Source organism: Theobroma cacao, chromosome 3 (genome assembly GCF_053813885.1).
Source record: "Theobroma cacao isolate CCN51 chromosome 3, ASM5381388v1, whole genome shotgun sequence".
Lineage (NCBI taxonomy): Eukaryota > Viridiplantae > Streptophyta > Magnoliopsida > Malvales > Malvaceae > Theobroma > Theobroma cacao.
Window position 1 is genome coordinate 40,868,268 of NC_142641.1, and position 550,986 is coordinate 41,419,253.

The 550,986-nt window shown below is 35.7% G+C and overlaps 83 protein-coding genes, 2 long non-coding RNA genes, 3 other non-coding genes and 4 pseudogenes across 133 annotated transcripts; 43 read left to right on the forward strand and 49 right to left on the reverse strand.

The window, feature by feature from the left end:
• Window positions 1-4,224: 4,224 nt before the first annotated feature.
• On the forward strand, window positions 4,225-10,549 carry DMR6 (2-oxoglutarate (2OG) and Fe(II)-dependent oxygenase superfamily protein). The gene is made up of 5 exons (XM_007039152.3): window positions 4,225-4,608; window positions 4,749-4,996; window positions 9,007-9,331; window positions 9,536-9,806; window positions 10,238-10,549. The coding sequence occupies exons 1-4, from the start codon at window positions 4,411-4,413 to the stop codon at window positions 9,776-9,778; spliced, it is 1,014 nt and encodes a 337-aa protein (XP_007039214.3). The 5' UTR covers window positions 4,225-4,410; the 3' UTR covers window positions 9,779-9,806; window positions 10,238-10,549.
• Window positions 10,550-11,263: 714 nt separating this feature from the next.
• OMT1 (O-methyltransferase 1) lies at window positions 11,264-14,972 on the reverse strand. The gene is made up of 4 exons (XM_007039153.3): window positions 14,463-14,972; window positions 12,756-13,066; window positions 12,316-12,380; window positions 11,264-11,823 (listed from the first exon to the last, which is right to left on the reverse strand). Exons 1-4 carry the CDS (start codon window positions 14,879-14,881, stop codon window positions 11,521-11,523), a joined length of 1,098 nt encoding a protein of 365 aa, XP_007039215.3. The 5' UTR covers window positions 14,882-14,972; the 3' UTR covers window positions 11,264-11,520.
• A 7,325-nt stretch (window positions 14,973-22,297) lies between these two features.
• LOC18605870 (RPM1 interacting protein 13-like) lies at window positions 22,298-23,445 on the forward strand. Its single transcript, XM_007039154.3, has 3 exons — window positions 22,298-22,659; window positions 22,868-22,954; window positions 23,050-23,445. Exons 1-3 carry the CDS (start codon window positions 22,345-22,347, stop codon window positions 23,179-23,181), a joined length of 534 nt encoding a protein of 177 aa, XP_007039216.3. The 5' UTR covers window positions 22,298-22,344; the 3' UTR covers window positions 23,182-23,445.
• Window positions 23,446-24,147: 702 nt separating this feature from the next.
• On the forward strand, window positions 24,148-26,006 carry NACA2 (nascent polypeptide-associated complex subunit alpha-like protein 2). Its single transcript, XM_018118210.2, has 4 exons — window positions 24,148-24,318; window positions 24,404-24,515; window positions 25,303-25,421; window positions 25,502-26,006. Exons 1-4 carry the CDS (start codon window positions 24,235-24,237, stop codon window positions 25,850-25,852), a joined length of 666 nt encoding a protein of 221 aa, XP_017973699.2. The 5' UTR covers window positions 24,148-24,234; the 3' UTR covers window positions 25,853-26,006.
• Window positions 26,007-26,727: 721 nt separating this feature from the next.
• Window positions 26,728-27,622, reverse strand: LOC18605872 (F-box protein FBW2-like; annotated as a pseudogene).
• Window positions 27,623-28,440: 818 nt separating this feature from the next.
• Window positions 28,441-30,100, reverse strand: LOC18605873 (peroxidase 5-like). The gene is made up of 4 exons (XM_007039157.3): window positions 29,798-30,100; window positions 29,405-29,596; window positions 29,124-29,289; window positions 28,441-29,015 (listed from the first exon to the last, which is right to left on the reverse strand). Exons 1-4 carry the CDS (start codon window positions 30,017-30,019, stop codon window positions 28,603-28,605), a joined length of 993 nt encoding a protein of 330 aa, XP_007039219.3. The 5' UTR covers window positions 30,020-30,100; the 3' UTR covers window positions 28,441-28,602.
• A 704-nt stretch (window positions 30,101-30,804) lies between these two features.
• LOC18605874 (uncharacterized) lies at window positions 30,805-36,323 on the reverse strand. 4 transcript variants are annotated; one of them, XR_001927083.2, is made up of 7 exons: window positions 36,183-36,322; window positions 35,483-35,958; window positions 32,908-34,556; window positions 32,575-32,736; window positions 32,261-32,438; window positions 31,237-32,130; window positions 30,805-31,129 (listed from the first exon to the last, which is right to left on the reverse strand). XR_001927083.2 is itself a non-coding variant. In XM_018117292.2 (6 exons), the coding sequence occupies exons 1-6, from the start codon at window positions 36,206-36,208 to the stop codon at window positions 31,370-31,372; spliced, it is 3,192 nt and encodes a 1,063-aa protein (XP_017972781.2). In that variant the 5' UTR covers window positions 36,209-36,323; the 3' UTR covers window positions 31,198-31,369. The 4 variants fall into 4 exon arrangements, 3 of the variants coding, with proteins under 3 accessions (XP_017972781.2, XP_017972779.2, XP_017972780.2); XM_018117292.2 differs by lacking the exon at window positions 30,805-31,129 and having other exon boundaries at window positions 31,198-32,130; window positions 32,968-34,556; window positions 36,183-36,323; XM_018117290.2 differs by lacking the exon at window positions 30,805-31,129 and having other exon boundaries at window positions 31,198-32,130.
• A 3,513-nt stretch (window positions 36,324-39,836) lies between these two features.
• On the reverse strand, window positions 39,837-41,285 carry LOC18605875 (Heavy metal transport/detoxification superfamily protein). Its single transcript, XM_007039166.3, has 2 exons — window positions 40,949-41,285; window positions 39,837-40,277 (listed from the first exon to the last, which is right to left on the reverse strand). Exons 1-2 carry the CDS (start codon window positions 41,070-41,072, stop codon window positions 40,000-40,002), a joined length of 402 nt encoding a protein of 133 aa, XP_007039228.3. The 5' UTR covers window positions 41,073-41,285; the 3' UTR covers window positions 39,837-39,999.
• A 3,025-nt stretch (window positions 41,286-44,310) lies between these two features.
• LOC18605876 (Heavy metal transport/detoxification superfamily protein) lies at window positions 44,311-46,879 on the reverse strand. Of its 2 annotated transcripts, none has more exons than XM_018117293.2 (5): window positions 46,460-46,879; window positions 46,128-46,305; window positions 45,839-46,014; window positions 45,619-45,709; window positions 44,311-44,998 (listed from the first exon to the last, which is right to left on the reverse strand). In XM_018117293.2, exons 1-5 carry the CDS (start codon window positions 46,478-46,480, stop codon window positions 44,544-44,546), a joined length of 921 nt encoding a protein of 306 aa, XP_017972782.2. In that variant the 5' UTR covers window positions 46,481-46,879; the 3' UTR covers window positions 44,311-44,543. The 2 variants fall into 2 exon arrangements, with proteins under 2 accessions (XP_017972782.2, XP_007039229.3); XM_007039167.3 differs by having other exon boundaries at window positions 45,839-46,011; window positions 46,460-46,870.
• Window positions 46,880-50,209: 3,330 nt separating this feature from the next.
• On the reverse strand, window positions 50,210-53,854 carry LOC18605878 (IAA-amino acid hydrolase ILR1-like 5). The gene is made up of 5 exons (XM_007039169.3): window positions 53,346-53,854; window positions 53,107-53,232; window positions 51,698-52,012; window positions 51,364-51,492; window positions 50,210-50,765 (listed from the first exon to the last, which is right to left on the reverse strand). The coding sequence occupies exons 1-5, from the start codon at window positions 53,691-53,693 to the stop codon at window positions 50,376-50,378; spliced, it is 1,308 nt and encodes a 435-aa protein (XP_007039231.2). The 5' UTR covers window positions 53,694-53,854; the 3' UTR covers window positions 50,210-50,375.
• Window positions 53,855-63,491: 9,637 nt separating this feature from the next.
• On the reverse strand, window positions 63,492-66,279 carry LOC18605879 (IAA-amino acid hydrolase ILR1-like 5; annotated as a pseudogene). The gene is made up of 5 exons (XR_016025527.1): window positions 65,915-66,279; window positions 65,696-65,821; window positions 64,829-65,128; window positions 64,251-64,379; window positions 63,492-63,601 (listed from the first exon to the last, which is right to left on the reverse strand). The product of XR_016025527.1 is annotated as an IAA-amino acid hydrolase ILR1-like 5 (transcript).
• Window positions 66,280-66,384: 105 nt separating this feature from the next.
• TRNAM-CAU (transfer RNA methionine (anticodon CAU)) lies at window positions 66,385-66,470 on the forward strand. The gene is given in 2 exon segments: window positions 66,385-66,422; window positions 66,435-66,470. It is a non-coding gene; the product is annotated as a tRNA-Met (tRNA).
• Window positions 66,471-66,769: 299 nt separating this feature from the next.
• Window positions 66,770-69,661, reverse strand: LOC18605880 (NAC domain-containing protein 62-like). The gene is made up of 5 exons (XM_007039171.3): window positions 68,976-69,661; window positions 68,302-68,607; window positions 67,878-68,228; window positions 67,250-67,621; window positions 66,770-67,166 (listed from the first exon to the last, which is right to left on the reverse strand). The coding sequence occupies exons 1-5, from the start codon at window positions 69,420-69,422 to the stop codon at window positions 66,912-66,914; spliced, it is 1,731 nt and encodes a 576-aa protein (XP_007039233.3). The 5' UTR covers window positions 69,423-69,661; the 3' UTR covers window positions 66,770-66,911.
• A 1,562-nt stretch (window positions 69,662-71,223) lies between these two features.
• LOC18605881 (Calcium-binding endonuclease/exonuclease/phosphatase family) lies at window positions 71,224-75,949 on the reverse strand. Its single transcript, XM_007039173.3, has 10 exons — window positions 75,432-75,949; window positions 75,228-75,332; window positions 75,016-75,121; window positions 74,032-74,252; window positions 73,868-73,944; window positions 73,658-73,766; window positions 73,409-73,534; window positions 72,626-72,736; window positions 72,412-72,519; window positions 71,224-72,030 (listed from the first exon to the last, which is right to left on the reverse strand). Exons 1-10 carry the CDS (start codon window positions 75,585-75,587, stop codon window positions 71,812-71,814), a joined length of 1,338 nt encoding a protein of 445 aa, XP_007039235.1. The 5' UTR covers window positions 75,588-75,949; the 3' UTR covers window positions 71,224-71,811.
• Window positions 75,950-80,294: 4,345 nt separating this feature from the next.
• On the reverse strand, window positions 80,295-83,745 carry LOC18605883 (WAT1-related protein At1g43650-like). Its single transcript, XM_007039175.3, has 7 exons — window positions 83,218-83,745; window positions 83,008-83,070; window positions 81,692-81,808; window positions 81,364-81,598; window positions 81,092-81,250; window positions 80,820-80,971; window positions 80,295-80,656 (listed from the first exon to the last, which is right to left on the reverse strand). Exons 1-7 carry the CDS (start codon window positions 83,418-83,420, stop codon window positions 80,425-80,427), a joined length of 1,161 nt encoding a protein of 386 aa, XP_007039237.3. The 5' UTR covers window positions 83,421-83,745; the 3' UTR covers window positions 80,295-80,424.
• Window positions 83,746-85,337: 1,592 nt separating this feature from the next.
• On the forward strand, window positions 85,338-86,148 carry LOC108661187 (large ribosomal subunit protein uL6z/uL6y pseudogene; annotated as a pseudogene).
• Window positions 86,149-87,034: 886 nt separating this feature from the next.
• LOC18605885 (L-type lectin-domain containing receptor kinase VIII.1-like) lies at window positions 87,035-89,592 on the forward strand. The gene has a single exon (XM_007039177.3). The coding sequence runs from the start codon at window positions 87,305-87,307 to the stop codon at window positions 89,366-89,368; it is 2,064 nt and encodes a 687-aa protein (XP_007039239.1). The 5' UTR covers window positions 87,035-87,304; the 3' UTR covers window positions 89,369-89,592.
• Window positions 89,593-93,200: 3,608 nt separating this feature from the next.
• On the forward strand, window positions 93,201-96,881 carry LOC18605886 (uncharacterized). The gene is made up of 9 exons (XM_007039178.3): window positions 93,201-93,524; window positions 93,626-93,869; window positions 93,947-94,096; window positions 94,806-94,863; window positions 94,956-95,048; window positions 95,182-95,280; window positions 95,531-95,622; window positions 96,194-96,253; window positions 96,360-96,881. The coding sequence occupies exons 1-9, from the start codon at window positions 93,343-93,345 to the stop codon at window positions 96,624-96,626; spliced, it is 1,245 nt and encodes a 414-aa protein (XP_007039240.3). The 5' UTR covers window positions 93,201-93,342; the 3' UTR covers window positions 96,627-96,881.
• Window positions 96,882-97,700: 819 nt separating this feature from the next.
• Window positions 97,701-98,634, reverse strand: LOC18605887 (uncharacterized). The gene has a single exon (XM_018117125.2). The coding sequence runs from the start codon at window positions 98,214-98,216 to the stop codon at window positions 97,824-97,826; it is 393 nt and encodes a 130-aa protein (XP_017972614.1). The 5' UTR covers window positions 98,217-98,634; the 3' UTR covers window positions 97,701-97,823.
• A 2,555-nt stretch (window positions 98,635-101,189) lies between these two features.
• LOC18605888 (uncharacterized) lies at window positions 101,190-102,119 on the forward strand. The gene is made up of 2 exons (XM_007039183.3): window positions 101,190-101,547; window positions 101,657-102,119. The coding sequence occupies exons 1-2, from the start codon at window positions 101,455-101,457 to the stop codon at window positions 101,924-101,926; spliced, it is 363 nt and encodes a 120-aa protein (XP_007039245.2). The 5' UTR covers window positions 101,190-101,454; the 3' UTR covers window positions 101,927-102,119.
• Window positions 102,120-102,678: 559 nt separating this feature from the next.
• Window positions 102,679-110,759, forward strand: LOC18605889 (DNA mismatch repair protein MutS, type 2). Its single transcript, XM_007039184.3, has 20 exons — window positions 102,679-102,979; window positions 103,073-103,201; window positions 103,314-103,481; window positions 103,579-103,662; window positions 103,786-103,836; window positions 104,488-104,544; window positions 104,626-104,708; window positions 105,398-105,521; window positions 105,612-105,671; window positions 106,110-106,352; window positions 106,634-106,717; window positions 106,836-106,983; window positions 107,414-107,541; window positions 107,870-107,917; window positions 108,044-108,174; window positions 108,397-108,479; window positions 108,683-108,786; window positions 109,174-109,244; window positions 110,054-110,352; window positions 110,517-110,759. The coding sequence occupies exons 1-20, from the start codon at window positions 102,770-102,772 to the stop codon at window positions 110,672-110,674; spliced, it is 2,463 nt and encodes an 820-aa protein (XP_007039246.3). The 5' UTR covers window positions 102,679-102,769; the 3' UTR covers window positions 110,675-110,759.
• A 2,453-nt stretch (window positions 110,760-113,212) lies between these two features.
• On the reverse strand, window positions 113,213-114,440 carry LOC18605890 (TRP-like ion channel protein (Protein of unknown function, DUF599)). Its single transcript, XM_007039185.3, is given in 3 exon segments — window positions 113,213-113,357; window positions 113,359-113,913; window positions 114,080-114,440. Coding segments are annotated over 3 exon segments (807 nt in total). The 5' UTR covers window positions 114,248-114,440; the 3' UTR covers window positions 113,213-113,273.
• Window positions 114,441-127,769: 13,329 nt separating this feature from the next.
• Window positions 127,770-131,112, forward strand: LOC18605891 (cyclic AMP-responsive element-binding protein). 3 transcript variants are annotated; one of them, XR_016025239.1, is made up of 3 exons: window positions 127,770-128,050; window positions 128,392-130,218; window positions 130,317-131,112. XR_016025239.1 is itself a non-coding variant. In XM_018117772.2 (2 exons), exon 2 carries the CDS (start codon window positions 128,470-128,472, stop codon window positions 128,908-128,910), a length of 441 nt encoding a protein of 146 aa, XP_017973261.2. In that variant the 5' UTR covers window positions 127,770-128,050; window positions 128,392-128,469; the 3' UTR covers window positions 128,911-131,112. The 3 variants fall into 3 exon arrangements, 1 of the variants encoding a protein (XP_017973261.2); XR_001927173.2 differs by having other exon boundaries at window positions 130,322-131,112; XM_018117772.2 differs by having other exon boundaries at window positions 128,392-131,112.
• Window positions 131,113-133,640: 2,528 nt separating this feature from the next.
• Window positions 133,641-137,803, reverse strand: BIN4 (double-stranded DNA binding protein). Its single transcript, XM_007039189.3, has 13 exons — window positions 137,601-137,803; window positions 137,266-137,323; window positions 136,714-136,912; window positions 136,498-136,559; window positions 135,999-136,248; window positions 135,787-135,845; window positions 135,652-135,705; window positions 134,988-135,105; window positions 134,621-134,667; window positions 134,512-134,538; window positions 134,318-134,393; window positions 134,000-134,139; window positions 133,641-133,890 (listed from the first exon to the last, which is right to left on the reverse strand). Exons 2-13 carry the CDS (start codon window positions 137,311-137,313, stop codon window positions 133,786-133,788), a joined length of 1,185 nt encoding a protein of 394 aa, XP_007039251.3. The 5' UTR covers window positions 137,314-137,323; window positions 137,601-137,803; the 3' UTR covers window positions 133,641-133,785.
• Window positions 137,804-138,823: 1,020 nt separating this feature from the next.
• On the forward strand, window positions 138,824-141,943 carry LOC18605894 (Mitochondrial import inner membrane translocase subunit Tim17/Tim22/Tim23 family protein). The gene is made up of 6 exons (XM_007039190.3): window positions 138,824-139,223; window positions 139,652-139,767; window positions 140,890-141,016; window positions 141,323-141,471; window positions 141,575-141,637; window positions 141,723-141,943. The coding sequence occupies exons 1-6, from the start codon at window positions 138,936-138,938 to the stop codon at window positions 141,760-141,762; spliced, it is 783 nt and encodes a 260-aa protein (XP_007039252.2). The 5' UTR covers window positions 138,824-138,935; the 3' UTR covers window positions 141,763-141,943.
• Window positions 141,944-143,721: 1,778 nt separating this feature from the next.
• On the reverse strand, window positions 143,722-144,282 carry LOC18605895 (uncharacterized). The gene has a single exon (XM_018117171.2). The coding sequence runs from the start codon at window positions 144,228-144,230 to the stop codon at window positions 143,892-143,894; it is 339 nt and encodes a 112-aa protein (XP_017972660.2). The 5' UTR covers window positions 144,231-144,282; the 3' UTR covers window positions 143,722-143,891.
• A 6,090-nt stretch (window positions 144,283-150,372) lies between these two features.
• Window positions 150,373-151,103, reverse strand: LOC108661084 (protein RESPONSE TO LOW SULFUR 3-like). Its single transcript, XM_018116856.2, has one exon. It carries the CDS (start codon window positions 151,018-151,020, stop codon window positions 150,682-150,684), a length of 339 nt encoding a protein of 112 aa, XP_017972345.1. The 5' UTR covers window positions 151,021-151,103; the 3' UTR covers window positions 150,373-150,681.
• A 3,156-nt stretch (window positions 151,104-154,259) lies between these two features.
• ATG13 (Autophagy-related protein 13) lies at window positions 154,260-157,994 on the forward strand. 2 transcript variants are annotated; one of them, XM_007039193.3, is made up of 4 exons: window positions 154,260-154,703; window positions 154,844-156,369; window positions 156,478-156,659; window positions 157,473-157,994. In XM_007039193.3, the coding sequence occupies exons 2-4, from the start codon at window positions 154,990-154,992 to the stop codon at window positions 157,777-157,779; spliced, it is 1,869 nt and encodes a 622-aa protein (XP_007039255.3). In that variant the 5' UTR covers window positions 154,260-154,703; window positions 154,844-154,989; the 3' UTR covers window positions 157,780-157,994. The 2 variants fall into 2 exon arrangements, with proteins under 2 accessions (XP_007039255.3, XP_007039254.3); XM_007039192.3 differs by having other exon boundaries at window positions 154,260-154,592.
• Window positions 157,995-158,141: 147 nt separating this feature from the next.
• Window positions 158,142-161,692, forward strand: LOC18605897 (Peptidase C78, ubiquitin fold modifier-specific peptidase 1/ 2). 5 transcript variants are annotated; one of them, XM_088804505.1, is made up of 7 exons: window positions 158,142-158,505; window positions 158,675-158,752; window positions 158,846-159,682; window positions 159,873-159,984; window positions 160,674-160,769; window positions 160,850-160,962; window positions 161,220-161,692. In XM_088804505.1, exons 2-6 carry the CDS (start codon window positions 158,694-158,696, stop codon window positions 160,931-160,933), a joined length of 1,188 nt encoding a protein of 395 aa, XP_088660631.1. In that variant the 5' UTR covers window positions 158,142-158,505; window positions 158,675-158,693; the 3' UTR covers window positions 160,934-160,962; window positions 161,220-161,692. The 5 variants fall into 5 exon arrangements, 4 of the variants coding, with proteins under 4 accessions (XP_088660631.1, XP_007039256.3, XP_017972818.2 ...); XM_007039194.3 differs by having other exon boundaries at window positions 161,232-161,692; XM_018117329.2 differs by lacking the exon at window positions 161,220-161,692 and adding an exon at window positions 161,036-161,184.
• Window positions 161,693-163,807: 2,115 nt separating this feature from the next.
• On the forward strand, window positions 163,808-171,086 carry LOC18605899 (membrane protein of ER body-like protein). The gene is made up of 7 exons (XM_007039196.3): window positions 163,808-164,577; window positions 166,304-166,849; window positions 167,137-167,580; window positions 168,548-168,757; window positions 169,297-169,527; window positions 169,894-169,955; window positions 170,386-171,086. The coding sequence occupies exons 1-7, from the start codon at window positions 164,211-164,213 to the stop codon at window positions 170,848-170,850; spliced, it is 2,325 nt and encodes a 774-aa protein (XP_007039258.3). The 5' UTR covers window positions 163,808-164,210; the 3' UTR covers window positions 170,851-171,086.
• Window positions 171,087-171,807: 721 nt separating this feature from the next.
• On the reverse strand, window positions 171,808-175,186 carry NIP5;1 (NOD26-like intrinsic protein 5;1). Its single transcript, XM_007039197.3, has 4 exons — window positions 174,824-175,186; window positions 173,434-173,853; window positions 173,250-173,311; window positions 171,808-172,335 (listed from the first exon to the last, which is right to left on the reverse strand). The coding sequence occupies exons 1-4, from the start codon at window positions 175,040-175,042 to the stop codon at window positions 172,140-172,142; spliced, it is 897 nt and encodes a 298-aa protein (XP_007039259.1). The 5' UTR covers window positions 175,043-175,186; the 3' UTR covers window positions 171,808-172,139.
• A 5,138-nt stretch (window positions 175,187-180,324) lies between these two features.
• On the reverse strand, window positions 180,325-183,652 carry LOC18605901 (Transmembrane proteins 14C). Its single transcript, XM_007039198.3, has 4 exons — window positions 183,171-183,652; window positions 182,999-183,063; window positions 180,738-180,825; window positions 180,325-180,570 (listed from the first exon to the last, which is right to left on the reverse strand). Exons 1-4 carry the CDS (start codon window positions 183,439-183,441, stop codon window positions 180,461-180,463), a joined length of 534 nt encoding a protein of 177 aa, XP_007039260.2. The 5' UTR covers window positions 183,442-183,652; the 3' UTR covers window positions 180,325-180,460.
• Window positions 183,653-183,793: 141 nt separating this feature from the next.
• On the reverse strand, window positions 183,794-185,754 carry LOC18605902 (Protein kinase superfamily protein). Its single transcript, XM_018118130.2, has 2 exons — window positions 184,921-185,754; window positions 183,794-184,807 (listed from the first exon to the last, which is right to left on the reverse strand). The coding sequence occupies exons 1-2, from the start codon at window positions 185,591-185,593 to the stop codon at window positions 184,113-184,115; spliced, it is 1,368 nt and encodes a 455-aa protein (XP_017973619.2). The 5' UTR covers window positions 185,594-185,754; the 3' UTR covers window positions 183,794-184,112.
• A 4,561-nt stretch (window positions 185,755-190,315) lies between these two features.
• Window positions 190,316-196,900, forward strand: LOC18605903 (beta-1,3-n-acetylglucosaminyltransferase radical fringe protein, putative (DUF604)). 3 transcript variants are annotated; one of them, XR_001927275.2, is made up of 5 exons: window positions 190,316-191,683; window positions 191,772-192,323; window positions 192,421-192,782; window positions 196,352-196,444; window positions 196,587-196,900. XR_001927275.2 is itself a non-coding variant. In XM_018118485.2 (3 exons), the coding sequence occupies exons 1-3, from the start codon at window positions 190,736-190,738 to the stop codon at window positions 192,529-192,531; spliced, it is 1,611 nt and encodes a 536-aa protein (XP_017973974.2). In that variant the 5' UTR covers window positions 190,316-190,735; the 3' UTR covers window positions 192,532-192,917. The 3 variants fall into 3 exon arrangements, 1 of the variants encoding a protein (XP_017973974.2); XR_016025031.1 differs by lacking the exon at window positions 196,352-196,444; XM_018118485.2 differs by lacking the exons at window positions 196,352-196,444; window positions 196,587-196,900 and having other exon boundaries at window positions 192,421-192,917.
• A 4,155-nt stretch (window positions 196,901-201,055) lies between these two features.
• Window positions 201,056-205,993, forward strand: GTL1 (GT-2-like 1). Of its 2 annotated transcripts, none has more exons than XM_007039207.3 (3): window positions 201,056-202,247; window positions 203,221-204,928; window positions 205,068-205,213. In XM_007039207.3, the coding sequence occupies exons 1-3, from the start codon at window positions 201,850-201,852 to the stop codon at window positions 205,077-205,079; spliced, it is 2,118 nt and encodes a 705-aa protein (XP_007039269.3). In that variant the 5' UTR covers window positions 201,056-201,849; the 3' UTR covers window positions 205,080-205,213. The 2 variants fall into 2 exon arrangements, with proteins under 2 accessions (XP_007039269.3, XP_007039268.3); XM_007039206.3 differs by having other exon boundaries at window positions 201,083-202,247; window positions 205,064-205,993.
• A 3,144-nt stretch (window positions 205,994-209,137) lies between these two features.
• LOC18605905 (TMPIT-like protein) lies at window positions 209,138-214,046 on the reverse strand. Its single transcript, XM_007039208.3, has 10 exons — window positions 213,446-214,046; window positions 213,262-213,340; window positions 213,068-213,162; window positions 212,645-212,749; window positions 212,462-212,541; window positions 210,878-210,968; window positions 210,699-210,806; window positions 210,324-210,410; window positions 209,516-209,584; window positions 209,138-209,396 (listed from the first exon to the last, which is right to left on the reverse strand). Exons 1-10 carry the CDS (start codon window positions 213,674-213,676, stop codon window positions 209,247-209,249), a joined length of 1,095 nt encoding a protein of 364 aa, XP_007039270.3. The 5' UTR covers window positions 213,677-214,046; the 3' UTR covers window positions 209,138-209,246.
• A 1,813-nt stretch (window positions 214,047-215,859) lies between these two features.
• LOC18605906 (S-adenosyl-L-methionine-dependent methyltransferases superfamily protein) lies at window positions 215,860-220,064 on the reverse strand. 2 transcript variants are annotated; one of them, XM_018118418.2, is made up of 7 exons: window positions 219,686-220,064; window positions 219,481-219,537; window positions 217,884-218,599; window positions 217,443-217,653; window positions 216,950-217,247; window positions 216,379-216,846; window positions 215,860-216,284 (listed from the first exon to the last, which is right to left on the reverse strand). In XM_018118418.2, the coding sequence occupies exons 3-7, from the start codon at window positions 218,568-218,570 to the stop codon at window positions 216,056-216,058; spliced, it is 1,893 nt and encodes a 630-aa protein (XP_017973907.2). In that variant the 5' UTR covers window positions 218,571-218,599; window positions 219,481-219,537; window positions 219,686-220,064; the 3' UTR covers window positions 215,860-216,055. The 2 variants fall into 2 exon arrangements, with proteins under 2 accessions (XP_017973907.2, XP_088661015.1); XM_088804889.1 differs by having other exon boundaries at window positions 219,418-219,537.
• Window positions 220,065-221,543: 1,479 nt separating this feature from the next.
• On the reverse strand, window positions 221,544-237,272 carry LOC18605907 (ARM repeat superfamily protein). 3 transcript variants are annotated; one of them, XM_018117860.2, is made up of 28 exons: window positions 236,845-237,272; window positions 236,666-236,761; window positions 236,424-236,581; window positions 236,064-236,337; window positions 235,929-235,996; window positions 235,757-235,826; window positions 235,292-235,657; window positions 234,288-234,367; window positions 234,121-234,172; window positions 233,741-233,894; window positions 233,511-233,598; window positions 232,477-232,579; window positions 232,248-232,335; window positions 231,089-231,186; window positions 229,972-230,154; window positions 229,303-229,536; window positions 228,436-228,531; window positions 228,216-228,310; window positions 228,049-228,112; window positions 227,897-227,954; window positions 227,075-227,148; window positions 225,879-226,130; window positions 225,684-225,757; window positions 224,412-224,518; window positions 224,081-224,199; window positions 223,688-223,765; window positions 222,209-222,400; window positions 221,544-222,104 (listed from the first exon to the last, which is right to left on the reverse strand). In XM_018117860.2, the coding sequence occupies exons 1-28, from the start codon at window positions 237,031-237,033 to the stop codon at window positions 222,090-222,092; spliced, it is 3,525 nt and encodes a 1,174-aa protein (XP_017973349.2). In that variant the 5' UTR covers window positions 237,034-237,272; the 3' UTR covers window positions 221,544-222,089. The 3 variants fall into 3 exon arrangements, with proteins under 3 accessions (XP_017973349.2, XP_017973348.2, XP_017973347.2); XM_018117859.2 differs by having other exon boundaries at window positions 221,544-222,112; XM_018117858.2 differs by having other exon boundaries at window positions 221,544-222,400; window positions 236,845-237,271.
• Window positions 237,273-238,603: 1,331 nt separating this feature from the next.
• LOC148763830 (small nucleolar RNA snoR8a) lies at window positions 238,604-238,696 on the reverse strand. The gene has a single exon (XR_016025635.1). It is a non-coding gene; the product is annotated as a small nucleolar RNA snoR8a (small nucleolar RNA).
• Window positions 238,697-242,268: 3,572 nt separating this feature from the next.
• On the forward strand, window positions 242,269-243,198 carry LOC18605908 (RING-H2 finger protein ATL79-like). Its single transcript, XM_018117868.2, has one exon. It carries the CDS (start codon window positions 242,411-242,413, stop codon window positions 243,044-243,046), a length of 636 nt encoding a protein of 211 aa, XP_017973357.1. The 5' UTR covers window positions 242,269-242,410; the 3' UTR covers window positions 243,047-243,198.
• A 1,137-nt stretch (window positions 243,199-244,335) lies between these two features.
• LOC18605909 (actin-7-like) lies at window positions 244,336-247,363 on the reverse strand. 2 transcript variants are annotated; one of them, XM_007039214.3, is made up of 5 exons: window positions 247,228-247,363; window positions 246,233-246,305; window positions 245,748-246,141; window positions 245,048-245,661; window positions 244,336-244,641 (listed from the first exon to the last, which is right to left on the reverse strand). In XM_007039214.3, the coding sequence occupies exons 2-5, from the start codon at window positions 246,290-246,292 to the stop codon at window positions 244,576-244,578; spliced, it is 1,134 nt and encodes a 377-aa protein (XP_007039276.1). In that variant the 5' UTR covers window positions 246,293-246,305; window positions 247,228-247,363; the 3' UTR covers window positions 244,336-244,575. The 2 variants fall into 2 exon arrangements, with proteins under 2 accessions (XP_007039276.1, XP_007039275.1); XM_007039213.3 differs by having other exon boundaries at window positions 247,092-247,228.
• Window positions 247,364-248,647: 1,284 nt separating this feature from the next.
• LOC18605910 (tumor necrosis factor receptor family protein) lies at window positions 248,648-250,542 on the forward strand. Its single transcript, XM_007039215.3, has 2 exons — window positions 248,648-249,003; window positions 250,049-250,542. The coding sequence occupies exons 1-2, from the start codon at window positions 248,785-248,787 to the stop codon at window positions 250,274-250,276; spliced, it is 447 nt and encodes a 148-aa protein (XP_007039277.1). The 5' UTR covers window positions 248,648-248,784; the 3' UTR covers window positions 250,277-250,542.
• Window positions 250,543-251,960: 1,418 nt separating this feature from the next.
• Window positions 251,961-252,148, forward strand: LOC148763831 (U2 spliceosomal RNA). The gene has a single exon (XR_016025618.1). It is a non-coding gene; the product is annotated as a U2 spliceosomal RNA (small nuclear RNA).
• Window positions 252,149-252,163: 15 nt separating this feature from the next.
• Window positions 252,164-255,561, forward strand: LOC18605911 (cinnamyl-alcohol dehydrogenase). Of its 3 annotated transcripts, none has more exons than XM_007039217.3 (7): window positions 252,164-252,305; window positions 252,818-252,912; window positions 253,254-253,367; window positions 253,449-253,679; window positions 254,452-254,737; window positions 254,828-254,978; window positions 255,056-255,561. In XM_007039217.3, the coding sequence occupies exons 2-7, from the start codon at window positions 252,824-252,826 to the stop codon at window positions 255,250-255,252; spliced, it is 1,068 nt and encodes a 355-aa protein (XP_007039279.3). In that variant the 5' UTR covers window positions 252,164-252,305; window positions 252,818-252,823; the 3' UTR covers window positions 255,253-255,561. The 3 variants fall into 3 exon arrangements, with proteins under 3 accessions (XP_007039279.3, XP_007039278.3, XP_017973889.2); XM_007039216.3 differs by having other exon boundaries at window positions 252,210-252,351; XM_018118400.2 differs by having other exon boundaries at window positions 252,216-252,357.
• A 562-nt stretch (window positions 255,562-256,123) lies between these two features.
• LOC18605912 (WAT1-related protein At5g64700-like) lies at window positions 256,124-257,762 on the reverse strand. Its single transcript, XM_088804880.1, has 4 exons — window positions 257,589-257,762; window positions 257,216-257,474; window positions 256,603-257,113; window positions 256,124-256,469 (listed from the first exon to the last, which is right to left on the reverse strand). Exons 1-3 carry the CDS (start codon window positions 257,603-257,605, stop codon window positions 256,931-256,933), a joined length of 459 nt encoding a protein of 152 aa, XP_088661006.1. The 5' UTR covers window positions 257,606-257,762; the 3' UTR covers window positions 256,124-256,469; window positions 256,603-256,930.
• Window positions 257,763-260,354: 2,592 nt separating this feature from the next.
• On the reverse strand, window positions 260,355-262,747 carry LOC18605914 (WAT1-related protein At5g07050-like). The gene is made up of 6 exons (XM_007039227.3): window positions 262,360-262,747; window positions 261,962-262,141; window positions 261,588-261,846; window positions 261,324-261,482; window positions 261,074-261,225; window positions 260,355-260,870 (listed from the first exon to the last, which is right to left on the reverse strand). Exons 1-6 carry the CDS (start codon window positions 262,530-262,532, stop codon window positions 260,684-260,686), a joined length of 1,110 nt encoding a protein of 369 aa, XP_007039289.3. The 5' UTR covers window positions 262,533-262,747; the 3' UTR covers window positions 260,355-260,683.
• Window positions 262,748-265,582: 2,835 nt separating this feature from the next.
• Window positions 265,583-267,037, reverse strand: LOC18605916 (large ribosomal subunit protein uL6). Its single transcript, XM_007039230.3, has 3 exons — window positions 266,585-267,037; window positions 265,920-266,042; window positions 265,583-265,841 (listed from the first exon to the last, which is right to left on the reverse strand). Exons 1-3 carry the CDS (start codon window positions 266,957-266,959, stop codon window positions 265,755-265,757), a joined length of 585 nt encoding a protein of 194 aa, XP_007039292.1. The 5' UTR covers window positions 266,960-267,037; the 3' UTR covers window positions 265,583-265,754.
• Window positions 267,038-267,662: 625 nt separating this feature from the next.
• Window positions 267,663-275,402, reverse strand: LOC18605917 (Nucleoporin autopeptidase). Its single transcript, XM_018118001.2, has 14 exons — window positions 275,213-275,402; window positions 275,024-275,107; window positions 274,680-274,734; window positions 273,747-274,052; window positions 272,678-273,229; window positions 272,296-272,523; window positions 271,572-272,197; window positions 270,823-270,910; window positions 270,689-270,731; window positions 270,356-270,494; window positions 270,063-270,179; window positions 269,758-269,935; window positions 269,183-269,224; window positions 267,663-268,741 (listed from the first exon to the last, which is right to left on the reverse strand). Exons 3-14 carry the CDS (start codon window positions 274,696-274,698, stop codon window positions 268,050-268,052), a joined length of 3,030 nt encoding a protein of 1,009 aa, XP_017973490.2. The 5' UTR covers window positions 274,699-274,734; window positions 275,024-275,107; window positions 275,213-275,402; the 3' UTR covers window positions 267,663-268,049.
• Window positions 275,403-281,108: 5,706 nt separating this feature from the next.
• On the forward strand, window positions 281,109-282,348 carry LOC18605918 (uncharacterized). The gene has a single exon (XM_018117259.2). The coding sequence runs from the start codon at window positions 281,118-281,120 to the stop codon at window positions 282,141-282,143; it is 1,026 nt and encodes a 341-aa protein (XP_017972748.2). The 5' UTR covers window positions 281,109-281,117; the 3' UTR covers window positions 282,144-282,348.
• A 3,568-nt stretch (window positions 282,349-285,916) lies between these two features.
• LOC18605919 (WAT1-related protein At3g30340-like) lies at window positions 285,917-288,521 on the forward strand. The gene is made up of 6 exons (XM_018116955.2): window positions 285,917-286,165; window positions 286,431-286,493; window positions 286,588-286,704; window positions 286,817-287,231; window positions 288,016-288,167; window positions 288,263-288,521. The coding sequence occupies exons 1-6, from the start codon at window positions 285,975-285,977 to the stop codon at window positions 288,438-288,440; spliced, it is 1,116 nt and encodes a 371-aa protein (XP_017972444.2). The 5' UTR covers window positions 285,917-285,974; the 3' UTR covers window positions 288,441-288,521.
• Window positions 288,522-289,462: 941 nt separating this feature from the next.
• On the reverse strand, window positions 289,463-290,387 carry LOC18605920 (uncharacterized). Its single transcript, XM_007039234.3, has one exon. It carries the CDS (start codon window positions 290,247-290,249, stop codon window positions 289,776-289,778), a length of 474 nt encoding a protein of 157 aa, XP_007039296.1. The 5' UTR covers window positions 290,250-290,387; the 3' UTR covers window positions 289,463-289,775.
• Window positions 290,388-292,874: 2,487 nt separating this feature from the next.
• LOC18605921 (RING/U-box superfamily protein) lies at window positions 292,875-295,994 on the forward strand. Of its 2 annotated transcripts, none has more exons than XM_007039236.3 (7): window positions 292,875-293,220; window positions 293,526-293,983; window positions 294,534-294,668; window positions 294,751-294,793; window positions 295,257-295,313; window positions 295,414-295,528; window positions 295,631-295,994. In XM_007039236.3, the coding sequence occupies exons 2-7, from the start codon at window positions 293,661-293,663 to the stop codon at window positions 295,759-295,761; spliced, it is 804 nt and encodes a 267-aa protein (XP_007039298.3). In that variant the 5' UTR covers window positions 292,875-293,220; window positions 293,526-293,660; the 3' UTR covers window positions 295,762-295,994. The 2 variants fall into 2 exon arrangements, with proteins under 2 accessions (XP_007039298.3, XP_007039297.3); XM_007039235.3 differs by having other exon boundaries at window positions 293,545-293,983.
• Window positions 295,995-297,387: 1,393 nt separating this feature from the next.
• Window positions 297,388-300,939, forward strand: LOC18605922 (protein NTM1-like 9). Its single transcript, XM_007039237.3, has 6 exons — window positions 297,388-297,841; window positions 298,135-298,412; window positions 298,603-298,881; window positions 298,994-299,389; window positions 299,581-300,132; window positions 300,298-300,939. Exons 1-6 carry the CDS (start codon window positions 297,676-297,678, stop codon window positions 300,592-300,594), a joined length of 1,968 nt encoding a protein of 655 aa, XP_007039299.3. The 5' UTR covers window positions 297,388-297,675; the 3' UTR covers window positions 300,595-300,939.
• Window positions 300,940-302,941: 2,002 nt separating this feature from the next.
• On the forward strand, window positions 302,942-303,602 carry LOC18605924 (uncharacterized). Its single transcript, XM_007039242.3, has one exon. The coding sequence runs from the start codon at window positions 303,254-303,256 to the stop codon at window positions 303,425-303,427; it is 174 nt and encodes a 57-aa protein (XP_007039304.2). The 5' UTR covers window positions 302,942-303,253; the 3' UTR covers window positions 303,428-303,602.
• Window positions 303,603-308,862: 5,260 nt separating this feature from the next.
• Window positions 308,863-310,908, forward strand: LOC18605925 (heavy metal-associated isoprenylated plant protein 30-like). The gene is made up of 3 exons (XM_007039243.3): window positions 308,863-309,203; window positions 310,157-310,232; window positions 310,461-310,908. Exons 1-3 carry the CDS (start codon window positions 309,063-309,065, stop codon window positions 310,781-310,783), a joined length of 540 nt encoding a protein of 179 aa, XP_007039305.1. The 5' UTR covers window positions 308,863-309,062; the 3' UTR covers window positions 310,784-310,908.
• A 1,487-nt stretch (window positions 310,909-312,395) lies between these two features.
• Window positions 312,396-317,258, forward strand: LOC18605926 (uncharacterized). Of its 6 annotated transcripts, none has more exons than XM_007039245.3 (6): window positions 312,396-312,536; window positions 312,772-313,318; window positions 313,873-315,590; window positions 316,074-316,214; window positions 316,304-316,477; window positions 316,650-317,258. In XM_007039245.3, exons 2-5 carry the CDS (start codon window positions 312,802-312,804, stop codon window positions 316,472-316,474), a joined length of 2,547 nt encoding a protein of 848 aa, XP_007039307.3. In that variant the 5' UTR covers window positions 312,396-312,536; window positions 312,772-312,801; the 3' UTR covers window positions 316,475-316,477; window positions 316,650-317,258. The 6 variants fall into 6 exon arrangements, with proteins under 6 accessions (XP_007039307.3, XP_007039308.3, XP_007039309.3 ...); XM_007039246.3 differs by having other exon boundaries at window positions 316,696-317,258; XM_007039247.3 differs by having other exon boundaries at window positions 316,769-317,258.
• Window positions 317,259-325,950: 8,692 nt separating this feature from the next.
• Window positions 325,951-328,479, reverse strand: LOC18605928 (B3 domain-containing protein Os03g0120900-like). The gene has a single exon (XM_018118097.2). It carries the CDS (start codon window positions 327,848-327,850, stop codon window positions 326,570-326,572), a length of 1,281 nt encoding a protein of 426 aa, XP_017973586.2. The 5' UTR covers window positions 327,851-328,479; the 3' UTR covers window positions 325,951-326,569.
• Window positions 328,480-336,272: 7,793 nt separating this feature from the next.
• Window positions 336,273-337,888, forward strand: TIM13 (translocase of the inner mitochondrial membrane 13). Its single transcript, XM_007039253.3, has 2 exons — window positions 336,273-336,523; window positions 337,428-337,888. Exons 1-2 carry the CDS (start codon window positions 336,407-336,409, stop codon window positions 337,575-337,577), a joined length of 267 nt encoding a protein of 88 aa, XP_007039315.1. The 5' UTR covers window positions 336,273-336,406; the 3' UTR covers window positions 337,578-337,888.
• Window positions 337,650-339,078, reverse strand: LOC18605931 (F-box protein At2g27310-like). Its single transcript, XM_007039254.3, has one exon. The coding sequence runs from the start codon at window positions 338,980-338,982 to the stop codon at window positions 337,891-337,893; it is 1,092 nt and encodes a 363-aa protein (XP_007039316.2). The 5' UTR covers window positions 338,983-339,078; the 3' UTR covers window positions 337,650-337,890.
• Window positions 339,079-348,677: 9,599 nt separating this feature from the next.
• Window positions 348,678-350,723, forward strand: LOC18605933 (protein DMR6-LIKE OXYGENASE 2-like). 2 transcript variants are annotated; one of them, XM_007039257.3, is made up of 4 exons: window positions 348,678-348,924; window positions 349,017-349,264; window positions 349,392-349,713; window positions 350,364-350,723. In XM_007039257.3, the coding sequence occupies exons 1-4, from the start codon at window positions 348,706-348,708 to the stop codon at window positions 350,613-350,615; spliced, it is 1,041 nt and encodes a 346-aa protein (XP_007039319.2). In that variant the 5' UTR covers window positions 348,678-348,705; the 3' UTR covers window positions 350,616-350,723. The 2 variants fall into 2 exon arrangements, with proteins under 2 accessions (XP_007039319.2, XP_007039320.3); XM_007039258.3 differs by having other exon boundaries at window positions 349,392-349,841; window positions 350,364-350,455.
• Window positions 350,724-350,804: 81 nt separating this feature from the next.
• LOC18605934 (O-methyltransferase family protein) lies at window positions 350,805-352,978 on the forward strand. The gene is made up of 4 exons (XM_007039259.3): window positions 350,805-351,467; window positions 351,551-351,861; window positions 352,237-352,301; window positions 352,425-352,978. Exons 1-4 carry the CDS (start codon window positions 351,043-351,045, stop codon window positions 352,725-352,727), a joined length of 1,104 nt encoding a protein of 367 aa, XP_007039321.3. The 5' UTR covers window positions 350,805-351,042; the 3' UTR covers window positions 352,728-352,978.
• Window positions 352,979-353,168: 190 nt separating this feature from the next.
• LOC18605935 (metal tolerance protein A2) lies at window positions 353,169-356,107 on the reverse strand. 2 transcript variants are annotated; one of them, XM_007039261.3, is made up of 3 exons: window positions 355,813-356,107; window positions 355,591-355,643; window positions 353,169-354,513 (listed from the first exon to the last, which is right to left on the reverse strand). In XM_007039261.3, the coding sequence occupies exon 3, from the start codon at window positions 354,511-354,513 to the stop codon at window positions 353,263-353,265; it is 1,251 nt and encodes a 416-aa protein (XP_007039323.1). In that variant the 5' UTR covers window positions 355,591-355,643; window positions 355,813-356,107; the 3' UTR covers window positions 353,169-353,262. The 2 variants fall into 2 exon arrangements, with proteins under 2 accessions (XP_007039323.1, XP_007039322.1); XM_007039260.3 differs by having other exon boundaries at window positions 355,591-355,651.
• A 970-nt stretch (window positions 356,108-357,077) lies between these two features.
• Window positions 357,078-360,288, reverse strand: PRPL11 (plastid ribosomal protein l11). Its single transcript, XM_007039262.3, has 4 exons — window positions 359,973-360,288; window positions 359,706-359,878; window positions 359,562-359,625; window positions 357,078-357,468 (listed from the first exon to the last, which is right to left on the reverse strand). Exons 1-4 carry the CDS (start codon window positions 360,205-360,207, stop codon window positions 357,260-357,262), a joined length of 681 nt encoding a protein of 226 aa, XP_007039324.2. The 5' UTR covers window positions 360,208-360,288; the 3' UTR covers window positions 357,078-357,259.
• Window positions 360,289-367,676: 7,388 nt separating this feature from the next.
• LOC18605938 (uncharacterized) lies at window positions 367,677-369,538 on the forward strand. Its single transcript, XR_016025172.1, has 2 exons — window positions 367,677-368,030; window positions 368,911-369,538. It is a non-coding gene; the product is annotated as an uncharacterized LOC18605938 (long non-coding RNA).
• A 3,680-nt stretch (window positions 369,539-373,218) lies between these two features.
• Window positions 373,219-377,902, reverse strand: LOC18605939 (subtilisin-like protease SBT3.6). 5 transcript variants are annotated; one of them, XM_088804871.1, is made up of 11 exons: window positions 377,159-377,874; window positions 376,422-376,643; window positions 376,237-376,328; window positions 376,048-376,145; window positions 375,802-375,957; window positions 375,045-375,715; window positions 374,871-374,962; window positions 374,546-374,788; window positions 374,355-374,469; window positions 373,963-374,155; window positions 373,219-373,863 (listed from the first exon to the last, which is right to left on the reverse strand). In XM_088804871.1, exons 2-11 carry the CDS (start codon window positions 376,521-376,523, stop codon window positions 373,295-373,297), a joined length of 2,331 nt encoding a protein of 776 aa, XP_088660997.1. In that variant the 5' UTR covers window positions 376,524-376,643; window positions 377,159-377,874; the 3' UTR covers window positions 373,219-373,294. The 5 variants fall into 5 exon arrangements, 3 of the variants coding, with proteins under 3 accessions (XP_088660997.1, XP_007039328.3, XP_088660998.1); XM_007039266.3 differs by having other exon boundaries at window positions 376,422-377,874; XM_088804872.1 differs by having other exon boundaries at window positions 373,574-373,876; window positions 376,422-377,890.
• A 996-nt stretch (window positions 377,903-378,898) lies between these two features.
• Window positions 378,899-383,364, reverse strand: LOC18605940 (subtilisin-like protease SBT3.4). Of its 2 annotated transcripts, XM_018116854.2 has the most exons (10): window positions 383,204-383,364; window positions 383,030-383,121; window positions 382,320-382,417; window positions 381,927-382,082; window positions 381,155-381,828; window positions 380,860-380,945; window positions 380,367-380,612; window positions 380,152-380,266; window positions 379,822-380,014; window positions 378,899-379,668 (listed from the first exon to the last, which is right to left on the reverse strand). In XM_018116854.2, the coding sequence occupies exons 1-10, from the start codon at window positions 383,321-383,323 to the stop codon at window positions 379,097-379,099; spliced, it is 2,352 nt and encodes a 783-aa protein (XP_017972343.2). In that variant the 5' UTR covers window positions 383,324-383,364; the 3' UTR covers window positions 378,899-379,096. The 2 variants fall into 2 exon arrangements, with proteins under 2 accessions (XP_017972343.2, XP_088661025.1); XM_088804899.1 differs by lacking the exons at window positions 380,367-380,612; window positions 380,860-380,945; window positions 381,155-381,828; ... (2 more) ...; window positions 383,030-383,121; window positions 383,204-383,364 and having other exon boundaries at window positions 379,822-380,047; window positions 380,152-380,262.
• Window positions 383,365-387,953: 4,589 nt separating this feature from the next.
• LOC18605941 (subtilisin-like protease SBT3.8) lies at window positions 387,954-391,891 on the reverse strand. Of its 3 annotated transcripts, XM_018116671.2 has the most exons (10): window positions 391,536-391,891; window positions 391,343-391,434; window positions 391,134-391,231; window positions 390,818-390,973; window positions 390,056-390,729; window positions 389,841-389,926; window positions 389,498-389,743; window positions 389,293-389,407; window positions 388,707-388,899; window positions 387,954-388,607 (listed from the first exon to the last, which is right to left on the reverse strand). In XM_018116671.2, the coding sequence occupies exons 1-10, from the start codon at window positions 391,629-391,631 to the stop codon at window positions 388,036-388,038; spliced, it is 2,328 nt and encodes a 775-aa protein (XP_017972160.2). In that variant the 5' UTR covers window positions 391,632-391,891; the 3' UTR covers window positions 387,954-388,035. The 3 variants fall into 3 exon arrangements, with proteins under 3 accessions (XP_017972160.2, XP_088660957.1, XP_088660958.1); XM_088804831.1 differs by lacking the exon at window positions 391,536-391,891 and having other exon boundaries at window positions 390,818-390,971; window positions 391,343-391,438; XM_088804832.1 differs by lacking the exons at window positions 391,343-391,434; window positions 391,536-391,891 and having other exon boundaries at window positions 390,818-390,930.
• Window positions 391,892-396,992: 5,101 nt separating this feature from the next.
• On the forward strand, window positions 396,993-401,725 carry LOC18605943 (Galactosyltransferase family protein). Of its 2 annotated transcripts, none has more exons than XM_007039271.3 (11): window positions 396,993-397,410; window positions 398,516-398,615; window positions 398,693-398,754; window positions 398,938-399,149; window positions 399,235-399,298; window positions 399,394-399,466; window positions 400,013-400,133; window positions 400,230-400,317; window positions 400,402-400,527; window positions 400,608-400,717; window positions 401,312-401,725. In XM_007039271.3, exons 1-11 carry the CDS (start codon window positions 397,307-397,309, stop codon window positions 401,458-401,460), a joined length of 1,209 nt encoding a protein of 402 aa, XP_007039333.3. In that variant the 5' UTR covers window positions 396,993-397,306; the 3' UTR covers window positions 401,461-401,725. The 2 variants fall into 2 exon arrangements, with proteins under 2 accessions (XP_007039333.3, XP_088660967.1); XM_088804841.1 differs by having other exon boundaries at window positions 398,708-398,754.
• A 4,447-nt stretch (window positions 401,726-406,172) lies between these two features.
• CP5 (Polyketide cyclase/dehydrase and lipid transport superfamily protein) lies at window positions 406,173-409,166 on the forward strand. Its single transcript, XM_007039274.3, has 6 exons — window positions 406,173-406,680; window positions 406,935-407,097; window positions 407,266-407,442; window positions 407,528-407,611; window positions 408,111-408,192; window positions 408,468-409,166. The coding sequence occupies exons 1-6, from the start codon at window positions 406,328-406,330 to the stop codon at window positions 408,908-408,910; spliced, it is 1,302 nt and encodes a 433-aa protein (XP_007039336.3). The 5' UTR covers window positions 406,173-406,327; the 3' UTR covers window positions 408,911-409,166.
• Window positions 409,167-410,319: 1,153 nt separating this feature from the next.
• On the reverse strand, window positions 410,320-410,836 carry LOC148763832 (Avr9/Cf-9 rapidly elicited protein). Its single transcript, XM_088804367.1, has one exon. The coding sequence runs from the start codon at window positions 410,732-410,734 to the stop codon at window positions 410,480-410,482; it is 255 nt and encodes an 84-aa protein (XP_088660493.1). The 5' UTR covers window positions 410,735-410,836; the 3' UTR covers window positions 410,320-410,479.
• Window positions 410,837-415,864: 5,028 nt separating this feature from the next.
• On the forward strand, window positions 415,865-417,022 carry LOC18605947 (uncharacterized). Its single transcript, XM_018116729.2, has 2 exons — window positions 415,865-416,184; window positions 416,639-417,022. Exons 1-2 carry the CDS (start codon window positions 416,071-416,073, stop codon window positions 416,759-416,761), a joined length of 237 nt encoding a protein of 78 aa, XP_017972218.2. The 5' UTR covers window positions 415,865-416,070; the 3' UTR covers window positions 416,762-417,022.
• Window positions 417,023-419,812: 2,790 nt separating this feature from the next.
• GBSS1 (UDP-Glycosyltransferase superfamily protein) lies at window positions 419,813-424,191 on the forward strand. Of its 2 annotated transcripts, none has more exons than XM_018117647.2 (14): window positions 419,813-419,936; window positions 420,176-420,546; window positions 420,692-420,772; window positions 420,873-420,992; window positions 421,118-421,207; window positions 421,789-421,852; window positions 421,944-422,044; window positions 422,136-422,245; window positions 422,352-422,595; window positions 422,675-422,851; window positions 422,948-423,139; window positions 423,275-423,361; window positions 423,475-423,603; window positions 423,745-424,191. In XM_018117647.2, the coding sequence occupies exons 2-14, from the start codon at window positions 420,205-420,207 to the stop codon at window positions 423,859-423,861; spliced, it is 1,854 nt and encodes a 617-aa protein (XP_017973136.2). In that variant the 5' UTR covers window positions 419,813-419,936; window positions 420,176-420,204; the 3' UTR covers window positions 423,862-424,191. The 2 variants fall into 2 exon arrangements, with proteins under 2 accessions (XP_017973136.2, XP_017973137.2); XM_018117648.2 differs by having other exon boundaries at window positions 420,894-420,992.
• Window positions 424,192-424,774: 583 nt separating this feature from the next.
• On the forward strand, window positions 424,775-427,412 carry LOC18605950 (Glycosyl hydrolase superfamily protein). 3 transcript variants are annotated; one of them, XM_088804320.1, is made up of 4 exons: window positions 424,775-425,367; window positions 425,466-426,571; window positions 426,754-426,950; window positions 427,245-427,412. In XM_088804320.1, the coding sequence occupies exons 1-3, from the start codon at window positions 425,316-425,318 to the stop codon at window positions 426,823-426,825; spliced, it is 1,230 nt and encodes a 409-aa protein (XP_088660446.1). In that variant the 5' UTR covers window positions 424,775-425,315; the 3' UTR covers window positions 426,826-426,950; window positions 427,245-427,412. The 3 variants fall into 3 exon arrangements, with proteins under 3 accessions (XP_088660446.1, XP_017973138.2, XP_088660447.1); XM_088804321.1 differs by having other exon boundaries at window positions 424,776-425,367; window positions 426,757-426,950; XM_018117649.2 differs by having other exon boundaries at window positions 426,754-427,412.
• Window positions 427,413-427,675: 263 nt separating this feature from the next.
• On the reverse strand, window positions 427,676-434,418 carry LOC18605951 (ubiquitin carboxyl-terminal hydrolase 9-like). Of its 3 annotated transcripts, none has more exons than XM_018117646.2 (14): window positions 434,190-434,418; window positions 433,920-434,084; window positions 433,475-433,735; window positions 432,926-433,070; window positions 432,628-432,687; window positions 432,403-432,498; window positions 431,924-432,319; window positions 431,660-431,800; window positions 430,939-431,109; window positions 430,274-430,531; window positions 430,005-430,153; window positions 428,879-429,415; window positions 428,502-428,772; window positions 427,676-428,353 (listed from the first exon to the last, which is right to left on the reverse strand). In XM_018117646.2, the coding sequence occupies exons 2-14, from the start codon at window positions 434,069-434,071 to the stop codon at window positions 428,189-428,191; spliced, it is 2,802 nt and encodes a 933-aa protein (XP_017973135.2). In that variant the 5' UTR covers window positions 434,072-434,084; window positions 434,190-434,418; the 3' UTR covers window positions 427,676-428,188. The 3 variants fall into 3 exon arrangements, with proteins under 3 accessions (XP_017973135.2, XP_007039352.3, XP_088660445.1); XM_007039290.3 differs by having other exon boundaries at window positions 433,920-434,089; XM_088804319.1 differs by having other exon boundaries at window positions 433,920-434,089; window positions 434,186-434,418.
• Window positions 434,419-435,432: 1,014 nt separating this feature from the next.
• LOC18605952 (RING/FYVE/PHD zinc finger superfamily protein) lies at window positions 435,433-441,936 on the reverse strand. Its single transcript, XM_018118054.2, has 8 exons — window positions 440,755-441,936; window positions 440,152-440,528; window positions 438,127-439,263; window positions 437,841-437,999; window positions 437,396-437,711; window positions 437,208-437,278; window positions 436,948-437,070; window positions 435,433-436,202 (listed from the first exon to the last, which is right to left on the reverse strand). The coding sequence occupies exons 1-8, from the start codon at window positions 441,611-441,613 to the stop codon at window positions 435,852-435,854; spliced, it is 3,393 nt and encodes a 1,130-aa protein (XP_017973543.2). The 5' UTR covers window positions 441,614-441,936; the 3' UTR covers window positions 435,433-435,851.
• Window positions 441,937-444,216: 2,280 nt separating this feature from the next.
• CID11 (CTC-interacting domain 11) lies at window positions 444,217-449,542 on the forward strand. 3 transcript variants are annotated; one of them, XM_088804138.1, is made up of 11 exons: window positions 444,217-444,440; window positions 444,745-445,174; window positions 445,647-445,751; window positions 445,867-445,911; window positions 445,988-446,060; window positions 446,164-446,276; window positions 446,395-446,454; window positions 446,556-446,603; window positions 446,702-446,770; window positions 448,967-449,028; window positions 449,148-449,542. In XM_088804138.1, exons 2-11 carry the CDS (start codon window positions 444,761-444,763, stop codon window positions 449,203-449,205), a joined length of 1,047 nt encoding a protein of 348 aa, XP_088660264.1. In that variant the 5' UTR covers window positions 444,217-444,440; window positions 444,745-444,760; the 3' UTR covers window positions 449,206-449,542. The 3 variants fall into 3 exon arrangements, with proteins under 3 accessions (XP_088660264.1, XP_088660263.1, XP_007039357.1); XM_088804137.1 differs by having other exon boundaries at window positions 444,221-444,532; window positions 445,644-445,751; XM_007039295.3 differs by having other exon boundaries at window positions 444,222-444,440; window positions 445,644-445,751.
• On the forward strand, window positions 446,777-447,566 carry LOC148763833 (uncharacterized). The gene is made up of 2 exons (XR_016025025.1): window positions 446,777-446,924; window positions 446,990-447,566. It is a non-coding gene; the product is annotated as an uncharacterized LOC148763833 (long non-coding RNA).
• A 702-nt stretch (window positions 449,543-450,244) lies between the features above and the next one.
• LOC18605954 (GroES-like zinc-binding alcohol dehydrogenase family protein) lies at window positions 450,245-453,613 on the reverse strand. Its single transcript, XM_007039300.3, has 10 exons — window positions 453,232-453,613; window positions 453,010-453,146; window positions 452,863-452,912; window positions 452,397-452,725; window positions 452,220-452,302; window positions 451,704-451,779; window positions 451,235-451,296; window positions 451,045-451,140; window positions 450,724-450,885; window positions 450,245-450,631 (listed from the first exon to the last, which is right to left on the reverse strand). Exons 1-10 carry the CDS (start codon window positions 453,308-453,310, stop codon window positions 450,521-450,523), a joined length of 1,185 nt encoding a protein of 394 aa, XP_007039362.3. The 5' UTR covers window positions 453,311-453,613; the 3' UTR covers window positions 450,245-450,520.
• Window positions 453,614-460,307: 6,694 nt separating this feature from the next.
• LOC18605955 (DUF4228 domain protein) lies at window positions 460,308-461,217 on the forward strand. The gene has a single exon (XM_018116939.2). The coding sequence runs from the start codon at window positions 460,429-460,431 to the stop codon at window positions 461,029-461,031; it is 603 nt and encodes a 200-aa protein (XP_017972428.2). The 5' UTR covers window positions 460,308-460,428; the 3' UTR covers window positions 461,032-461,217.
• Window positions 461,218-475,231: 14,014 nt separating this feature from the next.
• Window positions 475,232-477,138, forward strand: LOC18605956 (NAC domain-containing protein 43-like). The gene is made up of 3 exons (XM_007039304.3): window positions 475,232-475,583; window positions 475,695-475,966; window positions 476,159-477,138. The coding sequence occupies exons 1-3, from the start codon at window positions 475,400-475,402 to the stop codon at window positions 476,936-476,938; spliced, it is 1,236 nt and encodes a 411-aa protein (XP_007039366.3). The 5' UTR covers window positions 475,232-475,399; the 3' UTR covers window positions 476,939-477,138.
• Window positions 477,139-483,874: 6,736 nt separating this feature from the next.
• On the reverse strand, window positions 483,875-485,425 carry LOC18605958 (Glutaredoxin family protein). Its single transcript, XM_007039306.3, has one exon. It carries the CDS (start codon window positions 485,159-485,161, stop codon window positions 484,109-484,111), a length of 1,053 nt encoding a protein of 350 aa, XP_007039368.2. The 5' UTR covers window positions 485,162-485,425; the 3' UTR covers window positions 483,875-484,108.
• Window positions 485,426-487,188: 1,763 nt separating this feature from the next.
• LOC18605959 (protein IQ-DOMAIN 16-like) lies at window positions 487,189-489,359 on the forward strand. Its single transcript, XM_018116923.2, has 5 exons — window positions 487,189-487,378; window positions 487,499-487,795; window positions 487,891-488,139; window positions 488,239-488,376; window positions 488,482-489,359. The coding sequence occupies exons 1-5, from the start codon at window positions 487,253-487,255 to the stop codon at window positions 489,259-489,261; spliced, it is 1,590 nt and encodes a 529-aa protein (XP_017972412.2). The 5' UTR covers window positions 487,189-487,252; the 3' UTR covers window positions 489,262-489,359.
• Window positions 489,360-490,355: 996 nt separating this feature from the next.
• GRF8 (growth-regulating factor 8) lies at window positions 490,356-492,800 on the reverse strand. Of its 2 annotated transcripts, XM_007039309.3 has the most exons (5): window positions 492,571-492,800; window positions 492,093-492,496; window positions 491,828-491,980; window positions 491,433-491,742; window positions 490,356-491,210 (listed from the first exon to the last, which is right to left on the reverse strand). In XM_007039309.3, exons 2-5 carry the CDS (start codon window positions 492,469-492,471, stop codon window positions 490,616-490,618), a joined length of 1,437 nt encoding a protein of 478 aa, XP_007039371.3. In that variant the 5' UTR covers window positions 492,472-492,496; window positions 492,571-492,800; the 3' UTR covers window positions 490,356-490,615. The 2 variants fall into 2 exon arrangements, with proteins under 2 accessions (XP_007039371.3, XP_017972255.2); XM_018116766.2 differs by having other exon boundaries at window positions 491,828-491,968; window positions 492,093-492,800.
• A 3,766-nt stretch (window positions 492,801-496,566) lies between these two features.
• BLT (branchless trichome) lies at window positions 496,567-498,204 on the reverse strand. Its single transcript, XM_007039312.3, has one exon. The coding sequence runs from the start codon at window positions 497,885-497,887 to the stop codon at window positions 496,826-496,828; it is 1,062 nt and encodes a 353-aa protein (XP_007039374.3). The 5' UTR covers window positions 497,888-498,204; the 3' UTR covers window positions 496,567-496,825.
• A 5,845-nt stretch (window positions 498,205-504,049) lies between these two features.
• Window positions 504,050-505,882, reverse strand: LOC18605962 (Lung seven transmembrane receptor family protein). The gene has a single exon (XM_007039313.3). It carries the CDS (start codon window positions 505,625-505,627, stop codon window positions 504,317-504,319), a length of 1,311 nt encoding a protein of 436 aa, XP_007039375.2. The 5' UTR covers window positions 505,628-505,882; the 3' UTR covers window positions 504,050-504,316.
• A 1,026-nt stretch (window positions 505,883-506,908) lies between these two features.
• On the reverse strand, window positions 506,909-509,523 carry LOC18605963 (endoglucanase 1-like). The gene is made up of 7 exons (XM_007039314.3): window positions 509,237-509,523; window positions 508,936-509,145; window positions 508,375-508,575; window positions 508,189-508,281; window positions 507,955-508,116; window positions 507,763-507,874; window positions 506,909-507,606 (listed from the first exon to the last, which is right to left on the reverse strand). The coding sequence occupies exons 1-7, from the start codon at window positions 509,450-509,452 to the stop codon at window positions 507,110-507,112; spliced, it is 1,491 nt and encodes a 496-aa protein (XP_007039376.3). The 5' UTR covers window positions 509,453-509,523; the 3' UTR covers window positions 506,909-507,109.
• Window positions 509,524-511,976: 2,453 nt separating this feature from the next.
• Window positions 511,977-514,359, reverse strand: LOC18605965 (beta-carotene isomerase D27). The gene is made up of 6 exons (XM_007039316.3): window positions 513,760-514,359; window positions 513,309-513,401; window positions 512,920-512,981; window positions 512,602-512,708; window positions 512,402-512,497; window positions 511,977-512,292 (listed from the first exon to the last, which is right to left on the reverse strand). The coding sequence occupies exons 1-6, from the start codon at window positions 514,135-514,137 to the stop codon at window positions 512,243-512,245; spliced, it is 786 nt and encodes a 261-aa protein (XP_007039378.3). The 5' UTR covers window positions 514,138-514,359; the 3' UTR covers window positions 511,977-512,242.
• A 2,901-nt stretch (window positions 514,360-517,260) lies between these two features.
• On the reverse strand, window positions 517,261-519,710 carry LOC18605966 (GDSL-like Lipase/Acylhydrolase superfamily protein). The gene is made up of 5 exons (XM_018116858.2): window positions 519,443-519,710; window positions 518,550-518,680; window positions 518,224-518,469; window positions 517,639-517,897; window positions 517,261-517,502 (listed from the first exon to the last, which is right to left on the reverse strand). Exons 1-5 carry the CDS (start codon window positions 519,708-519,710, stop codon window positions 517,261-517,263), a joined length of 1,146 nt encoding a protein of 381 aa, XP_017972347.2.
• Window positions 519,711-524,985: 5,275 nt separating this feature from the next.
• LOC18605967 (putative lysophospholipase BODYGUARD 3) lies at window positions 524,986-528,786 on the forward strand. Its single transcript, XM_018118294.2, has 4 exons — window positions 524,986-526,056; window positions 526,179-526,507; window positions 526,608-526,807; window positions 528,190-528,786. The coding sequence occupies exons 1-4, from the start codon at window positions 525,480-525,482 to the stop codon at window positions 528,515-528,517; spliced, it is 1,434 nt and encodes a 477-aa protein (XP_017973783.1). The 5' UTR covers window positions 524,986-525,479; the 3' UTR covers window positions 528,518-528,786.
• A 4,775-nt stretch (window positions 528,787-533,561) lies between these two features.
• LOC148763834 (transcription factor bHLH14-like) lies at window positions 533,562-534,392 on the reverse strand. The gene is made up of 2 exons (XM_088804632.1): window positions 534,380-534,392; window positions 533,562-534,031 (listed from the first exon to the last, which is right to left on the reverse strand). Exons 1-2 carry the CDS (start codon window positions 534,390-534,392, stop codon window positions 533,562-533,564), a joined length of 483 nt encoding a protein of 160 aa, XP_088660758.1.
• Window positions 534,393-535,930: 1,538 nt separating this feature from the next.
• Window positions 535,931-538,036, forward strand: LOC18605969 (uncharacterized; annotated as a pseudogene).
• A 5,954-nt stretch (window positions 538,037-543,990) lies between these two features.
• LOC18605970 (transcription factor MYC2-like) lies at window positions 543,991-545,749 on the reverse strand. Its single transcript, XM_018116871.2, has one exon. It carries the CDS (start codon window positions 545,579-545,581, stop codon window positions 544,160-544,162), a length of 1,422 nt encoding a protein of 473 aa, XP_017972360.2. The 5' UTR covers window positions 545,582-545,749; the 3' UTR covers window positions 543,991-544,159.
• Between the last annotated feature and the right edge of the window lie 5,237 nt (window positions 545,750-550,986).

The following is a 550,986-nucleotide window of genomic DNA, read 5'->3' on the forward strand; positions in this document are numbered from 1 at the left end:
AAAATATATAAGAACTTGATGTATCTTTTCACTTTTGAAAAGATTTGGATTTGAAAGGAAAGGAAAATGGCAAATCTATTCATTTTTCTTGGCTTATTATCTAAAAAATTCTCTTAACTATTTCAAAAAATTCAAATAAATTCATACTTTTTATTACATCAAATAAAGTCCTTTATTTTTATTTTGAGTAAAATAAGTTTTTATATTTTTATTTTAAATCAAATAAACACTTATCACTAATGATTAATTTAGTCAAAATATTATTTGTCATTTTATAAAATATGACAATGACGTGACATACTAACATATTATAATTGATAATGATATGATATGTTTACATATTGCAATTGATGATAATATAATATGTTAGTTTGACATGATAATATGAATATGTAATATATTTTATTTTTCACATTAAGACTATGTTATTATTTTGTGGATATAAAATGACAAGTGATAATTAATTAATTATTAATCAAAAAACTTACTTGATTCTAAATAAAAATATAAATACTTAATTGAGTGTAATAAAAAAAATACTTATTCAATTTTTTTTAAATAATTCAAAAATTTATTTGAGCATTATATCATTTTTCTTCCATTCTCTTAATCCCATCTTACCAAAAAGACTTAAAAAAAAAAAAAAAAAAGAGTTTCTCCATCCGTTTCTTTCTTTTTCTTCCTATCAAACAAAGTGTAAGAGGGAGAGGCTTTTATTTATGAGATACCTAAGGGTGTCTTATACTAATGGATTTGGACCCATTTTAGATAGTTCATGATTTTAGGTACTTACGCACCTGTCTTATATCTAAGGATTGGACTGCGACAGTAACTTGTGGACTTATTCTAAATTAATAATCATTTGAAAATTATAAAAGAAATATATTAAATATTTATAAATGGTAAGACTTGAACCTATTAAAAAAATACTTTTTTAAAAGGTGTTTATCGTTAAGTTAAACCGTTAGGTTCTTAAAACTTTTATATCCAATACAAATAATGAAGGGAAAGATTAAAAAAAGCTACCAATAAGCCTAAACAAAACGTTAAAATTTTAAAAGTAAATAAGCTAAACAATATATGAATAAATGAATTATAATGTGAAATGTATGGATTTTTTATAATATTTATGAAATAATAATGAAATATTATTATTTTAAATAAATTATAAAATTAAATAGCGATGTTCTAACAGATCCTAAAATTCGTCTTATAAAAGTATAGATTGATTCTTGTTCCAAAATTTATAAGATTGATTTCACATGACTTGACTGATATGTGATCTTGACTTGAAGATCACTCACCGGCACCATGTTTACCACTAGAAATATCATTATCAGGTATATCTTTTTAAGTTCCATTAATTAGGATAAAGGGGAAAAAAAGGAAAATTAGCCATTACAAAAAGAAAAGAAAAAATCTTACATTGCGTCCATCATTTTTGTTAGAGCGGGTCTTGCATCAACGTGGATGAAAGAAAAGCCATACATTTGAATCGGAGCAGAGAAAGAGGTAAGGAAGTCAAATGAGGAAATTGAACTGAGTACTAAGTTGAGACAAAATAAGTCAATTCGATAGCATTGCCCAGACTGCACGCAGAGTATCAACTACGCTCTTCGCAGTCGTCGGTGGCCCAACCTTTGTCACCACATGACGGAGCGCAAGGGTAGCGAATGGAAGGCCGATACACTTGAGCACTCGAGCACAAATTTCAAAACGTAAAAAGTTAAAAATGAAATTTGAGTTTGTTTAAAAAATTATTATCTGGTAATTTTAATTTAATTTATTATGCTTTCTTATCATTAAACCTATTCGATGTCGTTTCCTCGAGGTAGAGAGATATATCACAAGGTTTGAAGGGTACCCTATCTTTTTATCTTTCCAGATGAATTTTTTTTTAAAAAAATTTGTTTCTGTGGATTAAGGAGAAGGTGAGATGATATTTGATCTTAAATGGATTTTTTAATTTGCCGTTGTTAACTAAAATGTTTAAAGAAAAATAACAAAAAGCTCAATTCCTAATAATTGGACAAGATAATAATAATAAAAAAAGAAGTATTGATGTTGATTTAATTACCACACCGACGTGGTTTTCACGTTTCAATTTCAGAAATAAATGGCAGAAGGTGATATAGAGTAAGACTTTTAAATGGAAAAAGTATCACTACGCCCTGACTGCCATTAGTTACAAAGCATTAGCTTTTGGCGACAGCAGGACGTTTGTCAACGTGTCACTCTACTTCATCACTTGCAAAAACCTCATCCAATCCACCAATCTCATTGGTTGTCATTAATTCATTAAGAATCACGTATTTGTTGATTCTATTTGCTTGTTGGGAGCCCGCCCGCATACTTAGAATGCTATTGTTTTTCCAACATTACATTTTAGTATCGCATGAAAATTAAAACCGAAAGAAGCGACACCTGGCGTATTATGCCGGATGGAATAATTAAGATAAAGGAATTATGTCCTAAGTTATGTTTCATGTTAGTCAGGTGTTTTCTTTACATTAGCAGCAGCAAAGGTCTCTACGCATGTATTTTGCCGCTGCTTGCTCTGTTTTCCTTAGTAGCTTTACTTTTTGTAAGAAGCGACCTCCACTATATTACAAAGTGCGAATTGATGTCTCAACAAATACGAAAGGATAAAATCGGATCCAAATTATCAAAACGTGACATATATAATTTCTAATGACAAAATTTTATTTTTAAATAAACAAAAAGGCTATCACACTATGTGAAACTTGCACCCTACGTAACATAAACTACGGCAAATATGTTCACTCCATCAAAATGTGAAAGGGGTGAGCAAAAACATATTTACAGTTGATGCACCCACATTGGTTTAGAGCTTTATTTTTGCGTCACATGTTGAAACTGTAGCTATGACAGCAAGAAGAAGTAAAAGGGGAATTGGCGATATTGACACCAATCATGGATCTCTAATCATTTGCTCCATCTTAAGCCCTGTTGCATCTTTTTATTTTTTACATGTATAAACCTGGTAATGCACCTTGTCTGTTACTATTCACATGCATCAGAGACGCCTTATTTATGTCATTTCATATAATTTTTATAATTACTTTAACTAACGCACCTGCAAGAAGGGCCAAAATATAAGTCAACATCCTTTCCTTCAATGAATTTTTTTTTTTCTATCTAAACATAGTATACAAAAAAAGAAGTAAACAAGCCATTTATTTGATTGAATCACCTTCTAATTAGATCCCTGCTGTAAGGGCACAATGAGAAAAAGTTCTGTTGGTGGCTCTGAGCAATCTGCAAACCTTAGATTTTCTTTCCTCTGCACCACTGAAATGCATCGTGGCTATCTTCAAGACCCCTCACCCCCGCTCCCCTCGAAAACAAAATGTTTGACTGCGTTTAATCAGCATCCCAAATTCAAATTCTATCATGATTTTATCCTCAACGCTAATGGACACTCTACACAAAAGGGAAGAGACAGAGGCAGATCCATGCGTAGTGAATTCGCAATTTAATAAAATACCAAAGTTTTATTGAACTTGTCTCACTTTTTGTCTTTCTCTTTCCTTTTTTTTAATTAAAGTTAATTACGTTTAGCAATGTGATGGATGGTCATGATGCTGCTCGCACTATCACACACTGCATATACACGTCGGCTTCTTGGCTTCTTATACCCACACCACGAATTAAGCGTAAAGAGCCTGCAAAATGCCTGCCCTTATTTGCGTACACAAATGGAGAAATTTTATATAAAACAAAACAAAGAAAAGATACAAAATCTTAAAACAGTGTGGTATAATAACACTTTAGAAGGCCACTGAGACAATCAAAGGTTAAATTTTGGAGTAATTTATTTGTACATAATTAATTGCTTTGAGTTTTTGGTTCTCCTGAGGTGTAGTTTGCACAGCAGCGCCAGAGATGACAACCCCGCTAATAATCATTGCAGACAAGTGTCTAGGAGGCATTGGACTGTAGACTTAAAAAATGCTCGTCAACGATACAAGTAGCCCCAACGCCTTAAATTTCGTAATAGTATCAACTATATCTTTATTATCAACGACAGATTAATTTAATGGATTATTTTGTTCATTTTTAGTATGATCACTTTTCGTTGATGTTATTAAGAATATAAATTTTCGACAAAAACGAATAAAAAAAATTACACATATGCATCCTAACTTTAAAATTAAACTAATCATTTACTTTCGGTTTTTTAAAAAATAATATATCTCTCTATTTATAATATCTATAAATAAAAATCGAGTGTAAGTTTGAAACCAGGTATTCTTTCTCCTGGAAGCTAATGAATTTGGGGGAAAAGCGGTCTTGCCCTTTTGCTCTCCGTCTCAACACTCCCCCCCCTAACCCCAAGTACCGTCTCTATTTCTTTTCTTGATTGTTGTCATATATTAATCGTTTGGCATGGAAACAAAGGTTCTTTCCACTGGAATTCGCTACACTAACTTGCCAGAAAGTTATGTGAGACCGGAATCTGAGCGTCCCCGCTTGTCTGAAGTCTTGGAATGCGAAAACGTCCCTGTCATCGACTTGGGGTGTAAGGACAGAAGCCAAATTACACAACAAATTGCTCTTGCCTGCACTTTCTATGGATTTTTTCAGGTAGTAGCTACTCCAATATTCACAAATTTGTTGCTGTTAGTGTATTTTTTAAAATTTCCTGGCTTTTTCGATGTATCGTCGCCCTCTGTTTTTTGCTTGATAGTGTTAGTTATAAAATATAAAGTGGGCTTGATGACCAGGTTATTAATCACGGAGTTTCCAAAGAAGCAACGGAAGGAATGTTCCAAGTGGCGCATGACTTCTTCGGGCTGCCGGTGGAGGAGAAACTGAAGCTCTACTCGGATGACCCTTCCAAGACAATGAGACTTTCTACCAGTTTTAATGTGAATAAGGAGAAGGTTCACAACTGGAGGGATTATCTACGACTGCACTGCTATCCTCTCCACAAGTATGTTCCCGAGTGGCCCTCTAATCCTTCTTCCTTCAAGTAAGCCTTCTCTCTTCTTTTCCTTCTCATTTGCTACATATTGCCTTTCTCTGTAATCTATTTAGGAAAATTAAAAGTAATGGCAGTAATTAGTTGAACGATAATGCCCAAAAAAACCCTTCGTCAGAGCTACGTAATTTGCCTAACGTCATTCATTTTCATTGTATATGTCATGCATGTTCTAACGATGATTCAGCTCACACTTAAATAAGATTAATTTAATACATTTATTTTGCAAAGAAATAAACTGTTAGTTTTTCTGACTATTTGAGTTTTTTTATTTCATGTTCTTAAAACATTCTTAAAATAAATAGAACTCTTCAGATAGTCAGAATATTATGCATGAAATCAAAAGTAATAAACCAGTTAGTGCATGAACATTATGATTTTCTCTCACTTTGTTGGAGCACGTGATAAACAAATCTGATCTGATCTGATATTTATTTAAAAGATTAATCGAATGTTCTGTTACTTTTGTATTATATTGACATATTATTAAATTTGATGAATTATAACTATCTGATTATATTTTAATCATATAAGATATAATAATATTTTTTTAAAATCACAAGGCTTATTCTCTTAATGTAATATATTTAGGGTGTCTTTAAAAATGGAATTTTAGTCTTTTTCTTTTCATGCAAAAATATCCAAACCTTTTAGGTTACCAAATCCCGGAGACAAGTCTCCTCTCGATTCTTTTTCTTCCATTGGTCCCCCTATTGTATGTTGCAGATTGGTACCCTTTTCATAACTTGGCCATGTGCTCACGTGGTTTTTCTAGGAGTTCGTTGGTGATCTATAGACCACAACAACTCAACAATGTGGTGAGCAGTAAGGGTTCTTTTAGATAAAGCCCCCGGTGGCCATGTTTTGATGTTTTTGTTGCTTAAAATTACATGCCTTTGCTTGCTATTTTTGTGATGAGCCATTCATTTTATTCATGCATTTGTTTACTTATCCCTCATTCCCTACTCCCTAGCTAGTCCATAAAAGCAACACTCTAGACCAAGTCACTCATATTCATATATCGACAACAAGAAGCTCTGAAAAGTTTGTATTGTCAAGTATAGTATGATAGTTCTGGGGGTGGGATTACTGTGTTTTGTGGTTAAGGTGACGGCATGCATAAAGATTCAAATCTAACAAAGCAAAATTATTAAGGCAATAAGAAATTGTAACTTTGCGAAAAATCGGCGGCAAGCACGGAGGAATGGATTCTTTAGATTTAGTAAATAGGAGAAAATTAAAGACTTTTCCCGTCAGAAGAGAAATAAAAACTTACTAAAACGTATTCCGACCCAAAAGGTTGACGGAAAGGACAGGCTAAAAGTTTAGGGTTGAGCACGTGCTTCATTACTTGGTTGTTCGCAAATTAAGGACAGACACAGAAGGACAGACAGACAGACGTCAGGTTCAGATGTACGTTCATGCAGAACCAGGCCCTCTCCTTTTTTTTTTTATTTCCCCCCCGGAAGAACTTAGCTCACTACTTCTAATATTGAAAACGTTCTTTTACCCAAGTCCTTAGTTACTTTCCTCAAGGAACCAAAGAAGCCCCAGTTGAGCTGGGATATTTTTTTCATAATCTCCATTGAATTTATGCCTAAGCAAATGTTATTTTCAGATGAAAAGATTTTTAAATGTTTTCCTTCCGCAATCACACACGTAAGAAAGGAAAAGGTATTCAAAGTTTGAGAGTGAAATTAGCATAGTATATACAAGTTGAGAGAGCAGGGTGTTAATGTCAAATTTATCGGTTGGATAGCTACTTCAAGGCTGAGCAAGGCGGCAGCGAGTAGTTCTAACCCTAGTGATTCATGAGGATGTCGACACACCACTAAATGGGTCGGCCGTGGGCCAGGCGTCTTAGCCTTTTATGGGTAGTGGACAAACGACTTGGTCCGTGATGATCAAGTCTTTGTTCGCGTAGTCGCAGAAATCGGAGCTGAGATTGGCCCACTTTCACTTTTAGACTTTGTTATCTAATTATAGCGAACGTAATTAACGGTGATAACTGCAAAAAAAGGCTCAGATCAGATACATTTAGGCTAAGGGGCGGTGAACCCAAACGTAGAGTACACTGTCCTAGTGACATCACGAGCTCAAAGCCGTGTTGACGTAATCAGATTGGAAAAGGACACCCAAATTAATTGAATTTTGGGCCCAGAGCTCTAGTGATAATTAAGCTTTGGCTACAAGGAGCCGACTGAGGCTCTTCTAGAATCACTTCTATTTGTTCCTATTTACTACTTGCTTACTAACTATTTTATTATTATGTTATTATTGACTTTTATTTTGTTCTATCCTTCATCAATTTATCTTGTCAAACACAATCATGGGTAGAAATTCAACGTGTGTTAATGACTAAACATATTATCAGATACAAAGATTATATTCTCTTATTTGGTTTAGAGTGCTATTAATTTGGTTTATTTGTAAAATAATCCTAGATTTCGTATTTACTAATAATAATTCATAATTTCCTCATTTTCTTTCAAATTATTTACAAGCTAAACATGTCTTATAGCGGGTTTATTGAAATACAATCTTGGAACTGCTGATATTTTAGATGAGTTAATGATGATTGAAATTATAGATAAGATTGAATAATTAATTAATGAAAGCCTTGGCTAAAAATACATAAACACAGATACATTGAACCCCATATATAAAATATGGAAATGACTCAACTTCATAATTGCTAGTGGCGGTGGTTTGGTTTTTCTTCCTTTTCCATTTGTAACCTATAATTGTGATGGTGATGGCTTGGACGTTTGAAAATTGCCTTTCGGGGGGGATTGTAGAGTCCTTATGAATTTTCTTAGTTGCTTGACTCTCCAAAATATCCATGCATCAAGAATTCAAGGGGAAGATTTTATTCTACTGACTCTTACTTTTCAAACTATGATCATCTTCATCTTCATTTGCATATTTTATGATATTAAGTTTCTTGAGTTTCTTCGAAGAATAATGTATTTTAAGTTGAAAGGATCAAGTAGTAATTTAATATTAATATATTAAATTTAATTGCTTTGACAAGAAACATATTTTTTATTTGTAAGAATGAACCATAAGATACGGTTATAATAGAAAAAAATAAGTTGAATTTTTGTTTTTTTTAACTTGATTGGAAAAAAATAAAGGAATAATGATTTTGGTTGAACTTTTTTAAATAATTATGGAGGTTTTTTGGATACTACGCCTATGGATGATTAAGAAATGATATCAGCAAGGGGCACCTTTGCAGCCACTCCATCTCCCCCAGAATCCAGACTGACTTCCAAGATGCTATCATTCCATCTTTTGTCCGATGAAATCTTAGAACAATTCTGCCAACCCAACCTCCATCAACCCCCGATCCAGAGCAATTGGGCAAAAGCTTATAAGAATCCATCACACAAGAAATTATAAACAAAACAAGGAATAGAGGAACTGATCAGTGGGTAGCACAAAAAAAGAAAAGAGGGGCAAAGAACTTGGTTTTCCTCAATACAGTGTTTAATGATGTAGGGAAGAGAAAATGAGAAATAAACTAAAACCAAAACAAGAAGAAGAGAAAAAAAGAGTATGGAGAAAGACTACAAGGGTTTAGGAGATTTTACTGGTATGGATATCTATTCATCCGAGGATTTAAAACTAAAAAAGCTTTGCTGATAATACTTAAAACTATTAGTACCTTTTATCGGCCGAATCAATGAGAAGTTATGCGTATATAGTACTCTTTCATTCCCCACACGTTTTGTCTTATCAGTCATCATCATTGTTTCTCTTGTCAAGTGAAGTATTTTTCAGGGTGGCCCCAGATTTTAAGAGAGCGAATCATTTTTTGTTCTACTGTTGGAGGAATGCTTGGAAATTAGACCACTACTCCTGTAAAGGCTCAGCCAAAAAAGATAGTAGAACTAGTCATAAGCAGATACATGCATATGTACTTCCTTCTTAGTTTGATACATCCGTGGAGGAGAGAGTTCTAATGCCTAAATTGCCAAATTGACTTGAATTGACAGGGAAATTGTGAGCCATTATTGTGTAGAAGTTCGAGAACTTGGGTATAGGTTACAAGAATTAATATCAGAGAGCTTAGGCCTGGACAAAGATTACATAAAGAACGTTTTGGGGGAGCAAGGGCAGCATATGGCTGTGAACTATTATCCGCCATGTCCGCAGCCAGAGCTGACTTATGGATTGCCAGGACATACAGACCCCAATGCTCTTACAATTTTACTTCAAGACTTGCAAGTCGCGGGCCTTCAAGTACTCAAAGACGGCAAATGGGTTGCAGTTAATCCCCACCCAAATGCTTTTGTCATTAACATTGGTGACCAATTACAGGTAATGTATATAAGTACCACCACTACTACTACTTTGCCTTGTGCACGTTGTGAAGTTATTCATAATTAAACTCGAAAGGTATAACGAAAAGTACAAAGGTAAGGATGTTGGAATGAATGACTAATTAATTTGTCTTCTAAACTACACTTGGTTTGCCAATATGCAAGCTTCCTAGCAAATCAGTCCTGACATCGATGATTGCAGGCATTGAGTAATGGGAAGTACAAGAGCGTGTGGCATCGAGCCATTGTGAATGCTGATAAGCCAAGGATGTCTGTTGCTTCCTTTCTCTGCCCATATGACCATGCCTTGATCAGCCCTGCAAAACCTCTTACAGAAGATGGATCTGGAGCCGTATACAGGGATTTTACTTATGCAGAATATTACAGTAAGTTTTGGAGCAGGAACCTGGACCAAGAACATTGTTTGGAACTTTTCAAGAACTAATACCAGCTCACCGTCTGGTTGATCTTCGGTACTTATTCTATCATTTTGTCGACTTGTCAGGATCAACTGCCTGCTTGCTGGCAGTTACAGGCGTTGGTTTTATATTACCAAAATGCATAATTAACTGCAGCATCAGTAGAACTCCCCTTTATTATTCATGGCAGTGTGCCATTTTTTAATGCAGCATACTGCCATATGCTGGTAGCCTACCGTAACATATCCATTTGTAGAACTTCCAAATTTCTGCTGATTGTGGTTTGATTATTGGTCCACAAAGAAGCATGGGATTATTTTGTACTGATGTTGCACTTCCCTATATTATTGTATTCCAGCATGCAGGACAATCTTATCCGTCATAAAGTGGTCTTATGCAGGACAATGTTATGTGTAATGAAATGGTTCTTGCTGTTTGTGAATGTAATTTGAGCCTAGTAACTGACAGCTTTTGCTGCCGTACAGGTGAAGTTTTGCTAATGGCAAAGCGAAGCGGGTGCTGGATGCCTTGCGCCCATTCTGATCAACTACACTAGTTTCTCTGGAAGCATATGTGCATACTCTTGCATAGCGAATATATATGCACTCACTCGCAGGGTTGTGTAGATTGCTCTTCGTTGTGTTGCCAAGTGCTAAATTTGGTGAATAAATAAAATATGGTGTTTTAGGAAAAACCGAAGATAGAATAGGAAGTGTGAAGTAGTAATTAAATAAATTCCACTTCAATAAATTAAGTTCGGGATTTCCTGATCATTTAATAGATAGACATTATATCAACTTCTCAACAGATTCGGGATCGATAAATAGAACAAGTGATTTGCCGGCCCTGGTAGTGTAGTTTCCACCAAGGTTGCTAGCCTCCACATTCACCAAGTTACAATGCATCTTTGTTTTTTAACTGGACCTCGAGATTGGATTTCATAAGTAGTGAATCATTTCTATACCGTTGCATCAAAACTTAAAAAGAACATGCTTTAGCATTTTCATACAATTTGCATATGCAATATAGACATCTGTTGGTCGTCCTAGTCTTAAGTTCACCAATTATATGGATTGAAAACCTCGACAAAGGACATGCACTTATCATTGAATTCTAGATCTCAATAAGGCAAAATTAAGAAGGTTCCATTTGTTATAAGTTCTCGTATTTGCCCAAGCTTCTCTTCTCTGAAATAAACGTGTCCCTTTAACTTTAATGGGTGAAGTCGACCCTGATCTATAATGATGTTTCTTAGACCCATTTCCTTTCGTAATCAATTTTTCCACCCATACTTTTTCCAGGATCACTGGTACACTATTCCTTCTGATTCTAACTATTAGCAATATCTGCCAGCACAGCCAATTAAGTCATCTCCGGTATTCTGCTGAAATTGTCACAAGGCATGATTTAGCTGTGGGCTACCAAGATAATTGAAGAACGATTTCCCAAGCTTTGGTAAAAGAAAATGCCCGCAAACAAAATGAGTATTTATACAATCAGCTTCTTCATGATTTGTTCTCAAAGTTTATGCTTGATGCCTTTTTGAGACATTAAACAACACTTTCTTTAATAGTTACAGTGAGGAAGGGGGTACATTTATCAACATATATAAAATAGTATTTATTTTACACAAGAAGCATAAAATCTCATTCTTATTGTTTTCTGTGAGCAAGAAGAACTATGTATTTCGGAGAGCCACCTTTGAGAAAATCACAAATTAAGCTTAGAATCCAAAGGTAATGGTGAAGCATGTAGCAAAGCCAAAGATTCAAACCGTTTTGAGAAACTCCATTATATAAGTGCCAAAAGCACAACACTTTACTTGGAAACCTTGAAATCCTGCACCCTTTGCCAAGGCCTCAAATTCCTTCGCAGTCCTCTCTTTCCCACCAGGGTTGTGAGCCAACATGATACAATCGATATGGACAACTAACTTTGTGGCAAGGCTAGGATCTGGGTAATCTGGGAGATTGCATTCAGCAACAATCACTTTTCCATTGTCTGGCAAAGCTTGATAGCAGTTCTTCAAAAATTTGGAGCAGTGTTCATCGCTCCAGTCATGACATATCCACTGCATTGCACATACATGTCAAGAGCACAAATCATGGTTGATCAGGCTAATACAATTTTTAGTACTTGTTTTACATTATGGTTTATGCACCAGTCAAAAGTGAACTTGCACCCGCATGTACTGTGCCTATTATAAGAAAAGGAATATCTCAGCCTGGAGTTTCCTTTACTTCACAAAGGAACTTCAGCAATTAATTTGAATCAGTGGAACACTGCATTAGAATTGTTGGTCTAAGAACTTATTTATAGATTTTCTAGAGGCTTCTTGCCATCCCCTGCAAAATAAACAGGGAATGGGAGAAGGAAAAATCTTTAGAGGTGAATGGAACACACCATAGAGTTAAGTCAAAGGGGACCAAGTTGAGAGTTAGTGGTGTGTTAATTCCACATGTCATTCATTAGCTCCATTATTTCTCAGATTGTTGAGTTCAACTAATCAACAAGCCACATAATGGGTAGGTACAACAGAGATTTTCAGTTGATTCAAACTCACCTTCATGAAAATGGCATCTCCTTTCGGAACACTTACAAACATATCTCCACCAACATGCTCCACACCTATAGACAGAACACAGTAAAATTTCATTTCTAAAACATGATAAGGAACAATGCAGTATTGTCCACAGATTGAGGAAATGAAGAAATTCATTTTGTTAGGATACAAATATTAGTCCACAATGCAATCAATGTCCTGAATAAATATTAAATTGGTGATAAAGTTAATCCCACATCAAGTAAGTTGAGGTGTCCATTCTAAAGACCATTTCACTTATTGTCAATTGATTTTGAATCGGATGTCCATCTAAAATTTTACCGTTGCCTACAATAATTAACTGCTTATACGCACTTAGTAATTAAATTCAAAGTAACTCAATAGATTTAGACCAGTTGGTTATTAAAATGACCAGTGAAGGATGGAGAATATTGTGATACCAGGATAAGCTGGAGCATCCTCAATGACATGAGGCAAATCAAAGTTAATTCCCTTTATGGAGGGGTGCTTGGAGATGATCATGCTAAGTGAGGCACCAATACCACCGCCAACATCAACCAGTGTTTTGACTCCCTCAAAGCCATCGTAGGTCTCAAGAATCTTCCTCATGGTAGTGGTAGAGTGATCATTCATTCCCCTGTTGAAAACCTTGTTGAATCTAGGATCTGTGCCATGGTACTCAAATGCGGTCATACCATAGGCCTTGTTGAACGGAATTCCACCTTCCAGCACTGCATCTTTCAAGTAGTACCTACAAACAGTCCAACAATGCATAGTTCTCAGTCCAATCTCAGTTAGGATAATATATCTTCGCTTTATATGTAGATGAACTAGTGACTTTACTATTACAAATCAGCAGTTTATTTCAGGGCGAGGAGAGAACTTCCTTAATTGAGATGTTGAAACCTTGATCATTCACAGCAGCCCAGTTTTTGTACATCATTTGGCTTTTAAATATTCTACATTAGGAAGGGTCAAATACTAGCAAAATCAATTAGTTGGCCTGACCTCCTCTGAAAATTTTTGATCAACTGTTTTGAAAATTGTTCTGGTTTGAATTTACTTCTGAGTGTCAACCAATTGCTTCATCATAGTGAATGCACATCAGTCTCCTCAGAATACTCGTATTTTACTTCAACGATAAAGACCTGATTGTGTATATAGTGCGTCTTAAGTTGTTCCTTCTAGTCACCATCATCATGATTAATGAGTTGTCTCTTGCACTGGAATACTTCTACTTATATATTTATAAACATTTAAGAATAGTTCTTTTTTTCAATATATTTATGTTTCCATCTTCTGATGTTCGTTGAATACTTATTTTGTAACTTAAGTTTGTCGTGGTTGATCGAGATAAGATCCAAAAAAAAAAAAAGAATAAGCCAATCATTCACATATTTTCCATACGGTGGATGAACAAACCCACTGGCCCCAAGGAGATGATGAAAATTCGTATATTCTCCTATTGATTTATAGTTGCATCATTTTTCCATTTCATATTTCAAACAAAAAAAGTTGGGTATTAGTTGTCTCAAGTTTCAAACAGTATTGGCCCCAATTGTTTATCACAGTTACCTAACTATAGAGTACGAGTATAACATATCCTGCCTAGCTTTTGTTTTTGTTTTTGTTTCTACCGCTACCTTGACCGACATATCTATCTTTTGAGTATTAGGGTCATAATTTTATCTTCAAGTATAATTATTACTATATGGTAAAATTGATAGCGTGACAAGTTAATTTAAAGTCGTAAACATATATATGAAGCATAATTAAGTAAAAATTTTATATTTAAGTTATATATAATACACACGCATATAGTTGTTAATTAGTCTCTTTCAAGCATAGACAAATAGGAAGATAATGTTAGAAAGTTTGAAAGAGAGGTAAATACTCCTAAATATACGCTTTCCGAAAATGGAATACTCTAGTCAATGAATTACTTAACTTCAGAAAAGAAATGAAAGGTTGAGGGAACCAACTTTTATCACAACACCAACAATAATGATATGAGTAAAGTTCACCAGATAAAGTAGCTATGAATATTTCCTTTTGGGGCGTAAATGAAAGAAGAATTGGAGAAATAAACAAATAAAGGGGAATAGAGAAAAAGCAAGGAGCAAAATTAATCAAGGTTTAGCGCTTACCAGCTCTCCATGAGGACCTTGTCCTGATTCATGAGACTCAGGGAGGAAAGAGTGACACCATCCTCATTCTTGGTCAAAAATTTGCAGACAGGACCAAGACTATAGAGTCTCTCCACTTTGCCATCAGGAAGAGTACGCAAGGAGCAATTGAGAACGGAGTAGCTAGCAAGGAGGCGCAAGATGCGGTCTAGCATGACAGGTGCATCAGGGTTCTTTGTGGGGAGCTGGGAAGCCAATTCGTTTGGGGACAGGAAAGCACCTGGACCAGCTTTGGCCATGATTTCGAACAGGTCGAGTTCTATGGCTGACGTGAGGACCATGGGTAGAACTGAGGCACTGGTCAGTTGCATGGCGAATAAGTTTAATTCCTCGTCGGAGACTTGGTTGGGAGTCATTTGGGTTTCACCGGTTGAACCCATTGTTTTCTTTGGTTGGGATATTGGAGTTTGGACAGCGTGAAACGCTGAAGAAAGAAGTGAGATTGGAGAGTTGAGGATATGGACATGCCAGGCACAAAGTGGAGTTATTTATCGTTCGTTGCCTCAACCACTTCGCTCTTGGTCCCAAATTCCCCATGTACAACTGCCCACCACCTAAAAGACAGGACCCCACAGCCCACCCTCTCTCTCTCGCTCCCAAACACATTTTTATACTTTGGTAGGTTCTACGTATTTCAATACTATTTCACCCTCACCATGATCTTTGAAAATCCATAAAACTATTTTAATTTTCTGGTGACGTAACCCATAAGGAGCAATCATAGGGGAGGCATTTTTCTATAACAGTCGGGTCAGATTTCTTTGCTGTGATAATCTCGGCGGCCTTTTGACAAGCGGGAGAAAAGAATAGTAGGTCAACGGTAAAATTTGATGGCCGAGTCAAAGCTGGAAGTGCTGTTTCTGTTAGTGTAGGACAAATGCACCACATGGAGTACAAACCGAGTTAGGTATATGTTAATTTTCTAATGTAAATGGTCATGTCAAGAAAAGTTTATGTAGAAACTTAAAAACTAAAAAAGACAATATAAAATTTAAAAGCGACCTTTGCTTTTTCTTGGACTAAAAAAAGGAGTATAATATTCAAATCATATTTCAGGTAACCTACTGAGCGCGGACTCCAAAACCAGTCCTTCCCTCAACTAACCCAATTGAATTTTAGACACCATTTTGTGGTTGGGATTAGAACGCCTTGTCATGAATCACACGAGTACTCCGTCGAAGCTCATACAAAAGCTCAAACCTTTCAAAAAAAAAAAAAAGCTCATACAAGTCCAATGAATAAACGGGTTGAAGCTTTTGAAAGCACAACAAGGTTGGTGAGAGAAAAATGAACAAATCAAGATGAAATGTATTGGATTGCTCAAGTTTGGTCCTGTTCTGAGATATAGGATTGCTTGAATTTTTCTTTTTCCTTGTTTTGTAATATTTCTTAGAGTCATATTTTGGGTGAAAAATCGTATTAATATTTAAAATCTTAAATGTGTTTTTCACCATAAATTGAATAATACAATGCAAACGCTGTGGGGGTTGTTCAGGGAGTTTGGCTTTTTTTTTTAAAGGTAAAAAATTTCATTAAAAAGGAGGAAGAGAAATCACAACAGCAATAACATGAACATTGCCACCTATATCGGCCATTATGCCATAATCATAGGCACAATTTCCCAAAATCCTGCAACCAATCATAAACCCAGATACATCAGTCTATACCCCCAAAGAGAAACCTATAACCTACAATTAATTCAGATTGCAATTAAGTTTTATAATTAGATGAACTATGTTGCATTCAGTTTTTTATTTATTTCAAAAATTAGAGATTTCGTCGATGTAACTACTTGTTTATCAATTAATCATACCAATACCGAACTTCTTAAAAAAGATAAACAATGCAAACGCTTTCAAATTCAAACCACTAAATATTTTTTATGTATCAACTATGTTGATGTTGTAATTGGATCCAAAACGTTTTAAATATTGATCTCAGTCTAGATGAGTTAGATAACCGCTCGCTGAAGAACACGAAGCCACGAAGATGAACAGAGACGGCAAAGAGCTGATGGGAAAAGGGTTGGTGAGTGGGGCCAAAGTGTCTGATAGTCAATCAATTGCGTTTACGTAACACTCCTGGAAACGACTTAATTGACTTGCACCTAATTAGTGTCTCAATTTCTTGCAATCCACTTCCCCTCACAAACCTGAAAAGAAAATTAATGAACAGGGGCTCCCAATCATGTGCTGAGACATTCTTCAAATTACGGTAATTAATTAGGACCCATAATCTTCAATTGTTCGGTAGACGCCGTGATGACTGATACTACTTAATTTTGATTTTTGTACATTCACTACTCACTGTCTTTTTCTCTACGGGAACAAAAAAAAAAAAAAAAACTCATGCATTAATGAAAGTTGCCCTATTTTTTGATTTTTTATAAAGTTGAAAGGTTTTTTTTTTTATTAATGAAGGCATGTTTTAAGTGTTGGTGGATGAAACGAAAAAATGAGGGACGATACAGAAGATTTTCATTCATGATTGAGATTTGACTTGTTTTAGAAGCAATTTAGAAATGACTGATATATATATATGTTATGATTAAAAATGGTGATATAATTTGTAGGGTTTTCGATAGGAAGGGAGCATTGGCATCTCACCATCAAATTATAAAAAGGAGAAAAATGACCTAACATCTCACCTACTACCGCAAGATGAAATAATCTGCAGCCATTGGTGACCAGAAACTGGTAACCAACCAACTTGATATGACCCCAGTTCTTTATTCGGGAAACTAGTTACTATCTGTCTGTTCGTCTATTGTCAATCTCACAAGTAATTCATCATATATATATATATATATATATATATATATATATATAAATATAGCTAAGTTTTGGTCCAAACGTTAATGTCTTCACCAAACTCTCCCAACAACTCTACATTGTCTCTCTCTATCAAGTCTGAACTTTCGACGGGTAAAACTTATAATATGTACTGATATCATCTTGGCAAAATCATGAGTGTCACTGTGAACAACAGCGACCTTCCAACTTATTTTCCTCATAAATTATATATATATAAACCTGCCCCATGAGCTGACCATTTCCTAATATTGTTACTATTTATTTAATTGGTTGTGATTTGGAAGTTCTAATTTAATAATATTGGAGAAGGATATAATGCGGTGGACCAATATAACGTGGCACCAAATACTACATGCCCTATATTCACACGTTAATCAATGGTTAATTGTATCATGAAGCCTCAGGTAACCGGGCCCGTTCTCACTTTTGTCATTTTCAAGTATTAATTAATCAGCTGAGGGCGGTTATGTAATGCATATCCGTTTCTGCTCATTTGCTAATGACACGAATTGATTTCTGCTTCAATATTTTATTGGTTATTGCTAACTATTTTTCCTTTTGTAATTGATGCGAAAAAGATTTGTATCTGCTTACGTTGATTTAACGTTCAGGATAATTTAACGGGTTATTTGCTTAAATAAATTGGTACGCTGAAATCCAAAAGTTATGAATACAAAATGTCTTTTGTTGTACTAGAATTAACGTGTCTTTTGTTGTATGCATGATTTGATGTTTACCATTCACGCTAAGCAAAATCCACTTTGCTAGACATAATCAAAGATTTTTCAGCTTATTGATCGAAATTATACACACATCTATTTATATGAATTGAATTGCCGTGACATAATTTTTAAATAAAATTTTATATTATTTAAAAATATTTTAAAAAAATTATTACATGTAATCAAGTTTTTATATTTTTATTTTAAATCAAATAAATTCTTATGACTGATGATAGATTAATTATTGTTAGTCAAAATATCACTTATTATTTTATATTCACATGACATTGATATAATATTAATGTCAAAGGTAAAAAATATCACGTAATCATATTATTATACTAAATTAATATGTTACGTCATCATCAATTATAATATATTAGCATGCTACATTAAGAAAACATAATATTGTTGCTTGCTAATTTATCAAGGTAAATTACTTTAAGATTTTTATCAATTTTAGCAAGATATTATGCAAGTGCATATAGTCAACTAGTAATATAGTAGTAAGTGAGTTATCGTTTTCACATGGAGTTGGTTTACTATTTGTTACTAATTATTAAATTTATAGCAAGCTAAGTTTTATCCAAGCAACAAAAGAAACAAGTTGATGAAATGAAATTTAACCTAAAACTTCAAATTAATCTAAAAATTGCCAGTTAAAAGTATAGTGAGAAACCAATGTAATTAAAACCTAAGACTATAGTTTCAGCTATTGCTTTGTTGAGATACCTACTTTTTATGAGAATTAATGTTAGTTTAGGTTCCTTGAACATGCGTAATGCTCCATTAAGTCATCACAGAATTGCCTACCTTCATTAAATATTTATGTCTATAAAAAATTAATTAAACCTAAGTTCACTAAGTGTAGGACCTACATTGATTATGTATGATTAATAGGTATATGTTTATCTCATTAATTAATCATCCACTTAATTTCTTCACAAGGAATGAACATACATTACTCAAATTTAGGGCTTTTTAGACTATCTTTATCAAGCATCACCTAAAACCCATACTCAACTTGTTGGTGATCAAGCAACAAATGAGGCAAAATTCATAATTTGAATAAACATTGATATTCTCATAAAAACAAGTAAAAATCAATCCAAAGTATGCAAACTACACAATAGCATCCACTATAATCTTAGATTAAAAGTTCTAACTTAACATGTTCAAGAGACAAATACACATCTTAGCAAAATATTTTTTTTTTTACAAAAAGAGTTAGAGAGAAAAAATCAATCTAGTGTGAGAAACTTTTTGCTACAGCTTTTTGATGATTCTCAACTCTTGATTCCCTCCTTTTGTCCCTTTTTGATTTTAGCCTCCTTTTGCCCAAAATGGTATTTGAATCCCTTTGGTTTCTCAGCACAAAAACATGTAGTTTCACCCCTTTTCTTTCAGCCTTAACTTAGAAACTTGTATAGGATATTCATTAAATGACGTATTCTCACTGCAACGAAAATGGATTTTTGTTGCAGCCAAAATCCTTTTGACTTAAAGCCTAATTTTGCCTTATTTCTCATTGCAGCCAACATGTATTCTCACTGTAGTGAGAAACTCTTTGACTTGGGGGCTTTTTTTCTACCTTTTCACACTGTATCCAACATGCAATCTCGCTGTAGCGAGAAAGTCTCTGACTTGCTTGGTGCAGTTTGCTACAGTCTCACTTTTCAGCTGCATTTTTAGCCATGATTCCTTTCAATCTAGGTGAAATGCTGAACATCAAAGTTGTAGCTCTTCCTTTTAGCTTTCCATCGGTCTAGGAATCACTTTAATTGGACTTCTGTAGCTCGAGTTACACTCTAAATATTGCAACATGTTTAGAGATCTTTTGAAGCCAATTTGCACCCTTAATTGCTGATTTGAGTTTTGAGTCCTCGCATATCCTTTAATACCAAAAGATTAAGTAGTTAGAGGCTGAAATGAGAGATTTTAAGTAAAAATTCACTAAAATTGTGTAAATGAAAATTATCACCACATAAATTAAATTACTATTAAAAAGTATAAAAACTACATAAGAATTACTTAAAACTAAAAGACTTAGTTCAATTCAAGTTCTAAAGATGTATAAGATAACTCTATACCCTAAAGTTATCAAATATTAAAATGAAAATAACATTTTGACTAAAGTAATTATTAATTATAAGAGTTTATTTGATTAAAAATAAAAGTACAAAACTTATTTGATTCAAAATAAAATATAAAAAATTGATTAAATACAATAAAAATAAAAAAAATTATTTAAAATTTTTAAAATAATTTAAAAACTTTTTTAGACATTATGTCATCTACCTTCTATCCATTAATAATAATAAAAAAAGTTTCTTCACTCATGTGGAAGGAAATTAAATTTTGATGGGGGTAATTTATTCATTCCGCAATTTGCTATATATGCTACTATGAATATGATGATATAATGTTGACATGAGCATCACGGTCTATCTTCTTTGAAAATCAGTACTTTTTAAGTGTGATAATGTACAGTTGAAAGTGAAAGTATATGCTTCTCACCAAAAGCATTAAACATCAATTATTTGTAGTGGACCAACGACGTCCAATTATAATTGTAAAACCCTTTTTTGGACACGCACTGTGAAAAAGGAGTGTAACTTCTTTCCTCGTCTTTCTGATCAAGAAGCCCTCAAGGCCGGCATCAGGAAAAAAGGTCTTTCTGATCAATATTTTTTTCTTTTTTAAAAACAAAGTTTTCTTTGACTATGTCGTAGGAAAAAGTGAGTCTTATTTGATATTAAAAGCTTTCTTAATTGTATATTTTTTTTAATAAATGAAATGAGAGTGACAAATTTAAACTACAATCAACATTTGGGAAGTAAAATGTAGCTATCATAAGTTATTACTTCATTCATCAATCAATTTTCGGTTATGAATATTCCCACAATGAATGCTTCAATGGGTCATTTCCGATTTAGCCAATTTTAGAAGTATTATAAGAAAGAGTTTCTCAATCATTCGGGCTTATACGTGAATGATTTTCATTTTCTCCGGAATCAATCCAATTACGCGCTTGGGCTTTGTTCTGGAGAAGATAGCGCCCAGATGGGCTTTGGCGTACCATATCGTTGCTTGATCTGATATATGAATGCCCAATCAATTTTTGTCCAGTTTTGAGTGTTGAGTTTCCTGCCTTATAACCAGGCGTTGGGTGGCAAATGAATGTAGTAGCCTACGCCGTAAACGGCAATTTATGTGGTTTGATTCTTCTTTTGGTATGATATTTAAAAAACTTTTTGAATTATTAAAAATTTTTATATTATAACATGTTTAACATGTTATAAGATGATGATGTGGTATGTCAATATGTGATATTTTCAGCCTTTATATCAACATTATATAAGAATAAAATGACAAATGATATTTTAATAAAAGACTCTTAATGAAATCTTAGTGAAATTTTTATTGTAAAAATTTATTTGGTTTAAAATAAAAATGTAGAGATTTGATTTATTAGAATATAAAAATAAAAATTTATTTAAATTTTTTAAAATAATTCAAAGAATTTTTAATAGATTACTAAAGAAAGGTCCTGCAATGCTGTGAGCCCAATCAACTTAAAATGAAAAAAAGTCCAAAAATATAAAACCAGAATAAAAATAGTGAAGGTTTAAGCCCTAAGAAATATAAATTCAAAAAGTTCAAAATTAGTCTGAAATTTCCCATGAACTTGAATTCAACTCAAATCAAACTATCATGTGTCAAACAATTAAGTTATACGGGTGTCAACCAATTAATTTATTTAAAGATAATTTTTAATATAAGTAAATTTTTTTAAAAAAATTAAATTAGATAAGTTACTTCAATATTTCAAACTTTATATTAAGACATAAATATTTGGAATTATCTTATTGAATGAAATGGATAAAATTTAAATTCAGAGCTATTTATGTAAAGAAAAAAACTCTAATTCATTAAATATATACAATGTTAGTTTAAAGCCTTTTTTTTAGTCAATTAAAGTCGCCTTATTACTGGGTATAATCTTTCTTGGAGAACAGTTAGAGCTTAAAATATGTAATTCTTAAAATCTACAAGTTTAAGAATTAAACAAATTTCTTAGATAAAAAACGTTAGTCTCATTTAAAACTTTTTAACGAATTTTGTGCCTAGAAAAAGATAACTCTATGTTTCATGAAACATAGAGAGATGGTCACAATTAGAGCATCCAAACGTCGGCGTTTCTCTTTTACGAGGTTATATTTGGGGAAAGCCAACGGTTGCTTTTTCAAATTGGGATGTTCAGGATTTTAAGCTCCAGTACAGTGTGATTACGATCCGCCTAGGTTAATGGCAAGGAGACGAAAACCAATCAGAAGGAAACCAATGGGGGAAAAGGAGGTGATAGAGATATCACCTTCACCGGCAGTCAAAGATAAGTGGTTCCAAAACCTGAAACGTAAACAGGAGAAGGAAGAGGAGGATGGGAGTCCCCTGAGACCCATATTTTGTTTGAAGAAGAACATGGACATGAAGCGCATTGAGGAGATGGAGGATTGCTTTATTCTTGATTTTAACCCTCTCGATTCAGTTGATATTGCCATGCTGTCCGCCACCAACGACGGCGATGATGTTGACCTCTCTGTCGTGGCTGAGAAGGGCCAGGTTTTTCTTTATTTCTTTTGTTGCATGTTCTTCTTTAAATTCCCTTCCTTGCGAACATGGTTTGCTTAGTTGCTGAGGAAATTTACACTTATTAGAGTAAAACAGGGAGTTAAAAGTCGTTCAATTTGGTTCCGGTTGTTATTGCTATTTTGCGATCCAAACCCTAACGGCAATGCTTATCTTTGTCTTTCTTCTTGTCTCTGGTTAGTTGGCTTGTAGAGATTATCCACATTCAAGGCATCTTTGTCTGCAATTTCACTTTGATACTACACCTCACGAGCGACATTGTCACCAGGTAAAAACACTCTTAAAAACGACTCTTTTTACTTTAATTCTGGACTAACTTGAGCATTGACATTGAAGAATTCTGATTTGGTTTATTCAATGCAGTGTTACTGCTATGTGTGTGACTCAGCTGCTCCGTGTGGGAATTGGATGACACATTGTCATGCTTCAGAGCATGTTGATGATTGGAAGTTTCAAAGAAAATCGAGACTGAAAGTTCGGCCTTCTAAATTATGAAGATGCTCTCCATTCTATGCCTGGGTTCCTTCAACACCCCGCACTCATGCTTAGGGTTTGGTTTTTGCCCACACTAGATATAGGCTTCTGGTATGCCATGTCAATGTCTAAACAGAGATCGGTACTATTTTAGGTGGTTTAACATGTTATATTTTGTAAAGGATGGACAAAAATTTTGTATAGTGCATAAAACACAAGTACTCATTTTGAATTAAGGAATTTCATTGTTAAATTGTGGTTGAAGAATTCGACCACAAAGCTCTATTATTTCTTTAACATTAAGCTTGGTAGCTGTTCTCTCTGTTTGGGTTTATTTACTGCCATAGCATTTGAAACCAGGGAAATGTTGAAAGAATTAAGCAGATTGTAAGTTGTTGACTTAAAAGTCCTTCTCACGCCTTCCAAGGTTCAACCAGGAGTTTTTCTTGAATGCTTTATAGACAGTTGACAAACACAAGACTTGATGTTTTCTCGTGGGAGAAATCTCTGCCCTTATTTTTGAATCCTTCCAATACCCTCGTGATGTAGCAGTCCTTTACTAACTTTGAAAATGGTTACTCCTTTCTTTACAAGAGGGAGTTTAGTGCAGTCCTCTTTCTCTCTCTCTCTCTCTCAAATGACTAAAGAAGTATGTATAATGATGAGCTGACTAATCATAGTTGAACTTGAATAATTTATTTGCTAGTACTACTACTATAAATGCTAGTATTATGCAATTTGATCCACCCTGTTATGCTCTCTTATTTGCCATAGACAAGCTTATATTTACTAGCGTCAATTCTGCCAGAAAACCTTATTCCTACAACTACAAGGCATTTCCAAGGGTGGGCTGGGCAATTTTATTTTCAGGTCGGGCCTGGGACTTCATTTGCTGAGAACTAGCAGTAGGGGTCCTCAAAACGGGCCTAAAGGGCAGCCCAATGAAGGAGAAACCCTTATCACCAGAAACAAAACCTCACGGGAGGTTAAAGATTGTAGAACATTCTCTCTGATTATTATCCTTACGATTTTCATTTCCCTTATTCGGCTAAACCCTATCTGACGAAAAGAAGCATGTCGCCAGGTCCTGTGGTTGAGGCCGCCCAGCCTGAGACTGAGCAGGATCCTTCTACTGAGGAACCCCAGAAGCTGCCCATGGTTTATCCATCATTTCATTTATTTTATCCTTTCATTTCCGTGTTTTCTGTTTTTTTTTTTTAAATTAATATAGTATCATCTGCAGAGCGAGGAGGAGGCTGTGGTTGAGGACGTCAAGGAAGATGAGAAAGAAGATGATGAGGATGATGACGAGGATGAGGATGACGAGGACGATGACAAGGAGGATGGTGCTCAAGGTTTCTCTCATTATTACTTTCCCCCTAAGTTATTACTTTATTCATTTCGTTTTTTACTTCTTTTCTTTGCTTGGATTGTCGGGCAGATTTCGATACATTTGTTTTATTAGTTTTTTTTTCTCAGAACTTTGTTTGGCTTCAAATCTTTATTTTCATTTCGGTATTAACACTGCTGCAGTAATCTGAGTGATACTTTATGATTTAGGGAAAATTTTGCTCTATCGTTTTTTTGGAATTTGGGCTCTTTATATGCTTAAAATTTCTGCTTGGGTGATTACTTATTTTCTAGTATGAGATGAACTTATTGAAAATTGTCTGACGGCTTCTGAAATCGCATGGTTGAAAGTCTGTGCAATTGCATTTTCTGGAATTCTTTCGTAATCTTGGAAACTGTAAAATTTTTTTATTTGTTGATTTCTGCTTATGGGTTCTCTATTACGACATCCTCTAGAGTTGGATTTCATTCTAGGACCAACTGCATAGCTTGGTTCTCAGTCTTCAGTATTAGAATAAATCTTCTGGTTCGTGCGATTTTGTTAGCTTTGAGTAGCTGACATCTCTTGTTGGCTTGCAATTAGTTGCAATGCTCACTATTTTGTGGATATCTGATCTGGTAGTTGCTATGCATGCCAACATTCCTCTATTTGCTTGTGTATTGTTTGGCTATAATGCCATATGTATATGGTGTTATTTCTGACTTTCTTTTTAACTAAATTGTCTTATCAAAAGTCAATTGTGTGGATTTTTCTATACTGTCCTTATTTGTTGCTTGGAATATTGGTTGCAGGTGCTAATGGAGGTTCAAAGCAAAGCAGAAGTGAGAAGAAGAGTCGGAAGGCAATGTTAAAGCTGGGCATGAAACCTGTTACTGGTGTCAGCAGGGTTACCATAAAGAGAACCAAGAATGTATGAATTCTCTGATTTTCTTTTCAAGTAATTGAGCTACCTGATTAATGGTAATATAACCTAGTTTCTCTTGGATTCAGATACTCTTTTTCATCTCAAAACCTGATGTCTTCAAGAGCCCAAATTCTGAGACGTATGTCATTTTTGGTGAGGCTAAGATAGAGGATTTGAGCTCTCAGCTACAGACACAAGCTGCCCAGCAGTTCAGGATGCCAGACATGGGATCTGTGATGGCAAAATCTGACACCTCCACAGCAGCTGCTGGAGCACCAGCTGACGAGGAAGAGGAAGAAATTGATGAGGCTGGGGTAGAGCCTAGGGACATTGACTTGGTCATGACACAGGCCGGGGTATCAAGGAGCAAAGCTGTCAAGGCACTCAAGACTCACAATGGGGACATTGTTAGTGCTATTATGGAGCTTACCACTTAGGTGGTCTCTGTTGTCTTACTTGCGTTCTCAAATTCTGTCAATGAGTTCTTGGAACTAGAGTCAACATTTTAGTTGTTGTAGTCGATCTGGCTTACCATCTACTGGGTGGCTAGGTTATCCTTTCACTTTTAACAAGTTTTGGACAATTTTCTCACGACTCATGATCAGCGTTTCTGTGACTGATTGCTTGCCCTTTTCTATAAGGAGTTTTTGCAACTTGATTAAACTGATTTTTTGCGGTTGAGAACTATGAAGTTACTGAATCAGAATATAATTTGATATTGAGTATCTAGTTCAATGCTTGTGCTGCAAGCTTGTGGAAAATGGGAATTGATTTTTTCTTGCTAGTGTATCCCGATGTGGGCAAAAGGGATGTAAAAATGAAAGGAAGATAAATGTCAATCTGTTTCCAGAGAAATTTTAATATCCACCTATTTTAGGGATCTCATTTCTTTTATTGGTGAACTAAATTTTCATTGAAGGGACATCAGCGGAGGCCACCAATGATGAGCTTTTTCATTAAGAAACTTTGTGGTTAGTTCAGTTATGACTTACTAGCTTTCCTTGAGAATTACCATTAAAACCGAACAAACAAAAAAAGGATGATTACAAATCATTATACTCACAGAAACAAAGGGCAAAAAAATACAGCTAGTGAACTTTGATTTCTTTCAGGGTGTCAATTCTATTAAAATTGGAAGTATCTGCACAAGAAGCAAAAGATCACCTGCACTATAATGTCTAGTGAATCAAGTTTTCTGGGTAAGTGCGTATTCATCTATGTTGCTATGACTGTGAGCGAGATGCTGGTCCAACAAAAAGAAACAAAAACACCTTGCACAAAGCGGCTAGCCTGGATAAAGAAACAAGATATTCTATTCTGAATCTGAGGAACGATATTCCTCGTCATCAGCTTGTTCATCGCTATCAGTAATCATTTCATAAATCCAGAGGCTCTTAAAAGCCAACAGTTGCAGGCGCCTGTCCTCCAACTCACCTTCCAGCTTCACATTCCAAAATCCTTGGATATCAAGGCAGGTGAGGGCCATACACTTGGCAGGGATGGCATCAAGACCACACTCACCAAGACAGCCCAAAACCAATCTGACGATGCTGGAGCATTGGCATTGTATCAGTTATGACCATTACCTCTCCAATTCTGGTTGGGGCATATTTCTCTTCAACTAAATCAAGGACTTGCGGTTCTTCCCCATTGCTTCAATGCTTACCTGAGTAAACTTCAAACAATAGCTGATGCTAAAGACAGGTTTTTTTTTTTTTAAATATGAAACTAAAAAGAATATACTGTATTAATAAGTTTAACACCACCATAGTTTCATCAATACCCAAAACTGGCACAAAAATTACAGCTGAGGCTGTCATGAAAATCCAACAGAATGAACGAGGGCAACTTTTTTGAGATACACAAACACCCTAGATGAGGCCGGGATTTTCACTACCTGGCATCTAGCATTGTAACTGTGACTTGGTTCACAGTGCATGATTCATCATGCTTACTGATAGATGAATCAGTTTCAAGAGTACTTCTTCCTAGGCAAAAGTCAGGGATTTTGGGCTGGGGCATTGCTGTTTCACTATTCAACATCAAAACAACAGTCGACAGGACCCAATACACATGACATCGAGGACTTGCAGACCAAAGAGGCGGTTGCCACTCTTTGCTCAGCTGGGATTCTGACAAGTATGAGAGCTAATGTTTCAGGGTTGACGTTCCCATTTCCCCCATTCTTCCTTGGCATTGCACATCATGAATCGGACAAGCACTCAACTTTTCCCTTTGAAGCGTGGAGTAAATGCTGTATGTATCTTTCTATTTTTGATTTGTCTTAGGAAGGCTTAGAATATCAGCTCAAATCAACCCATGATTCATTGAAACCCAGCAGATGCATTGGCTGGCTTGTCGCCAATCCTATACCTCACATGAGAATTAAGATTTGGTAACAAAAATTATTTGATGAATTTTGCTGGCAAAATTTCGTTATCTACTTCTATATTTAACCAAATTTAGTTCATGTTTTCTTGTGATAGTTCAGAATTTAGACAAGATTTTATGCACAATATTAGATTTGAAAAGATGGTTCATATTTGGTCTCCAAAGACAAAAGGTTCATATTTTATTTAATAATAAATTTTTGAATTTTTTTATTAAAAATAAACATATGCCTTTACTCATGCAAAGTAAGTACTAGTATTCAAAAAGGACCTTTTGACGGAGTCTCAGTGCAAAATCCAAAATTAGAGGGGGCGGTTTTCCCTTGTATTAGCTGATAATATGGCTGCATGGGCCTGGATCTTGTGGCTGCTTGTTTTTGTTAGTTTTGGGTTTGTTTGTACCGGTGGTTTTGAGGGATTGAACTCTTTTTGTTTCTGATGCATTAGCTTAGGTGCTTCATGGGCTTAGTTGTTATGTCTGTGCTGCCAATTGCTTTTGGAGCAGCCCGCCCTCTTCTGTGCACTGAGTTACTACTTTACGAAAGTTACTCTTTTTATCTCAAGAGGAGTCTTTTTCTAATTCGGATCAAGACTTGTTATGACATTCTAACTTTTGATTCAATAATATTTATCACTTTTCAAAAAATAAAAATGCTGTCATTTTCCATCAATAAAGTTTTCACAAACAAACGATTTTCTAGTGCAATTAGACTACCTAACAAACGAAAACTATGTCACATCCAGCTTTAAGCTTGAAGTTTACGTTTTTAACTCCATCACACTTTCGATTCCCATCTCTAGCCGTTGATCACCCTACAGTTGGCTCGAATCTCTCCCGCGGTTCCTGTCAAGACCTCCAGCTGGCCCATCTTCACCATTGCTGCTCCAAATTTGGCCCTCCACTGCATAGGATTCCTTGCATTTTGAGTCACTTGGTTTGCTGTAGCTGGGTTTGTAAGCAGAGTGTGGTCTGACGTGAACAAGCCCCTGTTTGCCAGGATATCAACGTAGTAACCTGCATCGGTGATGCTTGGACTAGACGGGTTCATCGGCACCACCAGATTAGTATCCTTGTTACCCTGTGGGCATTGCTGCTTCAACATAGCCGCATACCTAGGATCTAAACTCGGGTCCTGCATACCTGTCCCGCTGAAATTGTATAATCTGTTACTGAATGAAGTGCAGTGAGATCGCCCAATGGTGTGTCCTCCTGTTGACCGTAGCATTATTTGATCCATAAGTTTCTCAATATAGCATCAATGTGCTTTAATTGTTGAATCTATTTGCAACACGAAGTTTCAAGGTAAATGTTAATTACCAGAGAGTGTAACCATTTCCTCTTGGGTAAAGCCTTTTTTTGCAAACATCTGTGTCAGTTGGCTGACATTGAATGTTGGGGGAGGTAGGTTTCCTATTATCTCTGAGGCAAGGGAAGTTCTGCCATCTCTTCTTCCAGCAGGGACATCATAGCCAAGTCCTCCAGTCTGCACGAAAATTTTACAAGAAAAAAGTGTCACAAATTTTAGCAACGTTGCTTATTTAATTCCAACTTTCCTAGCTAGATTTGTATCAACTCAAAGTAAAATTATGCGTGCATACTATCTCTATGCTGTCCCTTGCTGCAAATGCAACTATATCAGCGCAGGAAACTACTCCTTTGCAAACAGCTTCCAGTCTAGCCTTTGCATTGTCTATGACTTCATATCCTCGTAAACTAGGGTTATTGGCAAAGGAGTCTTTCTCTGCTGTGCTGGAGGGAGTGGAATCCAGTAGCACTGATCCGTCACAGCCCTATGATCCAGATAAAAAGAGAATTAGTCTATTGTGCAGAAAGAATTATAAGAGCTATTCTCCCTCAGTATGTAGCTATATGTGTCCACTGTCCCAGGCTGATATTTGCTATTGAAGGACGTATTTGCAGAAAGGAAGCTCTGAATATAGTTCAAGCTAGTTATGTCAGAAGCTAAAAAACAAGTGACGTATTCAACTCACCCTAACAAAGCAATCATGAAAATGCATTCTCATGAGACCAGCCACCACTCCGTTTTCCTTAATAAACGCTTTCGTCACCTCTTCTTTGACAATGAATTCTACTAAGCTGCAAGTATCTCTATAAAATCCTATTTGAAGCTGGGAATGAACACTCTGACAAAACAAAACCACAGCCAAAATCGTAAAGACTCGAGTAAGCTTCCTTGGACTCATCTTAATCATCTCTAACAGATCTTTAGGCTTCAATTGTTATGCACCCAACATCGTCACACAGCTACTTATAGTTGAAGACTAATGAATTTATAATTCTCACGGTTAAAAAATGTTTTAATTAGAGGATTATCTTGAGTGATAAAGTAGTGGCATGTGAAGAGGCAATGCTCTGGAATGTCATTGTCACTTTGACGGGCCGAACATCATTGGCACCCGCACTTCAGAGAAATTAGAGAGAAACGACAACTGGAGTGGGTTTTTTGATGATAGCAAGACAAATTTTGATTGTATAATAATGAAGCCAATTAGCAGTTTTCACGCGAGAAATGGATTAAATTCGGAGTTAAATATCAATAATTTGACTTGAATACATGAAAATTCAATGAATTATTACCGTGTTATATATATATATATGTGTGTGTGTATACATAATAGTTCATTATTTAATAATACTATGTTTACTCTGATATATTAAGTTTACAAATTTACTTTAATGTTTTTAAGTTTAGTGTAAAAAGCCTCTAAATAACCTTTCCAAAAAAAAAAAAAAGCCCCTAAATAAACTGGTAGTTTAAATACAGCTACTCTAGGAAAGAAAGAATGTAATTTCCAAAATAAAATTTGTGAGTTTCTTTTCATTCTTCCAATTAGTTGCTCATTGGTGGACGCAGCAATATGAGATTTCCCGGAACTACGTATCTAGTACCATATGCCAAATTCGAAATCCTTATGGTATGCAGCAATATTGAAAACGTTTTCCAATCTGAGAATAGGGGAAGCTGAAAAACATTGGATGTGCAACTGCAATTGTATTAAAATATAGAAAACCCAATCTTTATTTTTCTTTTCCTGCTCTTCACTTGTTTTGCTCCGGAAAGCTTCATCATTCTTCAAACAAATTTTAAAAACACCTATCGTGTTATAACAAATTTGCTTGTGCATCGTATTATTTAACAGAATGATGCCATGGAATCAGCCTTGATTCTCACTGCACCATGCATCCGCAGCAGCTGATATCCAAGTGTGCAGTAGCATCCTGTAATTTTCTGCGTTACCTTAAATAGACCAATACCAAGATGAACAGCCGGACACCACTTCAAACAAGAATACATTTCCTCGCTGGCAGACAAGACACCAAGTAGAATTGAAAAGCTTTAAGGAAAAGGTTACCCAAATCAAACAAGAAAAGAAAGAAGTATAAAGGTTTATACGAAATAAGTTTTTACCAGCTTTTTACAAGGTTGGAGAGCAGTCAAGTTCTAAGCAACTCATAGTTGGTGTTCCACACACTTTATACAAATGTTTACCGGGAAACAAGATATCATTCACCATAGGGTACAGCCTGGAACAAATTTAGGTTCAACTGTTCTGTCCTGAGAGCTCCTCCTTCAATACGTGCTCCCAGTCTGAAGAACAGCTGTCATACCAGCCTGCAGAGAGTTGATTTCCAAGCCTGGTGCTCTTGGGAGACTGTATTGTGCAATCATGCTTGACACATAGATGAAAATCCTTCACAACTGACTGTTCTCCAGCATAGTCAACCACTTGGTTCTGTGAGACAGATTCCAGATTAAAACCCAAAACTCCATCATCTGCTGTGTCTTCATCAATGGGTATTTGCTTTTTCTTTCCTGCAAATCCAAGATCAACAACCTCTGGCAGTGGTTTCTGCTCCATCTCATTGGAATCCAGATCGACATTGCCTCGGCTTTTCAGGATATGTAACCTAGTCATGATGGAGGCTTCAACATCATCTGTATGGCAGGCTGTTCCTGGTACAGGGGAGTCTTGGGTTTGCAGACTTGAGGTTGAGCTATCCTTTACTTCAGTTGCCAATTTGTCAACCGCATCCGAATCTAAAGAAAGCTTTGAGCTCGAGAGTTCATCCGCATCTCTAGTATGAACAGAATATGAATTGTTAAGCCGGTGTTTTAGTACATGAAATCTGGCTGTGACATCATCAGCATGGTTGCTGGAGCTTGCTATAGGAAAATTTTGGTTAGAAACATCTAGGGTTGGTGCACTCTCAGCTATTGCTGTTAATTTCTTATTGGTGTCTAGATCAGCAGATAATTTAGACCTTGAGATTTTGTCCTCATCTGGTGTGTCTTCTGACAAATCTGAATCAAGACAACAGGTAAAACAAAAATCAGATAGCCAAATGAAAGAGTCAAGGATTGTTAACAGATAATTCTAAAAAATTTGTTATGAAAATGACATGATCCAAGAAGTTTACAGAAACGTTTTAACCTTTTTCTGTGTCCAATTTGCATTTTTCTATTTCAATCTTCATGTTATTGTAGCGAGCCATGTAATTGATGGAGCATAAAGCAGCTTCTGCTTCAAGCCATAGATTCTTATACAAGAGAACTTGTGGGTGTGTCTCTTCCTTCTCATGAAAATTCTCAATAAGAACCTTCTTTATAGCCTGCAAATTATGAACCAAAAGAAATACAGTATAAGTTTGCTTTCAATTTTCATCTCCTTTTCCTCCCTACTATAGAAAGAAAATGAGGAAATATATTCTATCACGGTAAAGAGCAAAGAATCCAAAAATCATATACCTGGGTCATCTTATCATTTTTCACTTTTATGTCTGTACCACTCCTGACAGAAACAAATTCAGAACATTTCTCATCTTTCTTACCAAAATGCTTCCTCTTCACTTGTGTATGCTGACTTAGAACATCAATAGCTGCCACCTGGGGGCTTCCCGTACTTGTTCCCTGAGAAAAAAAGATTCAGCTCAGTCATAACCCAGAAAAGAATTTCCAGGAAAGAGTTACGAAGGAATAAACATAATAGCAAAGAGAAACACAATTTAGCATTTCAAAATTCCTAGAGATAATTACACAACAATTAAATAAGACAAATAAAATAAAAACGGGGAGCCATACCTTATGTAGCTCACTCAATAATGACTCTTGTCCATTTTTTTTTGACATGGGGAACCATACCTTATGTAGCTCACTCAGTAATGTCTCTTGTCCGATATTTTTTGACATGCATGTATCGAGATTGTTGATTACTTTTTCAAGGGACTTGACATCTTGTTCCCTTAATTCACATGCCTCATTGGAGCAGTGATATAGAAGCAATTCTGACAGGTTCTGCATTGTATCTACCAGAACACTGATGCTGCTATTTGACACTGGTTCTTTGCCTAAGAATTTAGTATGCTTTGTAGAAACATCTTCTACAGAGGATGGTGCACACGATAAATGCTTTACAGCATGGCATGACACATGAGATGAACCACAGCCTAAGACATCATTTATCTTCATCTCAAGATCTGCAACACCAGTCTCAGATCTGCACAAATTTTTAGAAGCTAATCTACCTTCTGCAAGACATTGTTGACTGGTGTGAGATGCCTTCTCAACCTCATCCACTGACTTGTCGAATAAGACATAATCTTTCTTCCATTCACTTGCATTATCAGAGAATTTGACCTCACAGGCAGAACTTGCTTTATTTTTATGGGATCCTGCTTTCCCAGCTTCATCAGGTTCATGTTCTTTAAAAGACGGGATAGAGACTGGCGGCAATTTAAGAGACGACATTGAACCATCTTCCACATTCCCATTTTCATCAGACATCAAAATTTCACCTGCTTTTCCTGAAGGATGTTTAACCATGTTAGCAGTATTCGAAGAAATAAATTTAAGCACTTGACCATTTGAACCATCGCATGCTTCAAGTTTCTTTGCAAGCTGCACAGCAACAGGCTCAGAAGAACCAAATGGGGAATTATTAGAAGCTGGAGCTCCTTTCCAGCAAGGTGAGTCAACAGGAGGGTTGTAATGATCTAAACTCTCTAAAGAATTCTCCACAGCAATGACTGCTTCATTATTCTCAAATGCCAAACTGAAATTATCTGGACTAATTCGAGACAAATTAACTCCAGATTTTGCTCCGAAGAAATTATCAGAGGCATCCTTAGAGGCCATATTTCTTGTTGAAAGCTTTTCAGTGCTTGTTGACGATTCCCCGGACATATAACAATTCCCATCAAGGAGAAAGCTGTGTTGAATTGGGTCAAACTCATTTTTGCTACCAAAGTTAAACAAAAAACGAGGCTCCTCCACAATAAAGCGATTATTGCCAGCCAAATTTGTATCAGTTGCATTAATGCCAGTATTAACATTTTTAAATGAAACTGAATTTGATGCTGAAGAGCTGGTACCAACAGCTGGTGGTCTAATAACAACCCCAGGTGAAGACTTCACAGAAGGTATACTATCACTTAAAGTAGTACCATGCTGTCTCAAAGGTTTCTCATATGGAGTGCTGATTTGCACATGATTGTTCTTGCAATTTACCAGATTTAAGGGAGGTGCCTGCAGGTTGGCTTCAGAAATTGCTGAACTGGACCCGATAACTGATGTCTTCAAGTAATCCACAGGCATGAATGATGGATTTTGCCCCAGGACAGGGTTATAATCTAGCTTTTCAATATTAGCAGGCCCAGCTTGATCTTCCCTAGGTGAATAAATATTATATGAAGTTTCTTCGCATGTCTTTAGGCTTTTGGAGGGATGAGCTCCTGCAATCAGTGACAAAATAGAAAATGGTTTATGTAAAATCCCACCCAACGTTCCTTTATCATCATTCTCTAGTAAACTCCCCTTCCCACATGCTGCTTTTCCCAAAAACCGAAGTTGACAATCCAAAAGTATGTAGCATTAGAAAGCGAGGTGGTGACAAGAAAGGGTGAAGATGCATTTTCGAAAGTCTTCGTGATCATAGCAAAATGGTAACAGGAATCAAATTTGCAACCCTGCATGGTGGTTAGAATAATTTTTTTGGCCTAATAGTGCAGGAGGGGAGAGTAAAGACATCAAAAGATTTTGTAGGCATGAGTCCAGGTATTGGGGGAAAAAATGAATGAGTCAGCCATCGAGCTTTCGAGTGCATGTAAAGACCATTATTAATAAAAAGAATGAACAAGAGGGAGGAAAGGGAAGTAAATATCGTCAGAGAATATATGAATAAAAGGAAAATTGACCAGTCATGCCAACCCAGAGAACCCTAAATCAATCAGATTAATAAATTTGAGTGTTAACAATAAGAAGGGATAATTCCAGTGTCTCACTTAGACACTGGTCTAGGCGTGCCTATAAGAACTTTCAAAGAAACTCTGCAGTAACTCAGAAAACTTGTGGCAGACAAGAAATGATCAGTCATCGAGAGCTTAAAATATCACCAAGAAAGGGGGGGAGGGGGTGGGGAATACCTGAATTGAAATAATTTACCATGTACACAAAGTGCATTTGATCATTGAAATTCTGCACATGGAATAGACAAGACAAAAAGGAAAGTAATGCAAATGCAAGTACCATGTATATATCCGAGACAAATACAATGGGAACAAAAGTAAAACATAAGAAAGCAAAGAAAGAAACAAATTTTTGAAACAATTGTACCTAAAAATAGCATTAATATATCGTCCAAAGAAAAGGGAAAACTTACCAAGGTTGATATGATCCATGTAAATGGAGGAAGGAGCTACAGACGTCTCCTTCAAATAAAAACTCCCACCAAGCTGAGCAGGCTTCCCTTTCTCCCAATCCCACAAGCCACCGCCCCATTGAGCCGTATGGTCCAGGCCAGGCAAGCTCTGCTCATTGAAAGTTGGCACATGAAGGGGTGGTGAGACATAGGAAGGATAATAGGTTTTGGGTTCAAAAAGATCCGAATTTTGGTTATAGGAAGGAGTGGGAGTTGGCTCTAAATCCAGCTGAGGCAGTTGAGCCGGTTGGGGTGAATTAAAAGTGTAAGGATTAGAATCGAGCCAATTCAAGGGTTCACCCAAATCAACAAGTGGGGTAGCTGCAGGTTTGGGGATGGATCGGTCGACGGTGAAAGGTGGTGCTAAAGCTGACAAATTTGAAGATCCTCCTCCATGAGCGTTCCCAACGTAAGACCCAAATCCCATCATCGTGTATCTGTCTCAAAAACTCAAAATTTAGTCCATCTAAACAAAAACCCACAAAACAAAAGTTCCGACCGACTTTTGCGAGAAAAGACAACAGCTATTTCAGTTTTCCAGACAGAAAATTTTGGCATCAAACTCCGTATGGATGAGAAAAAGTAAATAGAGTCAATAAATCAACGTTATCATCGGTTTTATTGATCATACCAACGGAGACGAGAAGGACCCAATTCTTACAAGTGAGAATTAATTGGCCTCATCATCAGCAATTCAGCACCGTCACAGTTGAGTTTGGAGAGTTGAGGATCAGGTGTTGCACGAGTCTTTTCTTGTTTGGGACTATTGGCCTCTTATCCAACTTTACGTTATTTCCCCAAAAGTCCCTGGAGTTCTCCAAATTGGCCTTAAATCCTTTCCTAATTTCCTTGTTTTTCTTAGTCTGTAATGTCAGACACGTACGTACGAGTGAAAACTTCAAAAAAGATTCCAACACTTAGATGGGAATTAGTATAAATTTATTAATAAAGTTTGTTTTTGTCTATTTAATAATACTAATCAATTCGTAGAACTGGATACCAACAATTGAGGGGTTCATTTGGAGTGAAATTACTTCTTTTAATTGTCCAATAATCTAATATTGCAGACACAACCCAAGTAGAGAAACCTTTGTTTAGTACCATTTCTTAAACAAAGATAAATTAATTCACTTTAATTTATTAAAACAACTGAAAATTTAATTACTGCCAATCACACACAAATATTTGGTGCAAATTTGAAATTAGTCCAGTTAATACCCATTAATATCTCAAAGCTTTAGGTTTGTAATCAATGTCAAAACTTTAAAGGTTATATGTAATAGTTGGGTGAACTAATAATGGCAGTGCAGACTAAGTAAGCGTTTATGGTTTACAAATCGGAAGGTATGAAACATCTTTACTACTACAACACATGGTCGAATGAAAATGTAGTCGTTTTGGATAATCATGGATGACAAATTTAACAATATATATATATATATATATATATATATATATTATATGTATTATGGTTTTCATTTTTCAAGGTATATATATGTATATTTATGTTACTCACCTTGGCATAGATTAAATGCGCCATTATACATATTGAAGGTTAGCAAGCTCATCTAGGAAGAAAAGTAAAGCAAATGTGATGGGCGCTGTCGAGTTGAAGGCACTTTGGATATTCTTCTCAAATTAAGAAAGGGCGAAGTCGGCCTTCAATCTCAATGCGATTTTGATGGTCTTTTTAAAGATTACCATCATAATTACTTGGAATCACTTCAAAAACACTCTTATACTTCAACATTTCGACTCCCTTTACTTACAGTGAATCATTACCTTATCCAACCACTTCAATTTGATTCGTTGTATTGCTATTGGCATAAACACCTCAAAACTCCCAACATTTTAGGCTTGAAGGACCACTTTGACAAATCATCTAACAAGAGATTAGATAGTAACATCTCTCAACTTCTGGTATTCTTATCACGATCATATTTCGAATCATTATCATGCATTGTCTACTAATCAACTCTGTTATCAGATATCATCATCCGCATGTGCTAATAAAACCAGTTTAATTTGAACAACAAGTAATACCAGTTGAGAGAAAGGGTTTTGATCAACCCTAAATAATTAAAGGATCTTTTTTCTTTTTATCTTATAGGGAATGCAGCTCTCTTTTACCGTGTTAATACAACCATTGGAGTAGTGTCCAGCCTCCTATATCAGGCAGAGCTAGCTAGCGCGCGCTTCCTACGGCTTATCCTCATCTAGAATTGGGCAAAAGGTCAAAAATTCAATGATGAAGCATAGAATTCAAAATAACCAATTCTCCTTATCATTTGTTTCTGTTTCTGTTGTTTATCAAAGTAAATGCGAAAGCTGGGATGGAACTGGCGGAGATGGGGGACTATTGCATTTCTAATTTAATTTGAACTATAGATTTGACATTATCCCCTCTCGTGACTCAAAAACGCCAAAAATCAATAGTGAGTGAGAAGAATTTTAGGATAAACCGACTCCTAACAAGGGAAGACTGAAGAAAAAAAATTATATTCTCCTTTTCAAGTAAGGTACAAAATTGTGGGTAATTTACTTACCATAGTCCGTGCTTTCATTCCCAGTTCTGCTAACATTCACAAAAACAAGCAATTTATAAAAATAAATCTGCATTGGTTCATCCTTTCGATCAGATCAAAACAATTTTCTGCCCATAATAGCTTATGCTTTGAAGATATATATCTTATCCTTACAGCGATCCCCAGCTGAGCGGACACAATCATTTTTCCTTTTTGCCAAAAAGAGCAAATAATATGAAAGCTTGTTCAAGTTAAAAGTACATGTAGTAGGGACGTGAATGCATAGAAAATAATTTAGAATTCAGGCCACACCAATGTATTAATCTCGCATGAAAAAAGGAGTTTCCTCGAAATTACATAAATCGCAGTGCATTAGAAAAGAATGATGATGAATCAGAAACGAACTCCGAAAAATGTACACAGCATAGTGCTGATGATGACGATTAAGAAAAATGACTAAAAATAAAGAAATAATAAGAACCCAATAGAATATACTAAAAGTAGACCAGGAAAGAAGAGTCCTGATTCAGGGTGGCAGCAGCAGCAGAAGAAGAAGAAGAAGAAGAGGTAAGCCGACGAAAATGAAGGGTTGGCCTCGGTGCTAACAGCCTCTCCGTCACCCTTGCCAGCGCCACCGTGCATTCTCCTAACAGCTCCGCCATGGTCGATACTTTTATCATCTTCTTTGATCTTAAAATTTTTTTGTCTTTTGGATATGGAGAGTAAGAGAAACGTTGCTTCTTTTTCCTTTCCTTTTAGGCCTCCAATTCCATAATGCCTTTAATAAGCAAAAAAGTGAATTTACTTTTAGCTTACCCAATGAAGCGTTTGAATGCTAAGGTGAAAAAAGTGGACAAAGATGCGGCCAAGCTTGTAAACTTGCTGGTAGTGGGATCTACCTACCTTTTCGGTTCCCTCGTTTTTTTCCTTCAATCTTTCATTTCATCCATGGGTTTATTATCCACATTTTCGTATTCGTAATCATGGATCAATAAATTATTAGAGTGATTAATGATGGAATGAATATTGGTTTTCACATTTTTTTACTTGGGTCAGCTTACACGTTAATTTGTAATCATTAACTTTAACTAATCACATTTTCAACCCTTTCTTAATCCATGTAGTAAAAAAAATTAGGATGGGTTAAGTTAATCATTCAAACTTAATTAGACTTTCTCTCTCACAAATAAATGGGTAAATCTTGATTCAAAAAGCCGCTGACATAACTGGACCAATTAAATCAATCCATCATCGTTAAACAGTAATTTATGTATTATGTTTCCATCAACCAAATCTTATCTATATTTGGGCACTAATTAGGGAATCACTTTGCTTTTGTTTCTACATTATTTCTGATGACATGGCGTGGGTCTATTGGAGGATTGTTTTGGGTGGGACGTGGAGTGGCTTTAAAGTCTTTTCGGTGTTGCGTGGAGGATTTGGCACCGTCAGAGTTCGGACTTTGGACCCCCATGTATCCTTCCCTATCTAGGAAAAAACAAGTTTCCCTTCTGCTCCAAAACACAGTGTATGTATGCCTTGCGAAGTTGCCAAATCAGTTGAGTTGTGGCACACAAGGCATGTTCTCCTTCTGCATTAGGCAGGTTTTTGATTTCGGGTATTCTCGCCATTGATTTTGGCCGTCAACTAATACGGCCAACTGCCTAAACATGCGCATGACATATGGATTTTTTTTCTACATTCAAGAAAAATGGTAAAAGGCAAAGTCCAATTTAAATACTACCTCCTAACAATAAGACATAATTAAGCAAAGAAATTTCCATGAGAGAGCCGACAATCTTGAACCCGCAATTTATTTACAAATGAGAGGAGAAAACGTATGACATCAAATTTACACTCTTTTCCCCTTTTGTTGTGGAAAACGTCGAGGCGTGCATATAGGCATTTACCCATGTCCTTTTTTCCTTGGCGTGCATAGTTAATTTCTTATCTTTAGAAAGAATAGGATCTGGTGAAGACCTTTTTCCATGCCTTCCAGCTTAGAGAGCGAGCCTTCATTAGAGCTAAAGAAGGTTTACTGGAGCCCTTGGGACGAAGAGAAGGTGGGGGAGATGATGGTTGTGCCTCTTCCATCTCAATGTTGTCTTCTGGCTTCCAAAAACGAGCTTCTTTTCTTTTGCTCCTCATGGTTGATAACACATCGAATTTGTTACATATTCCCCACACTGTTACTTTTTGTTGATTATAGTCTACAGTTACCGAGTATATTCCTGCCATATGCACAACAAGGAGCTTCAATACAGTTGCCCTAAACATGGCATGAAACTTGGTAATACATTAATTTACCTTCTGGCCCTGGGCCTATGATTTGATTGCAAAAATCCTTAAGGTATCCAAGTGTTTAGTTAACTAAACATTACAGTCGTGGCCAACCAAAGGGAGGGAGCCGGCCTAATAATTGAATTTGGTCTCATTAAAACGTAGGAAGTGCAACAACCGAAACAGGATGGAAAAGGAAACAGGAAATTGAAAAAAAACCAAGTGTATGATTACAAATTTTATTTTCTCCTTTTCCTCTGATGAAACTATTCCATGCATTTGAAAGGAGTGGGGGTGCATTGCATTGCTTTTCATATCTACTTTTCTATTTTAGTTTGAGATTCAAAGGACCAACAGGACAAATGATAAAACTGTTGGGTGTTTCATGGACAAATTGTGGGTCCAATAAACACCATTATTTCGAAAGGTTTTGGGCTTGGGCCTTAATCTAAGACTAGAATCTAACACGAGGTACATAAATGCTAAGCTTTGAACGCGGACACCGGACCCGGAAGAGGGCAGAGAACGTAGAGAAAACTTTGAAATTAGGTGACGACAGCCCATGGATATGTCACACCATGGTTTCATATAGAGAAAATGAAGAAAGTAATCAGATATTTACCTTTGAGATGCGACAAAGTCTTCTTCACTTTCCTCTCACACCCGTAAGAATACAAAGGCACCATCATCTCCACGTACTGTGGCTCCACATTCTTGCTAGCTACAACTATTTGCATGTTTGCCATTTTAGCTCCAACCTAATTGAAACCAGATCTTTCTTCTTATGGATGTTGTTATTTCTTCTTGGTTGTCATTGCATCGAATTTGGCAAACGCCTTATATAAGAGATTCACAAGACATTGATGAAAGACAACAGGCCGATCGTGGATTCCTTGGTAAAGAAGGCTAGTGTTCCCTTTTCCCCCCACCTTTTCTTTCATTTAATTTTCTTCTTGTTTCTGTTCATGCTTTATCGTTCATCCTGGTGGCTTGATCGGGTCAGGTTCCGGAAGTCAATTTAATTGTCAAAAGATACTTTAATTGGGGAGACCCTATCTTTGGAGGGGGTGTCATGTTGACTTGGATAGGGGTATAAGATGTGTCAGCACAGCTGTTTGTTTATCAAAAGTGCATTGAACCGTCTGCTTTTCATCATGGGGATTGGATATCCTTATATGCGTATAATATGGCTCCCATGTGGATTGTTTTTCTTATCAAAGAGGTTGCTTTCTCTCGGAAATTGGAACTTGGGAAGCATAGCGAAAGGAAAAAAACAAGAGACTAACCCTAATGCAGTATATTATGTGTACCTGAAAATTATTGTATATCGTGCAAAAATTAAAGTGCACAAGGCATCATCTGCTGTGCAGTCGTTGGTGAAGCTGCCATGCACATGCATGCATACTTTTGCTTAACTGCCTTGCAGGGCATCTGTCCCCTAAATTTTAGTTTTGATATGGTCATTTCTTCATCAAATATATAACGTTTTAATTCCTCTTCTTATATATGTAGAATTCACTTAGATATAGATTCATTTTTGCTTGATTAAAATCAATCTCCAATCAAACGTCTCCAACTGCAACTGAGATACAACTTTCCACGGCCATCTACCAATTGATTTGAACATTAGTGACGTTGTAGAGTACCTCAGAATCATTTGGTAGATCAGCATTGGTCCAGTTAGAAACCTGAGTCGAGAGAGAGAGTGTGTGTGTGTGTGTGTGTTCAGTAGTTAGTCAATAAAAGCTGTTGGACACTTTAGTTACAGTCACGGTAGTCAACAAAGCTGCTCAAAAGTCTAAATTAACTTTATTTTCTAATAAAGTTGTTAGTGCAAGCTCCTTTCAACTTTTTAATCTTCAATTTAGATCCACAACCTATCATTTTCCCCCTACTTATAAAGGGTATTTATGATGCATTTACTTTATCTTTATCTATGAACTCATCCCTTAATTAACTTCCAAAAAAAGAAAAAGGAACTTTTGATTAAAAAAATTTCCTTTGGCTGAGAAAAGTTGTGGCCTCACTTTGTCTTTGTAGTTGGAACATTCACCTCAAATAAAAACTAGGGAAGTGAGAGCATCGCCCTGACTGAATTGATGCGTGAGACAACAAGACAGTGGACAGGTGTGACGGCAACGCGTCTCCTCTCAGACATTTTCAAGTGCCACGTTAGGAAATAAAATGGGGGTGGGCAGGTTCTGGTGTCTCTCTTGGCTTTATATATTAGGGTGACTCAGATCTCATATGCAGAGAGAGGTCCTACCATGTGAATCCCACACCTCTGATTTCTTCAGAGAATCTTAGACCTATCATTTTTATCCTTTTATCAGTTTTGGGATTTTATCCTATCCTTTTAACAAGTGACATCCACGAAAGGTTTGGAATATTATTTGCAATGCCCTCTTTTACCCCACATTTGAAACCCTTGATCAGTCTCAGGGCTGCTAGAGACTGTGCATGGTGACCGCGATCTGGAGAATTGGACAGCGCCGCTACAAATATAGAAAGCTAGCTAGGTTTAGGCCAAGACAAAGAAAAAGTACAACTGTTGATGCTAGTGCTTCGCTAGGGTATCTACGTCATATTATCCACCTCTCTGCACGAATTGCTTTTGGGAATCATTTCAGAAATTAACTAATCAGGATGCTGCTCTCTTTCTTTTGCGTCGGATAAGATGTCGACCCGATGAAAATCCAAAAGCAATTGCAAATGTATGCGTTTCATTAAATAGTGAGCAATCGAAGTTATAAACCTGGGTATAAGATTTCATCACAAGAAATTGTAAATGGAAAAACGGATGGTATTTCTTTAAATAATCATGATTAAGCCTCATCAAAAGGCAACAGACCTTCAGGGTCTTACGGTCATGCAAACACTATGTTAAATTGGCATCAAGACTGGCAATTGGCCATTTATTTACGCTCCATCCAGAGTGGATTGATTTCGGAGATATTAATCTTATTAAATTATAAGTTACAAGGTGAGAGGATACCTATTCAGGTAGTACAAAACAAATTGCTTTTGGAAATTATTTAAAAGGCCACTAATAAAAAAATACTTATTAGATCAAAAGTCGTAATAAATTTTGATAAGCAGCGATAACTTTTGCTGAGTAAAAAAAAATAGTGATAATTTTTTATAAATAGATATTGAAAGAGAAAACTTCAAATTTGCTGTCTATAATTCTTTTGGATGTTTTTGTTGAATCTATATATATATATATTGTCATTAATCTCAATTGTAACATTATGAAGATATATAATTACTTTAAAACACAATATACATGAATATTGTAACAAAACTACTAACAGTAATTCAATTAGGGATACGTTAAATGTAAAAGAGTGTATGTCTAATTAATTAACATGCAGCCAATCCCACAAAATCTACCCATCGGTTCGTAGTTGATCTTATGTCATAGCTCAAAAGTTCTCTTACTTAACGTTATACTATGACATAAGGGTTAGCTATTACTTAGTCCTGACTCCTGACTCCTATATATTCACTTGTCTTTATTACTTTAAACAAAAAACTTCATTATAAAAAAAAAAAAAAAGGAGAGAGAGAGAGAGAGAGAGAAAGAAACATAATCAATACTTATTTGGCTTTATCATATATTCCCAAACAAAAGAAACAATTTGAGACATTCGGAATGATGCTATAATATTATCATAGTATTATAATACGGAACAACTTTCTGTAATTAATTTTTATATATAATAATATTTTAGTACATCATCAAAATTTATGACTGTCGGTAGAACAAATAAATTTCTTAAACAGTAAAATTTTAATATAATTAAACCTGTACGGTTATTAGTACTCTGTAAATCATTTTTTATTAAAGTAATGGCTTACCGAATATAAATAGTAGTAGGTTTTATGAACAAACATATTACGTCAAGTATATATATATCTACAGCAAAAGATCATGTATGTATACTGTATATATATTTAACTTAACATATACTCTGATACATGTAATACAGAATGATGATATTATTAATCAACTCAGTTGTACAATGATCCCACTGCGGCACTCCCCACATTCCCTGATCGATATGAACCGTCCACCAGATTTTCTAAAATTCTCATCATCAGCGGTACGGACTGAAGATGAACTATATTCTATATACTACTCCACATTATAGTAAAAATTAACTAATTAGAAGCTAAAAACCTTGTCATCACGAAATGATTCGATACTATGATGACTAGGAAATGCAACAAGCGTTGGGATTTTCATCGCTGAAGAGCTGAGGAGGAGGAGGCATTCGCTCGATGACGTAAAGGGGCTGGTAGTAGTAGATCATCCTCTTCATAGATTCCTCCTCGTTGATAATGATGTTATTCTCTTCTACTCCTTCCTTCTTCTCCACTTCCTTGCCTCCTTTGTTTTCAGCTTCTTCTTTCTTAGCTTCTTCGGGTGGTTCTTCTTCTTTTTTCTCTGCGTTTACTTCGGGTTTGGCTTCTTCGGCTGGCTTCTCTTCGCCTTCCTTTTTCTCTTCTTTTTTCTCGGGTTCAGGTTGAGGCTCAGGCTCCGGTTGTGGCACGATCCTGGCCTGCTTTTTGGTGCGTCTATAGACATAATCCACTAGCTTGTTTGCATCCATGGTACCCGTGACTGTAACTTTCCCTGTGCTATGCTCCGTTGCTGCACTTTGTACGCCTGAATGTAAAAATTAATAAACATCAGAATCAATTCTACAATTATCCCTGAACTATGAAGCGCCAATAAACATACATATTTTATTTATTGCTGGTTGCCCTTCTAAAATACCAAATCCCTTAGTTTCACAATAACGGTAAGTGACACTGATCGAGACTAGTGTCAATTAATGTCCAAAAGCATGCATAAATAATTGCTGGCCATGTTGGAAAGGCCACACCGCCTTTGTCTGCCCACACAGGATTCCTTTCCTTATCACTTTTATTATTATTTTTTTTATAATTGAAAGAAGAGATATTTAAATTTTATATATTAAATAAGAATAATGTATCAATTAATGAAGCATTTGAAATGTATGGATTCTTGCCACTTTTATCTGAACCTTTTTCAATTTCTCGTGCAGTTGGTCAGTCGCAATCACAATTATCGTCTTGCTTTTTGCTGGCTAAGTGGACTACTATGCTACAGATTCACTGAATAAATTAACAATGTTACGTTACCCAAAGGTGTACCCTTGTAAAATTGGCATGAACCTTAACCAAACTGAATTTTCGTTGGATGATTCTAATAATTCTTTCTAAATGCATGGCCACGGGATAACCAGCCAATTAATATTATACCTCTCATTTTCAGAATCTTTTTCTTGAGTTGCTCAGCACAGGCTTGGCAATGCATGTCTACGTTAAGCTCCACGGTTGTTAATCCACTAACCTGGAATAGTTAACCGAAACAATGCCATTAACACTTCTATGTATGAAACGAGAAACGATTTTTTTTCTTTAAATTTATTAGTGCTCTTTTGATTTGTTTTCTTGGGTGAAATAAGGTGCTGCATGAAACCTGTGAAGTAACAACTTCTGGCAGAGGTTCACCCTCAGCTGCAGGCAAGGGAGACAGAACTTTAGCCCTTCTCTTGGTTTTCTTCATGATTTTATCGCATATTGCTTGGGGTTCAACTATTCCCTTTATAGTCACTTGGTTTTGAGCCATATCGATCGCAACTCCTTCCACACCTGCTAGCGTTTGTCCACCAACCATTTGAACATTTTAGTAGTTACGTAAAGGATTATGACCAATCAATTAGTGAGAGACACAGATATATAGCATCGAATCAATATGAATTTATTACCTCTAATCTTCATGATGGATTTCTCGATCTTCTTTGCACAGCCCACGCAATGCAAGTCCACAAACAAGACAAAAGGAGGAGGTGGCGGGGGTGGTTCCTCCTTCTTTTCTTCTGCAGGCTTCTCCCCTGCCTTCTCTTCCTTTTTCTCCTTTGGTTGAGCCTCTGCTGTGGCTTGTTCCTGCCAAACATCATAACAAATGCCGGCCTAATTAAATTATCCAAAAGTAATCCATATTGAATCAGTCAATAATTATCATGGTAAAACTCAACAAAACTAAATTAGGGTGCATGCAATTTGTTTTTTCCTTTTTTTTTTTAGAAAGTCCCCTCACCTGCTTAGCTTCCTCACCCATTTCCTCTGTGAATGAACTCAACTAACACGAGCTGAGGCGAAGAAACAGAAGGGAGAAGAGAATGGAATTTACTAAAGAGTAGAAGAGTAGTTTTTATATAGAAGAGAGTGAGATGGTAATGGAATGGACGGTGGGGTTAAGAGCATATAAAGGCAAACTATGCGATTCCACAGCACATGTAGTGCCACTTAGTGTACAAAGAATCTCTTAGTTTAATATTTCCACAGGAAATCTTTCCAATCTCCAAGGCTGAAGAGGTAGAAAAAAGGGGGAGGAAAGCAGTGAAGCAGAGTTGGCAGATTTATAGAGAAGATCAATGGGGAGCTCAATTGGAAGTTGTTGGGAGACTGGCGGTGATGAGAGGGGGTGGATGGCAAAGGAAAGATGTGAAAAGAGAACCAAATTGACAATGATAATACTTCCATCATCCACCGACTTTGGGTGGATTTTGCAATTCATGAGGTGGTGATTCGTCAGACGAGTTTTAACTCTTATGTGGACACCCTGGACACCTGCTTTACGAGGATGGTTTTTTGGGTATGATTTAGTACGGCCAATTCACTCACTTCGTCAGCACTCTAATCCTTTCTCTATTTGCCACCTCGGCACTACAGTTTACAGCACGGTTAAGGGATTGCTTAGGGTTAGAGTTGTACGATGCATAGTTTGGGGGTTTCTCGCACCGGATGACTTCCCATGGATACCAAATTAAACCCATGGAGTGGAAGTTTATGCCGTTGATGAGGGAAAACTGTAGTGCCAAAATAAACTTTAAAATATGTAGTATCGACAAATAATATTACATCTTACTCCTTAGCTTCAAAATAAGGTCTGAAGTATGATTTCCCTTCGTCTTCCACCTACTACGGAAAAATGCTCGTTAAAGTTTTAATTATGATCATCTTTGACTGTTACTTCATCTATTTGGTGCGGTAGGAATTCGTTTTTGTTGGTAAGGAAGTTTCTAGTTAAGTCTTGGCTGTAAGGGAGACCCTTCAACTACTTAAGATTAATTGTCTTATTTGCGTTAAATTAATTAAGGATGCTTTATGTTACCATCCTTGTAAGTTTGAAGCAATAGTTTGATTCCTTCTTTGTTTTTGGGTTAAACTAGCTAGGTTAGTTCAATAAAACTATATACAAGTAATTAATAAAACTGTGTATCACATCCAAGAATTGTGTGACACATTGTTTAATAGTTTTGCTTAGGAATGAATCATAAAGAAAAAGCATTTGCCATGTTAGAGAGAAAAGAAAGACAGTTGGGATGGATGAAACGTGGGGATTCGAAAGTTTTTGCGTGTAAAGATCTAGTATTAGAAAGTTAATATCACATGGGATGCTGACCTTGAAATTACAAAGCCTTCATCTTTCCTTTCCTTTGCTTCCTTCATAGGTTTTCAAAAGGCTCTTGTACTTCACGCTACCCCTGCCACCTCTCTCTCTCTCTCTCACTCTTTCTTTTGCCGTTTACTTCTTTGCTCCAAAGCGCCCCAAGCCAAACTAATTTCCCCCACTATATATGTACACTGTCTTACCAAACTTACCTACAAGGAGAATTGATCTGGTATATTTTCTCCTTTTCCATCCAATTCAAAAGCCGAACCACAAAAGGCTCCTTGAAGGAGACTCCAAAGCCTACCCAGCTCCCTATATTGGTTTGGTCTCCAGAGTTGATAGAGAAAAAACATAGAGGAACTTGGACCGAAAGGATGGATACATTTTTCACCGATGTAGAAAGGGGAGGGCCAACTTACTAACGTGGTAACACGTGGGTATGGCTCAGCGATGGGACTGACAGCCAAGCACGAGTTAAAATGGCGAGAATTTTCGAGAGTTTGAGATAAGAGTGTGTTCTGTTCCAAAAATCTAACCCAACGTTTTAGCTTTGTAAGGCAAAAACCAACCATTTCCACCAAACAACATATCTTGCAACTGATGCAATGCTCCAGAAAATAAAAATACTGTACAACCAAAAAGAAGGCAGGGTCCCGAAGGATTGAGGTTGACCCCATTCAAATTCCTTTTTTCCTTTTCAACAAAACAAAAAAAGAATACTAGTAATTGAGAATAATTAACTCTAAAGGGACATGCTGATTAAGGGGGTGCTTCTTGTCCCAACTACTGTTAGCATGGGCGGTTAGCAGAATCTGGATGAATGATTAATATTAAAGCAATCATTCTCACCCACCCATTCCTTTCTTTTCCAAATCCATGGTTCTATTACTATAGCTTCATAATTGCATGAGCACCTTTTCTTTAAATAATTAAGCCATTATTATTAGCTAAACACATGTCTTGCCCCTATTGGTGATACCAAAGGTTTGATCCTATGGGATCATGTTCAGCTACCGTTATATTCCACTGAATTCTCTGTCTCAGTTTAAACAACATAACCAAATTAATTCTGCGTAATTAGATTAACCGCACCAAAAAAAATTAATTAACGAAATTTTGCTTTTGTAGAATCGCCAAACAGACTAAAGGAATCACATGCTGAATTATTTGGCATTATTAATGTCTCACAATCAGCTACTGCCATCTTCATGTGCTCCGCCTAATCATCTCGATCGTGTGTAAGAAGTATCCAGCAGTTAGAGAGCCAGACAGAGAGAACATGGATTACACCCTCCTCTAACACAAAAGAATGGTGCAGTGTCGCAGTGATGATTGCAAGCGTTTATAATTTAACGTAATCTCGTGTATTTTAATATCTTACAAGATACAGTCGTGAAGAACCTTAATGTATTTCTCAAAATTATATATTTATTAATTTAAAATTTTATAATATCTTACTAACTAATATGTAGAGAAAAACAAGGTAAGAATGTTAAAACTGCGCAACTGGTCATTGGACAGGTTGGGCCAATATTCATAAGTTTTGCACCTACTGAAAAGAACAAGATCGGAAGCCGGTGGACCCATACATGTGAAATTGGGGTCTTGTAGAGTTAACTTCACAAAATCTCTAATACATGCATTGACTGAAATTTTTTTTTTCTTCTTCTTTTGATTGAATTGAATAAATTGGCTCTTAGTCAGTGTTTCGTGGTCTCTTCCAAATTGCACATACTGGTCTTGTCCACTTTCCGACAGTGTTTTAAGGGGACAGCATTTTCCTTGAATCGCCTTTGAATATAACTGATCACATGAACAGCAAAAACAATGATAAATGATGCATGTCTTTATACACTTGGTAGTAATAGTGCATCAAACAAGTTTGGCTTGGACTTCTAGAGTTAAACGTCGTGTGGGCTGTCTACCATATGGATAGATATCTCTGGTTCATGCTCCCACGAGAGAAGAAACATGCCATGTTTGTTCAAAGCAAGTCCTTTCACGATCCATGTGATGCGTTGGGTAGAGTTCATTTAAGATTTGACCACAACAAACACGTGTAGTGGGATAATTTGCAGTCCCCAATGATGTAGCCCTTCCCACAACACTGTCCCACCCTCCTAGTGGTGTGATTTTTTTACAAGCCGCTTGGTTGACTGCAATCAACCAACAAATCCATGTGCTTTAAAACCAGCTACACTTTGTACATGCCATATGAGCTTTAGCCTTACGCTGACTGCTCTCCAGTGCAGTTTGATGAATTCATTGCGGGTTGGGGCGTAGGGATGTGGTACAAGAGAAAAATGAAGTGGCTACCTAACAAGATACCATAGGAAGAACGTTATCCCATTCACTGTGCCATGGCAGATACAACCACCATAACCAAAAGAATGGAGAGAGCTTCAAAACAGAACCTTTCACAAATGCACTAGCTATTGGACGTTTGCCACTGCACATAAGTATACAAGGATTCAGAAAGTTGGACTTCCTCTGACTGCATATACAGACAGGTTCAATGTATGAGCATAAAGGATTTTAATCATTACTTCTAAAGCCCTTAAAATATTTGATGTAAAATAGAATGTTCGTTCTCATTAAGGTATAGTTCTGCAAGAGCGGTATATAGGGCTGCCCCAATTGGAAGGGCATCCTCATCAATAAAGAAGTAAGGGGAGTGGGGTGGATGAATTGAGCCAACTCCGTCATTTCTAATTCCAATGCTTAGCATGAATCCAGGGATTAATTCTTGATAGAAGGAAAAGTCCTCTCCTGCCATAACCTTCTTGCCCACCTTTACATTCTCAGGTCCAAGCAAAAGCCTACCAACCTTCTGAACATGTTGATGCAAGCTATCATCATTAAAAACAGCAGGATAGGGTGGGAATTCTTCTTCTTTCATGTCAATAGAAGCATTACATCTGTGGACGGCTGCTTGTCCTTTTATGACCTACAACAAGTTATAATTACATAATCATCCCAAGCTGGGAAAAAACAAAAAGAACATCTTTCACTCAGTTCTAAAAACAAACCAATTGGCAGCAGCCAAGATCTTAAACAATTAAGTTGAATATAATCGAACCTGAAGCAGAGATATGATGGTGGAAAACTAATCTATCAACAAAGCAGCAAACAATCTATAATAATTCCCGGAACACCAATACAGCATGCAAATAGGGAGTAATCTTTTCTTTTCATGGAAATAAACAGGGAGTAATCTTCGTAGATAAGAAATAATTGGCTTGAAACAGGGGAACAAGGAGTTTGTATTCTCAAATTAAGATATCTTGCTTATGGGAATAACATCTCAGCAAGGAAGGAAGGAATGAAGATAAACCAAATGGGTTACAAGAGTATATCCACTCTATAAAGAAAACAAAATAGATGCAATATGTTAGTAAAACAGTTGCCTTAAAAGGCAGGAAGAGCTAATGACGGAGGACATGCAAGGATTTTTCTTAATTCAATTGGAAAATCATGACTCATCATGGTATCAATTACTAAAACCGAAAGTGAAAAAGGTTAAATAATGCTGTATGCCAGTATACCTCTTTCAACCTTTGTTGAAGTTTATGCAAGCCATCGGTGGTGAGACTCCTCAGAGTGCCCCCAAATTCAACATATGGTGGAATCGTGTTGAATGCAGACCCGCCTCTGATAAGAGTAACAGATAACACCTTACAGCAAAAAATACATTAGCATTAGGTCGAATTGGATGCTCTATGTACTTTAGCCACTACACAGGCAACTGTTTGTGCATATCCAAATATATGACAGATGTCAAATTTGTCAAAGAATAGGCATGGAAGATTCCTGTATAAGGTATTACAAGTCAGAAACAAACTTGACAATGGATATTTAGATAAGAAAAGGAGAACATACTTGACTATGGAGAGGATCAGCTTCTCTAGAGGTTAGCTGTTGCAATGCCAAAATTGCAAAGGATGCAGCAACAATTGGATCTACAGTAGAATGAGGCCCTGCAGCATGCCCACCAACTCCTTCTATTTTGGCTTCAAAGAAGCATGTAGCAGCTAAGACTGGCCCTGGAACCAACGTTATGCTTCCTGTGGGGCTTCCATTATCTATGTGCATTCCAAATATTGCTTCAGCATCACCTAGAGCTCCTTCTCTTATCATGTGAGATGCACCAGCACCTCCCTCCTCTGCAGGTTGGAAAAGTAGTCTGGCAGTTCCCTTCAGTAGCATATAAAGGAAAAGTTGACATTATGTATGTTTAAAAACTGTGAACCTTTATTAAACACCAAAAATTAGCTCATATTTAAAAACTGTGAACCTTAATTAAACACCAAAAGTTACATGAGCTATTGAATTGAAATGTTAAACATAGAGTAATTGGTTAAATGTGCACATGATTCTTACAACAAACTGGTAATTGGTTAAATGTGCACATGATTCTTACAACAAACTGTCTCTTCAATTTTTAGAAGAATTTTTAATTAGCAACCTTGCTGCATTTAATATGGAGCATTTATAAATATATAGAATTTTACCTGATGTACACATGCTCTTATATGTCATTTATGTATATATAAGTACATGAACTTTAATAGATACGGGAATCAACTACTAAAATTTGAAGTGTAAGGAAATTATATTATTGATAGCCAGTTTTCTCTTTTAATTCACTAGTTGAACCATATTTATCAAATGGAACCTGTTTAATATGACGTTGTATCAAAATGAAACTTGCACAATAATATACAAACAACTATAATAAGATGCTGTATAACATACATGAGATAAAGAAGAGTTTGTAACAATGAATGGGCAACAATAATATACAAACAACTATAATAAGATGCTGTATAACATACATGAGATGAAGAAGAGTTTGTAATAATGTATGGGCATAGTATTCGCCATCTTTAGCAAATGGTACTTTTATCAGAAATCATTTTGTAGATCAGGAGATACAAATAAATTCCTTTACCCTGCCTTACCACTAGGCCGACGTAATTCAGAAACCTAGCCAAGTATCATTGATCATTCAAAACCTAACTTTTGGTCCATTGTTCCATGGCAGTTAGTAATTGCCTTCAAGGGTAATTTACATAACACTGGATGCAACTATTGCTACAGATTTCTTTCCTTTTTCCTTTTTTGGGTTTTTTTTTTATTCTGGTTCATAGACTCAAGATCGGTTTAGTGATCAGATTTGAAACGAGGCTTTCCTTTGCAATCACATGAAGACATAGCTAAGTCAACTAAACATCAAATGAGTTGAGAATATCACTAAACAGTTATTAAGATTCCAAATCAAAGCTAACCTTAAGTCTATCTTTGCGTTGATTAAGCAACTTGGCAGCACCAAGGAGCATGGTAGTGTGAGCATCGTGTCCACACGCGTGCATTTTGCCATCTATTTTGCTCTTATGTTCCCATTCGACAAGCTCCTACAAAAGCAGAGCCAATGGAAACAATTAAGGCTAATAAAACAAAAGGCATGGTGACTAGCACCGGCGTAATTAAGAAAAAGAAGAAAAGGTCAATACAATATAAGGATGACCTGAAGAGGAAGAGCGTCCATGTCAGCACGAAGAGCAACGACGGGTTTAGAACCGGAGCCAATTTGGGCGACAATGCCTGTCCCGGCAATGGGGTATGAGTAAGGGATGCCAATTTGGTCGAGTTGTTGACGAATAAGAGCACTAGTGTTGTGTTCTTGGAAGCAGAGTTCGGGGTTTTCATGGATTTGCCTCCTGATGGAAACCAACCAATCTTTGTCTTTCTGGGCTGAGCTTAAGAGTTGATCTCTGTAATCTTGATCAAGTCTTCCACGAATAACCGAGAGGTAAGCAAGGGAGAAAAGCACAGAGAGAAAAACATGGGCGATCCAAGTAGTGATGGCAGCCATCGAAGTTCTCGATAGGGTTTGGGAATAACGTTAATTAAATTTGCAGCGCAGCCGGTAAGGTTAAAAATAACTTAAATGAGCACGTCTGATACGTTGACCACATGGAAGCAAGCTTAACGTTAACGATCAAATAATAAAGCGACTTCTACTCAAGAAAAGTCATCTCAAATTGTCTTTCGGAAATTATTAGTACATATATGTTTCCTTAAACAATTTGCACAGTGCTGCGTGCGGGCGAAGTTGGCTGACCACGAATCTCATTGCTTAAAGATGATCCCACGGTCGTACCTTTTCTTTCTTTTTGGTCTTCCAATTTCACTATTTTAGTTGCTAGATTTCAACTGCCTTGGACAAAACCTTTCCAAATGCCGCTCACTTAGCCGATTCTTTTGTTGCGAGAACCTTTCTATTATTTTGCCGTTTCAAGCAAAATGAAGTCTAACCTCCTCACACCAGACCTGACAGTTTTGTACCAAACTCTTATGCTTATGATTAATGAACGCCTTGTTCTTTTTCTTTTTTATGATAGCTGCAACAGCTATTTGGAAGTGTTTAAGAACACTTCCCTTGACTTCACATACAAACAACTTGAATTTATCAGCCTTAATCATAGCACAAGCCTTTTAATTATAAAGATAACTTTCAATAATCAGCACAATTCTTCTTCCCTGCTCAACCCTGTCAATACTGATATTGATACGTCATTAAGATCAAATCTCTTTTTGATGCATAGGCTATATCAAAGATGATAAGTGCAGAGCATACTCAAGAATCTAAACTCACAATAGATCTGTGAGTATTCTTCCATAATAATTCCTAAGAAGGAAAAGAGAGGTTTAGAAACTCATGGTGAAGAAAACACTAGATATTATTGCTCAAGGGTGTTCTGTCCTTTTAGTTACAAGAGTTCCCCTTTTATAGAGGAAGGGAACTGATGTTGATAAACTTTTTACAGTAAAACGATAAGATTCTAATGCACACGTGTTTTACACATGTTTACATTATTGTTCAAAAGTAAAGACACTCTAATGTAAATGCATTGGTACTATAAAGTAAAAGGGCACTCAATACAGTCTTTAGTCATAATCCATGCTAGGGTCTAAGGTGAGATTAAGCTCTTCCATCCTATGCCTTTTCCTTTCTTTGCATATATACATGTGTAGAAACCATGCTTCGAGGTTCGTGTCATAATGTCCATTGCATATTTAACATGGTGGCTTTATGGAAAGTCGTGCAAGCTTATCCTCATTTATCTCACCATAGTCCCATGGGTCTTAGGACCATTCATGAGGATCAAGGATTTCTTCATTGTATTCTTTTAATACTTATTTGATTGGATCATGGTAAGGACTAAGTGTCTCAGGGAAATAATCTAGGACATTTCTGTTTCTAGTGAAGTTTATATATGATCAGGGATGATTCTGTTGTGCTGGCAAATGCGTCTCTGAAATGTCCTGTATTCTTAGTCAAGTTCCCTAATATTGCAAAAGAGTGACTTACATACCCATGTTGAGTGGAATGCACCAAGCTGGGTGGCTTTTTCATGTATCACAAAATATTGAGGTTTGTAAAGGATGAATATGACCATTTCTTTCTTCTTTCCCGCTTCTGATATGATTAGTTCTTTCCAATATAAAAGTGGATAAAACAATGTGAGAATGTCAACAAAATTCCTCTTTCATGTCTCTATTTCTCCTTTTGGTGAAATGTTCCTTATTAACAGTTGAGGATAAAGGATTGTCTTATGTTTTTTTTTTTTATAATTGAGAGAAGGGAGATTCGAACCTTACTCTCTAGGTAAGGGGATCATGTACCAACTAATGAGACAAATGCTCGGGTGTAAGGATTATCTTATGTTTGAACTTTAATATTTAGGGAAACGAAGACATATCCATTTTCCTTAAAAAGTGGTGTCCAATAAGATGAAATTCAAACTTTAAGATTGTTTTCTTGACTGCAAGGATTTCTTTAAAAGTGGAGTGATAATGCATCTCGAAATTTGAGAATTTTTCACATTTTTATGCAAATTTGAGAATTTTTCACTTTTTTATGCACATATGTGCCTTTTTTCCTTTTTTCTTCCAAAAGAACTGTTCTTCAATATTTGTCACTAGCATCAATCTGAAGGATTCTTTTGCCATCAAAAGGGATTTTAAGAGGAGCTAAATCCTACAGCTTTGATTTAAGTTCTTGGATGGCTTTGGTTTGGGAGGATCACCAACTCGGAGGGTTTTTTTGTTAGCATTTTCTTAGAGGATTAGTATATTTTGAAAGTTTTGGAACAAAATCTCTGAGATAGTTAACAATGTCGAGAAACTGTTAACTTGTTTCTTTGTGAGGTCTTGGTTTGGAAATTTAAGCAATTCTTGTGAAATATGAGGATTTAGCTAGTGTTTCCCTTAGTTGATATGCATTCCAAGGAAATCAACTTCAGACTTGAATATCTGCATTTTCTTTTATGAAAGCATAACTCTATATTTTAAGATCAATTCTATAAACTGCTAGAAGAGTTGCATATGGGCTTTTTCATCTGGGCTGAATAAAAGAATATCATTTATATAAATAAAGGCCCAGTCCATAATGGGTTGAAAAATTTTTATCATGGCCTTCTGAAATAGTGATGGAGTTGTTTTAAGCCAAAGAAGAAAAAGTCAAGTTGTTTAAACTTCTTTAAGAATCAAAGACGATGATGATTAAGAATGAAAATTCTTTAACTTATTTTCTTAAAGAATACACACACAATTCAATCCCAAATACCTTCTCTGCTCAGACAATTCCAAATGACCTAACTTCTCCATCTTCGACCTTTTATGAAACTTCAAAATCCTCTTCAAATAAAGAATTATACTCTGAAGAAGAATTCTTGCCAAAGCGCAGCAAGCCTTAGTTTATAGCAAGTAGCTCAAGAATAAAAGGTAAAGAAATGGATGTAGATGAAGACATTACATCCTCTCATATTCCTAAAAGATCAACAGCAACAACAGTCTCAAAATTGACATTTACCATAGATGGCATTCCACCAACCAAATGGCTAGAAAAATTCCAAGAATTCCATGCATGGTTAGAAATTAGGAGATTGTCAAAAAACAATCACTATACTATTTTAAAGGAATTCGTGTCTAGATTCACAAGAATACTGAAAAATTGGTGAAACACTGTTTCTCAGACATACCAAATGCAGTTTCACTCTTACAAGACTTTAGGCAAGTGGTCTAGATTCTTCATACATACTTTCTTGGAAGCCTTGATGATGTCAAAACCCTACAAAGGAAAGAATTTTTCTAAAGAAAAAGTTACTCTTTCAAGAAGACAGATTTTGACAAACACTTTCAAAAGATGATAAAAATGTTTTATGTCCTCGGTGCCCCTACAAGCCTAAAACAGGTTTTTTCTTTCCTTAATTCTGAATCTAGTCCAAACAGTAGTTACTAGAGCTCTTTAGTAACAAAACAAAGAAAATTTGTCCTTAACCCCTAGAAAGATACAACAAGAAGTCCATGTTGCCCTTGAAGATATCTATCACTGAATAAAGGTAGTTCAAGACTATCTCGCAGGAAACAAAGAGCTAGACAAAGCCTGTGCAAGAATATATTGGCAAATAAAATACCACAAAGCTCAAAATTGTGATCGCAAGATAAAAAAAAGGAAACATTTCAGAAAATACAAGATATGCAGAAAATTTTCTCCTCATCGCAGATATAAGACCAAGTGGAGATATCTCAAAAAGAATTACCTAAAAAGGAAAACCAAGTCAACAAAGTGTTTTATTTGCAACCAACAAGGACATTTTGACAAACAACATCCCGTCAATAAGAAAAAAGGCGCAAAGATATTTCAAGAAATCTAGCAAAAGACAAAAGTCAATCTAATGAGGATGACCTAGAATCGATTTTCTCAATCAAAGAAGAACCCAAAGATAAGACTCTTTTTGTCATCTAAACTATTACTCCAGATTCAGACACTAAAACAAAAGACTTTTCCATGATATAATCCTGAAATGATCTTCCTTCTCAATTGAAAATCCAAAATCTTCTTGAGCCACCAATACCTTCTATACCAGTTTTTATATACTTGTAAAATATAGTCAGTTGATCCCAACAATAGCCTTTTTTGATACAGGAATAGCAAAAACAGTGATAAACCCAAAAATATTACCCTTAGGATACTGGATAGCTTATGAAAGGTATTTCAAAACTACTTCAAATCAAACCTTCACCACCCGTTTGATCAACAAGTCTATCACCATCTAGTTCTTCCCCCAATGCTCCATCACAGCCTAAATGGTTGGATCAGAATTATTTGAAAAAGACATAATTGTCGGATTTGACATCTATCATGAATGCCAACATTTGAGGATTCTACTAGATGGGATCAGGTGCAAATACTTTTTCAAACCATTTGTACAAATCTCAAAGTTATATTTTCTTCAACAACCAAATGAACAAGGCCAAATGATAATCGAGCTACTTAAGGAAAAAACATGTGCTAATTCTCACTTAGAGTTTCATCTCAAATACAACAATCCTTTATGGAAGAACTTAGAACTTTTTCTTAGGCTACCATTCAAGCTTAATGAAGATATTAACCCCACCAAAGCGAGCCATTCAAGTATGTATCTAGACCATCAAAATTTAATTGAAGAAGAATGCAATGAATTACTATAGCAAGGCTTAATTGAGCCTTTGAACTGCCAATGGGCATGCCAAGCTTTTTATGTCCACAAGATAGTAGAACAAGTTAGGGGCAAACTAAGATTAGTTATCAATTACTAGCCCCTCAATCATTTTCTTCTTGATGATAATTTTTCTGTACCTAACAAAAGCTCAATCTTCTTAACTCTTGCTCATGCAAGAATCTTCTCAAAATTTGACCTCAAGGCAGGATTCTAGCAATTATTTGTCCTAAAGATATACTAAACATAGGTTTTTGCATACCCAATCATCATTAATAATAAACCGTTCTACCATTTGGGCTTAAAACAGCTCCATCGCTATTTCAAAAGGTCACGATAAAAATTTTCCAACCTATCATGGATTGGGTCCTTATTTATATAGATGATATTCTCTTATTCAACCCAGATGAAGAAGCCCATGTTCAACTCTTTCAACAATTTATAGAATTGATATTAAAATATGAGGTTATGCTTTCAAAAAAAAAAATACAGATATTTATGTCTGAAGTTGATTTCCTTAAAATGCATATCAACCAACAGAAATACCAGCCAAATCCTCACATTTCACAAGAATTGCTCAAATTTCTAGATCAAGACCTCACAAAAACAAGTTCAACAATTTCTTGACAACGTCAACTATATCAGAGATTTTGTCTCAAAACTTTCAAAATATACTAATCCTTTGAGAAAAATGCTACAGAAAAATCCTCTGAGTTAGGAATCCTCTCTAACCAAAGCCGTTGAAGAATTTAAATCAAAACTATAGGATTTAGCTCCTTTTAAAATCCTTTTTGATGGCAAAAAAATCTTCCAAACTAATGCCAATGACAAATACTAAGGAGAAGTTCTATTGGAAGAAAAAGAAGGGAGTTATAGCGATAAAAGATACGAGATACGACTTCAACAATGGCGATTTTCGAGGGCTTGACTAGTTATAGTAAAAACTCCAACAAAAAGAATGAGCCTCCATCCAAGACCAACAACTTTAGCTCAAACAGTAGGGTAAAATTTTTGAGAGTTAGCAAACCCTCGAGTAAGGAAGGTAATAAGAGACCACCTATTAGAGACTCACCCTAATCGAGAATAAACAAGTCGTGAAACTTTAAGCCACGACCTCCGACATCTTGTTTTCTATGCAAAAAACCACATCGAGTAGCTGATTATCCTCACCGAGCAACTCTCAGTGTGATATGCACTGCCAATGTTGAGACACCACCACCTCACACCATAATCGAAGAAGTAAAAGAAGAGACGGTAAGAATAGGTTCCATTCGTTTTCTTAACGTCTCACAAGCACAATTAGAAATGATGGAAAAAGAGCCCCAACAAGGTCTAATGTATGTAGAAGTGTTATTGAATAAGAAAAAAAAAACCAAAACCATGATTGACATAGGGGCCTTAGACACTTTCATCACCCTAGGAGAGGTAAAAGGATGCAATCTTAAAATTAAGAAAGACTTTGGGCAAATAAAAGCAATTAACTCACCAGCTTTAGCTATTATGGGGAACTCAAAAGATGTAAAAGTTAAGATTTGCTCTTGAGAAAAAAAGGTGAACATGACAGTAGCTACTATAGATGACTTTTGATTTTGTCTTGGGTTTAGATTTTATGACGAAAGCATAAGCCATCTTTTTCTTTATTGTAAAATGTCTAATGTTCTTCGGGGAATAACCATGTGTGGTACCAGCTACAATACTACCCAAGAGTGAGAAGAAGATTATATCAACTATCTAGTTTAAGAAAAAGATCAAGAAAATATACTCTTTCTATGTAGCTATGCCTATCTACAATGGTAAAGATAATACAAATCCAATACTCGAGGGAGTGCAGCTAGTTTTGGAAGAAATTCAAGATAAGATGCCAAAGTAACTACCTAAGGTTCCACCACCTCGCCAAGTTATAGATCATGAGATAGAATTACTCTCAAGCGTTAAGTCGCTTGCAAAAAGGCCATAAAAGATGGCTCATCTAAAGTTAGCAAAGCTAAGGAAGCAATTAGACAAGCTGATTCAAACCAGATTCATTCAACCATCTAAGGCACCATTTAAGGCCCTATTACTTTTTCAGAAAAAGCAAAATGAGAATTTAAGATTATGCGTGGATTACCCGACGCTGAACAAAGTCACAATCAAGAATAAACATATGTTATTGCAGACCTCTTTGACTAGCTGAGTCATGCAAAGTACTTCTCCAAATTATATTTGAGATCGAACTACTATCAAGTAAGAGTTATCAAGGGAAATGAATCGAAAACCATTTGTGTGACGCGGTATGGTGCATTTGAATTTCTTGTTAAGCCTTTTGGATTAACCAATGCTCTTGCCACTTTTTGCACGTTAATGAATGAGGCTTTTCATGACTATCTGAACAAGTTCGTGGTAATTTACTTGTACGCTATCGTGGAGTACAGTTCAACCTTAAAGGAGCATTAAAAGCACTTGTGGCAAGTTTTCCAAAAGTTACATGACAACCAATTGTATGTGAAAAAAGAGAAATGTGCATTTGCGCAAACCCAGATTCAATTCTTTGGCCACATAATTGAACAAGGGCACATTCAGATGGAAATACAGAAAGTGAAGGCTATCAAAGAATAAGCCACTCTTAAGAATACAACTGAGCTTCGTTTGTTCTTAAGGCTAGAATATTATTATCAAAGATTCATGAAATGTTATTCATAAAGGGCAGTGGTATTTACAGATTTGCTGAAAAAAAGACAGAAGTAGAGTTGGACGTCACAGTGCCAAGGAGCTTTCGAAAACCTGAAAGATACGGTGATGATAGACTTGTTTTAGCACTCCCCAATATTGAAAAGCCCTTTGAGGTAGATACAAATGCATCGAATTTTGCCCTTAAAGGAGTGTTGTTATAAGAAAGACACTCGGTTGCATTTGTAAGTCATAAGTTGAATAATGTTTAGAGAAGATTCACAGCACAAGAAAAAAAATTACTAGCAATGATTCATTGTTTATAAGCTTAGCGACACTACTTGCTAGGATCACAATTCATAATTAAGACCAATGACACCGTCGTAAGTCACTTCCTTACCCAATCAAAACTTACAGGCAAGTAGGGAAAATGGCAAGAGTTCCTAGTTAAGTTTGATTTCTCCTTCAAGCATAAGGTCGGGAAGGTGAACCATTCGACAAATGCCTTCAACAGGAAGGCCAAATTCGCGGCTCTTAAAGTGATTGCGCCAATGATAACCCATAAAGTGACGATAAATATCCATAATTTGATTGAAGAAAACTTAAATCAAGATCCCCAAGCAATCGCCATTATAAAATTGGTGGAGAGTGAAAAGTTGAAATACTTTTGGATGAATAATGGACTCTTACTAATAAAAGGACCACGCATATTTATTCAAAGAGTGAGAGAGTTAAAGTAAAAGTTGATGCGAGAATGTCACGACACCCTTTCGACAAGGCAGCCAGGCTAGCAACAAACCATTGCACTACTAAAACAAAGTACTATTCACCTCATATGCGGCAGGATATGATGGACTATACTAACACATGCCTCATTTGCCAACAAGACAAAGTACACAGACAAAGACCTGCAAGAATGATCGAACTTTTACAAGTATCGACCAAACCATGGGAAACTATTTCTCTAGACTTCATAGTAGGGCTTCCCAGAGTAAGAGATACAACAGCGATCCTGGTAGTGGTAGATTGTTTCTCAAAGTACGCAACGTTCATCTCGATGCAAAAGTTTGGTTTTGCAAAATGAACAGCTCGTACGATTTTTAAACATGTGGTAAAATATTGAGGTGTTTCTAAGAGTATTATCAATGCTAGGGATCTAAGGTTTATCAGGTTCTTCTAACAAGAGTTTTTCAAGCTATTGGGGTCAAAACTCAACATATCTTTTAATTATCACCCACAAACAGATAGCCAGATAAAACGCTTCAATGAGTTACTAAAAGAATATCTACAACATTTTGTACAAACGAATTAGAAGAATTGGCCCAACCTGTTAGTCGTGGCTCAACTATGTTTTAATTCGCAAAAAAGCTCAACCATTAATAAAACCCCTTTTGAAGTCGTCATTAGATAACAGCCTAGACTTTCCTATACCTTAATAAAGTCATATAGCAGAAAGAATCCTCGAGCATTCAACTTTGCTAAGGAATGGAGACAAAACACTAAAATCGTCAGAGCTTACTTAGAGAAAGCCTCTAGTCGCATGAAATAGTGGGCAGATAAAGGTAGAAGAGAGCAACACTTTAAAGTGGGAGACCTGGTGTTAGTGAAGTTGGTACCCAAACAACTCCGATTCATAAGGAAAAGAGATTGAAGACTAGTGCGAAAGTATGAAAATCCAGTATCGGTTATTACAAAAATGGGAAAGATTTCCTACAAGATTAATCCGTCCAAGAGGATAAAGGTACACCCTGTGTTTCACGTAAGCAACCTGAAGCCGTTTCATGCAGATCCAACAGATGCAAGTAAGAGTCAAGCCACTAGAGCCGCCATCAGCACCAAGCCATTATCATAGCGCAGAATATAGAAGATTCTAACAGGGAGGACGACGATAATCAATAGACGACCAACACAGGAGTATCTAGTGAAATGGGAAGGTTTGGGGCCATATGAAATCACTTAGAAGAAAGAAGTCGACTTACAAGCCTTCAAGCAAAAGATTGAAGAATTTCAAGCCAACCAGTTAACAAAGACGTCGACAAATTGAGTGAAGGAGGATGTCATGAGCCAACCTTGTATAGGGCTATGACAGGGTAGAATTTCCTAGGAGTTTAAGTCTTTTATGCTTCTAAGAGAGATGTTCCCCTTGTCAAACATTGTAATAGCATTTGGTTACATTTGTAAAAATTCTTGTTAAGTCTTTAAAGAGATGTCCCGATCTCAAGCATTATAATGGCTATTAGTGAAATACTTGTAAACTCTCGTAAACTCTTTATAAGAGATGAGCAGTCGACAAATTATTGGACTGCCTCATTAGTAAAGATATAAATGAGTTATTCACTGACTTGCATGGAAGTATTTACTCAAGCGTCACACAAACTATCACATATTTAAATAAAGAAGTATAGTTCGTGACACATACCCTTGTAGCCCACCTTGACATTCTCAAGGTCAAGCAAAAGCCCACCAATCTTCTGAACTTATTAATGCAAGCTATTATGATTCACAACAGCATCATAAGTTGGGTAATCTTTTTTTTTTTCATGTCTATATAAGCATTACATCTGTGTAAGGCTGCTTATCCTTTTATAACCTACAACAAGTCAGGATTATATAAGCAAGACTAAGCATGAATGCAAACTAATATCTTTCACTTTGTTTAATAAAACAACCGAATGGGCAGTCAGCCAAGAAATTAGGAAATTAGATCGAAAATGTAATAAGACCTGAAAGTGGCCACGATATTAGAAAACAATGTTCTCAACAAAGCACCAAACTACAATAATAATTCCCAGAACACCTATACAATATGCTAGCAGGGAGTGCTCTTTGTAGACAAAAAACGACAGACTTGGAACAATGAGAACAAGGAAGTTAGATCTTTATTTCAGATATATGGTTCAGGGGATAACATCACAGCAAGGCAAAAAAAAGGAAAAAGTAGAACTAACAAATATGTAAAGTCTCCTTTAAAAAGAAATAGGGAAAAGAGAATGATCTATGAAATGCTTGAGTAAAAGAGCAGGAAGAAAGGATAAAATCAAAGGGTTGGGAAAAATCATCTACTTTACAAAGAGAATAAAATATATGTGATATGTTAGTAAAATGTTGCAAAGGGCAAAAAAACCTAAGAACAGTGGACATGTAAGGATTTTCTTAACTGGTTTTTGTTGCAAAATTATGATTCATTATGGTATTGTTTATCAGAACCAAAATTAAAAAGGTTGAGTATTGTTGTATACTTCTTTGAACCTTTGTTGGAGTTTATGCAAGCCTTCAATGGTGAGACTCCTCATAGTGTCCCCAAATTCAACATATGATGGAATTACATTGAATGTAAACCCACCTCTGATACAGGTAACAAACAACACCTTAGAGCAAAAAGTAAAGCATCAGCATTAAGTTGCATTGGATGCTTAATGTACTTTAGTTACTATATATGCATTATTTACTATCCAAACCAATGATAGATATCAAATTTGTCAAATAGGCATGAAACATTCCTCTACAAGTTACTACAAATGAGAAACACACTTTGCCACTACTTTTTGGCAATGTATTCTTTTTGACCAAAAAAAACAAGAGTTGTTTTGCATAAAATGAAGCACTGAAGGAGTAAATTTTACAATTGTTGAGATGGTGGAACTCTCAGATCAGATACAAATCATGTTGAAGGCTTTAAATTGAGTAAATCCAAGGAATTTGTATCTAGTTATTTTCAAAGTTATCAAGCAGCTTGGTCCATAAAGTTTCATGCATTTATAGCAAGATCGAGACCAGAAGATCACATGAACACCTAGATAGAAAAATTGGAACATACTAGACTATGGAGTGGATCAACTTCTCGAGAGATTAGTTGTTGCAATGCCAAAATTACAAAGGATGCAGCAAGTATTGGATCTATGGAATAATGGGGCTTTGCAGCACGCCCACCAACTCCTATTTTCGCTTCAAAGAAGCTTACAACAACTAACAATGGCCCTGAAACCAATGCTATGCTTCTTGTGGGAATTGTGCAATCAATGTGCATTCCAAATATTGCTTCAACACCATCCCTTATCATTTGAGACGCATCAGCACTTGTCTCTTCTGCAGGTTGAAAAAGTAGTCTGACAGTTCCCTTCAATGGCATATAAAAGAGAAATCATTCCACTTAAAGTAAGTTTTAAAATTTAAAGGATAAAGTCCAAATTTATCACTGTACTTAAGGAAATGGATCAAATTTACCACTCATTTTTTAACAAATTGCAATTTTATCATTGTACTTGCTAATTTGGTTCAAAATAGTCAAATTAAGAATATTTTGTAGAGTATTCCTTTATTCTCTAAGGGAATATTTTTTCACCATTAATTTTTAACTATTCTTTAACCAAATTACAAAGCATAATGATGAAATTGCACTCATTCAAAAATGAGTGGTAAATTTGATCCATCACCCAAAGTAGAGTGATATATTTGAACCTTATCCCAAACTTTAACAAATAGAACTTGTATTATACACCCTTTTGTATTATATACCCAAAGCATAATTATATCTTCCTGGCCGCCGGTAATTTCCCATTTTTGGGATGCCAATCTATACCCAATGAGTTAAGCTTTTCTTTTTAATCATGAAAAGATAACTAATTCAACTACACATCCAGCCAGTAGAGATTAACAGTTATGAAGATTGGAAATCAAAGCGAACCTTAAGGCTATTTTTGCGTTGATTAAGCAACTTGGCAGCACCAAGGAGCATGGTAGTGTATGCATCGTACCCACATGCATGCATTTTGCCATCTATTTTGCCCTTATGCTCCCATTCCACGAGCTCCTATAGAATCATTAACGCAACAAAAGAAATACATTTGTGATGATCACATGAATATGGTAAAAAGAAGAAAAGGGTTGCTAATTTTAGGGTCACCTGAATGGGAAGAGCGTCCATGTCAGCTTGAAGAGCAACAACGGGTTTAGAACCAGAGCCAATATGGGCGACAATACCGGTCCTGGCAACCGGAAGGGACACCAAGTTGATCGAGTTGTTTGCGGATAAGAGCACTGGTGTTGAATTCTTGGGAGCGGAGTTCGGGGTTTTCATGGATTTGACTCTTGATGGAAACTAACCAATCTTTCTCTTGCTGGGCTGAACTCAAGAGTTTATCTCCGTAATCTTGGTCATGTCTGCCATGTTTTGCCGAGAGGTAAGTAACGGAGAAAAGCATAGAGAGCAAAACATGGCAGATCAAAGTTAGTGACCCATCTTAGTTGTCGGTTGTAGCCTTTGCACACTCATTAGTCATTAAATGAAAAAACCGAACAAATGTTATTTCAAATTATCGTTCATTTTAACAGAAAAAAATCTTTTAAATTTGACTTTTGTTTAAATTTCATTCAGGGGTGGTGGCGCAGTTGGCTAGCGCGTAGGTCTCATAGCTTAAAGAGTGATCCTGAGGTCGAGAGTTCGAGCCTCTCTCACGCCATATCTAGTTTTGGTTTCCTCTCTACAGACAAAATGCAGTTTGGATTATGATTATGCTTTTATAGTTAATTACCAACTATACATACATACACATCCACATACAACTGCTACTAAGCGATTTTTGCATATTGCTTCACGGAAGCTCTTCCATTGAGCGTACTGATGATCGATTGACCCTTCGATTTCTCTACAAAGGTTCTTGCGTATATGACCGTTTGTAGGTCATTCTGATGATTGATAATCATATACATATATATATATATATATAGAGAGAGAGAGAGAGAGAGACAGACAGACAGATGCCATGAATATTGCACTAAATAGATATATTAGTCATACACAAATGTTAGTACTCAAACAAAATCATTGCCGCAGCCCTAACTACTGCAGGGCCTCAAAGTGAAGTGAGTCAACTATACACAAGGAAATAAGGAGCTTCAAATTACAAGACATTCAATGAGCTAACCAAAATTATAAACAAGATTGACATCACAGCTACCCGAAAAATAACAGCAAATCGTTTATGTGAGCTACGAGCTGAAAACTTCTTCAAGCAACGAGATTGAATCTCTTTGCAAACTGAAACAATGCTCTTTGACCTCAAAATACTGTTTTTGCTTGACCCAGAAAGGGATATTTCCTGGGGTTCATCCATGGTGCCACCAACAGTGATATCCTCTTCCACAACTTTTACCTCCTGCAAAAGACAACTTAATAAGATCCAATCTATATCTTGATGTGGTAGTGTTTTTATACAAGCATCAGTTACAAACTTCTCACCTCTTTAAAAACTGGTTTTGAATTATCTTCTTTCTCTTCACTACTCCAGTCATTCATGGCATTGCCACAGTAAAGTGGGCCAACTTGAAATTGACACTGCAGACGTATTCTTCTCGGTGCATTACCCTGTGTCATAGAGTTCTCAGTGTCCGGTTGACTTCGAGCAGTGCGAGATCTAATCCTGATTCCAGTGATAGCATTATCAACATTACAAGTTGTATTGCTCAATTCTCCATTACTATTCAACACATTAAAGAATGGCCCTGTGCCAGAAAAGTTAACGTCCTGCTTGGGGTTCAGAATTGTGCAATCTTGTGCAGTTGCTTTAATCTCTAAAGGAGCCCCTCCTCTGTTGGCAGTTTCTGTCCCCAGCTGTTTCAAAGGAAAATTCTTGTTTATAGAAATGAAATTTACATTTTTAATGAAAAAATGTACCTAATGCCTGAAGATGCAAATATGAAAATCAGTTATGTACATATAAATGCATTGGCACATGCACATCATACCATGATCATGAGAGCATCATGAGCAAAAACATTTGAATGCATCTTGACGAACTACAATGCTCAATGAGAAAACTAACAAAAGTATATGATAAACAATGTGTAACTAGCTAGCTTCTACTCACCAGCACTTGGGCCACTTCGGCATCTGATTCGCTACCTGATCCATCCTTACCAATGGCCATGGCCCTAGGGGTCTCACTTTCAATAGTTGAATTCTTCTGACTGCCAGAGTCATCACTGCAGCATTCATCTGGATTTTTTAGGATATCATTTAAGAAGTCAGAAATATCAGCATCATTTTCATTTGTGCCATGCTCAATCACCACCCCACTGAAACTGTTCCCAACATGATTAAACATCCAAGGTGCCTGCTCTGCTTCAATCTGTGAGTGCAATGGAGAAAAGAGTTTGCAGTACAGTGAATCCGGCATGGGATCATAAAACTGGCTCAGGGCTTCTACAATTGGATCCACCTGAAATTGAACAACATAAGTACTACAGCAATGATTGCAAAATATAAATTCAAATCCAGTTTCTTTTTCTCACCTCTGCAGGTGCTATATCTGCCACTTGACCTGTTACACCATAAGCTTTATAATCAATGCTGTTGCACTCTAATATGGGTGCAACTGCATTAAAAATCACTTCATTTGGCAAACCCACAGGATAAGTTTCACTACTCACGGGAAGTTTCTCAGCTTCCCCTTCCACCACAGGAGAGTCTTGAGGCACTACTAACTCAGACTGCATGTCTTCCGCAGGAGTCAATAGAGCAGGATCAACTTCATCACCATTTATATCTTCAATGGTCTCATCGTCTTTCTTGAATAGACGACAAATTACAAAGGCATTCTGCAAACGTAGAAAGCGGAAACAATGAATATGAGAAAAACTATAATCAAATGATCAATACTAGTAAATCAAGCAACTACTTCAACACATCATCACAATTGACCCACCGATCATATACATAAACCCTAGCAATTGTGTACAAACACATAACCATCAAACAACTTAATAAACAGAAATTGATGCAAAAGGACTCCCATAACTAATCTTGTACTAAAACATTTACCATATCAAAGAATTCACGATGTCAACTAATTTCCCCGATCGATATGACAAAATTGATCTTCATTTTCCATGATCATGATAACAAGGTCAAACTAAACAGAAACTGAAATTCAAACAAAACACAAGTAAGAAAAGAAAGGAGGAACCTGTCCGGGCTTGGTGCCATCAAGTTCATCAAGGGTAGTACGGTACTCGTGCATAACCCAGTTGGTTCGCTTTCCTCTAGGAGCCCGGCCGGTGTAAAAGACCAGAGTTTTCTTCATGCCGATCAAGCTGGACCCAGACTTAATCTTGCGATCCTTCCCCGTAGCCTTCCAGTAACCAGCCTCGGTAGCCCTGTTGAGCCTGTTGCCGTTGGGGTACTTTCGGTCGAGTGGGCAAAAGAAAAACCACTCCGGGTCACGAGTCGCTATAGCGGACAAATCAGGCAAATCCCACGGCTCCCATTTACAAACATCGATTTCACGAATGACTCCAACCTCATCAGTTCTATTCCCGTTTATCTTCGACCGTAAGTAAAAATCGATCAATTCCTCGTCGGTTGGTCGGAACCGGAATCCGACTGGGAGTGAATTCAGTGACAGAGCAGCCATGCTAAAATCTCGTTCAAACCTTCAAAAAAAAAAAGGATAGTCTGGGAGATTTTTAGAAGAAAAAAAAAAGGATAACCCTAAAAATGATGGAAAGGAAAAAAGGGAGAGGAGCAAGAGAAGATTCAAAGGGGGATTTGTAAATGGAAGAGTTGGTTAAGAAGAGTTTAAAGGGAAAGGAGGGTGGCCCATAGCTTTCCTTTGTGGCTTCCAAGGATATGAAGGTTAGGAAGGAACTCAGAAAGTCATCGCCATTTATTTTCAATTTACCCGCGTTCCAGTCGGATATTCCGCGTAGGATTTGTACGCCCCTTCCCTGCTAGTGCTGTGCGTTTACCGTTGTGCCATTTTCCAACCCCATATTTCCTTTTCTGTCCTCGTTGTTGCTACTTGCTAGTGTCCCAAGGGCGTAATTTTCCAGCTGCTCAGGGGCGGATTCGCCGATGCCAAGTGGAGAATTGAGTAAGCCAGCGAACCAGGTTTTGACATGTGGAAGCTGTGTCATAATCAAAAGCGTGGGGTCTACATGATTACGTGGCAACATGTGAAGGTACTACGAACTTTACTTTATTTTATTTTTATAGGACCTACTTCCTCCAATTTTGTTTTTAAACGTTAGTTTTCTTAATTCTTTAATGCGGTTGGAGCTTCGAGAAGGATTGACGTGAGTCGTATTCCATAATACATTCTCCACCTGGTTAGGCCCTCTCTATTGTTCTTGTCCTTTTTATTTTTATAAATATTATACCCCTATTAGATACTATTATTGTTGCCACTTATTAATTAGAACACAAAGGTGTTAATACGAGTGTACAATTACAAGTTTCTTGCTGAAACTCTATTTATTTCAAACCAAAAAAAAAAAAAAAAAAAACAATTTGGATGCAAAGGGTCTATCATCAATAAGCATATTAAAATTTCTGTTCTTTTACTCCCACCTCTGATTTCCCATAAAAAAAAACTCAAACACTTTTTGGCTTTTGTCACTAAAACAGAGTCAAGTGTGAACACCCAAAAAGTGTTTCGTGGAAATTGGCACACATTTTGCAGAAAAGGAAAACCCAAAATGTGGGCCCTTTGCTTTCTCATGATTCCATTATATTCTAAACCCCAAGAACCCCAAAAGCTTCAAGTTAACTAATTAACAGACTAATGCAAAGGTTCCCAGCTCAGCGCACTCCAATAATACATACATTGACATTCAAATCTGTTCCAAAGAAAGAGGCTAAGGAATCCCAAAAAAGTTTTAAAACCTTCACAATTGTCTCTGTGCATTAGATTTTCAATACAATTTTTTCCTTTCTTTTTGGGAAAGACAAAGAGTTAGGATAGGAGCTCATCAAGCACCATTAAGTTTATTTTACGTTTTGCCCTTTTTTATTTTACTCACTAGAATATAGAAAGGAAAGTATACATTGGATTCTTCATCATCACCTTTCAAATTAAAAAAAAAAAAAACTAAAAAGGGCTTGGAGTTTGTGTTAATGTTCTCAAATCATCAAAAATAATGGATTCCTAGTCAATATGGCTACCTACATGTCAACTTTATCTTTCTTACCTAGTAATATGGAGGTTTCCATGATTACATGCTTCACAATGATAGTCTGGACTACTCTAGATTACTGCCCATGTCATTTGCCAGCTCCAGTAACCAGGAAACTAAGAAGAGAAGACAGCATCCTCGTCAACCTACAAATGTGAATGCCAGTTCTCCATTCTTATATGAAATAACAATTTGCCCTCCCTCAGTCCGGATTTTGGAAACAGAACTCATTAAGATGCAAAAAAGAAACCCCAAGGTACATAACTGCACAAATGGTAATTGTTACTGCTCTATTCTTCACGACAAAGAAAAATCTGCTTTACATCCATCCTGGTTGCAGTCCATATACAACAATATGTCCTAAAGTGGTGTACTCACTGTACTACAAAAGAGTGATTGCTACCTGCCTAGGTTTAATAATGAAAACTATACATATAAACTTTCGTTCCTTTCTCTTTTCCGTTTCCCTGTTTAATGGGAAATCAGAGGTACAACTGGAGCATAATAAGAGTTAGACATGGCATAGCTTGTCCAATCTGCCAATGGCCAACAGAATGGCCATTGATGGGAAAGCCGTTAAAATTCATGTTGCTGAGACGGTCGGCACAGGAGTCCCCTACTTGATAGTGTGAGAGAGTTGATATTCTTGAGCATGATGAAAAAAGTATTGCAGGAATCATGGAGAATAGTTGCATCACAAAGATTTCAAGCTCTCTCTGAAACACTCCGATGGCTATCTTAAGCATGAACAGCACAAACTGCCCGTGCCTTTGCACTTTCTTCATTTAAGCTTTCATTTCTGTGCACTTACTGAATTTACATCTAAGTCACGTTGCATCTCAGATTTTATCAAGATGTCAACTGGGAACATGGCATTCTTATTGGTGAAAACACCACTGTAAGTCGTGCGTGATCGGAGAGAGAATAATTATCAGGCCACCTTCCTTTTTCCACCTCTGGAGGGAATAGGACTGCGTTCTTCACACTAAAACCAATAGCTTGCTCCTTACCATCCACGGATTCGTTGCTGTCTCTATGCTCTGACCATGTAGGTTTCCAGATTCGCTGCTGCAAAGTCATTATTTCACAGCATTTGCATTAGATATAATAAATCTGCCCAATGGACTTAACGGCAATTTGAGTTAAACCACTGTGTAAAAACACAATTCTAGGAGATAAGCTAACTAGCGGTGGTTGTTTTTCAATACTGGGTACATTATTTATGCAGAGCTCTCTGAATTAAGAATATAATTACAGAGACTCAGAGACATACACATAATTGGCATAAGCAACCTATTTGGTTCATCAGACAGACTATGAAGATCAAATACCCTGGAACACTGACATAATGCCAAAACCCTCAAATTTTTTTACCAATATTATGGAAGCACCAGTGTGCTTTTCATGCAATAAGAGCGAACACCTAAGACAAAGTTCCATAAGAGTTACCTGAAATTCTTTATAATCAACAACACCGTTTCCATCAATGTCTGCTTGAACCCACAAGTCCTTTGTCTCTTCAACACTTAGTCCATGGCGATGACCAGTTATATTAAGCTGTAGAAAGACGGAACATTGGACTATTTTTATCCTCATATACGCAACAAGATAATGAAATGACCAGAAATAAGTTTAACATCCCAATTTAATGAAAGTTCCATACCTGTCGAAGAGCTTCACAAAAACCTGGGTAGGTAACGTAATCCCCATCATTGTCAGCCTTAAGAAAAGCAAATGCATCATCTTCTGTCAGTGAGGCTTTCCTTAGTTGATTCTGTAAAAGAATATCCACTGTAAGATAAAAGTATTCCTGAAGTCTGTTTTCTTTCCTTGACTAGGTACACTTTTCCTCTAGGATTCATGGAGATAATAAACAAGACACAGAAATCAGGCAGATTTTCTCGTATTCCAGCTTAAAATGAACAACAACCAGGGAGCAATTACTAACTCCACAAAACTCCAATCAAAGAATGAGAAATCTTGAGCAGAAATCAAATTTCACAATATTAGACAGGTCAGGGAAGCACATTAACAAGTTTTCTAGTCACCTTATACCATCTTTCAAGTTGCAAGTTCCTGTAAGTTCAATAAGAGAGTAGAGGATGAAAGCATCCCCTGAACAAGGACATGGTGTCCTGTGTTTAGATTCTCAAGGCATAAAGGTCACTTCTGATCCTTTCTCCCAAAATCAGTGTTCAAATTTCAAAATTGATAAGAGTGATTAGCATTTCAATTAACAGTTGTTTGATAGAGATGATGTATATGAAATAAGTTCTACAAGTGAATAATGATGCCCATTTTAAACTTAGTTACTTTCTTTTTTTGGTCACTGAAAGCTTATAAATCTACAAATAAAAAATAGAATATCACCCTAAACTCTATAGTCATAAGGAAGGTGAACAGGGGGATGGAGAAGGAAATAGAACAACAATGTAAAGCTTCTGACCTTGAACATGCCAAAGACTGCTTCACTCCAACTTGTTTTCAGCAGCTTACGATATCTATTGGGATTGAGAAGCCATATAAAATCCACACCGCATACATTTCCCCGATGATTGAGGTGGCTAACCCACTGTTTTTAAAATATGGAAGATATAAGCGAATTACAAGGCATCTATATTAGCTTTGACTAAAAAGATTTGCAAAAGGAATAGGGACATTAATGTGGTCCTAGTAGGAGCGTAAAGATATTCACCTTATGTGCATCTGCATCGGTGTACTGATGAGCGGTATCATATGACGATTCAAAGCCCTGGGACCTAAGGAACTTGTAAACGTGCCCACGCTTGCTTCCATTCCAGTCACTGTGGGAAATGAGCAAGAAAAGAAACAAATTAGTATTGCTGTACGACGGTAAGATATCAGTATTTAGTCCAAACTAAAAGAAAACAAATTATGTACTCACCCGCAAAGTATAATTGGCAAAGGATTAAGTTTGTATTCCTTCTGATAAGATTCCACATGCTGCAAGATTTTGTAGACCTGCCAAATATACGACAGTTATCAAAATAAGTAAAAAGAATTTAGTGAACAATTTCTGCTTTAATATGAACTGAAGGTTGTTTTTACCTGATGCAATCGTACTATGCACAAACTTGAATCGTGAGGAAAAAGCAAATGGGTATTCACAATTAGGATTTCTTGGCAAGTATCATTGTTTCTGTATTGTGAAGCAGGGGTCGCCAACTCAACATGTAACAACTGCGCAACACGGTCTCCACAGTCATTGAATAGCAATTCCCTGTAGTTAATAACTCTAAAATAGTCCTTATGCACGGCAGTCAACAGACCTGGTGTCTCCAACAGAAACAAGGTTATGTCAGGACAAGAAGGAATCAACAGAATTAGAATGGAAGAAAATGGACTGCTTCATTGCTTAATCTACAAGTAACCATTAAATAATTTCTGTCAACATGCAAGACCAGACCCCACCACATCTTAAAGTTCCTCCCTCACAGAACAAATGAGCAATGCCTGTCAGGGTAGTCCACATAATACAGTGGAATTCCAAATGCCCACAGAGAGTTAAAGACCATTTCAAGAAAAAAGAAAAAGGTTATTAGAAAGCAACCCCAACCTGCTTCATTTGTGTAAAAGGCCCATCCCTACACCCAATTCATGAGACTTGTACCTTTCTCAACTTGAAAAAAATGCCCTTTCTTCTATTACTTTTTTATTTTTCTCCTTTTCTCTTTAGTTGGGAAAATTTTTGTGTCAACATCATTAGAGACAGAAAGCATAGTGTTCCTAAGATACCACCAAGTATCTTGTCGACCGTTTCGATATATCTAATTGGATTTCGAAGTGGTCATTTTTTTCCCTACCCCCAAACCCACTTTTGCTTGTCCAAATTATCACGTTCTCTAATCCTTGTATGCGTCCACCAGATCTACGTTAGGTGGGAAAAAAAGAAATAAGATTGTCACCATCCTAATCAAGGCCCTATACGGTTGGTGACTTGGCTGTGGGTGAATAATGTGCCGGGCGGCCGCGTAGAGAGCCTACTCAATTAAAATTTTAAAAAGATAAAAGAGAATAGAGAGTGAAACGTACCATCACCACGGTTGTTGGTACGTCCAAGCTTGAAATTAAGATAACCAGCATCACCTAGCCTCTTCTCATACATATTAACAAGCTCTTCATTCCCAACCCAGAATTCCTACATCAACAAAATCATGAAAGAGAAAAGGGTTGAAATAAAAGGGATTGCGGATTCATAATCATAACATAATAATATAGACATGGTATGAAATTGAAATGGGAACCTGTAGACAAATAATGGAAGATCTCTCGTATAACAAAGAATCCAATATCCGTTGATTCCTGGCCAACCAATATGCCCTGTAATCGCTTTCACGGCAGTTCTGGTCCTGAATCCATTCATAAACGCAAAACGAAACCAATCAATAAAAAAGGGTAGTCGAATCATTGAAAAAGAAAGTAAAAAAGGAAACAAAAAAGAAAGAAACCTTATGAGAAAGGCGTTTGTAAATGGGAGCGAGGATGTTAAAAGTAGTGCAGGTAATGCAGGGTTGGTGAGGATGATCTCTCATTGAAGAGGCAATCGCATAGCTTCCAATCCTCGATACCCTTCCCTTCGTCTTTGTTCTCCTATCCTTTCTCATATTCGATAAATACGATAAACCAAAAAAACAAATACTAACCAATAAAAAGAAGAAGAAGAAAACAGAGTCCTTTCGGGTTTTAAATATATGAAGTTGAGCGGAGCTAGGTGACGATTGATGTTGGGGAATGTTATTGAAAAAGTACAAATAGAAGAAAAAGGAAATGATACTAGTTATAATAATGGAATAGTAAAAGCGGGTAGCGGCGGTGTCCTTTCCCCTTAGGAAACCAAAGCCACCCAGAAAATGAAACCACCACCACCACCACCACCGCCTTTCCTTGCTCTGCTTTCAACTAAAACAATGCCCGGCCTCATATTTACCCCCTTTCTTTTCGTCGTTATCGTTCGTTTATATGACTCTTCTGCTCCTTGCCTTTTATTTATACCGTTGGTTTTAATGCAATAATATTATTCTATATTCCTTATGCTACTAAGTGGGGAGTATCTTTTTTCTTATATATATTTCTACTATATCGTATGTTGCTAAATGCTAATTCGTTCTTGACTTCAAAAATTCCGTTTCACTTTCCAAATCGTGGCTTAAAAGCAACGCGTGCATGCCTTTAGCCCCATTCCTAATCCTCTTGCATGACCTCATTGTTATAAATATCCTCTTATTCCAAATTCTCATGTGTGAATGCATTCATATCTCAAAATTCAATCTTTGGTTTTTTTTTTTTTAATCTATCATATGTTCTTCCCTTTTTTATGTATGTAGAAAGTATAAATAGAATTAGATATTATAAGTATAATTTACCAAATAAATCTTTACAAACATAGTAAAATAGCTAACAAACTAATTTGCAGAATTAGCAAGTAGGTAAAGAAAATTCAACACAAAATTGGATCAAATTTAGAATATTGTGTTTCTAAAATTTCAGCCTTAATTAGTAGTTAGAAAGCATTATCTTATCATCAAGGAAGAAAAATGAAATACCTTATAAATTATTCTTATCATGTGTTTATAGAGTAAAATCAATAAATTAAGACGTGATACGTCTTTTAAAACCATAAAATTTCAATCTTAATTAGCAATAAGAAAACATTATCTCACCAATGAAAAATATTAAAAAACTTTATAAATTATTCTTATCATATATTTTCACTCTAAAATCGATAAATTAAGATATGATACATCTCTTAAAATTATAAAATCGGTAGCATTAACAAATTACAATCCAGCTAATAAAAATTTCTCATCGAAATCTTTGAATTTTTTTTTCTTTTGTTCATTTCACTGGCGGTAGGGATTGAAAAACAAAATCACAGCAATTTGGTTTCCCTGCTCGGTGGACATACCCAGGTACAGTGCAAGGAGCCCACAGAATTTGTTCTTTCCCTTTCCGCCGAAAGTAGTGATGGTGGATTAATTGATTTCGATTACCATCACTTTTTTCATGTCCACTACTTGTTCTGTAGCTTACACTGATTACTCAACAGACAAAAACTCCCTCATCTACGCAATCCTCTTAATTCATATTTCGTGGTAATGGCGTCTCATCTCATCAAATCCATCTCATCTCCCAATCATATTCTTCATATAGTACTTCAATTTTTTTATAATGGAACATGCAGCGGTCAGCTTCAAAAATATGGAGAGCCGGGTCAGCATTTAAGCTTTTTCCATACACTCTCGATATAGTCGAATCTAATACTAGTTGCAGTACTGCAGTAGTTGATAACAAAAAAATTGGCAATAATTAAAATTAAAAGGAAAAAGAAAAATGGGTCGACGAGGAATTGGGAAAGACAAACTGATGAATATTGACAAAGGAGCATATTTGGGAAGACGCGGCAGAAGAGGCGTGTTCCACTGCTTCGAACCACGATCCCCTCCGAATAATTAAACCCAAATAGCACTGACTACGTGCGGCAGAAGTCGGACCACAATGCAACTGTCGGTGCCAGCCCGTACGATTCATGCGTACATGACAATTCTGCTTTACGTAAATACTACTTACAATTTTTTATAAAAAAATGAAATGCCCAAAAACCAAATACAAAGCACCTGTTCGAAGTTAAAGGAGTCAATACCATAATTAGTAGGTATATGAAATCATTGGGTTTGGACCATAACAATGGAAATGAAGTGACTGCTTGCTAACAAAGCAATAGCCGAAAGGGTTGAGGAATAAAGGGAGGATTATGATTTGTGAAGACCTTTAATTGCAATATCAATACGAGCCTTAATTGTATGTTGCAAAATCATTAACCATAACATCAAAAGAATCGTTTTTAATGTAGACAAAAAAGCAAGTTATGTGAATAAAAACGTCAACGAGTTAAGCAGAATTTGGGGTCAACTTCAAATAAATTGGCTCTAATTTGAAATATTTAGGGTCAACTCCAAATGAATTGACTCTTTCAAAAATTTAAATCCAAATTTGAATGATTTAGAAAAAGATTCTCTCCATCGTTAAAAAGTGGTCAAGATGTCCACTCTTTTCATCATATAACGCGTGTTTTCAAACAAATTTAGCATCATAATTTGTCCACGCCATTTTTTATTTTTTAATTAATTTTCATCTATCTTGTTGTTCAATATAAGACCATTAAATTTTGAATCAAAAATTAACTTCAGTGTATATTAATCACCCTAGGTGATGTACACTATTTTATTATTCCAAAAATAAAAATATACTTTACTTTAATATTTTTCAAATATTTTTTTGGATATAAATGAAATAAAATATGTATTATTTGTTTCATAGAACAAATTCTTGGGCGAAGTTGAATTGGGCTCAAATTTTATAATCTACACTGAATGGCCGACTAAAAGCAGGCCGAGCCTACGAGCATGAGCCTGACCTCATATGTGAAAGCCTGGTGTATTAAAAAAAAAAAGACAAAACCAGTTTCCAGCTATCAACTTAAGTTGACCTAACGGATTAACCAACCCGAGTTGACCCTCTCCAGCCTCAAGTCTTAGGTCGTTCAACCCACCTCTCTCTGCTCATTAAAATAGTTGCAAATCAGAGGCACTCCAATAAACGCATTAATGATGATATATAAATTCCCGGATATCTCATGCAAATTTAAAAAATACGAGATTTCAAATTTTAAATTTTAAAAAAGTAAGCTTTTTTTTTTCTTTTTTGGCATTTTAGTTTTAAAGGATGCATTTGCTTGATAAAACAAAGTCCAACCGGTTCAATCCAACTAAGTTGAAGTATTAATACTTATACTTGAGGTTTAGCAAAAAGTTTATTTGGGGGTAGTTGTAGAATTTATATGGAATTGCCATTGTTATCTTGAGATCACATTCCAAAGACTTGTATGTTTCCCTCGTCAACACGATAGGAGAAGATATTTAAGTGCTTTTTGAATGATCTTTGATTCGCCTTGTAGCATTCCAATAATACACTAGTCCATAAATGGTTCAACAGAGTTCTCAACTACCTCGCATGAACATTAATTAGGAACCGCCTAGCTACAGGATTGCTTTCTTGATCTCATATGGCTTTGTAATATGGTTATATATGTATACACACTGTTCTGACATTACAGCACTTCCTGTCCTTCGATTGGATTCATGGCCACAGCGAGACAAATCCTATCCTTCCGCGCCCCCTGTCCCCAGCGCCTCTCGAGTAACCTTTAAAGCATGCAATGATATATATTATCTTTGGTGAGCTGGCAATGCACGGTTTTGCAGGAGGCATGGATGGTTTTGAGGAGCTCAACAAGATGGAAAGGAAGAAACGCAGGCTGAAGCGGCACGATAGAATTAGCTTTTCAGCCACCTTGCCTGGTGATGGTAGCGGCGTTTTTGCTGGCAGTCTCTGTGTAGTTAAGTTGTCTAAGGACCCATTTTCCGATATAAGAGAGTCCATATTAGAGATGATTGATGATGCAGGTGTACGTGATTGGAATACAATGGAAGAGCTGGTTTACTGTTACATTGCTCTCAACTCACCAGAGGTTCATGAGATCATTGTCAATGCTTTTCTGAGTTTGTGTTATTCTTAATTTTCGTTCTTATTAGTTTCTACTGTTTATAGTTCTATGTAGCATCTTTCATTAGAAGTATGACATTATTAGCTTGGCTTGTAAAATCATGCGGAACCTGGAAACTATTTTGATTTTATTCTAGTATATAACGGACCAATATCTCAAAATTCCAGAGATTTCTGTCATTTCCCATTGTAAGCAAGAAATTGTGCTGAAGCATGTTGAAAACAAAGATTAAATTAGCTAAGTCCATAGTAATTAATCCTTCGCCATCACCAACTTCTCTGAAAACATTTTCTGTCATCCGCCAGGCTCTCTGCCTAGCTACCTCCGTTGTCCCTGCTTCTTTTAAAATGGCATGCTACCGATTCTCCCTGTCTTTTGAACCTCATAGTTGAAAAGCTGTCTGCAAACAGAAGTAGCAACAGATCAATTATTTTTGCTTCTGTTGCCTATAATATGAATCAATTTTCCCCCCTTTTGACATAGTCTGGATCCTTCTTGTCCTATAACAGTAGGACTTTCTCCCGCTTGACTGATAGCCAAAGGGACACAAGGAAAAGTTAAACAAAACCTGATGTTTGTCATCTTAAGTACAACATTATTTGTTTCGTGAAACGCAACAACTTTGCTTCCTCTTCACCTCTTCTTTTCGGAAAATTTTTGAGTTATTATGCCCCTGTAATTTTAAAATATGGGTTCCAAGATAAATAAGAAGAGACAAAAAGGAAATTACTACAAAAGCGAAATATACTTGATTTAAAAGAGAGCCCTTGAATTTATTTGTCAAATTTCTAAAATCAAGAGCCTAGTTTCTTAAGAAGGTGGGTTGGTTATATTTTCTTGTGTAGTAGACCCTTCACAAAAATGGGTTCGTACTGACTTCAGCTTTCTACAGTATCTTTTAGAGCTCCTTCTTCCATGGCATAGACGCTTTTAACAGGCGAAGTATTAGTTGGTATTACTATGGTCTTCAACTGCATCTCTCCAAATTCAGGACCTGTTTTCGCCAATTCTTCAGCTCCTGCATCTGGCTGAGGCAAGCATTTTGTTTCCTTCCTTCTTCCCCACAAAAACGAGTACAGTCCAACTATTATCATAACCGTGCCAAGCACGCTGAAAGCATGAATCAATTGTAGGAATGTGAGAGATCATAATTTATAGCATTGCTTTGAAATAATGCAAAAAGATATATATATATATATATATATATATAAAATATGCAAGTCATAGGATAGTAATCTCTGGCAAAGTAGATGAAGGATAGTGCAAATCATACATTCCCAGTCTCATCTTTTCACCAAGTACTAAAGATTCTGATATGGCGACAAAGATTAGGGCCAGCGGGTTGAACATAGGGGCATAAGTGGGGCCTCGCTTAGCAATCGACAATGCAAGTAAGCAGAATGTTGCAGCGGTACTTAGTGCTCCCTGCACAGGTAAACTCTCATTTATCTAAAGTATCGTAGGCCTAACAATTTATAAATTTCAAATCTTGGTCTTCCTGGAAAATAAAAAGTAAAAAATGGAGAAATGTGTCAGTAACTTTACCGAGTAAACTATAGTAACTAGCTGCAAGTTCCACTCTAATCTCCATGCAGCCTTGCGCCTGTCTAAGCACAGACCTAGTGCTGCTGATTGTATGGACGCCATGATGCATGTTATCAGCGTTGCCCGGTATTTTGATGGAAATACTTTGAGCAACTTGACCTGTTTGAAAGTAGCTGGAAACTCATGAGCAGATTAAAGAGATCCAAAAAGAAAAAAGGACTGAGTCGACTGCCATTGTAGCATCAGGAGGGATTAGCTGATTTAATTCACACCTGCAATATATACCAAGTAGCGTAGCACAAGCAACTACCAATAAGCATGAAAGTTCCACGAGTCCAGTGAGACTTGGATACGTTCATAGCAGCAGGCCTGTGAAAATTATGATCATGAACAAGATAGAATGCTTTTCCCTTATAGAGACAAGTTGTCAGCGCACCTCCCACGCACAAAATTGCACCCACAATCTTAATTTTGCCTGCTCTGGTGCCTAGTCCTAGCTTCTCTATTCTACAAACACGAAATAAAACCTTTAGCACAGTGTTTCACAATTTCTTATTAGGCCTTCCTGCATTGTACCCGGTAACAACAACCAAATCTTACCGGAAAACGATGGAGAAAACGAAGGTGACTATTGGAATTATGTTGAGGAAGTTGGTGGAATATGTAGCTGTGGTGTCTCGAAGACCATAATAGAACAGTCCCATGGCCGCTGTTATCCTGCATGATCATGTGCTACATCAAGAATTAGATTTTCGTTGTTTTTTAGAAAAAAAAAAAAACTGGAAATTAAGTAAGTAAATGATTTCTGAATTAGCCATTCTAAATATGAGGTAGTCAAAGGGCTGCGAATGCCAGATATGACTGATGGGCATGCAATTCTGAAGGAATCCTAATTTATTGAATCCAAGCAAAGATTGGGTTGAATACCTTCCGATCGACTCAAACAAGGTGGGAAGCAATTTAAGCCTTTTAGTCACATTTTACAATACTTTTGGTCCTACTCTCTATTGTTTTGATTCAATCCTGAAAGTATATTTACGCAAAGTTTAAGATATTTTAATGAAATTCATAGCTTTTAGGCTTCTTTATCTTTCGGCAGATAATTGGAAAGCAAAGTTCCTCGTGGCTCACATCATTAGAAAAGTAGTAGAAACCAAACAGAATAAATCTACTTAAAAGCAATCAACCTTTGTCCCTGCTTTATCTAATCTAACGTCTCTTAATCATCCACGATAAATATAACGTCTGAGAAACAGAGAAAGTGTAAGACATAGGAAGATTGAATAAAAACAAAGAAAAAAATTAGCCCACGGAACCTAATTAAAGCCACTATTAATCATCATTTAATTGGTCCCAACGGGGCATCACTAGATAATTAATATCCTCAGCTTAATCAAACAGCTGTCTCTAACTAATTTGCAGAGGAAGAGCCTCGTTAGAAAGGTGAATCGAAGCAAAAAAAGGAAATATATGTTCACGCGGAAGAACGACCAAACCTTATGATTCTGATATACGCATGCTTTCTTATCTTTATTACTTTGTTAAAGGGAAAAATGAAAAGGAATGTCTGGTTTTATGCTTTTTGATAAATGGCAAATATGGAAGCTTTGATTGTGAACAGCGACCAACCCTTGTGGAAATTATAGCATGCGAAAACGAATTTTCATTGTTGGTGCTTCATTAGAGCTCTATAATTAATAATATTTATTATCTAATTGTCTTACGGTTTGCTCATTAATATGCCAGAAAAAGTCGTGCAAGTAATTTGGAATGATGAAAAGAGCACTTCTACACCATCTTAAATTCTGCCATCGTGAGTCTTTTGATGTTTGCTATTTAAAACGCATATCTCTCGCAACCATGTTAATCAACCAAACGGGCAAAAATGTAGAGGAAAGAAGGCATAAGGTGCTTACCCTGTTAAGGCATTGATGAAGAGCCAGAACCAAGTCGACCAGGTCAGCTTCTTTGAATTACCTCTGCAGCCATGGCACAAACAGGCACAGGCATGTCAAAGATGTGGGGAAAAAATGTAATACTATTATTAACTAATTAATTAAAACTTATAGTACCGCTATATATCGACAAAGAAAGTTAAAAAACGAAAGATGGAAGAGCAGATTAACCTTTCCAGGAAGAAAGCAAAAGGAGCAACGCAGAGAGCAGCGACTAAATGTCGATAGGCCATGAGTGCAAAGATGAAGGTTCCTTGACTCAGTATGACTTTAGAAAGCAGCTGCTGCCCTGTTGCAAAGACTTGGACGGCCAACATGCTCGCTACCATCTGTGACCACCCCAACCATTTCCTCACTGTTCCCATTACGGCCATTCTCTTTAAACGACTAAAAATCTTCAAGCTTCCCTGTAAAGCGAGTGAAATAGAGGGATATGGCTAAAATTACATGAAAAAAGAGATCGGAAACGGCTGTCGCCTGTTTGTTCTGCTGAGCATGTATTTCTCTGATTCCCAATAAACATAGAAGAGTCAAAAGGGTCTTAGAGGAGAAATAAATGCGGGGAGCATTGGAAAATCCAAAGGGCTAGAGCTTCTTACAGATGCCATGCCATATATTCGGGGAGACAGTGAATTCTGCGTCAGAGATTGGCATATTGATAAACTCTTTTTTGCCAAGTCTGCATGGGCTTTTCCTAAATACCACTGTACTATAATAGCAGCATTTATTTGTTTAGACATCATAATTACCCACCTACATATGGCTCTGCGGAATCACTCGTTTACTTAACTCTTGTGGACACCGGATGGTAAAACTTTCTGTCGAGTGCCCGTTTCAACTTTTGGATTCTATACATAAATGGCACCTAAATATATATCAATGAACAAATCCCTTATGGCGAAGCCCACTTAGGTCCACCACAGGTCTTTCTTTTTCTGTAATTGCCACGACTAGTTTTTGGTATCAAGGATGTTGTAGTCATTGGTAAGGAATCCACTAAAATCGACCAGATAAGAGTGTTATATAGGAGGAAATATTTCAAACGGCCACCCATCCATTTTAATTTTATGTTAATTTTTTCTTTTTTGTTTCCTTCAAAAAGCAAAAGGGAGTCCATCTGCTTTTCTGATGGAAGTCCATTTGCTTTGACACAACATCCCACAGATTGACTGCGTTGTCTTCCAATGATTTTTCTTTTTGCGCTTTACCAAGGTTTTTGACTTGTTGATCCCAAAACCATCAGGGTTAATCCTTGTCTTAGAAATAAATTCTGGTCTGGAAGCGACTCCGGCCAAGAGTGGCAAGCCAACCCCCTTTTTAATCGTGCCTGGCCGCCTGCTGTTATAGAAATGGCTGGAATATTTTCTTTACACGTAGAGAAAACTGGAAAGACCATCAGTGACCTTCCATTTTCGTTCCTTGAACAGGTATAATAAGTACTCGAAGGGATCATAAATGGCATCTAGAAGCATAGGTGGCAAGACAAGCTAAAAAAAAGCTTTTTAAATTGATGAATATAGTAGTATATATCTTGTCCTGCAAATATGTTGCAAATGAAACTCTTATGGCATGCAACATATGCATGAGAGTGTGACCGTTGGAAAAATGCAAATGCACTTGCCCAGAAAATCAGTCGATAGCTGGATACAGCTGGTGGTTGCTTTAATTTAAATAAATAAATTTAGACTTTAGAAAGAGACGAGGCTCTTTCCGCAATCTGAATAGTCAGCCATCAGCACCCAAAACAAAACTAGAGCTGGTAGCAAGCGTGCCTTGATTTCGTTTCAGGCTTTCAGCCCACACTCCACAGTATATTCATAGAACAAGAAGTTCATTACTGCAAGAGTTTGATATTGCAAATTAGTGCAACTGATCATCGTTTTGGCACAGTGAAGTTGATAATTTAACACAATTATTATTTTTGATAATCGATAAACTTGCATTTGGTGTTTCTTGCCATAGCTTCAAATTTTTTGAGATGAAGATAAATAAACTTGGTTTCTTATATGTTGTACTAACATTAATATGTCAGGCATTGCGATTTAGCCTTGACATTAATACATATTCTTGAAGGGGTTCAGTTCCTGAACTTTATCAACTTGTGTTTGAATTTAGTTTCAGTCATGGGCCCACACACTTTGCATAAATGGGCCACATTCAAGAGGGTTTTAGGTTGGCTGACAGATAAAGTGCACGCTAGGATTTGTTGGGTCCTCCTCCCTCCAAGTCACAGTAGCCCATCCTTCATCCCCACCTGGGCTCAGGCGACTCGAAAAAGTAAGACCATACAGATGATACAATCGTCAGAGACCATGGAACCCGGAGTGGGTGAAAATGAAGGTCCACGCCAAGGTTATCGAGGTGGAGGGCCCACGTGGCAAGCTATTTGTAACTTCAAGCATCTCAACCTGGATTTTGGCCTCGTTTCCGACTAGGCCACTGGCAAGCACTAGCCTAAGATCGAAGCCTGGTTTGGTTCTCGTAAGACGGCCGCTGCTATGCCAACTGCTCTTAGCCATGTTGACGATCTCATAGGATCACCTTTCACCAAGGGATTCGGCTATATGATGCGTTTTGTTTATGCTCATATTCCTATCGATGCCTGAATGCATTCAATTGAATATGTTCTGCTTTTGGGTTGTTTTTGGTGAGGAAAGTGGATATGCCCAAAGGGTTACCATTGTACGGTCTCAAAAGGTTAAGATGAGATTATATTGGATGGAAATGACATTGAGCCCATTTTACGATTTGCTGCCCTCATTAACCAGGTCTAAGATGTACTCCAGTCTCCATATATGTGTACCATGCATGTACATGTCTTACATTAACTCATAACTACTTTCAGTTTGCTGACACGGCAATTTGTGTTTTTGGGACAGAAATGCCGTGTCTAGAACAAAGATACTCGGAAGTTCCTTGATAGTATCTATGTTAGTGAGAAGGGAACCATTCTAGAGCAGGACTGATAAAGGTGACAACGATGTTGGTCTTTGGCTATAGCTTTTCTTGTTTTAGTATTTTTTTTTTTTACTGATGACATTACGGTAATTGTTTTGAAGAAAGCTTTTACAGTTTTGAAATTAGATCAACAGACTTGTGTTACAAGAGCTTTTTTTCTTTGTCAAATGATTTTGTTGGATGCAAATATATAAAATACCTTTTAAATGTGGCTTTCTATTTGACATTCTTTGGAGTTTTGAATGTTGGTGGATCATGGATGTGTATTCTGTTTACTTGGTGGACTTCATGTTGGGTGGTTTGGTTGCTGAACCAGCTCTGTTTCTTTCATCCTTCTGTCAGGGGCAACGTGAGGTTTGTCCATGGCTGAAGTGATGTGTATGATAACATACCGTTTTTGCAATGCTCCTTCTCGATGTCTAGTAAGCGTTCTCCCCGTCCTTTCGACACAACCAACCGACCGCATCATTGGGTCCCATTTGCATTAAGTTTGTCTTGGCTCACCGGAAGGTAGAAATTAACATTTGTGAATATGAAAGCACCGAATGTGCCAACTATCGGTTTTATATTGCGATCTGCCATTTCATCAATGCTTATAAAAGCACTGAATATTTTAGCTAAATAACCGACTACCATTTTATTAATGCTTCTGTTTTTCCTCTTGGACCCATTGTTGATATTCCATACATCAGAAATTGATTTTTGTAATAAAGTTCAACAATAACATGATTGGATTTCTAAAATTATTAAGCTTGCCTTGGTGAGCATTCTAGGTAAGCTCTCTTAGCATTTACTAAGTAATTACCAGTTATAGGTTGTGGTATCTAATCAAATAGCTCAATAATAGAGAAAGAGGGCCCAAGGCAGATGACTGAGAAACCTGTAATCACCTCAAAAAAATCATTAGCTACGTGCCCCACAAATAATGCAAATCTAAAGCCCATGAAACATCTCCATGTGGTCCTCGTCAGACTTGTGAATTGAGATTGTTGTAGGCAGCCAGCGTTGTTCTCTTTCAGGTATTTGTAATTATCTTAAACTAGTCATTTGGGTTGAGTACTATGGCTCACAGAAAGGGACAAACAACAATCTATTCATATTTTGTAATGAAATTCTAGACTGGTACTGGAGGAGATGGTGTAGCCACATTTGGATATGTTACAACGGCGTCTTTCTTGGAGCATATCTTTAGTCCCCCCCACCCCCAAAAGGAAAAGATAACTCGCTGGGCTGGAACTTTTCCGTAGCAGAGTCCAATCACCATTAACGAGCCTGCGAGAATTTACAGAGCTAAAACAAAATGGCCATAAGAATTTCTTCCTCCTCTGTGTTCCCTGTTGCCTGTTTTTGGCACTGGTTTTTTTTGTGGTCATGGTCACTTTATCTTCTAGCTTTGGTACAGTACCCAACTTTAGTTGATTCCTCAGGTACGGCAAGTGCACCTGTAATAAACGTTATCAAACACATCTCCTTCACAAATTTCAGCCTTGATGATCCCAGAGTAACATCCGATGTGAAGCTTCTAGGGAGTGCGAAGCTTTCAATGGAGAAAGGTGCTGTCCAAATTCCAGACGAATCAGATGCCTTTGATCTGAGACATCAAGCAGGGAGAGCCATTTACTCCTCGCCTGTCCGCCTGTTTGATCCACACACCAGCACCCCAGCATCCTTTCAATCCACCTTTGCTTTTCAATTTACCAATTCTTCTAACGCAAGCAGAGATATGCTTAATCACGGTGGCAGCGGTCTCACATTCATCATGGTCCCTGATGAGTTTACTGTAGGAAGACCTGGACCATGGCTAGGCATGCTTAATGATGCCTGCCAGGAAGATTACAAAGCCGTTGCTATTGAATTCGATACGCACCAGAATCCTCAATTTGGGGATCCAAACGACAATCATGTGGGCCTTAATCTTGGTAGCATTGTTTCCACCACAACCATCGATGCATCAGATTTTGGGGTGATCCTTAATGATGCTTCAGTTCACCGAGCTTGGATTACATATGACGGTCCTCGGAGATGGATGGACATCCACCTCGGATCCGATGGCGGCGATTACCCCTCTAAACCTATCTTCTCAGGTTCTCTTGATCTCTCTCCTCATCTGAATGAGTACATGTTCGTTGGATTCTCAGCATCCACAGGCAACATGACCCAAATTCATAACGTACTCTCCTGGAACTTCACCGCAACTAGCCAAGCTTTCCTTCGCATCCCTTCTGAGGAAACATGTGAGAGTGAGATCATCCTCCAGAAATCTGATGCTGCTCAAAGGACGCAAAAGAGATCTAACAGAGAACCGCCCAGCAGTTTCTTGATTTTTATTGCCGTAGCTGTGCTAGCTTTGGCTATCATGATTGGTTTTTTCTGTAGCCGCAGGGGAAAAAATGACAATTCCAAACTAAATGCGTTGCCAGAGAAGACGCAAAGACCCAGACCTCCCAACAAGCCCCGCCGTTTCACGTTTTCTGAGGTTTCAACAGCAACTCGGAGTTTTAGCGAGGCAGAAATATTAGGTAGCGACGCCAGAGGTGTTTATTACAGAGGGAAGCTTCCCAATGGCTGTCAAGTTGCTATCAAAAGGCTGTCTGCTCAGTTCCTTAACTCACAGCAAGGCTTAGATAGACGACGGCTTCTCAAAGAAATTGGTGCCATGAGCCGAGTTCGTCACCCGAATTTGGTTCCCATCAGGGGATGGTGCCATGATAACCGCGAAATGATGATTGTGTATGACTTTTTCACCAATGGAAGCCTTGATAAATGGCTGTTTGGCGTTGGGGTTCTTCCCTGGACACGACGTTTCAAAGCTATCACCGATGTTGCCGAAGCATTAAGCTTCCTTCACTCCAAGCAACTCGCTCACAAGAACATGAAAACAAGCAGCGTCTTTCTTGATGTAAGCTTCCGAGCGGTTCTAGGTGATTTTGGCATGGTGCTTTCAGCAACCGAGTCAAAAAAGTTTGAAGCAGCAGTTAGCCAAACGGCTGATGTTTTCGAATTTGGAATCTTTATGTTAGAAGTGGTTTCCGGACGGGGAAAGTTAGACCCCGAAGTGAATCAAGAAGAGAGGGATTTGGTAGATTTTGCCTGGAGAATGCACATGAAAGATGAGAAGGTGAAGGTGGTGGATGGGAGGATGGGCTCACTAGTTAATTTGGAGCAAGCCATTCGGGTTTTGGACATTGGGCTACTTTGTACACTGAACGAGTCTAAAGGAAGGCCTACCGTGGAGGAAGTGGTCGAGTTTCTGAGCATGGAAAGACAAATTCCAGAGCTGCCAGCTAGTAGACCCGTGGCCTTGTTCCCTTACAATAGTGCCACGGGTCTTTGCACTGGATATTCTTGCGGCCCATTCAAGTGACCTATGTGTTACTGATCTTCTGATCTATGCAAAAGGATGCATTAAGGCAATTCTTGAGCTGGTTCTGGTTATGAAGCCAGAATGGTTATTCGGATGTATAAAATGTAATAGTAATTGAATTTAAGAGACATTCCATAAACTAGTCAACTTTGTCTATTACATTGCTTCTGCATCAAAGCCTACTGTATGTTCCTTGGTTGAGAAAATATTGCAATTTGAGCAAAGTATTGAGTTCAATTTTAGTAAGTTTGAAGATCCAAATTATGAGGAAATAAGTTTGGATATTAATTGGTGAAAATGAATATTGCTTACATGACGTTGATTAGAATTAGTAAGAGAATAGAACTAGAGAGAAAATATTCTTATCTTATTTAGATCAATAAAAAAATGCATAATATATAAAAAATCTTTAAATTATTTTTTAAATTTTGAATAATCTCTTAGTCGTTCAAATAAATTTTTATATTTTTATTTTGAATCAAATATATTTTTATTACATCATTCGTTTTTTTCTATTTGTATTTCTTTTATCTTTCCACAGTGATGTGAGAGCTTTTAGTTTATAGGGATTTGGACCAAAAGCTCCGATTTGTATATAAGGGTAGATCTAGAAATTTTCCTAAGTGGTGTCATAATTAAAATATTAATTAAAAAATAAAAATGTTAAAATTCATAAGTAGAAGTTTTAACATTAAATTAAAAAAATATAAATTCAATATATTCATTTAATGCTTTACAATAAAAATATCTAAAAAAATTATAATTGTCCACAATAATTTTTCATAGTTTGAAAACGTTGTATGATAGTATCGGTAAAAAATCTATTAAATATCTTTTTTAATATATGTCACTAAAAAATCATTCATCTACTCGTCACTCATTCAATTGTGTAACTTGTGCTTTATAATTATAAATCCAAACTATCAAATTAATCAAAAAATAGTTAGACATAAAATATTTAAAAACTTAACTTAGATTGAAAATGACTTACAATTGAAGCTTAATTAAGTTGTTTTAAGAAAGTGAAAAACATAACCAAGGATCAAGAAAAGGAAAGTCACTATAGGTTTTAAAAGTGAAACTTGAATTTTTTAAGAATGAGAGTAGTTTAAGTTTTGATTTTTTAATAAAATCTTAAATTATAGAAGGAAATTTTTTTCTCTTTCCATGTAGAATTTAAATATTAATATGTAAGTTATTTTTTTATAAAACTACTTTTTGATAATATTTAAATATTATTTTTAAAAATATTAAAATATTATTCATATATAATTTTTTTAATAAAATCTATCTTTTAACCCCACTTCCTACAAAATTGTAAAAAAATTAATGGGTTCATAGTATTATTAAATATATAAAATTCTAAAAAAATGATATAATAAATAATTTTTTTAATTGAATGTTGTCATGTGACACCACTCTCATGAACATGGGTTCGCCCATGTTTGTATGGTCAATAGTGGTGGCTGGCCTAAATTCAATGTCATGTTGTCTTTTATGGAGATTGAAAAAACGGTTGATATAAATTGAGAGTATGAAGAAAATTTAAATGGCTAGATGATTAAACATGTCATTTGTGAAGCAAATGAAAGAGCAGATAATTTGTCAAAGGTAGCACTATGCAACAACCAGTTGCAACTGACCGCAACCGTTGATTCCTGCAATCGACATTTGTTATTGTAATTGTCTGTTGGAGAGATCAACCTCGTCGCCCAATCAGCTCGATAGTCTGGCGGACTTCCTCCCCTTCAAAATGACTACAAAACCTAACCCCCACCCTTGTTTTTTTTTTTTTTTTGGGTAAAGACTATCTTAACCTTCATTAACCCCTCCTAAATAACCAGCTAGCCAACCCCTCACCCCTTGATAAAATTCCCCCAATTTTCAATCTCTTTTTTTGCTAAACCCTAATTCACCTTATTAACTCACCCATTCATAGCCCATTCGCGCGTTGCCTCCAATGTCACTCTAGACCGCTACCAGCCACCTATTCTTGCTTTTCTTGGCAACAACTAGCAAGGTAAATCACAAATTTTTTTTTCTTGGTTTTGTGAAAATAACAAGAAAGAGAAAGCTTGAATGATTGTGAATATTATTTTTTTTATTAAAATTCATGCTAGAGAGAAAATATGTCAGAGATTGTAAGTATTATATATTGTTTTTTGCTTGTAAAAAATAATATTAGTGTATATAAATATAATTCTAAGGGATTAGAAAAAGAAAGGCTATTTACAAAAGTTGAACAAAAAAAAGCCCAAGTCATCCCAAGTCAACCTAAATCGGTTCAAGTTAGCCTAAATCAACCTACCTCAAGAACTAACATAAGATCGACCGAATCGAGGTCGAGTAAAGCCGACTGAAATTGATCTTTTACATTATTCGATTCGGGCGGTTCGTAAGGTAAATTTTTTTATAAAATTTAGGTAAAATCGAACTGACAATCAACAAAATCGAACCGTGCTCATCCTTAGGCAAAGGAAGGGGTGCAACTACAGTATGATATTCTATGAATTTTCTAAATTTGCAAGGAGAATTGTTCTGCTAGACTTCAGTATCTATTGTTGCATAAATTGTGCATGTTTTACCAGATTTAGACTTCTTGGGAAAAAAATATAAAGGTAAGCCTACTACTTGCTCAAAATTCTATATTTATATAAAAAAAAGTGTGGAATAAGAGGTATTCAGGGGTGCGAAATAATATTCTTAAACCCTATCCCCTATTTACAATTTTTTCATGTAGGTGAAGTCCAATCTTCATATGGTTGTAAGTGATGGGAGCTGTGTATACGTTTCTGGCAAGATATGTGGCTTGATTGCTTGAGGGTGGTATCTTGATAGAGCTCTTTGCTCGAATTTCTGCTTTATCACAAAACAAAATGGCTACATCAATGAGTTTGGTTCATGGGAAGAGGAGAAATGGGATTGGAAGATTGAGTTGATGAGGCATCTATTTGGATAAGGGAGCAATTTAAGCAATTTAAGGCCACTGTTGGCGAGTACTCTTTGTGCAAAAATTTGGGAGATTCATGTGCATGGAAAAGCTATTAAATGGTTGTCAGATGGAATAAGGTTTTGATTTTAGGATTATGAGGAAAAGCTAGTTGATGCTCCAAGGAATTGTATAGTTTAGGGGCTAATTCTCTTGATTTTATTTTGTAAAGTTAGGTAGGGAATTTTTTGTGTACTCAAATGGGTGCAGTCTTATCAAAGAATAATGGATAGATAAATCGGCATTTATGAGGGTTTTACCTTCCAATATATGTGATTTTTGAAAATGTTTGTTTATGTTTCCCTCGAAAGGAATGTTTCATTTATGATTATCAATGAAAATTCATGAATACTTTTTTTGAAAAAAATACTTTTAGTGATGATTATTATTAGTCAAATTATAATTTATTATTTTATATCATATGATACTAATATAATATATTAATATATTGTAATAAATGATTATGTGATATGTTGATGTAATCATGTGATGTTTTTATTTTTCACGTCAATATCACTTGACATAAAAAATAATAAATATCATTTTGATTAATGAAAATAATAAAATATTAATCATTAAAATTTATTCAAAAAATAATAATATAATGACATGACTAAATATAATAAAAAATAAAATATATTTAAAATTTTTAATATAATTCAAAGAACTTTTTCAAATATTTATTAAAAAAATTATTGTAGTAGGCAGGTGGAGCGCGTTGAGGAGGCTGAAAAACTTGTGGGTTGGACTTTTAAGAAAAGAATCGGGTAAGGCCCATTAACTGTTTGTCGGAGGAAAACGGTAGAAAAAACCGGACGGAGAGACTTGGAGAGAAGGATTTTGATTTCCAATTCAAAGGTTCTACTAGGGCTTTACAAACCCCCGGGCTGTCTTGAATCTGCAAAGAAACAAACAAAAAGGAAAGCACAGAAATAGGAATCAATCCCTAAAAAACCGAAATACAAAGCAAACAAAAGAAAGTGAAATGAATAAGATGTGGAGAGTGAATTCCCTGAACAACGCCGTGAGGACTCTTAGATATTTCCAGGAAACCTCCTTCTCAACTTCAGTTATCCGGCAGCATTCTTTTTCCTCTCCACGCCTCTCTTCTGCGCCGTTCGCCATTGCCGTCCGTCACCTCCGCACTGGTCGCGATCCTAGCATCAGGTATTTTAAAAATTTATATTTATAGTCTATTCTAAATCCCAAAATAATAATAAAAAAAAAACAATTCAACTCCCATGTCTAACTATTTGTTCAATTTCTAGCTATGAAATTACACCTCCAGTTAACTGGGGCATCCGTATCGTACCGGAGAAGAAAGCCTACGTGATAGAAAGGTTCGGGAAGTATGTGAAGACGCTGCCGTCTGGAATACATTTCCTAATCCCATTCGTGGATCGAATTGCCTACGTTCATTCCCTCAAGGAAGAGGCTATTCCTATCCCGGACCAATCCGCTATTACCAAGGACAATGTCAGCATTCTCATTGACGGCGTACTTTATGTCAAGGTCTTTCTTCCCCTGTCTTCATTGCAATGCTCAATTTTTCAGTGTTTGGTCTATAATTTGCCTTCGGACCTTTGCAGATTGTGGACCCCAAGCTTGCCTCTTATGGCGTTGAGCACCCAATATATGCCGTCATTCAGCTTGCTCAAACTACCATGCGTAGCGAGCTTGGTAAGATTACCCTCGACAAGACCTTTGAAGAGAGAGACACTCTCAACGAAAAGATTGTGGTTCGTTTTCTTTCTCTCCTTCCATTTTTTTTTTTTGAAATTTAACTTTATTAAATTAGCATAGAATACATTGAGTTCATAGTAAAATTCTAGTTCTAGAGCAATAATGGGATAAGTGGAAGATAGGCCGAGGCACTCTACAAGTCTACATAGTACCAATCCTGTACCTCTTTATATGAGCTAAAAGTAACTCTTTGTGCCAACAGTTTGGGAGGAGGCATTGTGAATAACTCTATTTACAATTTGTTTACTTTTAATCTGGGATAAGAATGTTAGGCTTCATGTGAAATATATATTAAACTTTGGAGGCTTGATATTGCTGTTTATCATTCAACATTTGATTAACTTATATCTTATCACACATTTATTTCTATGGGAAGGCTAAGGTATTACTTTGATGGTTTTTGCCCTGTGGTGTCAAGTTAAAAACCATATATTCTATAAACTTTTTCCTCAGTAGAATGGATAGGTTGATGTACATCAATAAGTTTGCCATACTTGACCGCTGTGTTTAATCTTGTGCCTGCTATTCACAAGTTTATGCCTGATGCGTTATATTTCTTTTAGCTAGTTTGTTAAATGCTGTGATAATTTTCCACTGACAAATGATTCTGGAAGTGCCAAAAAAAGTTGGGAAACAACACCCCCCCCCCCCCCCCCCCCCTAAAAAAAAGAAGATAATTTTCTTGAAATGGCATGAGTGTTGCAGGAGGCCATCAATGTGGCTGCAAAAGACTGGGGCCTCCAATGTCTTCGTTATGAGATAAGTATGGGTCATTTTAGCCAATACTTTCTGTTTGTCAGCGTTTATATTCCCAATACACCCTTCTTATATACTTCACTTCCTTCTCATCACCAGGGGATATATCTCCACCACGTGGAGTGAGGGCAGCTATGGAGATGCAAGCAGAAGCAGAGCGTAAAAAGAGAGCTCAAGTTCTTGAATCTGAAGGTAATTCAGTAATTTCCATTTTTTTTTCCTTTTTTGAGTACCACTTAATTGTGGCATCTAATCACGCTATACTATCTGCTCGTAATAGTTGATTTTGGTGACATGATTTATTCATAAAAGTTAATTCTACCAGGAGAAAGACAGGCCAATATAAATATTGCTGATGGTAAGAAAAATGCTGTGATCTTAGCATCTGAAGCTGCAAGAACGGATCAAGTTAACAGAGCGCAAGGTTAGTGATTATCAAGTTGTAAACAGTCATTATGTTAAAAAATGATGGGGCTTTATATGAATTGGTAATCGAAGCTGATGTGGGTGATTAATTTTGACTATTTCTTTTATCATGAACCCTCCTTGTATGGATGACCCAAACTCATTGAGCAACCCACAGATTTCTTATTGTTCTTGTGTCTTGTTCTGGCTTTGTCACTTCTTCCCTTCACGTCTTCTATTTTTCCTTCTTAAAAACATTCATTTATCAGGTGAGGCAGAAGCCATCCTTGCTAGAGCACAAGCAACAGCTAAAGGAATTGCCTTGGTATCTCAGTCCCTAAAAGAAAGTGGTGGAGTCGAGGTGAGGTTCTTCCATCGTTGCCATCAAATGCGTGCATGAAAGTTAAGTTCTATATTTATATTATACCATCCAACCTGAAAGTATTAGAGGATGATTCAAACAATATTTCCCAATCTACCTTTATGGTATCGTGACTTTCTATGTGACAGAAGTTCTTAAGCATGTTAGCTTAACTGTGAATCTATGCCTAAGTGATCTTTGTTCCTGGTGTCTGCACTTGTGTAATGACTTGATACTCTTTAGTTTTTTGGATTTTGCATATATAATTAATCTTAAAACTTGATTTAATTGTTTGGACAACTTTGTCTAGATCCTAGGAGATACTCAGTCTATTTTTGTGTGCTCTAGGAGAGAATCATTAGGTTCAGAGAGAGAAAACCCTTATTTGAGTTTATTCCTGAAAGAATTTGTTATTTAAAGGAAAAAGTCTATGTTATATTTAGCATTTCTGATTTGTGGTTGTATATGAGTCGTAAATTTTTAAGGCTGAAGTCATTTTTAGATGAGAGGTACTGTTATCATGCTCATTTCTAAGTAAAAATAAGACTTGAAATTATGGTCTCTTTTGCAGGCAGCAAGTTTGAGGATTGCTGAGCAATATGTTCAGGCCTTTAGTAATATTGCCAAGGAGGTAAAAGGAAGATCTCAAACTTGTGTTGATAGTGTTAGTGTTATCAACATTTATTCATTCTATCATGTTGTTTGAAATTAACTTGTAATTTCTGCTCATTTGTTAGGGCACAACAATGTTGCTTCCTAGTTCTGCTGCAAACCCTGCCAACATGATTGCCCAAGCTCTCACTATGTACAAAAGCCTGGTCAGCAATGTTTCTACTGATGGTTCTCATGTAAACATTTCCCCTGAGCTATCCAGAAGAATAAAGGATGGTCCCTCTGGAGAAACTGAAGGCGAAACCCCAAACCCCAGAGTTGTGGACACCATGGCTACAAATCATGCTAGTCATACTGGATTTTCACTTCAGAGCTCCAAGGAAAAAGAATAAAACTGATTTAACCAAAGATCAATTAAGTGAAACCAGATTGTGTTTCTGGGCTCTGTTGCATGAAGACTACTTTGATTTTAGTTAAAAGTTTATGAATATTTGAAAAAGCTAGGCAAAGGATTTGGGGGATTGTAGAATCGATAAAAGGATGCTCATTCATTTGTTAAGTGTTTAGAGCGGCCGTGTAATATAGGCTGGATATCATTTTCAGCCTCGAGAATCCAATCCAATGAAGGTTGCAATATTTTCAAGACACTTGCGTTGCGCTTATCTATCTGCAGTTAAAACCTACGCGTATCATCGGAGTAAAAGTAACATGGGCTGCACGACCAATGGAAAAGACCTGGGAGTCGGGCCGTTTGTTCGGAAAAAAACTGTTCATTTTTAAATTTACATGAGATTTTACTCACAACATCGATGGCCTGCCAATGCCACACAATATTAACCATGGCTTCTGTTCTGTTCTGCAGAGTCATGGCAATGAGTGCTAACCAAAAATAATGTAGTAGCTGTTTTCCATCCCAATAAAATAATGTTCACAAACTCGTATAGAACATGTATAAATATATCTAAACAACCGACACATAGTATAATTCAATCGGCTAAACTAGCATAAATCCCAGTTCTGAATCATTAATCCAACTAAGATCGACTCTCCGTTTGTTGCCAATGATAACACATGCACACCCATATAATAGCAAATGGGAAAAAGTTTGCAAGTTCTCCCTTGTTATACTTTGAATGAATTTGGTCCTATTCTAGGCCACAAAGTCGGGTGAATGAAATCCAGAAAAGGAAGCTGTTTTCATTGTAAGCCGGAACTGCATTACTTAAGAAATTCCAAATGCAATAGAAGCTACTTGTGATGGATTCCAACAACCAGATGATCAGAAGCGTGAAGTTCATCACAATTCACAATCGTGGTGGTATCAAAACAATTATTCACAAGCTAAAACGCCATTATAAAACAAAGAGGAATTAGCAAGAATCTTAGTTCTTAAACAACTAGACATGAAACAAGGTTGAACTGAACAATAGTAAGAGATGAACAGAGTAAAAATGATGGCCAGGAAATGAAAAATCTAGTGCTTTACTTGCATAAATGCTCACATATACAGCTGTCTCCGTTAACTTTAAAAAAGAACTGAGGATTTAAAAGAGCCCTCCTTGTTCTTGCTAAAGAAAAAAAAGGGAAAATCAGATGAGGCCGAACAAAACAGAGAAGCCCAGAACAATGAGCCAAAGTATATGCACCAATAACAGAGCCTGACCGGGGAAAGATCCGTTTCCACCACTATTACCAACCTCGCAAAATCCAATTTTGACAACTTTAGCCCCCGCGCAATGAGCATCGGCACAGCCGCACCAATAGGTAACTCCATCGTCCCCGCAAACAGGGTCAGCCCTGAAGCAGTTGATAGGACATGAACTGGGCTGGGGGGTACTGGCGCATAGATCGGCCTCGGAAAGCAATCGAGTGGCAGATAATTGCTGTTGTGATCCGCCGGTCGAGGTAGAGGAGAAGGGAACGACGAGGAGCAGCAGCAACAGCGACAATGCGGGTTTACGGAATGGGATTGGAAACGACATGGCCACGATTGATTGATTGATTGATCTCAAACTCGAAAATGGGTACTAGGCGAAATGGTTCAAACGATTATAAGAATCTTAACAGCGAAGGCGAGCTTTCCTTTTGGCAAATGGAAAAGGGAAGCTGGCCTTGTGTTTCTTTTCTTTCCCGACTCAGACGAAGCGAAATAAAGGTGGGCAGAAGAGAGGAATTCAGGAAATCAAGGCCCCATCCTTGCCTCAAAAGCAACGAATTTGCCTTACATGTACGTAAATGAGAAAGCAGGAAAACAAGAAAAGGAAAGGGGATCTTTGTCGTCAAAGTGTCCAAGCAGCGGTTTACTCGAGCACCAAAAACTCCGTAGAATTATAATGAAGCTTTACATCATGCTAAGTATAATTATTAACAGGAGTAGAAAAGGAAGCCGCCGAAGCTGTCTAATGTCTTTTGCGTTAATGACTATAAATTAGGAGCAATTAATTTATTTATTAAATTATGAATGATATCTTTTGGTTTCCGGCCTTTTTCTTTTTCTTCTTAGCTGTACAATTCCGTTTACAGGCATTCCTTCGATGATTGATGCCACCACCCACGCGCTCAAACTACTTTTTGTGTTTGGCTTGCATCACGCCACGTGTAAAAATTAGTGTACTAGTACATTCTTCTCATTTTTATTGTAGAGATGCCCATAAGATAACCACGAATGGTTGTTATTCAATAATCAATACTAGTGTACATTGAAACAAGTTCTAATGATTTGGTCGGCTGCTATTTGCAAGAGTAACCAAAAAGTGACTACTCATTATATTTTGGTAACAAAAATACCTTTTAGAGTATATTTGGGTCAAAAAAATCTAGGGTAAATTTCACATGTTATTTTGTTCTCAATTAGTACTTTATAAATAACTTCTATTCCATGTTATATTATTAACTTTTCTTATAAAATTATAAAAATATCGTTAAATATAAATAAATAAATTAACTTTGAATTGAGAATATTTTAATAATTTTACAAGATAAAATTGACATCTAGCCTCATTTAAGAATATAAATTACCCATAAAGTGTTAATTGAGAAAAAATATTCACAAAATGTCATTTAGATAAAAATAAAAACTATAAAAGATGTAAGTGAAATTTATCCAAAAATCGAATAAGTGAACATAAAATTTTGTTTACACCAACAATTGGTTGCTTCATGGTTTTTATGTTTTTTTTTTGGGGTTGCTTGATTTGTTTTTTTTTTTTTTTGGTTAATTCAAATAATTGAACAATGAACCTTCATTGAATAAATAACATGACTCAATCTTTCTAAATCTCTTAAAAATCTAAAATTTTATTTCAACTATGAAAAACAATAAAAATAACTTTACTTTTGTGTATTCATTTATGTCATCATCATGAAAATAATTTATTAAGCTATTCATGAAGAGAGAAAAATCTATCATTCTGTTATTTTCTCTTTTTCTTTTTTGAAGTACATAAGGAATAGGTAAATTACTTTTTTGAAAAAATAGATTGTTAGAATCCATATTAGTTCTTTTTTTTTAAGGAAATAAAATATGACATAATGCTTAAAAAAACTCATAAACTATTTAAAAAAATTTAAATAAGATTTTATTTTTTATTACGTTTAATCAAGTTTTTATACTTTTATTTTGAATTAAATAAACTCTTGTGATTAATATTTGACTAAGTGTTAGTCAAAATATCATTTATCATTTCTATGTCACATAGTACTGACGTGATTACGTGACATTTTTCGCATTTCACATTAACAGCATATAAGTATAAAATGACTAGTGATATTTTGACTAATGACATTAAATCAAACATCAGTCATAAGGGCTTATATAACTAAAACAAAAAATATACAAATTTGATTAACTGCAAAAGAAGAATAAAAAATTATTTAAATTTTTAAAAATAATTTAAATACTTTTTAAAATATATGTCATACAAATATAAATAATTACTTTTTATAATAAATAGTTATGATGGTTCAAAGGATATATTTTTTGAAAAGTTTTTTGAGGATATTACCGTAACTATTTTTTTTAGAATATTATCTTAGTTAATTTGGCATATCAATAAAGCATGTACTATACTTTTTGTTTCTAGGATAAAACTTTTGCAATTTTACGCTTCTTATCAATAAAATTTGATGAAGGGAAAAATATAAATAAAGAACTCGAAATATTTTAATTATTGCATTGCCCCTCTTTGAATTTAGAGAAAACAGTACATTAAATAAAAGAATGTTTTATAAAGTAATATTTTCATTAACTTTAGTAAGTACTTATAAACACCTATTAGCAACCTTTTCAAGGAATAAAGAAATAAAATGTGTATACAAGTTGATTTTTCTATAAATCTCAAAATTCAAAATTGAATTCTTGTTATCTTCGTCAATCAGGCATCCTGTTGCAAGTATTCTATTATCCTATTTTGCTTTAATGTTTTTCTTTGGACTTTTTATATACTAATTATTGTAATATATTATTATCTTTTTTAAATATATAAAGATATATTGGATCTTAAACCATAACAAAAGCTGATTTTTCCTCAGAACATAAATCTGAATTTGAAACCTTTCACTTAAAATTTTGCTCACAAATTAAATGCACAAAGTGAGTATTTGCAACTAACTTGACCTGATAAATACAATGTATTGCAGTAAACTTAGTCCCATTTGGCAGTTGAACTTGTTTCCAATGAAAAGGGTTTCAAAAAAATGAAACTAACCCATGCATAGTGTTGAGTAAGCACCAGTTATATGTAAGTATGCAAAAACTTTGAATAATATAAGCCGGTGCCTTTGGGTTGAGTGAAACATTTGGATTAAGCGGGAAGGGGCTGCGGAATTGGCTGAAGACGACCAGGTTGGTTTTCAAATCTTGATTTGCTAAGAAAAACTCCACTGGGCATAACTGCCACAACTAACTCCAACCGCTACAAAATTGTCACCATCACCCTGGCAGGAAAGGCGCCAGAGAGAACTATGCTGTCTAGCCCATATACAAATTGACAAGGTCAAATTCAAGATAGGCCACAAAAACCAATTTGCCAGACCAAGCTTTTAACCCGAAATAGTCTGCTGAATATTAGAAGCTGCTGTACCTATATTATGGAATCCCTTCCATTGCCTCCATTCCTTAGCCTCAATAGTATCCTTGAATCTGAAGGCATATTGGAAAAAAGACAATCCGACCACCTCCAGAGAGACTCGCCCAATCGTCCCAAAAATTCCTGACCAATAATGGGAGGCTGTGCGAGCAGACCCAAGGAGTTTGACACCCCTGTCGACGCTCCTGCCAGCCCTGAGAAGGCTCAGCTTGAGACCGCCGCTCAGGTAACACCTTGAGTTTCAATTAATGCATACAATCAGAGAATTTACAAGTGAACAGGAATGTATTGTTATTTCATACTAATATTCTTTTATTGTCAATATATGAATGCAGGAGAACACTGATGGAGGTGAGGATCAGAATAAGCAACCTTTGGTAGATCTTTCTGAACCAGAAAAGGAGGCTCAAAACTCGTCCTCTGACTCAAATGCTGCCACTGCTGCCGAATTTGTTTCTGCAGACACTGCCAAGCCAACAGAGGACGACGTTAAAGCCGCTGCCAATAATGCTGAGGATAAGGTTGAGGCTACCCAAGCTGACAAATCAAAAGCTGCCCCAAGCAAGGAAGAAGATAAAAATGATGCACCTCTCGTCACTCTGTGATCGCGGATAGTTTTCCGCAGAAAACCAGAGCCTAGTGGGTTCATCATACTTCAAAAATTCTTACTTTAATGGAAGGCTGGATTGTATTTGTATCACCCTCATAGATTGAGGTTCGTGGTCAGCTTCATTGCTACCACATTTGGGATGTTTGTAACAATTAAAAATCGGATTATGTCCATACATAACATGATCAATATGGTGGTAAATAAATTATTATTACTATACTCTTATTAGAACAATTTTATTTTAATTTGCTTAAACTTTAGGATCAAATGGGACATTCACAATATTTGGATGATGGCATATGTGTTATCATCATAAATATGAAAAAACATTAAAAATAAATCTGTCAAAGAATCTATATTTTGTTTTAAGTTTACAAACTGGATTCCTTTTTACTCAAGTTTACGTTAAATATTTTAAAGTAGAACTTAAATTCGAATCAATTTGAATTATTATTTTTCTGCATAAATTAATTTAAAATTATTATTATTTTATTTTAGATAAATTAAACATATATTTAAAAATTTTAACATAAAATATACTATTATTTTAATATAAAAGCCTGAAGTTTAGGAGTGGGCCTGACAGGTCTGACTTAGCTATCCAGGCTTTGGGCCAGATAAGGCCCGGACAGAGCCCGTGTGAGCCGAAAGTCCGTGATAGAGCACACGGCCATGGCACGTGTCTCCCTCTCCCTCACCTTCCTTCAACCCATGATGATGTATAGCAATTAAAATCATAACGGATAAAAAGGCAGCGAGCTTCGGAGTTAGGAGGCCGTTGAATCCCAATCCTCATCCCGCCATTGGTAACAGTTGTAACAGTCCGAGAGTGGACAGCATGCCACTCTTTGCAGCGCTGGGCACCATTTGTGGTTACCCGATGAGTATAATCCGAAAGAGGAACGTTTATTTCAAAGTATCATCCTCGATTGAAGGCCATAATCAATCCAGAGTAAAGTACGATTCTCTGAGGGTTCTAGAATGGGACAAACTCTGCGACTCCGTCGCCTCTTTTGCCCGCACATCCTTGGGTCGTCAAGCCACTAAGGTTTTTCACTTCTCTTTTTCCCCTTCCTTTTAGATAAATCAGCAGTTATTTTTTTTTTCTCTTCTTGTTGGAATAACAATTGAGAATTGACAGGCACAGCTTTGGTCTCTCGATCAAACGTTCCAAGAGAGTTTGAGACTTTTACAAGAAACCAATGCCGCAATCCTAATGCACAACCATGGCTCTTTCAACTTGGACTTGACTTCCGTCGACCTTGCTCTCGTAATTTTCCTTCGCTCCTTTTTTTTTTCCTTTTAACTTTACTTTTTTTTATTTTTATTTTAACGACCAATTATGGTTCCCTTAAGTGTTTGTATTTTTGTGTCTGAAAAAGGTTAAATCTGCCATCAAACAGGCGCGGAGGGGCTTACCTATAGATGCAAACGCAGCAATGGCTCTTGTGTCTCTACTACAGTTTATTGAAGCATTGCAGCTTAATTTAAAAGCCGCAATCAAGGAAGACTCTGATTGGTATAAACAATTCATGCCTCTTAGTGAAAAGGTAAACTGCCTTTTGAATTCTTAGCCTTTCATCGTTTCTCCACATGCATACGCATATTTACATTTACTTTCTTTTGTTTTTTTTTAATTGCTTGCAGATTACGCAACTGGTTGTAAATCGATCAATAATTAAGTTGATTCAGCAAGTTATAGATGAAGATGGCACTGTTAAAGACTCCGCGGTTTGTTCCTTTTGCCTCAAAAGTTACATTCCTGAAACAAAATATAGAGAAAGAATTTTCCATTTTCCTTTTTCCAATCATATCCCATTGGTCTTATTTCATCTTGATTTTACTCTCCTTCAGAGTTCTGCCCTTAAAAAAGCACGTCATCAAGTGCGAATGCTTGAACGAAAGGTGAAATTTCTTGGTTTTTTCTTATTAAACCCCAGTGATGCTTTTGTTGGAAAATACCTGTTGTTTCATATATACCTTTTTCCAGAGCAGTTATATTTTGGGTTTTTTTTTTTTCAATTAAGGCTTTGCATGAGTAAAGGCAGTATATTGATGGCAACAACCAGTTATTTTGTTAAACATCTTTCAGTTGTTGCCCGTCCCTGTTCCCAACCCCCTCAAAAAGAATGAGAAACAAATAAAAGTTAAACATCTTTCTAATAAAATAGATAGAAATATTATTAAACTTGGCTAAGCTTAAAGCCCTTAGACTGCTTAGCCTATGCAGTATGCTAACACAGATACTTTTACCTGCATTCATCTCAATTAAGGTCATACACTCTAGGAGTTGTTTAGGCATTAGATGTTTTTAATTATTTCAACTCATTTTAATTTTGGTCCACCTCTACCTTGCTTTCCCTGTTTTTCCAGTATACTCCATTTCATACTCAAGGAAAAGGAATGACTTTACACGTGCTAAATCTTTGTTTATAAGGGTATCATTACTGCTTTGTCAGTGTTGCTTCCACAAATCTTTTGGTTAATTAAAATGTTGGTTTGAGTTTTCTTTTTTCTACTTTGCTATTTTAACTGCGTAATTGCTTCTCTCTTCAGTTGCATCACTTAGTGGAAAATCTAATTAGAAATGATACAAAAGAGGCATCCCTTCTGGTAAGATTCATTTGATTACCAACATATGCTTTGTCAATCTTCATGGTTGTTATCCTAACTGCCATTGTGTTATTGTTTCAGGAGGCGAGTACTATTGATGGTAGATGGTGTATAAGATCAGGGACTGATCAAATGACGAGTTTTAAGGGTCTTCTATTGTCCAGGTGCATAAATTTGTAGCTTAATTCACTAATTTATGTGCATGCAAATATGTCTGCCTGTGGTGTGAAAAGGTTTAGCCCACTCTTGTGCCTTCAGTGTTACAAATACTACTGCTTGGCGTGGTCATACCATAATAAAATTTGTATTATTGAGCACAAGAAGGCAGGGTAAACCACATATTTGGATGAAGGGATGATACTTCCATTAACCAATTCAACAAAACGGTTCTAAGATTGTTATTCATGGACCTTCAGTTTGTTATTATTCTATGAATCAAGCAGAAAACCCTTATCAAAAGATTACCTTCTCATTTTCCCCCTTTCTTATCAATTGCAGAACTTGAATCAAAGAAAATTTAGTTCAATCTTCAATATTGATTGTAGAAAATTATATGTTACTTAGAATTTCTTCTCCAACAAGGTTGATTCAGAAAGTGTACAAGTAATTTACATTTCAAGACAAATAATTGATAGCCAGAAGGATCATGGGATTAAGAGATGGATCAATGTGTATTACTATAGCTAATTCAGATTTAAAATTGTAACATTTCCTGATTTTGTCAATTTTCTTGGATAGGTACTAAAACATTTTTGAAGGCCAGATCTTCTTGTATTGCTTTTATACCCATGAACTGTTGATGGGAGCTCACCTTTTTAATATCATGTTCTTGAAAGGAAATAAATGGTTCTAGTGGTTCAGGACTAGGAAGTATTATAGAGCCACTTGCAGCTGTTCCTTTGAATGATGAGTTACAACAAGCGAGAGCATTAGTGGACAAGGCTGAGGCAGATGTGCTTTTGATGGTGACAGAAAAGGTTGCTGGCTTTAACAAGTGAAATTACTTTTCTTATCCAGACTGTCATTTATCTCTCATCATGTTTTTTGTGTTGCTGCAATCTATACAGATACAAACGGATCTCGATGACATTGAAAAGATCTTGAGAAGTGCAATTCAATTGGATATTGTAGGTGCCTGCTTCTTTGCTACTTCTTCTTCGATCATTTTTTGCTTTTATGTGAAAAGGTGAAGAAAAAAAGATGTTTAGAAAAGTTTAGATAAAATTTTGTTGGTTTTAATGATGGAACCTTTAAAGGGCTTTAGGAACATTGTAAAATGTACCAGATTTAGTTTATGATGGATATATTATCCTTATGCTAGCTTCAAATGGTTTCTTTTTTCTTTTTTTTTTTTTTTAAAAGCCTCAAAGATACCTGTGCATGCCAAGTGCCAACTGTGAGGAAAGACCTATTAGGTCATTACAATGTAGAAAGTATTCTACATCACCAATACAAGTGTATTTTCTGATAGACATTTTGTGATATTCTATCCAATTTTTATGAAATAATCTGTTTGTACTTGTTGATTATTCCATTTTTGTTTTGTTTTTTTTCTTGACATCTAGATTTATGCTCGTGCAACTTATAGTCATTCATTTGGAGGGACATATCCCAATATATACCTGCCAGAAGACATCAATGGAACTTTAATGGCTGAATCCTACAGATCGAAGGACAAAACTTTACAGGCATCAAATACCAATAAAGAATGGATTTTATATCTGCGTAAAGCTTATCATCCTTTATTACTTCAGCAGCATAGGCAAAAGCTGCACATGGCTCGGAAGGATGTCCGCAATGCTACTGCTGTAAGTAACATATTGCTAACTTTTGCTGTCCTGAACTTTTACTTTGTCTTAAAAAATACTGGCTAGAATTGTTGTATTTCATATAAGTTTATGAAAATTGAATTCTTTTGTTCTTTTGGGGTCCTCAATTCTTACACATGCTGTTTATCTACAATAATTGGCACAAGAGATTGCTGGATTACTAAATTTTACTCAAGCAACTCATTAGGTTCTAGACGTCAACTTCATTCCAATTGCTTTCAGTTATCTATTCTTCTATTCCTTACTGTCTTTTGCCTTAGGAAATCAGGAGAAGAAAACTGCAGGGAGAGAATATGGCAGTCAAAGGAGAAGCAGATATAGATCTTTCATCCTTGGAAATGCAGGTAATTAGTTAATTACTTAATTTTATCCATCAGCTGCTAGTATCATCAAGGACTAAATTATTAATCCTCCAATCATGTTGGTGTTCAGTTTCAAGAAGATTATTGTCTTGATTGCCAGGTTAGAGCACTAGAAGAAGCTCCCCCTGTGCCAACTGATTTTTTTATCGCTCAGAAGACGAGAGTACTGGTCATAACTGGCCCTAATACTGGTGGTAAAACTATATGCTTAAAGACAGTTGGATTGGCTGCTATAATGGCAAAATCAGGTTCAAATGTTTTGTTCTTTTTTCTTCAATGATTCGTTTATCCATTGAAAATTAAATGGAGGTGTCAGAATTATAACAGTGCTCCATGCTTGTGTAGTTATTAACGTATTAGCCAAACTTTTCATTCTAAGTGTTTTGCATGTACTCCTTTATGCAAACGTGTTTATATGTCAAGTAAATCAAGGGTAGCGAAACACTTTTGAAGCAAACGATAAATACAACATTAAAGTTTCAAACCATATACCAAGTTTGCTGGATATACAGAGTCTTCTCTTACTACATTGGCGAATATTAATATAATATTATTGCATATGTTTTATGATGAACATCATTGAGCAGTAATGTCATTCGCTTTACCTGTTATATTGTCTTGGAAAATTATTATTTTCCTGTATTGCATAACCTTACCCTGGTTTCTTTAATATTGCAGGTCTTCATGTTTTATCTTCTGAATCTGCAAAAATTCCTTGGTTTGATAGTGTTTTTGCTGATATTGGTGATGAGCAGTCCTTGTCTCAATCATTGTCTACATTCTCTGGCCGCTTGAAGCAAATTAGTGTAAGGATGATATACTTTCTATTACTCTTCCTGCTTGTTTGAAACGAGTCAATAAAATGGCCAGGTAGAGCACAACCAATTTTGGAGAGTTCAAAATGTCTTGCTTGCTTCAGTGTAAGCATTGCACCAGCAAAGTCATCCTCGTAGACTTCAAGCTGGTCGGACATCATTCCTAAGATTAATAGCTTGGTGACTTCGATTCATTCCTTTTAGAATTTGGGCAGTTTTATTGCCAACTAGGAATTCTTATGTTTTGGGGATTAAATAATACACATACACAATGCCCTGATTAGAATTTCTTGATGCAGTTTAAGTATTTGTGTTGCAGGAAATTCGATCACAGTCCACAAGTCAATCATTGGTGCTACTAGATGAAGTATGTTTCAATTAGTAATTTTGTGATTACTTACCTCAATTAACAGTCTGAGGTTGAAGAGAAGAAAAGTGCTTCACAGTTACAAACAAATCTAAAACAGATTTTGCCCCATTTTCTATCTGCTAGGTTGGCGCAGGAACAAATCCCCTTGAAGGAGCAGCATTGGGAATGTCTCTACTAGAATCTTTTGCTAAAACTGGTGCCTTGTTGACAATAGCTACGACACATCATGGTGAACTTAAAACTTTGAAATACAGGTATACATAGTAGCTAGCTGAAGATGTATTTCTTGCACTGCATACTTCAGTCTATTGACATATCTAAGTTGAGGAAGAAATCTAATCATGATCAAGTTTATGGTTACTGTAGTTTCTACTGATTCATATGGAAGATGTGTTATTAACTATCTTCTGGCTCTTGCATTTATGCTAAGAATTGTTTTGCTGCACCAAATTCTTGATCTTATACATCTTTGGCAGTAATGATACCTTTGAAAACGCTTGTATGGAGTTTGATGAAGAGAACTTGAAGCCAACTTACAAGATTCTCTGGGGAGTACCAGGTATTCATCATAAATATGTGACCAAGAACAATGAGTTGCTTGATTCTTGGACTGTCTTCTGCTAGTCAAATGTGTCTTGCACCAAAGTTTTTTGAGGCCAAGTTTTGCAACTGTGGCACTGCTGGTTATTTGGTTTTTGAGTAATATCATCGTATTGTTATACTGAGACTTGATGTGACTTAGGCAGTGTAAAATTGTCTTAGGTCGTTCAAATGCAATCAATATAGCTGAAAGATTGGGAGTACCCAGCATAGTTGTTGATAATGCTCGTGAGCTATATGGTCCTGCTAGTGCAGAGATTGATGAGGTAACTGAGTACACTTATAATGTGCTTGTTATTAGTTTTTTTTTTTTTTTATTTGGAGAAAGGGGATTCGAACCCTGTTTTTTAAAAAGAGAAATCATGCACTAACCAATGAGATAAATGCTTGAGTGCAATATGCTTGTTGTTAGTTAAGTTCTGATATCTGCTAGTATCAGCTTGTGGATTGAGCAACTATTATTTTCTACTTTGCTTTGCTGAAAGTTACTGTGACTCGGTTACCCGGTTGTATGGACACCTTGATTTATGAATGTTGAAAAGGGAACCTTTCTCAAGGACCTGTATACACCGTGTAGTTGAGAATGATCGTTGAACTCTCTCATCCTACATCATCAGTATTCCTTATAATATTTGGTGCATATCTTAATGCAGGTAATAATAGATATGGAAACATTCAAGCAAAGTTTTCAAGAGCTTATACATGAGTCTCGGCATTATTTGATGTATGTATCTTTTTCTTGAAATTGATTACTGGACGTGAAACCATGAGCTTCCAATGTAATTAAATTTTTTATGCCCATCGATTTAGAGGACTACGAGGATAACCGTTCTCTATCATTAGTCACCTTAACTAATTGCTCAGCATCAATAAAAGCTATGTTCTGATAACGTAGTCTTTTTAATATTTTGATGAGTTTTCTGATGGCTATTTACATATTTATCCTCTCTGAGTTAGTCTAACTAAAATAATATGGTTATATAGTTACATATTTACCCATCAGCTTTAGGTATACTAAACCCTCCAAAATTAAGAATGCATAAACCTGCCCAACCTGAACAACACCGCTTTTCACTTTTAATAAATTTAAGGTCATTGTTCTTTACCTCCACTCTTCATAACTTATTTTGACATTGACATTTTACATTCATCCTCTTTTCAAAGTATGGAAAAGTTCTTATTCCAAATAATTTAGTGATGTGCTTCCTTTTAGAAGATGCCCGGGGTTCAACTCTGCATGCATTTAACCCACATCGTCTTGTCCGCTATCACTGTTTGACTAGAAGAGGAAAATTTGAAGGTCCATTTACAGTCTCCTATGTGATATGCCCATAGCCAGGGAATACTGGATCGTAGAGAGATAGAAAAAGTTTGTCAATGCAGCATTTATCCAAGTTATGGAAAAAGTTGCTTGCTAATTTTAGTTGATAATTACTATAAATAAGGCTGCTGCTATGGTTTAAGGAGTTCTAAACATGTATTGCAAGCTAGTGGATGCTCTATCTAGTGTCTATGTTCTGCTTGTGATTATAGGCTGTCAAGAAGTCTTCATGAGAAGCTATTGCTCACCAGAAGAAAGCTTAAAGATCTTGGCACTGATCAAAGATATAAGATGATGCAAGTACTATCTGAGGCTGCTGCAGTAGCTCGATCTACCCTTCACAAAAGGGTACAGCAGCTTCGTACATCCACAATGAAACAATCTCAACTCAGTAAAGCAAGCAAGCATACACTACCAAGTAATTACAAGCATGCTACATCAGTTGAAACCAAGCAGCGGAGTACCAATGTGGGTTCATCCTCTATTCAAGTTATTAAACAACCACAATCAGGTATCATTTATAAAGCAGACAAAACTTTCTTCTGCCGATTTGAAATAGTTAGCTTTTTATCTTTTAAACTCTTTGTGCCAGAATATTGCTCCATTAAGCTAAGACCAGTGAAACAGTCATTGAGTTTTTATTAGTAAATCTTTCCTTTGGTGTTCATGATGCAGAAAAAATTACTGAGCTTCCGAAGGTTGGTGATATGGTGCATGTTTCATCCCTCGGCAAGAGAGCAATGGTTTTAAGAGTAGACACATATAAGGAAGAAATAGTAGTTCAAGCCGGAAACATGAAGCTTAAGTTAAAACTAATTGATGTTCAGACATGAATGGTGAGGGTAGTATGATTATGGGCACTTTTTTGCTTGATGCTGTTTCGTTGATTTCAGAATAGCATACTCACTTGTCGATAAATTTTTCTTTCATAATTCTTTATACAATGGCATATATGTGCATAGAGAAATCAAGAAACCTGAATCTAACAATATATCCTTCTCAAGTGTGGTTTCATTTTAGGGTAAACTATCAGACCTTCTTAAGTTTTGATCGAAATTATATAAAGGTTCGTTAGTTTTGAAAATAGACATTCCGTCTTAAAAAAATATTTTTCGCTAGACACCTAGGTCCAACCGCTAGTCAATCGTTAATAGAGATGTGCAAACGGTTATTTCGGTTAATTCGATTTTTTATATTTAATAACCGAAGTAACCGAATTCATATTTAAAAATAATCAAAACCAAATTGAGCTATACAAATAACCAAGCTAATCAAAAATCAAATTTGATAAATTTTTTATTTTTTTTATATATTTATTTATGTTGTATTTTTTAAATAAATCAATATTACAAAAATATTAAAAATGATAATAAAAAATTATAATAAATAAGATGAAAACTCATACAATTAAAAAGAAACTAAAGAGGAGGAGATTAAGTTTATGATTTATTTTTCATACAAAATCCCTATAATACCTTTACTTAAGTTCGGTTAGTTCAGTTAGAAATTTTTCTAACTGAATTAATTTTAATAACCAAACTATTTTAATTGAACTATTTAAAAAACTGAACTAATTGAACCGAAAAAATCGAACTCATTTCAACTCGATTTGGTTGTTCGATTCGTCTTACATTTGCTCACCTCTAATCGTTAGTATTTTTGTCAACTTGTTGACTTGGCAAGAATAAAAAAATAATTTTACATTTGATTAATTTTAATAATTATAATTATATAAATTTTTTATTAATTAAAAATAATAAAAGCTCTCCATTTGGGAGCACTGAGGGAGCCCCAAATCGTGCTCCCCTCTTCCCTTGCCGGTGCTCCCTTTTCTTGGGGTTCTAGGGAGCACCGATCGGCGCTTCTTATTTTTTTTATTTTTTTAAAATATAATAATAATTTTTTAAAGTAATAAAAAAAAAGTGTATTTTAGTTTTTTCTTTATTTCTATTAACGATATTTTTAATCTTGGGTCAGAATGTCTATTTTAAAAATTAATAAGCGTATATGTATTTTCAATCAAAACTTAAAAAGATCCGGATATTTTATTTTTTCTTTTTATTAGGCAGCATTCCTAAGACAAATGTGTATCCTCCAACTATTTGACTGTCCACCAGGTTTGGTCTGTAGTCTATACCAGGTCTTGCTTGTAAGCTTACTTTAAAATGCACAAAATCTTATAGTAGTTGCTGAATCTAGTGGTTGTACGAGTTGCAAAATTTCTCTTGCCTGCAATCTTTGCATGAGGATGTGTGCATTATGTAGGAAAGTGTTATTCACTCATTGCAACCATTTAGAAAGTGGAATGACGTTGATGATCATCACTGTCCAGCTTCATGAAAAGAAAGAACCATTTGTAAATGTTAGGCTGTAAATATCTAGAAGCTGAATCACAAGCTTTGTCAGCAACAGCTAAGCATGTCAAGGTGGAGATTCTTTAGATCATTTTTAGCGGCTCAGATCAGCATACCAAGAGACTCGACGTATGTGTACAATTATTATCTTGATGAAGCGAAGGTTAGCTCTTTGTTATAATTTATTCTTTGGTCTCAGCTTGCTTTTGGCTTGGTTGATTAAAAGCGTAAAACATAAATACCTTAGAAATGCAAGACTGGAATTACTTGTGTATATTTTCTGTTGTGCTGAAGAGGTTCTTATGGATTTGTTGACGTTTTTGTCAGTAGAAATAAGTCAGCTTCTATTGGCAGTACATTTCTTCTCATCGAGCAACTATGACTTTCACAGCGGAATAGATTGAAAAGATTTTTACTTGGTATGCATCTCGATTCCATCATGATCAATCCTAGAAATTGTGCAGGGAAAACACCATTATGTATATGTGGCAAAAGTCTTTGTTCTTATTTTAATTTGAGAAACTAAAGATAGACGCACGAGGGCATATTGGTATTTAGTCATGTAAGTTTTTGAGGCATCAATATCGTTCAATCTACGCGGATTGCAAATTCGAGCTCATGATGATCTTGTGGCCAAGTGAAAAAGAATAGTTTTGGAACAATTTGTTTGATAAGCAACTAGGTAAAATTCTTTAAAAGGACGGCATAACTGCCTTAGGACACAAAAAAGGACAGCAAGTTGGAACCATAGTGTCGGGTAGCTCGTGACTGCTTCATGCATAACACGGCATATCATTTTGGTTTGGTTGTGTGTAATTAGCAAATTTTTTGCATGAAAAAAGGATTGCTCCCAAAGGAAGTGATATCCATAACGATAGAGGAAAGCAACCTTTCAATTTTCATTCCTCTTATGGAACAATTCTCCTTGGACACATTTTTGTATGGGAAAAGGCTGAAAACCCAATTCTGATTTAACAAACCGTGTTCGTTACTGATGATTAGGATAGAAAACTAAAATGCGTATGCGACGGTATTTGTTAACAACTTTATTTCCCATAATGATGAAAAGCCATTCGATTCAACTTGGATTGAACGAATTGGCAGACGCAACCATTTCCTGTATTCCTAGCTGTATGAAGTTACAGGGATTCCGATCGACCCGAACCCCCTAATTCCTCATCCTTGTGGCTATTGTCATCAACAACCCCAGCGGCCCCCCCATATTGGAAGGTAACATCGAGGAAATACAGCATGAAAATGAGGGCAATGCAACAGAAAACCATAGGAAGAGGCCCAAAGATCCACAAGAAAAGAGGGAACGAGAAGTAAAACGCACGTAGTCCTAAAGACCAAAAATAGCTGCCCCTGTTCACAGTGGTGGCAACGTATTCAACGGTAAGATGGTGATGGCGCTGATGCTGGGACATCTTCTTCACAGGCACATTGATGAGAATGCTAGCATGGCTGTAATACCTGATGGACTGCACGTTGAGCAAGAAGGCCACCAGGAAGCAAACCAATATTGAGAAAAACTTGATGGAAAATGCGAGGTTGCTTCGGTCTCCAAACACGAACCAAGACGATCTATTACCGCTACTGCTTGTCATCAAGACGGCGATGAGCGAACTCAGCATGATCGCCGTCGATGCCAAAAGGGTCGATGCCATTATGTTGTTTCTCAGCGTTTGCACAGCCAAAACCCCATTTTTTGCCACGTCCTGCACCATAAAAATTACTACTTCATTAATTTTTCCATCCATTTTCCCATGCATGCAAGGGTTTAATTAGATACTATATCTAAAGATGCCAGAATTGAGAAATCAGATTCAAGAAAGAGGAAAAGAAATGGTCAAGAATATTGGAAAATTAAGAAATACCAATTACCTCCATCATAGCGCGAACCCAGAAGCGGCGGTTGATGGCGTTGACGCCGATGACAGTCTTGGTGGGATGTTTGACGATTCGATAGAGAAGCCAAAGATGGTATGCCAACATTAAAAGAATCCCGATTGGGACTAGCGCCCAATCCAGATATTTTATCTCGATAGTCATATTGGTTTAGAGCAGTTTCACAAGACTAAATCAGCAAATTGGTAGAGAACTTGAACAACGTGCAAGGCCTTCGGCTTGGCTGTCCGTAATTTCTAGAGTGTTTTGGTGTGAAGTGGGAACAGAGAGGGGAAAACAAAGAGAGACAGCTGGGATTGCGGGTGCGGGCTGTCCTCGCTCTTACGTTTATGGAATTGGAAGGAAACCAAGAAAGAGGAAAGATAAAAGAAAGCAGGTTTAATGAAAACTAAGAGTAGCATTAAAGTGGGACTCTTACGTGGAGTGCAGAGCCAAACCGCACTTGGCCCACCAAAACCCCGTGACTTCTTTTTCCAATTCACTTCAAAGTTAAAATGCTGAACCCAAAGAAAAACATCAGCCGTCTTGGTTGGACTCCGGTGAAAGAGGAAGCTGCTTTTTCGTCCTAATGATAATCTTTTCTACTTGGAAAAACCATTTTAATCTTCTGTTTCCTTCTCAGTAGTAAGTAGTATATATATTCTCTTCCTTGTACATCACATCATTAAATAGATTTGTAGCCTTCAGTACAAACCATGAAGCCATCTTAACCAGAGATGAAAGGTCATTCATTTTAACATTTAAAGTTCAACAATCCAAGCTTTAGCCTCACATGCATTGGCAAACCATAACTGACATTTTTTGTTTTTGCTGCTTAATTAGCACCAGGGGTGGCTGGCTGCTGCCATATAATATATGCGCACTGAGAACACCCTTCTCTTAATTTTCCAGCATAATTTAACTCACCCATGCCCAACACTCTTGTCCCTAGTGTGCTCACTTTGCGTTCATTCGTGGATCAATTTATACTTTATCATATCATTCTTGCTACTGCCCAACTTCTTCTACCTTTTGAGCTCCTTTTCCATTTTTAACAATTACTCATATGCTCTTTTTGTTAATATTTATCATATACCGCAGCCCAGGATTTTTTTTTTTTGTTTTCTTTATTAATGGTTTTTTAATTCCGGCTCCCCACCCTCTGTTGTACTTTCCTTGGAAGCACTCCACCTGATAAGTGTCTACCCTACGTACCAAGTGAGAGGGAAGGTAATAACTAGACTTTGTAGTAACCATATAGCTACCTGTAGAAGTGGATTTAAAATTTTTTTTAAGTAATGTCATAATTAAAATAATAATAATTAAAAATTATAAATATGTTAAATAAATAAATTAAAATTTATAACATTAAATTATAGAAAATATAAATTCAATACATTTATTTAATACTTCAAAGTAAAAATATTTTAGATAACTATAATTGCTCACTCATTATTCATTTGATTGCATAGTTCGTGTTTTATAAATTTCATTACTAAAAAAGCTCTTTCAACTTATATTATTGTAACTGGTAAGATCAATACAAGTTTTATGAACAAATAAACTAAAAGATACACAGTATTTCCATTTGTCTACAAAATAATCAAACAATATATCGAAATAAAGATTTTATGTCGGTGGAAGCTAAACCATATGGCTCATGTGTGGAAGAGTATTCTGAAAAGTAGAATAGTCCTTACAAAGGGGCTAGGAAGTAATATTGCAAATGGACACCTAACTTAGTTTTGGACAGATTCTTAGCTCAGCTAAGGACCATTTATCAATTATGCAACCATATATCTATTAGAGGTTGAAATGGATTTACCTGTAGCCAATTATTGTGATGAATTTGGTAATTGGAACTTTGATCAAGTTAATCAAGTTCTCCCTTAACATATTACATTGATAGTGTCAATTTATAAAAAAGATATCTTCATTGCTTATTTGTAGACTTGGCTCGGTTTTGAAAGGTTGATTGAAGATAGGTTGAAGCCAAGTCAAAGAGAAGACTTTGGGTCAAACGTATGTCTTATACTGAGAGAGTTTACTGTTTTTACTACTGTAATTAGTTGGTTGGTTATTAGTTAAACAACTTTACTTTCTTGTTTTTACACCTCTTTTCCTTTCTTTATAACAGATTGTTTCTTGTTAGCTTTGTATATAAAAACTCATTATAGTTGCCATTTTTATTCAATAAGAATAAAAAGAAAATATTCTTCCACAAGTTTCTCTCAAAGTTTTTTCTCGAAATTCCAAAGCTTTTACATGGTATCAGAGTGACTTCAAGATTTAGGATCAAGAATGCTTTATAAATCCATTTGAGGTTTTGTTATTATTCTTGGTTTATTTCTTATTCATTGCTTGATTTTTCATTTTCATCATTTCACATGAAATCTTGCATCTCACTTTGTAGATCTGGAATGTGTTAGAATTGATCACTTGAGTTTCTTCAATTACCACTAGAGTTGTGATTTGTGAAAATTAAGAAACTTTTTACTTGTGATTTGTTGTTATCTTGGATATGGCTGAAGACTCACAACTAGTGACTAAATTTACAGCAAACCCTAAAACTACAAATTCGTATCTAGAGGATGTTCAATCCCCTTACTACATGTATCATACTGATAGTCATGGATCTATCATTGTGAATCCTAAGCTCACCTCAAGCAATTATATTACTTAGAGCAAATCATTTTTGTTAGCACTGTCTATTAGGAATAAAGTCGGTTTCATTAATGGCATGATTACAAAACCTAATGTTTCAGATCCTCTGTTTAGTTCCTGGATTATATGGAATAATTTGATAGTTGCCTGGCTTTTGGATTCTATAACACCTCTAATAGCATCTACTGTGTTTTACATAGATAATGCCTCTGAAATCTAAAACACTTTTAAGCTGAACTTTGCCTAACCAGATGACACCCGTGTATGCAACTTGTAGTACAATTTAGGCAATGTGAATCAAGGCACTAGATCAATAGATGCATACTTTATTGAGTTAAAGGGGATTTGGGAAGAGTTGAGGAATTTCAGGCCTTTACCACATTGTGAGTGTGGTAAATGCAATCCTGTCTGCTTTAACAAATACTCAAATTAATACTACAAAGATATGGTATTTAGATTCTTAAATGATCTCAATGAGTCTTTTTCTACATTAAGATCATAGATTATATCAACGGAACCTCTTCTTAAGCTAGACAGAGCTTATAATATGGTTTTGGGAGAAAAGCTCAAAAAAGTTTGTTGATTCAATTGAATCCATTTATAAAGTCCTCTGCCATGATTACTACTATAGACAATAAGAAGAAGGCCAAGACAGAATTGGTGTGTAGTCATTGTGGAAAGAATGGTCATGTTAAAGAAAAGTGCTATAGGTTGATTAGATTCCTTGAAAATTTCAAGTTTACAAAAGGCAAAAGCGGTTTCAAGAAGACAAAATCAACTACAAACAATATCTCAACTGAAGCAAAAAATACTTTACAGTTTGATTATGATGAGAAGCTTATTGGCATAGATTCCATGTCCCAACTATCTCAAATTAAGCAACACGTTCATATATCAATGACTCTTCTCAATGAGAATGGTATAAACAGTGAATACTATTTTGGTGGTTCATTAAATGCTCAACAAAGAAAGCCTTATTTGGTCAATTCAACCTTTGTAAGTATTGTCTCTGGTCACTTTTGTTTTAACACCATGAATAACCTTCCACCTAAGTACAAAATTATCAAATCTTTCATGATAAAGCAAAATTCCTGAGTGATAGATACTGGTGCTAGTGATCATATATCATGCTCTTTGGTTAACTTTAACTTTGTTAGATCAGTAAAAAATTGTTTTGTGTGTTTACCTAATAGTGTTAAAGCTATTGTGACCCATATAGGAATTGTTAAGTTGACCTCTCTTTTCACGATCCGGTACTCTCCTCGAGCCCGTGACAACCGTCGGGACGTCCCAATAGACATTCGTTACCCAAAGTGTCAACCAGAACCCCGCAAGGCTTTAGTACCATTTTTTTGTCATCTCCCCTGTGAGTAATCATCACCAAACCTCTTTTTTTTTTAAGAATTTTAAGCTTTTTCCCTTTCAAAACCGTGAAAAAATAATTTTCGCTTCACAGGGACGTTTTCGTCATTTTTCCTCAAAATTTTTCGATCCCCGACTAAAAATGTAGTAGATAAGTGAAAAACACATATTTCATTATTTAAAATAAATTTGGGTGTCTAAAACATTTATTAAAAATGATATTGCAACTATTTGAATAAAATAAAAATATTCAATAAAATATTCTAATTTCTTGTAAAACAATATTTATAGAGTTATCGGTAAATAATTTTTATAATGTAAAAGCTAAATAAATTCACACGTACTATAATACAAATAACTGGGATATGAAATTTACTTTACAGTGACTCGTGGGCCCACAAGGAACAAAAGTGCACAAAGGCAGTAAACCTACAGTTTTTAGAGTAGTAAAGCCGACTATAATCCTTGATGATATCTGCTATCCACAAGCTACCTTGGGCCTAAAATGGTTGGAAAGAAGGGTGGTGAGATTATAAAATCTCAGTGAGTAAACAGATACCATCTAAACCATCTAAAGTCGAGTAAATGGAGACAGATAAAACAGTTTAACATACTGAAATTCATCACCTTTCAACTTATTTCAACCAAATAAAATCAATTCATATAAATCGAGTAATTAACATGGCTTATGAATTTCTTAAAACTTTGTCTCGTGCCAAAATCATTATCATACTCAATCATCAGGGATACCTTGGCCGATGGCTATCCCAAACCGAGTCCGCCAAGGCTATTAAAAAGTTATGTACTCATAAATCATGTTTTTATTTTGAAAATATAGTCGTTCCTTGGCGTTGGCTGAGTTCCCCCTCATGTGGTGGTTTGACGTGAAGTGACCTCTAAAATGTTAGCCTCAGGAGTTATCCACCCGCGCCTCTCATACTGAGGTAAGATATAACGGGGTTTACCATGCCCTTCTAATAGGTTGGTTCAAGAAAACCCGCCCACTGCAGTAAGCTAATAATCATCCCACCAATCAATAAAATTCAATAACATGATATGATAATTATTGTAATTCACAGCCTTTCAAGGCTAAATACACAGTTCATATATTTCAACACAAATACCAATTCCACCATTCATGCCAATATTGCCATAAGCCAATCAATTATAACCATAAATTCACAATACATCAAATGGTCTCCAATTACTCTATTTGAAAAGCCATTATTAAATTTTAAAACAATTTTATGAAATCATTTCATTAAATCACATTTTGTTTATAAAATCGAAAAATTTATCATTTAATTCATTTTTCATAAAATTCACAAAATCGGATAAAACATACTTTAGATAATTAAGACGATAGTAAGGTTACTCACAGAACTAGGAGTTCGATATACTCCTATTTTCGATCTTCAGGCACAATCTCTTTACCCTTGTTAGAGGGCTCACCACCTATACATCATACGTGACACGAATTTCAATAAATTGTGTCAATTTATCATAAACTATTTCAGGCTCTATAAATCTATATGAACGCACGAAATGTGATGCAAAATATCCTAATAGCCGTTTAAATACGGTATTCGACCTAATTTGCATTATTCTCGATGTAATTGGTTAAAACCTTCAATCTAACTCCAAATCAATTTCTTTCACTTTCTACACTCCAATTATACTTAAAATACCTCAATGACTGTGAATATGATTCAATTTATCAGTTCGAACCATAACTCGCACATGTCTATATATTAGGTAAAAATTAAGATTTTCATGCCAAAATTTTTCATTAAATTTCTAGCCTCACCAATTATTAAATACCACCAAAATATCATGAAATATCATCAATTTCAGCCTCAATATCTTCCCTAGAAAATTCGGCCTCTTGTGGGTTTGTGAAGAACAAAGTGATTCCTTGCTAGATTTTCATACTTTCCATTACCAAACAACCAAAAACACTTAATTAGCTTGAAATCTAGCAAAATCAATGCTCAAAACCTCTCCTCTCAAATTCGGCCAACATGGGTTCATCATGCAAACTTGAGTTCTAAGCATGAAAAATGAAAAAGAAAGCATGGGTAGTGTAAATCACAAGATAAAATCACAAAATTTTACCTTTATTAGCTTAATCCCTTGAAATCCTACACTTTTTCTTCAATTTTCCCACCTAAGTTTTGTGTTCTTTCCTTTCCTTTTCACTTCATGCTTTGGCCGGCCATATAAGTGAGACTAAGAGAGTTTTGAATAGATTTTACTAGGAAATTCTAGAATAATCCAAGCTTGACACATGGCATGTTTCCATTGATCCATGTGTAATACTTATCCATTAAGCAATCTCTCTCCATCACATAAAATGTTTCAATTATCCACAATGTAAAATGTTAATGGCTGAAATCCATGGGCATGACAAGTGTTAGGTGGTGTAAAATTCTAAAATTCCAACTTTGCCCTTGTAAACTTGTAAAATTACCGTTTTGCCCCTGAGACTCCAAAAATGTTAGAATTAAAATTTTTCACCTCTCAAACTCAAATCATACTCCAATGAGTCAAATGTGATCAAAATTTTTTCTAAAAATTTCCATTTTATCCCCGAGTGATAAAATTACCATTTTACCCCTAGAACATGAAAATTTCAAATTGACTCCAATTCAGCCCTCGAACTCCAAATCATCATTTTAAGTCATTCTGAGGTTTTTAAATTTTTAATTTCATCTTAAGATCTCTATTTAGACTAGTTCGAGACTTAATTCAACTTAATAGTACCATTTAGTACAATATCGACTTTTGACTATTTTTCGAGGCTTCCCAAGTATGCAAGTATATTGTCAATTACATGAAGGACATGGCACGTACTTTATAAGGTCGGGCTTGACATCTCTATTAACCTTAGAAAATGTTTTATGTGTCCCTTCATTCAATTTCAACCTTGTTTTAGTGACTAAACTTACTTCTTGTAAGAACAACTGTATTCTCTTTACTGATGAGCTTTGTGTTATTCAAGATCTCCCTTCATGGAAGATAACCGAGGTTGCTACAGTTTTCTCAGGGTTATGCTTCCTGCAAGATTACCAAGATGAACAATTTCTTTCCAAGTTCAGTTTTGATAATTATGTATCATTTCCTGTTAAATCTTCTGTCAATACTTGTAAAACATTGTACAAAAAATTTGACTTGTGGCACTTTAGGCTAGGTCACACACATTCAAGTAGAATAAGTGTCATAAATAAACAATGTCCTGAGATTTAGTCTTTAAAAGATTTGATATGTGATGTTTGTCTTGCTACAAAAATGAAAAAAAATTACCATTTCTTATTCACATTAAAAATACAGCTTTTGTTTTTGAAAATGTGCATGCTAATGTATGAGGACCATATACAGTTCCTACTATCAAAGGCCAACGTTATTTTCTCACTTTAGTTGATGATTTTTCAAGGTTTACTTGGATTTTTTCATGTGACACAAATCATATGTGTTTAGTTTATTGCCTTCATTTTATAAGTTTGCTAAAAATCAATTTTCAACCTCTATAAAAAGCTTTAAGACAAATCATGGGAGGGAATTTAGTCTTACTGATTTTTATGCAAAATATGGTATCGTACATCAACTTTCTTGTGTGGAGGCATCTCAACAAAATAGGATTGTTGAGAGAAAACATCAGCATATTCTTGTAGTAGCCAAAGCTCTAATACATCAAGCTTCCTAATTTGTGTGTTTTGGGGGAGAAACAGTTCTTACTGTAGCTCATTTAGTCAATAGAATTCCAACTAAAGTTCTCCAAGATAAGCCATCCTATGAAGTGCTCTATCTTAAACCACATTCCTATGAACACCTTAGAGTCTTTGGCTCTATTTGTTTTGTGTCTACTTTAGACAAAACAGAAGAAAATTAGATCGAAGTGCAACTAAATGTGTATTTGTTGGATATCCACATGGCACAAAGGGATACAAAGTTTATGACACTAATGCTACGAAGTTTCTTACATCTAGAAACTAGTTTTTCACGAACATATCTTTCCTTTCAAATCATCACAACATCTTGTTGATCAATCTGCATTTTCACAAACACCTGATATGTATAGCTTCAATTTTAGTATTTCAGCCCCTAATGTTGTGAATTTTACCCCAAATCATCATCTTTTAGCTAAGTCATCTTCATTTACACATGTTCCATCACTTGAAACTCACTCTCAACTAGAACCTGATGAATTACATTCCAATTCACCTGACACTGTTGTTTAAAGTAGCCTTGCAAAGTCATGTTTCAATACCTTATAGTTCTGTCATTGCTTTACCTGATACTATTCCCATAATTAGGAAAAGTAACTAACATAAACACACACCAGAGTACCTTGAAGTTTATCAAACTTATTTACCTTATAGTTCTCACTAAATTACTTCACATCCTACAACAAATTTTCTTTCCAGCCATCAACTTTTTTCTGCTCACAAGTCTTTTTAGCAACATTATCTCAAACTTATGGACTAGCTACATATAGTCAAGCTGTTAAGTACTCTCATTGGCAAGAAGCAATGCAATCTGAATTGAAGGCTTTGGAAAATAATGGAACATGGAGTATTGTACCTTTACTTTCTGACTCATATACAGAAGGTTTTAAGTGGGTGTTTATGGTTAAAATGAATGCAAATGGGATTGTGGAAAGGTATAAGGTAAGGTTGGTAGCTAAGGACTACAATTAAAAGGAAGGGTTTGATTATCAAGAAACCTTCAGCCTTGTGGCTAAACAAACTACTGTCAAGGTTTTCTTAGCATTGGTAGCTGCTAAGGGTTGATATTAATCACAACACAACATAAATAACGCTTTTCTCAATGGAGATTTTAAAGAAACAATATATATGCAATTAGCTCAAGGTTATTCTATTAAAGAGGAGTATGAACCTGATTCCAAATTAGTCTGCAAGTTACATAAATCTCTTTGTGGTTTAAAGCAGGCTTCAAGACAATGGAATACTAAGTTCACTACTTCTTTATTGAGGTATGGTTTTACACATCACTCTCAGATTACTCTTTGTTTACAATGACAATATCTAATGGAGACTTTACAGCATTGTTGGTAAATGTTAATGACATAGTTATTGCTAATACTTCTACTCAAGTTGTTGCTTATGTAAAGGACTACTTAAGCTCTAAATTTAAATTGAAGGACTTAGGAACAATAAAGTATTTTCTTGGCCTTGAGATTGCAAAGAGTTCATAAGGTATTTCAATCTGTCAAAGGAAGAATACATTGGATCTTTTGGAAGAATATGGCATGTTTGGTTTGAAACCAATCACAACTCCCATTGATTATAGTCACAAATTTAGTTAAGACATAAATGATGCAGAAATGGCAGACTCACCAGGATATAGGTAGTTGATAGGTAAACTCTTGTATTTGACTTTCTCAAGACCTGACATCTCTTATGCGGTTCAAGTCTTATCAGTAGCATATCATGTTTTGAAATACCTTAAATTAGCTCCAAGCCAAGAAATATTGGTGAGAGTAAAATTAGATTTAGTAACATCAGCATATTCAGATAGTGATTGGGCAGGATACCCTGATACACACAAGTCTGTCTCTAATTAGTGTGTATTTTGTGGACGTTTGTTGGTAAGTTGGAAATCTAAAAAGCAAACGGTGGTTGCTAGAAGCTCAACACAGGTTGAGTATTGAGCCATGGCTTCTACATGTTATGAAGTCATGTGGCTAAGGTACTTATTATTAGAGTTTGCTATTAAACATGAAGTAACAGTAAAATTGTACTATGATAACCAATCTGCTATCTATATTGTCGTAATCCTACATTTCATGAACGCACAAAAATATGGAGATGGACTGTCACTTTATCAAAGAAAACGTGCTTGCTGGTATAATCAATCCTGTGTATGTTCCTACAAAGATGAAATTACAGATTTATTGACTAAAGGATTACAACCAAAGCAATATCGTAAGCTCTTAAGCAAGATGAATATACATGATATTCATTCTCCATCATGAATATTCATCTGGATGGGGAGTATTAATCTGCAAAGAGGATATCTTCATTGCTCAGTTGTAGACTTGGTTTGGTTCTAAAAGGTTGAATGAAGATAGGTTGAAGCCAAGTCAAAGGAAAGACCTTGGATCAAACACATGTCTTATACTAAGAAAGTTATTTATTTTTATTGCTTTTACTGCTATAATTAGTTGGTTTGTTATTAGTTAAACAACTTTACTTTCTAGTTTTTTTTAACTATTTTCCTTTCTTTATAACAGACTGTTTATTATTAACTCTGTATATAAAAGCCCATTATAGTTGCCATTTTTGTTCAATGAGAATAAAAAGAAAATATTCTTCCACAAGTTTCTCTCAAAGTTTTCTCTCAAAATTCCAGAGCTTTAACAGATGGTTGTTGCAATAATGATAGGCCCCTCAAGCAAGGAAAAAGACATAAGTTTACGGACTCTAACAAGCGATGGAAAATTTTCAATTCGGTCTACCTATGAGTTACAAACAACGAGCAATGATACAACGATTCATTACTGGCAATAAGTTTGGAAAAAACCTAGCTCTAGGAAAAATTGAGTATTCATTTGGCGAGTACTTCATGATTCTTTGCCAACAATAGAATGGTTATCAAGAAGAAACATGGGCATTTAATCATCTTGCCTTTAGTGTCGACATCAAGTAGAAGCCATTCTTCATGCAATAAGAGATTGTAAACCTTCGAGCGATGTTTGGTTGCAGATAGATCCAGATTTAGCAAAAGGAAATTTCTTTCATCTTGACCTACAACGTTAGATAACAACAAACATGGTAATTAACAAAACCTTGGATAGAATACCATAAGGTACAATATTTGTTTATACCACATGACTGTTATGGTACTAGCGAAACCTAGTTTTCTTTAACGACTCATTTGTTTGGCCTTATAATGCATGACAACAAATATGGACGAAAGCAAAAGAAGCATGGGATAACTTAGGAAAAGAACAGTCCAGAATCAAAAAGGAAGTCCTAATATCTTGGGAAAAACCTAAGTATTCTTTTGTCAAACTCAATGTTGATGGAAGTGCAAGAGGGTAACTACGCATGGCAACAGTGGATGGTGTAATTAAAGATGATTACGGATTTGGTTGGTGGGTTTCATGTATAAAATCAGTATCACCTTTTCATTAACAACAGAACTTGGGATTAAAATTATACTGGACTAGGGGATTCAGGAAAGTTCAGGTGGAATCGAAATCTTTGTTAGCCATTCAAAAGTTAATCATTCAGAACTCGTCATTAGATTCGAATGCTCATCTTATCAAGTGTATGAGAAAACTATTTCAAAAATCTTGAGAATGCACCATATCTCACATTCATTGTGAAGCTAATTAATACGCCGATTGGATGGCCACACATCATGAAGACCTACCTCTTTGGTTACATATTTGGATTCTCTTTTAACTAATATGAGTTCACTTTTATTTGCAGACATTTTAGGTGTTTTATGGCTTAGAATGATGTAGTTTATTTTATTTTAAATTATAATTATGAACCCAAATTATCAAAATAGACAAAAAAAATATTTAGACATTAAGGATTTAAAATTTTAATTTGGATTGAAAATTACTTATAATTAAAGTTCAAATGAATTGTTTTGAGAGAGTGAAAAACATAACCAAAAATCGAGAAAATGAAGCATCATGCAGGTCTTAAATGTAGGATTTTAATTTTAAAGAGAGAGTAGTTTAACTTTTGACTTTTTAACAAAAATCTTAAATTATAGTAAAAAATTTTTTAGTCTTTTCATGTAGTGTTTAAATATTAGTATATAAATTATTTTTTAATAAATCTACTTTCACCCCACTCTCTACAAACTTGTAAACAAAATAATAAGTGCATTATCATTATTAACTATATAAAATTCTAAATAAGTAATATAACAAGTAAATATTTTTTTATAAATGAGTGGTGTCAGTGGTGTCATGTGACACCACTTCAATGTAGGTAAGTACACCCTTGGCTACCGCCTGCCAGGAAGAATACAAGAGAGTGACATTAATTGATGTCACTATTTGGTCAATACGAGTATGTGCTTAAATCTTAGAAATATTAATTTTGGTTAACCTCAATCCCCCAATGTGTTAATTTTATTTAATCTAGTTCTGTTGGTACCTGTCGAGACCCGTATATGGTAGCAAACTTATAGGCTTATATTAGCGGTGGAAAAGTTATTGTAAGTAATCTAATTACTCAACAATTGTTTTCAAGCAAACTTTTGTAAACTATATATTCAGGCGTCCAATTTTGAACACTTGGATTTAGGTTTATATATAGTATTTATTTTCCTTTGCATACATATATGATTTATGATTTAATGGTACAAATGAGATAATACCTGTTATTTTATAACTCACTGACTGAATAGAGATTTTCTTTCCTGTTTTTAGATACCACGGTTTGGACTGCCCTCTGCGGGGGATTGGGACCTGAGGGGAGCCAATCCCGTAATAAGTTAGTAGTATTTCTATTTAATTATCTTTAAAACTTGAAAAGATTTCAAAACGACAAACCCAAAACAGGTTTTGAATATTATATCTGCGCGGGTAAAATGTAAAAAAAAAAAAAAAGAGAAGGAAGGGAAAGATCAGTCTTTGAAGTCAAAAAGTCGTATAAAACTACAATTTGAACACATCTTTTGAATATGCTAGTCTTCTCTTTCAAATAGCATTAGTGAAATGGGAATGAAACTTCACAATTTGAAGTGCTGCAAAGGTTACTAAGTACGTTCTGGCAGTCATAACTTGAAAGCTTTTACTTTTTTTTTTCTTTTTGTACATGTGAAAATTTGAATATTAATCTTTTAAATTTCATAAGAAAGGATAATTTATTGTAACAAAATCTTGGTCTGAGCATCAAAAAATTATTATTTTTTATTTATATGTGCTATGGTTAATTCGCAAGAAAATATGTTACCCTTGATAAAAAGATTGGGAAGTCCAGAGTGGGTTGAATCCCTGGCTCCTGTCATTGCAGGCGCTAGGTGGGTTCCAGGCTGGAGAATGGAGATATGTAACTGAAACCCAGAACCAACCCAACACTAAAACATCGAGTCACATTGGGTTTGGGCCCAAATGCTTGGTACGTTCGATTCGGCCCGACCCAATCATAGGAAAATGTGGATCAGGCTGGTCCATCTGTTAGGATTTGAAGCCCATAGTAAAAGAAAAGAAGATAAAACAAAGTTAGTTCATACTAAATAAAAAATTTGGGTGGGCGTGGGCCGAACAAGTAGCTGACCTAATCATTAGCTCTACCGTTGATGGTAGTGGTTGTGATCCTTGTAGATAAAGTCTAGTACTTTATATATTTTTTAATTTAAGAAAAAGTGGGGTGGAATTGTCTCTCCCTCGGAAATGGGGAAATGGGGCCGTTCCCGCTTGAATAGTGAATACAAGCGCCGAAAAGTCAATGAGAAATGGGAAAGAAGGTGACAAGAAATTGAGAAAAGAAACGTTAGACACGTGACAGTGATTAAGTAAATAGTGGAAAATTAGACGGAGAGACGAAAGACGACAAATTCAAATTCAGTCGTTGAGAAAATTACATGTGAATTTGTTCGGCATTTCAGTTTCATGTCCCACGAACCCACACTCTATCTTAACTCCCCTGATGTCCTTTGCGTGCGTCTACTCCTGTCCAAAATGCTTTCGTTTCACACATTAGTGACCTTTTTTTTGTTTACTTAGGGCGCCCCGCGTCAACCCCCCAACCCCCACCCTTCGGCCCTAACTTCTCCTACTCATCCCCGTTTTTTTTCTATAAATACTCCCTACCCTTCTTTGGGTTTTCCCATTTTTCTCTTTGCCCTTTTGGTTACTGCCGCTTCTTCGTCAAGACAGAGCGCTTGTTTCTTTTTTTGTTTCTTTCTTTCTTTTGGGGTTCCCGTTTGTTGCTTTCACTGTTCCGGCGCCAGGTTAGTTTCGTTACTTCCTTCTCTTGCAATTGTTTCCTTCCAAGTTTTGTGCTCTTTTTATTAATGGAGAATGGACAATTTTTTGCCCATTTTCCAGATCCGTTTGCATTTGGGCGTGTATTTTGGTTTTTATGTGATGGGTTCAACGGTTATGGCTCGATGCTTTTAACCTCTTTGATCTCTAGATGGGTAGGGTCGTTTTTGTAATTTTGGTTAAATACAAGTCTACTTTTTGTAGTATTGGATTTGATCAAAATACTAGTGGTTATAGCTAGCAAGAGACCCCGCCAAAGTGTATCAAAAGTTTGACCAATTGTTTGATATTCTGTTGGGCTCTGCAGAAGAACGTTTGAGTATTACACGGTTGGGAGCTGTGGGATTTTTCAATCGTGAAAAGACTTTTTTTGGTCTCAAAGGCAATGGAGGTATACGGCAAAACCATGGCTGCTGCCCCTGCAAATGTTATTTATTTGTCTACTATTCTGGGCCGTGATGACCCTATGCCTGTTCACAAATGCGATTGGAAATGTCAAAATGAACATGTTTGTGGCAACATGTATCGCTGCAAACTAACAGGAATCACACACATCTGTGACAAGAATTGTAACCAGAGAATTTTGTATGATAACCATAGTTCCCTTTGCCGGGCAAGCGGCCAGGTCTTCCCCCTTACGACAGCTGAGGAACAGGCGGTCAGAGGCGTCAGGAGGAAGTTTGATGCTGACAATTCCCCACCCTCTGATAGCTGTGGTTTTAAGCGCAGACGCGATGCGCAGTTTCATCCTTCTCCTTTCGAGAGATCTTTCTCTGCTGTTAGTCCGATCTGCAGCCAAGTTGGAGATGGCATGGATATGAGCTAGATTAGATTAGAATTTAGATTATCTATATATATAGTATCGTATTATTAACCTCAAAGACTCCTTTATCTTGTTTCACTTATCGTGTTCCGTTGAAACTTATTCCATTTTGCTTCTTCTCATGGGAGAAATATGGATCAATGGATAATAGACTTAATGTTGGTGATCTGATGATGGTGGACCCATTGGCGTTCTACCTGCCTGTAGGAAAAAAACACTTTATTTCTTATCTTTATGCTATATAGCTCTTCGACTAGCTTCATTTTGAAACTTGAATTTCATTCAGTTTCTTTCTAACTCTTCTCTAATCAGGTTTATCAACTTTGACAGCTACAGGGTACTTCTAGGTTCTTAATAGGAGTTGGAATTGTTATGTTTTTCATTTAGCAGTATCTTGGTTACTTATGTTTATTCTAATTGTTAATTTTGCACCTTTTTGTAATTATTTAATTCAGCTTTCGTATTTGTGGATGTATGGCCCAATAGTTGATGTTAAACTAGCGTTGAATTATTGTGGTTGTACTGATTCATTTGTAGTTCTTCATTTTATAAACATTGTATTTATTTTCATAGTTTGTCGTTATATTATGTTGTGATTCTAGAACTCATTTATGATTTGACTAGTTTAATGCAGGTTGAATAGGAATGACATGGCTATTGTCATGTGTTCTATATGTTCTAGTGTATTCTTTTGTTTCTTTTCTTGGTTAATTTGTTATATGAGATCCTGAAGTGTATGCTGATTTTGCAGGGGTTGAAAGTGTGCAATTCAGGAGAGTTTAAATATGCTTTTGCAATAGTGAATGAAAACTTTCCATTTTAGGCTTTGTGAATTTAATTTTCTGACTACTTGTTCTAATCATTTCTGTGCAGGTAATTATGTCATTGCTTATGTTGGATGTCAAAACAATGCCTGTTACTGCTGATGAAATAGGTTCCATGTTATGCTTCCTGCCTGCTATAAGCAGTCTGGCCTTTGGAGGGATTGCCCCTATGGAATGCAAGGTGGTTCAATCTTACTCAAGGCAAATATCTTATTGTTATCAGCAGAAGGCAACAACGTAGAACCAATGGCTAGTGCCACGGGTAAAGGTGTGCTGTCGAGTTTTGCACGTGGAAGAATTGCTACATGCTAATGTTTATTAGTTGCCATGTTCTTGCAGCTTTGGTCGGTAGAAGAAACCAATGGTGTCTTCTGCTTGGCTGCTCATGAACACGTGTTACTGCTGTTGGCTTTCTGAATAATATAGGTACATTTTGACTTTGAGGTCAGAACCTGGTTTGCCAAATTAAAATGGAGTATGAAGCAAGGTGATCGATCAGCTTACCATTCCATTGCTTGGTTAACCTGCTTGCTGTCATCCCTATGCTGAGAATGAAATAACATATTGCTTGCCTTGTTCTACTAGATCAGCTGCTCAAAATGTTTGGTCTTTATTTGGAACCAATGAAGAAGTGAGATGACCATTTGTGGATTTGTTGAGAATCAGTTTGTGCTTATCAGAATGCTCCCGTGTCCTGTCTATGTTGAATTGCAGGGAAAACAAAATTTGCTAAGAAATGTTGGCATTAGCGCTGAGTTTAGCTGGTGAAGTGGTTCAGGATTTGGTGGCTGAGCTGTGCAGCTGGGAAATTTTCAGGGGTTGTATCGGACTTGAAACATCAAAGCTTTTCTGTTGTCCTGGCATATTGGCAGGGCTAGCAAAGCATTTCTGGTAAGAGTCACATCTAGCCCATCACATGGATTGTTGCTGAGTTTTAGCTGGTGTGGATCAGGTGCTGGTTGGTGAGCCGCAGAACAAGGATGTTATAAGCTGTGCTGTCCTGAAACGTTCAAGTTTGTTAAATGCAACTCCTGCCAAGACAACGCTCATCCAATCTTGTTTCACTCGGATGCTGCAGCAGCCCCAGCCTGTTAGCTGTCTGTATACTTAATACTATTGTGAAGCAGTGTTCCTTGAATTCTTATACATAGCACAAAAAGTCAATCTCCTGTTTTGCTGTTGATTTCTTAGCTCATTGTAACAAGCCCTTCTCTTTTCTTTCCATTTTCTTCTGCTGTCCATATTTGTGACTTACAGCCCTGGAAAAGTAGTAATTGTGCCAGTAATTTTAGGTTTGTGCTGATATAACATTTGTTATGTGATCGATCTATACAGTTATGTTATTCTCATTTTTCATCAAGGGAAACTTTAATTGGGAGAAGTTATTGATATATTGGCATCGTATTTGGAGCCTGTCTCCGTGCGAGCCTCTTTAGGAGAAGGAATTCTCTGATGTCTTCGTCTTGCTTCCATTGTTCATCCCTTGCTCTACTTCCTGCATTCTGATCGTACCAAGCAACAGTCAGCACACGATATGGTAGGATAGCAACTGCCACCTCTTCCACTGAAACAAACAAAATGAAATAAAATTATTACAGAACACTTGTGTCAAAGGTTTCTGAACCACGCCTCCTTCCGAAGTTGTTTGTTTAGGTTCTGGTTTATACACTATAAAAAGTGCCGAAGGATACTTGAAACTGTTCTCAACCAAGATGCCTAATCCAAAACAAGTTTCAACTTTCAACTGCATTTGGGCTTTTGGGATGGCTTGTTCTTTCTGGAGTTTTGTGAAGTCCGGATTTGGGTCTTGTTAAAGGTGGTGATTGCGGGGAAACGCTGTAGAGCATCATGGCCGTGAGATCGCACTCCACCTGAATCTTTCTTTTCTTCGAGACAACCCTTGGCACGTGTTTTGGCACAAACTTTGCGATGTCACCACCTTAGATGTCGTGTGTATATTATATATATATATATATATATATATACACACACACACGTGTGTGTGTGTGTGTGTGAAAGCCGAATACTTTCTTTTTCTTCTTTTTGTGCTTTTGCACGTTTTCTCTTCTTTTTACGTACCCCAATTTAAGCGGCGGTTGGGAGATGGGGCCGAGGAAGAGGAGAGTGGACAACACACAGCGATAAAAGATTGCATGTGATGGAAGCATTTGGGCTGGATTGCTGCTGCAGTGACGAATTTGCATACCCAACCACATGGACAATCCATCTCCTTCTATTCAGTAATTTTTCAGTACTCAACTATTCCCAAGCGGGCTTTGTCGATGGGCTTACAGGCACTTCACATCCAAGGCTTCGTCTGCAATAACGCTCGCAGGTTTGATTTCATGCTCTGAAAACAGTTTTTGCTTTTCATTGTTGGCAATTAGCGTTATGTGAGCGCATTCACCCTCGATCCAGTGGAGATGCCAGCAAGACCTAGGTTGTGGAGATGATTTTTCATCAAATATCCTCTTATCAAGGGTGAGCAAATAAATAGTTTGATTTGTTATATTTAAAAATCAAATAAATCAAATATTTTAAAAAAATTAATCAAAATCGATCAAATATAAAATTAGTTTGATCGATTTGTTTTGTATCAATAGATCAAAATTTTATCACTGTTTTTTTACAAATTATAATATTAAAATTTAAAAACTTCATTTATATAAAATATATAAATTATGTATAAATTAAATATATATAAATATGAATATAATATATTACTTTATTATATATATGAAATTAATGACACAATTTATATCTTATAATATTTTAAGTTTTATATCAAACTTTGTATAAATAATAACTAATTATAAACAATATGTTATAAAATTAAAATGATAACTAACAAAATTTTAAGTGTAATCATATAAATAATATTTATTATAAATTACAGTAATATTTATGTATAAATTAAATATATATATATATAATATTATTTTATTACATATATATGAAATTAATGGTACAACTTATATGATATAATGTTTTATATCAAAATTTGTATAAATAATAACTAATTATAAACAATATGTTATAAAAACTATAATGATGATTAATAAGATTATTAAATGTAATCATATAAATAAAGTTTATTATAAATTATATAAATACTTATGCATAAATTAAATATATATATATATAATATTTATACTATTATATATTATTCATAACATTTTATATTACAAAACATTACTAAAATATAATAATTATAACATATTAATATATATGATATTTACTCTCATCTATTATAATATTAATATATAAATTATATTTTTTAAAATAAATAATTTATAATTTCATATTAATACAGATTTATAAATAAATAAATAAATAAAAATAAAATTAAATTATTATGATTATGATTTGTATACGTATATATAAAAAATTAATATATTTTAAATATTTTATTAATTAAATTTTTTAACGATTCTTTTTAATATATATAAAAAATTAATTTAATTTTTTGAGTAGATTGATCTAAAAATTTTAAAATCAAAAACCGATCAAAAAACCAATTGAACCAAACATTTTAAATCAATTGATTCCATAGACTAATTAAATTAAATCGTTTTATCCAAATCGCATTTAATTTGAGTAGATAATTAATTTGATTTGATTTTACTCACCCTTACCTCTTCCGGTTCTCTCCTGCTAATGCCAATCTTTCTCCTAATTCACTATTTTTTATTTAGGCATGCTGAATTTATCTGCAATGAGGTGCTTCTGCCAAAAACACTGAGAAAATAGCTCAAATATTTCTCAACAAAGCATAGGTAATTTTGCCGGTTTTCATCCAATGCTACCGAGGCAAGGGTACAGTAGCATATATTACGTTTTACAATTGATGGCAATTCATAATTAGTAACTGTGAAATATGCTTACAAAATAAAGAAACCAAGAGCATGATGCACAAGAAAAAAAGACCCACCTTTTGTCATAAAAAAATGAAAAAGAAAAAGCATTTTCTGCTCTTACTCAAGCCAAGGAATTTATACCAAATGTCTGTAATTGGCTGCATATACAACAAGTTTTTGAACATTGGTTTCGTCTCTCATTTTCTGGTCTTGGGTTTTTTTGAAACGACAGTTTTCTTTCCTGCTTTTTTGGGCGGCTGTGGCTTTCCTCCGGCAGTTTTACCTCTCTTCCGTGATGCCGTCTGCATCAAGACATACCTTAGATAAATATACAGATATTCTTGCAATAAAGGCAGGAATTTTTTCTATTCAACAAAGATACACTTTAGTGAAGGTGATCCAAATGCATACAGATGTTTTGTCTGCTTTTCCTTTGGCTTTCCCGTTCATTTGTCCATCAGTGCCCTCATTTTGATCAGTTTGATGGGGAATAGTCTTAGGCATCTTGTCAATTTCGTCTTCAGAATCAAATGAGAAGCCATCTAGTGTACCTATTAATGCAAGATGATCAAATATCAAGGAAGGGAAAATTTTTATGGAAGTAAATACGTCAAAGTATGAATCATTATCTACATTAGATATAAGCACATTCTTGCCAGTTGCCCTCAACCCCATATCCCTTCCCCTTTTTTCCACAAATGAATAAATAAATAGCGAAAATAAGGTTACCTTCAACCATGGTTTCTGCTTCGCAAACATTCGATTGTGATTTAAGCTGAATGAAGTCATTCATGATAGCCTCAATCTGACAATAGAATATGCAATTTACAGGGAGCGATGAGGAAATTTAACAGCGATGTTTTAGAAAGTATCAAGCAGCTGACTGACCAAAATAATATCAAAGGTAAAGTACTAGGACAAACCTTTGCCTCAGACTGACCAAAGCCAACCTGTACAATGAAAAATCGGTGTTAACAACATCAATAGATTCACAAATGTCCAGTGAGAAAATGCAAGACAGAGTTTACGCACAATGCAAAATGTTCTGGAAGGCACTATTGTTGTTTTGTAAATGGTTCCTGAGAAAATAAGCCATGTAGAACCAGTCATGAGAGATTGAGAAAGATAAGGTTTTTAAAGTGGAACTAGAGTATACATCCAAGATTTAAGTAGAAGAATGTAAAAACAGATAAAGTTTAACAGAAATACCCAGTAACTTACTGAATTTTAGTACTGAACAAGTCCAAGTTACTTGGGTACATATGCATATATGTATTCTTTTAAAAAACAAGGTGTCATTATCTTACGAACCAGTTAGAGATGATTATTTAAAAGTTCAAACATAACAACAAACAGATATATCATCTTAACCTAAGCAGTGCATTGGATCAAAACATGCCTTTTAAGTCTAAGAACATTTCATGATTTTCAGATGCAGTATCTGAAATTACTATTCGTCCAACAGCCCCCACATCACCACTCAAATCTATGGAATCCCCTTCACACTCAACAAGTGCCTGCAAAAACCACAAAGCCTCTTGTTAGACTGGCTTCTTTTGAATGCACACAAACGTAATCACATCACATGCCCAAACCTCATTATGTTAATTCTATAAGATTTAAGATCTCCATAACATAAAATATATTTGGTTTGCTTGAGGCCTGTTATTTTTTCTCACATATAAAAAAAAACCAAACCAAACTAAAAGGTTTTAGATTTTCAGTTACAATAAAAGGAAATGAAACCAAATCCTTAAAAGTCCGAAAGTAGACAAACCAAATATACTAATTAAGATTGGTTTCTTGGTTTTCCCAGGTTGTTTGCAGAGTTCTACTGACTTAAAAAGTAAGCAAATCAACAAATTTTAGATTACTGCTGATTATCCTCCTAGTAATTAAATCTTCCTTAATCGATTTCCTGTACAATATAAGGTAAAACTTCAAAACACTTTCAAGAAACTGAAGTGGTTGACATTGCCAAGACCATCCTTTTTGAAACTCACAGCCAATTCTCTAGGGAAGCTAGATGTAAAGAGCTATAACTATGACAAAATGTTCCCTACCTTTGAACGCTGAATTTTCTCAGACAGCACCAAAGGCAATCTTGAGGTAGAAACCTACACATTATAGATTGTCGAAAAATTTGGTGAGCTAGAGGATAGAGAAGAAACCATCACAGTTGTTGCCAACATTCTTACATGAGGCTCAATGTGCTTTTCAGATGCCTCCTCAGCAGCCGCGATATTATCATCATTTTCTGTATCGCAATCAGAAATCGCTTGTGAAGCAACTTAGGTAGCTTTATCACATAAATAGCCTTTGCATCAGCTATATGAATGTTTTTAAGCTATCCAAACCAAATACAAGAAAGTTAAGAGCAAATTTTACATTTATAAATCCAGTATCATACCTGTTATCTTTCCATCATCATTCACATTATTCTCCATTTCAGGAGTCTGGCCACCCACTTTTAACCCCTTTTTCGGAGATTTTCCTTTAGAAGTCTTCTTTCGTGGAGACTCGCCCCCTCTGCCAGTCAGAACTGGATCATTGGCCTCTCCACTCTCTTGAGATAGAGATATTTTCTCCTTCCTTTTAGGAGAATGACCCGGAGAAGACTCAGAATCTGATGATAAAGTCCAAATTGAACTATTTGCTGCCTGTTCAACATAGATGTATGGAGTAAATTTTACATTAATGTTGATCATACTGTTAAATGAATGAAAGATGGTTCTGTTCCATGAGGATATGATTCATTTCCAAAACAAAATTTATCTTTGTTTTAATAAATTCTAAAAAGAAGTCCAAATCAATTTTTAAGTTTGATGACTTTTCTGATAGACCATGAAAGGCTATAATAAAGAAGAACCCCGAATTAGGTAATCCCAAGGCAATGTGAAGTTTCTTACATGAGATCCCAAGTGTTTATTGGATATTTCTCCCTTAGCAGCCTTCGCATCATCCCTATGTCCTGTATCATTGCTAAAAGCTCATAGTGCACCAGTTGTAAAGAACAAAGTCAAATTAAATAAATATATACATAACAACTCTAAAGGGGGAAAGAAACACTCATAATCAGAAGTTACTCTGTTTTAAGATTTCATTGGAACATCACTCTGTTTTACCTTCTGAACTTTTCAAGACATCTATTTTCTTCTTTTTCGAAGGAGTTTCATGTACTTTATTGTTGTTTCTTTTGCCCTTTTCCCATGTAGATGAACTGTGTAGAAAGTTTTCTTCATCATCAGTTTTATACTCCCTAAGCGGGCTACAGTTTGGTGAAGAATTGGAATCCGAAGATAATGTCAGCGTAGAAGTTGGCGCCTGAAAACAAAGTAGATTCTCAGGGTCAGTAAGAGAACAATGTAAAGGTGCAAGCAAGAGTAAACTAACTACCATATGGCTTACAAATCAAAAGGTTGAAATAGAACAATTTGATTAACCTTTGAATTTTAGCAACAAATTGAATTGCGAAAAAAAAATGTGGGGGGAAATATAGTGAAGACTGTCAAGCAAATAGCTCTCAAGTAAAAGCATTTTTTAAGAAATTACCAAGTAAAGCACGTAATTAATTAACCTAAAAGAACTTCTTTGGAATGAAAAGGAAGCAAGGACAGCAATCGGCGAAGTTCACGTAACAACAATAACAGAAGCTAAAGAAAGCAGGGTTAAGATACCTGAAAAGAACGCAGCCAATCTGGAGAATTTTCCCTGGAGCTACTCATTCTTCCCTGACTTTAGATTATACAAATTTATGATGTCGACATTTAAGCCCAGAAAGGAGCAGAAAAATAAAAGGTAGCGAGAGTCAAATAAATCAATGGAAATGTTAGCAGAGAAACCCTAAAAGGCTCTCCTTAAGGTAGAAAATGTTTGCATTTTCAGTTCATGAGCTGTTTAAGTAAACAAAAGGTAGCAAGATTCACATAAGTCAACGGAAACGTTAACGGTGCCGGGCGTAGATCAAAGAAAATAAAACTAAATATGAAAGAAGACGGGAAGAGTCAAGTACCAGATAAAATGCAAGTGATGGGAGTGAGCAGCAGAAGAAGAGGGAAAGAGCAAGACAAGTAAGGGGCGAGGCCCAACCCCCTAAAGAATCAGCTGAGTGAGTCAGTGCGTGGGATTTGGTTTGAGAGTTGAGAGAAGCAATCAGGGTGGAGCGGTTAGGGCTTCACCGGTGGGCACTAGCCGGATGGACTATGGTTGATGGAGTTCTTTTGGTTTTTCCCCAGTGATGCTATTTGGGCCGGGTGAAGCCAAGCCATGTAGGTCTAGTGTTTTTCTTTATCTAAAAAGTTTTGACCAATACATATTTTTGGTAATTTGAATAGATTTTTGGCTATAAGTGCTTTAATGGTACATTTTTAATGTAATCGTATTTAGTAAATATTTTTTTTATAAAGAAAATATATTAACTTAAATTAAAAAATTACATCATCCTTGGTCAAATAATACCAAACATATCTCCAAATAAAATAGTAAGAATACTAGATGGGGACCTATCACAAACATGTAAGTTTAAAATATTATCATGGTGTGTTGCCAACTTGCCATCTAATCTATACACTAATTGGCTTCACGATATACATGAGTTCCAAAAGCAATCCCAACTTCTTTGTAACAAATCTTTGATTCTTTACAGTAAATTAGTATAAAAGTCAAAGTTAGAAATTTCTGTTGAAATTTTCTGAAACACCAGCAAAGAGTCAGATTCTACTAATATCATTCTATAACCTCGATTCCAACATATTTCTAACCCTTGATATAAAGCCCATAGTTCTGCTACCAAAGAAAATAAAATTCCTATTTTATATATAAACCCAACTAACCAGAAACCATTTTCATCTTCTTTTAAAGCATTGAAATGATCACATTAATTATCAACAAATAATAATTTAACTAATCTTAAAGATTGTTCTAAAGGCCCTTGTTAGCAAAATTTAAGTTAAATTTATCAATTTTTTTATTCAATCAAATCAATTGGTAGTAAATAGTAGTATTTCCATAAATTTGCACATAATTTGGAACTACTAGTATTACCTTGAAATTAATTCTAACATTGACAGACACATTATTCAAACTGCCATAAACTTTCTGGTCCAGCTATGGGCTCTTATTTGGTATGGCATCAAGCATAAAATGAGAGAGACCGCAATTAATTGCCTGGAAGAGGTTTGGGTAAAAGCCCATTTCGAGAATGAGAACAAAACCAAAACCAAAACCAAAAATAGGATGGCTGTACCAAACATATTATCCATCTCCAGCAACACCGAGCACCCACATTACAATTTCCAAAGCCTCTTCCTTTCGGCAGTCAATCGAATTATACAAAAATTCTGACGAAATGGAGCGAGGCAAAGAGCAAGGGTTGATGGTGCCCAGGTTGATGCCGCAGCAAAACCCTCTGGAACAATTGCAAGCCAAGTTCAAGGAAGTAGAGAACGGGTTCAGGACATGGCTAGCCAAGCAGTCCATGCCAGTCGAGGCGGCTGTGGTTACCGGCACCAGCGCGGCTCAGGGTGCTGCTATCGGGGCTTTCATGGGTACCCTCACCAACGATATCTCCTCCTCTCTTCCAACTCCTCAGTCTTCCCTCAATCCTCAAGCGATGGCTTCTCTCCAGCAAGCCCAGGTCTCGCCCTATTTCTCTCTTTCATTTTTAGTCTACAACCTTGATATTTTCAGAACTATAATTGCCATATCTCAAAAAAATAATATTCCTTCTTAATAGGTTTCTCTGTAACTTAACCAACAACACGGTTTCCAATCCTCCTTTTTTCAGTTTCTTTTACTCCAATCTGTCGTTTTTAATTTCGGGTAAAGGCTCAAAGTCAGGGTTTTTATGTTTGTTGTGTGCTTCCTGTGTAACTTAATGTGTTAATGCTGTTTATGTGATTTTAAGGAGGATCTCTTCATATGCAGTACATGCTAATTGAGTTTTTTGTTACCTGTTACTAAAGCCTTAGTTTTTGATATTGAAGGGTTTTGTAAATAGCATTCAATTAATCAATGATAAATGGATTTTTATTGATAAGTGAAAGATGTTGACATTGATTACAGGCTCTATCAGGAGGTCCCTTAGTACAAGCTCGAAATTTTGCAGTGATGACGGGTGTCAATGCTGGCATATCTTGTGTTATGAGAAGATTGAGAGGCAAGGAGGATGTCCAATCTAGGTGGACCTTTCTATCACAGTTTTTTATCTTCATTATTTTCTTTCTGTTGTTTTTATGGCTAGGGGATATTGCTACTAGTCAGAGTTCAATCAGAATACAACATACTAACATATGCTGCAATATGCTCAATAAACTCATAAAAGATACGAACAGATAATGCTATTGATGGACTTGTTTCTGAAGACACAGACCAAGATTGTTTTTCATCATTATTTCTTATTTTATTATTCTGATTTTGTCCTCAGTCATGTACTGAATCTCAATGAGATCCCTGTTGAGATGCAGAGAAAGAGTCTCAATGTCATTCTTTTCGGGCTAAATTAATCTTAAGTTTACAAATGTTCTGGTCAATGTTGTTCTAGACCATGGAGATGTTATGGTAGTATATCTGTTTTGGCCTTTTTTGAATTTGGTTAGTTAGAAAGGAATGTTCTCTTTTGCTTTCATCAAAAAGTAGCGCAGTTAGATTCATCAACATAGCATTTGGGAAAGGATGAAGTCTCATGTACCCCTCTGGTTTGTCATGGACTCTAACCTGTTGCCTTCTAGGAACCAACTTGATTTCTGTTTGTGGCTAATCTGGTAAAATAGGCTGTGTCAGGCTAATTGGAGATCATGGTCCTGATATTATTTAGGTTGTATGCATCTGACAAATAGAAATAAGTCTGAAAATATTTTAACTGTTTCAGTTAGAAGGTGATTAACTTATTTATATATTATTTTGAGTAACAGATGGGATAACAATTTTTTAAGACCTTGTCAGTTTTGAACTAGCTTATTTGACTATCGATATAGAAACTTGGAGGTAGTTTTGTCAATGAACTGCACAGTAGTTTTATCTTCTTCCACTTGCTCTTCTAGATTCCACCTCTCCCCCCATGTTTTGTCCTGTTCTCCTAGGGGAAAATTTGCTTTCTGTGCCCCACTCTCCCTTCATAAATTACAATTGCAACATCATTTATGGAGAGCGTTCTTGGATATTTGTGTGTGGTAATCTGAATAATGTATAATTGACTAAGCTTGTTGTTTGAATAAAGAACTGTAGAACTCATTGATTTTTATATGGTTTAAATTATACCTTAGGTTTACACTGTTGTTTAAGATAACTTTGTATTATTGCAGCATGGTTGCAGCTTTTGGTTCTGGGGCCATGTTTTCATTGGTGAGTGGCATAGGTGGCCCAAATCAGGCTGCAAATGCAGTCAGTTCTGGACTTTTTTTTGCACTTGTTCAAGGCGGGCTTTTCCAGGTGATTTATTATCTAGTTAGGGTCTCTGAGATCACTATTTTATCTTCAGTCCATTTCTGGTTGTTAACTGATCAGCAGGTTGTGAACATGATAGAGCATGCATAAACAAAAAAAGAGGTGATGGGATAAATGGTTGATAAACTTTTGGAATCAATTTATATTGGAAGTGTCATATATCCATGTGCTTCTCAAGTAAATTTCCCCTTTTGGTAGTTGAATATTCTGAATGGGCACTGCTTTGAAATAGTGCTGTACTGGCCTTTAGACTGTAGTCTTATATCTAACGGCCTTATTTTTTATAATCAGTTAGGGAAAAAGTTTTCTCAACCTCCTGCTGAGGATCCGTACTATTCCAGAACAAGATCCATGTTAAATAGTCTTGGCCTCCAGAACTATGAGAAGAATTTCAAGAAAGGCTTGTTAACAGATAGCACATTGCCTTTGCTCACTGATAGGCAAGCAATTGGATTTTTAATCTTCATTTAACTTTCTAAATAATATTTTGTGAAATGTGTAAATAAATCCTAATGGCCTTTTAATTGTCATGATGTGTTTCAGTGCTCTTAGAGATGTGAAAATACCCCCTGGGCCCAGGCTCCTTATTCTTGATCATATTCAGAGGTTTGACTGAATCTTCAATGTATGGTAATTATTGCCCTTGACAATTGGATTCTATCTCACCTTCTGGTTAAATATTTGTCTTCAGGGACCCAGAATTGAGAGAGAAGCTAGGAAGCCGTGGGTGAATTCCATTTTGTCTCTGATGTCCTTAACATCAAATTTCGATAAGCATGCTTGTTTAGAATTCTTTAAACAGTTTGCTGTAGCTTTAATTTTTCAAGTAGTTTCAGTTGTTGTTATATTAAACCTCGGATGAAGATGCTAGACTCATGAGCTTAAATGCAGTAATTTTGGTATTTGCCTCTCTGCTTTTTCTAACCAAATCATTAATGATTTCTAAGTTTAACATGGATAAGGTTGCTGCTATAACCAATAAGTGTGCTGCTAATGCGTGCTAAATTTAATGTGATAATCAATAAGATAGCACTTCAAGTGTGGGTTTAGCGTTTACAACTGAGGTATACGGTCTTCTGACTCCTGTACCTGGAATGTAGGCTGTTTGAGTTCCTGGAACTGGACCAAGGATTTGCTTGTGTTATGAATTATATGATCGGATGATCAATTGTGTCCAGGTGCTGTGAACTTGTGAAGTTTGATAATAATTTTAACCCAGAGCTCAAAAGCCAAGCAAATTAACCAGATGTGACTCTGTTCGGATGGGTGTTGGACTTCGAATGGGTAGTAATGACGGTGGAATGATGCAACCCGCCGTGTTCGGATGAAAATTTAGTAAATGGTAATAGAATTGATACCTACGGTTGTGGTGGGATGGTGAAATAAATATCCGAACGGGAGGGACTTCACAATAATTGAAGTTCTTTTCCGAAATGAAAAGCGACTAGTAGCCGAAACGGTAAGGGCCCAGCATAAATAAAAGCCTTTTGATGGACACTTTCAGGGCCATGGTGTTTCGGAAACGTACAAAGATGTTCCATTCTTAAGCGAACGGTAACCATCATCCCGGCCTTTGCTTAGCCGTTTTTGTCGAAAATCCTTTCCTGTAGCTAACTAATAATTGCAAGATGAAAAATTCCAATCAAAAAAAGTCACATGACATCCACCAAAGGGAAAAGTCCTTATCCGTTGAATGGGCTTAAGTGTTAAGATTCAACTACCATAAAAAAATCTACAGAGACATGAACTCCAAAAACTAGAGAGATGACTATGAACATATAAGCATACATAACCATAGGCGTAGCATAGTTTCAAATTTTGGATACCTTCAAAGATTACTTACCAAGATATTAAAAATCATTTATGATAGTTACTACTATTATTTAACAGGTTTGGTGTTATCAGTTCGAGTTCTGCATTTATAAATGTAGCTATAAAAAATATGTCATTGAATAAAAATATAGAGATAGTTAATTGTGACTCGTGAGATTTAAAAACTTGTTGCTAGATAACAGTTTCAATTCTTTTAGATATCAAAATGAAATGCTATCAAATTTGTACAAGTTTATTTTCCACGTGTTAATTGAAAATGACATTTTCAATTTTTCCAAGTTTTTAAATTATAATCTAAATTGTGTATATTACAAAGATTAATGATATATATATAATTATTTATTTATAGTAATTAAGTAATAGTCTTGTATTATAATTATAATTAGATAATTTGTCCAATTATCTGTACCGGTACCAGATTAACAAGCTTCTCTTGGTATTGTTTTTCAACCTCAGCGCACAAGGAAATTAGTGAAAGGAAACTCTTGCTTGTATTTATAACCTAAAGTTGCCCTCTTTAGTGAAAAAGGATTGCAAGTCTTTGAAATGCATTTCACAAACATGCAGCGCTAATTTGCATAATTTTATTTGACTATTGACTTTTCTCTAGCTCTATGTCAAATGCTTGGATTTAGAACGGTCTTTGAAAGAGACATTTCATAATCAACGACTCTGCCATCAAATTCAATGGTTCATAGCCCCCTTACGGAGTCAAGGGTTAGACTTATATCTTTCTCCCTGACTTTAACAAAAAAAAAAAAACCGAAAACAAGAAGAAAATTAGACAAAACTAGTTCACTGCGACGGATTGTTAAGTTGCAACATTAACGTAAACTGAAACAAATGGATATACTGTATTGTGAGAAAGCTGATTCAGCTCTCCTTAACCAAATATGTATACGGTTTCATTCATACACAAACGGATTCAGATGCCTCACGCTTTTGTTACAATATAAAACATCAGACAAAAGCAGAAGCCAAATATATTCACTATAAAGCAATTGGAAAAAGAAGAAAAAAACATAGATCAAAGAATGGAGAGGGGTGTAGGGGAGGGGTGGTTGTTGACGACAAGGTTAGCCTTGGAAAGCTGGTCCATGAGGGAGAGGATACGGGCGTTGTAAGCACGGGCCTCATTAACGGACTCTGCCTCTAGCTCTCCCAGCTGGGAGCATAGCCTCTCCTCAGCCTCCTCAACCACCTTCAGCCTCTCCCATGCCTCTGTTAACTGCTTTCTCATCCCCTCCTCTCTTTCCCTGCTCTGCTTCAGTTCTCTCTCCAACTCCTTGTTTCTCTTCCTCAAATCTTCTTCCTCTTCCTTCTTAGCTATGGATTTGGGATCCGCTACAGCCTTTGTTGGAGCCATGCTCTGTTTCTTCTTTGATTGCCGGAGAAAAATGGTAGTTATTGATGAACCAATGGGAAGTGGTCTCTTTTTATAGACGAAACTTGTAAGTAATAACAAAAATGTCCAGGTTCAATGTATCTGCTACGGGCCCTTTTTCCGAGTACTGCTTACGTATTTGCTTTGCTCTATGTTGCAAAACTTTTCACCCTTCACATTTTCAACTCTTTTTGCAGTAAATAGTCTAGAAGAAGGTAATAATCACCGGTTTCGTTGAGCCAAAATATCCATCATATCCCTATATTTATGTATTTTTATATTTAATTTAATTTAATTTATGACTTAAAATTAAAATAATTTAATTTATTATTTTTATAAGTTATTTTAATTTAATCTCTTTCTTTAATGCTATTTAATTTTATTATTAAAATAATAATATCAATATTGATGTGACATATTTTGACTGTAGCATGTCATATGGTATCGATTTGATGACATGACAATGTCATGTGACACTAATATGATGATATATTAGTGTCACGTGGCATATAAAAATTTTTCAAAAATTTTTTTTTATGTTATGTCATAAGAATTAAATTGAACAAAAATATATAATATAAAGACTAACTTAAACAAAAATGAAATGCTAAATGACTAAATTGAAACAAAAATGAAAATACAAATCTTTAAATAGATTTAAATCAAATATTTAAGTGTAAAAATTTTATCGTATTTAAAAATATATAAATATTTGATTATTTAATTTTATAATATGTATATTAATTTATCTTTTTTGTAAAAATTAAGTTTGAAATTTTCTTTTATAAAAAAATTTTGAAAAAAATTTCATACCTAAAATCAAATTTAGATGAATAACTTGCATTATGTTAAAAAAATAATATAAAAAATAAATAATTTTTTTAATTTAAAATAGTACAAAAATTTAAAATTTATTTGATTTAGCTTTTAACTTGAATTAAACTCAAATTAGCAAACTAGGTTGATTTAGTTTTTTCTTTTAAAATAATAAAAAATTGAGATATGGAGTTATTGATGATTATAAAAATAATTTTTGGTTCTAACTTGCTTAATTTGGATATGACAAGTCTCTTATTACAACCATAGAATTTGAGCTATCCCACCATTTCAATTTTTTATTTATTTTTTATGTTTTTGTTTTGTTTAATATTTAAAGTTATATTTTTTAGGTTAAAATCTCATGTATTAAATATTACATTTATAGTTGATAGAGTTAAATATAATTTTAAATATTTGTATAATTTTATTTTGTATTTATAAATTTTTTATAGATCCAAATTAATAATGTAAATTTAAATTTAGCATAATTTGATTGTGGTATTTGAACTTAAATAAAATCGTTTTATACAAAATTTTCAATAAATTTAAATAAAAAGTAAATTGGGTAAAAGTTGAATAATTTTAAAATAATAAATATTTATAAATTGTGAAAGTTATAACTAAATAAACCTATTTTGCTGATTTGAGTTCAGCTTAAGTTAAAAATTAAGTCAAATAAATTTCAAATTTTTATACTACTATAAATAGAAGAATAACAAATTTATTTAGTCAATTTATATTATTTTGTTTCAATATAATGTAAGTTATTTATCTAAATTTGACTTTAGATATAATTTTTTTTTGAAATTTTTTTATAGAAAGAGAATTTAAACTTAATTTTTGTAAAAAAAAATAAATTAATGTATATATTTTATAATCAAATAATTAAGTAAGAAAATATTTATATATATTTTTAACATCATAAATCCTTTATACTTAAATATTTAGCATATTAATAAATATATCTATCATTCACTTAAAGATTTATATTTTTTAAATATTTTTTTCAATTTAGTTTCTCAACATCTCAATTTTATTAAATTTAATCTATGTACTATATATTTTTATTCAATTTAATCCTTATGATGTGACACAAAAAAATTATGAAAAATTTTTTATTTGTCACATGATGCTGACACGTCAATATATTAGTACCACATGACATTGCATGTCGATGTCACATGACATGCTACATTATCAAAATGTGTTATGTTAACACTGATATCAATACTGATGTTATTTTTTTAAAGGTAAAATTAGATGCTGTTAAAAAAATAGACTAAATTAAAATAATTTTTAAAATTAATAAATTAAATTATTTTAATTTTAAATATAAAGATTACATTGAAAAAAATGAATAAGTATAGAAATTTGAAGGGTAGTTTGATTAGTTTCATTGTTTATACACTTATTTTGCTATATAATGCCTTAAAATATTTTTTAATAATTAAATAATATTATCTTCATTTACTGCAATAAAAATCAAATCATCACGATTAATTATTACATTGAATTCACATTTCCCTTTCTTGTTAATTCCTCCATAATCAACCATCGTCGGCACAAGTGACCAATGGGTTTATGGCACGTTTGGTATGGATAATAGTTATGCTATTTTCCCTTTATTCCCATGCAAACTTTATTCTCTTGTTTGGTTGTCAAATAGAATGAGGAATAGGAATTCCTAAAGAATAACAATTATGTCAACTTGGGTTTAAGTCTGAAATGGGTAATACCCGTGCCTCCCTTGGTTTTATCTATTCCGTGACCCATATAGGTTTAAAATGTTTAATGACTAAAATACCCTCAATAGATATGCAAAATCACAACTTTGTCTCATATAAAAAGTTCTAATTTTTTTTCTCTTTCTCCTCTCTCAACTCGTCTTCCCCTGTCTAACCCTCCTCTTTCTCAGCTGCTCTCTCACCCGTTCGTCTTCCCCTCTCTCTCAGTCGCTCTCTCACCCATCCATCTTCCCTGCTCTCTCAGACACTCTCACCCTTCTTCCCCTCCCTCTCAACTGTCCATAGTCCAGGTACTTGCTTCAAATCCTTTTAGCAACAAAATTTTAATTTAAGGGTTTTTAGTGTTATTGTTGATTATGGGATTTAGTAGATCTAATTTACTTGTGAATTTGAGGTGTGAATTTTATGAATTTTGATTCTTAATTGTTAGAATTTATGGGAAAAAATTGAGTCTTGAATTTTTTTTTTTTGTTGATTGGGGGTTTTAGTGGTAGAAAACAATTGGGAATTTTGACCGATTTTGGTAAAATTGGTTTATTATTGGGTTAATTACCGCCTTAGGTTGGTCTTGTGCTTTGTTTGAATAAATATAGAGTTATATCTAAAAAAATAGAGACAAAATCTGGAAATAGTGTTAATATTGAATTTTCAAGTCAATGCTCTAGCTTATTTAGAGATTTTTGTTATGAGAACAATAATCTGGAATTATCATCAAGCTACTGATTATGGCCATGATGTTTGCCATTGTAGAATTAAACACAACATTGTCAAGCCTTGACACTGTTTTTAATTGTGCATCCTTAATTTAATTGTGTTGTGAATACGTTGTGCAGTTTCATCCAAACCCAGTTTAAGTAGAAGCTGGTGCCCTTTAGGCGAGTAACAGCCCAATTTAAGTTGTGACTTTTTGCTTTCTTTGTATAAGGGTAATGTTATTGTAGCGACTTTATTGGTTTTATGCATATTGTAAGTTAGTGTAATGGGATGAATATTCATCAATTACTTTCAAGGTCAGTATATTTTTGTAAACTATACCTTATCTTTTGATTATATGTAATAATATTTTCATCTAAAATGTATTTATAGTATTGTAAGGCTCTTTTATTATTTATTACTTTCCATACTAATATGCACTAGTTATGCTTGTAAATTGTCATTTTCTTCTCAGATATGGAATGCTTATCTAAATTAAAAGACACGTTATTTCTCTCTTTACCATTTATGTTTCCTCAGCACCACGTGCTGGGTTCAAAGAAATCATTTTCTTATATTTTTTTAAAATAATATGAATTTGTATTTAATTTATTAAAAGACATAATTTACATTTTTTTTAGGAAAAAATGGAAGGCCATTTTTTTATTTTCAAAGATATAATTTTCTATTTAATATATCAAAAGACATAACTTACTTTTTTTTTAGAAAAAAATGGAAGACTATCTTTTTAATTTCAAAGACAATCATCTATTTAATATATCAAAAAACATGATTTTTTATTTCTACTAGTTTTTTCATTTTTTTCCCAAATATTTATTCTTCAATATTTTTTCTAAGCACAAGTGTAAATGATTCATAATATGTGAAAAATTGACTAAAAATAAACATTTATACACAAATTTAATTGATTATGATGGATATAATATAATATAATTAAATTATATTTTAAAATAATTATCTATTTATAAAAATATGTGAGTAAATTATAATTATTTTTAGTAATTAAAATAAAATATAATTATGATGGATAATTATTTTTTGAGATAAATATGTATTTAAATGATAATAAGGATAATTTTATTTTTTTATAAAAATAAATTTTAATATGATCAAAGGTATTTTTATATTTTTATCACCTATTTATTTTTATTCTAATTTTATTTTTACTAATCAAATATTATAATAAATAATAATAATAATTTTTACTTTATTTTATTTATAATATCAAATAAAATAATAATAATTATATTTTATTTTTATCTATTTCGCAAATCAAATGTAAAGTTAGAGCTTTAAACGTGGAGAATTGGAGTTTGGCTCACCTTTCTATAATTTTAAATTGGGTGTGGGTCCATTTGTTCCTTTAGGTAACTGGATCTCCGACGTCCACGAAAGGCTACATTGTTTGCCTATTTTAGTATTCTTTCCTTTTATTTTGTGGTTTGGTTACCTTCTTGATGCGAAAGTGAGTAGAGGGTAGGGCCACGGCTCCTAGGGGCTTCTTTTTCTTCGTGAAGGGGCGGTTAGGCACTGAGGCCCAATAATGATGTGATATGTGATAAATTTCTGACCATCCATTTACAAAAAAAAAGAATCATACTTTATCTCAAATTCACGAAAGAATCATTGAGAAAATAAATGTAACTCTTAAGTGTTCGTCATGTTTTTGCCCCTTTTCTTCGTCTTTCTTATCCTCTTTGAACCCTTTTATCCTTTCTAGTCTTTCCAGTCACAGTTCTTTCGATCTACTTAACTCTTTTTTTAACAAAAAATAATTTACTCGAAAAAAAATTCAATTAAGTTTTATTAGTACTAAATAATTTACCGAAAACAATCTTGACTATTTTCTTCATTTTCCTCCTCATTGTGACTTGAGACAAATAAAACAAGATATATTTCTTTTGCGTGACAAACTTTTGATACCAGAACAATATGCACATACAAGGTGTGCAACGAGTATCGTACGACGAGATGATTCCCTTTTAACATGCTCGTTGATTTCGTTAAGACTTCACGTAAGTTTTTTTTTGCGCAATTCCAGTCTGTGCTTACAAGTTATAAGCTCGGAAAAATTAGAAATTTTATAAAAAAAAAAAACGAGTTAAGAATCATAGGTTAATTCCAAATTTTAATATTTTAAAAAATTTGAAATATCTTCAAAGATTATTTGTCAGAAAATCAAATACCATCTCTGGTAATTAATATTTACAAATTTGGTACTTTTGTATCGGAGTTTTGTATTTAAAGATGTAGTTATCAAACATGTCATTGAATAAAATATCTTAATTGAGATATTTTACAATTCAAGATATTTTGAGATAAAAGATTAAAATGAAATGATATCAGATTAATACAGATCTATTTTGAATGTACCAATTGCAATTGACAGTTTCAATTCTTTTGATAAGTGTGACAATGGCTTAAAGATAATGAAATTTTCCTTTTAGCATAAATCAATACCTAAATTGTAATGCTTTGGTTTTGTACTTGAATAACAAGCTTGGCAATTTTTTCAACCTGAAGAAGGAAAATATTTTGCTTTTACAACAATGATTGTCTAATGCATCACACCAACGTCATATTCAAAGTCCATTAATTTTATACGAGTCTTCAACTTTATACGATAGCTGGTTAATTAGTTCATTTGATGAATGTGAAAAAAGAAACCAAAAAATGTTCTGAGAATCCAAAGCTCGGAATTAGAATGATCTTTCAGAAGAAAGAAGTAAAGAACCACGACTTTGCTTCAAACTCGACGGTTCATACTGCATAGGTCCCTTACGGAATCAAGGGTCAGGTTGGACTTCTCCTTCTCCTTGACCTTTACCCAAAAAACAAATGGAGAATGGGAAAATATTAGAAGCCGCAGCTACAGAGCAGAAAGCTTCTCATTTTTGACAAAGAGGGATATTACATATTACGTTGCAATGGCAGAAGCTGAAACAAATGAATATGGTCAACGCGCTTCCGCCCTCTACATCATCCCACAAAGAAATCACGGTTCAAAATCACTCCTTAATTACAAACAAACTAAAACTATACAATAAATGTACTGATTTAGACGCCTCACGCCCTTGTTACATAACACATCAAGCAAAAGCAGAAGCCCAAAATATATACTACTAGAAAACAATTGGGAAAAAAGAAAACATAGATCAGAGGATGGAGATGGGTACAGAGGAGCGGTGGTTGTGCACGAGAAGGTTAGCCTTGGAGAGCTGGTCCATGAGGGAGAGGATGTGGGCGTTGTAAGCACGGGCCTGATTGACGGACTCTGCTTCTAGCTCTCCCAGCTGAGAACAGAGCCTTTCTTCTGCCTCTTCCGCCACCCTTAGCCTTTCCCATGTCTTTTGTAACTCCTTTCTCATCTGCTCCTCCCTTTCCCTGCTCTCCTTCAACTCCCTCTCCAACTCCTGGTTTCTCTTCCTCAACTCTTCTTCCTCTTCTTTCTTTGCTATGGAATTGGGACCAGCAGCGGCTATTGTTGGAGCCATTGATTTGCTGTTATCTGTTTTTTGTCTTCGATTGATGGAGAACGTAATTGTTTTATGGATTGACGGATGTGGAGTAGACGCTCTTATAGCCTAGGAGGCCTCAACCAAACATGTCCAGGTTCAATGTATCTAGTTTGGTTCCCCTTTATTTATTTATTTTGTTTGGGCCCAGCTTTTCTTTTTATTTGCTTACGTATCCGATGTGCTGTATGTTTGCAAATTCATTTTTGCCCTTGGATTTGCTTGCCTATTCCTATCCCTTTCCCCTTACCCATTTTTGTCCTTGTGTACATAATAGCCGTCCTTCGGAACACGTGACGCAATGGGTTTAGAGCCTCTAATGGAGTTCGGCCTACTTTTCAAAATTTTAATCGAATTGGGTTTTAGGCCTCTTCGTGTTTTGTTAGTTGGGGTCTGAGTGTCACAAGTTTTAGATTAGTGAGTTTTATATAAGTGAGAAATAAAGATGAATTTTAAATATATAAATATAAAATTTTTTATATAATAAATATATTTGTATATTAGAAATATAATCATGATAAATAATATCAAAATAAATTTAAATTTTTACTAATATTAAATCACAAAAGAAATATAAAGATTAAAATACATTTAAACTAATAGAAGAGATTCTTTTCATTATGAATAAAGAGCCAATGCGATGAAATTATTATATAATTGAATAAGACAATATATAATAAATTTTACATAAATAAAAAATAAAATGAATCTTAAATATATAAACATAATATTTTTTTACTTAATTAATAAATATTTTTGAATTAAAAATATAGATTTGTGACATTGAGATCTAGTTGTTTGATTTATACTGAAAGTTATGTAGCTAATTATGATAATTAATACAATCATAACGGATTTCAGTGATCGTTTTGAACCAAAAATAGAAAAACGTTACGCTGCATTATCGAGTATTCGTCCATTTTTAAGCTGCGGTCTTCCTTCCATTCACCAACTTAGTAGGAGAGTACCAGAGTGTGGGGCTTCTTACTGCAGAGAATTTTCTTACACCGTTTATTAAAGTTTATGTAATGAATGTAGTTCCAATCTTTTATTGGCATCTGGATTCGGCTGGAGACAAAGTCATATTGGGAAAAAGAAAACAAATCCGTAAATGTCAAATCTGAAACTTTTGGAGCTTCTCGAAACCTCTAAGCCAAGCACCCAAGGCCTCCTTTCCTCTGATATTTTTACTGGTTTTTTTTATTTGTTTTTCTTTGTCCTGTTTATCTCCTCGAGCTCTTTCCCTCTTTTTACATTGTCCAGTGTTTTTGATCATCTCCCATCTTTTGGTACGTTTCACAAAAATAAAATGACTTAAGAATATGACTTGTGTAAGTTACTCGCCTGACTCCTTCCGAGTGACTGGACATGTGAACAATTTATATGATGAGTGGAAACATGTACAACGTTTAATTTGAGCCACTAGCTTGTAAAGTAACTCTTTGTCAGGCTTCTCTCTTCCGTTCAGTGGGTAATTATGTTCACGGGAACCGAACTTGGTATACTAGCGTGTTTGCTTCGTTACTTTATTTGGTTTTTACTATCAATTGCACTGTTATCCTATATATTGTTGTTGATATTTTTTATATTTTAAGATTAGAGGGTTTTTTCGTATTTTTTAGGATATATATTTTTTATAATAAAATGACATATGATAATGTTTAATTTCGCTTGTAGCATTTAAATATATGACAGTATATTGAATGATAATTCATATTAAATAATTAATTTGTGACATCAAATTTTTGAGAATTGATTTATTTAATTGCTCGTAAATGCTACCTGACCCGTATTAACAAATAGATAAAATATTTTTAATTTTATCAATAAATTAAGAATGATAGGTATGTCATTGACAATGACATTCATTTCTGAAAAAAAAAAAAAGAAGTTTAAAAACAAGAAGAAATTGTTACTACTTTTTAATTTTCTGCATCCAATTAGATTTGTAACTTTGATTTTCAAGCAATCTATTTTGTGTAAATTGCATGTAAAAACTTTATAAGATGTGGGAGTGATAACACAAAAGATCGGATTTGATTTCATATTATATTGTAAATTGAAATTTACTTTATAAGACTCTAATCCCCTTTGTTTGTCCTTCTAGTATTAAGCTGAAGCAACAGTAAGTAGCCTAGCTTTTTTTTTAATTAAAATTGTTTCTGGTAGCTTAATAATGATTGCAACATGCAAATTTCCATTTTAAAAGTCAAAAACTAAAGATGATTATGAACACATAAGCATACATAACTATAATCGTACGAGGTGAGAGAATCACATGTTAGTTTCAAATTTTAATGTTCTAAAACATTCAAAGATTCAAAGATCACATACCGGAATATTAAACACCATGTATGACCGTCAATACAACTACTTAACAGGCTTGATGTTTCTTGGAATTCTTTTTTCTCCAAACTTAATAAATGTAACTATAAGAGCGACAACAAAGCATCTATAATGATAAAAAAAGCTCATAAATTCAAGAATAAAAAAATATATGATTTTTTTTGTGGAATTATATAGAGATTCGACAATTGTGTTTGATTTCACAAATTAAAGGCTTGAATAGTAAACATTCAAAAATTAAATCTTTTATGTGACAATTATCTTAAATACTTTTATACGATTTTACTCTATTTTTTCTCATGACTTTGTTTGAAGCGAAAAAAAAAGAGAAAAAAGAGAAACAAAGACAAGGGAAAGGCTTAATGGTGGAGACTAGAGGCCTGTGGGCTGTGGGCGGTGGCCCAAAGATCAATGAAATTGAAATAACATGCCAGATGCGAATGTTACGACAAATACTACTATATATCATGTACAGTGAATCTGGTCCAAATCCAAATGCTTTGTGCTAGGCCCCAAGCTCAAACGAATGAAGGGAGTTCGACGTTTGCTAGAAAGGATGGGATTCCCACATACAAGTCGAGATACAACCTATTAAGGCCCGTCAAAATGACAACCACCAGTCCACCCCCCCCAAAGAAAAGTAATAAATATTTAATTCAAATATCACTTAAAAATAATTTAATTGAAATATTTAATGAATAAGGCATACGTTCAGTGAAGTGAAGTTGGTGAAGCTTGAAGTTAAATAAGTATATAAGTTAAAAACTTAATAAGGGTTATTAACTCTAATGAATTTCCATGTACTATTTTTTTTTGTTGTTAATTAATCTTTAATGGGGTTCAGACAAGGCTCAAATAGATAAGGTAACGTAACCTCGTCTTGGCCAGCGTCGGCGATCCATTCATTATCATCTAGTCAAAATTTTTCACACCAAAATACTCAATTTCATTCGTCAAAAAAGAAAACAAAATCAAAATTTTCTTGTTTTATTTTTTTTTAATATCCTATAGAGAGCGAAGGGTCCGAGAGAGATAGAGGAGAAGGAGAGCGTTTTAGTAATTTTAACAATGGGATTTCTCTCAAGTCTCATCCTCTGCGTTCTACGCAATCGTTTTTCTTTTTGATATTTTTGATTGTCACGTCTCTCTGGCTTTGATTGCGTGTCACTACACCACTATTTTGCTCTAACCCTCGCCCATCTCAAGTAAGTTTCTCAAATTGCTTAGCTCGTTTCTTGTTCCGTGTTGGTTTGGTTAGGCTTAGCTCCATTGTCCATTTTGAAATCCTGTTACCATCGTATCTTCCCCGATTACCGGTAAGATTTTTTTGAAATTCCTAAATCCTTAAATTTACCGCCTGACTAGTTTCTGTTATTTTCATGTTAAATTGATGAGGATGAATCTATTTTTAACTTTTAGTAAACGGAGATTTATATGAATGATTTTGGATCATCAGGATTCAGGAATGATTAGTGAAATCGTTGACGGATCAGAGTTGAGAGGGAGCTTCCTTTCTCCATTTTTGTCTATTAATTGTCGTCATTTTCGTATTACATCGCAATAAGCGGGCGGTTTATTTGGGGATGGGCTGATTGCGTTGCCATGGAAATGGATCGAGAATCTGGAAAATTGGAACAAATTGTTTACCAATTTCGTTCCAAGATCTTGCACGTTATTTTAGACTCGAGGGTCCCTTCTCTTCACCACCGCCACCAGCGGCAACTGCAACAACAAGAATCGCTTTCTCTTTCTCGGGTGAGAAAGACTGACAAATGGTTCAATTTAGTATTAGGAGACCGCCCCGCGGTTCTGGAGAATCTCAATTTCTCCCTTAGGAATCTCTTGGATCCTATGATAATTGACGTGATACTCGTTCATAATGGTTCTTGTTCCTCATCGGTGGACAATCTCTATACCCCTTCAGCTGCAGCTTCGGGACCTTCTACCGAGACTGTTATAGAAAGATGGGTTGTTCAATATGATTGCCCTCGGGTTATTGCTACTCCAAGCGGTGCTGATACTTCTGTGTCTTATAAGAAGACTTACAAGAAGTCCATTGTACTTTTGCGATCTCTTTATGCGCAAATGAGGCTTCTCCCAGCATATAGAATCTTTCGGCAGCTAAGTTCGTTGAGCCAGACATATAATTTCGATCTTATTTACAAGGTTTCATCATTTAGTCATCCGTTCTCTAGGGAAGAGGAGGATGTAATGAAAGAATATAGTTTTGTTCCTGTTGAGGCTCTTCCAGGCCACCTATGTGTGTCAGTGACTTATCGTCCAACTCTATCTGAATTTAACCTTGAGCCTTTGGTATCTTTGCCACCAAAGATTATAACAGACTATGTCGGTAGCCCTACCACAGACCCTATGAGATCCTTTCCTTCATCAGAGAAGGGTGTTCGTGCTACATCCTTTCCATTAAGAGGAGTGCGACCTCCATCTTCAGCTCCATTTCAACGTCCACACAGCTGGTCTAGTGGTTTTCACCGAGGATTCCCTTTTACACAAAATCAATCCCTGGGAGGATCTCCGCCTGCTTATCGTACATCTCCTGTGCCATATGATATTGCATCTCCACCTTCTGATATGTATGGTAATAGAATTCAAAATCATAGATTGTCAACTCTACAACAGGTTACTGCTTATGATGAATATCAGCTTTCACCCCCATTCTCACCATCTGCTTCCCCTTCTCCTCCAACATACTTATCCAGTGCTAATCCTTTACTGACTCATCATCGTTCTGAGACTGCCCCTGTAACAATTCCACTTCCACTAACTGGCAGAAGTTCTAGATATCTTTCTCCTAACTCTTCTGATCCAAGTAGACATTCTCTTCCCCCTCTGTCTCCCAGAAGCTCAAAGCATGATGCCTCTTCTCAGGAATCTCCCTCTGGGATTCGGTCATACAGGAAAATAGAAGCTCTAAGGGCTGGAGAGTCGCCTTCTGGCTTAGCAAATCATTATTCTGTATTGAAGGTAGTCTTAAATTTCTGTTGCTGCTATTTGAAAGTTTTGCACTCCTACAAAACCTTGTATCTTTGTTTATGCGCCAGCTGATAAGGCCGATACTCATTTGTTTCATAGGTGGTCAAAGATAGTAAAGATGATTCGGGCCGGTTCTCTGGATTGTTATCTTCCAGTGGATCACCACGTATTGGATTCTCTAGAAGCTCTAGTAGATTATCTTTCCAGGATGACACAGATGATTGTGAATTTTCTTGCCCTTTTGATGTTGATGATGTTGATGCATCTGATTCCCTGGCCAGGTACATAGGATTTATTTTTAATCTATATCACAGTCTCATGCCTGTACTACAGTCCTTGTTGAAGAAATATCTAGTGTTGGTTTTGGTGCCTTTTAGTTTTTCTATTGAACTAGTGGTTATCCTTGAAGCACTCATCTTGTGTGAAAAGTACTTCATGTTATGAAAGACTAATCCTGAACTGGTATTTTTAGGATGCATTCATTCATTTTGTCTTATTTCTCCTCAAGTCTATCTTTCATGCATTACATCTCAATTTTGTTTGCTTTTTCTCATGGAGGTAACCTCAAGGTAAGACTATATATGCTTAGATTGGGTCTCCTTATCATTCAGTTGAGTGATTTCATATATCCTTGTTTCTAAGCTGAGCATATGATCAAGATAAAGGTCTTGCTTCTAAAGCATGGATAGAGGAAGTAAATCTACTTAAAACAAGGAAACTAAAAGTGTACAAATAGCTTAAGATTTAGAAGCTGTGAGCCTGGTTAATAGCTGGCATATAGGTCTTTATTTCATCAGACCAAAGACAGTACTAAAAACAAGGAAAGTTGCTGACGAGAATACTTCTATACTTCAGTAACAAAGCCTTGTATTAATTTTTTTTTTTAGAAAATTGGAAACAGAGTGTTCATTCGCACAAACATCTTGTTTTCTTACTGTTATTGATTTAAATCAATTTGTTGTATGACTTATCCTATTCTTGGGGTTACCTGATTGTTGGCTGTTGTTAGACTTAGATGTTATAGAATGGTATGATTTGTGTCCCTTTCGACTTACATTTATGCTTCTTTTTATGCCTGCAATTTGGTTTTACAGTCAGAACATAGAGGGAAAAAAAGCTTCAGAATTCACTGCACAGTCAGCTGGTAAAAAATCACAAGATGCTGCTGTTGGCATTCTTGTTCACATGCTTAGAACAGCACTTCCTCTGCGACAAGACTCAAGTTGTTATTCAGCTTATTCTTTAAAGACTGAATGCGAAGGAGGTTTTGGCACTGCTTCTGAATTTTATATGCCTCGGAAAACAGCAGATGCACTTGAAGAGCTCAAGAGCTACAGAGAAATGAAAGATCTACTACTATCAAAGAGTGGAGCTCGGGTGGTTAGGAAAGAAGAAATGTAGTTGCTCTCTTGGTGGATGGGGGTGGGGGTTGTAGATTTGATCATGTGGCTGTCAACTGGTGCTAATACGGCAGCAGCAGGACGCATTTTAGATTAAAACAGAACACGTTTCTTTGAAGATTAACAGGTTATGTACGTATCATGAATGAACATTGGTTACGATTGTTGAATTAATCATTGAAATTCGCTAATGCAGAAAGTTCCCTTTTGTAGACATTTCTACTTTTTCTTCGGCAATGCCCTTGTATTTATAGTTCTAAGGAGTTGGGACTCGGGATAAAAGAAAAAATTTCTCCTTTTTTTTTTTTGGTGTGAAAGGGTGGAACTAATAAAACGATTGATGTTTTATACCAACAAGATTTGTTGTCAGTTATTCTTTCATTTATAATTTTACTCTGTCACTAGTAATTCTGTTATCATCGAATAGCAAGATGGAAATGGATTCTAAACGCACCGTTTAAAAAGAAAAAAGAAAAAAAAGAAAAGGGAAAAGAAAGAAGGCAAAATGCTACTAGGTAATTTGAATTGAAATGGGCTTTTCTTTTAAGTAATGGATTTCCTCCTTTGAATGAGGGGGAAAACGGAAGCGCAGCGGATTTCCCTCCTTATTTTTCGGTGTTTCCCCGTTTCTCTCAACCTCAAAACCAGACATAAACACAACGTAGGAGGCGAATCGGCGGCCTGACTCTGATCTCCTCTCTCCTCGCCTGCTCTTCTGCTTTTGGAGGTTAGTCTCTCGATACCATTATCGCATCTTTCTTTCATCATTTGCTCCTGCACTGTATTTATTTTCATTTCATTATACATCAGAATATTAGCCATAACCGAAACATTCAGATTTTCATCGAAATTGAGATAAATAGTTATTTAAAAAAAAAACTTTTTAAACTCTCCAGCTTTGAAGAAGTACGGTCTATGGAATCTTCCGCTTGTCCTTTTTGTCATCTCACATTTCCCTCCTTGGAACTCCAACGGTATGCTCTTTTCTTTTACTTTTTTAAATTCTAAATTGTGGTGCTCTTTTGGTTTAAGATTTTTTTTATAGCTAGTAGTAATATTTGATACAGGCACGCCAACAGTCACTTCGAGGATGAAGACGAGGAAGCTAAAGACCTGAAATTGGCTAATCAAATCGCCTCTTCTTCAGGCTCTGTTGACGTGGATAGCGTTTCCCCCTTGATTGCTTCACAAACAAGGAGCAACTTTTACCATGTAAAAGATGGGTTGATTTCCTTGCTGAAAAACTGTTTAGAACTAGAAACCCAACACAACTCATCAGTAACCATATTGTCTGGCTACGTTGATCACTTCCAATGCCTTCCGTCCGTGGATGTTGGTTGGGGTTGTGGCTGGCGTAACATCCAAATGCTAAGCTCTCATTTGCTTGCTCACAGACAGGAAGCTAGACAAGTACTGTTTGGTGGGTCGGGTTTTGTTCCTGATATTGCTTTCCTCCAACGTTGGCTTGAGATTGCTTGGGAAAGGGGATTTGATCCACCTGGTGCCCAACATTTTAAGTGCAAAATCTATGGTTCCAATCATAAGATTGGGACTACTGAATGTGCTGCACTTTTTCGTTCATTTGGCCTTCGTGCTAGGGTGGTTGACTTTGGTCCCAAAGAATCTCAGCCCTTTTATCTTTCTGTTCCTGGTTCTACTCTTGGACAAACAGTGATGAAAAGGAGCATAATTCAAGTTTCTGGACCGATGGATAGATATGTTCATCACCAGCAGGGTTCAATGGAGCCAAGACACTCTTTTGACTCTTTGGGCTATGGGAGGAGTGGTAATTTTAAAGGGAAAAGTGGGGGACCTCAGATTCTGGTTGATTGGGTGTGGAATTACTTTTCAGATAAAGGGTTAACCATATCTGGCTCCAACCGTGTTGTAGTCAGTGATAGAGCGTAAGTGACCATCACCATGGCTAGCTATAACTTTTATTCTGATGTTGATTTGTTTTTTTCCTGGTGTGTGCATCAAAGGAATATCATTGTGTTTCTGTCCAATATTCCCCTCATAGTTTTTATTAGATACAGCATCATATTTTTTGACTACATTCTATGATTGTGTTTTGATGGTAGCTTTCATGTGCAGGCCTTTGTACTTCCAACATGACGGACATTCACGAACAATTGTTGGGATTCAAGTTAAACATCAGCAGAATGGGATGCATCAGTTCAATCTCTTGATTATGGACCCTTCTGATGTGAGTATTACATATGATTTTATCTTTGATGGTTATCTGAGATTCTTTACAGCTTGTAGACATTGACAAATGGCACTACTACTGAATATTTTGCTGATTTTATTACTCATGAATCATAATATTGTAAGTATTATCAAAGTTCCGCGTATACTCTTTGTCCTCACCCTAGCTATTTCACTTCTTTTGTTACTTGATTGTGTATGTTAACTATGTTTGAATTCTGCAGTTTCTATGCACATCAATAATTTTCTAGAGTTCCAGATATAAAATTTGGCATGTTTCTGTTTGATTTAAATATTTGGTAGACAAGAATTGTATATGATGATTATCAGACAATAGCATTGGTTCACAAACTCAGGCCAAAGCGTGACTATTAAATGTGAAGACTTAGGTTTTTAGATGCCCTTTTAGCCGTTTAACTGTGTAGCTGTGGACTTCAAGTCTGATGCACGTGCCAGTTGAATATTGTCATGTAATCAGGGAAGCATAATTTGGCAAATAAGTAATCAGAAAAGTTCTTTGCCAGAAATTGCAGAAGTTGGGACTTGCGGTGGTGTCAGTAATCTGTTTTTCTTTATGCTGCTAGAATCTATTTTTGATTGCTGTGCAGCTAATGTTACATTTGTTTTTTTTTTTTTTTGAATATGAGCTTATGTTAATTTGTTATGTAATGTTTTACTTAAGCACAGGGAACTATTGCTTTGGAAAGATCACTAAAAAAGAATGTGGGGTGGCAGAAGCTTATTAAAAGAGGAGTCCACACCCTGAAGATGCCTCAATACCAGGTTATAACACAAATGTTATAAACTTCCTCGTGACCTTACTATCTTTCGATGTATGAGCTTATAATCTGCTTCTTTTTCAGTTGTGCTATATTGATCCTGGAATTGCGAGTGGGGTGGAGCTGCAACAACTCAAAACAATAAATAGCATCTTCATTGAATTGTAGAGGAATATTGTGAACTTCCGAGTCCTTAGGTACTGTTTATCTATTTCATCTAGTTGTAAAGTTTTGTGGCTAATCCTTTCCCTTGACGTGAATGTTTTCCAGGATATCTTTGTGGCATATACGGCGATTGAAATATGCATGTTTTTGTGTACTTTGCTATTTTGTTGGTTTCTAAAGTTGGCATAATCTCAAATAAGCTTTCTTTATGGCGATATGAAAGTTGAATGTGAAGAAATCTTCAAAAAATAGAACTCTATAATGATGATTATTTCATTTTTTTTTTGAGGTCAACTTTCAGCTTGAAAAGCCTATTGTCAGCCTTAATTTGCCTATGTCTGGACAACAAGCCACCATTACTAGTCAAACTTATTGATTCCAAAGCTCTATGGCTGTTTTAGACTTCACATTAAGCTCCTTGACTGCTTTCACCTGAAAGTTGGCAGCTCTTCTCCTGACAACTGTATCTTCACCATCGTGTAAAGCACATGGAATGTCTGGTATGTCAGGCACGCATCTGGAAGTTGGTAGCTCCTCTCTTGACAACTGTATAGTCATATCATCTGGCGAAGTGCCTGCAACTCCTGTAAGTTACGGTGCACAATCAAAATCAGTCTTCGAACTATTAATAGTTCCAATGCTTATCTTGCTGAATTTGAGGGAGTGTTTAAGTGCCGTGCCCCTATGCTGCTGGCATTCTATGTGTACATCAAACCTTCTGACATCAAATCAAATTGCTTAATGTTCTGTTCGTTGGAACTATAGATTCTTTGCAGAAGGGCAGACATAGAGGACCTGCTTGTTCCGCTTGGCCCGGCAAGTGCCACCTTTTATCTCGGTTTCAGTTTGTAATCTGAAGCTGTGGAGAACACTTAGTTTCTTTTCGTATTGATCTTGGAAACTACTTACACATGGCAAACAGAGAAATAAAACTACCAAGTCAAGAAGTGGGGATGAAAGAAAACATCAATTGTGTGATTGAAATTTGAGACACGGGATTTTTTTTTTTTAGCTTCTAAGTCTCCTTAAACTGACAGCCATTTAGACATTTGAGTAGGTTGTAGTCACTATAATGTGGTTTTTAGAAATATATTGTAAAGTTGTTGAACATGTAAAAGCCTAGCTTGAAAAATGAAAGTGGTTTTAGGGACTGAATAGATTAAAAAAAGAAATAGCAGAGTACTTGGATGAGAGAAGCTGGGTAGAGTTACTTCATTCAAGTAAACCAATGGTGTTTATAATTTTTTATTTAGGAGTGGAATTAATTAGAAAATAAAATAGTATCAATTATTGCGTTCAGATGCGTAAAGATGCTTAACAGCTGCAGCAAAGGGCGTAATGATGCTTGTAATTGACTAACAGCGATAACACTAATAATCCATTAGCGTGTTGATTTTGTAAAAGTCATAAATAACATTTAATATGGGAGAAGTAAAAATATATTTTTTATATATTTAATTAAATTATATTATAATATTTATTTTGTAATAAATTATTATAATATAAAATTGTAATATAATTATATTACAATATTATAGTTAATAGATATAATGTAATTATAATGTAAAATCAATATATTCATGTTGCATTGTATTTTACAATGTTATTAAAAATATTTTTACTTTTTAATTTTGTTACATTATTAAAGAGATTTTATAATGTTATAATTTATTTATTTTTATATAGATTTTGAGAGATGTCTATTTTATAATGGAATTAGGGATGATGATTATCAATAAAAATTTTAATATTTTTTAAAAAATATAAAATATAAAATTATAATAAAAATAAAAATAAAATATAACATTAAAAATATATTGAAGTGATGGTATTATATAAAATTAATAATAAAAAATATAAATATATTAAACTTATATTTTAATAAAAAAATAATTTTAAAAATTAACATTATGTTTTCAATAAAATATTTATAAAATAAAAATTATAATATTTTTTTATATTTTATCTATTATTTTATTTATATATTAAATATTATAATTTTATCTTTCTTATAATTACGTTATATTATAAGATACTATACGTGGTCATAGAGTTTTTAATTTGGAGTTTGGGCCTTGTCTTTAATCCAATGCAAACGCATGGCTTGTTGTAATTGTTAAAGACTACAAGTCAACTCTATTAATGATGTCCCTTATACCCGGAAAACTGCTCCCACGTTCGTTTACAAACCATTAAGTGAAGTTCCATATCGCCAATATCAAGTACAAGTTTTCTACCTCTTCCTGGGGGAAAAAATTGGACTTGAAATATAAAAATTAATCCAGTTAAATTTTTATGTCAATTCACGCTGTAAAAAGAGCTTGTGCTTATTTTAACTCTCGGCGATAAAAAGGAGAAAACTTGTAGGCTGCAGCCTATTTATTGTTCACCAACAAACAAGTGGTCGGGCAACAGCATTGTCAGCGCATGTTTATTACAGTCGTAATTGCGAAGTTCGATGTAAGGCCCGCAGTTGCAATTAAGTTTTGTTAAACATCAATGTGAGGCAGAAGCAATTATTCACCCAAAAAAAAAATAGAACGTGAGCAATTAAGTATTACTTGTACAATTGAGCAAAAGCTGGAATTTATGTAATAGTTGTTGTGTATTCTTAGTCAGAAAAGATCAGAAATTACGTTTTTCTGATGCAAGGAAGGAGAAAAAGAGACACTAGGGTACGAGTAGTGTTCACAAAGTGAGGCCGTGGGACCGGACTAGAAACGGTGTCAAGAATCCAACGGGTCACAGTTGAGGATCTCGATCCAGGAGGCTTTTCCAGTTTGTTTTATGTATATTATATCGTAGACAAGCGTAGACTCATAGTTTTTATAGATGCGGGAAAATGTACACTTGAATAAAAAATTAGGAACTCTTCGAATAAATGCTTTGGCAGTGGAGAAGGAATGACGCAGTGATGTATATGATGCTGTGTTGTCACACTCGGAAGGCACTGCGGTGAATAAATGATAAGTCGTCGTCGACCTCGTTTGTTGCGGGGACATAATTACTTGTGAACGGAAGGCAAGGATTGTTTTATTTTTATTGTTTGTCTTTTTGTTGCTGCGTCGACTTTTATGGAAACTCATCTTCTCACCTAAAGCTAGGCAAAACTAGTTTACTAAACTCTATCTTCTCATTAATAATTTATTTAATAGTATAGTACGATAGTTTTTAAGGTAGACACTCATGGGTTTTTTCATCCAAGTCCCATATCCCAAACACTGAATAGTGGCAGCGGGGCTCTACCTTGGAGGACTTGGCAAGTGAGGGAGACAACCAAATGGAACAACTGGAGCCACAGTTAGCCAAAAAACATTTGTGGCCTGACCAAGATGAAGAGGATGAGGAGGAGGAGGCAGGCGTGGGCCTGTTAGCGAGGCACTCAAGGCATCCAAACAATGGAGTTGGAACCACTCCAACTTCTACTGCTACTACTATTAGTGGTGAGCCTCAGCCTGCCCCTGCCACGGCCCACACCAATGTAACTACATCTGAGCTTCCTGAACAAGAACCGGAAGGAGAAGAACAAGAAGCAGCAGACAACAGTCAACGAGATGAAGAGCTGGGCGATGAGAACGGGGAAGACAAAGTTGTGAAGGAGGAAGGAGATGGAGTTACAAACAGCTTTTACTTTCACAAACTTCAAGGTACTCAACCTTCCCATTACCATCTCAATACCTATCAATGCATATTCGTGTTATATATATATATATATATATATATATATATATATATATATATTGAAGATTTTTTCTTTTTCTTCTTTAATTCTCACACTTATGCCAACAAGTATGATCCCAGCGAATCTCTTCTCCTTCCATATCTTCAATTCTTCTTCTTTTCTTTAACACAGAAAAGCAAAAAAAAAAAAAAAAAAAGAAACAATAGTGGCCAGTTTAATGTCGATGCTTTTTGCTCACTGCTCAGTATATGCCAAAAGAAAAAAGCAACCCCGCTGGCTACCTGCCACAATTAGCAACTTGGAGCTCGAATACCATGTAAAAGTTGATGAGGACCACGGGGTTTTCGTTTCGTTTGTTCGAACATGCCTGGCAGCACAATCTTTAGATTCATTCACAGTAAAAATTTCATTTTAAATGTATCACATAATTTCCTTACTGCGAATATTGCAGAGACCGAAGAAAGAAGAGAAGTAGTTCCCAGGATTATTAAAATTTTGCATAGCTAACCATTTTTTTTCAATTAAGATGTTTGACTGAAGTGAAATTGAAGTGCTTGTGTTATTGAGCAATTGCCTTTTCATGTAGTCTATAACAGAATGAAGCAGCCAACACTGCAAACGGCTTAAGGTTTTAAGTCTTATTGGTGTTTTAAGAGCTTCGCTGTTATCCTATTTCTGTCATTCATATTTGATTTTTGTTGCTAGATGGTGAATTGCAACCCTCATCAGTCAATCTAAATATTTGAACTTTTTGTACATTCATCACGTCAATCTTCTTTCATATCTTTCAAATGTTTCAGCTTCTGATAAAATCACAAGTACTTAAACTTGATCAACCATTTTGTACATGTAAAAGCCAGTGTTATCTGTGTTCTCTTTGGGGTCACCTGAATTGGAAAATTTCTTTCCTTTATATTTTATTCTTATGCTTGTTTCATCCCTGTGATCCTCTCTTATATCGGTCATTGGTGAGAATGCCATTGTTTTTCCTTGTTTGTGGCTGAAGGAATATGGAAATGTCGCCATTGCAATTGGACCCACCGAATTGGAAGTCCTTGCATACTTGATGTTCAGTGGGGGTACTTGCACATGGTGATGAATAGCCCAACTTTAAATCAGTGGGGACCATGTTTCACTTTAGAAACTAAAAGTCAGTCGATACCGAGATTTTATGCACGGATGGTAGCACTGGCTGTTGGTCAAATGCAACAGGCTGAACCTTGTCCATGGATGAAGCGATTGTGGCAAGCTGTTTTGTTCATTATAGCTTGCTGCTGTTAGTGTTTATGTCCATCCAAAATACTAATAGCTTTAGATATGGGCCAGTTGCATTAATTCCTGACATTGGGGTACAACGTCTTTGATGATATCTTCCTGGTCTATTATGTTCGACAATGAATGTTGAATTTTCATTTAGAATGTTGTGTAGATGCTGTGTATCTATGAGTTTTTTTTTTCCTTTGATTCCTCTGAATTTTGATTTTGTTTAGATATGGAAATACCTCCCTTTCCATCTATAAAATGTGAGTACTGGCTGATATTCTAGTGTTCCATTATCCATTGCAAGTTTTGAAATTTAACAAAATCATGGCATATTATTTAAAAATTTTTATTCAAATTGAAATGTTTCTTAATAGAAAATGCTCGCCCACAGTTTCTTAACAAAGTATTTTTCTGCTGGATGGTTGCAGGCACTGAATCCGTCAATGGGGTTTCTGAAATGCAATCTGAAATTTCGAAAGGTCTGAGCACGGAAATCAATCATCAACAGTTTAAGAATGTAGAGGATCGAAACTTTTTTCGATTGAGCCCAGCATTGGTTGAACAGTCACATGAAGAAACAAATACAAGTTTCAAGCATTTTGACAATGCAACTAAAGTAGATGCCAATGTTGACTTAATTGGAGAAATTGAAGAGGATTTGATGGAATTAGATGTTGAAAGGGTTTTAGAGAAACAGAATACACATGATTTGTACTGTCCAAATTGCAATTCCTGCATCACCCGACGGGTCATCCTTCATAGAAGAAAGCCAAAAATTTCAAATATACGCCACAAACCAAAGCACGTGAAAAAGTTGACTCCAATTCCTATTTCTGTGGTTGATGGTCGTGGTGGTAACTCACCTAAAATCTATTCAAATGATAGTCCAACACTGGCACCTGGTGTGCAAAATAACAGTACAGAACAGGAAGCATTCAGCTGCTTATCATGCTTCAGCCTCTTCATTCCTATAGGTATTGTGCTCTAATGCTGCATGAAGATTCAATCCTCTAAATTAATCATCTAAGGATCTTACTAATTGTTCCAACAATAGCAGCTAAGGATTTTATAAAGATCTATACATACAGTAGAAACCTCACTTTTATGGATGTCTATTTTGATGCATGCTTGTATCTTATTTTTCAGTTCCTTGGTATGAGTTTAGCATCAAATATGTTTATTTTATTTTGACAACTTTAAAGCATTACTACCTAGGGTGTTTTATGGACTTGAAACCTCACTCATTGTTTAAATCTTGAAGGAAATGGTTGTTTCAAGATCTTTCAGTTCTTTGGACGTGGGAAGCAGAATGAAAACACACAAAACCCTCAAGAGATAAACCAGAGTGAGAACACACAAATTTCTCAAGAGATGAACCCAAGCAAAGGCACACAAAGTCCTCAAGAGATAAGCCAGAAGGATATAGCAAATAGTCCTAAAGGAATAAGCCAGAATGGAAAGACTGAAAGTCCTCAAAAGCTAAGCCACATTGAAGACACACAAAACACACGAAACCCTCCAATGATAAGCCAGAGTGAGAACACACAAAGTCCGCAAAAGATAAACGGCAATGAAATTACACACAGTCCTCAGAACATAAACCAGAATGAAAGAAAGCAAAGTCCTCAAAACATACCTAAAGCCAGGACAAGTTGGATTTTCTCTGTTTTTGCATTCCATAAGGGCAAAGCAACAGTTGATAAAGGTAGGATTAACTTTCCAATCATTGAAAGGTTCTACTACAACTATTTGCTCATCATTGCCATTTTCTGTTTTTTTGTTTACCATTGCTCTTTTTATGGAATCAGTCTTCATTGGAGTTTGTAGTTGCTTGGAAGGTTCCAGGTTGCCTTTGGAATTGTTGTGGTGATGTTTTCCTCTCTGTTTTTAATCTTTTGTTGTCATCAAGGTGTTTTTTTATTAAATTCATTAGAGTTTGAGGGAAGTGACATCCTTTCAAGTATTTCTTGTGCATTAGGCTCATAAGATTTAGACTCTGTTAAACCTTAGTTTCAAACGAAGGTTCTCATTAATGATTCCCCTGACTTCTGTTGTGCTTGTTTCATGTTTTTTATTCGAACCTGAGGATTCAAAGCTACAGTATCTTTGTGTTAGTGGTGGTCTTTTCTTTCTGTTTTTGATCTCTTTTTCTTGCCAGCTTTCCTAGGTGAAAGCCCTTGACCATCTTCTCCATCATCATCTTATTATTCTGACTAGGATCAAGCTGATTGTGCTTGATTTGAATTAATAGCATATTCTATTGAGACCTGATCGACATAATACACCCTGATTTCTGTTTGAAATATATTTATTTATTCTTTCTTTATTTTTCTTAGTTGAGATGGAAATAATATGATTCACTCTCTCTCTCTCTCTCTCTCTCTCTCATCAGTCATCATCTTATCACTCTGACTAGAATCAGGCTTTTGTGCTTGACTTGAAATAGTTGAACAATGATTTAGACTTGATTGGATAATCTACCTCTATTTTGTTTGAATTTAAGCTTTTTCGTGCTTTAGTTTTCTATACTTAGTCTCTCTCTTGATTTGATGAGTTAAATGTGAAAATGCAAAATCTTGCTGAATGGTGTATCTTCTTTCTTTTAAACTATAGAGGAAATTGATGTATTCCTCATATTAAAGTTTTAATTCCTAAATGTTATTTTGTTCAAGCTGGTCATGCCTCATCAGTACAAGGTGCTGCAGTACCAACCCTCTCAGTCTCAGTTACCAGTGGAAAACATGTAGATGATGCAATTATAAAACCCAAAGTACCTGGAAAAAGTAACATTTTTTCTTCAACAAAGAGCCCTCTATTTGGCAAGGTGAAAGCTAAATCCAGGGAGAAGAAGCTAGATGCTGGCATGTTAAACAGAAATTCTGGTATGTGCATGTTTGTGGGGCTAAGCACAGAAATAAATGCCCACATTTTCTTAACATTGTGAAGGTCTCCAATAGTTTGTGCGCCACATCCTTTGAAACATGAATTTACTGCTAAACCATGCTTTTAATAATTGCTTTATGCAGAAATGACATCGATAATTAGACACTCACCACAAATTCCTTTGCATTTGACAAAGTCTTAATCACTTGATATAACCTGCTCTTTCTCAACATATGAAAGGGAACTTTTTAATCTCAACATTATTCATCAGTATTTATCTTTTGAATTGATACGTAAGTCTCTTGGAGGTGATTATTCCTTTTAAATGTGTTTTCGCTCTTATAGTGGTACTATTCAGTTATTGTGAATCCCTTTAATTGAATATTAAACTTTAAGTTTCTTTCCTTTGAACAGGAAAAATTATTTTTTCACACATGTATCGATTCAATATTTAATGATTGCAGTTCAATCTATTGCATGTTACAATTCGTAAAAGTTCTAATTTTTCTGCATCTCCTGCCATTGCAATATGATGCAGGGGACAATGAGATTGAGGATATTGAAGCAGGGCCACTTGAGCCAACATGTTCCTCAAGGACGGAAGTGGGCAATTCTTCTCAAACTGGAAACCAGAATGGATGTGGAGATGATGATGCTGGTGAAGCTCATGAATGGGAAATTCTAAAAAGCATCGTCTATGGTGGATTAATTGAATCTATCACAAGTTTAGGTGTTGTTTCTTCTGCAGCAGGTGCCGGTGCTGATACATGTAAGTTTTCTCTCTTTTTCCCGTCCCCCCAGCTTACATTAAATGGTTTTAACAGATGTTTATTTTTTCATATTCTCTCATCCCTCATTATCAAAAATATAGCCTACAATATTTCACACTTCCAGTAAATGATTTATAATGGCTTCATTTCCTTTCATAAAGAATAAAGAACAATTTACACTTGAAATTTTTATAATTGCTCCACTTCCTTGCATGGCACGTACTATACCTGACTTTTTTGAGAAGTTATGCTTGCTTTCAGATTCATTGGCCAAGCTTTGCCACCCAAAGAAGACACATAATAAGCATTGCCTATAATTTTATGCTTTTGTCAATTACACCAAGTTTTTTGCTTTGTTATTGCAGTGAATGTTTTGGCTTTGGGATTGGCAAATCTGATTGGAGGACTAATCATCATTAGTCATAGTGTGAGTTCTTTACCTGGTGAAAATATTTCTTTGGTTAGCATGATACATTATAAAATTGAAAGTTGTCTGTTAATTTGTAGATTTTAATCTGTATATAGTTTTAATATATTGTCAATCCAGGAGTTTTATACTGAAGAAAACACCCATATTTAGATTCACTTGGAAATTCAAAGACAAGTGCAGGATTGAATTTTTGTATTATCACTCTTCCTACAGATACTCCTGAACACCAAATGCACCTTGTTTCATATTAGTGTTTTGTCTATAGGCATTTTCAAAGTCTGGATCTTTTACATCATTAGCTTGGTTTAAGTACTGAACTGCCATGCATGTAGGTGCTTTAGAGTTTTCATATTCATCTTTAATTATAGCTTATGAATTTTAGAACTGACAAATTTCTGACAACTAGATTTACAATTAAACTTTACAGCTTAGAGAACTGAAAAATGACAAACCTCCTGGGGCTTCCACTGAGGTCAACGTAGAAGACCGGTATCAAGTAGTGTTAGGACGGAGACAGAATTTTGTATTGCATGTCACTGTAGCTATTTTATCATTCCTCATTTTTGGCTTGGTTCCTCCTATTGTCTACGGCTTCTCATTCCGTAAGAGTGATGATAAAGACCTCAAGCTTGCAGCAGTTGCAGGTGCTTCTCTAGTATGCATCATTTTGCTTGCACTTGGGAAAGGTCATGTTAGAAAGCCACATAGAGCTTATTTCCGAACTGTATCATACTATGTCGCCCTGGGGTTTATGGCTTCTGGCATCTCGTACGTAGCTGGTGAACTAATTAAGAAACTCCTAGAGAAGCTTGGTTTGTTTGAGTCAACTTCAGCTGTCAGTGCGCCATTTTTGGAGGCAATACCATTGGAGGTGGGACGGGCGTCCTATTGAAGTTCTGGGATTGAATCCAAAGCATTTTGAAGAAAAAGTACTCCGAATAAATGATGCCCTGAGCATCAACTTTCTGTTAGTCGTGTAACGTGTTTTTAGCTTTGTTTTGCTTTTTCTTTGGTATCTATTTCTCCTGGGTACCTTACGTTTAGGTCTGCGGCAATGGAGAAACTTGTTAAAGAAGTAAGTAACATTTCCTTCAGATTGATGGAAATTTGAGTTTAAACATTCTAGTCGATTTGGGCGTTATTTTGCTTTGCTCCTAATCGAACCATTGATGCTACTTACAACCTCTTATGGATCACGACAATGGTGGATGGAACGTAGAGACGCTTGTTTGGGCCTATTTACTCTTCGGTTTTAAAACTATCACATGGCCCAGAAAGCGTAGGTGAGAATTCATCCAGGGATAGGCTCCTACAAAAAAAGGAGATAACAACATCTGGAGTGTTATTTAAAAACCCAATGTTCCAAACAAACTTAAACTGGTTGTTCGGACAACATTGTGCCACATAGTTGGAACCTTAGTAAATCTTAGCAGGAAGCCTGTCTGAACTGATACTTGTATGAGTTATGATCCGTAACCAGGGCAGGAATTCTCATTTGAACGTGGATAGAGATGGGCCCAGGCTGTTATGGAACATTTATGGTCTCGGCTAACCTAGGGGTCTCATGGACTGGCTGGATGCATAGAGCCACACATGGCTGTCAACCCTTTCTGCAATGAAATCAAAGATTTTACAGTAATTTGTTTTATACACTAGGGCAGAAGACTAGGAAAGCTTTGACCTTAAAAGCTTTCTTATCAAATTAACTACTGTATTAAATCAATCTATGATAAAGTAAAGATTAAAGCAAACGATCTAAGTTTCGCGCATCATATACTCCTAGTTAAACAGTATCACACACGATAAGATGCTTTCATTGATAGTACAAATTAAAACATCAAATGAAAAGTTACAAATCAAAGCCAAATTATTATAGTGATGGTACATATTGTAATTAAACAGACAAAGACACAAACCCTAAAGAAACACGCAATCCCAAACTGAAACATGTCCAAAAACCCACAAAATAAAAAAGCAAGCACAACACATTATTCAAACCAAACTGTAGGGCGTGGACTTATGGTCACATCGCCATTATTCTCCAAAGCTATCTTAGCATACCCCACACAATCAAACGACACGATATGCTTCCATAGAGAGACATAAGAAGAAGAAGAAAAATTATACGTGAAAAGTATCTTTTTTCCCCTTCAAGATTGATATGATTGCTGGCCGGCGAAGCTAGCGTCGAAAACTCCTGACCTGCCGTGGTGCTTCTGCCTCGTCCTCATGGAGCTTGACCAGAGTGTAGGTGCCAGAACCAACCAGCGCACCCAGCGTGGGTGCTATCAAGTAAATCCACAATGCCTTGTAATTTCCTGCTGCCACAGCTGGCCCCAAAGTCCTCACTGGATTCATTGAACCACCACTACTTGACCTGCAAAACAAAGGTCAAACAAAAATGTGTATCATTTCTTGGCTACTTTTTTCTTTTGAATGGCACCAAAAACCGACCCCTTCCTATCAAATGTCTTTGCTGTCAACCTACGCCTACCTGCTCTAGCTATATATGTCTAGGAACTTGTGGTTATATTTTATATACTATATAGATTTTATAATTACATTAGAGTTTAGATTAGATTAGAGACGATTATGGGGGCGTTGATACGTGACTATCCATGACAACCTGCACGTTGCAACCGACCCCGAGCATCACAAATAATAGAAGGGCGTACCCGAACATAGTTGGCTGATGGCTACCAATGTTTCCAACTTGTCACGTCAGTATAGGGAAGCAAGTTGCACAATTATTTCATTATCTTTAGTCTTAACAATATATTGAATGACCCAAAAAAATTGTATATTATTGAGTTTACAGTTTAATAAATTATTTTGATGGGTTTTTTTTTTTCTTATGAAGTAATGCATTATTGAAACAGTTAGTCCAAGTCAAATTCAGAATTACAAATATATATCCCCATTAAATACCATGTGTTGACCCTTGAATAAAGTTTAAAAAATATATATAGTTATACCCATTTGACATTTCTTGATCATTAAAATTCTACATTTCTTGTCCGTACACCAAAGAAAAGTTTAACATCTTTAATGTTTGAGAAAAAAAACAAAAAAAAAGGTGAGATAATCAAAGTAATATGATATTCATTTCAAGGCGTGCATCAAAATATTTATAAAAAAATTTCCAAGTTGAGACAAAATAAATACTAGACTAATTCAATCTAATTGTGACATGTTTAAAGCATAAACCAATATATATGGATCAAAAAGAGTAAAAACTTGGTAACATGAAGCAAGGGATTTAATTAGGGAAAAAAGCAAACAAGTAGTTACCCAGCCACAAGAATGTTGAGCATTACAGTCGCCCCAACCGCTATTCCCGCCAGCTCTCCAACCTGTCCATGAGAATAAAAGACAAGAGGGAGTGGTAAGTACATGGGAAATAAAATTACCCACATAACGGCATAGATATTGGAACAAGGTTGAATTGTGGCAATGACATAGCAACGAAACGTACCGCACGAGTGTCAGTGGCAACAGCGGTGACAACGAAGAGAAGATTAAAAGTAATAAGGAACTCGAGTGCAAAAGCTTGTCCGTAGCCGACCGAGGGTACAGTGACGCCACCAGACATGAAGGGATGGAAAACGCCCTTGAGAGCAAAAGAAGCACAGATGGACGCCGAAACCTGAGCTGCCACGTAGGCTGGAACATGAGCCCATGGGAAGTGACGACAGGCGGCAAATGCGATGGTGAGGGAAGGGTTCAGATGAGCCCCCGAGATGTGTCCGGTTGATAAGATTATTATCATCACTGCCAGCCCTGCACATGCCGCGTTCCCTATCAGTGTCTCGGCTCCGGAATACTTTTGGTTCACTATGGGCCCCGCTGTAGCCGCGAAAATGAGGATAAAGGTTCCCACAAATTCTGCTCCAAGCTGCATAAATCCACACCATTATAACTTCTACCCGTGTCTGAACACATAGGCAGGTTTTTCAGGTCCTGCTCGTTCTTATGCAGCGAATTCAGGCTTGTAAAATATATATGACCAATCTCTCAAAAACAACTAAACTTATTTATCTTAGGTTAGACCCTATACTAATTCAGGAATTCCTTTATCGCTTATGAGTCATCACCCCCACTACTCCACATAAACCAAAAAGGAGACCACTCAAACTAAGAGTCGGTGGATTTCGGGCTTTCATTCGGAGTGGAAATATGTAAACCCTCGTTTTGCTGCCTGGTTGACCATATCTTTGCTTCCACTACTAAGTGGAAGAAAGCCAACTCCCATCTGTATCAACAGGATTCCCCCTACTGGTGTTGGAAAATCATTGAGAGTCTTAACTCCACTACTCTTCCCACCCAATAAACGACGAACTTTGCCGCACCATGGTGCAGCCTTTTGTCTTTGAAAGATTCTGTGTACTTCCTAGCAGGTTATCAGGCTCCATTTTGATTAATTGCCGAAGTCATTTCTCCAAAAGAAAAGGGCAAAAGGAACTGTATCTGCATCCCCTAATCTTAGTTACTGGTATCCAGGCATAAAGGGGCTTATAGGGTTCATATTTAAATGAATGGCTTCCAACCCATTACGATAGCTTAACACTTGATTAGTGTTTTAGAACGATGTATATAATTACAAAGACATCTGGCTCCTAGCGTTACTGCATTATTCAATGTGAAACATTGCAACGTATCATTGCTGACTAATGATTCTGCCAGAAAACCTTTTCTCTCAAGCGGGGCCCATGCTGTTGCAAAGGCTTTGGCGCGTATAGCAACAAAAAGCCGGTTGCCCATGCTATTTGACGTAGTACTCTACTAATTCTAGTTATAAATAACCATTAATATGAAGAGAAACTAATTAATAAAATATCTCGACTGAGAGAAAGAGGGTTTGGCACCTTGCGGGTAAGCGAGACGTCAGGTGCAGGGAAATCAGTGAAGCATGTGTGAGGTTGACCCCACGTTGGGGCAGTCACCGGAAAGCATTTGCACCGTGGCATTGACTTCCGATCATAAGACAATGAGTCCACTCTCATTGACGTGAACAGCGGTCCGCCTGGGGTTCCCGGAGTTGCCGGTGCCGACGCCGTTGGGGTTGCAGTCTCCTCGTCAGGCATATCTCTTCAGAAAACCCTCCTTTTTTTTTTGTTTTTTTTTTCAAAAAGGAACAGAATTTTTTTTTTTGGTTTTTTAGAATTGATGGAAGCTTGGAAAAATAGAGGATTGTTACATGATTTGACGGCTTTTATAAAGGTATTGCTACACGGTTGTTCTAATCTTCGCCACGATCAGTAACAATCAGGAGCAAAGGATATTGGACAAAATTCTATGGAAACATTATACTATAACTTCTGATACTAACCCTTTTTTTTTTTTTTTGTTTTTTGGATTGATGATCAAGAGATGGAAATACCCTAAATTACATGCTGTGCAGGCTTTTATAAAAGTGTGGCTAAGGAATAGGAGATATGAAGGTAGCCAGATTACAAACTACAACTAACTAGACAGATAAAGCTTCAACTACTTGCATAGAAAAATCAAGGCAAAAAATCTTTTTTGGGTGATTTTTGGAATAGGAGTTGAACTAGGAAAGGCAAAACTTACATGCTTCAAATGTTTTTATAAAGGAAATGCTAAGGAAGAGTGAAAACGGACAGATCCAGCTTCAAACGTAGAGAATAGAAAGCTGAAAAAAAGGGAAGCAGGGCGGTTAGTTGCTGATATAAGAAGATGACAATGAAAAAGAAATGGGGGTTTCGAGATGACAAATATTAAAAAAACTATGGTACATATGATGAGGTTGAGGACAGATGACACAAAGAAGGAGAGGGCGAAGGTTAAGAGTAGAGGGCTATGAAGGAGTGATTGAATAAATGCTGCACGTATATATAAACACAAATCGAGGCTAAGGGTACCCCTTATGTTTTTTAGCAATGGAAAAGTCAATGCACATCCCATCACCTTGACAGCTCTTTACTTTTATGCGCATTATTATTTGCTAGAGTCACCGCAACCTTGAACATTACAAACTACAGGACCACCGTTGGATCTCAGTGAAACCAGGACATGATCTCATGTCAAATAAACTTCAAAAAGTCAATGCAGCATCCCATCATCTCTACACAGCTCCTTTGGCTTGAACACATGAGTGCTAGAGTGACGGGAGCATTGGCTCACAGGCGTTGCAAGAGCCTTCCAATCTTGCGGTTTTGATGAATGGTTTGAGTCAACAAGTTATCTCCCAACTGTGATGACGGAAGAGCCCCACATGCCCTGTCACGACATCATTTTCCCTCGTTATATTATTGCACCACCGGCCCAATAATGTAATAAACAAGCATCTCCGAGGCCACCCACCTCAAAGAAACAAAAGAGATACAAATATAAAAGAAACAATATTTAAGTGAACTTTAATTGAGCCTATGCCCCAATCATCTTCGTGCTACAAATATGCCCTTCGCGTACGTTTTGTTTCTTAAAATAATGAGTCATTTTTGTTTACTTCGTTTTTAAATGTTAGCCATATATTAGTAATGAATTCCATGCTATAAAGTCGATTTCTTTAATCATTTTTTTCACAAGTAATAACACTAAAATACATTGCATATGAAGATATGTATAAGACTTAGTTTTAAGGTCTCAACTTTGTGCCTCATCATTGCATTGAGATCTCTTTGTCTCGAAATCAATGAAAAAAAATTGAAAGTGCTTCAATGAAAATAATTGATTAAATTGCTTTTTATTACTACTACAAGAAATTAGAATAAGGTAAAGAAATGGAAATCGAGGAATTCCCTGGTCCTACATTTTTGTTTAGTTGCCCTGGCCGGAATCCTGGTACCATTCATTAAGGTTCACTCCTTTTTCTCTCCTTATGTTCTTTTATTCATGTACTAATATTGCTAAGCACTTGAGTTCTCTTTTTCCTCGTTTTTTCTAATATTGCGGCATCTATAATAGGTTTTGATTCTTTAATTCCAATTGATGAAACAAAAAATTCCAATGTACCAGAAGCCCAGAACCAAACCTAAGACCTACTCTGCATTCTTTTTCTAGCTACCACAACCACATGATCACGGGGGTTGGCTGTACATTTTCCATATCTCCTGTCAGAAGGGGAGATAATTTAAGAGAAGGAAGCATAAAACTTGCTTGATGAAAAGCATTGGTCTGGCCCGCTACTTATCCATGGTAGAGAACAAGACAATGCCTATAATTGAAATGGAACATTTTGTCCGCCGCTGCTTTAGCTATTATTCACCCTAGTCGTCCTTCCTTTTGTCACCATATACACGCATCAAGTCGATTGATAATTCAAAATGATTCCAAATCATTAAAATCAGTGCCTCTTCCCCTACAAATTTCAGTTCTTGGTTCAGCTTGAACCTTACTCTTTGTTTAATGGATTTGAGAGATGAAGTACCTATGTGCAAATTGTAGCTGAAAAAATAAGAAAGAAAAATTATCAAAGGTATGTCTATTAGCTGTATATCAAATCAATAGGGCGATGAGTGAGACCATTAAACGCGGTGACCCTCCATTCCACGAAAGTTATATATTATCAATATTTTATTTCCTAAATTATATTCAAATACAAGCAAAGCAATGTATTAACCAGCGAGCAAAGTCATAAAGTGCTAATTAATTACTTCTTTAGGATTTAAAATAATGTACCAAAGGCCTTCTTTTTAAAAGATTATTCCCTACTCCATAGCACGACCAGGGCTGCCCTCTAAGTGGAGTTTGTGAACCTTTTCTTTTATTTCCTTTCTTCCTCCTAAATGGGTGGGGTTTGTGCACTTAACTTGAATACGTATGTAGTTCTTTAAATATTCTATGGAAGCATTAGCAGAGAATACTTGACCGCCGAGGTCACAGGCACCTTCGAGTTCTTTTATGGAACCATGCTTAGTTAACTTGGCAGCATCAAACGAGTATATATGTTAGGTCTAAAAGGGTGTGTTAATAGCACACTGATCACTACGTTCAAGGGGTCATTACACAGTAGTCCGAAGTAACCTTTGTGAACAAGGAATCGAGCAGTTGTTCATTAATTCCAAAATAAGAAAAAGGGGGGGAAGAGGTGCAGAAAAGATAAAAATTTTCAACAGCAAAACACAAAAGAAATTGATGGATCATATTCATTACACGAGCACTCAAAGACAAAATGTAGTGGAGGTCCTTTTTGAGAGAGGGTGTTTAATGATGAAATTTGAAACTAAACAAAAGTCGGGAACTCCCCTCCATCTCTCCTTTCTGTTCTCAAATGTGACCCGCTAGTTTAGTCACCAGATGAACCGGAACTCTTTTCATTTCTTTTTGTTTTCCTCTTGCTATTGTTCAAAAGTTGGTTTGAGTAGCAGATTTATACAAGATAAAAACAAAGCCCAACCACCCATCCCAAACAAAAGTGACTAATCCCTGATTCCCAAACGTCATGTCTAAGAAGTACTTTGTGCATTCTTTTTGTGTGGTTCTCACATTCTCTCTCTCTCTCTCTCGCTCTCTGCTCTGCTCTTAATCTTTTTTATATTATCATCAACTGGGATGTAGGGAAATCGAAAATAAACAAGAAAAAAGCACTTTCTATTTCATTATTTTGCCCAACTTACAACATATATTATGGAGCATGTTGGATCTGACAGCTAAAGTTGCGAAAGTTCCTGCAGATTGTGGAGTAATGATTGCATGTTAGCGGTTTGACCATCAAGTGCTTGATTCTGTCAAATAAGCTTTATTAGAGTTTATTTGTGGCACAAACTTTGGGATCGGGGCGTGATTGATGAGTAGAAGATACTCCACATGATTCTCGATGAGAACTTGAAGGGCCATTCATGCCCTTCTTTTTCCCTTCCCATTTCCATTAACTTTTCAAGCCAATGGCCATGGCCTAGCTATCAACATTTTTTAACAAAATGCTAGCTACATGCGGGAAGCAACCCAAAAGGGGGTCACTAGAAGCTTCTCTCGGTTTCATTTTTACAGAAAAACACATGGCTACAGCCTCTTTAAAACAGATAATAAAGAGACTTGTCCTGTACTTTAATAGTACTACACATGACATGAATGATGAGTTGAGCATTCCATGTACGAATGTTTGAATAATCTGAGATGCATTTTCATGAATACTTAATAATCTGAAAAATAAATTTAGATCTTCAATTCTTTTTTCTTTTATGTTTTTTAAATCCGAAGTCTATGTAAGATGATCTGCATGCAGCAAGCAGAGCGTTTTCTGCGGTATATCCGCATGCAAATTTCATAAATTGTATTGTTGAGACTTAATTCAAAGCCTTAAAAATACTTAGTCAAAAAAAAAAATGATTGACATTTAGCACATGCTTCAGAAATTCGTTAGAATTACGTAAAAGAATGAATCATAATATTAAAAAAGAAAAACAAAATGCAGTCATAGCATAAAAATTAATCGTGTCGCTGATCAAGGCCATGAGCCAACTCAGCTAACCCTTATCTTTTTAGTTGTTTATTTCAGCTGATGACATAAGCTGTGCCGAATAAAACAACTTCATCCCCTAAAACAAATTAGAACTCAAACCGCCAACTCTGACTCAGCAAAAAAACAAAGCCACCAACTCTTCATGGCCAGCAACAACAACCTGTTGAGGGGCTAGCTAAACCGAGGCAGGCGGCGGCCTGGTCTGTGGAACTCTTAAAAGTTTTTCTTTAAACTCTGAACTTAATTGTCTTTCTTATAATTTTCTGGAGAAAATTTTCTACTTGGCACAACTTTTCTACTTTCTATTCTTAATTCTACTAATAATTACACATATTTCCTCAAAAAGAAAACCCCTATATTTTATTTTTATCATTTAACCTCTCTGAGCTTATAGAAGAAAATACTATTCTTTACTTTTTTCCCCTTTATCTGCTGGATAAGTGACACACGTCCACACCTTCTAATTAATTTTCTTAAACACATCACTCTGTCTGCATGAATTTAACACAGGAAAAAACAATGTTGTGAGAACGATTAAACAAAGAAAAAAGTGAAAGACTAATTTCTATTTAACTTCAAATGAGTTTTTTAATTTTCAATCAGCAGAAAGGCATGTGGCCTACGTATAAAGCATTTCACTCAATTTTTATACCTTGCCAACATTACATAAGCCAACCTGCCCCTAGAAAGAAGTGTGAAAAGAAAAAAGAAAACCGAAAAAGAAAATCAATTGCCGTTGCCTTTCATGGACAATGCTACAGCTTCCCTCTAGACAACTTTACTAAATTTTCAATCAGCAGGAGCTGTAACATCATGCACAAGACACGTGCATAAAAATCATCAAATAGCTTTTTCCCTTTTAGAGATGCAAAATAGCATATTAAACCATCCATGATGGTGAACATTGAACGCGCAAAAAATAACATATTGAGAAGCAAGTGAGACAGAGAAAGTACTTGAAGTTCAGCTGCTAATTCGAATAGGAATACAAGTAGCATATTAAAGTAACTTAATTTATTCACATAAACAAGAGGTAATTACTTTCTAGCAGTGTTGTGCCAAATATAAAAGACAAGGATCAAAGACTATTTTGTAAATATGCTGATGTAAACACAACCAATGCACAGATAGAAACACCCAATAAGGGGCCTGCAGGAATCAGTTTCCGTGTAGCTGCCAATCGTATCCCTAAAACAGTAACCAGATAGGGAGAGAGAGAGAGAGAGGGAGATAAGGATAAGACCTTAAATTCCATATTTTGACGTTTTATGAACTAACATGAAATGCATCTAAATTATTGGTCATCAACAAAGTAAAAGGTAAGAGTATAAAAAAAATTCAAAAAATAAACATACCAAATATAGAGGAGAAAAGGAAGGCCGATCCAAAACCAAGGGCTTCACCAATTGCTTTTGTCTCTGATGCTTGCATAAGAAAGTAAGCCTAAACAGGACAACCAAATATTACACATAACTATTGCATTTTACAGTAGAATAACTTCTATTCAAATAGAAGACCAGGTTTTCAAAGAGAAACTAAATTTTAAATGATCCATTTAGCGATAAAGATGACACCCAACAAAAATCAAGCAAATTGAAGCGAAGAAAACAAAAGAGATAGCGCTAAGAAGTTGGACTGTGTTGTTTTTATAAATCACTTCCAAATCATGCAAAGATCTTATACAGAAAATCCTTAAGGAGCACAATTAAGCATTTATTTGAACCGAGGACATAACAGACAATGGTAATTGTATGAATTTAGAGATACAATTTAGACAAACGTTTTCAAATGCTTCTTGATTCTTAGGGGGATGACAAAATAAATAGTGGCTTGGATGTGGTTAACACGGAAAGAAATGAAGAAGAATGTTGGCATTGGGATGATTAATAAAATGGTTACACTTGAGGAGGCTATTATATTATAGCTCACAAAGAGGTACTTCATAGATGGCATAAGAGGTTTAACCAGAGATTATTTATTCATTCTTTATGAAATGGACTGAGATGTGAACCTTGCTCCTCTCGAGAATAGAAAATTAGTGTGAAGATGCAAGTCAAATTTGGAAATATCAATGTTTCAAACGGTGGCATGAGTGAAGAATTAAAGAAATAATAAGAAAAGAAGGAAGTCTGAAGGTTGAGATGGAGGATTATCAAGTCCACCACGGAAAGAGGAAGAACCATATGCCATCTCTTCTATTTTCCCTAGTAATGGAGTAAATAATGAATAGCATGAGGTTCACATAACCATAAAACTTTTAATTACTTAAATGGTATAATTATCCAAACTCAGAAGATCACTGACTAATTTCCTATGTAGACAATCTCAGAAGATGACTAAACCACCCTCACATTAATGTTAATTAGAGAGTTTGTGTCTACAATTGCAAACGTGAATTATTTAGCAGCATTAGGCCATCAAGTAACAGCAGCCTGACCTATCAACTTTAATATTTTCTTCTGTGACCCAAAGTGAAAAAAGCACATCTTCACCAGACAATAAACTAAAATATATACACGGAATCCAAAAAGTGAGGCATATGTACTCAACCATGATTACCGAAAATTGTAAATGCAAGCCAAAGAAGAAGTGTCTAGTGACAGAAGAACATGCCTCAAGTAATAAGGAAATTTAAGAAGTGACAAAAGGAAATACAATTGAAACATGAAGAGAAAGAAAAGCCAAAAACTTTGATAGATATCATATGAGAAGAAATTGTGTGCCTTCAAATAGAAATTTACAATAGCAAAGACTAAAGAGCAATCGGTCTAAACAATACAATTAGGTGATGGGAGGTACAAGGCTGGCAAAGTTCACATGTGTAAAAAAATACCAAACTTTTAGTTAACACATTCCAGAAAAAGAAACAAACTCAAACAATGACAAGACCACAATCTAATGGTGTCTTGCAAGGTTTCAACAGGATTTGTTTATATCATAGCAATTCAACATTGGAAATGATAATAAATCTCAAAAGCTCCTACAGCTGTCCAAAGAGCAATTTAGCCCGATATGGTTTTAATATATTTACTCTAAGTTACCACTTAGAAGAGCAAAACCCAAGCATATCAACATTATTGAAGTAGTTATAATGAAGCACAGGAATGGTGGGAGCCGTCTTTCAATGAACACCACAAGTAAATGAACAACCCTAGGATTTAGAAATGGAGGATGAGAAGAACAAAATGTCTGTTTGTGTTAAAAACAGTAGAGAGTTAATGGGAGCAGTGACACAAATTACATGATGATTATTATAGGGCCCATGTAAGCTAAAATCAATGTCAGAAGGATGATAAAGCAAGCAACAAAGCTCAGAATCACATATTATTAATAATTAGAATGAAAGCTCAGTTGACTGAACCAAACCAAACAAATGGGGATTGTATAATTGATGTTCCGTCCACACCAGATTTGACACATATGACAAATAATATAAGGCAGTAGGAGTAATGATTTACCAAGCATAATCTGCATTTATAGCAACATCACAGTAATTTTGAGAGGATAAATTGGGTCTAATTTGAAAACAGATTTAAAAAAAGAAAAAGAAGAAGAAAGCACAAGTAAAAAGAAAACGTCAATAACAGAATGCAGAAGAAGTAGATAGTAAACATACAGATGCCATAAGAGCAGCTCCAGTGAGGCCACCAAAGAGTGATCCCTTGCTTCCTGATTTAGTATCTAGAAGCAAATTTGAAATTGCAAATTATGTTACTGTGTTTGGCAATTTTCCAACTGGTAAATGAAAGGACAGCATATAGAGAGATGTTAATGCAGAGTAGAGTTACATGCAAAGAGACCGCCAGAGAATAGAAGCACTCCATAGGCAGCGGAGGTAACTGGAGCAAAATCTGCTAGCTGAGATTTGCAGCAAAACCTTCTTCTAGTCCCGGAACAGGATTTTGCTTTCCTCAAACAAATGCCAACCAAATCGTTGCTTTTCCCATTTTGGAGATTTAAGGATAGGAATTTTGGATGTTCGTTTGAATTTGAGGCGCCCTTGGCCGCAGCAATAGCCGGAAATGGAGTTACTAACGGTGACAAAGAGAACGACATCATCTCCAGTGGTCGGTATCAGTTTCACTTCCTCTCCCCGCTCTCTTCGAATTAGCAAGCATCGACTTGCTCCCTCGCCTGACTTTTGGGCTTCTTTGGTTCTGTTCGGGCTGTAAATGTTCAGGCCCATGAAGCCCTGCCAATTTAGGGCCGGGGCTCCATCCTTCTAACGTTTTGAATTCAAACCGGCACGCTTCTCATCAAATAAATAAAAGAAATACAGGCACGCGTTTCCGTAACGTCCCAATCGACTGTCCTTGTATTTGCTGAAACTGAAGCAATATGAACGAGAGAGAGCCCAGACATGCCAAATTTAAAAAAATGAAAACAATCAATAGTAGCATTGCAATGGTCATTTTCAAAAAGGGCCAGAATCAAATAAAGAAAACTTCCAAATCCAATTTATCTGTCCGCTGTGTTTTCACTTTCCACTGACAGTAAACTTTTTGTCCTGAAGAATTGAGGATATAATTTACAGGAAAATTACAAGTGCTAAATTCCACTGCGAATCTTTTGTTTCTGTAATTTAGGGGCACACAGTGCAGGACACGCCCTGAAATTTTGACTTTGCAAATGTACTTACAAGAGAAAGGGTATAAAAATTGTAACTATTTATAAACAGTTTCAAAGCATAAAAGCCCAAAGCAACAAATGTTGTCACCATCAATTAGTTACTAGTGGCATCCTTTGCCTGGTGAGAAGACGAAGTCGATGGAAGTGATTTTGTCCTTGATTGTTTGCATGATTTGAGAAGCGGAAGGCCTAACAGTGGGAGACTGGTGAAGGCAAATTGCAGCAATTGAAAGCATAGCCCTGGCTTCTTCCAAGTCAAACTCTCCAGCCAGACGTGGATCCACCAATTCTGCCACTTTCTCCTCCGCCCCACACTCAGCGATGTCCCTTAAATTGGGTGCCACTATTGACGTCAATAATTGTCCCCTTTCTGGACAAAAGGCTTCCATTCCAGTAACAAGTTCCAAAATAATAACGCCCAAGCTGTAAACATCGTTCTTTTTGGAGGCGAACCCAGTCCTCAAGTAATGAGGGTCAGTGTAACCCGGTGAGCCGATCATTACTTGCTTTGTCCTGGAGCAAGACGGCGGCATCACCGTAGAAGAAAAACCCATCTTTGCTGACCCGAAATCGCAAAGCTTGCAATTAAAATGCTCATCTAGCAAGATATTAGAAGCTTTGATGTCCCCATGAACTATTTGGAGGGTGCATTTTTCGTGTAGGTACTCGATTGCCTGGGCAAGTTGGAAAGCTATGGCCGTGCGGGTTTTCCATGGAAGTACTTCCCTTTCCATTTCGTGTAGCTTCTCTTGTAAGTTTCCATTCGGAACGTACTCAAACACCATGGCCCCTTCCTCTGGACACAAAAAATTTGAAAGGTTCAATGAATAACTGTTAATTTCGAAGTAGTTAAAAAGCCTCTTTCTTTCACTTTTCAAAAGAGTAAAGCAAAAGACTCACGCAACGTACCTAGATCATCGCAGTAACCAAGAAGCTTAACGATGTTGTCGTGACGGAGGCGAAGCAAAATATCCAGTTCCTGTTTGAACACTTGGTTCAGTCGATCGCTACCAACCTGGACCTTTACTGCTCCTTGACTGGAACCAGACAGGTTAGCCAAGTAAACATTGCTAAACCCTCCCTGACCAATCACAAGGGAGAAATTCTTAGTCACATCCTTAATCTCTTCCCATCTGAATTTCCTGACAAACTCTTCACCTTCAACGCCAGAATCTTTCCCCTTTTCTTGATCAGGTAGAACGGTGGACGTGGGTTTACCACGTCTGAGCTTCCTGAGTCGGAGGAATCTGAACAAGAATCCCATAGCAAACAACAAAGCAAGGAGCAAGACAAGAGAAACGGTAATGACAATAGCGATTTGAGGGTGAGCGTGCGGTTGGGTTGTTTTTAAAGAGGGTGTCGGCGGATCACTGGAAGTGTGAAAAACAGTAGAGGGCATGGGGTGGGAAGCGACGCAGAAAGTGAGTGGAGAACATAAAATGAGCATTGGTACTAAAAGGAAAATGGATGGGATGGGCCAACAACGCCAGTACCAGCAGACAAATTTTGAAACATCAAAAATCCATGCGCTTCTAACCTTAGATTTGTCAGTAGTCAGAGCTGTAGCCATGGGGACGCACATAATCCGACAAAGCTCGATCTAATATTCCGATCTAAAGTGTGTGTGAGAGAGAGAGAGAGAGAGAGAGAGAGAGGCAGAGAAGCGATGGAAGCCTCCTAGGCAAGCCAGAGAGGTTCTTCTCTTTTCGCCTAATAAGCCATATGAGTTTGACCGACCTGCTACGGAAACATATTGCTTGGTTTTAAAAGTATAAAACAATCAATTTTCTTATCAAAAAATAATATAATAGTACACAAATTTGAAGAATTCTTTTATTTTTTATTTTCTAATTTAAATTTTGATTAAAAGAAAAAAAAAGTAAGACTATAGTGGCATGCCAGAACCAAGACCGAGGGCTAGGGGTTATTCCCTTGTTTATGTAATTCATTACAAAAATATAGTAAGATTGAAGTCAAATTAAGATCGCTGGCGCGGATTAACATTGAAAAAAAAGATTACTAATAATTGCCAGTCCTTTGCTCTCCCTAGTAACACGTGGCAGCTATTAAGGTGGTCCTCCTAAAATTTAAGAAGTGCATTTTTCCTTTATAGTGAATCCCATTTAATAAATGGTTTTAAATTTCTTTCTTTTCTCCCTTTAAGGCGTGGTTTTTTTTAAGCAACACTCGTGACAGTTGATATATTTTCATTTAATGTATTGAAAGGATCACGCCCATAATCAATTTATTCATTAGATCAAATATTACTAATTAATTAATTGTTCTTTCACTAACACTGGCTTATCTTTAATGGAACCAAAAGGATCTTTGTTATGAAAATCTTATAATCTTAGTTTATAATTTACTACAATGGTTAAAAGATGATCATCCTCAAAATGATCTGGTGTCAGAAAACTATACTTTGCAGATTAAAGAAGTCTTAATTAGTTGAATTGATGAAATTAACATTTAAACCAACTCCACTAATTCCATCGTCTTGTTTCATTATTTAAAAAGCATAAAAGATGTCCTACTAATTTAAATATGCGATTCAAATAATAAATGTGTACTTTAAAAAAAATTAACAAACCCATCAAATTAGGCTTAAGAAAGCAACTTTTGAATGGTTCATTTGTCGGCCACTCTATAACTCATTTTTCATGTGTATTTAATTACTTTTTAATTATGCATGTTGTTCATATTTATTTTTTTTAATATAATGATTTCATTGTAAATTAATAATCAATATTAAAACATTTTGTTAATTAGGAAAACTAAGTTATTATCGTTGTCAATTTCACTTAACGTCCTAATCAATCTAACAACCCATGCCCTGATGCCCTTTTATATCGTGCAACTCTTATATATATATATTTTGCAATTCTTATGATGTCATGATTATAATAATGATCGATGAACGCACGGTGCAATGGTTATAAGTATTTAATTTATCCCAAAAGTATTGATAGTTCCCCATGCTAATTATATAAGCTTCTAAGTGGATCGGTTTTGCTTCTCTTTCTTTTATTATTCCAAAGAAAAAATCTACTGCTCATAATACTTAGGACATTTGATTTTTTTTTCAAAAAAGAGTATGTTATAGATTAATGAAATAAAAAATTTAAAGTTTTATAAGCTAATGTTAAATTATCAAATAATAAAACAAAATTAACCTTGTGAGTTTATTTACATTAAATATTTTTCCTAGACTACGTTACTACAGCTATGAAAATAATGTACTAATCTAATAGGATAAATTAGCTTTGTTAAAATCGAGAGCCTGACCGAAAATATGACAATTAGTTGTTTATTTGTTTTTTTATTTTTATGTTTTGTTTTTTTGTTGTTTGTCGCATTTAATTATGGCTAGGTTCAATGCTAAATATGACCAATATATTGATTTGACATAAATCTATTATGGCGGAGCATTGATTAGCTGCTTTTGGTTGGATTAGACATTGATCAATAGTGATTTGGGATGTTGATAACAGATTTGGCTAGCAAATCCCATTTCTTTTTTACTTTCAATATTTCCTTATTTATACTTTCCTTTTCATTTTGCTCCTTCTCTCTCGTCGTGTTCATTTGCTTGTACGACCATCTTTCTTAAATCCCACTCATACTTTTCACTCCTCCCTGCATTCTTTCCTTATTTATTCCACCCTTCTAAGTTAACAAAAATAAGCAAGAGAGAAACAGAAATAAAAGGTTGTAGTTGAATTGTTTTGTACTAATTAAGAAAATATTTTATTTGGTTATCATTCATTAATCTATCAAAAGTTGCAAGCATGCTAAGGAAGTCCCCAGACTTTGGAACAAAAAAGAAAAATAAAAACCCGAAAACTCATTGAGTCGTTTTATTATATAATAATTTCTAGGGGTATATATCATGTCCCAATGATCCCTGTAGTCGGATGGTGACATAGCACTGAACGGCACTTCACCAACCAAAGCGGTTGGAAGAGATTGCCTTGGCACCATTGCATAAAGGCATAAGAGATAAGAAAGCAGTAGGGCCTTTTGTTTTTAATTTAAAATTTTCGATGTATGGTACTCAACTTAATACATAGAACTTTTCCATTTTTTGATCAAATAAATAGATTCATTAAAAATTATACTATATTACTACCTTGACATCAAAGTCAACAACAGGGATGGGCAAAACCTATTAGAAATAAATAAAGTTTAAGTGTGACACGAGAGGCTGAAACAGCGAAGAAAACACAATAATAGATTACACAGTAGATCTGTAGAGTAGTATTTAAAATCCAACAACACCTTGCCTTCCAAGGTTGCACAACCCAGCCTGGCAAGATCATCCTTACCTTCGTTGCTCTCTTAAAAACAACGCCCAATCGTCATAGTAGACAAATACTACTCCACGCTCTATCTAATCATTGCACCGGGAAATTCCAAAAGCACCAAAACAAGTAGCCACGTGGTTTAATCCCGAGCTAACTTCCACCCTCCAACAACAAGCATGTATACGTATCCTACAAATAGAGGCATAGATATAAATTAATCTATATATGAATTCATCAATTTTTTTCCCATCTTGTCATAAGTATAAATGAATATTAAATTTATATCAATGGGTATATTTAAATTTTCTTCTATTATTATTTTATTAATTAATACTTTTTATTTTAAAAAGTAAAAAATAGAAAGTACATTTAAATATAATAAAATTTATATTTTAAAATTTAAGATTTAAATTTTTTTATAAATAACAGTTGCATATTTTAATTTGATAAAGAAAATTATATAATTTGATTCAGTAATTGAAATATGTATATATATTATTAAGTAAATAGTTGAATTCAAATTTTTTTAACTTTTAATGTAAAGAAAAAAATTATATTTTAATTGTTATTTTAATATTTATTAAATATGACTTGATATTTAATAATAACTGTTAAAAAATAAAAAAATAATAACCATATGGAAGCTAATAAATATTTTAAAGGGATATTTGTCATAAGAACAACCATAATAGCCTTATTTTAACTACCATAATATCAGCACTCTTGTTCCACTTTTTTTAATTAAGTGCCAAAGAGTAACTTCACGTGTTACATATGACGTTTATATTGAGAGCAACATTAAAACCACACAAAAAAGAAAAAAAAAAGGAAAAAGAAAGATAGGGAAACAAAGAATATTACATTAATGCAAAAAAAAAAAAAGAAAAGGAAGGAAAAGAGGAAATCAAAATTTCGTTGCACAAGTTTTGTTTATAATCAATCATATATATTTATACTCTTATTAATTTAGAATTATGAATCATGCAGTAATTCGTCATTTACCTTTTTTCTTACTTATATAGAAAGATATAGTTTTCTTTTTTTTTTTTTCTAGTATTGTTTTAACCTTTTATGGCATTGTTTTTCTATAGTTTCCTTTCATTTTACTTGATTAATCCATTTTGCCCAGAACGATGCTCACTTCTAAGATTGTATAGTCTTCCCTCTTTCAATACAGAGCATGATGCATTACAGACAAATTGCAATGATTGCGAAGTTCGTCAGACCCACATATTTTTTAAGCAAACGAAATTGAAATTTTGATAAGCGTGATCCTTGACATATCCATCTCAGCGTTCAGACTGAAAGAGAAGTGGTGGGGCGTGTGCCCCGGTTGCTTTTTTAAACGATCGCTCTCTTCCATTTTCTTTTGGGCCTTCTCTCTTAATTAAGTCTCTGTCGTCGGTGGTCTATCCCTTGCTTCTACCCGTACTTGAGACTGGGGCTTGCACGTGCGGGCCTTCCGTGAAAGGTGATGGGCTTTCGGGCCTTATGTTCCGTAGAAGCTCTTCATTGCTTTTACTTTCGATGAGAGTCAGTCCAACCACGTGGCAATATTCTGCTTTTTTTTTTTTTTTCTGAGACCATATTTCTTTCTGCCAAGAAAAGGAGAAATAGCACTAGTGCCACTGTGCCAGTGAGCCTTTTAATCTCGTTCGAGTCGAAACTAGTTTATTTTTCGTGATTTATTCAGCCAAAGAAAATAAAAGAAAACGACCCAAATCCTCATTTGAATTCGAATTTGCGTGGGAACTGTTTCGAACAAGGAATTTCGGGAGGCAATAAGCATGCTGCATGCTGCATGCAGACAAAATGCATATGCAGATTTCTTGTTGCAAAGCTAAGCATAGTTAGTTTGCCTTGCAATAAAGGAAAAAAACCTTTGATACAGCAACTGCTTATTTGGCAATTAGCAATATTTAAGCATAAAAACGGCTCAAAATGAGATAAAAACAAATACAAAAAAAGTTGTGTGCCTTCTTCAATTCCAAGAAGAACTTTGGAGGACGTTGGAAAATTGTTTCCTGGGACAGCAGGCAACACAGACAAAGACAGCGCGGAAAGTAGAGGTTCCAGTATAAAAAAAGCTTACAAAAACGCAACGGCTCTATCTATCCATCTGGCACAATTCCTTATGCGTTCTGTTTCAGAATTTGAAAAAATCGCAAAAACAGAGTCCAAAAATCTCACACAGAGAACATATCCAAACACCCAAGATAAAAATGAAAGTGGGAAAAGAGAAGCAAGCCCAATTACGTCCTTCCAACTGCAACTGCTTTACCAAATATTAAACCCTTCAAATCTTTCTCATCAAAAATTCTTTTGTACGTTCCGCTTTCCCCCGCCGTTTTACTTGTTTTCAGTTGCCGTTTTGATTAGGGTGGCGGAAATGAGCGCTGTGGGTGAGGCTGCTCAACGTCATGATGCTGCCTTGCCATAATAACCTTGCTGTAACCAATGAGCGGTCTCCGCGCGTCGCTAGAAGTCGATGTCGTCGTTTGCGTCAGAGCCGTACGGTAACCGCAGTGGTTGCGGTTGCCGCGTTGCTTATTTCCACCACCGCCTGGCTCTCTCTTGTTTTCTCCGGCACCACCACACGTTGCTGGCGTCGTTTCAAGGACTGGGAAGGCAGTCCCCTTTCCCTCTCCCGGTCTCTCCCCTGGTCTTCTTCTCCCATTAGCCGATCAATCCCGGCAGCTCCTCGGTTCCAATCGCCACTAGCCTCTCCTCGAAACCGCAGCCTCTCGGAGCGTGCGAATGAGAAACAAGAGCTTTTACTAAACGACATCGTGTTTGGAATAGCAGGGTCCTTGCATCTATGGAAACAACGGAAAGAGTTACTTAGGCTTTGGTGGCGGCCGTTGGAAATGCGAGGTCACGTCTGGTTAGAAGAGCAGGTCCCACCTGAAGAAGCCGACGATTCGCTTCCACCACTCATGGTCTCTGAAGACATTTCACGTTTCCGTTACACTAACCCAACAGGCCACCCTTCGGGTCTACGAATCTCCCGAATTTTAACGGAATCCTTCCGCCTCCGTCTCCCCGACGTCCGCTGGTTCGTTTTAGGAGACGACGACACGGTTTTCAACGTAGACAATCTGGTGGCAGTTTTAAGCAAATACGATCCTTCCGAGATGATGTACATCGGAACTCCTTCGGAAAGCCACTCTGCCAACGCGTATTTCAGTCACTCCATGGCGTTTGGCGGTGGCGGCATTGCCATCAGTTATCCTCTGGCGGAGGCTCTCTCCAACTTCCACGACGATTGCATCGAGAGGTACCCGAAGCTATATGGAAGCGATGATCGTCTACACGCCTGCATTACTGAACTCGGAGTTCCTCTCACCAGAGAGCATGGTTTTCACCAGGTAATCATAAAATAGATAAACTATTTAAAGGTTCTGCTAATTAATTTAGTTAAATATAATTAACTAATTATTATATTTGTTTTGGTAGTGGGATATTAGGGGAAATGCGTATGGTCTTTTATCCTCTCATCCTATTGCACCACTCGTTTCAATCCACCATGTTGAATATGTGGATCCATTTTATCCTGGGTTAACTTCATTAGACAGTTTAAAACTTTTTGCAAAAGCTATGAGAATTGAACCCAGGAGCTTTCTACAACGATCAATCTGTTATGATCGTGTTCGGCGTCTAACTTTTTCAGTTTCAATCGGTTATGTTGTTCAAGTGTTCCCAAATATTGTGCTGCCTCGTGAGCTAGAACGTTCGGAGCAAACCTACATTGCCTGGAATAAATTAAGACATCGCCATGAATTTGATCACGACACCAGGGATTCTTACAAATCTGTTTGTAAAAAACCTGTTATGTTTTTCCTCAAAGATGTGATGAAAGATGGTAATGCTACATCGGGGTCATATGCTCGGGCAAAATCCAAAGATGATTTGAAAAGAAAGGTTTTCTGCTTTCCAAGTTCCCCTCCGTTGCAATACGTGCAGAAAATCCAAGTTTTAGGGTATCCTCTTGGAAAGAATTGGCATCTGGTGCGTCAGGTTCTCATAATTATTCCTAAGTTTTTTTCCCCCTTTAGGTAGTTTCTGGCTTTTTCGGTTTCATGATGATTTGAATTTACTCTGGCAGGTGCCTCGTCGGTTATGTTGCAAGGTAAACAATACCGGTGATGAACTCCTTAGATTAACTGTTGGGCAATGTGAAAAGGGAGCTCTCAGTTCTTTTACTGATTCTCTGTGAATGATGGAGGGATGCTGCTGAGTATATATATAGGCTTCAAGATGGACCTCAAACTATGTTGTGCTTTATGCTCTTTAGCCACACGGAAATTTTTTGGGTCTGCCTTGAGATTGACATTGGACATTTTTCTCATAATCTTACTTCCCTATATCAGATATTGGAGTGCTTTGTTGTACTCAGTTGATAGATTTAAAGATTAGACCAACTTCAGCTCAGTCATTCCATTCTTTGCCTTCAGTTTTGTTCAGAAGGTAATTCATCATATACTGATAGCTAGCATTTTGAACTTGCTGATAAAGTGAGTGAAACTGGTAGTTGTTTGTCAATATGAAATGTTAAATTAGTTAATTATTTTTGATGCACCTCAAGATTCTTGGTCTTGTCCATGCCACGATTTAATTTCATAGTTTTTGCTTGGGCTTGCTCCAAATGAAAGGAGATGTTGAGTCTGGAACAAATCTAATCCACCATCTAGGTGATTGGCCATATAAGCAATTTTAGGAGTGGACAATGGCTAGTTCAGTAAAGGGGAAGAATCTTCTATCAAAGCAGATTTAAAATACATCAATAAACATGTTTTGATGTCCTCATCTGTTTAAATTTGAACACTTATGGATCTCAAGCTTGACCCTGTAAGAAAGGCATTGTCTGTTTGTGATTAGCTATTTGGTGCTGTCTAATTAAATCCTATTTTACCATTTAATGCAAGCTGTATTGAACTTCTTTTTGCCAATTAGAATACAGGGCATTATATGTACTCAGTATATTCAAGAGAATCTTTTAGTTGATCATGATTGATTCCGTGTGACTGAATTTATGCTTTATAGACTTGAGTTACATAATATATCATAGTAGCATAATTCTTAGACAGGTGGTTGCTTGTTTTATAATTTTCTTTCTCGAATAAATGAATCATTATTATTAATAGAGGTCATCTAAAGTGATTACAACTTTTAGCCCCTCTGGAAATCAGTCTCTGCATCTTGTTTTGAATGCCCTGTGGATGCTTTGTCACAATCTGTCGTGGGTTAAAGAACAATTCATTTCTTTAAAGCATGCGTAATAAAAGAAACCTTGGTCAAGAACAACTTCTGCTGAGTTTAGAATAGCTGTAGTGCTTGATAGTCTGTGGTTGCAATCATTAGCTTAAGTTGTTCTTGTTTTGTCTTCTGATTTATATCCTGTCTTTAACCTAGTGATTGAAAGAAAACGTACTTCTTTGAGCATCTTAATTATGTTAGTAGGATATCTATCATTTCCATGCATCTATTCTATTGCCTTTTCTTCTAGTGCGCCTGACTTTTCCCTTTAGGACCTCCCCCTTGATTTATTAGCTCATTGGCCATTTGATCTGAATTTTCTTCTAAATTCTATGTTGAAAATAGCATATTTGCTAGACTTTTTAGGCATGAAACTACCAGTTGCATGATTTTTTAGAACTGTAAGAACTATATATATAAGTAATTCTGTAATTTTCTTTTGCTTTTTAGTTCTCTTGATCAATGATTGTTAAACCAATGAGATATATTGTTCCTCTGTATTATGCTATAAAAAGTTGAAATGAGGTCAATAGGTGGAAGTGAAACTGGGATGTCTTTCAATAACGCTATAGTGTCATTCAAATATAAAGCAATGAACAGGCAGTTTCTCAGTGCTCAGGTCATCTTGCTTGGTTTACTTTTGATTCCTTTTCTTCAGCAGTTCTATCCTTTGTGTGATGGGTGATATGCCTGATCTGGCATTCTGATAAAAGAAGTCTTTATGTGAAATTTGGGGCATTAGTTAGCACTTATTTTCCCTCAAATGCCAAGTAGTAAAATGAATCTATTATTTCTGCAACATGTTTGTTAGCACCTGGGATCTCTACCAAACTGCCAGCCATCTCTTACTGCCTTTGTTAGAGCTCAGGGGCCAAATGGACTTGCTTTGTTGTTTGACTTGGCTACATAAGTTCAGTTGACTCTGATTATAATTGTCATGTTATTCATTTTGAAATTGTGGATGGTCCCTCGTTGGGATGAACAACAAAACAGAGAAGGCCTATAAACTATTGGCCCTTTTTCTTAATGGCAAGGTTGCAATTAAAAGTTAAACTTGCCTGGTTATATATGTGGAGTTCTTTCCCTAGCATGAAACAAGAAGAACAAAAACATTATGTTTTCTCATTAGATTAACATGTCTGCTTGCATGAAAATTTATGTGACTAACTGTTAAAGTGAAGGAAATGCTGATGGAATGGCTGAAGATTTGTATCTTTCTTTTGGCCATTCATTTGCATAGGCTGGTACAATAGATAACCCAAAGTTAGTAGGTCTCCCTGTATGCTTATTTTTCTACATTCTTTTGCAATTTAAGTCAGGAATTTATGGTGTGTTATTTTATAATTCTGACATCATATCTTCTTTTCTTTATTACTTTTTTTTCCCTTTCGATTGTTACTTGATGTCTGAACTTCGATGATCTGGGTGGTTGCTTGTTTTTAGGCTTTAGGGCCAGGGAAGATACTAATTATATGTAAGTAGAGCTTACCTTAGTTTAATTCATTTGCTTATGCAATTTCAGAATATCCAATTTGTCTTTGGCTTTTGTCCACATACCTGAACTTCAATTTTGGGAATGATGGTGTAAAATGTTGGTTTTCTTTGGTGTTCCTTTGATTGATGCTGTGCTGAATTGTTCATGAGTCTCAACATGAAGCTAGCATATTGAATCAAAGGTACTAGAACAAGTCTAGCATATTAATGTGTGAAAGTGATGATCATGAATTCGATTAAAGGTCTCAGGTAAGAAGAAAAAGGAAAAACAATTATTTAAAGTTTGCTTAACTGAATCACTTAGAAGTATGTTACGTGAACAACTTTGCAGTATCAATGGAACCTCTGTTAAACATGGGGAGTTTAACTTTGTTAGACTATTAACTCATTTGAAGTTACTCAAGAAATCAAGTAGTTAAGAAACTAATGGTTTACTGACTTGGTTGAGAAGGAACTGGTAGTGTAGACCTGCTTGGGAAGATGGGTGAAGCTAGGATTTAAGAAGTCAATTTGATCAAGGTATTTGATGGCACTGTAAGACTTACAAGTTTGCCAAATTGTAGGAATAACTCAGTCACTGGCTAGAAAGGCTAACAACTGCAAATTAGATGCAACTTGTCACGTGAACAACTCTGCAGTATCAATGGAACCTCTGTTAAACATGGGGAGTTTAACTTTGTTAGACTATTAACTCATTTGAAGTTACTCAAGAAATCAAGTAGTTTAGAAACTAATGATTTGCTGACTTGGTTGAGAAGGAACTGATAGTGTGCACCTGCTTGGGAAGATGAGTGAAGCTAGGATTTAAGAAGTCAATTTGATCAAGGTATTTGATGGCACTGTGAGACTTACAAGTTTGCCAAATTGTAGGAATAACTCAGTCACTGGCTAGAAAGGCTAACAACTGTATGTTAGATACAACTTGTTACATTTTTTTCTTAAATCATGTTGTTTTGTGCTTTTGTAATGATCATTTGAGGACTTGCTGGGAATTTTGAGTGTATCAAAGTAGGATATTTCACTCCAGCTTACTAACTGATATTTTATGAATCATAAGCCGCTAATAAATCTGGACAAAACTGTAACTTCCTACTTGAGACCCATTAGAATTTTGGTTTATTTATTTCCATTGGACATGTCTAAACTTTAGTTGCATTTGAGTGACTTTGCCTTCATTCTATTTTGGGAAGATTTTCTTTTTCCTCCAATTTGATATTTGTAGCAGGAAAAGTACACAAGTTATTTGGCGTCCATTGGACTATCTTTTCTTGTTATGGAACTTGCAGTGGCATGTTGGCCGTTGAATTTATTTTGGAAGGAGGAGAGGGGTTGGGGGGGTGGTACGGGTGCTGATGCATGTGAACGAGGATGGTTAACAGGTAGGATTTTCATTTTCTTATTGGTGAATAAAAAAAAGGTGTGTTTTGATCATATTGTGACCAAATTGGAGTGAATCCCTTTCGGTTCTTTGATGGTTATTGCCTTGTCACTTGTTTTCAAAGTGTTTACTATTTTTTTCAGTATATTGCGGGAAAGGATGACTTGGACTCACAGGAATCTGCTGCTTGTCTTTCAGTCTTTGTCAATGCATATAGAAAGGGGCAGAAATATTGGAGATGATAAAATTTTAGTTATTATAAGAAAGACAAATATAGATCTGATATCTCAATCCTTCTCATTCTGCTGACAGAGCTTTTAATGTCATTTCTCAAATCGTAGATCTAACCAACACTTGAAATATTCTTTTCTTATTTTACTTAATGCGACAGGGACGCAGCCATGTAAGATAATCCTTTGCTTCATTAATACGGTATTGGTAATTTTCAACATCATAATTTATGAACTTTGGGGGTACTGCAGTTGCAACTACTATTTGCAAAGATTAAATCCCCTTCATAATGCTCAATTTTCCCTCTACTTGTTTTTACTTTTTAGCTGTCCTTATCTTCTTCCTGATGTTGCTTCCCCTGATTTATTGTGGAGTATTAGATCCTGCAGAGAGCATTAGATCCCCATTCCACTTTCTAATAAGGTAAGAAACTTTCTGTCAAGATAACTTGTCTAGAGACGTAGTCCTCCAGCTTTGACTGCTCTTTGCCGCTGTGCATTGCAGCCCGTAAATGTTGACACGATTTCCTTGCCAAGGCCGGCAATTCTTTTGACGTTTTCCAAAGTGAGGGCGAAATGGAAGTCAATTCGAATTTGACCAAGGAATGGGTAATCCACGCCTCCTAAAGACGAGTCGAATCTTAAAGCAAAAACCAATGACTGCTAAAGACGAGAGAGTCTTCAACCCGCTTTTTAAGAACTGTCCATTTATTTTTTTTTTTAAATATAATTGATTGAGGTAAAGACGTTTTTCAGCTGTTATCCCATTTTTGCCTTCTGTTTTATTCGCACCTTCCAATTTGACAACAAATCTATCATTTGACGCGTGTTATGTATTAGCCCGTTGGGGGTAGATGTTGCGATCATGGGGTGAAACTGTTTTCCTTTTTCCGTTGTTTTATCATAATATTCAAAACCCACCTGGAAGAAAAAGTACAAAAAATGGACACTCAAGTGGGATTTTTATTAATTATAAAAACAATGTATTTACAGTTCCACTCCAAATTTTGTTCTGCAGATTGCTTTTAGCTGTAGAGCAAGATCTCTGTACCCAAACAAAACAATAAAAAAAAAAGCTCTTGTTCGACATTGCATATAAACCCCAAGAGTGGATATGGACCACTAACAGAATGCCATGTTCTTTTTCTTATTTGGTTGCATGCATTAATTTGAGTTAAATGGAACGCAAATATACAACTTAAAACACAAAAAATCAATTTGCTCGCCCTTTTTGTGGTTTAGAATTGCGTTTGAGACGTTCTGAAAGGACCCTATTTACACTTCCTTTCCATTTTAAGTACCGCATGTGCCATTCGTTTTCAGATATTTATTTTTTGCCATCGCATTTCAACTGTTGTTTTATTGAACTTTTCAATGCTTCTTTTCTTATATTTATTTTTTCTCCAGCACAACTTTTTCAGTGCAATTTTCTGTTTACCTGCAGACTTTTCTTCAATGACAAACTAAGGTTAGAGTGGCCTGCTTTTGTTCTTTTGTTTTTTAGTCGCCGGCAGGAACTTACTTGAAAAAGATCTATACCTACAGTTTGAACTGATTTGATTTCACATTGGGTTCAGCTCACACAGAAAAAAAAAAAAAAAAAAGAGAGAGAGAAGACCATCTGATTCAGATGTAATGGAATCGATAAAAACTACTTTAATTAAAGTTTAGCAACTGATGAGGATAGGGATAATCTTTATTTTTCCTCCTCTTGTTTAAGTTTTGCAGTGTTCAAATATACACACGCCTGTTGGTGACTGGCTTGAAGAGGCGGAAATCTCTCCCTGTGATTATTTATAAGATTGCCTGGAATGCGTACATCTATCTTGTCTGCCTGAGAGGAATAACACGGGACGTATGGGAAGCAAGCTTGTACTACAACTGGAATCTCTCAGGCTACTATGGATTCAGTTCGTTTCAGGCTTCACATTTACCTCAGGAGATCAAAGCTAGAAATTCCAATCCCTGTCATAGTTGGATACTTTCAGACAATTGATTCTAGTTGTTTCTTTCTTTGTTTTGTTTGGTCTTACTGGTTGATGTACTACACTCCTTGTAGCAGGACTTTCACTGCTTTCTTTGATATATAAAATATTTTTGCATTTCTCAAAAAAATAAAAATAAAAATAAGCACCTTAAATAATCACTTACATACATAAAACATTATTTGCAAACTAATAAAAATATACATATGAAAAGAAAAAGAAAAAAAAAAAGCAGAAACATGAAGTTGACGTATACCAACGAGCAAAGAATAATAATGATAATTATTATTATTATTATTATGATAATGAAAAATATAAACTGTTATTAATAATTTTTTTATGACATTATGCATATATTCGCAACAATTACAATTATAATCAAATACTTTAATAATCATGAAATAGAATAAATCAATAAACATGACACAATTCAATATTGACAAAGGTTTATTTGTGGGTGGAGTAGATGGGAACGGGATGAAGGGGTGTAAAAAAGACTTAAAAAGAGAGTACTATGATGTGAGGTTGGCTGAGACGTAATAACACGTGAATGTGAAGAATGTTAAGGGAGATGAAAATGAAAATGAGAAAGCAAAGAGAGGCAAGAAGCATGTGCACCGATTTGGGCATAATGGGGAAGATGCCTGGCAGTTGGGGGGTTTCACAAATCCGGGAGAAACGCCACGCACGTTCTTACCACCTCATATTTTGGGCCCTCTTACAGCTGTACCAATCTGTTCCTGTCCCTTCTTTTCTTTTTTATTTTTCCCACCTTTGTGATTTTCTTTTATTTTATTTATTTATTTATTAGTTTTAGTGTTATTTTGATCCCCCATTTTACATTCCTCTTTCTCTTTTAGACTCTTTTGATCCCCATTTTCAATTAGATGAAATTACATTGACGATGAATAAAATTCTATTATTTGTTTATTAATATGCTGCATTTTTTAAAGATAAAGGGGCAGCCTATGCCATGATTGATCTTACCGGCCTAAAACAATAACATATGGATACGGAATTTTATAATCTAATACATTGAATCCATTTTACTCTCAAACTTATTATCAACCGAAAATATAATTGATTCTCTTTCTTTAAAATATTATGATTTGATTATGTGAGTATTAATTTAATTAATTAAAAAAAAGGATAACTTAGAGGTCGAGGTCAGTATCTCTCGAGCAAATCATTTTATGATTATTTTTTATTTAATTCAATAGTTTAGAATAGTATTAGCATGTAATGAAGGGTCTGTAACGCCCTCATATGTGAGGGTTAGTAGTTGGGATGTAGATTAAGATGACAAAAAAGAATAAGAGCGCATCAAAATATTGTATTTAAAATAAATGATTAGTACGTAGCGTTGTAAGAAAGGAAAAGAAGAGATTACAGAGGTGTTTGGGTGCATGTATTTAATCAAGAAGAGAAGAGGAGGGAGAGTGGGAGGGGGGGTATGCAAAATTGGTGATTAATAATAAAAGGGAAGGCCCCCAATCACATGGAACTTAGCAAGAAGGGGGGAGATGGGGCCGACAAGTTTGTTTAACTCAAGTCCTCTCAGACTGACAAGAGGGCACTGACCATCCGGACTGTTGATGGGTGATTTGTGGTTAATTGGGTTAATTTAGATTTGCACGGTGAGATTAGGGGGAAGGAAAGGATCGTTGGAAAGGAGAAAGAGTATGGGATTGAAATTCTTTCCCATTTGAAACGGGTTTATTTCTCTCAAAAACACAAATAAGTAGCGTGTATTACTAAAGTACATCTTGCTTTGCTTGTTGGCTTGGTGGAGTTAATAAAGCATCTTAACTCTGGTTTAGTTGAGGCGTAGATATTCTGATTCTAATTCCTCTACCTTCCATGTCGAGTCTGTTTTGTTCCAGCTCAAAACTTTGATAAATTTTTTATTAAAAAGAGAGAAAGAGAGAGACACAGACAGAGAGAGAAAATCCCAGGGTTGTGTGTTGGGAAGAGGCCAATAACCCAATGCAAAAAACCCAATTAGTGCTGGCCACGTAGGAAGAAATTAGGGAGTTAGGTCAATTTATGGAACATTATTGGAGCGGGAGGGAGAGATGGTTAGGCACTAGATTTTTATTCCGGAAACTAGAGAATAGAGACTGGAGACTAGAGATGTTTTTTCCCATATATTGAGATTTCCTTTTTTTTTTTAATTTTTTTTTAAAAAAAAGATTTAATATACAAATAGTATTACTACCCCTTTTGAGTTTTAGTAGATGTGTGCATAAATATAAAAGATATTTGAATAATTTAATATAACAAATGTTGGCAAAAGTGGTTTTAACAATTATTAGCTGCAAAGTGAGAGCCGCTGACAACACAGCATCTCGTTTGTTTTATCATTTCATTTCACCTCCCTTTCTCTTTCTCTTTCTCTTTCCTCTCTCTCTCTCTTAATCATCATCATCCTCATAATCGTCATCTCCATTCATTTTATCTTTCTCTCTCTACATTTATCTCTCTCTCTCTCTCTCCATCCTTACTTTCTCTTTCTCTTTCTCTTTTATTCTGTCCAAATTTTTGCAGAGTGCAGTTGCAGTGCAGTTGATGATGATGATGATTATGCCCTTCTGCTCCTCCTCTCTTTCTTCTTTACTGCTGCCCCCCCCCCCCCCGCCCCCCCGTCCCTCTTCCTTCTTTTTCTTTTCTAGTAGTATAATTTTCCCATCAATATAATTCCTTTTTTTTAACTTATAAAGAAGGAGGAAAGAAAGGAAAAGAATAAAAAATCTAAATCTCAAAGGGGGCAGCACTAACTCGTAGGAATACTCTTTCTGGCTTTCAATCTTTCCAGTTGTCTACTGTCTCTCTCTCTCTCTCTCTCAGTCCCTTTTTTTTTGTTAGAATTCTTCAATCGTATTTAACATCACCCCATCTGTCGCCAAACTTCTCTTCTCACTGTTTTCTTTCAATTAGACCCATTTCTTTCTTTTATGGTTTCTTTCTTTCTCTCTTTTTGTCAACATCCCTATCACCGCCAAAAAGCAGCAGCTCCCCCTCTCTCATCGCAACTGTGTGGGGAGGGAGGAGGGCAATAGACAGACACAATTCAACTGAATTATATTATCATTGATGAGGAGAAGAAGAAAGATCTTCATGCACCACTGATAAATAAAGATTCCTACTTTGCCAACCTTCATCCACATCACTGAGGGAAACAACAAGAAGAGATGCAGCAAGGAAGAGGAGAAGGAGGAGGGGGGCATCAATCTCAATACGGGGAGATGGGTGCTCCAACAACAGCAGTAGCAACAACGACGGGTGCAGTGAGCAGCAGCCACATGGTAAGCGAGCAGTCTGAGCAGTTAGTGGAAGCGGCATCGCCTATAAGCAGTAGGCCGCCTGCCACTGGGAATTTGGATGAATTCATGAGGTTAGCAAGTGGTGGAGGAGATGACGGAGGAGATGAAGGGGATCGAGCAGGTGGAGGAGGAGGAGGAGCTGGAGTTGCAAGTGGCAATAGGTGGCCCCGTCAAGAGACTCTTGCTCTTCTCAAGATTAGGTCAGATATGGATGCTGCTTTCCGTGATGCCACCGTCAAGGGCCCTCTATGGGAAGATGTTTCCAGGTAAAGTACTTCCGCCCCCACGCCACACTGCCGTAACATGAAAAACAGTATTCTTGTTTCTGTTTTCCCCCTTATATTTCTTCTCTTTTCCTTTTCTAAATCTCGTTTGCAAAAAAAAAAAAAAAAAGAAAGTAAATCAACTAACTACTAAAATTTAATCATTACCATAATGCATTGCTCTCCAAGAGCTTAGTTGTAGCAGTGAAATACTGATGGGATGGGATGGGATGGGCTTTTTTCTCAAGATCTCCTCCCCTCTCTTTTTCTCTCTCATTCTGAACACAAACGCACATGGCTGCTATCTGTTTCCATCACGACTCACGAGCTGGGGCATCTTTTTTTTTGTTTTAGTTTTAGTACCTTCTTTCTTACAATTAAGAAATGCCCCAGATCCGCTGCATGAACTCTGGCCAATCCTATCTTTTTCTTTTCTATATATATATTCTCTTCTTTCTTTTTATTTACTTACAACTAGTATTTACTATTTAAGTAATTTAAAGGCTTATCTTATTTTATCAATTCCAAATCGAAATCCGGAAATTTGAAAATCCCGAGAGGAATTCTTTCTTCTAGTTATTAAAGTTTTTAGAAACCATGGAAGGGAGGGAGACTCCCCCCACACTGTCCAGCTCTTTTTATTCTCTTGTTGTTTGGTTTTGCTCTCCTTTTCACATCAATAATACTTAGACACCAGATCAGGTTATCATTGATTTATTATATGGAAAGGACAGATGAGGTCAGTTGGAGTAACTGTGTGAGAGTGGAGGCAGGAAAAGATTTCCAATTTTCATGTATCTCTTGTTCAATGTTCATTCAACAAGAGTCGGAGTAGACCGGTTTACGAGACTTCATTCATTCTTTCATCTCTTTTCCTTTTCTCGACACTTAGCATTGATAAACAGTAACCCGGCTAAAAGTCTGGTTCAGATGATTGCCCAAATTAGTATTGATATGAGAACCGTGGGCGTCGCAGGAAGCTAGCGGAGCTGGGTTACAAAAGGAGTGCCAAAAAGTGCAAGGAAAAATTCGAGAACGTCCACAAGTACTACAAGCGAACAAAAGAAGGGCGAGCTGGCCGTCAAGATGGTAAGAGTTACAAGTTTTTCAGCCAGCTAGAGGCTCTCCATACAACTTCTTCTGCCACTGCTGCTGCTAACCTATCAACACCAGTCACACCTGTCACTGCCGCTAGCACCGCCAGCCTGGACGTGGCTCCCGTTTCGGTTGGGGTTCATATGCCCATCTCGTCTGTCAGAATTCCACCTGCAACTATCCCAATGTCTTCCTCTATGTTAGCCATGCCTGGATCTGCTCCTGCATCCGTGCCAGTGCCACCAGTAGGAGCAGCGCCGGCGTCAGGACATCCTATCACCACCACAGCCGCTCCATTTGGAATCAGCTTCTCTTCTAACAGCTCTTCCTCTTCTCAAGGCTTTGAAGACGATGATGACGACGATGACGAAGAAGATGAACCTGGAGGAGAACCATCCAACATGGCTGGCACTAGCCGGAAACGTAAAAGACAGTCGTCGAGAGGGGGCGGTAGTACGACCAGGAGGATGATGGAGTTCTTCGAGGGTCTAATGAAACAGGTCATGCAGAAGCAAGAATCCATGCAGCAGAGATTTTTAGAAGCCATAGAGAAGAGAGAGCAAGATAGGATGATAAGAGAAGAAGCTTGGAAAAGACAAGAAATGGCGAGATTAACTCGCGACCATGAACTTATGGCTCACGAACGTGCCATTGCTGCTTCTAGGGATGCTGCTATTATTTCTTTTTTGCAGAAGATTACTGGTCAGACTGTACAGTTACCCACAACTGTCACTGTCTCCGCTGCTCCACCTCCACCGACACAACCAGCCGTGCCAGTTGTTCCACCTCCGGCTTCTATTCCTACAGCAGCTTCACCATTGCATCATCCACCGTCATTACCACAACAACAGCGTAGCTCTCAACAGCAGCAACAGTCAGTACAGCCGCACCATCAACATCAGCAACAGCCACAAGCTGTTCACCAGCAGCAGCATCAAGCTCAACCTCAAAACACTGAAGTTGTGAGGCATCATCAACAACCTATTTCTTCAGATGTAGTAATGGCTATCCCGGAGCAACAGGTCCCACCACAGGAGATTGGTCGGAGTGGGAACTTGGAGCCTGCCTCTTCTAGGTGGCCTAAAGCTGAAGTTCTTGCACTTATAAACCTGAGGAGTGGGCTTGAATCCAGGTACCAAGAGGCTGGGCCGAAGGGCCCTCTTTGGGAGGAGATCTCGGCTGGTATGTCAAGGATGGGCTACAAGAGAAGCGCCAAGCGATGCAAGGAAAAATGGGAGAACATCAACAAGTACTTCAAGAAGGTCAAAGAAAGTAATAAGAAACGTCCCGAGGATGCCAAAACCTGCCCCTATTTTCACCAACTCGATGCCCTTCACCGTAAGAAAATACTTGGAGGAGGGACTAGCGGTGGTTTCAGTAGCTTTAGTGACCAGAATAGGCCTCAAGAAGAAACGTCACAGCAGCATCTAGATACGAGTGAAGCCCCACCAATCACGGCAGCGCCGCAATCGACGCAGCCTACTGATCAATCAGAAAACAAAACTGGAGCTACTGCTGATGTGCTGACAAGAAAAGAAGGTTTACCTGGGAGTTTCTGTGGAGAAGGAAACGGTGAAGCTGCAAAGAAGGTAATTTATTTTACTTACCAGCTTCTTTATTTTCTTTTATGCCTCAATATCATCACTTTGACATTTTCAATTACCCATTGCATTTTGATAAACCATTTTATATGATGCCTATTGATTTTTGGGTTGGTATTGAAGCCAGAAGACATTGTGATGGAGCTGATGGAGGACCAGGGGATGCACCATCAAGGACAATCCTTGTTGGTGGATGGCTATGGTAAGATTGATGAACCTGACAGTGATAATATGGTTCACGAGGAAGATGAAGATGAGGACGAAGATGATGAAGATGATGACGAATTGGAAGAAGAGCGAAAGATGGCTTATAAAATAGAATATCAAAGACAGAATGCAAGCACTCCCAACGGAGGAGGGAATGGGGCGCCCTCCTTTCTGGCCATGGTTCAATAATCTTGGCAGCTCCACCACTGAAAATGTACCATATGTACCTATGTGTGCAGAAGCTCAACAAAATACCTAACAATTTGAGTTGAAAAACCTTCTAGCATCAAAAGCTTTCCTTATTTCTTCATTTTGTATCTCCTTCTATTTCCACTTCTTAGTCCTTACCATAGCCTTCCTTTCAACCTTCAATAATTCAGTATCGTTTTCTTCATATCCTCATTGTTTTCTTCTTTCTTCTTCTTCTTCTTCTTCTTCTTCAAAATAGCTTCGCTGATACTTAAAGTCTGAAACAGACTCTTCGATGGCAGTCCCACTTGCATTTTATCGTCACTTCTTTTCGATTTATTGATTTGTTGGTGAATAAGGAATTCCGTTTCGAAGGTAAACGGAAGAGAGATTGAATTGAGACAGAGAAAATAAGCTTGCCTATGCCAGCAGCAGCGTCAAAGGACAGAAAGAAAACAAACAAAGCATAGAGAGGAAGAGATAAAAGAGTGCAAGAAACATGGACCAATGGAGTATAGAGAGCGTATATGGTGTAAGAAGGAGAAGCAGATATTGTTTTATGTGTCAAAAGTTCTTTCCTTGATCAGTTTTTGCGTTCTCTCTTACTTGCTTGGTTTAAATTAAGGAATCAAATGAATATCAGGGTTTCCTTAGAAATTTCACTCCTTTGCTTATGAACTGTGTACTGACTTGTTCACTCCCTATTCTTTCCCTTTTAACTTTGTGATCAGTTATTATTGTCTTTTGTCATCATTCTTTCTAGGTTTTAGTCTCAGTTCAGAATCTCAAACAACAAGTATTGATGGAAACTGTTTACTAGGAAGAAATATAGGAGAAAGGGTCTTGGTCGTTTCCACCCATCCCCTTCTCCTTCCTGTTTTCCTCCTTTATTATATTAGTATTGTCATTACTACAAGCCTTAATTTGTTGCGTCAGGGTATTGTTCTTGCCTTGGTAACTGGTTGCCAGTTGCGACCATGTCATCTCTGCTACTGTTTAGTAACAATGTGCCTGTCTACAAATTCTTTATGCGCTGTTGAATCTTCCTCTTAAAACGACACATCCGTGTCCATGTGTTTGAACTGGCAATGTTTGAACTGATCTGTGGCTCCTTGGGGCTCTACGCCCTTCGGCACACTAACCTAGCCTTAAAAAGTCTCTATCAAAGGGGGTCTGAGAGTTTTTGTTCCTTCAAAAACTGTCAGTTAATCGTTCAGTAATGTAAAGGTCTTGCTTTTCCCATCCATTTTAGCAAACGAAGACGTCATCTCATTGATGTTGACTGTTGTAAACGGTAAAACAAATAAAAAAAAAGCAGTAAATATTAATGAAGAAAAAAAGATTAATTAAAATATAAGTAGACAAACGCAACGAACTGAAAGAAACATGAGCTAACTTGAGGACAATTACTAATAAAAAAAAGTAAGGGATCCAGGCGGGGGCCAGGGCTGAGTGGACCGTGAAGAAAAATTCGTGGTACAATTATAACATGATAGAAGTATAACAAAAAGCGACACTTTTCTAGTGATTTATACCCGTTGGATCTACTTTTCGTCCATATAATATAATATATTAATATATATATATATATATCTATCTGTCCAGAAAAAGATATATTCTTTATTAGTTGTCAAAATTGGTTTTTGGGGTAGAAGCTGTCAAAACATTTGGATCATATCTGATCGTGTGTATAGATATAAAATTTCACAAAAAAGGCTTTAATTAGTGGTAAATGAAGAATATATTTTTGTGAGATGTAAATCTGTGCGCTAATATTGGCAAGCAAAAAGAAAAAGAAAGAAACGAGAGCCACATATCAATACACGTAATAATGGGCGTTGCAAATTTGACAAGTAGCAGCTATTACGCATAGCACAGTGGTCTCCCATAATTCCACTCGCGATTTCATCTTTGCCAACTAGCAACGACGTGCGTGGGTTCTCTTAATCTGCAGTGGCAATTCCTCTCTTCCCACTTCCTTCCATGTATCTATCAAAGATCAAGGAGGACAAGATCTGATCTCTCACCCAAAAAGAAAGACCAAAAGAAAGTTTGATCATTCAAACCCCTGACTTGGCCTACCCATGTGCATGTTGTTTTACTACCACCCTGGCCTTCTCCAGGCACCCCCCGGACTTGCCCACTTGTTTTCCTTGCTTTGCTACCGATATTGTATATCCTTTCTTTTATGGGGCATATGCCTGTTGTTCATATCCCTATATCTTTATCCACAAGTTGAAGTACTTATCCTTCAATGTGCTGTTTTGTATGCTATTATTATGTGCATACGTATATGTGTATAGCATTCATAAAGGAATACTATTATTATGATCTTTTTGTGATAATAATGGGGATAAGAATACATCATGAATTCATATCGATGATAAAACTATACAAGTAAAACAGGTGCAGCACATGGGGGGCTGGGAATTGGGAAAGGAGTGGCCTTGGGTTGGTGACTGTGGTGTTGGTGACAGGATTTTACACATATAATTAAGGGGATGGCCCCAGCGTGTTGTGCTGTACAAAAACTTTCACCTTTTCCCCAAGCATTTTAAGTGATGAAAAGGGGAGGGGAAGAAAGATATATATATATATACATGTGATCAAAAGGAGACATAAAACCACCCATCCCACTTATCCCATTCTTCACTTTGCTTTATTTTGGAATCAAAAGAAAATATATTTACTTCATTACTGGATTACTTAGCACATGGATAGACAATTGAAAGTGGACATGTGCGCCGGTGCGTCATGGGAAGGAGCCTTTCAATTATAGCATCAATATTCTTTCTTTTCTTTACTAGTATTTTGCAGGCTGTCTTAGCTCACAAAACTCTGTTTTCTTCTTTAAAAATGGGTATTATTATTATTATTTGATTAATATTTAGATTGTGAACTCTCTATTTCCCTTACACGCATCATGTAATCATTGAGATTAATATGTAAATAAATACAGCTTCGAAAGCAGATAGTATTATCCAAGTTCAAATATTCCTTTCCATAAAAATTAAAGATGAAAAAGATATGGTACTGCACTTTTCTTTTAGTTAATACTACCAAAGAGTAGTAGACGGCCGAAGGGTATATGTTGGCGCTCAAGTTGCCCCACCTCTTACAGTTGTATAATTAATGTATCAATTACGTATATGAGCACAATACTGCCGACGAATATGATGAAGCGTTCAATTATGGAACAGTGACATGTAACACAGCTTTTAAAGTACCGAGTCATTGCTAGAAAATCAAGATGGCAGTACAAATTTAACATGATCCAATGCAAATAAGTACTGGAATATATAGCTTAACCCAAATGATAGATCAAGAACAAAATAATATATTAATTACAATTTTTTTGATATAAAAATCACCTTACTTAATACCAATAAGCACCGTTTAACATTTCCCTTAAGCTTAAGAGATCCTTTTTCAATCTTTAGGTTTTTAGTTCAGAAGACATTGAGAAAGTAATTAATGGCGAAACGAAACTTGTTGCTTAATTTAGAACAGGCGCCAGCGCTAAGGATCACAAGATGGTGTAAGGATTCAGGCCGAACCAGGAAATGAAAGCAGCCCACTAATAAGGTATAGTCTTTGAACCTCGGAATGAATATACCAACCCACAAAAGCTTCCAGATTGAGAATCCCCTGCTGCTTATGGTAAAGGTGGGAACGGCCTAGAAATATTGCGTATTTACTTGTTACCATCCAACTGTACACTTCTCTTCAGTTTGGTTAATGATGAAGACAAAGAAAAACAAAACCAACAATAATTTCATATGAAAGGTGAAAAAGTGCCCGTGAAAACGAAAATCTTAGAACGAAATTTTCATTGCCTCGTCCAAAACAAACATGTTTGGGACACTGGAAACATTCAAAAATGAGACTAATAAGCTATGTAAGATGTGACCTAAGAATTACGAACAACGTAATCCAACTCCTGCTTGCTCTTAGTTCTTTTCATCTTTGCCTTAAACCTTGACTTTGCCATGAGTGTCTGTACTGTGTTCATAAAGTTCCCAACAGCCATCAAAACCAAAAGGATCCCACAAAATATTACCTGCCAAAACCCAGCTCTCCATCACTAAGCATTATTTCCAAAGTATATACAACATTAATTTGACCCTTTTTTATTGCATATATGAACAAAAAGAGAAACTGTAATCAGAGAAAGCCTACCTGCCATTCAGAAACAACCCCAACGAATGCTGTATTGAGCAATAGGAGTCCAACGTATGCCTCAAAACCCTATAATCATGTTCATGAGCACACAGGAATATTATACAGTTAATTGCAATTAGTTGTGGATAAACTTCAGAAGAAAATATCTCATGAATAAACACATGCTCCAATGATAAAAAGGCATGCTACATCAATCCCTTTCCCTTTTTGTTTTGAGGGAGAAAAATAAAGGAAAAGAAGAAAAAGGATATTAGTACCCCCCATGCTAAGCAGGAGAAAAAGAGCAAAAAGACATAACTTGAGACAACCAACAAAAAATGAAGAACTACTTTGTGCTTGTAATCACCAACTGAGATTTTCTGCAAGATCTGCGTCATAATCTATACCCCTTATCATCCAAGCAGTTATCATCGAGAAATAATTAATGACAGGCGAGTTCAACCCTAAAGAAGCACTCACACAACCTTCAGGATGTAATTATTTTAAGATTTATATCAACTGAAAACTAAAATTAAACATTTACAGAATACCTAAAGGCTAAAACATACTCCTTAAAAGGCTGTGCAGGCACTTCAAAGAAGTTAAATAAACTATTAGTTAGCATTGGGTGTGCAAGTTCAAAGGTAAATAAGAAATTGATAGCAACAACAGATTTTCTTCTTTGCTGACTTGAACTGTAATAAATCATTTAGAAATTTGTAGTTTGAACCGAAGGTCTTAAACCCTTGGGGGTAAAGAACAACATAAATTGGACATTGTCACACACATTCTAAGCAAGCATTCGTCAAAAGTTAGCCCGCATTACCTGCATAAGGAAAAGTATAGGACATAGAACCCACAATTGTCCATCTACACCAGCTGTTTCTCCCCAGACAACATCCATTCTATTAGCCTGAAAATAATAATGCATTAACGATTAGAATTTAGAACTGGTTCCCCATTATTGTACGGATATGAAATGGAGGCATAATAGCTACTGCTCCTGGCAGAAAAAGGGTACGATTTTTACATTTTTGTAACATGCAAGGGAGATGCAAAAGAACAAAAAGGGATTCAAACCAAGGTTATAGCTAGTATGCAAAAATTATTAACATTGAACAAAGGAAACGAATTTTATTATTATTATTATTTTGCTCAGCAAAACAAATTTTATTATCTGATGCAGAAAGAGGAACACCACCTTTCCCAGGGCAATACGAGTATAAAGCCTCTGGCGCTGATATCTATTTTGTAGAAGCATGGCAACTCCTTGCATCATAGCCCACTGAAGGAAAAGTTCTACACCTCTCTGCACAAGATTTACCGGTTTGTTAATCAATAACACAAAATATAATTAACGCACAAACCTAGAAAAGTGACCTGCTTTTGAGCACAATTAGGCTGTCCTTTAATCTCCCAAGTGAGACTAACTAAGGCCATAACCATAGCACAATAATGATGGTAAATCCACCTGCAAAAGTATCATTTAGTCATCACTCGGTGTTGCAAGACTAACCAGAAAAATAGGATGCACACAAACACGAACTACAGACAAACACTGACGATCAAAATTACAAGTTTTAGAATTGATAATTAAATTTTTTTTTGAATAGTTAGAATTGATAATTAATTAACATGAGTGTTTCATAACATAGACAATACTTGTTCTCCTAGGTTGTTGTAAGCCACAATCTAGCAATATATTTCCAAACAAAACTGAGTAAATAATAAAACTAGATTAGATAAGCTGTTTCAACAAAATCATCAACACATAATAATAAAAAAGGAGATTCCACAAGATTCTTGGGGCTTCATAGCCGTAAACACAGCTTGCGAAATGATTTCAAACAATTTCAATAACCCAGATGAGATGGTCAGCAGAAAAGGATACAAACTTCTTTCCCTGCCCACCTTTATGTCAAATGAGTGCAACTGATTTTGACAGGTTGAAGTTGTAAATAATGTAACTCACTGAACAATAACCCAATACAATGCAAGTATATAATCACAAGCAAGTCAATCTCTACTCTCTCTCTCTCTCTCTCTCACAAATTTGGCAATGTAGCCAACCCAAGAAATCAAGAGGTTTAAAAAAATGAAATAAGAGACTGTTTCAGGCATTAAACTGTGAGCAATAATCCAGAACCAATTTTTTATTAAAAGGTCTAAACATTTGACTTCACCCGGGAAGGGGTTACATATAAATAAACCATCTATAGCACAAGACAATGGTTTCAACTGGTTCATAAAGTGATTCTAATGATGTAATCAAAAGGAGAGATTTATCAAAACATAGACACCATTTCTTCCTATGCTCTCACTGAAACACCATGAGGATGTATTCCAGCTGTCAAAACTAAAAGAAACATCAACTCAAGTATTATAATGAGAAGATAGAAAATCTTTTCCAAAGTATCTTACTCACTCTCTTCCACTTCTCCAACCAACCACCCAACCACAAGCAAGCACTACATAGAGTGAACTAGCTCATCGAAGTAGTCCTAAACAATCACACAAGTTCATCAATTTCAATGTAGGAGAAAACTATTAACATGATTAATACTCCAGAAGGAAATTACAGTAGGGAAAAGGATAATTAATCTTTCGTGTATAAATATACAACAGGAGACAAGTTTCCGAATTCTCGCCCACATTGTGCCTTTGTAAGCATTACATCCTAAACCACAAAAGACATAATTAAAAGCAAGTAGTGACCCTTAAAAGGGGAACAGAAAGGAGAGAAGCCATCTGATTAATAGGAGAATGAGCATCTCTTCCACTATGATCTTGGCCACAAGTCACAATTTGCATGAACTTAAACAAACTTAAAAGATATTTTGATCTCAGAAGTACCCATATCACAATCTCATCTTTGATGACGAAGTCCAATTTATACAAACAATACTAGAAAGTAAAAATGCTTGCTTTAAGGAAACATTTTAAAAAAAGATGGCATGCAATTACCATGGGCGAATATCGCTTCCATTTGCTCTCAATATGTTTTCTCGCAAAGCCAAACCAGTGTAAAGGAACAGCAACCATGCCTGACATAGCATACACGCAGCATTATATCACAAACTCTGAATTGCATCAGCAACAAGTGAACTGAACCCAAACAAAAACCCTAAGAAATAATTCTCTTAATACCTGGTACAACTGAACTGGAAATGCAGGCAAGCATCCTTCCCAGATCCAAGATCTTAAAATAAGCAAAGTTAACGGAAAAAGAAGAAACAGAAATGCAGTTCTATCCTGTTGAAGGGAGATAGTAATTAGTCAGTATAAATACTGAAATTTCAAATTTTCCCTTTGAGCTTTCTAGAAATAATTCGCCAAGAACTCATGAATCCGAAACAATTCTACTACTAATTTGGGATGTGTAAATATACCATAGTCGGAGGTAACTGAAATGTAAAATGAGCCTACATGTGCATATTGCGCTGAATTTCTATATGCGGGAAATGACATGCAATTGTTAAATTGAAGAACATATTCGGATCCCAATCAAAAGACAAGCAAATAATAGAATTAAGAAAAAAAAAAAAGGGTTAAAAGCGAAGTGATGCTTACTCTGTAGCTGTTATATTCCTCCTTAACTTTCAATTGGACGTCTTTGCGGGATGCCCGCACATTGATTGGTCCCAAAAACATCCTCAGAAATCTTCCTGCAATTACCAATTACAATTAATTAATTAATTAATATCTCCAATAAAAGAAAAATTAATTTACTTCAATTTAAAAGAAAAGAGAAGAAATTATTCTACCCTGAGCTTTGGCAGGAAGAAAAGCAGCGGCGTCTCCATCGGTTATAATACATCTGGCTCTCAGTAAATCCTCTTCAAGCTGTTTCGAATCCAATTTTGTATTTTTTCTCTTAAGATTTCATAAATGAAGAAACAATTACGAGAAATTAAAAATGAAAAGGGAACATGCAAGATAGGGATTTGCCTTGTCGGCGAGCTTGGGATCCAAAAGCTTTTGAGAGAGAAGGGAATTGATCAAGGAACGGAGGCGGCGAATGGAGGATTCAAGAGAATTAGCTTTTTGGCGGAGAGATTGCTCCTCGTTCGATATCCTCGATATGAGCGAAGCGCCGGATTCTTGCAACTCTCTGGCTTGCTCCACCACTCTCCCAACTTCCTCTTCGAGTTTCTTCGCCGATTCATCCACCGCCTCCATTTTCTCCTTAGATTTTTCGAATAAGATTTCTCCTTTATTTTTTCCCTTTTTTTTTTTCTAATAAATAATAAATGATTGTTGGATGCTGCTACTCTACTTTGATAAGATATCTCAGCTCTAGTGTGTTTTTTTTGGGTTTGTTTGATTGTTGTAGTTTTATTGTGGAAGACAAAAGGAGAAATAAAAAATAGTATTTATAGTTCAAAGGTTGAAAGAAAGGGAAGGTGTGCTTTCCTTGTCTTTTGGGAAATATAATTTTCTGGTAGGAGGGGTGGTGGAGGAAGGCGAAGAACTTAAAGAGTTTCCTTCTCTTCTATTCTCCTCCCTGCTTTTACTATGTGGACTCTGATGTCCTCCCCTTCCTCTTTTGTCCCACACTCCCACGCAACACAAACTTATTCTTTTTATTTATTATTATTTAAATAAAATTATATGTTCTCCTCCCAAATAAAAACCCAACACTGGTATGTGCTTATACGAATGAAAATGCTTTTGGCCAAGTGTTTGAAGTATGGTATAGATCATTAGTAGTCTGTCTTGTCGACTAAAAGAAAATCCACCCAAACCTTCCATGGTTTCACGTGGCAAAACACTGATATACAAATATATGCTGTTCGAGTATAGAATATTTTCTGTTTTCATATTGCTGCTAGTACATTTTTTTTGCTCTATATCCTTCTAGCTTGCCACTAATTTGCAACTCTTTTTTTCTTTTGGGTTTTGCCTAATCAGTTTTGCTTCCATTTTCTTTTGGCTCAGCGGATTATAAGATTTGCATTTTTTTTCAGGTACTAATAAAACCAAACTAATATATAGGTATAAATATAAGGTCCAAGTTTGAATGGCACTATTGCAGCAGCCTTTAGTTTAAACAGCATAGGGCTTAGCCGTCTGCGCAATTAATTGAACTTGACGACAACAGGGGGGCAGACGGGACACAACTTCGTGGGGATTAGGGAGCCCAAACCCCTAGACTTTGGTCCTGCTCTCCTCTATAGGTTCTAATTTGATCTACTATTTTTAAGATGAGAAAAATATTCTTCTCTCTTTAATTAACTTAAAACCTGGCTCTTCCTTCTTAACTTTCATCCCTTTCTCTTCTTTGGTCTCCCTGATGAAGCAAAATGGTGATGACTGTGATGAATAGTAGAGCAGCTATCTCACTCCCCGGTGGTTTACTTTCCAGAGCAACTACAAAAAGAAGCAAAGCTCAGTGCATGCCTTTTTGTCCCCTATAAATGCTTGTCCACGAGCAACATTGCTTGACTACCATCGTTCTACAGATAGAGGACCTCTCCCCCATACTATAATGGACCTAGCCACTCCAGGAAACCTAGCTAGCCCTGACCATGAACAAATGATGGTGCGTAGCCTCCCTGTTCGGAGTTTGCCATGGTCTATTGCGGTTAGCAACTTTGAAAGATATGTGGCAACTTCAACCTCACTCTTCCCACTGTCAACCACCCTGAATTTTAGTCAATAGAAGGTTGCTCACGCAAACCAAGGATTCCCAACCTCGTCAAATGCCAATCATTTTGTTAGATATCGTATCAAAGTTGTATTCACTAATTTCCTTTATATGGTACAACTTATGCATTTAGACCAATAAAAAGGAGATTATTGACGAAGACCCTTGGATGATGGGTTTTGAGTTTCATTTATTTATATGTTCGGATTCGTGCCTCTAGTAGGCTAAGTTATAATATAATGCAAGTAACTGTAAAAAGATAAAGAACAATGGCATACGAGGTTGTTGGCTTGCACTGACTAGTGAGAGAACAATTCTCCACTTGGTTGCCATTGAAAAGCTTCACACCAGTATTCAATAATCAACAGCCTAAAAATAAGAAAGAATCATCCGAATCAGAACAATCACAAAACCAAACATTGAATCGGCGAAACTGGAAAGTCTTAACGAACATCCAAGTTCAACCACCATTAGCATTGAAGATCCAAATAATATGCTGCAATGAAAAATTCAAAGCGCCATTCTAGCAACTGGGGAGCCTTTAACAATTATCTCTATCCCTACGGTAATTTACCTTATCAATCTTTGCCATATACACATGATCAGAAATTCAACAACTGCGGAGGCGAGGGCTTAATTCTCAGTTAATGAAGACAGTGAGCGCATCTGTTTAGCTAATCCTACTACCATCGAAACAAAGACACTAACGGAGTGATTTGGAGTAAAAAATACTTACTTTTACAGTACATGAATAAAATACACAACCATTCTAATAAAACCTACCCTTCACCTCTTTGAAAGGGAAAGATTATCTTGGGTGGAATCTCAGTGATTTTGGCTATTTTCCAAGAAGAAAAATGAGACAAAGAAGGTGCAAAGAGAGAGAGAGAGAGAGGGACTATGAATCTCTCCTAGCTTTGTTTTTCTGTAGCTTCACCAGTCCAGTATGTTTTGACAGCAACAAGAATTTTCTCAGGATTGAATGGTCCGCTTTCATGGTCCATGATCTGGCTCTTCCATCTCATTCCATCTGTTATACTCTTAATCTTCACAAGCAGCTCCACTGAGTCCCTAAATATAACCGTCCCTTCTGGCCTCAGAATTCGGTCCATCTCCAGCAAGATGTAAGTGATGTCACACCTTCAATGTACAAATTAAAACACGTTCAACCACAATTACAAATTACAAGATCAAAGATAGCTCATGATTGAGAATACATCCCCTCAAATATTACCTGTCCTGGTATATACTAAACAAGCCACTAGCATGGATGAGATCGTATGTTCTTGGATATGTTGAGAATGCCTCACACCAGTCCTGATACGTACCGATTAAACCTCGTTCGTAAATAGCTCCCAACGTGTTATGATCTGAATTTGCAGGGACCACATTCATGACCCACACTGGATACTTTAACAATGCTGCCGCAAATCCCCCAAGATAAGCATTCATGTCCATTATATTCCGATATCGTCCAGTGGGTAGGAGACTAATAATTCGTTTGTAATGTTCCACTCTATCGTTCCACAGTTCATTATCCTCCCGAAATTTCTCAGCAGTGATGCCTGGTATTGAACCACTGCTAATTCTAGGAGGGACAGCAAATGCACGCTCCGGCCATTTTTCTACTGCCCCACCAGCAACGTCATCTGAGCTGCTTACTTCTGGAAGTGGGGTTATGCAAGCTTCCAAATCTCTGTACCTTTTTAGCACAAATTGACAAAAGAAAAATGAGAACACAAAAGGCCTTTTATGTCTGTGTGCCAAAGGAGGATATAAGAGCATTGAAGCACTAAAGAGAGTACCAAGTTGTGTCTGGATTGTCTGACTTGCATATGTGCGGTGTTTTAATGACCTTTTTACTTTTAATACACTCAATGTGGCTGATTGGCTTTTGCCAAACTGATAGATCATTATTTTCAATCACTTTCTTCCAGCATAGTCGTTTGGCAACATCTTCGATAGCATCTTGCTCTTGTTTTAAGTCCTCCTGTGTCCTTTCCCAGCCTCTCCAGTATTTCTTCCAGTGAATAGGAGGACCAGAGAGAACCCAATAACCACCAGGCCTTAGAATCCGGTCCACTTCAGTGAGATACAAACCATCTATACCAAATGAAGGAAACCATTAGCTAATACACAACTTTTGGACCTGTAGAAGAATGAGATAGAAAGTAGTAATAGGGTCATATGATGCCTAGCTGTTGTCACATAGAAGGCAGTAAAAGGGTCATTTCCCCTTCCTTATTGAGTCATCTTCTTATTTTTGACAAAATAGCTTGAGATATAGAGATGCCTTACCGTACTTTTGCCAAGGTATCAAACAGCGAGAACAATGAGCCAAGTCAAAAGCCCTGGCTGGGTAAGGAAGCCTCTGTGAACCCATGATTCCAATCATTGCAGGAACTCCACGTTCCAATGCAAATTGAACCTGTGCTTCATGTGTATCTCTTGGAGCAATAGACATTGTCAAGACATTCCTCTTCAAGAGGTAAGCACCAAAACTTGCAACCTAACACCAGAGAAAAGAAGTAAAGGAGAGAATTAGCAAAGGCAATTAGTAGACAATTGGAGCAACGGTTATTAACATAGACCGAAAGTAGATATGCCATTGTATTGCACAAGAATCAAAAACAATTCTTGATTTTAAAAAATTTATAAACCAATTAGATAGCAACAAATTCTAAAGGATGGAAAAAAATGCAAGCAAACAAATTGTCAAAAAGGATGTTCATTGCTTACCCCGCAGCCAGTATCAACTGCTGTTCTGATGGTTCCATCAGTAAGGGGAATGAGCTGGCCAATGTCATCAATATACGCATCAGCTCCCCGAGGGAACATGGTGCCTCCCCCAGGGAATCTGAAACGATCACCCTCTACTTGAATCCAATTCTGAATTGCCTTCTCAATACTGAGTTCTCTATGAGGAATATTGTCATACCAGGCATAATCTCGGCTCTGAGGCCACTTGAAAGGGGTCTTATATTTTGGTGGGGCAGGTATAAGGCAGAGGAGTAGTTCTTCCTTCGTGGGACAATGCCGCTCTCTATATTTCAACATGTCCCGATCAAATTTCCTTCCCCTCACTTTATCTTGGCAGGGAGTGTACTCGCTGAATGACATATCACATGGTGGAAACTGACTGACTGTTTTAGAACTGTCTACCTCAACTTGATGATGGCTTGCAAAGTCCAAGTTAGTTGATGATGGATTAACTGGGGAATTGCCATCGCCTGATGTAGTGGCATTACCATCACAACCAACTCTACTGTAAACATCGGATCCAGTAGTGGGAGTAGTACTATTCTGCCAAGCTCCCAACACGTAAAACAATATGCAGAGGCCACTAACCCCTAGTATCCAAGTGAGACGTTTCCTCTTTGCTTCTAGCTGATGATGCTTTGGCGATCCACTGTACTCTTTGGCCATATCGATCTACTGCAATTATCTCATGACAGCTAATATACAAAAAGATGAAACAAAGATTAGAATCGAAACATACCACAAAGTGATAAACAAAAATATCAGCTCACATTTCTCTTATAGGATGTCATCGTAGCTTTCCTTTACAGAAAAGAAGGAAAGATACCACAAGTTGCAGGAAGGGGAAATTTGTCCAAACAATTAAAAAAATAGTTTCATTCTATATTCAATTACTTTTAGAAAAGAGTAAACAAGAGGCCAGTCAGACAGAAAGGGTGGACGTAATTTGTCCAAATAAGTCAGGAAACAAGTGGATCATCCATAAGTGAACATATAATGGACTTCACGCAGGTAATTGTAAAGATTCATAAACTAGACTGAATATAACAAAAATTAAACAAAGACTCTAAAGCCGTCCAGTTGACAAGAATAAGGTGACTAAACAGAACAAACAGAGGAAAGACAGAGAAGAGCATAAGAATTGAAGCGCCTTTAAGGGAATCCAGGCACCAATATTATGATTTTTACCGTATATTAAAGAACCTGAAAAGGAAAGGCACTAAAAAACAAGCATCTCAACGTCCATGAAAATGATTTACCAAAATAAGTATAATAACCCAAGTGCCTAACAGAACACAGCATCAGATCCACTAAAAAGAAAAAAAAAAGGGAAATCATGGACAACAGAAGTCCTTTTAGAAACTTGCAAACTTCTTACAAGAAATGAACTTTGCAGAACCTTTTCTCAGGGGTTATCGTTTTCATCATTCACAACATATTAAAAAGAAAGAAAACCCTGCCCTTGGGAGATATTCAGCATTAAACATACATGGCAGCAGTGAAAAAAGCTCACCTTGTTCTTTTTGTTTTGGGAAAAGACGAAATTTTGGTACCCAAAAAAGAAACAGGAAAATACCTGAAGAAGGTGATCTGGTTCTGTTGAGACTTTCAGACACTCCAAATATGACGGTATCTGTAAAAAGTGTAGCCGGAACTTATAAATAAATAGATAGAAAAAAAAAAGGAAAAAGCTAATAAAGTAAGAAAAGAAGGACCAATTAAGTAGCTAAGAAAAAGCAGGTAGACATTGGTGCAGAAAAAAGGTTAAAATAATGGAATACCATGAAAGAGGAAAGTATAAGATCCCCGCCATTACAGGAGTTGGGGACTGTTGTTATTTTTTGATAAAAGAAAAATGATGCTACCAAGAAAATAAGTAGTGGACTGGATAACATGTGTTTACGTAGTATCCTTGAGGGTTTTTATCTCTTTTTGAAATTTTTTCGGGGAATAACCAAAAATGGACTGAAGTGAAGGACAGAAGGAGAGATGAGGGATCTAAGAAAGCGTGGGATTTGGTCTAAGAAAAGACAAAAGGCAAGTGGAAGAAGTTGAGCATTCAAAGGAGAGTGACCAGCCTCATTTGTCTCTCATCCATCTCCATTTTCCTTGCATCTTCATTTCCATTCATTTATTCCCTGCTTTTTAGGTTCCAACTTCAAAAACTTTAACATAAAAGAAAACCCTTTTCGTTTTAAAATATTATATATCCATCTGGAAACGTGGGGTGGGGAATTGGCTCCAACTTTTCAACAAGCAAAGACCCACCATACACAATCGTAATCAAGGACGGCGCTTTTCTTCTGGACTTTTTTGGCAAACAAAGAAAAACAGAAGCAAAGAATCAATGAAAGGGAAACATCAACCAGAACAAGTTGAGGCGATAAGTACTGATCGTCTACGTAAAGTTCAGTCGCCCATATATTTCAGACTAAAAGCTCGGGTATGGACTCTATGATGTCCAATCAAGTTGGTATTTAGGTAAAGATTAAAGATTTGGCAAGTAAAGATGAATTGTTGTGTAGCCAGATTAAAATTGCAGTGTATAAAAGTAGAAGTGACAAAGGAGTCACGTTGATGATTCGATAAACCCAAAACGACCGAATCCATAGCTCAGCTATGATCCTTTTTATCTTTTTAAGCTGTGATAATGATGTCGCGAGTTTGGTCTCTCGGGCTTGGAATTAATAGTGTCAGGGCTGCAACACTTTACATGCAACGACGACTTTGTAGAATCTAATACTGACTAATACTGATACGACATCATTCCTTGCCAAAAATTAAAAAAAAATTGAAAAGAAAAGACCTAGCTAAAGTGGAAAAGAACCAAGGAAGTTGGTGGGCAGTGGCCACGTTGCACTCCGACTTTTTAGTCAAAAGTGCTTTCCGGCTTGTCGTGTTTTGCGTCGTAGATAATACTAAATAATTTGTCTTTGTCAAAAGGCTGAAGGCGTTTGCCATTCAGCAAAACGGCATTGGTGCTTTAATTTTACAATTTTCGTGATTTTGTCTCTCAAAGCACACTCCCACGCGGGGGAAGCAGGACGCATCCTATGACTGGCCTTGTCTTGACGCCACCACTTCACCTCTGGAAAGAAGAAAAAATTCTCACCTGAACTACCTAATCAATTCAACCTCCTCAACCAAAAAGGTGCAACTGCAACTTATTGTCCCTTTCGCCCTTGTCAACCAAACCATATATATATATATATATATATATATTGAAAAGTATATGGTTTAATTGAGTTTCTCATTGCTCATTAGCATTAGTAAACAAATTACATTCAATATTCATTCAATTCACCGAAATTGACGTATTTACAATTCCAAAAACATGTCTTCCAAAAAAGTTTTTAAGAAAAAAATGAAACTTCTACCTTAAAAATTTCAAATTCTGACAGACAAGATTTATGAGACAAGGAAAATTATGTGACCTGATAAAATAAAACCCATAATTCAACATACCTTTGAAGGAAAGAAAAAAAAGGAAAAATAACAATACCGAGATTTTTTTTTCTTGCTCAATGGAAAATTATCTTTAACATATATTCCTAGGCCTCATTTAGGTTGGCGATTGCTGGCAACAAGTTGCATGTGTAGCATGCAATATAAGATTTGCTTCAGAGTAGCAGACCAAGGTTTGTATTTTCCTTAAATCGCCGACAAAATTTATTAATCATCGAGGCTCACAATTCACATACATGCACACTGACAGTACTTCTTTCACCACTTTTCAATTCAGGGTCTTAGACTTAGGGTGATGGATGCATACGAAATAAATTACATGTAGAAAGCCTGGTCAGGGGTCCTTCGATGACTACAGTCTACTCATTTATGTTACAACAAAAAATGGAAGCAGAGAACAGTAATTCCTATACAATAGCATATAAATCATTGCATCCGAGTCCAAACCACATGCTGCAGGCGGCTGCGAGTACAAGCAAACGCATCATAATTTACACACATTGGGACCCCATTTCATGTAACCCACATTGAATTTCTACTAGGGACTAGCGTGTACGACGGGGAATTCCTGCACTTTAATCTCCTCACCAACGAGGGGCCTTCATGCATGCCCAATGGTTCAGTTACTCCCCCAATCTCTCTCTGGTCAATCAGTGGACTTTAGGGTGTTTCCAGATTCCAATGAAATGGCTTTTTAGGGGCAGATGGCCATTCGATGAGTCAAAAAGTTAATTCCTGAGGAACTTGAACCATAATTACCCGATATAACAACACAATCATAATCAGCCGACGCAAAATGAAGATGGCTGCTTATGATACCATCAGGATATGCTACTGACCAGCTTCTTGAATTTCTGAGAAATTGTGTGCTGGTTCTTGCTGTCATAAACTTCAATTAATGCTTGTAGAGCTTTGGATATCATCGCTTTCTTTTGGTTGCCAATAGAATCATTTTCAATCTCAGGCTGAGCACCTGTCTTCCTCAGTGAGGAGCATAGCATCTTAAACCAGTCCTCCAAAAAAAATGCTTTCTGTCACAAAAGATGAGGATAAGCCAGATTAGAATAAAGTGCTAGTATTTGATTTTGAAGAAGCAATGTTCTTAGCAGTTAAATGCAAAAATTGTACAAATATTGGCCATCCATTATAGTGGGCCCTACATGCAACCCACAGGACCACATATCCAAAAATGACAAGGACTCCTTTATTGCAAGCTTCCAGTTATGTGGGATATGGTCCACTAAAAAAGGAACATTTATAATCAATTCAAAGCAGAGGTGGCATCTGGGCGCATCAGGTCATTTCAAGTTACATTATATTCAGATCATTGACTTTAGCATCAATTTCGGTTTGGACAGCTTGGCTGGTCTCCCAGGTTCCCGTTAAAATTTTACTTTGCAAGCAGATAGCAATTGAGTTCTGGTCAAGGTTGGATTCATGCTTAAGTTCGGGTTATTGACCTTTTTCAGTAATTCAGGTGGATTTGTCCGGTTAGCTTATGCCACCTCTACTTTATAGCAAGTTAGATAAACGACAAGAAGATACACAAGGACCATCATTTATCAGAATGTTATTACATTTGCAAACACTTAAACATGATGACATGGCACGGACAATATATTGTGCACATTAATTAGCTAACAATTGCACTTTTTCAGCAAGGATCAGAAACATCAATGAGCAGTTCTAAAAAAAGAAGAATATAAAATGGAAAACAATTCCATAAAAGCAATCACTAAAGAAGCTGGGTATAATGTTCATCTAATGTCAACACTCAGGCTACAATGGTAACAAATTTACAGAATCTCCAAACAAACCTAAAATCATACAAATGCTAGCCTGTAAAATTGTTTATAAACACATTTCTCTAACAGCAATTCTACACTTGTCCGACAAAACCTCTAAGTTCCTAAAATATTCATGTGTTTAAGAGTGGCAAGCTCAAGCAAAATGCTGAAGTAACTATTGGCCAAATTTATTAAGAAAACCTCTGCTCCTAATGCTTAAAAGTTAATATCCAACAGAAACTTTGTTAGGCCAAAGCCTCAAGTTACGAAGGTCTATGTGATTGTTTTAAATCTTGAAAAATTTTCACTCCATGCAAAGTGCTAGAGCGCTAAAGCTCAATCCAGATCACTCCTTCAAAAACCAACCTTGATGAGACCAAGCATTTCAAAGTGTCGCCTTTTTCCATTTTGAAAGTGAGAAATCATCAATAGTAACAATGAAAACTACATGACAGACATGACTGCATACAAAGGTTCATTGAATTCATTAATAGCATTCGTGAACATCAAATAAGGTTGGTTAATGCTTACTTTGACAAGAAAATCTTTCAGAGGTTGGTGATCAGTTGCTGAAGCAAGGCTAAGAACATGCAACATGGTTGAAGTTAACTGCAAGAGGAAAAGAAAATCCAATTCATGATTAGACATGGTTGTCTTATTCAACTTGGAACACAACAAAAGCCTTTTTCTGAATATAATTAGTTTAAATGATGTAATTTATTCTAAATTTGTCATGAAACTTCAGATTCACAGGAATCCATATGGCTATGCAAATTTCTTCTCATAATTTCACTTGATGTAATACCATATCATCCACTGACCTGGATTAGATAATAAGCATTTGTTTAACAAGTGCGGAAAATGAAATATTCTCTAAGCTGTGTTCTATCATTTCAAAAGACTTTCTCATATGCACAAAATAACCTGCTTCTCAAGCGCAACCCTATATTTGAAACTTGAAGGCACTGAAATTTGGTCTGAACATAGATTCTCCACTACATGCTCCAGACCTTGGATGATGTCTGGGAAAGATTTCCCATAATCTGCATCAAACAAAATGGAAACAAAGTGAGCAATGTCACAAATCCAGCTTTAAACTTTCAAAGAATATGAACTATTCTGACAAAAGGTCCCAGTCAACAAGTCTAAGATTAGGCGTAAATAATGATTGAAGGACCCATCATTGATTTCAAGGCAAAACAAAACCACAATTACATCATAACCATGATAAACAGTGAATAGTCCTACTACTCACCAAGTGCTGATGCTGGCACAGCCAATGCAGCAGCAGCTTGTATCCTGATCTTGAAGTTCGAAGAATCACGTAGTAGTAATAGTAGAATACCAAAAACTGATGGAGCCCTGGCAAAAATGTGTACATGCATAGTTACAAATATATCTCAATTAAGTATCACAAATTGTAAAAGGAAAACAAGTTGCTGATATAAACAAAACATGTGAAGTGATCTAGGAACTAATTAACTCAAATAGTTTGCAAGACCTTCAAATTTTTAGCTGAAAATATATTAACAGCAAAGTGTTTTTACTGATGAAACCAAAAGAGAAAATGAAATATTTCTTACAGGGTTTGCAGACAGTAATTATATATTTATATGTGTAGAGGCAACAAAGAGTGAGGATTCTATGATTATCACTTATGACTGGATATATTCATGATAGGCACCAAGGAATCCTTGTACAGGTCTAAGTGTCAATTTTGTTTTTTGGTTGCTCACTTCTTTTAAGCATCCATTATCATGCACAAGAAGTAAACATTCACAAACACTCAAGTTAGGCCGGAAAACATAACTTAGCACATAAACTCAAGCTAGCATGATTGTACAAATTACAAAGCTCAAAAACACAAACATACAAATTTAAACCAAAAAATTTAGATCCATTTCTTTTCCATTTAATTAAAATTAATAGGCTAGATTAAAAACAAAGTAAATGAAATCCTTTTCTTTTCCTATTTTAAGGGAAAAAAAATTATAAGACAAAATATTTTATTTCTTCAGAAGAGGGATTGAGGGGTTTACTTGTAGTTGTTTAGAAATGGAAAAAATATAGTTTAATAGTGAACATTTTGCCTCAGGTAGAAAGCATACCAAATAGCAGGTTTCTATTTCCATTTACAAAATAAAACCATAGATAATTATTGGGGAGCCAAGCTACTTTCTATCCTTGATCATCATTCAAAACACAGGGTTACTAGCTGCAAAACAAAGAAAACAATTCTGCAACTTCCTCCTCTGATCAAACTGGAATGTGGAGGTTTTTACATGTAGGTTTGCCTAATCCCATGACAATGAACACTGAGGCCAGAATACGTTTGGACTTTCCTTACACATGCCCAAGCTATGTAAGATAAAATTGCTCATTCATAATTTATCCAACCATTTTGTTTTGACCAACTTATGATTATTGTTAACAACAGTATAGATCAAACTGTCTAGCAAAGAATAGGCAAACATATAGGGGCAGTATTTGCAAGAATGTAAGCATGAAGACTTTAGCATCATTATACCAATCCATATCTTGCAGTTGTATTGTCTTATTCAAAAACAGGTTGCTCAGCGCGTGACAGACATTCCATTGAACCTGGTCGATGTAACGTCAGAGTCAAGTACAGAGCATAGTTAAACTAACATTCAAAAAAGATTATACGCTCACACCAAGTTGAACTCAATGTTGTCCAGAAAACTTCAATGCAAAATAATACCTTAACATTTCCAGTTGTAACACAAGAAATAAATGCTTGCACCATACTCTCCAGCCGACGCAAATCCTTCAATGATGCTGGGTCATCTCCATCTAAAGCTTTTGGATCACTTCTTGCTGACAACATAATAACATTGTTGCAAGTAGAAGAAAATCCTGTATTCACCACAGGCTTATTATGCACACATGATGAACTTGAATATCTGACAAATCTTGCAAGATTTCCCAGAGCCCTCACTGCATTTGATTTGATCTAATAGAAAGAAAAAGAAAGATAAAAGCTGATAAAGTGGCTAATTACAATCTCTTCAAGAATACAAGAACTTCATAAACTATCACTTTGCTGAGTATTATCTAGTAATTACCAAAACCAAGTAACACCTAACTTCTGAGAAAACAGGATGCCGAAATTAATTAGCGAAAATATATGAAACCTAGAGCAGCAAGGTCAGCAGTCTGCCATCATGGAAAATGCTGAACACTTGATATAAACCATGATATATAATAAACATATATTTATACAGTTAAATAGATAGTTCAATGAAACAGATATTCTAGGACACTATCTAGACAACCTTGACAATAGCATTTCAATTGTTCTTGGGCTAATATAAAGAAATCCAAATAAAATGATTCATAATTAACCAACCCTACAAGTTTAAGAATCAAGTTTATTGAGAATAATTTTCACTAACAACAAATCAATATTTACATAAATGGCATCAAGATGAAATTAAGAGATGATGTAAAAGCAACAGAAGATGAGATCCAAAACTAATATATATACATACATACACATATACACACCCACACCCTATATATTTTCCAATTTGGTAAAAGGAGGGACACCCTGCCCTTCCCTTATTCTCCACCCATCTTCTCCCTTATCTTTCTCTGTGACTGAGTACATTACCCAATTGAACTTCTGGCAGATATAAAGCTAGAGCAAGAAAACTCATGAAAGCATAGATATATTCCAAGAACCGAAATACCTCTATTCTAAAAACTGAAATAACTCACAAACATACAAGATTTCTGGAACAGACACAAGAAGTTGTCAACAACAGCTCAAGCATACACAGCAAAGAAGGCAAAAAGTGTACATCAAATTCCTATCTCATAACACCTCCAAGTTATCTTTCACACCAATCTCCCACAAATTATAAAAGGTTATAAAATGCCTACAAACATATATACCTTGTCCCCATCCTTCGTTAGATGCAAAGCACACTCAGTTAACAACTCCACTAATTGGGAGTTTGTGTCTGAATCTGTAACAGTGTCCAGAAAAGGATAATTAGATACTTGCAACAACCATAGTTATCATTATCGTATGATACGCGATACGTATAGTGCAATGCAATACTAGTAAAAAACAATACATATCTATAACTGTATCGCATTTGATCAAGTATCGAAAGTGCATCGTACGATATGCGATACATATCTTACGATATGGGCATATCGTACAATATAGTTGATACACTTTTTATAAACTTAATAATTTTTATTATTTTTTTCAAGTTGAAACATGAAATTATATTTTATGAGTTTCAATCTTTAGATTTTAAACAAAAAAATACTAAAAAAATTGAATTCCCTTTTAATTTCAACATAATAAATGTTTTTTAATTTTTAATTAATGAATTAATATGAAAAAATATATATTTTATTAAAAATCTATATTATTAAAGAATATGTTGAAAGTTTAAATTAAAAAAATAATCATCTTTCCAATTATTGCCCTATAATCTTCAATTATGTTAAAAAATATAATATTTTTCAATTTTTTTCTTTATTTTATATGTATACATGTTATTTATAATTAATTTTAAAATTTTTTACCATATCTTACAATACGGTACGATACTCGATACAAAATAAAAAGATTTCACTACACGCTATGTATCTTGATTTAACAACTATGGCAACAACATTAGCATCAAATATAGCAAATTCAAAAATAATTCTATCAAGCCAGAAAGCCACCTATAGACTGTTTTAAAGGAAAATCATTACCAAAGTGACGGAAACAATCACATATGTTCGCCAAAGCCCAAGAGGCTGGTATTCGCACCTGCAAAAGTATTCATAAGTGATATTTACATTTGAATAAGTAATTATATAAATGCCCCCTTAAGATCTAACTCAAGAACAGTATGAAAATATACCGAGACCACTGGATCACGAGTGTTACTCTCAACAGCATGGATAAACTTGCCAAGGATCTCTGCACTAAATAGTTTAGGCTCTTCATAAACTTTTCATTCATGATTTTTACACATATTCAACCAATTAAAAGATCATAATAGATCGTTTAGCAACATCATAGAATCACCTCTCAGAAATCTTCTGGAAACATGAGACAACACCAATTGCTCGACAAGCAGCCGACCTGACTGAAGGAACCTCATCATGCATAGCAGCACTGATCTACAATGTTTTTGTTTTCCCAAACATAAAACAAGGAGAATTTGGAGTAAACATTATGTAAGTTCACCACAAAAAGGAAAAGGAAAAAAAGTTCAGGCTTGAATTAATGATATATCAGGACTTACTAAAGAAGAAACAACAAATTCCTGATTCCCCTTTGGAAGAGTGAAGAATACAGAGGAAGTGATTCCAGCAAAACAGGTTACTGATGCGGTTCGAACCTTCCAGAGGAAAGCAGCAGTTCAGTGTAATATACAGTTATAATAGAACACTTAGAATCTTGTAATAAGATTACTTACCACCTTCAATAAAATTGAAAGAGATAATAATCACAATGTAAAAAGTGAAACCCCCAGTTTCCTCTAACTCTTTGGTATTCTTCATAAAAAAATGAAAATTAATTTTGAGTCCAAAAATGATTCCAATTTGGATGGTTTTTACCAGATAGGGAATTCAAAATATGACAGACAATAACAAGCTTATCCCTACAGAGTTTACAATCACGTACTTTAACCCTAAAAAGTGTAGCTTTCACACACAAGTTTCTGGTGCTTAAGCAGTTAAACTTCATTACTTCACCAATTAAAAGGTTGCTATTACACATAGCACCATTGGCCATCCACACTAAATCAACCAGATAATCCTTAAGCTTCTCCTAGAGTTGCCGGAAAGTTCAGAATTTTCATAGTCAGATGCAATTCCATCCAACATTATGGTGTTTTAGCTTTTATTTATTTAGCTACTCTGAATTAGGAGGATCCTTTACTCATTGACATAATTGGACTACCAGAAGTAAAGATTCATAGGAGAATTGCTGCATCCACCTCTAGTTTCATATAGAAGAACAAAAACAAAATAATGATGATTATGATGATAATAGGAATCGAAAAAAAAAAAATCAACAAGTCAATAAACTTAGCTTTGAATAAGCCTTAGTCTGCAGGCACGTCAGTAGTTAGGAAACTAATAAAAAGGGTTAAAAAATAACTAACCATTGCAGAAGCATGCCATAGAATGAGAGGCATGTGATTCTCAATTGTCTCAGCCCACTGCTCAATTCCTGATGGATTAGTATCTTCCACACTCTGAGGTGCATATGATGGAGCTGATGATATTTTCTTAATCCTTATGCAATCAGAAGTAAATGGGGTATCCAAAAATTTTTCATCTGAAAGATCCTCAGTTCCTTTGAATCCTGATATTGCACGAAGGCATTCATCCAAAACCTGAAGAATGAAGTAACATCAAAAGTTATGAATCAAGTGTCAAGTCTAACAAGGAGAAAGAACTAAATCAGAAATGAAAACTTGCACACACAACTACCACATGGAGAAGGGCATCTTGCCCTATTAGGTACAAAGCTCATGACATGGTATCAAAAACTGAAACTCCCTAATATCTAATATATCTAATATCCCTGACAAGAAGAATCTGCCAGCCTTCCACAGGTTTGGTGCACAGGATGTGTTTCTGGAGTTTTCAGACCATTGAAATCCTAATGAACCACAACAAAAATGATACTAATGCCTTTGAAGGGTATATTCAAAGGGATCTAATCTGAACTGTCACTTGATCACAACAATTATGTTCACAAACATACAATAAGTCATAAATTAAAAATTAAACAAAAAAAAGAAATGATATGACAATGGATATCTTACCTTTATAGCAGAGGTAACAATTTTTTCCCCAACAAACAAAACAGTATTTCCAGCTTGTTCCTTCCAGGTCTTTGTTGGAATTTCTGCAGAAGCTTCTCTCAGAAATTTGTGAACAATGGCAGAAATTTGTCCCCAACATGCTAGCATTAAGTCTGGGTAATTGTGTGACAAAGCTCTAAGGGCCTGGAACACGTCATGCATATATCACTATGTGTAGGACAGGTATTCTCAATTTAAAACACTGAAGAAGTATTCTCAAAATCTCAATTGAATACACTCAATTCTCAAGTTTAAATATCAAAAGGTCAAAAATCGAAACCTAATGCCAAGTTTAACATAACCTATATATATAGCCTAGGAAAATAAAGCCCACTTAAATACCAAGCAAGCCAAAAAAAGAAAAAAAAAACACAAACAAGCAAGCCCACAGAATAAATTAAATCCTGTTTAACTAAATTTATGCCTAGAAGAGACATTCTTCCAAAACTTGCAATAATAACCTCCATCATATGCTTCTCCAAACACAGCATTGCACAATCATAAGAGCAAAAAGTATCTATTGGATGTACCAAACAAATATATATATATATATTCTGGAAGATCCCCTTTTTAATCTTGAACTGTCTGTTTTTGTCCAATATGAACAAAAGCTCCCAAAGACATGCATGCATGAGCACACACAAACATGCTCACTTAACATAGAAACAAACAAGCATTATCTTCACAATCAACTTCATACAAGGTTCATCAATTCTATTGCACTGATACTACATTTATCATTTATCAATCCTGTGGCTCATTACACTTACACATGATCTCATGGCCACTTTAGCTTCCAGTATTTCATCTATATTTGCTTTAACAAGCAGATAATTCAAGCTTAGGCAGCTTAGCTTGAAACAGCATATATCATACATTCTATGAATATGAGATACCAAATTGTCATGATGTCACCGAAGAACCAGGAAGTACTAACTGGAGAAAAAATGGAAAATGTGCTAACAAGGCTCAGTGATACAAAATGATTGCATGCTCAACCACAGGAGCATTCGAAAGCCACCACAACTCAACATAATTAATCAACACACTAAATGCTCATAGCTTTACTTGAAATTACCTGAAGTGCTTCAAAGCATATTGTTGGGTTGCTTAGCCGCTCAGAATGTTGAAGTAATGTAAAAAGAACACCTGACTTCTTCTCAGCCTCCACAGAACCTGGAATATCGCTTCAAATGGATTTCCAAGGTCAAATTAGCAAATATTTTGTAGCAGAGAGACAAAAAACACTTGTTTCTCTAAACAAGATTTTGATTATATGATACATGCATACAACTCTAAACTTAGGACAGAAAATTGGCAATGCAAAACTGGACATGGAACCCATACACCCTGAATAATTTATTCACATCAAAGAAACTCTCAACAGTAAATAAAAGAACTCAAGTGTTTATTATCCTTGTTCACCAAATAAAAACCAAAATAGTTACTACATATTAATGAGACATGTTCTCATTCAGGTCTCGACGCAATGTAATAACATAAAAAACTCCAATCACAAATGAGATAGTGCATCAATTTGTCCTCAAGGAAACATTTTCACGAACCACGTGTGAAATGTTCGGCAGGGTTTTGCTTCCCAAAATTGGGGAGAAGCAGGGCATGACCAGCTTTTATCCTCAAACCTCTCTCATATGGTGTCCAAACACTTAGGAGTGACATATATGTATGGAAGTTTCAACATTTGAATTAGTGAAAACCTTATTATAAGACACAAGAGTATGAATGCATGCACAAGATGGATAAATAAGGAAAGCAACAAAAGTCAAAAGCATAATTTTTTTATGAAAGATATAGTGACAATATAAAAAATTTGAAGAAAGAAAAAAGTTAAGCACTAAGAACAGAAGTGAAGAGTAGAGTTGATCCCTATGCCTCCCTCTTAGTGACTCTTTCACTCCAGTGTTCAGTCACTCTAATTTCTCACTCCTCACCACAGCATGAGATGATGTTATAAAAGCGTATTACCAGCTCCATGCTTTTACTTCTATTACCAAAGGTATAAGCAATCGGTATAATGCTCTTTAGTAACCTCGTTGACATGAAATCAATCTCAACAAGAAGCATGTATGATTGGTTTCACAAGCTGAAATCCATCTCCTCCTCTTCCACCACAACCCCCCCCCCCCCTCCCCCTCCCTTTTCCCAAAAAAAAGAAAGAAACAGGGAAAGACTACCTGAAATGAAAAAAAAATTTTGCCAAACAGAAGCGAGCTAACCTGTTGACACTTCCTCTAAAATCATTTCTTTGACTTGGATCAAAGGTGAAACTGATAAAGCAGCTGTTAAACAACTGATAGCAGCAACCTAACAAAAGAGATAAGATCTGATATAGTTATATGCACAACCAAAAATACCTAAATGCTACCTATCCACACCAGTGAAAGAGATGTGGGTTTGGGGAAGAGTGAAGCAAAAAATAATAAAAAATGATTAAAAACCCCTAACCTGCAGACCGGTCTGATCACTTTTGAATGGAAAACCTGCTTCAATCCTTGCTTGCAAAGACATAATTACTTTTGGCAACAACTCTACGGGCATTCTTGAATATCTGTGGAATTATGAGCAAAATATGCAATAAATCCAATATACATGTGCAAAGCTTTTCTCAAAAGATAAAGGAGGCAACACATGAAGTTAATGAAGGCATGAGTACCAGCGAATCAGTTCATATTCAAGCATCTAAAAGCATCCAATAAGAACCGGACTGGATTTTTGTAAAGGATAGAAACTCAGATTCTTATTCACCATTCAAAAATTTTCGCAAATCAAATTCATAATAAAGTCCAAGTAGGCCTTTGAAAATGAAATGATTGAAGTAATTGTTTGTCCTTATCAGTTTAAGGAATCGCAAACCTGTACTAAAGTGGATTACAAATATTACGAATGAGCGCATTTATGTAAATCACTTTCCATGCACACAATGAAAGCATAACCTACCTTAGTTTCCAAGATAATTACCAGAATATCATGATATTAATAGTATACAAAATAAAATTAGAAGAAGAAATGAGAGACAGAGAGGGTGGGAGGAGGGGATAATAGAGACAAGAAAGGAAAGGACATAAGTGGAGGAAAGATTCACTCACCAATCTCATAAGTTACAAAATTGACTTTGGAATAGTCCTATAATCCCTCTTCACTATCTTTCTTTTTGTTCTGTATAGGTTTGGTCTCTCCTTCTTTTATCTCTCGAAGTATAGATTACCTAGCTTACAAGGTTCCCCAAGGTTCTACTACTCTCAAACACCACCTATGTCTTATTTTGCCACTTAAAAAGATTCAACATATCAGTGCTCTTATAGTGATAGAAAACTCTTAATAAATGCACATGATCAGTCTGAAAACAAGGTACCGCTTCATAAGAATATAAATGCAACAGAAAGCATTAATTGCAATACAACAAATTGTCAATTAAAAAAGGAGGGAAAAAACTAAGAATTTTAACAAACATGAGAATGCATGATAAGGAAGATTCATACGGTGTGCACGATATCAAGAGCATGAGAATCTTGAATACCAACACCAGCAACCGACTATTAGTTTCATGCTGAATTAAGTATAGAATACCTACATCACAAAGGAGAGAGACACAGATAGTACAATAGATAATTATATTAGATAACAGCAAGAAACACAGACTAGAAAAAACAAAAGCAAGCACAGTCTGCATAAAATTAATTATACTGCACAAAACAATCATTTCTAGTACCAGTATGAAGTTGCATTAGTATCTGGCCAAGTGAACTAGAAAGTGCCATAAAAGATTCGCATTTAGTAGATTCCTTGTATTCTGCTACCTGCAGAAAAACAGTAGCAGGCCCATCCATCATGACAGCCAGAGCTGAGGCCGATGCCATCCGTGCCTAGGTATCACAAAATTGCAGAGTAAGCAAAGAAGCATTGCTGAGGTTAAGGTAAATGTCTGCCAAATAGATGATGTAAAGTCATATATAACCATGAAAATATCCATGCCATCATAATCCAATGATTGTCAACTAAAATTAAGAGCAAGGCCTCGATGATAAATAATTGGCCAAGAAAAATGGATGTTAAGAAAAAAAAATTACCTACAAACAACAAAAGTTGTACCTTTAAGTAAGGATCAAATAGCAAGGATGCCATCAGAGTGGCTTCAAATTTCCTGCAATTGGCAATGTGAAATAAATGGAAAACGAAGATAATTTGCTAAAGGCAAAGAAAGGAGCATAAATCTATGGAAAAATTAGCTCATTGAGATGAAGAGTGGATTGCATTGCCTTGGTTGTAGTACATCATTGGTTGGCAAAAGCATTGTCCATTGAGCTGTAAAGGATTTAGGATCAGCTTGACAAAGATCCTTCACCAGAAACACACACAATCAAAGAAGCCCCAATGAGAAGTATTCAGTGTCAATGATCATTCATGAGTACCTTTCTGCATTAATGACCAAAACGAAGCCAGGAAATGACACCCAGCAACATAAAAAACTAACAAAGACAAGCAGCTTCCATGGTTTGACGGCATCAAACTCGCATTAAGTTAATCCAAGAGTAGCAGAAAGCAATATCACAACAACAAAAATACATAGTAACTCAAAGCTATGTCCATACAAATCATAGAGTAGAATCTAGATCATAGTGTTGAATTACGAAATTTGAAACAGCTGGATACTTAAAAAAATTCCAGCACCAACAAAATGATAGTTGTATACAGAAATGCTAAAGACCCCATAAATTATTAGGAAGGACTTAAAACTTTAGGGTGGATAAAATAGTATTTCATTTATTTTTGAAAACCATGTAACACAACTAACTGTAAAAGGTAATTTAAGCTGACTTCAAGGTAAATGCCCTTCCCAAACTAATTCTATTCTGACATAAGAAATCTTAAATACACAGAATATCAAATCAAACAAAGAAAACAGGCTAAAAAAACTTGGATCCTTCCATGCTGTATCAGTGCAGAATTCATAGTCATTACTAATGTCAATTCATATGACTAATCAGTCAATTTAACAATCTAGAATACAAAAAATTATGTGCAAAAAGACTCAATTTACACTGCAAGATCAAGGTTTAGGTATCATACTCATGGTGCTGTGAGTATTCCTGCTAATTCCTAAATCATAAGGAAGAGTCGCCACATTTCAAAGTTTTTCCACATACTTAATAGGGAATAGTCAAAAACCACCTAGAAGTAGGCTATAAAACTGCAGAAACCTTGGTTTACCTAAACATCAAAAGTGAGTCACAAATAAGAAAGAAATATGTTCTAAATTTACCTGTACACAAACAATAGCAGATACTCTAACCTTCGAGCATCGAGAACTATTAATGTCATTAAGTGATCCATCATTGTCACTGTAATCAGAATCTGACGATGTAATATCAACCATAGAAGAATCGTGATCAGAAGAACTCTGAGCATCCTGAGCTTTAGCCTGCCTCATATTAAAGCCCTCCTTTTTACGCAAGTGCGGAGGCCTATACGGAGTATTATTTGTTTTTTTAGGCTCTTCTGAAGTCAACTTAAGACTCAGTGAACCAGGTTCATTCTCCTTGCTACCAACAGCAGCACACATGAGTTGGGGTCCACCAGTAAGGCCATAAACAAAAAACATTCGCAAGGATGCCACAAAACCAGAAACCTGCAAGTACATTTTACATTCATGAAGTAGCAAAGACAAAAAAACAATTAAATATTTATGAATTAATATTATGGCTGTAAAGTATAATGATTTACTTACATGTTCAGAAATCGAACCTTTAGGATCCATTAGAACCAAATGAAGGCAATGCAGAAGAGATACATAAAACCTGCACACAACATGAAATATTGTTTACCAATACATGAAAGAAAAATATCAGTTTTTATTTTCTCAATTTCTCTTCATTGGTTATTGGAGGAAAGAGTCATACCTGGACATGACAATGTCTTCAACAACCAAATTCTTGGATGCTAATGAGTCCATCATCTTCCTAAGAATCTAATTCAGAAAACTCAATCTTAGTGACTCATTCATAGATGCCATTAAAGCCAAGTAGAGAACTTACCTGAATAGTTGATTGCCAAGTATCGACTGGAAAAGATGAACCAGTCCTTGAATATACTTCACCAAGCATAGTAAAGGTGGTAGTTTGAACTTCCCATAAACTACCATACCGTGGTGATTTCTTTCCCATTTCAATAGCACTCTTTTGATTGCCACTTGGACGATACAAGGAGATTAAATCCACGTGTGAACGTGCAATGATGTGAAGAAGAAAATTTACCAACTGAATATCATCTGACAGAGAGCATTTCCGTTGGTTTGCACTCACAAGATATCTGGGAAATAAAAAACTTCAGAATTTACGCAAGCATGAAAAAAAAAGTGCAAAGGGGAAAATAAAAGCATGGGAAGTTGAATAAACCTGAGAGTTTCTAAGCATTCCAAAACTGGTTTATACAAAGCAGCATTGGAGGGTTTTTTGGCAAGAAAAAAATCCATCATTTTGGTAAACGAGTCGAGAAGGAGAGTCCACAATGAGGAATTCATGTCGAGAGAAACTCGACGACTGACGTCATGGATCTAGGGCAACCAAGGAAACAATAGGTAATTGTATAACAAACAAATAAAATAAATGAAGAACAAGAGTAATTGAAACTGAGATACCAAGTGGCAAGTGTTGGAAAAGGTGGGGATCCAATCTTGTTGAAATTGGGAGGCATTGGCAACCAGTTGGATGAGAAATAATAGATCCGAAGTCACCTGAAATTAAAAATTCGGAAAGCTTTTATCATCAAATGAAAAGGAATAGCAAAATAAGTGAAATTTTGGACATAGAGAGATACCTCGTGGGCAGGGAGGTCGGAGGCGGCAGAGATGAAAGAACAGTGAGAGTGAGAGAAGAGTAGGGATTGGACAAGTTGATGGATGGAAGGAGGGTTCGATAGGGTTTCGTCTCTCAGAGTGAGAAATGCCGTTCTCCATGACCTGGCCCCCGCCGCCGACGCCGCCAGTGACGATGATGATGTCGCCATAGACGGTGTATCCGTTTGGGAATTAAAGTCGCAAAATCGTTCAACGATCAAAATCCTCCAAGCGCAAACTCCTCCATGATCAATTGCAGCGCTCTTGTTTTCTCGCGCACCTGATTTGATTCATTCTTTACCTTTTGGGAGTAGGATTTAGGCGGTGGGCGGCCCGTGCTTGGTGGTGAAAGGGAACAAAAAAGGAGTAGAAAATTACCGTTAACTAGCTGCGGGGCCGACTAGCCTAAAGTGAAGAAAAGCCCAAAGATGCTACATCAGCTTTAGAACAGTGAAGGTTCAAGAAAAAGCCCAAAATCAGCCCGAAACTCTCCCATCAATATCAAGTAGGACACGTGTATATATGTGTGTGATAGACCATTACTTATTTATTTAATGCATCTTTTAGATTTTAGATTTAATTATCTCTTTTTAGCTCTAATTTTTATCGGTCAAAAACTCAAAATACCCATCAAGTTCTTATATCCATATATTTGTTTAATTTAATTCATATATTCAAAATTGAAGCAATTTAATTTATTGATTTTGATAATTACTTCAATTTAATCTACTTCATTAACGACATCCAATTATACTGTTAAAAGAATTATATCAGTGCTGACGTGGCATATTTTTTATAACATGGCATTCACATGATGACGTGACATGTCACATCACACCAACTTGATGACATGACAGTGCCACATGGTCTAATATGATGATGTGGCACTGACAAGTTGACATGTCAGTGCCACATAACAGATAAAAAATTTTTCAAAAATTTTTTTTTGTGGCACGTCATAAGAACTAAATTGAATATAAGTATATAGTACAGGAACTAAATTGAACAAAATTGAGATGTTGAGAGACTAAATTGAAAAATACAAATCTTTAAGTAGATGATAAATATACTTATTAATAAGTCAAATATTTAAATGTAAAATATTTATGGTATTAAAAAATATATATAAATCTTTTCATATTTGATTATTTGATTCTAAAATATATATATGAATTTATCTTCTTCGCCAAAATTAAATTTGAAATCTCTTTCCATAAAAAAAATTTTTAAAAATTCATATCTAAATTCAAATTTAGATGAATAGCTTGCATTATATTATAATAAAATAAATAAAAAGACTAAATACATTTTTTTCTATTTATAATAGTATAAAAATTTGAAATTTATTTGACTTAGTTTTTAACTTGAGTTGAACTCAAAAAAATAAAATGGGTTGATTTAGTTACAACTTCACAATTTACAAATATCCATTCTTTTAAAATTATTTAACCCTTACTTAATTTACCTTTTATTTAAATTTACTCATAATTTTTTATAAAACGATTTTATTTAAGTTCAAATATCACAATCAAATTTTGTTAATTTTAAATTTACATTATTAATTTGGATCTACAAAAAATTTATAAATACAAAATAAAATTGTATAAATATTTACAATTATTTAACTCTATCAACCATAAATGTAGTTTTTAATCCAAAAAATTTTAACCTAAAGAATATAACTTGAAATATTAAACAAAATAAAAACATAAAAAATAAATTAAAAATTAAAAGAGTGGAGTAACTCATATTCTATGATTGTAATAAGAGATTTGTCATACCCAAATTAAGCAAGTCATAACAAATAATTATTTTTATAATTATCGCTAACTTCATTTGTCATTTCTTTATCTAATATAATGTAAGTTATTCATCTAAAATTGACTTTAGGTATGAACATTTTTTCAAAATTTTTTATAGAAGGAGAATTCAAACTTAATTTTTTCAAAGAAAATAAATTAATATACATATTCGACAATCAAATAATCAAATATTAAAATATTTATCTATATTTTTTAACATCATAAATTTTTTATATTTAAATATTTATCTTATTAATAAGTATATCTACCATCTACTTAAAATATTTATATTTTTTAATTTTTTTTTTAATTTAATCTCTCAACATCTCAATTTTATTTAATATAATCCTGGTACTATATAATTTTGTTCAATTTAATTCTTATGACGTGGCACAAAAATTTTTTTTGAAAATTTTATATCTGCCATGTGGCACTGACATGTTGATATGTCAGTGCCACGTTAGCATTGCCACGTCATTGTATCAGGATCACGTGGCACTACCACATTATCAATGTGGTGACACGTGGCATGTCACGTCATTGTGTGGATGCCACATAATCAAAATATACCACATAAGTGCTGACGTCTTCATTTTAACGGTAAAATTGGATGCCGTTAATGAAAGAGATTAAATTGAAATAATTATCAAAATTAAATGACTAAATTACTTTGATTTTGAGTACAATAATTAAATTGAACAAAATGCATGAATACAAGGACTTAATGGGTATTTTGACCAATTTTTATCTCTTCAAGCAAAAGGAAAATAATTTCTTTTAAATTACTAATAAAGTATTATTTCAATGGCAAGGACAAAATCTTAAAATCTTAATAACTTAATCTAATTTTATGTTAGACAAACTATATGCTAATTTATTGATTTGTTTTATTGCTCTTTCAACATATTAATTATGTCTTAGGCAAGGAAAAAATTTTAATTATAATTTAAATTTAAATAATCACGTTACAAGTGAAATGAAGCCCAATTCTAGAGGTCCAAAAAATTCGTTTACCAAGTGTTGAAAGAACATTTTCAAGTTTATGTTACCAAGATTTTAAACTGGATAAACATCTTTCTTGCTTAATTAAGTCAAAACTCGAAAGTCAATTCGTGTCATTGTATTTATTACAGTTATCCAAAATCCAAATACATTCCATCAGCTTTATTTAGCATTTAGCAGTATGTATATAACTTAGCCTCATACTCTAATTCCGGTTTCCAACTACAGTGTGGAAGGAGGGAACATCAAAGACAAGCTACAATGTCAATATGCTTAGCCCTTAAGGATAGGTTTACTCAAAGCCAAAACTAACTGAAATTTTCAGCCAACTCTATATTAAATAGGACCTTCAACGGGTACCCATCAATTCCAATGAATCGACATGATCTCTAGTGCCGAGCATGGTGCAGCTACGGGCATTCAGACAATCGAAGAAGAAGGAGGAGAAAAGATCGAACCATCCAATCTATTAAATGTAATCGACTAACCATCCAAATCTTGTTCTTTCACCTTTTCGCTTTCTCGTAAACTTCACGTAGCTTTTTGTCTACAACTCCAAATGGAATCCCATTACAGTTAACGCGAAAAGAAACGTATATTCTCAAGGTTTTTTTTCGTTTTACAATCAATGAATATCTTCGGCAGCTTGAGCCCCTTTTCCAATATAATTAACTAACCATATTAGAAATTCGAGTATCCTGATTCCTGGCATCTGCAGCAGGTAACGAAGCAACATTTATTTAAGGCTTCTGTACGCACGAGGCTTTCAACATTACCGGCTTGATATCAGCTGCTACATAGCATACCATGTTTGAAGATATCCAGAGAAGAAGAGAGATAATCAATTGGTTGAGAAGTAAACTGCCTGATTGCCCGTAGAAGATGGGATATAGTTCTGTAGGCACCATCTATTATTTTCTTTTTGCTATATTACTGGGAAAACTGAATCAAGATCAACTAGACAACTAGTACTATATGTATATATCTTTTTTAATTTTTAGATAGGCAGGAAATTAAGGAAATGACTGGACAGTCTAAATTATTGTGATCTGCAGAAAGCAACCTCCAACTAACGCATTAGATGTGAGCATGGAGGGAAGGTAAAAAGATTTGTCAGTACTCATTAGAGTTAGATGCGCTCCTGTGCAATTGCCTGGAGGCAAAGGCAAATAGGGCAAATGCACGCTTTGTTGTTTTCCTGATTTAATGTCTTGTTCGGTGTTATGCACTATGCGCGCACCTTGATTTCAGAAGAAGTTTCTGGTGGCACTGGCGATGGTGGGCCTAGTGGCTGCCGTCCACAATGACAACCTGTGGATTGTATTTGTCTAAAAGCCAGCGTCCTGCCATAATACCATTGCCATGTTTGATGTTCATTTACTCCATGTGGACCTTAGCTTATTTTTCCCAGACTCTTCAGTCTCTCTCCCCACTTCTATGCCACAAAACCATAACTCTGTTTGTTGGAACACCTTACAAGGAAGTATGTTACTGTGTCTACGTGGTCTTACGAAGGGTCTACGTCTCTCTCTGACATCTTTGAGACACCCGATTCTCTCCCTCTCCGCTAATACGACCAAAAGTTACTAATCAGCATCTCGGTTCACTTCGGGTTTGAAAACCTTATCAACTTATCTTGTCCAGTCCTTTGTAAAAGCTCGTAGGCCTTCCCTGGGGTCTACCCAGTGTAAAAGCTGATGCAAACTTATCGCAACAACTTTTACCTCTCGGCGTACCTTAGCTCAAACACTGTCGTCATCAGGCCAAGAAGAAAAAAAAAAGAAACATTAATGTCGTCCACAAGCTAATCAACGTGTCATTAACAAGTTGCCCAAACCATTGTTATCCTTACCGGCGGCTTTTTTCTTTGGCGAAGGATAAGCGTCTGCATTTCATTTCAGACTATTATTTCTGACATTACAAACATTTAAGTCTCTCATAAATTATTCGGCTGTTAGATTGTGACCCTTTGTCAAGGCTGTCAAAAAATGTGTGGAACTTGCATAAGCGACCTTTTTGTTTGAAGTGTTGCCCTATGATTAGGAGAGAGATACAAGCAAAATATATTATTATATATATGAAGCCGATCGCCACATTAATACTGCGTACATTCTAGAAAATTGTCGAATCATCTAGGTACTTGGTTTAAAAATTTCGGAATGGGTATAGAGAGCAAGACTGCAAGAGTGTAGAATATACTCTTAAAAAAATATTAAAGAGAGGGAAGAAGGGGCTGGACATGATTTAATTTTACAGGATGAAGCTTCCGGAACCTAGCATTATGAGAAAGTTTGCGTAACGACCATTGTTGCTTACTTTAGCCGATGAAGAATTGAAATAAGCCTGGAGAATAGTAATGTGATTAGGGGAGAAAGAACATTGAAAAACAAGCAAGAAAAGAACATGAAGTAAAGGCTTTTTTTCACATTTGTAAGGAGAAAAAGTAAGGTGAAAAAGGGCCTGGAGGGTCTAAGAATAAGACCCCACTAGGTTACCAGCATTTAATAACTGCAACAAGGAATCATTAAGCCTCAAGTGCACGTATGCATTTCTTGATGCCTACTGATATATGCCTATAAAACATCCTCGTTTCTACTCACACGCAATCTCCCTCTCCCTCTCAGAAGCCAAAACCCGGAAATTCCTAAAACATTCCCCCTTTCTTCGGAAGTCATAACCCCGTACAACCCCAGACCGGGAACTTTGCAGAAGACGCAGAAAGGAAACACTATACTGAAACCAAATGCGACCACCGCCAGCAGAAACCGCGCAGCACCTCATCCACATGTCTCCACCGCTTTCCTCCGGGGAACCACAATTGTCCTCCACTTCAACCTCAACGTGTAACCCCCATACTTGCGGGTGGCGGCCTTACTCCAGCTCAAATGACTTTGAAGCTAACGCAGCCATGGTCTTAATCATTCTCTTCTGTGCTCTAATATGCTCGCTGGCTCTTAACGCAGCCATCCGCTGCTTTCTACGTGGCGGTGGTGGCCGCCCGCGCCAATTTCGCCACAACAACATTCCCCAAACCCAGCAAGAACTTGAACAGAGAAAGCCTGTCCCAGAGGTAGCTGCAGCAAGCATGGTGGCAGCTCCGACGCTGGTTTACACAACCGGGTTGAAGCTGGCAGGAGCAGAGGCTGAATGTGCAATTTGCTTGTCTGAATTCGTGGAGGGAGAGGGCATTCAAGTGTTGGCAAAGTGTAAGCATGGATTCCATGTACAATGTATCCAGCAGTGGTTGTCTTCCCACTTCTCTTGTCCCACTTGCCGTTCTAGTTGTCTTTCACCATCTCCATCCTCCGAAGAAACTACCCACCAATGCGTCGATAGCAGTTCGCAAACAGTGATGCCCGAGCGGGAACGGGAACCGTAGCAGCTTTGCTTGCTCTTCTTCATAGCGTATGTATGCAATTGGCTTTAACATATTTCTTTCGTTAAGTTTTTTTCTTTTTTCATTTAACCAGTACAACACTGTATTTAACATTCAATACCATTCTTACGTACGAATTGGAGAACTTCAAATGATATCAAGAACTGTACCCATAATTTATGACAAAAGAAACTGAATTTTAAGGATGTAGGAAAATTATAGTAATTAAGAGGACCTGGAGAGATCGAAAGCACAGATCTATGAAATTAGAAAGGCCTCTGTTAAGTAGGTACCGTAAGCGTGAGATATCTTAGCAAGCATTCAATGACACGGTAACATACGTTCTGAGGCAGCTTCCAGTTGCTTTTCTGGTAAATAATCGCAGATTTAGGCTCGGGCTTCTAATGATGATAAGTGTTTTGAGGGACGATCGGCAATGATTTAGCAAGTTCTCTGCCTCTGGCATTCCTTTTTTTTTTTTTTTTTGTTTTTCTTTGCCTCCGGTATTTAACTTCCAACTAAAAGCTTCTTTCTCTATTGGAAGACATTTGGACTTCCTGCACTAGCTATACCTGTACAGTGTACATGGTTGGAGTTGGGCCCTAAATTTCCAATTCCATCTGCTTCCCATTTCTTTCTGATCCTAACCGCAGCCCAATTCTTCCTCGAGTGGATCAGTTAAGCCTTCGGTTTTTAATTGGACTATAATATTTCCCTGTTAAAATTTTAAGATCCTTAAATTCTCTTCCACTAGGAGTATTACGAATACTGACCAAATCAAAATTCTCATGCAATCTACAAATAGATCGCAAGCCAGAAATCCGTTCTCAAAAGCATTCTTTGATTAAAATCTCTTTTCCTTATTTTATTAACAAGTGCAAACCATAATCCCAACACTGCCCCACCACTGCTTCGGCAATGTAACGCAACTGACTTTTAGACTTTCTGGGACAAATATAAAATGATGATGAAGATAAGAGCACTGAAGTCTATACGGGCACACTACGCAAGAGTAACCAACATTCTTGAAAAGCATCGACTGATGGTTGCCTACTATATAATGGAACTCACCAGCCTTTTACTTAGACGGATTAATCCAATTGATAAAAGAAAGAGAGTCCTTTTCTTTATCAACCAAGATTTTATCCTTGTGAAAGCACTCTGAAAGTAAAATCATGAATGCATCAATATTTAACCTAAAAATACCCCTTACTGCAAAACCAAAAACAAAAACATTTAACTTTTGGCTTGCTTAAGATATACTGCAGTCAAAAATCACATTACATATATAATTGTTGAGCCAGGCAACATTGCTATCATTATAGAATACAATAATTATCTGTTAACACTACAAAACAATGTAGCATATAATCATACATATCGACTAAGTTATCTCATACATCCGTAAAGGATGAAAACAAAAAATCAAACCAAAAACAAAAATGAAAACCAAGCCAAACTAACCGTCACCAATCCGAAAATCCAAAACCACAAAATGCAGATGGAAACAGCAAAAAAACACAAGCACATATCTAGAAGCACTTCCTGTGAACAATGGAAGGCCCTGATTCATCATACTCTGCCTTTGATATCCACATCTACATTCAACACCCAAAAAAAAAAAAAACAAAACATTAGAATTAAGCATTGTCTGAACCCTGAATAGATTTCCAAGTATAAATAAGTAGAACTTCATTTATGAAAAATGCTATATCATCAGAAGCATTCAACGTAAGATAGAAGCACATTAATCTGTTCTTTCTAGTACAGGCTTTTTTTTTTTTTTTTTGTGGGGGAAGAGAGAGCATGAATTGAACAAGCATCGTCTGCTTTCTTCTAAGTTTCAGGCAAGTCTCTTTGTTCAATAGTGTAAGGTGATGCTCTTTTTTCAGCATAAAATCTTGAGCCTTTCACATTAATCAAGAATTAGATTTACTCTTCTCATACAGCAAACAAAAGATAAATTAAAACGAAAACACGACTGTGAAGCAATATACTCCATACCTGCTGGAATGTACTAAGGGAAGCCAAAATAGATCCACCGATCCAGACACTGTATTTTCTCTCTGGGGGTGCTACCACCTTAATTTTCATGCTGCTTGGTGCAAGAGCTGTGATTTCCTTGCTCATACGATCAGCAATACCGGGAAACATGGTGGACCCACCACTAAGCACTATGTTACCATACAAGTCCTTTCTAATATCGACATCACATTTCATGATTGAATTATAGGTGGTCTCGTGAATTCCAGGAGCTTCCATTCCAATGAGTGATGGTTGAAATAAGACCTCAGGACAACGGAAACGCTCTGCTCCAATGGTTATTACCTGACCATCAGGTAGCTCATAGCTTTTCTCAATTGAAGAGCTGCTTTTAGCAGTTTCAAGCTCCTGCTCAAAGTCAAGTGCCACATAAGCAAGTTTTTCCTTGATGTCACGTACAATTTCTCGTTCAGCAGTTGTGGTGAATGAGTAACCCCTCTCTGTGAGGATCTTCATCAAGCCATCTGTTAGATCTCGTCCAGCAAGGTCAAGCCGGAGGATGGCATGGGGAAGTGCATAACCTTCATAGATAGGAACTGTGTGACTGACCCCATCACCAGAATCCAGGACGATACCTGAAAATAATAGCATTATAACAAATTAGCATTCAACTTTGAGGAGCATCATGTTGTCTCAAGTGAATCATACTACTGCTACAAACCTGTAGTACGGCCACTAGCATAAAGGGATAGAACTGCCTGGATTGCAACATACATGGCAGGAACATTAAATGTTTCAAACATTATCTGTGTCATTTTCTCCCTGTTGGCCTTAGGATTGAGAGGTGCCTCCGTAAGGAGAACAGGATGTTCTTCAGGAGCAACACGAAGCTCATTGTAGAAAGTGTGATGCCAAATCTTTTCCATATCATCCCAGTTGCTAACAATACCATGCTCAATAGGGTATTTCAATGTGAGTATACCCCTTTTGGACTGAGCCTCGTCCCCCACATAGGCATCTTTCTGTCCCATCCCCACCATGACACCTGTGTGCCTAGGCCGTCCAACAATACTAGGGAAGACAGCCCTAGGAGCATCATCTCCAGCAAATCCAGCCTGTTTGAGGAAATAAGTGAGGGTTATTAAATCTTACAGCCTTAAAGTGAAAAGCAAAGACACCAGAAACTGACTAACTGATTGTTCTCACCTTAACCATTCCAGTCCCATTATCAACTACAAGAGGCTGAATATCTTCAGTGTCTGCCATACTTTAGACTGACCTAATAATGGAAAACAACCAAATTATCCATTTGAATATATTGCAGTCCCTCAATTATTCAAGAAAAGAGTGCACGAGCATCATGCAGGACACTAAAAACTTTGGACTTTGGAAAGAAATAAACTTTCTAAAACTCGGACATCTTGAGTAACCACGTGTAGGTGAGTAAGCACATCTAAAGAGCAGGTGTTACAAAGTGAATATAAATCCCAGAAAAATTATTTGACACCCCCAAAATCCACATGTCAACACTTTTTTTTTTTTTTTCTAAAAATAAAGCATATAATCAAGGAAACTGTCAATTTGAGTATATCCAGAAGGTGGTGTTTTGAAGAACTTCATCGCAATTCTCAATTCGAGCACCATCTAGTCACAGATCTAATGAATTGTATTTAGTAACTAAAAGTTACTGTCACTAGAAAATTAAAGACCCCGATCATCAAAATCCATAAACAAGTTTTCAAGCAGATCGATATCCAATATAATACTCAACAGACGGTGATGAACAAAACGGTTTCAGTAGTAACTCCTATACACAATACTAGTAAAATTTTGCACATGCGGTGGAGTTTGAACCACACCAACAAGTGAGCGCTTCAGCCCCTCAAGCTACCAGAATTGAACATGGAAGTTGATAGAAGCAGAATCGCAACTCAAAAACATGGAATTTTCAGAAAATAAAAAATGAAGTTGATAGAACCGGAAAGTGAAAGAGTAAAAAATAATCCATAATCTAAAGAAATTGAAACAGAGCATACAGCTGGGAGCTAGAGAAGAAGAAGTTCACCTGAAAAACCAAAACTATTACAATTAAATTATTAATAACAACCTCGGAGGAATTTAAATCCTCAACAAACGTGATGGTAAAAATAGCAGATGGATCGAATATAAAAATAAAAGACTTTAAAAGGGAATGAGCAAACCTGCGAGTGGAAATGAAGTAGAGATGAAGGCAAAATTCAGACGAAATGCGAAGAGTAAGGAGGGGAATCTAGGATAGTGGGCTGAACAGTGCTCTCTTTTTCTTCAATCCCACGGGAAGGACCAAAAAAAAAAAACAAAGAAAGTAAAGACAGGTCCCAGATGCCAGGTGGATACTGCGGGATGGGCCTGCGGCAAAGGCAAGTGGACCGCTGCCCTTTTTTTTTTTTCTTTTCTTTTCCTCCAAGACTATAAAGCTTTTTAATTTTATTCTTTTGGTTTTCCACATATTTTTCATTTCAAGTTTTTTCCCTTTCTTTTTTCTTATTTTAATTCTGTTAAACTGCTCATCTTTTTGGTTTTCTTCCAAAATTCTTCATGTTATTTTAATTTAATTTTAGCATCTTCAACCCCAAGGCCCCAAGTATCAATACAACTGTGATACATTTTTGAAGCAAAGTGTACATTGTTTTTCCCCTTAGTTGTATTGAGAAAGGAGAGATACTTTTTTCCCCAGCATGTGCCTTTTTTTTTTTTTGGCAACCGACATGCCCTCTTTACTTATAATTAAAACTTCTTTTTGCCTTTACATATTTCTTTTATATATGCCCAATGGCCAATTTCCCCTTTTATATGAAAGAAGTCATAATGTGCCTTACCTTTACATGATTGTCTACCATACAATTATAAAACACCAATTACCCAAAAAAGTGAGTGAATTGCATTATTGGTGGCTAAGACACTGTTGAAGGCACAAAAGAGGGGAAAAAGAATAAAGAGTCTTAGCCACCAATTACCCATTTTGTGTTTGATTTTTAATAAATGGTGTCTTTGATACATTTACAATAAAGGTAATGATAACTCTAAAAATTATTTATTATTTACTTGAAAATAATGATAAAATAAAAAATTTAATGTCTCATTGTTTTTTTTTAAACGATTGAATTACACGTATCAAGTAAAATTTGCTTTAACCTCGTAACATAAGCTTGTTGGTTTTATAAACTTTATTATTATGTTTTTTCATTTCTATTTTCTAAAGTTGAGTATACATTTCTTTGAAATTTTTGTATGTAGTGCTCTGTGGAGTGTAGAATGGTAGTTTTATTCAATGATTACATAAAAATTTCTTATCACGCATTTAATCATTTTTACATAAAGTAAGAAATATATAAGTTAAAAGCTACACTCTCCTACTAATAGTTCTGCATAAATCACCCATAATAGAATAATCCTATCAAAATTTATACTCTTTATAGTACAATAATGCCTACACTAAAATAAAAAAGAGCAAAGTCTATGGGAAGCATTACATTGCCTGGCCCAAATAAAAAGAAGAAAGGAAGTGACTGAAAGGGAGGCCCATATTGATTAAAGAAAGCTCAAAAAGGCACAAAGACTGGCCCAATAGTCCACGTGACAAACACGTCCTACTCCAACTCCTGCTTGGGTTTCCTAAAACCCTGAAATCGGAATAATCCCAAAATGGGGAAGAATCATCAAACAAATAAGCAGGGAAAAATTGGGGAAGAAAACCAGTAATCGGAAACAAAAGGAAGATGTGGTTAGCAGGGGTGGTGAAGAACAGCATTAAGGGAGGGCATGGTAGCATTGGGAGTTTGTTGGTTCGGTACATGTCGAGGAGTAGGGCAGTGAATGTGAGAAAGATCAACCCAAAGGTACCCATTCCAGAAGCTCGTTCCATCGCCACTTCTCTCTACGACATCATCAAGGACCACGGCCCTCTCACCGTCTCCAACACTTGGATCCACGCCAAGGTTCCTCTTTCTTTTCATCCCTTCTTCTATTTTTTTATTAAATTTTATTATTTACTTTATTTTTGTGATTTATCATTTCAAAAATTGCCCAGCGCCTCCCCCAACTTGCATCATTTCGCCTTGCTTTTGATTGACTTCTCGATACTCAAGTTTATAGCTGCAGAAGGTTTTACTTTTCCCTTCCATTCAGCATGCATTTCTTGCCTGGTGGATACAAAATTGAACTTAAGAACTGATTTTTAACATCGTTTTATTTTCTTGATATGTCAAAAGTTTTCCATGAATTGTATACATATAATTCCAGAGCATTCTGAACTGAAAGAGGCGAATTCACTGGTATTAATTAGTTGATATCGCGTATCATCATTTGATACAATCTTTGTTTACATTTTCTCAATATCTTTTTGCCACTTAATTGCATTGAGTTTGCTAATGAATTAGTTGCCTATTTGGCTTCAGTATTTTCATACCAACTACTCTGATAACGCTGTAATTCTTTTTCTCTATTTTGTATTGTGTCCTTTTTAATATTGTCAATTTCTGATGATGTATTGAGTTCTTCCTTTCCTTTTGATCACATGGATTATGTCTACACCTTTATGCATAAGGGGTGTAAGCAGGGGGACATGTTAGGGTCAATAACTTCTGGTAAACACAGTGGGAGCCCTTTGCCTAGTCAGTTTCCGTTATTGCCTTTTATACGTGGAAAAGGGTTACTATATGTGCTTTGCAAGGCCAAGCAAGGCAGTCGAATTTTCAGCACCTTGGTGATTGGATCTCTAGCATAATGTGATACTGCATATTAGGAACATTTACTTGTGTACTTGTGTTCAGTTGGATATCATGCACTCTTCTAGATCTCTACTTCAGACATGCATTGTGCAGGTTACCATCATTCTGCTTTGCATTTATTGTGTTGTCATGGGGTCTCGTCTTTATAGTGAAAGAAGGGAAAACATTATGATAAAGATAGAATGCTATTTAATCTTGTATATTTATACAAGCTTCTTGTTTCTAATTTAGATGCTTTTTATTCTAATGACAGGAAGCTGGTATTGGTGGATTAAATAGCAAAACACACATGAAAATAATGCTCAAATGGATGCGGGGCAGAAGAATGTTAAAGTTGTTCTGTAACCAAGTTGGGTCCAGCAAGAAATTTTTGCACTGTACCCTGCCTGAAGAACCTCAAACTAACCAATTAGAAAGCCCTTCAGAGCTTAAACTGCAAACCAAGAAGCCTTCCCAAAAAAGAAAGAAGAAATCTAAATAAAATGTATCTTGGCTCTTGCCTGCAATCAATTTTGTTGCTATGCAAGATCCATTTTGATTTGAATCTTCCTTTTTGGCCGAATGCTTCTACCATGTTTTGTCTGTTGTTTTCCTATTTTAATCTTTTAGTTGCAGGCCCCTTCTTACTTTCTCAATAGAATTTTTTGAATACGACTTTGATGAGTTTTAATCTGGTCTGATGGACTGAAACATGATAAGCATGTTTACCTGGTTAATGGTTATGCATTCAGCGTTTTGAACTGGCCACTAAGATTGCTTTTCCTCTTGTGAAGATTTTATTCTACTTATCTTAACAGCTAATATGGCATATTTCATGTGTCTGCTGACTATTATTGGATATTGGGATGGAAAAATTGTGGTTATTTTTTCAAATTGGGTGGCCTACATTGTTTTATGATTGAATCGGTTTCGATGTCAGACTTGTAGGGTGGAGATTTCAATACGATCATGAAATATGTTGAAAATTTTGCTGTTTTTCCTCCTGTTTCTGTTATTCATAGGAAGGGCGAGGAGAGATGGTTGTGTATGTTGAGGCAGAAGTTCCCCTCAGACTCAGAGTCTCAACCAGGAAGTTGCTGGAAGTTTGGTTGATTTGGGCAAGATAGTGTAGCACTCCTGTTTGTCGACACTCTTATCTCCCTAATGCTTGCTAGCAGTGATATAGGAATGATGTCGGGGTATATTGGTAAGTTAATGTAGCTTGAAGTCTGTAGTGATGCATATGGTGTGGAAAACCAAATATCTATTGCTGATTCAAGCATGCATATGCTATGAGGTAAGAGTGGAGTAATGTGATTGTGTGGATAAGTAAAAAATAAATGGGTTGGCTTGGCAGCTGAAAATATCTTTCCAAGTTATACAAATTGAAGCAAACAAAGTTTTGATGTCACTGCATACGTGTGTGCATCACCTGGGAGGCTTCTGGTTGGTTTGCACTTAAGCAGTCCAAACACTAATAACTGTTCACATTTACTGGTAATTATTGAGCTCTTAGGTGCTAAAGTAAAGAAAACATGATAAGCGCTTGAAAATGCAATCATACATATATAGGAAACAAAAAAATTACTATTAGTGAATGATCGATGAAAAATGAAATATGAATTTTCATACTGTAAGTTCTAAGACAATCATTACAACAAATAAAAAATTTACCCAATCATTAGAGAGCTGTAATAATAACTATAATGTCACATACCAATATTCAATATCCATATCTTATAAAAAGAATTATAATAATTGATTAGGTAACTACTCATTTAATTTACGATTATATAATATCTTACATTAGTAAGAGAAGAGTGAGTTTTAACTTTATAAATATGAGTTTTTTCATTACTTATCAAACATATATTTTAGATTGAGAAAATAAATCCGTGATTTATAAACTTATTTAAATTCTATTTTTAGAGTTTAAGATCGTATGATGTTAGGTTTAAGTTCTAATTAGTGATATTTGATATCAATAAAAAATAGAGTAAATCTTGATAATACAAATATAGACCTTCAATCATCTATAAGATATATTTTTTGGATTAAAAATGTGTTATAAATTTAATTAAATTCTATTTTTTGAGTTTAAAATCACATAAAATTAATATTAACTTCTGACTCATAAAATATATATATATATATAAATACCACTAAAGAAAATGTTCAATATATACATATATACTAGAAAAAAGCTCAAGTGTAGTATCTGTTCTTATCAGTTTAATATCTGATACGCGGGTCATCGGTCCACATGATATTAAATGAATTTTTAAAGGGGGAGCGTCCACCACAGTGGCTTGCTATCGGGGCTCTCGCGCGTCGCCCAAGTGTTGCACTACAGCTCGGGCCTGGCGCACCCCACCAAAAAAAAAAAAAACTAGAAAAAAGCTCAATGATCAGCCCCTGCCCTGCATTCCAGGGAAGGAGGTGACGTAAGTGATTGCGTGGGACAAGAAGAGTCGTAGGATTTACAAGCGTTGAAAGGGCTACGGGTTTGGAGATCAGAAAACATAGTACAGGTAGGAGGAGTTTGTCTCTTTGTGTTGTTCCTCAGATTAATCTCAGGTAAGGGTAAGTTTCTTCTTGTTCTTTAGGATAGAACATTGGTCTCGCTTCATGTGTGTCAAACTTTAGGATAGAACACTGGGAAAACAGAACTGAGGAAACAGCTTTTGTTTGAACTTTTCTTTGACTTTTCGGAGTACAACGCAGAATCCCACACGAAGCATAAATTGTTCACTTAGTTGTAACCAAACCAAATCTCACCCCACAGTCTACATAGTTCAAATTCGTTTTCCCAGTACGATCAACAAAACCTTTCTGATTGTCCCAAAAAAACTACAATAGTGACAGATGGATGCCAGGGTCTGAATTCTAGGATTTGGATGCTGAATCTTTTTTCTGTTTTTCCCTTGTCAAACAAAACGAATCCTGGAATGTTGATACACACTATATACTGTACTGTTTTTTGGTTTTCTTATTCGATTTTTGTTAAAGAAAGCTGACTCTGAATTGTTCTATTATGGATTAGTTAACCATGGATTCTCAGACCAAAACCGAGGACTGCCTTGGCTGGGCCGCCAGAGATCCATCTGGAGCTCTATCACCGTACAAATTCAGTCGCAGGTGTGTTTCTTTTTTTTTTTTTGAAATTGGATTTTATTAGCCATACAACCGATATGCCATTGTTAGTCTCAAGTTATTGCCATTTTGACTGAACAGAGTTTGTAAGGCTTGTTTCTTGTAGCACCTTTCATTCATTTGATTATTAAAAATTATTAAACTTTATGCCAAGTTCATGTTCTTGGCCTCATTATTGTGTGATTAGGACAGCAAGTTTAAGTATCTGTCATTGACATTGGCCAAGAAGGTGAACACCTGACAAAGATGATTCAATTCACACATTACTTGATGATCTTTCAATTACATTACTTTGATCATGTTTTTGTTGTGTAAACTTTATTCAGGCCTCTTGGAAGTGACGATGTCTCCATAAAAATTACTCACTGTGGAGTTTGTTATGCTGATGTCATATGGTCTAGGAATAAAAATGGAGATTCAATGTACCCTTTGGTGCCCGGGTATGTTTCTTGATTGTGAATTGTGAATAGTTCCTAAACTTTCTTAAGCTGATATTGATATTATAATTGCTTCTATATCAGGCATGAGATTGCTGGTGTTGTGAAGGAGGTCGGTTCAAATGTTTGCCGCTTCAAGGTGGGTGATCCTGTTGGAGTGGGAACTTATGTCAACTCATGCAGAGATTGTGAGTATTGCAATGATGGTGTTGAAGTTCATTGTGTTAAAGGGTCGGTTTTCACTTTTAATGGTATTGATGAGGATGGAACAGTCACAAAAGGCGGATATTCTAGCTATATTGTTGTCCATGAAAGGCAAGCATTTCATCATCGTATCTATATGGCTGTAATTCTTGTTTTGTTCCTTTATTTTCTTTTTGTATTCTAAAGGTTATTAGGGTAAATGATAAGTTAGATCTGCAAATACAGGATAAGCTGCATTTACCTTTTGTTTCTCTCTTTGATGACTCTTTTTGGTCTGGCTTGAAGCTATTTCATACAAGTCATATCTGAGTATCTTTTTTGCCCTCTAAAACCTTGCAACACCCTTCTGTAATAAGAATCCTCATTAACAATTTTATGTGGTTTGACTGTGTACAACTATGGTTCAATCTGGTTTTCTGTGTTTGTTATGCATTGTGATAATTTTCCTTGTTGGACGATATAAGGTTTTTTGGGGTTTATGTTGCCACATAAGACATGTCATAGGAGTGCATTCCAATATCTGCACTTCAATTTGGAGCTGTTATACATATAAATCTGGAGTATGATTTAGACCATTAGGGAAAAGAATAGTTAATATCTCCTTCTAGATTGAAGAGCAATGAGCAGGCCACTTTTTGTGGTTTTTGCACCCTTAACATGATAGGAAAGTTGAAACTTAAAATTTGATTATCTAATAATTGCCAACTAAAAGATGCTACACAACAAATGCATGGATTTAATAGTATATAACAATTTGATCTTTCTGTATCTAGAGTTTGTTAACTTTTGCTGTGATTTTATTTACTTGTTTTGTTTAAATCTCAACATCCTTAGCCAAAATCAACCAAAGATGAAAATGTTAGCTTTGGTGTTGAATCAACAGATACTGCTTCAGAATACCCAGCAACTATCCTTTGGCTTCAGCAGCACCTTTGCTTTGTGCTGGAATCACTGTTTATGCACCAATGATGCGCCATAACATGAACCACAGTGGAAAATCTTTAGGAGTGATTGGGCTCGGTGGTCTTGGTCACATGGCAGTGAAGTTTGGCAAGGCTTTTGGGTTGCATGTGACAGTTTTTAGCACAAGTATATCGAAGAAAGAAGAAGCTCTGAATCTGCTTGGTGCAGACAAATTTGTTGTCTCCTCTGACCAAGAACAGATGAAGGTAAAGACTAAAGAATGTTAGCATCTTGCAAGCTCATCTGTGTAATTATTTGAGTCTTTGCCCTTTCTGGAGCTGATGTTTTGAGTGCAGGGCCTATCAAAATCATTGGACTTTATAGTTGACACTGCATCTGGTAATCATTCGTTTGATCCCTACATGTCACTCCTGAAGATTTCTGGTGTTTATGTCCTCGTTGGGTTTCCAAGTGAAGTCAAATTCAGTCCTGCAAGCCTTAATATGGGTACTTGACGATATTTGTGTTGCATTTTATGTGCTCGCTTGAGTGTAAACTAAATGCCTGAATTGACCATTTGGCAGGTATGAGAACAGTCTCAGGAAGCATAACAGGGGGTACAAAAGTGACCCAAGAAATGATAGACTTTTGTGCTGCTCATAATATTTACCCACAGATAGAGGTAATTCCAATTCAATATGCGAATGAAGCTCTTGAGAGGCTAATAAAGAGGGATGTTAAGTACAGGTTTGTGATTGACATTGAGAACACCCTGAAATGACATCATGGCAGCAAAAATGAATTTATCTTATGCAATGCAGACTTATAAATCCACATATTGAAGCACATACAATAATGCACATGTACAATGATTATTGTCATTTAGATAGATGGTGGGCATTCACTTCTGTGAAGAATGCCTCAAAGTTTAGTATGTTGTGTTCGATGTAACTAGATTAATGATTAAGTTGAAATAAGTCAATAGCAGCATCATTTCTGTCAGTGAAGAGAAGTGTGTTATGTAAAATTGGTTCAGTCAAGACTTGGGAGTGTTAATGGAAATTTTCATAGTGGATCTTTTCATTTTGTTTCTTTGTTCTTATGCTTGTCCGGAAACATTACTTGGCAAAGATCTCTCTCTGTCTCTCTCTCTCTCTCAGTAACTCACGCACTCACTCACACGCAAACACACACTCCTCGATGCTCTGTCCATTAAGTGGATTTATAAGCAAATATATGCCAGCTGTTAATTTAATGCAATTAGCAGTCATAATGTGTTGGTTTGTTATCGTGGAAAGATCAGGAAGTAGCAATTGATACAATTTAATCTTATATGAGGAGTAGCAGATCTGAAAATTGATGTATTATTCTAATTTGGACATGAAGGAATGTGGCCACACTGTATGAATCTTTTTTAAGAGGTTCAGGACATAATTAAGCTTGAAAGCTGTTACTCTATGACAAAATCAAAATTTTTCGATCAGATAAACTAATTTGTTATTGTCGCAATAAATTTGTTTAACATCCTGCTTGTGCCATGAAAATGTTTGCAGAGTATTTTCTTTCTTGAGAGGGCATTTAAGGTTGTTCATCTGAGTTGACATCTTTAAACTGTCTCAAAATAATCTCTCATTGACAACCAAGATCTTCATTTGTAATCTTCATATTCAGAGTATAATCACATTCTTATTTATGCCAATTACCATAGCATTAACGGTAGCATATATAATAGAGCAACAAGCAATTTCAGAGGGTCCAAAAAGTCTCCTGTCTTGATGACTGAAGATTTTGGCAAGAGCAAATCCAATCTCTCAGCATTTTAATTCACTTGCAATAGATTTATCAGTGGTTGCTGTGCAAGCGTTCTCCGAAATCTCAAGCGTTCTACCATCACCGAGGTCATCTTTATCCTCTGCATTTCCAGTCATTAAATTGTCTGTCCTCTTGCCCCAAAGTACAATGTAGAGACCAACAATGATGAGACATGCTCCTACCAAGCTGAAAAAATTGCCAAGATGTACTGAGCCAACAGGAAATATGAACTTTTTCTCCCTCTCATTGGATTACAGCTTTACTTTTAACAAACATTAGATTTACAAAAACCCTTACTGTAGTCAATATAACTAATTACCTGCCCAAGTGAAGTCTCTCTGCAAAAGCAATTGCAGAAAATATTGCTACAATGACAGCGCACAGTGGAGTGAACGTTGATGCAAAGACTGGTCCCATGTAGCTGATACACCGTATTTGTATGTAGTTGGCTAACGCTGTGGCCATAACCCCCTATAACGAATGCTAACACTGTTAGCACATGCATGCAAATAAAATATGGATTGGTTCCATTTTCCAACAAATTTATTGCCGATTTGGACCAGCAAGTTTTGTTCGACCTTTTTTTTTCCTCATGTGAAATGACAATGAGGTGTAAATTAGGTGGTTAAGTTCATTTCAGTTCTGAATCAGATATGAACAAGAATACTTGCACAGTAGATAATGGTTAAAAGCTGCACATTCCACTCTAGCCTCCATAAAAGACGATTTCTAGCAAAGAACAGCGCAACCAAAGAAGATTGCAATGATGCAATGAAGCAAATCAAAGCATTCAGTGATAGCTCAGCTGGGTAAACTTTGGATACTGTTCCCTGTAACGAAACGAAGTGCACCAAAAAGGAAAAAACCGTTTAGAAGTTTATGTTATGTCGTGTTGAATCGTAATATTAGAAGCCACGTATCTATCTACTCACGTGGAGAATCAGCCATCCACTCCATGCAATGGTGCTAATCAGAATAAGACAAGAACCTTTGAGCCAGTTTTCTTTTCCATGCCTTAACTCTCCTACAGAACCCTTGGTGCTATGGATGTTTATCAGAGGCCCGTCCACAAAGCCTTTCAACTGACACCCTCCTTTCCAGAGGGTAAAAACAAGTGACCCACCAATGGAGATTATTGTTCCCAGTACTTTTGCTTGACCACCAGCGCTTCTAATCTTTACCGTTTCCATCCTGGAAAGGAAAAGAAAAGCAACTGTTAGAAATGCTTCTGCTGAACTAATGGTAAAGCTAAAAGGCTGACCTGAATATGAGATGGAAAAGAAAATATTACCAAGTAAAGATTACCTGAGAAGAACTGCCATGAGAAATGTCAAACTAGGGATAACATTGTTCAAGGCAGAAGCTACTGTTGGAGAAGTATATGTCAAACCGAAATAGAAGACATTGAAGTATATGGTAGTCCCTAGTGATGAGAGCAAAAATATTTTTGCAAACAGTGAACATGAAAGTGATGGGCGCTGTTCCCTGCTTTCCAAATACAGTATATGTAAGCAAAATAAATGTAAACAAATTCTGCTCTACCAAGGCAATTGGCTGAGAAAGACTACGCTCAATCACCACTCTGCAAGGAAAAATAGAGCAAAAATCAATAAAGAAATTGTTACGGATGGCTCACCTTTCGCGCACATAAGCAAAGGGGCCTAATACAAACATGGCAATTATATGCCGGTAGGCCACAAAAACAAATTGATTGAGGCCCCTCTCAAAGGCAACTTTAACAAGGATTACTGATGCACCATATGACGATTGAAGCAGCACCATTGCAACACATAAACCAAAGTTTTTCATGGTTATACCCTTCCCAAACATAAACTAACAGATAGAATGGCTTGATTTTATATTGGAGGTGGATCAATCTCCACCGCTTCTAGGAAAAATTACATCAAGAATAGGATACCCCACTTTTGCAGTTTACCAGGTAAAGTAAAAGGCAGTTAATTCTACATGTCTAAGCTGTAATCACCATTAGTGGTAAAGGTTAGTGATCTGGAAATCCATGCTAATAAAGTTAATGAAATATTGGCCTCAGACATATATAGTTCGTGATGATTTACTAATACAAGACGGCATTGTACAGCCCTTGCAATCTTAGTGCTTAGTAGTGAGCTGTTCACCTCTCCATGCTATAATTTGTTTTTGCTTTATTCCTCTTATATTGATGTACACGTAACCCATTATATTGTATGCATATTGGACGAAGCTTTTCTTTAAATCCCAAAACATAGAGAATTTAATCCAGGATATGAATTTTCCTTTGTTTTGAGTTTTTCGTAAAGTGGTGCTGAGAGTTCAAATCGTAAGTGCTTTTACTTTTCTAAAATTAAACTTCAATACAAGACGTGTGGTGAAGTTGTGCTTTGTACTTACATAAGCCTTCTGCAAAGGGGATCAAGAAAAACTAAATAAAACTGGTTGTGGTCCTTTTCCTATAATGTAATCGGGCAATTGCTGTTGTCCACTTTATGTTGGAAAAGTTAAAAATAAATATATAAAGATATCAATAGACGCAGGCCCTGATTGCTAATCTCTGTAGAATCGTTCAGATACATTTTCTATGATGTTTTAATCTGGTCTTTGATGGATTAAATGGTAAAATGTTCATTTACCTTGTTATCCATTCATGGTTGTATAGTGACTACTATAGTTGATATTTCCTTCAGCATTGAGGCGCAATGAAAATAAATATGGATCCAATCCCATATTGAAATAAAAGAAAAATTATGACATTCGAGTATTTAGGTCATTTGTTGTTGTATAATCTTTTATGTCTATAAAATGATTTTCATTTGAAAACAATAGAACGAATTAAAAAATAACAAAAACAACAATCTCTCGTTCCTTTCCTAAATTATTCAACTTTTCTTTTATATCGTTTTGCTGCAGAAAAATTTTATAGAAATTTGATAATCTTATCGTACTCCATGGATAATTTCATTAGCACAAAATGTTATCAATCACTAGGCTTCGTTATTCCTTCAAAGTTTTTATATTGATAACTTTTTTATATATTATAAATGAGACGAATAAAATTTTACAAAAATAACATTATTACACGTCTTGAAGCTATTTATTAATTTTTCAGTTCCATATTCTAATAATCAAACAGGCAGTCTTTTGTGGTTTTCACATCCTTAAAATGATGGGAAAATTGAAGCTTGAATTTAATTTAACTGAGACACTGTTTGCTGTCTTAACTGTTGTGTTAAATATACCATGAAACAAACGCGAGGCTTAAACATTTGAAACAGTTTGATCCGTCCCTGCCTAGAGTTAGTTATCCTTTGCTTTGATTTTGTTACTTGTTCTTTAATGTTCCAGAGGCTTTTACCCAACAATACCACAGCTAAAGATATTAGTTTTTGACTCGAGTCAACAGGTACTGCTTCAGATACCCACGGACTATCCTTTGGCCTCACACCTTTGCTGTGTGCTGGAATCACATTTTATGCACCAATGCTGCGCCATAACATGAATCAGCCTGGCAAATATATAGAAGTAATTGGCCTTGGTGGTCTTGGTCACATGGCAGTGAAGTTTGGGAAGGCTTTCGGGTTGCATGTAGCAGTCTTCAGCACAAGCATAGCTAAGAAAGAGGAAGCTGTGAATCTGCTTGGTGCAGACAAAATTGTTGTCTCCTCTGACCAAGAGCAGATGAGGGTAAAGAGTGTAGCCTCTTAGGAGCTCGTTTTTCTGATACTATGATCATCTTTGAACTTTCTGGAGCTGATTCTTCGGGTGCAGGGCCTAGAAAAATCGTTGGTCTTCAGAGTTGGCACAGCAACTGGCGACCATCCATTTGACCCCTACATGTCACTCCTGAAAATTGCTGGTATCTATGTCCTTTAAGCGTTCCCAGGTGAAGTCAAATTCAGTCCTACAAGTCTTTATGCAGGTATTTCAACATTGTTTGTTTTAATTGCAATTCATGCTTTGACCTTGTCGATGTTATTAAGCACTTAAACTGACTTTTTGGCAGGCATGCAACTGGTTTATAGCAATTAAGCTGTAATAAGTGACTAGCAGTATCTGCTCTTTGAATGAAGCAGAAAATATAAACTAAAGTTTATTTCACTATTTTGTTGAGAGAAATTTGCGGAATTTTCAGAGTTATCTCTTTATTGACGCCTTTTTTGTGCGTGGCATGATAACATATGCAGGCTACTATTTTCCTCAGAAAAACATTAATGCCTGCCTGCACTGCACTTCAGATTATTAATCTTAGATAGCATCTGTGAAAGACGTCCAAAATTCAAACGCATTCGCGGTCTTCTTTATTCCTTTACTACGAATAAGCACCATCTAACCAACTGGCTACTTCATCAAAATCACCATGATCCAAAGTCTTGGCACATTAGTCACCATGGCCAACTGAATTTTTCTCAGTTTATCGCCTCAACTTTGACAGATTTATCACTGGCTAAGGTGCAATTGATCGTTGAAATCACTAGCTTTTTATCATCAGGGAAGTCATCTCCATCCTTTGTATTTCCAGAGACAAAACTATCTCTCCTTTTGGCCCAAAGTACAAGGTAAAGTCCCAAGATGATGAGAAATGCTCCCACCAAGCTGGAAAAATTGCCAAACACAATAATTGATGAGCCAACACGCTAGGAACACTTAATTTCTTCCACTTCATTTAGTTGGAGATATCTTTTTAACAGAAGTGAGAAAGTACGAACTTGCAGTGAACTGCCTGAATCAGTTTGTGGCCAAATTAGACCCATGTGAACAGGCAATGGAAGGAAGAAATTATTCTTAGCATAACTAACCTGCCTAAGTGAAGACGCTCTGCAAAAACAATTGCAGAGAATAGAGCTACAAAGACAAGGAGCAGTGGAGTGAACATTGCTGCGAAAACTGGTCCTTTGTTACTGATACACCATGTTTGTAGATAGTAGACTAATGCCGAGAGCACAACTCCCTATAACAAATACCATTGTTAGCAAAATCATGCAAGAAGTATTTCAAGCTACTAGCTTGAACTTTAGGAGTTGGTTGAATTCTGAATAGAACAATTACAGAGTAAATGATGGTTAAAAGCTGCACATTCCACTGCAGCTTCCACAAGAGAGGATTTCTAGCGAAGAACAGGGCAAGAACAGAAGATTGCAAGGATGCGATGAAGCAAATTAAAACATTCAGTGATAATTGAGCTGGATAGACTTTGGATGCTGTAGCCTGCTAGGGAGAAATTGATACCAAAACAAGAAAAAAGAAAATCATCCATGATATCTACATAAAAAAAATATTTGAAGTCACATACTGAATGGAGAATCGACTCACCTGGAGAATTAGCCATCCACTCCATGCAATGTAACTGACAAGAAAAAGAGCAGAACCTTTGATCCAGCTTTCGTTTCCATGCCTAAACTCACCATGAGAAGCATTTGTGCTGTGGATGTTTATCAAGGGCCTGTCTACAAAGCCTTTCGATTGGAACCCTCCTCTCCAGAAGGTAAAAACAAGTGAACCACCAATGCAAATAACGGTACCCAATACCTTTGCTCCCCCTTTGGCACTTTTAATCTTCACCTTCTCCATCCTGACATGACAACATAAGAAAGCAATTGCTAGAAAAAAAGGTGTCAGCTTAGATTGAGATAAAGATCAAGCTAAAAAGTGGATGACCATGATTAATTCAAGAATCTTATATTTACCTGAGCAAAACTGCCATGACAAACGTCAAACTTGGGATAACGTTGCCCAAGGCAGTTGCTACAGTCGGAGAAGTGTAAGCTAAACCAGCGTAGTAAACATTAAGATGAATAGTAGTCCCTAAGGATGACAGCAAAAATATTTTTCCGAACACTGACACCGAAAGCGAAGGGCGCTCCTTCCTGCATTCCAAATTCAAAATAACGAGTCATTGTTACATCCGCACTACAACAAGTTATTCACATTCTTGCGAGCTCTTGAAAGAAATGGTAAGGTTCTGCTATATTCAGGCAATTGGCAGAGCAAGATTACACACAGGTTCACTACCTTGATATGAAAAACGCAGTAAAACATGTAAGATCTAAGTATTGAAAGAATCAAGGTCGTAAGGTTAGATTACCTTTCAAGTACATAAGCAGGGGGGGCTAGCAAAAGCATGGCAATTATGTGCCGGTAAACGATTAAGACAAACTGATTGAGGCCTCTCTCAAGGGCGATTTTAATGAGAATATTAGATCCACCATAAGCAAATTGAACTACGACCATTGCCACGATAAAACCACAGTTTTTCATGATTGGACACTTGCTTATAGTGAACCAGCAATGGCCAGATGGGTTGATTTTATATTGGTCGAGGATCCAAATCTGCCACTCGCGGATGAAGGGTTTATGGTGTTGAAACTTGAAGATCAAAATTGAAGATTTTCTTTTGAAAAGCAACAGACATGAAATATTTATAGCTGTACCTATAACAGACTTAGTATTGTGATATATTGTTTCTTTTGTATAATAATCTTGCAGTTTCAATACCCAATGGCGGAGCGAAGGTGATACCAAGGGTCTAGGCCTTTTAAATTTTTAAAATATATATATTTTTAATTTTATAATTTTGTTCCGAATGTGAAATTTTAATTTCATCATTAATATAGTTCATTTCAGATGATTAACTTGTAATAAATTAAAAAAAAAATTATGTGATATTTTTATTATAAATCCTTTTATGTATTGTAAGTTTATAAAAAACGATAGTTTAAATTGATGTCTTCATTCTGTTTTTTACTTTACTTCATATTCTCTCTCTTTTTTCTTTATAAAACGAAATTCCAACATATAGCTATATTATAGCATGCGGGATGACACATTTTAACACTAAACTCAACTTACTCAAGCAGGTAGTGGAGTTCAGAATCAGGATAGGAATATGATGCCCGCACTTGTCCGAAGTTGGTTTTCTGAAAGCTCGGACACGATTTTCTCATTGATTGTCTCTTCTTTTGTACTGAAACCATTCTGTTTCAGGAATAAACATCCTTGCAAGAGGATATAGTTCAACATCTTCAAACCAGGCAGAGCTGGTATTCTCCTCAAACACAAGAAAAGCACATTTCTTGGTTTACGTTGCCCGGCATAGGACATAAGCATCTCTTCATATTCTCTTTAAGATACCAAATACAGGCATCACTGAAGAATTGGCTGACATCCTACTCATCAAAGAATATACGGCTATTTTGGAATCTATCACTTAGAGAATTTCAACAATTTGTTTAATCCATACAAATGGTGATACCGGCTTCAAAAATGATATCGATGTGACATCGATTCACTTTATTCGTAACAAAATATTGGCCTTCTGTAAAGTTGTGTTTCATCCTACTTGCTTTTGGATCAATAGCTGTTCTTGAATACAACATGGATTCTCACTCCATTTAAAAAGTGCCCTAATTTCTATATAGGACTATTATTCTATGTACTTGACACCTGTTTTTTGTCATTATCTTATTAATTTATTAATTCTTTTTAAATATATCTTAATGAGATGTAGAGAATGAAAACTCCATTAGCTAATAATCCATTCCAGAAACTGAATAATAGGAATACAGCCTCCCTCCTAAATGGAATTCCATCCGTTCTCTCTAAGGGATTTGAATTAAGCCGACTAGGCCACAAGGAAGGTCTATAAAAAGGCAAGATAAAGAAAGTTTCTGAATATGTCTGCAAGCGTACCTTGTAATGTTTTATCACTGAAAAGGTTGGCAAATGGCAGGGACTAGAAGCAATCTTAGATCAGGGAGAAAAAACAGTTAAGGAAAACACTCAAGTTAATCAAAGATGTAGCTGGAGGTAATCTCTTCTAACTTACCACTAATACACATATTTCACGTACGCATTAGTAAGAGAACCAACTTCTTCAAACGGCGGCCACATTTCCATGTGTTTGAACTTGGAATTGGTTACTTAGGCCACTTTAGCAAAAGTTGAGAAATGAAAGGCAACCCAAATCCTTGAATTGGTTTCTTAGGCCATTGCCGTACCAATGATGTTGGCTAACCATGTTTGGAATTTATTCACTTTCTGGTTCTCTAACTAAGATTCCGTTTGGTCTAATTTTTTTTAATTTAAAAATTATTATAAAATTTTTATAAAAAAATAATAACTTTAAAATTAAATTAAAATTGTTTGATAAACGATTTAATCAAATAAATTATATAAACTCTAATTTTAATTAAAATTATCATAAAAAGTATTCATACCATCTTCATTCATCTAATAAAAATAAGTTTATTTTGAATTTATAAAACAATTTTAGATGTTAAAATAAAAAAAAATCCAAAAACAAAACAAATGATGCTTCAATTCCAGATGTACAGTAATTGGCGAAGAGACTTTCAAATAATATTTAAATGCAGTTTTACATTTTGAATCTTTTTTCTCTTAATTTTTATAAAAACAAAAAAATAATTTACATATGAAAGAAAATGAGAAGGAAATTAGTTGAGAGATAAGGATATTTCCTGAAAACCTAATGTATTTTTTTTTAAAAAAAAAATAAAACTCCCCTACTAAATTTTTCTTTAAACTTTTTTTATTAAATTATATTTTTTAAAAATCTTCTCAAAAATCTTATTCGACATAATTTCCACTTTCAAGAGGTCCAGGCCAAACACGCATTAAGAATCCTCCCAATTGCTCACCATTACCCATCTCAACTCAAAATTCAAGCTAGCCATTTTCGAAGCAATCAGAAACCATCATCAGATCCAAATTTTAGATTATATTTTTCCTTTGTGAGCATGAAAAATGAATGACATGGGTGATAAGCTATTACCGATATTTAGATTTATTTCGTTTCTCAAGTGAAAGCTCAATAGCTTTGAACTACAGTCTATCATCAAGAATAAAAAATACTAGTAATTGCTATTCCGTGGGTTCCTGCCTAACGGGAACCCCCAAATATGAGTTTTTCCTACCCGGTTGGAGCCTTTGAACAAATTGAAACTACGCGAGAGAAGGCTGCAGAGCACTGACCGAATATAGAGCAAACAAGATACAAGTCTCCGGTAGCATCATCAGCCACCAACTACACACAGAAATATAAAAATGAGAATGGACTCACTTAACTGAATCTCAAATAAATTGAGGTCAACAACAATACAAACTCAAAACAAGGAAAGGAGGAAATGAATTTGCCAGTAAAGAATTGATACAATTTGATTCTTGACAAACTCGTAAGGTAAGAGTTAGGGAAGTCCAAAGCTATTAGACTTGGCACTTAAGCAATTGCAGACAATGAATGCTGAGAATAGCTCTATAAACCAACACAATACTTAAAATGCAATTTGACATAATCAGAAAACCAGAGATCAAATAGATATCCAAAATTTTCAGAAAAACACATAAAGAAAACATCCTTGTAATCTGCAGCAGCTGGAATCCAGTGAAAGACAAAAAAGAAAACAAAAACCAAGGTCCAACATATTACTAAGTAAAACAGCACTATAACTATGACTTAAGCAATCATTCCTCTTCAACGATCCTGCCCTTCTCGCTAACATAGATACCATCAAGGAACTTTCTAATATCCTTATTCTTCACATGGCATTTCTGTTTAAAACAAACATACAACAGTCAGATTATGTAATATGTAATATAAGCATTAAAAAATTCAAAATGGGAGAGTACCTGGTTTATCAAAGCTGCTGAGCGTGAGACAAGTTCGATGTCATTACCATCCAAAACGATCTCATCCTTGACCTTCTCAGATCGAACAATAGAAACCCCTTCCAACATATCCACTTTACGCACCTGATGTAACACCAACAGACAAATCCATATTAATATGAAGAAACATCTAAACGGTTAAAGACGAAATGCCAAACAAATACGAAGACCTAGAAATAGAAGAAACATCTCAAACTCTATAAACAGTTATAGGAAGACAAGTCTAAGAGTCAACACGGTTCACGTTTGGTTCCTTAAACCCTCTGTTCTCCTAAGTAGACAATGCAGGTATAATTTGGTTCAAAAGCATTAGCTATCAATAACTACGCATCAGTAAAAGATACTAAGTTTTATAATAAAAAGGTTCTACTTAAGTTATTAGGCATTTAAAACAGCATGCCTCTACTGACAAATATGATAGGCAAACATTCACAGAAGATTATTTGAAATCAAAAGCATAAACCAAAGAATATATATGTATAACCGAACATTATCGAACGAGTATTCACGGAATAGAGATCTAACATGCATTCCTTAAATCGAAAAGAAAAACACGAAAAAACGCAACGGTATCGAAAAGATTCCGGTCCAATATAAATATATGCAGACATATAGCGGGAGAGGACCTTTTTCTCGCCAAGGAAGTTACGGATCTCGATGGACTTGTTGCCGTTAGTAATGGAGGCGTTGATGGGAAAGTGAGCATAAACAAATCTCATCTTGTATCGATATCCCTTGGTGACACCGGTGATGAGATTCTCGACATGGCTGAGTGCGGTGCGGATGGCGGCGCTGGTCTTCCTGGAACCGAACCAAGCCTCGATTCTGAGCTTGCGCTTGCCGGTCTCCTCGTCCTTGATCAGATGGAAGTCAAGGTTGAGGTGCTTGAAGTTGCGGGTGAGCTTTCCCCTGGGTCCCTCAACCTCGATCAGCTTCGCCTTCACTTTGATGCTAACCCCATCGGGTATGTCCATCGTCTCTGAAGAAAGAATGGTCTTCATTTCGTTTGGCTTTTGGCTCTCTCTACACTGAGGCGGCTTCGACCAGAAAACACAAGACACTCACCTTAGAAAAACCTTAAACCTAGATGTCATTATATAGATACATTTTCCACGCTCAGAGAACGCCGACTCGTGGGCTGCTTCAGTGTTCAGGTGACCATCATTTGAGGCCCAACCTTTTTAACTTTATTGGGCTTCGTGGCCTAATTGTTACGTCTCTAATCTGCCCAATAACTAATAAATAATTAATATTTTGATGTTTTCTTTTAATTGCCTATGACTAGATTAAACAACGATTGTTATAAATTATAAAAAAAAAAAAAGAACTTTTTTAAGGTTTTTTTTTCTTGAATTCAGTGAAAACAAATTATTACATGAAAAACTAATTTTCGAAATATCTATGAACATTTATTAACAGAAACTCTTGTTTTAATATCAAAATTTAATCCAGCCTAGTGTTTTTTACTTCTTAATTTTATTTTTATTTCTCTCAAAGTCATTAAACTATGATTTTGTCTAAAACACATTAACTGTTGAAGTCCAGGCGACATTTATTTTTCACAACTTCTAAAATCCTTTTCTTCACCTTATCAGTTTTATTAACTATTATAGACTACGAAATAAATTTAGTTGGGCAAGATCAATTAATAACAGAATCCAACTGGAAATGAATATATTGACTGCAACATGAACAGAGACTTGATTTCAAAATTGAAAGCGAAGAAACATTTTCATATAAAAACACTACCATCCGACCTTTCTCTTGGCCAACACTTTCCCATTACATTGATACGCCAATTCTAAAGTAACAGGTCGAAGGCATTAAAACCCTAACAAAGCAAAAACAACAAAAACCAAAAAGAAAAAAAAGAAAACCATACTCAGCAAGAAAGAAAATAAAGAAACCACAAGACACAAGATTTCATGTGTTACTCTGATGCCACAACTGGAAGTCAAAAACAATATTACCACAATTTGGCAGTTCCTGTACAATTCAAATCAACCCTTCATGGGGACAAAACACTAGGGCCAGGCACAAAAGTCTTCCTTCAACACTTGGCATGAAGCAAACAGTGTCCCTATCATCTTATCAGCAATCTGAAACAGCACACGTTTCTGAGTAATGTTCCTCTTCGTCTTCCAGCTTGTACGCGCTGAAGTGATTGACCCTGAACTTCCATTCTCCTTTGATGGGATCATAGGACAGAAACTCTGCTCCTTGGTCCTCGGCCTTCCTCTTAAGCATTTCCTTGTATTTCTCGACTTTTGGCCCTTCTGTATACTGGCGTCCAGTCTTTTTATCAAAGCATTTGATGTTGAGAAGTGTTACCTCTGCCGGCTTATTAAGACCTTGTCCAACCGGAGGTTTCTTACTGTCATCCATGTAAACAATCACCTCACGGTTGTTGAACTGCACAAGGGACTCCAGATCAAGACGTCTCACATCTGTCTCACCCAGGAACTTGATGCTTCCATAACCATGCCGTCCAACCACAAAGTCCTTAACACGGCGACAATACCCTGGTTCAGCCCTTTCCTTTGCTGCAAGTTCTTGGATTCGAGGTTCTGTATAGTAATCAGACCGCCGGAGCTTTGGCATTAGAGCCTCAATGTCAGCCCCATGCTCATACACAATAGCAGCCTCACCAGCTCTGTGGCCACTGAGCGTCATGTACGAGTCCTCTTTCTGAGCAGAATGATCATCATGGACTCCATTAGCTTTCTGGTTACCTCTGACAGGATGAATTCGCTCCTTCGCAATGCCATTTTCAGCTGGATTTTCTACAATGATAATATCAATCAAAAGAAGTTAAACAGAAGCAGAAATGCCAGCAAACCAATTTATAATGGTCCTAAGTTCATCTGAAAGTTATAATCAGATAAGTACCCTCATAATCATTATCACAAATACGATCACCATGGGCAGAAAAGAGAAAAGATTACTTTTAACACTTAGCTTTCCAAAGGAAAGGAATAGACAACAGGCTACCCCCTGTTTCTGACTGTCTAGCAGAAGAGAGTTATAAAACAGTGTAAGGGAAAACTTCAGATAGTTCCTAAATCAAGCCATGCAATGTCATGAAAGGCAGATGTTTTATAACCCATGCAATTTTTCACATCATAACACACTAAATTAAAGAAACAATTTTAGTAACATAACATTAATAAAATGGCATGACAAGAAATAAAAGATGATTATAATTTCATGTAAAGGATACTTACTGTCTTTATCCTCAGCATTGGAGCCATCATCAGATATTTTGCCTAAATGAAAAAGAAAGAGTTAAACACAGAATCATGTCTGGAAAAAATCACAGTATTTTCTCAGTGCAATAAGAATATTGTAGTGGGACCAGAAAAGTGCTTTCTCACAACAGATGGCATTACCAATTTTTCCTTTGGCCAATCGGCATTACTTGGTTAGCTCATTAGTTTGACTATAATCCAAGGGTGTTTGTGTGTGTGTCATGCATGTGTTACAGAGAGAGAGAGGGAACAGAAACACAAAAGACTACAAAGAGGAACCAATTACATAAAAGTACCCTCACCATTGACTTCTCAAAGATTAAACGCTATTAACAAGGACTTAAGCATCAATAGCATTTTGACACCATCTCTGAGAACCTTACATTGTCAAATGGTGGTAAGTAACACATGGAAAGAAGAAACAAAGCCTGAAAAAAGTTAAATACTTCATAGCAATCAAATTTTGCCCCTATCTGTAAGCTCTTGCTCTCATCCTTACAAATTCACTTGGTCTCACCAAAGGAATGCAGATGAGCTCCAAAGAATCTTACCATTCTCATGCACTGGAGTGGATGCATCCTTCAATGGTGATGCCTTCTCTGCAGAAGCTCTTGAAGACCAATTTTCTGTGGGACGAATGACCAGAGCTCTTGGATTTTCCCTAGGAATAAAAACAGCATCAGCCTTAGGTGTGCTGGGTGTCTCTTCATCATCACTGAAAAATGGAACCTGCAGATGTCAATTAAAAAATGAAACAAACACATGTTAGAATTGTAACTTCATATGGGTAACAATGTAATAATATTAAAAATCAGAAGATTAGATTAACTACTTTCACAAGAGTCAGTATCCTCACCTTTGGACTATCATTATTAGGACGATATTTCCTTGCAGGCAACCTAATCCGCCTTTGTGAAAGGTATCGAGAAGTCAATAAGGGTGATATTCTAATAGGAGCAGGTTTGTCCACAACCTGATGAATTCATCACCAGTTAACCAATTAACACAACTATATTTTCATTCAGCACAAAATCATTGGCAATACTAATGCAGAGAGAGAAAGAGAGAGAGAATGATCTATAACAAGTAAATGAAACAGCAGATCAAACTTGAAGCCTCAGAGTAACTAAAGCAAGGTCAGAAAGTTACAGGCATGCTAGAAATCCCATATTGAATAGATGGTGCAGTCCCAGCCCGACCAATTGACATTTGAGGCATTGCAGGGAGTATTCCATATGGGTTTGTAATAGTCACGGGTTGTACTACAGCAGCACTCTGTGTAGCAGGCCTGTCAAATGGAAGAGAATGCTGGATTAAGCTCCAAAACATAAATTATAGAACTATTTGGACAACCATAGACTACATGCACATGTGCAAAGGTCAAAGAAAAATTATAACAGATATGCATATGCTAGTAGGCAATGTATAAGGATATAAGTGCCAGTGAAAACAGAAGGAAAATCCAAAGGATATGACACATACGATTGGCCAATATTACTCTGACCAAAAATGCCTGATCCACCACCTACAAAGCCAGCAACAATGTCATTATAGTCCGCACCATCAAAGAAAGCTCAATGATTTAATGATAATATTTATGATGAAAGTTCTCCTACCTGATTGCGTCTGACCAAAATTGCTAAAGCTGAAAGCACCACTAGTCTGAGCAGGTGGAGCTGGCTGAAAAGGTGAAGCAAAAGAGGGCTGCAAATACAGTGGGTCAAACTCCATAATTAAGGCTCAGAAACAGGTAAGAAAAGCATGCATGCTAACACAAAGACTCATGCATAAACCTAGAGAGGATTATTTTGCAAATTCAAACTAGAAAAACTCCAAAATTCATAAAGTTAGGCATAAATATTTTTCGTAAAATATTTAAAACACATTACAATCAACAAGTAATCATGATATTTAGCTAAATCAGTCCCCATGAAACCTGATCTTTAGAAGGCATAAACTATCCAGATAAGAGTATCAATTATGACTCTTCATTCAACAAAAAGATTGGCATCTGAATTGGGAAGACAAAAATCTCTTATTTAATTCTTTACTAATTCAACAATACAGAAGCAAATAGCTTACTCCTATCAGCTATCTAATCCTCTTCCCAGTCAATCATACACCACAGGGCTCAACTGTGGACAATTAGTTTGAATTCTCAATTCAATAAAAGAAATACATGCAAATAATTCTGCATCCCTGCAACAGCATGATGAAAATGAACAGAAATAAAGCACTTAGATCAAAGTTGAAGACTAAAGCAACAACAGTATAGCTTCATTCTATAACCAAATGACTAAATGAGCAAAGGAGCATAAATATAAAGAAAAGAAGAACGATCGTAAAAATTTCATGAGTAACTTACAGTAGTTGGGCCAAAAGCAGCTGAGTTGCTAGAAGGAGCCAGTGATAGAGAGCTTGAAAACAAATTCCCACTAAACCCAGTGGAAGGTGTATTGAAAATGTTTGTTTGACCAAAGTTACTACTATTCTGTCCAAAGGTAGATGACACCTGCCCAAAAGCATTGCCAGTTTGCCCAATTGCTGGGGTAGAATTGAACAGAGGGGATGTCTGACTGCTGCTAAAATTTAAACCAGTAGCAAATGCTGGAGTTGTTGTGGGAGCTGCACCAGTACCAAAAATGGATGGTGAAGTTGAAAATGAAGGAGTGATGGATGAACTAAAAAGAGATGAACCAGTTCCAAATGTAGGAGTCGAAGAAGAACTAAATATTGAAGGTGTTGTTGACGAAGTTGGGCCAAAAAGGCTCGATGATGTTGATTGAAAAGGATTTGATGCAGTAGTTGAGGTTGTAAAACCTGTACTATTAAAGGATGGAGGTTTTATACTAAATGGATTGTTACTCGTGCCGGAAAAAGGATTTGCAGATGTTTGACCAAATGTTGAAGAAGAGATAAAAGGACTTGTTGGTGCAGTTGACACACCAAAGCCAATCCCCCCAGAAGGCTGAGCAGCTGGCTGTGGTCCACCTGAATTTTCAAATTAATAGAGCAAGGTAATTAATGTCAAAACACAGAAAAGAAGAATGATCAACATTCAGATTTTTAGAAATATTTTATAAAGGTACCTTTATCTCCCAATTGATAATCCTCCCATCTCAGCTCCTCATGACTTTTATCTTTGTATACAGGCATCGCTGATATTGACTCCAACTTTGCAGCTGGCTGTGTACCACTCCCACTATCTGCTTCAGTTGTAGGTGTGTAAGGCGCTACCCTACTTCCCCCACGTTGACCCCCAAAAGGTGACTGGCCAAAGCTGGTGCTTCCAAATGCTGGTGCAGAAGATTGGGCTCCTGCATTAGAACACAATAGAATTTAATTTTATATATATATATATGAGAATCCTCGTACTCAAAAAGTGGAATGCAAATGCAAAGATACATTTTCACGCAAACTGTATAAGTGCTTTTAAAGTTTATAACTAATTATATAAATTTGATCACTCACCGAAAGGAGAACTCTGGGCTCCAAATGCAGTGGTTCCAAAAGGACTGCTACCAAATGCTGATGTTGATTGGGCAAAGGCTGGGCTGGACCCAAAGCTGAAGGAAGGAGTAGAAGATGCTCCAAAAGCAGGAGTGCTTGAAGCACCAAAAGCAGGAGTACTGGAAGTGCCAAAAGCAGGAGTGCTTGATGCTCCAAATGTGCCTCCTGATCCAAAAACCGGGGCATTCGACACACCAAAGGCAGTTCCAGTGCTCCCAAATGCTGGACTTCCAGTTGAACCAAAGGCAGGGGTGCTCGTGGCACCGAAGGCAGGCATGCTCGTGGCACCGAAGGCAGGGGTGCTTGTTGCTCCGAAGGCAGGGGTGCTCGTTGCACCGAAGGCAGGAGTACTGGAACCAAATGCAGACTGAGTTGAACCAAAAGGTGTGGAGGAACCAAATATACCACTACCAAAAGCAGGCTGTGATTGCTGCGCTGTGCTTCCAAAAGGACTTGATTGCGTGGGAGTAGACCCAAAGCCAAATGCAGGCTTCTGTCCAAAAACAGAAGATCCTATCAAAACAAAAAAACAGTTATCAGCTTAAAACTGAAGAAAAGACACCAAATGACCCAAAGCTATGACAAAAGAGTCAACACATGCATATAACTAAAAGCAGATTACCAAAAATTTGCAAATTAAATGTTTATCAGAAATAACAGCTGCTCCTTTTGGAAAAAGATGGCTCTCATTTAAGATCATATTTTGGTGATCAATGAAAAAGGAAACAACCAAGCATGTTTCTTATGATGAAACATTAAGTTTCTTCCATCTCCACTTAATTAAAACTGCAATTAATTTTAACATGAACATGATTATATAGGTAGGTACGTATGTATGTATATGTCTACCAACTCAATGATCTACACCACATGTATTAGAACACTAGGAATAAAGCGTCAAAAAGTATCAAAAAACAAAAAGGCATTTCAATCATCTTTATTAATATATTTAACAAGAACAGAAAGAATATGAAATGAAGGAGAACTAAATTGTAACAATAGAAAAGAAAAAACCTACAGAAACACTTACCACCAAAAGATGATGATGAACTGCCAAAGGCAGTAGTAGAAGAAGATCCGAAAGCAGGTATGGAACTTCCAAAAGCTGGAGATGATGAGGCACCAAAGGCTGTTGTTGAGGAAAAGGGAGAAGAAGATTGCGCTGCACCAAACACTCCAGTAGAAGTGCCCCCAAATATTGAACCCCCTGTTTGGGAGCCAAAAGGGGTTGGACTACCAAAGGAAGGTTTAGGTGCAAATGGATTGGTACTTGCATTGTTGGTCTGCCCAAACACAGACTGGGATGCAAATGGGCTACTTGATGATTGCCCAAAAGCTGCATGAAGAATTTCTAACATTTAATATAACTTTCCAAAAAGATTCACATGCAATAACAAATTTATTCTCAAAAAGGATGACATCTACATATAGGTTAAAAATAACAACAAAATTTAAACACTGATAACGCAACTAAAAGCATATATATCACAAACAAAGCACGATTAGTTGACCAATAACAAGCACAACAACTTTTCTAATTAAAAGATTATAACTAACAGCAAACCTAGAAGCTGAATAACCTACTAAACAGTTACCATGGAAGGCAGTGCTTTCAGGATAAGACTTTTACTGTAGTACAAATGCAGAAGAGAAAACCGCCAAAAAAGAAAAAAAAAGATTAACTTAAAAAAATGAAAATATTTTCTTAGTATATCACAGCATACAACATAAGAATGCTTGTTGAAAAATTAAGCTATTCTTCAATATGAAAACAATAAAAAATTTGGAATTACACAATTCGTATATTAAAACTACTAGCCACAAGCTTCAAGTTTTCAAAGAATGACGGAAGCCATTATACATTCATCGAAACATCAGCTAAACAAATCGAATCATCCAAGTAAAACACATATTGCCAGTAAACTTTGCACCAGAAATAATAAAATGTAAGAGGAAGACTTACGGTTAGTTGAACCAAACATCTTCGCTTAAATAGTTCACCGGTCCGTAATCCCAAACTAAGAAAAGAAATTGAAGCAGAAAGCAAATGAAACAAACAGAGAAACTAGAATAAGTATGCATATATAAATTCCACCGAATCCATGAGCAAATTGAATTAACATTGCAGAAATAAACTAAATGCCGTTAACATGATGGCATGAACCAAATTTGGATCCCCTTTTCCATTTAATTGCGTATCAAAAGAGTCGATTCTTAAGTGGAACTGCAAAACGCGATTGAAGTTGAACTTTTCTTTTTTTCCAAACAAAAAGAAAATTATCCAAAGAGAAGAGTAGAAGAATATACCAGGAAAAAAAAAAGAAAGTGTTGAATGCTTCAATGAATCGCGAATAAAACCCTAGCCATTATATGTACGTGCAATTGCGAAACCTACAAAAAAAAAAGAAAGAACCAGCCTGTGTTATCGATCAGTGAAGCAGTGGAGTGCGAAAGAAAAAAAATAAAGAAATAAATGAGAAATTAGGAGAATCGAACCTTTTGGGGTCGATCTGAATCGGGAATATGAAGAGATGGAGAGAGAGTGGAAGTTTATTGAGTCGGAGAAATCAGAGGAGAAAGGGTGGAAAGAGGGAGATAGACGCCCCCCGAATGACGAAAACACCCAAACGGAGGACAGTAATGGAGCAAAATAGGAGGGTTTGTAGGGTCGGGTGATCCGCGTAGCGTTGTTTTTAAGTCCTTGCAGGGGCGTAGCGTTATTTTGCAGCCCTAAAAAATAGATGTTCGAAGACTAAAACATTAATAAATTTGGTGATAAACTTTTTGTAATTGAAATATTAAACGATGGGGATATATTAGTACATTAATTTAAAAAAAAAAAGAGGATTAAAAATTTTTTTATTTGTATGTTTAGTATTTGTTTTTACCTTATTTATCTTTAAAAGGAAAATTTGGACTAAATAAGATTTTAAAAACATCTTAAAAAAATTTTTAAAAACCAAATCTAAAAAAATAATTTTAAGAAAGGTTATTCTCTTTTTTTAAAAATACGTTAGTTTTTATAAACAAAATACGTTAGCTTTTTAAAAGGTTTTTTTCTTATCTATTAAAAATAATCTCAATACTATCTTATCAAAAAATATTTTTTTTATGATTTATTATCAATTATACACTTTATGTTATATAAAAATACTTTTTATATTTTCAAAATTTTATTTAAAAATAAATAAACTTAAATTTTTTCATTGTGAATAAAAGAATTTGTGATTAACAAAAAGTAATTTATTAAAAACTGTAATTTTAATCAAAATTAGAACTTATATAAGATGTTCTACTATACAGTTTATCTTTAGAAAAAGTTATGAAAGTAAATTTATCAAATAGTTTTACCTTCATTTTAAAAATTATTATTTTTTATAAAAACTTCATAATAATTATTAAGTTAAAAAAAGACAAGTCAAACAAGCTCTTAATAAGATTACTATTAACATTAATTAATCACCTGTGTTAACAAAATTTAATAAATAAATAAACACCCTATAAAAAAATATAACTATAAATAGTTTTTGATATAATATTTAAAAAATTTCTAAATTATTTTAAAATTTTTAAATAATCCATTATTCTTTTTTATGTTAAATCAAATCTTTATATTTTATTTTAAATTAAATAAACTCTTTTGACTTATGATGGACTATAAAAATAAATAATTATAAACAACCAATATTAATCAAAATATCATTCATCATTTTATACAACGTAACGTTGATGTAATATATTAACATGATATATTATAATTTTCACTCTTCACATCAACATTATGTCAGTATTATATAGATATAAAGTAATAAAATATTTTGATTAATGATAATTAATTCAATATCTACTGAGAAAGTACTTAGGTTAAATTTAACACGACTTTACTTAAAAATTGTTGAATACCATTAGTAGTAAAATTATGTTGTTGTTATCCAAATCTTGAATCATGTGAGACAATTTATTGTATTTTAAATATTTTTATGATTTATTTATCCAAAAACCTTTGAATGATTTATATTTATTTCTCATGAGAATAAACTAAAATATTAAATTAAATAAAATATGATATTGCATAATAAATTATCATGTTCAACAACTAACAATTTGACAAATTTTTATTCATTGATTAAAAGCATATACAAACCACATAAAGTTAAATATAAAAATCAAATAATCAAACAATATATCCACAAAAATAAATAAAAAAGATAAAGACTTATAATTTCAAAATATTATTTGACATACAATATTATTTTCTATTAGTTAAATTCTGTTTGGGTCTCAAACTATCAAATTAGTCAAAAAATAATTAAACTTGAAGTATTAAAAAACTTAATTTGGACTAAAAATTATTTACAATTGAAACTTAAATAAAAATTACTGACAATTGAAGCTTAAATAAAAATTACTGACAATTGAGGTTTAGATGAATTATTGTGAAAGAATGAAAAACGCAGCTAATGACCAAATAAAGGAAACGTTATTGTAGGTCTCAAATATAGGATTTGAATTTTTGGATTAAGAGAGTAGTTTAGGTTTTGAATTTTTTTAATAAAAACTTAAATTATAAAAGGATTTTTTTCTATATAATATTTAAATATTAATATATAAATTATTTTTTGATAAATTTAAATTTAACTTATAATCTTTGACTGCACTCCTTACAAAATTGTAAAAAAATTAATAAGTTTATTAATATATTAACTATATAAAACTCTAAATAAGTAGTATAACAACTAAATTTTTTTTTGTAAGTGAGCGGTGTCATGTAACACCACTTATTTCAAGATAGGTTGTCATTTGTTAATCATAAAAACATATTTGATTAAAAATAAAATATAATAAATTAATTAAATATAATACAAATATTTATTTAATTTGTTAAAATAATTTAATAATTTTTTCAAATACTATGTCATAGATTTTTTTTATTTCATCATAATAATATAGTTTTATTTCATAAAATGCAATAATATGGTATGTCAAGATTTCGTAGTCCTAATACATAAAGAGGAGATCACTAGTTGATCAAATCGAATAAATCAATCAAACTAATTTGATTCACTCATTTCATTTTGATTGTTTAATTTTTTTTCTAGATTAGTGAGATTGGTATAATAATATATTATTTTAATTATTTAAATATATTTTATATATAATAAATATTGTTATGTTATTTACAATTTTACCATTCTTAATTTTAACTCCAAACCCCAAATCTTATCTTTAACACCCTCGGTCACACCCTATAGGGCCTATACCACTGCACAATTTGCTGTCCACCACCGCTAGTGCAAAACCACTATACTAATTATGTACAAAATTTTCAAATTAAAATATTTTAAAATTTTCTTAAATTGTTTATAAATATTTAAATAAATTTATATTTTTATTATGATTGACTAACTCTTGTTAATTAAAATGATGCTTATTATTTTTTATGTCATATGAAACTAATGTGGCATAATTGTTGGTAACATAACATGCTAATATGATATAATTACATTATTATATGATAATTTTATCATTAATTACGACAAGTCAATATGTTATGTCAGTATTATGTAAATATAAAATAACAAATGTCAATTTAACTAACGATAGTTAATCAATTATTAGTCATAAGGATTTATTTAGTGTAAAACAAAAAATATAAAAAATTCATTGAACAAGAAAAAAAAATATTTTAATTTTTAAAAAATATTTCATTTTTTTTTAATATTTTGCCAACCCTTTGATATATAAAATAATAAACTTGTATGTGTAATGCAGGAGGAAAGAGAAAAGGAAGCTCCAAACATTAGCAAATACGTGTGATCATTAATAGATAAGTAGTTTTATTTGTCTTTTTCTTTTAAAAAAAGTTGTTGAAAAATATTGTTAAAAATTATTAAAAGAATTTTAAAGCTATAGACGAGTAGTTTTATTTGTCTTTTTTCCTTAAAAAAATTGTTGAAAAAATAGTTAAAAGAATGGTAAAAAAATATGAAAACCGATGAAATCAAACCAACCAAATTTTAATCATTTTTGATTAATTTGATTCTATAAGGTAATTCGATCAATTCCTATGGAAATGTCGATTTGTTTTTCATAAATCGATCTAATGCTTGACTTTAAAAACGTTGAATTAATAATTTTTTTTTTTCGTTTTCCTGGTTTAGTAAAACAAAAAAATATGCAAGGTTTCATTGCCACTAGAACATTAATTAAAGCAAGAAATCACAAATCTATGAATTTTTTTTTTTACATGTGACCAAAGATTTCATTAATTGATTTGGCACATCAATTTTTATTTCATGCACTATCATTAAGTGCTTATAATCATGAATTTCTCTTCCTATCATTTTTCCATCATTAACTTTTATGCACACCAATGCGTGATGGATAACTTTCCCTAAGGTGAGTCAATATGATATCTTTCATCAATACCAAAGGAAAAATAAGAAAACACAACAGCAAATTGGATTTAGTCATAGTTGACAGAATTATTCCATAACTCATTTGACAACAAATTTAAATTGCCAATAATTTAATATAACTATTAGGATTACTATTAGAATTATTATAATTCTAAGAGCCATATCCCTCTTGAAAACTGATTATGTTTAACTAAATTAATTGTTAATAAGTTAACTTTTGGAACTTTATTCATGGAAATATTATATATATATATATATATATATGAAATTTTTTTGTCTTTTTAACAGATTAATTAATAACTGATGAAGATTGATAGACATTAAATCCACACGTCCAAAAGTAAAACCTTGGAATATTTACCAACAACACAGGCTGAAATTAGGAGTTATTCCGGGCCAATTGGGCTGAGGATACATGTTGCCCAAAATGCTCACAGCGAAGTGGACCAGTGATTTGTAAAAGGTCTCTAAAGTTGCGAGATTATGGGCTTTAATCCATCCATCAAAGCTACAAGATTGCTAACCATACTTAACAAATCTCTAATGTTATTTTTTTGACATAATGTCCGAAAATTTTTATATAATTTTAAAAAATTATTTTTTTATTACATTTAATCAAGTATTTATAGTTTTATTTTGAATCAAATAAGTTTTATAATTTATGGTTGATTAACTATCATTAATTAAAATATCACTTGTCATTTTATATTGGATAAAAATGTCGTATAGTAATGTTATCATGCCATGTAATAATCTAATATGACATGTCAGCATGTCATGTCAGCGTCGTGTGATATAAAATAAGAAATGATATTTGAGCTAATAATAGTTAATCAACTATTAGTTATAAGAACTTATTTAAATTAAAATAAAATATAAAGATTTAATTAAATGTAATAAAAAAAAAAATCTATTTGAATATTCTTGAATAATTTATGAATTTTTTAAAATATTATATATATATTGGCTTAATATCTAAAAAAGCTCTTAAACTATTTAAGAAAATTTAAATAAGCTTTTATACTTTTATTACGTTCAATCAAGACCTTATATTTTTATTTTGAGCCAAATAAACCATTATAGTTTTATTTTGAGTCAAATAAATCTTTATAATTAATGATTAATTTAGTCAAAATATCATTTATTATTTTATATTACGTGACAGTGATATGTTAAAATATCATAATTGATGATGGGATAATTTATAGATATACTATAATTGATGATGATATGACATGCTAATTTGATGTGATAATATGAACATGTGATATTTTTCACCTTTCGTATCAATGGCATGTCACTATGTCAGTGTAGATATAAAATGATGATATTTTAACTATCACAATTAGGCTAACAATAATCATAAAGATTTATTTGATTTTTTAAAAATAATTTAAAAGCTTATTTGAACATTATGACATATTTTTTTCATTTCAAACTTCTTGCAAAGTAAAACCTTAAATTTTGCGGTGAGAATGGGAAAGGAACAGAGGATGATTGGTATGATCTTCCTTCTTTAAGGAAAATGGTGGTCACCAAGCCACGATGATTCACAATGAAAGATAGATAGAGAGAATGATGAAAAGTTTTCAATTTAGTAACAATGCTACAAAACAAGGAGAACTTACAACATAGCCATCAAATTAAACAAAGGAATAGAAAAGTTCTCATGATTCTTTTATTTTCCATGTTTCTTAAAGTCTACAGAATGGAGTTATGTGTCTGCTTCTTATTGTTTCAAAATATAATTCATGATAATGTCTAATTGGTTGCTATTGTAATTTAGTAATTCCGTCGATGTAAACAACTGGGCCTGCAATAGACATCGCAATATTTTATAAGATTTAAGCAGCAAGGTTTTGCCATTTTCTTGTTGTCGACTGCTGGTTTACCAAAGATACCGTTTCAATACACACAATTATAAGAAACCTGAACCTCGGCTACTCAAAGGTTCGATTAAAGGAAGAAATCAACTGATCAATATGGGGGCTCCAAGCAGTTCTAATGGAGTGCGTGGCAGAAAGAAGTCATCATCCAGAGGACACCATAGATTCGTGGGAGTTAGGCAGAGACCATCAGGGAGATGGGTGGCTGAGATCAAGGACTCCTTGCAGAAGGTCAGGCTTTGGCTTGGAACTTTTGATACTGCCGAGGAGGCTGCTCGAGCCTACGATGATGCTGCTCGGGCCTTGCGTGGAGCTAATGCGCGCACCAACTTCGAGCTACCCCAGTCAGCATCCAGTACGTGCGGCAACCGCGTCTCCTTGGATAACATGCAGCCTTTCTCGTTTGAGGAAGTCTGTGGGACGGGAAGTGATGCCGATGGGTTTCTTGGAGCACTCAAGGCCAAGTTGCTTGATGGCAAAGGGCTCAGAGTCCTATCACCTGCTAGTTGTGCTGGTTTGCAACCTAGCGTTGCTTCCAGCTCTCCTCATAACAACAGCAACGTAAGCAGAAAGTCAGGAGCGACAACAGTTGCTCCTCAAGGAATTGGAAACATGAACCCTGTTCAGGGTCCTGTAAATCCCGGTTTTAGCAAGCCCGACCTTGTCGTAAATCAAGATCATGAACATGATGATCAAGCGGCTGCAGGTCATATTGGAGTTCAATGGCATCAACCTGGCCAAAGCCAAACTGCGTCTATTGCAAGCATGATGTGGTCCAATGAACCGTCATACGAAGCGGCATGGGGCACACAGATGAACCAAGTCCCTCCTAATGGCTTGTTTAATATCACCACTTGCACAACTGCAACATCTACATGGCCACTTTCCGGGACAACTGAATCAACGATGGACTTGTCATATTCGGACCAGTGCACAATAGAGATGCAAATGAATATGAATGGTAAAGCAAACATGGTGAGCATGCCAATTTCTCAAATTGATGGAACGACAGAAGGTGTTTGGCCGTCAGAGCAGCAGTTTGTGCACTCTGACAACAACGGTTGGAGTGGCGCTAATGGCTCCTGGGATCCTTACATCTATGTTTCCTCCGTGCTTGGTTGATATCAGCGAATTACAGATTCATCATGATTAATGCAATTCTTTCATTTTCTATTGCCATTATTAATTGTACAACAACACCAACTAATCATTCTGTACTTTGTGCCCATAGAATCCTTTAAAGCTGTAATTTGACTATTATACTCAGGGAGAAAACACAAAGAATGTACCAGTCATTACATTCAGTATTACGCGTAACTGCGTAAGCATTTACTTAATCACAGATTTTCCCTATTCTATAACATCCTCTTCATGATTTATCCAATACTGATAAAATCTCTTTCATAGCAGACAAGAGCTTCTTTAACCTTAATATGATAAAATGTATACTTGTGAATGAATAATCAAATTATAAGCCAAGGTTTTGCACTTTGTAGCTCTAATGTTTAGTTTACATACAACTAAACGTTGCTATATTAACACTGGCAGAGTAGGATGACTCCATCCTTAGACTTACATGATTTTACCCGGTTGATATTTCGGTAAACTTCATCACAAATATCAACTTGCTTTGATCACCCTAAGTGCATATTTTCAACTAAACCTTAGTTAAATCTGTTGAGCTAATACGAGGCTCTGCTCTGCTCTGCTGTATGCTGGGATGGAGAAGTGTATTAAATGAAATTGATACTACATTAATTCCTAAGATTCCAAGTGGCAAGACAAATATGTCCAAATGCGATGAAGAACATTCTGATAGGGTTGTGGGCTGAGGCTCATGCTACTAAGAAAATTGAAAATGACCCCTTTGTATAGTTCTTCCTAACTACTATAATTCTGGGGTGAGACAACACAAGTGTGTCCAAAACCAGAGGTGAAAAGCTGTCTAATAAAACTTGCTCTCAAAATCCATAGAAAATGGTTTTGTTCCTATCTCCATACAAGATGCTACCAATGATTTTTTCTTAGTTCATGGCTTGGCAGCATGCAGTCTCAAAGTGGAAACCAGCGTGTCATTTGATATGGATAATTAAAACACAATTTTAATTGGATAGTTGTACGTTTGCAAAAGGAGTCCTATTCACTGTTTGACGCGAAATGTTGTCCTAATCCGACATATGGTCGTATTTCTGTCTTTTCTTCGGTGGGAATAGCTAAGTGTGTATGTTTGGAGTAGCTGACTTGAGACTAAAAGCTTCTATTGTTGGTCATCATCTGCACACTGGTTACAGCTTACAAGATCTTGCAAGGGCAATCTGTAAAATGCTAGACAATTGAATTGGATTGCTCGGGTGCAGCTTCGAAAACCAAAAGGATCAATATCAGTTAACAAATTCTTTGGTAAATATAGCTGGCAGACTGAGTACCCATTTCCTTCATCTTGTACATCATATTTGCTTTTGCTGTAACAATTTGCCAATAGCTTAGGAGCAATCCTTACGCTCTTCACTACTAAGCTTACTAATTTAATAGGGAATGAATGCCTTAATCAGAGGCATAAACAAGGGGGAAAAGGAAAGGAATTTAAAATACTTTTGCCAATATTTTAGGAACTAATTAGTCAAAATCGTCCTTCAGATTTCTAAGCTGCTTGAGCATGTCTGCGTGAATGAGTGGACCAAGAACTCTTTGCCTTTTTCCTAAACATTTTAAATCTTATTCCACAGCATAAGAAAGTTAAAGAGATGAGGTGGGACAATGTTAGCTGCCATTGGAAGAAAGGCAATACGGTGGTGACTCGTACAAAAGTCATAACGAGTGGTCCTCGTCATTGCAAAGTTGTCTCGTGGCATCTGGAATCAAATCTCAATATCAATGCTTGCATAATTCAAGGAAAGTGGGAGCTGGAGCACGAAGGGAATTTCAGTAGAAAGCTCTAAGATGGCAATATAGTAGTTAAAATCCTAGTTTATGGAACCCCAAGCATCTCCTACATGTTCTTTACCTATGAACCTCCAATCAGCAGAATACCACAATTTCTAACATGGGCTCGCGCAGTTTAGCATATCTGGCAACATGTTATTGTAGATTACATTGGCTACTTTGACTTTCAGTTTTTGATTCTGGGATAACTAAGGCTGCCATGGCATATGAAGAATGCATACATTTGAAAGTGCAGAATTATTAATACTCAATGCGGTAATGAACAGTTCTTTTAGTGCATTTACCGGCTGTCCTTGAATCAAAATGACGAATAAATGCCAAATATCTGAAGATGGAAAGTAGGTAAGGCTCAATGTGAAGAATATAATAAGATTGGACTATCAGAGCTAGAGATGTTTTGTTGGAAAAACAAAATATTTCATAAGGTTTAAACATTTCACATTACTCAGGTATATAAAAGTGTAAGTGTTTTAAACAAGTAAATCCATTATGAATTTATTACAAAGAAAAAAAAGGAGTGGGTTTGCTGCACATGAAATTGGGCTAAGTCTTGAGAAAGTTCAAATTTTCCCCTTGCACACAAGTATACACATGGGTTAGACTCAAGTTAATTTTTGTACTCACTTCATTCTCTTAATTTGGTGCAACGTTCACTTCATCTTCTGCTTATAAATATAACTTTTATACTTCAATACCTATTTTGTACTCACCTCATTATCCTAATTTGGTGCAACGTTCAATTCATACTCTGCTTATAAATATAACATTTCTACTTCAGTACCCACCTCATTCTCGTGGGTTAGGCTCAAGTTAATTTTTGTACCCACCTCATTCTTCGAGTATACACATGGATTAGGCTTAAGTTAATTTTTGTACCCACCTCATTCTCCTAATTTAATGCATCATTCACTTCATTATTTGCTTATAAATATAGCCTTTCTACTTCAGTACCCACCTCATTCTCCTGATTTGATGCAACGTTCACTTCATCCTCTACTTATAAATACAGCCTTCCTACTTCAGTTACAACATACGTGAAGCAAAATTTCTCTACATACTATTTCTCTGTTTTCATTCCTTTTGTGCTAGGTTTTATTTTTCAAAAAAAATTTTCTATCATTTTGAATCCTGAAAGATAACCATTACAATTTTTTTGCATTAAGTACAATAATACGATGCCTTAGACTTTCTTGAAATTTTCTGTACCTAATTGCATCGCCAACATGTTTAACCTATACTGGGTAAAGAATGTGCAATTTAAGAAGAAGTATACTTCTAAAATTATACCAATGAACTTTCCAAAAAAAAATTATACTAATGGCTGGAAATTCAGCACTTGGATTTAAGAACTGGAAAATTCAAAGAGCAAGCAATTAGTTGTTTCTGTTCAATAATCACAGGGTATATCTAGTGGATTTCTCTCACTATCTCTTCAGGTCCAATGGGGCAAGATCTGACACATTGTTCTTGTTTCCCACCTTGTAGGTGTGAGGATGCTTCCCTTGCCTGTTTCAAAGATGTAGTATTAGATGCTATGCGTATCGGAAAGAGAGATGAGAGTATCAATTTCTCCTACAGCCCTACTCAGAATATGCCTAGATGTAGTAATATTGCTAACCATAAAATCTTGACAGGCATGAGGAACATCATCTAATAATTGAAGAGAGCCTAGAAGAAACATGGAAATGAAAAGCTCATGGCCATGCATTGATGCTTCAATATTTTGCAAGAGCCTGCCAAAGGATTCCAAACTAATCTCCATTTGTTTGAAACTAAGGATCAGTCAAAAGAAAGTGAAAAGATGAGAATAATTATTAAACTATTGTCAAAGGTGGTTGCTTAAAGCATTGATGTGATTTGAAGAATTTAATCTTGCTTTGTTCCCACTTATTCCGGAGTCCATCTATTTAAAGCTATTGATGTCTGCCTCACTAGTGCCATTAAGAAAATTGTTCACAAACAGAGTGAGGTAGCTCCAACCTTGCCTTGGCTCTTTGACTGCTGGATCTAATGGCAGAGTTGAAGAGCTGTGCTGAATGGAAACCTTTTATTGCAATGATAGCAATTGATTTTTTGTTTGCTGTGGTGAATATTCTTCTTAAGAAAGTCCTTGATGAAGGGATGAACCATTTGGTCCTCATAACATTCCGGCTGACAATTTCTACAATCTTCTTGGCCCCTATTGGCTACTTCTGGGAAAGGTAGGAGCTCCGCAGTCTCCATTCCTATTACTTTTTCTTTAAAATTTTTGACAAAATTCTCTTCCTTTGGAGTTTGGCGGTGAGCTAAATTCCGATTTCTTGAGTGTGTTTAGCTCTAGCCTTCCCCTGTCAGGTGTTTCTGCAGCTGCTTAGGACTAAAATGCTCATTTATTTGCGAGCAACTTAGATGGCTCTACATGGTCAAGTCGCTGTCCAAAGTATTTCTTTGTAATTTAAACACAACCTGACCCAAGATTGCTTGCAGGAACAGCAGACCAAAGCTCACACCACGCATTTTATGTTACCTCTTCTGCAGCGCTATCGTCGGGTTAGTTTATATTGAACTAGATTCATGAATTTCCTTCTAGCTAGCCTTATTGTTAATAATACAACAGGCACACCTAAATTGTAATTCCTTGTAGGGCCTCGCTAACGCAGTACTTCTTTCTCCTTGGAATTCAATACACATCTGCTACATTTGCATGCGCCTTTGTCAACATGGTGCCGGTGCTCACATTTATAATGGCACTACCATTCCGGTATGGATGCAAATTAGCTGTTATATTATAATACTAAGTTCTTCTGCAAAACTAGCAATCAATCCCTGCATGGTTATTTCACGCTTCCTGGTGTCGCTTATTTATACTGCAGGATAGAAACAGTGAACCTCAAAAGCAACGGTGGGAGAGCCAAAATACTCGGTTCAGTGATTTGTGTTGGAGGTGCCCTGCTATTAACCCTTTATAAAGGAATGCCTTTATTCAAACACCCACGCTCACAGGCCCTGGCTCCAACCATGGCAAATGCAATCAAGCTGAGCTCTTCTAGAAGGGCAGAGAGGTGGACCATTGGTTGCCTAGCTTTGATAGTAGGAACCATGTTGTGGTCTTCATGGTTTATCATTCAATCACATGTAGGCAAAAGATACCCCTGCCAATACTCCAGCACTGCAATCATGTCTTTCTTTGGTGCAATTCAGTCAGCTCTCTTAAGCTTGTCTACAAGCAGGGACCTTTCCATATGGGTTCTGAGGGGAAAAGTGGAAATCATAACTGTCCTCTATTCTGTAAGTGCACTCTTCTTACAAGCAGAAGAAAATTTTATCTAGGCCGTGATATTGTCACAAATAGCTTTTTTAGTGTAACTGTCAAAGTAGTAATATCAATCCCACTAAAAAAGATAAAATCCAGGAAGGTAATAATTGTGTGAGTTTTAACCGATCCACAGGCTCTGGGTTGAGTAGGGAAGGCTGGACTAGGTTTATGCTGCCTTGTAGGCTAGGCTAGCAATAGAAATCACTTTTCCTTGTACCTTAGAAGCAAGAAACATCTTTTTCCATGTTGCTATCCAACTAAAAAAGAAGAGAGGTGCATAGATTCAAACTTCAATTCTACGTATCTTTTTGTAATATGTATTGCATTTCCTGGTTTCAAAAATAAGTAATCATGTGGACTCTCTCCACATAAATCATCCAAGTAGATTCCATAAACCAAAATGGGAAACACTGCAGACAGCACCAATGTTTTCCATTCCCTGAATTAACAATCCAAGTGGATTCCATAAGCCAAAATGGAGAACACTGCAGACAGCATTAGTACTTTCCATTCCCTGAATTAGTAATTCAGTAAATGACAGATAAAAGATGTCTTTGGTTCTTGGAGTGCCACTCCCGAGTCAAGACTTCTATGGCTTTAAATAGCTTATTGGAAACTTTTGCATTAAGGTCATGATATTGGCTGCCAAACAACTCAGTACCAAATATGCTCAAATCAGTCTATTGCTATACAATACTCGATCCCTTACTCCTGAGCTTCATCCTTGATTAACATGCCATTGTTCTGTAAATGCAGGGAATGATAGGATCAGGCTTGTGCTATGTGGGCATGGCGTGGTGTGTCAAGAAGAGGGGTCCTGTCTTCACAGCAGCATTTAGTCCTCTTGTTCAGATAATGGCAGCCATGTTTGATATCCCCATCCTTCACGAACAACTCAATCTTGGAAGGTTAATTATTCTAACTAATTAATATATCTGCTTAATTATATACAAGGCTGATAAATACTCATTGCTAATTTCGTCCCTGGCACTCTAACGAACAGTTTGTTGGGTTCGATAGTTGTCATTATTGGACTGTACATTCTTCTATGGGGCAAGAACAAAGAAGTGCAGAATTATGCATCAAAAATTGCTCAAGAAGCCAAAGAGATCAGGGAGCAAGAGACTCAGTTACAAGTAATCACAGTTTCTTGTGATTTAAGTTGTCCTGAGGCCAAGTAGCATTTTGCTGCCTACCCTCCACTCCATTCATGTAATATTCAATAACCTATTAATAAATACCACCGAATATGTTTCGACTTCTCTTCAATTGCACCACAAGTCTGCTTTACCATTTTAGTGATGGATGCATCATTGGTCGCAGGATTGAGAGTTTTGATATGCAACAAAGTTTATCAATTAAAATTGGGGAAGAAAATTCAACATTGTAAGTGGAAATTAAACCTGTCACTGTCACCCATATTTCTACTTGCATATATGGAGGGAATAAGGAGAAAATTTTTTTTAAAAGAGGATTCCTTTCCTAAAAATTAGCTTCTCTGAAAAATTATTCCACTCCATCTTAAAACTTAGCTCCTTAGGACAATCACTTAACTCAATCCATCTCTTTTAAATTCAATGCGGCAGCATAGACTAACCTATACCATCTGAAGAATGAGGTCTATGATACAACAATTTCATAAAGCAACATAAAAGTGTGATCTCACTAGTCTGTATGTGCTTACATCATATTGCTGTTTCACATGGCAAATCCGTGCTTTTGTACTTTATAGCAATCTTGCTCCTGAATACTTCAGATGCAACTTTTCATCAAATATAATCTTCAACACTACAGCAATGCCTTTTTAATCAGTTTAAGACTGATACATGTTGAATTAAGGTAACCATGATGGTAACTTTTCCTTCAAGGCCTACACATGATTGTAAGATGCAGCAATATTTCCCCTTAAACAAAATTCATTACCTTAACTTTGAAATGCACTGTACACTCTGTCCAAAACATAGTTCTTCAATCTCAACTGAATCCAGATTGCACAGTAGGATTTCATAGACCTTGGGAAACCATGTTATGACTTAGAATAGGGTAAATATGAAGCAATATCTGATATTGAGCCGCAATGTCCACAATGTCAGTTTGAAGGTCTTATAAAAAACAAGTGATAGACCATTACAATTACAAGAGGCATCCGGGTTAAGAGAATTCAGAATAAGTCAGCTTCTAGCAATTCAAGACTCAAAGAGGATGATAGCAAACTTTAGGGTTAAACACTTGATTATTATTTGTATGGTTGACACACTAGACTATGGCAAACAATCATGCAGAAACAACAAACCGTATAAATCCATATCGAAGACAAAAACAGGGAAAAAAACATAGTTCTGCCACGGGAATGCTCGGATTCCCTTAGTTTTTACCTTTTACATGCTGTCAGGCAAACATAACCTAGGATAGTAAAGCAATACAAAGATTTATTTTATGCAAGTTTATTGACTTAGACAAGACTTCTCTTCAGCACTTCTGCACCGTGTTATAGCTGCAATTTCTTGTTCATCGGCTTAATCGGAATTTTCACTTTTTAAGGAACCCTTTTCTTTTTTCTTTCCCCTGATCCTTCGGGCAATATCTGCTGGCTTCTGGCCCTCACGTTCCATAACATCAGAGACGTCCAAATGGACGCCTGGATCGTTGGTGTTGTAGCTGCTGCCCAGCATGATTGAGTTGTTTACAGCTTGGAAATTGCTGTTCACGTAGGTACTCAATGCATCAGGCTCGCCAAGTGAAATTCCTTGGGGACTGGATTTGTCATCCAACTCACTTCGCATCGTGGCTCCAGAATTGTTTCCTGCAAGTGTGATAATACTCGCGCCATGCTCTTGATCATCTTCATGTTGGCTTGATCCGGGTTTATGAATACCAGATATGCGGTGAGTTATGGCAGAGACCATGTCTTTGAGTTCTTTGTCCAGATATCTATTTTTGTCACCTTCACCAGTGGACTGGCGATCAGGCTTGCTTGTTTCAAGAGGCATTTTTTCTTTTCAAAGAACAAGGTTGGGTTGGGAAGGAAGAAGTTGGCTGTGAAGGGCATATATGATTTTGGGTTGGAGCTCAAACGGAAAACATTTAGATATAAGAGTAGCTGCAGGGCCAAAACTGCTTGATGGAATAAAGAAGTGCCTTACATGGCAATTCAAGGATTTTAATTTATTCCCCTCTTAAAAGGAGGGGGATTACTTGACAATTGGTTAACCTCCTATAGATTATACTTTTGTCACACTTACGCTCTCTGATTTTTCATTCAAGAGATTGCAGGGAAAGAATCATTCTGGTACACAGATTGTCTAAGCTGTCATTCCAGCCTTTCCACTTTAGCTATGGTACTGCTTATACCAGGAGACTTGAGCTTTGGATTCAGGTTATATTAATAACTCTAATAGCCCCATGGAAGTTGAATCTTTTGAACTTTGATAGATGATAAATGTTTATTAATCCTGTCCATCAATTAAATTTTCAGGTCAAACCTGAATAGCCCCATTGCCCTGTGGAAAAGAACCTCTGCAAACACTTGAACCAATCATTGACAACAAAAAATAGGCTACGTCGACTGTTAACACAGGATAGATACAATAAAATAAGCATCTTTCTCTATTTTTTTCGCAGATCCCAACCAGAGAATGAAATGTTAAATTCTTGCAAAATTTTTTTGTTGAAATTTATTATTTGTGTCTAGCAAATTAACAGTTTCCGTTTGGGTCATGGCATCATTGACGGAAGAACAAGGCCTAGTGTTTGTTCTTTGGGTGGGCTTTTAATTCATCCATGGACATGTCGTGGGACCAGTTATTGCTGTCATCTTTAACACTTTCTGCATTTTTGTTTGCGATATAAATAAGAGTAAAATAAAATAATTATTTTATAAAAATAAAATAAAATAATTATTAATTAATTTGATATGATGAATGAAATAACAACAGTTATTATGATTTATTATAATATTTGGTTCGTAAAAAAAATTTTGAAATAAAAAAAAAATAAAAGATAAAAATACTTTTTATTATTTATATTATTATCTAATTTTTTATTTTTTAAATATTAATATTTTGTATATAATTTAATCATTAATACTATAAAATATTAATATATTACTTATAATTTAAATGTTATTATTATTATTATTTATTTTTATTTTATTTTTAAATATTAATATTTTATAATTTATTTAAAATATTAATATTTCGATAGTTTAAATATTAGTATTTTATTTATAATTTAATCATTGAAATTTAAAAATATTAATATTTTATTTATAAATTAACTATAATTATGATTAAAATTTTAATACTTTTAATTAATTTTCAAACTCAATATTTTTTAATATATAATTGAAAACTTAAACTCTTTATTATAATAAGATTTATTTTCATCAAAAACAAAAATACTCTTTATATAATTTAGTAAAATTTATACCAAAGATAAAATTAAGTAATTTTTTTCTTTTTTAGTCATTTAATTTTATTTTTATTAAAATTTTAATAATTTATTATTTATTATTTTATATTTTCACTTAAAAATTTTAACATTAATATTTTTATTTATAATTAAAATATTAAAATATTAATATTTTTAATTTTTTTAATGTAAATCATTAAGTTTATAAGTTTAGGTTTGTAATTTTTCAAAGAAAGTAAAGACATTTTAATTCAAAATGTTTTAAACTCTGTTTTTATGGGCACGGAATAGTTAATACTATTAAAAAAAATGATATTAACTATTCCAAAATTTAAACTGATTTTTGTTGCTGCTGTCATTGAACAAGTGTCAGTCTGCTGCATCAATACCCTGGATTGATTCTATGTCTCGCAGGCCTCACGGTCCATCTTGTGGCCCTTCTGAATTTAGATATGGTCAGTTCTAAAAGCCTGAAATAATTTCAAACTGGGCTGCTGCGCTCCTAAGATCAACAATCATTCGAAAACCAGAAGCAAGCCCAACTCCAGAATTATTAAACAACAAACAGTAACCCGAATGTCAACTAGAATCCTGAGAATCCTCGAGTATAACCCTAAACCTGCTGCTTATTGTTAGGTGGTTCTTTTTCTTCATTTGTTCAGTATTTCAACTACTATTTCTTTAATAGGGTAAGCAGTCTTCAATTATTCACAGTTAATATCCAATTCACGGGTCAACCAAGGTTGTTCCACCTTAATACAGATCTTATTGGCTGTCCCAGTGATGAATGATAAAAAGAAAGAAATGCAACGAATCCCTGCCTCAGGACCTCAACATACCAATCACCAAACATGTAGGCTAACATTTATACCATACCCATTTTATACCCAGATGTGATGGGATGATAATTACCCTCAATTCCCTTGTGAACCAAACTTCATTGCCCTTACTAATAGGTTAGAATACTAGCATTTTCGCTGTCATTTTTTGATTTCCTGCCAAAAAAGCCACGCTTTGTTTCGACCCTCAAACCTTTTTGGAATTTTTTAGCCACTCATAAAATCCAGCGAATAAGCGTTGAAAGGTGAGTGAGTGACCCAAAATTGCCAAAAGGGCAAAATCCTTCACCTTCTATAACTATAGAGATATCAGAAACTAAAAATATTAGCTCAGTACATTAGGAAAAGGTTGAGTGGATTTTTTATAAAGAGCGAAAAACTCAGATAGGAAAATGCATATTTAATTGACAAAAAAAAAAAAAAAGGAAAATCAATGCTTAAGAGTATGACGGAAGGGCGCGGGGCCTACAATACTGCGTGGCGTAGCGTTATTAAACAAAAGATCCTTCTTCTGTTGGTTTTAGCCAAATTCGTAATCAATTACACATCAAATTCTGAAAGGTGACTGTCAAATTCTATTCTATTCTATTCTATTTTACTTTATTTTTATTTTTCTCTCTCCCCCCACTTTCTTCTTATTGGTGCTGTTGCTTCTTCAACTTTCAACCGTCAACAAACTCCATAGTGATTTTAAGGAACAAACATTCTTCAGGTAGACGTTCCTCACCTTTTTTGTTTTACAGAAATTTCAACGCCTATCGTTTGTATTCTTTTTAATGTCACTGCACACAAAAATTTCAGTTGGTCCGAGCTAATTTCAAGGCTGAAATTAAGTTCTCCATCTTGTTAGTGGGTTATCTGTGATGGGTTGTTTTTGGTTTTATAGTATTTTATTTGATCGTTCCTTTAGAATCAAAGAAATGAAATTGTCTGTTGCATTCTGTTTCAAGAACAATTTGAGGGGTTTAAGTTTGGCGTTTTGCAATTTTACTTGTTATAATTAAGTAATCTCTCTAGGGTTTTGATTGACTGGCAGTCTTGAAGAGTGCTTTCTTTTGGGGGAATCGACAGTGAGAGTGCTGGGGAATTTCACGAGAATTAAATATTTTAAAACCAAAAGGGATTGTGGTAAACTCTGTAAATAACAATCAGATGCAGAATGAAGGTTCAAATGGGACTAGCACCACAGCTGGTGACCACTCTGGTAATTTACCAGAACCTGACCTCGAGAAGCAGGAAAACATCCCAGTGTTGCCTCAGGAAGATAGCCATCCAGGCTCAGTTGGGGATTCAGGCTGTGTGGCCAATCCCACATTGTTAACCATTGTGGTATCAAATGGCGAGTCTCATGTGACTCAGCAGCCGATAGCTAAATTATCAAAAGATGTGGACTCCATTAAGGAGGAATTGCCTTGTGTGGCTTCTCCGAAAAAGGGGTATTTTTCAAGGACCACTAGTTGTCATGAGCAGTGCAGGTACATTATACTTCTCCTGCATCTAATCCTCCTATATGTGCTTTTTGTATATTATGTTTCCAATATTAGATTGTTTTAGGATAGCTTGATTCCTCATAAGAATGAGGATCATCACATAGTCTGGAGTATTTGTTAGCTATGTGCAGTGGGGTTCCATAGATGAATGTTTTATCTTATAATGTTAATTGTCCTATGCATTTTCATTTGCATATCTTTTAGTCTTGAGAGTACAGCCTTGTTCCCCTGTTTATATTTTCTATAGATATTATATATTAATGGAGTGCGTGTGTACATGTTAACTCCTAGTTTCTGTTTCACTATAAAGTGTCAAAAGCGTGTAGTGCATAAAGGTTTTGGTGACATTAGATTCTAGGATTAGGCTTGAGAAATTGCTTCATTCAGATCATCTTATATATTGTGGCAAGTCAACCATATTAACCATCCATTAGCATGCTGACCTTTTCTGGCCTTCAATTTGTTTTTCAGAGATCAATCTTGATCTGTAGTATCACATATGCTATGACTCATTACTATCTATATTATTCTTCAGAGTTTGTCAACAAGAGAAGGAAGAAGTTCTTATAGATTTGGGGTGCCAATGTAAAGGTGGTCTTGCAAAAGCCCATCGGTCTTGCATTGACACTTGGTTTCATACAAAAGGATCCAACAAATGCGAGATATGCCAGTTAGTTATTCAAAATTTGATTTCCTACATTAAGTGGTTTATTCTTAAAGATATCATGATTCAATTTACTGTTGTCATGCAGAGCAGTTGCTGTGAACGTTTCAGCTCCAGAGTCCCAGCCCAGTGTAGGTATTCTGTGCCTAAGAGAAAGGGCTAGCAACAAAAACCCATGGATAGGTTTTCTGTTTCGTTTAGTCATAGCCTACTAGATGCAAGAAGTTTAATGTCACCTTTGTGGGGTTTTGTTTGCTGACTAGAGTGTTTCATTGCCCAAAACCAAACTTAAAGCTGGACGATAAAACAAAGTTGAAGATTGAATTTGGCAGTGTTTGAGTGTTATTTTGTTTTTTGGGCTACTGTTATGTATGGTATATTGTATATACAAGTTGTAGAGAGATGAAAAACCCATTATAACCCCCTCTGATTTTATGTTAGCACTTTAAAAGGTAATTGATGACTTTCAGCTTTGGTCCAAAGCTAATGTAGAAAACTGGTGCAGAAGTTTTCCAGTTTTGATTTTTTGTGGTTCATTTGTAGCATCTCATAGTCATGCCAGCATTTGGTTGTCAAATGTTTTTCATGGTGCAGGCAAGTTCCTGGCTTTGGAGGGTTGATCCAAGCTTTGCACCACAAGAACGTGAAAGGGTACGTGAATAACTGCAGTTTGTCTACTGGGATCTTACTCATTCTTGAGAAAATTCATTCCATTTGTGTTAATTTTGCATCAAATTACTCTTGATAACAGGGTTGTTTTAGTCCACTATGGGTGGCATTCTCAATCCTTATTGGTGGTCTATTGTTGGATGTGTTAATATCCGTTACTCTTGGTGTCTCTGCACTGCCTGTTAACATCATAATTGGTATGTACACCTCACTCTGCCCATACCTGTTTATAGGAAATCCCATTCTTAGCAAGTGCTTTGATTCTTTGTGATGTTGTAACTTTATGAGACATTGTGCAGGTGTTATTGTTGTCCTTGGACTTGGAACTGCCCTTCGACTTGCATTGGAATTCTGCCATGAGTGGAGTATTAGGAGAGCCGTGCAAAGGGTAGAAACAAATGCAACTCTTGGGTACCATCCTGCATTGTAGTTAAATCTGTACATAGTAAATTTGAGCCTACAGGCCAATTATTGAGTTCTTTTGTTTCGTATATAATGTTAAGCTTACTATTTATTCTGAGAGGGCACCATTGTTGTTTACTGCTTATATTATACACCATGATACAGTTTGAGACAATCTCCATGAGCGGCTTTGAGAATTTATACAGTCAAATTGGATGTGGAACATTGGGTTTGAAATGTATCTTATTGTATCATGAGTAATTTCATTTCTTGTATTGCATAATTGTTATAGTAGTTGTCCTCTAAACAAAGTGATACTATCCCGGACTCCTACATTGGATCTTTCGTAACTTGTACTGAAATGGGAAGGGGAACGGGAAGGGGAACCAGTCCACAGAAAATGTCAATTCCATTTCCATTGCTTTTGATGAAGTTGCATTCTTTTGACTTGAATGGAGCCTGATAATATTGAACAAGCAGCACACTGCTATGAATTGCCAATTGGCTGGAGTTGCCAGAGTAATGTTTAGATTCTGATCTTTATTTGAAAAAAAAGAAGTTTCATGATTAGAGTAGTATTATGTTGTGATTTTGGTAGAAGACAGGATGAAGTATTTAGGCATAATTGCAGGGATTAAAGACAGGACTCACTTACTTTCTATGGTATGGAGACATGTGCGTGTGCGAATAAAGGTTGTGGCTTTGGAGGCCGCCCAAAATTTTGTTGACCATCGAAGTTTGCAATCTTTTTCGACCATATTGTTTCAACGGGTTGATTTTGATCTCTCTTGACAGCCTAACAGTTGCAGACCTTTCCCTAAAAATGGCCTGAAAGATTAATTATCGGATGGTTTAGACTATAGATAGATACTCTTTACTTATTGACTCTCCATTATCGGTCGGGGACAGGACGATGAAAACCGGTAAACACCTGCGCAATGATTACCTCTTGCCTTCTTCAGATGTATCATCTCCTGAAACCAATTAATTGAAAACATTAGTAAAAAATGGGCTTTGAGAACAGAACACTCGTGATTTGTGGTATTTGAGAATTTGATTCAATATTAAATGGAGTCCCTTCCCAAAGAAACTCATGATTTGTGACATTGCGGAACAAAATACTTAATGCCGAAGCACGTGAATGAATCAAACCAAAAGCTTTAGTGGCAAAACTACAAAAAATCATACGCAGAGCCGGACGCACGTGGGAAGGTAAATTTTACTGTTTAATCAAAACAACAAAAAGCGGCAAAAAGCAAAAAGTGTAGCACTACTGAGATTACTTTTTCCACAGCCACTGCAGTAAGAAGGAATGGCTTGCGGGATAAGGCAAAGCACAGTGCTCCATTGGTAAGCCCGCACAACCTCAAAATGAAAAAGGCCTCCAGGGGGGCATTTCAGTCATTATGCTATCTGGTGCTCCATTTTACGCGGTGTACGAAAAAAGGGCAGCCCAATAAGCTGAATTCGCTGTCCACACTGGGTATTATACGCTGCGGATATCTCTTCGTCTTCCCGTGCATTCGCTTAAATGATTAGTCAATCCTACGAATGGTAGAGCGACAGCCAAGCGCAAGCACGGAAAAAGATCACGTGAGAGACACGTGGTGTCTTTGACTCGACTGGGGGCCTTACGGCTTACCCCCAACGAGGAAAGCGACCAACGGAGCGGGCAAGGCAACTGAAAGAGATACCCGAGACTAATCCGCACAAGAACAAATTTAGCTGAGCAAGAAATCTAGGAGGAGAGAGAGAGAGAGAGAGAGAGAGGGAGAAGAAGAACCAAAAAGGAAAATACAGTCTTAGTTAAGTTATCGGAAGAAGAAGAAGACAATCTTACTTACAGTTTGACGTTCTTTTTCTTTTTACTTTATTTTTTCCCAGAAAACTAAAAAAGGAGTTGTGGTTGTAGAAATTGACTTAGGGTTTAGCAAGGGGAAAGATGGCAGTTTTAACGATGGAAACCTTACCTTTAGGATTTAGATTCAGGCCGACAGACGAAGAGCTCATCAATCACTACCTTAAATTGAAGATCAACGGTCGTCATTCCGAGGTCGAGGTCATTCCTGAAATTGATGTCTGCAAATGGGAGCCCTGGGATTTGCCTGGTATTTTTCTCTTGTTCTTTATTTTCTAAAAAGGAAAGAAATGATTGGGTGAAGAAGTGTTCGGAATCTTTGATACCTTAGCGTTAGCCAGAGCGTCAGCTTAAATTCCTTTATTCCCCGATAAATGAAATAATTATAGTTCATGAATTTGATTCCCGCTTTTCTACAACTGGCAATTTCCCGTAAACCTACTTATATTCCTTTTTGAAATTCCTCTCACTATAATTTTTTATATTCCAAAACTAGTGAAATCTTTTTATTTTTATACTTGGTGATGGTTGGGTTAAATTCAGGACTGTCGGTGATAAAATCGGACGATCCGGAGTGGTTCTTCTTCTGCCCGCGTGACAGGAAGTACCCCAACGGCCACCGTTCCAACAGAGCAACGGATAAAGGGTACTGGAAAGCCACGGGTAAGGATCGAACCATCAAGTCTAAAAAGTCACTCATCGGCATGAAGAAGACCTTGGTTTTTTACAAGGGCCGTGCTCCCAAGGGCCAGCGTACCAACTGGATCATGCACGAATACCGCGCCACTGCCAAGGACCTTGATGGCACCGGCCCTGGCCAGGTTTTCTGTCAACTTTAATTGTTCTCAGTTTAAGTTACTGCAAATAAATACGATCACTGACTTAAACTTTTGTTTTGTTTTGTTTTGTTTTTCTTCTTTTTTAGTATTGTGGTTAGTTTGAAAAGCAAAGAAGAAAAATTTAAAAGAAAAACGGAATGATTATGTAACTTGGACCTTTTTCTGGATGCAGGGTGCTTTTGTTCTATGTCGATTGTTTCATAAACTAGAAGAGAGGAATGATACTGTAAAGTACGAGGAAGTAGAACAAACTGGATATTCTCCTACCATGACAAAATCTTCTCCTGATGACACGTCATCGGATCTTCTCCAAGATACCGTGTCATCTGATACACAAGCTCAAAAGCCCGACAATGTAATGCAAAATGGTCAAGTAACTGGTGACAGCAGCTGCAATAGTCATATGACTTCTGATGCAGAAGATCATGCAACAGAAGAAACTGCGGTAGAGGTGAGAAGTAGACTATTTATCTATATTTTGGCATTGCTGCATTCTTTGTCATTTTATCTTGAGCAATATCAAGATTGTTGATAAGAGACTGTTGTCTTGCTTTTTATTGCAGAAATATCCACTCCTGGAAGGCAATTCAAATTTGTATGAGCCCAATTTTGGTGAAATTGACTACAAAGTCTTCTCACCAATGAACTTGCATTTTTTTGAAGATCTGCCAGTCTGCATGGATTCTCCTTATGCAAGTGATTTTGGCCATGATCAAAATGGATTTTATTTCCAGGATGGGACTGGTGAACAAGATGTATCTTTCTCTATGTTGGATGAGGTCTTAAATAACCACGAAGGCTCCTGTGCAGCGTCAAACAGTCAGAAGAACTTGGTTGCTGGAACTGAGATGCCCTTGTCTGGTAATGGATTCATCTCAAAGACAATACCACCGGAAACCTCATATATCGAAGAAAGTGGCATATATAGTGAGACAGACACTGAAATGGCACAACTACAGGTAAAGGAATAACTTGCTACTAGCTATTATGTTCCTATATAGGTGAAAATTAGCCATTTCTCTTTAACTTTCTGGAGTTTTACTTTAGGTTTCAGCCATATTTTTTTTATTTATTTTTGCTTTTAAGGCAATTTGATTTAGTACACAGTTCAGCTCTAACTTATGTTTGATACTTTCAACTTGTTTACCAGTCTGAATCAGAGGTTGGAGCTCCAAGGTGGTTTGGTGGGCATGTTGATAACAAGTATTCAGTGCAAATGCAAACTTCCTTTGATACTGGCGATACTCAAAGAGCACTTTATGATCAAGCGTTTAGAATTGGAAATAATGGTAGTCTTGGAAATTGTTCTGTTGGCCAAGCTACTTCATATACTGATTCTGCAATGGGTAATATTAATAATTTGCAACAATTAACCAGTCTGAAAAATAATATGAATAATGGTGGTAATCTTGGTGGTGGAACTGGCATGAACACTAGAACCTTTGAGCCTCCGCAGCAACCAAATTCAGACAACTTTGCAACTCTCGGAATTGGTACTGGAATCAAGATTAGAACCCGTGCACCTCAGCAAAGAGCAAATTCAGACAACTTCGTAAATCAGGGCACTGCTCCAAGAAGAATACGCTTGCAAATGAAACCTTCTAATGGCCCAATGAAAGTTTCTGCCGGCTGTGTTGATGATGGCAAAATGAGAAGTACAGGCCTCGGTGAAGAAGAAGAAGTTCAGTCTGCTCTAACTGAGGTAGGGTAACCAGGAAAAGCTAATTTCAAGCGTTGTTGATATTTTGAAGTGTATTTATCCCACCTTCACCTTTCGTCAGGTTTTCGCTAAGGTCAAGTATAATATTTGTTAAATAATAAGTACATTTCACAAATTGACCATTATCTTTCAATGTTTTGAATGCAGATCACAGAAGCAGAAGCTGCAGGACAGATTCCTAGCTCTGATGAATCAGAGAAAGAGAACCAGTTACTCAAGTTTGATGGCAGCGGGGACATTGCTGAAGAATCTTGTACAAAACTGAGGCAGAGGGTGAAGCAAGATGGTGAGCCTTGTAGTAGCCAAATTGGCCCATCAGTTCATTCCAAGGTAGCTCCCGCGCATCATCGCTCAAGATCCCTATCAATTGTTGTGTTCACTGTGTTCCTTATTACAATCTTGTTGGCTCTGTTCATGGGAATATGGAGATGCCTTAGATTTTGAATTCCGGATGTTGTTGAAATAGGCTGTCGTAGGTAGTCCGTTTTCCTCCCACTGTATCTTTCTAGGAAATATGATCAGGTTCTGTAAATTGTGTCCCATGTGTATTGTTGTGAAGATAGGGGAGTACTGTGTAAAAATAACTGATGCGATGGCCTTTTTTTTTGTTAACAGTTGGCATAGGGAGTTATCTTCATATGTAGTAGGGAAGGGAGTGTTTTTTGTTATCTATCTTTACCTTCCCTTATCAAAATCTTATGTAGCTTTGTGGTACAGCAGATCCACTGGGAATATTTAGTTGAAATCCGGATAAGCTCAATGATTGATTAATGTAGCTTTTAATTTCAATTCTTTGTACCTTTTTTTTTTCTTTTTATAGAAAGTCGTATTAAGGTCGAATAATGGAGTTATTGTTTTAGGCGGGGATTTCATTTCCAAATTAACGCACGATTGGAGTTTGTTCGAATTTTCCTTATTTTGCAATATTTTTCTTCACCTTATAGCTCGGCTGAATCAACTACTTGTCAGGATATAGCTTACCGAACCTTATACCAACTTTACGTTCTGGATTAGGAGGAAACAAAATCATCTTGCTTAGTTTCGTTTTCTTCTGCTGCTGTAGCCATTCCTTTGCGTACGTAAATTCGCCATAAGTGGGAAGCAAAAAGTATGCAGATTGATCCCCCTGTAAGAAGAATTAGAGGATTTGTTGAAAGACTAATTTTGAAATTCACATGGTAAGCAAGGTTTTCCTATTTAGAAGTATGCTACTATTGTTATTGTTGTTGTGGGGCAGCTATTAACTCTAGAAGAAAAGGAAGTGAGTGAAGTTCGGTAAATTGGGTTCGTAAGATGGAAATTTGGTGCTCTCCTTTACACCCAAAAAGGACAAAAAAAAAAAAACAAAAAGAGAGGCAAGAGGTCAATTTTCAACGCTTAGGGATGAGCCTCACCGCCAGTAAGGGAGAACACTGCAGGTTAATTCATGCCTATTGGAGTTGTGGCGGTCTACAAATGGAGATTCGCAATGACCATCCAGATTTCCATGTCAAACTTAGGCGCTTCGAAGCTCCCCATGTTGACCCATTTGTAGACTCTGTGGCCTCGTTGGATGAGTGCCATCTATATCACCGAAACGGTGGGCTTTGTTTACCCTAGGAAAAACCCCCTTTTTTTACTGTATTATTAGGTTCCAAATATTCTTTCCCTTTGTTAAAATATTGTTTCTTGATTTAAAAATAAAAAATAGAAGAAGAAGAAATTTAAACTTTCGTTGGACTCGTTATGAGCAAATAGGAGAATGGAGATGTTAGGTAATGTTTTGGTACAGGCTGCTTACTTACAAAATTTATGGGTACATTATGTGTTTTACTGGTTATGCACACACTTTTATACATGACAAATATTACCAGTTTTATTTCTCCAATCCAAGGAGAGAGAAGAGAAAAGGAAAAAAATAATTATACACTAAAATGTAGAAAATTTAATTCTATTTATGTTTGATGTATACAAATTATATTTTATTCTTAATTAAAGTTCACTTAATATTTCTCTGTCAAAAAAAGTTGACTTAATATTAATAACTGATTAAAGTTAAACATCGTTTAGCTAATGTCAATGTAGTGAGAACTACGATAACACGAATTCAATATTAAGAACACATGGACCTAATTCATTCGCTGCTGCAACTCGAAAAACGGAGCAGATCACAACAAAATAAAAAGCTGTGTAAAATTGGGGGTTACATATATGTGAAAGATGACATATTATTCTGGGATCATTCCCTAATTTTCTCATAATAACGCTCGTTTCCTTTTTTTTTTTTATTGGTTTGTTTGTTTGTTTGTTTAGATGCCAAGAATTGTCGATGTAAGTTAAGCACCTTCTTAACAAACTCCAGAAATTGTGTAGAATCGTCTTTATTTATTCTCACTAGGTTTTAAAGATTCATACGTAAATATTATCATAATAAGATGATATAATCTTAATTAAATTTAACTATCAAAATTGTGAAGATGAACGAATGTCTCCACCTAAACATTTTTCCTATCTTTAACCACCGAATTCATCTCATATTTTGTGAGAATATTAATATTAATAATAAATACCCGGACGTGGCATAAGGCTTTATTAAATACTTTAGTAGACATCGTATGCAGTAGTAACAAAGATTATAATAAAATATGATAATGAATGAATGGACAGGATAAGGTTGAGGCAACCGGTGTCCAGATAAATCTAAACAAACAGCGTACATTTATGTGGGGGTGAATCTCCACGTGGAAACTCCTAAACCCAGCAGCACACTGGAAACTGCAAATACTTAAAGTGCTGGCTGCCGCCTGTTGTAATTTCCTCTACTTGCTGTATCTTTATACCATTGCCTTGCGCTTGCAATATATTTTATTCTTTTAGAAAAAACCAGAAACCAGAGTCCCCTCCCTTCCCCATAGAATTTGTAGACCCATTCTCCACTCCTTATCAAATCACCTTCTCTCGAACCTTTTCTTGATAAACATCGACACCCGTTCTTCCCTGACCCACCAAATTTTCACCGTATTAATATTTTCGAGGCGATCACTTCTTATAATTTGATTTGGACTCGCTAGATTGGTCCCAAGCTTTTAGTCTTTAGTTTTAGTCCGACACAAGGTTAAAAGAGATGATTCTGGTGGCAATAGTAGCGGAGCTCATGGAGGAGTACACGGTGCTGTTGGCTAGAGTGCTTGAGCATTTGTTGCATGAAGCTCCTTTTCCAAGGCGTATTCGTTTCCTTATCCTCCGCAGCCTTCCTTTTGTTTCCTCCACTCCCCCTCTTCTCCGAGCCCCTGCTTAAAAGTTAAAACCCCTGTTTTTTTCCCCCTTTTGTTCCTCGTTCTTTTGCTTTTACATTATGGATATAGACATGCGGATTTCAACTATCTGTACAGTCTCCGGAGTTCTCTTTTCTTCATCTATGTAATATAATTTTCATTTGGAAATTGCATTATGCTAGATCTTTGTTCTTTTGAGTCTTGTGGATTTGCTTTTCTGGGTAGTTCAATTTGATCAACTGAAACATCATATTGCATCCTAGAATATGATTGGTGCATGATGTCCTACCAGGTTCAAATTCTCTTTTTTTAATTAAAAAAAAACCATCGTACTGGATTTTGATCCATTTAACTTTTAATGTTCATGAAGATCAATAATTCAACCATGCCTTATCCATAGCCGGCTTGGGCAAAATTTGCCCATTATCAAAGAAAGAAACTGCATTGGTTCGTAAAATATCTGAAGCAATGATGTTGATTGTTTTTGGGTAATTCCAACATTCGGCCAAAAGGGTTCATTCGATAGGATCAGATGTTGACAGACAACAACAGGGACAAAGACAAGGTGGGCATGGGCATTGCTTGTGAGCTGCGAAGAAGTGTGTAGAACATCCTTGTTTTTCACTGTTCATTTATCCTGGTTTTGTTGATTTGAAGGAGTTTGTAATGTCAAACCCATCGAAATTTGTACCAAACCTGATCTTTTAAAAGTGTCAGCCCACTGGAGGAGTTTTGAAGCACTTTATTCAAACCTTTTATACTCACTAGCAGCCTTTTTAAGTGCCATTACTGGGACTTGACCCACCCAGGCTTTCCACTTCATGCCATCATCAACGGAATGATTAATGCACAATGCCATCCTTTCATTGCGAAAGGATAATGCTTGATGTACTCTTTCCATAACATTAGGGATGAGTAAATATAAATTGAACTGAATAATGGAATCGAAATAAATTTAATTTTTTTGATTTGGTTAGTTCAATTTTTTGATTAATTTGGTTAAGATAGTTCAGTTAATAAAATTATTTTGGTTCGATTCGATTAGGAACATTTTTAATTAAACTAATCGAATTTAAATAAGAGTATTATGAAAATTTTACATGAAAAAAATTTTAAACTTTAATTATTTATTGTTGCTTATTTCATATAAATTATATGAGTATTTATTTTATTTATTATAATTTTTTAAGATCATTTTTAATATTTTTGTAACATTGATTTATTTAAACAAATACAGTATAAATTAATATATACAAAAAAATAAAAAATTTGTTAAGTTCAGTTTTTGAAAATCGAAACAAACTAACCGAATTAATTTAGTTTCGGTTAGTTCAGTTAGTTATATAGTTCGGTTCGATTTCAGTTATTTTTAAAAATGAGTTCGATTAGTTCGGTTATTAGATATCCAAAACTGAACTAACCAAACTAACCGTTTGCACACCCCTACCTAACATCTATGCAATTAGTATCATCATGACTGCTTTGGTTACAAACGCACAAATGTAGACTTGTGATATTTGTTTAGGCTAAGTGCAATTTATTAACATGTATTTTTGTGATTAAATATAAGGGGAGAAAGAGATAAGGTGGGAAAATATCAATCCCTCTCAATTATATATATATATATATATATATACATCACATTGCTTCATTTTGTCGGTGTGATTAAAAGTTCAAATCTCTTGGTTGATGTGAAGAGAAACATTAAACATAGATCTGACAATTTTGGATACGACACGTTAACACGACACGAGAAAACACAGGTTAAACAGATTTTGGATTTAATTTTAATGTATTTTGTGTCTAATCGTATTTGACACGTTAAGACACGAATTTTCGTATCTTAACGTATCAAACACAACAAATACATTTAAAACACATTTAAACACGTTTATTGAATCGTGTTATCATGTTTAAACGTGTATACGTGACACGTTTATTAACTTATTAAAAATTAATAGTTAAAGATTATTTTAACCTTATATAAATAATTTTAAATAATTATTTTAATAAGTTTTTTTAATTTTATAAAGGTAATAATGTAATTATTACCATTAAAAATTATGAATGATTTTTTATATTATTAGTGTTTGAAGGTTAGATGTTAATGATATATTTTATCATATTATATGATAATGAATTTTATATATGTTATTTATATTAAATTTTATTATATTTGATGTTATTATTATTTTTGTTTTGTTATAATTATTTTTATAATTATAGATTTTAAATTTAAATAATAAATTATATTTAATTGTAAATATTTTTATTTAATCGTGTTAAACGTGTTGGTCGTGTTAAATGTGTTAATCGTGTTAAACGTGTTATTAATCGTGTCGTGTCGTATATTGATACGTTTAATAAACGTGTTAATCGTGTCGTGTCGTGTTACACATTTAATAAACGTATACGTATACGTGTTTTAAATTTAAGATACGAATATTTAACGTGTCGTATTCATATTTAACCTTAATGTGTTTCGTGTTTAATCGTATCCGACACAAAAATACAAATTGCTAGGTCTAATTAAACACAACATCATACATAGATGTTGATTAATGTGTTGTTTAATAAACTGACAAAAATTAAATATTTGAAAATTAAGTATTGAATTTTTTATTTTGAAAAAAAATCAGTGAATTTTTACTACAAAAATTGTCTGGTATTCTTTTGAAAATTAAACTTTAAATAGATATTTTGTTGAATTTTTTTACTAAAAGGTCAAAAATTATTTATATATATAGTTAATGTAATTAAATGAGAATTTTTTAAATAAGAATGTATATAAAGTAATTTTAGTTACTTAATATTTTCAATACTTTTTAATGGAAAATTTTATTTTTAAGTGATATTTAAAATAAATAATCAAACTCATTTTAAAAATTAAATTATTGAAAATTTTTTAATAATTTATCAAACACAAACTAATTAAAATTTCAATAACAAGGATTTAAATTTAAATTTATTTTCTTGTTGGTTCGTGGGTTGGGTTGGGCTCAATGATGATAGAAGATTCCTTCATTGCAACTCAAACGGGCTTAAAGCCTAACCCACAACAAGCGGCACAGTAGTCCACTAGGCCTGGCCTACTGAAGTAATGCGGATGAACAAGTGCCTGTTAAGGATTCCCAGAATTAGAACTCTGAAGGCTAATTCTGTTAGGTGCCTCAGAAATCAGAATCATTTGGGGTGGAATTCTTCGGAATACGCCCTGTTTTCCTAGCACAACCACTTCTAACGTGGGCCCTCGGCATAAGAAGCTCCATTTTCAAGCACTATTAATGATTCTGTGGAATCATTATTGGTTTAGTAGATTTGAATTTTGATGCTCTTGTCTAATCTATGTGTCTGGTCCGTTAGGGTGGGGATCAAATTAAGAATGTATGTGAAAACATGTGTGATTTGTTGGTATAAATTCAAATCCTCCAACCAAGCAAATGCTATTAAAATTTTAGAGCTAAAGTTTCCTGCACCCCATAAGCAACAGTGCTGCAGAAGTGACCATCAGATAATGTGACATCATCCAGGGTAATTGGGGCCAAGTCCCACGCAGAAGTGGTTTTATGACAGGTATGAGAATTCATCGTCTCTTCTGATATGATGATGTAATTGAATGTATTGGTAGTAGCAATGTTTCTTCAGAATGTCACAGAAATGAATAATGGCAAAGTAACTTGGGAATGAAGACTGCTATTTGAGGTTGTGTTGTTTCAGACTTTTTTGCAATTCTGTTGAGATCAGAGACCCTTCTTCTTCGATAGAATGAAGCGCCTGACCTTGCTCGTGTGATCATAAGCAGCAGATTAGCAGTATCAAACTTGCCAGGTATAAGCAAATTAGTTTCAGAAAACTAAAATTATGGTTCTAAAAGTATGCATTAGGTGCTAGATTATCAATGGCAAACAAATTTCTGTTAAAAATGAAAATGTTTGCCACTCCCAACACCTAAATCAAAAAGAAATGGTTGATGACACATTGGCATAAATTTCTCTGCAGAGGGATGGTGGAGCAGGAGCAAATCAACAGGCTGAAGTCCCCTGGCTGATAATTAATACCCTACTTCGGCCAGGATCAGGAAGTTTTTCTCCTGTATATAAAACTAGAATTTGAGGGAGAAGGTAGCCAGGTTCGACCCTTGATTTCTTACCATACATTTTATTCATCTCTATGAGTTTGGAGTTTGTCATGTCTTAACACTATACATTTTACATGCGTATTGCATATGGTGTAAAGTGTTGGAGAATCCTGAATATGAAGACCATTATGCCTATTGGGTATATTAATAATACCTCTCGACTCCTGTTTTGGGCGTCAGCAGCGTTTTTTCTTAGTTATGGCCCATGGAATTTATAACCAACAGAACTAAAATGCAGTAAGCTAGCTTTTAATTCAAAGTACAAATAATGATTTGACTAATTAATTATAAATTCGAGGGACATTCTTCATGTTAAATAGTTTTTATCTCTGAAATGTTAGTTCATGGCAGGGAGGATAAAAGCAGTTATTCTCTTTCTAATAAACAAATTAGCTTCCAATGGTAATCAACAAATTGTCACTAACTTATAGAAGTATAAAAAAAGCATCGAACCTTGTGAACAATTAGTAACCAAAAGTTGTGCAGAATAAACTACATGGGCATAAATCTAATGGATAACATTCTTTCAAGTTAATAATACAAAGTACATGGAAAATAATATACCATACTAGTAGGGTAGGAGTAGCACTACCCATAAAATACAACTATTAGGTAGCCCTAGCCCTGCTTTTATCAGAAGATTTGGAATGTCCAGTTAGAAACCATACTTAAGACTTAAGGGCTACTTTGCAAAATTTGCGATCAAATAAGTAGTTTTGTATATTGAGCAAAAAGATACACAGGAAGGAGCAATTAAGTTCTCATATCCTTTTTTGGGCAGTTCTGCCGGACAGTGGTTGGCTGTAATAGCTGGAAGAACTTTACCCTGAGTGGCTTGCATTCCATAGTGTGGAATAACAGTGCATTTGTTCCCTGTCGCAGCTTATTATTATAATCCTCAGTTGATATTTTAATGACTACCAATAGTACTATATAAAGCTCAAAGGTTCTGTTTTCTCTAGGCTTGCATAAAAATGTAAAACATCTATAGCTTGTAAGGCTTAAGTAGAAAACAATGTGCGGGGAATAAAACTTTGTTAGGCTTTCTAGATAGATATTGTTGCATATGTTGTATTGTGATTTTCAAAAGATGGTGGAAAGAAAGATTTTTAGGAATATATGTTCCCTTTGCATCAAAGCCCAGCTTTCCTTACTTAAGCCCATCCATATCCCAAATCAGCTGATATTCCCTTCTCAATGTGTCAGCAGTCATGTTAGCTTGACCCACATCTCAAGCATAGACATGAGAGTTTGATACCATTCCCTCACAAAAGGGTTTATTATAATTTTCATATATAATGCGTGTGAAATGTGAAGCCCCGGCCAGAGTCCAATGGATATAAGCACAAGAAATGGTTCATTTTTGAATAGTATCGGATTTCTTCGGAATATATTACCAAGAGATTAGAACTCAAGGCAGGCGATGCCAATGCCATAGAGGAATATCTTCTGGGGCTGGGATTGTCTTCATCAGTTTCTCTTCTTTCCTTCTCTTTATATACTTGAGAAGTCTTATTTCTATGGCTACCTTACTAGCCAGAGCATTTGGCTCCATTATATCTGTCATCGCATCCTGTTTTTTTGGCTACCGAGACAACAAAAAAGGCTTCAGCAACATCAATTACTACAACATGCCTAAGGGTCGACCACTTTCTTTGCAGGTTCCCTTTCATCCCAAGTATATTTTGTTTCTTTCTTTTGGTCCATCTAGGTATCTTAATTGTTTGCCTTCTCCTTTCACCATGCTTCTCCATCTCCAACTTGCTAGGAAACAAATGGAAAAAAAAAAAAACTGGGTCTCTTACATATCCACGGGCACCGTGAGGCCAATTTGCCAACCTTTCCCTCCTATTTTATGGGTTATATATTCAGCGTATCTGCCTTTTCTTTCTCCTTCGTACGTCCTTTATGGATGTTGAAGTGGCAATGTAAAACGCTTGAGGCTTTCCTTCACAAAAAAAGTTATGTTGCTTGTTGAGCATGCTAGCTTTGTTCCTTTGCTTGGTTTAAGCTTAGTCCATGTAACAAGGTTTTCCTATTAATTGCTCATGGAGAAAAACTTTTCACAATCCAATCTTACTTAAACCTTGTTTCAATGTTTCAGGTTAAATGTTTAGGACACAGTTTAATTTGAACAAACAACTTACTAGTCTTGACACCATTGAGGCATGCACAATCTTTTTGTCTCACACACGTAACAATTTTACAAAAGCCTTAGTTTTCAGTTAGATATACATGCAGAATAATCTTTTGTTAATTAAATCTTAGTTATTGAAACCAAAAGTATGCAAAGGCATTGTTATTGAAGATATTCGAACTTTAGAAGGAGGACACAAGCTCCTCACAGCTTGTTTGCTGGTCATGCTTTTAGCTTAGAATCATATTTCTTGTACCAACTTTAAGACTATGCTACCTGGTCTTAATTAGTGGATTCAAGAATCTGCAAACAAGTTTAATCTAGACCCAACAGGGTATTTCTTAATCCCTTGGGGTTTCCTTTAATCGCATAAAGCGTAAAAGGCCTCAGAAGAAAGGAACAAAGGAATAAGAAGAAAGATAAAATTTTTATGAATAAAATTAGCATTTGTGACTGTTAAACTTGATCTCTTTACAGACTGTGGACCTCAAAGTCAGAATGTGCTGCACTGGCTGCGAGAGAGTAGTCAAAAACGCCATTTACAAGCTTAGAGGTATATTCTCCTTTCTTTAGAAATCTTTCCTTGTAAACAATGTTTAGATTGATTCTTGTCTGATCACTGTTTCATAGGATCATTATATGTATGATATATGGGTCATTTAACTGCTTTGCTTCTGTTTCAGATTCTCTGTGTATATGAATAAAACTACCATTTTGTGTTTAATAGATTCATTAGCTAAAACAACATTTGGATTATTAATGCTTAGAAATATTGTGTCAGGGATTGATTCGGTGGAAGTGGACCTGGAAATGGAAAAGGTAACCGTGATCGGGTACGTTGATCGCAACAAGGTGCTGAAACAAGTGAGGAGGGCTGGAAAGAGGGCCGAGTTCTGGCCCTACCCTGATCCTCCTTTGTACTTCACCTCCACCAACGAATATTTCAAAGACACAACAAACGAGTTCAAAGAGAGTTACAACTATTACAGGCATGGCTACAATCTTGGACACAGGCATGGCAACATCCCAGTGACTCATCGCGGAGATGACAAGGTCAGCAACATGTTCAACGACGACAATGTCAATGCCTGCTGTCTCATGTAAAAAACTTACGAACTATTGTATGTACCATCCATTTCCATCATCATGTAAAGTAATACTATATATTTGCAATAACTCTCCAGTGTGAAAAGAATTTATCAGTGAATATAAATTGTTCCGTGAAGTCATGCTAAATCTTAATCTGGTGGTGCTTCAAGGATGGGAATATATTCAATTGGAATCCGCTCCGGTGCATTATTGGTTTCATGAGTCATGCTAGGAATCACCCCTCACACCGTGATTAGTTTTTGTTGAAACCAAGTGACAAGAAAAGCAGATTCAGACCAGGAAAGCAAGTGGCATTAGTGAATTGAGTGCCACCTAACATAGCAGAATCCCTTGATAGAAAAATTAAACAACTTTGCGGCTGTCAACCATTTTTTGGTATAATTATTGGGTATCTCTAAATTTTCATATGCAAACAAGTTTCATTATAAGCTATACATTGGTTGGTTTTCTTTTTTTTTTTTGACATGTTCTGATGAATTTGTCCATTTGTAGTTGGATGCCGTTTTCTTTGAGGATAATCATATGGAATTAAAAATTAAAATAAAATAAAGAAAGAAAATTGAACAGGGGTTTACTTCGTGAAGAAGGTAAGAATGTTAGTCGAATTGTTTGGGACCGTTAGACTGGTCTGGCAGGCATGAAAAGAAAGATCCAACGATGGAACTTCTCGCAATGGAAAAGGCATGTTCCTCGTGCATTGTGATTACTTAAATTAATTTCATTAATAATAATTGGTTTCTCCTTGCTCTCTTGTTCTTTGGTTCTTATCTTCCCAAGAAAATGAAAGCGTTCGTGGACCCCATTTTGTGTTAATTACATTTGAGTCTCCCATCTCTTCCTAATTTACGTAAAATCCCATTCTACTTGCTTTTTTTGACAAGTTAATTATACATCAATCTCTTTTATTTATTTCTATTAATTATCTTTTTGTAGTGAAAACAAATCTCATGTGGGTATATTTTTCGGCTAAAATATAGTTGTATTTCAATATTGTGAAATTAGGACTAAATACTACTAAATCAACATATTTTCTTTTAGAAAATCACCATATTTCACAGCCAAAATAAAATTTAGTACATTACTTGAAAGGATATATGATAATTCTTATTGTTTTTTTAAATAAAGAAAGAAAAACAAAATGTACAGTAGTAGATTTTTTCATGTAATAAAGAAAAATGTAAGTGTATAAGGAAAAAGAAAATTATAAAGTAAAAAAGATATAATATTTAAAAAAAATTAAATAATTATATATTTTTTATTATATTAATTGAGTTTTTATTTTTTATTTTAAATCAAATATATTCTATTGATTAATAGTGGATTAATTGTTATTAATTAAAATATTATTTATCATTTTATTTTATGTAAAATTAATGTGATATATTAAAATATTATTATAATAATTTAATTAATAAAAGTTTAATTAATTTAAGATAAAAATAAAAAAAAATTTAATTGAAAGTAATAAAAATAAAATTTTTTTAATTAATTCAAAGTATTATAGCCGAAAAGATAAAAAAAAAAAAAGAAAAGAGCGAGGGAACAATCCAACGAGTTAACGTATCGTTGGTCTACGACTTATGACTTATTAAAGAAGCAGTTCAAAAAGAAAGTCTTTGTTCAAATAAAAGCAAATAGTAGAAAAGGATGAGCCTGCCAGGGTGCACTCCTGCAGAACGATGGCAAATAAATTAAAATCAAAACCAAAGAAAAACTCGAATTCTTTCAGCTTCAATCTTCTTTTCAGGTATGAAATATGATATAATTTCCATTTATGGTGTTCAATCTGCATTCATCAAATAGTTCTTTTACCTCTGCAAAGGCAAAGTCTTTCTTTTCTTTATCATCACTAATAAATATTTTCTTTTTCGTTTTTTAATCAAAGAAAAATTATGTTGGGCTGCGATGATGATCATGTCGAATTCTCTGTTTGTTTCTGATTCCTGTTCTTGTTTGCCGATGAATGTAAAAAATTTTGACAGGCTTTTTTGTGGGTGGTTTGGTTTGGAGAAATGATGAGTGAGAGGCCTAAGGCCATTAATGTCTTTTCAACCCCAACATCATCATCTCGTTTGTCACCTTTGGCTCGTCCCTTCACTGTCAACAACCCTTTCAATCGCCATGAATCTTTTGACCCTTTACTTGACTCTTCTTCTTCTCCTTGCAATCATGATCAACCCTTTCCCTGTTTGAGTTTGGGTAATCAAGGTCATCGTGGCTGCTATGCCTATCACTCTGATGCTACTTCTATTACTGCTTTCCCTTGTGTTGATGGCCCTGACTTTGAATTCGACTCTCGTTTTGCATACTACCAGTTAGAGGAACCTCCACTTCACACCCATTTCACTTTGTCTACTCATCAATCTTCTCAAACCAATTTCATTCCTAGTTCCTCAAGCTTTGGTAATGTGGGCAACAAGGGTGGGCTACAAGGAACTGCTGTACATCAACAAGGGACTGAAATTCTTCGCTGCAACCGTCAGGTTGCAAGTGCTGGTTCACTGTCTTCCAATAACCCGCTTGAACAAGGTATCTTCAATTTCTTGGAGGATTTTCGTATCAAATTAAATTTTGTTATGATTGGTTCATTATCTTACAATAGCCTATCTGAGCTTTATTAACTTTATGAGACTTGTGATGAAGTTTATTATAGACTGCTATGTTGCTGATGGCCCCATTTCATATCAATATTATGATTATAAAACTAAAATCCTAATGATATTAGAGAAGGAGGAAATTCATTTGCTATCAATCATTAAGAACAGACCATGATAAGAGACTGTGAACTTTGATTTGGTCATGTTGCATAATGCCAGAGATAAACTTTGACAATGTCATTACTGTCATTAGGCATTAACAATTGTGACATTCTAATACTGAAAAATTAGGAACTTGTAGAGTTGCTCTTCTAAAGGGATCAGTAATTTGTAGGTTTTGAATCACAGGGTTTTATTCTACTTGGATTGACTGGAGGTGGGTTGAAGGTGCAAAGATGAATAAAAATTAGAAGCATATTTCAAACAATTTATACCTTTTGTGATGACCATGCAATAAGGGCTGAAACTGTTAATGATTTTGTTCAGGTACTACTCTTGAAGGATCGAAACTTGTTAGTGAAACATCTTTTGTTTTGCGTGGAAAAGGCAGTGTGGTCATAGGAAAAGATAATCAAATTAGACCAGAAGACAAGGAGAAAATACATACTGAAAGCAGTATTTTTCCACTGGCTAATTCTGAGGTAAACTTGTTGATGAAATGTGTGACAAAACCATTTTCAATATCATCGGATTTGCCCTTTCCTCCTAGACCTCAAGATACTCAAAGTCAACTTTTATACTCAGCGGAATCAATTGCTTGTAGTCTTTTTGGTTCAACTATTTTTCCCTATGAGAGTTGCTTTCCACATCTTGGCTCTTGTCATGCTGAAACTCTGGTTTCACATGCACCAGAATGTTTTTCTTATTCAGCTCAAATTTGCAAACCATCAAGTGCTGGTTCCAATCCTCCAATTGTTAATCCTGTTCCATTAGTGAATGTGGCATCTGGTGGCAGTGATGCTGTCAGCAGCAGGGATTCTTATTTTGACTATGTTCTGCCTGGCATGATGGATACTTCTACAGTGCATAATCCTGTGGACAAGGTGGCTTGCCATGACCAAGTCATAATTGAAAAAGGTGAAAAAGGAAAGATTGTTGAACCCTTCCACGATGAGACTAATAATCCCTCTATAAGAGCAAAATCCAAGCTTCGAATTGCTTGTCCTAATGTTCCTCAAGACTTAACTCTGGAACAACATGGTGCTAAACCAGGTATACCTGATGATAAATCTTCCACCAGCCATGGTGATTCTGATGTGGATTCACCTTGCTGGAAAGGAACCCAGGCTAATAAATCTCCACTCAGTGATTCAGTGCCTGTGAATTCAGAAGATAGTAAGGGTCAATCTCCATTTAGAGTTTCAATGCCTCTGAAGTCAGAACATTCTAAGAATGAAAAAGTGGCACGTAGTAGTTTAAATCCTCAGGCACCTGTGTTTATTCCTGGAAATTCTAAACCAAAAGTGGATCACCATCAGAAGGAAGGCCATGGAGATAGTTCCTTGTCTTCTCAGAAGAGTGCAGCTTTAGATGTTACTTCTTCATCAAGTGAACACAGATCAACAGATTCTGTTAATGCAGTTAAATGCCCTTCAGAAAGGATCGATGATATAGGAATCCAGAGTTCTAGTGATGTCCATGACTCAAAAAAGGAGTGTGGCATTCCCTACAAGTCATTTAGAAGTTCAGCAGTCAATTCTTCTTGCAGTTTTCAGCCATATCTCAGAGAAGAGTATGTTACATCTGCAAGTCAGCTTGTGAGAGGCACAAATGTTGCTGGCTCCATGGAGGGTATTGAGGATGCAGCGCATAATGGGTTGGATAGTGTTGAGGACATTGCACATCATGGGCCAAGCACAAGCTTCTCTTTCCTTGAAACAGAAACTGCCTTGAATTCACATTCCACTGGAGTTGGTGTTTTTTCTGATTTTACTGAGAGGCCTCAGGAGCCATCAAAGTCTACACCTCCCAAAATTGATGTTAAATTAATGATTAATACAATGCAATATTTGTCAGAGTTGCTTCTACAGAATTCTTCATTTGATTTAGGTTCACTGAGTGAGCATGAGTATGATAAACTCCTGACTATAATGAATAACCTTTATGTTCTTATCAGAAATAAGGCTGGTCTAATGGCTGTAAGGCTTGAATCAAGTCATCCGTGCACTTTATATTGTCGTAGACAACCAGCTGATCGCCATGAGGTACGATACCTATTAACCTTTCGCTGTTGTTTGTCTTATTTTCTTAGTGGAGAATTTGCTTCATGTTTTACGTATAATTCCCATTGGAAACCAATATGGCATGTCAAAGCATGCGTTATTCGCACTATGACTGTTATTATGTTTCTATGATAATAATTCTAACCTACATGCCTTTGTTTGCTTGATTTATTTTTCACTGGTATGTTGTTTATATCAGAGAATAAACTATTCTTTTCCTAAATGCTGAGACTGAGAGCAATTGACTTGCAATGTGCCTTTGTTTATCTGTTTCTCACATAATTGTTTTCTAAAGAATGTTACTGGTCTTGGAAAGAATGAGCTAGTACCCCCTTGCTGCCCCTCTATGACTTAATGGTTTGCTATTACAGCACGGGGTAAATATTGTTATACTAAAATCTTTATTAGATTCTGAAAAACCTTAATTAAATAATGCATCTGTCAGCAGCGAATATTAATTTTTAGGTAAAAAAGGTGAAGGATAAAGCTGTTTTACATGATCAGGAAATGTACAAGACGTCAGCTCCTATGTTAAGTGGTAGAATGCTGTATTCTTTTTATCAAAGCAATGATGAAGGCTTCGAGAAGGGCGGTGACATCAGTCAGGTATTATTTGTGGCAATAATTTAGTTGTTGAATCTGATGCTATTAATCGGAAAGGTGCTGAATCTTTCCATTTATGATGCAACATTTAGGTTATTGAGAAGGATCCAAAAGTAATTCCTTCAATAGAGAAAGAAATGCCATCAGAAGCCTTATTTTATAGGGATTTGTGGCTTGAGGCTAAAGCAGCTTTGAATTTAAAGAAGTATCAAGCGCATGCCTTGCAAATGCAATCAGAGCCAGATAGATACAGATCAAAATAAAAGGTCATTTCTTTACCTCAACCTTGAAATGGTTTCCCTTTCAAAACTATCTTTCCACTCTTGCACATTTTCACACTCGTGCATTCCGAGCCCTAAATTATGATTGTAGGAAGCTATGGCTAATAGACATCATTTGTGGGACTATCAGTATAAATAATTTTCACCATTTTGGCAGTTGTCAGGGTTCACTTTAGGGATTGAGCTCATAATATTACGTGTAGGTTTGATGAGTCGAAGTGTGGGTGGAAGGTGCATAGGTGATAAATATAATAGAGAAAATGTGATACATTTCAGAATGTGGTGAAGCCTTGGATGGAAGCTCCTGTCCTAGACAAGATTCAAGACCTGCAAGCTACCAGACTTTGCGTTTAATGGTAGCTTTAAAGTCATTATCTTAACACGCAAGGACAAAGCCTCAGCCTAAAAGTTCAATCATGGAAGCCACAAGATTGAGTTTCTTTCTAGTGACAAACGTGCGGCAGAAAAATGTCAGAAAACAAAGCATCGGGGAAAGCACCCCAAGGTTAGCCATTCCTTTGGATATAATCTTTCAGCTTGTGGCTAAATCCTAGAAGGTTTGTGATACTTTTAAATGTCAAGTATTCGAGCTAATAGCCTAATACTAAACTGCGTGGTATAAAGCAAAACATAATTACTATACTGGCTGCGGTACCGCCATTAGGCCCATTGCATACATGAAAACGTTTTGGGCCGCTTACGTGGTGGGTTATTTACTGTCTGATTAATAATGAACACCGCTACGGGACTGCCTAAGCCTTGGTTCTGTTCTTGAGTCTTGACTAAATTTATAACTAGCATTACCAGTCACATATAAGGCTGCAGGCCCGGTTTTGCCTTTTCTACGTGAATCAGCCATTAAGCTCGTGGCAAAACAGGCTATACTCTTACTTGTCCAAATTGCACCTGGATAGAGCTTTAAGACCCTCTTTTTTAGTGGTCAGACATTTTATTTCAAATATAATTTGTATACATTTGGGGTTTTCCGGTTAATAATTTGAAAAAAGAGTTCAAAGCCTATCAAAGTTGTACTAACATCATTACTCCAACATCTAAATATTGTTAAATGAATCCAGTTGCGTGTAGTGGAAGGGAAAACATTTGGCATAAAAATTGTAAATAGAAGTGACTTATTTTTAAGTTTTAGTACAGCATAAAGCCCAGAAACAAAATGTTGTTAGAATCATTATTCGTGGGGGTAATGATACCGGGCAATGAGCAACTTTCCCTATACATTCCGGTCCTTGTATTCCGACAAACGTATTTAAGATGTACTACAATTGATTTGTAACCAAGTAAAGCAGTTGCAAATCCATTATTTCTTTTTCCATTTTAAGCACAAGAGCGACTGCCTCTTAATTAATATACCCATCGTCTTAATCTCATGGTAAGACTGGTGGAATTCCTCATTCACTCTTCCATCTTTTGGTTTTTAGGGTTTGGCTCACCCCTGCTTTATAAGCGTTTGTTAAGATTAGTTAATTTTTTATTTAATACCAAAATAAAAATATATTATTTAATTATAAGAATCTTTTTAATAACTAAAAAACTTTCACTGAGGAAGCCCATAAAAGACGTTTCAGTACTTGCGTGAAACTAGGTGGATCTGCTTCTTGTATTCCTGCAGGAGAAAAAGAAAAGAGCATCGGTTTGATTCTAAGTACAAGAATTGTAGGAAAGATAGTGTGTTTTGTATTTTCCCCCCGTGGTTTGGTTGGAGAAGAAAGATCATTTATCTCTTATTTACTACAGTGGTACCACAACGGCTTAGGTTTTGAATACCAAGTTGGAAGTACAAGGACAGCCCATGAAAAAACTTCACACCCACTCAGGCTAAAGTGACTACTCATCCCCAGGTGGGGGACCCCTAACTCGGGCATATCCTATTTACGATGGCAATAGAGATCAGAATTTTATTTAAAAACAAAAATAAAAATAAATCAAAGGAAATCGATATGCCAAAACTACCATGTAGTTCAGCTCTGATTGCGCTCTTTGCCTTCCCCCTCCCCCCCAAAAAAAATGGTCCATATATATTTATGTATATGGTCCATCCCATCTCATCATTATTGCATGAAACCAGAATAATGGTGTTGTCATTACAAGAAGAAGATGAAGAGGAAGAAGTTAGAAGATGCAGGCAGGTTAAAAGTAAAACACTGAACAAGGAAAAGGAATTATAGAAAAATGAGTACAATTTGAAAGAGAGGAGGGGGGTATATAGGAAAGTGAAGACAAGGAAGAGACGGAAAGGGGAAGCTAACAGGGGAAAGAGATGTATATATAGAAGGGAATGGGCATTCACAAATGGTTGCAGTTGGGATACCTTAGCAACAATCTGGGTACCCGGCATTAATTGAGGGAGTGCTAAGTGTAGGACAAAAAATAATCAGCCCCATGCCATCCGCAGGTGGGTCAGAATTCTGCAGTCAGCCCCACCCTCCCCCATCCTCTCTCTTCCTTGTTTACCCCTTTCTTCTTCGGTAAATATTTACCATAGCCCCTACGTACAGTATTGCATTTACTATAAAAAAAATATAGAAATATTGCATAATAACACAAACACATTTATATATGTATATATAAAAGTCTCTCGCTAGTCTTTACGGCTGTTATGGAGGTTGTGCTGCAGGCCAATGAGTTGTTACTGTCACCTCCCTCTACATTTCACTATAATTGCGGTTGTTTTATGGGATCGGCTGCCACCCTTTGCACTGTCATTGTTAATGCTCTGTCATGATAAACAACATTATTTAAGAATGCTAGTTTATGAAATGGAAGAGGAAGCTGCGTTATTATCCGTAGCTAGTTTAGTCGCCCCCACCATCAGGCATCAGCTTTATTTTGTTATCTTTTTTCTGCTTTTCCTAATCTTCTCTTCTACTTTTGTTGCAGCTTCTACTTCTTTTCTTCTTTACACTTTTTATTATTAAAAATCTTATGCACTTGTTTCTGCACGGTAGCATCATCTGATCATATACATGTAACATAACGAAAGCAAGAAAAGTAGAGAGGGGGAAATCGATAAACTAGGTAGCTAGGGCAGTTAATCAGAGCCGTCCATGGTTTGACATTCTCGATGCCTTATTAACACTGAGAAGAGGCAGATGCAATCCATTGTCCACATCCACTTTTAAAAGGGATGGAATGTTGAGTGGTAGAATTGGGAAAGCAAGGGAAGCGTGCCACTTCTCTCTTTCTCTTTGAATTCTTCTTTAGTTTTCACCATGGAAAAAGTCTTCCAGAATAGAGCCAAAGCGAGATGATGGATAGTGAAGGGTATCACGGGAATGTGGTGCATTGATTCCAAAGAAATATCAAACCAAAACGTGGTCCATGCAGTCTAGGGGAGTGGGAGTAGTTTGCACGCGTCCTCTTTGTTGGCAAAGTTTTGGGATTGAGAGAGAGAGAGAAAGAGAGAAGAAATAAAACAAGGATAACTACTTTTCTTTTATATTTGCAACTTTGTTGTCGTCATTGATTACGCCTCTGTCTTAAACCCTAAATCTCTACAACACTATCTTTCTAGGGTGGGGACTCGGTGTCCCTGTTCAGGTTTGCGCGTACCCATTGCCCTCTCTTCAGTCTTCATCATCATTCATCCCTGTCCTTGGGTTGGTGCTTACTATACAGACTATGTGCACCATGCTTGCTTTTTGTTCATTTATGTGCTTCCCTTTTGTTCATATATAAGATGGTGGGATCACCCAAACTTAAATATTGTTAGCTTAACCATGAACTACATGACAAGCATTTAAATATTCACACTTAGCCTTTGTTAGCCATGCTAGCTAGACGAGGTGATATAGATTTACATCACTAGCAAACAATATATACTTATAACGTAAGTAACTGAAAAGAAGTTTCCAAACTGACTTGGACTTTTGCATTTATGTGCAAACAAGCTTTTGCCAAGGCAAATTTGTAAGTTAATCAAGGAGCAGGCCAAAAAGTATACTACAAATATATCCATCATATTTTAAGGGTGTTTTAAAGTTGGGACTTCCATTTATGATTAGCCTATGACGTGATGCACCCTGCAGGCAAAGGCAATTGAGTGAGTGCAGAAAAGAAAAGAAAGAAATGCCCAAACTCAGAAGGCAAGAAGGGTAAAGGGGCTGTGAGGTCATTTCAGCAAAAGCATGGAGATGGAAAGCATGTCCATGTAGGCAGAGAAATACTGTTAAAGATCAGAGTAGATTCTAATTACAGGAAGTTAATGGTATAAAAGGGATATGGGTATTGCCCGAGATATCTCGTTAGGGCTGTCTGTTGTGTGTTTCCCTCAGTCCAAAACGCAGCCCTACAAGCCATTCATTGAAGGGTCTCTCTCCCTGCTGCTCTTGCTGCTGCTGTTGGGTTGCTACTCGCTAGCTACCACTCTAGATTCTAGATGCTATGTTTTTTCTTTCTTTCACATACTAAAAAAGGGGCCCAATCTAACGCATATACAGCCATGTGCGTCATGAAGAGAGTCTGTCTATCTATCAATCTAATCCATGATTCCATGTACACATAAAAGAGGCGTGAGGTAATTGGCATTGGAACCTTGGCAGTGGCTTGTCCTTGTAAACAATGACAGCCTAACAACAATTATGCTTTCTCCAGTAAAAGGACACCAACCCTATCCTGCTCGTTTGACACAATCCAATTGGGAATTGGGTCCTTTTCCATTGCTTCTACACTCCTAACCAAAACGGCATATAGTTAGTATTTCTCCAATGGCAGAATTGAACACTTGGCAATTTCCAATTTTTTTTTTCAAATTTTAATTTATCGGGGTTGGTATTTGGCTCCAGTGAGAAAGGTCATCAAATTTTGAACAGTGTTGTCCTTGATGAATCGTTACTGTCTTTCTTTTAATCCGTAAGAGAAAAGTGTGTGATCAATTCTCACACTCTCTGGCAATTGTACTTGCAGTTACATAAGCCTTTTCATACTTTTTCTTTCTTTTTTTTTCCTTCAATTTTATATACACTTCTAGTGTGGCTTATTTCCGTCTTTATGTTGTCTTTTCCTTCCATTTGTATACTGCCTTTTTCATTAGCATTATTTGATTAAATATTGTACTAAGATTTTACTTGTAAATTGCACTTGTATTTTCGTTAAAAAAACGTTTTAGGTAGCTATGTGAATTAAGGGTATTTGGACATGCCTCAATATATATATATATATACCTTACCTTGTCTCATTTATTTTTTTAAGTGTTAAAGATTTAATTAATTGAAATCTACTTAAATATTTGTTAGAAGATAGAATACTATTAGTTTAATTAATTCCAACATATCTACATATGCATGTTAATTTAGATGGTTGACTAATATCATTAAAATCTTTTAAACACAATGATTGAATTTCAAATCAATTGTTGGTTTATTATATGAATGGAAAGTGAGAGTGAGGAGGGGAATGAATGGCAACATTAATTATCCAAATTATTAAAGCAAAAGGTTGACATCTGTCTTTCACATTCAGCTATGTACACTTCTACCGGCAATGCTGATGCTTTTGATAAATACTACCTAGCTAATTAAAGTGACAAAGATATAGATCAATACCTTAGCTAGGTTTGAACTAATTAATGCTACAAATTATTAATTCTAGCTGACAAATTAGTTTTCTACTTGACCAAACCAGAGAGGTGGGAAACATTGCATATCCTGATCAACTGAATCTAATGCTCAATACTTTTCTTTTATATTTGTTATGTATAGGTTTATGGTGAAGTTGTTTCATCACGTGCCTATCGAAGTCTATGTCTTTCGATGAAACCTACCTACCATCTTATTAATACGTAAATTTCTAGACATCAACTAAATTCCCATATCCATAAAATGAATAAAAAAATGTATTCTTTGTTTAATTAAACTTAAAATGAACATTAAATTTTAAGAACGAATTTTAAAATTTAAAATTTATTTGTTATTAATGCATTATATAGAATCCATACATGCATTAATAAAGCTGATATATGTTAATCTTTTTTTCTAAATCATTAAATGGAAAATGATATCCTTGATCAAGTTCTAGCCAACACCTAGACCCCATTAAGCATGTACTTTTATGAAGCGACGTCGGTGTCATGGAAACGAATGACATGCAAAAAGTTAAGCAGTCCCCACAACTGAGTGAGCCTCAATTTAAAAACATGAATAAGAAATAAGTTCAATTTCAGGGGTAGAGCTTTGTTCGAAAAGGGAAAAAAAAATAAAATACGAGTGCATGAATTTCTGTATGTCTTGCCAAAACAAAAACCCTTCAGTTGTATTAATTACGTCAAGAAACCTCCTGCATATAGGGACTCTTTAATTTCTGTTTTCTGAGTATCAAAAGACAAAGACGACTCTCTTCCTGTGTTGTACTCACTGCTTATCCAAACCTATCCCATCAGGGAAACTAACAGCGCCTGCAAACTGAAGGAAAGCTCCTCTATGATCAGCTTTTTGTACTTGAAAAATTAGATAAAGAAAAAAAATGCCATTCACAATATGTACCATACCAACAATAGCAAAGAAAGCTTAACCCATATGATATTTTAGGTTATCCGTCGAATTTTTGGGGTTGAAATTTAGCTTATTTTCCTAGATTAGCAACTCATAGCGTGAGGGACATACATGCTAAAACTGGAAGACTTATTTAGTGACTATGCACAGTAGAGATACATCTACTGTTTTTAAGGATTTTGAAGATCAAAAGGAAATATATTCCCCTCATGATTCTACAAGATCATGTTTGCTGCTCCATATAAGCAACAGGCTGGTTCTTCACAAAGACCAGATAGAATAGGGAGGCAGTGTCCAATGCAAATTAGGCCTTTAGAAATGTTTTTAAGTGGCATATGGAGCTAACTGGCGACTACAAAATGAAATATAGGTTTTTTTCATTTCAAGTACTGCTAATTTTCCTTCTGACCACCTATTATTTTTTTTTTTTAATTTCCTTGGCGTTTGAGACTGTCCTACTCCTACATTTCATTTCAGTTGAGAGATAACAGCAAAACCACGAATCAGGAAAACCGATAGAATTAACCCACCATGCATATATACCAGATAAAGTATCTAGTGCCATATGCAAGATGTTTAATTAATTCTTGAATAATTCCATAAATAAAAGACTTCCCAGAGCACCATAAGACACGTAATCAGAAGATAGTTAATCATCCAACATATAGAAAGCATGCATCAAAACAACCATGCACTTATGGGGGAACACGCATAAACACCTAATTAAGGTTAAGATAACCATGTAGAAGCATTTTTAAGTCCTTGTTGACGGGTAAAAATGAAGCTGATCAAATTTTGCTATCCTCTAGGGCAAGTGTAGAAGAATCAAATACTTCTACTCATATAAAGAGATGAGTACTAAAAAGTCATTGACAACCAAAAAAGAAAAAAAGAATTCCAATAAGTATAATTCATGTACCATATAATTGCTTTTCCTGTCTGAAGTTTATGCTCCTTGTTTTAATTTCAGTAACATTGATCTCTTTAACACTGTTAATGCTATTAGAGGTTTCTCTCTCTCTCTCTCTCTCTCTCTCTCTCTTTATCTTTTAATTTTATAAATGTCAGAACCGACCACCATTCCCAAGATATCTGAAATCGACATGACACATTCAGATAAAACATTACTCTCTAGCATTTTAACTATAAGGCATTTCAGAAAACTTTAGAGCACAAGTTCCCCTCATTTCTACATGTATATGATAATAGCCTTGTTTAGTTGATTCATAACCACCCAAAACTATAGAGCTTGACACATTTAATATTTACTTAATGTGTGTCCTATGCTAATCATCATAATATAGCTTGACAGACAGTATGCAATAAAATTTGATCAAAGACTGTTCTCTGGGTGGAAAGGAAACTATAAGGTGACCAATGACCAAAAGATATGGTGATAAGTACTGCCTTATGAATTGGTACCTCATTCATCCACATGTTTGCGTATGTGTGCGCGTGTCTACATGATCAGAAATAGTTCATATTTCCATCTAGGGTTTTGATGTTGAGAAAAATAAAAGAAGTAAGTCTTGGAAAATCTTAAAAACTATCAGATACATGAATTATGAAAGTAGAGATTGTGCTACAGATCAACAAGCATGCTCTCCTAGAGACCTAAAAATAGTCTGAACAAGTCAAAGTTGTTTTGAGAAAGGCAACTACAGAAAGATTGACCCGCTAAAGATCAATCGTGTAATTATTATTTTTTAGTATAGCACATATATGAGGACTGATGAACTTTGCAAACTATAAAGGATGAACTTTCTTCAGTCTCCTGAAAGTATAGACCAAGATAGAAAAAAATTTTGTTCCCATGCTGCACGGGATTGAATCACAGATCTTGTTTTTGGCCTCGGGTCTACGATTTCGAGCTATAGTGGAAAACTGTGGTGAGGTCACTAACAGTTTCAATCAATTATTACTGCCAATGTGCAACTTGCAGTGAAGGAATACCTAATTTATTTGTTTTTCTTCGGATGAGACTAAACAGACTGTAAATAAGACACCAGAACATAGTATTGCAAAATTACCATCTATCTTATAACAAGCTTAAAAATGAAATTGGAAATAATATTTAATAGTAGGAAAAAAAGAAGAAGCTACAATATCGTCAAAGTTGGAGGCCATTAATTTTTGTTTTGGTAACTTTTGAAGATTATACGTACAAGCTCTAGCAAAAAGGTGAAGAAACATGTGGCTCACCAGAAAGATAAAGGTGTTGGTCTCAACTTCAGCTTAGGCAATCTAATTTCTGTGAACATTGACATCTAAAAACAACAATGATAACTATCTGAACATACGCGCATGCTGACTCCACACGATGCTTCATATCTCGACTACTTGGGACTATGCAATTAAAGTAAAAAAGGTGTGCAATGGTACGATGGAAATTTAAAAAAAAAAAAAAAAAGAAACTGCTGGTGCAACATATTCGCCTAGAAGAAAAAAAGTGAAACATGCTGCTTCAGCTAACCAGATAACTATTACAAAAGGAATGAAATAAATTCACATTTATGATGGCGTCTGTATTCTGTTCTTCAAGAGAGTTAATAGTATGTGTCTATTTGGTGAATTGAAATGATCGAAGAAACAAGCAAATTTGAGGAAGGGGAACACTCAAACTTGCAAAGAACAAAAAAGAAGCATATTAATGCGGTAAGGGGTTAAACAGATGAGAAAGAACTAATAATATAAACAAAAAGAGTCCAAGAAAATTGAGATAAATCCTACCTTTTAAAAGCCCTGCAAATTTCTCTGCACAACCTGCGGGCGTGCCCAACGAAGCAGCGACAAGAACAACAACCTAGCAAAGGTAAAAAAACAAAAGAGAGCAAAAACTTGGATTACATCAGATAGCTAGCACTCTGCTCAGTCACTGAGGAGTCAGGAAAGGTTGTTATAACTAAACAACAGTGGAGAGAAAGTGAGAGAAAGAGAAAGAAAGAAGGAGAGCAGTTACGAGCCAAAGGGAATAGAGATACTTGGGAACTAATTCAGTGGAAACAATGGGATGGGATACATTCAGGAGAGACCAGGCCCTACAAAAAGCAAACATGAAATCTCGGGCTTGATGGATCTATGTCTCATATATGTATCTATCAATGTGTAATACTTATATTTTATACACAAAGTTAAAAACAAAAGACTCCTTGGGTTATGGTTGTGATCATCTCATCTCTAACTAAATCTTCACAGTCACCCAAACCCTGAACTCCCCTTCTGTTCTAATTAATTAACCGCTAAAACAACAACATTGAAATCTGATTTTTTTTTTCCTCAAATACTCATCAATATTCTTCCGTCCCTTTTTATTCAGTATAGATATGGATATGATCATAAACCAGCATTGTAGATTTCAACTGCTGGGTCTTCTCCCTCATCCGAATCAGGAAGTGATAAATTGGGAAAAAAAAAAAGGGGCGGATTAGCAGCTAGCCTTGCAATTCTTCTAGCCTTATCTTCGCGCATTTCTTGTTGTTGTTTGTTGATGATGACGGTGGTGGCAAGTGTTGATTGTGGCAAAGTTAATTAACTTGGGCGTTGACTATACTGTACCAGATACAATTTCTTGTGGTCACATATCCAAATCCAAGGACATGGAAGCCTTCCCTTTGTTGGCATTAAGAAAGTCAGTGGGGGGCAGTGGGGTGCCGTTGTAGAGCCTTAATTGGAGAGGATGCTGGGACGACGATGAAAGTTGAGGAGGCTGCGATGCCATTGTAGCATTTGCGATGGTAGTTGGAGATAACATCTCACACTCATCTGACGACGCCGATGTGGGGCATTCCATGTTCACCCCGAAAAGCCTTAACCTCTTGGCTGCAGCCTTGCCTTGGACCACCGGCACCGAGTCAAACACAATTGGCTCTACAACGCCACCTGTTTGCTGCTGCCACTCCATCATTCCCAGTCCCATTCCCATTCCCATTTGTGGGGCTGCTGCAGCCACTGCTGATCTCCAGTAAAATACTGGTTCCATTGTACCTCCAGCTGGATTCATCACATTGCTTCCAGTTGGATAACCACCATAGTAGCTATTTCTGTTTAGAGGGTGTATCTGCGACAAGTGAAAGTGATCTCTTCCTGTTGGTGGTGGCCGCATTAGCAATGGACTCCATGGGATTGAGCGGTGAAAAGAGAAGTGGTGTTGATGAGGATGAAAAGAAGCCGGGTCTGGTGCATCAGGTCTCCGCCTCCAATCAATGAAAAGACGATCTTTACCAAACTCGCCTACTCCTCTCTGGAAAGAAACTATATCGCCAGCATCAAGTTTCTTATCCTTGACAAAACGGCTCCAGCCTTTGGTCATAACGTAGCTTTGGCTGCTGTTCCAGTAAGAGTACCTGAATCTCCACGGCTTCCCATTTCTGTCCTCGAAATTCAACAGAAGACCTTTCTCGTTTGTGGAAGAATCAAGCGGGAAATACTTCTCAGCGTGTTGTTTTGGGATAACAAGTCGGTTGAGTTTTCCCACATCGCTTGGGGTGACTACTTTATCGAACATGTGTTCTTTCTCGATGTTGGCACTTGCACTGCTCTTGAGCTCAAGGGTTGAATCTGAGTCTACGCGTTTGGAATCAGCTTCACTTGCAGTTGCTGTGGCAGTTGCTTCGTTATCTTCTTCAGGTTCGTACCTGTTGCCTAACCAGTTGGGACTCATTTGGTGGTGGCTGTCGTAAATCGGATGAGGCTGCTTCTCCCATCGGCAGTTGCTAAGAGGAGGAACCAGCTGGGTTTTGTGCTGAGAAGAAGAAGATGAAGGAGAAGAAGAGGAAGAATACGAAATAGGGAGCTTACCTTTACCCATCTGTTCTTCTTCACTAAACCCTTCTCTCCCTGATGACCCAAAATCCATGAATTTTTTAGCACCAATTGTGACTTTTCCTCGGGGATCTAGACGATAAAAGATGAGGAAGAAAAATCAACCAAACAAACCTAACAAGAAAGGAAGAAAAGTGGGGGCTAATTGGCCTAGTTGAGATTAAAAAAAACTAACAAACAGACAAACAAAGAACACTAGAAACTGTGCCATGTTGTTACAACTTTTCTTGGTTTTGCTAGGGTTGAAGACTCTTCGGGAGTTCGGCGGAGTCTCAGGAGAAACAGGAAGGGGTGTATTGTGTGTTTTTTGGGTTTAGGCGCTCTATCTCACCTCTCAGTACAATGAGAAAGTCGGTGCTTTCTTCTTTTGACCAAAAAGACCCGAACACGAAAACTAGACTTGGGCGATAAACCCCCATGGACGTTTCAAAGAATGCAACTTCATCTCGTTGTTGACCTTGAAAGAAGAGAGTGAAAGAGAAAGAAAAAGTGGTTTATTTCATTATTTGTTTGATTTTCTTTCCAGGGCGCGCCTCCCTCGAACCTTCTCCCCGTTGGGCACAATACTAGTATGTTTCCTTTTTTTTTTTTTTTCCTTGAACAAATTCTCACCCTCCCTTAGCCCTTAGCCTTCTCTCTGTGTCTCTGTCTCTCTCTCCTTTCTATCTTTCTTTGTTAAGAGAGAGAATATCAAGTTAAGTTTATACGTAGGGACCCCATGTATTATCTGGTTGGGCTCATGTGAGCTTGTCACTGTCATCATCCTGGGTGGTATGCATATTATTTTAGTATTTTTGTAGGATATATAACTCTATGAGCCAGCTGTTTTGGAGAGCACGAGCTTGCTACTGTTGCAATATTAATTCTATTCTATATTTGTTTTTTTAGACTTTTTTCTAACAAAAAGAAAAGAAAGAAGAAATCACCAATATTGTAATTCCATTTCTGTCTTAGTTGTGATTTTGTAGTTGATAATGTTTGTCTCCTTGATTCCTTTTTGAACTTTTGCCTCAAAAATCTTAGATTAAATATCACTAATTGTTCGTATTTAGTGCAAGCAAATTTGTTTTCTCATTAAACTAACCTTGTTTAGATAATATGTGGTAACTATGAGCTAACTGACATCTCCTTTTTAGGGGAAGAAAAGAAAAAAAAAAGTGGGGTAAATATTATCTAACTGGAACTGGGTTAGGGTTTTGACTTGAAAAGCTTGTACGAGCCACTCTGCTATGGTGGCCAACTAGATGGAAAAGGATATTTATAGTCTTCGTCAGTCTCTCAAAGGCATTTATAATTCATAAAGGAAAAATGAAAATTACACTAAAAAAGAAAAAGAAAATTCTTCGTTCATTTCTTTTTTCCAAGGGGAATGCAGCACATGCAGTCCCCTATGGACCCAACTATTTTCCACGCTTCCTCTCCAACCTATCTAGCCAATCTCTCACAACCTCAAAAGTAATAATTTAACTTAAATCACGTCTCACACTTTTGTCATTATGTGTCACATTTTCAGGTCATATTTTGGATTATGTTGGCTTTTGGACCCCTGAAATTAGCCCAACCTGGACACAGCCATCACTGGTCCAGCCCCCACGATTCCCTGCCTCCTCAACGCAGGATACATAAGCAATATTATCTACTGCTCTGGTAAATATAATATCAAATTAGTTTTCAGGATGACTCAAGTTGGGTTATTAACAGATTTTCTCAATATTAAACTTGCACGTGTTTTAAAATAAAGAAAAAAAAAAAACTGCGACTGTTTTTACCAGGCCATGGATTTTTATTCTTGTGAGGGAAAACATATCAATAAAGCTGGTGGAAGGTGGAAGATTTACATTGATGTACGTAGGTGCCACTTCCATTTCAAGTGTAACATCTGCATCATTTGTGATGGGGAAAAAATCCCGGGGCATATCAAATTATGACACTGGTGCGTCGCCATAAAAAAAAAGTACAGAATTTGTTGTATAATTAAATTCAATTTCACACTTAGAAAGTACAGTAGTCCTTGATTTTAAAAATTACTTTCCTGTTACTTAAGAAATGACAGATCAAATCGTCGGGCAAATTAAGTACACCTGCTAGATTAATAAGTATGGACTGTGGAACAGTGGGTTCATATACATAAAAATTGTAATAATGAGCCCTACCGTCCAATCATTTTATAGCCATAATTTGCTCAGGGAAAAAAATGACAAAGGTTGCTCCGGTTGTAAAGGATAATGGGGCACTGCATAGCCGCCACACCACCACCCCCAGCCGCTAATTGATGAGCATCCACCTACTCAAATTGTGCAGATAGGGATGCCTTGGGACCTTGCTAGCTATACCTTTCTTACGGGTGAGGGCTTTCTTCCGGAATTAATCCAGTCTCCACTCCCTTCAGCTTTCCAGCAATATATTTTCTAAATTCTTTGCTGGTAAAACAAAGTGGCGTTTCTCTCTCTCTCTCTCTCTCTCTCTCTCTCTCTCTCTATATATATATATATATATATATATATATATATATATATAATACAGCATGTTGAATCAAGGAATCCTTATATGATAACAAGGACGACCAAGAAATGTATGAATTCAATTGCTTTAATTTTTTCATTTGACAGATACTACAATAAGATTTCATGCATTAATGATTGAGTTATATGACTTAGATAATTAAATCTGAACTTGTAATAAGTGCAACCTCGATGTAATCTATTATAAGAACTAGATTCCATCCAAATACATACCACTCAAAACGATAAAGTCTTTAATTGATAGTGTAACAACTAATTTTCGAGACATTCAATGTATATTATCTTGGGTTGATGTAATGCCGTAATAACACATCAAGGCAGATCCCCACCCTTTCTAATAGTGATGTGACGGTAATTAAATTTACAATATTATATGAATTGGAAAGAGATAGGGCGGAATAATAAATAAATAAATATATTGAATCTTGTAATGCTAAACAATATGTCTGTCTTGTGGTTGGGTCACTCTACCACTTGGATTCATATCATATACTAGTGGTACTACTGCATAGAGGAGCTACACCAATCTATAAATTATGAAAGACCCAGTTCCCCAAATTTAGTATTCATAACACATTACATTATTCTTAATTCTTATAGTAGTAATTATTATAAATATTTAATGGAGTACAAATTAATCTGAGGTTTTCATTGGTTTCAAGGAGCTGCTGCCGTCATGTCACCTGATTAGAGTGACGTTGGAGTTTATTGAAATTGAACAAATCAACGCTGGAATCAGTTGTGATGATTGAATAATTATTCTATTTAGAACTTGTATTGACTTTTACCCCCAAAGAAAAAAAATGGGGCCAAATTGCCTCCCCCTAATTTTTGCACCCAACTTGCAAGTTCCTCTCTCGCGCATCCCAAAAAAAAAAAAAAAAAAAAAACTCAATAACTCCCCCCACTTGGTTTTGAGCCATCCAGCCATGCTCCTTCGTCCTATTATTTATGTCTATTATTACCAGTATTATTGTTATATGTATTAGCCTTGTTGAATTTATAATTACGACACAATTAATTTTGCCTCGTGGGGTTGGATTACTATTGGTAGCTACTAGCTAGGCAGCAACTTCCTGGAAGAAAGACCCTCTTGCGTGCCTCTCTATTTAAGCATCCTCCTCTTCCATCCTTTTACAATACAATAACCCGAACATGTTTTTGGCAACTTGCTATATGTTTTACCCACTAAGGCACTACTTAATTTAAGCTCAAGTTTAATTAGTTCTACTCCTTGTTTTATTCTATTCCTCCTTTCATATTGACCAAATTTTGTTCTTATCTCGTCTTAGAACTAGGAATGGAAGATATATGAATATATAATAGAAACGAAAAGAAAAAAAAATCGACAAGTAATCCAAACTTTAGGTTCTAACTTACGTCAAATCTGAAAATTAGCTAGCATGTGCCGAATTAATGTTGAACCCCTTTGCCTTAGAGCATTAACATATTGAATTAACTTGGAAAAAAAGGAATATTTTATTAGCTGTATAGGTGTTAACGTTGCATGTGATGATGTACATCAAAATGGGAATTCTTGTAAGTTAACTGATTTTTGTGTTTTACCTAGTGTCTTTATTTATGCTTGCGGCCATGTGAATTATGTAGAGAATGGCATATATATCCAGCTGAGCCGCAACGCGATCTAATGGTGTATCTCCCATACCCTCACTGTCTTTCTGTCTTTAATGTACAAATATACAAACGATTTGTGGGGGTGGGGAATGGATGGTGGGACAATTAATTCGTGAATTCGGGTAGCAGCCTTTGTCATGAAGAATCAAAGATGATGATGATGATGATGATGAGTCGCAGAGATTATTAAGCCAACTAGGCAACTACTACCTGCCAGACCAAGTACGTAATAGCCACTAATCAAGCTTCTAATCTCCTAATAATCACCCATCTAATTAGACCGTAATTATAGCTAATTTTCAGACCATCAATGGCCCAAACTGACTGGTCTGGTTCAAAATGAACATTACTTTTCCTACCAGTGTTCTTCTATTGCAAGTTAACCAAATATTCCAACATTTATCTTATTTATAAAATAAAAGTAAGTTTTAGGATACATATCCCAAATTGCACACCTTAAGTATTCAAATAGCATGAATAAAGGCACGGAATTATGGGAATAGTTTCATTGTTTAAGTGGAAACGAGAATAGTCACCCTTTCTATCTCAAAAAATGATCAAAATTAGAATCACACGTACTGTTTCACATTAAAAACTGATTGTTGGGTTCTTGTATCAGAAAGATTAAACATTTTTAGTTGCTCACTTAAGTATTCTTTAATACGTTGTAATAAAAGTCTATTTTTTAGTCCATTGGCTCAATTTTGAATTTTTTGATATCTTCAATATTTTTACAAGAAATTACTGATGCGTAATACTCATGATCTAATATAAGCTTTTAGGTTTAGGTCAAATCAATCATTATTAAATGTTTGCAGGATCTTGTTCATAGAACTTAGCTGTGGGCTGTGGCACGCAAGTTCTTGGGTGATTGATGTGGTGAGAATGGGATCACGACAATTAAGATAAAAGAAAAATAATATATTCAGAAAATTAATATAGTTTTTGCTGTTTCTATTTTACTCAAATTATTATATATATTAAGGCGTTGTACTTAGTTAAATTATGTAATTAGTTTTTATATTTTGACAAAGTGAAGAATTTAATTTCTATATAATAATTTATAAAAATTGAATTCTCATACTTTTTAAAATTAATAATGTCAATCTAATTGTTAACATGTATTAAATTTTTGTTTGTTATTTTTGCTGACAAAGTAATTTTTGATAGATGTGAAGTTGAATATGATAATTTGTTAATTATGGCATGACATTTTTTTATTTATTTCACAACACTCTTTTCACTGCTTTAAATTATGAAGTATAAAAATTCAATCTTCTCTATCTCACGACACTCTTCTCCAAAATCTTAAAAATCTATACGTAATTTTGATTTGTTTCTTTTTCTAATCCTGTTTAAAACCATTAACTCACATTAGATAATTTCATCTCTACATTTATATAATTCATAATAGCATTTAGTCACGTTATATTGTCGACACTACTATTACATCATTCGTAAAATGTCAAATCATCATTAATGTATCATCAAATTTAATGTCACATCAACGAGAAAATGTTACATCAATATAACCAAACACTACATTAATATAGATAATAAAAAAATTTTAACACATCAAAATAATATTATCAATTTTATAAAATATAAAAATTCAATTCTTACAAATTATTATACAAAAACTAAATTTATCATTTTGATAAAGGATATGACTAATTACATAATTTGACCGTTATACTTTTCCCATATAAAGATATAGAAATTAACTTTAATGCTTACATAGTTACATCAAGGTCCGCCTTTTGTACAACTTTGGTATTATAGGACCTGGAAGAAAGCAGGGCAACTTCTACTTAATTCCCATCTAACGGACAGCGGCTCTTTCCGAGAAAAGGTAAGAACAGCCTCCCATTAATGTTCTTGAAAGACTTAGCTAAAATTGACAAGTCATATATGTACACCCAACAATATATATAATGTCGTCTAGACTTTTATTCAAAGTTGAACTACTGAACTATATATCGATCGGAGAGAAGAGAGATTATTCACAAATACTAATGCGTGTGACAGTAGCTGGCTAGCTAGCTAGCTAGCACACATCCATGAATCAAAGAGATGTGCAGAAGGATTTGGGGAGCAGACTATGATATCTAACCGATTGGAATTATTATTGGACCCCCTTTCTTAGCACTTTGTTAACATCGAGATGTTTAGCTTTGATAAAGATTCATGCCCCTTCAAGCTTAGCAGTACATTGTTTTGCATCCCTTTCGCTGTCTCCCCCCACCCCCTATAGGCTACGTGAGTTTTTAGGTTGGGCTCATAGAAAAATAGGGTCTCCCAGTCTCTCTTTGCCATTATTACAGGAAAACGATAGTGATAAACCAGAGGAATATATAAGGCAATGTTAGGACGGATCTTTTGACAAGCCCTTCCCTATACGGCAGATATAATCATAAAAGAATCCTTGACACGGTAGGCTCTAATACCTGATCCGTTTGGACCTTCTAGTTTGGTGTGTAGAGCAGGGGAATGTGAATTGCAAAGAAATTACCAAAAACGTGGAACAGCTCTGCAAAGTATTTATAATTTGTTGTTTAGTGTTATCGACTGCTTAATTATATATTTATATGATTCTGATAAAAGGGTCTAAAGCACTTGGTGGGGAGAAAAATAAAAGGAAAGAGATAGTTGATTGGGTACATCATGGTCCATGTTGTCATAGAGCTGTAGGCATAGGACCACAACTTCCAAACTCAGCTGGACCATAGAGCACTCCCTACCGTCCAGTTGGCGGCCGCTGTGTCTTGTTTCATGCTTCAATTGTCGGCTTCTCTATCTGTCAGTCTCTCTCCATCGGGGATGGACCGTAAAGTGACCTGTAACAACACGTAGCGCAGGGTTCTCCTGATCTAAGGATGATTGGGTAACTGGGATTGTATTGGGGCCTAGATGATCATCTTGACATTGAAGGCTTTTTCTCAAATATTAGACATGACAAGACCCCAGGAGATGCATTATTTTCTCAGAGCAATTCAATCTCTTGTTTTTTACTTCCTCTATCTGTCACTTAACTAATCGCATAATTTATTTCGTCAGAACTTTTACTCTGCTGAGAACTGGTTCCTGAATCATGATGCCATGCTCATTTCTACCTCAAGGGACAGAGGGGTTAAAAGAATGCCCCATCAAACTGTGGTATACATTTCCAATAATCTCCAACAACCTGCTCAAGCCCTTCTCGTATGCATCCAGCAGGCTTTCATCATTGGCCTAAGTTAGGTTGATTTCCTTCTTCGTTGATTCCCTTCAGCTAGGCCAACTTCCCTCCCACAACCATACATTTAATTTAAAACGCTCCTTATAGACTCGGTCTTCGGAATTTGGATTGCAATTTGCAAGACGTACCAGTTGAACCTGTTTGATTCTGCTCTAGACTTGACTACTATTTGACCCCAACCAACACATAGTTATGCACTTGGAAAGTACCTAATTCCTAGACAAAATTTGGAATATAGAGAGCATGATTTCCTTAGAAATTCATTTGTAAGTTAAGATTGAATGAAACATTATTTTGGGCTGTCAAGTTTAAATTAAATATCTCATATTTACAAGAGAAAGAAAATGTTAATGATTATTGGTAAACAATATGATAATTATAATTTTTATATTTTCATTTTTTATTAAAGAAAAATGTATGTTGGGTCATAAAGTTTCCTAGACTTAGTTTTTTATTCTTCAATCAAATAAAGAAAATTACAAAATTGGGTATCCAAATATATTTTCTAATTAGTAAGTACTGTTGAAATGTAAATTCAATCACAATAAACAGACACTAATGCTACTGAATTTCAATATTTTAGTCAAACATTTAATTTTAACTTTAAATACTAACTAGTTTTACACTATTGAAGGGAATAAATATTAAACAAACATTTCAACATTATGCACTTATATATGAAATGAATCTTTTTTTTAATATTTTCAATTACAATAAAAGAATTTTCAGTTATATCACATATTACATTCATGAAAAGAAATTAATAAGATAAACCTATATAAAATTGGACTGAATCTATATATGGTAGGATTTAAAATTTAATCTTTTTTTTTAAAAGAACTTAATTTACAAAACCCGATTGAAGTTGAGCTTAAATTTTGTAGCCCATCAACTGTCCATTGTGATGATTGAGCCATTGTGAAATCCAACTGAAGAGAAAATTGTCCTAAGCGGTGAGAGACCCAAAGTAAATGGGTCTCCTTATGGGCCGAATCCATGGTGACGGACCCGTGTCCAAAATTGCAAGAGTCAATGGGGTTTAGCGTCTTCTTTCCTTTTCGCTCTTTTGTAGGATTAGGGTTTAGGGCGCTTTTTCTGTTGTCCAAGTTTTGGCTTTGAGGCAGAGAGAGATAAAGAGTTTAACAGGCAAAAGGGAAATTTGAAAAAAAAAAAAAAGGAAAAAAGGAGAGCAAAAATGGATTCTTTCTCAACAGGTTCAAGTGGAACAGGATCTCCCCAAATTTCAACAGAAGAATTCATGGACCAGATGAAGCTTCAACTTGCCCAGGCTTATGCCCAGGAGTTCCTCGAGGTTAACCTCTCTTCCCATTTCTCAATTCTGGTTCTGGGTTTTTCGTATCTATATGTAATCTTGATGTAATAGTTCTCCTTTTTTTTCCTTTCTATCTTGAAATTTATTTTGTCTGAAATATATCACCACTATCAGTACATGGGTTATTAGCTGGTCATCGAACTGTGTCTTTTTCAATGCATTGCTTAGAAATTGCTCTTGATGTGATGCCCAATCTTCTGTTCCCTGGCTAGATAACTTCTATGAAGTTGGAAGAGTTTAAAGGTAGTCTTTTTAATGGATTAAAATGGACCACCATCGGATTTGATTCAAGGATTTCTTTGTTTAGATTGTTGTCAAATGATTTAGTTTTACCCTGAAAAGCAGCCGCATTCCTTAGATTGTTTTAAGTGGCTTCAAACCATTTTGATTTGTCAAAGGTTCAGGAGTGTTTTATAAAAGTTAATGCTAGAAAATATTTTGTGTAGCAGTTTCAATTTGGAATGCTAATATACTATGATACTCCATGTCTAGGATATTTTTCTTCAATTTTTTGTTTGTTCTAGAAAAGCTTACTTGATAGAAGTTTGTTGACTTAAGTTGTCACTGTTTAACATGGTTTGGAGAAGATTTGTCAAATAGTTCATATCTTATTTGCACGTTTACTTATATAAGTAGATATTTTTGCCCAATTCAAGTTATTCAGTTTCTTCATATTAACAAAAGGCAACCAGTTATTGGATATCTCTCCTGTAGGCTTGGCTGTTGCTTGCTAAATGTCCTCTTTGCGAGTGGGAGTGGGGTGCCTAGTATTTTATTATAGCGTCAGAAAATTTTCATCATGCTTTCTATATCATTATTGGGGGCTAAATACATACAATCTCTACTTGAGCTATTTCTCAATTGTTTTTCATTTGTAATACAGACTGTGAGGGAGAAGTGCTTTGACAAGTGTATCACAAAACCCGGGTCAAGTCTAAGTGGAAGTGAGAGTAGTTGCATTTCTAGATGTGTGGATCGTTACATTGAGGCCACTGGTATTATTAGCAAAGCTCTTTTTAATGCACCACGCTGAATTTGGAACTGGAACATTCTTTTTGAAGATAATGTAAGCTGCCAAAGTTTGGACAAATCTTAAATTCGAGGATGAGTGAAATTTGTGATTGGTTTTGCTCATCTTATTTCTGAAATTTGTCCTGGGGAGATCATACTTTGCATATTGTTTTTGAATTTGTACGCGTTACCAGTAATCCGAATCTCAAAACTCTGGGAATTTACCTGGTAACTGCTCTTGCTTTTATTATATGTTCCTTAATCTTTGACTGTAATGATGTTTTGTTCACTGTCTTACCATCAATAATATTAAGCCTTGACGTGGTGGTAGAATGCTATATGGGTAAAATATAGTACCCAAATGTTATGAAGATTGCAACTTCAAAGGATAGACAAAGCCAATCAGCTATGGTTTCTTTGAGCTTCTTTTTCCGTATCATCTCTTGCTTTAGCTCCTCAAATTGTTGATAGCCCTTCTCAACTATGAGGCGACTATTACTTCGCAAGCAATAAAGAGCCTGATTCATAATGGTCAAACTTTTGTCTCCACACACATATGCTCCCCTAGTGTCCTCGAAATGCATGCTTATTTCCTTCCATCCCAGATGCCCGTTTTCCGCCAGGTTGCATCTAGCCAATATAAGGCACTTGGCTAACTTGTGAGGCAGCACGCTCTCCTCTACAGGTACAATGCACCCAAAATGAATCTCATAATCACCATCGGTAGCCCAGATCTTTTTCACTAGCAATGGCTTCCAGCTTGAGAGATTTACTGCCCTGCCTCTCATCTTGTCCAACAGCACCCAACTTAACCTAAGGCCCTCTCTTAGCTCTTTGCAGTGATCCGTCTGCACAAAGGACATGAAAGGGGGAGCTAATATTCGATGATAACCATATTGGTTGTTGGCACGGTGGAGTTCATTCCCATCTCCAGTGCCTTCATCATGACCGACATCCAAGAGAACCAATTTGAACGGACAGTTCAATAACCATCTCATGAGGTCACTTGTCTCATCACCTTCACAAAAATCCCCCGAACTTGGTATGCCATCTAAAACTCTGGACAGAATGCATTGATCACTGTAGTAAACATCTACAAAGGAAGCAAAATTAGACGGGGAGATGTGGGTTTGCGCAGGAATGTTCTTGGCAACTTTGTCATGCAAAATAAGAGGATAGGAATCAGCATAGAATCTGTCAAAACCATCTATTGCCGAAGAGGAAATAAGGTGCTGAGCTTCTTTGAGTGCAGTGGAAGGCCACGTCGAATGACACAACTGTTTCCATAAGCTTTGCTCACGAGCTATACCTTGGAGGTCAGAACAGGTGCAGGCAGCTGAGGCCAGGGTTGAACCATCTAGACGAACCATGATGTCTGTTAGGAGGTCCCTGCTTAAGCACTTCAAATGACATTGCAAAAGCTCCATTCGAGCTCGCTCCTTCCGATTGCCCGGAAACTGAAATCGAAGTTTCAAGTGTGGATACGCTCAAGAACCTACTTCTTTATATAAAGGTCATTGACCCATCTCGTAGATTCACATAGATTTATGTTCAATTATATAATATGATTGACCAATGAGATTAAAATCACTAGCCGCAGTTCAGAAGGATCAATCTCTACTGGATAATTAGGCCACAGATAGCGAACTGTCAACTAAGTAAATGGTCTGGTTGCCATCTTTTCAACTTTGCCAACTGCCAATTGCCTAATTTTTAATGGGCACGGCATTAGGTTTGTCCTGGCTATAAAGCTCTAACCTCTAAAAGGGACTGTCAGAGTCCTTAATTTGTGAGGTTGAAAACTCATCATCAAATTAAATGAAGCTATTGAGAAGGTTTACGTTGACAACGCTGCTGCTCATCTCTGTTATGACGCATATTGTTCCCTCGTGAGTACCGGTAAATTTAATTGCTCTTTTTTTTCTTTTTAATAATCGGGTTCGGTTTGGATAAGAATGCTGTCCAAAGGCACAAACTGATGTAACATAGGAAGGGAACATCCTACTGGGTGTGCCCACAGCTAATCTCGGTAGCTAATTTACGAGGCTATTTCATGGTTATTTCTCAACGCACACCTGGTAGTTTTTTTTTTTTTTTGTAATTAACAAAAAAAGAGATTTGAAATTTACTTTTTAAATAAAAGAATTATATATCAATTAATGAGACAAATATTTAGATACATATGATAGTTTCATAATACATGCCACTGCTTTGGTAAAAGGCAAAAGAACAGTTTGCTCTTCCCTCTCTACACGGTTCCATTAATTAATGTCATTGCTTGAGAGAATGGGAACATCTTGCTTGCTTAGAACTTCAACATTCCACAATCGTCCTTGCCATTTATTTGATCACCAGGATAATTCACGTAGAAGGTACGAGAAAGGAGAGCTGCCAAACGTTTTGCATTAATCGGACAAAAGCCGAAGCAAATCTAGTTGCAGGCTGTATTAATAATTAGTACGCATGCACTAACTTCATATGCACAAGGGGAAGCCGGGAAGGCTTCCTCGATCCTCTACCAACCTTTTTTTTGGTGGGCAAAACATATTCCCATTCTCCCTTTCATACACGTTAGGGGCCCACTCAAGGAACGAAGACGTCAAAGCTTCGGCAAAAGTTGGTCTCAAGGTAAGGTAGTGCGCTAATTTCCCATAGGATGAACATGGACCCTAAATTTTGCTAGGTCCTGTGACGAATGGTCGAGGAAAAGAACTCGGAACTCCCTAGTTCACTACTTTTGGTTCTATTCCTCAATAAATCTTCTCCTTCCATTTGGTTCGTTTATAGAGGAAAGAATAATCATTGTTATGGAATAGCTATTTCTTAAAACCTTGAAAAATCTTGAGATGGCTAACTGGTACCATCTCTCCCATCATATTAACTATTTCACACTCATGAAAATAAAAAAATATTTTGGACTAAAATATACTCACATTCAAAAATTACAAATCTAGACTTATAAAATTAATATTTTTAAATTAGAAAATTATTAATATTTTAATTATAAATAAAATATTAATATTCTAAAAATATTAATGTTTAAATTGTTAAGTGAAAATAAAAATTAAAAAATGAAAAACTCAAATAGAGAAAAAATAAAAAAAATATACTAATAATTTAATAATAAATTATTAAATTATTAAAAATTTTAAGTTTTAATGAAAATAAACAATGATTAGAAATGAAAAAAAATTACTTAATTTTGTCTTTTGATATAAATTTTACAAAATTATGTAAAGAGTATTTTTGTTTTTGATGAAAATAAATCTTGTTATAACAAAAAAATTTAAGTTTTTAATTATGTATTATAAGAAATAATAATTTTAAATTTAAAGATTAATTAAAATTATTAATATTTAAATTATAAATAAAATATTAATATTTTAAATTTTCAATGATTAAATTATAAATAAAAAATAAAAAACTCAAACACCTTTAACTTTAAATCATAATTACACAAAGGGTTCATTAATTTTCAAAATTGATGAGTGAGAATGCTACCAGCCGACCATTTCAGAAGTAAAAGAGAAAGGATTTTTTTTAATAAGAAAAAAATTTAAAAATAAAAATTATAATTTATATATTATGTAATTTTTTAAATTAATAAAAGATAAAATTATTCAAAAAATATTACTACGTCAATAAATTAACAAAAACATCAATGAAATTCTAACCGCTGAACTTATGTATCCAACAAAAGATAATTTTTAAAACAAATTGTCTATTTTTCATATTAATAAATCCGTATAAAATTTTGATTAATACTTAAAGAGATCTGAGTATTTTATTATATATTATAATAATAGATATTATTATTTTTTTATTACCTATACTTTTATTATTTTAAAATCATTTTTACTAACCAAATATTTCAATATATTATAATAATAATTCCTATCGTGTTTCAATATATTTCTCTGTCTCTTCATGGAGGCGGATCCGGCAGGGGAGCCTCCTTCACTAGCTGGTTTTCATGAATCCTTACCAAACGAGAAAGCACGATATAAACGAGTTCGGTCAAGCATCGAAGAAACCTCTGATAGATCTGGGCAGAATACTGAGACTGGGCACATTTCACAACCAGAACTAGAAGAGAATGCAAATTACTCCAATCGCAATATGCTCATTAGAGGTAGTCATGTTACCGGACTAGAGAATGATAATATTGAGGAGGATGGAGAGTTTATTTATGAAACTGATTCTGATGATGAAACCATAGACCAGGCACCAGAGGGACCCTCTATTCGATTGACTAAGGAGGAAAAGAAATGTATCCGTTAGCCTTGGAAGCATACCCTGATTGTGAAGCTGCTAGCTCGTGACATCAGTTATACTTATCTATGTAACAGAATCAGGCAATTATGGTCATTACAAGGAGAGTTTCAGGCGTTAGACTTGGACAATGGGTATTACTGCGTTCGGTTCAGCAACAAATCGGATTATTTTCATGTTCTCACTAATGGGCCATGGATCATTGCAGGATACTATCCCACCATTAGACGTTGGTCTCCAGGATTTAGATCAGAAGAAGGAACTGTGGACTCCGTTGCGGCATGGATCAGATTGCCAGGAATGCCACTAGAATTCTATGATCAAGTTGTACTAACGAGGATTGGAAATGCAATAGGCCGAACGGAGAAAATTGATCGCACCAAAGCGGATATTTTTAGAGGAAAATTTGCACGGTTGTGTGTCGAGGTGGATCTTAGAAAACCTTTGGTGCCAAAAGTGTTTATCAGTGGACTTTGGCAAAAAGTTGAGGATGAAGGTATTCGGATGGTGTGCTTTCAATGTGGGAGGTTTGGGCACAACATAGAAGTTTGCACTGCCAAGAATCTGGACCAGGCAACCAAGAATAAAGATAAAGATTTGAATAGGGAAGAGCAGGACAACAATTGGAATAAGAAGTATGAAAACCAAAAATTTGGGCCATGGATGATAGCCAGAAAGAATTATAGAAAGCCACTAAGCTCAAGAGTCAGAATAGTGGAGAAAGAAACAACAACACAGAAGACAACTAACATCGGTTCTCGGTTTACAGTTCTTGAAGAAGATCCCTCTTATGTTGATAATAAAGTAGTGGTCCCGGAATCACTGGAACAGAACACATCTGGAAACAATGTGGCAAATAAAAAGCAACAAATGGTGGGGGGCAAAAATAAAGAGGAGTTAAAAAAGAGTTTACAAAGTGTGGTATAGATGTCAAATCGAAACCTAGCCTCATCTAGCACCAAAGGCAAAGGAAAGGTGGCAGGTGCAGTCCGTGTAGTCTATTCGGACCAGTTAAGCAAACAAAATGATGGAACAGGCATAGGTCAAACTGTTGAGAAAAGAAATTTGGCAATAAAGAATCATACCGTGGGGTTGGAAGACAAATCTGAAATGAACAACCAACCACCTCAAGATGATTTGGTCAATGGTAATACAATTTGCAATCAAGAGGCGTCAAAGGATCAAGTGGGAGTAGGGGTGAATGGCGTAGCAAAAGAGAAAGAAACCAATAGCATGGAAGAAGGGTCTTCTTCTAAAATGGACATTGTTCTTGCCAATGCGGACAGTGATCAAGGAGCAAAGGTGATGGAAGTTATGCAGATATAAATCTGCAAGTTTGCTATTTATATTCAACCTGTTAGTTTAATTTATGTTGAAAATATTGAGTTGGAATGTGAGAGGTGTTTCCTCTCGTAGAAGCATCAGGAATATTAGAAGCTTAATTTGTTTTCATGGTTTAAATATTGTAATTATTTTGGAACCCAGAGTTACAGGGGAAAAGGCCAACTTAATCTATAGAAGAATTGGACTTTCGAAGTATTTTTGAGTTGAGGCGGAAGGATTTTCAGAAGGCATATGGGTGATATGGGAATTAGCAGCTGTGGAAATAGATATTCTGGCATATTCATCTCAGTTAGTTCATATGACAGTTAGGTCGGATAATGATGAATGGCTTTTGACAGCAGTTTATGGTAGTCCGAAGGCAGAAGAACGTAAATGGCTGTGGCATTCCTTGAAACTGTCTAGTGAGATACATGATCTAGCCTGGATGATTATAGGTGATTTTAACCAGGTTCTCTTGCTAGATGAGAAGACTGGCAAGAATGGCGTCAATGTGGCTCACTGTAAACAAATGATTGATTGCTTATGTTCTTGTAATCTAGCAGATCTTGGAGCTTCTGGTGCAAAATACACGTGGAGTAGGAAATATGATGGCTTCAATTTCACCAGAGAGAGATTAGATAAAGCAGTGGCAAATGACAGATGGAGTACAATGTTTCCTAAAGCCAAAGTCTTTAATCTTCCTAAAACTCATTCTGACCATCATCCAGTACTGGTAAATTGTCTAAAAACATGCCGAAATATCCATTGAGCTAAAAAATTCCGCTTCGAAAATGCATGGATGGCCCATCCCAACTTCCAGCAATTTCTCCAAGCACACTGGGATTATGATGGAGTTATAAATTCCACGAAGTTAGGAAAATTGGCAGAAGCATTGAATAAATGGAAGTTCGAGACTTTTGGGGATTTAGTTAAGAAAAAGAAATGTCTTCTAGCCAGACTAAAAGGAATCCAAATACGTTTGGCTCAAGGCCCTAATGACTATCTACAGCATCTAGAAGTGGCGTTAGTAGAGGAGTTTAATCTCATTTTGTATCAAGAGGAAGTCATGTGGCAGCAAAAAGCTAAGCTTGATTGGCTAAAGTATGGAGATTGCAACTCAAAATATTACCATGCAATTGTCAAAAGGAGACAGCATAAGAAGCAGATTAGTACTTTCAAGAGGGATGATAACTCATGGTGTTTAGACAAGGGAGAGCTAACGAAGATGGTAGTGGAATTCTACTCAAACCTCTATTCGGATGATGGTACATGAGTCCCTTTAAACTCTTCTTCGGTTAGGAAGCTTAGTGATGATAAATCTAATTTTCTATAATTTTATATTCTATAATTTTCTTTATGTATTAATAGACAGTGCGGTAAATCTATCAATTCTGAATTCTATAATTTTCAAAAAATCATTTTTATTGGATGAATTTTCTGGCACAGATGATGTTTTCTTTTTTTTTTTATTGACAATTGAAAGCTTCCATTTAATAGAACTTGACATGGCCTCCCTTTTAAGCAATGCAAAGTTTGGTTGACTTATGGGTTGGGAGGCTAAAAACGTGGACAGTGATTTAGTTGACACGTGGTTGAATAGGGAAGTTATGTAACAGATTATTTAAAATTATAAAATGGAAAAAGGCATCATTCTATGTTTTTAACTACAAAGAAAGGTGGCTCCTTTTCCATATATTTTCTAGGGTAAAATACCCTATAGTCCTAAATTTTATTCATAATTTTATATGAATTCATTACTATTAAAAATAAAAAATTCATCTCAAAAATATATTTTTCATTGAACATATAAATTTTTATGTTAGTCTACCGTTAATATTTTTATTTATTTGATGACAAGACATCAATTTTTGAACAATTTTACCCTTTGTGCAATTGAGTCACTAACTCACTACCATGTAACAAAAAAAATATGAAAACTCATAAGAGTTTCTCGGCATTTTTTTTTTTTTTACAAAAGACAAGCAAAGCATTTTTTTTTTTCGAAAATTTAGTTTTCATTGAAAACGTGAAGAAAATCCCTGAATTTATATCTCGTTAAACATGGCATAAAGGTTTCAAAAGCTTCAAATAAACTCTATCTCTTATCTCTATTTACAATTGTATAATCTCTTAAGAACTCAAATACTCAACAAAATGGAACCAGAAATCAGATTCCTCCCAAGTTCCAACAATTTCCTTTGCTGCGTTAAGATCTTGGATTGGAGTCGGGACCCATTCTTTCCTTTTTAACAAATGCAAATAAGAAAGACAAATGCCCACCGTGGGGAAGGAAGGCAGGAAAAAGAAAAAAAAAATTAGAAGGCTAAAGCAATTGAAGAAGAGAAGGAAGACAGGAAAAGGATAAAAAGGTCGAAGAAGAGAAGAAAGACAAGGAAAAAAAAAAAGTTTTGGTGGATGCTTGCTATATATTTGAGGGGTATTTTAGTTATTTTGTGAAATTTGTTAACGTCGTTTGAGACTTCGAGATAAATTGTTCATGTTTAATATTAACAGACTCATATAAAATTATAAATAAAATTTAAAAATATAAGAATATTTTACCTTACTTTCTAGTATTAATTAATTAGTATAAATCATCATGTTACTTTGTGACCTTTTAGAAAGTTAGGCTTCAGCCTGTTCTAGTTTTTTTTGTTGTCACCGTCGAATAAAGCTGGGTAATTTGTCCAAATTGCATTCACACCTTCCTTTCTACTTTCTTTATATTTTCTTTTAAGAAAAAAAATTGAAACTGCAATTATCTTAATTCTGTACATGACTGATTTCACCCATATAACGCATAGACTGAGGAATAGTATACCTGGAAGCATTTTGCGTATGAAGTCGTGTTCACTTCCATTAGGAAAAAAAGAAAAGAAAAGAAATCATGTTCAATTAGCTCAAGTAACCTGTTTGAGAATATCAATAAAAAATTGTGGCAGGTAAAGACTAGATTGAGGTTCGGAAAGTTTCAAAGGGGAGGAGAGGAACCGGAACTGCTACAATCCTCAATGGTAGATTTTGAAAATAACTCGTGTGTCAACAAAAATCAAGGGGACCTAAGACTTGACAGTATTTGTAGTTGTATGTCGGCATATATCCTAACCCAAGTCTATAAATTCGAATGAATCATGATATTCAATGTCTACACACAAATTGACACCCATTTCATTTGCTCGTGGAGGGAATGAGGGGTTAGCAAGGATTCCGTGTTTCAAAAATTTAAAATTTAATGATATATTTTTAATTTTTTAAAATTTTAAAATTTTGTTGTTATAATAATTTTTTTTGTTTAAGGATAATTAATTAATAATTAATTTTAATCGACTTAAGGATTAAAGTAAATCTATTGTAATCAAATTATTTTTTAAGTCACACGATCTTAAAAGTCTCAAGATCAAAAAGATTTATTCACAACTAGAAAGAAAACTTACTTTTTTCAACATTTAGATGAAAAATCACCAACGTTTTAAGATAAAAAAGGAAAGAAAAATTCATTATTTCAGAATATGAGCTCAAATTAAGTCTTTTATTTTTCTATGTAAATTTTGGATGAAAAATCACCAACGTCCTAAAATAAAAGAGGAGAGAATAATCCATCGAGTTCAAATTAAGTCTTTCATTTTTCCATGTAAATCATCTTTAATCACTGCACATCCAAAGGGGATGCTATGAAATGAAAAATGCTTGATAAAGACTTAAATGTCATCTGTGGTAACTTAACTTGGTACCACGACAGACGCATGTTCTTGAGATAACCACCGTCACGTGGGGGCACACAAGCCATTTGCTGCAGTGAGCTCTGTTCTCCTTTGACAGCAAAATTTGAACAAACTTGGCTTTCTTCCGTACAAACCCTTTTTCGATTCAAATACAGTACATAAACTTCGTTTTCAGTTTGCACCCGTTCATTTCAGCGCTGATGCTGGCCTTGGAAAATTTAAACAAAAACAAAACGTCTCCATGTTCGCAATTGCAATTTGCAGGCAAGGTGGGGAGAACAAGAAGCAACTTTTTGGTGGGGTGACTCGTCACGTAAACACGGTGCTAATGGTGACATTAGATAAGATCAGGAAAGAGGTGTCAGCATGAGTGGCGTCATCGGTTACATCAAGAAGGCTTGGATGAGACAGATGATACTGTCTGTCACCTAAAGCCAAAGGGCCCTACGCTTATCTAGGCTTCGGTGAAAATAAACAAGAACTACAATCCAAGATTCCATCACTTATATAATACTAGTAGCACTTAGTTGGCATTTTGACAGCCCGAGATAGTTGGCATTTAGTTCACGCATCGAAATCAAATCTGCTTTCCTAGGTCCGCCTCTGTTAGAGTCTTCCAAGTTCCAAATATATTAACCTTTCGACTCGTTAGATAAAGCAAAGTACGATCAAGTTTTTTTTTTTTTTCTGTACTTTTTAATTGTTAAAGCTTTTAAATGTGAAACGAGCATCGTCCACAAAGAACATTCCAGAATGAGCTCAAAGGCTAAACTTGAAAAAGGACCGAGCGAAAGGTCCATTAATCCACTTGTTTTAAATATGAAAGAAAAATCATTGTCACTGTTTTGCCATTCACTTGTGGTGGAGAATAAATATCGACGTACACTGCCGTATATGCTGATTCTCTATGTCTCTGCGTAACACGTTTACTATAACATAAAAATAGTAACTTTCTAATACCGGCATGACCGAACAACAAATAAAATCAAAGCCTAATCGATTGTTATGCTTTCTCCCTTTAAAAATATTATCGAATATTGCTGTCTGGTTTGAGATAATTTTTTTTAATTAAAAAATATTGAGGCATGCAGATTGCGTGACAGTTCTCATATGCATAGTTTATTTGGAAAACATTATCGCCAGGCAGGCTTTTGGTGACATCTTTTAAACAGATTTGTGTGCCAACCGGTTGGTTTGTGGACCACCATTTTTTCTACCTTCATCTGCTAATTAATTAAGCTGGACTTTGGGCCCCCGAAGTATTGTTCCTGCCGTAATAATTGATTTAACCATCAGAAATCATTAATTCTTAATGGCTTAAGAGTTCTTCTTCTGAGGAGAAGTATGTAAATGAAATATATATCAAATTATGGTATTCACGGGATATATGACTAGAATCAAGCACGTTTTATAAAGGACATGTTAGTTGTTCACATGGGAACTAACATTCTTGATTAAAAATTCCAGGTCCATTTTCATTTTTTGCATGACATAACTAAGGCGAATGGAGTGACCGCTACAATGGAAATAAAATCCCGATGCTGTAAAAGCTGTTACATCATTGCCAGATTCTGTAAAAACAACAGTAATGGAACTTTGAATCCGAAGACGGTAGAATTATAGCTTTCTCTTGTTTATTAATGTATATATTTTTTTTCATTGTTAAAAATATATATAGATTATTCCCGAAACTGAAAAGATGACGTAAATCTTATGATGTCAACGGGGTCAACGTCATCCTTATCGCAGCAAATGGCTGCATAAATAGGTGCAAGAACTCTTACAGTTTCTGCAGAGTAAGAAAATCAGGATCTTTACATATTCCATTTTCCCATGGCCGCCACCAAGCTATTACTGACAGACCTCGCATCTTCAGTTAAGCAGGTACCTTTCAATTACATCAGACCAATCTCCGACCGTCCAAATCTCTCTGATGTTCAGGTATCCGATGTTTCCCTTCCTCTGATCGACCTCCAGGACCTCTATGGTCCCAACCGCTCTGATATTCTTAAACAGATTGCCCTAGCATGCGAACATGACGGTTTTTTTCAGGTACCAAGGAATTTCAGTATTTGTATTGAACTGTGTAATTATTGCTTACTACTAGTCTTGGTCTTACAGGTTTAGTAATTCATTGTTATCAGGTGAAGAACCATGGGATTTCAGAGGCATTGATCAATAACATGCTGCGTTTAGCTAGAGAGTTCTTTCGATTACCGAAGAGTGAGAGGCTGAAGAATTACTCTGACGACCCTTCAAAGGCCAACCGATTGTCAACTAGTTTCAATGTTAAGACTGAGAAGGTTGCCAACTGGAGGGATTTTTTGAGACTCCATTGCTACCCTCTCAAAGATCACGTACACGAATGGCCTTCAAATCCCCCATCCTTCAGGTTAATAATCATGACAGATTCAACAAAAAAAAGAATCATGACAAACCAGGCTAATTTTACAGTGTACAAGCCAATACTTTCATTGTTTTAACTATGATTGAATTTGTCAACATTTGCTTCTTGACAGGGAGGATGCGGCTGAGTATTGCACTCGTGTCAGAGGTTTAGTGCTAAGACTGCTTGAGGCCATATCAGAGAGCTTAGGCCTGGAGAGGGATCATATTGATAAGACATTAAGCAAGCACGGCCAACACATGGCTTTAAACTACTATCCACCCTGTCCAGAGCCAGAACTTACTTATGGTTTGCCTGGCCATACTGATCCCAATTTAATAACCATTCTTCTTCAGGATGACGTGCCAGGATTACAGGTTTTGAGAAATGGCAAGTGGGTTGCCGTCAACCCTATTCCCAACACCTTCATTGTCAACATCGGTGACCAAATGCAGGTGAACTTCACATGCGTTGTTTGTCCAAAAAATTTTAGGCCAAATTTGGACAGGAAGTTGAAGGAAATGGACTTGCCAGCCCAACATGTTAGACACTGTCAATTAGCATCTAGCACGCCAGACTGAAAGTATATAAGTTCCCCTTGATTGAATATTTATCTGCATCATCTAAAAGATGCATTTAAACCGCTCTAGTACACTGAATACTATGGTTTGATTCTCATTTTATTTGGACAAAAAATCACATTAACAATTGTTATAATTATGCATTTGGCAGAAGAGACTACCCTCAACAGTGAATGAAAAGAAAGTCAAACCTCCTAGACGAACATGGTTTTGGGCTTGTGGCCTAACTGCATTTAAATTGTCCCTACTTTCGTGCATTTGGTCTAACCTAAGCGAAGAAAACAGATTTGAACTGTTGAACTTTGGCTGTGGACACTATTGTGAAGAGATAACAATTACTAAGTTCAAGTTATTTTCAACTAGATTTTTAAGAATAACCATACCTTGTTAGGTGGTCATAGCAGTGTATGTAGATGTAGAACATAAGGAGTCAATCGTGATTGTTACTTATAACCAAAAAACTAAAGCGACTGCTGCCCTGGAGGAGCATAAAAATACTAACGACGTTAAAATTTTTGTGATAGGTGATTAGCAATGATCGTTACAAAAGTGTGCTTCATCGAGCTGTTGTGAACTGCAATAAAGAACGAATATCCATCCCTACCTTCTACTGTCCATCAAATGATGCTTTGATAGGTCCGGCTACGGAGTTGATCGATGATGAGCACCCTGCAGTCTACAGAAGTTTTGCCTATGGCGAATTCTATGAGAAGTTTTGGAAGAGGGGACTTGCAACAGAATGCTGCCTGGACAAGTTCAAAACTTCAATAACTTGATCTATTGTCAAGATTTCGTACTTCACATTAAAGTTGAAATTTCAACGTCTTTAATTAAGTTCAATGTTTGGCATTTCACCATTAGATATATAATTCCATTTTTGCAAACAATGAATGTCCTGATCCATTGAATGGCAACAAGTCCTGATTAAAATCTGTCTAGATCGATGGAGAAAAGTCAAGCAGTCACGCATAAGGTGGCCTGGAATTGACAATTTGATATTGAAATTAGGACAAAAGAAGTTATTTCAAATCACGGAACCAAAAGTTCATCTTTTGTGCTTAGAAAATTAAAAGAAATAAGGTTGAATCGTCGTCTGTAAAGCAAATATAAAACTGAAACTGGATGTAAAATGGTGTCAACCTCGGTCCGCGAGATCTTCAACGACGTTTTAGTACCTTCAACTGTTTCAATTCAAGACAAATCATGAATTCTAAGGAAAGCCAAGCGAGAATATCAACCGATGAAGAAGACAAACGGGCCCAGCAGTATGCCATGCAACTGGTTAGCGCATCGGTGATGCCCATGGTGTTGAAAGCAGCTATTCAACTTGGTGTGTTTGAGATTATACAGAGGAGCGGTCCTGGTGCGCTGCTCTCTCTTTCCCAGATTGCATCCCAACTTCCGACTCAAAATAATCCTGATGCCCCTTTGATCCTTGATCGCATCCTCCGGCTTCTAGCTAGCTACTCCATCCTCACTTTCTCTCTTGTCGCTGACCACCAGGATGGCCAGGTTGTTAGGCTCTATGGTTTGGCACCAGTTGCCAAATACTTCATCAGGAGCCAAGGTGGAGGATCTTTGTCTTCTATGTTAGACTTGTTTCAGGACAGAACCTCTATAGATATCTGGTAAAACACTTTGAGAATGCCTATTGCCTCCAATGTTGTTTTAATCACTGCTTTATATGTTGCGATTTCATTTCTCAAAACAGGTACCACTTGAAAGATGCAGTCGTAGAAGGGGGGTGTCCATTTAACAGGGAACATGGGATGAGTTCCATTGAATATATGGGGAAGGATGCGAGGTTTGGAGAAATCTTCAAGGGCTCTATGATAGATTTCAACGGTATGTTTGTGGAAGAGATGCTGAAAACGTACAAGGGCTTTGAAGGCTTGAATTCCTTGGTTGATGTAGGCGGTGGCAATGGGTCTATCCTCCACAGGATTGTTTCCAAGTACCCTGCCATTAAGGCGATTAATTTTGATTTGCCACAGATTATTGAAAATTCACCCTCCTATCCTGGTATGATCATTATACAAGTTACAGATAGTGATATCAGCATATAGGATATATTAATTTAGACCAAAAAATATTTGGCCTTGGTCTGATGTCTGAACAACTGCTTCTTTTCCTTTCACAGCTCTGTTCTGTTCAAAACATTTATATAACCTTCAATTCATCATTCCCCCTCCTTTCTTATATACGCCACTTCTATTTCCATTAAAGGAGTCCGAGACTCCGGGTTGAGCTCCCTTAAAAACCTTCAGCCTTCAACTACAAAAAAGAGAACCGTAGAGTAACACTTGCTATTGAAACTAACAATTTACAACTCCTGACAACTCGTTTTATAAAATTGTTCTATATTTTTGGCGATTAATAAATTTAATTGTGTTGTAGGCATCGAGCATGTGGCAGGAGATATGTTCGAGAGTGTACCAAAAGGAGACGCCATTTTCATGAAGGTTAGGTTTCGACGATCATTATTGCTTTTCCCTTGCATCGTACTTCACAGAACTAAAAAGCCCTCATGAGTAGTATCACTTCAGCAATCCAAGGAGTTATTGACTAATACAGGATTTTTGCAGTGGGTAATCCATTGTCTGGACGACAAGAAATGCCTGGAGTTACTTAAGAACTGCTATGAAGCATTACCGGCCAAAGGGAGAGTGATAATAGTGGATTTGGTAATCCCTGAAAGTCCTGATAGTAGCCGCGTAGTTAAAAGCGTATATCAGTTTGAATTGTTCATGATGAACTTCACCGGTACCCTAAAGGAAAGGACAGAAAAGGAATTCGAGAGCTTGGCGAAAGGAGCAGGCTTTTCACGTGTTCAAGTTGCTTGCTGCGCCTGCAGTTTTTCGGTGGTGGAGTTGTACAAAAACACGTGAGATTCATCTGGAAAAATATTGTTAATTGTGCTTTGTTACTAACTAGTGAACATGATAGAACACTAGAGTGAGACTTACAATAAAATCCTCACCATACTTCCATTCTCATCTTGTATGATTGAATCTCATACATATATAAGCCCTATTTCCATGGAAATGTACTAGTATCTCTTTTCTGTAACTGTATACAAACTTACGTTTTATTTACAATAAAGGGCTTCAGGCCAAACTACATTCAGATATTGCCAGAAGAGAGGAGTGAGCTGATTGTGAAAGCCCCTGGCCTGCAGATCACCCTCCCAACAATTTGCTAGGTAATGGGAAATTTGCTAACACGAGAAGCATAGACAAGGTTGGGTAGACAAGATACGCAACCAAGAAATTATATAATTTTCCATCTACACATGTATATATTTAAGTAATATGAATCAGCAGAAGATATAGAGCTAATGCTATATTTAATTGCCAATGAATTGAACTCTTAAAAGTAAACCAGCCAACAACAGTAAAATTACAAAACTTACTGCCTTATGGATTACTGGCGCTCTATTTGAATAGTCACATGACTAATATTGTATTCTCTCCTGATATAATCTATAACCTTGTTCAATACCATGTCAGCATTAGCTTCATGCTTAATTAAGACATGGCAAGCTAATAACACCTTACCAACAGTTATGGCCCAAATGTGCAGTTCATGTATGGCAACAACCTCATCCATCTCACATAAACCCTTCTCAAGCCTTGTGGCATCAATTTCACGGGGAGTGCTCTCCATGAGAACTTCCAGAATATTTCGCAGCATCCTGATGGTAGTTCCAAGCACAATAATGGAGAACACAAGGGTGCATATCAGATCAATAATTTTCCACTCCGGTTTATACCAAATAATTGCTCCACCAATCATCACTCCAACACTCTGAATGGAATCCCCTAGGACATGAAGATAAGCCCCTTGTACATTGATGTTTCTTTCCTTCTTCCGAGGTGCTCCACTTTCTAATATCTTTTCACAATCTGAGTAGTTCTTAATCAGAGGCACGGTGTGGTCAGCTTCATGAGTATGATGATGCTCATCATGTTTAGAATTTGAGCCGTGATGATGATGGTGAGAAGTTATACTTAATCCATGATTATGTGTTTCATTGTCATGGCTATGACTGTGATCATGGTGGTTGTGATCATTCCCGCCATGGCCATGATTATGGTTATGGCCATGGTGATGGTGATGACCATGATCATGACCCAACAAGAGAGCCATAGCAATATTAACCACTAAACCAAACGCAGAAACCACGAACATGAGAAACCCTTGAACTTCGCCATTATCATGGATAAGTCTAGCTATGGCTTCATAAACAAGGATGCCAGCTAGAAGCCATATCATCTGGATGGACACAAGGGCACCAAGAATTTCAATCCTAAAGAATCCATAAGATTGACGTGGAGTTGCCTCCCACCCTGATGCCCAAAGAGAGAACAAGGAGATGGCAAAGGCTGCAACATCTGACAAGAGATGAGCTGCATCAGTTAAGATTGCAAGACTGTTGGCTTTAATTCCTCCAGCTACTTCTACGCTCATAAAGACAATGCAGAGCACTACTGCCATCAAAAGTTTCCGCATAGAGGCTGCACGTTCCTTTGTGTCTTTAGAACTGGTTTGAGCATCAGAAAATCCACATGCTGCACCTCCACAAATCGTACTACCACCCAGGCTTGTCTCTGCAGCTGGCACATCTCCACGAATTTCAATTATGTTGCATTGTTCAGAATTTTGCACTTCCATCTGAAAACAATATAAACAACCATGAGGAAGAATAATTTATTAAATTCACAAACAGTGAGAACAAAAAAGCAAAATGAATTGGGTGAATCAACAAAATAATTAAGACAGGTTAAAAATCTTGTGTCAGTGAAATATTGCATTATTTATACTTCTAAAAATCTTGCTATATCTCTCATGAAACCCAGCCATCCTCTCTTAGCCTTCTCCTTTCCCACTCTTTCCCATCATATGATCAAACGGTATCTTGACCATAACATATACGTGCCTAGTAAAAGTTTCAGTATGTCACCATTTCTTTAACCAAAATGCAGCACTACATAAACACTACATTAGCTAATACCCTTATTATGTGTCTTATACACAATTGCTTCAGTGTAAGAATTTACATTACATATCGCAACACAATTTCATTAAAAAGTAGCAAATTTTGCGATCCTAGCTAGTGATTTATCTGTTGGAGGAATCAAGAAACAGCAAATCACCATCTTTAGTGTCAAGTCATTGTAAATACTAAAGTTGGCAGGGAAAATTGCAGAATTTGGGGAAAGTTGCCGAGATGCAGGTGACAGGCAAAAGGGAAACTCTTATCTTATTCGATACGTATCGCATTGGTGTTTCTCTTTCATGAAAAATACAGCCATACATATTTAGCCTCAAAAGCCTTTTATTAAAACAGGGGACAGAAATAAGAGAAAAGGAAGACTTTTAAGTCTGAGGATTCTAGAATAATAAAAAATAAAAAACATTCTAACAAACTCAGCTCCATACATCACAATTGCAACCCACATCTTATTTGAATCAGCAGAAACTTCACAAGGGAATTTTCTATACATATTTTCACACTCATGCATGCGTGCGTACATACACCCATAAATATACTTGTATGTATTCATGTATACATATATGTATATATGCTTGTAGCAGTTCTAAATTCTAGAATCAAACAAAGATAAGCAGAGATTACAAAAGATGATTATTCAGAGTAAATTTCAAAGAAAAAAAATTCACTTATCACATTAAAATTAAGAATTTTCAAAAGAATCGGTTGAGTTATTAAATAAATGAAAACAGAATTACCTTCCGTAGTTGCTCCTCCTCCTCGATTTCAATTACTCAACCTTCTTCGAAAACTAAATCCCTAAACGCAAGGTAAAAAAGTTACGTTTCTGTCTCTTTTTTTTTTTTTTTGCTTATTACGAAGATACGATAAAAATGAGAAAACCCCAGAATCCAAACATATTCAACGGAATAAAAACAAATTAAAAAAAAGATGAGGAGGAGGAGGAGGAGAAAAAGCACCTTTAATTAGAGGAACCGTAGAGGTTCTGAAAGTAGCCAGTGGCAATGGCTCCACCAGATTGAGGGGTTCGTTGCAATAAATGCCAAAAAGAAGAAAGATGGGAGGAGCAATTTATTCCAGGAGAAACAGAGGCTGGAATAAATTACTTTAGTATAGTAACAATTTATTTATAGATTGAAGACAGAGATTGGAGTAGCCCTATGCTTTTAGCTCCACAATTTTGCCGTTATTTTTATATATTCTCTCCCTCCCTCTCTCTCTCTCTCTCTCTCTCTCTCTCTAGGGTTTTGTAGCAATGATTCGGATTGAATCCTCTTGTTTGGTAGTCATTCATTGCCCTCCTATCAAGAACTTTGCCATTTTATCTTTTTACCCCTATTGTGGCCTTTTCCCTTCTTTTTCTCTCAAGGTCTTTTTTGGTAATGTAAGTCGTAATATTCTTTTCTGTCTATGGTATATATTTTTCAACCTTGTTTAATTATTAAATGTTCTTAGATACGTCATGCTTAGGATTTATCATGTAAATGCAAAATCCTAATAGAAACTAATATCTAATAATGCTTTGAATATTCATATATTCTTTTACTTTTAGTGTCAAAAAAGTAAAAGATGTCAAAAGAAGTATTTTTAATTATAATAATAATAATAAAAAGGAGGCGGAATGTATTAAAGTCGGGTCGGAATAAAAATTATAAATTTATCAAGATAAGATAATGAGAATTTCCTGCAGAAAATTGAAACAACAAGACTGACAAATTTGGAAGCTTTTTGGGTTATTTGTGGCGTATGACACTTACTGGTCGTGACAGCGGTCTCCAATTTGGAAATTGCTTTTCTCGAAAACTGCCCAGTACCTTTTCTTTGTCACATTTCACACGTGTCTAAACATGCGTCAAGAGTGCTGAGTGCCCCCTAAAAGATTCAATATCTCAACTAGCGATGCTGGTTAAAGGGCTGATTCCACCGTCTTAAGATATTTGTTCCTAGCATTAAAATATTTTGTGAATGCATTCTTTCAGAGTTAAGACATGACACAGAATTATTAGTCGTAGCATCATTACGTGGAGGAAAAGCTCAGTACAGGACCACAAGTGGTGGAAACGTGGAGCCCACTACACGTCAAAGAAACTGGTGGATGGTGGCAACAGACAACAAGGTTACTGCTTACGGCTGATGGCGGAGCTTATAACGTTAAACGGTTCAGTTTCCACAAAATGCACTGAAGCTCACCTAAACCGGGCGTGGAGGAATGGGAACTGGAACGAGATTTTCCAATAAGACATCGTCATCAGTCAGATACTACACTTGTGTACGTTACCCAAGGAGACCAAAATTGAATGTATAAATATTACACATCAGGATTTTCAATGAATTTCTTATACAGGTGAGATACGAAATGGTAGTAGTAAATAATGCTACATATGATCATCATGACAAAGTAGGCCACTACACCACTTCCTTCTTTTTTGGTTCAAGAATGGGTGGGTCGACATCAATTCCCATATTAGCAGCAGTACCAGCTATGATTCTCATAGCTGATTCAATACTCGTACAATTCAGGTCAGGTAGCTTTTCAGTAGCAATTGCACGTACTTGGTCAATGGTGACCTTCCCCACCTTCTCTTGCTTTGGGTCTTTAGAACCTTTCTCCACTCCTACATCACCAGACATAATAATCAAACATTCAAACTGCATTATTTTTCAAAGATAGATATCTTCTTCTTTTTTCCACGTGGGAACAATTAACAAATGGTCTATAGTAATTATTCTCCCATGTCTTCCATCGATCATAATTTGATACTAACATACTTATCTTTATGGATAGGCTTATTAGGCATGTAATCAACTATGTACTACTACAGTAACTATTTCAGGGCTATTAAAAACTTTGATTCATCTTGACCAAACGCTACACACTTAAGATGATCGACCAAAATGTACAATGTCTGTATGACTTACAACTTGTAATCTGATCATAAATTTACTCTCCGTATGGGCCACAGAATGAAGATAAATCCATTGACAAGCAAAGGATCAGCACTGTTGCAAGGTCTATGTTCAGCGAATCAATTCATATTAACATCAAACAAAGTTTGGTTTCACTTTAGTCAAGCAAATTTACTACAATAGAAGATTAGGCTCTAATTGGGAATCAAAACAAAATACCACCTGTTTATAAGTTTACTTTTACTTTGACATGATCCAAGATTGCATTTATTACCAATTAGAACAATTAACATGAAGCAAACGAGTGTGCTTAGCTGACAGTGAGTATCAATATGCAACTATAACAAGGTTTACTTAGAGGGAGAAGATTGGTGATATCTACATGGGTATTATCTCTGAGCATCTGCAACAATGTAAAAAATCTTTATACAATTTCTCCCTCTCACTCAGCATAAAAAGTCCAGCAAACGACACAATGTATTTTTTTGCTCCAAGATGAAAATAAATTTTGGATAATCTAGTTGAATATAAATTAAAAGTACAAAATAAGGACTGAATTAAAAATGTTATGATAGTGACACCTAGACATTTGAAATTTTCACCACATTTGGAAGTATAACATCTCTGTTGTTATCTAAATTTTATTCGATTCCAGCTTCTTTGTCATTCCATGAACCTAAATCTGAACACAATTACTAATGTTGTTCAACTCAGGGCTGTGAACTGAATGTCAAAGAACCAAGCATGACACAACTATTGGTTGCAGCTAACTATTATCCCAAGACAAAGATTTTCAAGTTGCATAGCAAAAACACGCACCATTGTTTTACCAACTGCATTTTAATCTATGGATGTATAATAATAACATGAATATCATCACGTATTTTGAATTAAAGGTATTTAACTTCCCAAAATGCCTGAGTACTAATTATTGTGCAGAGTCACTGTTAACAACTTGGTATACACATAAACTTGTAGATGGTTAAGTTGCCAGACCATTCAAAACATTGGTGGATTTGAACCCCTTAAAGAACAAACTTCCCACAATAACTGGGTTCAACTATTTTACCAAGAGCATGAACCTAAATTCAAGGAAAATCAGTTGGATGGGAGTTGGCAAACGTTTATTGATAAAGGATCAGATTATCAAGTTTCGTTAAGACAGTAATTCAATTAAACAGGGGGCAAAGATTAGAAGTCCATCTCTTCAATACTTGTACCATGCCAAGTCAATAATCTGTTGTTATATTGATAGAAGGATATCTGTAATTGTACACGAAACAGAAACTAGCCCCCACATGCTTCATAACAATAATACTGGGGTCAGCAATGCCAACATAAAACCTTGGATTGGAAACTGTTGCTGCAGCTCTGTCAAGAAGAGCGACAATGAAGGTTATGTTGCACACACCGGTGATACAGCCAAGACGAAACTTGGACATCTCTTTGAAATAAGTCGTTGGGATCAGGGATCAGGTTATCAGTTTAGTTTAAGTCAATAATCTGATATTCTGATTTCAACAATTCTTATGCACTTGTATCATGTGAAGACAAATGTTTCATACCTGCTGCCTTCTTGTTGGGGGGATCATGTTCAATTAATAAGCCACCATCAATGTGAAAAACTTTGTAGCAAAAAAGAAAAAAAATTCAAGCATAACATATGGGAAAAGCCAATACTAAACCAGAAGACATGAGTTTTGGTTATCCCTCATATTAAATATCCAATGACCTCATGTATAAAGAAAATTAAAGGTACAAATCTGATTACTCATTAGTGAGTGATAATTAAGAAGTATACCTGCTGCCTTAAGTAACAGAACAGAAGCAGGGGGTGTCTTTAGAACGAAGGTGAAGCTTCTATCCTGGAAAGCAATGAACAAAGGAATTCAGGCATATTCTTTACCAGCAGTTCAAAATTGAAGAAATAAAGAAAGAAACCCACATCGTAGACAGTAATTTCGACAGGGATAATGTAACCAGCTTTATCAGCAGTTCTAGCATTGTAATCCTTACAAAAGGCCATGATATTTACACCTTTTGCTCCAAGAGCCGGTCCTACAGGCGGCGCTGGTGTCGCCTTACCTGCCTCCAGAGCCAACTTTATCGATCCAACCACTGCAAAAGAAAACACTCACAAAAAGCAAGAAATGTCAGGAAATTCAGAATCGGGTATCAAAGGTAATTAAAGACATATACGTATTCGTTGAACCTTTCTTGGCTTTGCCGCCGGGTTTAGGAGGAGCCATGGCGATGACAGTTAAGAATCTTGGAGTAGAAGAGAGGAGAGGGGATTGTTTTTTGTTGAGGAATTGGAGAGAAATGTTGGGGTTTGAGGATAAGTTGATGGGGGAATGAAAAAGAGTAGAGGAAAGCTTGGCATTATCGATGTTTCTCGGACAAAGGGAAGAGCTGAGATGATGAAGAGTGGATAAAGAGGATGCCATCGAGAGGGAGAGACGAGAGGGGAAACAGAGTGAAGAGGGTTTTGGATAAACCCAGAATCCTATCTCCAATGCCTCAGGTGGAGCGCAATTAACGGGCCAGATTTCACTCAGACCAAACACCACTCTTGGGCTCAGTTCTTTTCTTTTGGTTCCTTACTATTGGACTCACCGCTTTCGGCTTCAACCGTCCAATCTATAACAAAAGATAAATGAGGTGTTGGGGAGGTACCGTTGCATGTTTTTATTAAAATTTACTCTTTTTTTATAATATTTAAATCATGTCAAAAATAAAATAAATATAAGAAATAAATTTAAATTATTTTAAATAAAAATATTATATATTTAATATGAAATATATTGTTTTGAAATATTTAAAAGATATAAAAAAACAAAATGAATAATAATACATAAAAGAAGATTTTGATTTCGTGAATTTGATTTCGTCAAAATTATTACAACTCTTGATATGATTTAACCACAGTCACAAAATCTTATTTCATAATAAATGGGTAAAAATTACTTTAAATATTTCAATTGACTAAATTTAGCTTTCTTTTCTCAGTAAAAAAGTTTTAAAAATGTTTAATTGAAACTGCTTATGACTTCTACAACAGATTTGCACGCCGCAAAGGGTTTTAAAGGGCAATAAAAATATCACAGAAAGATGGTATGTTATAGGTGCTTTTTTAATTTGGTTGAAAGAATGGAATAGAGAGAGAATAGAATGGTTATTTTGTATGAAAAGAATAAGATAAAAATAATTATTATGTAGTTTGATTAGTGAAATGAAATTATACTATTATAACTCATTTTGATGTTTTATTGATAAAAATAATTTTGAAATAATAAAAAAAATGTGATAAAGAGAAAAAATTATTATTATAATTTGATTTTTAATTTAAAATATTTATTTTTATAAATTTATTTAAAATTTAATATAATTATTTATTTTTAAAATATTAATAATTTATCATTAAAACATTAATATGATTATTTAATTTGATTCTTTATTCTTTATTTTTAAAATATTAAAAAATTATAATTAAAATTTTTAATTTATTTTTTTAATTTAAAATATTAATATTTAATAATTTATAATTAAAACTTTTAAAATATTTTATTTTAAATTCATTGGATTTTTTTTTCTCAATTGGTTGTTGACGTAATGGAGCATTGATCTAAGGCTCCTTGTGGTAGTATCTGGCCGTTAGATCACCAAATCGATGATTCTCACGATTAGGCTATGGAGTGTTAAATCGACATTTTTTACAAGTAAATTCGATTGTAGAGTGCTAAATCAGCACTTTCTACTACCAAATTCGATTGTGGAGTGCAAGATAAGCACTTTCTATGACTAAATCTGATCTTGAAGATATTAATGCTACTATCGCCTTTTGACGAAGGAAAAATTTTAAAGAAAGAAAGAGAGAGACAAATGAGTAGAGAGAAAAAAATGTGAAAAATAAATAAATTTTATGATCTTATATAAAATAGTAATTTTCAAAATTAGTTGAATATATTTTTATTTAATAATTTTTTTTAGTCTATTTCTGTACAATCGGAATAGCCATTGCAAAGGGATCGATAATGGCTTTTTTGACTTCTCTGATAATGAATATTTGGTGAACCAAAAACAATCTCTGTTCCATTCCCGGCCGCACAGTGAAGAAAGTTTAAAAGAGGGAAGATTTAAGAATGAAGCTAACTAGAAAAGGGTGAGACACGCCGCGGTTGTAATGATGAATCATGGGTTGTTTCTGTTTTTGTCGAGGAACATGATCATATATTAGCCACTACAAGAAAAATGCCATCTTTTACCAAAACACAGAAAAATTGGTGAGTATTAACCTAACTGAAGCATTTAAAATATTTTATTTTGTCTATTTACTATGAGCCAAAATTATTTTACATGTATTTCAAAGCATTAAATTCTCTTTATCACGAATAAATGTCCACCAAAACAGATGAAAAGAAAATCAAGAAAATATTTACACTAATACGTGACGGGTTGTACAAGATATGCGACCAAACCAAGGCAAGGATTAATGCACCAACATCTGGTAATATCATCTACAAACTACAATTCTTGGTTATGTTATCAGATTGGAAAAAGTAGCTTGTGGAGGCTATTGTTCAAGACTTTTAAGGGCCGCCAACTCCTATCAGAAAATTTGATCGCGTGAATTGGCATCAAGCTCTAATTATAACTTCAATAAAACCCCTTGAATAGAATTTGAATTACATATGCTTTCTGCATGCACTACCGAACAACTAATTATAGTATTAAACAAGAGTGGCGAGGTTGAAGACAACATTCAATGAGAACCATTACTTTTTTTAAAAAAAAAAAAAGTTAAATTCATTTCCATTGAAGAAGGGGTGATCCCCTTGTACAAAAAAGGGGAGAGGGTAAATGAGAAAAGAAAATTTATAAGAAAATTAATAAGTGGTTGTTATAAATTGAAACAAAATTAATTATATATATATAATAGCGGTTAGAGATCATAAATATATATTATTTTTAGTTAGATTGAGAATAAGAAAAATAGTTGAATACAAGAAATAGTTAAAAATTAATAATATTGAGAGAATTGAGAAGTGATAAAAAATTAAAATTTATTAATCACATGATTAGAAAAATGAGAAAATATGTTATTTTTTTAATTATTTTGACTTACATATTGTTAATGAAAAATAAGATAAATAATTGAATATTAATAAAAATGTCAAAATGAGAAAAAATAGATATTTATTAAGCATGAGAAAATAAATAGATGTTTAATTAATTATCTTAATTTTTATATATTTTTAATATAATTAATTATATTATTATTATAAAATTATAGATCTATTAGAATTTAAAGTCCTTGTTTTGGTGGCTTTACCCGGCTGCCTACTACTAAAACATAATTGAAACAAAAGCACATGCTTTCTCTGCATTTCAATTATACATAGATCACTTGTGGTTCAAGGAAACCCTAAACCCTGAGCTTTTTAGGAAACCTGACCATTTAATTTGCTCAGTTATTTTATCTACGTAGGTGATCCTATTTTCTCCAATCTCTCTCTGGTAAGTGAGAAAAGGGAATCAATGGGAGGCCTGTGCTTTCCCTGTGTTATCGTGACGACGACAAATATGAATTCCTTTCTTTTAACACTCTTGTTTGATCTCCTAGCTCGTTTCACCTTCATGTTAGAAGAGGCACTTGTTCACCTGGGTCTGCTCAACCCAACAGAAGAAGCTCATTCTGCCGATCCATATCCCACAAACTATGTTCTTTCAATGGACAACCGATCTCCTTCCGTCCTTCCTGCAGCCCCAGTCCAAGTCAAGACAACATTGATTAAAAGCAGCGCCCTGCCGGTCGTGAAATATGGCAATTCCATCCGAAGATCCAAAGTGGAAGAACACGGTGATGAAGATGATTTGATATGCGCTGTATGCTTGAATTATATAGAGAAAAGTGACGAGATCAAAGAGCTTAGCAACTGTTCTCACGTGTTTCATAGAGAGTGTCTGGATACATGGATTAACAAAGATCAGGTTACCTGTCCTCTCTGCCGATCCACATTGTAGCAGATTCAATGGGTCATGTAGACTTGCTTGTGAGTTGTGAAATTGTAAATGTTTATGTGGTGGAAGCAAATTCATAAATTAAAGGTTGTTTCTATGTTTCTTTCACCATTTATTTGTTTATTACTAGTAGGAATTAATTTATCTGTTCTTTTTCTAAGTAATTAGTATATCCAAATGTAACATTTTTTGCTTTTTTCGAGAACATAAAATTAATAAGGAAAAAAAAACAAAGAAATGGAGTCTAAACTTCAGAATGAAAATCTCCCGCCCCCAATAAATGCCCCTTTTCCTGCCCTTTCTACGATATTATGTCATCTATCTTCTCTTTAGTAATGATACTATGACTTGTTTGGTTTCAAAACTTATTCTTTCTCATTCATTAATTTTTTTCTTTTTTTGTCTCTCACATATTTCCTCTTTCTCTCTTAGAAAACTCTTTTTTTTTAACTAGAATTCTCATTTCTTTAACAAAAAATGAACTAAGAAATGACACTGTCAATTACAAACAAAACCAAAAGACTTGCTTTGACATTCCTCCAAAAGAATAGATTTTGGAGTTGTCTAGGAACTTCAGTTCAGTTTCGTATTAGATTAGTAGCATTGACATGTTCTTTCATTTATGCATCTCTCTTTAGGGAATCTAACTAAGCTTTCTCGTCTGTGTATGAATTCATTAATGCAATGTCAAGATAATTCTAAGTCCACTTTTTTCTCTGTTGTTCTTCTGGTTTGTTGCTTGTGCCTTCAATGCTGTTATACCTAGGAAAAACCAGGTTAATTTTCCTTTATCAGGTTATAGATGAACCAAAGTTAAGATCAAAGCCAGAAAAATTTATCAAGCATAACTCGTGTTTTCCTTAATAAGACAACAACGAACCAAGGATAACGAAATATATCCTTGGAACAATGTCTTCAAGAAAATGTTTAAGTGATGGAAGCAAATTCATAAGTCAAAGGTTTGTTCGTATGTTTCTTTCACCATGTATTTGTTTTGTAGGAATTAATTTTCTGTTACTTTTCTAAGTAAGAATATCCGAATGTAATTCTTTCTTTTTTTTCGAGAACATAAAGCTAATAAGGAAAAAAACAAAGAAATGGAGTCTAAGCTTCCTCATTCCATAAACATAAACCTCTTATTCTGGTTACTAACGTAAATATTTTCAAGTCTCACTGTTTTTCTTTCTTTCCTTTTATTTTTTCCTTTTGAATGTTTGGTCAACGCCTTGTTGAGTAATGTAATAACTTCTGGCTTATCTGGTTCGGGGTTAAACCCAGAATTCTGCTTTAATTAGGCTTAGGTGAAACCTTCTTATTGGGTCAGTTCCAGCCAGCCCAAACAAAAGACGAGGAGATAAAGCATTGGTTAAAAAAAGAACTGTTGGGTTACGAAAACAATGGCAAAACAACAGGTCCGTACAATGACATTTGAGCATTCAATTTGTTTCACGATACCAACAGGCTTGTAACTCACCATGAAGCTTATCTACCGGAAAAAGAAATACTATGAAGCATGATTACCATAATACTATATAGAACTATAAGATTATCTTATATATCAGAAATAGAGTTGGTGTTTAAAGTTTGTGTATTTATAAAAATTATGAAAAAAAATTTAACATGAGTTGTTATTATCAATGTATATACATGTATACTAAATATTTGAACATAATCGACCTTGTTTATGAGTAATAAATTTTAACAACTCACGGATAAATAGAAAGTAGAAAGTATTCTACAAGCATGGATAGACCCACGTTAGAAATAGTGGTGTCACATGGCATCACTAACTTCCTCAAATGTTTTAATTTTTATATTGTTTATTTAAGATTTAAGGTAGTTAATATATTAATGAATTTATGATTTTTTTTTAATTTTATAGGGAGTGGGGCTAAATACTCCAAGTAAAAGTGATTTATTAAAAAATAATTTATGCAGTAGTATTTAAATACTATAAAGAAAAACAAAAAAAATTTCCTTTTATAATTTGAGTTTTTATTAAAAAAGTCAAAACTTAAACTACTTTTTTTGTCTAAAAATTCAAGTCCTTTCTATTCTCAATCCTTGACTATGTTTTTCATTCTCTCAACATAACTCATCTAAACTTAAATTGTAAGTAATTTTTAACCAAAATTAAGTTTTTAAATGCTTCAAATCTAAATATTTTTTGATTAATTTGATAATTTAGATTCATAATTATAATCTAGTTAATAAAAAATAATATTATATATCAAACAATATCTTAAAATTATGAGTTTTTTTATTTATTTTGTGGATTTATTATTTGAATTTTTTATTTAAATTTATGTGATTTGTGGATACTTATATTTTGCTTTGATAAATGAATAAAAAATTATCATATTGTTAGTTACTGAACCTAATAATTTACTATGTAAGATCATATTTTGTTTAAGTGTAATATTTTAATTTATACTAATGAGTAGTAATTTTTAACAAGTTTTATAATTTTAGATAAATAAATTATGAAAAGATATTTAAAAAAAAAATTATCTCATAAGACTCAGATATCGAGTAACAACAAAATTTTAGTAATGATGATACTCAATAATATTATTCTAAGTAAAATCGTGTTGAATTTGATCTAAATACTCTTCTAGTAGATCTTGAATAAAAAAAATCTAAATATTATCTTAATGACACTATTCAAAAAAATTTATGTATCCACCCCAATCCACAAGGTCAATAAGATGTGACCAAATCAAGGCAAAAATCAAATCTAATTACACCTTCGATGAGTTGTTGGTCATATTCCCATACTGGAGCCATATCTTTTAGTAATAGAAAGTTTCCGGTGGCTTTTCCTTTTTACAGGCTTTCTTTATTTTGAAAAGGACCATACGTCTTTTTTTTATTCTTGCTTATTGCTTTACACCAAGAGAAAGATGTTAGCATAAAGATATACAATCACCTGGCACACTATTCAATTGCGGTCAACTTTATTGAGGCAATATTATTTAAATACTGGAGTGGTGCCCCGCTTTGAGTGGGTGTCGTTTTCTTATAAAAAATAGTTTTAAATTATATAATATTATAAATAAAAATAATAATAGTAAAAAAGAGTTATTTTAAACTTAAAAAATTATAAATAATAGTAATAGTAATAAATTAAAGATAATTATTATAAAATATCAATATTCTAAAAATATTTTCCCATGTCTTACTAAGTAAAATTTTTTATTTAAATAATTTTTAATTTTTAAAAACATTTGATTTTTTATATCTTAATATATGTTAGCATTAATATAATCATATTTTGCTAATTATGATAATTCTAATAGTGAAATAAAATTAAAATTAAAAAAATTTAATATATTGAAAGTCCTTATTCATAAACTACATAATTTATATGGGTCGCCAAATAAAAAAAAGTTACATAATTTATATAATAAAATTATTAAAATAAAATGATTATTTTTTTTGAAAGTCAAAATGAAATGAATATTAATTACACATATTAAAATTTTCTTAATTTTAATGAGGAAATTTTGTAAATTATCTTCTATTTTAATTACTACTTTTTTACCTTATGCCTTTATAATTATTTAGAATTAATCCACATTGTGAAAATAATTTTCGTATCCCCCAATAATTTTAGCAAGTCATTATTAATTTTATTCAATTAATTGTTTTATTTTTTATTACTTATCAAAAAAATAGTTTTTATTTTTTTTATTCTTATCCATTTTTTAAAGTAATTTCATATATTTAATTCATATATAAAAAATTACATAAATAAAATAAATTAACTAAGCCAAAAGCTGAATCGGTTGAAGTTTGGGTGAATTCGACCCACCTCTTCTTTTTCTTCCTTTTGTATCCATAAACCACGTGATTTTCGTTTTCTTATAAAATTTAACCTAACCCTAACAAGCAACGCCTTTTATCTTTTTTTCTTCTTCTTCTCCCATTAACCCTAGCAACCAAGCTCGTTTCTCTAAACCCTCTCTCCCTTACTCGACCCTGGTGTCACTGCCTTCGCCTGCCTAAACATTTATAACATCGACTCCTTCTTTCTTTCCCTTTCCTCTTTTCTTCTCTTTCCCTCCCCTCAACCACCAATTTCCTCTCTTTCTAAAAAAAACATAGCCACCATTCTTCTCAAAGTGCAAGGTCTTCTTCACTTTAAACGCTGTATGAAAACCTCAAAATCTATCCTATCCGTATCATCCGTCTCTCTCTAATAAAAAAACATATTTTTCTTTCTCTCTCTAGTTATCCATTGAATAAGGTAATTTTAAGTCAATAATTCTCATTTAATTTTAGTTTTATTTGTATTCTTTATGCATTCATGTTTTTTTTCTTTTGCAATAAATAATATGAAAAATAAATAATCTTTGCTAAATTGAATCTAGAAATATTGATTTATTTTGTATTTAATGTGTTATTTTTGATCTGCGTGTTTTTATTCTTCCAAAAGTGTTAGATTAAGTTTTAATGGATGGTGATTTTTATGGATTAGATAGATTCAAACTTCACAGGTAGCTGAAGACTCTGTTTTCCTTTTTTTTTTTTTTTTGAGTAGTTTTTACGTTGCTTCCTTGCTTGTTGATGTTTTTTAGAGTAAGACTTTTGGAGTTAGACTTTTTTTTTAGTGGTTTTTACTTGCTTTCTTGCTTGTTGATGTTTCTTAGAGTAAGACTATTTTTTGAGTAGTTTTGACTTTGCTTTCTTGTCTATTGATGTATTTTAGAATAAGACCTTTTTTTTAGTGGTTATTATTTGCTTTCTTGCTCGTTGATGTTTTCTAGAGTAAGACTCAATTAAATCATAGCTAAAGCACGCATTAGTTTTAGTTGGCATAAAATGCAAAATACCACACATGCTTTCACAAATCAGATAATACCAAACATATCCCAGACAAAGTTTCATTCAAAGAAAGTCACAACGTGGGCAAACTTGGACGTCCATGAGGCTTTCTTTTAAATATGTTATGGATAGATAAGTACATCATTAGAGTAAAAACAAATGGAGTATACTGACAAAGCAAAAAAAGCCATCGCTGCCTCCCCAGCCATTTTATTCCTTTAACTGGCCAACTAATTCTTCTAGAAACACAAATAACCACTTCGATTATTTCAACCCTTCTACCTGCTCCTTGTTTTCTCCAGTCTCCGTCTCGGAAGGCAGAGCGCTCTCCGTGTCTTGCCATGAAGATGAAAAAATGCATTGCCCCTACTATTTTCTTGCTAAACCTCGTCAACTACTTCAAGTTCTTGTTCAAAGAGGCATTCACTCATCTGGGTCTGCTCAAGCCACAACCAGAACTAGAAGAAGATTACTATTCTGCTACTTATGGTAACGCTTATGTTCTATTGATGGACGGTCGATCTGGCTCCCTAGTTCCAGTACCAATCCAAGTTGTAACAGCAATGATTAAGAAGAACCTACCGGTCCTTGAGTATGGCACCTTCATCGGAAGATTTGGAGATGATGAGCAAGTGGAGAACAAGACGGTTTGCACTGTGTGCTTGGATTCTATGGAGAAAAGTGATGAGATCAGAGTGCTTTGCAAGTGTTGTCACGTGTTTCACAAGGAATGCCTTGATACATGGGTAAATGAGGGTCAGGTTACTTGTCCTTTGTGTAGATCCACGTTGTATCCAGACCGGATAGATTGGACGGGCAACTTAGGTTCATGAATCATGCAGAATTTTTGTGTCAAACTTCTAATTATGCGATAGAAATCAACTTAAACTGAACTATACTATAAAATATGATCTTATTTCAAATCCACAAGCTTCCCAACGATTATGCAAATATTTTCACGCCTTCTTATTTTCTCTTTTCCTAGTCTTTTTTTCCGAAGTTTTATCAATGCATGCTTCATGATTAAAAGCACCCAACGTAGCATAATATCTATTGTTATAGCATCAAACATGTCATAACAAACGACTCCTAAAATTCAGCCGCTTGATATAAAAGAAGTCATCATCAATTTGTTTTGTTTAAATGTGATTGATCCTTAGACTTGACGTAAGTTCATAAAAAAAAACAAGTTTTGGTCTATAAAACTGGTTAGGTTTTAAAATATAATTATGTGTGAGGAAGCTCATTCAAACTGGCATCTAATTAATTATGTGTTTTCTCTTTAACCTTAATAAATTAATTTATTTCGATATCTTAGTTTATTTCTTTTAATTATTTATCCAATTCATTATTATAAATAAAATGTTCTTTAATATTGAAAATTCTTCCTAAATTTCCCAATCTTTTTTATAAAATTTAGAAAGATTTTTTCACTTAGAAATTTTTAAGAAAGTTATCTTTTATAACATTCTCGAGATGGAAATTCCATCATCGGAGGACTTCCATGTATTTTATATTAAACATTCATTATGAAATTATATTTACAAAATCTGAAGTATTTATTTATTTATGTTCTTATTAATTATTTAAAAATAAACCTTTTTTGGTAAAAAAATATATGAGATTACCCCTCAACCCTTATGGTAAGGTCACATACTTATTTTTGCTTTGAAAATTTTAAGAAAAATTTCTCCTTACAACTTTTCGTAAAAATTCTATTTAAAAGATTCATTTTTAAATGAATACAAATTTTTATTATTTTTATTTTTATAATTTTATTCTACCAATTATGGTTGTAAGGATTTTATCCTAACCTTATTATAACCTAAAACAAAATTTTATTTTTATTATATTAACAAAATAAAATAAATAAATAAACATGAACATAAATAAAAGGAATATCATGAAGGTTCAAGCCCATGCCTAGTAAGTGGACTAAATAATTAAGTGGAATAAGCTTTGTCAAGTGGGCTGCAATAAAATATCCAAGAATCTAAGCAAGATGGGCTTGGACGACTTACCAATCTAATGACTCAAAGAAGCAGGCCTGATAAATGGATTTATTCAAAAGTGGCCCGTGGCAACCCACCCAAAGTCCAAATGCTCCATCATCAAAACCACGTCATTTCACTAAGGTATAAAGTCCTATCTAAGAAAAACTCCTAAGCCACTCTCTTCAAAATTTTCCCCCTCTAATGCTGATACTCTCCCTCACTCTCTCTCTCTCTAAAATCCTTTTTTCCAAACTCCGGTTGTCGCACTCTCCACTGTGAGTCGCCTGTCACAGATGTGAATCTCACCAAAATTCACCCCCAAAACCCTTTCAAGCTGATCTTTCTTTTAATCGGCCTGGTTTTCTCTAAAACCTTCTTAAAATTCCTAGATCTAAATTTAAAAATTTCAAAACTCAAAAAAAAAGAACCCCCAAGAACACTTTTTTTGCTCACTTGTCTTGTGTAATTTTTTCCTTTTTTCTTCTTGTTTGTTGCTGTGTTTTTTTGGGGTTTTTGTAGGTGTTTTTTTAGAATCTTGATTTTGTTGTGAATCCTTGATTTTATTTTATTTCGTGAGAGGGTTTTTTGGTATAAAATCTTTCGATTTATGAGAGGATTTTAGGGATTTCATTGATTTTTTCCTTTTTTAATTAATCTTTTTTCTTTTAATTTTCCCTTCTTTTTTTTTGTTTTTTTGACAAATTTTCTTATTTTGATTTGCTTTCTTTTTTTGTTTTATTTGATCTTTGTTTATGTGTTTTTGCCTTACTTTTATTGTTTGTGGGCTTAGCAATCCAATGCTATTTCCTTATTCAATGTTGATCCATTTCGTTCATGTTCCAGTTGGATTATAAACCTATCATTCTTAAGGCCTAAAGATCAATTAAAATAAAAAAAAACCAAATATAAAATAAGTTAAGTCCTAGATAAATATGGTGTCTATAAGGCACATTCAATTTTTTTTACAATGGTTGATTTCTTCAAATTTCGTAATGTTAATGAACTGAGCGATCCCACTGCTGCGACTTGCATAAAGTATTTCGGCAAGGGTAATACGCCAAACTGCTAAAGGATAATATTTTCATTTGCCATAAATGATGGTTCTACGAATTTTATCTGTATTGAACTGATTGAAGAAGGAAAAGGAAGAGTTAAACCCCAGTAACTATATTGTCCCTGTCACTGGCTTCCTCTCCAATACAGCAGGAAACAGCTGACGCACACAAAGAAATGGTGGGCAGCGATGGTTATTTTCAGCGACTGTGTTTTCTTCTTTCAGTTCATACTAAGCCTTTTAATTTGTTTTAACGTAACTGCTAGTGCTATGCGTATGGGTATATTAAATATGGACGTGCTATTAACACGATGCTAAACTGATATAACCTACTCATCGTAAAAAAACATTCAGATAGTTAGAAAGAGGAAAGAACAAGGTACCTAAGTGATATGTTTTGGATTCCTGTTTTCCTTTTATCAAAGAACAAGATGCTCTGAAATCTCCTCAGCTGCACCGCATCTGTGAATCTCCTCCCCTCCCTCTCTCTCTCTCTCTCTCTCTCTCTCTTTGGATATATTCATTTCAGGGAAATAAATAATAAAGATTCCTTTGTGCTACCATTAAACAGTAGCCATCACAATTTCGTTGAAAACGTTAGAAAATATGGGTTACCAGCAAAGAATCCAAATTTTTATCAAGTCCATCATATCAAGGTCACATATCGTTTCTTCAATCCCAATAGTTAATTAAGTAGGTTACGTTTCTTGAAAGATCCACAATTTGTAGGAAGATTAAAAATAAAACAAGAAATGTATCATCATCTCTTTTATATTTTGAAAGAAGCCATGAATAATAGTGCTTCCAAGTGGGTGGGGAGGTTCAAGTGACATACTGCCATGGCCGGACCACTCTATGATATTTCCAGCCAAGCAAGGGATAAAATTAAAAGTTGAGGACATGCCAACATGGCTACTCGTTTTGATGGGGGTTAAAGTATATATCTATCATCTACCATCTATCATCTATCATCAATCATTAACGTTTTTAAAAGCAAGCCTAGATAAACGTTGACTATGCTTTAATTAGTTTATAATATTGCAAACGTCTTCTGTAAGTACACCCCCATCTATCAGCAATTCTTGAGAATTAAGAAATAGATATAATAGATATTCATTCAGCAGCTTGATGTTAACTTGATAGAAGACTCAAGAATGGTTTGAAGTACAATCGGAATTGAAAAATTCTAGGAGGCTAATAATTTGTTTGCAAATGGATGGATGTATGCCTGCTCTGCTGCAACCAATAGGCTTACAATTTCTGGCATAATGTCTTAGTCTTTTCTGGCTCGGCTTGATTGTTAAATGTTCATCATTGAATTGAATTAATTTCTCATCGTAATTGATTTTGCCTTTTGTTTTTTTTTTTTTTTTTAGTTTCTAACGGCCGTCGGCCATACTGTAGAATCCAGCAAGGCATTTCGGCATAGAACAAGAACAATAAGGTCAGTAAGCTTGGTTAGAACATGCTAATTGTCCTATGAATAATTTGAATGTAAGAAATGTTTAAATCGATATGCTCCATGTTCAATTGTTCACTGTATGTTCTGCCACAAGAAGCTCTTTTCATAAAATTGAAGCTGATTTGCTCAATTTTTATTTTTAGTAGCAACAGTTTGACTTGAGGCCATCTTAAATCTTAAGTATCCACGTATGATTCAAACAAGATAGCTCGCACTGATATAGGACTCCTGACAATATGCTTGCCATCTGTCCAACTCAGGCTCCCAAATCTGTAATCACCAGATACTTTCCGAGTCGAAAAGAAAGTTACTTTAAAGGGTAGAATTTGGGTGGTTTTGTTGAAGCTTAATATTTGGGGCTCTACTTTCAACTTTATGCCTTGTGGAGCTTGCATTATGGCTCTATACACTGAATCAACGGGTCCGACATTTGTTACCGCTCTCGTCACTGTTACTTTCCTTTTGAGGTTTGGAATGGTGATGGACGGCAGGTTGAGGTTCAGCACATTAAGTCTGCTTTTGGTGCAGTTGACTTGGGTCTGGGTTAAACCTGTGACGGCCTTGCTGCTGTAGCCAGTACCGCAAAGGAACTGGACGTAATCCTCTATTCCGGCGTCATAGATGAGCCCTGGATTAACTGCCTTGTTAGGATTTACAAGTCCACCACCTATATCAAATGGATCTGCTGCCTTACGAGTTGAGCCCTCCTCTGCTATATTTGACCCATCTGTTCTTGTTTGGGAAGCTGCAGTTTTGCACTAATGGTCACACTTTTGGTGTCAAAAGATTCTGTCTTTAAAATAAACGAAAATGTAAAGATGGGAAGCAGAATTAATTGATTTACCCGTGGTGACTAGAGCTGATCTTATGGCGGCAGGAGACCAATTCTTATGGACAGATTTGATTAGAGCAGCTATGCCTGCAACATGGGGGCAAGACATGGAAGTTCCTGACATGAATTTATATCCACTGCTTTTTTCCTTCCCAACTGGAATATATGCTGCCAGGATGTCCACGCCTGGTGCAGCAATGTCAGGCTATACCATGATTGACCAAGAAAAACATGGGGTTTAGGAGATAAAACTAAAATCTTACAATCAAAGAAGAATGAGGGAAGGAACTACAGGGGAACAAACAAATTCTTGAAGTCAGTTATGATTTAAACGAGGGTCAAGAAAGTATTTCACTACATTGTGTCTAGAAATGATATAGGAATTTATAGTTTGTTACATATACCTTCAGCAGTGCTGGGGATATTGAACTAGGTCCTCTGGCTGAGAAGTCTGCAACTCTAGGATATATCCATTTCCCAATAACTGTCTTTGGAATACTTAGCTTGGCAATTGGAGACCTTAATTGAGAGATGGAAGAAGTTAAACAAATTTATATGTTAAAATTTGGTTTTCACCTTCTTGACTCATCCATACCTTGCTTTTCTTATGTAGGAAAGTATCTGTGTCCCTACTTCATAATCTACTTTAATGCATGGTATATGATGGCACGAGCCAAGCCCATCACTCCTGTACTGTGCAAAAATAAGCCCAACCCCTCCTGCTTCCAGCACAGAAATTGCCGCAGAAGATATGTCCTGTATACTTGATTGTGCAAAACAGAGTATGATCTTTCCTGCTGCTAACGTTGCATTGAGACTTCCTGGTTGGCAGTCCTGGCTGGAAGAAGTAATATATCACACAGGATGTAGGAAAAAATAAATATAAAACTCATACAGCAACATCAAAAGAGAGGTCTGACGCTGAATCATCACTGGAGTTTGCGGCAATGCGATCAGAGAATGTAATGCCAGTGAACCCATGGTTATGTATTCCAGTGTCAACGGATTGCCCCTGAAAGACACAAGATAATAACAACAAAAGGGCTCATAAAGGATTGCATTGTTTGACTAATCTACTGCTAATGACCATTTACCCAGAGAGTGAGGTTATTTCCAAGTGTAATGGCTGTTGCGAAGGCCCTGTCTACGGTAGTAGCTGCAACATTGATAATCCAGGGAGCAGTGTTCTCAATTGTCATTGCCGTCGGACCATCATTCCCTGCTGAGCAAGCTACGGTAATGCCCTTTGCCGTTGCATGGAAGGAACCGATTGCAATCGAATTACGTTGATCCACATAGGAGTACAAAGGTATAGAATTGCCAACGGACACGGATAGGATATCTACTCCATCTTGTATGGCTTTGTCAAATGCTTTCAGAATATCAGCATCAGTGCATCCTCCACTTTCAAATGACCAACAAGCCTTATAAACTGCCAAGTGAGCTCGAGGAGCTCCTCCCCTGGCCAAACCTGCAGCTAGTCCTTCATAATTTGCGTTTTGTACAAAATTACCAGCTGCTGTGGAAGCTGTATGGGTGCCATGCCCAGAATTATCTCTTGCTGATAGAAACTCCTCTCCATTACTTATATTAATGGGCGTTTGGATTTGATCCAAGATTCCTTTGATGAACCAGCGAGCTCCAATAAGTTTCTTGTTACAATTTGAGGAGTTGAACAGCTGTCCCTCTTGGCATGTTCCTTTCCAACGAGATGGAATTGGACCCATGCCCCTATCATTGAAACTCTCAGATTCTGGCCAGACTCCTGCAAGCACGGTTTCCAAATTTATCCGTGTTTTGGGGCCTTTGTTTTATTTTTTCAAGACTTCTATTAATGCAGAGGTTTATTACCTGAGTCTATTACACCAATTATAGTTCCTTCACCCATGTTGCTCTGAGTTAAAAGATTTTTTGAAGAATGATATTTTAGCCCCATGAATTCCCAGCTTCGGGTTGTATGAAGCCTGTGTATGCGATTAGGAATCACATGGACAACACCAGGAAATGCTGCAATTTATAAGGGTAACTTTTTAAGTTTTAGCTGCTGAAAGAAAACAAAGCAGCCAATACAAACTGCCGCAAGAAATTTAAACACACCTGCAATTTCCTCTGCCTGAGATTCTGTCAACCTTGCTGCAAACCCAGAAAAGCCATGTTTATAGCTGTAAAGCATTGAATTTTTTGCTGCTTCCTTGCTGTAATACAAAGAAAATATTCTTGATTTATCAATAAGAAAAAGGAGCAAATTCTTTTGTTTCCGTTGAAATTTGAGAGTAATTATGATACCTTCCGAGCAAGGTGGACAGCATTTTGTGGTGAGACATTTTGGTTGTTGCTGGATCTTGATGCTTTTTCTCTCCCATGTACACAATATGCACCTGTGACATCGCATTTAAGTGCACCAGAATTGAAGTAGGTGAAAAAAAAAAACCATTTGACCTGAAATTTTGAAGTTGCGTACATATACTTACATTACTTTTGGCGGCCTCAACACACTTGGGCAAAAATTGAAGATGAGATTGAATTGAAACAAGAGCAACAACGATAAGCAAGTTTAATTTAGTATCCATCATACCGTTTCGCAGAAAGATGAAAGAGCTTTATCAGTTCCTTGGGATTTTCAGTTATTACAATGTAAATTATTGGTAAGATTTAAGGTTGACAAGGTAGCCATCCCTGCATCCCGGGCAAAGCTTCATCAACACAACAAGGGGAACATACTTTTAGACCACCTACAATCTTTATGCCTAATCAACGGAAAAGCAAGAATATATATGATCGTGGGTACTGATGGCTTAGAGGGGAAAGATGCTTGAGCAAGAATTCACAGTGTAGAATATGAGGAACTGAGAATCGTGAATAACATGTGAAACATATCTTATTTGATCACTTTCCTGTAGTGTGAGACGTTATCATTTTTATATGGAAAGCTTTCCTGAAAGGTTGAAATGATCGCTTCATCTACTTTTTTTCTTTTATCTTTTCCTATTCGTCAGCTAGCTGGTACAGTAGGCCATAGATGCTTGTTGATGCTCTCAGTTACCATACTATGAAGAACAGTCTCATAGATATAATTTTGAAAATTAAGTGACTCTGTTCTTTCCATCCCTACTTTTTTTTTTTTTTGAAAGGCAAATTTATTGATGAAGTCTCTTAGAGAGATAACAAGCTAAACAGTTTTCAAAAGAACAAAAGCATCCTCACATACGAGGATTGGCAAGCATCAGAAATAGTCCTTGCTAAGCTTCAGAGGAAGGATCCATTCCTGGCGGCTGAAGGAAGGTACTGAAGTTAACAGCTCTCAAAACCCCAGCTTTAGCAAGACCATCAGCTATTATTTAGCTCCCGGCTGATATGATTAAAGGTGACTTTCCTGATGGATTTAGAAAGAGTTTCAATGGCATTGGAGATTAGTTTCATACGCCAAGGGACTTTGCTATGGTCTCTCGTCCAGAGAATGGCGTTAAGGGAATCGCTTTCAACTTCCAAGTCAGAGTTGGAGGCCCATGGAGAGGTAAGGAAAAATTTAAGGCCCTCGTGAATGGCTTGAAATTCAGCAAAGTTAGAATCTTTTATGCCAATGTTGTGGGAGAAAGTACCTTTTATGACATCTTGGTGGTCCCTAAGAACTCCACCGATACCAGCTGGTCCGGGTTTACCTTTGGCTGCTCCATTGATATTCAACTTAAGTGTGCCGTAAGGAGGTGGTGTCCAAGTGGAGCTCACTTTCAGCTTACTGCTTTTCATCCCTACTTTACTGGTTGATGCACACAAAGGGCAGCAACTTTGATTGCAGAATTATAAGTTTCTGAAATCTGTGTAATGTTTGTGCTGCGAAGCTGATAATCTTCCCATGAATGCTAATAACCTTCCCATGAATGATCAGATGTTGGACTCTCTCTATTATTTCTTTCTCAGTTGGACTCTGTCTATTAATGTCCACAATCATTTTAGCACCTTTTTATTCGGAGACCAGCCGTGAAGATTCCAATCCCACAATTTTCAAAGTGGTTGCTTTTGCCGTTGCTAGCTTTTTCCCCCTGTTTCTCTACTGTCACACTACATATTTTTATTTAATTAAACTAAAAAGGCACCAAAGCTAAGAGGGAAAAGGTACTACTGCGTCTCAGCCATACATATGATGAAAGGTGTAAAGAGGGATGACAAACTGAAGTGGTGCCATGAGTGGGGGTTGAAGAAAGTTGAATGAGAGTGGACTCATATGTGAATGTGAACGATGACAAACTGAAGTGGTGCCATGAGTGGGGGTTGAAGAAAGTTGAATGACAGTGGACTTGTATGTGAATGCCAACTATATTGGGTACGAGTCCACCAGAACGTGAAGTGAAGGCTGCCAAAGGCAAGTTGTTACTGTAGAAAGCTGAAGTGCGCCTAAGTCAGAGTGACGCAGGTATGGTGTTGCATGGCTTTAACTGGCATGCCAATAATTAATGAACAAGTGCGAAGACTGGTTCAACTCATTGCATTTGAATTGGTCCATCATAGAGAAATACGTAAGAATTCTTTCCTTAATTGCAAGTGCATTGCTACAAAAGGGTTCATTAGAATAAATGGGTAATTTACTATTCAGATAAATGCCCTAAGTGACCCCATTTTCTTCTGGATAGCTTTAGTATTACGCCAAATAATGAATGAACGAGTGCGACCAAATTCAACTTTTTTTTGCACTTGAATTGTGTCCAGTATAAAGATATAGACGGACGAATCTCCCCTTTCTTGCATTTCCATTGCAAATAAGTGAGGTTAATTAGAATAATGGGGTAATTTGCTATTCAGGTAAATGCCCTTAGCGAGTAAGCGACCCCAGTTTCTGTGTCCGGAGCAGTTGTCTTCCTAACTCCTATTTATGCGTGGAGCCAATGTCAGGCCCAAGAGGGTAAAATCATGCCACAGTAGATAGTGATCCAACCTGTGTCTCTCAAAGCAATAAGAAAATGGTTTTTTTTTTAATTCACAAATAATTGAACATTAAATTTTCTTTTCAATCCACGGTTTACTGGTCTACACTTTCACATGACAGAAAACCTATCAGACTTGGCTTTAGCAGTACGCCCCTTATTTCTCCATTTGATTACTTAATTATTTTACAGTCATTCTGTAAATGAATATAGAACTGTGGAAGTCTTTAATTTTCATCAGCATAATTTTGCAAAATCTGGGTTCTTGCAGATATGGGAATGGCCACGTTGTGTACTCCATCCGTCCAGGTTAGGCTGCCAAAATAGTATCCTGTATTTACTTGGTGGGAGGTGGAGACTCTAACTTGATATGAGATCTCCTGAGCCGTAGAGTGGAAAACTAGGATATTGGGCGTTACGGTTACGGTTATGCCAAATGGAGGTTCAACCAGTGCTTTGTATGTGGAATTGGGAGGGCCAACATTTGTGACTCTTCTAGTGAGGGTAGCAGAGTTTCTCAGGTTTGGAATGGTGATCGATGGTACGTTCACATCCAGAACGGAGGGCTTGGCACTTGGGCATGCAATGCCTTGCCCTACAAGCTTTGAGATAGCTGAGTTATTGTAACCCACAGCACAGAGGTAATGCACATAATCATCAGTATCCATGTCATAGACAAGACCGGGTTTTGATGCTCTGTTCGGGTTCACTAGGCCACCACCGAAATCAAATGGATCAGCTAGTTTCCGAGGGGACCCCTCAGCAAAGATAGGTTCTCCTAATGGATCATTCTTCCAGGCTGCAATTTCAGTGTTGTCATTAGTTCACAGGGTTAAAACAAAATAATTGGGGGTCTTTCTAGATGGCTTAGCATTAAAATTCAAGTTCTAGTATTTCGTGAGAAATAGAGTGGTTAATTAACAGGAAGGTTATAGACATACACTAAACATACCTGTCGTTACAATTGCTGATCTAATGGCAGCAGGGGACCAATTGGGGTGTTTTGATTTGAGAAGCGCAATAATGCCTGATATGACAGGAGCTGCCATTGATGTTCCAGAATGAAGGGCAAACCCACCATTCATAAAGGGATCTAAGGGAGAACTAGCTGCTAATAAACTTACACCAGGAGCAGCTATATCTGGCTGTAGTTAACATGGACAAGAATCGTTCAGTATCTGATGAATGAACATTTTCTTGTCAGCCTATTCATTTATTCCTTGAATTAAGCTACTGTGATAGAATTCATTTTTAGGCCAAAAAATTGAAAACAGACTCAAACCTTCAGAATGGCTGGAGTGATGGAGCTGGGCCCTCTAGATGAAAAGGTGGCAACTTTAATTGAGGCAGGCTTCCCAACTAGTGTTTTAGAAGGACTTATTTTTACCGTGGGAGACCTGTGAACCCAAATATCAACCTTCATATTTCAGCAAAGAAAATGTTGATTATGGAATTATGCTGATAATAGTGGTGAAGAACTGAAGATGCTAATGATACCTAGCAGAACGAATGTAGAATAGAATTTCAGTGCCAAGCTCATAGTCTACCACAACACATGGAAAGTCGTCTCCACATGGACCCATAACATGACCAGGATTCTTAGCTACAATCAACCCAACACCACCAGCTGCTCTCACAGCTGATACAGCACTTGACACTGCACTTCTCCCGGTCACTGTAGTAAAGCAGAGAACCACCTTTCCATCAACTGAAGTATGGTTGAAAGAAAGGGATTCACATACCCTGCAAGGGGAATCTTTGTGAAGTTAAAAACAAGGGTTATACGCTTCATAGGTATTATATATATAATGAAAGAGAAAGACATCCATCGATATGTATATTCTGAATTGATGCATTTTGGACATAATGCACAAAGAAGGCATGACACAAGTAAATAGATCGTCAGACTCACTTTCTTAATTTCTTAAATTATGTTCTCTTAAAAAGGCAAGAGAAAGGGAAGAAGAAAATACAGTAAAAAAACTCTTACCCTGCTAATGTAGGACGCAGTCCTGGGTTCTCTGGATAAACCAAACCAGTTAATCCAATCTCTTTTCCTGCATACCAGGCTTGACCCTTCAAAGCAAGCACGTTGATTAAAAGGGGAAAAAACATATTAGCAGCTCTATGCATGTCTAAAGGCAGTTAATCTTGTCAAAGTATTCAAAAGTTTGTAAACTTGAGAAACTATAATGAAGGATGGTCATATTAGAAGATTTTCAGAAAGAATTTTATATAATGTACGAAGTCCTATCAGTTGCATAAACAGAGGGAAATAGTTATACCAGTATGGTTACGTTATTCCCAAGCATAATGGGTGTAGGAAAGGACCGATCAAGGGTGGTTGCTGCTACTGTTATGATCCAGGGTGCTGTGTTATGGACTGTTTGAGCAGCAGGTCCAAAATTTGAAGCAGCACAAACAACGGGAATACCATTGGCTACAGCATGGAATGAACCAATGGCAATCCCATCACGCTCATCAACTTCTGCAAACAGGGGAATTTGAGTGCCAAGTGACAGTGATAACACATCAACCCCGTCGTGTATGGCTTCATCAAAGGCTTTCAGTATATCAGCAGATGAGCATTGCCCTTGGGGGACATTCCAGCAAACCTTGTACATGGCAATACGAGCCCGGGGTGCACCGCCTCTTGATGTTCCAAGGGCAAGGCCTTTGTAGCTTGCATTAGCTACAAAGGAACCTCCAGCAATAGTGGATGTGTGTGTGCCATGACCAAAACTATCTCTAGGAGACATGTAATCTGGGTTATCAGTAGTGTTGAATGGCTGATTGTTTCCGGCCAGAAAACCATCAATGAAATACTTTGCGCCTATCAGTTTTCTGTTGCAATCTGTGGTACCATTAAAGAGCTGACCAGATTCACAAAGTCCTTTCCACCGGGCTGGAATTGGCTCAAGCCCTTCATCATTGAATACAACCGATTCAGGCCATACTCCTGTCATCATTTAAGGGGTGTCAAGGAAATAGCCGATGCATACTAGTGTACGTGTGTGTATGTGATTTTGAGTGAAAGAGAATGTAGGAGGCAAAGACCTGTGTCCAAGAGACCAATGATTATTCCATCACCCATATCGGTGTCATGTAGAAGATTGAAGGGAGAGTAGGAAGAGATGTCAAGGTAATCCCAAGTTCTTGTTGTTTGCAGTGAGTGAAAGCGATTTGGTATGACATGAACAACTTCAGGTAGCTCTGACCATATAATTCGTAATAATAGAGTGTTACTAGAACATATTTGAGCATATTTGAGCATGAAGTTCATAACGTAGTCTATGTTCTTCCGGTATCTAGTTTCCATCAGGAAAAACCCTGAGCTTATGCTATCTCTCAATATCAGGTGAACAGAATGTAAGGACCATAAAATTTTACCTTGTTTTTGCTTTTTGTCTATGCAATGCAACCAGAAAGCACTCTTGAATGTAAAAATACCTGAAATTTGTTGGGCTTGAGATTCTGTAAGCTTGGCTGCAAATCCTGAGAAGCCATGTTTATAAGTGTAGACCATGGAGTCAACGGCAGCCTCTTTGCTGCAGGATGGATATACATTTTTTTTTGCTCAGCGCAAGATGGATACACATGCATGGTTAAAAACCTACAGAGTACAGCTTATACTTTGTTCCTCTTTACGATCCATATAACCTCAGATAATTTCTTCCTTCATGATAAAATGGTCATTTTTTTTTTTCTATCAAGGTAAAATGTTAATTGTCAAAGATGACTTTGCTTTGTATGCTAAAAATGACTTGAAATCCCTGTCAGTTACATAGCCACTAAAAAGTGAGAAGGCGAACATTTATAACTTATAAGCCTTGATTTGCTTAAGACAATTAATATTCAAGGGTTTTTTTTTTCTCCTTTCTTCTTATTAATATGACATGCTTCTCCTTCTTTAATCCCAATGACAAGTCAAGGTCTACGGTTCGACTGTACCTTCCTCTAGACCTCTAACAAACAATTGAGCAACATAAACAAATAAACTTTTCTTGTGCATTTTACATAGTTACTTAATTTATACCACCATTTAGAATTATCGATATTAATATATGTATAAAAGTAACTATGTCGAAGTAATTAATTCTCAGCCTCTCTGTTGGGCAAGTGCTGGACGTCCTGCTCCTTAGTGCATTGACATACTATACCTTCCAACAATTGTTGCGAGCAGGTCATGATGAAACTCGGTGATGAGCTTGGGATCATTTTGCTGCCTCTCACCCATATAAACTATGTGAACCTACCATTTATGCAAACTTAGCTGCGTAAGTTGTATGTTTTCAGTATGAAAGAAGAGATTCTGCCGAAGTAGAACTACTTACTCTGCTTTCGGCGTTGACAGCAGCAGCAAACCTGTTTTGGCCATTTAGAATCAAGAAAAGGTTGACCAGCAAAATCAGTGAAGTTCTATAGCTGCTAATTGCAATCAGGAGACGCCCCATTGTGTTTGTAGCGTATTTCTTTGGTTTCCGCAAAAGAAATGTCGAGGGCAAAGTCTTATATAGGCATCATCCTTCATTGGACCTGATAGCTCTTTGGGCTTTTGGAGCTGCCACCTCGGATGCTTCTCCAAACAAAACTTGACTCTTTGAACAGGTTTTTGTATTCCTGATCTATTACCTTTGTTTATGTGGTATGCATTGACCTAGATAGAGCTTTCACCTTGTGAGTTGTGAGGAAAGACATTTCTTGAAACTGAAGGAAACGTGCCAGTCCTACATTCAACCATTCTGGAAGAGCACAGAGAAATCAATGGAGTTTAAACTTTTGAAGGGACTTTTGTGCATTTGCAAAGTTAGTTCGCATCAAGAGATATTGATCTAAATATTAAATGAGCTAAAATAACATGCAAATTTACTTAAAAGATAGTGTGCATTGGCTGATTGTGTGACATCCTTGATGATGACATGGAGACTAATAGTTGCTTGACTCTATATATATATATAGTTATAGTCTATAATTCCATTAAAATATATATTAGTATATTTGACTAAAGGATTATTTAAGATGTAAGCTACCAGCAAAACAGAATATTAGGGATAATTAATGAACAAATGACCAAGGACCAAGGAATAGGCAGCAAAAAAAGCTTAGAAGATAAGAACAAACAGAAATAAATCATATTGTTGAGTATATTATCTACGTTCTTCAGTAACCTCCTAGAAGACTTTTTTTCTTAAATAACTAATTTTTGTCATACAAGTGTTTTATAAGAATAATTTTATACGTAGATGTCGTCATAATTATAATAATGAAAATAATAAGTTTGCACGTCATGATTCAAGAATATAAAAAATTAAATCACATTTAAAGTATAAGGACATAAACTATAAAAAATATATTAAAAAAGAAGCATTTTTATAAAAAAAAGCACTGAAATTAAATTAATCTTATGTCGAAAATAAAATTTCCTATATGAAAAACAATATACTATAAAAACTAATTAAAATTTAATTAATAAATTTGACATTATAGAAGTAAAAAAGAGAAAGTACGTGAACTTTAAAAATAAATATATTTAGATTTAAAGTTAAATTTTTTAAATAGTTAATAAATTATAAATAATAATAGAGTAAAATCTTATTAATTATAAAAAGACATCCAAATCCTAAAATCGGTTTACCAACCCAAAACTATTTCACCAAACCCTAAAATCTGTTTACCACACATCTTTTATGTTGGCAATAAATAGTTTGTGATGTTTTTTTGAATCTTTTAAACGAGTTATTTTTGGTCTCCCTTGTAATCTCTTTGTTGGAGCTGTTGATTCAATTATATATAAGTGTTCTTCTTTAGCCGGTGCTTAATTTAAATAAAAAAAAAACCATCTGTGTAGAGGAAAAGATCATTTATTAATCAAGAAACTTTCTCTATATATATTTGCACCCACCGTGTATCTTTAATTGGACATTGAACTATTGAAACTCACCAATTATGTAAATTTCGTATTATTTAAACCTTTTAATAATTCAATAGAGTAAAAGAGTTTAGTTTTCAATATAGTTAAATTTAAATTTTATTAAATTTTTTTACTTTAATAAAGAGTTCAAGGTTAATAACAAAATAGATAAATAAAAATTAGTCAATACTTAATTTTTTTTTAAATTATCAATTAAGAAAAATTTACTTTAATACAGACTTTAGTGTTAATAAAAAAATAAATAAAAATTAATTAATGAATATTCAAATTTAATAAGAAAATCATCAATTAAGGATAAAATAGTTAATTTAATAAATGGTTAAGAGAGTACAGTTGGTATTGTTATATATAATTATGATAAGATTAGGAAAGAGAATGGGAATGGGAATGTGAATGAGAATTTCAAAATAGATATAATAGACTAATTAATTAATAATGTATTAATTTAAACTAATCTCTTAGAATGTTGATTCGTACGAAATGATGGTACAAAAGTCATCATTGACTATTGTCGTGACGTGCGGGTCCGGGAACCCGTCCGCCAGACGCGGGCGAAAATTAAAATCGCAAAGTGTGGGAGTCGCCACCAATCTTTTTTATCTAAGTGTGATTGGTCACCTATTAACCCGATTCTTAATCGACGAAGTCCTAAATTAATTTTAGATCCGTCGAAAGAACGAAAACTGGTCCACGTTTTTTAGAGATGGGTTCGGGAGTGCGATTACGCACGGAGAAGGGTTAGTACCTCCGTGACGCCCGTTCTACGAACGGTACCATTTAATCTTAAGTTATCTTAATATAGCCTTTTCTTAGTTTAATCCCTATTTTATTAATTAAATTTTTATTGAATTGCCGGACTGAGTTTTTCACTTGATTTTACGTATGCATATGATGCAAGCGTAGAATGATGTCGTGACTTGTTTATTTTAAATGATGGAGTCGGTAATCTTTTATTGGAAAATTATTCGAAGACTATCCCAACGCTTTGGTGAAGTCTCGAAATCCTCCTCACCTAGAGATATCCCCGGAAGAACTCATCTCTACAAGCTCCTCGGGGAAATCCCATCATCGAAATTCCCGCGCCATTTGCAAAATAAGAGTGGCATGCAATGACAGTATAAAGTGATGGTATCTACATGCACGCGTTTATTGATTATTTAAAAATTTTGATTATTTGTTATTTATTATTATTTTTTTATTTATATATATACTTTATTTTTTTGTTATTTAAATCCATGTTTGTTGTTGGTCAAATTTTTTACTTGATTACAAAGTTTATCTAAATAATTTTTAAACGATTAGATTAACTTTATTTAGTAATATCTATTTGAATTAATAAAATTTTTCTACATATATTGTTTTCTAACAATGACTATTTGACTTAATGGGTTTTGAAATCTAGAGTTCAGATTTATCCCGACGCTTCGGTGAAAATCCGTCTCGAACTTCGCACCCGAAAAACATCCACCCGAAAGAGGCAACTCTTTGCCCCTTTTTCAAGCAGAATTCTATTATTGGATTAACTCAAATTAACCACTTGATTTTTTAATACTTGTAATTTTATATTGTACATTCTATATATTTATAAATACTTAGAACATTTTATTTTTTCTTGCCTTTACAACTAATTATATTTTATTCTCATTTTTTATTTCTTTTCATTTTTTTAGACCCATTTCTATTATTTATTAATTATTTTATACATATTAAAAAAAACTAAGTACTTTCTAATCTTCTATTTAATTAATTAATAAATTTTTTTCTTGTTCATTCTCCTATTTTTTGTTATATGTTTATATATATATATATATATATTTATACATGCATATCTATTAATTTACTACATCTGCTATCTATTGTATTAAAAATTTCATTTTTAACCTTCATATATTTTATTTTTCATATGCATAAATTTCAAACAATACAAAAAATAATAAAACTATTATAACACTTAAACAAGAAATTAAATAATCATTTCCAATAACTCAAGCCCAAACCATTATTTAATGAAGTCCAATACCTATTGGGTTGGACTAACCCAATACTCCAAATGGGTTCAAGCTCCACTGGGCTTCAAAGGTCTCCCCCAATTCGGCCTGGGCCCAAAGGGCCTGCTGCACTTGTTTTTTGGTTTGGGCTCGAATAGTCCAATAATGCCTTAGCCCAAGGAGGAAGTCAAGCCTGCTGCAACAGCCCACTTAATCCTCTTCAATGTGCACCATTTTTGGCTTCAAAAAATGCTTCAAAACGACGTCGTTTTGGTCTTTTATACCTAGCTATAAAAGCTTCTTTTCTTTTCTCTCTCTTTACTTTCCTCTCTCACTTTCTCTTCTTGCCGCCACTCTCTCTATTTTCTCCTCAAGCTTTTTTTTTTTTTTCCTTCTTCCTCTCTCTCTTTCTCTCTCTTGCCGCCACTCTCTCTATCTTCTTCTTAAACTTCTTTTTTTTTTCTTTCTTCCTCTCTCTCCTTCTCTCTCTTGCCGCCACCCTCTCTATCTTCTCTACGCCGACCTCTCGCTTCTCTCTTTCATTTTTCCGATCTAGCTGCTTCTTTTTTTTTTTGCTTGGTGTTTTCTTTTTTGCTTTTGTTTCTGTGGTTGGGTCTTCTTGCTGGTAGATCTCCCCCTTTTTATTTTTTTGTCTGTGTCTTTTTAAAGAGCCGGGTTGTCCAAAAATTTGGACAACCCGGCGAGGAGGGTTCTGGCACCAGGGAGTTGGTGGCCAAACCCCTGGTGCGTGGTGGTTGGGGACTTGATGGAAAGGGATGGTCCCAGCCATCCTTTTTTTTTTTTTTTAATTATTATTATTTTAGTTAATATACTTTTTTATATTTTAGTTTATTTTATTATTTATTATATATATATATATATATATATTTTAGGGTGTCTACAACTATCAACGAAAAGTTATTTCTTTCTTGCTGGTTCTTCCCAACGATGACGATGCACTGTCTCACCCAAACAAGATTTTCAATATGCGCATGTAATGAGATTCAATCTGTTTTTTAATACAGCGGCAATTAAGTTTAGAAAGGGCAACGCTAGTCTGCAAGCTAACTAGCTGAGCTTCATTGTTTGAGATTTCAGAGAGGGCTGAGAACCATATCATGATCTTAAATCTTAACAAACTTAAACAAAAATGAACATATCAAGTTAACTTAAAACTCATCTGTGGATTGAGTTAGCTATAACTTGGAAGTGTACATTCTTTTGGAATAAGCCAATACGACAATAATTAATTATCATCAGCATAAGATTGTAAAAACTGTGTTCTCACAGACAAGGGGATTCTCACAGCGTGCCGTTCATTGGTCCAAGTCAGGCTCCCAAAGAAATATCCTGTATTCACCTGGTGGGCTGCAGAGACTGTGACGCTGAAGGAGATATTCTTGGTTGTGGAGTTGAAGACTAAGACGTTAGGCCTTACCGTTACGGTTATGCCAGTTGGGGGCTCAATTACAGCTCTATAAACAGATATAGGCGCTCCCACATTTGTTACAGTTCTGGTAAGAGTGGCTGAATTTCTAAGACTTGAAATGGTTATGGATGGTACATTTACATCCAAAACGGAAGGTTTTTTGATCGGGCACACTGTAGATTGCCCTGTAAGTCGACTGATGGCAGAGTCATTATAACCCATAGCACAGAGGTATTGGATGTAGTCTGATGTGCCCATGTCATATACCAGGCCAGGATCTGCTGCCCCATTTGGATTTACAATGCCACCTCCAAAATCAAATGGATTAGCTAGTTTTTGGGGAGATCCCTCAGCAAAGAGTGGTAAACCAGATGCATCTTTTGTCCATGCTGCAATATGTATAAATTGAGAGTGAGTAAACCATATTTACACTCCCTGAAGAAAACTTGAGGTTAGAATCATTAGTAAAAGTTTGATAATGGCAATACCAGTTGTAACTAGTGCAGATTTAATAGCTGCAGGAGACCAATCAGGATGTATTGCTTTGAGAAGTGCCACAATGCCTGAGACATGAGGAGTTGCCATTGAAGTTCCTGAGCGTATGGCATATCCATCATCCCTCAACTGATTCAGCTGAGAAATAGCAGCTAGTATGTTCACTCCAGGTGCAGTTATGTCTGGCTGTGCCCACAGAAAAATTTACAAGATGCTCTCAAAATACAAGTGGAAGCACCGTGCAGTAAATTCCAGGCAACCTCTTTTGGAATGAGGAAAAAATTTAAGAATTTGTAACTCCATGTACATAAAGGACTAAACCTAATATTTCAGTCAAAATTTTAACAGAACTCTAAGCTTAAGATTCTTCAGTCTAAAAGAAATCGAACACACTTCATATGGTCAGAATTCTGCTTAATACATTAATGATAGGTGATTATCTATGCTTATGATCAGGTTCCACCTTTTTTCTAGATGCATATATGAAGTTAACCCTAAGCAGAACTTTATGATGCCCCATTTGGCATAAAACTATGATAACTATGAAGTCAAACATAAAAATCAGTAAAATAAATCTACCTTGAGAATTTCTGGTGCAATGGAGCTAGGCCCCCTTGATGAGAAGAAGGCCACCTTGGCTGACACAGGCTTGCCTACAAGTGTTTTGGAAGGGCTCAATTTCACTGTAGGGGACCTGTGTAGATAAATTTTGAGAACCACGAACCAAGGATTACAAAGGAGTCTAGAAATAGTAGTAGCTATAGAAATAGGAAAATGAAGGTACTTGGCAGATCGGATGTAATAGAGTATTCGGGTGCCAATTTCATAGTCAACTTCAATGCATGGAAAGTCATTGCTGCATTCAGTCAAGGCGTCAGTCGGATTTTTGGCAATAATCAGCCCTGTCCCCCCTGCTTCTTGTAAAGTTGCTGCAGCACTTCTTATGGCAACTCTACGAGCGACTGAGGCAAAGCAAAGTACAACTTTTCCAGCGACCAACGTTGAATTAAGTAATAGATCTTGGCATGCACTGCAGGTCAAAAGTTAAAAACTGAGATATCTGCTTTACTTGCATGATAAATGTTAAAAGAGGAAAAAGAAATCTTCTAAGTTTAAGATATAGCTACCCTGCAGAAGTAGGGTCAAGCCCTGTACCCTCTGGGTATGTCAAGCCAGTAAAGCGATTCTCCTTTCCTGTAAAAATGGCTTGACCCTACAAGTGTTACACATATAAAATCATATGCATCCTTGTGTTAAAATAAATAGTCATATATAGAACTCTGCCCAATCTATTAATCAAATTCCCGATGCAATTGCCAATGCATAATCACAGAACTAATACCAAAAAGGTTTTATTGTTCCCAAGCGTTATGGGTGTAGGGAAAGCTCGATCCATGGTACTTGCTGCAACGGTTACTATCCATGGTGCTGTGTTCTGCACTGTTTGAGCTGAAGGCCCATCGTTTGCAGCTCCACAAACAACAGTGATGCCCCTGGCAACGGCATGGAAGGAACCTGTAGCAATCCCATCTCGTTCATCAACATCTGAAAATAGAGGCAATGAATACCCAATTGACAGTGATAAGACGTCAACTCCATCATGTATTGCTTCATCAAAGGCTTTTAGGATATCAGCTGATGCACATTGTCCACCAAGCACATTCCAGCAGACTTTATATATAGCCAACCGAGCATGTGGTGCGCCACCTCTTACTGTCCCGGGGCCAAGGCCTCTGTAGCTAACATTTCTTACATAAGAACCACCTGCTGTGCTGGATGTATGTGTTCCATGTCCATTAGCATCTCTCGGTGAAAAGTACTCTGGGTCTTCAGATGTGTTAAATGGCTGTCCATACTCAGCAAGAAATCCGTCAATGAACCAACGAGCTCCTATAATTTTTCTATTGCAGTGAGTTGCTGCATTGAAATGGTCCCCAGATTTACAGACTCCCTTCCAACGCGATGGAATTGGTCCAAGTCCTTCATCACTAAAAGCTTTAGACTCTGGCCATATTCCTGTTTCATTGATAATAACTTGCTGAGTTTCCTTATATGTGTATGAGTCTACGAGAGGGAGACGGAGAGAAAGATTGAGACTACGAACCTGTATCAAAGACACCGATGATAACTCCATCGCCCATTTTGCTATTTTGAAGAATATTGGTAGGATAATGAGAAGAGAGGCCAAGGAAGTCCCAACTTCTAGTTGTCTGCAGCCTGTGAAGGCTATTTGGTATTACTCGAACAACACCAGGCAACTCTAAGTGTGAACGATTGCATAAAACAAACACAAAACCAAAGCAAGTTATGCTATTGTACCACTTAAAGTCATCATTAACAAGTCCTGTTGGGAATGTTGTCTTTCTACATGGCTTTAAATTAAAGTCGGAAGTAGCAGTAGCATTTATTTTAACAAGTACCTGAAAGTTTTTGTGCCTGAGACTCTGTAAGCTTGGCTGCAAACCCGGAGAAGCCATGTCTGTAGCTGTAAACCATCAAATCTGAGGCAACTTCCTTACTGCATCACGTTGACGAGCATATGCATCAGAATTGAAATTTCAAGAGCACTAAAAGATAATTGATCAAACTCATAATTTTGTTTTGCTTTCCCTGTGTTCTGTTGTTATACCTCCCTACTACTGTAGCAAGCAAGTCATGATGAGAATCTGTCACCAGCTTAGGATCATCAAGCTGCCTTTCTCCCAGGTAAACAATATGAACCTGTTGAATAAGAGTAGAATTTTGGGCATTCTCTTCCAATAAAAAGAACAGTAAGGAAGAAGAAGAAGAAGATAAACTCTGAGTTTGGCTAATTTACATACATTGCTCTTGGCTTCAACTTTTGTAGTCATCAGTCCATGGCCATTAAGCACTAAGAGAATGAAAACGGTGACAAAAAATGGCATTGGATTGCCCATACTGTTTCTTTATTCTTTTGACAAAGGTGGACAGAGAAAGAGATGGGAAGTTGATTCCTGATCAAATATAGATCAGGAGCTCTGGTTATCTTGGGATTGCAGATCACTTTGATATTTAGCAATACCAAACGGGGAAACCTCAACGGTTAACGCATATTGCGAGTCTTCATCATAAGGCCTGATTTTTATCACTGTATTGTAGAAAAACATAGCTGTCTTGTGCTTGCAAGGCTTGGCAACTTAAGGTTGTGGGAAACTGGGAACCAATAGAACTTAGAAGTCAAACTTTACGCTGCTGTTTAACTTTTTCATTACTCGTTAAATCAACTTATTCTCATGAGCATTAATCAGAATGTAATCCGGTTCATGAGATGATTCCAACAGCCACGCACGTTAGCCTCGCTTACCGTACACGCCCTGGGCAAAGGGAGAAGAATTTAGCTTCCATCAACATTAGAAAGTGTTGTCCACGCACTTTTAGCAGAAGCGAACAATTTCTTTTCAGATACAATAAATTATAAACAGGCGTTCCGTTCCGTTCCGTTCCATCAGCAGCATTGGTTACTTTGTCCAGGCTAATAAAAGAAATACAAATACTTTGAAAATATTCACAAAGGAACACGTGTTGAGATTCCAAAGCCACATTTCCTTCCGAAGGCACTTTGAACGGTGGGTGCGTGGCCTCATTCTTTGACATTGGACAGTGTACCCTGTAGCACATCCTGTATTTTATCAGACAATAAAGTACTACGTTGACTCTTTTTAAATGCCGAAAGTTCAAACAGGAAATGCACCCAACTCCGCTTTAACCCAGAGACGGAATTGACGCTGGTGTGAAAGACAATGACTAAGCTGAACGCATTCTGCCAAGTAATGCGTGGATAGAATTTGTCTAATATGATCAGGGCGGCTTTAGGTTAAGGCCATCAAAGCATTAAGTTGTCAAATTTTCATAAGTCTTATTGTTATAATTAATTATATTAAATATATATAAATTAAAATAATTAATAAAATATCTATTTATTCTCTCATAATTAATATATATATATTTTCTCTCACTTTCACATTTTTATGAATTTTCAATTATTTATTTATTTTTTTGTTAAAAATATATCAAAAATAAAATAATTAATAAATAACTAAGTCTCTCACTTTTATGACTATGTAACTAACAATTTTAATTTTTATTACTTCTCAATTTTCACAATACTATTAATTCTTAATTATTTTTTTTATTTCCAATCAATAAAAAATAATATGTATTTAATGATGTAAGCGTTATTTATATATATATATATATAATATTTTTTAATTTATAATATCCACTTATTAATTTTTATTTATTTATTTTTTATTATTTAACATCAATAAAAAAAATCTCAATTTCTTAATTTCAATAAAAAATTATTTAAATATTTAATTTTAAATCTATGACATTATTGAGCCGAAAATGATGGCGCCATTCTCTACAAACTTGGGTCTTCTGACAAAAAAGTCATGGCATCTATGAAAGATCAAATATGTGCTGATGTAAAATTTTCCCATCAGGTAATTAAATGGAAGTTATTAGCTCTTCTAGAATCAGCAAACGAGGCTAAAGTGAGAGCTGAAACCATCTTTCTCACCCCGGCCATGTCCGAAAAGTCAGAAGTCTATAGATATTAATTAGAAAATTATTGAAGCTGGGTAACCCTCCACATCATGAAGAAATGGTCCTCGCCTTTCTAGAGCTACCAACGATTTATTCAGTTCAGATCGTGTCCACAGGGGGACTATATTGTTACACCAGTTTTCTTTAAGCATCATGTACATGTCAGCGCTTGGAATGAAATTAATAAATGGGTAGGCTTCAATCCACAACCGTTTACTTTTGAAGGGATCACATTCCAGGAAATTCCCCACAGAGGTTCGATGCATTAGGCTATTGAACTTGAACCACATAATAAAATGGCATGTGACATCAGCTTTTGCGTACAAAATCACAAGTTGCTGACAACAAAGCAATCAATAATTTAATACGAACAAAGTTTTGTTAAATCAAAGTCCATTTATCCCGCGATGCATAAAGGAGAACATTTATATCGATATTAAGTTTGATTATAGCTAGGTAGTAGTACAATTTTTGAACAAGCACCACCAAGTTCATGCCCATGCCTTGGTCCGAAAAGCGGTGGAGTGAAAAAACAACAGGTTAGTTCAGTTACTAATTTGCAAATGCATCGGTTACAATTTGGTTAGGTTGCTAGCCAGCTCGTAGTAGATTGCCTTCCAGAAATTCAATTGAAGACTGAAGATGAGGAACCATGAGAATGAAATTTGTATGGATTTTGCTCTTGGCATTGATATTTGAGTGCTGAGGGTCATCTGAGCTATGAGCCATTTACCCGTTTCACAGACAACTTCACTATTGGTGGGGTCAAGCAACCTGAACCTCGGTTTAAGTGGGTTGCAAAAGGTCCAATAATAATTGTTTCATGATAACCCAAGCTGCCGAGCCCCGCTCCTGAATCTGGTTCGAAGCTCGTGGCGAGTTCCACCTTGAAGCCCACATATGTCGAATAACCACATGAAAATAGCGATCGGCTGACAGCTACAGATTCTGGATCCTGGACCGGTATGAATTTCAGGTAGAACAAGTTCATAAATAATGCTTGATAAATTTCCTTGTAATGTGCAAGTTTGAGATGAGCATGACCCAGGGGGGTCAGGAACCTAGGTCTTTGGTTCTTAACTTCTTTTCCCTTCTCTCTTATGGGCATGGACGATCTCACCTCATTGTTGGGAGGCCTACTTAACGGGCCTAGTGTCTTACAATGACAGACCTCGGAAGCACCGTCCTAAATCAGGCCTGCTAGTTGCCACGTCCAGTTCATGGGCCCATTTATCTGTCATTACATTGTTGCACCACAGCTGCAGTCTTTTAAAGGGTTGTCCTGGAGTTCATGATTCTTCAATCTTCTGCACCCATTGACTGGGAAATCAGAAATTTTCTATCCTCACGCAGAAAAACAAAAGCACTGTCACTGCCCATTGTGTCCCCTTGGTTAGTTTGGGCAATGGGAGTGAAATCTAATCACTAGAGGATAAACTAACTATAGTCTCTAAGCACACATTCACTCTCATACTGATTCTGTTATAAACTAGTAGTAGTAATAAAAAAGAAATTCTTTTTTTCTTTTCGAAAAGTTTAGAATCAGCCAAAGTTTATCAGTGATTAAGATAAATAGTTGTGTAAATTCCCTTTGTAGCTTTATTTTGCATTTACAGTTCTTCACTGCCATCGACTGGTTTTACATCACAAACAATTTTGACAACCTAACCAATCATCCAATCATATGCTTAGCGCTCCGAAACCTTTCCATCATCACCAAGGATAAACTTCTATTCATGCTCACCTAAAAGACCAAAAAGCAAATACATACTTGAAAACAGTCAGTAAAATAAAGGCGGGGGCCAAAAAAAGTGCTACAGAGTTTTACTCTTTACCTAAAATTAGAGTCCGTGACAAGCGAACTTGTAATAATAACACAAATATATAAATAAAAATATAACTATTAAAAGATTTAGGATCCCACGTTCGAATTATTGAGGCCCATTTTTTGTTTTCCAATTTTTACAGTAATTTTCACATACAAATCTCATAAATGTTTTAGCAGGAATCTTGAACCAATTAGAGCACTTGATTTGATCACGTCGTGTTGTCTCAAATTAGGACACCCCGCTTTCGCTGTTTTCCCCGTGCGGGAGATGCGCACCGCCTTTGTGTTTGTTCTTGAGTTGACACGCGGTCATTGATAGACCATAATGTCCTCTACTTTTTGCTGTATTTACCATGACACGCTTACTGCTTAGCTATAGCTTAGCTGCCTTTCCGGCTTTCTGTTTTAAATTTTGAATTTTTCCAATAAAGTTATGCTACAGGACAACCTAAGTTTCACCTTTTCGGTTTGGACCAAACTGCCCTCCTTTCGGCTTTTCAATTTAGGTCACCTCAATTTCAAACCTTTTTTCTTTTTTTTTCTTTTATTGTAGCATTTGTACGTAGTTGGAAATTTCTTTTTCTTTTTTCTCTTAACTTTCCCAAGGACAAATTGTCTTATCCAAGTGCGGAATATCACCCTAAACAAAATTATAAGAAATATTATTATATAGAACTTAACAGATTCATGCATTTATAGAATCATTATTAGTAATTATAAATGTGTAAAACTCGTCATTTCAGAAACCCAATTTTCCAATTATATATATATATATTCCTTGAAGTCTATTAAGACAAGCATACATGTGACTTAGGTAATGATGTTCCATCATTGACTAGAATTATAGGCATTTTACATTTATCATCTTATTCTTGCATTCCATATAGTATAATTTTATATGGACCAGTTCAATATGCACACATATGCATATGACATCCATACATGTAATAATCTCTCTTTTTTTCTTCCTATTGGTCTAGCATGCATATGTGATTTAACTGGAATTACTAACCATTCAAAACAAAATCTACAATTATTTATTAAAATATTCATAGTAGGTCAGCATTTAGTAGCTGGATTTCCTAGATTTGGAATAATACCCAAAGTTTACATGAATTCTTTATTAAGGGTAGTTGAAAAGGAATTTTTTTTTAGATTGCTTGTTGAGATAATAAAACCAAGCATTTGATTAGTCTTTCTTCCTTCTGAAGGGTTATTGAATCAATAAAATAGAATTTTACTAGGCAAATAGATACAAGCACATCGAGCCCTTAAATTTGAACTGACCTTTTCCAATTAGTTTAGCTCAAGGGATTAGAAAAGAAAGTGACTGGCCGACTAAGGACCCCAAAAAGAAGCATTGCTTAATTATATCAATCAATAACATTGCAAATTGTTGCACCAGATTGCTTCACATTGCGGCAATAAAAATTGATTACAGCAACCAAAATTGCTCCATTTGGCTGGAATTGTTGGTTGGGAAGGCCTGAGCCAGTATAGAAGGTCTTGCATTATCAAGCTTGAATGCTAGTTATTACCACAATGTCAGAAAGTTTTAAATCTGCCCCACACTTTCTTCCTGAGAATATTAAAAGATAGGCAAGAGGAAGAAAGGAAACTACCCACCTAACATAACTATATCCTTTAAACAAGTTCACGCACCTAGGATGGGGATAGTATCCTAGAAATTTCCATTGAAGGGGAAAAAAAAAAGTCTGATACTGAAGATTTTGTAGCTAAATTAAATAATTGGCCAAAACGACAAAGAAAATAGAAAACTTGAAAGACAATAAGGGAAGGAAGAGGGGTATTGTTGGAAGTTAAAGAGTTGTCGTCACTTCTATCAAAATATTATTTTTTCTTGTAAGAAAACAACGAAATGGAGCATGACATAACATAATTTAGAAGCCGGCCCACTCTCCGCCCTGGTGGTTTTGATTGGGTTGAGAGAGAGAGCTGAGAAAGGAAAAATCCCATCTCCATTGTTGCCAACCTTGAACACATATCGAATTGAATTCCTGTCTGTTTCAGTTTCCAGGGATTGTTTTGTTGTTGTTGTGGCCTGTTGCTGTGAAGGCTTTCTCTTTCTCTCTTGATGGGCTGTTCTTTGTGACACTTAAAAGTTCTGGGAGAAAAAAAAAAAGGAAAGAAAGAGGAAGCTTACTTAAAGCTGAAGCTCTTTAGAATTTTTCTGCAATGGGTTTGAGTAGACCTCAAAAGCCTGGCAATGGAGTTTCTACCAGATGGGTTTCTCTCTTTTGCATTGCCAGCTTCTTCTTGGGTGTTCTTGTTGTCAACAGGTTTTTTTTCTCTCTCTCTTCTCTAAGTGGAGTGCGCATGATCAAGATCTTGTTTTGAAGTGACAAACTTTGAGATTTGCTGTTCCTTTCAAATGGGTTCTAAAATTTAGAAGCTATAACTGTTGTGTCATTTCCTTGCCATCTTGTTCCTGTATGTACATCTTGGAGGATCTTGCTAATTTGGTGCAGAATCATGAAGAAAAATGCCTCCCGATAGGTAGATTTGGATATTAGTTTGTTGGATTTGTGGTTCCAACTGTTGAATACAGTGTCCAGTGTTCTGTTTTTGGTATTAGGTGGATCATGTGAATGATTTTGTATAATTTTTAACTTGTTCATGGGCTTGTCTTTGGTTGATCGGAAGATGCATAAATCAGTAAGACCTCTGGTTCATGGGAGGTCTCAGTAATACTTGCTTTGCTCTTCCATTGTTCTGCAGTAGCTTATGGAGGCTGGAGCAGATTTAGTAATGTATGTCTCTGGAAAATAGCAAGATCAATCCCATTGAATTTGGGTTTATAACATCTGCAGTATGCGGAGTTCTTATTTGAGAGCTGGGTTTTTGAAAAGTTGATTTTATACTCTGGTTCAAAAGCCAGGAATTTGCTGATGGGTAGGAAAATAATAGCGAAACACTGAGACTAGTATTTGGCAGATTTTAAAAGGATATAAAATGTAGATATTAGCCAGCTGGTGGAAGCTAGTGAAAGAGATATCCGTGACAAGGAAAAATGCTTTTGGATAGTAGGAGAAACTGGTTCTTGAACTCTGATAAGCCGGGATATCACAATTAAACATGAGAATCAAGTTGTCATCTGATGTTAATGCATCTATAAATTATCATTTACTAAGGTCACTTTTTTCAATTCACCTTTTCTTTGTGTGTCAAACTTTGAACAAATCAGTTGCATTATATCCGTGCTGTGGTTTCTAGAAAGGAATCTGTCTCTTTAGTTCAATCCCTAGTGGAGGTGGGATTCAGTCCTAGGTTCCCTATCATTGCTGGTCTGCATTTCTATGTTCATTACGTTGTTGCGTTTGTTTGTTAATGCTAGTTTTCTGTGCAACTATGTAAGTATGCATTGACTAGTGGCTTTTCTTACAGATTTTTGGCTATATCTGATCCAGCCAAAATGGATGAGGAGGCTTCTTCTGTAAAGAAACATCAAAGAAACGAACTTCATCCCATAGTTAATTGTGATAAGGTAAGTTTAGAGTACAAAGTTGTCATAAGTGATATTGCATGCAAAGAATCTTGACGGTGTTGTCTATATTATAACAGGATGCTTCTTTTCAGGCAGGTGATATTCTTTTTCAAGTTTCACAAACGCATGATGTAATTATGTAAGTTTATATGTATGGTTGAAGAATTCTTTTATAGGTTATGGATTGTGTTTTCACTTTATAAATCAGTTCTTATGTTTGTTTTGTTTTTTATCTTTGAATTGAATGCCCAAAGTAAATCTTGGGTGTCTAAAATGTGCTTAGAACTTAAGACGGTTCGCATGATACATTTAATCATTTCAGGACATTAGACAAAACAATCTCCTCATTGGAGATGCAGCTAGCTGCAGCTAGAGCTGCCAAAGCAGATAGTGATGAAGGATCTCCGATGGTCACAAAATCAGGAATTGAGAATGTGAAGGAACGCCGGAAAGTTTTCTTTGTTATGGGAGTTATTACTGCATTCAGCAGTAGAAAACGAAGGGACTCAATCAGGGAAACTTGGATGCCTCAAGGTTTGATTCAATATTCTTTGGACATCCTATCAAGCATTTTCTGGAATCTAGTCAATTATTTATACCTTGAGGTTATGGTTCTTAGGGAAGGAGTTAATGAGGTTGGAGAAAGAGAAGGGAATTATAATGCGATTTGTTATAGGACACAGGTAACCTCAATTCCAATTTTGAAGCTTAACTTTCACATGCTAGTTATCTTGCTTAGAATGATAGTTTGGATGCAACATGTGTCTGTGGTTCTCAGTGCAACCCCAGGTGGTGTTTTGGATCGTGCTATTGATGCTGAAGAAAAGCAGCACAAGGATTTCTTGCGCCTGGTATGCTCCTGTTTACTTGCCTTGTATCAAGTTGATTAATTATATTCTCTAATTATGGTGTAAAAAGCATTATGATGGATGCATTGTCTTACAATGGGAAGAGCCAAATATCTATAAACCTTTTTGTTTAAAAAAGATGTATTTGTATAACTAGAGTATGGTTTTAAACCTGGTTAAGTAGAGGAGAAAGATTAATCTAGTTCTCATGTACTTTGGGGTTAAGACTTAGTTGACTTAAGTAGTTACCTGTACCACTTCTCTACTCTAACCTCTTGCCTGGACCCAGTTTAAAAACTGCTACCTGCTTTTTCTTGTCCTTTGCTTATAAATATTTTTAGTAGTTTCAAATATTATCTTGATGAGCACTTCAATGAAGGTAGGTTGATAGTTACATTATTGTTAAACATCGAAGCAGGACTTGTTGGTTTTGAAACTGGGACTTTATTCTCAAGAAATTTGGTGGATTTTAAATCATGAATTAAAAAAAAAAAGGTTATTTATAGTTTCTGTGAAGCTTACATGGAATTGCTTTTTCATTTTTGGCAGAATCACATAGAAGGTTACCATGAATTGTCATCAAAAACCCAAATATACTTTTCCACAGCTGTTTCTAAGTGGGATGCTGACTTCTATATTAAAGTCGATGATGATGTACATGTAAATCTGGGTTAGTGCTGTTGCATTAAGTTTCTCAACACCTTCATTTCTTCTTAATAAACAGATTTGTATCAGGGTTACTAAATTGATTTGGACTATTCTACAGGCATGGTGGGTTCTACACTGGCCCGCCATAGATCAAAACCACGCGTTTATATTGGTTGCATGAAGTCTGGACCTGTTCTGGCACAGAAGTAAGGATTGAATTTTGTGTATATTGCAATCATCATTGCTGCATTTTTTTTCCCACCATAGTTACCTCTTGCTCCTGTGTGCAGAGGGGTTAAGTACCACGAGCCAGAATATTGGAAATTTGGTGAGGAGGGAAACAAGTATTTTAGGCATGCAACCGGACAAATATATGCAATCTCCAAAGACTTGGCCACCTATATCTCAGTCAACCGGTTAGCCTTTTTCGGCAATATCATTTATTCATGTTATTTTTCTTAATGATACATTGATTATATGTTTGTTTTCTGTCTAGGCATATACTTCATAGATATGCAAATGAAGATGTCTCTTTGGGTTCCTGGTTTATTGGTCTTGATGTAGAGCATATAGATGATAGAAGTCTCTGCTGCGGTACTCCCCCTGGTAAGATGGTTGCCATTATGCTTTCCCCATGCAGCTTGCTATTTTCATGATTTGATAGTTTTGGTTTTTTATAAATGCTGTGTTGAACTGAAAGCAATTGGTTAGCCTTTTAAACTAACCTCATTGTTCATTGGTGAAATTATCTAGCAACTTTACATAGGTGATCTCTTCTTTCTACTTCCTAAAAAGTTGTTTATGTAGCTGATGCTTAAGTTTTTATAGCTAGGTTCTTAGAACCATACTGGCTGATCAATTCTGGGAGCAGTAGAAATTGTTAGCCATGATTTTGAGACCTTTGGGCATTTTCTTCCAAGTCATATTTTGCTCTCAAACAAGATATTCAAGATAACTAGCAATTAAAGAATTTTTTTTTTTTTAAAAAGGGAAGGATAAAGAGAAGAGGAATGACTAAATGCTACGGTAACTATATTATTTCCAATGGAAACTAAAAAGGGTTGAATCTTCATAGTCAAATAGCTAAAATTAATTCCTTAAACTAATGCACTGTGTTTACTCTGTATTCTCGATTCTCTCTTGCCATCAAGAGTGCATAAAAATAGTCTTTCCTTGACAATGTTTAAATATCTTTGGTAGATTGTGAGTGGAAAGCTCAAGCAGGGAATCCCTGTGCTGCATCATTTGATTGGAGCTGCAGTGGCATTTGCAAGTCTGTAGAGAGAATGGAGGAGGTGCATCAGCGTTGTGGGGAGGGTGATGAAGCCATCTGGCATACCAGTTTTTGAAAGCATACCACTAACCTGGTTGTAATATATTTGTGTATGTTTGATCCATGCTGTGCATCAAACAAGGCCAGCGCCTGCCCCGATTTTTGCCTATTCAATGCCTCGGGGCAGTTGGTACAGGATTAAATTAATTGAAAAAAAAATGAAAATCTTTTAGTTTTGAAGTGTCACTCTCTGTAACTGAAATTGACAAGAGCAGGTTGTTGTACAATGTATTTGAAGCATTAGAAGGTTAGATCACAGACCATTTAAGGGTTCGCAACAATGTTTTAGTCACCATCTTTGAGTGGCGGACCCGTTTCGGCGTGGTAGGTGAAGGAGTTGCTTTCTAGGGCCCGGAAGGCGCTAGTTTTGATGTAGGCCTAAAGGATGTTGACATGACCAAACCACGGGGGATTGTTGATCAATCAAAGAGAAGCTAGAAGACGGCAGATACGTTGTCGGAATTCTTCAGTGGCAATAGGCAAAACGCAACGGTCGGAATGTTTCTTTTTTTAGTGTTGAAAATGTTAATTAATTAATCAAGCATATGCCTTAGATTGTCTTTACTTATTACCTTACAACTCTACGGTAGGATGCTAACATCTTGATAAGATCGCCCCATCTCTCAAACTGTGAGTCCTGAGGAAGACTGCCTGATGCTGATTAATCACCAATTGCTCAAGAAGGAACCCAAGGCTTAAAGTACAATCTATCTCCAAAATTATTTGGATAAATATCCATTTTGTCCCATGATATCCCATTTAAAGGAATAAAACTATATATATATAAAGTGGTGGAATCAGAATTTTATGTTTAAGGAAGCAAAAAAAAATACAATATTTTATAGAGGTGAAAGTATAAATTTTGTTAAAAATAGAGTAAAACTATAAAATTAAAAAAATAAAAAATTATTAAATTTAAAAATTTTAAAGGGACGGGTTCTACACACATGGGATATAACATTATGAAAAGTGGCATCAATTGAGAAAAAGGCTTAGAGCTTGTTTAGTTTAATTTTTTTAACTTAAAAGTTATTATAAAGCTATTAAGAAAAATAGTAGTATTTCTAATTAAACTAAAACTATTTGATAAGCTATTTGACAAAATAAATTATATAAGTTCTAATTTTGGTTAAAATTATCATAAAGAGTATTAACGTTATATTTAATTAATTAATAAATCAAAGCAGAACAAATTTGCTTCAAATTTATATATAATTTTATATATTAAAATAAAAAAATTATACAGAAACGAAGAGAGAAAACTTTTAAATTGTAACTAAATGTAGTTTTGAATATTGAGTTTTCTTTTCTCTTAATCTTTGTAGAAACAAGAAAATCTCAAATTTTGCTATTATGTTATTGAGTTTTCTATTTTTTTAATAATTTTAGTAGAGAGAGGTAAAGAAAAAGAAAATTGCGATTTATGTTGAAGAACGATGATTTGCAAAGGAAGGGAGAGAAGAGGAAATCGATTAAGAGAGATAAGTATTTTTTGAAAAGTTGACATGTTTTTAAAAGAAGAAAAGAAAAAACTCCTCTCTAAAGCCTTTCTTAAGTTTTTTTTTTAAATTTGTTCTTTAAAAAAAACTACTTTTTATTTTAAAAGTGGTTCAAAATCCTATTGGACTTGATTTCTATTTTTGAGAAGTAAATAAATTGAAAAAAAATGCAAGATCAAATGAGCATATATTATGAGAGGTTTTGATGGTTAAATACATTCATTATGGGGTATATTATCTTTGAAGAGTAAATATTTGAATTTTATTTTTTTTAATTAAAAAATATATATTATAATTAAGAACCATTCGTAAGGATTCTTTGTATTCCTAAGCCTTCGATAATGAAGCATATTGTAGTGAAGAACTGTCCATAAAAATTCCTTGTATTCCTAAGCCTTTGATAATCAAGCATATTGTAGTTAAGAACCAGCCAAAAGGAATCCTTGTATTCCTAACAGTTATACTAGGATGATCTTGAAAAGTACTGCAACTTTAGACATCACAGTTTTGTGTTGTATCTGCTTTTCCATGTGCTCTATTTTGATTTCGGTAGTCAACCAGAAGTTGGAAAAAAGCCAATTAAACGAGTAGATCGTGTTCTAGTCCTGGAAAATGAAAGTGTGATTTTGTGGTTCAGTGTTTGCAGCCAAAAACCGCACGGAAAAACCCTACAAATCTCAAAGAGATTTGATAGTTATATTGAAATCAACCCAGAGACGATTATCCTTCTTTCCATGACAATGATGTACATGACCACACATACAAAAAGGCCACGGACCATCTTGTTTCAATTACAGCACTGTTTTCACGTTCGACTTCTGGCCGCCCTATTCACCGCCATGTAGGGCACGCTCAATCAGTCTATTTCCCGTCCTGAAATTCCACTTCCTCAAAGCCTAAAAACCTTTGGTGTAATTATAATTGGAGGGTCAACTCAAGCCTCTAAATTGAGGCTGTGCGGCTGTTCATACCAAACTTGATTCCATTATTTTAAAAGGCGATGTTTCACAAAAAAATGTGATCAGAAAAGCGAGTCGAGACCATTTTGATTTTTGTTCCGGGACCCAAACCCAATTTCCATTTCCATGGGAAGAACAATTTGCATGTGGAAAGCATGGTCGGTTTTGGAGTTTGATTAGCCTTGCACTCGGAGATCTATCTCGTGGCTATTAGGCCTCTAGCACTCCTGTAGAAACTCGTTAAAGTCAGAGAACGAGAGTACAGTTTCCACGCCAAACCGATGCCTTGACATCACAGGGCAAAGGCACATGATAAAAATAATGCAATTGGTGAATTGACAATAATGCTTAAATGGCTCATAGTCTCATGGTGGTCGGTTTTTCTATGGGATCCTAATCTCTTAGGTACATTGGGGTAGCTATGCCTAATGGTATTGTTTTTGGAGAATTTAAAATCATTATTTTTGAGATTTTTTTATGCTTAAGAACACAGCCTTGTCATTAGAAAGTTAGGAAGTCTTATTAAAATTTAAAATCTCAATCACTTGTACGGACAAAAAACCTCCTTGGGATTTCTCACGCCCAAGTATTCAAGGGCTAACAAACAAATTTCAATCTCTTCAAACATATACAATATGTAAGCATAAAAGCATCGTGAAGTAATTAGAATAATTTATTAGAAAGTTTCAAGTCAATTTTGTTGAAAGTTGAAACCTTGTTGTAGATTCAACACTCTCAATTAATTGACCAAAAACAAGTCATAATGACCAAAGTTAACCGTACGCTTGGGGGGTCCTAATATTTTATGTTCCTGGTCCTAACAATCCAGTTTGCATTCAGATTAAACTCCTATGTCAGTCAGAAACTGGCAACGTTAATCCGCGTCCAGCGTCCTGGCTGATTACTTCAAGGATTGAAGTCAAATTTATTGCTTGATTTTTTTAATTCAAGTGGAACAATGTTAACATAAATTTTATTGAAAAAAAGGCTACACCAAACCCTTGCCCATTGTCGGTGACAGCTTCCCCTTCAACAAAATTACTATTACATTAGCTTTCTGGTTTCAAATTAACCTTCTATTTAAGTTTTGACAAAGATTTTGATTAGTGATTTTCAGTACATGCTATTCAAAGATCTGTTCAAGCATGGACTCCCACTCTGTTTTCAAGAGAGGGACGATGGGCAAGCTCTCATCAAAACCATAAGCTAGTGACTAGAACCCCATTAATGATAAAAAATTGACTCACCATTTGGATAGATTGATGATGTGATTGTTCAAAATAAATCCAGATTTCATTATGCTGTAACTATATAAATTAGGTAATTACTGTTATAAACATGGTTAAATAATTCAATTGCTAATTATTTTCTTTCGATAAAATATTTCATTTAGAAACTTTTGACATGAATTTTGAATGATTTATTTTGAATTTTTTTTGTCAGTAATTTTACTTTTTATTTGGCCTAAATATAAAATTTGCATGTGATTCAGGCCCCATAAACATGTTTGACAGCACTAATGTATGAGCTGCGCCAAAAACACTAAACAGAGACATAAAAAGATGAAAGTTTATGGAGAACCAGTGCAACATAGTCGTAGTAGAAAATAGCGTTGAAAAAGAAAAGTAAAACGAGTATGGGACCTGAAAGAGAGAAAAGGGCAAGGTCAGGCAATGTGAAAAATGAGGAAACGCGGCGACCACAAACTCTGATTGCCATGTCAAGACAAGGTATGTGAGATGCCACAGTATTTAAGCCAATAAATAAAGGGAAGAAAGCATATGCCTCCTCACCAACAGAGCGCGAGGCAGCCATCCAACCCAACCCAACCCAACCCAACCAACTAGCAAAGCATTTTTTAACTAAGAACCCATTCAAACGTTTATCCATATTTGCTCATTTAGTGCCCAACATTTGCCAAGTCTCTGCTCTTTGTCTTTGGCCAAATGTTGGAAACCCCTCGGTCAGAACAAGTAAGAGTAGAAAAGTAAATCGCAACCTTATTTTATATTGAGAACAATAATACTGGTAAGAACGTAAAAATCTGTATGGAAAAATAAATATTTGGTAATAGTAGTCTCTGTTCGTATGTGGGCCTATGGTAATCCACGAAACACGCCTCTCTGCCGCTTATAACCAATTCCTTATCCGTAAGCGCTTCATCAATTGTTGTCTTGTTTCTCCTCGGCAATTCCCATATCTTTATCTCTTCACTCCAATCATTTCTTTTTTCTCTTATTATTCCCGTCCTTTTTTGTGAAAAAAAATAAACCCCTTTCAGCTTAAATTTTGTGGTTTCTTTGGTCTGGTTTTAGTGGTTTCTTTTTTTCTCTCTCTATCTTCAAGCAAACCCTCGAGTAATCCTGCGCTTAACGTTCACTCTTTCGATTTCCATCGAGGGTTTCTTTCTTTCTTTTTCTCTGAGATGGGTGTGGTTTCAGTTTTTTTGGAGATTTTGAGGAAACCCACAATTGGGGATGTGTTGAGCGAGTTAATGATGTTTATAGCTCCTTTATGGGTTGCTGTAATAGTTGGGGTTTTGGTTGGATGGGCTTGGAAGCCAAAGTGGGCAAGTTTAGGCAGAGAAATGTTGATGGATTGTTCTGGTTCTAAGGATTCAACTCCTGCTGCTTCAGAGTCTTCTTCTTCTGGTTTTGGTTCCATTTCAAGCTTGAATTTGATCAAGTTTCAGTTACCTAGTTGCATCCCTTGGATTACAGATGATGGGGCTCAAAAGGATTCTTTTTCTTTGCCACCTACCATCGATTCCAATTGCAGGTTTGCAACCTTATCAATTGCTTTCTATTTGCCTTTTTTTAAAAAAACAAAAAATAGCATTATCGATTGGATAGCAATTGGGATTGTAGGGAATGATGTTATGAGCTGAAAATTTCCTTACTCTTAATAGCTTTTAAAAGTTAGTTTGGGGACTATGTTACTTGCAGTTGTAAATGTTATATGAGATGGAAGTGTAATGGGAATTGGGATTGTATTTGATTTTCCTAACAGCTAATATTTGTGTGATTGGGCAGTTCATCACAGATTGGGAAGGAAAAAACGGGTTTTGTGACAGATGAGGATTTAGAGCATTTGTGTAAATTAGTTGAAGAAAAAGATGGAGGTCCTGCTTGGATTCAGATGATGGATCGCTCTACACCAACTATGGGCTACCAGGCTTGGCGAAGAGATCCTCAGGTATATTTCTCCTCTTGAATATTTAATATAATATATTAGGACTAGTAAACTAAAAACAAATTTGCAAATGACTATGCTTGTTGGTTCTGTTCGCTATGTAAATTTGTTTATTTGCATCTTTTTTGTAGTAAATTTGATTGATTGAATTATGCTTTTATTGTTCATAAGACTGGCCCTCCACAATATCGTAGCCGGACTGTTTTTGATGATGCCACTCCTGAGATGGTGAGGGATTTCTTTTGGGATGATGAATTTCGAGCAAAGTGGGATGACATGCTTGTTAGTTCTGCAACTATGGAGGAGTGCCCCACCACAGGGACCATGGTGGTCCACTGGGTTCGCAAGGTTTGCAAAACATTTTTTACTATTTTCTTTTGGTGGTTTTCATTTTTGTGTTACATCATTTTCTAAAGTGTACTTTGTTTTGCAGTTTCCCTTCTTCTGTAGCGACAGAGAATACGTGATAGGTCGTCGGATTTGGGAGTCTGGGCGGTTCTATTACTGTGTTACTAAGGTCATCATCCTGTTCCATTCTCTGGTTTTCAGCTCTGATTAAAAGTCCAAAAGTTAACAAGCCATCTCTATTATGGCTTTCTGGGCTAGGAGATAAGCCTCCTATATTATTCTGTTTTCTTTCTGCATTTATAGTGAGAAATAACATGGTTGCAACTGATATTTTAATCATATAATTAGTTTGGATATCTCTATACCTTTTAGGTTTATAAGAATTTTATGTTGCACAACAGAAACGGAAAATAGTTCTAACCTCACTAGGGAAAGAAATTATGCGAGATGATTGCCTAATCTTTGAGTTGTATTAATCTGTTAATTGCTTGGCTGAATCCATATTCTTTTATGAATTTTATGGTACAACTCAACTGAGTCTTATTGCCTAATAATAGGCTGCTGACTATAACAGTTTATGCCATGGCAGCATCATGTTGGCCAACTCTGTTTTATATAGTTTTTGAAGTGCAGAAGTTAACTTCTTAGCATCTTTTTACACATTTCAGGGAGTACCATATGCCTCTGTGCCAAGAAAAAACAAACCCAGGCGCGTTGATTTGTACTATTCAAGTTGGTGTATCCGTGCAGGTATTAGACTTCACATCATGTGTTTTAGGTTTAAATTATTTTATATTTTTTCCTGTGCTGTTAGGAACTTTGAAACTTGCTCTTTCCCAGGAAAAGAGAAAATTCGTTTTGGTTTTGTACCAAAAGTAAAGAAAGGGAGAATATCTAACTCTTCCTGTAGATAGATTTCCTGGGAATGCCAATTTGTCATGGTCCATTTATGTTTCATTAATTTCAAACACATACTGTAATGTAAATTCCAGTCAATAATTTGTATGTGTTATATGTCAAAACAGTTGAATCGAGGAAAGGGGATGGCCAGCTGACTGCATGTGAGGTGTTACTTTTTCATCATGAAGATATGGGTATACCATGGGAAATTGCAAAGCTTGGAGTCAGGCAAGGTATGTGGGGAGCTGTGAAGAAGATTGACCCTGGCTTGCGTGCATATCAGAAGGAGAGAGCATCTGGAGCGCCCCTATCACATTGTGCTTTCATGGCTCAGATAAACGCCAAAGTAAGTGCAGACTACCTGAGATCCTTAGAAAGCAACAGTAGCGATTCATCAGAGCTTGAAACACATAATAAATCTGAGAAACCATTGGGGAGGAACATTCCCAAACTTCTAGTTATTGGTGGGGCTATTGCCCTTGCTTGTAGTCTTGATCGAGGGCTCTTGACCAAAGCTGTTATATTTGGAGTAGCCCGAAGATTTGCAAAAATTGGAAGGAGGTTGTAATTCAGAATGCATTTTTCATCATTCAAGGATGCCAGCGAAGCAAATTGCCGCTGCAATGAAGTCAGATGTTGCCCTTCTCACTGTCCTGCTTTAAAGGATTGAAAGGTTGTATTAGGTTTTTTCTGTTGGGGCCATGAAGCAACTTCATAACCGGTGAAATAGAAAAGATCAGATAGTTGGATTTTTTTAAATGGCCATGTTAACAAAGGATCTCATGCTGCAAAATAAACAGAAAGCAAGTTTCCTTTCTTGTTCAGTGGCTCATCTATCTAAATTCTTTTCTCGCTTACTTAGAGCCCTTATCTATCTTAATATGTTTCCTCCCTTGATTATAGCCCTCATCTATCTCAATACTTTTTCTCCCTTGCATGTTCTGGAAAGCATGGAATGCAAGGTGGATCACTTATTTAAGCAGTTTGCGAATTTGTCAACGGAAGTTGATGATGGCAAGCCATTCTTAGCAGACCTTTCATTCTTCCCTCCGATATTTGTTATGTTTCATGACTATTAAGACAAAGCTAATAATCCTCGAAAATTAAGACAAAGCTATTTATAATTTTATACTACTACTGAAACTTAAAACTCAACGCTAGGAACCCCTGGGACTAGCCTAGCAGCACTCTTGCCTGTACTTAGAGGGAGGAATTGTCATAGGTCATTTAAAAGGAAAAGAAAAAATTATCAGTAACATGATAAGACAGACGACTTGATGCCAAACGTGAGCATTGGGAAACTGATCAAGCGACCTGGTATGATAGCATCTGCAAGTTGCATAGCATCCTAAATCATGTTTGTCAATTCAATCTGTTTTCTTGGTAGCCCTCAACTCAACTTTGTCGGCAAACTTGTTCCAACCGTGTATTTCTTCAAGGTTGTGATCATAGTAGGACCCCTCAGAGGCTTCATACTCGTACGCAACGCTGATATGCAATTTTTGCATACTTTTCTGGTAGCTGATCATCAAACTGATTTCCAAGACGTTCTATTTTACCCCCTCTTTTTCTGATTGCTTTTGACCCCCAAGACATAAAGAAGGTTCTGCTTCAAGCTTATCGACGACACATCCTCCACAAGTGAGATCAGATGAAATCTCAAAAAATAGAGAGATCCTCGATCGTTGTTCCTGGTGGGTCACTAATTGTCTTTCTCCATGTTGAATTGGGAAAGATAATATGTGCATTATAAAACAGAATTAAGGTTTAATTTGATTTTTTTTTTGTTACTTTTTTTTCAAGGGTGGTATGACAGGTAAAGATCGGTTCAGTACTATTCGACCCAAAAGCGCAAAGGAATAAGTCAATTTCTTCCTCTGAGGCCAGAGATGAACACAAATTGAAGAAAAATAGTAAAAATTTGCTTGGAAGTTGATCCATGATCCATGATGCTAGACCCGATTTAAAACATGAATATAAATAAAGAATATCAATTAATTAACTAAAGTTCCAAATTTGTACATATACAATATGAATTAGTTTCTACTTGAAAAATTAAAGCCCCTCTGTTTCAAACTCAAAATTGTATTACTTCAATCCGAATGCAACAGAAACCCCTGAATCACGATATTAGCCACTAGTAGGAAACAAGGGTCTCAAAGCAGTTCAGCCCGTCCAACTCTGGTGCAAACCGGGGAGCCTTGACCTGTTGCTTCTTCTCAACGTTTCCCTCTTGCTTTTTCTTCATGTTTTCAGTCACCTTATTGGTTACCCCTCTGCTACCAAGGAAGCTGTTACCATCTTTATTGGTTGTGGAGGCAAAGGAGGGCCTGACCGCCTGTCCCAAGAACTCGGCACAAAAAGCATCAAAGGAACTGAAGATTGAGTTCATGTTGATTGCTTGCTTGCTTGCTTGCTTGCTTGTTCTTCTTTTAGTTGGATTGCTGACCACCTGGAAGAGTTTTGTTTTGCGAAGATGCTGTTTTGATTGATGAGAAACCAAGGCTCGAAGGAGGCTATATATATAGGGGAATCAGGTCTTTGATATGTAGAAGGGAAAGGAAAGCTAGCCTTGGCTTCCAAGTTGTTTCTTTCTTTATTTCTTCTCTTTTTGTCGGATTAGGACTTTAGGATTTCGCGTAACATGCGAAAAAGCCTGGATGCTCCTATCTTCAAATGCGTGTAAGTCGGCTCCTGGTGGGACCTGGAATCTCCTTGGACTTGGAGGGGGCTAACCTAACGTAACCAAGTCCCGTCAGTTTAAAAGATAAAAGCTCTTCTAATAAAATCCAAGCCGTCCATTAACGGTCAACGCTGGTTTACTTTGGAAAGGCCGGTGCGCGACTTTGTCTATTTTGACTGGACAATTCGACGCCCTCCATTTGTATTGCTAATATAATAGTAGTACTATTATTTTAGAAGGCCCCCGCCATTGTGAATGGATGGTCTGGATGGAGAGGACTGCAGCAGAAGCGCTAAATATCTAGGAGTTCCATGGGTTGGGTCGTTGACCCGTTCCGTGATTGCTTGCGACTTGGCAGGATCCAGATTGCGCTAATATTACAAGGAAATGGAAAGGTTAACTGAACTTGGGACTTGGCCACCTTGTTCGACCACCTCCAATTTCAAATAGCTTTCAAACAGTCTCAATTGGCTCAACCTTATCTTTTCCTCTTATGTAATTTTTTAAGGTAATCTTCATAAATACTAATAGCAACAAATTTATGAATAGTTGGACAATCAAATCGGATACTCTTTAACATACGTTTTTGACCTGGAAGTGAGGATAAGGAGGTGTTTCAAACTCTTTTGATGGGTTTGGAAACATATGGTACCATTATCCACACGTGTAAACATGTTAGAGGTCAGGAGCTGTTATCATCTACAAGCTCAATGAAGTTGTTCACAAGAAATGTATTTATGAACAGAAGACCCAAAGTTTTTCTGGTTACAAGTTGGCATTGAATTAGATGTTTCAGCTTTGCACAGAATACAGACACAGGGGCCGCTACCAAGCACCAAGACATGTTTTTTCCACTTTCCACAATTGCCGCACCGGTGCGCTCACTATTCCTTAATATTTTCAATAGATATAGGACCCCAGTATTTGGGATGGCCGGGGTGGGCCATCACACTCCATCTTAAATCGCCCCCTTAAAAAGTGAGCCATACTGCAAACTTTGACGGAAAAATTTTGTCCTGTAAGGGACTTTGGATAAGTGAATGACGTAGCACGAATGGGACTTAACGTTGCGATTTATAATATTTCCGATGCTTGAATGCTTTGAACTGTTAGTAGTTATGATTTATTGGCTCACTTTCATTTCCGATTTCACACCTCCAAGATAACGCATTACTCGATGCTTTGAAGTTACCCCTTTTCTGCTCAACTCCTTTATATATATATATATATATATATAAAACTGTTTATTGCTTACTTGGGTCACTTACGCATATGGAACAATAGCGGTCAACGGGTCAAGTATTTGTTAAATTTGAAAATTTTGAATCCAAACTTATCAAAATTTAATAATATATATATTTTTAGTTTATTCAAATTCAATGGAAAATTTAAATAATATAAATTAATTTTTAAATCATAATAAAAACAATCAATGAATTTTATTAAGTATGAAATTAATTATAAGTAGTTTATAAATAAAAAACTACTATATGAACCTAATATATTTAATATTAAAATTATTATTTATGATCAAGTTCCAATAATATATATTTTTAAACCATTAATCTTGCACTATAATTTTATTATATAATACTGTAAACAAAGTTGTCAATTATAAGGTACTTAATAGGGCAACATGTTCCTGTTTTTCTTTAGTAATATAATGGAACTTTCCTGATGATATCTCTTGTTGACAAACCCTTTTATTGGGACCAAGGTCTACTTGCATATCAGCGTAGCTCTCTTCTTCCTTTTACCTTGTAAGATAAGAAAATAATATTAATCAAGTGAACGCGTTGAAGAAGAAAGTTGACCCAGACATGAGACCAAGAAATTTCAAGTCGAAGCTCCTTTTTCCTTTCTCTCCAGAAGGTTCAAAATTTAATTAAGGTGTAATACAGATATATTAGGACAATATGAAAGTGAAGCCTTAATCCTATTTATGTATTTTCTTTTTTGATGTAATAATCTAATTGTACCTATCTATATAGACATAAAATAACAGTAAAAGCAACTAACCAACAAATATAATAACTAATATCATGTAGCGTTTGCTATCATTTTTAATATCATCGTGGTGACCTAATAACCATATTTGGTATAACATTATAAATTATTAGTGATCTTAAATCTTTGTGTTGGGTAATACATAGGAAAAAAAATCACCTAATAGAAAATATGCAAAATAAATTTTTTTATGAATAATAACATTATTCATCAAGTAAACAGAAATTTCAATTTTTAATTAAATAAACAATTTATAAAATAAGAATCCGTTGATTTATAAGAGCATATAAGATATGTACCAATTTTGATGAGTATGAGTATAATAATCCTCTAAAACAGTCCATTCTTATAAAGGCCAATGTCATGTAGGTTTGCTTTATTAATTGAATTAATTTAAAAATAGTTGTTTATAGTGTGTCGATTGAATGGTCACTTATAATGAAGAATTACTTATAGGTCTACATATATTTGATTCTCCTCCTTCTGACATTTTACATTATGTTTTTGCAAATAAGTTAGAGATAAGCTGGGTTAGTTACATTACATTATTTGCTAATTGATTTTCCATTATATAGAAGAAAAATTTGAAGAGAAAAGTTTTTTCACACGTGCCATTACAACAATTGTTTTTATAATCTAAAATCACTGTCACATAAAATTTTAAATTATTATCAAACACTATAATCTAATCATGCTAAATAAATCATTTTAAAATTTAAAGAGATCACCTTATGATAAACATAATCTTACCGGCTTACTTAATTTTAAAAAAAGAAAATCTGAAATGTTTTCAAATTTTCATTAAAATTTTGATAAACAAAGGTTTCATTTTTGGTTATTATCCTTATTTCAGTGATAATTTACAGTATTTTTCAATTGGAGATGGGTAAGGCATAAACATTTTTTTTTTGAAATTATCATCCTGCTTTCATGAACATGAAGGGAAAGAATTTTTCTCCTCCATCAACAACAAGAGCAAAATAAGAGCAAAAACAGAGGGATATTGGTTGATAGACACCCACATAACACCCAAGCCTACCCCCCAATGCCCAAGCACTCATCCTCTTCAAAACAATATACCACTCCCCTGCCTTCATACAAAAGGAAATGCGATAAAGCATACAATCCCTGCACTTTACATCTACGCAGGTGGCATTAATTACACAAAAACTCGTACAAAGACATGTTTGTTTTTAAGATCCTAAAAAGAAAAGCATTTTTAAGATGGAGGGAATGATCTGTCCTTGTAAAAACCAAAGGTTTGAAGTTTCTTTCAGAGATAGAGTGCACAACTTTTGTTTATGTTAGCTGGTGCATGACTTCCTGATTATAAAAAGAGTGTGGCATCAACATCCAATCAACAAAAGGAGAAATGCAAGACAAGGCCCATATTCGTTGGTTTCACACCGTCAAATTCTCCCACAATCTTAATTTCTTTAAAGCGCAGCCATGTTCTTTTTTTTGACCGCAGCACTACCACTACCGGTGCCAATAAAAAAAAAAATCAGCACAACTTTGAGATATTTTTATCTTTGTCATGCAATCTCATCTTAATCCAATTAAAACCCATACGTTACGTTTTTTTAGATTTTTTTTTTTTGGGGGTTGATTCCTTACCAAAAGGATTAGAGTACTGTATTTCGGAACTGTGGTGTTATTCTATATATATATATATATGTGCGCTCAAGGTCTCGTTAGAACAATCCCAAATGAAATAATCAGTATCCCAATGTTTTAATTGACCACAAAGTGTTGCATATTCATTATTTAATTAATTAACTTTGTAAAATTAACATGTTTTTTAAAGAATTGTAAAATAAAGATTCTAATTCAAATATTTAGCCTAATAAATATGGACCTCAAGCTTACAAAACCAAAAAGGTGCCTTTTTTTAAGGTACCTATACCCTAAGTATGCTGGGGCAACCACCATTGTCTTGAAACTTGCGTGACAATGCCGAAGCATCTGTCATGTTGATGATAAAATAATGTAAACTATTGACTATTCTTCATTCTCAAAAGCGTTTGTTGTCCGTTGTTTCATAATGAAAAGAAACTAAAACAAAGTACGAAATAAGAAATTTACACCTTACATAAGGCAACCAAATAATTATATTACGCTTGAAGCCTCAGCGGAGTTAATTAAGAAAGTGCCATCCCAATTCCTACAAGACATATGGCCAAAGAATATATGTAAATGTCAATGCGTGTAACATGTCATCGGTCCATATTCCAGGCAGAATCAACGCACGCCGAGAAGACCGTGACAATGGGAATTGGCGAGCTACTTGCTTTTGCAAATCATAAATGATTGATTGAAAATTTCCCGCCTGATCGTAGTGACTGGTGACTTGGTCATAGCTGGCCTTTCAAAACTTTTAAAAAGAGCGTTATTCTCCTAAGATTCAAACTTCAAAGCCCATGGCCTGACGGAGTCGAACGCCATCGAGCTTAAGCAAACACGACCCCACCCATTTTTCAAAAACACGAGCCTGTCCGCCCCCTCTCTACGCTCTAGATTCCAGTGCCTTTCTCCACAATCAACGCATCTTTCCATTTGCTAGATAATTAAATTGATCAAGTAAAGGAAATTCTGAAAAAAACCGCTGTTCTGTAGGGGGCCACCGTCCCTTATTATTCTACCGTTCGGGTCCACCGCCGTCACTTTCGTCATGCCAAGCTGGGAAGCCTTAGGACACGCGGCCGTTTTCTATTGGTTAAGGAGAGTTGAGGATATCGTGGACTCGACGTGGTAGAGAAGCTACACACACATTTTTTTAATTTGAAAACCGGACCCAAGAGTTAAATTAAATTCCGTTAATTGAGGAAACGGGAAGCTGTGGCAAATTCAGAAAATATAAAAGCTCCAACCAGGAGGGAAGGATAAAATAAGTTTGCCGAAAGGAAGAGAAAAGGAAAGGAAAGCTGGTGGTCGGGATCCGGCGAAGTTCGTCGGGTTTCGCCCATTTGTCGTTCGAGCTTCGAAAGAAAACAGTCTCAATCTGAGTTTCAATCGCAGAAATAGATAGGATTCGGAAAATGAAGGGATCTGGGCCTCTTGTTGCGACTGTGCTCGCTGCTTCCACGGTGGCTCTCACATCTTCTTCCTCCTCTGGACTCGATGTTTCTTTTTCTCCTACCTCCTCCGACCAGGTACTTTTTTTTTTGAAAATTTTTTCATTCAAAATTTTAAGGCTTATATGGTACCTCTCATTTCAAATTTTAAGTGAATGTTTCGTTTCGTAATTTTTAACTGATTCCTGTTTCCAATGTCTAGTCACTGCTTTTTCTTTTTAATTTTTCCACTATATTTCAATGCAAAATTTTGACTGCTTAAATAATTATTTAAGTGGCTTGCTTTAGGATCTAGATTTGCCTTTTCTTTTCAATTTCCCCATTTTATTCGCTGCTTAAGTTTCTAATTCGTTTTTTACCCTTCCTTTTTATAAATTTTAACTCTTAATTTCTGTCAATACGATTAATTGTGCCTTTAATTCGTTAAGTTTTTTGCTTTTTCCTAAATCATGGATTTTGATTTTGAAATCTATGGATTGAAAAGGAAACGTTTTCAATCTCTAGTTCTTGACATTCTACATTGATTGATCAGCGCTATAACTCGACGGTAAAGAAGGGTACCTCGAGGAACTGTACGGCGTCAGAAAAGGATAAATTCGCGCCACGATTTGATGGGTTGAGGTTCATAGAGACGTTGGTCACAGCTCACAGATAGCGGAATAGAAACACAAAACGCCGCCCTTTTGTCGTGGTTTTCTTCATCTTTTTTGGTCATTAACAGGTCGCGCTAAACTATACCCCCTTCATTTTTAACCCAAAAATTGGTTGTTAATTGCTATATGATGTGAGATTATAGAGTGCCTCTTCCTTTTTTGGTTTTGTTTTATAATTCCCAGTTATTTTTTCTACGCTGGTTATGTCTGTCGATTGATTTTGATGGTGAAATTAGAAAAACTCTAATTTCTGAGCGCTTTAACTTTTTGCCTTGGTTAACTTATTTCAGTTTTCATCTTGTTGTTTCAGAGGAAATTTTAAATTTTATAATAACAATTTGCCAAGTGTCGTAATTGTATCTTCAAGGAATCCGACTGGAGATGGAATCTGGGCAGGTCACGGGCGCATTGCCTTTTGCATAGCTTTCCTTGTTATGAGGTGTCGCTTGTGTGTTTCTTTCGTCTGTCAACTGCAAGAAACTTAAGAGTTACAACAAAAAACTAAGTTAATTACTATTTATTTTAACTTAAGAGTTACAACAAACAAATAGTAAACCCATTTGAAAGGTTTCCCGTTCTAATTTCTGGGAGAAATTTGAAATTGATGAGATATAAAACAAGAAAAAAAAAAAAAAAAGCTTGATCAAATGATCTATAATTCTTCTGTGCTTCCATTTTTAAGTAAAAAAAAGTTTTGCCAGGAGCAACCAATTTAATCTTGGTAAAGATCCGCTTACTATAATAAGTAATGAAGATATTCACTATTTCATTGTATAAATGATTAATGCATATTGAAATTGATTTATGGTTGAAATTTCAATGACTTTAAATTGAATAAGAATGTAAATAAAAGCTAACTAAAAATGAGAAGCGATATGAACAAATTATGACCTTAAAATTGTTTGAAAAGAACATGTGTAAATGTTTCACTATTTTTTTTAATAATGGAGAGAATTTATCCTTTAATGTCTACGAGTTTGAACTATGGACAAGTCACCAGTTTTATATATCTTATTTGATTTGGCCACTGGCATGTAAGTTTTAAGCGACAATTATGTTTAGTTTATTAGTTTGTGTTGGTCATTGTCAAGGAAAGGCGAAGAGTAAGACAAGAACCGAGAAAGATCATGAAGCATGAGGGATATGCCGATATGACAGTGGGAATATACTCGTTTGGTGCAGCCTCTTTGAGTGGTTGGCACACCCTAGTACATAACTTCAAGCTTTCTGTTACGTTTTCTTTCATACAAAGGCACAAAACATTTGGGCACACTTCTTTCGTGGCGAATATAAGCCATAGGCTGGTTGATCTTTGGTTAGATGGGAAATAATGTATTCGTTAGGTAAAGCCCATTGGCCTTAGATGGAAATGTAAAACCATTAGATTTTTTTGGTAGGTAAAACGTGCATTCTCCAGTTGTTAAAGAAAGAAGGGTGCCTAGATTTTTCAGTCGAGAACTAACGATGTGATAATGCTGATATTGCAATCGTAGACACATTTAAAAGGTCACCACTCTTTTCATAATATCAAGTTGTGGTCCGATAAACTTAGATGTCTTTGACGCGTTAAAATCTTCCAAGCTTGGATTTCCACTTCTTTATTTTTATTTTTTTCTGAGAGCATAAGAAGGAATTTTGGTTGTAGTTTTCTTAACATAATAGTACCATTTTAGCCTTACATGGAGATGCTGTTTCCATAGGTGGCCCGTGCGAGGCGTCGAGTTCCATTTTTGTGAGAGCAAAAGCTTATGCAAGGACCGACCCCCCCACCCCAGCCCTTTGCGACACGCTAAAGATCCACGCGCGCCTATCCTTTTTTTCTTGAACAAACAAATCCTGGCCAGAAGGTGTTGGTGCAGAAATAATGTATGGAGAAAAGTAGAAAAGAAACGTGTGACTCTAAATTGTGATGTTTTTCTGTATCAGAGGAAGAACAAAAAGTAAAGTTGATATCGTGAATTATTGTAACGAACATGTGAATTAGAGGCGTAATATGCATCATTTTCTTGAACTTGGCTGGCATTGCAGCTGTAATTTCCTCTTTGGAAGATGCAAAAATTTATTACCGCTTGAAAAATATTGATTTTAGCAAGAATATAAATTTGGTCTTCTTAAAAATATCTCATAATTTAAATCAACAATACTATTTTAATATTATAATTAAGTATTTGATTCATTAATTGATGAATGATTTTTTTTTTAAAAGGTAAAATTCGAATTCCTTAATTCAATTAATAATACTTTAAGACTAAAAATTTACCTTGAAACATTTTTTTTTATACTTGCACTGAATTCCATTATTTATTTCACATTCATATTTAAGTGTCATAATGGGTTATGCTATTCATTCTTGAAGACGAAAATCGTGCCTGCATTTAGCTTAGCAACTTGATCAGAATTTTAAGTAAGTTAATGTGTCCACAAATTGAGTGGCAGGTGGAAACCCAAAAAGCTAAGAACATTGAATTTCCAACCTCTCACGGGGGAGAGGCCAAGAGTTCTCCTGGGAAAAAATATCTTCCACCTCACATGCATTGCTGGTGAATCATCGTGATTGAAAAACTTGGGGACTACTACCAATTACTAAAAACGAAGGGGGAAAAACATGTAGCCAACCTGCTCCATTACAAAACAAGCACAGCAGAACACAGCGTTCCGTGGCTTCTATGCCGTCAGTTAATTAGTTTATTAAAAAATTAATTTGAAGTACTAAAATTATAAAATCTCTTGGAAAGCAACACTCAAGTCTCTGAGGAAGAAACAGACATTTGTTGGACCCCACCAATAATGGACCCTGAACCTCGAGATTACACTCTCCGGTGTCGTTTTTAATCCACTTGGAGCCATTCCTCTGTTCAACGTGACAAATTAAATAAGAAAAAGAAATATCATTTATAAGCTCACATTTCTACACTGAAGAATGACCGCTAATTTCCAGCATTATTCGTACGGATGCTAGGGGTCCCACTTTACACTTGGGAAGCAGACTTGAGGAGCTTAAGCGGTGGAAGGACACTCAACCGTTCTCGTAATGCCACGTGTTGTGGCACGGTCAGCAATGCAATCAGTGCAAATTGGCAGATCCTCCATGGATATAAGTGACCACTTCAACTCCCGGGTACTCCGAACTGAACTCAACAACGTACGAGTCAAAAGGGATTTGTAAGCCTTGAACCGGTGAGTAACCTAGATTTCTATGCATGGATTTCCTAACTGATTTTGAGAGATTCACGGAATCTGTTGCGTAGGTTTCTGTTTCTTTGATGGTGGTACGCGCCAAATTTGAGACATTTTCAAGTTGTTGTTACGTTATCTGTATAAAAATTAAAAAAGTTTGCTTCTTTTTTTTACTTATAATGATTTTTGGACATGGGTTAAGTTGTTTATCTCCTTCTCTTTCTTCTTTCTGGTCTCAGCTTTCTCACTAATTGAAAGTACCCGAGCAATGGCAACAGTGACAGCCTCACACTTCGTTTCAAGAAGTTCACATGTCAACAGCCAGGAAACAAAGGCCAAGCTGGCACAGATCGGCATGAGGAATCAAGCCATGACTCACAATGGTTTGAGGTCTTTGAACCAGGTAGATAGGTTGCAGATGAGAACCCATGCAAAGGCTGTTGCCAGGCAAGCTGTGAAAGAGGGACACCCCACTGCAAATGACAGGCCTTCCGGGAAAATTATTTGCGGAACAGGGATGAACTTGGTCTTTGTGGGAGCTGAGGTTGGTCCATGGAGCAAAACTGGTGGACTCGGTGATGTCGTTGGTGGACTTCCTCCCGCAATGGCTGTAAGTAGAGTTTTATGAGTAACAGTGCAATGAATCATAGCCTTTTTTTAAAAAAAAATCTGAAAACAAGTACTGTATAGTTTGCTGCTTAATTTTGCTAGTGAAGTATATTTGACACTAAGCCCTATCGCTTAACATTGAGTAGGCCAGAGGACACCGTGTTATGACAGTGTCTCCTCGCTATGATCAGTACAAGGATGCATGGGACACCTCTGTATTAGTTCAGGTACGGTTTCCGATCCTGTTAAATTCAAGAGAAATCGTATTCTGTTTATTTGGTACTTCCAATTCCATTAAAGTAAGTTATGTTTGGATTGTGTTCTTAGAGATCAGCTCCTAATATGCAGCTAAAAGTCGGGGACAAAATTGAGACTGTTCGGTTCTTCCACTGCTACAAACGTGGAGTTGATCGTGTCTTTGTCGATCACCCTATGTTTCTTGAGAAGGTTTGGAATTATCATTTATTTGTTTAATGTTTCTGTATTAAAGATTCAATTAGTTCTGTTCTTATTTCCCCTTTTCTTTTCTTTTCTTCTTCTGTTTCCTTATGTTCACTGTTCTGATGATTCAGGTATGGGGCAAAACGGGATCCAAAATATATGGCCCTCGGACAGGTTTGGACTACAAGGACAATCAATTGCGATTTAGCCTGTTATGCCAGGTAAAACGATTTGAGTATGATTCGTCCCTTTCAAATTGTAATCATATCATGAAAATAAGGCAAGCTGATTTTTTCAAAGAATTTAGTGATGTAATTGTAACCTCTCAATAGATATAATTGAAAGCTGCGAAGCTGGCTTGTGTATAAGGTTAGGTGATACTGGTACGACAAAACAGAATTCCCCTGTAGCTGCAACAATTGTAAAAAGTTGGATAGTTTATCACATCCAGTTTAAACACCTGGGCTGTCGGTTAAACCTTTGGTTTTAGCTGTCTAATCAGAAACAAGCTGATAAACTTTTGGCTAGTGTTCTCGTGTAGAACTTCCAAAGAGTAGCTAGTATTAGATGTTTTAGTGTAAAAACTAAAGGAAACTTAGTTGGTACTGCTCTAGAAACTGTACTGCTGCTTGTTAGACAAGATTATGGTAACTGAAACTCTACTTGGATTTGTAAATTGTGAAAAACGGTCCACAATATTTCATGTTATTTCCATCTTACTGATGGTGTGGCCTATAAGTTGCACCTTGTATGTCGCCACTTAGCCAGTCAAGTTAAATTAGTATAATTTTTTCATTTGCAGGCTGCTCTGGAGGCACCCAGAGTTTTGAATTTAAATAGCAACAAATATTTCTCAGGACCATACGGTATCAACTTTTCCACTTCAGTCTTAACCTTGAAAGTTAACTCTTTTGTCATGAAATGATTTAGGCTGATGTGCATGACCGTCTTCTGCAGGGGAAGATGTTGTCTTCATTGCCAACGATTGGCACACTGCTCTTCTTCCATGCTATTTGAAAAGCATGTACCAATCCAGGGGCATCTACATGAATGCCAAGGTATGATGGCCTCTGGTTGAAGTAAATATGATCTTACTAATTTGGACCTGCAGAAGCTTAAAACTTACAGTGTGCTTGATAAATATCGCAGGTTGCCTTTTGCATCCACAACATAGTCTATCAGGGAAGATTTGCCTTTGCAGATTTCTCACTTCTCAATTTGCCCGCTCGGTTCAAGAGTTCATTTGACTTCATGGATGGGTATGAAATAATATTTGATATTTTTGCCATAATTAGGAACTTTGCTTAATATTATTTTGGTGAATTATTTTCTTTAGCCAAGGACTTAAAAGGTTTTGATTGACAGGTATGACAAGCCTGTCAAGGGAAGGAAAATTAATTGGATGAAGGCTGGAATTATAGAATCAGACAGAGTCTTGACTGTAAGCCCATACTATGCCCAGGAGCTTGTTTCTGGTGCAGACAAAGGTGCTGAACTTGATACCATCATTCGTAAAGCGTGCATCACTGGCATTGTGAATGGCATGGATGTTCAAGAATGGAATCCTGCCACTGACAAATACATCAGTGTCAAATATGATGCAACAACTGTAAGTGCTTTTTATAACTTCCAATTTCTCGGTCGTTTGTTTTATTAGAAGACATGTCTTATAATAAATGCCATTGCAGGTAATGGATGCAAAGCCATTATTGAAGGAAGCTCTTCAAGCAGAAGTGGGGTTACCTTGTGACAGGGATGTTCCAGTGATCGGCTTCATTGCTAGGCTAGAAGAGCAGAAAGGTTCAGATATTTTGGCAAAAGCTATTCCAAAGTTTATTGGAGAAAATTGTCAGATCGTAGCCCTTGTTAGTGTCAAATTTTGAAATGCTTCCTTCCTGTGGTTGTTACTGTTGCTTCAATGAGTTGAGTGTTAGTAAATAATGGATGTATTTTCATTTCAGGGAACTGGAAAAAAGGCCATGGAGAAGCAGCTTGAGCAGCTAGAGCTCCAGTATCCTGACAACGCTAGAGGAGTAGCCAAATTCAATGTTCCATTAGCCCATATGATTATTGCTGGTGCTGATTACATTTTGGTCCCTAGTAGATTTGAACCATGTGGTCTCATTCAGCTGCATGCTATGCGATATGGAACCGTAAATGCTTTTGACCAGTTCCTTTTCAGCAACCAACTGATTTTGACTTCATGAATTTACAAAAGCAACTGGTTATACTAATCTTGCTCTCATAGTACTGAAACTATAGAACTCTACATCTGTTCTGTGCTTCAGGTGCCAATTGTTGCCTCTACTGGTGGACTCGTTGACACTGTCAAGGAAGGATACACAGGGTTCCAAATGGGAGCCTTCAGTATTGAAGTAAGTAGTAAAAAATGTTTTTGTCTGTGTGAAGTGCAACGAATGACTTGTTCATTTTTCTGTCATCTACCTATAATGGAAGATCATTCATCTCCACGGTGATGTTTTTGCAGTGTGATGCAGTGGATCCAAGTGATGTAGATAAGGTGGCAAGAAGTATCAAGAGAGCTCTTGCAACATATGGCACTCAAGCCCTGAAAGAAATGATCCAGAATTGTATGGCACAAGATCTTTCATGGAAGGTCAGTCTTCCCATTATTGAGCATGCAGTTTCACTTGGTGGATTATGGTTACACCAAATTTAGAGCTCAAGGAAGAATGAATTCAAATTAAATAATTCTCTATTTCATTGGATTGAAATGGAAATTGGTTTATTTATGCAGGGACCATCAAAGTTGTGGGAGAAGATGTTGTTGAGCCTAGAGGTCGCTGGCAGTGAACCTGGTATTGAAGGAGAGGAGATTGCTCCTCTTGCCAAGGAAAACGTTCCCACTCCCTGAGCATGGAGACTAATGGGTTTGAATGTTCAAGTATTGACTTCAGCAAGCAAAGGCATAGCGCTAACTACTAAGTACCTTCTTTCTTTAATACAACTATGTTATCTATCAACTGTGGACAGCCATTTGCTTGAGCGGTGGAAAACAAACTCCCCTGCAGGTGCAGTCGATGCTTTTTTGGAAGGTGAAAAGATAGGAGCTTGTGTAAAGATATAGTAATGAAGGTAACAGGTGTTGTTGATGTTCGCGATAACTAAACAGGGAACCAATTTCTGTGCATAGCTTTATGCGTTATGTCAAGTAAATAAAAGAGTCTTCAACTTCTAGAAATAAGGTGGCTTTGGAATGTGTATGATTGCATCATATTTGAGCTACTACGAAAATGCTGAATGTTATGACCCCTGCCCCCCGCCGCCCAACCCATATCAAATGGCATTTGATTGAGAATGGGCCATTCACCTTCAAGCTGGCCCAGAGAGAAAAACAGACATAAACATTACTTTGGGAAAATCCAACTAAAATAAAACAAAAAAAGGGGTACAGATACAGCAATGGGGTCTGCATGTACCACTGGTAGTACTATACCTTTAGACATTGAACCAACGGCTGAGATCAGCCCCTCAGGGTGGAGCCACCGAAAGCGACTCCCAATCACTTTGCTTTCCATGGATGCCACGTATCTGATGCTGATTCTCTGTCGTCTTCCCAATGTCACGCTGAAAGCGTAGCGCACTGAATTAAATACTTTGACACTAATAATCGAATTAAGTAAAAGAAATTGTTAATAAGGTCTGAAGAAAAGTGAACGGTGACCCATGTGAAGAGTGTCGGAGAAGCAAACCTTTGGCCCCACCAAAAATACAACAGCACAATCACAATATATAAACATTCGGTGAGCATTCATCGTCTGCTCATAAATAATCTACCCCTTTTGATTGCGAATCATTAGCTAATCCCCATCGTGAAAATCTTGATCAACACTCTACAATCGCCGCCTCTAAGAATTCTGCCGCCCTTTATATCAACGTCAAGTTATTCAATCCCGGCGCAGACTCTGACAACTAAACCCAAACAGAGGGGGAAGTCCTTACGTCTAAAGCCTTTTTTTTTTTTCTTACTTTTCTTCTTTTGCCAACCTAAGCTCCCATTGCTTTCGAGGTTTGCTTGTCGACATTGCACAGCTGTCTGCTTGAGTGATAAAGGCCGAACTCTCCGCTCACTCATTGCTCTACTACTCTTATCAACTCTCGCATCAGCTTATTACAGTTGTCACTCGAAGCTTGTAAGAAAGTGACTGAAAAATCTTGAAGAATTTCTTGTTTGTTGTCTTGCTTAACACTTTTGGCGACTCAATTTGCGTGTTCATTGACGGCTTTTACCTTTAAAAAACAAAGATACTTAAAAGCCATTTTGCCCCTGCACACTCACTCACTCACTTTACCAACTGCTCTGTTCTCATGGGGTTCCCTAGATTCTTCTGCTATGCTTCTATTATTCTTTCAATTTCAGGTACTGGGTAACTCACACTCTAATTTTATTTACTGGGATTGAATTATAATGCATTAATTTGCTAATTTTTGTTTGCATTTCCTTTTTGGTTATTGCAGCTTATTTGTTTCCAATTATGGTTAATTCAATTGGGATCAATTATGGACAAATAGCCAACAATCTTCCATCCCCAGAAGACGTAGTGCCACTAGTAAAATCAATTGGAGCCACCAAAGTGAAACTCTACGATGCAGATCCAGGAGTCCTTAGCGCATTCGCAAACACCGGCGTCGAATTCATCGTAGGTTTAGGCAACGAGTACTTGGACAGGATGCAAGATCCGGCTAAAGCAGAAGCTTGGGTCAAGCAAAACGTTCAAGCCCACTTACCCGCTACAAAAATCGCATGCATCTTCGTCGGAAACGAGGTTCTCACTTTCAACGACACTACTCTCTCAGACAACCTTCTCCCGGCAATGCAAAGCGTTCACACTGCGCTGGTTAACCTCGGACTCGACAAACAAGTAACTGTCACGACAGCACATTCCTTAGCCATTCTCGAAACCTCTTATCCGCCTTCAGCTGGAGCGTTCCGTGAAGATCTGATAGATTGTTTAAGCGAAACTTTGAGTTTTCATCAAAAAACTGGGTCTCCTTTTTTGATTAATGCGTATCCGTACTTTGCTTATAAGGGAAACCCCAAGCAAGTTTCGTTAGATTTTGTTCTTTTTCAGCCTAACCAGGGAGTTATCGATCAAGCGACGAATTTACATTACGACAACATGTTATACGCTCAAATCGACGCCGTTTATTCTGCTTTAGCTTCGTTAGGTTACAAGAAGCTGGCCGTTCATATATCGGAAACTGGGTGGCCTTCAAAGGGAGATGAAGATGAGGCTGGAGCCACACCCGATAATGCCAAGAAATATAATGGGAATTTGATTAAATTGATGTCGAAGAAAACAGGGACCCCAATGAGGCCGAATTCGGATCTTAATATTTATGTTTTTGCCTTGTTTAATGAGAATATGAAACCAGGTCCCACTTCAGAGAGGAATTATGGGTTGTTTAAGCCTGATGGAACGCCGGTGTATCCTCTCGGGATTAGTACGAACGACGTAGTTGGGAGTAATACAACCGCCGGTGGAAGCATTGGGAATGCCGTGACGCAACCGTCTTCTCCGACCAGTTCTTCCACAGGCTATTTGTCTATTTCTTCCGCAACGGTAAGTTTTGGGTAAAAGTTGGGAGCTTTCCACATTTCTAACGGTTAATTTCCTCTTTTCATTGCGGATATTCCGTTATCTTGATAAGATTTAAGACACACCATTCGTTTAGTTCTGTTTGCGACTGATAATGACAAACTCCGTAATGGTGACATTTACGTTTTTCAATTTTTGGTTGATAGCAGGAAAGATATCAATTCATCGGGCATGTACTGCTGCCGGCCTCATTCTTATTGATTAAAACGTTGGTGTAGAGACGAATTCAAAGCTCTTTTTTTATCAAGATTTAGAGAAAATTTTTTCTTTTTTTTTCTATAAAAAAGGGCAATGGAGAGGGTGATATAAAGAGAATAAGGGGCAGCTTCGTTGTTAGGGAAAGGTAAATTCTGTTTCTTTGCTTGTACGCTAACATTGTGTCAGGGGGAACACCATCAACTTTACCTTGACTGCCATCCCACCCAAAAAAAAACAATGGAAGGGCATGTAAATAGATATCCAACGAGCCCTAGTCTGTCAACTTTTTAATTTAGGGTTGATAGAGGCAACCGGGGCAATGGTGGGTGGTGGTGGCGTAAGCTCTGACTGGGAAATTGAACATGATTCGGGTTGCTTTTGATCTTTTTAGCTGGCACTCAAGTGTGATCTTTTTCACTTTTTGGTGTTATTTTTGCAGGGTGTTCGGTTGTTGATTGAGAGAGTTTGGTAGAGAGAGGGGACCGCAGCTTAGACTAAGTTTAAATGATGATTATTAATTTGCTACATTATTGTTTTTTGTTATCTCCCTTCTTGTTGTAGTGAACAATTATGAAATTTTTTATTTTATATATCTGTTCAGCAATCATCTCAAACCAACAACCTGATTCCCGTCCCTGTTCAGCATAAGAAAAGAGAAGGAAAAATGAACAGTCTTAAAGTGATTTGGGTCCTTGTTTTATTAATAAATACTATAATTATATCTTTATATTATGCCATCGAAGATTCGGTTGAAAGTTGGTAGGGGCATGATTGACGTTAGTTTAAAGGTTCACTAAGAATAAGATTCCAGATAACTTGTTCTTTTCTGCCTTACAAGACAAATTCCCATACAGAAAAACACCTTTCATGTAATGAAAAGCAAAGAGAGGATTAATAATGTCATTGCTCTAGTATCTTAAAACATTTACATCCATCGCCAAACATTAATAATGTCAAATGACTTGGTAGAGATTAAATCATCTTCCAATTTAATCGCTGAGTCAGGTGACAGATACTTCTGTAAAGAGGTGATAATAGATTGGTTACTACCGCATTGTTCATAATACAAATTAAGCACCTATAACTATAAGCAGACCTAGTACTCTGACCAAAATTTCTTTCAAAAAATTTTAATAAATAATTGAACTAATATTTGCCCCACCTTTGAGTTGTGTCACCCTGTCGCTGTGAGTTGGTTATGTCCACGCCAGTGCTAGGGTCCCCTATCTTCTATAACATGTGGGCTCCCAACGGCTTTCTCAGCCAAGTAAAATCATCAGTTCATGACATGGTACAACAGCGAGTATGAGGTGAGCCCAGACTAACCTCAAATGGAGGCAGCTCCAGAAGCAATAGTATCGTAAAATGCACTCGATCAGGGCCTCAAGAGATGGAATGACTGTGTGATGCCTCTCCTGCCTCCACCTTGGGTTCACTTCTAACTCTCTTATAGAACAACAGATAAGCAGCTGAGGTCTTGATGTCCGATTCGTTGACTGGAGAAACATGGCTATCATCAAAATGATACCATCTATTCTCATCAATCAACTGCAAATGTGGAAAACAAAAAAGCATGTTGGTTATCCAAATTACAGGTAAGGTGCATAAGTAATATCCGTGAGAGATGGCTATTGGAATAGACTCGCATCATAAATTCAAATAAGCAAAGCACTACTCAGCTAGATTACAACTTTACCTTAGCATATGCCGTGTAATGGCCGCCACCTAGACCACCATAATGGTTGCTGATGGCATATAGCTCATATACATAAGTCTGTCCATCTTTGTTCATGACATATTTGCTCAAATCAAGATTGTGAATTGGGAAATTCACAAAAGTGTCAATCTTGTTCTTTAGGTATCTGCCATAAGTGAAGCGTTTTAAGTGAAAAACAATAATCTCTGGTAACATCCACAAGTCTAGCTTCTTTATAGCTTGCCTATGTTCCTTGCAACGAGGACAATACCTGCATTAATAATTTAAGACATAAAGCATCAATACTGCTTACAGTAAAGTGAGAATCCACAACCTTATTATTTGAAATCCAATTAAAACATGTTTTAAGCACTTACCACATGTCATCAGGCCCTAGAGGTTCTTCCATCAGGAAAGCATCCAAACATGAAGATAGAGAGATGGCTTCCTGACGGGTCTTTTTTGCTGTAAACCCTGCTTTATGAACCTCTGGGATGTCCTTCAAGTAGCTAGCATCATATAACTCCTGTTCTTTTTCAGTCCAATCTAGCACAACCCTTATGATTTGCCCAGATTCAAAGAGTGTATCCTTCTTAAAAGCCTTGAAGTTCATAACCCTGTCATCAGTCAAGAGGAGCAGGAGCGATAAGTCCATGCTTGATGTACCCTCACGTTCTCCGTTTTCAACTGGCTGAACATCAGAACTGCTGCATTGTTCATCAAGACCATCTGAGAGAAAGCCATTTTCCTTGCCAATATGAGCCTTAGCTGAAGAATACATTCTTTTGAAAGGTGACAGTACTTTAGAAACAGCAGTTTCAATATCAGCTCCACTTGGTTGGTCTTCCCCCAAATAAGTAACCAGTGGAGTTCCAAAAAGCTCTGCGCCACTCTTAAGATAATCTGACGTGGATCTGGAAAGCCCAATAAATTGGTTTAAAATCTTAACCAAAGAAGCAAAGAAGAAGAAGACAGCTTATATTCAACAATTCATATGCGACTTTCTCCCTCCCTCAAAAAGCCTTAAGCCAAAATATAAGAAGAAATATCCCTCTCCCCCCTCCCACCCTCCTTCCATCCCTTGCTCTCCCTCTCTAAGCTTATTAATATGTGATTACTTTCTTCCCCCCTCCAAAAACTTAAGCAAAAGATAAGAAGCCAAAGAAGTCCATTATTCACTTCCTAGTACACCTACACACATTTATGACATAAATCAAAACTGAAAAGTGCTGCAAAAGTAACAAAGTCTTCTGCAGATTTTTTAACCAAATTCACGCCACAAGGTGTGCACAGTGAATGGATAAACTGTGCGGACAAAGATGGTTGCTATTTAAAATAATAATAATATTAATAATCACAAAACAATTGCAATAATAGATAAAAACTATGAAACCTTTATTTTCAAAAATATCTAAGCATATGCAGATGGTAAATCAGATGAAAACAATATAATTTGCTAGGGAAACATTACAATAGCTAGAGAGACAAAGGAAGTAAACTTACTTTTCCTGCCATCGATGAAAAATTACTAGCTTAGTTTTCCCCATCCCTTTTTTTTGAATTCGGAAGGCCACAATATGTTCATCATCCTTTATTGAAATCAATGGCTCCAAAGGTGTATCCAAATATCGATAAATCTTGTTTTCATAGACCTGATATGGAAAATCTAATACTTCAGCCAATCATTAAAATTAAGATAAGAAGCCAATCATTAAAACCTATAACTGAAACAGCTAAAATTAAAATTAAGAATCAATTCACGACATGTTTACCTCTGCAAGCAGAAGGTTCTCATCACTCTTCAAGCAACATGCAGTACCTAATGCCAAAAGGAGATCTTTGCAGAATCCATTTTTCAGCACAGAGACCATATATGGCAGTGGAAGACCATTTCCATCACCAGAAAACACTGTCACTGTCATTGCCCTAGTGATCGTCGAAGGTAGTGGCAATGATAGATACATGAACGGGTCAAAAGTAATTGAAATTTTGCTGCAAACTGGGCAAACCAGTGTTGACTTATATTGACCCTGAAAGGCAAGAGCATTATAAACAATATACCAATTGTTAGTAATATGGGGAAAAATCAGCCTACATTTCCATGGTCAGAAACTTGAAGTTGCGTATTATTGACATGTAAGATGAATGAAAACAATGACATAAACATGGGACAAATTAAACATAGGAGCCTCAAAGGCACCAGGCCCCTATAGTCTGTGAGAAATGCCCAAATCTTGAAGAACAGAAAAAGCTATAATGACAAAAAAGGCACTTTTTAGAGTTGTCATGAAACCGCTTAGACTATCACTGACAACAAATCTTAGATGCCATGTAATAAAAACCCTGATACCACTCTACATTTTCAAAATAATTTTAAGGAGGACCATCATAGCAGCTCCAAATCAAAACATGCAGGCAGAATAAGAAAATTTCTCACTTGGCAAACATCCACAATCACTGAGTCATTCCGGGCCTTGTGATTTCTCCAACATTCAGCTGCAACTTCCTCATCAGGACGACCATCAGAATCCTTCATTTCAATATAAGGTTTTTGTTTAACCCTATTCAAGTCTTCATGCAGCCCATCCAGTAAGAAAGCCAAAAGTTCCTAAGAAAAAATGCTCCATCATTAGATTAAGCATAAAGAAAATAAAAATATTAGATGTACCCCTAAACAGTTATACCTCTAGATACCATAAAAACAACATTCTAAATCATTCTTAAGTTGTGATATGCAAAAGGTCCATACCAAAGCCTTGGAAACCAAAGTTATAAGTCAAATATTAAAGCTTAGGATCCTTAAAACATACACATACTAGACCATTATAAGAGTGGTGAAGACTAAAATATCTCTCCCAATCCATATTGCATCACCACCAGAATTTTGAGACCATAGAGCATTTTGCTAATTGATCATACATTCACTAACTGAGCATGCCATATTAGGATTAATTTAGAAGTATTAAAATTGCAATTGTAAGTCAAACTGTGAATCCTATTTGTTATTTTTCAAATGTTTAATGTTCATCACTTTCTTTCCAGCTTAATATTGTTGAGGTAAACATACCCTAATAACATAATGCCCACTAATTTATACAAGTTACCCGATTGCCAACTTTGCAGAAGAACAGAGTATCTATACATCAGACAGCACTTACTTGAGAATCATGCTGGTTATAACCACTAAACTGGGGTGCAAACCGAGCAAGTTTTCCCTTAAATGCACGTGGAGCAATTGCAATTCTACCTGAGGACCATAATTTTCGTAACAACTCACCAAATGCAAGTGCAAGCTCCCCCTGCACAAGTACAATTTAAGTTGGAGATTTTATGAAGTGCTCGAAAAGAGGTGTCAAAACTGTTCAAATGAATAATTCACATTAAACTACAAAAACAAAATTGTAGATAGCACCATAGATTACATGCATTCCCAAAGGGTTTTCTGTGTTGATCTCATCACTGTAATCTTTCAAGAAATACTCAACAAGAGGAGGCGTGTGCACTAAACATTGAAGAGCACTATTCATAAAACAAGTATTTCCTAGGTTCTGTAATCCAGCCAAACCTCCCTTCTCTCCTTTTCTAACAGAGTTATAGGCATCGAAACCATCATCTATATCATTTAACCCGGAGCTTAAGGAACTTCCTGGATACAAATTCGATCTGTAACCTGAGGAGTGACCATTGGACATGGTTGGCCCCCCAGCAATTGTCAAGGATGATCTTGAAGGTTCCAAGGAAACCAAAGCTAGTTCATTTCCTGTAGAATCCATGCCAAATCTCGAAGAATGATGTCCATCAACTTGCTCCAGAAGAATCTGTAAAGTTCAATCAAACATGCAGATGAATCAAAACCAATTAGAAATCGAAACAGAGAAGGCAAAAACAAAAAGATACTCACATCTTGATCCATTTGCAAGTTTGATTCCTCCACACTTTTGTTTGAAACAAACAACTGTCCATGCTTTTGCTTGTTGAAATAATCCCAAATGCGAGCCTAGCAATATATAATGAACCAAAACAAGCAATTGAAGTTGACTTAAAGCAAACAAATTTTCTTCTAAGATTACTCTATTAAAAAATACATGCTTAATAGGGGAAAAAAGAAAAAAAGAGAGATGCTCACCTTGTCCTGCTCTATTCCTCTAAGTGCACATACCTTTTGGAAAAGCACAGCTACAGAAGCCTAAACATGCCACCCAACCAAAAGAATAGAAGTGAGGAAAAGGGGGAGTTAGATCCTGCATGGTCTACGTAACAAAAGTGCATATTTTTCAAGGACACTAAAGACCTGAAAATAATACTTCAGAAACCAAAAAGCAATTCCAAATACATTTAGCAATTGGTTTATATTGGAATGATTTCCAGTTTCTTCATAGATTTCAAAACTTACAATGAACTGACGTCAATACTAGAAGCCATACCTTTCTGCTTATCCATATAATTGACTGACTTTCATCCCTGGAATCTATCAACTTAAGACGAAGTGGGTAAACCTCTACATCAAACTTTCTGTGATAAACACCCTGCAAAATCATCTTTCTTGGCAATGCTGGCCCTCCTTTATACCTAAAAAGAAATAGAAAGATATATTAAAAACAGTAACAAATTTTACCAGACATCTTATTAAATAAGTACAGCAAAGACAAATACATTCAAGTGTATGACATATAATCAAGTCACTCGTGTACACTGCTTTAACCAGGAAGGAATTATTAATTGACCCTGGTGGCAGAAATTGCCTCTGCACATTTCTTTGCATGTTTATCCTTTTTATTGACATAACCCACTAAATCTCACGATTAACATTAAATAACCTAAAATTGATTACTACCAAAAGAGGCTTATAACTCTTTCAGAGCCCTTCATTCAAGTAGTTTGATAACTAACTCAATAAACTATCGACTGACCAAAGCATGGACCATATACATTCCACATATGAAAGAAAAAAATAGCCAGAAGTGAAGCATTACCATTCATGAAGCTTTTCCCAAACTCCTTGTGGTACCAAAACATAATCCTGCCCTTCCATCAACATTCTCCGCAGCTGTATCTCATTTTCCTTGCAGTCACAATCACTTCCATTTTGAACAATATCAGAGTTATCGATAGGACCGGGCCTTTCTGCCACCACGGAAGAAGCCCCATTCAAATGCCGAGAATCAGAAGATTGGTTCCCAATCACATTTTCATCAGCGTCCATCCCAACATACCTCTCCCACCTTCGAAACCACCTGACCAAAAAAAAAACCCAAATTATACAGTAAATTAAAAATCCTAAGTTAAGATTAGGAAATTAAGTTTAATTTTAATTGAATATTGGCATAGAATTTGCATATTCAAAAATCAAATGCGTATTCCTTGCCCATTCTCCAAACAACCAGAAAAAATAAAAGTTAAAATTCGTTTCAAACAAACCTGCTGGAAATAACGAAATACAAATTGCCTTCTTTCAAATTACGCTCGGATTCGTTTCTTAAATCATTAACGATCTTTTTTTCTTCTTCGGGCGTGCACGGCAAGCAACTCGCCCCGTTCTCCATCATGAATCCCGAGTCCGGAATCGTCATGATCGATGAATCACTACCCTACACAATCAACCAAACACAAATTCTTTTAAAAACCGAAAAAAAAAAAAAGAATCATCAAAACTCCAATCCAGAAATCAAACAGATTTGAATCACCTACAGAGATCAGAATCAAAGCAGACAATTGGTTGTTCGTCGACGAGAGAATGTACCGAAATTGGGAGAGACAATTTGAAAAAACAAAAAAGAAGAAAGAAAAGGGAAAGATGGAATATTCGAGGGAACCCTAAACAGGTCGGGGAGGAAGGGAGGGAGAGAGGGGTTTGGGGTTGGAGTAAATTGGAGAAGCCAACTTAAACTTACCGTCTTTTCAACGATCTTGTCTTTTTTCAACTTTAAGTCACGCACCTTTTTATAGGCGTCCACGATACAACGATAAATAACCCGAATCATACTTAAATTTGAATTATTATTATTATTATTATATATATTTCTTTTTCTTTTCTCTATTTACTGTTATTAACTCCTTTTTCCCTCGTTTTTCCATTGCAATCAGAACATGTCAATGACCGTTCGTACCTTAAACACCGGTTTTATTGCAAGGATTTTTTTTTTTTTTTTTTTACTTGCAGCCATTTCGTGAGGAAAAAGAATGCGTTTAAATTAACATTAAATTTTGATTTCTCCTCTTAACAATTTGATGACTCATTTTCTCTCACGTAATCGATCTCGTGGATTGTGAGTGATTCAATATTCAGTTACTACTACTAGCAATAATATTTTTATCCAATATGGCAATCAATGATTATTATTATTATTATTACTATACTATATAAATACAAGTCCATCTTTGATTCTTCTTATCTTCTCTGTCAAATGAAAATGGGGAGGTAAGGTAGGTTGTAAAGGGCCAAAGAAAAATCTACTCGCCTTCTTTAGTAATGACAATATATTACTACAATTATGACAACGAAATATGAAAGAGCACTCAAATCTTCTTTATTGATAGCCGTGTTATCTCCAATCAATATTTTCTTGTTGCGTGAAATTAAATATTTATTTTATTTTATTCATGCTTTGATTTGCATTTAAAACAACCACAAATCTATATTTTTTTTTTTTTTGGAACAGGATCTATTTTTATAACTTAAGAATGAAACAAAGTGAAAATGGACACTTTGATGACTGTACCATGAAGAACACATTTTACCTATTGTAGAGATTTTTACCTTTGCTTCCACAAATATATATTCCTTGGAACAACTTGGGATACAAAATAAAGGAATGGACAAGCGATTATCGTTCCACCCTTCCAAACCAAAATGATTCGCAACCCAACGCATCAAGCAACACATGACGATTGGTTGAATTCAAAAACCCACACTTGTACCCTACAATGGATCTGATGTAATATATATGGTGGTTTTGTTCATTAGTTTCGTAAATGTAATACTATACATTAAGGATTGTTCATCGAAATATTTAAGTGGAGACAAAATTAAAACTTTTCTTAAAACTCGGGGCAGCCACGCAATACTACCAAAAAATCCGTCTATGTATATGTACACGAATATTACATTTTCCAATCAGACAACAGACCGGCACTAACATCTAGCAACTCTTCAAAGCCAATAGTGAATCGCCATTGCCGCTAAAAGGAAAGTGGTCGCTGCATGCAGAGATTCATCTCAAAAGGTGACGACCGCATGGAAGATAAGACTCGCTATCAGAAACACAAGAGCACTGTCCAAAAGTTAAAACTACGAAGCCCATTTCTTCATATTGGGTAGCCAGTTGAAAAGATGAGTAGACAGGCCTCAAGTTACATGGTCCCTATCTCGTCTGAGCTGGCTGAGGCCTCGCTCCCCGCTGGGCAAGCCCCGCCTCCTTGGATCTCATCCTCGCTGAACATGCTCTCCTCACTGGAATTAGAGAAAGGCCCAGCATCATCCTCGCTGAAATCTACCTTCCTTCTCCTTTGGACATCTTTTATTCCTCTTCCTTGCAAAGCCAGTCGCCTTCGCTTCCTTGCTTTCCTTTTGCCCTTGGGAAACTCTTCCTTCTGTGACTCGAGGCTTTTGCTTTCTACCTCCTTAGTAGTTCTTCCTTTGCTGTATTCATTATCCTCTGACTCTTCAGCATCAGCCTTGCGCCTTTTCCTACTTGAATTAGTCTGTGTACATAATAATGTGATTTTGATCTTTAATTAAAATCCAACAATGATAAAATTCATTAAAATTTACAAGTCAAGAACTGTGAAATTATGGAAAGAAAAGGAAAAATAAAAAACAAACTAAAAGTTAATTCCAAGTAAAAGGTACAGCATACAGAAAAACTGAATTATTGTCTAGGTGATATTTAACCACTACAAACCCTGTAAAATTCTTTTCCCTTGTCTTTGCTACCTACTCCTTTCCTATCAGTTTTTGTTATTTTTACACAACTTTTGGCTTCATATTTGAGTAATTATCACTAACAACTGCTTACCAATGCTGGCATCAAAAGACAACGCATCAAACCTCATAAGAAAGATCAAGCAAAATACTTTAGAATACTCAATCGCAGCAAGGCAATTGTCATGCCAATAGATGACATAAGCTTTAGACTTGACATTAATGATTCAAATTTGTTATAAGCATGCCGCATGATTGCATCAATTTCTTTCCTTTTTATTCACTAATATTTCCAATCTTCATTGGCTAAACTGAAAAGTGAAAGCAACAACAATCCACATTGACAAAATTGCAAGACGAGAAGCAAATTATGATCATTAATCACAAAAGAAACGTCACAGAAGACTGGTTTTATGGTTTTGGGTCTCATAAGGAATTTTCCCACTTGAAGTCCCATCCCTTATTCCCTCAGCAGAACACAGTGCACAAGCAAAGTAGTAAAAGATGCTCAGCCAATGTGCATACCTTGGGGCCACGATCAACCAACTGAGCCCATTCTTGTCGATTTCTTAGACAATCAAGAACAGCTTGAGAATGACTAGAATATGCATAGCGTTCTCCATTATGTTTCCTCAAGTTAGGCCAGTGCTGGAACAAAAGCAGAAAGAAAGAGAATGAGGAAGCGAAATCTCTCCCCTACAAGTACTACAAGGGATAAAAGAAAAAAAGAAAGAAAGATGGCATAAGGCAAACAGTAGGCACTCTGCCTGACAGAAGCAACATACCGGCAGGACTGCATTGCATAGTTCTTCATATGCCATTCGCCTGCCTTTGCTCATAATCTCATTTATCAAGCCTGAAAACATGAAGAAGAATATTACAAATGGCTAATTGGAGGGTAAACAAACAAACATGAGATTGGTCCTAATTCAGGAAATTTTGGTACAATTAGACTTCCTTGAGAGGCAATTACCAGGTAGAGTACGAGGTGCAGAACCACGAACTATGCCTGGGTCATCATCAGATATATTCCTTGGTGAACTGCGTATAGATGACAAAGTTTGGTCATTGGCTTCAGTGGAAGAAGAAGGGCCACTGTTTGTGGTTGTGGTGGGTGCAGGCAGTACATTCTTGTCATCTCTTTTAACAGAAGCATCCATGGCAGATCCAGTATCTTGTCTCTGATCAGGTGAAAGTAGCGCTTTGTCAGTCCTTTTAGCCTCATCATCAAGCTCACGAGAACCACGCGACGCATCTTTAGATGCATCCTTGTTTTTTCTTCTAGAAACCTACAAATGAATTAAGGACCACTCATCAAAGCTGAATCTTGTTAAAAACCTCTGTTACCAATGCAACTAATACTTAAAACAGGAATGCAAGTTGGCACAAAATGTCAGATAAGGAAGTGCACATATTACCACACTGTGATCCTTTCCTCCAGAGCTAGATGTGCGCTTTATTAGCATACTTGTTGCAGTTGGAGATGCCAGCTGAGGAAAGCTACCAGTGTGCCGCACACGTGGAACACGAGGTACTCTTGGAGAACTATTAAGTTCTTGATGCAGAAGTAAAGCAAGCTGAAAATGAGGAAGTAAAGAGGGAGAATAAATTTGTCAATGGAAGCTGCTAAAAATAAAAAGAAAAAAATTAAAAAGAGAAAGAATCATAAATTATTTTATTAGAAGATAGCACTTGATCTCACACCTCTTCATCACTCAGAGTAGGAGAATTTGATGGTGCAAAAGGATGTGCTGATGTTGGATGAGTAACCTTAGATGCTGGCTGGGTACTTGAATGATTTAACTTTTCACCTTTCTGGGGGAAACCTGAAGCTGATGTCTTATTTTGTTGAACATGTGGAGCAGAATGACTTTGCATTGACCCGGCAGGCTCACCAGAGACTGAGGTAACTGAAGTATTCTGCACCGAAGATGCCTTTGAAAATGAGGAAGGCACATAATCTTTAAATTCAGATATAGTTCTCCTAGAAATGGAAGCATGTGAAATCCTGCTTTGATGTGACACTTTTGAAGCAGAACCGAAAGAGGATTTGGGACGCTCTTTTGCTGTCTTTCGTGATAAGTCATGCCTGTCTTCATCCCTGGGTACATCACTTGCAGCATGATCTTTCTTAATGCTTGCATTATTGTCAGAAATTACTCGTTGCTTAGTGTTAGGATTAGAATTCTGAGTATCTGTAGGTTTAGAGTTATCAGGAATAGATGACATGGGGTTTACGGCAGCAGATGAAGTGGAAGATGACTTTCCAACACATACTACCGTTTTATGCTGGATAGACTGTTCTTCAGAGGTTAACACATTTCCACTTAATTTAAGCTCTTCAGCAGATCCAGGAACAAGCTTGGATTCTGAAGAACTTTTCTGCACTGGCTCAGGAACTTCTGAACCCTCCAAATCGCGTTTTAGCAAAGAACAATCACCAGACATTTCGTTAGCTTTATCAGAAGGACAGTCAGCAACCGCTTCCGACACAATGACCTTTTCCTTACCATCAGAAGATTGTGAACTGCCTCCAACCACATCATTCATTTGGGAAGTTTCTGATGTCTGATGCAAAGATTTCCCTGTGTCTTTAGTATCATCATGAGGAGAAGATTGAGCAGTTAAGACGACCTTAGAACCATCATCATAATTCATTTCTTTTTTCACCTCAATATCAGGTTTAATTAAAACATGAGGCATGCAGACATTAGAATCTTTAACAATCTTATTGCCCTGAGCTCCCAGGGCAGAACTAGCCAAATCATCAACTGGATGCTCCTGAAGACTTGGAGAACCTTCTACACCACCATCTACTTTGTCAATTGTCATGCTATCACCCTATTGCAAGAATATAAAAAGGTTACTAAAAATAAGGAGTGAAACAAAAAGCATATCAGAAATGTTTATCAAACACTCCTCCTCTACCATTTTACACACACAAAGACATGTCAAGGATTGCATGCAAACTGCACGTAAAACTAGTTGTCAACAGCAACATTTAGATGAAAGTGATGCTTTCAATGTAACATACCAAAATTTTAACATGATACTAAAATTTAGAGAACAAGGATAGATACACCTGAAACCAGCCTCTAACTATGACAAAGCAAACTAACAGTGTAGCATCATAATTTTTCAATGAAACTAATACAATGAAGCTATAACTTCTTTAAGTTATGGTGTTTTTGTTTTTCACATCAAGATCTCTCAGGTTGATGTTTTATATGTGATTGGAAGTTCTCTAAGCATGGTCCACTACTGTACTTTGATCTTTTCCAATATATGTATGCCTGCAAACAATGAATAGGCATATATTCTTTAACCAACAAAAACCTTTTTGAGCTAGTTTGCTTTAGTAATTTGTGAAAGTTTCCTCTCCTGCATGATGGCCTTGGCTACCCTTTCTAAGCAGCTTGCCCGTGTCTATTATCACTGTGTTCCCTAGATCAAAAGCAAAACCTATTTACCAAGAAGCTGAGGTTCGACCTACTACACCATTTTAAGGCAATTGCTTTTTATTTCACATGACCCGACATCATCACAGACTTGCTTCTAGAAGATTATAGATTGTAGAGATTGCGTTAGTCCTTGTGACATCAACTAACAGAGCTTCATTTCTTTTCTGCTAGATAAATTTAAAAAAAAAAAAAAACCATTACAACAGATAAAGCTACAAAAATAATTTCCATCCAGGGTAACAATAAATGAAAGACATAACAAAGATACCTCTTCTATAACAGGAGTTATCCCAGGATCTTTGTGCTCTAATGGCAATGCAACAACATCTTCTGTTGCAGGAGAGCTCTTCATAGCTGCAGGAATTTGGTGGTCAACCTTCTCCTCCTTCAGTTCAAATCTAATGGAACAATCATGTCCAGACATACTAGAAGTTGAGGCCTCTGAAGCACGCTCCTTTGCCACTAAGTTGTTCTGAGGCCTTTCAATTGCATGGTTCAATGCAACATTACCATCCGATGTGGGTTCTTGAAGCACACCATCCCTCAAATTTTTGTTCTTTACACTCTGAACATCCATCTTGAAAGACTTCGAACCTCTGTCTTCATAAAATTCCAATTGTTTTGCATCACTGCTGGGCCTAAACACTAGTAATGAATGAAAACAAACACAAAAACAACAAAAAAACCTGGAGTCAACATGCATATGCCAACTTTGGTAAAGATGAGACTCACCATTTCCGTTCATTTCAATAATATGAAACGTGTGTTCTTGACAAATAACTACAGTTCTCATGATAACAAGATAATTTTAATCTCTGCATGTGTATATATTGTACAGTAATAAATTGCATTGAAAAGTAAGTTAAATAACCTGTTTTATGGGACTGAGCAGCTCTCTTCTTCTCATAAGCCTCTTTCTCAGCAGCACTTCTAGACTTCTTCTTCGCACTCCTATCTTTGGATGCCCCAAGCTCGTCTTTCTTCCGCTTACTGGAGGGTATCACAACAGGCTGAAGTACACTCCTATCCTTCCTTGCCCCATTCTGCCAACGTTTTCCATCCAAATCCTCACCCTCACTCTTCTTCCCTTCCTTTAAGGCATCCTTCATTGGATAAATCGGAGCGCCAAACACCCTCTCCTTAGACAAAGAAAACAGAACTCCGGCACCATTATCAACCAGATTCCCATTCTCATTCTCATTTTGCATACCATTTTTATTATCATCATCTTTCTTTTCATCCCAACATGGGAACTCCCTATACTGGAAATTGAATTTTTTAGGCACATACCCTGTACACTTCCACAACTCCGGTGTAAAAACCCCAGACAAACCTCCAAACAAACCCGGCTCCCCTCCAGGAACCCCTTGAACATGGACACGCTCTTCCATGGGAATATCAGTCCAAAGCCTAAAGGGCCGCCGAGGAGGCACATGACCCACATAACTACTCTCTATCCTAACCGTTTTTGTCGGCAATTCAACAAGCAATTGTGCAACCTCCTTCTCCTCACTGTCATTACGGTTGCTCTTGCTCTTGCACTTGTCACAGGCAAACAACTCTTCTGCCTTGGTGTAACGCGAGCAGCGCGTGTGCACCCACACGCCACACTCATCGCACTTCACCATCTCTTCACCGTCGTCGAAATTGACGCCACAGACGCAGTCCACGGTCCATGAACCGTCTCCCCAGTCGTCATGGGGGTCAGCCCGATGCGTACGGCCTTTCATACTTATGATCCTAAACCCTAATTAAAATAAATTTAAAAGACCTAACCTGAAATTCCTAAATTTTTAACCCCCGCAATTCACATTGAATTAAAAGTGTTCTGCTAATTTAACCGCTTTTCCTCTCTCTTTTTGCCGAAATTGAATTGAAATTGATGAATGAGTACCTGGAAACATATAATTCTTCGTTGTTACGCTGATTTATGGGACTCCCTCGGTGTCTGCAGAGGGCGACGAAAACGGCTTCTCCCTTGTGCACGAACGGACCGGAACTCAAAGGGAACGAAATTAAAACCAGAACGACGAATTCTTTTGGCGTCCGTCTCTTTCTTGCCTCAGCGGCTCGGCTTCAAAATATCCAAGCCCATTTTCAATTGGTGGCCTGAGCCCATCCCGCCTATGACCCAGCGTCAGAAGGCTTTTTTAATTCACGAGTGAATTACATTTTATTTATTTACTTTTTTTTAAGTATATCTGATTCATTGAGTAGTTTAACTATGAAATTTAGCATAATATATACAAAAATTTAAATAAATTTTTATATTTTTATTATATTGAATCAAATTTTTATATTTTTATTTTTAATCAAATAAATTTTATTTATTTTAAATCAAAAAAATTTTATAATTTATAATTAACTTAATCAAAATCTCATTTATTATTTTATATCGCATGATGTTAACGTGATATGTTAACATATCATAATTAATGATTATATAACATATTAATTTTATATAATAGTATAGTCATGTGGCCTTTTCACCATTGATATCAATATTATATCAGTGTTATATAAATATAAAATGATAAGTAATATTTTTATTAATGTTAATTAATTAATAATTAGTCATGACTCTTAAGAGTTTATTTAACTCAAAATATAAATACAAAAACCTTGTTGAATATGATAAAATAATAAGAGTTTATTTGAATATTCTTAAATAATTTAAAGACTTATTTAAACATTTTATATCATAATTTTTTTTCTTGAATGAAATTTTTTGATATTTTTACACATTGATTCCGTTACCAAACTTTATTATAATAAATATAATCGTGAACTATTTCATATTTGTAAATAAAATCCTAGACGAGCGCGAGGTAAATAAAAATCTTTACATTATAATAATTGTTTACAATTTCATATTTGTAAAATAATAAATTGTAAATTTAAATAAAACAAATTATCGTAGCTTAACGAGGAAAGTGTTTAATATTTAACAAGACGATGCAAGTTTTGATTCTCATGAATTGTATTTTTTCAACAAATTTAAAGTCCATTGATTATGTTAATTAGGAAAAAAATTATGACTAAATCAAACTGAATTAATCATTTTTTTACTGAATTAACTTATTTTATAAAATTTTATCAATTAGATCAATTTTAACTAATAATGATTTAAAATTTTTAACATATAATAGTTGACCTTTATTGCTTTACCTACGTTTCAACTTGTGTTAGCTTACTGACAGCTCATTGTTTCTCTTTTTTTTTTTTTTTTTTGAGGTAGCCTTGAAGAAAGATATTTAAATGTTTTCTTAGATTTGTTGCCTAATTAAGGACCGTGTTGACCGAACTTATTTAAGTTGTATTTTTTTAATTTATTTTTCTTCTATATTGCATAAACACATTTAAGTGTTCATTAAAAAATATACCATACTTTTTCTAACTATTTAATAGTATCTATTTATTGCATGTTCACTCGTGTAGAAGACATGGCAGGTCAATTTTCATATCCGAATATTCGCCCAGTGAATGAAAAAATATTTCCACATGGATCATACCTAAATTATTATAATTAATAATTAATAATAATGCTTTACTGTTTTTCTCTTTTTTTTTTTTCCTTATAAGTAATAGATTGCTTATACAAGTAGTAAAAGATGATATGAATGCTATAGATGATGCTGCAATTATATATGCAATTGAGTTTGTGAAATTCTATGGATAATGATTAAGTGCAAACTCATTACCTACAAGTCAATATTTTGAATAACTATTTCAATATTAAAAAAATACTGTTGGAGTGATTATGTTTGGTAAATGTTTGAGATATTAATACAATACTAAAATTACTATAGGTATTTACATATTTGACTTTAAATAAATAGTACTCAATTTCCTATACAGTATATAGTTCATGCCTTATTATATTCCTTAAATATTAAAAAAAAAGAAAAAAAATGAAGTTTGATGTAAGGTATATTTTTCTATCTACCACGCCCAAGGAAGGAAGTTCAAAATCGCAGGTGCTCGTCGCCAAATCCAAGTCAACATTTGCTTCATACCACGGTTGGCAAATTGGCTACCCCGACAATTTCTTCAAATTTACCAAAACGCCCTTCATCGACCGGTCCAGTTGTCCTTTAGTTTCAGGTCACCAGTACGGAGAGACAGGAACAGCGGTATAACCAGCGACAGTAACTCAGTGGTGGTAAACAGTCCATAGGTAATAGTAACCCGACATGTCATAGTAAGAGACATGATGGGATGTGCAAAACATCATAGTACATGCATGCATCCAAATGTCATGTCATACATGGATATGTAAGAACAAGAAAGAATTTACTTTGGCCTTTTTTTTTTTTAGGTTTGTACATTCCAACAAACAAAGCAAAATCCTTTTTCTCCTTTTTTTTTTTATATATATAAGCTTAGCATTTTGTTGGAAGCCATTATATATTTGATTTTACTTATTTAGGTCGATGTGAAGCAGATCCTCGTGTGTCTCTCTCTCTTTTCCCTCTCTCGGATAATCACTGTGAAACAGTGGTAGAAAAAGAAAAAAAAAAAAGAAAAGAAGGAAAAGGAAAAAGAATTACAGACACTGTAAGAAATGAAAAATCTTGCCTTTTTTTGACTATCTTACTTTGTTTTGCTGTTATTTATTTCCATTTCGTTTTCTCCGTAGTGATCTCGAGGTGGGTTTGTAGTTTTGTTCGTCATCAATGGAGATGATTGTAGCTTTAGCTTAGCTTCCAAAAAGATTCATCATTTTTATATTCCCAACATTTCAAAACTCGATTTTTTTATTTTTTTATTTTTCTCTTTTTTTTTTTTTTATGTTTGGGATTATAAATTTCAGGGCTTTTTGTTGATCAGTTGATAAAAAAAAGGTAGCTTTTTTTTTTAGGAATAATCATCAGGCCATGGCGGTTGTTGAGAATGCTTCGAATCAAGATGCGGCTGCAGCAGCAGTAGCATCAAACGATCAGGATCAGTCAAAGCAAAACCATGTTCGGTCAAGGATCGATCCGAGCTTACACCAGAACGATCAGGGGTTGTACAACAAGATCGGTGGTCCCCTTCATCGATCTAACGGCGGGGATTTGCAGAGGAGCAATGGTGGTGGTGGGGGTGAAGTTGGGGATAGCTTCAAGAGAGATATGAGAGAGTTGCAGGAACTGTTCTCTAAACTTAACCCCATGGCTGAAGAGTTCGTGCCTCATTCACTTGCTAACCATGGACTCAATGGAGGGTTTTACACTGACAACTCTTTTTTGCATGACAACAATAACATCACAAGGAATGGCCATGCTAATGGCAATGGTGCTGGTAGACGGGTATGCTACCAAAACCCCATTTTTTGATTGATTGCTTTGTTTAATAGTAAGCGAGGATTATTAGTCATGTTGGTGGGGTTCTTCTTATAGTTTTTTTTGGGGTTTCAAAAATTCACTGGGTAATAACTTAAAACTGATTTATCTGAGTTTGTGACGTACTCCCTGCCATCCAATATCCCAAGTTGGTGTTTGGATGTGCAGTAACTATGCCATTTCTCTGCTTGCTCCAAAATGCAGTAAAAGGAAAGGCAAAGGAGAACAAAGGTCTTTATTCTTATGTTAGGATGTTTGGTTGTCACGGGAATAATTGGAGGAAACCTGATTATTTTATATGGTTGAGTGGGGATTAATTTCTATGTGCATTTTAAACAATATGAAATTTAAAATTCCAAATTTAGCAATCTCTAGTTTACCTCATCTCAATTGTGGAAAAGAGCATCATCTGTTCATTGATGGTTGTCTTTCTCAGAAGAAAAATTTCAGTCAAGGGAAACGGAGAATGAACAGCAGGACAAGTATGGCCCAGAGGGAAGAGATTATCCGTAGGACTGTCTATGTTTCTGATATTGACCAACAGGTATACATTCAGCATTTTGCACTTTGTTTAGTATTCCACAATCAATTCTGCAATTTCTGTTTTAACATCTCTTTGGTATTTAGATTCATGTAGTCTTTTGCTTGTTGGGATGTAGGTCACTGAAGAGCAGCTTGCAGGTTTATTTGTGAGTTGTGGGCAGGTGATATTGTTTTCATTGCTTATCTTGATGGTTATCATCAAAAACAAAGTCTGAGTGAAGTTCTTTCCTTATATAGGTGGTTGACTGCCGCATATGTGGTGATCCTAACTCTGTACTACGTTTTGCCTTTATTGAGTTCACTGATGAAGGTGATGTTCAACTATGGTCTTTGGTACATAGTTTAGGGAGATTATCTAACTATAAAATGTGATATTTACTTGCTTTTTACTGTTTGATGGTTTGGCTGTGCAGAAGGTGCACGGGCTGCTCTGAATCTGGCAGGGACTATGCTTGGATTCTACCCAGTTAGGGTGTTGCCTTCCAAAACAGCTATAGCACCAGTTAACCCAACATTTTTGCCGAGGGTGAGGCTCATTGTGGCAATTTATCATACTGGAACTTGTTGATATGTTGTAGTCTTTGATGCATTTTTTATTTCCTTCACCTATTCAGCCTGTTAAATATCTGTTATTTTGATTTCAGAATGAAGATGAACGCCAGATGTGTGCAAGAACTATCTACTGTACAAACATTGACAAGAAGGTGAGAAGCTTTTCGCATTTTGGCAATGTTCATTATGAATAGTGATCCTGATTGCAGAGTAAGGACCCTTTACAAGAATTATATGATTTTGCGCTCTGCAGGTTACTCAAACTGATGTTAAACTCTTTTTTGAAACAGTCTGTGGGGAGGTATGTTATTCCATTAACTCAAGAGTCATGTTTCTTCTGTTTATTACATGAAAAACCTGTTTAGGGATGCGTTTAAAGGGACATCTTGTCTAATGTAGGTATACCGCCTGAGGTTGCTGGGGGACTATCACCATTCAACTCGCATTGCCTTTGTTGAGTTTGTAATGGTAATTGTTTCTTCCTCTTCATTCATGTACATTTTTGAACATGGCTGAACAAGTTTTCTCTGGTTTCTGAAGGGTTTGATGAGGTAACTGGGGGCTTTTCACATCTTCGCATGACTTACTTTTAGATAGGTTTAGGCTAGCCACTGAGTATGAGGTTTGTGTCGACTCTAGGATATTGGGTTTTGTGATTGTTTTCTAAGCTTACATTTTGTCAAAAAGTTTTGGTAGGAAGGACGGAGGAAAGGAAAGGCAAGGTAGTGAAAAGTAAAGACTGTTCCATTGATATTCATCTTGGGGATTTATTGTTAAAGTTCAGAGAGGAGATGCTTAAAAATTTCAGTGGTGTTTTGGGACATCTATTTCTCCTGAAATTTTTCCTAAATTGAAAAGAGGCTTGAGGCTCTAAGAATGTTCAATGGAGACACTGATGGAAGCAGATTCGAGCAGCTTTTCTTGTTCAACTTGGAGTTGCTCAAAGTAGTACCAGCAATCAGTAAAACCAAATTGATTTGTTAGCTTCCTGTCAACAATCGTATCTCAACTGCTTGTTGGAAATATAACATGCAATTCACAAACTATGACAGGATTCTTACATTGTTTATCATTTCATCCGCTAGTAGTCTTTTGGTCTCATGTAGGAAATTGAAAACAACATTGCATTAGAACTATTGGCATGGTCTCTTGGATTACCCTGATTGTCTAATTTGCTAATGATGGTTAAGAGAACAATGTTAACATGAAACATTGCTACTACCTGATGGTCTGTAGAAGATATGGTGCTTCTTTTTCTGATTCATTTTTTCCGTATTTTCCTCTCTCTGCATTACCTTAATAAATTGAAAGGCTATCAACTTGAGCTATTTTTTGAAGTGTGCAACTAGTTGCTAGGCAAGCTAATCTTCTGTGCCAAACTAGTTTGGTGTTTCATTTTCTGTACCTATTCTTGAACAGATGTCTCGTAACTGCTCCATTTCCGTCCTGACAAAATTAAAGGCTCTCGTTGAAGGAGATTAAGCATAACTCATTGATTGCGTAAAAGGATTTAGAGATCTATAAACCTTTAGTTGGCTAAATGACATTATTTATCACTAAATCAAGCACGCCAGCTGCATGGATTTGGAATTTTCATATCAGTTGGATTCTATTTGGCTGAAAAATTGTAGGCTTACCTTTTCTGGCTTTATCAGTTAGCCTTGACAATCATTGCTCACAAGTTGCATAACAATAGGCTTAATTAAAATTGTTATTTCTATATTTGATCACTACGTGAAATAGTCTACATGTGATATAAACTACTGATAATATCAAACTATCGAGATAGATTTTACAGTTTGTTAAGACTCCAAGCAAGTAAATTTCCATATGATGCATGTTTCTTTAAGTTGATTTCCATGTGGTGTTCTGTCTATTAGGGGTGAACTTTTGTTTATGTCCATTTTCAGCAGATCCTATGTACAGTTTGGATTATGTCTTTTAGGGCCTGCCAAATATTTCCAATATTAATTATGGATCTCTTGCCATCCTTGGATAAAGGCCTTATTAAATCTTCAGTTAGTGATAGCACAATGGTGTAAGGTGGGGTCAGGTTGTGTGCCATATGCACCTGAAACTTTAGAAGAATGTATTCTTCTCTTGTACGGAGAACTTGCTTATCAATAATTGTAGTCTTCACTCTAATGCTTCCTTAACGGTTGATGATGCAAAGATTGGCCATTCAGAGCTGTGGTTTAGTTTGCACTGTTTAAAGCCCAGAGGGAAGTAACCTTAAATGATAGGATTCACCTGTTGTATTCTAGTATGGTAGATTTTGTAGCAGTTGCATGTATGCTTGTTAGCATATCAAATTTTTTTGTTTGTAAATAGAGTGATTATTTGCTTAATACTGTAAAATGTGAATAATTGAATAATTGAGGTGGACTTGCTTGCACAGATAAGCTAAAGAGTAGTTTTGATCAAAAAATGATGTGTTGTTACTATTGAAGGAACTATGTATGGTGGTTTGGATCAGGACAACAAGATTGTTTGCCTCTGGTTACTGAACCTACATTGGCTTATCTGAGATGTTATCCAAGTTTTTGAAATGAGTTTAAAGTTTGCAAGTGATATGTAGCTCCCTTTTCGTCATCTCAAGATTGGGTTGCTTCAGTTTACATGAATGAATGAATGAATTTTTAATCTTCTCTTGTTCACATGCAGGCTGAAAGTGCGATTGCTGCTCTCAACTGTAGTGGTGTGGTTCTGGGGTCATTGCCCATAAGGTCGGATTCCTGGTTTTTTCATCATTTCCGGAAATGTTGTCATAATTTCTCTCCAAAGAGTGATTTAAGTATTTATGAAAATTGTCTTTAAGTCAACCTCGGTTGTTGTGTATGATCAGGGTAAGCCCATCAAAGACCCCAGTTCGGCCACGTGCTCCTCGCATTCCCATGCACTGAATCATCTTGGCGCTCCGAACTGATTTTAGTACCAGTTTATATATATTTAAAATACATACACACACCCATGTAAAGATGTTTCCCATGTTGATGGTCTGCCTGTTCTATATATATTGTCATCCTCTGCTGCTATGCCCGGGATCATTGTTACTATAGGAGTCATCTTTTGTTTATCCTTGCAACTTGCAATACATAGAGTTGGATGGAACTTCGAGGCTTTGAAAGATGTTATGCATTATTGCTCACTAATGTGGATTGGGTCTGTCCCAAAATTAAACTTCTCTTTGCACTTTTTGGTAATTAAAGGCTATATGACTGATGAAGTGGTTCTTTAGTACTTTTGGGTGTTTGGTACTCTGCAAGCTTTGGCTAGATGACTAGTGGAGATGGCCGCTCTATCAGCTTTCCCCCCTTCCCCCTTTAGTCTTAAACTTGTGTATATGATAGGATTTTTTGGACCAGCATTAATTCAAGCTAGGTTGACCTTAATACTGTATTTTTGTGACATTACATGGTATGTCCATGAAATCACATAAGTATCTCTGCTTAAGGCAAAGTCATTTCCTTGTGAATAAATACATGGTTACACCGTGGAACCTGTTATGTGATAGCTATTTGGTTTCAGAATGAAAAAGCAAGGAATGCGAGCTTGCTTGGTGAAAATTCGGAATTGCCTGCTGATGGGGGTAAGTTGTTGGAGAAAGGGATTCTAGAGAATTTAAGTCTTAGCTTTTATTTTTAAGATGATTGCTCTGTATATTATTTTCATTGATCATTTGCCAAGGAAAGTTTTCCCTATATTGAGTTTCTACTAATGCGCTGCAGCAAATGTATCAGGATATCTAAGCTCTCTTTGGAATGTTGTAAATTGTAACGTCAATTTCCCATGTTAAACTCCTTGATTTTTTTCTTTTTGGGTACACGGGTTAAGCAGGTCCAGCCAAACTTCCTATCTGATCTTGTCAAGTATACACCCATTAATTCATTGAGAAGAATCAGAAGAACGATTAGAATAAGCTTACCATGCAATCATGCGATCTACAAAGTAACGTGCATGAAATTTCTTCGCTTCAAGGTGCACAGGATATTACTGGCACGTAAGTTTGTTAAGAGAACTTACAAGATAAACATGTAATTGTAGTGGTGAACAACTATATTATTGCATGGCTGATTTATTTTAGTGGTGAACAACTATATTATTGCATAAGGGTTTCCATTATACAAGATAAACATGTAATTGTTGCAAGCACGCTGTGAGTGATTTGCGAAACAGAGGTTGCCATGTCCAACGGATGCCAGCATTCTGTGAAAAAGCTTAGAGGTGCAAAAGGCATCTAAGTGACTTCCCGTCAATTAGCAGTTGAAAGGCTTCGTTTATCTTCTCGAAGGGAAGCTCATGCGTGATAAACTCGTCTAGGTTTAGGGTCTGGAATCAAATTCCAAAACAGATCTCAGTTGCATTGGACTTAAAAAGAGTAAAGTTTATACAAAGAAAGTAGCCGGGTTTGAGTAACTTACCCCACACATGCATTGTTTGGCAAACTTTGGTAGCTGGGTTTTGCCTTTGAAGCCTCCAAAGATCGATCCTATGATTTGACGCCCATTGAACAACTCCATTGGATGCAGAGGCAGCAACATTGGGCTTGGATGAATTCCCAATAGTACAGTCAGTCCCCATCCCTGCATATCCAAAGTGATGCTCTTGAAATCCATTCACATACAGTCTTGCATGGAAGATTTGATTGAAGTTATTAAAAGGAGGGGGAGAAGTTGATTCCTTCTTTTTATAGAAATGGAAACTGGCAAACCCGAGGCAGACATTAATAGAAAAGGCCGTACCGTGTGGGTGGACAAAAATGCCTCGCGGAGAACTTCAAGGTTTCCCGCACACTCAAAGCTGTAGTCTACACCTCCATCAGTCATAGCCCCAATTCTCTGCATTGACCAGTTTCTTTAATATCATTATACTAGGAACTTAATTTTGAGTACAAGAAGTCCTCAGTTCTATCTTTGGTTGCAGCTCACTAACCTCGTGCACCGGCACTCCTAGATCCTTTGGGTTAATGAATTCTGTAATTCCCACGGCTTTGCCTTCTCGCACATATACCAATGGACCAACAACATTACAAACCTTGCAATATAATCTACTATTAAGCTTAATTACGATGATAATGCACAGCCATGGGCAGTGGCTTAAGTTGGATTTTTCTAATTTCATAGTGAAGGAAAATGAACCAGTTGTTTTAATCTGAATTTTGGAATCAACAGTTAACAAAGACTCCCAACATATTATCCTGTCATTGGATTTTGGATAGGACTTTGGGGTCATGTCTTCGCATGTACAAGGGTCTCCCCTGCTTTGACATGAAATGAAACAAACTTTTTTTTTTTTTCATTCTTCTGAGTTGCTTCGAGCAGTAATGTCTCCACAGCAACTGAACCAGAGGTTTTTTATGCAGTACAGCCAAATACTATTTAATATTACTGGGGAAAAGTACCTTTGGCAAATTTGTTAGGGTTGATATCAACACCTATTATTTTTGATGCTCCTCTTGCTCTCGCTCCTTCAGCTACCTGGTTAATTCCAATTTTCAATTTAGTATATCAGATCCGTTTACTTCAGCACATGGGATGACAAAGAAGTAATTGCAAGGCGGAACAATATAATAATGCACAGGACGTCAAAACTATGATTTTCTTAAAAAGGCTGCAATAAGATTTTGTTTAGGTTATTAAAAGGTCGACATGTACTTCACATGCCAAGCAAAACAGAGTTGTGCCCATATCTATTTGATTTTTTCCAGCTTATCCGGTCTATGGTGCATTGCATGGTCTTAAAATATTAAATATCAGAAACGTGTAAAAACTGTATTACTAGTAAAACACGAAAGCGTCAAAAGTAATCGTGGCACATTGAATGGTTTGAATTCAATGGTCCAGAGCGGTCCAAAAAAACTGTATTGGTAAAAATACGTAAGCAAGCTTCATTTACGGGGTCTGTGAAATAGACTTACAGCGAGTCCCACGGCACCCAAACCAAAGATTGCCACGGTTGATCCGGGTTGCAAGTTGGCTACATTCCAAGCAGCTCCAACTCCTTGATCAGGTAAGAAAATCGTACATGTTCAGACAAATTTATAGTCAGAATCGTTTAAGAGAATAAAAAAGAGGCAAGATTTTTCGGTATTTACCGGTGGAGACGCCGCAACTCAAGAGGCTCATTGTCTCAAGGGGGGCCTCAAAATCGATCTTGACAACACAGGCAGAATCAAGAACAGTGTACTCGCTGAAAGTGGAGGTGTTGAGAAAGTGAAATATGGGATTCCCATCCTTGGTTGAAAACCTTGTCTTGCCATCATTTACCATCACGCTTTTCAATGGATTCACTCCAAACCTTTGGCAGAGATTAGTTTTCTCATTTCTGCAGCAGATGCAGTTGCCACATTGTCCTTGGAAGATGGGAATGACATGGTCACCCTTTTTCATGTCTTCAACACCTTCACCAACGCTCTCAACGATTCTGGAACAGATTCATTCATCATATTAGTAATCTGCTTCAGCTTTCTAAGTATTTTCTAATGAATGCTTTCACCTGAAAATTAAAATGGAATATTGCCAAAAGCTGGAAATAAAAATGATTAACTTCTTGTCACATACCCTGAAGCTTCATGGCCTAGAATTCGAGGATATGCTCTCTGAGCTTCATTCTTTAAAATATAACCGCAATGGTCAGACAGAGTTGTCACAGAAACTAATGAACTAAGAGGAAATCAAGAGTTAAAAACAATTGATTATTGGGTTTACCTCGCCTTTCCAAGCACTGAGATCCGTGTGACAGATTGAAGTGAAGAGGATTTTGACCCTGACCTCCATCTGTTGAGGGGGAGCGACTTGAACGTCTTCCATGACAAGAGGCTGTCCAGGACCCCATGCTACAGCAGCTACAACCAGGGAAGTCCATCAATCTTAGAGAACAACACAATCAAGGATTAGTCATAAGAGAAATACAGAAACTCAGTCTGTTACCTTTGCAAGTGATGACTTTACCTGTTGTGTCAGCCGACTCAAACGAGCTTTCAAAAGATTTATGGTAACCAACATCCATTTTCCTCTAAATGAAACGGCGGATATTGCGTCAAGCTTGTATCAAACACTTTCTCAGTGTGTCTTTGATGAGAGTTCTCCGATGAACTTGACCGCACGGTTTTGTGATGGTTTGCAACTTGCAAGGATATGGCTATAGACCTAGACTTGGAGAGGGCGGGTGCTTGAAGCTTCTTTCAAGCGTGATATATGTAGAGCTCAGACTATTTTATCAATCTCACATGGGCGAAATGATTAAAAAAAGAGAATATATGCAAGGAAATTCCTAATCGGTGCTTATTGTTTATTTAATCAAAAGGCATTTCAATAGTTAAGGAATTCAGTATAGTGAACAATTAAACTGGTGGAAAGGAAAAGGGAAATGGGGTACTCAAAGTCAACATCATTTTAAAAGGACAAAAAGGGGTAGTAAGATATTACTTGGCAAAAAAACAAAAATGGAGTTTTAAAGTCGTTAGATGTTATTGTCCAAAAAAAATAAATTGGAACAGGGTATTTCAATATGGTAGAGATTCTAGCCATCAGGGAGGCGTTCTTTCTATTTTCAGAGTCGTTGGGGCAAATTCTTGAAGCCTCACGGTGGAGAGTGACTCACGAAATGCAATTAAGTGGGTAACTGTACCTTGTGAGGCTCTTTGAAGATTTAGAAAATGGTTGTTACATATAGAGGCCTTTAAGAAAAAGGTCAAAGATTGGAGAGTTTGTCGCATCCTAAGGGAAGGAAACCAAGAGGCCGACGCCTTGGCCAAAGAGGGTGTCAAATGTCAACAGGGATGAAGACCTTTCAGAGATCTGTTGTATTGAAAGAGTTGTGTTAATGGCAGACAGCTACTAGTGATAATAATGAATGCATGGAAGCCGCTCAAAGCCAGGAGGTTCATGTGAGACACCTGTGGTAGGACCGGGTTGGCACTAACTCAGTGAAAAGGTCGTCTGCTGGTGATAAGATTTTTGGTCATGGAATTATGCTGTGTTTTCTTTTGTTTTTTAATGGTAGGCTACATGTTCTGGTGATTGTATTGAGGCCAGGATCTACGTTGTACGGATGTATTGTGTCAAAGGCGCACACGGTTGCTATGAGATGCCAATAGGAAAAGGGGTTATCTTGATCTCACATGCAACAAATTATGAAAAGTGGGGTTTCTGTTGTAAAGGTCCTATGTGACGACAATGAGTCCAATGTTTGTGTCAACTAGCACATAATGGTAGTTTTTTTGTAAAGCTGATATAGATGAAATGAATTTACCTTTCAAAAACAAAAATATCATTAATTAAGAAGAGCTTACTTTTACAATTTGAGACTAGAGACTAGAAGAAATGGGACAAGGAAGGCTTGATAGAAGGATTGCAGGCTGGGCAAAACCCTACAAGTTGGCCCCTACCCCTATTCGCCATAACCCAAGCCTGGCATGAGTTAATTTCCCCGGGCTTAGAAGTTAGATCAATATCAAGGCAAGATTGCTTAACTGAACTAATTGCCGATGCAGTAGCCGAAAGCCATACGCAACAGAAGCATTCACGCTGAGAGACGACAAATTTCTTTTGATCTATTTGAACAAAATTTCCAATTTCCATCGTCCAAAGAAAACTACCAAGTTGTTATCTTGTGGTGAGCGGTCCCCAGCGCGTTCATCACATTCATGAGCAACCAAATTCCAGTTCCCTGCTTCATACTAGTCTAGTACCCTTCTTCGCTGACCTTTGGCTCTTAAGTCGGTCTCTTGTTTTTTATTTTTTCCTCTAGGGGCAAAAATAAGAATTTCTATGAGGATTGAGGCCAGAAAGCAACCCTCATTATTGAGTTCATATAACAAACTTACCATTAATTAATAACTCAACGTCAAGAAGGTATCAATTGGATAGATTTTTTCAATTTTGGAAAATTATAATCAGAATAATTTAAAATTCAGATGCATATGAACGATTTTCAAAAGAAATTCTTTATGCTGTATAATTAAATCCCTTAATATTGATTCTTTTCTTTTTTGGGAGGGAGTCAATGATATGGTCCTCCTTAACCAAAGAAGTCGCTATCTCTATCTTCGCGTGATCTCACCTGCTTGGTGGAACACGACAGTTTCAAGTCTGTGTCAGCTTTCAACCTTAAAACGATCATAAGGTCAAGATCGTCATCGTGGAGTTTTGTCAAACGGGTGGGCCGCCAGCCAGAAGCTGAGATGTGCTGGGTGTTCCAGGGCATAATGGGACCTCTCTATCATTGCTACAAATGAAACAAATACCCTTTATCAAAAAAAAAAAAAAAAAAAAAGAAAAACACATATATCTTCGGATCATAATCCCTTCATCAAAAAAACGACTGGCCCTTGGCTCCTAGCCTACATAGCTACGAATTCTCCCATACGTACAAGAGATTATATGAATTCTCTCACCGCTATTTTTATGGTATATAATGTGCATTAATGATCAATAGTTCCTTCCAAATGCTACATAAAGAGACTATATTTGATATATTGGTCATGTATATCTTTTATGCACAATCAAGTCATTAAAAATATGTTATCTCATTAATAAGATCAAATTAAATATTTTTAAAATTTTAATAATAAAGATAAAATATTTTTATTCTTTTTAAATTTGGATCGAAATAACACATAAATTTATTAATTTTTTAAATAAACATTTCATCTAAAAAAAATATTTTTCGTTAGATACTTAAATTCAATCGTTAGTCAACTATTAGCATTTTCGTCAATTTACTTACGTAGTAAGAATAAAAAAAATAATTTTATCCTTTAATTAATTTTTATAATTATTATTATATAATTTTATTATTTTTATTATTAATTAAAAAAAATCCCCAATTTGGTGAACACCGGAGCTCCCCAGTGGAGCACTGGTGCTCCCCTCCCTTGGGAGCACAAGACGATGCTCCTCTTTCTACTCTTTTATTTTTTTATTTTTTAAAAATATAATAATATTTTTTAAAATTAATAAAAGATATTTTAATATTTTTATAATTTTTGTTAACGGTGTTTATATTCTTTAGACCAAATGTTCAGTTTAACAACTAATAAATTTATGTATAATTATGATTAAAAGTTAACAATATCTCATTATTTTACTATAATAATAAAAAAATACTTTTTTAATACTTAATTAATAAAAAATTAATTTTTTTTTGTTTTTTTTTACCACGATTTCCTCCCTCCCACCTTTTCTTCCTTGTCATTGTTCTCTTTTTATCTCTTCTTGGTCCTCCTCCTCGTGTTGTCCTGCTGGTACAAGGAATTGGTGCCACATAAACTTTTCATGGTCTGCTCATGTGTTTTCAAAATCTCGCTCTGGATCATGTGTTTTCAAAATCTCGCATTTCCAGTGCCATTGGCCTTGAAATTGTTTCAGATGTCTGGATATATTTAAAAGCCCAGGTCACATTGGGTTGACATTTTAATAGCAATAAAAATTCATTCAATCTTTCATAAAAAAAAAAAAAAAGGATCTGTTTTTGTAAGCTCTAAATCTATTTGATTGGGTCACTGGGTTTGAACAAGGAGTCTCCACTCGTTTTTGCAAAGGCATCTACAACCATTGAGGATAGTTTTTTGTAATGCCCTGTGAAAGCAGTACAACTCCAGCTTTTTAAAAAACCAAAAACGAAAAGTTAAACGAAAACAAAGACTAAGAAGAAAAGGAGGGAGAGAGAAATGTGGGGAAAAAAAAAGATTTTGATTTATTGTTATTATTTTTGAAGAGCTGAATTTATTCACAATTGAGACAAAGAAGCAGATCCAACAATAATTTGATAATTTATAAAAAATTAAAATTAAAAATTATCAATACATCAAATATAATTCTTCATAAAAATTACTCTGCCAAATAAAAGGAAAATAACTAGGTTTTATTGCATTTTGTACTCTAAAGGAAAAACCAACTTGGGTTTGCGAGGCCAACCCCAAGGCTTTAGGGTGGACCTAAATTGGCCCCAATTTGAGGGGAAGGGAAGGCTCACTAGCCAGGAAATCAGGCTAATTAATATTTAGTTGATTTAAATAATTACTTCAATAAACAAACGTAACTTTTGCTCGCGACCACTGTATCGTTTTATTACTTCATCCTTCTTTTTAATTGTATTTATTGAAACTTAACTAATTTGAATAAATCCTTCTTCTAATCTTTACTTATTCCAAGTCCAAATGTTTCCAATAAATAATTAACCATATTCATTCAATAGGGAAATGTCAAGAAACGCTGCGGTCAATCATTTATGCAAGAAAGATTAAAAAAAAAAAAAAAAGTGGAAAATGATTCGAGGCAAAGCCCTTTCTTGAACGCCCTGATTCGCTCAGAAAAGTTTATTTTCGTATGGAGTTACTCTGACGCATGAGAGCCTGACATGCATGAGTACGTCAATACATTTTTAAGGCCAACTTTTTTCCTAGATTTTTCAACAAAGGGGAATATAATTATCTTGTCATATATTTGACATATTGTTACAAACAAATTTAATTATCTCTTTAGTCTTTGCAAATTAAAACTCAAGTAAAGTTTTATCTTATCCAGATGAATCATGCATTTTGAAATTAGATTAGTTTTGAGCCGTCGAGTTTAGGCCTAGCCTTAGGCTTATCCTCGTCATGTTTATCATTTACAATTTTCATAAGCTTTGAGTTCTCCCATCAGGGAAAGCTGACAACTATTACATAGAAAGGCGCAACAGACCAACGCCTTTCATTTACAATCCCTTAATCAAAACTGTGAAGCAATCACTTCTCTTGTTCTCTTAAAACTTCTCACATCTCTCTATAACTAATAAACAGTATACCGGCTTTCATCTCTTTATTTTTAAATGCCTTTCCATTCGGATTCCTCAACCAATCATGGGCAATTGTTTGCCTTCCCGTGATGTATCCGAGGGAGAAGTATGCTCTGAAGAGAAAGCTATGATCAAGCCTGGAAAGGTTTCAAGTCCTCCGGAAACGGATAGCCAGAGTACTACTACAGATTGCAAAAGGCACATGGGCCCTGCCATCACATCTGCTTATCCACAGGACTCTACGAATGGCGGCAGTAAGAAAATCAGACTGCTTGTAACAAAGCAAGAGCTTCGAGAATTGCTTTCCAAGCGGATGTCAGTAGAAGAAATGCTTGCGGGAGTCCACAGAGAAGGACGGTATAAAATCGATTTTTGTACAAGGTGGCAACCATTGCTTGAAACCATCCCCGAGGGAAGTGAGTAACACTTTCTGTTCCCTTCACTGTCGACCTGGTAAGTTGCTATCAATACATGTATAGTTCCCTTCTTACGACAAATTTGAAACCCTCTTCTTCCCAGTTATATATAGAAGGATCGTAGGAGTAATAAAAACTTGAATTTTTCTTTGTTTGCCTGGAAATGTACGTGCAAGGCATTCCATCTGCAAGGCTGGGCTTCTGGTAATGGATCATTCATTGATTTTAATGTGTATAATGGGTTGAATAAATAATCTAATGATCCACATATTCTACGGTTATACCTGATTTATTTTTGTTTTATGGGTTGATATACTCTTATTGAGTAGATTAATATAAGTCCATTCGTGTGTAAATATTAAATTACTAGTTTCCATAATGGGAAGGCCAGTTGGACATAATATTTAACTAGATTAGACACCTTTTTCACTTTAAGCCCTAATTTAGATTAATTTGTGGCATTAAGAGCCGGCCTCTTGTCCTGGATAAAAAAGAGAAATGGGAAGACCCCCAATTTTGTGGTAGTTCGTCTGACCCTCTTATAAAATATTTGTACTAGATACTCTCCAATATTCAGGTACGTGTTTGATTTATATTTATTTAATGTTCTAAATACCCAACATAAAGTATTTGGATCTGACGTTATGCTAATGGGTTTGCCATGCTGTATTAGCTTTGATAATGGCAGATGCCTTTTCATTGGTTTAAGATTTATTTCCTCTCTTACTCTCTGTTTGTGCCCAGCTTCTTTATCAACCACTTTCTGACAACGAACAAAAAGAACTATAAAAAACAAATTATTCATGATAGGATCCCTAATAAAGTGAATTGCATCTGAACATGATAATGGAAAAAAAGTCAAAGTTCATGCTTAATTTATTGTCAGTTTGAAGGGGAAGAAATAAGTTTGTTGGATTGGTAACGATCAAAGCTCGCTAACCATTAGAAACCAAGAAAGATTGCGGCCAAATTGCAAGTGGCAAATGCCCAAAAACACCACATAGAAGTAGTGGAGTGCGACAGTACGCCCAATGGCTCTTCCCAGAAATTCCGTGGTCTCCCACTATCCTCTGTTCCTTGCTGGAACTTTGCCATTATTTTTTTGTCTCTTCCGAAGTTCCCTAGTCATTTCCTGATTAAATTTGCACTGAAGGCCATCAATTGCATTTATAAACCCTTCACACTGACAAAACTTCGATGTTTATGATGGACAAGTACCCTGAGTAATTTATACAGTAAGGTGCCCAACAATAAAAAGTTATTTGTCCAATCCTGCTAGTTCCTTTGGGCTGTTGAAAGTTGATAATGTTATAATTAACCCCGCAGATTGGATGTGATTCTGTCTCTTTCAAATTTACTTTAAGTTCCAAAGCTGTCAAGTTAAGGGACGAAATTTTTGTAAAGAGAAAGTGATAAAGAAGCTTGAATGGACTGGTCTCGTTCATTGACCATGGCTTTTTGCTTCCCTGTACATTATTAACTGCGCCATTTCCCATTTATATCCAATTTGATCTATAGGATTCTCCTGCTTCATGGGTCCCAAAGAATCGAAGAGTTGGCTCAGCAGCGCCTTTTTTATTCCCAGGAGCTGCTGGTGATGTGATTAGGCATGGTTTATTGCCCATGTTACTATACCAAACACTAATAAAAAACTCATCTCTTTCCGTGTATGAATAGTTGGACCACTCAAAATAAACATTTGATGTGGATTAGTAACAAGAATGCACCTACTGATAATGGTCGCATTTCTTTTCTCTTTTCTTTATGCTTTTTTGGATGTGTATTATCAACGGTAGGATTGAGGAAGCTCTAAAGAAGAATCCCACCGACGATATATTGTCTTTCCCTCCAGAACTTTCCCTCCTTTTAATACTCCTCCATATCTCAATTACAAGGAGGAGGAGAAAAAGAAGAAATACTACTCTGAGGATGGGAAACTGCCTGTTTGGAGGCTTGGGAGAAGCTGATGGTGTGATCAAAGTCATAACTTCAAGCGGTGGAGTCATGGAGTTTTCTGCTCCAATAACAGCAGGAAGCATCACAGATGAATTCCCAGGGCACGCCATTTTTCGAAGCCATGATCTCTTCTGGAAACCACTCTTTCACCACGAAGAACTCCTCCCTGGAAAATCATACTATCTTCTTCCGCTTAACGGCAAAGACACTTCAGGTAATAGCGGCCAGATTGTCCGAGAAGGCCATGTCAGGTCGAACAGCATCCCAGCATCGCTCGTTGCTCCTTACAGGATGTCCTGTGATTATCAGGGGACTCTGAAGAGGTCCCATACTGATGTTTTCTCCAGGTACAACAAGCCTGCAGGATTTTGGAAAGTGAAGCTAGTAATCAGCCCGGAACAGCTGTTGGAAATTTTGTCTCAAGAAGCTCGTACTCAAGAATTGATTGAGAGTGTCAGGACAGTCGCCAAGTGTGGAAGTGGGGTCTCAACTTCTGTTGGATTTTCAGATCAATGGAGTCTGTCAAGCAGTAGGAACGCTTCCTCAAACAAAGATGGCTTGTTGTTAGACATCTAGAATAACAGCTTCTTACAATTTTTCCCCCCATTTTATTTTTCCTTGTTTTGACATTAGACAATGTAAACAATTGAAATAGTAGTATGAACATGTCATTTGGTGTATTGATTTGATCTTTTCCTTTGTTTTGGTTGGGGTTGATGTTGTCCCTGTTTAATGCTCAAATTTATAGGTTTCTGGACAGTACATCGATTACTCATTTTCGCAAGTAAGCCATTTTGGTCCTAAGACGCAAGTAATGCGTTCAATATCCCTTTTCCTTGTTCAGCTAATGCCTAATATTAACCTAAACTCGAACGTTTCCTGGGGTATCAAATATGAAATCAGTATTTCGATCAAATAAAGTTGTGGCAAACGAAGATCCTAAACTTGACCTGTTTCGCCCCTTCCTCAAAGATAATGATTTTACATTACATCGTTTCTTTTATATATATATATATTGTTTTATTAGTGATTTTTTTAAAAAAATAATTCAATTTAAAGATATATACCAATTACCAAGTTGATTATCATCTTTTCACTTTATTTAATTATTTCAGAAAATTTTATGACTTTTGGTTTTGTTCAAAAATTGAATACCTATGCTGCAATTTAAGACTTCCAAATTTGAATTTGTAGATTCATAGAAAGAAAATTACATGAAAGAATGACAATAATATTTGCCTCCTTAGAAACTTAAAAAAGGGAGGCTACAACAGAAACTATAATGCAAAATAGATGCATGTGATGGCAGTTCTACATAATATATATAAAACTGCAGATATTGAAATTTTTTTGGATTAACGAGAATAATCATATTTATTAATACTAAAAAAATTTATGAATCTTTTTCTTAATTCTAATAGTAGGAAATAATTTATAGATTATATTACAAAATTTTATTCATATATCACTGAAACATTTTGATTATTTTTTGTAGATAATTAACTTTACATTTAAAAACATTTATATTTTATATATAATTATGATTTAAAACTAAATAAAATATATAAGTTATAAAGTATTAAACTTGAAAGGGTATTTAAGCATTTAGCTTACTGATTGATATATGAATTTTATTTTTAAAAAGTAGAGTTTAAATTCTTATTTTTTTAATTATAAAAAAAAAACACTTGAAAGGGTTTTCCAAATAGACGGATGTTGGGCCAGGTTGAGGCTCAGCGTTAAGATGGAGGATGGTACTCGGACAGTTTTGATTTTCACAAGTTTGGGCTGCTTGCTGCATAAGTCGGGACAACTCAAAATGCTGACCCAAGCTTTTGAAACATGATCAATGCCTAACTTATTTTGTCCTATGTAGTTAATGGGCTTTGGACAGTATCAAGGTGCTTGAAATTCCTTTGCATATATATGGGGCTAGAACAAAACTCGAAACTCAAAGGGCCACAGCATGGTTGCCATGTTCAGGCCCAGATCCAGCATCATTAATTGAAGTTGTCACTTTCCTAATCACTTTGACAACACGGGCGTCACATTGAGCAACAAAATTACATGTAGCAATTCCTGTTTTTCCCACCCCTAGAAGGTCTTGGTTCTGATTGAGTGATAATTAAAGTGATTGGGTGCAATTTGAACTTGACCAAAACATTATTGGTACATAATTTCTACACCTGCTTCCCATTACTCCATTTTATTACAAACATTGAATGCCATTTAATTTAAACCCATCTCAGAAGTTCATGAATGGACCAACAGGGAATTGGCATATTAGTCGGTTCATCGAAACCCTTGATTTTTTCACCGCATATCATTGATACGTACTCTTTTTAACAATACAAACAATTCAATTAAGGAGAGCAATTGCTAGTCAAGCAATGCTATTTCATAAATGGTGTGAAAACGTTATCATGATTGAGTTTGAGCTTATCCTTCCATGACTCGAAAATGACCTACGTCGTCACGTCGAGCTCTTCCATTAGTTGGTTAATCAGGGTGAAAAATCACTAGGATTTATTTTAATTACAACGACTATGACACTGATGATATATTTTTTTTTTATTGAAGCTAACCACCATGCTACCTTTCAACACAACCTTCACTTCTCGAGGGACCATCAAAGTTTACTTTAATTTTCTTTCTTCTTTCTTTTTTTTTTTTTCATTATCTATGGTGGGGCAATGGGGGCGATCGACCAATTTGGAGAGGAAATCCAAATTTTTCAACAATGGCAGCGCTATCTGAACAAACTCTAATAGTTTCAAAATGGGAGCCACCGGATGAAGTTTCCCTTTCGTCGTTGAAATAAAAAAAACTAAAGAATTGCTTAACGTTCAGAAAAGTTCAAACAAATTTATCGAAATTAATTTGACACATGAAAAAGCATTTAGATTTCTCTACACCCTCTACGTTTCTTGTCTCTCATCGGAATCTTTCTTTCTTTCTCTTGATTGTACAATATTTGGTCACTTCATGCATGTATCAATATGTACGATATGAAAAGCCATGCATGTTCTAAATTGTCTTCATTCAAAAGTGAAATGATTTATTATTATTAGGCAAAGAAAAATAGAGGAATATCTGGCCAGCCTGAGGGCTCACTTGAAATGATTTACATCAAAGTAGGCTTGCTTTCCTATATATATATATATATATAGAGAGAGAGAGAGAGAGAGAGGGAGAGAGAGAGAGAGAGAGAGTTATTATCTCTAATTAGAACTATGCACTGTGCCTATATTATGCAGGTTAGCATCTCTAGCTAATTGCATTAAAATTTGTAGCCCAAGCACCCAAGCAATATTACACATGCATGTCATGCAAATTTGCTTGATCTTACATTATAACAAACATACCATCGCTAGCTAGCTCAACCCTTCTAGAAATTTTAATTAGAAAAAGGCACTCCAAAATAGAAGTATCATGTTTAAAAAGTTAATTGTTTGCCACCTTTAACGTGTGCGCCCACCAACCCTCATTTCAACATCCTGTCGAGGTGCCAATTGATTATTAATTACTTGCATTGAATATATCATATGTGGTTAACTTCCACATTATCTTTCAACAAAGCAGAGCTATCGAATCTTGTAGGCGAAAATTGAACGAGAGGTAAATGATTGCTTCAAACAAATAATTTGCCATCTTGATGGTCATCATAAGCTTATAACTACTGCACAAGTGATCAACGGTATTCCTTTGATGATATCTCCCTTCTTGCCAAATTCAAGGCTGGGGTTTCTGGGTTTGAACCTACAGAGAAAATGGGTGGAAAAGAACCAATACACGCTTGCATGTTTGTAGCTAGGAATGTCTGTACAAATTGGCTCCAGAAAAAAGAAAAAATTAAAAATAAGATTGACAACTCAACTCAACTAAATTTCACATCTAAATATAGATGATGTTTAGTTTTGTTCCCTCTAATCCATGCATCATACTTTCTATAAAGATGTTTAAAGATCATATCTTTTTTTCTTCTTTTTAATTAATTACTTTCAGTTCATTTGATTTTTTATTTGTACCTCCGCGTCTGCTATTGGGATTAAATCACTTCATCAATTATAAATATGCATCATTGTTTTATTTGATCCTCGTCAAATTGAAGGTTTCATCATCTATTGCTCAAAAGCTTCATTAATATCTCTCTTGACTTGTACAATTCAATTAATTGAGTTTCTCTCTTAACCATAAGGTCATTAAAAGCTAATTATGGTTGGGCTGTCCAATATAGAAAATGATTGGAACTGATACTCCCCAAGAGGAAAAAGTATGAAGCTTTTCAATAAAAATAAATGTACTGAAAGTTGGAAGAATTCAATTGTGGGTTTGTAATGTAAAAGGGAAGCTCAATCAAAGCTGCTAGGCCCGGCCAAGATTGACTGACGAAGCCTCGGCTTACAAAATTTTAATTAACAAGGTAAACAATATTATACGATATTAATTTGAATACAAAATAAATATCGAATATGAATATATATATATATATATATATATATTTGATAAATCATCAGACTTTTATATTTATTATTATTTTTATTTTACTCAACCAACCAAGATATAATTTTAAAAGAAAACCCTGCTGGTACAGTGTACCGTTATATCCAGCAACTAACGAGGGCCCCTAGGGGTACCCCAGTAACAGTAAATAAGGCTTAAGCACCCATAAAACAATAAACAATTTACAGACAGGAACCCGAACCCGAACCCGAACCCACAACAGATACAGCCTGAAACAAAGCATCTATCCTCTACACTGGAGATCATAAACATAAAAGCATTAAGACCAAAGTATCAAGCTGTTACCACCAAGCAGAAAACATGGAGTTTTTATATACATGTCTAGGAGATATGTGTTGACTACGAATATTTCAAGAAAAATAAAAAGTTGAAACAACAGAGTTGAGATCGGTGCAATATATGTTGTAGCTGAATGTGTAGCATGTCCCATCCCTTTATGCATAAACTTGTTTGTCCAAATAAGTCAGAGATTAGAATTTGTCCAAAGGGGACGTTGCCGGTTCCTACATCACGTCAATAAACCTAGGTTTCCAATTATGCAAACATGGCCGAAATTTTGGTACTAACCCTGTTGGATTAGTCTTTGCCAGCTCTTTTCAATGAGTATTTTGCCGAATTGGTTAATTGTTAATCTTGCATCGCCTTCATAGGAAACTTCAACGTTCTCGTTCACATTGCTTGGAATTTATAGTAACCTGTCAGAGTCTAATTTGTCATTGGAGTAATGGATTACTTACAACTTCACTTACAGACTAATGTTAAGGGGGCAATCACAAATTGTAATAAGCATATCTAATTGATCATGTTCATTCATGTAGTATTTTACAAGTTGCTTTTATGCATGTGTGAAATACATAAATGAAAAGGATTTACTACACGCATGGCACATGGATGTGATTGCTCAAACTCAATGAGTCTTCGTCAATTAGAGAACAGAGAGTTCCTCTAAAATTTTGCAAAAGGTATTATGTGTAATTTTACAAGATTAGAATCTTTCCACGTATACAAAAGCCAGTTTAACATATTAATATGTCATCCCCTGTCAATAACATAACTCCTACCGGGCATTCATTGGTTTATTACCCATAAGGATAGGAACAAGTAATATGGCATCACAGATATTCTCTTACCCTTGCCACAAACTGAAGAAGAGATTGCCAACTGTTTTATGTTCATGCCCAGTCAGGAAAACACAGGGGAGCCTTATGAACAGTTATCAATTTCTTTGATCATTCCGTGATGATGACTGAAGTGATGTCGGTCAATATTCTTTTATGGTAGAAAATTAATATTGTAATTCAAGAGCGCGATAGGCGGAAGGAAAAGAGAGAAAGCAAAAGGTAAGATTTTGACATTCTTCTGGGTTCCACCTGATATCTAGAACAATTCCAGGCCAGTGTCTCCAACCATGTGAAAATACATATATACACAACAGAACCATAAAAAACAAGTTGGCAAAAAGACCCATCGTGGCCCGTTTAATAGTGAAAGCAGGCAGTATATACCCCAAAGGCCAAGGCGTTTTGTTCTCTCATCATATGTTTTTCATAAAAAGGGTCCCCCATTAGTCTATAATCCTCACCTGTAAATAAATGATTCAATAATAATTGCTCTATCAATGCTACTTTTGTGTAAAGCAGCTTTATCAAGATTCTGCTTAGGAAAAAAATTCGCTGTTTAATTTAAGAAGCTTTCGGGAAATGGAGTGGTGGTTGCTGTTAAATCATCTTTAATCAAAACTTTTGGTTGGTAAAAATGGGGCCTTAATTATATGCTTGCTTGCCTGCTAGCTGTGAACTTTCCCCTAACTGGTGCTGTATTTTCCTCAAAGCCATGCTAGATGTTACTTCTGGAAAGGAAAAAAAAAAAATTCTTCTGTGTCTTATTAGAAGACTAACTTGTTAAAGAGTCTCTAAGAGCAGAGATTTTCTTGTTTTTCACGTGCACCCAACTGAAAGTAAGCACTGAGCAGTTTAAGCCTAGCTTGAGTTTTTGTTAACCTTTCCTTGTGTAATTGGTTTTTGATTATTTGAAGTGTTCATGATGATGAATTATAGATTGATCATCTGCAACTCTAGCTATTGACTCTAAGGAGGTTGAAGAATAATTAGTTTTCTAATCTCTAACATCTATTTAAAGAAGGTGAAACAAGAAAAACATTCATATAAAAGTAGTTAATGATAGTTGAGGAATGAATTTTAGTTTCTACCCCATGGGAAAATTTCTATGAATTATATAAGAAAAAAGTTAAAAGTGTAAGTCTGGGTTGCTAAATCTGCTAAATAATCTAAGCGCCAAACATGCCCTATAAGTCGGTATGCCTTGAAGGTAGGTTCAAACCCAGTTGGGCTGCTGCTGCTATGATCGGTTTAATGCTTGGTTGCAGAATCTCTTTCTCCATTTGCATATTGTAATTAAAAAAACCTGAAAATCGCGTGCCCATTTATTTATGTAAATAAGAATACTTAGATGTATTGTAACATCATTCACTTGATTGTTCTTCAATGCTCAACATGCCATCAAACTAATTAATCTTTTTCTAGCAGTCAGACAACTTTTTTTTTTCTTTTCTTTTGGAAAATAAATTAACAGTTTTAGTTGCAATCTTTAAATCATTATCCTAAATTTAACAGGCAAATCGTAGTAGCGGCCTTAATTACAAGTTCTTTATTAAAATAGCAAATAATTTTACATTCAAGACTCTTTAACATAGAAACAGCTCATCACTCTGGTGTTTATGGAGGTCATTAAAGGCAATTAAAAGAAAAGAAAGACTCCCACAATATTGTTACGAAGAAATTTTAATTAATTTGAATGCTTTTCCTTAGTAATGGCATCTCCCACGCAAAGTCCCTACCGAAGGTGAAGTTATTTTTTTATATATATATATATATACAATAGATTCTAGAACACACATGCATATCCGGCAAAAAATACTTTACTTGTGTAAAGTTATAAGGGAACTTTGTCTTGTACACTTTTTTTGTCTAGGATGTTCACTTGACGATGTGACAAGCATAACCCCCCGACGTCATTGAAAACCACATGTCATCACCAAGACTTCAACAAATGTTAAAACTCTGTTGTTGATTCGTAATCACAAGATTCCACCTAGTAAAATAGTATGCTAATTTTACTTGTACTGTATTATGCTTGATTTTGAAAGTGCCATGCCACTTGATTCATCGAGTCAAATCTTTTCTGATGATAATAAAATCAAAGATTTCAAAATTAATTTAACCACTAAAAACAAAAGAAAAGAAGAAAGCTAAATTTCCACATGCAGTAGAAATTGAGAGAATATTAATGATATGGGGAGAGTCATATTCTTTATTTTAGTCTAGTCGTTGAGTAAAAAATAATCATATACTGTACTCGTTTATAATTTTAAATTGAAACTAGTTTAACTAGAAACTGGTGATGACAGGGTGTGTGTTTTCAGTCTTAGCCAAAAAGTGAGAAGAATAGTCTCATAGCTTGAAGAGTACAATGCTATCGAATAAAAATTCATTTTAGTGCATCTTTGTACAGCCTGATGTAAATCTTCCACCATCTACTTATGATTTTACCAAATTAAAGTTAATGACTCTTCCTGATTTTTGTAGCATCTGGATTTTTTTTTTCAGGTGCCTTGCTTTGGGAGGATTCACTCTGTTCTGGCTTTGGGTCGACTAGGAAGGAGCAGCCTTTGTTTTTTCTGGTGCCTAGCTTTCCATGTGGGTGCTGACAAAATCCTTGTGGGCAGCTACGAAGTATTGTATAATTGTATAGTTCAGACTCTTTAAGTTGTGTCTATGTCAAAAGGAGTCTTTTATCACTGAAGTTTAAGACTCTTAATGGCATTCCAGCCTTTCTCTAAATAAAATACCAAATTTTTTTTAAAAAAATAATGACTCAATTTATGTCAGCTACAATCATTCATGGGTAACCAAAGGTTTTACCTATTACAATTTTCAATTACATATAGCTCAACTACTAGAATTTAATACAGTAGCAGAATTCTACAAATCGGTACTGGGATATACCCTACAGAAACAAGAACAGCGTTTGGACAAAAGAGGAAATAAAAAGAAATTAAATTAGGAAGCTACTAACTTAGATATTATTGCGTCAGAAGAAGACCATAATTGACAAAAGCATAAGCATGGGGTTCCTACTTCCTAAAACTTAAGATTGCTTCTCATGCAAACTTCAACATCACCTACCAGGATTTTGCCTTACAGAATCATTTGGTCTCTGATGGTATATATCATAAATCGTCCTAATCATCACATTCTTTCTCTGATCTAATTGTATGAATATATATATATGCATAAAAAATTAATTAGGCCGCCCTGCCGTCACAATACACGTCATTTACAACCACAACGACAGGGGAAGATTTGTCAACTTTGGTCGTAAAAGAAAAAAGAAGAAAGAAGATAGCTAATATCATATAAATGGAATGCAGTCAGTAGTATAGCGTAGATTAATATTAATTAATGTAAATTTCAACCTCACCCAACCTACAACGAGAAGATGGAAGGTGATAAGGAGAGATGAGATGTCGAGTGCAGGTTAGTATAAAGTGGTTGTTACATCAATTGTCGGCCAAAATCATTATTAGCCATGGAATTTAGAGGAGTAACGATCATGATTAGGGCTAAGACACTAACACCCCCTCATCAGTCATAACAGAATATGTGTAGTGCTACCGTTATGAAAGAGAGAGAGAGAGAGAGAGAGAGAGAGAGAGAGGAAAGATCGATTGGCACCAAGATTTTCATACACCCATCGGCACTATCGTTTTGGAAAGTTTTTGGCTGAAGTGCGTGCGTCGGTTAACAATTAAAATCCTAGTCTCTCAGCTTACTCGATAGTATGGGAAATGCTGCCCACATGGAGATCGCAAAGCCTTTTTAGTGACGAAGGTTGTTAATATGGAAATTGACTTCCACATATTAAAAGACAGACTTAACCTTACTTTATCGTGCACTATTACAATCTTTGTCCAGACCCGATGGTGCAAAGCCTTCGTCTCTTCTTTTTCTTTTTTACTTTTTTTAAAAATATATAAAAAAAATTTGATTCGTATTTGACGAAATTACATCCTTGGTGGGTTAATTCCTCCCTTTCTAATTCTTTCCTGCCATACCTCAATTACAAGGATTTTGAAGAGAGACTACTAGAATAATAATACATTCTTGCACGAAAGCTTCACCTTGGAGTCTAAGAAAGAAATTGGACACTGTACAAAACGTTTGGTTTTTCTCTTTCTTTTAATTGGTTCCCGTTTTCTTATGGCAGGAGAGAATAGTAGGTGGAAAGTTGAATATCTCTTCACCTTGACAGAAGACTAGGCATGTAAATAGATAAACTTCTCCACTGTGAAACATCTCTGTATGGACTCTAAATTGCATTAGAACTTTGTCAAGTTTTGTAATCGTTTCTACTATTATAAAGTCAAGAACTGAGTTGGTAGCCGTACCAATTGGGTTGCTCTCCCTTCAACCGACTCGAATTTAGAATATTTTAACAAGTCTGTGCTTATACAACTCTTAAGTTTTTCATCTTTTGCCCTAGTCATTTTTCTTTGTTTAATGAAAATTAACGTGTTAAAAGATGTCTCCACCATCTTTCTTTTCTATCTTTATGAAAAGTTTTCAATTATTAGAAATTGGATTCAGTCTCTTTAAGTTGTGAAAAATTGGCTGATAATATGCACTTGACAGACAGTTTGGATTGATAGATTACTGGCTATATACAATCTCTTCAAATATGTCATCAATGTAATGTAGGTACACTACAAAAAGACCCTTGATCTAAAAACGTGCACTTGGTAACATGTTTTTATTTGGTTCAATCAGCTATGGAATAATTATACTTCAATCTTATATATTCTATTAGATTTTGTTTGTGAGTGTTAACGGTAACAGATAAGTTAGCAATTGGACTGAATTAAACTGAAATAAAATGGTTTAATTGAACTAAATTAATAAAAGTGCGATAAACTAGCAGAAACTTAATTGCATATTTTGAAAATAGTTTTTTTTTTCATAGTTTGTCCCTCAAATAATATAGAGAAATTTTATTTCTTTTATGCATACGGATGGGTTATTAGATTTTGCACTAAAACATAATTCTTTACCTTGTAAATACTATTCCTTTCTTCGCAGCTTGAAATAAAATTTTTTATTGAAAATCAAAGTAATAGACCCGCCGTCTCCCTTGAAAAAATAGAGCTGGCCCTTGTACGCTTGTATCCAATTGGGGGGAGGAGGCATAAGCATTATCTTTTCATGCTGGCTTTTCCATTCATTATTTATTTGCATAAAAAAATAAAGAAGAACAAAGAAATGTCTAGTCACGACATTAAATCATTAAATTTTGGAATTTACAGTTACCCCTCGATTTCATGCATTCGTATGAAACCAAGATACATTCATCTCCCGCTATGTGGAAATCAATTCGATAATTAATATAAAAATCATCATGATCACAGTTTTTGGTTACTAAGAATTGAATAAAAAAATCAATATCATGGCATATAATCATTCAGTTTAAAATTTTAATATAAACTCATACACAGTACGCTTTAAAAATTGAGGAGAAAAGTTGAATCTGAATTCTTCGAGACATATGTACATCAATCACAAGAGTTAATTATTTGGTTCTAGTAGGCGGCTAGGCTTTATGAATTAAACTTTTATTAAGAGGTCAAAGATGAAAAAGAATAATATATAAAATATAAATAATTAAATACTATATACAAGATTAATAATTTTCTTTTATGTAATTGGTACTGTTTAAAGACTAAATATTTAAAGATAATTTCTTTTCAATTAAATATAAACCATAAGATACATAAAAAAATATCTTAAATAATCAAGATTAATAAAAAATGATATATTGGTGAAATTTTAAGCAACAATTAATAATGCAATATTACAACTCATATTTGAAAATTAAATAATAATTTTTTAATTTTTAAAAACTAAAATCATTGAGAACACATAATAAAAAAAAACATAACAAGTAAAATATAGAACTACATAACAAAAAAGAAAAAAGAAGAATATAGTTGATAATTTGTAGAAGTTTGAAGGAAAAATTCTATAAAAACTTAAAACATATGATCAAATAAAATAAAATTAAAAAGTAAACAAATATAAATAATAATAATAATAATATAAATAGAAAAAGAAAGATTCGAAAAGCTTTACCTTTTTGTAATTTCACAATAAAATAACAAAAGAGAAGAGAACGATAAAAAGAAAGAGCTGGAAAGAGGTCTGAAGAAACTTAAAAGGGAAAAATTTAAGAGTTAGGGTAAAATTAAATGGATTTATAGGATCATTTTATTATTTTTTATTTGAATTAATAATTTAATAAAAAATTATTTGAAAAGCCCATTAAAAAATATATATAACATATTGTATTAATAATTTAATAAAAAATTATTTTGGATCTCATTAAAAATATATATATAATATATAGGAATTTTTAAAATTTTTGAGAGGGCCGTGGGGATGCTCCGCCCCTATTGATTGTAATCCAGGATCAGGTTCTACATAAAAGGTATCAATTTCTTTAGACTTGAGCCTAGACGTTTTGATTTATATTGTTTTTATTCATGAGTTGAAATATTGAGGCTTAGTGGCTCAAGTATAGGAGAATTATTTAAAAGATTTACATATTTTCTATTAAAAATTTTATCAATTATTTTTAATTACTTATACTTTAGTCAAACCTAAAAAAATAAATTTAGTCAATATCTAATAATTTTATTTTATTTTTATTTAAATCTAAAATAATAAATATAAAACTATAAGGCATAAAATATAAATGATTAAATAAGATATATAAGATTTCACACAATGAGCAAATATATAATAGTTAAATAATATAAATAAAAATAATAAGGTAAAAGAAAACTTTACTTCTTTTTAATTTTAGATAATAGTAGTGAGTAGTCCCCATCCTTCTTTGTCCAAACTCACAAGCTCATACATGTCTTAAATCTCTTTTAAAGAATGAAGTGTATTTCAATTATAAGTTATAGAGAAGAGAGTAAAGTAAAAGTAAAAAGACAAGAGAGAAAACCAAAAAGATAAAGAGGTGTGGAGAAACTTAAGAATTAGAGTAAAATTAATTATTAAATAAAAAAATTATTATTTGATTAATTATTAAAGAAAAAACTTATTTTGAGAGAATTATTAAAAATATATATAATAAATAAAAAAATTCAAAAATTTTAGAAGGCACAATCCCCATAAATATACTACTCTTTGGAACTATTAAAAAATTCATATAATAAATAAAAATTTTCAAAAATTTTGAGAGGGCCACAGCCCCTCTAAAACTATATGATCCTCCACCTCTATTTGATTACTAAATTTTTTTAAATTTCTATTTTAATTATTTAATTTTCAAAAATCACAATTTAGTCACAAATATTTATAAAAATTAATTCTTTTGTTTATTTAGCTATTAACCGTTGCCTAATGTGTTTTTTCATGTGACAAAGAAGTTGATATAGATATATCACAAGATCGAAGTCAACTTATATGACAAAAGACGTGTGAAATAGTCATTGAAATTATTGATTGCATAATCAAAATAATAATTTTTATAATTATTAATAATAAAAAATTAAATAATTGAATGAGTATTTTTCTTTTTGCTCAGAGTAATTTATCCTTACATCAAAACTCCCGAAGGAAAGCTCATAATTCGTTGGGGCTGTGAGTGAAAAATGATAAAAACAGTATAATTCTATTTATAGAGAGCAGCAACGCATGGCACCTTTTTGGCATTGCTCCATTTTTACATTCGATGATGTTCTCCCTTATGTCTTGTCGCTTTACGTTTATAGCATGAAATAATGAAGCGGTGCCCTGCTAGCATATTGGAGCACATCTTTCTTCACCTGCGGAGCTTTTTGTACGAAATTATTTAATCTAAAAGAAGATAGCTACCTATATTTTTGCCCATTGAAATGAAGTTGGACCCAAGAAAAATGTGAGACTAAATTATAAATAATTTGATTAATTTTGGGACCTAATAACCTGGTTTCTCCTACGAAGATACTGTCATGCGTGATCAATCTTTACGTCTATAATATAATAACATAACATTTCTTTTAAATTTTGTTGATACTTTAAATATTTGGTTTTTACTATGTATTTTTTAAATAAACAAAAAGTTCACCAAATAAAATCATTTCCAGTGATTAACAATATATCTCACATTTTCAATGATCAAATGAAAGATTCGGCGGTTGCCATGTACAATCATGGAAAGCAAAGAATGAAAAAAATGCAGGAAAGGACGACATGCAAATCGAGATTCAGAGTGATTAATGGTCATATCCTCTGACATCTCGTATTCTGGACGACATTCAAGAAGTGGGTTTTGGATCGGTTTGAGTTACCTCCCTTCCTTCCTTCCAAAAGAGTAGGACACGTGGGCATTTCCAAACTTGTGCAAGTAATAAACACGGTACCCAGATATAGCACACAAAAAAGAAGAAAACCGCAGTTAATAATAAAATGAAAAAGATAAACATTGTACTTTGGTTTCGTTTAACCTATTGATTATTGTAGGCTCTGCATTATGTCTATGTGGTGCCCTGCAGTTGGTCAGTGCAATGATAAGAGTGAAAAATGCGACAATAGAAGATAGAGTCCCCAGCCCTAGCCCCAGCCCCCTTGGCTGCCCACAAAGAGAAAACAACACACCGAGTCGCCAGCCAAAAAGGCCATCATGTCTTTCTTGGTCTAGGGGGCCATGAAAGCTAAGTGCCTCCGACCCCATCATCTCTTTCTTGCTCTCTTGTCGTTGAGGTGGTTGCACAAGTAAAACGAGTGATGTTAATATACACGAGAGAGAGAGAGAGAGAGAAAAGCAGAGAGATTCTTAAGGGATAGAGAGGTGGTTTTAGAGGTGCTTTTCAAATAGATATTAAGGTCGAGGGTCATAGTTCAGATGTGGGCGTGCCCCCCGCTCTCACACTTGTAACGCATTTTTTTGGGGGTAGGGACCCAACTTTTTTTTTACCACCTATATCGTGGGACCTACTCCCCTTATATCACCCCCATTTTTTTAATTTATTTTTCCCGCTAGTATTCCTCTCTCTGGTCTCTAGATTTTAGGTGGTTGGCTCCTTCTCAAGGGCATAGACCCCACGCTAAGTACACCAATGGCCATGATACCAAAACTTTTCATGCATCTTTGGACCATTCATGCCCTACCACCATTATAAATTATCATGACTGCATTACCCTTTACGCACACCCTCCTTCTCTCCCCCCCTCCTTATTGCTCTTCCTTTTTCTTTTTTTGTTATTCTCTCTCTCCCTTAGCCGATCAGTTTTCATTTTGTGTATCCGTTTCTCAGCAAGGAAAAAAGCCACCTTATTCCCTGATTTTAAGACAGCTCATGTCAGAAGATATGAATCTATCCATAAATGGTCAGTCTCAAGTCCCTCCTGGTTTTAGATTTCACCCTACAGAAGAGGAGCTTCTTCACTATTACCTCAGAAAGAAAGTGGCTTATGAAAAGATAGACCTGGATGTTATTCGGGAAGTTGATCTTAACAAGCTTGAGCCTTGGGATATACAAGGTAGTAATAACAAACTATGTACATCTTTTTTAAACTTCTCCGATTTTTCTTTTTATGATTATGTATTGACATGGGAGTTTATGGAATTCTGCTTTTTTGTGGGTTATGCAGAGAAGTGCAAAATAGGATCCACCCCACAGAATGATTGGTACTTCTTCAGCCACAAGGACAAGAAATACCCTACGGGGACCAGAACTAATCGTGCAACAGCTGCCGGGTTCTGGAAAGCAACTGGCCGTGATAAGATTATTTATAGTGGGTTTAGAAGAATTGGGTTGAGGAAGACATTGGTCTTTTATAAAGGAAGAGCTCCACATGGACAAAAATCTGATTGGATTATGCACGAGTACAGGCTGGATGATAACACCACCCATGACTCTAATGTAAGCCATCCTCTTCCGTTTCCTTTTATATATATTAAAAAAAATATGGGATCACCGTCTTTCTTAATCAAGCATTTTGTACAAATCTGGCTGATATTTTTATTAATATAGTAGTTCTTTTTAATCTTAATTGCGGCAAAATGCTCCTTCCTGAATCTGCTTCGCTTATATTAAATAATAAAATGGGTCCAGGGTTCCAATTCCATTGGAGATTCTGTGCCTGAAGATGGCTGGGTGGTTTGCCGTGTATTTAGAAAGAAGAATTATCAGAAAACCCTAGAGAGTCCTAAAAGCTCCTCCGCCACTTCTCTGGATTCAAAGACGCAGATGCTTTGCTCAGGCGACGATGGGGTTCTAGATCAAATTCTTCTCTATATGGGAAGGACTTGCAAAATGGAGAATGATTCATTGAGCAACATGAATATTCCCAACGCCAACAACAGCAACAATAATCTTAGAATGCTCGTTGCAAATAACACAGGAATCGGCGACGGTTTACACGAAAGGTTTATGCATCTTCCAAGGCTGGAGAGTCCAACTCTCCCTTCGCTTCCCATGGGTAGCTCACCTTTTGATCAAGAAAGAAGTTTCAAGTCATGTTACCAATCGATCGACGACATGCTGACTGAAACTGAACCATCTTCAATCAACCAAGGGGGTGGTGCTTGTGACACGGGTTCAGTTCAGAATAATAATGAGTCCAAAAATGGCGTTAATGACTGGGTCACCCTGGAACGACTTGTGGCATCCCAGCTAAATGGTCATGTAGAGACAAGCAAGCAACTATCATGTTTTAGTGACCCTAATGCGGTTTTCAGTCTTTGTCACGATGATGATATTCAATTATCGCACATAAATTTGCACAGATCAAATCAAAACTCCGAGGTCTACAGCAACGAGAATGATCTATGGAGCTTGACGAAGTCATCGTCACCGTCGTCATCAGACCCCTTATGCCACCTGTCGGTATAATAGAAGTATGCTCTCAACATGTCAAGAACATACAAAGAAGCCTGCTGCTCAATGCTCAAGTCCTAATTAGGTATATGTGACATATAGACAAATATATTATACATATCATATGTATTTTGCATAAATAAGGTGAAATATGAGATGGAGTGGCATTGTCAACTCATTATACTTTACTTAATAACGATGTCATCTAGTTACCACTCGCCCATCCCTGGACGGATTATTGTTCTAGGGACTAGATTAATATGTTCTTTTCTACTTGTAATCATTTCCCATTGGGGTTGTGGTCTTACCCAAATTCGTTAACTATCTTGAAAAAGCTTGACAAAGTTAATCATAGCTTAGTGCTGACTTTAGAGTCTGGAATCTGGGGCTCATGTGTCTCATGGGTCTCACACCATAAACACAAATAATTATATCCACTTGAAAAGTGGCCCTATATGCAAATGAGAAAAAAAAAATCAATCTGTTATGGTGGTGTTGAGGAAGATTGAGATTTTGAGATACTGTTGTCTCACCTAACGTACGAGAACCTTTCAAGATATGGAGTAAAAAAGGTGACCATCTTTAAGGAATTAGGATAAGATGTTGCACAGAAAAGCACGAACGGGACCGATAGAAAATCATACTGTACTTCTTTTGTCTTGTTCTATAGCTATAGCTAACAACAAGGATTTCTTTTCTCTTTACTATTCACCCTTTTTTTTAGAAAAAAAAAAAATTCCACTGACAAGAAAGTTCAATTATTTAATTTAATATCAGGAACGAACTTTTCATTTTCTTTCTGATGATATGACGAAAGGATGGAACTCTTCTTTAGGGTGCAAGTTGATTGAATAGGTTGGTGCCTGTTGAGAACTTGAGGTCACCCCGGAGAATATTACTTCTACTTTATGAAAGCTCTTTCAGTCTTTCTCAAATCACGGAAATTTTGACAGACAATAGCACTAGTTTAAATTTTACATGTTTATGTGTGTTTCAAAGCATGCTCCTACGTGTTTGGAATAAGACTAGGAAGACCGGAAAGCATTTCTTGGTTTAAGCTCAACCACCACATTCAACGGATCTGCAAGCTTCCAGGGTGAGTGCAGACTGCAGAGGATATATGTAGGCAAAGACGGAAAAATTCTTATAAGGAATTCCAAGTTCCAACTCAAATAGTACTTTGTTAAGTCAAGTGCATATTGAAACAAAAATAAAAGTCGTAATTAAGAATAAATGAATAATAATCAAGAAATGTTAAGATCAATCAAAACTCCCTAAGCCGGGAATCTATCTAACAGTATGTTGAACATCACATGAGACGTTTCTAAATTCGAAAAATGACATTTAGCGTAGAATTGTTGGTAGTTTGACTAAATAGGTAGAGATGAAGATGGGCTAAGTGGGGGAGCACACACCAAATATATATGATGACTAATCTCTTTCAAACTGAGATATGGTAAATTTCAAATGAAATTGAGGGTGTTGAGGTGGAACTGTCGTTTTTTCATTATGGAATAAATTAAGGTCGTGCTTCGCAGTTGAATGCGGCAGTTGCTTGCACCAGAAACATGCATATGGGTCAAATTATTCCCATGCTTTCAACATGCTTCGAAATTAGCTAGGGTCCATCTCCTAAATCCTTGTCAATTTTAATTAAGAAGATGTTTTTATGTAATTAGGGCCCGGGAGAGGTTGTCTTATTTAATATGACAACTGTGTAGGGGCGAAATCTTGGCTACTTATAGGAAAATGCTTCTTGATGGCTTCAAGCTTCTGGTTTATGCCTTGTGCAAATCAAAGAACATAAATATTTGGTGTCTTGATTTCAGTCAAGGGAATTAATTCAAGCACAGCTGGTACAAAATGGATGATCGGTGAGACTTAATCACAACTGCTTCAAAATCATTTAGGAGCATTTGCAAATTGCAATTCTCATTAGTTGCCTGCTCAATCTTTTCACTTTTTAAATGGCTAACTGGTTTCAAGACAACTACTATCTGTTCTTTTGAAGGATATTCATTTGAATGCTCTCCTTTCTTATTAATATAAAAGGGGGAATACTAGCTAATATGAAGTGATAATTATACACACACACACACCCCAAAGGCTGGGTTAAGTGATAATTAAATGTGATTGTAGCTAATATGAAGCTTCCTTTAGTTGTATACATGTTGAAGCCGATGGACTAAAGAAAGAAACAATAATCTACCATGTGATCCAACAAACTAATCATTAGTTTTAATTTTCAGCTTTTTCCTAATCTTCATCACCAATAAAATTGGTAAAATTCAAGTTTGAGCAGTTGTAATACCAATTGACTAGACAATATTATATAGAGGGTCCCGGAAACACTTTAATTTGTGGAGTTCATTGACTTCATGAATTGGCACTGATTGCTTTTCTGTAATCCTTTAATTGGAAAGCGAATTTCTTTTGCCCAAACTTTTGGTTTATCTCATTCCAATTTATTGTAATAATTTTCCTATAGTAATTAATAGTTTACTTAATGAACTGCTAGTAAATATCTCTTGGCCAAAATAATAATAATAATAATAATGAAATAAATATCCATTCCTCCACGTTCCATGTTGATATATATATATAGTAATTAACACACATCCTCCCCCTTTAGTTCTTAGTACTTACTTTAAACCATTTCTGTTTACAGTTCTTGGTCCAGTGGTTATTGTGTCTCTCTTATGATGGAAGAGTGGTGAAGCAGGTTTCAAACCCCACTCTGTCTTTTCTCTTTCCTCTCTCGTGCTTGTACCAGAAGAAAAGAATAGAGGGGCTTTGAAATTTAGCAAGTGCCAAACCAAAAAAACAAAAATTGAAAAGGCAGATGAAAAGGATAACGACTATACATGGATTCATGGGGCAATGATGGCTCTCTGGCAAATGCGCCCGGGAAAAGAAAAAAGTGTTATTATGTATACTATTTAATCACTGGATAATTAGCAAGTTGAACTCTCTATACACAAACAGTATACTGTCCATTAAAAATGTATTTTATTTAATTGTATTAAAAATCAACCCTTTTTTTTGCTCTTTTTCTCCCTGCCTATTTATCTCATCCAGCAGGAGACCTTAATTACTTGCACTTTTCCCCCCATTCATTATCACATGGTTCAACCTTATAACTTGATGCCAATTCATCAGCATAGCACCGAGAATATTGTTATTAAACTTCCCCTCTCTGCCAATAGATAATTATTTCCTGATTTAAATTTACACACGGTCAATAATCAACATGGACCCAAGTTACTAATTAGAACATACTTTTTGTGTTAAAAATAAATGATATGGAATTGTGGTCAGCCGTCGAGCCCTTCAATAAATTTGATAATCTTTTTTTAAAAAAGAAACAGAAAAATTGTGGCCTGTCACGTCTGCTGCTCCGAGCTGGTAGGAAGGGAAAAAAAAATAAAGAAATTTGATGTCTCCTAAATAGAAGCTTGATTAATAGGGATATAATAGTAGAAACCAGCTGACATCTGATGAATCTAAATATTGTTATGTACTGTGATTTTATTCAATAATTCTAGATTGGGAATTATCATTTGGGAATAAAAAGCCAAATTCATTTATCGTTATTTATTATTTGGTTTTTTTTTTATCATTTCGAAAGCGTATCGTATTTGTTAAAGCCAAAAACCTTTTTTTTGGGGGGGGGGGGGGGGGGGGGGGGGGGGGGGGACGGGGGGTTGAGATGTTAAAGCCAAAATTTGAGACCTCGAAAGTCGACCCCATGTCTGTATTGGTTTATGGTCTCTTGTCGTCTGTGAACAAATGATTCGTATTCCAAAATGTTGAAAGCTTTGGTCACCTTGGTATAATGACAACTGTATATGCTCCAAATCTTATACAAGATGCAGGGTTTCCCATAATTTTGTCGTTGAAATTTTTTATGACATTTTCAAGTTGTTGAAGGAAAGTTTTCAGTCTTCCTCAATAATGCAACTGTTAACATCATGGGAACTGAAAACAATTGTTTGATTTCATTAGTATTTTACAGTATACTTCTTCTTTCATTTTTTTTACAAGGCAGGAGTATGCTTTTATTAATAGTATTTCAAAGGACACGATAGATCCATCTACAGGGCCAGAGAACAGAACAGGTCGAGGATCACACCTTCAGAATTTCTAGTTTATTAGCAACAATTTTTGTTTTGGATTTCCATTTTTAAGGATGGGGATTTCATTTCATAGTCAGAAAGTATGGAAACATGAGCTGAAATGAAAAGCGGCTCAACCATAATTTTAGGGATTACCGACAGAACAGACCCCACACCAAAAGGAGTTGATTGGTTTTTCATACAAGAATTTCAGCTTTGTAGGCCTCATTACTGAGGGCCAAGCTCTGTGCTCTCTTTCTCAAGTCTTCTTCAACTAATTTTTCATAACTTTTTTTTTTTTTTTTTGCTTTATGAGTAAATCAATTTTTGACAACTAACTCTAATGATAATAAAATTATTTCCACATTCCACCATCTATTATTCACTATAGTTATTTGTACACTTATCATCTTGTTAGAGGACAAGACATCTTATTTATTTTACCCAGAAACACGAGTGTGGTATGTGCTTTTATATTTTAGTCTGCAATTTTCTCTTTTTGTTTATTTTAATCTTTTGACTCTTCAGCTGATGCTCAAAGGTTATACTTGCAACCGACAACGTAGAATATTAATCCTTATTTTTTAACTACATAACTTGATACACCTTCTATGAAAATAAGACAATAATTTATATAGAAATAATTTGTTTTGTCACCTAGTCCACGAATTCACGTGCATATAGTAATTAAATTCCAAAAAACTTTAATGCAAATCAACTGGCCTAAACCACGACTAGAGATGAAAAGCTAAGAAGATTTTTCCAAGGGTTTCCAAAATACAGGGACCGAGGACGTCATACAATGTATTTGCAATCTGGATCGTACCTAGGGGATACGGTGGGAGCACGTTTTCGTTGATGGTTAAAGAAGAAATCAATCTTGTTAGGTGCGTGGGGCCAGATATAAGGCAAAATGTAACATCTAGGAGAATGATATGAAGGTACTATAGTTTATAATCATGAAAGTCTATAAATAAATTGGTAGGGCTTTGAGTTGGGAAGCTAAACCATCGCTTCAAGATCATGGAAAAATGGAATCATTTCCCCAATCTGATGTGATTACAAGTCAAAAAGCCACTTCTTTCCATTCTACTTTCTCCATCTTTATGTCTTTAGGGGGTTGCTGAACAAGGGTTTGGATCTGGTAGAGCGAATGTGAGGTTGGTTTTGTTTTGTTTTTTCACTCTTACCCTCTCTAGAATTGTATGACGACAAGATTTTAACATCAAGTGCTTGTTTCATCTGTCAAAGCAAACTCAAACCTTTTCTGGAAGCTGTGGGCCTAAATGCGTCGGCTCACTCTGCAGTCTGTATCCACCAGGCAAACCCACTAAGGCCCAAATCAATCGGCCGTCACCCAAATTCAGAATCGCTCAAGTTATCAGTAGTCAGTGCCCATTACTCAACTAAACAATCAGCAAACATACCCACTACACCAGATAATATAGGTGGTGTGGTGTAAGGAAGCCGTATAGAGCTCTTAAGTGCAAAACTGCAGATAATAGTGGTCACAGCAAAGGACGAAATTTTGCCTGAAAGACGTTATCAAATCAGTAATAAATGCTGTCTTCAGTGCTGCCAGGAAGTCTGAGTTGAAAAAAAAAAATGCTAAATCTTAGTAAGTATACTAAAAAAGCTCTCACATGGAGTTCCAAGGTGATGATGGGAAACCATGACAGCAAAACTTGGGGTCAACAGAAACACTTTCGGTTGAAAATAGAGAACAATAATAGGGAAGGTACCGGTGGATCCATACAATAACTGGTGTTCCATCATTCTTGGACAAAGTGGCAGAAACAATTTCTACTCCTTAAAGCTTATCAGTTCTCAAGCTCCTACAGTTTGCCAAGTGATATTTAGTAAACTTCAGGAGATTTGGCAGTAAAAAAGGAAACCCTACAGGGGAAAATCCCTATCCAGCAACATCAAATAGTGATTTCCATAGATACACAGAATCCATACTGACATGAAAATGGAAAGTTGAGCAGGAATTGAAAAAATTAAACCATTGACCGAATATAGTATCTGTCTATGTCAAGAGCACCAATATCACAGGCAACAAGATTAGGCATAAAGCTCACACAGACTGTAAAAACGAATAGCTGCAAGCAAGCACCCATTACCACATGCGGAACTTTCACAGGAGGATAAACAGTAAAAAGACAAATTGCAGCTCACGCTAAACAGGTTAATCAGCATGCTTTCCTCCAGTCCTCAGAAATACCTTGTGTTTTCAATTGTCTTCCATGAATTGCCCCTAAGTAAGGCCAGTAGCAGCTCTAGCTAGTTCATGACATGTATAAGTACGGCTAACAAGCAACATTATCACAGTATATATTCAGTCCAATTCTCGTTATTAACACAAACTTAACAGCCGGTTAAGTTTTCAGTTAACACAAAAACTTTTCAGTTAACCTGAAATGTAGCTCGAGTCTTGCACACTCTGAAAAACCAGCTCAGCGGGTTAAGGTTGAACATACTGTTAACTTGAAGCCATGAATACAGAATAATAATAATATCATTAATGCAAGTTTGGCAATCTTTTCAAGCATCTATTCTTGAGTATGATGTATTATTCATCCACTGATAAACTTGGTGAAAGAATTTTCAAAGCAATTTGACACATCATCCTCTTAAATATGTTCAACAAACGCTTAACTTTGTCTTCATATAGAGAAATTCAACAAACTTTTGTTACTTGTACCTTCGTGGAAGACAACTTCATTTAAGTTCAGCAATCATTTCAAACAACTAATCTTGAGTAACAATAATTATGTATATTATTCATCCATAGCAAACTTTGTAAAAGATTTTACAGAGCAATTTGACACCATCCTTTAAAATAATATCTTCAACTGACTGTTTTTATGAATTTGTCTCAAAGTCTGAACACAGCATTCCTAGCATTATTAAAATTCTGTTCTTAGAGCATAGACTATATTGAACATCAAGCAACATATAGATTTGATCAAAAGAGATAGCAGCATATAAGGTAAATCATTTAAGCATGAAATCAAACACTTAAATATTGAAAATTATTAAATATACCAAAAGTAACCCCACTGTTTAATCAGCTACAAATGGGGCAATGCACGAGACCATTCTCATTACACTCCGTACACCTGACTACAACCGTCCTGCTTCCCTCCTCCTTCACCACCACCGCTACCTTGCAGCTTCCGTTGCACCGGAAACACGGCAAGAATTTGACATCCCCACAGCCATCACAAACTTCCCCTGCTCTTTTCTTCGGCAGTCCTTTAAGTAAATCCTCAAACCAACCTTCGTCCACGATTCTCATCACTTCCTCTTCTCCTCCAATGTACCTTCCCTTTATGAAAACTCGCGGCGGCGTCGTTTGGTTCGTCGACTCTCTCTCTTTCCCTTTCATTAATTCCCTTAACTCTTCTTTGAACCCTCGGTCCATCGAAATGTCCCGTTCGCAAACGACAATCCCATAGCTTTCAATGGCCGATCTAATCGCATTGCAGTCTTCGAATGTCTTACGGATTCCTCTCAATGTCGTCGTGTAGATTACCACTCTGTTTTCCCCATTTGGCGGACATATTTGTTCGAACTTGTCGAGCGCTGATGGTTTTAAGACTGCATCGTTCCCGGAGTAGAATTTCTCTAGCAGGGAAGAACGCGAAAGAGGCGGTTTCGAGATGGTGCCGTTCCTATTTAAATTAGGATTGGCGTTTTCCTTTTCGGGGAGCGCGGTGTTTGGAAAAGCGAAGCTGTCGGCCTGGAATTTATCCAGCAGTGAAGATCGAGAAAACGGCTGTTTTGAAACGCTTTCGTTTTTGCTAAAATTAGGGTTTGAATTTTCCTTGTTGGGAATCGTGGGGAAACGGAAGCTGTCCGCATCGAGGCCGGACATGAGCTCCCAGGAGTTAATGACCTCGGGTCGGATCGGGACGGGTCTAGGTTCGGACCAAAGTGATTTGGACTCATTGAAGGTGGATCCGAGGGTAAATGGAGGTGGTGGGGTGGGCGGCGGATCAAGAGTGAGGAGCCCGTACGTGGTGGAAGTGAGTGACACGATGTGGTGACCCAGTGCAGAGCTACCCAGTTGAGTGAACTCGTCCTCCTGGTTCAGCAAATTCGACGAAACGCACCCCATTGCCCCAAAAACAAACTGACGATCTTGATTGAAGTTTGTTTTGAGAATGTGATATTGAAGAGTTGTTGAAGTGACAGAGAATGCAGACGAAGGCAAGATACAGGAAATTACTTTTTTGAGCTTCGAGAGTGGAGAAAGTACAGGATATTTTTATTTTTGATGGAAAGATGGTGGATAATTCATTGAAGATATAAGTAATAAATTTTTGAATGATTTATTAAATAAATATTTAAAGGAACTTTAAAGCTTAGCATTTTAAGAAGAAGGGAAAGGGAGAGAGCGAGTTTTTCAAATTTTTGGGGTGGGAAGGAACTGCTGGGCAATCGGCACCTTAGGTTTGGGCGCTAAATTTCTAATTCAAATTATTGGTCCATGGTGAAAGGCTCCGCCCACGTTGTCATTTAAGTCGGGTTTTGATTGCGTTACCCATCGGGGGAGATCTGTCTGCCTCACCCTTTGTTAGGCCGGGTCATTTGTTATGGGCTAAACGCCTAAACCCAAAGTCTGGTGGACAAAGGACTTCAACTGGGCATAGCCCAAATTTGTTTTAGATTGACAAATGATCTAAGAAAATTGTTGAGGACTAATTTGAAGCCATAAACAAACTAAGCGAGTCTTAATATAACTTTCCTTTTATATGTGAATTAAGAAAGGTGTTGCCATTGGAAGATTTAAACCAGTTAGCAATTGTTTAAGGCTTTAACCGAATTGACGAACAAAGAAAGGGGGCCACCCGTTTTAACCATTTGACAAAAACAGAATGGAGTTTTGAAGAGTTAATACATCAAAGCTGAGGTACCTGCAACTCCAGGGAGTTGAGCAAAGCATGTGATAAATTATTGGGGCTCAGCCTCAAGGTACAACAAAGGACAGCAAATGTGGGGACTTGAGACTAGACCCGAGAGCACAGCCTTAATCAGGCCTGCTTCTTAAACAAACAAACAAAACATACATACTGGAATACACTGCAAGTGACACTTAAAAACGCCAACATCAATTATGAGATGGTCTTCTTTCCCAACCCAACCCAACCCAACCCACAGCCTAGGCTAGGCAGCCCATCTCCCACCAAGGCCACTTGGTCCTGGCTGCTTCTTCAAATTCGCATGAAATTTCAAAATTTGAATGGTGGTTGCATCTCTATTTACATAAAAGCTTCCATTACGTGGTCAGCCACGGTTCAACTTTCCAAAATAAATGACAAGCCAGATGAATGAAATTCATGAGGCTCCTTTCAGCAGAAAAATATAGCAATCTAGATGATGTTGAGAAAGACAAGAGATAACGAAGTCTAATTTTGGGGGTTTTCAAAATTTGGATAAAAGATGAATTTAATACTAGTATATGTTTTGTGGTTCCTCTGTCCTTATTTTATATTGCAAACAAGAAACGATTTGGGAAAATAGACAAGAGAATCCAAGCTTGAGTTTGACCAGTCTACGGGGAAATGAAGCCAACTCATCCTAATTCTATTCTACCCAGAAAAGGGGTTCCCCCGTTCAAGTTGGTTCTTAAGGTGTTTGGTGGTTTTCGAGAATTTTTCAATGCCAAAACATAAGAAACCTAATCTCTCTATGAATCTCTGCTCCTTTTGCTGCTGATAACACGTGAAGCCAATAAGGTATGGTCAGTTGTTTTTAAAGAGAAAATAAAAGCATTTGCTCATCAATCAAAAAGACCTAACAATTTTCAAGAGACTTTGGATTCTTATGCAGCATTAAACGCTCTGGTCTCTCCTTTCTCATGTCTTCTTCTATCACAATATGGTAGTAGTAGTAGTAGTAGTGGTATATTTTACAGGGTTCGTGACAAATATCTGACACTCACCCCATTAGTTTTTTCCCATGCCACTAGAAAACACCTACCGCTTAGCAGATATATTGGAGCTCGTACCCTGTTAGATTCTGCAACAAATAAACATCATCTTCTCTTCCCTCTCTCCCTCTCCCTCTCCCTCATTCATTTTCCTCCTTTACAAATATTCATAATTGGTGAAAGAATCAATTGGGACGAATAGCCCTCTCCTCTATCTCCCTATTATTATCCCTTCATTTTTGCTTTGAATGCAGCAAAGTTTTCTTGTACCTAACCATGGGAAAGAAAACCGCTACCTCGTGGCTGTCAATAGTGAAAAAGGCCCTCAGCTCACCAGCTAAAGATAATGAGAAAAAGAGTAGCAGAAGAAGAGACGAATGTGGCCAGGAAGAGGAAGAAAAGGTAGTATAGTAATTAAGAACTACATCTATCATTGTTTTCTGTGTTTAGCGACTTCTCTTCCATTTATACTGTATATTCGTTAACTGATTTCCAGATGCATGCCTTTTTGGGATTGTGCAGAAGAGGGAGAAGAGAAGATGGCTCTTTAGAAGGCCTAGTAATATCAATCATGTCCAACAATGCGAAGCAAAGACAACAACAGAAGCTACCCGCAGTACTACTGTACCTGTGAATCCTTCATTGGATATTGCAGATCAAAGGCACGCAATTGCGGTTGCAGCAGCAGCTGAAGCTGCTGTGGCAACAGCTCAAGCAGCTGTTGAGATCGTTAGGCTTAGTTCCAAACCTTCCAATTATACTAACGTTACAGAACACTATGCTGCTATTGTCATTCAAACAGCTTTTAGACGCTACCTAGTAAGTGAAGATAAATCATGACCAATACTAATCGTCAGTCATTATCAAAAGATTCTATAACTATCTCTCCCTCTCTTTTCACCAATTTTATGAAGGCAAGGCGAGCATTGCGTGCACTGAAGGGGCTAGTGAAGCTCCAAGCTTTAGTGCGAGGACACAATGTCAGACGGCAAGCGAAGTTGGCACTAAAATGCATGCAATCTTTGGTCCGAGTACAAGACCGAGTGCTCGATCAACAGCGTGCAAGGCTTTCACATGAAGGGTACAGAAATTCTATGTTCGCTGAAACCAATGCCTTGTGGGAGTCTAGATATTTGCAAGATATTCGTAGTAGAAAGTCCATGGTAACTAAGTCTAGTAACTTTTTTCTTTTAGTAATAAATTTATTTATCCTTTTCATTTGGAGGTATACTCTTCTATGTTTGAATGGTTTTATGTCACAGTCCAGAGATATGAGTTGTACAACGGATGAGTGGGACGACAGGCCACAGACAAGCGAAGAGATCGAAGCAATATTGCAAAACAAGAAGCAAGCTGCATTAAAACGTGAAAAAGCCCTTGCTTATGCTTTCTCTAACCAGGTTGGCTTGGTTTTTTTATTATTATATTTAGTCTTTCATGAGTGTTGCTGCTGGTGCATGTTTTTTGCTCTGTAATAATGCTAATAATCTTAACGCATCTCGAAGGTATGGAGATCTGGAAGAAACCCATCTGCGGGAGATGAAAAGGAGCTAGAGGAGAGAACAAAATGGCTTGATAGGTGGATGGCCACAAAGCGATGGGAAAGCAACAGTAGGGTATCAACTGATAAAAGAGACTCTATAAAAACAGTAGAAATTGATACTTATAAGCCACAGTCCTACTCTTCTCCAACAATCAGAAAATCCCAGTATCAAAATCACAAACAATTTCCCACTTCACACTCTGTTGCTTCTCCACTGGACAGAGAACACCACAATTTCTCTCTTAACCAATTTCCAGCCACACCTTCTCCTTGCAAAACAAAGCCTTTGCAAGTGCGTTCAGCCAGCCCTCGGTGCCTTAAAGAAGAGAAATGCTACTACTCAGCGGCAAACACTCCTAGCTTGGCCTCCACATATTGCACACATAATGGAATATCTCGGTACGGCAATGCAGCTGCCACGGTGCCCAATTATATGGCCACTACTGAGTCTGCAAAAGCCAAGGCAAGGTCCCAAAGTACACCAAAACAAAGGCCATCAACTCCTGAGAGGGAACGAGGTGGATCTTTAGCTAAGAAGAGACTTTCTTATCCAGCTCCTGAAAGTCATGTTGGCATTGGACGTAGTAGCTTTAGCCAGAACTTGAGAAGCCCCAGCTTCAAGAGTGCATTTGAGGGGCACTACGGCATGGAGAAAGAATCATTCTTCTCTTCCTATCATACAGAGAGTTTTGGGGGTGAAATTTCTCCATGTTCGACTACTGAGCTAAGGTGGTTGAAATGAGGACATGAGACGTAATGATGTATGCTTTTGATGAAGGATATGATATTTAGCCATTATTTTATCTAACTTGAAATTAACTCGCCGTTTGGATTGAGAAATACTATCTATTTGCATGGAAAATTACTAACAAACTTCTGTGGTGCCTGAGTTGAGCCCAAAAACAAGTTAAGCCCAAAATCAGAATTCTGTTTCTTTTTTTTTTTTTGCTAGTTAAAGGCCGGGACGGGAGAAACCCCCTTGACAAGACATTGCAGAAGCCTGGCCCTGGGGAGGAGCCTACCTAAAGCGGCCGAGTGGGGAGCATGACCTGCTTATCTGTATTATGGAAGTGACCTCCAAGCCTATTAATAATCACCAAAACTTTCACACTGTAAATGAAAAACCACCATAATATTAAGGGATTTAATTGTATTAGGATCATTTTAACAAGTGAATTTTTAGACATTCATTTAAAGCATGTTATATGTCCATCCCTATCAAATCGATCCTCATTAATTCATCTTTTTTGCTGCTGCTTCTTTTTTATTATTATTTTCATCTAATTTCATGATAATATTTAAGAGTTTTTAGGCCTATTTTTTTACAAGTTAATTATTTTTCTTTAGATTAATTGATCAAGATTAGGCTGAGATCATGAGAATTGATTTGGTCTAAGTAGTTGAAAATGTCTCTTGGATTTATATGAAGATTCAGACTTTGCTTTGTTGGTAATGGTTGTAATTAATCCTGCTTCTTGATTGATGGAAACCTCCATTATATTTGTTTTTTTTTTTAAGTATTGCAAGGGTTCTTTCTTTTTCTTTTCTTTTCTTTTTTTAACGAAAAGGGTTAAAGCAAGCAATGTTTCATTGTGATACACATTGACAAAGAAAAAAATTTGACATTAATAGATGCCAATTAATGCTCCTTATTCATAAATAGGACTGTAGTCACTATAAGTGATAAAAAAGACAAGTGATAGATTGCTAACGTGTCCCTTCCTGCAAGCTTCTGATGATAAAAATGATAGTTTTGATTTTATTGGAAATTAAAACATCTACTGGAATTTTACGCTACAATTCAAACTGACTCCTATGAATGAGCTAGGGATGGTAAAGCAAGGAGACTAGAGCACGCCCTTTTCCATAACCAAAAAGAAACAAAGGGCATTCACCAATCATCGCATTTCCAAAAGACTGGGCGCTTAGCTCCAAATAAGCCAGTGGAAATTTCCATGTAGCAGCAGTAACATAGAAAATTTCAAAGGACAAGAATAAAAAGAAAACCCCTTGTGCGATACACAAATGTTCAAACAACATCACATTTATAAAGCTCTTATCCGTAGGTTAATATAAGTTGGGCCTCGCCTGTCTTTTCATGTGCTCTTGCTGCAGTTACTCGTACTTGAGCTTTGACTACTTGCAATACCAAGGCACAATGCTTCAGCCAACGGTCCACCAGGCGGCGAACCCATCCATGAAACAGGATTCGCCATTTGGGGTCTCAAAGCCCTCACATTTTCCACTGCCAAGCCCATGATGTCGAAAGCACCCATTTGGCTGTTCTCATCGTCTTCTTCTTGATTGTTTCCACTCCCACCCGACATTGACAGTGTAAGAGAAGAGAGCGGTAGCTTCTCGTTTGAACAAAGAGGGCGTTTGCTCCCAAATCCATCCAGTTCGGCAACCTCTCTCTCTGCTGTTGACCATGCATCAATAAAGCTCCTTGTCTCTTGTGAATGTGTTTGGTTGAGATTCGAGGCTCCTCCCAAAGAGGCGAAATCGGGGCTGAACTGCTCGTTTAGATGCTGAGCTTGCAAATTGAGGCGATGGTCTTTATAATATTGCTGCTGGTATTCACTCACATTTCCCCCATACTTTGTCCCTTGTGTCTGAAACTGCTGCCACTCTGGGTTCGAATTGCCAGCAAAAGGAACCGTAGTCTCCCCTTTTATGAACCACTCCAAGCACCTTCACGGGTAAACCATTAACCATCACTTATTTATTTGTAGTATAATAGTAACTTATAAAAGACAAAAGTTCCACATCATGCATTCATACTCATAGATGGTGATTACTGATTAGCGGATAAGAATAACAGATATACTAAGATGTAAGAAAATAACACGAAATAAAGATTTGGTTTCTCAGATTCAGAGCAGACAGTATTGGGAATCGACAGCAAAAGCCCACCTAGGCTGATCAAACGAAGATGTCAATAAATGAGCATCGGTGATGAAATGAGGATTTTGATGAGGCTGCTTGTCAGATGCCATGTTAAGTGTATGTGGCTTGTGGTCATTGTTGTTAACGGAGTGGTTTGGCAATTCCACAGGCTTTCTTGAACGGGGACGGCTCTTATGAGAGTGACGCTCACAGTATTTCTGATCAGGAGCCACGTCTCTCGAGCACCTCCATTTCTTCCCATCTGTTCTTCTGCACCTCCATGGCTCTGGATCCGAACTATTGCCCGAAAACCCCAGTTCCAAAGACCCCTTTATCACTGTCAACGCAACAAGAAATAGCTAACAACTTGACACTACATTGATAACATTGAACACAAGGAGAAAAAAAAAAGAAAACATTACCATTTGAAGGGTTTCTGGTGAGGGGTATGGGGAGGTCAGGAGGGACAGGCTCAGAGGCCGTCATGTACTTGTATATCATGGTCTGCCTCTCTAGCTCTTGCCACTGAGCTGCCGTGAAAGGAGCTCTAGCATTCACAGGAGCTGCCATTTCTCCTGGATTAGTTTAAATACCATGCCTTAATCTACTTTCTTTCTTTAAAGCGTAGAAATTTACAAGAAAACGATGAATGAAAGGTAATGGGTGAAGAAATAAGAAGAGTTTTACCTGAGCAATTGTTGGGAAAAGAAGGGTCAGCGCTAAAGGGGTGATGATGCAGAGACTTGAAAACCCCTGCAGCAGCAGCAGAAGCAGAAGCAGAAGCAGCACCGACAACATCGTATATATCGCCCGTGCATGGTACCTGATTGCTTGTGTTGCAAACAATGGGCCCACCACCACAAGCTCCACCATCAAATCCATCACCGCAACAAGCAGAAGACGATGATGAAAGCTGATGATGAGAAGAATGATGAGGCATTGGCATGAAGCTCTTATTTGGGCAAGATTCCTCAACTTGTTGCATCCTCAAAGCCAACCCAACATCACAATGATCTCTTCCGAATCCTTTCTCTGTGCCCATAAAAGCATTATTCCTGGTACCCATGTCATCAAACTGCCACCTTTCCCATCTACAAAAAAACCACAACAAGACGACCTTAAACCCCAAGCTACCTTCACTCTTTTTTGCAAAAAAAATTCTTACACGACACTGCAAATCGATGCCCTTTGTTTCTCTTTACACTTCTATAACGAGCTGCTGTTTGTTGCTAATATATAAAAAGTTGGCTATGTTATGGTGTAGCGGTGCCGCCATTTTCAGCCATGCGTTTTGCTTTGCTTCCTTAGCTTCCAACATTCGCACCCCTTATGGAATACAGACAAAATCCACTTCACTGTACTCCGCTCTCTCTCGAGACTGACAAAAACACCGAGACAAGCCCAACGTTAGCTTTTTCTAAACAGTGTTTCAAAATCCCCCAAGCACCACCCAGTCATATTTGATTGGACAGAAATGGTTTTGACTTTTGATTTTCTTTGCCAGACTGAGTTTCTATTGGCTGTGAGTTTCAAGGTGCTTACGAGTTGTTTTGACAAAGTTGACCAACTTCTATGTCAAAAGTTAACGCCGTTAACTTTTGCGAACATCGGGAGTCGTGAAAAAAAAGGAAGAAGGGTTCCACATGGTTTCGTGTGAGCGTGTGCGGGGACCAAAGCCAATTGATGTGATGCCGTAACTAATTTGCTATTGAGTTATTAATATTTATACTCTTCCTAAAATTGTGCATTAAATTTGGACCAAGAATTTATCTTATTTTAGTGCCGTAGGCTTTAACAGTTCAGAAGCATCCTAATTATGCTCATTTTGTGGTTGAGTTCATCAAATAATTGAGTGGGTTTGGATAAGTTTTTATTTTTTATGAGATTTATAACTCAAGAGTTCGAGGATAATTTAAAATAAATTTTTTATTTAAGACAAAGAGAAACTTAAATTTTATCTTTTGGAAAAAAAATAATACATCAAATATGCAAATAAAAATTTAAAACATTTTAATAAAGTATTCTATTAAAATTTTGTTTCACGTGAACAAAATGTTACATTATATAATTACAACTACGAATTAATCACACTCTCTTACGCCAGTGTGATGTGGTTCGACCCTCACCATCGCAACCATGCTCACCGCACCGGAGGAAAAATGGTGCGATGGCTGATTTCAATATCACTACTACAATTTTCAATCTCATTGTTAAATTAATTATCAATCTCACAGTCACTATTATATATATATATATATTTATAATCTCACAGTTGTATCAAAAGGGGGCCTTAATCTTATTCAACAAAAGCTATTAAAAAATCAAATAAACTTGTATCAGAATTCGGCAACCCTAAATCCTAACTTAGTTGAATAAAAAGAAAAAGAATTTCCACTTGATTTTTAGGTAAAAAACCGAAACAGGGATGATACATATGGTATCACACAAACCAAGGTCAATCTCAGTGCCTTAATGGATACGGTCCATTAGGTCACATATCCCATCCCACTAGATTTTTACCTCATGTAATAAATGGCTCTCGATGACCGAGTAAAGGGTTGCTCTCTGGGTCGCTTGTGCTTTTATCAATCTCCTTGGCTCGATTGCTTGTAACCAACAAAATAATGAGGCATGCAATTTTATTTATTTTTCGTTTCTGGGCTTCAATTGTTAGAAGAGAATTTATTAAGTTGTAGCAGAGAGCAGGGAATATGGTTAGAGTTGTTCTCGAAGATCTTGTGAAGATGATGAATAATAATAAGACTTGGGAAGTACATTAATTTTCATGCTTTCAAGCCTTTTAACCTACCAATTTGAACTACCATTCATGCATAGTTTACTCCGTAAATAGCCATTGATTAATGCATTTCAACAGCCAAAGTCGCATTTATCAGTATTTCATGATCCAATAAATGGCATTAAGAGTTTGCATTTAAATGAAATAGAAATGTGGCATGATTTGTTCCAAGTTTTTCAAATGATGATATGAACTCAAAAAGGGGAGATACCAGGGTGTACTACTAGCATCGAATTAAGCAATCGTTACTCGTCAATTAAGAGGGTAAATCCATCCAATTTAATCTTGTTGTAATACTTTTATGATTTACTTATTCTGGGATTGTAATAATCAATTACCCTCTACTTCAAAATCTTTTTATTGATTATGTTTGGTAAGTACATGTTTTACTTAGCAACCAAATTAAAGAATAAGATTCACCTGTAGATTATTTCTGAAGGAAAAGAAGATCCATTTTTAACATAATAAACATATTGTGGGATATAAATTTCCTCCTAATAACTAAGATAAGTGAAAGTATTTGAAGTTGACATCAAACTCTAACTATATTACGTCCTAGCTTTAATCCTAATTAATTGTTTCATATGCTCATTAGTCAACTTTTAAAGTAAAATTTATTTCATCAGTCAACTTTGAGTCCTATTTTTTTACAAGGCAAATTTTGAGATAAAATCATAATTTTCTATGTTAATTTTGTGAAATTATAAACTAAAGAAGTTATATATTTACCAAAAAAAACTAAAAAAAAAGTTATATATTAACGCCTTAGTAAAATATGAAAAATGAAGCATTTAATCTCCATTTAGTCACATGTTACTTATATATTTTACACATTGGCCACATAGTGGTTTTGACACCACTTTACATTGAAATAATTCTATATGTATTTTGAAAAAAAAAATATTTTATAAAAAAAAGGAAAGAGAGAAAATAAGTCTAATGGATAATAAACCACTTGCCGTTACCATTTTATTTAAATGTTTAACATCACAAGTAAAATAAATGAAGATTCTAATTTTTTGTATAATTAAATTTAATTCAATAAAAAATTATCAATTAAGGTAATTTTACTTTTATAAGAACTTTGCTAAAAAAATACATAAAATTTAGTATAATAATTTAATTTTATAAAAAATATTAATTCAAGATAAAATAAGAAATTAATAAATTATCACAAATATGTTAATTATTTTATATATAGTAATGATAAAGATATAACCACTAATTATCCAAACCATTAGACGTTGAATTTCATAGTTGGTGTAGGAAAAAGACAAAACAAGAACTTTGATTTCCTTATTTGGCTACATATTTGTCTTGTGATTATTGCAGTTTACACTAGATTTGTCATTGAAGTTTTGGATAAATTTTCGATGAATAACCTCTTTGGAAGGGATCTTCTCATTAGGGTCTCCCAAAATTTTGGTTGACTGGTATTACTTCCTCAAATAAAAGACAATGATCCGGAAATGTCAACAAGTCATAATATCTATGATCTTTAACCACAATTGTGTTTGTCCACATTCCATGATAATTCTTGGGTAACAGCCACTTCTTGTCGTTTGTAGCAAAGCAAAACTTTCTCTAGTCTATGGAAAGTCGCCCTTGTTTTACCTCCAATCTACTCTTTAATTAATTCAATGCCGTAGATCAGATGGTGGTGATTTTGAGAAGAAGGAGCTCACCGGCTCGATAGTCAGATCGCACCCCCTTTCGCTATCTCCCTCCTCTGCAACCTGAACCAACCTACCCTCCACTCTTTCCCTTTCCAGCAGCAGCAGCCCGAAGAGCTCTCCTCTCCCGAACCCATAAAAGCTTCCATGTGCTCTGTCGCTAGCTCTGCCCCTTTCTGCTCTATCGGCCTCGAACCCTCTTCTCTCTCCACTATCCTGCCCCCCTTCTTTCTCCTTCGCCTGAGAGTATTACAGGGAAATGTCCAAATGACCCTCTGAAATCGTCAAAACCCACGGGACACGCGTTACACTCAGCTACGCCTGTAGCTAAGTTTGATTTCATGCTAGATTCCCACTGTTCCTTAAGCATCTCTTAACCCTCGCACAATTTTTGCTGTATCGTTGTCCCTGCTGTTTTTTAAGAAATGGAAAGGGACTTCTGAACTCGTTTCACTTTACTTGAAAGAACAGTTTTAATGCACATGTGATCTGTCTCCTAAGAGTGTTAAATTTTCCCTTACCCTAAAGTTAGTTCGAGAAAATGTTCGTTACTTTTATCCATGTCAAGATCCACGAATAGCTTGGCAATAAAGTCCATGTGCAGATGTCTATTACTGACTTAAAAATTCAGCCTTTACAATGAAATTTTGTGCAGTTTCCAACACTTTTTTGCTGAGATCCATGCCAACACTTTCCAATTGCAAATCCTAAAATATTAATGAACACAAACTCATATACATCCTGACACCCTTAAAGCAAATTACAAACCCAAAGCATATATTTACTCTATTCTTATCATCTTTCAAGAACAAGATATTTGAGGTAGCGGGCAGTAACCCATTAGCAGAATCAATTCAACAAGAAAATAAGGAAGAAACAAAATTTAAGCCAAAAAAACAAAAGTCAAATTACTTGGAGATGTAGAGGTTTTGATCAAGGGAACGATATCTTCAACTCATAATAAGACTATTTGATCCGATGGGGCTTTTCTGCTTAAGTAGAATCCTTAACTGAGCCTTTTGGCACTCCAGCTTTGTACCCCAATGCCTACTCTTTGATCCAATTGCTCGAACTACTCTTGGAAATTCGACAAATCCTTTGATCCCTCGCTTTATGTGAGGATTCTCAGGTTCTGGAGATGCTTTGCGCTGAATTGCCATGGATGAAGAGACAGCACTGCTTATGTTATCGTAACAGGATGATGACTTTTCGCTCAATGCAAATCTTGTTGACTCTCGTGAATCAACACCGATGTTACTATAATCACAAGATTTCTCACTGAAAACTAACCTTGCAAACTTCCCTGAAAGATTGGCAGAGAGTGCTGGTGTTTTAAATTCTTTATTCTTCTGTTCGATCCGGGAAATTGACGTGTGAGGTTGTGCACGTTTAGTTTCCTCCAATTCTAGTAACTTCTCCTCGAAGAGAATCTTGGCCTCAGCCAGCTTCATTTGGACTCGCTCTTCCCTTAAAACTTCAGCCATCCTTAGCATCTTTCTTTCCTCCTCGACTTCCTTCTTCATTCGATCAATCTCTGCTTTATGCATTGAAATTTCTCTTGCAAGCTCTTCACATACTCTCTCCAATGCTTCTCTTCCCCTTCTTTCTTCAGCAAGTTCTTTAGCCAATCTCTTATTGAGGGACTCTACCTTTTTACGTGCTTTACGTTCATACTCTACCTCAGCTTTCAGCTCAATGATCTGGGCTCTAGCAATATCCAGTTCAGATTCCATAACGGGTTTGAAGAAGGTCAGATCCCAGAAAGAGGCTGCAATCTTTCGAGCTGAGAGAGGGAGGTTTACTTGACGTAGATGCTTGCTACTTTGGCATAGTTGTTGTTGTTGATGATGATGATGATGATGATGATGGTGAGAATAATAAAAAGGATTCTCATAAAGTTTCCAGCTAGGGCAAGTGGTGGTGGTGATGTGTTCTTGAGGAATGGTCACATTGCAGGGATTATCTGGGCTGCTGATCATCATCATCGCCTCCTCCATATCTTCTCCTTTCATTCTATATGAGCTTTTTCCTTGTAGCTTTTCTTTTCCTTTTCTCCTTTGCTGCTTTTCTTTTTTCTAATGGGAATTTTCCCTGTCAAGAAAGCGATCGGGTAGGCCCATTTTTTATCCTGGAACTTTGCTTTTAAGATGTGATTGTAAAAGCGAAAGATATATCACATGCATCTCATCTTAATTAAAACTAGTTCCAGGGGAGGTGGTCTTGCCTCTATATCCTACTTTCATCGGTCCACAACCACAACTCTATCTGCCCTGCCCCTGTTTCCTTTTAACTCTGTCGTGCTTTTATAAGCACCCCCAAACCGGCCACTCCATAGGATGCGAAAACAAAGTAGAGGATCTACGGTGACGAGGCCACAATTTTCCAGCTGACTTTTCACGCACAGGGAACCGGTCAAAACAGTTGAGGGGGATATTTTTGACTGAGAAATTTAATGGACTAATTTGTTTTAATCAGATGCATTGATGACAGTCTTAATGATGACGCACCTCGCTTTTGTGGCTGCAATCAGAAACTTAAACTAACAAGTTAATCTGTGTTTAATTTGCAGATGAAAACTTAAAAGACAATCTATCATCAGCAGTTTTGACTTCACAACCGATAAAACTTGAAGTGGCAAGTCTAAGATGTGGCTACATAAACGATTAGCTTAATACGGTCTCCAACTCTCCATAGAAGGAATGGAATGCCACCTTAAACTTTCCTTGAGTTACATGTTTTCCTCTTATCTGACGACACTGTCCAGTCCAATGAAGAAGCGTGGTCCGCCAAACTACTCCTGTTTCTGCTTCTTGTCATAGAGTAGGGGCGCCTCTGGCTGGAGAATTTACACCTCTGGCAGTGGACATGTTGGTGGGGTATCTTGATCTTCTCTGGGGACATGGTTTCTGGAAAACCGAAAGTTTCAACTTTCAGCTAACAGTGTGCTATGACCCCTCTACAAAAAGCCCTCAGAGCTAACCCCATCAACTGACAAAAAAACCACAGAAGAAGAAGAAGAAGTTACCATCCTCGTTTATCACCCCTAATTTTTTAACATTGGGTGGCCTACCTGAGGATTTTAGTAAGTGAAGGACCATGTTTGTATCTCAGAGCAATCATTCAGCTACAACAGCCCCACATGCATATTTGATGATGCAAGTGACTGATTAATGTTCCTTTACAGCAGCATAAGCTATAACTCATTAAAGACCAGGGGTTTTCCTCCGGCTCCTATAATAATAATAATAATAATAATAATAATTTTAAAAAACAATTAGCATGAAAAGGAAGCTGAGAGGTCCAAAAGTTTAATTGGAATTTCCTTTCTTCAAAATGTGTTATATGTGGCTTTGCTGGTTGTCTTTGATTGGATTGGAGAAAACAAACAATATATCCGACGTAAGGAGGACTATTTTAATCAAAATTTGGCATCCGACGCAGGAGTGCTTAGCTCTTGCAAAGTCCGCAAAGGACATATAGGCTATCATGGAGTTCGAACAATGGTCTATTTTTTCCTACAGGCTGCACGTGGATGTCCCCCTTTGTGTGTTATCCAGGGTCCGCTGCGCTGTCATAAACCTTAAGAACAAATTTTCATTAGCTTGAAATATGACTTGCACATAGTTATTTGGCACTAACATGACAAAACTTGGCAAGCAGTCTTCTGGAGTTGGCCTAATCAGTGAATGCACTCCTTGTATCATTGACTTGAAATTTATAACATGTTAAGATCATTAGATGCTTTGGTCAAGGGCGGCTCAAAAACTCGGAGGTTTTCTAGCAAGTGGGTTTTTCTCGTTTCCCAAAACAAAACGAAACTTGGCAGCTAATACACCTCCCATGTGCCAAGAACTTCAATATTTCTGCAGATAAGGATTGGGTGTGCTCGAGTGAATTCTTGTGGTTCATGGCGAAGAAGTGCCGATTAAAAGATGTAAGTGGGGCAAGTAAAATGGACCACATTCCTATATGGTTAAAGTCATGAAGTAAATGTGACTATTTTTTGCTGCCAAGGAAACTACTATTCTTTTTTACACCATGGGGCGAAAAGAATGTAATTATAATAATTGGTGATTATGATTTTGTTTTGACACAATTTTATTAGGCTTTATGCAAAAGAAAATTTGTCAGCATGTGCTTACACATGAGATGAACAGATGAATGGAGGATCCTAAGCAAAACTTAAAATATAGAGAATGGCATGCATGTTCGTTTATGTCACAAAATATACCCTTATTCCCATGATAACTGGCTCATCATCTAAGAAGCATTAGATTCTCGAAAACTCATCATTTTGTCTTGAATGTTCATAGCCGAATTTCTACATTCCATTTTCAGGCCTACATTCCTACATATCAGAAAGCGATTTTTACCACCTATTGGCTGTAGGAAGAAGAGAAGCACCAAATCTCAGCATGTTGAAGAGTGATTCTTTTGGGGATCTGTTTTTCAGAGAGATGTAAACTGATTTTTAGCGAGTTTATTATCAGAAGACAACACTTGCAACTACCGCGAAAGAGTTGACTAACATTGAATGCTAACACAAGCAATCACCGTTTGGAGGCAAAAAATTACATATGAACTTGCGAGACCAAAGGAAGATCAACCAATTAACTCCCATATCTCAACCACCGTTGGCAGAACTAGTGGACCTTTGCCCTTCTATGTTGTCACGAGGTTTATGTAATTATTTTAGTTGGTGTCCGCACAGCCCAAATTACATTCCATGGCGGACCTTTTTGTCAAGAAGACCACCTTAACACAGGATATCATAGAGGGTGTCCTTCCGTGCTTGACAAGCGACATCATGTAAAGCGTCTAGATTCATGACCACATGCAAAAATATTATGTCTCATGATTTCATTGGGAAGCTATTAATCCCACATAGAAGAAGATGTCTTGATTTCAATGAGAAATCATGAATCGCGTATCAAAAGAAGATGTCATGTTCTCACATTAACTGCATACTAAAATTAGTCATAAAATGCAAATGGACAACACATTACAAGTTGCTGAGAATCGTGACAATACCTTACTTTGCAAGTTAGTATGAACCATGCCAATTGCTATCCCTTGTTGAAGTGAGATAGCCATGAATACGGATCAAAGCATATAACATCTTACAAATTAATGTGCACCGTGACTCTACTACACTTAGAAGACAACTCGAAGGACATCAAATTACAAGGTTTATTAGTTAAAGGAAGAGCAAAACGGTGTCAAATGTTTTAACTATCCAATAACATGTTTCTGTCAACTTCATATAACCTTCATCGAATAAAGTTTAAAACAAAAGGGTGATGAGAACAAAGGAGAACAGACCACAGCTTCGTGTTTACCGAAGCTAAACCAAACCTTCAATCAACCGCAATGTGCTCTTTGCTAGTTGGTAACCTAGAGAGTATGTATGCCCCAGTCTCCTGAATGATTTTTGTCTTTCCAGTGGTGGGGAGGTTCTACATATCGTACCCACGAGCTTATGCTAGTGGGAGTGATAGAGAAAGTTCACCAAATTGAAATAGTAGTTCAGAAACAAAACAGCAGAATCTAACCAGCAAAGTCTATAATACATAACCTGAGTTACTCAGCATTTTAGCATGGAAAAGGGTAACGACAAAATTGATTAACCAAGTGGAACCAGAAATTTCCAAAGACCTATTTTATGAGTATCAACAAGATTATATAACATATGTGTCTGAATGAACTAAATTCATAGCACAAACAAATACATTATAGACCTCTAAATCAATCCTATATAACCATTGCCAATGAATAGATTTTGACCCCATGGCTTCACTACTAATAGATCCACAATGCAAAACCAAAGGCCATTCCAAAAGTCACAACCGTAATTGATGAATTATCTTGGCTGCTAATCTAGACGAAATCCAGACAACGACCACATGCCTATTTCAACCTACCTCCTAGGTGAATGAGCTGCTAAATGTAAGCAGAGGAAATAAATACACAGACTATGTTGCTTACTGGACAGTCCACAACCTATAAGTTAGGAATCTCTAAAATAACATATGCCAGCAGTCAAAAAAAAAAAAAAATGCGTATGCAAGTTATAAACGGCACAGACCTGGAATTTAAAAAGTTATCTATTTGCGAAAATCATCAAAAATTGTTTAAGAAACTATTACTATAAAACATGGACCATGAAAGTAATCTAATATATATTGTGCCAATTACACTCCTATTCAACATGTAAGTTATAGAGAATGCTAGTTCTCGTAATAGTATATGGAGTTATAGAGAATTCTAGTTCTCGTAATAGTATATGGAGTTAGGTTGATCCCAATCAATTAGCTAAATTTAAGTAAGTTGTTAGTACGAGTTCATTGAAAGGTCAATATAGTATCTTCAAACCGCAAAACCTCCTTACTTACTTCAGAAAGCTCTACAGCTAAAATAGCACAACATTCTCTGCCCACACCAACTCCAAGTCATATTTTGCAAAGAAAATACCAGAAATATATTCTGTCTCTGTTTTCCTTTTTTCTTTTTCCTTGAGATGGAAACCATGATTTGTGCACAAGATTGCACACTTACGTGTGCAATTGAGATCCAGCAAATCAGATAGAACAAAAGCACAGATAAGACAAATCTTTAGCCAAAGTTAAATAAATGCATTAACTGGTTATCCACACTGCGTAAAACATCAGGGGTAGTTACACTTTTCATAGCAGCCAGAAAATTGTCATGCATTTTTTAGAGTAAATCTCATAATTATGTGGATAGGTGTTCAAAAATGTCTGATCAGAAAGGAAAATTTCCCAAATTAGATTTCAAGTTCAAAAGATCACTTCTATACTTTCTTTTAAAACAATTCAAGCAATAACCCCAATAAGCACATTTTGCATTGAGCAAGATGTGCAGTAGGTTGTCTTGTACTAGAGCTTAACTAAGATTAAGGTACCAACTGGGACCTATTCTAAAGGCAGAACAACACAACTTAAACCCGTGACTGAAAGATCCAAAGCAAAACATGTACAAGATTTTATAGCAGTGATAAAGTATTAAATTAACCAAGGATACAATCATTATTGACTTCCAAGAGCACTTTTCCCAACTTCATGGAAGCTATCTCAGTCAGATCATTCTAATCCCATGTGGTGAATGACTACTATAACTACCTGTTTGCAGAAAGGAAAAAAAATTAAAAAAAAAAAAAAAAAACTCAAACTTGACAGCATTTCCCCCTTTCCTTTACATTTTCTGTGAAGGAGTACAGGTATTAGTTTGACTAAAGTTTCCAATTTGCATTTTAACAAATGGCATGAAGCCTTGACAGTGGGGGAAAGTGAGCCACAACTAAATGGATCAGTGTTTTCAGGTGGCTACATGCAAATTGCAGTGCTCTTCAAAATTGATTTCAGATTCAGTAGATACCTAGTTTAGATTCATTAAAGCAGGCTTGCCATGACCAGATGTCAGTTGGAAGCACATTTGATATATCACATTCACTTCATATATTAATAATAAAAGCCCCTAAAAATGGATGCAACTCGATACAGAGTTCCAAGTGGTAGTGTGGTAACCACTCTTCGTTAAAGAAGCATTTGGTAATTGGTTCTTGGCAAGTGCATGTGTCAAGGATGCTATATCAGTAAGAAATGAGATGAGTTTTAACTTCAAAATTAAAGGCTTCCCTCCACCTGATAGATATGTCTTTTGGATTGAAAGTATGAGCTTGTGAGAAGTGATATAAGAGTTTATCTAACTCTTCATTGATGTGAGACCCCGTGACTAATACTAGGGTCGAGGTAGGCCCAAACCAAAATGAATCCCTCTTCTCTATGTATGAAAAAGCCAGTGCAATAAGAGCGTTGCACAATCAGATGAGGTAAAATGTTATGTATCTCACAGCAATAAAAAATGAGATGAGTCCTAGACTTATAAGTACGAGCCTTCCTCCACCTAATAGATATAACTTTTAGGTTGAAAGTGTAGGCCCGTGACACATGAACTATGCAACTTTTACACACGAACTATGCAACTTTTGCACACATACATGATTTTTTCACAAGTAACATATGTCAATCTCTTTGCGAACCAAATAATACACCCCGCAAAACAAAGTCTCAATAGAATTTTGAGATTACTAGAACTGCTTTGTTTCACAACATATTCCCTTAATGAGTAATGATTAATGAATAACACACATGGTGTTGCACAAAAAGTAAAGCATAAATTTTGTATTGGTAGTTACACATGCTCTAAAATTCACAAGCATACATCAAAGTTTATAAAATAACCTATCAACTTCAAAGACAACGGTACAGTAGATCAAAAATACTTAAGGAAAAGAGCATGAATTAGCACAGTTTTCTATCATTGGTACCCATTTCGATGATCATCATTCTACCTCAACTGTCCCAGTTTGATTCTCTGCACCAACTTTGATCCTTCTCAAATTTTTTTCTCAATGAATGCCATCACAATTCAAACTCATCTTCAAGCTTCAACTGCTCCGCTGCAGCCTCTTCCTCCTCATCATCAATCACAAAATACGGGTTATGTGCCTCTGGCTTGAACTTATACCCCGTAAACACATAAAACGCAAGTGTTGCCAACTCACCAGCCACCACACTGGTCCAAAGATACTTATACGAAGTAATTGTCTCCAAAGCATAAACCACAACACGTGTAAAGTAAATATAACAGATCACCACAATGTAATACTGCCTAAACAGAGTCAACTTCATCAAATTCACCGCAGCTTTCCCATCCGTCCTAGCTGCCTCACGCAAGTTCTTAATCGACCAAACAATAGGGAACAATACTGCGCAACAACACACAACATCAACAAGCAAAAACACTTGCTTCCACGTGATCCAATCCTGACCGAAAGGTCCAGTCTCATCAATAACAACCTGAGCAATATTAGCAACAACCTGAAGTGGAATCACAATCATCAAAACCTTCTTTTCCTTGTCCTGCAAGTAAGGTTTCAAAAACGACCACCCAGTACCAATCAAAACGATCAGAGTAAAAAGCGTGATTCCTTTCAAGAAACTGAATATGTAAAACAAAACATCCCAACCGTGAGCACTTCCAGTTCGTTTAATGTAAGATTTATCCTCTGCTTCGCATACTAGATTAAACGCTTTCAAAATAACAACGGCCAGCATAAAGAAATGGATTCTAAAAACGGTAAGTCGTTTTTTGTAAAGCACGTAAATCCAAATCCCTGCGAGAGTGAAATAAACGAGGGATAAAAGGAAGTAAACCCTAGGGAGAATTGTTTTGCCGGCGGAAAGGTAATCGCGGCGGTTTTTCTTGCCGTCGAGATTGTACATCGCCGATCGAACGTTCATCGATACTTTGATTTGACTAAGGCAGTTAGCGAAGACGAGCGTGTACTGATCGGCGTCATTCTCTTGGTAAACGGTGTCAAAGCTGGATATGCGGTTGGGAGACTTGAAGTCGTAGACGACCTTGACGAGATCGGAATTGAGAGCGCAAGCGACTTCCCCGTCTTCGAGTTGTTGGAGCACGTGCATCCACGCGTCACGTGTGCAGAGGAAGAATCCAACTTTGGACAAGTCGAGGTCCGGGTTCGGGTTCGAGAGTGCGATCTGAGAAACGTTGAGTTCGAGGCGGCCGGTGTGGGTGAACCCAAACTCGTCGAAAGGGATGATGGGGCGGCCATCGGATCGGATCTCCGTGACTCGGATCTCAGCAAACCCAAAAGAAGCAAAAAGAGAGATCAAAAGAAAAGATAAAAGACAGCGAGAGATCGCCATGGAGAAATGGAAATTTTGGTGTAGATCTGAGAGAAAATTTCAGATCTACAAAGAGAATTAGATCTGTGTTTTTTTCTTTCCCCCTTGCGAGAGGGGCTTTGGTGGGTTTTTATTTTATTTTGATATACAAAGGCTGACTTTGGAATGTTAACACTTGAACCAATTTTTTATGTGTGTTTGTTTGTGCTGGGATTTTACTGGTTGAGGGTGGGGTGGGAAGAACAATTTGGAGTAATTGCCGAGAATTGTTCGACGCTTAGTGAAATTACTCAATTATACTCTGTTTTGGCTTTAACTGCCAAAAAAAAACCATTGTAGGGAGTGCCGTCGTGATAATGGTTATAATGGTAATTTGATGCGAGGAATGTGCCGCGAAAGGATAGGGGGAATAAGGGAGGGTAACTAGAACTAGAAAATTCCCCAAAACGGTAACCGGTAAACCCTTGAAAAATCGAACTATCTTGAAAACGTGAGAGTTGATGATGTTGGAGCCAATTATCACAAAATTAGGACGTATGGGGACATGCCATACGCGTGATTAGCAGGTTTTGATTGCTCAATTGCAGCATACAATTTCCGATTGTTCAATTCGAGGTTCTCTGAGCTATCAACGTTAACACTTGTATCTATCTATTCTATAAATATTACTGGTTGTTTCTCTTTTGCATTTGTCTTGTATCTCCGATATTTGGGCATTTCATTACCAGGATTATCTTTTGTCAAGAGCCTCTAAAAGCTGATTGTATCTGTCTTTTGGGATGATAAAAAGAACATGTTAAAAGCAACGGAAAAAATAATGTTTTAATTAAAAAATTTAAATCTTATCTTTTAAATAAAAAAAATTTTATATTAACTATTGAATCAAATGTTTCAACATGAAAGGAAATAATTTTCAATCACTTGAAAAGGGTGTTTGAAAAATTCTTAACTCTACGAAAAGTCAAATACGGCACCAAGAGTTTCTTTATTCCATAGTGGGCTTAGAACGAAAAGAGGAGAAAGAATGAGGGTGGAGTCTCTTTCAAATACTTCATTGGAAACTTCACCGCCCAAAATTTCAAGGCTTCTAGTATGGGTCTTATCACCTACTTGACAGGGTCACGCCTAGAAGAAGAGCTGCTCGGTAAGTTTCGTGTGGAGCGGGTGATTTTTTGGCCTTGAGGACCCAGTTCTGGACTACTTCTTTTCATCGGGAATTCAAGGCTGCACATATTTCGTTCAAAAAACCATCTGAAGTTTTAAGTGAGAGAGGCAGATTCAGATGTTTTGCTGTGGTAAGCGTGGGTGCAATGGCAGGAGCTTTAGGTAATGATGTTTCCTTGACATTACTGATTCCGATACAATGCTGGAAAGCATAGTTTCAAAATTTGTTACTAATTAATATTTTCTCCCAGATTGAATATGGAAATGGAAGCGTTTCTTTTTACCACATTAGCTTCTCTTCTTCTCATATTCACTGCTACATTATAAGGATGCTAGCTTTTAGTTTGCAGTGGCTTTCCCTGAGAAAAAAGCAAGAGCTCCGACAAATGGTGCATTGATATATGTGGCTGGCTCCGATTGCTGATAATTGTTACGATCATCTGCGAAGTTGTCTTTACTATCAGGACCACCTACTATGGCTCCAACGAGGACATTCGGGTTGGGTGAGCTAGAATAGAGGTATTGAAAACCATCGTTGCAGGTGATGCGATCAGGATGTGCATGAATGGATGGTACAGATGAACCCCTGTGGTGGACGTGTTGCGGATACCTCGCTCCAAATCCAACCATGTAAGACATTTTGGCTGGATTATCACCCAGAGTGTAGTCCACCTGCTTCTTTGCATGTGCTATGAGGCTCTCTGCTGTTACAGTTGAAGTCCCGCATGTGGCAACTCCACCATTTGCGCTAAGGTACTTGGCGTACGTCAAGAGGAGGAAAGATGTGGTAGTGACATATTGCAGATTGCTCTCGCTTGCTTTGTAGAGAAGTCCCCCTGCAAAATAAGGTTATATTAGACAATTTTTCATACGGTGGAAGCAGCTCCTCTCTGAATTATGCAGAGGGTTTGCAATTAGTACAACTTCCAAATGATATGAGTGAAATTGGGACTTCCAGTTAAGAGTAAGAAATAGGCCTGTAAGGTTCTCACCTGGTGTATATTGGGCCTGGAACCCAGATGTTCCAGGAATTAAGGAGCATATGTAGTTGTCTGCATGTGATTTGTATAATTGAAATTCTTCTGTGCTTTTCTCCAAGAAGTCCTGTTAAAATCACCCACAATTGGTAAGCTCTCGCTTGATGTCTTTTGGGGGAGGAGCAAGGATGAGATTCTTGAAAATACCTTGGAAAGAAGGACCTTTGTTCCAGCTCTCTTATCATCCCAACTGAAGGAGTAGTCATCGTTATCTGACCCCATCGTGTGGCCATTGGATTGGATGTATGTTAAGTATGAGTTGTCCTGTGAGGCTCGATGGATCCAGGATGCACCCCAGAGAAGCTCATCCTATTCAAAGTATTCTGATTAATAATCATAGTTACCTTCCAACAGATTAAGAAGGGAAAGGGTGTTTCTTACCTGGTATCCAGAGTAAGAGCAGTAAAATGGGCAGACCACTGAGTTTAGAGAGTCACTGTAAGAGCCTCGGTGCCTGTCTGCAAAGTCAAAAACCTGCATCCACAGAATCAGCTTCTTGTAAACAGGGGAAAAGGAAACAGAAAAAAGTCAAAAAGAGAATGCCAGATATTACATTGATGTTTTTACCTTCTTGGCTGTTTGAAGCAGTTTGGCAGAATACGAAGGGTCGGATTCTTTGAACACAATTGAAGCTGCAGCCAATGCAGCAGCTGTCTCGGCTGCTACATCAGATCCCGGGTTTTGAGTAGACACCTTGTACACATTGCGTGGGGTATCCATATCTTCTGGCCTCTCCCAGCACTTGTGATCCATGTTTGGATCTCCCACCTGCAACATCAGAACCATATTATAATGAGCTGTTGCACATTTTGTTCTTTTTCTTGTTATCTTTCTGAAGTTTCATTCTCTGATTTGTCAATGACTCAATAAAGCTATAAAGACATTCCACTTGTTTCATCCTCCCAAATCTATTTTGCTCAAGGGTTCACCAATTCGTAAGAGAGGTTTTGTTATATATGATGAGACTTCCCTGCTGCACCTTAACGTACCCCTATCAACGTTTACTTCCATTGGCTTTTTGCTAAAATTCTTTTGAAGTTATATTGCTCCCCATAAATATTCGGGGTTGTATGCATGAGTTGTGTTGGAGATTATGTATGTAAGCATTAAGCAGTCCGTTTCGCTCACTTGAACATATAAGGTGTCAGGGGTGGCAGTAGCTGCTTTTAGGAGATAATCTGTACCCCAGCGAATGGCAGCCTTTGCATTCGCAATCTGATTCTGCATTGAGCTGCCAAATTCAATGACACTCCATGCCAACATTGTTGTTGTGAAGGCCATTGGGAGGCCAAACTTGACATTATCCCCAGCGTCATAATAGCCACCCATGAGGTCCACCTGAATCCCACACCAAAAAAGCAACCAAATGAATTAGTATATTAACGCTTACTCTAACTGTTAATGAATTTGGAACTGTAGTTGTACATACATGATAGGAAGAACCATCGGACAGACCGGAGTTTCCCCTCCATTTGAGGCGCTGGTTGGTCGGTAACCTGCCAGACCGCTGTCCCTCAAAGAAGAGAATAGACTTTTCGAGAGCATCAGAGTAATCATGAGGAGTGAAGGCAGTACAAAGCAAGCTAAGAGAGAAAAGAGTTAAACAAACAATCTGCACTGTTAATGAAAATATAGCAGGAGCCATTTTCGCGCTCTCGAAGTCTGTCTCTCCGAGCAGATTCCAGGCTTTGAGAATACTTGTGTCGTGGGGAATGTGTCCTGGCAGGGGAGCTATTTATAGACAAAAAGATAAAGGAGGACGTTGGGAGTTCGTTAGACGTTGAAAGAAAGAGAGAGATGTGGGGAAGAAACATTCATGCAGCTCACGGGATCAACTGCGTAAATTTGGACGATCTGTTCTGTTCTGAGGACGACATTCAAACTTTATCCAAACCAAGATATGGGAACCTGGAAGCCTTGATACAGACACAAAAACATAAATTACGTATTATTCTTTCTCGAGTTATTGAATTCTTTTTACTTGTAAAAGAGGGAATATTATCCCAAAAGTCTTACAAAGACTGCGCGAATTAAGAACTTTGGATACCGTAATTAATGCCGGGGGTATTTGATTTTGTAGAAATATGATTTGTCCCTAGCTACAAAGTCACGGATGCGTATAAAGCTGAGTCACATGAGCCTCAAATGTTATGCATAGCTGAGGTTCATCAGAAAAAGGCTCCGGCTTATAAGTTGAATGCATGAACAGTTTAATTAGTTACAGGGGACCGAATGTCCAACCATAATTCCATAGATCATGTGATTGGAACGTGGAGAGGTTACCCCCTGAAAACTCAGAAGTTTTTGAGTTTCACGTGGTTGGTCAAGGATTTCAGAAAGTCTCTTGGCGGAAAGCTCTCTCTCATTCTGCGGCTTGATTTTTGGGACCTCCTCTTTTGGACTTTAAGAGACCACCCAGAAACCTAACCATAGGTAGCAGCGTCTCTTAGAAATTTATTAGTGTCGTTGCAGGACTTTACATTGACCCCAGAAAAGATTTCAGGTTCTAATTTCTCTGTACCTGTGACCTTTTGTTATTTCCTCCAATTGATTTATTATCAATTGGGCCAAGATGTACGTCACGCGTGCTTTTTACTGTCAAAAAGATAAATTGATCCGGTGGTCCTCGCCAAATTCATCTCGACTACATGGGAAATGCGACTCCCAAGACTGTATGAATGTTAATCGTGACTTTGTTATACTTGGTCTTTCACGTGTGTTGCTTTTTCTATCAAAAGATGAATGTCCTGGCCAAATTAAGCAGCCTTACATGGGAAATGCAACACATGCAAAGTTGTATCAGTATGCTAATTTGTTTCTTTCTTTGTTGAACTTGCTTCTCTGCAGTTTCACGTGGACGCTACCCGAGTCAAGAGGCGATCAGAGAAAAGCCGAAAGCTAATTACGGCTTTTTTTCAAATTTTCAATGGTTAAAGGCAATCAGCTTCCCCGCTTTCTTCGCATGCACCACTGTAGGATTTTGTGACATTGGCCGAAGCTAACAGCAGCCTTTTTCTCCCATTCTCAGGTAACAATTTTTAGGGTATTGTGGCTACATCACCGAATGAGAGCTTTCTCTTCCTGACAAGTTATTGTATTTTATATTTATAACCTTTCCTCTAAGATCCTGATCATGACATTTGGATTTCTATATTGACCAATGCTTCCTGTTCTAAGCAAATCATGTGGCCGCATCTTATGAAAAAAAAAAACGTAATAATAAATAGCTTGACTTGTTGCTCAGATGCGTAGAATTAAAATTTAACAAAAATATAATATTTATTTTAATAAAATAAATTAATCGAGTTAGGTCGAGCTGAATTTGGACGTAAGAAACTATGTCTAAGCTCAATCCATGACAGGTCCAGTCCATGGGCCTAACCTAAAAACTATGTCTGAGATCAATCCATGACAGGTAGATTCCATGGGCCTAGGGTGTCGCTTGAGCATAAATACCTGAATTATTGAAATTACATGCAGAGTACTGAAATTTTAAAATAATTTTTCAACTTTTTAAATACATTTTCAACAACTTTTTATATAATTTTAGTAATTTAAAATTAATAAAATATATGTACAAGGTACTGAATTTTTTATAACTTAAATATTTTCTGCAGCAACCTTTTACCTAATTTTAGTAATACAAGTTACACAGTTTATTAAAAATTTGTATTCTTTTTGGGCCTTTTGAATTCATTTTCAATAACATGATTTTAGTAATCTAAAATTACTAAAAAAATATAAACACAAGTTACTGAAATGACATATACATTAAAGTTACTATAATTTCAGATAGCTTCTAAATATTTTCTCAATTACCTTATCTGTGATTCAAGTAACCTTAGTTGTTGAAATTCCAGAAGGATTTCTAAAAATTTTTAGATATTTTTTTGTATATTAAATACTTTTCAATAATTTTTTTGTGTAATTTTAGTAATCTAAAGTCATTGCAAAAAATATACAAGATAATAAAATTTTAGATAACGTTTTAAATACTTTTTTAGTAACATTTTCACGTAGAGGCATCCATAAAGTTTCATTCCAAGAATAGATGGAAAATATAAATCCCTTAAACGTTTGTAAAATATGCCGAGAGTTAACAAAAGCAAAAGAAATTTTTACTTTTATACTTATCTTATTGAAGAAAGGAGGCGAATTCTGGTCGTTGATTGAAACGAACGAATAGAAAATGATAGTATTATCTATGCAGTCTATACATAGCAGTTTCTCAATTGTTTCCTGAAGTATGATGTCACCAAAGATTCTTTCCTCTTTCTTCTTTCTTAATTAATCAAGCTTTGCGTACATTTCTTGTTTTAGTTATAAGATGTATGAATGTTGAAGATGGAGAGTAACAGGATACAGGAAAAAGTCTTCAACTACGTATGTGGGACAGTTTTCTTCTCCTATTAGAGAAGGCAGGGAGAGCATCATCTCATGCTTGTAGTTTGGGGCAGACACTAGAGCTGGGATTTGCCATGGAACCTGCAGATTATGTAATGGTTAGAAGGCAGAAAATCAAGAACAGAACAGGTCCATTGTTACAGAAAGAAGACTACCACTTTTTCCCAGAATGAAGCTGAAATTAACTTACATATATCTGCAAAACAAGGCTGTTTGGATGCCGGGTCTTCCTCAAAAGCGGGTGGAACTTGTCCATAGATCATTTCACAACTCATGTCTTCAAAATCTGAGGGTGAAGAGTTTCATTTATAAACCATATCAATATGACCCAGAAAAACCATCGTTTAGGGGCATATACGGTAAAGCAAGAGCAACATCGAAGAAACATACTGGGAGTCATGGTTAATGGAAGCCCAAACTCATTGGTAAAGAAATCTTGAGTAGGAATCTTGCACATATTCACACACATTCCAGCACACCCGCTGTTCTCCAGGTACCTTTTTGTAAGGAGAATTCAGAAAATTTGCATAAGTATATTCCAAAATAAATGAAAATGACAAAGATTAGTCCTCTGCTTAGTTTTCAAGAAACTTGATTCATTTAGTTACTGAATAAGTGTTACAACTTCTATTTCAACTTTGTGAATGTTAAATAAAGGATATGGTCATTGCCCCTTGAACTCGTGTATGAATAAATCAAGTTGTGTACCTGCATTTCTTAATATGAACTCCACTTTTTTGCTTCACTCCATTTACTTCCACTTCCACAACCTGGTAGATTCTCATCAGTAAGAATATGCCAAAATGGCAGACAAAATATATATGAACATTAGATGTTGAACATCAAGCTTGTGTAGCTTGGGATGTGACCATTCAAGATTGTGATCAAGGGGATATATGCTTTATCCTTACATTGAAAAGAAGGGGAATTAATCTACAAGAAATAAGAAGTGTGTATCGACTGTCGGAGTCAGATGCTCTGAACATGACAAAAAGCATGGATTTTGACAATTACTCTTGAAAGCGTAGATGTGCTATCCTTAAGATTTAAGAATATACCTTAAAGTAATCATATAAGAATTTGAGGAAGATTATTACCTCAGAAGGGCCAACTAACCAGTTGAAGAAAGGAACTGTCAGTGCAGCATTGAACTCCGCAGCCCACTTTGTTGGTGGAAACAATTTCCTAAACTGCGTCAATAGCAACTAGCTATTCTCACACATCTTGATCGAATTAACTTATACATATATAAATATACAATTTGAAACATATTATCAAATAAGTCTAAAATAAATACTAAATAGATAAATGAAGGCAAAACTTCAGTCTCATCATTTTTCTCATAATTTGTTATTATACTACTAACTTTTAAGATGTCCATAATCATACTCAATCAGAACAAATTTGTTCCTGCCCACTGCCCACTCAACTAGCTCAATCCTGAAGGCGTACAAGGACACACGCCAAAGTTCACATGAAAATTGCTTTAAGACAAACGGACTGAATAAACATTTACTGATAAATTGTAGGGAATTAAGAATTGCCCACCTGAGCTGGTGCACCTGGAGGGAGCATGGACAAGAGCACTTCTCGGACCACTTGCTGCTGCTGCAAGCGAGATCTCCCCTGCATTACCCTCTGTGACACCTCAACGAAACTCTCATAGTCATACACAAACCATCCCTTCTTTGCTTCCTCCCCAGCTTTTGGTGCAGTCGCAAACTTCTCCATCTTGCGGGCAAAAAGAGTGATAAATGCTTTCTCAAACAACCCATCGTTATATTTTGTTTTCTGTCCCAGTGGAGCTGGCTCTCCAGACGGCTCTGCAATACCACAGCGGATAAAATTGCTAAAATTTCCGTGTCTTCGATTTGAAAACTGTTGAGGAGCAGTAAAATGTGCAACTTGGAGGCCTAGAGCCACCATGGTATCTGTTGTTTTCTTCTCAGAAACAACACTAAAAACTCAGTCCGAGTCTTTATTTCATAACCATTAAGAGCAGAAAATGCCGGGGTTTTTATAGTTAGAGCTCTGTTTACAACTTACACACCTGTGCAGTTTTAGGAGACTTTAGTTAGAAAGAACAGTTTAGGAAAAAATTTCAGGAAAGGTAAAGACTGTATGGTTGGATGAGATTGCATGGCTTCCATAAAAAAAATTGATGGCCATACATTTATATCACTGAGAGCAGATTATTCCCCTTTTTTGTTCATTGACTACTGACTTCCTTATTTTTGGAATGGCTGAAGTAACCCCTAGCAATTTTATTTCATCCTCGAAGCTTAGTATGTCAATAAAAATTAAATAATTGTTTTCTCAAGGCTAATAGTGGAATTCCATAGAAGAAGATGGCAGTAGAGAGATGTGTGATGGTCCCATATCCTTAAGAAGATCTAATTCAGAAGAAGTAGATTTCTGAGGCTTAAAGAGATGCCACGCATTTACTTTGCTGTTAACTGGTGTCTGGAATTTGTGAAGCAGGGAAGAAGCCAAGCCAACCTCGAGGTCGCGAATTTGAACTCAAATATCGGAAGGCTTGTGCTCAAAACGCGGGGATGAAAAATATCAAAATGCTCATCGATCAAAACTGTGAGATCTGCATCCAATAAATATGTAGTTGATTACGATTATATATATATATATATATATTTATTTATTTATTTATAATAAATTAATATATTTTAAATATATTATTAATTAAATTTATTATCAATTCTTCTTAATATATATAAAAATATATATAAAATTAGTCTCTTTTTTTAAGAGGATTGGTATAAAAATTTTAAATCGATAACCGACTAAAAAACTAATTGCATCAAACATTTTAGATCAATTAATCCAATTAAACCAAACCGTTTTACTAAAATCATAATTAATTTGAATAAATAATTAGTCTGTTTTGATTTTACGTACCTCTGACTTATAGTAACACCATAATTTTTAAAAGATAGTAACTTGGTTAAACAATTAACATCAATATCTCTATGTCTGTGTCTTAAGGCTTTACATTTATTTATTAAAAAAGAAAAATATTATAAATTATAGTATATTTACTATCAAATATTATAATATTAACATATAAGTTATATTATTTAAAATATATAACTTATCATTTCATATTAATACAGATTTATAAATAAATAAATATATATAACTAAAATTAAATTATTATGATTACAATTTGTATATGTATATATAATAAATTAATATATTTTAAGTATATTATTAATTAAATTTATTATCAATTCTTCTTGTTATATATAAAAAATATTTTATATATTAATATATATAAAAAATTAATTTAGCTTTTTGGGTGGATTGGTGTAAAAATTTTAAAATCGAGAATGGATCAAAAAATCAATTGAAACAAATATTTTGGGTCAATTAGACTAAACTGTTTTACTAAAATCGTATTTAATATAGATGGATAATTAATCTGATTTAACTTTACTCACCTCTAATTAACAATACCACCATAATTTTTCAAGGGTAGTAACCTGATTAAACAAATATTAACATAAATATCTCTAAGTCTGTGTCTTAAGGCTTTACATTTATTTATTTTTTTAAAAAATATCTGGTAAGAGATTATGGGCTTAACACTTGGACTTATCACTTGATAATTCCAACCGACATTAAGAATTCCAGGGCTTAACCCTGGGAGTCGCAAAAGTCTATCTGAACAGGTCTGACACTCAAGGCCTGGCGCCATGTAGACCAAGAGCCTCCATGGGTTAATCTTCTGACTTACCATGGGCTCCCTTTTGTTTTCTTTCCATATGCAGGCTCCCTAATCCTTTCTTTAGGTTTAGGTTGACTGTAGACCCAAAAGCGAAAGTCCTATATGGTGTTGGATTTTAGTATTGGGTTTGATTGTGGACAAACAGCCCAGCCCAAGGCCCACCCAAATCACCAAAGTTGAAAAGCAAAACTGCCTTTGCTCTGCTCCCTGCCAGCGCGTCTATTGACTGTTGGTATCGTAGTTCGTTTCCTACGAAATTGTCCATTTGATTTGACCTATGAATCCGGAGCATTGGCCAGGGGCAGCCGGCTAACCGCCCACGCACATGATCTTCTGAAAACAGTTGAGTTTCTCAGGAGCATAGAGAAAAACAATTTAACCACCGAAAAATCACATGCCGATGTCTCTCTTTCCCTCCGCCGTTCATGACTTTTGGCTCTCCATCATTCATTTTTGTGGTTGAATATTTTTTTAACATATGCCATATGTCCCATACCCTGCCACCGTAAACCCATGCAGGCTGAACACCCAACCATGGCCTGGACAGCTCACCTCCGCATTTCACTTTCATTTAAAAGTCAATGTTTTTGCCCATTATTTTACAGTAGTAAACCACCGTTGATATTGAAAAGAATCAAGGCACTTCAGGGCTGGACCAATTACATAAAATTCAATCAATTCTCTTTCCCGTTCATCATAAGCATTGGGAAGGCAAAATTTATGAAAACAGCTACTTCAGTGCTTCTTCTGGCTCTAAATGTCCAATTTTTTTTATATGGCACAGTGACACATGATTCAGGACAACAAGTCAACGGCTACTGAAAATTTAAGAAAAAGAACAGCGCATAAAGTCGTCGCAATGAGGAATTGCCTTACAGGGAGAGGCAGCTTGAGAGAATGATTCATTGATGGTTGATGAGTAATGCGTTGGTTTATGGAATCTTGATAAAGATAGTGAGTATCAAAACGAGGAGCAAAGAGTAAGGTTTGGGAGGTGTGTTTGAGTTTTGACTCCCTCTTTCGACTTAAATTGCTGTGTCAGAAAAACGCTAGTTGACTTTTGGTGTTGCTGTAGTTTGACAATAGCTAGCTAGAATGTATACTTTCTAGGTGAGGAATTGAACAGGGATTCCTAGGTAGACCTCCATTGTAATATATGCTTATCAAACAGTCCCATCACTCATTACATATTTTGTACTCAATCTGTCAAGCAGCAGTCATTAAGCATTAATTATATGCATAAGATCTCTTTTCAATTATTTTACAACGTTTGTGAATCTTTCTGCTCTAGGCTTGTCAGCAGGTCACTAGGAATTGTAGTTGTAAAGCTTCCGAATATTGATAGGGGAGCTGCTGCTTTCATCCCCATCAAGCAACTCTTTTGCAATGATAAGATTAGCAGCTTCGGTGGGGTGATATGCATCCCAAAACACGTACTTGGATCGATCATTGCACACAGCTGAAGTACTTGCTTTTGTATTTCGGCTTTTGAAGCAAATGAATGGGGGAAAGTACCCACCGCAACATGGCTCATGAGCATTCTCAAACCCTATAAATGTCCAAACAGATAAAAATTAATTAGGGAGCTAGAATTTGATAATTATGATTAAATTATTATACTTGATTTTAATTTTTTTATAAAATTAAAATTAAATAATAAAAGAAATAAAAATAACAACACTAACCATATTGATGATAATTAACAATGATCTTCATGAAAATATCATAAGAATTTGCGAATACAAAGATTGCTTCAGGTCCCATCTCTTGATTCAAACGATTCAAAAGCTCTTTTAATTTCTCATTATAGCCTTGGATCAATGCATTCACCTGAGCAGAGCATTTTCCACTTGGCAATAGATTGAATGCTCGAACAAAAGGTATGCAACCCAGTGGTCCAACCCCCACAACAAGCAACTTTCTAGCCCCCAACTCATGCAACCGCTACATAAGTTATTGCATATTAGTAAATGTACATGATTTTATCAAGTGAATTCTTAGTTTCATAGCAAAACTATTTAAACAGTAAAAAAAAAGTTACAGTCCGAATAAATATTGAAATTATTTATTCATGATATCATTATTTCTATCGGCTTATCTTTGGGACTGATTGTTTTGGGAACAATACACATATGGCACTGCCCTTTCAGCAATGCTATTTTATCAAAGAGAGTTAATGCTATTTTCCCAAAAAGTGGACAGGGCACACCCCGTATTCGACTCCCAAACTCTTAAGTAAAATTAATGATGGTGTCGAGAATTGTTCTTACCTTAAGTTGAATGGTCAAGTTGGAGATCATGGAATCTAGGAATATTGTTGTGGGGAAGAGTTTGTCATGTCCCAAAAATGGTATTGATGGTTGGACATAGTTCAATATATCGTTGGACCCAATTGTGAGAGAGAAGATTGCCTTCTTTAAGAATTCCCTGGTACGATTTTCACCCATCGCATTCACCATATAATTTCGATTTTGCCCGAAATACTTCACTTGCTCCCCAAGTGGAATTCTTCCAATCTGCATACAAGTGCTCTTATTGCAGAAACTTTTTTTTTTTTTTTTTACTTATAATTAAACAAACCTAATGTAGTACTCACAAAGAAAAACCCAGTTTCGTCCAATATTCCGGAAGCCCCAGAAGCATAATTGATTCCCCTAAGAATCGCCTCAGTCTGAGTGTTTGGGGCTAGGTAAGGTGGTGGAAACGATTTGGCTCCGAGAGCTTGATCTGTTTCATCCAAAAAAAAAATGATTTGAAGGTGAAAGAAAATGAAAATACAAAACGTAGCCTGCTTGAAACATCACTTTCAAGGATAAATGGTGGGCAAAACACAGCTCAGTGGTTTGATACTGTGATATTAATTTCATGTGCCCAACTTCCTTCTTTCTTCCCCTCCACCAAATAGCTGGCCTGGCATTAATGGCTTCTGAAGTTCTTTCAGCATTTCTTTTCATATTTCAACACTGCTTTTGACAAATTAAATTCCTATACAGGCTGAAGCCTAGGTACAGGTAGATAAAACTTAAAAAAGGAATTAATGTTTTTACTGAACCGCAGTACATTAATTCAACTATTCTAGTTTTGTTACTAGTCTCGTATCAATTCTAGCCAAAGGCTAGAGGCCGGAAGGCCGAACCTCGATACATTTCTAATACCACCGGTAATATCAGCTAAGCTAAAGTTGGTGTTGCCAGAGTACTTCAGTTGATTTTGCAAAGCCAAATTAGGTTTCATTAGGAAGGCGCAAAGCTTAGGTGATCGGCTTGTATACATTAGACGTACAGGGCTGGAGCCCTCCAAGCCAAGAACGAGATTTGGTAAACATATACAAGTCAGCCTGAACCGTAGTGTGCCTAGACGATAGGCTAATTAATGATTGAAGACAATCATTAATTTCTAATTCAATACCACTGTACCAGCATATCTTAATTGAAGATCTCAAAGTTAACCAGGAATATTACAAATTAAAGATTATGAAGTTGGCATTACCTACAATGTCAGCTATTGTTCGACCATTGGTAAATCTTCCGGTGGGTTGCCCACCCGAAGGCTTGAAGTCGATGCCATAAGGAGGGGAATCAGCCTTCGAGAGGGTGAACAGATAATCATTGTTTCCGGCATCAACCAAGGAGTCTCCAAACACAAAAGAGGTGAAAGAAAAACTCGGCACTACATGCGAGGAGAGAAGAATTAATATAACGAAGAAAACAGGATTTAGAATAGTCTTGAGGGTCTTCATTTTTTCTTTCAAGTACATTGTTGTTTAATTTGCATGATTATATAAAGTTGTAGCTTTGGCCAAAATATAGAATAGCCAATTTTGTACTTGCAGATTTTTTCATATATTGCTTAGGGAAGCACAGTTTGCAGTGTCCTTGAGAGCAGGTAAAATTTTGAACTGGTCATGTAGCTAGGAAGGATTTGGTCAATTATGTGGTCCAGGAGAAAAGTTCAACAGGAAAATAAGGTTGCCCATGAAAGAAAAAACATAACCTTACAAGCAATAATATTCAAAGCACTCGTTGAAGGGTTCAAAACAAGTTAAAAGTACCGAAGGTCTGAACACGCATCCTACCTTCAAACAAACCCTATATATATAACTTTTAGATCTAACTAGCCTAGATGTAGATGATATACAGATTGGTGGAAAGCTGTTTGCACCATTACATTGTTGGGATTTCTTGAAGTCAAAATTCACCAATTTTTTACTTTATAATTTGTTTCTTAAACAATTTCTTTTATTGTGTTTCGTTTGTTACTGCAGTTTTCTTTTGTATATATCTGATTTAGTTTTCTAAAAGAAAAATTAAGATTGAATAAAATTACTTTTAATGAAACCGATCTATATGTTTAGGTTCACGCCTCAAACTAACTCAAATCTTTTAAGTTTTCTCTTCAGATCATTCATCATTGAAGTATTCCTTATCAAAAAGAAAAACTTTTAAATATTTTGGGTATTTTGAGGTACACGAAGAAAAACCTTTAAACGTTTTGAACATTTTTAAGCATTTTTGAGTGGTTGTTGATATATGAAGAAAAACCTTTGAGTATTTTGAGTATATTTTTCTAAGCAGGTATATTCGTTGATTATGTTGTTAAATGAAATATGGTGCATTTTTTAAAGTTGTTGATTTTGTTAAATGAAATTTAATAGTTTTGATGGTTATTAGGCATTGCATAACTGATTTGTAGGTATTGTGTAATTAATTTTTAGGTATTGTGTGACTGATTTTTAGATATTACGTAACTAATTGATATAACATTACTTAAGTAGTTCGTAGGTATTGCGTTACTGGTTAGTAAGGCATTGCGTGAATGATTAGAAAGGCATTATGTGACTAGTTAGAAAAGTATTTTGTGACTTAGGTATTACCTAAAAATTAGTCATGTAATGTTTAAAAATCAGTTATACGATGCCTAAAATCAGTCACACAATATCTAAGAACTAGAGAAACAATGATTACGTCACGTAATGCATAAAAATCAATCTCACAATACCTAAAAATTAATGACACAATGCCAAAAAATCAGCAATACAATACCTAATAACTAATTGATTTGCCTGCTCACAGTCAAGTTTAAATTGTCAAAGTCATACAGTGTTTAATTTACAGATATATTTAATCAATTTCAACCCTTTAACTTCGAAAATCTATGAATAAACTAATAAACCCAAAAATCTAAAACACATACCTTGATGTCATCTCTGCTCTTTGAAATAGCGAGAAAGTGTTGGATGACAAGATAGATAGTATTTAATAAGAAAGAGAAATCGAGATTTAATTTTGAAATTTTTGTCTAAATAGTGGGATAAAGAAAACTGAAATCATTTTAATTTGTTTGAAATTGTTTAAAATGCATTATTGTCAAGTCATGTCAAAAATTGACTAAAAATAAATAAAATTATAATGAAATATATTTTTAAATTAGATTTATGAAAAGGATTATTTCTTATAATTTTCTATAAGATATTTATTCTTATACGATTAACAGTCCTATGGTCCGAATTGCCAACATCTTTTTGTTACAAGCATATATAGCATTATTTCACTCTTACTAACGAAAGTGCAGAATCCCAATATTATTGTCAGTATTTCGGTCTTCACAATTTATTTTAACTTCACTTAAAATCAAATATATATTACATATCATATTCATAAAAAAATCAATATAAAATTAGACCAAACTTACATAGGATAATATTAGAATTTGAGACTTAGAGATTTTCAAATTTTTTCCTTTCCATTAAACAAAACCTCATGGACACTAGTTTTGACAATTAATGTAAAGCATCATCACACAAAGATTGGGTATTTTATCAACATTTAAGCATTCAAATATTGCAGGACCCCCTTATTTACACCTTCATCTAATAGGCTTGATACTTTAGATTTTAAACAAAAAGAATATACACCTCAATGCTGTCCAATTGAATAAACAGAATAATTAACCACTATCTTCTAAACACATATATAATAACAGGAGTTTCGTATATCCCTTTTATTATAGTGCTATGCAGGTCCATTTATGATGAACTATGGTCCTAGCTAGAAGCAATTTTTTTTTTTTTGAAAAGCATAGGTACGCTTAATTAATTCTGTCAGAACTAGAAAGTCTAGATATATATATGGCAAGAGGCGTGTTTGTATTTTGTTCACAGCTTTTGGGGTCTGGAATCCACATAGCAAGAGTTTATCTTATTATATTGTCTTCGACAAAGGCTAATTAATATCCTGACAAGGTATTAAGTATAATGTAGTGTCTACTATATATTGTCTTTGACAAGTTAACACCTGAATCTCATAGTCAAACTCATTTTTAGAGAATTGATAAACCTTTTTGTTACATCTCTATTTTCTTTGGCCGGAGACTTTCTTGAATTATTACCTGTCAAGATGCACTAAAATATTTTTTTTAATTTCATTTAAAGTGAGGAATTCTCTATTGATTATTTATTTACTTTCAAATGTTTCATGTTGTATCTAGTATCCACCATTTTTTAAGTATCTTTGATTAAGATAATTTTTGATGAATTTCAAAGTATAAGGTAACTTGATAATTTTAAGTTTAAAGATCATTTAAAAAACTGTCATATAAGAATTTATTTACCAAATGAAATTTTTATGTGAACTTATTCATGTAACAAGTATGCACATATTAATTCAAGCCGCATGTGAGGAATATAATTATGTGTCTGTTTATCAATATTTATTTCTTGATAAAATTTAATTAAGAATAATACTTTGATGCACTAAGATATCATAACTATAATTTTCAAAAAAAAAAGTATATCATAATTATAACACCTTATAATTCCTTTTGCAAAACATAAAACATTTCATTAACTTTATATCATCTTGCAGATATCAATGATTTTATAAAAATAAGAAAATACCTTTTATTAATTACAAATACGTACTTAAAATAATATAATATATTTCTTTATACACCCAACAGACTGGCTTATAAAGCATACGTTGTTCTATCAACAAGATCATCTATTAGCCAGTGAAATCCGCAGGAAATTGTTGATAATGCCCATTTCCATGTCAGCATCAATATCATAATCATTTTAGGCCCATAGGAAGACACGCAAGATAACATCAATCATATTTTAGATGAACATGAAATTAAAGGTTCCGAACCTATAACTCACCACGAATAGAGGCTCATTAAATCTGCAGATTGCTGTTCTTGAAACATCATAATCACAAGAAGTGATATCTCGGAAAACCGAATTAGTTTGGTAAAGCAAATTGCAAAACAATGACCGGGTAATAAGTTGATTAAACCAATTAAAAGTGAAAGGCGTTCGGAAAGATGCAACAGATATGACAGTGCTATTTTCTTAATTTCGTTGCATGTATCGCACCTTTTCCGCCCTAATGCAACAGTAATCAATGATACTATGTGACTAATAATTTAGCGATTACAACCTTATTCTACTAAGGATTGTCCTCCTGGTTGTTAAACTTGTTCGAAAGTTAATTAATGACTTCACTTGTGGCATGTAATGTGTTTGGCAAGAGCATGGGAACGTATCGTGGACGAATAGAGATCATAAGCAGTTTATGTTGAAATCCTTTTGAATTAATTTGGTCCCGAGTAACACGATACTATACAAGAGTTTCCTTGAAAGTGCGTGCAGCACGCTGGGTGGAAAATTTCTGCCTGTCTCTATTTCTCGCATGGACACACTACATGTTTTTCGCGATTTGGCATAGGGGAGTTAATAACTTGGTTAAGAGGAAGCATTGATCCTCATAAATATTACGCGCGCGATTACCAATTATATATTCTTCCTTGCTGGCATTACTTTAAGTAAATTAAGCTTATCAAAATTAGACTGGAGCAACAATCCAACCGAATAAAATGCTTCAATTCAAGTACTTCATTTTGATTCTATTGGTCTAAAAAGTTTGATCCAATTGGTTTATTTGGTCGATTTTCGATCTTAAAATTTTTGAACTAAACCAATCAAAAGACCAAACTAATATATTTATATATATATTTTATATATTTTTTAAATTTATATAAAATTATATTTTTGTATTACTAAGTTAATGATATACAATGGTTAATTATCTTGTATTAGATGGTTTTATTTTGTAGATATTAATTTTATTATGTTGAATCTTGCATGTTAAAATGTAGATAGTAAAACTTTTGAATGTTAACTTGATGGCTTACGAGAAAAGATATAATTATGTGAGTGAAATGACAAATGTTATATTTTTTTATATTTAGATTATTTGTAATTTCATAATTAAGGATGAAGTTTATAAATTTCAATATTTGTAATTTACGAAAAACAAAAATAACAAAATTTCAAATCTTTTGATCCAAAACTAAACCGATCGAACTATTTCAATATTTGGTCAATTTGATCATTCTTTAAATTTAATCAATTCTAATTGATTTTCTAAAAATATTTAATACATTTGATTTTTAATTATGACAAACCAAACTAAACGAATCCACCGATTGCTGACCCCAAGAGCAAAGGAAGAAGACGCAATTAACTTAACATTAATAAGCCCCAAAGAAAGACGGTGGTGAGTGTCACTACCAAAGGGAATATGAAAGTCATGTGGAGAAGAAAGCAAGCAATAAATACAAGAGGCTTTTGGACAAAAGAAAGCTGTTCATTTTGAAATAAAAAATAATAGTTACATTACTGATTCGCTTAAGCCTCCAGAACAAGGGATGAGTTGTGACATTGTGGATGAGAAAGAAGATAAGAGGTGACCTATAATTGAATCTCATGGTGGCAAGAAAGTGATTTTGTGCCCCTAGTTCTTTTATCTTTTCCTAATTCTTAACCCCTGGCTTTGAGAAAAAGGGAAGAAAAACACGTATATCTAATATAAAAAAATAAATTTATTTGAGGAGGTATGGGAAGAAAGCTTAATTTTAGGCTGAATATTTGGCTAAGGAGAAGAATTGTAACAACTCTTTCTTCCCCTGTAGGTTCAACCACCACCTACCCCTTTTTTTCCTTGGCCAACAAACGATGTTAAATGAAACAATGAATTCATTTATCCGCACCTGTTAATTTGTATCATGCTCTCTCTCTCTCTCTCTCTCTCTCTCTCTCTCTCCCATTAAGCTTTATGAGAAGCTTCCCACACGCTTCCATTTCATGACCAAAATATTTGGGTATCAGGGTAGAGTTCAAGAAGGTCGCATATGGTGGAATAGTTCCGTCACCCATTTTCAGAGAACTTATTGTAGGACCTATATACCCCAATAAATATATATATGTATATATATATTCCACCGTTGGCTTTCTATTTATGTTAGTGTAGGATTTACATATTATGAGAGAACAGAGAGGAGGGATGAGATAGTTTTAGGCTGAGGTGCCGTCAATTGTTTCACAGTTATTTTCAAGTCTAAAAAGCCGAAGCACCTTACATTGTCCTTGTAACTCCTCCTCTCTGTCTCTCTCTTGGTCTCTTTTAACTCTTTCTCCTTGGAGTGTAATCAGCTATTGAGGCAGGGTTGGGAAGAGGGGTTCTCTCAAATGGATGTAATGTGCAAAATCAGATCGGTCTTAACATTAATAGGAGGAGTTCTGAATAAGGCTGTGAGCTTCATTGTCTTCTGTATTCTTGACCTTGTTGATTTCATTCTATGCTTTGTTTACAAAGTGATTGACTTCTGCATTGAAGCTGAATGGAAGCCTTGTTACTGCTCCTCTGCTAAAGAAGCCATCACTGGCAGCGGCAAGATCTTAGTCTCGGAACAGGGCGAATCCAAGATTGTTTGCCTCACTCCAAGCAAGTTACAGCTGGAGGACATTTCAGATACCCTCTATTCACGTCCTTCTCTTGTGACCGAGGTCTCAAAGCTGACCGTCAATGAGCTGAAGAAGCTCAAATTGGATGGCACCATCATACAATCTTGCGAGAAGATCAAGAAAGGAACAGTGCGATCAACGTTCACCATTAACTCTACCATTGTGGAAATGCTTCAGGGCAAGATGGTTGGGCAGCAATTGCATCCCATTCCTAGATGGTCTGATTGCGATTGTAAACTCTGTAATTCTTGGACCTCTTCTAGCAAAGACACCCTTTTTGTCAAAGCTCAGGGACCAAAAGGTAAATGGAGTTCTACCAAGTATTAGCCAAAAATATGATTACATAACTATCATCATATTCATATTAACCTTTCATTTATTACATTCAGTTTTTGAAGCTTGCTATTGGATTTGTGATGTCAGATAAAGCACGAGAAGATGTGTTATTCATTCATGGCTTCATTTCATCATCAGCATTTTGGACTGAAACTTTATTCCCCAACTTTTCAAGCACGGCTAAATCAACTTATCGGTTGTTGGCAGTTGATCTACTGGGTTTTGGAAGAAGTCCTAAGCCCACAGACTCCCTTTACACCTTAAGAGAGCATGTGGACATGATTGAAAAGTCCGTGCTTGAAGCATACAAAGTTAAATCTTTCCACATTGTGGCTCATTCCTTAGGCTGCATCTTAGCCCTTGCTATAGCTGTAAAACACCCTGGATCTGTCAAGTCCCTCACCTTACTTGCACCGGTAATTTTTTTTTTTTACCAATCTTCCTTTCTTAGACAAGAACTTTTTTCATTGCAGCCAAGAATTAGTCTAACAAGTTATAAATGCATGAATATGGCAGCCATATTATCCAGTGCCGAAGGGTGAACCACCAACACAATATGTTATGCGAAAAGTAGCACCCCGACGAGTGTGGCCGGTGATGGCTTTTTGTGCATCCATTGGTTGCTGGTACGAGCACATCACCCGGACGGTTTGCCTGGTCATATGCAAGAACCACCGGCTGTGGGAATTTCTCACCAAACTTATCACCAGAAACAGGTAATAATTTCGTCAATCCTAATTTTTACACCTCCTCATCAAGTCGTGTCTACCCAAACAACCTTAACTATAATCCCATACACTAAACCATGTAATTGTCGTCTTTCACTGTCCGAGTTTCACAATCAGCTTCTTTTTGGGCTCTCTTTTGTGTTTGTAAATATATACCAAAACTACTAATCAATCTAGTTTTGCACGTTCCGATAATTATTGTACTCTAGAGTGACCTTTTATAGGTTGTTTGCCTGAAATAACCAACTTTATTATTCCCCTTAACTTTTTTTTTTGAGCAAATTATTCCCCTTAACTTCATTACATAGTAGTTATGTAGGTCTATGCCCTTGAAACATTCCATAATTCAAATTCAAGCTCTTTGTTTCAACCAAAACATTAAAATTACAATGATCACTCGTAATTTTTCATCCACCCAACCACATTTATCCCTGCACAGCTACCCCTATCGGGTGGAGAACTATCTAATGAATGCAAATACCTGATGTATATATACCTCACCGTCCAAAATACAAATTAAGGTGAAAGAGGCTTGTCTATTTCAGCCTTGTACTTACATTTGTCCCCTGCAAATCTTTCGAGTGGTCTCAAAATGCAGGGAGGGAGAAAAATTTTAGTAGCAACAGATCAATTGTCCTATTCCCGTACCAATTGAATATATATATATATATGTTATAGCAATAGAATTTTCCTATTTCTATACCACTTGAAGGCCCTCCTAGTCAATTTGTTAAATCAAAATTATTTTCTAAATACAAGACCAAGCTACGTTTATTTTTTTTTCAAACTTTTGAGCCAAAAATTAGTAAATGTAAAAGAAGTTGTAATAAGATGCCTTCCTCCTCCCTCTAAATGTATGCATTAATTATCAATTATTTAAAAGAAAAAATGATCCTGTCCTACATTTAAAGAGAGGAAAAAATTATGAAATCAGAGAGAAAATTAAAAGATATTAGTATTTAAGCATTTAACTGAATAATTGATATACAAATCCCTTTCTCTTATTCAAAGAATTAGATTTTAATTTTTTTCAAATAAAAAAAATAAAATCTTTAAAGCAACCAACGAATGGTATTTAAAGCATGGGTTAATTGGTATTTACATTTCAAAAAAAAAAATTGGTATTTAAACTTTGTCGGTCAATGGCTGGGTGAACGCAAGTCAAATGTAGTTCAGAATGAAGTCCCAACTGATGGAGACAGACGATTAATGCAAGAAATGAATTTGGTTTTCTGCATTTATTACGTCCTGCTGTCCTCTCTGGACACCCGTTCATTTACACTATGCTTCTTGACGCTGACCTTCATCTACCAAAGTCGCTTGAATTTTAATGCAATTTTATCTATAAATTTTTTTTGTCATTTTTCCAGGATCAGGACTTTTTTGCTTGAAGGTTTCTTCTGCCACACCCATAACGCAGCCTGGCATACTCTTCACAACATTATTTGTGGCACCGCCAGCAAGCTAGACCGCTATCTGGACGCCGTCCGCGACCGGGTAAAATGCGACGTTACCATATTCCACGGCAAAGACGACGAAGTAATCCCGCTGGAATGTAGCTACGATGTTCAAAGAAGAATCCCTCGTGCTCGAGTTAAGGCTGTCGAAAACAAAGATCACATTACAATCGTTGTGGGTAGACAAGAGGCGTTTGCCAGGGAGCTTGAGGAGATTTGGAAGCGATCAAGCAGTGATTAAGTCCTTTAATTACACTCTTCTTTTCTGGGCCAAATTATAATTAATAGCAGAAAAATAACAGTGTGAAATCTGCATGTCGAATTGTGAAGTGGGTAAATATGACATTAGATTCCGATTGCGAGGTTTTCTGTTTAATTCCTCAAAAGATCTGTCAAAGTCAATATTTTAGGCCATGTGAGATCGTTTACCTCTTATTCGATCGGGTTGTGAAATGCGTAATTAATTGTAATCATATGAATTTTTATAAGAAACACAAGTGTCATAGTAAACATCTGCCAATTAAATACGTCCTTTTCTTTATTATTATCTTATAAATTAATCTCTTCAGATTTCATATTGTTAAAATGATAAGTAAAATTTGTTTTTGAGTTTTCAATTATCATCAACTATTAAACTTTGGATACATTGAGTACTTCTTCGATCAATATCAAACAATAAATTCAACATTTAACAATAATAGTAATATATGTGTGTATATATGGAGGAAAGTTTGAAATACATAATAATACTTAATTTTCTTTTATCCCGAGTTATATCTTTAAATTTTAATTTTCAAGATTCAAATTTCATATTTATTTTAAAATCCCATATCATGATCTTTTTAATTTTTATTTAATGTATTATCAATATAAAATTTACATATTATCAATTCATCATGTCTTCACATCGTAATAAAATTAATATTTACAAACAGAGATTTAATTTTTTTTAAAAAAATTGAGTTGCAATTCTTTAAAAATATATATTAACACCAATAACATAATAAATATAAACTCTTATTAATAAAACATATCCCTAAAAACAAATTAATGTGCATTGCCAGCCCATGTGGTTGAACTAATGAGGCAATAAATCCGTGTCGCGTTAGGCTACTGAACTTCAGTAGAATTTATAGTGGTACTATGATAATCAATAAATGTAAATTAATCTTCCTGACCAAAATAGTTATACTATTTCTTCAAACTGCGTCAGTATATTGGTTCCGTACAGGATAGATCTTATCAGTTTGGGGAGACTTTTCCTCCTCAATCAAGAAACCTTAACACCGTTTGATGGAAAAGAAACACAAATTAGATGCAATATTAATGGTTGGTCATGGACCGAATTTAAAATATTCTAAAATTGGGAAAATAAAACAACGAGTGCAGTAAGTCAAAAACATTAACTATTTATTGGAATAGCACAGAGCAAACGTGGGGTCGTGTCGTGTCCGACTGCACAATCACAAGATTGTCGGCTTTCCAACTTCCTTATCCATGGTGCAACTCTCCTATACTCCACAGTGCTCTTGGCCTATCAGTTATTCATATTGACTTCCCTGTAGTTGCTGTTTGATCATTGATGGCTTGCTGCCTTGGCTGTAACCAGTAAAGGTTTAGTAGAATACCTCACCTAGCCTATAATCTTTCGATGGAGACCCAAAAAATAAATATTAAACAGAAAAAACAATGTTATTAATGGAGATATATCTCCCAAGATTTTTGTTAATAATAATTCTCTTGCTGAACTCTATATTTCAGATCCGAGCAAAGCAACAGTTTTACGAGCCTGCAACAGTTCAAGTAAAAATTGAAAACCTTAAATTAGTCCAATATCGGGTCAGAGCACAAAACACAGGCTTTCTTGAACTCAAATCAACCTCCAATAATTAAATAATTGATTGATCCAAGTAGTAATTTTTGTCTTGTTAACAAGCTAGATACTATTCCGAAAAATACATTGCTAACTTTTCTCACCGCTTGTGCGAAAATTCAATGTTCTCATCAAAGTTTTGATGATTTCCAATTCTTAACCAAGTTTTTGTTATATATATATATATATGTGTGTGTGTGTGTGTTTCTTTTGTACAACATATTCGAAGGAGTGAAGGTTTTGTGTGAAGAAATTTCCTGAATTGGTTAGGGCTGACTACCTACTTTGACAGTGGCGTTGTTCTAAAGAACCAGTGCACTCCTTTTTTTTTTTTTTGCACAAAACGGGCTGCAGAGTGGTTTACTGTTGGCTAACTTAGAAATTTTGGTAGATTAACGGATTAAATCTGGGTTTTGTCCACACGCCTTGTGCTCGTGTAGGTTGGTGAAAGAAACAACCTAACAATTGCTAGCTGTAAGATTTTAGCTAATCAGAGAGCATCCCCTTCATTTCCTTTTCTTTTTTGTGCTGTTAGAAATTATAAGATTATTCCTAGTTTTTCATTGATTATTACAAGCTTTTGCCAAAAATTTCTTTGGACATTAATTCAAGTCTTCTTCACCATAGTTATTATGGGTACTCATACTGGTTGTTGACAGTAATTAACCCTGGTTGTTGAGTACTAAATTTGTGGTTTATAGTGGGAATTAATTGAACAGGTAAACGGGCTATAAAGAAATACATCTATCCTCAGAAGTCAAGGATTTATATTTGTGTAATAATAGATGCATTCCCAAAAGAAAAGACGAAGGCCCAACCAACTAGCTAGCTTGGGTTCCAGAGGCCCATTATTACAAAAAAATTTTAAATTGAAAATTGAGTCTAAGCCAGAAGTGGCACAGATAGGCCCATCTTGGACCAAAAGGGTAGAAAGCGAAATTGAAAATTAATTATATCAACTAGTAGTTGAATTTGATGAGCTTAAACTTATTTAACTAGCCTGAACTAGAACTGATTAATATCAATTCCCTTACACCCTTTTTAGTTGGTCTCTTCCATATGCCAACTATTCCGTAGTTGAAAACACTAAAGAGATGGAATTGAAAGCTGGTAAAAGCAGGCAGGAGAAAAAAAAACGAATGGCATCAGTATCCCTCATCTCTGCTGGATTGTCACATGCCAAAATGGGTTGAGAGATGATCAAGTGCTCTAAATCACACAATAAAAGATGGAAGGAATGACTGTTGATAACAATAAAGATAGCATGCATGGTAGGATAATCAGAAAGTCTACCTTCGATATGCAACCTAAACCCTAGCAATGCAATATATGCGTTGAGCTACAGAAAATCAAATGCGAACAAGATGCCTCTTTCTACCAACACCCTTTCCATTATTTGTTAAAGCAATAATAGTAGAAGAGAGACTTTGACAGATTAAGACCTCTTAATCAATATAAACTATAAAAACGCTCAGAGAAATTCTGTGGTACTAATCAATCTAGATTGGAAACGTATCCTACTGCCTAGCTCACTATCTCATTCTTTACATAAGCTAGTGCAAAAGTAAAATATTGTCAAAGTTTGATCCTGTCTACAAAAGTAAAACATAAGCAGTGTTGCCCGCGCGTTGCTATGATTTTTTAAAATATTTATATAATAAAAAATAAAATATCGGTGGATTTTTTAAAAGGAAATATTAATGGTGGAGTTAGCCATAAATAATGGATGTTTTGTTAACTATTTTTAAGCAAATATCGTTGTATAATGAAATTTAGAGTTAATATAAAATGTCATATAAATAAATAAATTGTTTCTAAAATAAAAACATATAGATAAATTGATTGTTGTCATTGGACTACTACTATTAGTTTTCGTATGTTACATAAAAAATACGAAATATTATTATCAATTTGGCATTGCATCATTTAAATTGTTAAATATTATTCATGGTACTTTCTAAAATCAAATAATAGTAATTATGGTCTATACTTTTGAAATTCAATTGTCCAAACTTGTAATGTAGTTAAAATCATTTATGTATATATAGTATACACTGCATAATGATTGAATCAAATTATTAGGTATACTCTAATGTTTACACTGTCTGTTCTAGGTACGTTAATATCACATTATTTAGCGTCATGAGATGATATTGATATTTGATATAATTTTTTTTAACAAATTGAGCTATAAAGGACATAAAAAAAAAAAAAGAAAAAAGACATTGCCATGGGAAATTTTTGCTTTATTGAATAATTATAATTTTGTGTCAATAAAAGAATAAAATATTTGCACCAATTAACTGATTTGTTTCCAGGACAGGGCATTCAGTCTGGCCCATAAAGAAGTAACTCCCTCATTCGGAAAGGCGTGAATTATTTGGCACAAGAATAAAGAAATAAATAGAGACAACACACCTGCGACAAAAACTTAATTACTCCTATAAAAGTGAAATTGGGCACGTGCGAATAGTGTCTAATATTCCGTTTTACTAGTGTACATTATTAAGTATGGTAAATTAGGCATTTGTTTTTTTAAGTAAACTTTATGATCTCCATCTTTTGTTATATTAATTTTCGTCATAGGTCATTATATTGTTTGTTATTAATTAATATCCTGTAAATATATTTTTTCAATTATAATTTTGTTAATAAGTTTTGCTTTCATAGAGAGTTACATTATTAATATTATCCATTAAAATTATCAAAATATTTTTAATTTAAATTAGTAAATCTAATTATTTACGTTTAAGAGTAATTTTACAATTTTATTAAACAGAACTAATAGTTTAATATCTTCTGAGAACAAAAAATATGCACAGGATACTAATTGATAAAAATGATATTTCTAAAATATTATTGAAAAAAAACTATAAATATAATGTAAAAAATTAAAATTACAAAAATGTAAATAGATTTATTTTTTAAAAAAATATAAAATAGATATTTAAAGTTAAAATTAATCAGCAATATTTAATAATTAAAAATGCTTATTTTCAAAGATCAAGGGCAGGATAGTGGAGTAAACTAAAAGGCTTGCTGTACTGGCCAGGTAATTGATCGATTCTACTAATTGTGTTCTTTAAGTGTGCATCACAAAAATACCAATATATATTTTATGTTTTAATTGTAATATGCACCGAAATATACTAAGACCTAAGAACATATATATATCAAATGCTTCATCGCTTCTTGGTGCACACTCCAGGGACATGTCGCAAAGAATATTGATACAAAAAGAGAACAAAACCAAGACTAATGCATTCACTTAAAAGCAAAAAATGAACAGGAAAGAAGGAAAAGAAGAGTAACAAGGAGTAATGTTACATTTATGTGGCTTCATGATAATCCATACAAAGAAAGAAAAACAAAGGACTGCGTCACAAGTCAAAATCCTACAATGAGCTGCTAGCTAGTTCAATCTGCATCTCTGAAGGATAGCAGTCTTCAGCACCTCCTCGCTTATCAATCCAGTAGGAACTCTGACAACAGCATCTTGACGCCCCAGCTCCTTCACGTTTGATATGCTGGCATGATGAACATGAAGCTCTAGGTCTCTGAGAGCATCCATCGATCTTGCAGCTGGGTAATTGACATCTGGACATTGAACTCGGATCATGGTTTCTGATCCTACATTCTTGACATCAACTTCCATTGTCTTGGGCTCATGATTAGGAGATGGCCTTGTACTTTTAAATGTAGTTGTTTTGCTTTGATTATCAATAACATTGATCACATTCAACTTGGTCTTTTGAGATTTTACTCGGAGTTTAGCCTCCAGTTCATCAACCTTGGATTTGAGCTCCTTGACATAAGCTACTGCATCTGAGAGCAAAGATGCTTTTAAGCTACTGCATCTGAGAGCAAAGATGCTTTGTCCATCTTGGACACGTTAGGAACCACAGATCGAAGTGCATAGAAACGATGATTCAGTCTCTCACGGCTTATTAGGGTGTGATATATATATTTTTAATCAAGTATAATTTTGGTAGAAAAAGAATACATACATTTACTTCTACGGTAAATGACAAAGTGCACAGTAATTATTTTTTAAAATTCATGTGATACTAAAATATTTAAAGTCTTACTTGTGCATAAATATATTAAGAAAAATAAAAAAATGAAAATGATGAAAAGAAAAAGAATTATATATAAAAAAATATTAGGTTTGAATTTGATAAAATTGTTTGCGCGTGGGTGGAATTGAAATTGCTTCCTTCAACCGGTTACGTAGGTCACGCATTTTACCATTGAAATCGTGTGCCTGTCGTCTTGAAAAATTCAATGGTTTTCCAAAGAGCTATTCGGACCTGCAAAAATATAGAAAGAGAAAAAGAGAGCAGCAAGCAAATTAATTCTAGAATTAAAACAAAAAGCTCAATATTTAGCAATTTTAACGAACAGCATAAACCAGCCAAAATAAAAGCATAGCATAATAGTTTATGCTTAGAGCAGCAAGTAAAGCTAATTTGGACAATGCTCCGTGGAACTCTACAGACTCCTAATTTTATAAAGGTATAATGTTTTGAAAACTCTTAAAATTATTTAATAAAATTTAAATAAGATTTTATTCTCTGTTGCATTTAATAAAGTTTATATATTTTTATTTTAAATCAAATAAATTTTAATTATTAATTATTAATTAATTATTATTAGTCAAAATACTCTTATTATGCTTTTCACAAAAAAAAAAAAACTCCCTATTCTCTTTATATTCACATGCATTGATGTGACATTAATATAGAAGATGAAAATGTCAAGTTAACTAACAACATTTAGTTATAAGTGTTTACTTGTTTGAAAATAGAAATATAAGAATTTGAGTTATAAGAGCTTATTTGCTCGAAAATAAAAATATAAAAATTTGATTTAATATAATAAAAAATAAAAATTTATTTAAAAATTTTGAGAACCGGGCTAATAGGTGACCAATCACACCTAGATAAAAAAGATTGGTGGCGACTCCCACAATTTTGAGATTTTTTAATTTTCGCCTGCGTCTGGCGGACGGGTTCCCGGACCTGCTCGTCACGACACTCCCATGCTTCAGTCGTCTGTGACTTCAATTATGGTTCATGAAGATTCACTTAACAAATTAATTAAAGTTCAATTCTATGACTTGTGAGTGTGTTAATTACATGGGTCTGTGAGTGTCATTCGAACAAGAAAAAAAAAAAACTTTGTCTTGCATTGCGGTAATTGGAGAGTAGAGACCCACACATGAAAGAGAAATGATTAGAGATACAGTAGTATTTAAGTGCCATCACATTCTCAAGTGATAGTTTATTCTAGAGCGACTTATATGTTGTTACTTTATCTCTTTCTGAATTTGTGAATCTCACGATATGTGTGCAAGTGATATCTGTTTTATAGGTGTGTTTGTGTAAATTTTCTTTCCTGTTTATAAGAGAGAACCAAGGACTCGTGTGGAAGCATCGCAGTCGAGTTTTTTTTGAAAATTTCTTTTTTAAATATTTTTTATGTGAAGAAGATGGCCCAAAATTCTAAAATTGGATCGACCTTTTAAAAATAAGCAAAACAAGCCCAAGCAAAGTAAGTTAATTCCAGAAAAAATATTGAAACCAAATTTATCACTAAAAACATTTTGGGCCAGAATGGTTTAGGGGAAAATTCCTACCGTGCTTCAGTTGGTCACCTCTTGGGCTAAACCCAGTGTGCGGTTAGAGCCCATTTAATAATGTCAAACAAACAAATGTACATTTAAGTAATTTAACACATTCAACTTAATGTCCAAAATTCATTCAAAAAAAAAAAAAGATAATGTCCAAAATGGTATTTTCCTCTTACGTTACCGTCATTGTTATTTTCACTCTCACTGAAATTAATCTCATCGTCGTACCCAACAGACCCTTGGTTCCCATAATCTATATTTATGAATAGTTATAGTATATATACAATCGTATATATACAAAAGAATGGTTGCTGAAAAACTTTTTGAGTGACAAAAATAATTATATTCGTTCTTTATATTTTTAAATTATTATTTTAAATAATTTTTGTTATTAATATTATCTAGTTTGTTAATATATGAAAATTTTAATTCTATAGAAGACTTTTATTAAAAATATTTTTATTATAAATATTAATAAAATTTATCAAATTTATTTTTAATAAAAAAATTTATTCAATTGGTAAATAAGAATTCTATTTGCATTAAATGAATTATATAATTAAAACGTATATTGAATTTATATATAATAAGAATTCTAATTGCATTTATTCAACTATTTTGTCAAAAGATTTATCCAATTTTAAATAAAAATAATAACCGCATGGAATGAAATATATAACCAAAACATTAATTATTTTTTATATATAAGTATCTTTCAATAATAATTTGTCTTGTGCTTATAATTTTCTTTTATTTATAGACAATTAACTTTACATTGAATTTAAGATTGTTGACTATGCCATGAATCGAATTTAAGATCAGAGTCAACCGGTGGTCAGATCAGAGTCAATATTTACAACCTTTGAGCCTGAAATCAAGCAGCTGCTTCTTGTTGGACTACAAGCAGAATTTTCATTTGTTAGGAGTATGGCTCGCTTTGCTGCAACTCTTGGACCTGTTGCATGGAAAGTTGCTTCCCACAGGATTGAGCAAGCATTGCCTACGGGCTGTAAGTTTGGTCGTGGGTGGGTTGGAGAGTATGAGCCACTTCCAACACCAGTATTAATGCTTGAGAATCGTGCTCCAAAGGAATCTGCCCTGTTTATAAAGTTGCAGCGTGCTGCTGATGCTCGAAAGGATGATGCAACTTATGAGACCCCGGTTCCTTCTACTGGTGTTCGAAAGGATGATGTAACTTATAACACCGCTGTTCCTGCTAAGCCACATCCTCTCAATGTCCCTGCTTCAGAAGGGAAATCATCTTCATTTCGTCCTGTTAGTGGCCAACATCAGAAAGAAGGCCATCTTTGTTTGCAGCTGCTGGGCCAAAGCCTGGTAAGCCTGTTAATAGTATTCATAAGAAGCAAAATTTGCCTCCCAGGAAATTTTCTGAGCCTGAGAACAAGGTCTCAAAGCAAGTTGAGTTGAACTTGCCACCCACCGCCAACAAAAATAATGCTGATCTTATCACTGAGAAGAAAAATTCAAATAAATCAGAGACAGCGGCTTCCAAGTCAAGAGAGATGGTTTCAAGGAACATGAGTCTTGCAAGGGTTGTATCTTCAAAGCAGATCGAAAATAATGTAGCTGTTGATGGAGGATTGCCTAATGGAAAAATCTCAAGTAATTGTTTTAACAATCGAGCAATGAATCCATCTTCTGATGGTATTCCTACACAAATGGCCAAAGCAGCTGCCTACTACTCCCATGGACAGGAGCAGGGCCTCAATGACCCAGTTCAGTTTATGAGGATTTTGGCAGAAAAGGCTCAAAAGCAACAAAATTCTTCAAATCAGTTCCCCCAGCTGATATTCCACCTGCTATGCCATCTGTTCCACCTATACGAAGAGATGATTCGAGCAGTGCTGCCGCTGCTCGTGCATGGATGTCTGTAGGAGCTGGAGCCTTCAAGCAAGCAACTCAAAATTCCAGCACTTCGAAATGCCAGATGTCTGCAGAGCCATTACACAACCCAGCTAGCTAGGGAATTTCATCCACAAGGTTCACGAGTTCCAGGGGAGCTTCCACTTTCTGCAGGGATGATATTTCAGCCACAGCCTGAGAAGAACAGTTTCCCACTTCATACTTTTGCACCCCAACCTGGTCGGTTGATGAATGAAGCTCAATTCCAAAACCGACCCATGGTTTTCCCACAACTAGTGGCAACCGACTTGTCTAGGTTGCAAGTGCAGTCCCCTTGGCCAGTTCTTAGTCCACGAACACAGTTAAGGCATAGTTGTAACATGCGGATATAAGAACTCGATAGCTAAATTTTGAAATTTGAGAAGTTTGTCATTAATTTTTTTTATTTAAATGCGATTGGAAACCTATTAAATTTATTTTATTTAATTTTAAATTGATTTTAGATATATCTAAAAATTAATAATTTGGTCTGTAAGTTTATAATTGGATTCGGGAATACGATTATGTGTGGGGAAAGATTAAGATCCATGATGCCCGTTTCACAAATGGTACCGTTTAATCGTATGTTGTTCTATTTAAACTTTAATTTTTAATTTTATCCTTATGTTTCCTTAATCATTGTTTATTATTTTATTTTTATTTTACTTATAACCTAAAACTTATTATTTGATTTTATGGGTGTGACGCGCACATGACACAATTATGAAATGTATGACATAATCTCGATATATGTCAAATGAAAATTTTTTATTGAGAATATTTTTCAAATTCATCCATCATACTGATGGGATCCAGAGATATTCTCTCACTTAGAGAATTACTCGAGAAAACTCGCATTCACAAGCTTATCAAGCAAATACTATCATCAGATAGATCATTTGTGAGTAAAAATATTTTCATGAATGCAAACCCTAGTACGAGTAAAAGTCTTTTATTAAGAACATCCTCCAAGCCCTCCATCATATTATTAGGACCTGAAGATATCCTTTTACTTAGAGAATTTTTCGAGTAAACTTGTTTTTGTAAGCTTTCTCAAACAGTCCCATCATCATGACCTTGACTCGCATACAAAACTCGCATACAAAATATATCGATATATTATGACATTTTGTAATGCAATAATGGCTCATGGCATGCAAAAAAAAAATAAATCAATATTTATTATCAATCGCTATTACTATAATCCTATCATTTTTTAAAATTTTTATATTGTTTTTTTACTTTCATTTATTTTATGCTTTTATTACTCTCTTTTTTATATACTTTAGAAAGCAAAATTATTCACTTATTTATTATATTACTTTCCTTCTTACATGCATTTTATATAGCTAAATATTTTTTATATCTATCCTTTTCATTTTAGAGATTTAAATTTTCGTTTTTAATTATTACAAAACTCTATATTATTTTTTGTATTTCATCTATTATTTTTCTGTTTATTATCATTATCAATATTATTATTATTTTTTATATTATTTCTTTTTTTGTTCCTATTCCTTTTTTTGATTTGATTAATATTTTTTATTAATTTAGGATTATAAATATTAAGTTCCGAAATTAAAACTCTCCCATCATATTGGCGAAGTTTTAATCAGAATCTTCACCTAGGAAGATAAATTCGAATTACGACTTCTTGAGTCCTGAACAAATATTTCATCATCGATTAATAATCCAAATCATATAGACTTTATGTTTAAAATTCTAGGGAAATAGACAGCCTATTTCCCAAGGCCTAAATATTCTCATTATCTATATTTTTAATTTCATTATTTTTGTCTTTTATCATTTTATTATTTTTTATCAAAAGACAACCTCATGACTTACCTTACCAGGCCACAACTCAAATCCACTAACTATTCTTTTTAATATATATATATATATATTTAAAATAACTATATATATATTGCTTACATATATTAATGTTTTTTCTTCATAATGTAACTGCATGGACCACAAATATTCAACATAAGCATTCATATTTTTAAATGTAATAAGCATTTATTTTAATGTTTTTTCCTCATAATGCTGCCACTTCCTTTATTACTTCATCATGTGCATATGTGCACATATATATTTTTTTATCTTTTTTTTAAAAGTACATAATTAACTAATACAAAAAAATATCTAGATGAATACACATTTCTAAACTAAGCCCACAATCAAGCAATGAAATAAAGTTTCAAGGGGTTATACTTTATTGGGCTCACTAAAGCAAGCCCCACGGCTGGCCTTCTTCAACAAGGCTTGTTCTCTCTTCCCATGACATACCGTCAGTGTTGAAAAGATGCCTCAAATGTCACTGTTTTAGAATTAACTTAAACCTGAATATAAAAGCCTAATTTTCACTCACGCTTTTTCTCTACAACCACACTGTTATGCTTTTCTTCACCTGCAACCACGCCATTTAATCACCACATGATTAACCTCTCGCCGTTGATCACCTCCTCGATCTCACCTCAACTACCAAATCCCTAATCTAGCGTAGATCTTAAAAAAAACCAACTTCTCAAACACAACAAAAACTGAACTCCTAAAACTTTTCCCCTAAAAAAAGTATGAAGTTGTATATATGATTTCTTGAAAGGATTCCATCCTATGTTTTTTGTATACATTTTGTGTTTCTTGTGGCTTCTCTGCTGCTAGATCTAGGGTTTATCTTCTTAGGTTTTTCTTTTACAGGGTTCTTCTCTTTTTTTTTTTGAATTCCTACCCTTTCTGTTTTGTTATCTTTGCTTTTATCAAGGATTTTTGAAAATCCCTCTCATCTTCTTGTTACCATTTGCAGCACTTTGGTGATCGTATCATTAAGGTCTTTAGGTTTGGTGTGGTGATTTGCTGTCAAATCTTTGATTTTCAAAATTGACTTGAGTCTTTCACTAAATAAAAGGGGAAAGTGGTAAATTTTGAAAAAAAAAATTAGATAAAATTGACATATCTTGGGAGAGAGAGACGCCAATTCACCTTGAGGAGAGATAAGGCTGATTGCCATGGCAGTCCAACCTTAGTTGACCACCACAGCAACTGCCTCGATTGTCATGCCAAGCATGGCAACAAATCACCATTTTTTCTCTCTTTTTTCAGAAAAAATTATTTATTATATATTTTGTTTTATTTATTCTGATATGAACCTTCTGGCCTTTGGGTCTTGAAGGCCAATTTAAAAGCTATGTAATCAAAAATAAAAATGAAAGTGAGAATAAGAATAGAAATTAAATTTACAAAAAATGGTGTCTACAGGCAGAACCTGGATGCGCTTCCTCCTGACTATCGGATTCCAGTCTCCAGGGTCTCCAGTGAAACAGGCGTTCTGGTTAATTCTCAACAGCCAGATCTGGCTCTGCAGCTCTGAGTGTGAGGTAGACTTCCTGAAAAATCGATTGAACTGGCAAGGGCTCAGAGGTGGTTAGATGGTGCTCTACCCTGTCTCAAGGATGTGAAAAATTTTGTCCCCTACCATGAAAGTGGATGGAATTGCCATTTCTTCCCTTATTCTTAGATGGTGCTCTGGCAAACTGAATGATAGATTTCGGTCCAAATCTTGGATTAGAGTTAAAGATGGCAGATTCAGCCCTTAAACCGTCTTACCTATATAGCATGAAATCCTTTTCTCTATCAGATGAGAAGGGAGAATCAAGAAGAACAGGGACCAATAATCATGAAACGTAGACATTCGTTTAAGGTCTCTTTCCTAACAAGCATTTAATATAGTACCTGACGGAGCTAAGGTCATGAGAGTTTTCAGCAGAAGCATGATTGTTTTTATGAATTTATTGCCGGTTAGTTAACTCGCTGTTCTCCATCAGATGGATTACATACGTAAGCATACTTCATGCTTGTACATTAGTAACAGGTGGGTGAGAAGTAGCTACTCAAATTTTTAGTTTGTCTTCGTTGCCTTTGAAAAAACAATGATCTTCTACAATTAGGGAAAAAACAACTAATAAATAAAAGCGAATGAAGCAATTTATTGGGATGGCACAAAGTACAACCATCTAGCTAGGTTGGGTCCGGAGGCCCATTATTACAGAACAAATTTTCATTTGAAATTTGGGTCTTAAATTGTTTAGATAAGCCCATCTGGCATAAAGAGGGCAAAAAGCAGAAACGAAATTATCTTATATTTTTTTTTGAAAAGCAACAAAGCTTGAGAGGTGGTAATTACAAAATACAACCATGTGAGGCAGTAATTAATCTCATAAAAAGGTACATAAGAACATCCAACAAGTCTCTCCCTCCATTAAAAAAAAAAGGAAAATTCAACAAGATTCACTGTAAGTCAGTAGAGAAATTCTAGGTGTCACATTTTTCAGGCTTCATAATCAGGGAAATGGTAAATGGTCTAATCTTTAAGACAAGTTATGTTTCTTTCAAAAAGGGCAAGAAATAAATGCAAAGGACTTACATCCAAACATTTCAATATTTTTATGGACCATTGCCCTTGAGAGGACATTAATATTCACTACCTTAAATAATCTTCAACTTTTGGGGACAGATTCATCCCCCCTAATAAGGTAAAAACACTACAGAAATTCTAAACACAGGTGGTTAAAACGTGTACGAAAGAAACGAAAAGTTTACATCTATTGGAAGTCAAAATCTGTTGCACGCTCAATACATCACAAACTTTGAAATTAATATGCTAGCTAACTATATATACTAACTTTAAGATGTTACATTCTAACTTCTACTTTTATTTAAATATTTAATTCATTGATTAGTATATGATCTCCTTACTTAAAAGATATAGATTCCAATCTCTCTTTTTTCAAAAAAAAGAAAAATTTTTTACTCTTATGAGTGTGCTGAAATAATTACTACCAAACCAAAATATATACCTAATGGAAAAAAGAATGATACGATGATATAGAGATTAAATGATCAACATTCAAATCCTCATTTCCTTCTTAAACTTCTCTAATGTACCTAAAAAAATTATGCATCACCTTAACATGTACAATCTCTTTCAATTTATATATGATATAGTATAACACTATTGTCATTCTTTTCTATAAGTTAAAGAATTTTATTCCAAAACTCAAAACCAATGCAATTGTAAACAATGAACCCAGACAGAAGCTTGCACAAAGAATGGAAAAACTAATTAAGGAATACAAAATCTTTTTTTTGAACCCAAAATGTCCAACAATTTTATTGGCAAGAAATTGCCATTTCTTCAATATAATTAGAAATTATTATCATATGTTGCCTGTAACATTTTTCACATCTCATAAATTTTGACAAATGTATATATATATATATATATATTCTCTAAGTGGAATGTATTGCAATATGACCTTCAGTTCTAAACCCATTCCATATAGTAATATTCTTTTCTGAATGTTTTGGCAGATTTTTTTTTTTGCAACTCCTTCCTTGGAACATGTGGTAATATATATTGCATAATAATTCACTGAATAATTAAATATATATGAGAATATATATCTATGTTTGAAGAAAAATATGATGCTTCCAACAATGTTCATAATGAAGAGCGAGCAGATTACATTATAATTAAATTCAGATATTTAAGACCAAGCACTCCATGCCTGTATACCTAGCTAGTAAGTATTCCAAAACTTGATCCCTATTATATCATAAAGATATTGCCTAGTATTAGTAATTGTATCCTATCTCTAACCCTACGTCGATTTCTAAACCATTGTCTCCCTCCATCTCATCTCATTTCTCCAACTGCAATCTCCAAAGAACCTATGTTCCTAAAATGTTTATGGGGTTTCAGAATTGTTCTAGGGATAAGTTTTCAGCACTATGAACTGTAGGCTAATTTCAGTTATCAAGGATTGTGTAATGGATGCCTAAAATTAAGGTTTGCTGCACTGGCCAGGAAATACATGAATTCTACTAATCGTGTACTATAAGTGTGCTCTACAAAAGTACCAATATATATATATTATGTTTTAATTGTAGACTTACAAAGCTTAATCTTAGGGCATCCAAAATGGCTGCCTGAATTAATAAGTTTGATGGTATATATGTGTGTGTGTATATATATATATATATATATTAAAACATGCACGTAGCGAGTTAGGCCAAGAAATTATGATTAATAAAACAGAAAACTAGATTATCTTGCGCCAATTTCCTAAGGAAAGCTTACTAACCATGCGGGAAACTGCATACTCCAAGTATGCAATATATATGCACAGAAATATATACTAATGTCTAAGAACATATATCAGATGCTTCATCATCACTTGGTGCACAATCCAGGAACATGTAGCAAAGGTTAATTCACAATTGAACAAGAAGAATATTGATGCAAAAATTAAAAGAGAACAAAACCAAGAATTATGCATTCACTTAAAAGCAAAAACTGAACAAGAAAGAAGGAAAAGAAGAAAACAAAGTAGTAGTGTTTACATTTATGTGGCTTCGTGATAATCCATAAAAAGTAAGAAAAAAAGGGCTGCTTGATAACCTCACTGGATAGCTAACTAGTTCAATCTGCATCTCTGAAGGATAGCAGTCCTGAGCACCTCGTCGCTTATAAATCCAGTAGGAACTCTAACAACAACATCTTGAAGCACTAGCTCCTTCACGTTTGATATACTGGCATGGTGAACATGAAGCTCCAGGTCTCTAAGAGCATCCATCAATCTTGCGGCTGGGTAATTGACATCAGGACATTGAACTCGGATCATGGCTTCTGATCCAACAATCTTTACATCAACTTCAATTGTCTTAGGCCCATAACTAGGAGATGGCCTTGTATTTTCAAATGTAGATGTTGTGATTTGATTATCAAAAACATTTATCGCGTTCAACTTGGATTTTTGTGATTGTACTCGGAGTTTGGCCTCCAATTCTTCAACCTTGGATCTGAGCTCCTTGATATAAGCTACGGCATCCGAAAGCAAAGATGCTTTGTCCATCTTGGACACGTTAGGAACCACAGATCGAAGTGCATAGAATCGATGATTCAGTCTCTCACGCCGCTGCCTCTCTGCTTCCACGTGGTTTAAAGGGGAATCTTTTCCACTCCCTGGCTTTCTGCCTCTCTTCGACCGGACATTAAACTCCTTGTCCGCAGAGGCAAAATTGCCATCAGAATCAGGACCGGAGTCTGATGACGAGCGGCCTAAACCGGTAGTTTCTTTCTTGGCCTCGCCTTGTTGCTTTTCTTCAAGAATCCACTCCTTTTGGTCACCTGATACCATTCCGAAATCAAGAAAAGGAACACTTTTGGTTGAAATTTGGAACTGAGATTCATTGCTAGGCTGTTTTGAACCCAGACAGTTAATCTCAGAATCGAAAATTGATTTTGCAAGTTGCACCATGCCCCAGTCTTCTTTGATCATTTCTGAAGATCCCAATTCAACTACCCCGAAGGAAGTCGAAAGACAGACTAAAGTCTGAAACCCCCGCATACGAGCATCTCTAACTCGCTCACATTCGTACAATTGGAACTCCTCATCTCCACTCAACCAAATGTAGGAGCCTGAGCCGAAAGCCCTCCCAAGAATGCCATCTCCTATAGCGAAGGATCGGGTTATAGATACGGTGTAATACCACTCGTAGTCAGTGACGTCAACGTCCACCATTCTATCCAAGTCCATCTCTTCACTGAAAAGAGCTTGCATCTCTTTGTTCGACCTTTTTCTCTCCAAATTGGACACTAATTTGGGTTGGCTTATTAGCTTGTTGCAGGATTCGCCTGAAAAGTTCCTCGTCCCACGAAAATAGCCATCACCCCATGATAAAACAAGGTGTCCATGAGCATCCCTGGAAGCTTGCCAGAAAATGGAGTATACCCACCATTCAGGCCTGCTTTGGACGATGAATTGCAGGCGTTGTTGCAGCGTTGGTGAGGCATCTTGACCAAAGGTAATGAGAGAAGATGAAGAAGAGGAAGACATGATACTCCTTGATCCAAGGCTTTCTTTCCACTCTTCCTTTAAACTTTTTTTCTGTTAGACGTTCGAGCGTAAGGGAGACTTAATAAAAATTCAAAGGTTTTCAAAGCGATAAAGAAACCAAAGAGGGATCGGGAGAGGAAAGCATAGAAAGGGAAAAAGGTAGGAGCAGCAAAGCATTAGCTAGCAGCAGGGGCCAGGCAGCAGCAAAAAGAGGAAAACGAGTGATGCAGGCTGTTCGGAGAAAACAAGAAATTCCTGGGCATTAAAGGGCTATCTATCAGGGTACTATTGTGTTTGTCACAATCTGAACACCACTATCACGTGCTAATCCTATTCTATGTTCAACATCTGATTTTGATGTGCATCGACTCTATTCGATGTGAGGTTCAAGGTTCCGTTGGGCTACTGGGCTGTCACTCCTCGACTCGCCTTTCCCAATTCACTTCTTCTGGACGTTTTCGTGATCATCTTTTATTCGTCCTTTTCTATTTTTTTCCTTGAGTTTTTTATTTTATTTTACTTTTTTTTTCCAGAAACAGAAATACAGTATTTTAGAAATTAAGGTTATGAGTTTTAACTTTATTACGATACTACCCAATCTTAGCTTCTTAAGTACTTGACTAATCATCAGACCCTTAATCCTAACTACTAATTAACTACCCTACCTTTACATATCATTTAAAAATCATGTATTAAATCACTGAAAGAACTGTTTAAGCGTCACCAAGCTTGCATCACAAAAGCTTCCGTACATGAAGAATATGTAGGATGTTTCAAAGAAAGTTCAAAATCAGTAGCAAGGTTTAATTTCCAGCTTCATGTATCAGATTGCTTTTGCCATTCGGAACAAATGCAACTTTTAAGTATTAATAAAATTAAAAATGGTATTAATCTAATTATATGAGCAAAACAATTTAAATTGTACTAATTATTATTAACTATTTAGTGGCCCCCATCATATATTATTAAATTTTTTAAAATATTTTACAAGAGACTAAAAACGTCGATGACATTTATGGTGAATTTCAATATGAAATATGAAGTAATGAGTGTGTTTATTTTAATGATAATTGATATATTTAGAAATATAATTTCATAGTTTCGTTCTAGGTATGTTTAACTCAGTTAAAAATTAAGATCTTGATATGTTACACAATATTGTTACACTTCATGTTTGACTATTTGAATTTATTTAATGGTCATGCTTTAATCCACATTATTATACACAATCTTTCCATTTGTTTTATGAGTGTTATTATTGTTAACATTCTTCGTTTTGATTGAAATTATTGTAACATATATTTAATTTTCCTTTCTATGTTACAGTTACTATGATTAAAGGAAAACATACAAAACCAAAAGAAAAATCCAAAGTTGTGTTAAGGTCTCTGCATCTGCTTGCAGAGGCTGCAATTTCGGCCGATCAATCGACTCAACCTCGGCCATGTCTGAATTTGGACACTAATCCGCTTATGGATGCATCCTGATTGATTAATCTATCCACTCGATCATGGGTGAATCTAGCTAATAATTTGTCTGCGGAGGCACCTTTTTTCATTGATCCATCCCCTACGGCGCTCCCTTCCGTCACTAATCCACTTACAGGTAGTGGAGATGGTTCGTCTACTGGGCAGCGGACTTGAGCGTCTAGTATAGGTTTATCGATGTCAATTGATTCGGACCAGAGATTGCGTTTGACTACTCTTACAGAGATATGCTAATTCATTAATAATGTGCTAACTCAATTAGTTATATATTTTAGTATCTAATGATTTGTATTATGTTACATTACTTGCTTAGAATCAAGAGTGATCTCGACAATTAAAAAAAAAAAATCAGAAGTCATTCAAGCGCTTTGTGGTCCATGCAGAGGAAAGTTTTATACGGTCTTCAATGGAGACTTTAGTGGTGTAAAAAATTTATAAAATATATGCAAGTATCGGTTAAAAGACATTATAATATCTTTCTTTGATGAAATTTTAAGAAGCATTTTGCCAAAAAAAATTATTTTTTTAATAAATATCGTGTAATATATTATAGTTTATTATTTAAGAATCACACAATTTAAGTAAAGAAAGCGCTATTACTCAACTAATGAAAATATATTTATCCACTTGCGGCACAAATTACATGTGGGTTATTTAAAGTTGTAAAGCATGCTTGATTTATTATTGTTTGTTAAATCTCATTAAATAAGTAATAGCTGAGTTATAAAGTTGTAGGTAACAACATTTATACAAAAAAAAAAAAAACCATCAAAGTGATGCATCATTTTTGGGGAAAACATAAGAAATAAGTCTAAAAATAGAAAGAGGATCTTAACACGAAATTTCCTCCAAAAATATTTATTATCATATGCAATCGGTTTTCAAGTAAATATCATCATGAAAAACGTGAGTAAGTTATAGTATGATCTTGAATCTGTGTTTGACTCATACTAGATCACTAGAAGCCAGATTTACCAAATGTTCCTTTGAAATTTCGGGAAGATACATTGATTTTGCAACAAATGAACGCAACCCTGCACCCATGAAAGGCACACAAATTAATGAGTAGTTGGGCCCTTGGTGTTAGCTCATCGTTTGAGTAACATATTTCAAATACATTGATTCTTGATGTTAAATCCTGCCAACCAGAAAACAGGATTGGGGAAATGGAAGCAGGGTTCAGCACAGGAAGGAGTCTTGGTTCAATATAGCACATGAAACACGCCCTAGCTACTATGTTTTTGTGTGTGTGTGTTTTTTTTGAGAGAGACGGCTGGGAGAGTAATAACTTTGACCACTGATCTCTTCCACTCTCTCCTTGAAGCCTTGTTTAGTCTTGAATCACGTTCATGAATAGACAGGGGACCATATGCCAACATTATCGCTTTGTACCCCCTTGAAGGATAAATCGTCGCGTTCAGATGTAAACAGATATACATAGTTTAATACATCTTATTTGATTAACTTATTTGAATCAATCAATCGCTTTCTCTCTTTCGCTCCTGGGATTCAATGATTTAGGGAACTTTAATTATTTTTAATATGAGATATTATTTAATACATTTCTTATGATTTAAGTACTTTATAATTACCAAAAATCTACTTAGAATTACGAAGAAAATATTCATTCGATCTTGTAATATTAATTATTAATCCTACAATGTATAAATCATCACTCATTCCTTTGCTCTACAATACAAAAGTTTTGATGCGCCGTATGCATACGAAGTTAGGCTGACTATCTGAGGAAAAAATTCATCTGTCTTGCTGACTATCCATTTGTGACATGACTAGCATATCGTTAACGATTTTCAAATTCAAATGTAAAAGTGAGTCCAAAGATGAACAAGCCTGCACAAATTATTGTACTTGTTGTCCTTATTTAACCAATTGAATAAGCCGTTCAAACACTCTATTGAATATTTCAGAAGAACTGTTATGGCGGTTAAATTTCCAAAACTTGTGGACTATTCCTCAAGGTTAAAGATATCATCATGGGTTATATATATCTAACCTAATACATCAATGATAAAATCTAAGTTTGCTGCGTGTAACTAAACTTGTAAAAATTAATTCTTCTCAAGAACAAAGGGGAAAAATATAGTTGAACACATCGGAGTAGAGAATTACAAAATGGCGTGGTCGGAGACGAGACGTGCGTGCGCTAATGGTCGTCGTTGACAAACTGCAGTTCCCAACTTGTGCAATGGGGGAATTATATGTATCCCATTGTCAAAAATAACATAATTGGTACGGAAACGTTTTGCTAAGGGGCTTGAAAATTGAAGCATTTTGTTTTCAGATGTGGGCGGTCTAAGATTCTATTTCCCAAACATCTTGTTCACGTGGAGACCACCGAAATTAATGTACCACAAAACTTTAGAGGGGCGTGATCTCCCCATGTTCCTCGTCTTCAACCTCCCTTGTATCATAGCATTATTCAACGAACACACAATGACAAGACATTTGCCATTATCAAAATAGTTTGTTAGTGTATGTGGCAATGACTCATGCAGTAATTGTCTCAATGATACGACTTTATAAATCTTGGAAACCAATTATTTCATTTCAACTTGTTTTCATTTCTGTTCACTATTTTCTTCTTTTTTATATATATTAAAAAAAGTAAACCATTACTTTAGTTATAACTTTATATTCTATGCCTCAATAATTTTTTCAAGAGATCGTCTAGAAGATTGAGCTTTATTCTTTGGGAAAAACTCGTATTTCTAATATGGAATCAATTGTTACGGTTAGGGTTGAGTTGGCAACGTAGCACGATGTGCTCCTCTGCTTCAATCGTCTGTGACTTGAATTATGGTTTATGTACTAAGATTCCCTTAACAAATTGAGATTTAATTCTATGACTTGTGAGTCTAATAATTACTTGTGGTATGTATGTGTTAATTGGTTGTGTGGGTTTTCTTTACTCCTAGAAAAGGAAAAGGAAAAGCTGTCATTTCGAAAGAAAGCTTCGTCTTGTATTCCTCTTTATACGAAAGAAACAAGTACTCTAATTCTTTTATGGTAACATATGAACCTTGGTGGAAAATTCCAAGATGTAAGGTTCCCGTTCTGGGCAAATTCATGCGCAACTTGCACTCTCTGTAATCAAATCAATTAATTGCTTGCAACACAAATAATTGAAAGTTTGAAACGAATTCTCCCCATCTTTCTCTCCAATCATTCCTGTATCGAAACTGAAATATCATAGCAACCTCCAAATAGTACACAATTGCAATTACTATGTGATATTGAATTCAAAAGTCAGAATTAATGAAAGTGGTGTATATCCATATTTCCAGAAATTAATCTAGTTAGGCAGGTAGAAGTTATTGTGTTACATCCCGGAATTTATTTGACAAATAGATGGACCTAGAAAAACAAAGCAAGGAAAACGTCACCGCTAATGCTTGCTACGTGCTACTTGCTACCCTTCAAATTCATTTAAATTTGTTGGTAATTGCTGGCGTTTAAAGTCCACTTAAAGTTACTTTAAATTAACGCCGGGGTGGCAACAAAAACAGGGGTATATAGCCACCCTTTCCAAACTAATGGCTCTTCCTTAATTACAAGTCAAACTCCCAAGTATAAAAGAAAAGGGCATGTTCATGAACTATTATCTTTTACAAAAAAACAAAAGAGAGTAGAATACTGTCAAATATCGGGGTTAACAGCACATCAAATATCCAGTTTTAGCAGGGGGAAAAGGGCGATGAATGATGAGTAACGTGCGGTGAATGTGGGAGCAGATAAAGTTTGGTTATAAACTTTGTGGGGTTTTTGTTTTTCCAGATGCAGATGGGCGTTCGACCTCGTTGTCCTTTAAAAGAAAGCAAGAGGCAAAGGTGGGTCCCGAGGCAAAGAGGCCACAGACGTTTGACATAGAAAGGGAGAGAGAAGGAGGAAGCAGCAGAG

Excerpts from the sequence above, each read along its gene's own strand:
- DMR6 (XM_007039152.3), top strand. The coding sequence starts at position 4,411 with ATGGAAACAAAGGTTCTTTCCACTGGAATTCGCTACACTAACTTGCCA. Across the intron at positions 4,997-9,006 it reads TCTAATCCTTCTTCCTTCAA|GGAAATTGTGAGCCATTATT; the intron begins GTAAGCCTTCTC and ends TTGAATTGACAG. Across the intron at positions 9,332-9,535 it reads ACATTGGTGACCAATTACAG|GCATTGAGTAATGGGAAGTA; the intron begins GTAATGTATATA and ends CGATGATTGCAG.
- OMT1 (XM_007039153.3), bottom strand. The coding sequence starts at position 14,881 with ATGGGTTCAACCGGTGAAACCCAAATGACTCCCAACCAAGTCTCCGAC. Across the intron at positions 13,067-14,462 it reads AAGGTCCTCATGGAGAGCTG|GTACTACTTGAAAGATGCAG; the intron begins GTAAGCGCTAAA and ends GACTGTTTGTAG. Across the intron at positions 11,824-12,315 it reads GAGATGCCATTTTCATGAAG|TGGATATGTCATGACTGGAG; the intron begins GTGAGTTTGAAT and ends TGTGCAATGCAG.
- LOC18605870 (XM_007039154.3), top strand. The coding sequence starts at position 22,345 with ATGGCAAGGAGACGAAAACCAATCAGAAGGAAACCAATGGGGGAAAAG. Across the intron at positions 22,660-22,867 it reads TCGTGGCTGAGAAGGGCCAG|TTGGCTTGTAGAGATTATCC; the intron begins GTTTTTCTTTAT and ends GTCTCTGGTTAG. Across the intron at positions 22,955-23,049 it reads ACGAGCGACATTGTCACCAG|TGTTACTGCTATGTGTGTGA; the intron begins GTAAAAACACTC and ends TATTCAATGCAG.
- NACA2 (XM_018118210.2), top strand. The coding sequence starts at position 24,235 with ATGTCGCCAGGTCCTGTGGTTGAGGCCGCCCAGCCTGAGACTGAGCAG. Across the intron at positions 24,516-25,302 it reads CAAGGAGGATGGTGCTCAAG|GTGCTAATGGAGGTTCAAAG; the intron begins GTTTCTCTCATT and ends TATTGGTTGCAG. Across the intron at positions 25,422-25,501 it reads CCATAAAGAGAACCAAGAAT|ATACTCTTTTTCATCTCAAA; the intron begins GTATGAATTCTC and ends TCTTGGATTCAG.
- LOC18605873 (XM_007039157.3), bottom strand. The coding sequence starts at position 30,019 with ATGATTAAGATGAGTCCAAGGAAGCTTACTCGAGTCTTTACGATTTTG. Across the intron at positions 29,290-29,404 it reads CAAGGGACAGCATAGAGATA|ACTGGAGGACTTGGCTATGA; the intron begins GTATGCACGCAT and ends ATTTTCGTGCAG. Across the intron at positions 29,016-29,123 it reads GGAAATGGTTACACTCTCTG|GAGGACACACCATTGGGCGA; the intron begins GTAATTAACATT and ends TACGGTCAACAG.
- LOC18605874 (XM_018117290.2), bottom strand. The coding sequence starts at position 36,208 with ATGATGAGGCCAATTAATTCTCACTT. Across the intron at positions 35,959-36,182 it reads AGGCCAATTAATTCTCACTT|ATACACGATGATGGGATTTG; the intron begins GTAAGAATTGGG and ends TTTTTGAGACAG. Across the intron at positions 32,131-32,260 it reads CAAATTGGACACAGAAAAAG|ATTTGTCAGAAGACACACCA; the intron begins GTTAAAACGTTT and ends GTCTTGATTCAG.
- LOC18605875 (XM_007039166.3), bottom strand. The coding sequence starts at position 41,072 with ATGGCAAACATGCAAATAGTTGTAGCTAGCAAGAATGTGGAGCCACAG. Across the intron at positions 40,278-40,948 it reads GACTTTGTCGCATCTCAAAG|GAATATACTCGGTAACTGTA; the intron begins GTAAATATCTGA and ends TGCATATGGCAG.
- LOC18605876 (XM_018117293.2), bottom strand. The coding sequence starts at position 46,480 with ATGGGTGAGGAAGCTAAGCAG. Across the intron at positions 46,306-46,459 it reads TGGGTGAGGAAGCTAAGCAG|GAACAAGCCACAGCAGAGGC; the intron begins GTGAGGGGACTT and ends GATGTTTGGCAG. Across the intron at positions 46,015-46,127 it reads ATCCATCATGAAGATTAGAG|CAGGTGTGGAAGGAGTTGCG; the intron begins GTAATAAATTCA and ends GACAAACGCTAG.
- LOC18605878 (XM_007039169.3), bottom strand. The coding sequence starts at position 53,693 with ATGGCTGCCATCACTACTTGGATCGCCCATGTTTTTCTCTCTGTGCTT. Across the intron at positions 53,233-53,345 it reads TGGACGCTCTTCCTCTTCAG|GAGCTTGTCGAATGGGAACA; the intron begins GTCATCCTTATA and ends CTGCTTTTGTAG. Across the intron at positions 51,493-51,697 it reads CTGATCCTCTCCATAGTCAA|GTGTTATCTGTTACTCTTAT; the intron begins GTATGTTCTCCT and ends TTTTGCTGTAAG.
- LOC18605880 (XM_007039171.3), bottom strand. The coding sequence starts at position 69,422 with ATGGCTGCTCTGTCACTGAATTCACTCCCAGTCGGATTCCGGTTCCGA. Across the intron at positions 68,608-68,975 it reads ATGGCACCAAGCCCGGACAG|AATGCCTTTGTAATTTGTCG; the intron begins GTTCCTCCTTTC and ends CTACGTTTGCAG. Across the intron at positions 67,622-67,877 it reads CCGAAGTGGCCCAAGTGCTG|CTGGGGACAGAAACTGCCAA; the intron begins GTGAGTAGAAGC and ends CCTTTGAAACAG.
- LOC18605881 (XM_007039173.3), bottom strand. The coding sequence starts at position 75,587 with ATGAGAAAGGATAGGAGAACAAAGACGAAGGGAAGGGTATCGAGGATT. Across the intron at positions 74,253-75,015 it reads TACCAACAACCGTGGTGATG|GTCTGTTGACTGCCGTGCAT; the intron begins GTACGTTTCACT and ends TGGAGACACCAG. Across the intron at positions 73,945-74,031 it reads GCATAGTACGATTGCATCAG|GTCTACAAAATCTTGCAGCA; the intron begins GTAAAAACAACC and ends TATATTTGGCAG.
- LOC18605883 (XM_007039175.3), bottom strand. The coding sequence starts at position 83,420 with ATGGCCGTAATGGGAACAGTGAGGAAATGGTTGGGGTGGTCACAGATG. Across the intron at positions 81,599-81,691 it reads GTTTTCTCCATCGTTTTCCG|AATAGAGAAGCTAGGACTAG; the intron begins GTAAGATTTGGT and ends TCGTGTTTGTAG. Across the intron at positions 80,972-81,091 it reads TAGTTACTATAGTTTACTCG|GGAGCACTAAGTACCGCTGC; the intron begins GTAAAGTTACTG and ends TTACCTGTGCAG.
- LOC18605885 (XM_007039177.3), top strand. The coding sequence starts at position 87,305 with ATGGCCATAAGAATTTCTTCCTCCTCTGTGTTCCCTGTTGCCTGTTTT.
- LOC18605886 (XM_007039178.3), top strand. The coding sequence starts at position 93,343 with ATGAATAAGATGTGGAGAGTGAATTCCCTGAACAACGCCGTGAGGACT. Across the intron at positions 95,049-95,181 it reads TCAAGTTCTTGAATCTGAAG|GAGAAAGACAGGCCAATATA; the intron begins GTAATTCAGTAA and ends TAATTCTACCAG. Across the intron at positions 96,254-96,359 it reads TTAGTAATATTGCCAAGGAG|GGCACAACAATGTTGCTTCC; the intron begins GTAAAAGGAAGA and ends CTCATTTGTTAG.
- LOC18605887 (XM_018117125.2), bottom strand. The coding sequence starts at position 98,216 with ATGTCGTTTCCAATCCCATTCCGTAAACCCGCATTGTCGCTGTTGCTG.
- LOC18605888 (XM_007039183.3), top strand. The coding sequence starts at position 101,455 with ATGGGAGGCTGTGCGAGCAGACCCAAGGAGTTTGACACCCCTGTCGAC. Across the intron at positions 101,548-101,656 it reads AGCTTGAGACCGCCGCTCAG|GAGAACACTGATGGAGGTGA; the intron begins GTAACACCTTGA and ends ATATGAATGCAG.
- LOC18605889 (XM_007039184.3), top strand. The coding sequence starts at position 102,770 with ATGCCACTCTTTGCAGCGCTGGGCACCATTTGTGGTTACCCGATGAGT. Across the intron at positions 103,202-103,313 it reads CTTCCGTCGACCTTGCTCTC|GTTAAATCTGCCATCAAACA; the intron begins GTAATTTTCCTT and ends TGTCTGAAAAAG. Across the intron at positions 104,709-105,397 it reads AAGGGTCTTCTATTGTCCAG|TGGTTCAGGACTAGGAAGTA; the intron begins GTGCATAAATTT and ends AAATGGTTCTAG.
- LOC18605891 (XM_018117772.2), top strand. The coding sequence starts at position 128,470 with ATGGAGGTATACGGCAAAACCATGGCTGCTGCCCCTGCAAATGTTATT.
- BIN4 (XM_007039189.3), bottom strand. The coding sequence starts at position 137,313 with ATGAGTAGCTCCAGGGAAAATTCTCCAGATTGGCTGCGTTCTTTTCAG. Across the intron at positions 134,539-134,620 it reads CTTCCAGAACATTTTGCATT|GTTGGCTTTGGTCAGTCTGA; the intron begins GTGCGTAAACTC and ends TTCATTGTACAG. Across the intron at positions 134,394-134,511 it reads TTGGTCAGTCTGAGGCAAAG|ATTGAGGCTATCATGAATGA; the intron begins GTTTGTCCTAGT and ends TTCTATTGTCAG.
- LOC18605894 (XM_007039190.3), top strand. The coding sequence starts at position 138,936 with ATGGAGCGAGGCAAAGAGCAAGGGTTGATGGTGCCCAGGTTGATGCCG. Across the intron at positions 141,017-141,322 it reads TTCAAGGCGGGCTTTTCCAG|TTAGGGAAAAAGTTTTCTCA; the intron begins GTGATTTATTAT and ends TTTTATAATCAG. Across the intron at positions 141,472-141,574 it reads TTGCCTTTGCTCACTGATAG|TGCTCTTAGAGATGTGAAAA; the intron begins GCAAGCAATTGG and ends GATGTGTTTCAG.
- LOC18605895 (XM_018117171.2), bottom strand. The coding sequence starts at position 144,230 with ATGGCTCCAACAAAGGCTGTAGCGGATCCCAAATCCATAGCTAAGAAG.
- LOC108661084 (XM_018116856.2), bottom strand. The coding sequence starts at position 151,020 with ATGGCTCCAACAATAGCCGCTGCTGGTCCCAATTCCATAGCAAAGAAA.
- ATG13 (XM_007039193.3), top strand. The coding sequence starts at position 154,990 with ATGGAAATGGATCGAGAATCTGGAAAATTGGAACAAATTGTTTACCAA. Across the intron at positions 156,370-156,477 it reads ATCATTATTCTGTATTGAAG|GTGGTCAAAGATAGTAAAGA; the intron begins GTAGTCTTAAAT and ends TTTGTTTCATAG. Across the intron at positions 156,660-157,472 it reads GCATCTGATTCCCTGGCCAG|TCAGAACATAGAGGGAAAAA; the intron begins GTACATAGGATT and ends TTGGTTTTACAG.
- LOC18605897 (XM_088804505.1), top strand. The coding sequence starts at position 158,694 with ATGGAATCTTCCGCTTGTCCTTTTTGTCATCTCACATTTCCCTCCTTG. Across the intron at positions 159,985-160,673 it reads TGATTATGGACCCTTCTGAT|GGAACTATTGCTTTGGAAAG; the intron begins GTGAGTATTACA and ends ACTTAAGCACAG. Across the intron at positions 160,770-160,849 it reads TGAAGATGCCTCAATACCAG|TTGTGCTATATTGATCCTGG; the intron begins GTTATAACACAA and ends CTTCTTTTTCAG.
- LOC18605899 (XM_007039196.3), top strand. The coding sequence starts at position 164,211 with ATGGAACAACTGGAGCCACAGTTAGCCAAAAAACATTTGTGGCCTGAC. Across the intron at positions 166,850-167,136 it reads CAGCCTCTTCATTCCTATAG|GAAATGGTTGTTTCAAGATC; the intron begins GTATTGTGCTCT and ends TAAATCTTGAAG. Across the intron at positions 167,581-168,547 it reads CAAAGCAACAGTTGATAAAG|CTGGTCATGCCTCATCAGTA; the intron begins GTAGGATTAACT and ends ATTTTGTTCAAG.
- LOC18605901 (XM_007039198.3), bottom strand. The coding sequence starts at position 183,441 with ATGATGTCGTTCTCTTTGTCACCGTTAGTAACTCCATTTCCGGCTATT. Across the intron at positions 183,064-183,170 it reads CTCTGGCGGTCTCTTTGCAT|ATACTAAATCAGGAAGCAAG; the intron begins GTAACTCTACTC and ends ATTTGCTTCTAG. Across the intron at positions 180,571-180,737 it reads CCTTTTCTCCTCTATATTTG|GGATACGATTGGCAGCTACA; the intron begins GTATGTTTATTT and ends TTACTGTTTTAG.
- LOC18605902 (XM_018118130.2), bottom strand. The coding sequence starts at position 185,593 with ATGTGCGTCCCCATGGCTACAGCTCTGACTACTGACAAATCTAAGGTT. Across the intron at positions 184,808-184,920 it reads TGGTTACTGCGATGATCTAG|AGGAAGGGGCCATGGTGTTT; the intron begins GTACGTTGCGTG and ends TTTTGTGTCCAG.
- LOC18605903 (XM_018118485.2), top strand. The coding sequence starts at position 190,736 with ATGATGCTGCCTTGCCATAATAACCTTGCTGTAACCAATGAGCGGTCT. Across the intron at positions 191,684-191,771 it reads GAGAGCATGGTTTTCACCAG|TGGGATATTAGGGGAAATGC; the intron begins GTAATCATAAAA and ends TTGTTTTGGTAG. Across the intron at positions 192,324-192,420 it reads TTGGAAAGAATTGGCATCTG|GTGCCTCGTCGGTTATGTTG; the intron begins GTGCGTCAGGTT and ends TTACTCTGGCAG.
- GTL1 (XM_007039206.3), top strand. The coding sequence starts at position 201,850 with ATGCAGCAAGGAAGAGGAGAAGGAGGAGGGGGGCATCAATCTCAATAC. Across the intron at positions 202,248-203,220 it reads CTATGGGAAGATGTTTCCAG|GAAGCTAGCGGAGCTGGGTT; the intron begins GTAAAGTACTTC and ends TGGGCGTCGCAG. Across the intron at positions 204,929-205,063 it reads ACGGTGAAGCTGCAAAGAAG|CCAGAAGACATTGTGATGGA; the intron begins GTAATTTATTTT and ends TTGGTATTGAAG.
- LOC18605905 (XM_007039208.3), bottom strand. The coding sequence starts at position 213,676 with ATGGAGGCGGTGGATGAATCGGCGAAGAAACTCGAAGAGGAAGTTGGG. Across the intron at positions 210,807-210,877 it reads CTAATTGTGCTCAAAAGCAG|AGAGGTGTAGAACTTTTCCT; the intron begins GTCACTTTTCTA and ends AATCTTGTGCAG. Across the intron at positions 209,397-209,515 it reads GGGTTGTTTCTGAATGGCAG|GTAATATTTTGTGGGATCCT; the intron begins GTAGGCTTTCTC and ends GGGTTTTGGCAG.
- LOC18605906 (XM_018118418.2), bottom strand. The coding sequence starts at position 218,570 with ATGGCCAAAGAGTACAGTGGATCGCCAAAGCATCATCAGCTAGAAGCA. Across the intron at positions 217,248-217,442 it reads GATACCTTGGCAAAAGTACG|ATGGTTTGTATCTCACTGAA; the intron begins GTAAGGCATCTC and ends CATTTGGTATAG. Across the intron at positions 216,285-216,378 it reads TTTAGTATATACCAGGACAG|GTGTGACATCACTTACATCT; the intron begins GTAATATTTGAG and ends TGTACATTGAAG.
- LOC18605907 (XM_018117858.2), bottom strand. The coding sequence starts at position 237,033 with ATGGCGACATCATCATCGTCACTGGCGGCGTCGGCGGCGGGGGCCAGG. Across the intron at positions 233,599-233,740 it reads ACTAATGCAACTTCATACTG|GTATTCTATACTTAATTCAG; the intron begins GTACTAGAAATG and ends TTTGTGATGTAG. Across the intron at positions 226,131-227,074 it reads TAACGAAGGATGGGGACAAG|ATCAAATCAAATGCAGTGAG; the intron begins GTATATATGTTT and ends TCTTTCTATTAG.
- LOC18605908 (XM_018117868.2), top strand. The coding sequence starts at position 242,411 with ATGCGACCACCGCCAGCAGAAACCGCGCAGCACCTCATCCACATGTCT.
- LOC18605909 (XM_007039214.3), bottom strand. The coding sequence starts at position 246,292 with ATGGCAGACACTGAAGATATTCAGCCTCTTGTAGTTGATAATGGGACT. Across the intron at positions 245,662-245,747 it reads TGCTAGTGGCCGTACTACAG|GTATCGTCCTGGATTCTGGT; the intron begins GTTTGTAGCAGT and ends TATTATTTTCAG. Across the intron at positions 244,642-245,047 it reads CCCTTAGTACATTCCAGCAG|ATGTGGATATCAAAGGCAGA; the intron begins GTATGGAGTATA and ends TGTTGAATGTAG.
- LOC18605910 (XM_007039215.3), top strand. The coding sequence starts at position 248,785 with ATGTGGTTAGCAGGGGTGGTGAAGAACAGCATTAAGGGAGGGCATGGT. Across the intron at positions 249,004-250,048 it reads ACACTTGGATCCACGCCAAG|GAAGCTGGTATTGGTGGATT; the intron begins GTTCCTCTTTCT and ends TTCTAATGACAG.
- LOC18605911 (XM_007039217.3), top strand. The coding sequence starts at position 252,824 with ATGGATTCTCAGACCAAAACCGAGGACTGCCTTGGCTGGGCCGCCAGA. Across the intron at positions 252,913-253,253 it reads CCGTACAAATTCAGTCGCAG|GCCTCTTGGAAGTGACGATG; the intron begins GTGTGTTTCTTT and ends AACTTTATTCAG. Across the intron at positions 253,368-253,448 it reads ATGTACCCTTTGGTGCCCGG|GCATGAGATTGCTGGTGTTG; the intron begins GTATGTTTCTTG and ends CTTCTATATCAG.
- LOC18605912 (XM_088804880.1), bottom strand. Across the intron at positions 257,114-257,215 it reads GTGGATGGCTGATTCTCCAC|GGAACAGTATCCAAAGTTTA; the intron begins GTGAGTAGATAG and ends GTTTCGTTACAG.
- LOC18605914 (XM_007039227.3), bottom strand. The coding sequence starts at position 262,532 with ATGAAAAACTGTGGTTTTATCGTGGCAATGGTCGTAGTTCAATTTGCT. Across the intron at positions 261,483-261,587 it reads GTGGATGGCTAATTCTCCAG|GCTACAGCATCCAAAGTCTA; the intron begins GTGAGTCGATTC and ends TCTCCCTAGCAG. Across the intron at positions 261,226-261,323 it reads TTTTAACCATCATTTACTCT|GGAGTTGTGCTCTCGGCATT; the intron begins GTAATTGTTCTA and ends TATTTGTTATAG.
- LOC18605916 (XM_007039230.3), bottom strand. The coding sequence starts at position 266,959 with ATGAAGACCATTCTTTCTTCAGAGACGATGGACATACCCGATGGGGTT. Across the intron at positions 266,043-266,584 it reads ACTTCCTTGGCGAGAAAAAG|GTGCGTAAAGTGGATATGTT; the intron begins GTCCTCTCCCGC and ends GTGTTACATCAG. Across the intron at positions 265,842-265,919 it reads CAGCAGCTTTGATAAACCAG|AAATGCCATGTGAAGAATAA; the intron begins GTACTCTCCCAT and ends TGTTTTAAACAG.
- LOC18605917 (XM_018118001.2), bottom strand. Across the intron at positions 270,495-270,688 it reads CAGAGTAATATTGGCCAATC|GCCTGCTACACAGAGTGCTG; the intron begins GTATGTGTCATA and ends TCCATTTGACAG. Across the intron at positions 270,180-270,355 it reads ATGGGATTTCTAGCATGCCT|GTTGTGGACAAACCTGCTCC; the intron begins GTAACTTTCTGA and ends TGAATTCATCAG.
- LOC18605918 (XM_018117259.2), top strand. The coding sequence starts at position 281,118 with ATGGGGGCTCCAAGCAGTTCTAATGGAGTGCGTGGCAGAAAGAAGTCA.
- LOC18605919 (XM_018116955.2), top strand. The coding sequence starts at position 285,975 with ATGGCAGAGTTGAAGAGCTGTGCTGAATGGAAACCTTTTATTGCAATG. Across the intron at positions 287,232-288,015 it reads TCATAACTGTCCTCTATTCT|GGAATGATAGGATCAGGCTT; the intron begins GTAAGTGCACTC and ends CTGTAAATGCAG. Across the intron at positions 288,168-288,262 it reads GAACAACTCAATCTTGGAAG|TTTGTTGGGTTCGATAGTTG; the intron begins GTTAATTATTCT and ends TCTAACGAACAG.
- LOC18605920 (XM_007039234.3), bottom strand. The coding sequence starts at position 290,249 with ATGCCTCTTGAAACAAGCAAGCCTGATCGCCAGTCCACTGGTGAAGGT.
- LOC18605921 (XM_007039236.3), top strand. The coding sequence starts at position 293,661 with ATGCAGAATGAAGGTTCAAATGGGACTAGCACCACAGCTGGTGACCAC. Across the intron at positions 294,794-295,256 it reads CTCCAGAGTCCCAGCCCAGT|GCAAGTTCCTGGCTTTGGAG; the intron begins GTAGGTATTCTG and ends TTCATGGTGCAG. Across the intron at positions 295,529-295,630 it reads GCCTGTTAACATCATAATTG|GTGTTATTGTTGTCCTTGGA; the intron begins GTATGTACACCT and ends GACATTGTGCAG.
- LOC18605922 (XM_007039237.3), top strand. The coding sequence starts at position 297,676 with ATGGCAGTTTTAACGATGGAAACCTTACCTTTAGGATTTAGATTCAGG. Across the intron at positions 298,882-298,993 it reads CAGAAGAAACTGCGGTAGAG|AAATATCCACTCCTGGAAGG; the intron begins GTGAGAAGTAGA and ends TTTTTATTGCAG. Across the intron at positions 299,390-299,580 it reads CTGAAATGGCACAACTACAG|TCTGAATCAGAGGTTGGAGC; the intron begins GTAAAGGAATAA and ends CTTGTTTACCAG.
- LOC18605924 (XM_007039242.3), top strand. The coding sequence starts at position 303,254 with ATGATTCTGGTGGCAATAGTAGCGGAGCTCATGGAGGAGTACACGGTG.
- LOC18605925 (XM_007039243.3), top strand. The coding sequence starts at position 309,063 with ATGGCTACCTTACTAGCCAGAGCATTTGGCTCCATTATATCTGTCATC. Across the intron at positions 309,204-310,156 it reads GTCGACCACTTTCTTTGCAG|ACTGTGGACCTCAAAGTCAG; the intron begins GTTCCCTTTCAT and ends ATCTCTTTACAG. Across the intron at positions 310,233-310,460 it reads CGCCATTTACAAGCTTAGAG|GGATTGATTCGGTGGAAGTG; the intron begins GTATATTCTCCT and ends ATATTGTGTCAG.
- LOC18605926 (XM_007039245.3), top strand. The coding sequence starts at position 312,802 with ATGATGAGTGAGAGGCCTAAGGCCATTAATGTCTTTTCAACCCCAACA. Across the intron at positions 315,591-316,073 it reads AACCAGCTGATCGCCATGAG|GTAAAAAAGGTGAAGGATAA; the intron begins GTACGATACCTA and ends ATTAATTTTTAG. Across the intron at positions 316,215-316,303 it reads AGGGCGGTGACATCAGTCAG|GTTATTGAGAAGGATCCAAA; the intron begins GTATTATTTGTG and ends TGCAACATTTAG.
- LOC18605928 (XM_018118097.2), bottom strand. The coding sequence starts at position 327,850 with ATGGATTTTGGGTCATCAGGGAGAGAAGGGTTTAGTGAAGAAGAACAG.
- TIM13 (XM_007039253.3), top strand. The coding sequence starts at position 336,407 with ATGGATTCTTTCTCAACAGGTTCAAGTGGAACAGGATCTCCCCAAATT. Across the intron at positions 336,524-337,427 it reads ATGCCCAGGAGTTCCTCGAG|ACTGTGAGGGAGAAGTGCTT; the intron begins GTTAACCTCTCT and ends TTTGTAATACAG.
- LOC18605931 (XM_007039254.3), bottom strand. The coding sequence starts at position 338,982 with ATGGAGCTTTTGCAATGTCATTTGAAGTGCTTAAGCAGGGACCTCCTA.
- LOC18605933 (XM_007039257.3), top strand. The coding sequence starts at position 348,706 with ATGGCCGCCACCAAGCTATTACTGACAGACCTCGCATCTTCAGTTAAG. Across the intron at positions 349,265-349,391 it reads TCAAATCCCCCATCCTTCAG|GGAGGATGCGGCTGAGTATT; the intron begins GTTAATAATCAT and ends GCTTCTTGACAG. Across the intron at positions 349,714-350,363 it reads ACATCGGTGACCAAATGCAG|GTGATTAGCAATGATCGTTA; the intron begins GTGAACTTCACA and ends TTTTTGTGATAG.
- LOC18605934 (XM_007039259.3), top strand. The coding sequence starts at position 351,043 with ATGAATTCTAAGGAAAGCCAAGCGAGAATATCAACCGATGAAGAAGAC. Across the intron at positions 351,468-351,550 it reads AGAACCTCTATAGATATCTG|GTACCACTTGAAAGATGCAG; the intron begins GTAAAACACTTT and ends TTCTCAAAACAG. Across the intron at positions 351,862-352,236 it reads AAATTCACCCTCCTATCCTG|GCATCGAGCATGTGGCAGGA; the intron begins GTATGATCATTA and ends ATTGTGTTGTAG.
- LOC18605935 (XM_007039261.3), bottom strand. The coding sequence starts at position 354,513 with ATGGAAGTGCAAAATTCTGAACAATGCAACATAATTGAAATTCGTGGA.
- PRPL11 (XM_007039262.3), bottom strand. The coding sequence starts at position 360,207 with ATGGCATCCTCTTTATCCACTCTTCATCATCTCAGCTCTTCCCTTTGT. Across the intron at positions 359,879-359,972 it reads CGGCGGCAAAGCCAAGAAAG|TGGTTGGATCGATAAAGTTG; the intron begins GTTCAACGAATA and ends TTTCTTTTGCAG. Across the intron at positions 357,469-359,561 it reads TCTGTTACTTAAGGCAGCAG|GAGTGGAGAAAGGTTCTAAA; the intron begins GTATACTTCTTA and ends CTGGTGATGTAG.
- LOC18605939 (XM_088804871.1), bottom strand. The coding sequence starts at position 376,523 with ATGATGGATACTAAATTAAACTTGCTTATCGTTGTTGCTCTTGTTTCA. Across the intron at positions 375,716-375,801 it reads AATTGGTGTAATAGACTCAG|GAGTCTGGCCAGAATCTGAG; the intron begins GTAATAAACCTC and ends CCGTGCTTGCAG. Across the intron at positions 374,470-374,545 it reads TCCTACATAAGAAAAGCAAG|GTCTCCAATTGCCAAGCTAA; the intron begins GTATGGATGAGT and ends CTCTCAATTAAG.
- LOC18605940 (XM_018116854.2), bottom strand. The coding sequence starts at position 383,323 with ATGGGGCGTCTCCTGATTGCAATTAGCAGCTATAGAACTTCACTGATT. Across the intron at positions 380,613-380,859 it reads CTGCGTCCTACATTAGCAGG|GGTATGTGAATCCCTTTCTT; the intron begins GTAAGAGTTTTT and ends TTCCCCTTGCAG. Across the intron at positions 379,669-379,821 it reads ATCAGCAATTGTAACGACAG|CCTGGAAGAATGATCCATTA; the intron begins GTATGTTTAGTG and ends CTGAAATTGCAG.
- LOC18605941 (XM_018116671.2), bottom strand. The coding sequence starts at position 391,631 with ATGGGCAATCCAATGCCATTTTTTGTCACCGTTTTCATTCTCTTAGTG. Across the intron at positions 391,232-391,342 it reads CTTGCTACAGTAGTAGGGAG|TAAGGAAGTTGCCTCAGATT; the intron begins GTATAACAACAG and ends AACGTGATGCAG. Across the intron at positions 390,974-391,133 it reads TCAGGCACAAAAACTTTCAG|AGTTGCCTGGTGTTGTTCGA; the intron begins GTACTTGTTAAA and ends GTTCACACTTAG.
- LOC18605943 (XM_007039271.3), top strand. The coding sequence starts at position 397,307 with ATGGGTTTGAGTAGACCTCAAAAGCCTGGCAATGGAGTTTCTACCAGA. Across the intron at positions 397,411-398,515 it reads GGTGTTCTTGTTGTCAACAG|ATTTTTGGCTATATCTGATC; the intron begins GTTTTTTTTCTC and ends CTTTTCTTACAG. Across the intron at positions 398,755-398,937 it reads CAAACGCATGATGTAATTAT|GACATTAGACAAAACAATCT; the intron begins GTAAGTTTATAT and ends TAATCATTTCAG.
- CP5 (XM_007039274.3), top strand. The coding sequence starts at position 406,328 with ATGGGTGTGGTTTCAGTTTTTTTGGAGATTTTGAGGAAACCCACAATT. Across the intron at positions 406,681-406,934 it reads ACCATCGATTCCAATTGCAG|TTCATCACAGATTGGGAAGG; the intron begins GTTTGCAACCTT and ends GTGATTGGGCAG. Across the intron at positions 407,612-408,110 it reads TCTATTACTGTGTTACTAAG|GGAGTACCATATGCCTCTGT; the intron begins GTCATCATCCTG and ends TACACATTTCAG.
- LOC148763832 (XM_088804367.1), bottom strand. The coding sequence starts at position 410,734 with ATGAACTCAATCTTCAGTTCCTTTGATGCTTTTTGTGCCGAGTTCTTG.
- LOC18605947 (XM_018116729.2), top strand. The coding sequence starts at position 416,071 with ATGAAGGGATCTGGGCCTCTTGTTGCGACTGTGCTCGCTGCTTCCACG. Across the intron at positions 416,185-416,638 it reads CTCCTACCTCCTCCGACCAG|CGCTATAACTCGACGGTAAA; the intron begins GTACTTTTTTTT and ends TTGATTGATCAG.
- GBSS1 (XM_018117647.2), top strand. The coding sequence starts at position 420,205 with ATGGCAACAGTGACAGCCTCACACTTCGTTTCAAGAAGTTCACATGTC. Across the intron at positions 421,208-421,788 it reads GATTTAGCCTGTTATGCCAG|GCTGCTCTGGAGGCACCCAG; the intron begins GTAAAACGATTT and ends TTTCATTTGCAG. Across the intron at positions 423,140-423,274 it reads ATGCTATGCGATATGGAACC|GTGCCAATTGTTGCCTCTAC; the intron begins GTAAATGCTTTT and ends TCTGTGCTTCAG.
- LOC18605950 (XM_018117649.2), top strand. The coding sequence starts at position 425,316 with ATGGGGTTCCCTAGATTCTTCTGCTATGCTTCTATTATTCTTTCAATT. Across the intron at positions 425,368-425,465 it reads TATTATTCTTTCAATTTCAG|CTTATTTGTTTCCAATTATG; the intron begins GTACTGGGTAAC and ends TGGTTATTGCAG. Across the intron at positions 426,572-426,753 it reads TGTCTATTTCTTCCGCAACG|CAGGAAAGATATCAATTCAT; the intron begins GTAAGTTTTGGG and ends TTTGGTTGATAG.
- LOC18605951 (XM_018117646.2), bottom strand. The coding sequence starts at position 434,071 with ATGACGATTCCGGACTCGGGATTCATGATGGAGAACGGGGCGAGTTGC. Across the intron at positions 433,071-433,474 it reads TGGGAAAAGCTTCATGAATG|GTATAAAGGAGGGCCAGCAT; the intron begins GTAATGCTTCAC and ends ATTTCTTTTTAG. Across the intron at positions 432,320-432,402 it reads ACTTGCAAATGGATCAAGAT|ATTCTTCTGGAGCAAGTTGA; the intron begins GTGAGTATCTTT and ends TGAACTTTACAG.
- LOC18605952 (XM_018118054.2), bottom strand. The coding sequence starts at position 441,613 with ATGAAAGGCCGTACGCATCGGGCTGACCCCCATGACGACTGGGGAGAC. Across the intron at positions 439,264-440,151 it reads TAACTCCTGTTATAGAAGAG|GGTGATAGCATGACAATTGA; the intron begins GTATCTTTGTTA and ends TTCTTGCAATAG. Across the intron at positions 437,071-437,207 it reads TATGCAATGCAGTCCTGCCG|CACTGGCCTAACTTGAGGAA; the intron begins GTATGTTGCTTC and ends CTTTTGTTCCAG.
- CID11 (XM_088804137.1), top strand. The coding sequence starts at position 444,761 with ATGGCGGTTGTTGAGAATGCTTCGAATCAAGATGCGGCTGCAGCAGCA. Across the intron at positions 445,175-445,643 it reads GCAATGGTGCTGGTAGACGG|AAGAAAAATTTCAGTCAAGG; the intron begins GTATGCTACCAA and ends TGTCTTTCTCAG. Across the intron at positions 446,604-446,701 it reads TTGAAACAGTCTGTGGGGAG|GTATACCGCCTGAGGTTGCT; the intron begins GTATGTTATTCC and ends TGTCTAATGTAG.
- LOC18605954 (XM_007039300.3), bottom strand. The coding sequence starts at position 453,310 with ATGGATGTTGGTTACCATAAATCTTTTGAAAGCTCGTTTGAGTCGGCT. Across the intron at positions 452,913-453,009 it reads TCAGTGCTTGGAAAGGCGAG|AATGAAGCTCAGAGAGCATA; the intron begins GTAAACCCAATA and ends TATATTTTAAAG. Across the intron at positions 450,886-451,044 it reads CATTTTTGTCCACCCACACG|GGATGGGGACTGACTGTACT; the intron begins GTACGGCCTTTT and ends TTGGATATGCAG.
- LOC18605955 (XM_018116939.2), top strand. The coding sequence starts at position 460,429 with ATGGGAAACTGCCTGTTTGGAGGCTTGGGAGAAGCTGATGGTGTGATC.
- LOC18605956 (XM_007039304.3), top strand. The coding sequence starts at position 475,400 with ATGTCAGAAGATATGAATCTATCCATAAATGGTCAGTCTCAAGTCCCT. Across the intron at positions 475,584-475,694 it reads TGAGCCTTGGGATATACAAG|AGAAGTGCAAAATAGGATCC; the intron begins GTAGTAATAACA and ends TGGGTTATGCAG. Across the intron at positions 475,967-476,158 it reads ACACCACCCATGACTCTAAT|GGTTCCAATTCCATTGGAGA; the intron begins GTAAGCCATCCT and ends AAATGGGTCCAG.
- LOC18605958 (XM_007039306.3), bottom strand. The coding sequence starts at position 485,161 with ATGGGGTGCGTTTCGTCGAATTTGCTGAACCAGGAGGACGAGTTCACT.
- LOC18605959 (XM_018116923.2), top strand. The coding sequence starts at position 487,253 with ATGGGAAAGAAAACCGCTACCTCGTGGCTGTCAATAGTGAAAAAGGCC. Across the intron at positions 487,379-487,498 it reads GCCAGGAAGAGGAAGAAAAG|AAGAGGGAGAAGAGAAGATG; the intron begins GTAGTATAGTAA and ends GGGATTGTGCAG. Across the intron at positions 487,796-487,890 it reads CAGCTTTTAGACGCTACCTA|GCAAGGCGAGCATTGCGTGC; the intron begins GTAAGTGAAGAT and ends AATTTTATGAAG.
- GRF8 (XM_007039309.3), bottom strand. The coding sequence starts at position 492,471 with ATGGGTACCAGGAATAATGCTTTTATGGGCACAGAGAAAGGATTCGGA. Across the intron at positions 491,743-491,827 it reads CACCAGAAACCCTTCAAATG|TGATAAAGGGGTCTTTGGAA; the intron begins GTAATGTTTTCT and ends TTGCGTTGACAG. Across the intron at positions 491,211-491,432 it reads TCTTCGTTTGATCAGCCTAG|GTGCTTGGAGTGGTTCATAA; the intron begins GTGGGCTTTTGC and ends TTACCCGTGAAG.
- BLT (XM_007039312.3), bottom strand. The coding sequence starts at position 497,887 with ATGAAAGGAGAAGATATGGAGGAGGCGATGATGATGATCAGCAGCCCA.
- LOC18605962 (XM_007039313.3), bottom strand. The coding sequence starts at position 505,627 with ATGGCGATCTCTCGCTGTCTTTTATCTTTTCTTTTGATCTCTCTTTTT.
- LOC18605963 (XM_007039314.3), bottom strand. The coding sequence starts at position 509,452 with ATGGCTCCTGCTATATTTTCATTAACAGTGCAGATTGTTTGTTTAACT. Across the intron at positions 508,117-508,188 it reads GCTCTTACTCTGGATACCAG|GATGAGCTTCTCTGGGGTGC; the intron begins GTAAGAAACACC and ends TACTTTGAATAG. Across the intron at positions 507,875-507,954 it reads CAAAGGTCCTTCTTTCCAAG|GACTTCTTGGAGAAAAGCAC; the intron begins GTATTTTCAAGA and ends TGATTTTAACAG.
- LOC18605965 (XM_007039316.3), bottom strand. The coding sequence starts at position 514,137 with ATGGTGGCTCTAGGCCTCCAAGTTGCACATTTTACTGCTCCTCAACAG. Across the intron at positions 513,402-513,759 it reads CTCCAGGTGCACCAGCTCAG|TTTAGGAAATTGTTTCCACC; the intron begins GTGGGCAATTCT and ends CTATTGACGCAG. Across the intron at positions 512,709-512,919 it reads GTTCATATTAAGAAATGCAG|GTACCTGGAGAACAGCGGGT; the intron begins GTACACAACTTG and ends CCTTACAAAAAG.
- LOC18605966 (XM_018116858.2), bottom strand. The coding sequence starts at position 519,710 with ATGTACTTGAAAGAAAAAATGAAGACCCTCAAGACTATTCTAAATCCT. Across the intron at positions 518,681-519,442 it reads AACAATAGCTGACATTGTAG|ATCAAGCTCTCGGAGCCAAA; the intron begins GTAATGCCAACT and ends TGGATGAAACAG. Across the intron at positions 518,470-518,549 it reads ACGAAACTGGGTTTTTCTTT|ATTGGAAGAATTCCACTTGG; the intron begins GTGAGTACTACA and ends ACTTGTATGCAG.
- LOC18605967 (XM_018118294.2), top strand. The coding sequence starts at position 525,480 with ATGGATGTAATGTGCAAAATCAGATCGGTCTTAACATTAATAGGAGGA. Across the intron at positions 526,057-526,178 it reads CAAAGCTCAGGGACCAAAAG|ATAAAGCACGAGAAGATGTG; the intron begins GTAAATGGAGTT and ends TTGTGATGTCAG. Across the intron at positions 526,508-526,607 it reads CCCTCACCTTACTTGCACCG|CCATATTATCCAGTGCCGAA; the intron begins GTAATTTTTTTT and ends TGAATATGGCAG.
- LOC18605970 (XM_018116871.2), bottom strand. The coding sequence starts at position 545,581 with ATGTCTTCCTCTTCTTCATCTTCTCTCATTACCTTTGGTCAAGATGCC.